The 576,716-nt window shown below is 39.4% G+C and overlaps 4 protein-coding genes across 12 annotated transcripts in view; 3 read left to right on the top strand and 1 right to left on the bottom strand.

The window, feature by feature from the left end:
- aoc1 (amine oxidase copper containing 1) overlaps positions 1-3,086 on the bottom strand; it is a 98,728-nt gene extending 95,642 nt beyond the window's left edge. The window contains exon 1 of the mRNA XM_057823939.1: positions 2,971-3,086. The gene's annotated coding sequence lies outside the window, so the exon portion shown is untranslated. The remainder of the gene's footprint in view (positions 1-2,970) is intronic.
- The window catches only part of sspo (SCO-spondin), a 267,780-nt gene extending 101,093 nt beyond the window's left edge, over positions 1-166,687 (top strand). Inside the window, exons 4-117 of the mRNA XM_057823943.1 lie at positions 6,191-6,273; positions 6,493-6,663; positions 6,754-6,977; positions 7,103-7,205; positions 11,931-12,089; positions 12,159-12,244; positions 16,025-16,150; positions 16,414-16,570; positions 20,994-21,246; positions 21,326-21,467; positions 22,800-22,941; positions 23,088-23,260; positions 23,366-23,584; positions 25,711-25,876; positions 27,209-27,473; positions 29,532-29,736; positions 31,485-31,579; positions 31,684-31,940; positions 33,821-33,955; positions 34,076-34,278; positions 35,575-35,702; positions 35,822-35,931; positions 36,010-36,159; positions 37,981-38,074; positions 39,983-40,192; positions 42,009-42,214; positions 43,415-43,529; positions 43,739-43,860; positions 45,313-45,483; positions 47,768-48,001; positions 48,085-48,207; positions 48,297-48,394; positions 48,846-49,077; positions 49,143-49,295; positions 52,818-52,955; positions 53,027-53,209; positions 55,345-55,495; positions 55,654-55,813; positions 55,926-55,974; positions 56,227-56,325; positions 56,418-56,545; positions 56,964-57,084; positions 57,163-57,290; positions 57,489-57,630; positions 58,068-58,238; positions 58,350-58,530; positions 58,600-58,675; positions 59,689-59,710; positions 62,469-62,589; positions 62,694-62,907; positions 62,977-63,118; positions 63,214-63,387; positions 68,437-68,613; positions 68,735-68,809; positions 68,896-69,051; positions 75,080-75,235; positions 75,316-75,480; positions 75,565-75,756; positions 75,842-75,964; positions 79,904-80,033; positions 81,573-81,698; positions 81,960-82,051; positions 82,157-82,333; positions 87,277-87,447; positions 88,751-89,006; positions 89,072-89,118; positions 89,255-89,425; positions 91,372-91,506; positions 91,582-91,718; positions 91,803-91,897; positions 91,976-92,025; positions 92,214-92,384; positions 94,294-94,464; positions 94,541-94,620; positions 94,702-94,871; positions 94,972-95,018; positions 97,801-98,001; positions 98,089-98,259; positions 98,348-98,548; positions 98,644-98,734; positions 98,836-99,056; positions 99,189-99,341; positions 111,566-111,732; positions 111,820-111,965; positions 112,092-112,312; positions 112,402-112,434; positions 112,525-112,689; positions 112,820-113,038; positions 114,703-114,870; positions 115,039-115,173; positions 115,360-115,597; positions 119,475-119,627; positions 119,711-119,757; positions 119,938-120,285; positions 121,537-121,692; positions 121,950-122,074; positions 123,940-124,079; positions 124,175-124,221; positions 124,297-124,542; positions 126,990-127,151; positions 127,240-127,356; positions 128,870-129,008; positions 129,096-129,292; positions 129,403-129,573; positions 131,704-131,831; positions 133,030-133,184; positions 133,540-133,586; positions 133,780-133,944; positions 136,205-136,422; positions 137,303-137,398; positions 153,156-153,216; positions 153,580-153,710; positions 159,627-159,777; positions 166,280-166,687. Of these exons, the coding sequence (XP_057679926.1) occupies positions 6,191-6,273; positions 6,493-6,663; positions 6,754-6,977; positions 7,103-7,205; positions 11,931-12,089; positions 12,159-12,244; positions 16,025-16,150; positions 16,414-16,570; positions 20,994-21,246; positions 21,326-21,467; positions 22,800-22,941; positions 23,088-23,260; positions 23,366-23,584; positions 25,711-25,876; positions 27,209-27,473; positions 29,532-29,736; positions 31,485-31,579; positions 31,684-31,940; positions 33,821-33,955; positions 34,076-34,278; positions 35,575-35,702; positions 35,822-35,931; positions 36,010-36,159; positions 37,981-38,074; positions 39,983-40,192; positions 42,009-42,214; positions 43,415-43,529; positions 43,739-43,860; positions 45,313-45,483; positions 47,768-48,001; positions 48,085-48,207; positions 48,297-48,394; positions 48,846-49,077; positions 49,143-49,295; positions 52,818-52,955; positions 53,027-53,209; positions 55,345-55,495; positions 55,654-55,813; positions 55,926-55,974; positions 56,227-56,325; positions 56,418-56,545; positions 56,964-57,084; positions 57,163-57,290; positions 57,489-57,630; positions 58,068-58,238; positions 58,350-58,530; positions 58,600-58,675; positions 59,689-59,710; positions 62,469-62,589; positions 62,694-62,907; positions 62,977-63,118; positions 63,214-63,387; positions 68,437-68,613; positions 68,735-68,809; positions 68,896-69,051; positions 75,080-75,235; positions 75,316-75,480; positions 75,565-75,756; positions 75,842-75,964; positions 79,904-80,033; positions 81,573-81,698; positions 81,960-82,051; positions 82,157-82,333; positions 87,277-87,447; positions 88,751-89,006; positions 89,072-89,118; positions 89,255-89,425; positions 91,372-91,506; positions 91,582-91,718; positions 91,803-91,897; positions 91,976-92,025; positions 92,214-92,384; positions 94,294-94,464; positions 94,541-94,620; positions 94,702-94,871; positions 94,972-95,018; positions 97,801-98,001; positions 98,089-98,259; positions 98,348-98,548; positions 98,644-98,734; positions 98,836-99,056; positions 99,189-99,341; positions 111,566-111,732; positions 111,820-111,965; positions 112,092-112,312; positions 112,402-112,434; positions 112,525-112,689; positions 112,820-113,038; positions 114,703-114,870; positions 115,039-115,173; positions 115,360-115,597; positions 119,475-119,627; positions 119,711-119,757; positions 119,938-120,285; positions 121,537-121,692; positions 121,950-122,074; positions 123,940-124,079; positions 124,175-124,221; positions 124,297-124,542; positions 126,990-127,151; positions 127,240-127,356; positions 128,870-129,008; positions 129,096-129,292; positions 129,403-129,573; positions 131,704-131,831; positions 133,030-133,184; positions 133,540-133,586; positions 133,780-133,944; positions 136,205-136,422; positions 137,303-137,398; positions 153,156-153,216; positions 153,580-153,710; positions 159,627-159,777; positions 166,280-166,302 (16,933 nt within the window). The 3' untranslated portion in view covers positions 166,303-166,687. The remainder of the gene's footprint in view (positions 1-6,190; positions 6,274-6,492; positions 6,664-6,753; positions 6,978-7,102; positions 7,206-11,930; positions 12,090-12,158; positions 12,245-16,024; positions 16,151-16,413; positions 16,571-20,993; positions 21,247-21,325; positions 21,468-22,799; positions 22,942-23,087; positions 23,261-23,365; positions 23,585-25,710; positions 25,877-27,208; positions 27,474-29,531; positions 29,737-31,484; positions 31,580-31,683; positions 31,941-33,820; positions 33,956-34,075; positions 34,279-35,574; positions 35,703-35,821; positions 35,932-36,009; positions 36,160-37,980; positions 38,075-39,982; positions 40,193-42,008; positions 42,215-43,414; positions 43,530-43,738; positions 43,861-45,312; positions 45,484-47,767; positions 48,002-48,084; positions 48,208-48,296; positions 48,395-48,845; positions 49,078-49,142; positions 49,296-52,817; positions 52,956-53,026; positions 53,210-55,344; positions 55,496-55,653; positions 55,814-55,925; positions 55,975-56,226; positions 56,326-56,417; positions 56,546-56,963; positions 57,085-57,162; positions 57,291-57,488; positions 57,631-58,067; positions 58,239-58,349; positions 58,531-58,599; positions 58,676-59,688; positions 59,711-62,468; positions 62,590-62,693; positions 62,908-62,976; positions 63,119-63,213; positions 63,388-68,436; positions 68,614-68,734; positions 68,810-68,895; positions 69,052-75,079; positions 75,236-75,315; positions 75,481-75,564; positions 75,757-75,841; positions 75,965-79,903; positions 80,034-81,572; positions 81,699-81,959; positions 82,052-82,156; positions 82,334-87,276; positions 87,448-88,750; positions 89,007-89,071; positions 89,119-89,254; positions 89,426-91,371; positions 91,507-91,581; positions 91,719-91,802; positions 91,898-91,975; positions 92,026-92,213; positions 92,385-94,293; positions 94,465-94,540; positions 94,621-94,701; positions 94,872-94,971; positions 95,019-97,800; positions 98,002-98,088; positions 98,260-98,347; positions 98,549-98,643; positions 98,735-98,835; positions 99,057-99,188; positions 99,342-111,565; positions 111,733-111,819; positions 111,966-112,091; positions 112,313-112,401; positions 112,435-112,524; positions 112,690-112,819; positions 113,039-114,702; positions 114,871-115,038; positions 115,174-115,359; positions 115,598-119,474; positions 119,628-119,710; positions 119,758-119,937; positions 120,286-121,536; positions 121,693-121,949; positions 122,075-123,939; positions 124,080-124,174; positions 124,222-124,296; positions 124,543-126,989; positions 127,152-127,239; positions 127,357-128,869; positions 129,009-129,095; positions 129,293-129,402; positions 129,574-131,703; positions 131,832-133,029; positions 133,185-133,539; positions 133,587-133,779; positions 133,945-136,204; positions 136,423-137,302; positions 137,399-153,155; positions 153,217-153,579; positions 153,711-159,626; positions 159,778-166,279) is intronic.
- Positions 166,688-185,725: 19,038 nt separating this feature from the next.
- On the top strand, positions 185,726-558,914 carry kcnh2b (potassium voltage-gated channel, subfamily H (eag-related), member 2b). 2 transcript variants are annotated; one of them, XM_057824262.1, is made up of 22 exons: positions 185,726-186,350; positions 221,228-221,458; positions 365,923-366,078; positions 370,998-371,211; positions 378,564-378,889; positions 378,966-379,177; positions 522,112-522,291; positions 522,662-522,765; positions 526,229-526,367; positions 528,505-528,659; positions 531,347-531,441; positions 531,538-531,678; positions 534,523-534,722; positions 540,976-541,228; positions 541,858-542,051; positions 543,121-543,223; positions 543,332-543,477; positions 543,566-543,710; positions 543,786-543,975; positions 546,950-547,055; positions 547,182-547,271; positions 549,951-558,914. In XM_057824262.1, exons 1-22 carry the CDS (start codon positions 186,275-186,277, stop codon positions 550,362-550,364), a joined length of 3,870 nt encoding a protein of 1,289 aa, XP_057680245.1. In that variant the 5' UTR covers positions 185,726-186,274; the 3' UTR covers positions 550,365-558,914. The 2 variants fall into 2 exon arrangements, with proteins under 2 accessions (XP_057680245.1, XP_057680246.1); XM_057824263.1 differs by lacking the exons at positions 185,726-186,350; positions 221,228-221,458 and adding an exon at positions 365,257-365,319.
- Positions 558,915-563,649: 4,735 nt separating this feature from the next.
- The window catches only part of LOC130908431 (microtubule-associated protein 4), a 128,233-nt gene continuing 115,166 nt past the window's right edge, over positions 563,650-576,716 (top strand). For all 8 annotated transcript variants that reach the window (XM_057823840.1, XM_057823849.1, XM_057823844.1 and 5 more), the window contains exon 1: positions 563,650-563,780. The gene's annotated coding sequence lies outside the window, so the exon portion shown is untranslated. The remainder of the gene's footprint in view (positions 563,781-576,716) is intronic.

Genomic DNA, 576,716 nt, shown 5'->3' with positions numbered 1-576,716 from the left:
AGTGAGGAATCAGCCAAGAAGTACACATGAAGAGCTGGTCAATGACCTGAAAGGGCCTGGGACCACCATTTCCAAGGTTACTATTGGCAGTACACCAAGATGCCATGGTTTAAAATCATACATGGCACAAAAGTTTACCCTGCTTAAACCAGCACATTTTCAGGCCCGTTTTAAGTTAGCCATTGACCATTTGGATGATCCAGAGGAGTCATGGGAGAACGTCATGTGGTGATATGAGATCAAAATAGAACTTTTTGGTCTTAATTCCACTCATAGTGTTTGGAGGAAGAAGAATGATGAGTACTATCCTAAGAACACCATCCCTGCTGTGAAGCATGGGGGTGATAGAATCAAGCTATGGGGGTGTTTTTCTGCACATGCGACTGGACAACTGCACTTTATTCAGGAGAGGATGACCAGGACAGTATATTGAGAGATTTTGGGTAATCACCTCCTTCCCTCAGTTAGAGCATTGACAATGGGTCGTGACTTATGGGGCACCGTTTGTAAAGCAGTACATGCTGAAAATTAAGACAAACATTTTCTCACATTTAGCGCCACACAGTGTTTAAAATGTGGTGTAAAATCTTTAGTCACTTTTTTACACATTTAAAACATTATACTTATTTTTTTTTTTTTTAATAAGAAGTTTTGGACAATTGTACAGTATAATACAAGTAAATTGAATTTAAAAAAAATCATACACTGTGATTTATGGATTTTTTTTAGATTGTCTCCCGCAGTGGACAAGCACCTAACATGAAAATTTCAAACCCTCCATCATTTCTAAGTCAGAGAACTTCAAATATCGCAGGGTGTTCAAATACTTATTTTCCTCACTGTGTATATAATATAATTTATGGTACTGTATGTATCAGTCAAATTGCCAAACAAAAATGTCTCCCACTCTTACATTGACATCTTTGGCGAACATTAACTGAATTGTGTCACCAGTGTGTCAGAGATGATTAACTTTCTGTGTGAGTTATCAAGGCTCATATACACCTGATAGTCATAGGCGGCGTTTTGGGGCAGGGGGGCAACACATGTTGATGACCCCAAAACGCAGAGTCAGCAATAAAATTAACAAGAATATTTATAAAATAAGTTGACTATGAGCGTTTTTTTTTTTTTTTGTTTCCCATCATTCTTGAGAGGAATTCTAAATCAGGCTGCTTAGGCAATACTTTTTCATTGAATATGGTACGCCCGCAAGTGTCGTGCCAATATAGTTACCCCAGTCAAAAATTGTATCCCCTGGGCGGAGCCATATGGAGGTAGATTTGTGTCTTTATTATTCAATCAAAAAAAAATTGCTTCAGTAAAAAAAAAAAAAAAAAAAAAAAAAAAAGTCGCTTCAATCAAAATATACTGTATATTTTCAACCCCAAAAAGTCGTTTCAAGCAAAAATAATGTGTTTGAATGCAAAATGCAAAATGAATGCAAAAATACATTTGAAACTCAAAAAATGCTTGTGAAAGCTATTGTTCTTTGATTTTAAAAAGTTTTAGTTTTTTTTTTTTTTTTTTTTTTTTTGATTGACACTTTTTTGATTGAAGTAATGTTGATTTGTGTTCGGGACACATTTTGGCTAGTACATATTTTCTTTATTATTCAATCAAAAAATAAGTTGTTTAAAATATATATTTACAAAAAGAAAATTCACTTCAATCAAAGTTTTTGAATGCGAAAAAATATTTGAGATTGAAAAATTTATATTTGAACACTTGTATCGAAAAAGTTTTGATTGAAGCAATTCTTTTTGAGTTTTGGCCGTATTATGGGTAGGACATTTGTGTCTAAATCATTTAATCCCCAAAAAGTTGCTTCACTCAAAAAAAAAGAAATATTTTCAATCAAAGAAAAAAATCATTTGAAAAATAAAATTGCTCTCCCCTCATTTTTTTTTTCTTGGGGGGGGGGGGGGGGGGGGGATTATATGCAAAGCAAATGACCGTCTAAGTTGCTAGTCACATGATCTGTTCGAAAAATAATTTGGACACATTATAAAAATATATTTTTTTGTTCATTTCATTCATTTTTGTTGCAGTTTTATTGCTTTACAACTTTTATATATAAAAGGAAAGTCAATTACATGCAATGACACTTTTCGGCCACAGGGGGGAGCTGCCCCCCTTAAAATCCGTTTATGCTGATAGTGTGCTACGAGTAGGTTATCAGTAACCCAGTCAACTTTCCACAGTGACATTGAATACATAATAAATAATGTGTGATATTGGGTTTCTAGTTTTTTTTTTTTAATCAATTAACGAGTACGACTAATGCTTTATGATTTGGTCAAAAAAATTGAGTCCATCTCATTTTCTGTCACAATAGGATGAATAAGTAGTAAACACATCCACCACGGTTCTGGGTAGAAGGTTGACAGTCCTGCATGGTGGATGTTTGCAAGTTTTCCTAAGGCATGCATGGACTTCCTTTTGGCTTCATGCCACATTCTTCCAAAAATGCAAGGTTCATTGTATATTCTCATATTGCCCATAGGTGGGAATATGAGTGTGAATTTGATGAAAGTCAACTGTGATAGGCACCAGAAAGGAATATAGAGTTAGAGGAACAGGGGCTTCTGGTTTTTAGTTAATATTTACATGAAAACACCATCTAGCGCTTAAACCAAATTAAAAACAGTAAGGTTGGACGAGTCATGCTACTGCTAGACGCAGTGATAACGTCGACGTGAAAACTATTGTTGTGCGTCGGTTGACCTCCAAACGTCGTATGTCAGACCCACGTGATTCTTGACACGGTGCTGTCATGCAATGCGCTGAGGTTTCGTACATGCATAAAAGGTGCACACAATATGTTTGCATTGAATACATTCACTCATCATTTTAAAATTCAATACAACGTGGAAGTAAAGTCGTTTCACATTTTTTCCTGCAAGGTATACGTGCTGCATCATATTGTGATGATAAAGTTCAAATGATTTTTTTAATGATAGGACGTACTTGCCCGTGTCGACTTCGTATCTCGGGTCGAGTAATTCCGGTCAGAAATTAGGTGAAGCGCGTATGGAGGTTTTTATGATTTTGTTCAGATGACGTCACGGTGACGTAGAACGTCTGGCTTCCGCTCAGTGATACAGCATTTAAAGTAAATGGGTGGTTTATGAATAATCCATGCATTCTCTTTTTAATTGGCAATCGAAAAAAGAAGCTGAGACTCATAAATTAGTTATTTCTTTTTGACCTAGATAGAACCATTGGAAGAAAATAATAAATAATTCTTTTTAATTTGGGATTCATTTGTTTCTTCAGGAAATATTTTAGTTGTGGATATGTTTTAGGGTTTTCACGTTTATGAAAAATGCAAAACTCGTCACAGCTCAAGATTTCTTTGTCTAATGTAATTGTACCTTTGAAAAATTATTACTTTGCTCAACGGATTTTGCAAACGCTTTAGCGCACCCCACCCCCGCCCTCATAAAAAATAAAGAAATAAATAATAATAAATAAATAAAAAGCACAACATAGGGACGGTAGAGACAACACTACCAACTTTTCGGGATGTTCAATTTGCCCCCACTAACCTTTAAGCAACCTTATAGGCATTAGTGTTTTTGAGTTCAATTGTACAGGTAATTCAAATTGTCTTGTCTTCCCATATTTTGTAAAGAAAGAATTGACCCTACCATTATTAAGTGAATTATTTTTATTGTGTTCAAACTTAAATTTACCCTTTTCACTTGCTGAATGCGCCGTTCCATCCCCCCCACCCCTTAAACTCGCGTTTGATTGGCTGATAACTTGACTCACCCCCAACACACACACACATGCTCACACTCACACAACCCCTATAGGAATACAGTGGGGCAAATAAGTATTTAGTCAACCACTAATTGTGCAAGTTCTCCCACTTGAAAATATTAGAGAGCCCTGTAATTGTCAACATGGGTAAACCTCAACCATGAGAGACAGAATGTGGAAAAAAAAACAAAAAGAACAGAAAATCCCATTGTTCGATTTTCAAAGAATTTATTTGCAAATCATGGTGGAAAATAAGTGTTTGGTCAATACCAAAAGTTCATCTCAATACTTTGTTATGTACCCTTTGTTGGCAATAACGGAGACCAAACTCTTCACAAGCTTTTTACACACTGTTGCTGGTATTTTAGCCCATTCCTCCATGCAGCTCTCCTCTAGAGCAGTGATGTTTTGGGGCTGTCGTTGGGCAACACGGACTTTCAACTCTCTCTACAGATTTTCTATGGGGTTGAGATCTGAAGACTGGCGAGCCCACTCTAGGACCTTGAAATGCTTCTTACGAAGCCACTCCTTTGTTGCCCTGGGTGTGTGTTTGGGATCATTGTCATGCTGAAAGACCCAGCCACGTCTCATCTTCAATGCCCTTGCTGATGGAAGGAGATTTTCATTCAAAATCTCTTGATACATGGCCCCATTCATTCTTTCCTTTACACAGTTCAGTCGTCCTGGTCCCTTTTTGCAGAAAAACAGCCCAAAAGCACGATGTTTCCACCCCCATGCTTTAGTGTGGGAATGGTGTTCTTCGGATGCAATTCAGTATTCTTTCTCCTCCAAACACGAGAACCTGTGTTTCTACCAAAAAGTTCTATTTTGGTTTCATCTGACCGTTCCACATTCTCTCAGCCCTCTTCTGGATCATCCAAATGCTCTCTAGCGAACCGCAGACGGGCCTGGACGTGTACTGGCTTCAGCAGGGGGACACGTCTGGCACTGCAGGATTTGAGTCCCTAGCGGCGCATTGTGTTACTGATAGTAGCCTTTGTTACTGTGGTCCCAGCTTTCTGTAGGTCATTCACTAGGTCCCCCCGTGTGGTTCTGGGATTTTTGCTCACCGTTCTTGTTATCATTTTGACGCCACAGGGTGAGATCTTGCATAGAGCCCCAGATCGAGGGAGATTATCAGTGGTCTTGTATGTTTTCCATTTTCTAATAATTGCTCCCACAGTTGATTTCTTTACACCAAACGAAGAGTGAAGAGTTACAGAAAATGTTTGGTCTCCGTTATTTGCCACAAAGGGGACATAACAAAGATTGAGATGAACTTTTGGTTTTGACCAAATACTTATTTTTCACCATGATTTGCAAATAGATTCTTTAAAAAAAATCAAACAATTTGATTTTCAGTTTTTTTCCCCCACATTATTTCTCTTATGGTTGAGGTTTACCCATGTTGACAATTACAAGCCTCTCTAATCTTTTCAAGTAAGAGAACTTACACAATTGTTGGTTGACTAAATACCTATTTGCCCCACTGTATATGTCGACAACATGCCACCTCCTCCACCCCCTTCGAAGACAAGGGATATTAGAAGTTTTTTTTTCGGCCAGCAGCAGCCACTGTAAGTAATTTAAAAAGACGCCAGTGTTGTGGAGGTGGGAAACACACAACTAATTTTGCTCCTGAAAGTCTGACCGGCATCAGAGTAAGCATAATATTAAACCCTGTGAACTTCCTGACCTGCAAAACTTGAGTAGCATGCTGCTTAGAGAGAAGTGTTCTTCTGTATCTGTTTTCTACTGTTAAAGTTAATTAAACTGTGAGAAATGTACTGAACTCTGCTGGAAACTATCGAACCAGAAAAATGTGAGAAGCTGCTTAGAGAGAGACGGGTGCTGCATAACCTCAAATGTTGCTCACACAACACAATGTAAATGTCTCTAAACGGGGGTTTTCAGGGTAAAACGGACAAATTAAAAATAGGGCGGGAGCTTAATGCGCCATGAATCTGCTATTACAGCTTATAGACATATTGTTCTATCAAGCACAGTTTTTTGGCTTAAAATACAGCAGTTTATTTTAAAGAAGGGTGCAAGAGCAGAAACTGTTTTCAGTCTTGTCTGTTTTCTGCCAAATACAGTATAAATGTATTTTGCTCCAGGGATTGGCTCCAGCACCCCCGCGACCCTTGTGAGGAACATGAATGAATGCAGAAAATTGTGTTGTGGGGAGTACGCATGAGTTCCATGTTGTGATTATTCTTTCCTGACTAAATGACACAAAGTCCACTCACTCTGTTGAAACTTGAGTGTCCACTCAACTTTCAACAGACAAGTGACATAATTGGAAAAATATTCACAATGGTCTAACAGCAAACCTGTTCTTGCATTTTTTCAAAGGTCTTTCAGTAGGCCTACTAGAAGCGCTAACAATTAAACATGCATCTAACTTTTGTATCCACCTCAGACTGCCAGTAATTGAAACCCAAATGTTGAACAAGACAGTGAGAGCATGCTGTGAAGGATGGAGTGGTCCACGGTGCTCGGATGGTAAGGGTACTTAGACATACAACTTTATTTGGTGACACTTTTATCGTTGTAGTCAAGTAGAGCTATTCATAGGAAAAGGCCTACTTTGTTGGCGGCCATGTTAAAGATCTGCATTCTTTCTGTCTTTCGTTTTATTTTAGTATTCTTATTTTATATTTACACTTTGACGTTTTGACTTTAGCCCCTACGATTTTCAGCTTTTTGTTTATTCCTTCTCAGGTGTAGGAGTACATGGTCAGTGTTACTCCACATGGAGTTGTGTGGAGTTCCCTGGTGTCAACAATGCGTCGCTAATGGCGATGGAGCAGTGTTGCAGCAGCACCTGGGGATTAAGTTGGAGAAATGCCTCATCACAGACCTGTTTGTCCTGCACCTATACTCTACTGCCAGGTCAACAAACATGTTTTTATACAATAAATTGCTTTTTAACACTGTTCTGTTTAATTTATGACCTGCTAATACTCTTTCGCACACATGCAGACTCCCAGTTCTCCCCACTAGTGCGTGGGGGTCTTCTTGGGAGTGTCAGGGCACCTCAAGGCTCAGCCACCTGCATGTCCTGGGGTGGATCACACTACCGCACTTTTGACAAGAAGCACTTCCACTTCCAGGGTACTTGCACTTACCTGCTGGCCTCATCCACTGATGGCACCTGGGCAGTCTACATCAGCACAGTCTGTGTTGGCAGGGGAGACTGCAGTAAGGTGTGAAAGTTTTGCAGATGTTTAATTACTGTTCTGTGGAATTTATTTTAAACTTGACAGTTTTGCTGTTTTCTTTATACAGGTTGAACAGTATGCATAATCTGTAATTTGTCCTTTTATTTCAGGCTCTGAGGATGATGATGGGCCTTGATTTGGTTACGATCATTCAGAGGAATTTAACGCTCAACAACCAAGCTGTTCCAAATGGAGAGCCCATCTTTCAAAATGGTACCCTGTCTCTCATCATCGCATTTCCGACAACACTTTTATTCATCACAGGATCGTCCACATATGTTTCATCAGTATGGCATGTCTTTGTTTCAATCTATACAGCGTGACACAAAATCCTCACATTTAGTGAAAGATCATTCAAACCTGACAAAATCCAACACGTGCTAATACCAAATTTACAACCCTAGCAAAAAGTATGGAATCACCAGTCTCGGTTGAGCACTCACTCAGACATTTTATTATGTAGAACAAAGTCAGATGAAAAGCTTGAAAAAATAATGAATTAGTTCAAAAGTGCAACTCATTGGCATTCAGAAACAACAATAATTAATAAAAAACATTGTGGTGGTCAGTAGATGTTACTTTTATAGAGCAAATGCAGGGAAATAAATATAGAATCACTCCATTCTGAAGACAAAAATATGGAATCACTCCATTTTGAGTAGAAAATACACACACACACACACACACACACACACACACACACACAGAGTCAATTTCCTTTCCTTAATTGGGCCCCTGCCTCAAATCTGCTCATTAGTCAGCAGTTAAAAACATTGCAGTTATCACACCTTGGAGGGCTGCTGGACCAAGTGGATTCACAAGAATCATGGCTCCAACAAGATAGATGTCTCTTGAGACCAAGGAGAGGATTATCAAACTTCTTGAAGAAGGCAGTGTTGGGCATGTTACTTTAAAAAAGTAATTAGTTATAGTTACTCACTACTTCTTCCAAAAAGTAACTGAGTTAGTAACTGAATTACTCTATAGTAAAAGTAACTAGTTACCAGGGAAAGTAACTATTTCCGTTACTTTAAAAAGAAGTTGTTGTATGTCAAAGAATTTGAAATTTTCTTAGCAGTATTCGAGTCAGTTGAATAGAGAATAACAGACAGATAGTTGTGTTATAGAACCTTGTAATATTTATTGCACCTCACCAGCAACAGATTTATCCTACACTTGAAGTGCAACAAAAATAAACAGATTTGAATTGCTTACCACAGATGTCGACAAAAGCTTTGCCCTGGGACATAAATGACACTTTACGTGCATGTTCTTTCCTTTAATTTCGACCAACTTGAAATAGTGTTTATATCTCCACCTCGTAAAGGACACATTTTCCTCTGAATGCTCTGCCATCATATCCCTCTGCATCTGTTTTGCGTGTGTGTTTGCCGCACGCGCTGTTTCTGTTTGTGTGTGAAAACACCGGCTCTGAAGTTTATTAAAATATATATTTATATATATATATATATATCAACAACAAATACACATATACAAACATAGGGCGAGATAATTCACATATAAACAACCGGCTCTGAAATACGTGCGCTAGGCTCGAGTGTTTACGTCACAGAATGGGGGCTCACGTTAGATTTGACAACAAGCAGGTCTGGCTCGCTGGACATTAAACTTTAACTTGCCAGTTCAAAAAAGAGACAAACTCGTTACTGAGGCGAAGAACAGATAGTGATCAAACTTAAGGATGTGAACAATGTTGACCCTTATGAGCAAGCCTAAGACAAATGGAGTAAAGATGTCGATGGGCTTCCACAATTATGCGAAATGGACATTCTGCTGTATATTGTTTGGTATATGTGACTAAACTCATCAGCGATTCCGAAATTACAAATCGCTACAAAGCTACGAACAGTTTTGCTGCAGATGGGTGCAGGACCTGCACATTATGACCTTATCAAACGGTAACTTCATCGTTCTTGCAAAGGTAGGCTTTGTGTGTTTACTATTTTCATTGCCATGAACCTGAACGCACCCCAAGTCTTGGATGATAAATAAACAGAGCAGAGTAGACTTGCTACGGCTGGTAGTTTCTTCAATTTATTCAAAGTAAGTAACGCACCGCTTTTGACCGTCAGTAACGGTAACAGCGTTGTAACGGCGGAAAAAATAATTAGTTAGATTACCCCGTTACTGAAAAAATAACGCCATGATGTAACGGTGTTATTTATAACGGCGTTATTCCCAACACTGGAAGAAGGTAACGCTACACATATGGTTGCCAAAGATGTGGGCTGTTCACAGTCAGCTGTATGAAAAATCTGGACCAAGTACAAACAGCTTGGCAAGGTTGTTCAAGTTAAGCGTACTGGTAGACTGAGGAAACATCCAAAAGTCATGACAAACAACTAAAGGCCATATGTCTTGAAAACAGAAGATGTACAACAAGACAAATGAAGAAGAAATGGGAGGAAGCTGGAGTCAAGGTATGTGACAGAACTATGCAAAATCGCCTAAAGGAAATGGGATTTTAATGCAGGAAAGCTAAAAGTAAACCATCATTGACACTTAAACAGAAAAGAACAAGACTGCAATGGGCTAAGGAGAGGCAATCATGGACTGTAAATGATTGGATGAAGGTTATTTTCACTGATGAGTCAAGACTCTGCATTGGACAAGGTGATGATACTCATACTTTTGTTTGGTGCCGTTCCAGTGAGATTTACAAAGATGACTGCTTGCAGAAAACATCAAAATTCCCTCAGTCCTTTATGACATGGGGCTGCATGTCAGGCAAAGACACTGGAGAGATGGCTGTTGTTAAATCTTCAATGAATGCACAAGTTTACATTGAAATTTTCTTTTCAGCTTTCTTATCCCTACAATTGAAAATGTTTGGGGATAATGAAATCATTTCCCAAGATGACAATGCATCATGCCACAGAGCGAAAACTGTTAATACATTCCTTGGAGAAAGACTCATCCAGTCAATTTCATGGCCTTCAAATAGCCCAGATCTCAACCCTATTGAAAACCTATGGTGGTAATTGATCAGCAAGTCTCTGACCTGCAAGGATGATCTGGCAACTCCATTCTAAGAGACTTGGCACCAAATTGATGAAAAATACTGTTTGTCACTCATCAAGTCCATGCCTCAGAGACTGCAAGCTGTCACAAAAGCCAGAAGTGGTGCAACTAAATACTAGAGATGTGTTTTGATTGTTATTTCTTTGTTTGTTTCTCATTATTCCATATATTTTTCCTCAGAATGGAGTGATTCTATCTTTTGCTTTATATTTTTCACCTGCTCTATAAAAGTAACATTTACTGACCACCACAATATTTTTTATTCATTTATTTTTAGTAGCACTTTTGAACTAATTCATAATTTTTTCAAGCTTTTTATCTGAGTTTGTTCAACATACGTCTTAGTGAGTGCTCGTCTGAGACTGGTGATTCCATACTTTTTGCTAGGGGTTGTAGATATCGAATTTAAAAATATAGATGTTTATTCATAAGTACATGACCCATGCCAAACAACATTTTTGTTTGGTACGGTTGCTTTGATAAGAAACTGTTGTAGTGGGTCACAATTCCCATGGTTTTTGTCCAAAAGTCACCAGCTCGTCAAACCCTGAGCATGATAAGCATAATAGAAAATTGAGGGATCTGTGGTTTCTTTGTTTTCTAATTATGTACAACCAATAAAGTAAAATGTCTTAAAAGGAACCTCGGAATTAAGACTTACAGGGTCTAATAAGCCACAATTTTTCTCTTTTACTAAAATATGTTATTAGAAACACATAAAGTATTGCCATTAATTTAAAAAGTAATAATATTTGGTACATGTTTTGACCTACGGAGGGCGCCATGTTTTATGCCCGCAATGGACACTCGGGGTGATGACGTAGTTTGTCACTGTCACTACACGAACACTACTGGTTTATTGCAATTCCTTCTACGGGGCGAGAAGTCCAACACATGCGCACATCGGTTAAAAGCAGCAAGTACTTGCTGTTTGTGTTTTAATTGACGCTTTTATTGTTGATCTGTTGACCACATTAGTCGCGTAGCACAATTAAATCAGCCTTATTTGATATTACTATGTTTTCATATTTTTTTAAGGCATCTTTAGTATGTTCTGTCTATATGCATCTAAGCAAAACAAGCCGAAAGCGCACGGTTGTACTTTGGGTGTCAAATACGCCTCTTGTAGATGTTTTGCCGGTGTAGCACATTTTGGTAGAACACTTGTTTTTTTTGTTTTTTTTTTAATTCTACTCTCGTTCTCATTCCGTCTTTCCTGTTAATTTTACTTTTGCTGCTCGTTTTGTGAAATATCAGCAGTGCTGTCATGCTCATTAATGTTCCTCTCAGGTTCAAGTTGAAAGAGTTGAACAGATGACATGTTTATCTTGCTCGGGTATTTATTTTATGGGTTTTGCACTTTACCGACTTAGCATGAGCTGTATGGATGCTCCAAACAAAGTTTCGTTGTGCTTTTTGTAACAACGACATTAAATATTCTGAATCTGAATCTGGAAGCCCGGCAGCACAACCATGTGACATCACCGCCCTACATACACCCTACATACATACGTACATTATTTATCTCAGTTATTTTTGTCCTCTTTTTGGAAATCAAAATATGATCACCCTAGAATGGCGTTGAGCCAGCATTTTTTTTATGCTCCTGCGCATGCGGGCCAGTTTGCACAGCGCATCTCGGACTGCCAATTAGTGCGCAGGCGTGATACTTGAACGGGCTCAATGGACAAAGGCAGTCTGAACGGGGAGGCCAAAAAAACAGATATAACAAAAAAATCGGAATTGTGCATTATAAACTAGCCTTTGCAGTATAAACCTGGCCCAATTTGCATATAATTTTGTGACAGGAAGCTAGTGTGCCTACAGAAAATCCATCATGCTGGCGCTTTGAAAAATAATGCTTGAATAATTTGAAATTCATCTCACCATTTGTAGGAGTGAGTGTCCACTGGCTTGGAGATTTCGTGTTTGTGGAAAGTGGCCTTGGGGTGAGGGTGAAGTTTGATCTGGTCAACACTGTCCATCTGACTCTAACATCTGAGCATCTAGAAGCCACTCGGGGACTTTGTGGAATCTATAACAACAATCCAAATGGTGATGGGTGCAATTTGGGTTTAACCTTGACCAAACGTGGTGTTACATGTTTTGTTTTATCTGTTGTAGATGATTTCACCACAATTGGAGGAACTGTAACTCAGTATGCTGCAAGCTTTGGCAACTCATGGAAAGTTACGGACCAGCAGAATGAAGTAAAGCACCATATATAATCAGTGTTGTTTTTGTCAGCTATTTTAATTTTCGTCTTAGTCATAGTTTTCTGGACGATAATACTTATTAGTCGTAGTCATATTTTAGTCATCTCAAAATATGTTTGTCTGCATCTTGTTTTAGTCGACGTTTACTACACTGTTTTCGTCTATAAAATTAATAACATTTTACTCCAAAAATAAAGGTTTCCAACTATTTCGAATGAACATTGACAGACGAGCACATATTGTAGCGTCTCCAAGAACAACACCAATTTGCTGATAATTCACACTCAGCAGGAAAACAGTACATAATTTTCAATGAATTATACCTACCTGGACGCCACAAGCTGTTTGTAAAAATAGTTGTCCGAGAGTTTAAGAGGTAGCTCGCCGTTAGCATTAGCCTAATGCTAATGTGAATGCTATGCTAACGCTACGAGTTACATTTAGTGTGTGATGATCACTCAGCACAGACCTTTAAAGTGTATGACAACACCTGGGGAAATGCTAATATTCCATCATTTATCCATAAACGCATGCCTTTTGGATTCATATCATGCCACGTCGTGTAATTGCACACATCGCAACACCAAGAAAATGATAGAAATTTGGATCGATTGTCAAGCTAAAACGACCGGCGCCCGGAAATCTAGCATATTGTGTGTGTGTGACGTCACAACTAGGAAACACCCGGCTCAGTGCTTAGTACTGAATGGCGGCGATGATGGCGGAAAATTTTGTTTCTAGTTGCAGCGACGAATCCGACGTAACGAACGTTCTTCTAATAGTGACGAGGAGAGTTATGAACCTTTCTTTGGTGTTTTGGGTTATCAGTTTGAGCCCAAACGAAAGTCAATGCAACCTAATGAAATGATCATTGAGGGGAGCAGTCACACTGATGAAACACCGGCATGTTCAGGAGACATATGAGATCTTAAGTTTTTAAAATGGTGCGTTTTCATTCACGGGTTTGACCTGGGCGTGGTGCCAAAGTCGGCCATTTTTTCGGCAAAATGACAAATTCAGTAAATGACTAATAGTTCCTTGACACAACGTTCAATCTTTTTCATATCTGGCATGTATGTGCGGTATCCCACCCTTAACACGAGTGCATTGAAATATTACCCATTAGGCCTAGCGCCCCCTAGTGAGAATAGGAAATGCCTTTTTTTACGAGACAGGTTCCTCCTCCAAGGGAAAAAATTCTGTTGACCTCAAACCTGTTTCAGGGGAGCCTCAAGACATGTGTTCAGGTGCCTGATGAAAAATATTGAGGTTTCGTTGAAGCGGAGAGGTCCAAACTGGAAGTGAAAATGACCGTCAACAATTTGTCTCGCCAAAAACTTTGAACAGTCATAACTCGGCAGATATACAACATATCTGCGCCAAACTTCCCGTGTTTGTTGAGAGTCATACCCTGAAGGTCCTTGTAGGGGTCATTTGCATCAACTCTACAGTGCCAACTAGTGGCGACAGAAAGAAGTTTTAAAAAAGGCCTTTCCTATTGGGTTTTTTCAACATAGAGCGAGGAAATTTGGGGAGTAGATACCTTATGCAAAACTGCTCCAAAAAGTCTCTTGCACCCGTATTCCAAATCCTACAGGAAATCGGGTATTTTGGATCGAATGTGAAATTTTCATGGGTTCACAGTAGGAGTTAACATTTGGAGGCTTGAATATGCACAAAAACTCACAAAAATTTGCACATACATGCGGCTTTGGATAACGTTCGATAATCTTGCAATGTTATGAAAAAATGTAACAAAATGGCTCAGTGGCGCCCCCTTGAATTTTTCAAAAAGGCCTCTCCATTTATGTTTTTTTAACATAGAGTGATGAAATTCGGAGAGTCAAAACCTTGTGCAAAACTGCTCCAAAAAGTCTCTTGCACACACATTCCAAATCCTACAGGAAATCGGGTATTTGGGATTGAATGTGAAATTTTTATCGATTTACAGTGTGCACATTTGAGACCTTGGCACGGAGGGAATTAGTTTGATCATCCTCAAAATTGGCGAGACTGTTCATGAGACAAATGAAATCTTAATTTATCAAAATGGTGTGTTTTCATTCACGGGCCTGACCTAGGCGAGGTGCCAAAGTCGTCCATTTTTTCGGCTAAACGCCAAATTCGGATAATCACTGATAACTCCCTCATACAACGTTCCATCTCTTTTAAATCTGGCATGTGTCTGAGGTATCCCAGCCTGAACAGGACTGGATTGAAATATTATCAATTGTGCCTGGCGCCTCCTAGTGGGAACAGGAAATGCACTTTTTTACGGGACACACTCCTCTAAAGGAAAAAAAAAAATCAATCAACCTCAAACCTGCATAAGGGAAGCCTTAAGACGTGTTGAGATGACTGATGAAAATTATTGAGGTTTGGGTAAAGCAGAAGGGTCCAAAAGGAAAGTGATTATGACTGTCATCATTTTCTCTCTCCACATATTTTGAACAGTGATAACTTGGGAGATTTAGAGGGGGGCTGTCTGCCACCACCCCGACCTGCATGCCGTCAGAGTTTGCGTGGCGTCCGAGTTGCGCCAAACTGCGAGGGCCCGTTCAGTCCTGCTTGCAGGCCTAGTTATCATTTATTGTTTAGGTTTTCGCTCTGCCAACAGACACAAATATGAATGGGATTAGAGGATTTGTTGTATATATTTTACGAGCGATAATTTATACATGTGTCCAGTCCTATATCCAATGCTTGATATGTTTTTTAATATAAAAGAGTACTCACTCTGGCCATTTCGAGCTTGGCTGCTCCCCTCCTTTGCTTAGCCTGGGGTGGTGGGGTTGTCTCATCAGTGCCAGTCACCGTCCTCTTTCTTGATATCTCAGGACATTTAGGTGGCTGCGCGTGTATGGTGGGCACCGCATCTGCTTTCAGCAGCAATTTCTTAGCAAAACCTAATTTCATTTGTCCATAGTTCGAATAGCTTTCAAGTGTAAAATGTGCACCACACAAAACCGTGCCGGAGGCTGGGTCTGCAGAATTAGCCCTCTTTGCACGGAAGAACTTTACTCATTGTCTGCGTAGTCCAGCTCTTTTTCTCGCGTTTGGGAACTCATGGGTACTACATTGCGACAAATGGCTATTTGTACACCACATAGCATGACAGGTTTGAACCATTTTAGCGATTTTTTGATAAAACACGAACGCAACTCTCTCGTTGATAAACAACGATGGCACCTGCTTCGACCTTTTGTTTCCTGGCTGTGACGTCAAAGCCCCATTCGGCTGTTTCTGGAATACTTTCGGAAATGTTGGTAGTTTTCTATCTATTTTCGATAACTGCTCATGAATGTGATTTTTTTTTTTGTTAACCTTATTAATATTTGTTATCTTGCCACATAACGGTTCTATTGATATCTCACAGCCCCGTAGTATTATAATTCTCTTTAAAGGCTAAAGCAACATTGCATATTCTCTCTGGCCAAGATAAGAAAACAAAACCGTGTGTGCAAGCCTGGAGACTTGGGAGCAGCAGCAGCAGCACGTCACATGATTGACACAACCAGACACTGCTATGATGCATGCTAACTTCACATAAACATTTCACACATTGTGAACATTTGATGGAAACTATTGCGCATTTTCGTTTTTTTTTGTCAGACCTAAAATACGTTTTCGTCATCGTCATGAAAAAATTGCTCGTTGACGAAATATTTTCGTTAGTCATCGTTGACGAAAACCACACTGGATACAACCATGTAATATTGCAAAAGTATGGCTGTCCTTTTTAACTTCTCCAATGACTCCTCATAATCCTCAAAGGGCTGCAGTGATGCTGCGGAGCTTGGACACAGTTGTGACATCACTGGAGATGCTGCCTTACGCAGGCAAGCAGAGTCCATGTGTCATCGACTATTAGAAAGCCCCTTCACGAATTGTCACCCCCGCGTAAGTGTACACACATCATATAGCTCTATAGATAGTCCCGTGGCTTACTGCAATTTATGCTATTGTTGGAACATTTAATTCAATATTGAGATTTATTCTAGCATTTGCTCACTTGCACACTAGTAGTACAAATCTCTTCATGGTAACAGTCAACCCAACTGAGGGAAATATATATTGTCATCTTTGTAGAATGTTTTTCCCCACAGGATCAGGCCATTCCAACGTTTGCAGTAATGTGTTAGTGTTTTTCTTGTGTTTTTCAGTTGGACCCAGCAGCATACCTAGATACATGCATGTATCTTTTCTGTAGCTTGCCATCTAGGGAGAGGGAAGCGGCAGTATGTGACACACTGGCAAGCTATGCTCGAGAGTGTGCCCAGCAACATGTCGTCATTATTTGGAGAAAAGACACGCTATGTGGTAATTATTTGGGCTAATGCTATAAGTACTAAGTAGTTTGACACTTGTTTTTGTATGACATTGTAAAAACTGAAATCCATGCAAAATTAACTTCACATCAGTAGGACTAAAGCAACATTTCTTTTGATTGAAGTAATTTAACTCAATGAATAACCTTTTTATTACCTTGTACCAAGATTTCTGATCTCCTAAAAGTACCGCATTGGCCCGAATATAATACGGCCCTGATTATTAGACGACCCCCTCATTTTCAAGACTCAAGTTTGAAAAAAGACTTTTTGAACACCAAATTAATTTTTATACAGAAAATAATTACATTACATCCAAAACAAATGATTGTAACAATAAATTTGAGAGAAAAAGTATGTTATTTTGCCTCATTCAAATCTTAATATCTGAACATTTAAATATGTGAACTAAAGTGCAATCACATTCGTAAATGAATGGCTTCTGGTTTTTGAAATGTAAATAAACCAATCTATTGTGATAAAACAACAAAACTGTAGTCTTGAAACAAATCTGAATAAGGAAAAACATTGTAATCGAATCATGCAAACTGGTTAGACTTGAGAGTAGCTGAGATCTGTCATGACAGAACATCGCTTCAATGATATCTGGCGCCATCTAGCGTCGTGAATGGGTATAATGTCTAGACCGCGAATATACGACTACCCCCTCTTTTTCAATCTTATTTCAATGCAAAAAACACCATCTTATATTCGGGCCAATACGGTAATATATGCTATAAATTAGTTATAGTTGATGCAATTTTGCAATGTAGCGTAAGCGCGTGAGACATGAGAATGATAACCAGAAAATAATTGAGTGCATCAATTATAACACTGCAAAATTCTTAGCACATTAACATCAACCAGAATGTGATTGAATTTCTTATAAATGGCGTTATTCTGGCATTCATGTGATCGATTTCAACTTCATGTTAATGAAGTGTGAAGGGCCTTCTGTCTATGTGCTCTGTGATTGATGAAAATTAATAGCCTAACCAGCCAGCCTGACTTTTGCTATGAACAAGACACAGTCAGTCTGGTAAGTGATTCCTCGTTTTTCGCTGTTAATGGGGACCACCCTCGCGATAAACGAAATCCGCAAAGTAGAAATGTAGCTTATTAGCTTATTTACATAAAAAAAGAAAGGAAAAAAAAGTTTTTTGTGTGTTTTTTGGTGTATTTGTTCAGATTTAGCATTGGAAAGAGACGCATAGTAGACATGATTTTTCCCTTTTTCCCCAAAGTATAATTCTTTATTAAATTCTTCATTGAGTGAGTCCTCTCAAATCAACTCATGCTGCTTAGAACAGCACGCAACGCAACGCAATGAGTTGTCATAAACGAGGCGGCGGCATTTGAAAGGTAGTTGTCTGGCCACTTCAAAGTAGCTCCCTTGTCACTCATCGTTTACTTTATCAAGGCTCAGCTGCTTGGTGAGAAAGAAACACTTTAGCAGGGAGAGAGGCTGGAGGTGACCAGTTGGGACATATCTATAAAATCCTGCATTTTTTATTTAAATTGAAAAAAAAAAATCGCCGATGGACTGAGGTTGCGATGTTTGAAGCGCGAAGTCGCAAGGGATCACTGTATTTTAAAATTGATGCTAGAAGTGGGGCTAACAAGCACACACTGAGTCTGGAAGACCCAATCACAGATGCACAGATTTTACCTACACACAATGCGATTTATGCTGTTGGTTGTAGTCAATTTGTCGTTCATAAAACAATCATGGCATGCAGTTGAATCTAATAAGGGGACCAGTGAATGATAATTTCTGTTTTTGTGGGAAAAATGTAAGAGTATGTGGTGTATTGTTGTGTCCAGCTTTTGTTTTTTAAAAGAGAATAAATGCTAAAACTTTATTTGAAAGATTTGCAGAGTTACAGTGGGGCAAATACGTATTTAGTCAACCACCAATTGTGCAAGTTCTCCTACTTGAAAAGATTAGAGACGCCTGTAATTGTCAACATGGGTAAACCTCACCCATGAGAGACAGAATGTGGAAAAAAAAGAAAATCACCTTGTTTGATTTTTAGAGAATTTATTAAAGTGGAAAATAAGTATTTGGTCACCTACAAAGAAGCAAGATTTCTGGCTGTCAAAGAGGTCTAACTTCTTCTAACGAGGTCTAATGAGGAACATTATTAAAAAATGGAAGACATACAAGGCCACTGATAATCTCCCTCAATCTGGGGCTCCATGCAAGATCTCACCCCGTGGCGCCAAAATGATAACAAGAACGGTGAGCAAAAATCCCAGAACCTAGTGGATGACCTACAGAGAGCTGGGACCACAGTAACAAAGGCTACTATCAGTAACACAATGCGCCCCCAGGCACTAAAATCCTGCACTGCCAGACGTGTCCCCCTGCTGAAGAAAGTACTCATCCAGGCCTGTCTGCCGTTCACTAGAGAGCATTTGGATGATCCAGAAGAGGACTGGGAGACTGTGTTATGGTCAGATGAAACCAAAATAGAACTTTTTGGTAGAAACACAGGTTCTCGTGTTTGGAGGAGAAAGAATACTGAATTGCATTCAAAGAACACCATACCCACTGTGAAGCATGGGGATGGAAACATCATGCTTTGGGGCTGTTTTTCTGCAAAGTGACCAGGACGACTGATCTGTGTAAAGGAAAGAATGAATCGGGCCATGTATCGAGAGATTTTGAGTGAAAATCTCCTTCCATCAGCAAGGGCATTGAAGACGTGGCAGGGTCTTTCAGCATGACAATGTTCCCAAACACACAGCCAGGGCAACAAAGGAGTGGTTTCGTAAGAAGCATTTCAAGGTCCTGGAGTGGCCTAGCCAGTCTCCAGATCTCAACCCCATAGAAAATCTGTGGAGGGAGTTGAAAGTCCGTGTGCCCAACGACAGCCCCAAAACATCACTGCTCCGTTATTGCCAACAAAGGGTATATGACAAAGTGTTGAGATGAACTTTTAGTATTGACCAAATGCTTATTTTCCACCATGATTTGCAAATAAATTCTTTAAAAATCAAACAATGTGATTTTCAGTTTTTTTTTTTTCCACATTCTGTCTCTCATGGTTGAGGTTTACTCAGATTGACAATTACAGGCCTCTCTAATATTTTCAAGTGGGAGAACTTGCACAATTAGTGGTTGACTAAATACTTAAGAAAATGTCCTTTTAACTGATATTCTCCCACACCATACTTTTGACTTGAGTAGATTTTTAAAGCAAAACGCTACTCTTACTCCGATGCTTTGGCCTACACTAGAGTCATTACATTTGTCCTCTTTATTTTACGAATTAGATTTAACTTAGCTCTGCCAGTTAATCAATGAGAGATCGCAACAATAATCACATGACTCCATTATACCAATCAGACACGACAATACAGTCACATGACCACACACAAGCCTGAAGTCGAAAATCATGTGATCGTGCCAGCTTGTTCAATCACGTGGCACATTTAAAGCGCCGTAAAAATTCAACTATTTGACATATAGTCAACATTAGTCGAAAGCACGGATTTGTTTGAACTCATTTTGATTTGGCAGCGATTTATTTGATCGCGATAGATTCGTTCTCAATTCATAGTTGGAAATATGTTTTTTTTTTCTCAATTAGAGAGCAGACTTGCAATTTGAATGGGTAATATTCATTTTATTAGTTGGAATTCGATTATTTTTGTTTATGTTTTTGGCCTAGTATGGTCATGTAAAAGGCTATAGTACAGTATAATAATAACAATTCATATACAGTAGATGATGTTGTGCTAAAAAAACAAAATATACCAGTGTTTAAAAAAATATCACACTTTAAGCAGTTACTCACAAAGTTACCAATTACTCTACTTGAGAATGCTTTTCACCGGATATTTTTTTACTTTTACTTGTGTGCATTTTTTGGTTGACTACTTCTACTTTTACGAGAGTAATATTATTTTAAAGTAACAAAACTCTTACTTGAGTAAAATCTTTGAACACTCTACCCACCTCTGCATGGTCTGTATGTGCAAATTTTGTTTTGATGTTATTTAGTGCTTAGAACCAGACATTACATTCCTCAAGCAATATCAGATGCTTTAAAAAAAAAAATGCCATCAAATCCCACACAGCCCTCTCTTTGTCCGATATACTGGAAAAAAGATTAGAATACTCAACACCTTCCAAAACCCCTAAGCGTAGATTAGCTGTCGCTCCCCTTCATGACCCATCACAACGTCTCACCTTATGTGCTGTGATTTGGCAGTCCAGGTTGGACTGGAGTGGAAAGCCACTTGAAACCACAGAAAACCAAACTGATTTGCCATGTATCTTGTAGGTGGCGAAAATCTGGCTAGAAAACCCTAGTGGTAGGGCTTTAAAAATAAAAACAGATGAATTAATTCTTGATTTTGAATGTTTTAAAGAATAAATTCTCATGATCTCTCTCCCATCTCCACAGCTCGCGTTTGTCCGAGAGGGCAAGTCTTTTCAGACTGTGTGTCCTCATGTCCCCCCAGCTGTGCATCCCCCGAACCTCCGGGGTCAGCTGCATCAGTAGGTCAGTGCCGGGAGGAGTGTGTTGGGGGATGCGAGTGTCTTCCAGGTCTCTACCTTCATCAGGGAAAGTGCCTGAAAAGAGATGACTGCCCTTGTTTCCATCGTAGACACACATATCAGTCAGGAGACAAGATACAGCAGAAATGTAACACCTGGTGAGGTGGAAATATTTTCCTTTTTGTATCAATATATTTGTGGTCCTTCTTTATAACTTTATATTTATTCCTAATTAAGTGTGTGTAAAGAAGGTCAGTGGAAATGTTCTGGAGAGAAATGCGCTGCTCAATGTGTTCTGATGGGAGCGCTCCATGTCACAACCTTTGACAAAAAGAGATACTCATTGAAAGGAGGAGACTGTCCTTTTACCACTGTGGAAGTAAGAGAAATACATTCACTGGGAAAATTAGGTTACCCATCATAAAACAGAAGATATGCAAATAAAATGTTGCAATAAAAATTATTCATTGCAATACTTGTGATCAGTGGCGATTTTAAGGGTACGTGACCACGAGATTTTTTCCAATGTAAAAACGTGCCGTGACTCAGAAAAGTTCAAAAACGCTGTTTTTGTTAAAGGTGCGTTATTTAGGATTGATGGCCAAAAATGGTACTGCAACTAGATCAAAATATTGAGTAACACAAAATGCCCTCCCCATTCAGGTTGCCAGAATACCGCTTCACATTGCAGAACCTGCAGACAAAAAACTTCCTCTGCCAAAATTATATCTGATTTGTAATGCCAACATTTAGTAATAATGATTAAAAGAGCCGTGATACAAGGTCCAAGTTAATTTATGTCACCAAAACCGAAGAGAGGGAGTGCTACTTTTCTCAATGTGTAAGCACACTGGCAAAGAAATATATCATTTGGTAATGCGTTGACAGCATCCACAAAGACGATTGATTTGCTCCATCCATTTTAATATCCAGTACGGACTAAATATATACATGTGCAAAGACTTTATCTTTGCCCCGGTCAACGGAACCACATGTTAAATAACGTAGCAAAACCTCGGCAAATGAATGTATATCCTTATTTTGCTTCTCTTGTTGTCTTGAATCCTTTGAGATTCATAATGAAGCAAAACGGGAATAAATTTGCGACACGTAAATAGTCTTTTAAATATCAGTTTAAACATTGAGAACAATTTTAGAAGTATTTCCAAAAAACGTTTTTTTTTTTTTTTTTTTTTTTAATTTTATGTCTATTGCAATATTATGGCTATTTAATGAGTAAATGAAGTGCAAATCTTACATGGTGCACTTTTAAATATTAACGTTGCTTTTTGTGTTTAAAAAAAAGCGATAAGAATTATTGTTCCATGTATTTAATCCTTATTTGCACACAGTATGATTAAAATGCAAATTATTACACACTTTACTGTTTTAACTTTTCTTGACAGTGTCAAGCAAAGATGTTTTTACCGCCACACGCAGGATAATCTGCATATTGCTTTGTTGACCAAAACCAACACGAAACAAAGATGGCAGCGACACTTAGGCCCACAGGGTTACATGTGGCCCCTTCTTGCCCCTGTTTCAGACTAATCATAGAACCGCCACTGCTTGTGATATAATACCAATTAACATGTAGTTGTAATTTGTTAAGATTGCAATGTTGTGACAAGGGGATGTTATGTTCTATTTTTTCCACTTTAGTTTTAACCTTAGATGTCTATGTGTCTGCAATAATTCAATGTGTTTTCAGGACTATGTCGACCGAAAGCTAGTTGTAACTGTGCGCTCTGGTGAGTGCACAACAGGAGGAGGAGGTAGCGTAACAGGTCTAGGTTGTTTAATAGAGATGACAGTCTCAGCACTTCGTACCACAGTCACCATCACAGACACTGGTGAGTTAAGCATAACATTGCAGAGATTTTATAGACTGTAAAAACAACTTTAAAAAGATCCCATAAACAACATCATGATGCCCGATATTACGGGAGTTCATTGTGTTTCCGAATTTGATTGGAATAGTCAGCATTTATTGTTGTAGGTATGGTGAAATTGAATGGCCAGAGGGAACAGTTGCCGGTGGTGACTGCAGACCTGGTAGTATGGAGGGCTTCGTCTGCTTTTCTCCTAATCCAGACTTTTGGAGCTCAGATTCTGTGGCATCTAGATGGACCCCTAATTATCATTACCTTACAGCCTCACTTTACAAACAAGGTAGCCTTCACTTTCATTCCCCTATTGAGGAAGTGTTGCATAGAAAATGGATGATCATTATTTTTTCCACACTAGTCATTATGTTCTGCCTGTTTTAATGTGTAGGTCCGAGGCCTTTGTGGAACACTTACGTGGAACCAGCATGATGATTTTATGACTCCGGAAGGAGATGTAGAGAGCAGCGTATTATCCTTTGCTGGAAAATTCACCACAGAGCATTGCACCTTATCTGGAGGAACTCTTCCAGACCCCTGCACTACTTCCACCCAGAAGAGGCACTATGCTGATACTCTGTGTGCCATCATACACAGCAACGTATTCCAGGTTAGTTGAAATGTTAAGTAGGTGTTTCCCAAAATTCAAGTTTTTTTAATTAATTAATTAATTTATTTATTTTAAACCAACTTAACTTTCGCAGTTTTGTTGATTTGAGCAGCAAACCCCATTGCTCCTGAAAATATTAGAAATAAATACTTTACTTGACCCATCATCAGAGCAATTTGTGTTCACATTTACAGTGGTATGAAAACGTTTCTAAACCTTTTGGAATTTCTCACATTTCTACATAAAATCACCATCAAATGTGATCTAATCTTTGTCAAAATCACACATTTGAAGAAACAGTGTCTGCTTTAGCTATAACTTCCCAAACATTTACAGGTTTTCATATTTTAATGAGGATAGTATGCAAACAATGACAGAAGGGGGAAAATAAGTTAGTGAACCATCGCATTCAATATTTTGTGCCCCTCCCTTTGGCAGCAATAACTTCAACCAGACGCTTCCTGTAGCTGCAGATTAGTCTGGCACATCGGTCAGGACTAATCTTGACCCATTCTTCTCTACAAAACTGTTGTAGTTTAGTCAGATTCCTGGGATGTCTGGCATGAATCTCTGTCTTTAGGTCATGCCACAGCATCTCAATGGGGTTCAAGTATGGACTTTGATTTGGCCACTCCAGAAAGTGTGTTTTGTTCCATTGAAACAATTCTGAAGTTGATTTACTTCTTTTTTTTTGGAGTTTTGTAGCAGCATCCATCCTCTTTTTCGCTTCAACTGTTTGACAGAGGGCCTCAGGTTTTCCTGCAAAATATCCTGATAAACGTTTGAATTAATTCTTCCTTTAATGATTGCAAGTTGTCCAGGCCCTGAGGTAGCAAAGCAGTCCCAAATCATGATGCTCCCTCCACTATGCTTCACTGTAGGGATGGGTGTTGATGTTGGTGAGATATTCAATATTTCCTCTACACATGACGTTGTGTGTTACTTCCAAACAATTCAACTTTGGTTTCATCAGTCCACAAAGTGTTTTGCCAAAACGTCTATGGAGTGTCCAAGTCCCTTTTTGCGTACATTACACGAGCAACATTTTTTTTTAGACAGCAGTGGCTTCCTCCGTGGAGTCCTCCCATGAACACCATTCTTGGCCATTGTTTTACATATATTTGATGTGTGCACAGAAATATTGGACTGTGCTAGTGGTTTCTGTAAGTCTTTAACAGGCATTCTAGGATTCTTTTTTACCATTCTGAGTGGTGGACGGCCACTCCTTGGGAGAGAAGCAACAGCGCCAAACTCTCTCTATTTGTAGACAAGTTATCTTACTGTTGATTAAAGAACAGACTTTTTGAGATGGTTTTCTATCCTTTCCCAGCTTTATACAAATCAACAATCCTTGATCACGGGTCTTCAGACAGCTCTTTTGACCGAGCCATGATGCATATCAGACAATGCTTCTCATCAAAATGATTCTTACCCGGTGTGTGTTTTATGGGTCAGCTTTAAACCACTCATCAGTGATTGGGCCCACTTCGGACTTAAAATGATTGGTAAAAAATTGGTTTCAATTGCTCTTTAAGTCTCCTTAGGCAGAGGTTTCACTTACTTATTTTTCCCCTTCTGTCATTGTTTTGTATGCTATCCTCATTGAAAGATGAAAACCTATGAATGTTTGGGTAGTTTTAGTTAAAACAGACACTGTGTTTTCATCTGTGTGATTTTGACAAAGATCAGCTCACATTTGGTGGTGGTTTTTGTGAGAAAAATCAAAACGTTCAGATACTTTTTCATACCACTGTATGTTTCAACTAAAATTTTCACAAGCCATTGAAAATAAATAGTATCCTATACCCAGCAAATTTTATTTATTTATTTATTCATTTATATTTTATTTGGTTTGTACGAGAGGGACAAGAGTAGATAAGGTTATTTAGTGGTGGCTCAAGGTTTATTTTGATATTTTAAATTTCAATTAGGAATCATTTTTATGACATTTTGTCTTAGAAATTATTTAATTTTCTCAGCTAGTGCAAATTCTTTACTTTGTCCATGTGTTGTATTTAAATTTCATGAAGGAGTCAGAAAATGTCCTCAAGTTCTGAAATGGTGCACATTTACCATTTTAGTGTATTTTATAGAGAGTCTTATACAATTTCTTTCTCCTCCTGTAGGCATGCCATGATGTAGTGGAGAGAGAACCTTATTTTCGCTTATGTCAGTCAGAGGTGTGCAGCTGTGCACCCCATAAGGCATGTCATTGCACAGTGCTGACTGCCTATGCCAGAAACTGTGCCCAGGAGGGTATAGCGATCCGCTGGCGTAACCATACCTTCTGCCGTAAGTATTTTGGAATAACAAGTAGAACTACAGCTAGAAATCTTATTTACATTACATGGTAGCAGCACATACTCTTCACTGTGCAGTGTGAAAAGATCTTGTTTGGAAAAGGTGTGCTGCTCCGTAATCAAATGTCATGTAGAGTAAATACATAGCTAATCAAATAAATACACAACACAATTATTGACAGTTTTGACATTTAAAGCAACACTAGGTAACTTTTCAACCTTTATAAAATATTTTCATAACATTTGTAATAATATGTCGACTGACAACTAGTTGAATGACACCTCTTTTATATCTTTAGGTGGTCTGTATCGCTTTCGCTGGCACTAATTTACAGGAGGGTGGCAGGAACCCTGCCCAACATAAAAAAAAAAAATAAATAAAAACTACAAAATGTGCTGACTGCCTTACGTCATATGTAATTTCCTCCTTTCCCCATTCATTATAATGACTGAAGTCGATGCAAACGCTGTCGCGAGAATTCTGCATAGAAGACAGAGCAACAAATGAGACAAAAAGTTTTGTCTGAGGAGGGAAAAAAGGGAGAGTACTGGGATATACAGAATAAACATTGGCCCAACTTTCACCCGCTGGCTTGATTACCCCAACCCCCAATTGAACTCGTCAGCAGTGAGAGTTCAGGTGGGTTGGGGGAATTAGCCACACGAAGCCACACGTTGCTAACCGTCATATGCTATTGTTTAGCCACAACTGTAGTCACTACCTTATTACTATTCATGCTGCACACAGCGGCTGGTAAAAAAAATGTCATTTAATCCATCTGCAGGCGACTGGGAGATTGATTTTTGATTGATTGACAATTTTATGACGCTGTGCAGGTGTGTGCTGGTCCTCATGGAAAACGCGTCGTTGGTCCTAACAGGAAATGCAGTCTTCCTTAAGGCAAAACACTACCGCTTTCTGCCACCGGCGTCACTAAATTGACCAAAAGTGCAAAGTTACCAAGTGTTGCTTTAAGTCGATATTTATCTGGCTGTTTAAAAAGGGCGAGACAACAGTTGATGTTAAATAATGTGTTTGTATGTATTTTTGTATAAATAGTCTCTCTTCAGCTTCAAAGAAAGCTCCAGTCCACCTTTAACCCTGTAGTGGATAAGCACATTATAAAAAGAGATGAGAAAAGTGGGTTCATGTGGTTTTGTTTTGTTATCAATATTGGTAAATAATCGAGCCAGGGATATGTGAACAAAATCCTCTGGGTTTTATTGTCAGCGGAGCAACACTTGAAAATGTTTCACTTTTACAGCTGCCATTGCCAATGATTAACGCATTTATCTAAATGGCCTATGTCATCCTGTCTCCCAGCGGTCCGGTGTTCAGGGGGTCAGGTCCATCAGGAGTGCGGTCAAGCATGCGGCCGCAAGTGTTCAGACCTGCAGCACGGCTGGAGCTGTAATGGTGACAGCAATGATAGTGGTGGTGATGGGCTCTGTGTTCCAGGTTGCCAATGCCCTGTAGGTCTAGTGGAGGACTACCAGGGCCAGTGTGTGCCGACCAATATGTGCCCCTGTGTGCAAGGAGACAAGACATATCTACCTGGGGATCTTGTTCAGAACAGCTGTAAAACCTGGTATGTGCAAAGCAAAGATTGCATTCATTAGGGGGACGTTTAACTGAGAGAAAACAATTCCTACCTTGCATAGATTAAAAAAAAAGTCAGCACACAGTGGTACCTCTACTTACGGATTAATTGGTTTTGGAAGTAGTTTCGTAACTTCTGTAAGTAGTTGGTTCCCCAACCACCGGGCCGCGGACCAGTACCGGTCCATGGCCTGTTTGCTACCGGGCCGCAGAGACATAAATAATTTATTAACGACTGCAATCTTGCCTGGGGCTCTTGGCACATAAATATCCCTGTCTGCTCTATAGACTAATCCGAGTAAAGATTTGTATAGGTCGCCATCTCGTGGTTGGCCGCAATTACTTGTGTGTTTGCACCAATGCGGTCAATGTCAACAGTACATTTAGCTGCTGTTGGCTGTGTGCTGCGGGCGGCAACATCTTTGGACAGCTTTTTACGGGGAAAAGGCTACCTGCTGAGCCAGAAGAAGAGCCTACAACCAAGTCCATTCTGCATAATATGTGGCTAAAACCTAGCAAAACAAGGCAACAAAAGCGAATGCACTGAGAGCATCATATCTCACGGCAAACCATATTGCTAGAGCTAATAAACCTTTCACGATTGGAGAAGAACTCATTATGCTTGCGATCAAGGATATTTGCCGACAAGTTTTAGGAGAGGCTGCTGATAAAAAAAGGTTGATTCAGTGTATGGTGAGTGACATTTTCCATGTACTTAATATTCGTTTTTAGCCTTGACGTGTTATTTTATATTTATTGTAATTTTCTGTTACACATTGCCGTGAAAAAAGGCCCACATTACACCGGTCCGTGGTTCAAAAAAGGTTATGGACCACTGCCCTAATCCATTCCAATCCCTCCAAAATAAATATGTTACGTTCAGTAAACTCTGGGAACTGCTCGTACCAGCAATACTGTATCTTTGCATTTCATATCCTGAAATTTATTTCGTAATTAGAGGCAATATTGTCCCGTTGAGGCGTGTCTTAACCTGAAAATTCTGTATGTAGACACGTTCGTAAGAGAGGTACCACTGTATAATTGAAGCCCCACTTAAATACTTCTAGAATTGCTTCTTAATAATACAGAGATGCTGGCAAAGCCCAACTTTAGTAAAAAATAAGCACCTCAACCCATATAAACAAAGGGTATTTATTTGGTACCAGAATGCCCCAAAATAGCAGAAAAGACTTTTGACTAAAAGCAAAGCAATATTAAGTGGCTTTGGCCTTAGCACAAAAACAATAAGTGACTTGTCAGTGAATAATATAACACAAAAATTATGATTCACACTTCACTTGCCTCTATTAAAAAAGATTATATATACAAGAGCGATCTGGTTCACTGAGAATCTGTAGTCATAAAAGAAACCATTTTTAACAAGTGTATTTTATGTTGATATTATGACAGGTACTCATAGATGACTTAGGTATTGATGTTATTAAGCTAACAATACTATGCAAGGAGTCATGACCCACTGTTAGAGATTAAATTTTTTTCTACAGGTTGTAAAAGTGACTCTTCAAGGTCTATACAGTATGTGTTCTACTTTGGCTGTTGTAAATAATCAATAAGTAAACCACTAGTAGACACCTTGAAGAGTATAGTGGTTGTAGTATTGTTGTATATATACCTGTATGTTTTCAGAATATTTAAGCATTGAGGAATTAGTACCCATGCATTATTTTTCAATGCACGTGCTAACTCTATGAGGATTTTGTTGCGTTGTTTTATATGGTGTTCACTGTCTTCAAGTGGTGCAGTCCAACGATATCTAAAGCATATGGGCAGACAGTCTTCAGGGCATTGCGTGTGGTGGTGCAAGAGCTCTGATGAAATCACTCTATGTTCCTGCTGCGTTCGACAGGATAGGTTGATTTCATTGCTTCTCTTCACTGCATAGCAGCTTTGATGATCACTCTTGGCAAACTTTGGAGTCACAATGATGAAATCATATGTGATGATTACAGTGGTGTTGGTAACGAAAATCAAACTTTAACACTTGCATAACTATGTTGCCATTGGCCTGTCACCTATGAATTCACAGTGTGTGTAAGGAGGGGCGCTTTAACTGTACCGAAGGCCACTGTGAAGACGTCAATAAGTGTCCCGGCTCACTGATCTACGCTCCACGTTCCTGCCTCCTCACATGCTCTAGTTTAGACCCTCCGAGTCAGCAGCAAGGTTCCGGCTTCCTGAGTTGTAGAGAGCCTCTTTCTGGCTGTGTGTGCCCCAATGGAACTGTACTGCTTGTAGGTGAAACTCAACTTTTCAACATGACAGTGTCAAATTCGACATTTTTTGTCATAGTTATTATTTGGAAATGATTAGAATTTTATTTTTGCATCTTTACTTGATTATACCTTATTATACTAAATTATGATGCACATACCGTGGGGCCAATAAGTATTTAGTCAACGACCAATTGTGCAAGTTCTCCTACTTGAAAAGATTAGAGAGGCCTGTAATTGTCAACATGGGCAAACCTCAACCATGAGAGACAGAATGTGGAAAAAAAAACAGAAAATCACATTGTTTGATTTTTAAACAATTTATTTCCAAATTAGAGTGGAAAATAAGTATTTGGTCACCTACAAACAAGCAAGATTTCTGGCTGACTTTTTCTAACGAGGTATAACAAGGCTCCACTGTATTACACTGTATTACTCCACCTGTTTTAACGGCACCTATTTTAACTCATTATCGGCATAAAAGACACCTGTCCACAACTCAGTCAGTCACACTCCAAACTCCACTATGGCCGAGACCAAAGAGCTGTCGAAGGACACCAGAGAAAAAATTGTAGACCTGCACCAGGCAGGGAAGATTGAATCTGCAATAGCTTGGTGTAAAGAAATCAACTGTGGGAGCAATTATTGGAAAATGGAAGACATACAAGACCACTGATCTCACCCCGTGGCGTCAAAATGATAAGAACGGTGAGCAAAAATCCCAGAACCACACGGGGGGACCTAGTGAATGACCTACAGAGAGCTGGGACCACAGTAACAAAGGCTACGATCAGTAATACAATGCGCCGCCAGTGACTCCTGTGAATCCTGCACTGCCAGACGTGTCCCCGTGCTGAAGCCAGTACATGTCCAGGCCCGTCTGCTGTTCGCTAGAGAGCATTTGGATGATCCAGAAGAGGACTGGGAGAATGTGTTATGGTCAGATGAAACCAAAATAGAACTTTCTGGTAGAAACACAGGTTCTCGTGTTTGGAGGAGAAAGAATACTGAATTGCATCCGAACAACACCATACGCACATTGAAGCATGGGGGTGAAAACATCATGCTTTGGGGCTGTTTTTCTGCAAAGAGACCAGGACGACTGATCTGTGTAAAGGAAAGAATGAATGGGGCCATGTATCGAGAGATTTTGAGTGAAAATCTCCTTCCATCAGCAAGGGCATTGAAGATGGGACGTGGCCGGGTCTTTCAGCATGACAATGATCCCAAACACACAGCAAGAGCAACAAAAGAGTGGCTTCGTAAGAAGCATTTCAAGGTCCTGGAGTGGCCTAGCCAGTCTCCAGATCTCAACCCCATAGAAAATATGTGGAGGAAGTTGAAAGTCCGTGTTGCCCAACGACAGCCCCAAAATATCACTGCTCTAGAGGAGATCTGCATGGAAGAATGGGCCAAAATACCAGCAACAGTGTGTGAAAAGCTTGTGAAGAGTTACAGAAAACATTTGGCCTCCGTTATTGCCAACAAAGGGTACGTAACAAAATATTGAGATTAACTTTTGGTCTTGCCCAAATACTTATTTTTCACCATGTTTTGCAAATAAATTCTTTAGAAAATCAAACAATGTGATTTTCTGTTTTTTTTTTTTTTTCCACATTCTGTCTCTCATTGTTGATGTTTACCCATGTTGACAATTACAGGCCTCTCTAATATTTTCAAGTTGGAGAACTTGCACAATTAGTGGTTGACTAAATACATATTTGCCCCACTGTATTACTTATGTAAATTACAGTATGCGTTCGTTGCAGGGTGATCAATGTGTCTTGCCCGCTGAGTGCCCATGCCGCCATAATGGCCGCCTCTACTACAGCAACGACACCATTACTAAAGACTGCAACACATGGTACTTATACACAGTCTAATTGTCGAGCCCGTCCAGCTCATGCGGGCCACACTGAAATTGTTGGTGAAACGTTGCTCTCCTCCATACCTGATTCACTTCTGCAGTGTGTGTAAGGAGCGCCGCTGGCACTGCAGTGAGTCAGCCTGCGCTGGGATGTGTGTGGCCACTGGAGATCCTCATTATGTGACATTTGATGGCCGCTTCTTCTCTTTCCTGGGCGACTGTCAGTATGTGCTGGTGAGAGAGAACAGTGGTTTGTTCAGTGTGACAGCAGAGAATGTGCCCTGTGGGAGCACAGGGGTCACCTGTACAAAGTCTGTTACTCTCAGCCTGGGGAACACAATCATACACCTGCTAAGAGGTAAGAAATTGTAATACTGAATAATCTTAGGCAGAGGTGGGCACTAATGCGTTACATTTAGTCCGTTACATTAACGAGTACATTTTTGAGAAAAATGTACTTCTGAGAGTAGTTTTACAATGCTGTACTTTTTACTTTTACTTGAGCAGATTTGTGAAGAAGCAGCGTTATTTTTTTGTCCGCTACTTTGGGCTACACTAGTCGTTACATTTTTCCTTTTTATTCTACATATTAAGATTTTTTTTTGTAGCTCTACCAGTTTCACTGATGAGACGTCTCAACAATAATCACATTTTACCAATCAGACTCAAGCTTGCCGTTCTGTGATCATGCCGGCCTGTTCCATCACGTGGCGTCTTTAAAGCACCGTAAAAAATTAAGTACTGTCTTTGACATAAAGCGCTGCCCTCAACATGACTGGAAAGCGCAGATTTTAACCTCTCTCCCAGTTTTTATTTGGCACCGACTGACCACTTAAACTGTAGATATGATTCTTTTAATTTCATAACAGGAACTATGAAGGAACTATTCACTATTCAACTATTCAAACTAGGAACTATTTTGTCCACTAGAGGGCACTCATGCATACTCTTTGGTTGAATGATGCTTCAGTTCATTTTTTTTCTCTTGCTGGAATTCAATGATATTTTTTATGTATTTCTTTGGCTTAATGCCATAGTACAGTATAATAATAACAGTTCATATAAATAACTTTGTGCTGAGAAAAAAAATATTACAATTGTTTAAAACACATCAAACATTGGAAGCGGTTACTCACAATGTTACTCATTACTTGAGTAGGCTATTCTTCATCAAATATGTTTTTACTTGTTCTTGAATACATTTTTAGGATGACTACTTTTACTCTTACATGAGTAATAATATTTTGAAGTACGGTACTTTTCGGACTATAAGCCTCTACTTTTTTCCGTCATTTTAATTCCTGCAGTTTATGGTCCAGTGTGGCTTATTTGTTGTTTAATTGGGTTAATAGGTAATGTTTTGTTTGACAGTGGTGTCATAACACTGTCATAATTATGACATGGCACTATCATGGACATTACTGAATGCTTATGACAGATGTCATTAAGTATCATCCGGCAAATTATGGACCTAACTCCATTTATGTCCAGGTCAGCTCTTTGACATCCATTCAAAAGTGAGATAATTTGCTGGATGACATTTAATAACATCTGTTATAAGCATTCATTAATGCTCATGACAGTGTAGTGTCATAATTATGATAGTCTTATGACAGTGTTATGGCACCACTGTCAAATAAAATGTTACCAAATACCATAACTAGCAACTAATGAAACATCTGGAACAGTAACTGAACAAATAATTAGCGCAGAACATGAATATTGATAGTTATTTACATCTGTAGCGCTGCAATGCATGCTCGGAGGCATGTTGGATGACAACAGTGTTAACAGAAGATGGCAGCAGAGGTTGACTGTCTCCCCAAGGGAGCAGTGATGGCCAAATTAAGGTTTTTGAAGCAATGACGCTTTGTAGCCACTTGGTTCAAAGCTTCATGGCGGTTCATTTGGTCTTATGATAGTCTTATGATTCCACTGTCAAATAAAGTGTTACCGGTAAATACCTTTGGTGTAAATATCCCATAATACAGTAAGGACAGCTGCGGCTTATCTATGAACAAATACGGTTTTTGTGTCAAATTTGGTGGGTGCACCTTATAGTCCGAAAATTTTGGTAACGCTCCTCTTAGTTCCGTAAAAATTTTTGCTACTCTGCCCACCTCTGCTCTTCGGGGTGTCAAACTCAATTAATGAGATGATACTCTTGACCTGGCTCACATGATGTGTGTATATAATTTGATGAATATTAATGTCTTTTAAATCATCTCTGTAATTTAGGTAAATCAGTGACAGTCAATGGGATGCCAGTTAATCTACCTAAAACCTACAGTGGGAGTGGTCTGTCTTTGGAAAGAGTGGGCATGTTTGTGTCGCTTTCCTCCAGACTTGGGGTCACATTGTTGTGGGATGGAGGTAGCACTTACACACAAATTTTGAACTTCAAAACACAGTATGGTTAACCTATCATCTCTAGATTTCATTTAGACTTGTCATGATACAGAAAGTATGGTACTGAGTGCATGTTGCTTGCAGGTATGCGTGTGTATGTGCGTCTGGCTGCACACTTGAGAGGAAACGTTGGAGGACTGTGTGGTAACTTTGATGGTGATACAGAGAATGACTTCACCACACGACAGGGCATAGTGGAATCTACTGCTGAATTATTTGGGAATTCATGGAAGGTCAGCCCATCTTGCCCGGATGTAACAGACCAAGATTTGCGAGATCCGTGCAGCGTGAGTCCAAAACATTTACTTCATTTACACTTATAGCTGTCAATGGTTCTATGAGGGGTTGTTTGTCTGACAACGACAGTAGTCCTAGATAGAGATGTCCCGATCTATCGGCGTCCGATCACGTCGTTTTCAAAGTATCGGAATCCGCAAAAAAATATCGGACATTAATTAAATCGTTTTCTAATTGTATTCAACGTTACAGACAAAATGTCTTACAATCATCCAGAGTCTTTAGTATTGGCTTGAACTAGATGGCAATATTTAGTCACAATATACAAGGTCACATTTATCCTTTAAGAATTACAAGTCATTCTGTCCGTGGATCCCTCTCACAGAAAGAATGTTAATAATGTAAATGCCATCTTGAGGATTTATTGTCATAATAAACAAATACAGTACTTATGTACTGTATGTTGAATGTATATATATTCGTCCGAGTTTTATTCATTTTTTTCTTAATGCATTGCCAAAATGTACTGTATATGATAGGGAAAATTTTTCGGGAATGATTGGAATTGAATCGGGAGCAAAAATCGGGAAATATCGGGATCGGCAGATACTCAAACTAAAACGATCGGGATTGGATCGGGAGCAAAAAAACATGATCGGAACAACCCTAGTCCTAGAACGTGGATGACTTTATAGTATAGTCACTTGATTTAACAGTTGCCACGTTTACATGGAGCCAAATATTCCAATTACAATCGGAATATTTGTTCAAACCGAATAAATGTGTTCCATATAAACACCTCATTCGGAATGAACAGGCCCAAACCGAATGGAATTTCATTCCGATTCACAGGGGTGGAATATTCCTTTTCCCAAACCGATTAGAAGTAAAATTATATCATGTAAACAGGGAAGCGGAATGGTGTCTGGTTGCGTTCTTTCTGCGCATGCTCCGTACTGACGTGGTGACGTCACTTGGTGACCTAAGTAACGTCACTTGCAACATGGCTTCCAAGCACACGCACAGCGCACCCACACAACTTTTTAAATGAACGGCGTGTCTTTCTGAAGTTTTGTTTCCACTCGAAAAGTTAAAACAGCAGCTGATCTGACGATCGATCTCCATGTTTTGCAACGTGACGCTTTGTTTTGATTAATCTGCGCATGTCAGACGGCAGTTGTCAAACGTCCTTTCGGAATAAAGGCAGACACATGTAAACGCTGGATCGGAATAGATGAAGTGACATGTAAACAGCTGATGTGAAATTTCCATTCGGAATGATTTGAATCGGTATGAATAAAAGTCAGCATGTAAACGTGGCTACTGAAACCTAATGTAATTTGCAGATCAACTTGCACAGACTGCCATGGGCCAGGAAAAAATGTGGCATCTTGACTCAGGATCTCTTCTCTCCTTGTCATCTTGAAGTGGCCTTTCAGCAGTATTATGACTGGTGTGTCTTTGATGCTTGTGGGTGAGTCACAGTTTCATCGGATGTCTGAACAAGTTGTCCCCACCTGATTATTTTGAATGGGTTTTCTTGAGAAGATTGATCCCTGCTCTCTGATTGGTTTGTATTCTTTTCTCTTTTAGCTGCGACTCTGGTGGTGATTGCGAGTGCTTGTGTACAGCCATCGCCACCTATGCAGAGGAGTGTAACCGCAGGGGGATCTATATTCGCTGGAGGTCCCAGGAACTCTGCCGTAAGTCACCCTCACATTTTTTCAGTTTCATGGGACTCTAATTTAATTTGTCTTTATGATCCTCTTTTTGTACAACAGCCATGCAGTGTGAAAATGGACTTGTTTATGACCCATGTGGTCCAGCTTGCTCACCTTCATGTCCAAACGTGCAGCAGAGTCCACACTCTCAGTGTGATGTCCTCTCCTGTGTGGAGGGTTGCTTCTGCCCTGCTGGTACTGTTCGACATGGTAAGCTAGAGAAGCACATTCTTATGGCAAAAACTAATGGTTCGCCAAAATACTGAGTAAGAAATTTAAACATCATGGTTAAGTCATTCCGTTTTTTTGTTTCTTAATACATTACGACTTTAAAGTGCTGAAAATGTGTAAAAACAAAGAAAACTTTCTCGAGAGCCTGCTGAATTTTTTTGGTTGCGCCTAAATGAAGTACCCAGATCGCAAAATATAACTAGAGCGGACATGGGCCAGATGTACTGCAAATTTCGGCCCAATTGCATAAAAAGGATCTGCCCCAGTATCTTTTTGAAGAATGACCCAAACTCAGTATGGAGCCACTTGCCGGATCAGCAACCAGTTTTGGGCCAGAACTGGTCCAAAGTAGCAGACACTACATTAATGTATGGCCCGGATGTAGCACACGTTACCCAATCTAGGCCAGATTTGTATCAAAACCGTTTTCAGTGTAAATTTGGGGTCCATTTTGTTCAATGTATCAAACTGTATTGTGTTTAAATTGCAAATTATATTTATATTCTATTAAAGGCAATGATAACACATATTCTTTTTCATGCTATTTATTAATTCTAACATATGAATGCACCATAACAATAGTATCCGAAGAATCCGGTGGGCAGTTTGGTGATAAAACAGGTGAATGGGCTGGCAAGCATTCTGGCCTCGAGGACCGGTTTGCCCACCCCTGGTCTAGGGAAAAAAAACAAACAAACGTGAGCTCAGTATCAGGATTACAAGACTGCGTTAGCTGAAAGTCACGTCGGTCAGTTGTTGATTTGGCGATGATGTGAGGCCAATGACCTGTTTAAGTAAGCTGCTGATAATGATCAGCCGCTTCTCGTCCAAGGCTCAGCAATCTGTGCAATCAAGGCAGTGACACAAATACACATACACAAGGAGGAGGGGCTCAGTTTGAATAATGGTACTCAAACATTGAAACATCAACATATAGTAAATGCCTTCTCCCTCCATTTGCCGTTCTGCAACAAATTTTGAATTACTTGTAGACATGGTAGATCACTCGAATACACCGGCCATTTTATTAACGCTCGGTTGAATAGCTTGTTTAACAGTCAAGCAAAGACTTAGAAATGTGATTATGACTTTGAATAAAGCACTTATTACAAATTTGCCGTCCGCTGATGTGTTGTGACTCGTGACTCCTGCCTGCTCTTCTGTTTAGTAGCCTTTCAGCTGCACGCTGACAGTGACGTCACATGTCGACCATTAAATTTCAGATTTTGAGCGCGTCCGGTCTGTACGATCCGCCCCGGAACAATGTGTAACCTAAATCATTTGGACTGTCATAGTGCTGATCCGGGCCCCATCTAGCGAAATGACGTCAATCGGGTGAGATTGCTATGTGGATCTGACGAGCAAAGGCCGGATCCGGCACTCATTTGCCTGCTATTGGGTTATTGATGTCAGCAAAAAAAAATGTTTCTGACTGTTCCCTTCCAGGCGATAAGGACTAATTAACAATTGCAATCCTCATTCAAAACATTGCACCAAGCTGTGCCTACAAGTTAACACCCACCATATACAACTTCCCTCAGGTGTTTCTTTGTTTTATGTTATTTGGGCACGCCCACACAATCCTACAACAGCAGATTTTTCATGATTTTGGAGTACTATTTTTAATATTTGGCGACATTTCATTCATTTTGATTTGGTAGTATCGTTAACTTTACTCCTCTCTAAAGGGTTTTAGTTCAGTTGCATTTTAGGATATTACAAACTTTTTTTGATTAGTGTATTCATATACAGTAAATACTAAACACTGACAGAGGTATATCTTTTGTCATTTGATCACAGGTGACAGCTGTGCGGTTCCTACCCAGTGTCCATGTGAGTGGGAGGGTTCCATGTTTCCTCCTGGAACTACAATCATTCAACACTGCCAGAACTGGTGAGTCCATTATAATGCCTGAAAGAAATACAGTTCATGTACAAAATGGTTATTGTTGATGTTTTCTTTTTTACTACCCTGTGTCAGGGAAGTTAACTTTTGAACTCCAAGACAAGTATCAACTCAAATGAGAGAAAAGAATCGGACTCAGGCAATGATTGCCTGATTCGAAGACTTTATAGATAAACAACATATACACTCACCGGCCACTTTATTAGGTACACAATGCTAGTAACGGGTTGGACCCCCTTTTGCCTTCAGAACTGCCTCAATTCTTCGTGGCATAGATTCAACAAGGTGTTGGAAGCATTCCTCAGAGAGTTTGGTCCATATTGACATGATGGCATCACACAGTTGGTGCAGATTTGTCGGCTGCACATCCATGATGCAAATCTCCCGTTCCACCACATCCCAAAGATGCTCTATTGGATTGAGATCCAGTGACTGTGGAGGCCATTTGAGTACAGTGAACTCATTGTCATGTTCAAGAAACCAGTCTGAGATGATTCCAGCTTTATGACATGGCTCAATATCCTGCTGAAAGTAGCCATCAGAAGTTGGGTACATTGTGGTCATAAAGGGATGGACATGGTCAGCAACAATACTCAGGGCGGCTGTGGCATTCCAACGATGCTCAATTGGTACCAAGGGGCCCAAAGAGTGCCAATAAAATATTCCCCACACCATTACACCCCCAGCCTGAACCGTTGAGACAAGGCAGTATGGATCCATGCTTTCATGTTCTGACCCTACCATCCGAATGTCGCAGCAGAAATTGAGACTCATCAGACCAGGCAACCTTTTTCCAATCTTCTATTGTCCAATTTCGATGAGCTTGTGCAAATTGTAGCCTCAGTTTCCTGTTCTTAGCTGAAAGGAGTGGCACCCGGCGTGGTCTTCTGCTGCTGTAGCCCATCTGCCTCAAAGTATGACGTACTGTGCATTCAGAGATGCTCTTCTGCCTACCTTGGTTGTAACGGGTGGTTATTTGAGTCACTGTTGCCTTTCTATCAACTCGAACCAGTCTGGCCATTCTCCTCTGACCTCTGGCATCAACAAGGCATTTCCGCCCACAGAACTGCCGCTCACTGGATATTTTTTCTTTTTCGGACCATTCTCAGTAAACCCTAGAGATGGTTGTGCGTGAAAATCCCAGTAGATCAGCAGTTTCTGAAATACTCAGACCGGCCCTTCTGGCACCAACAACCATGCCACCTTCAAAGTCACTCAAATCACCTTTCTTCCCCATACTGATGCTCGGTTCGAACTGCAGGAGATTGTCTTAAACCATGTCTACATGCCTAAATGCACTGAGTTGCCGCCATGTGATTGGCTGAGTAGAAATTAAGTGGTAACGAGCAGTTGGACAGGTGTACCTAATAAAGTGGCCGGTGAGTGTATATATCAAGGGTACAAATGATATGATCCAGCCAGGAGCTGTGACCACGCAGGAGTACAATAAAACAGTGCACAACAAGATATATAGCCTATATCAAGGGTACAAATCATGTGATCCAGCCAGGAGCTGCGACCACGCAGGAGTACAATAAAACAGTGCACAACAAGACTATATGCTTTGTTGAAAGGGCGTTGCTTACTATGAAACGATACCCACAATGAAAACAGAAGTGAAACTTATTACAGCCCAACTCTGGTGATTTTCCACAGAAAAACATCTTGAGTTACGACCTTGAGCACTAGCTGTAGCTGGTACAAGAGGGAGTCAAAGCAGATAAGGAAGTCCACAGATACACATTGTAAATGTTCGAAGAAATAGATGGAGCACACGAACATGAATACAGTCTCACTAACGCATACAGTTTCCCAGCAGTTATGTGTTTTATAAGCATGAATAAAATATTCTTTCACACCCTGAAACTTCTGCTTGTTCTGCTTACAATCACACAGTTCTTGTGAAGATGGTATGTGGCAATGCGATGGCGTCGGTTGTCCCCCTCCTGCGCCAACTTGTCTCGAATCCGAGTTTTCCTGTGCAAGTGGTCGCTGCATCCCCTCCCAATGGGTGTGTGACAATGAAAATGACTGTGGTGATGGGTCTGATGAGATTTGTCCATTTACCTGCTCACCCCAACATTTCCGCTGTACTAGCACTCCAAGGTATGCCCTCTTTTTTTAAACTTGAGCACAGTAGACCTACAGTTTTGCAATGCTTTAATGAAAATTTTAAAGTGTATAACCACTCTTACGAAAATAGAAAAAGAAAATAATGGCGTGATGGTTGAGTTTACCGGAAATAATGGAAGATAAGCTCCAAAATGAAGACTGAATCTAATGAATGTGCAAATGCCGTTCTACCAGTATGTGGTGGTTCATCATTGTAGAAGCTTGCCAGTCTGCAACCTTATCTAAAACTCAATTACAGTGCTCATAAACTGTCAACTCTAATCCTTGTTTTTTATTATGTCAAAAGGGCACAATAATTCATCACACGCAACTCGCTTCCTGATTAGATATCATTCACTTTAATGTGATAGTCAGAGCCATCTTGTATCAGTAAATATGAGTTATATTTTCACAGCCCAATTATCATGCAGGTCAGCATGTCACTGGGCCAGTGAGAATAAAATGGCCCAAAGTTGAATGCTGCTAAGTATCTTAGCTGGGAGTGGTTTACACCCTCTAGTTTGCAGTGGTGGAATACTACTTCGTTACTGTACTTAAGTACATTTTTTGTGTATCTGTACTTTACTTGAGTACAAATATGATGTGGTACTTTTATTTTTACTGCATTACATTTTACAGCATGTATCTGTACTTTTAACTCCACGGCTTTTCAAATTGTCGCCTACGTTACACGTTATTTTTCTTTGTTTTCTTTTTTCTCATTGTGAATCGATAGTTTCGTTATCAGGCCTCCGGCACAATCGATAAAAACAACAGTGAGAGCTGTGCGCCTTCAGATGAGTGCTGCACACTCTTGTACAGTAGGTGGCGATATGCACCTGACAGTTGCTTGCAACCCTCCATTTCGCTAAGTTTTGGAGTTTTTGAGCTTGTTAAGTTCTGTTTATAGTGGTGTCAATTTATTGCTTGTGTTTTCCATTCTGCACAGTTTTAAATAAAACTGAGCAATCAATTGATTTTCGGGTTCTTTCTTTGAATATTCACTCAGATCTCGATATGTATGTATGTATATTATTTATTTGAAAATTATATATATACCATATATGTATACAGGATGTCCCCGAAAAATGTATACTCTCTTACAGCTGATAACTTGACATGTTCACACTTGAACTGCATTTCCATACTTCCAGTAGTATTGGAGAAGGAATTTTCTTCCTTTAAAGTTTAGTCTGGCTGTCATCATTGATTCAATGTGTTTAGTCTACAAAAAAAATCCATTGACAACTTGGTTACCAACAGCTAAAGAATGTATACATTTTTTGGGGGACACCCTGTATATGTATACACACTTATATTACATTTTTCCAATGGGAGAGAATACTTTTAGAATAGGATAGAATAGCCCTTTATTGTCATTATACAGTTGTACAACAAACTTTTTACTCTTTACTTGTAAATTTTAAAGCAAGTACGTTAGTACTTTTACTTGAGTATGTTTTTTCCTGGATACTTGTACTTTTACTTAAGTAGTTTTTTGCACCTGTATCTGTACTTTTACTTAAGTAATGAAAAAGTGATTACTTCATCCACCACTGCTGGTTTGGCAATGTGTTCATGTCTAACGATGAGAATCCCCTCGTGCAGTTATCCTTAAGTGTCACACTAACAAGAAAAAAAAAATAGTATTTGAATGAAGTCAAAGAAATTCTACAATAAAAACCAAACTTCTAAGAAAAAAAAAAAAAAAAAACGACATTCGATTAGCAAATAGTTAATGTACACTTTAAGACTTGTTACTGAGAAATAACATAATGGACTGAAATGGTATCTCTTTTGGGTTTGTCAGTGGCCCATGTCTGAACCTGGCTTTGCGCTGTAATGGCCACCCAGACTGTGCTGACCAATCGGATGAAGAGTTCTGTGGACCCACCACTTCAATGCCACTGTGCCCACCGGGGGAGTTTCAATGCAGCAATGGGAAATGTCTTTCACCTAGCCGCGTCTGTGATGGGCGACTAGACTGTGGCTTTGCTGATGGTTCTGATGAGCAAGGTAATTCGACTGGTATAATAACGAGCAGTCACCATCATATACGAGGCCTTTTCAAGTGAAATATTTCAATATTTCAAGCTGATATAACTAATTTTACTGTGTATGTTTTATATATATATATATATATATATATATATATATATATATATATATATATATATATATATATATATATATATATATATATATATATATATATATATATATATATACAGTACTGTGCAAAAGTTTTAGGCAGGTGTCCTGCCTAAAACTTTTGCACAGTACTGTATATTTTTATTATATTATGTATATACAGGATATACTGTATGTATATATTTTCCCCAAGCGGAGGCTTCCATGATCCTAATAAATTTAATAATTAAAAACATATATATATATATATATATATATATATATATATATATATATATATATATATATATATATATATATATATATATATACACACTAGTATATATATGTTAGCGCTGCAATGATTAATCGAAGATTCACTTAATTATAGTGGCATTGTAATGGTTTGTTTTGAAAGTGTCTGCGGTTAGTTTTATTGATTTGGGTGGATACAGTGCCCTCTAATGGCAACAGTCAATATGACATAACTCATCTAACATAGCTGAATTCAGCTGCTCCCTGTGAAAACCAACGTAAGGTTGTAAATTTTTGTCTGAACTAACATAATTTTTTATGCATTCGTAATTTAGTTTAGAGATATATTTAGCAGTTTTTTGTGGGATAATGTGTTAACGATTTGTTAAGAGCATTGTAAAAGAAAAAAAGCATTTAATAGCATTTAAGCTAGCGGACTTTTGCCATGCAAGTTAGCAAATTGGTTCTTTTGTTGTACTACGATCCTCATTTATTATTATTATTTTTTAAACCATTTGAGACTAAGCTCAGATATTTCAATTTATTTTTAAATGCATTTATTGCTCTTGTGAAATGAAAGTACAATTCTGCGTCGTTTGAAAAAATACTGAGAGATTTTATTTTGTATTTGCATTTAATGCTCTTTTGAACGTGCAATCTTAGCAACCCTTTATTAGCAATCTTAACAACTGCTAAAATATATTCTGCCACGCATTAAACGTTCCTAATCCGATTACTCAAATATTCAAACAAACTAATTAAATTAATCGATTACTTAAATAATCAATAGCTGTAGCCCTAATATATACTCTATATGTATATATTTGCCAGATTGTGGTGTAGTCTGTGATGAAGGAGAGTTTCTATGTGCCGGAGGACGATGTATTCTTTACCTTCATCGATGTGACGGCCATGATGACTGTGGGGATCTCAGTGATGAAAGGGGGTACGTTTGTAGATCTGCTGATAGATGTTTTAGGTTTTTTTTCTTTATAAATCTTATTGGAACTTATCTGTTTGTTCATTTAACTTTCATTTGTGCTTTTAAATCACTTAAGAACATATTCTCATTTGCAATATCAATATTGATTTTATTAAATTTCCTTGTCCTGCTGTTTTGCCAATTATTCCCCTCATCTTTTTTCTGGTTGCTAGGTGTGTCTGTGCACATACAGAATTTCAGTGCCCAGGGGACCAATGCATTACTGCAGAGAAAGTTTGTAACGGACATAGAGACTGTCCATCTGGAACAGATGAGGCCGTCTGTCCTACCAGAGGTAAAATAATAGTACTTCACAATTTACACTTGTTTGTGTTCAATTTATGCAGTACTTTTCAAATAAAGGGGCACGCCACCCCAGGGGGGCACAACGCGATGTGGGGCACATGTGACCTTGGACAATATACGTTTTTGCCGTACTAGAATTAAGTGCAATTACACATCCACTCAGTGGGTGGCGCTCTCATTTTTAGAGTGTGCGCAGTATTTTTTAACCAAACAAGACCACAAAGCGACCAGCACGGAGATATGAAGAGCTAAGACCAGTAATTATGACAAGCTATGTAGCGTATGGCTTCACTTTTAATACAGTGGGAGACAAGGAAAGACCTGTATGTTTTCTGTGTGTAAAAATGTTGGCAACAGACAGCATGAAGCCAAATCAATTAAGACATCACTTAAAGACATTAGGGCCCTAATCGCATTGATAAGCCCCTTGATATTTTTTTTCAGCAAAAACGTGCTGAATATCGCCAACAATCATGTTGAGCAATCTTTGTGAGTGTTACATCAGTAAACCAGCGAGCACTGTTTGGATCATATAAGGTGGCATACCATGTTGCTCAGTCCAAAAGGAACCCCACACCACAGCAAAGGAGCTGATACTGCCTGCAGCAAAAATAAAAACTGTCCCTCTGTCCAATGACACTGTCGTTGTTGTTCTATCAAATTTTTTGGTCAAATTGCGGTTAATAGTGCTCATCAATTTGAATTTATTACTTATTTATTCACTTTATTAAATTTCATTTTTTATTATCAAATGGTCAAAAAATACACCTGAAGTCTATGTTTACGGTTCGGATGTCTTTTTTTTTTTTTTTAATTCAGGCAAATTGATGCGGTTTGTCTTTTCTGTTAATAAAAAAAGGTCAATAAAGTTATACTTTATTGTAAGTTGATCTATATTACTTTTTTTCTTTAATGTTAACAAGGACACAATGTGATGCAGAGGTGTACTTATAATAATTATATCGACAAATGTTGCTATTTACAGTGGTGGCAGAGAGTTGGGGATGTGAAATGTTTATGTCTTGCCAAGGGGGAAATAGAAAATATTTGAGAATCACTGAATTAATGTCATGTTTTGGATGTATTCTTGAAAAAAACATAGGAATTTATGAGTGTGAGAGAATTTCAGTTCATTGTGATTGTTTTAGTTGTGTGTGTGTGATTATTTAAATCGTGTGTGAGGGGTTCATTTGTGTTCATGAGTGTCGCAGTAGAGTGTGGCAGTATTTCAGTAGTGTTTAAAAGTATCTTAGTTTTATGTGTGACTGTTTCAGGAGTCTTTGGGTGCATTTCAGGAGTAGCGTTTCATCTGTGTTTCTTAAGTGTTTCAAAAATGTGACAGCATTGTTTCGGTTGTTGTCATGAGTGTTTCAGTCGTGTGCAAGAGCATTTCAACAGTGGCTGTAGTATTTCAGTAGTGTGTTGTTTTTGTTTGTTACAGTGACATGTGGCCCTGATCAGTTTGCCTGTAGTGGAGGCACATGCGTTGCCATCACTAAACTATGCGATGGAACACGAGATTGCCCTGCTGGAGAGGATGAAAAACAAACCAACTGCTACTCTTTTATAACTCCACTACCTTCACCCATGACGCCGACTGTGCCTACCTCAGGTAGTAATATGACTCAAATTAAAGTCTTGTATGGATGGTCTGTATCCCAACATTAATGTATGACTTTATTCTAATAACATAACGTAACGTAACGTAACATACCATTCTGATTTTAGTGTCCTTAATGCAGTACTTCTCAAATAGTGGGGAGGGCCCCCCCAGGGGAGCGCAGAGCGATGCTGGGGGTGGCGCGTGTGATCTTGGGGAACATAAATTTTTGTTATACTAGAATAAAGTGTAATGGCATGTCCACTCAGTGGGTGCCACTCTCATTTTTAGCATGTGCGCAGTATTTTTGAACAAATCAAGTGCACACAGCAAAGAGCTGGAGATATGAAAAGCTTAGACAAGGAAATATGATGAAGCATTTGTAGCATTTAGCTTTTGGCTTTGACTTTTAGTACAGTGGGAGAGGAGGAAAGACCAGACTGTTTACTTTCGCAGCGGACAGCGGACAATTATTTTTATCAGCGAGTGCCAAATATTGCCAACAATTCTCCCGCTTTGTAAGTGTTACATTGGTAAACCAGCGAGCACTGTCAGCATCATATAAGGTGGCATACCAAGCTGCTCAGTGCAAAATAACCCCACACAATAGCAAAGGAGCTAATACTGCATGCAGCAAAAATAAATACTGTCCCTCTCTCCAATGACACTGTCCTTTTGTTGTTAATTTTTGTTTTTTCGGTCTAATTGTTCGACATATTGTCCTAATGCAGTACTTCTCAAATAGTGGGGCGTGCCCCCCCAGGGGGGCGCAGAGCGATGCCAGGGGTGGCGCGTGTGACCTTGGGGAACATGCTTTTTTTTTTTTTTTTTTTTTTTTTTTTGCCGTACTAGAATAAAGTGTACTTGCACATCCACTCATTGGGTGGCAGTGGCGCTCTCATTTTCAAAGTGCGCGCAGTATTTTTGAAGTAAGCAAGAGCACACGGAAGAGACTCATGAATGAAGAGCTGGAGAGCTGTGCGCCGTTTTCGAAAGCCGTTTTCCGGCCGGACTCACGCAGCGACCCACCGTCTTCGCCGGTTCTCACGTGTCCGCCCGAAAAGTGCCATTTTCGGCTTGGGATTGTCACGACGACCGCCCTCACCTACGGTTCTCCCTCGGTCGCCGAGAAGGCGCTTTTTTCGGGCCGTTTGCCTTTGACATTTAATACAGTGGTAGACGAGAAAAGACCACTGTTTACTGTGTCTAAAAATGATTATAGCGGACAGCCGGAAGCAAAATCAATTAAGACGCCACTTAAAGACATTAGAGCCCAATTTCATTGATGAGCTGCCTGGCTGTTTTTCAGCGAAAACGTGCCGAATATTGCCAACAATCGTCTCGCTTTGTCAGTGTTATATCAGTAAACCAGTGAGCACTGTTAGCATGCTCAGTGCAATATAACCCCACGTCATTGCAAACTGGAGGTCATACTGGGAGCAGCGAAAATAAAAACTGTCCTTCTGTCCAAAGACACTTTTTTTTTCGGTCAAATTTTTTGGCATATTGTCCTCATGAGTTAATGTTTCTAATCAATTTGAATTTGTTAGTATTTACTGATTTTATTTTTCAGTATCAAATGGTCAAAAATGTACCTTGAGTGTATTTTTACAGTTTGGATGTGATTTTTTTTTTTTTTTTTTTTTTAATTCAGGCAATTTGATGCGTGTTAAGTCTTTTCTGTTACAAACAAAACAATGTTAATAAAGTTATACTTTATATGTTGATCTCTGTTATTTTCTCTAATAGGAAAAAAAAAGGATACAATGTGAGGCAGAGGCGTACTTATAATAGTAATAGACAAATGATACTATTTACAGTGGCGGCAGAGTTCGGGGGGGCGCGAAACATTTAGGTCTTCCTTGGGGGGGCGTAACAGAAAATAATTGAGAAGCACTGTCCTAATGAGTTAATGTTGCTAATCAATTTGAATTTATTATTATATATTGATTTTATTAAATTTTATTTTTCAACATCAAACGGTCAAAAAATGTATCGAGTCTATTTTTACAGAATGGATGTGTGTTTTTTTATTTTTTACTTTTACACTTTATTGTAAGATCTATATTACATTTTACTTTAACATTAAAAAGAACACAATGTAATGCAGAGTTGTACTTATAATAAATATGAATTTTATATACAAATTATACTACAGTATATTTAAAGTGGTAGCAGAAAATTGGGGGGCGCGGAACATTTACGTCTTCCTGGGGGGCTGGGGGGGGCGTAACAGAAAATAATTGAGAAGCACTGCCTTAATGACAAATACTTTTCTTTTTAATGGTTTCTACAGGTTGTTGGTCCTATGAGTTTGCCTGTGCCACTGGTGGGCAATGTGTTCCTCAGACTTGGCACTGTGATGGCGAGTCAGACTGTTTGGACGGTAGTGATGAACAGCAATGTCCTTCACTCTGTGGTCCTGGCCAGGTACTTTGCCTCAGCGGTGACCAATGTGTGAATTACCAGCAACTTTGTGATGGCAACACTGATTGCAAAGATGCCTCAGATGAGAGCATAGACAACTGTGGTAAGGCAAACATGTGGCAAATGTCATCTGATTATAAAAGGTTGTTTGAGAGCAAGGTGATCTTGAGTCTGTTTTTCTTACAGGCTCAACCAAGATCCCTCCATGTCCAGGGAGCTTCTCATGTGATAATCGCACATGTGTGAACATGTCAAAAGTGTGCAATGGGATCCCCGACTGTCCACGGGGTGATGACGAACTTGTTTGCGGTAAATTCTCAAAATACAAACTGCTGTATTGTTGTGCAGTCTGAGATGCGTGGTGGAAAACAGTCCTCTGCACGCTGTCATATGTTCAGGTAAAGATGTATCACCAGCGCCCCCTGGCGACAGGAATACCACTGTCTCCTGTCCTGAATTCACCTGTTTGGATGGATCCTGCATCAATTTCAACCTGGTGGGTTTACCTATTTTTCTGTGAATTAAGAAATAAGAGTCATGTCAGTAAATATGCGCTGTCTTCCATCATACCGTCTTAACTATAATCACCGTATTATTATGTATACGCCACAAATGGCAGTGCATTTCCGTACCATCATGTATATTTTAACAGCAATTTTTTCAAATTTGACCCCTAAAGATTTAATGATATAGCTATTGTTACATATCAGTGAAGATGATATTTGGTCAAGTGTCTTTAAAAAGTAAAGAACGATTGCTTTTTCAGTTACTTTTGATTTGTTGGGCCACAAAAAGAAAACGTAATATAACATTAACAACCACACTAAAACATTTTCTAAAACTAAACCACTTTGATGATTCATGGGAGTTTTGGACATGCATTTGTAGAAGCCGCCATAATAGACAGCACCTTAAATGACCTAAAACATCACTGCCTAACTGTCCAGATTTGCAACGGTGTGGCAGACTGCCCAGACTCCTCACTATCGGCTCTCAGGGTTCCCACAGATGAGCAGGGTTGTCAAAGCTGGAGCTCCTGGGGTTCTTGGAGCACGTGCAGTACCACCTGTGGAACAGGCTTCACGAGCAGGCGCAGATCTTGCCCTTCAGGAGACATATTGCACCAATGTCGGGGTCAGGATATACAGAAGCAGCAGTGCTTCAACACCACTTGCCCTGGTATGGATGTGGACTTTTTATTTAAATGTTTTAAAAGCCTAATGTTTTTTTTCTTTCTTAATCAGTGGATGCAAAGTGGCTTCCATGGGTTAACTGGTCAAACTGCTCTAGCGAGTGTGGAGGAGTGCAGATCCGACACAGAGACTGCATCCTCCCTCAAAATGGAGGTCGAGACTGCTTTGAGCTCCCAGGCCCATCTAACCTAAGCTTGGAAATTAGTAAGAAATCCATCAATGCTTGTCCCCATTAAGGTTCTGAGTAATCTGATATCTTGATTTTAAGAAAATAAAGAAATAAATATCAACATTATTTGAGTTTAAAATTTGACGGCTACAAGAAAACCTTAAAACAAATCCCTACGAAGTGAAAGAAAATTCCATGACATGACAAACATTTGTAACTAAATACAGTGAGGAAAAAAAGTATTTGAACACCCTGCGATTTTGCAAGTTCTCCTACTTAGAAATTATGGGCGAGTTTCAAATTTTCATGGCCGGAGCTTGTCCACTGTGAGAGTCTAGACAATCTAGGAAAAAAACACAGAAATCACAGTGTATGATTTTTTAACAATACTGCTGTAAAGAAGTATTTGAACACCTGAGAAAATCAATGTCAATTTCTGGTATTGTAGTCTTTGTTTACAATCAAAGAGGTCAAACATTTCCTGTAACTTTTCAACAGGTTTGCACAGACTGCAGCAGGGATTTGCACCACTGCTCCACACAAATCTTCACTAGATCAATCAGGTTTCTGGGCTGTCACTGAGAAACACAGAGTTTGAGCTTCCGCCAAAGATTTTCTATCAGGTTTAGATCTGGAGACTGACTAGGCCCCTCCAGGACCTTGAAATGCTTTTTACAAAGCCACTCCATAGTTTTTCTAGCTGTCTGCTTTGGGCAATTGTCATGTTGGAAGACCCAGTCACGACCCATTTTCAATGCTTTAACTGGGGGGGATGAGGTTATTCCCCAAAATCTCACAATACACTGTCCTGGTCATCCTACAGTGCAGTCGTCTAGTCCAATGTGCAGAAAAACACCCCCAAAGCATCCATCCCCATGCTTAACAGGAGGGATGGTGTTCTTGGGATGGTACTGGTCATTCTTCTTCCTCCAAACACTATGAGTGGAATTAAGTTCCATTTTGATCTCGTATGACCAAATGACTTTCTCCCATGACTCCTCTGGATCATCCAAATGGTCATTGGCAAACTGAAAACGGGCCTGCACATGTGCTGGTTTAAGCAGGGGAACCTTGCATGCAATGCATGATTTTAAGCCATGACGTCTTAGTGTATTACCAACAGTAACTTTGGTATTTGTGGTCCCAGCTTCTTTCAGATCATTGAACAGCTCCCCCTGTGTAGTTTTTGGCTGATTCCTCACCATTCTTAGGATCATTGAGACCCTACAAGGTAGAGCTTGCATGTCCGAGGGAGATTGACAGTCATGTTTTTTCCATTTTCTAAGAATTTGCTCAAACGGTGGATCTTATTCCACCAAGCTGCTTGGCAATTGTCCCATAACTCTTTCCAGCCTTGTAGAGGTCTTCAATTCTGTCTCTGGTGTCTTTGGACAGCTCTTTGGTCGTGACCATGTTAGGAATTGGCATCTTTCTTATTTTATGAGGTGGACAGGTGTTTATACAGTGGGGCAAATAAGTATTTAGTCAACCACTACTTGTGCAAGTTCTCCCACTTGAAAATATTAGCGAGGCCTGTAATTGTCAACATGGGTAAACATTAACCATGAGAGACAGAATGTGGAAAAAAAAACCAACAGAAAATCACATTGTTTGATTTTTCAAGAATTTATTTGCAAATCATGGTGGAAAATAAGTATTTTGGCAATACCAAAAGTTCATCTCACTGCTTTGTTATGTACCCTTTGTTGGCAATAACAGAGACCACACGTTTTCTGTAACTCTTCAAAAGCTTTTCACACACTGTTGCTGGTATTTTGGCCCATTCCTTCATGCAGATCTCCTCTAGAGCAGTGATATTTTGGGGCTGTCCTTGGGCAACACGGACCTTCAACTTCCTCCACAGATTTTCTATGGGGTTGAGATCTGAAGACTGGCTAGGCCACTCCAGGACCTTGAAATGCTTCTTACGAAGCCACTCCTTTGTTGCCCTGGCTGTGTGTTTGGGATCATTGTCATTCTGAAAGACCCAGCCACGTCCCATCGTCAATGCCCTTGCTGATGGAAGGGGATTTTCATTCAAAATCTCTCGATACATGGCCCCATTCATTCTTTCCTTTACACAGATCAGTTGTCCTGGTCCCTTTGCAGAAAAACAGCCCCAAAGCATGATGTTTCCACCCCCATGCTTCAATGTGGGTATGGTGTTCTTCGGATGCAATTCAGTATTCTTTCTCCTCCAAACACGAGAACCTGTGTTTCTACCAGAAAGTTCTATTTTGGTTTCATCTGACCATAACACATTCTCCCAGTCCTCTTCTGGATCATCGAAATACTCTCTAGCGAACCGCAGACGGGCCTGGACGTGTACTGGCTTCAGCAGGGGGACACGTCTGGCAGTGCAGAATTTGAGTCACTGGCGGCGCATTGTGTTATTGATAGTAGCCTTTGTTACTGTGGTCCCAGCTCTCTCTAGGTCATTCACTAGGTCCCTCAGTGTTGTTCTGGGATTTTTGCTCACCGTTCTTGTTATCATTTTGACGCCACGGGGTGAGATCAGTGGTCTTGTATGTCTTCCATTTTCTAATAAATGCCCCCACAGTTGATTTCTTTACACCAAGCGTTTTACCTATTGCAGATTCATTCCCATTCTGGTGCAGGTCTACCATTTTGTCTCTGGTGTCCTTCGACAGCTCTTTGGTCTTGGCCATAGTGGAGTTTGGAGTGTGACTGACTGAGGTTGTGGACAGGTGTCTTTTATACCGATAATGAGTTAAAACAGGTGCCATTAATACAGGTAACGAGTGGAGCCTCGTTAGACCTCGTTAGAAAAAGTTTGAGCTCTTTGACAGCTAGAAATATTGCTTGTTTGTAGGTGACCAAATACTTATTTTCCACTCTAATTTGGAAATAAATTCTTTAAAAATCAAACAATGTGGGTTTTTTTTCACATTCTGTCTCTCATGGTTGAGGTTTACCCATGTTAACAATCACAGGCCTCTCTATTCTTTTAAAGTAGGAGAACTTTCACAATTGGTGGTTGACTAAATACTTATTTGCCCCACTGTATGCAGCCAACCACCTCAAACAGGTATAAAAGTCCACCTACACTCCACTTATTCGTTGGATTTTTTTAAAGGCGACCAACAGGTCTTTGATGCTCTCAATTCTCACTTACAGATTGGTGTTCAAATACTTATTTGCAGCAGGATAATACAAATAAATTGTTTTTTAAAAAAATCATACACTGTGATTTCTGGATTTTTTTTCTTTAGTGTCTCACGGTGGACAAGCACCTACATTGATAATTTCAAATCTACTTATCAGTAAGAGAACTTGCAAAATCGCAGGGTGTTCAAATATTTTTCTCTCGGTTAAGTGTAAAAACTAAGAGAGAAAAAAAAAAATCATATTTTAATTTTACAGTTTTAAAAGTCTGCCGTTTACAACTAGAGGGAGCCAGTTTACCACTATTGGTACTTCAGAGACTGAGAATTAAAGTACCGTCACAGTACATTTTAGCTGTTAGAATAATCCTGAAATTTTACCCAATAATTCTATTTCCCTCACTTGATGTCGTCTGCTTGACTCCATTTTAGGGCCATGTTCTGAGGACGGTTGTTTTAACAGAAGCTGTCCGACAGGCCTGGTTAGACACGACTGTTCCCCTTGTCCATTTTCTTGTGCACACATCAGCAGCAAGACTACTTGTGATCCTACAGCACCATGCTTCTCAGGTATTGTATGGTAAAGTTCTTGATATTATGTATATTTTATATTTTGCACATTGTATTATATGCTCACCCAGGTTGCTGGTGTCCTGTGGGGCTGGTCATGAGCCACACACAGAAATGTGTGTTGCCAGATGACTGTGTGTGTGAGCTGGCAGGTGTACGCTACAGGCCAGGTCAGCAGATGAAAGTGGACTGTGAGATTTGCGTTTGTCAGAGAGGAAGGCCTCAAAGGTGTCAACCTAACCCGGACTGTTCAGGTTGGTCTTAAAATGTCTTTTTTTTGTTTGTTTCACAATCAATATACAGTGGTATCTCAATTTACGGATGTCTACATACAGAATTTTCAGGTTAAGACACGCCTCAACAGGAAAATTTTTCCTCTTGTGAAGAAAAAACGTTTCAGGATAGGAAAGGCAGAAATGGCAAAATGTCTTGTGCATTCGGCCCCCTTGAATTTTTCAACCTTTGGCCACATTTCAGGCTTCAAACATAAAGGCATAATTTTTTTGGTCATAGTCAACAGCAATTGTGACACAACCGTGAAATGGAATGAAATGTATTGGATTTTTTTTCCCATTTTTACTCTGAATGATCGAATGTTGTCCTCAATGAGCGATGATGATACATAGAATCCCATTTGTGTGTAATCAAGTCACTGTATGTGACAGTCTCAGGGTTCTGTTTAAAGTGCAGAGAGCATCATAAAGACCAAGGAGCACACCTGGCAGGTCCAAGATACTGTTATGGAGAGGTTAAAGCCAGATTTGGATGCAAAAAGATTTTCCAAGCGTTAAACATCTCAAGGAGCACTGTGCAAGCAATCATATTGAAATGGAGTATCAGACCACTGGAAATCTACCAAGACCCGGCCGTCCCTCTTAACTTTCACCTCGAACAAGGAGAAGACTGATCAGAGATGCAGCCAAGAGGCCTCTGATCACTCTGGAAGAACTGCAGAGATCTACAGCTGAGGTGGGAAAGTCAGTCCATAGGACAAAATCAGTTGTGCACTGCACAAATCTGGCCTTTATGGAAGAGTGGCTAGAAGAAAGCCCTTTCTTAAAGGTATCCATAAAAAGTCTCATTTGAAGTTTGCCGCAAGCCACCTGGGAGACGCACCAAACATGTGGAAGAAGGTGCTCTGGTCAGATGAAACAAAAAACCTCAAAACTTTTTGGCCACAATGAAAAACAATATATCTGGCGTAAAAACAACACAGCTCATCACACACCATCCCCACTGTCAAACATGGTGGTGGCAGCCTCATGGTTTGGGCCTGCTTTTCTTCAGCAGGGACAGGGAAGATGGTTAAAATTGATGGGAAGATGAATGGAGCCAAACACAGGACCATTCTGGAAGAAAATCTGCTGGAGTCTACAAAAGACTTGAGACTGGGACGGAGATTTATCTTACAACAGCACCATGGTCCAAAACACAAAGCCAAATCTACAATTGAATGGTTCACAAATAAACATATCCAGGTGTTAGAATGGCCAAGTTAAAGTCCAGACTTGAATCTAATCGAGAATCTGTGTTCAAACACTCTCCATCCAACCTCACTGAGCTCGAGCTGATTTGCAAGAAAGATTGGGCAAGAATTTGTCTCTCGATGTGCAAAACTGAGCCATACCTCAAGCAACTTGCAGCTGTAATTGCAGCAAAAGCTGGCGCTACAAAGTATTAATGCATTAGGGTTGAATAAAATATTATAGTATACCTGTATATACTTTTCAGGTTTTTATTTGTTAAAAAAGTGTAAAATAGCCAATTTCGTTCCACTTCACGATTGTGTCTAAATTGTTGATTCTTGACAAAAAAAAAAAAATTATATCTTTATGTTTCTAGGCTGAAATGTGGCAAAAGGTTCAAGGGGGCGAATAATTTCGCAAGGCACTGCTGCTCTACCATTGGCTATTACCTAGAATTCCTGGCATCCAATAGGCTAAGAGGGACCTGTACTGTCCATGTGTACCGTATGTGTGTATCCCAGCGTCCTCTTCATTCACCCCTAATGTTCCGACAGCTTTAGAGGAACTTTTCTTCTTTACTCTATTTTTGGATTTTTACATGATGCACAACTCCGATTTTATGTTTGTTGTGCAAAAAAATGTAATTGTAACATGTACTTGTTACATGTTTTGATGCATTTTTATGCATTAGAAAAGATTTATGTCTGAATTTTGGGGGGCTTGGAACGGATTAAGGCATTTCAATGGAAAACACGTCTCTACATACGGAATTTTCAAGTTACGAAACTACTTCCAGAACCAATTAATTTCGTACGTTGTGGTACCACTGTAAACACCTTGTCTCATCATTATAACACCCCAATTGTTTTTTTAAAACAAAACAAAAAAAATTAACCTTTTTTTTTAAACCCAATACTCCTTAGTCCATTGTGCCTGGTCGTCATGGTCTGAGTGGGGGGAGTGTTTGGGACCATGTGGTGTCCAGAGTGTCCAGTGGTCATTCCGGAGTCCAAACAACCCCGCCAACCATATCGATGGGAAAACCTGCAGAGGGATTTATCGGAAAGCACGTCGGTGTGCAGCATTTTCCTTAATCCTACCTATTTGTACAAATTTTTATTACGCATGGATATTTATGGTGCTAGTACTATACAAAAAAAAGGTCTTAGACGAAAGCTCTCTGCCTTTCACTCCTGCATACACATTTTTTTTTTAAATCTGTGTGTCCCAAGATGTCAGACTGACCCTTGTGATGAGTGTGAGTACCAAGGTCAGTCCCACGCAGTTGGAGACAGATGGAGGTCGGACCATTGCCACTTGTGTCATTGTTTGCCCAACCTCTCGGTGCAGTGCTCCCCTTATTGTCCATATGCTGTTACCGGATGCCCACAGGTAAACAACTGAAGATTATGATTAATATGTTTTTTTTTTTTGGTCACATGTCCTTTCTTTCATACTTTGTTCTTTACTTCCAGCTATAGTAACTGATATATACCTCTTGTAGGGGCAGAGTCTAGTACCTGGAGAGGGAGACACATGTTGTTACTGTCAAGGTAAATTCAAATTACACTAATAACATGTGATTTGGTATTTTTTGCCATTTGGGAAAGGTATTTTTTTAATACTGTACATTTAGAATAACAGCACACAATGTCCGAAATTATTGGGTAACATATCAACATGGACCTAAAACCTTTTCAGTGCAACTTAAACTTTACCAATATCCCAACCCTTTTCTGAGTCATGTAGTTTGAAGAACCCTGTGTTTTCCTCCCTGATGTTGAGTTATGATATGTAATACATAGGACGCAACATAAGTTCTACAGTTACTCCCTACCCTGTGACAACTAAGCCAGGAAAGGACAGCACTCCCTCCGTCCCCACCTATCCACTCCCTCCAGGTGGTCAGTGACTTCATTCAACTACATGATCAGTCTCATGAGAATGTTTTTGGTAACATCGTAATGCAATATTATTTATAATTTTGCTTTTCTAGAAGAGTGCTGGTCGCCTTTGGGTGTTCAGTTTCTGCCGGCCTCCAGTTTCCATGCCTCATCTCAGCAAACCGGTCACCCTCCTGAAGCAGCTCGCCTTCATGGCTGGGATGCCCACACAGACCTCCAGGTACAGTATATACATTGGGGCAAATAAGTTTTAGTAGTTAATGTTTTAGTCGTTTTAGAAAACAACGGTTTTAATTGAACGGTGTATCACCTGAACCAATACACATGAAAGTTAGTATAAGTCAATACAGATTTATTTTGCATTGATTTATTTTGCATTTAGCCTATCAATTAATTAGGTTTGTATTCACGAGAAATATAGCCCTAACCCCACGTTCACAGAATCTTTTTGGTCTTATTAAGGTCCCGTCCCCGGCAAAAACTTTACATACAGGTTATGCTGTTATATCGTCCCCACCAATGTTGAGACCAAACCTATGCCCTTGGAGTTACTGTTTGTCTGCTTTTTAATCAGTTGATTTTGGATTATTCCCTTGGTTATGTATAGAATTGAACAAAATCATCATGTACATTTGCAGGGCTGGAGTCCAGAAACAGAAGAGTACAAGGATCTACCACAGCGGAGCCCCTTAGGCCACAGTGGCAGCACACAAAGCCCTTACATAGAGATTGACTTGCTGAAAGCATACAACATCACTGGTAAACTTGTGGTGCTATCAAGCAAATCTCTCTCATTGCAGATAAATGATTGCTCATGCCTTTTGTTGCTTTCTGCAGGGGTACTTACCCAGGGCGGCGGTGTGTTCGACACATATGTTTCCAGTTTATACTTGCAGTTTAGCCGAGATGGAAGACAATGGTTCATTTACAAAGAGCTTGTCACTGACACTCAGCCCAGAGCTAAGGTCTGATCATGACAATATATTTTTCTATGATATATTTTGGGAGACTTGGGCAATGTGAGACATGTTTGCTTTCCGCCAAGCGAGATAAAACAACAAAACACCTATTTACTCCATTATTTAGAAACGGGTTGTCTCACATTACCATCTGTCTCATATTGCCCCAGTTTCCTTATATCATTTGTACTATTATCCCAACAGGTCTTTCATGCTAACCACAATGAGGGAGGGGTTGCAGAGATCAAATTGGACAGGATGGTGTCAGCTCAGTTTGTGCGTCTTCTACCACATGATTTCCATAATGGCATCTATCTTCGTCTTGAGATTATGGGATGTGAAGATGGTCAGTAGATGGTGATATGTTGTCTTTTTTTGTGTGTGTGCATTTGTCAACAGTGACTGTTTTTCCAAATTCTAAATACATCAAGTACATATGGAAATGTTCTGTGTTAAAGATAAAATGCATACAAGTGAGCTTCTGGTCTTTCTAAGAGATTTATTGGTCAGTGTGAAAGTTTTCTATAGAATGTGAAATGTTTTTTGTTAGCCGTGTATGGTTTATTAGTGTGTTTGATTTTGGGGCATGTTGTGTGTGATGTGTGTGCCAAGTAAACTTTTTTTTAAGTTATATGGCACCCCATACAGAACAGTTGTTAATGATATATGGTTGTTGGTTCATAACAGTGAAGTGTCAATATAGAGGTGAAAGAAAAACTACTTTGTTGCCAATAATTTTGAACTGCTAACTGAAAGTATCTTGGTTACTTTTTACCCATTCAGGTTTCCATTGGTCAACCTTAGCTACACCTACTTCAACCTTCTCACCAATAAGTGGCTGCAAAGACAGGGAACTTTCATGTAAAAATGGTCGCTGTGTCCCAGCTGGTCCTTCAGGAGTTATCTGCAATGGAGTCGATGATTGTGGTGACGGATCAGACGAGATGTACTGTGGTGAGGGTTCCTTTTCATTTCATCTTGTCCAGTTAAACTGAAATGCATACAAATCCAATTGTAATAATAAAGTTAATTCTTTGGATCACTTTTTTACTGACCTTATTCCAGGCACAGAAATTTACCCAACAGTCACAACTCCTCACAGCTGCCCTGTTGGTCAGTACTCCTGCCTCCCACCAGGAGGCTGTATTGACACAGGAAAACAGTGCGATGGGATTCCACACTGTCCCAAAGGAGATGATGAAAGTAACTGCCACCTGCATGAGAGCGTCACCACTCAGTCAGATAGGTAAGGGCAGTTTGATTTCAACCTTTCTGCTATAAGATACAAATGTATTTTCACATACATTGTTTTTAGACCATATACAAGCACCGCCGCCCCGATCAGGACTCCTTCTAGGATCCCTGTGACCCGTCCTGCTATATCACCAACAGTAAGTAGAGTTAGTGGAGTTACACTGTTGTTTCTTGTTTTCTTTGATAATACTAGATTTGTGCGTTAGACATTTACAGTGGGGCAAATAAGTATTTAGTCAACCTCCAATTGTGCTCTCAGTTCTCCTACTTGAAAAGATTAGAGAGGCCTGTAATTGTCAACATGGGTAAATCTCAACCATGAGAGGCAGAATGTGGAAAAAAAAAAAAAAAAAACAGAAAATCACATTGTTTGATTTTTAAAGAATTTATTTCCAAATTACAGTGGAAAATAAGTATTTGGTCACATACAAACAAGCAAGATTTCTGGCTGTCCAAGAGGTCTAACTTCTAACGAGGTCTAATGAGGCTCCACTCTTTACCTGTATTGATGGCACCTGTTTTAACTCATTATCGGTATATAAAGACACCTGTCCACAATCTCAGTCAGTCACACTCCAAACTCCACCATGGCCAAGACCAAAGAGCCTTTGAAGGACACCAGCAACAAAATTGTAGACCTGCACCAGGCTGGGAAGACTGAATCTGCAATAGGTAAAACGCTTGGTGTGAAGAAATCAAATGTGGGAGCAATTATTAGAAAATGGAAGACATACAAGACCACTGATAATCTCCCTCGATCTGGGGCTCCATGCAAGATCTCACCCCGTGGCGTCAAAATGATAACAAGAACGGTGGGCAAAAATCCCAGAACCACACGGGATGACCTAGTGAATGACCAACAGAGAGCTGGGACACAATGTGATTTTCTGTTTTTTTTTTTTTCTTCTCCACATTCTGTCTCTCATGGTTGAGGTTTACTCATGTTGACAATTACAGGCCTCTCTAATATTTTCAAGTGGGAGAACTTGCACAATTAGTGGTTGACTAAATTCTTATTTGCTCCACTGTACAAAGACTTACCCCATTATCGAATATGGCTATACTAGTATAATAATGTTTGTATTTGGAAAGCTAAATAAAATAACATTGATAGTCCTCATTTGATCTTCATATGCCCTTACATTTACAGGATGGAGGGCCTGGATATCGTGGTAAGTACCTGTGTTATTTTCAATTCAATTCAATTCAATTCAATTTTATTTGTATAGCCCTCAATCACAACAGAGGTCTCAAAGGACTTTACAGAGGCAATATGATACACGATTAGAAATGAAGCAACAAAGATGAATAGATACAGTTCAAGTCCTGGGTATCCCCTATCCTTAAGACCCTCCATGCCGGCAAGGAAAAACTCCAAAAACTCCAGAGTCAATTGGGAGAAAAATGAGAAACCTTGGGGAGTACCACAGTCAGGAGAGATCCACTCCCAGGACGGATAGACAGGAACCCCAGAACGGCTAATGGGAATTAGCAAGCATAATTATAATCCGTAAAAATACAGTGGAGTAAAGGAGCATGAAGAGGTCCCTCTAGTCAGGTGAGACGGGGGTAGCAGCGAGGACGTCTATCCAGCCAGGGGTCCGGACAGTCAGGAGGCTGCAGCTGAAAAATAGCCCCTCCCCAGAGGGGAGGGGGGAAAGGGGACACCGGGTGACTAGTGATGAAGAGACTAGACAACTAGATATTAACATTGGAAAATAGAAATAAAGTAAGACAAGTGGTAGGTAGAGTAAGAAAAGGAGATAGAACTCAGCGGCTGTACTGCCCCCAGCATTATAGCTTCTAGTGCAGCTTAGACTAAACAGTGAGTCTACTCCGACTTCAACTAGCCTAACCATAAGCTTTGTCGAATAGGAACGTTTTTAATCTAATCTTAAATGTGCAGACTGTCTCAGCTTCTTTAATACTAGCTGGAAGCTGATTCCATAAAACACGGGCTTGGTGGCTAAAGGCTCTAGCTCCGACAGTACTTTTATAAACCCTGGGAACTACCAGTAGACCTGCATTCTGAGATCGGAGTGTTCTGTTGGGGCGGTATGGAACCAGAGCATCTGTGAGATAAGATGGCCCCAACCCATTAATGGTCTTAAATGTAAGAAGGAGTATTTTAAATTTAATTCTAAACTCGACTGGAAGCCAGTGAAGTGCCTGGAGCACAGGGGTGATGTGCTCTCTTCTATTGGTTCCTGTTAAAAGTCTTGCTGCTGCGTTTTGGACTAGCTGAAGACCTTTTAGAGAGCTTTTAGGACAAGCTGCAAGTAGGGAGTTACAGTAATCCAATCTCGATGTAACGAACGCGTGAATTAATTTTTCTGCATCGCTTTTAGATAAAATATTTCTAATTTTGGCGATGTTGCGCAGGTGAAAGAAAGCCGTTCTACAGGTTTGTTTAATGTGTTTAATATTTTGGCTCATTAGTTGTCAAATAACGCCCTTCCTGTGTTTCATCCATCCATCCATCCATCCATCCATCCATCCATCCATCCATCCATCCATCCATCCATCCATCCATCCATCCACTGCTTAACCTGGGGTCGTGTCACAATGTGGCAGGGGCATGGAGGACCCAAACACAGGGAAAACCAAGGGGTTAAGGTTAGATTTGAAGGTGTATGTACACCTAGCTTGGCTAAAAAGAACACGCAGGAAGTCGATGTAGCTTTTTTGGATGTTGGTAGCCGCCCCCCCAGCTGCTGGGATAGCAACTTTCTTTTTGCCTGGTACACCAGACTCACCGCTGTTCCAGCTATTGAGTCTGGCCACCATTCACGCGGATACAATTTCCAGGGCGGAGCAAGCCACAGCAAACAGACAGCGGAGTGGACCAATCAGCGACGGGCAGACGTGACGTTAGTAAAATGACGAGGGACTTACGCGCGGAAGTAAACATACGAAGAGAGCGGAGTTTATTCAACATGGCTAGCGCGAGACAGACTGTTGTCAATGACTCGTGTCGATGTGTTTTTGGTAATTTAAAACTGATTTTACCGTGGATTGGAACATATTCTCGGCTCTCCCGTTCACCATCTGTGTTGGAGACGACTTTCGACGCGCAAGAGTGACGTTGGTCATTAAGAACACGCCACGCAAATAAACTAATCTGATTTGTCGATTGATTTTGTACCTGCTCGAGAGGCCGTTAATGGGCTGGTTCCCAGACTATACTCTCAGTGTTTGAAAAATACAGGGAGAATAGTCTGGCAGAGCCAGGCAAACTTTCTTTATTCAGGTGCAAACAATAGGATGGGAGGGGTCAGGAAAGCAACATAGAACATAGAATAGAATACATAGACTACTGTACATAGGGGCCACGTGGCCAAGGACAAAGGAAAGGCTGATTAGACAGAATTTATCCTATCAGGTGACTAACAATCAAGAAAGCATAAATGTTAATTTTATGCACAACAATTCCAACAGTTAGGCAAAAAGGCGTGGTTGTAACTCAAAAGGCTTTAAAAGAATAAAACAACAAATCAAAGTACAGACAAAAGTCAAGAGGATCAAACAAAAGGTATCAAAACTTACTTGGGGAAAAAGAAACAGCCAGGGCAAGGACAAAGAAATGCAGGAACGAGACGCTGGCAATGGTACTGGGATGGACAAGAAATCGACAATGACATAATAAGGACTGAAAAGAAAACAGGGAGCTTAATCACACAGACAAGGGGTAACAAGAATACGAATTAACTTTGTATGTAGAGGTATAATGCATATAAGGTTGCTTAAAAGTTGGTGGGGGACAATTTGAGCATCTTGAACAGTTGGTAGTGTTATGTCCCTACCGTCCCTATGAAAACATAAACCTTTGGGTTTGGTTGAAAAACAGCACCTCGAAATCCGAGACCATGGTCCTGTGTTTTAGTGGGTGATATTATCAATCTTAAACGCTGGATGTACATTTCCTTGTAGGCATCTGCTCATCCCCACTTGGACTAGAGGATGGGAGTGTTCGTTATGGTCAGCTGACCTCGTCCTCTTATCGTGAGAACAACCCTGCTGATGCTGGTCGCCTTAATATTGTTCCCAATGTGTGAGTAATAAATTAGCTAGTCTCTGAATTGTGCACATGTTAAAAAAACGATTTAAAGTGTTTGAATGAAAAGATCATTTAAATTTTGTCTGTGGTGTTGGCAGCCAAGTGATGGAACCCGGTTGGAGTCCCTTACCTTCAGACCTCCATCCGTACTTTCAGGTCGATTTCCTTGAGCCCACTTGGATTTCAGGGGTTGTGACCCAGGGCAGTGAACGCATGTGGGGTTACCTCACTAAATATAGATTAGCCTTTGCCTTGCATAGCAGTCTCTTCACCAACTTTACACAGGATGGCAAGCCCGGTAGTCCTGTTAAGGTATTTTAAATTCATATAGCAGTATGTTTACAAAGGAAGTAAAACTTTCCTTTAACTGATTGTGTGTAGGTATTTGAGGTGCGAATGGTGGGTAGGACCCCTGTGACTCGTTGGCTCAGTAGGCTTGTCAGGGCCCGTTACCTGCGCATCATCCCTGTGGAGTTCAGACACACCTTCAACCTGCGCGTTGAGATTCATGGCTGTAGAGGAGGTGAGAAGTTCTCGTCCCTCGGTTTTCTTTTTCTGCGAGGAAAACTTGTATTAAACTGAGCTGAAGCCAGTTGTGATGTTCCTCTTGTGCTGCAGATGAGCTGGTGACCCCCATTAGTGTTACATCTCCCCCTGACGATGGGAAAGTTACACCGCAGCGTTGTAAACCGGGCCAGTTTGCCTGCCAGCAGAGTGAACAATGTGTTCCTATTGCTGTGGTTTGCGATGGTCAACTTGATTGCAAGGATCATACAGACGAGATTAATTGTGGTGAGAATTTATGAACACGATAATTGGTATTCATTTGGCTTTCAGGTAAAAATTCAGGATTTATCAAAAAATCCCAGGTTTGAACAGAAAATAGAGGGCTGGATATATAAATCTCTCCACACTGTAGAACAGGGGTCGCTTGCGAGCCAGATATGGCTCCTTTGACGGCTACATATGGCTCGCAGACAAATCTTCTATTATAAAAAAAAAAAAGTTTCGATATGTAATGAGAAGGGCGCTAGGACCTCGGGAAAACCTGGTGGGTGTAAGGGCCTCAGGGGAACCGTTAAAAAGAGCAACCAGCAAGGGGCGCTCACATTTTTTTCATTGGCAAGTCAGTGATCAGGCGACATTCAAAACAGGTGTGGCAGTGGACAATGTCTCAAAAGTCTGATGATGCGTGTAGCAGTCAGTTGAAATAATAGCTGTGCATCTGTAGTGTGGTGCAGACAGAGATTAAATGCTTCAGTCTGTTGCTACACATTTTTGTTTTATTTTCATTTTTCTTGTACAGCTGAAACGAAAAAAAGAAAAAAAACAACGTCCGTCTCGCATTGCTGCACACAGACGGCTCATTTCTTATTCGCTCTAAAATGTAATTATATAATTATATTAATAAACAAATGTTTAATTTTTGTAACAGTAAAAGTTTTTGAAACAAAACATTTAACTTCTGCATTTTAGACACTACTAGCATTCACTTGTCCTCTGCTCGCCATTACGAACACATCTGCAGTCATACATAAGCATACTTAACGATTAGCATATTTCTGAACTATATTAACACACAGTACACATCAAAATCATCTTAAAATAAAGCAATCCGCTAATATACACAGTGAAATGATACTTTTTCTTACCTGAAACAAGAAAAAAATACTAGTTTACAATGTCCGTCTTGCATTGCTGCAAAGACTGCTAATTTCTTATTCACTGTAAAATGTGAACATTTATTGCCCATGTACGCCAAGAAGCGAACGCTGCCCCCTGCTGGTTCAAAAGAGTAAGTACAACTGTCTTTTCAGGCTGAAACTTGTGTGTATATTTTCCACAAACACAACGAAATAAAATGAATCATTTTAAATATAGGGTGAATCTATCTGTGGACACTACAAAATATTAAAATAACTATTTTGATATTATTTAATTATTATTTATTATTTAATTTTAATTAAATTATTATTATTTACTAGGGCTGTCAAAATTATCATGTTAACAGTAAGCTTGAGAATGATAAACCGATACGACCGGATATCCGGTTTTACAGGTGAGAGATACAGCTGTATCGATAATAAACTTAACATTCGACAGTAATTAGCCATTAAATATTCAATGAACCGATAGTAAAGACAGAATTCGGCTATCGCGAGCACAAGAATTGGCTTCTAATGCCTAGTTCAATATATTGCTTAATATGATGATAATTTAGCTTTTAATTCACATACTGCGCTTGTGTCATTCATCACACAGCGCACTTAGCTTGAGACAGCACGCATATGATATGGACAAGCACCACTCACAGTCGTGGTTGCCTCAACTTCCCATGCATTTCGGCAGAACCGCTACTAGTCGCCGTCATTACCCGATCAAAACCAAAAACCACTGTAACGCACACTCCGTAGCATTTTCTTCACAGCCCAAAACGAAACTAGTAGTGGCAACGAAGCAACATGCTAAAACAATGAACAGTTTGCGCACCGACGGCAGCGACGTGCAGTGATTGATTTTCAACGCACCCAGGAAAACAAAAGTCGGACTTTGAAGTATGAAGGGAGCCAGATCTGTTCGCATGGGACAGAGCTTGTGTGAAGTGTGGAGCGGTACAGAGATCGTGAGTTTTTAACCCTGAAAAATAACCCACTACAATGGTGGAAAGGGCAGCGCGACCCTCTGGAGATTTTGTTTCCACGAAACACAGTCTACTTAAACATGAAATGTGGATTAGTTGATCTTCCACAAGAAAAATCTGCCCTTTACAAAAGATGTGGACAGTGATGAGGAATAAAAAATGTAGAAGCACAGGCATAAGTGAATGACTTTGCTGTGTATAAGGTTAAAGTAATGATTATTGACCTGTCTGTCTAAAATGCCATGTTTTTATTCACCTAATTATACCAGTGGTAAAGCATAATTTATTATTTATTTATGATAACACTAACAGGTTTAATTCTTTTTTTCTAGAGCTGTTGCATATAATTAATATTTTTGTTTGTAAGATGTTTACGTTTGCACTTAAATTACTTACCTCTTTTGTTCAAAACACCAGGAAATACAGTAATTGAATTACTGCACTTTATTGTTGTCTGTCACTGGAGTTTTATTTTATTATCAATCCCATCCAACAAAATGACGGTCATATAGTAAGCTTTATTTATTTATTTATTTAATGAAAAATAAAACATAACATTGGTATGAAATTTTGTTGTTTAATTTTGCTATTAGAAATGTGGTCTTTCTTTATATGGTTAAAATACTGTAGGAACACACACAAGAAATGTTTACTATCATATCGTTTTCAATCTGTATCGAACCATATCGTTCTTAAACTGTATCGAATCGTATCGAATCGCTCGGCCTTAAAAATGTATCGTTTTTTTAATCGAATCGTAACCTGTGTATCTAGATACATATCGAATCGGCTTCATGCCAGAGATTCCCAACCCTAGTTAACAGGCGTTAATTATTTTTTTAAATTAATCACGTTAAAATATTTGACGCATTTAACGCACATGCCCCGCTCAAACAGATTAAAATGACAGCAAAGTGTCATTTCCACTTGTTACTTGTTTTTTGGTGTTTTGCCGCCCTCTGCTGCCACTTGGGTGCGACTGATTTTATGGGTTTCAGCACCATAATTATTATTAACATCAACAATGGCGAGGTACTAGTTTATTTTTTTAAAGAAAATTTTACAAACTTTATTAAAACGAAAACATTAAGAGGGGTTTTAATATAACATTTCTATAACTTGTACTAACATTTATCTTTTAAGAACTACAAGTCTTTCTATCCATGGATCGCTTTAACAGAATGTTAATATTGTTAATGCCATCTTGCTGATTTATTGTTGTTATAAACAGTGTTGTTAATAACGGCGTTACAATATAACGGCGTTACTAACGGCGTTATTTTTTTCAGTAGTGGGTAATCTAATTAATTACTTTTCTCATCTTGGCAACGCCGTTACCGTTACTGAGGACGGAAAGGCATGCGTTACTATGCGTTACTATATTGGTGAAAAGTCTGAGGGAGACGGACTCACCGAGACGACAGAGCAGAGCAGGAGTAGGGAGGAGGCAAGAAAGTTGTGACGCCGAGCAAACGCGATGCTAGGTAGCTCCAATAATACATGTTGTAGCCGATAGCCTACAAACTACACCCGCATGTTATGGTAGATATGGTAGACATGGTAGATATCACATGTACTGTACATAGATATAACTAGATGCAAAATGACAGACATGGCACTAAATGAGTTAGTAGACAGCCGCCATCTTAAAGCAGTAAACTTTTTAGGACGGCTCTGTTGTAGAGAACCTTCCGAGCGAACCTAAGTAACTTTTAATCTAAAATACTTCTAAATCGGCAAAATCTTGACTTGAATCTATCTTTAAATGATGAAACAGTTTTAAAACTTTCATATGTCGAAAGTAGAGAGAAGGGAACTAATGCAATAATGGGAGCAATTTTAACAACTTTTAACAGTTGATTCAGGGTAAAGGGTAAATTAGAGTAAAGAATTGGGCTCGGGCCAATTGTACCAAAAACCTTCACAAAAAACTTCACATAGTGTGGCCAATGTTTTTTATTTTTTATTTTTTTTATTTTTTATTTTTTTTTTTTGAGGGGAAAAAAAAAAGTAATTATCACCAATTACTTTGCAAGGTAACTAATTACTCATACATTCAGGTAATTGAGTTACTAACGCAATTACTTTTTGGGAGAAGTAATTTGTAACTATAATTAATTACTTTTTTTCAGTAAGATTAACAACACTGGTAATAAACAAATACAGGACTTATGTACAGTATGTTGACCGTATATATCCGTCTTGTGTCTTATTTTTCCATTCCAACTATAATTTACAGAAAAATATGGCATATTTCACAGATGGTTTGAATTGCGATTAATTACGATTAGGGCTGTCAAACGATTAAAAATTTTAATCGAGTTAATTACATCTTAAAAATTAATTAATCGGAATTAATCGGAATTAATCGCAATTCAAACCATCTATATTGTTGGAATGGAAAGATAAGACACAAGATGGATATATACATTCAACATACGTTACATAAGTACTGTATTTGTTTATTATAACAATGCCATCTTGTTGATTTATTAACATTATTAACATTCTGTTAAAGCGACCCATGGATAGTAAGACTTGTAGTTCTTAAAAGATAAATGTTAGTGCAAGTTACAGAAACTTTATATTAAAACTCCTCTTAATGTTTTCGTTTTAATAAAATTGGTAAAATTTTCAATCAAAAAATAAACTAGTAGCCCTCCATTGTTGATGTCAATAATTACACAATGCTCATGGGTGCTTAAGCCCATAAAATCAGTCGCACCCAAGCACCAGCAGAGGGCAACAAAACTCCAAAAACATCGCACATAGACACTTGGACACTGTGCTGTCATTTTAATCTGTTTGAGCAGGGCATGTGCGTTAATTGCGTCAAATATTTTAACGTGATTAATTAAAAAAATTAATTACCGCCCGTTAATTCGATAATTTTGACAGCCCTAATTACGATTAATTAACTTTTAAGCTGTGATTAACTCGATTAAAAATTTTAATCATTTGACAGCCCTATTATTTACATATGTTATTAAAAAGAATTCAGACACTTATTGTACTTTAAAAATGTTGAAATTACATATGATGCACATATTACTTGTATTTTTAGTTTTAAACATATTGTATGGCTCTCACTGAATTACATTTAAAAAATATGTGGTGTTAATGGCTCTCTCAGCCAAAAAGGTTCCCGACCCATGCTTTAGTATATCTGGCCTTAATTGTTGTTATCACTTTCTACTCAGGTTCTCCAGGTTTACAGAACCAGACTAGTTCAACAGGGAGACCAGGGTTCCTTGGTGACAGGACAACAGGTGCCCCGGGTCTCCGAACCACTAAGTCAAGAGGTGGGCTGCCTGGTGTGGCTACTACTGGAGTCACGGGATACCCTGGACTTTGGCAAGCCACCACTCCACACACTGGTATGAATATTTCTGGGAGGTTTTGCGCACTGTAGCGCTCTGGTTGTTTTTAATTGTGCTTTAATAAACGTTCATGATCAGATAAAAGATTCATAAAAATGAAATTGTTTCCCACTTGAAGCAACTACTGGCCACCCCGGATTGCACCTGACTCCATCGCACAGGCCCGGAGTTCCTGGTTTACAAACCACAAAGCGTGAGAGACACCAAACAATGTTGATCGTTCTGGAAATATGATTTAATGTGCCTTTTACTGAACAAACAGAGACTCTATTTTTACAGTTCAGTGGATCACTACAACCCCCAATGATGGGGGTTTGCCCAGAGTGCTTTGTGTGGAAGGCCAGTTTGCATGCCGCTCGTTTGGCTGTGTCGACTCGACTCAGGTGTGTGATGGCAGGCGGGACTGTTTGGACGGCTCCGATGAAGAGCGCTGTGGTACGTGTGAATAAACAGTAAAATATGAAAATGTTTTCTCCCTCTGAAATCAAACACAGCATATGCTTTAGTTTTCCACTGTAACATCTACTCAGTATACATGAGGTTTTAGAATCCTACATAAATTTGAGCATTTCTTAGAGAGGTCGACCGATATGGGATTTTCAAATGCCAATGCAAACATTTTCAGCCAATTGACGATATCCAAGCCTATTTGGTAAGCCAATATTTGTGGCCGATATATATATATATATATATATATATATATATATATATATATATATATATATATATATATATATACAGTGCCTTGCAAAAGTATTCTGCCCCCTTGAATCTTGCAACCTTACGCCACATTTCAGGCTTCAAACATAAAGATATGACATTTAATTTTTTTGTCAAAAATCAACAACAAGTGGGACACAATCGTGAAGTGGAACAACATTTATTGGATAATTTAAACTTTTTTAACAAATAAAAAACTGAAAAGTGGGGCGTGCAATATTATTCGGCCCCTTTACTTTCAGTGCAGCAAACTCACTCCAGAAGTTCAGTGAGGATCTCTGAATGATCCAATGTTGTCCTAAATGACCGATGATGATAAATAGAATCCACCTGTGTGTAATCAAGTCTCCGTATAAATGCACCTGCTCTGTGATAGTCTCAGGGTTCTGTTTAAAGTGCAGAGAGCATTATGAAAACCAAGGAACACACCAGGCAGGTCCGAGATACTGTTGTGGAGAAGTTTAAAGCCGGATTTGGATACAAAAAGATTTCCCAAGCTTTAAACATCTCAAGGAGCACTGTGCAAGCCATCATATTGAAATGGAAGGAGCATCAGACCACTGCAAATCTACCAAGACCCGGCCGTCGTTCCAAACTTTCTTCTCAAACAAGGAGAAAACTGATCAGAGATGCAGCCAAGAGGCCCATGATCACTCTGGATGAACTGCAGAGATCTACAGCTGAGGTGGGAGAGTCTGTCCATAGGACAACAATCAGTCGTACACTGCACAAATCTGGCCTTTATGGAAGAGTGGCAAGAAGAAAGCCATTTCTCAAAGATATCCATAAAAAGTCTCGTTTAAAGTTTGCCACAAGCCACCTGGGAGACACACCAAACATGTGGAAGAAGGTGCTCTGGTCAGATGAAACCAAAATTGAACTTTTTGGCCACAATGCAAAACGATATGTTTGGTGTAAAAGCAACACAGCTCATCACCCTGAACACACCATCCCCACTGTCAAACATGGTGGCGGCAGCATCATGGTTTGGGCCTGCTTTTCTTCAGCAGGGACAGGGAAGATGGTTAAAATTGACGGGAAGATGGATGCAGCCAAATACAGGAACATTCTGGAAGAAAACCTGTTGGTATCTGCACAAGACCTGAGACTGGGACGGAGATTTATCTTCCAACAGGACAATGATCCAAAACATAAAGCCAAATCTACAATGGAATGGTTCAAAAATAAACGTATCCAGGTGTTAGAATGGCCAAGTCAAAGTCCAGACCTGAATCCAATCGAGAATCTGTGGAAAGAGCTGAAGACTGCTGTTCACAAACACTCTCCATCCTACCTCACTGAGCTCGAGCTGTTTTGCAAGGAAGAATGGGCAAGAATGTCAGTCTCTCGGTGTGCAAAACTGATAGAAACATACCCCAAGCGACTTGCAGCTGTAATTGGAGCAAAAGGTGGCGCTACAAAGTATTAACGCAAGGGGGCCGAATAATATTGCACGCCCCACTTTTCAGTTTTTTATTTGTTAAAAAAGTTTAAATTATCCAATAAATTTTGTTCCCCTTCACGATTGTGTCCCACTTGTTGTTGATTCTTGACAAAAAATTAAAATTTTATATCTTTATGTTTGAAGCCTGAAATGTGGCGAAAGGTTGCAAGGTTCAAGGAGGCCGAATACTTTTGCAAGGCACTGTATATATATATATATATATATATATATATTTTTTTTTTTTTTTTTTTAAAGCATGTACATTATGAAAGGTTATTTTAAAAAAAATAGTTCAAATTTACAATGATGTCCTGAGACTTAAAGGGATCCTCGATCTTAAAGACATGTAGGCTCTAATAAACCACAATTGTTCTCTTGTACTAAAATATCTTGTTAGAAAGACATAAAATGGCAATATTTTACAATATTTAGTACATATTCTGACTGAATGTTGACGCCGTGTTTTGCGGGCTGGCAGTGATGACGTAATTGGGACGTTTCCACTTGTGTACAACAATTGTGTATTGCTGCCTGAACTCGCTAAGTAAAATGCCACAATGTGCTGCTTTTGGATGCATTTTCCAGTCAAATGGAAACAAGGGGAGTGATGTGAGTCCCCGCAGATTTCCTATTGACAAGAAGAGGAGAAAGGTTTGGAAAATGCCTGTTGACTAACAAAACGTCCCAAAGAGCCAAGACTTTGTTCTCGCCATTTTTCTCCTACCGCGTTCGAGGCTTTTAGTCGACGACAACTTATGAAAGAGCTCACCGGAGTGACTGGATATAAGCGGAGACTAAAATCAAATGCTGTTCTAACTATTTTCCCTCACAAGAAGCATCAACGCGTTCGGATAGCGAGTGAAATGCGCGCAATAAAGCGCCAAAGACAAAAACACTGCTGGCCGCTCTCTTAAGCAGGCAAGACGCTCCTGTCGCTACAGCGGTAGGCGAACCTTCAGGCGTACTGCTAGTCACAGAGGAAGCTAATAATTCACCTCTACTGTTTGTTCGTAAATCAGTAAGTGTGTATGTTCAGTATTTACCTAATATGAGTGATGCCCGTGGGAGTTATTTTATTTTGACTAAATTCTTGTGATTTTGTCCAATTTATGGCTTTTCCTTTGAAGTGTGATAACTAAGTCATTTATAAATATTTTTTCACTTTCAACCACTCAAAAATGTTCATTGGCATCAGACCTATCTACACATATATAGTTTTTATTTATTTATTTATGTTTAATGCCCCCTATGGACATTAATAGCAGTATTATTCTAATAGTAAAACTAACTATGCTGTATATACTGTGTATATATATATATATATATATAAAATAAAAGTCTAATTTGAATGTTTCATATGACATAGTTAGAGGCCCAAACAAGTTCATAAGTCATAACAGAATTTTTTATGCATGCCCAGTTTTTACACAATGGCAGTTTTCTGAATCAAACTAAATTCTTATGATTTTGTCCAAAGTATGACTTTTCCAAGCTTTCTTTGCAAGCAAATTCATGTATTGGCCTTTGGCGCCCCCTAGTGACTTTTGGGTGTTAAGCCTCTCAACACACAAATTCCTCTATTTCCATGTTTATGATTCGCCAAAGAAGTGATTGAATGAGTAATCACGGAAATTGCATGATAACACTCCAAGTTTACAGCATATCAAAATATATGATATATAATGGGAGTCAATGAGCCAGAACATGGTATTAATACAAGAATTTAGTGCGAATCTCCCCAACCTGTTTGCAATAAGTTAGAAATTGCAGCATGGTGCCATTTTGATCTTTACATGTTTTTTACTATCCTGGGGAAATATTAGCTCCCTAGTGTAATTTTTTCACTGCTTAGTCTTTGATGAAACACAGAAAAAAAGAATTAAAAAAAGCCACAAAAAGGACAAATAACACCGACGGGTTATTAAACTGATCCAGATACGTCCGATGCAGCAATACAGGGGCCAGCTGATGCGCGCCGAGCACTTAATATAGACCACCCTTAGGTAGCTAAACGTGAGTTGGATGTACAGGACATGGAGGACACTCGATCTAGATGACGAATTTAATGAGGACAGTCAGCCACGGCAAGACTCCAATCCTATCACACGTGTGCATTCATAGTTTTATCACCTTCAGTGAGAGTTTATAATGTCAATAGTCATGAAAATAAAAATGCACGAATGACGAGGTGTGTTCAAACTTTTGCCCTGTACTTTAAGTAAAGCACACGACAGCTCTGGATGCTAACAATCTACATATTTATATTGGAATAAGTTTGATCACCCAATAGCTCACCTTGAAGATATGCTAACAAAAACCGGAGTTCTCAACAGCATACGCTCTCTCACTCCGTTGTCATTGAGACACAGTTGCTGCAAGTAACATCACCAGTTTTGCCCAACTCTTGTCTTATCAGGTATTTCCTGCTCTGCATTTTGCCTTTGTTGCCCGTCTTGTAAACGACCGACAGTGCTGTCCTGCTCTTCACTTTTCCGCTCTGGTTCAAATTGGAAGGGCAGAACCGACGACATGTTGGGGTAGCTAACGAGTGACATGCTGGCAAAGGGCCCGGTGACGTCACCGCACTGCGACATCAACAAGAATGGCGACTTATCACTTAAAATAATTTTTACAAATTTTATTAAAACGAAAACATTAAGAGGGGTTTTAATATCAAATTATTATAACTCATACAAACATTTATCTTTTAAAAATTACTTGTCTTTAAGATCGAGGATCCCTTTAAAGGATTAATTTAGTCTAGTGCTACCAAACCAATGAACGCAGCACTTATTTTTCTGATCATACCAGAGGTTGCGCTAGAAATTTTCATTGTCATTCATTTTGACTGACAGGGTCATAAAAATCCGGTCATAATCTTTTTTACCCGTCACTTAAATTTTTAAAATGATAATGATGACATATTCAATAGTATTTAGTTTTCATTCATTTTTAATTAATATTGTAACGCTTGCTTGGCGGCGAAAAATTAGACACGGAAGTCGTGGTATTTTTCTCCCTCTTTTTACTCTGCTTACCGCCAACAAAACAACAACTCCGCCCCCAAAGAAAAAGAGGCAACTATATAGACCCCAATCACCAACGTCACACAATGATCTTAATTGTGGTTGTCAGCCCAAAATCTTCTAAATATATATTAAATGCATCTTACCAGATATAAAATGACTACTACATAGTCTGTGGTGATCGTTTGGTGCCCAGATTTCTTGTCAAATTACAGCAGTCCATCTCGCTCTTCTCTTCGGGTCTCTCAGAATACGGTAGAACTTCAAGTCTCTCCGTCTATCTTCTCTGTTACTGCAACCAACCGCCACACACGCCTTCACTATTTTGATTATTAATGTTAACGAGCAGAAAAACACGCCGTAATAGGAGGCATGTACGTAGCAGTAATGTGTAAACACAGCCGACACATATGGCGGCTCCAGTCAGGGGGGCGGAGTTGTGACGTCATGTGATTGGGGTCTATACACAGGCGGCAATCTAGTTCACCAATTGGATGACGCGCTGGCACACCGGGTGCACCAATAAGAACCTCGCGTTGATGTGTCAATCACGGTGCCGCCGCCAGACCCCGGTGACGCTACAATATTCTGACAGCATAGCCAACGACGTCATGCATTAAGAGAGACAATAGCTAATTAATATGCTCACTCGCCACCCTGTGGTCTGGGGTGTGAATTGCAACCTGTCAAAATGACGGACGGACTTCAGTTTTTTCCGTCACCATTTTAAAAAGACGGTCAACGACGGAAAATATTCGGTTAACGCGACCCCTGGATCATACACACTCGGCGAGAGCAGTATATTCAAACAATTAAACCCAGGACGTCACAATAACGTAAGAGATAAAAGGACGCTCGCCATGCTAAAGCTAATGCTAACGCCAAGGCTCCACTGATGCTACGAGTTACATTTAGAGCGTAAGGATCACTCAATAAACACCTTAAAAGGCTAAATCAACATTGCATATTCTATCATGCAAGAAAAAAAAATATACGAAATATATTTACGAAACAGGCAAGCCTGAAGCTTTTAGTAGCAGCCTGACTTCAAGCTGCTGCAGAGTCATTCCGGGGTCCTACTGTCAGTCAGTGGCGGCCACAATTGCCCACTACGATGCCTGATGAAAATCCTTTTATTTTTTTTGTTAATCGTCCGATGGCTGATGTTGCAAAAAAGTCCATATATTGGCCCGATATATCGGCCGACCTTTAATTTCATATATAAAAGTTGTTTTAAAAGTGAATTTACTTTTCCCCCCTAATGACTAATTAGGTTCCTCAGTAATTCCTCTGACTACGCAACGCCCCCCAATTCCGAGCCCCTGCTCTCCCAAGCAGTTCTCTTGCAATAGTGGTGAATGTGTTCACCTGGACCGCAGATGTGACCTGCAAAAAGACTGTGCGGATGGTTCTGATGAGAAAAATTGCGGTATGGAGAATACATTATGACAGAATAAAAAATCCTGATTAGAGCTGAAGTGAAGTAACATACGTTCCGTCATTCTACAGTTGACTGCATCATGTCCCCGTGGACTTCATGGAGTCTGTGCAGTGTCTCATGCGGTTTGGGCTCATTATTTCGACAGAGGGACATCATGAGGGAAGCCCTACCTGGAGGATCCTGCAATGGGGCCCAATTTGACAGCAGGGCCTGCTTCCCACGACCATGCCCAGGTTTCTAAAAATGTTGCATCCTGCAGTAAGTCCTCTTTTCCAAACTTATTAAATCACTGTTTTTATTTTTTTCACATATTGTAGTTGATGGTCATTGGTCGGAGTGGACAGAGTGGTCCGAGTGTGATGCGCAGTGTGGAGGAGGTGTTAGGCAGAGGAAGAGAATCTGTTCCGCACCTGCTCCGAAAAATGATGGGAGGGATTGTGAGGGCATGAGCTTGCAGAGTCGAAGCTGCAACATCCAACCCTGTACTAAAGACACTGGTACACAGACAGGTGAGTAATTTACTGTATGCTGAAATAATAAAGGAAAGTGTGCGAGGAAATGGACAGTTTGTAAAAGTTAAAAATGTTTCGTCAGGTTGTGTCAATGGTATGGTGCTAGTGTCCGAGGCAGACTGCCTGGCTGGGAGAGTCGAGCCTTGCCCTCCAACATGCTCGGATGTCAGCTTTACCAACAATTGCACGGAAGAATGTAAACCAGGTGAGTCAGTATACAGCATTTAAGCAGGGTGACCATATTTTGATTTCCAAAAAAAGAGAACACTTGGCCCGGCCTCGAGACACCTGAATTTTAGTCGAAGTTCACTCAAAGATGCCTATATCACTTTAATATATTTATTATGTACTTCCTCCGTCTGTATAGAAAAATTCAGTTTTGTAAAAAAAAAAAAAAAAAATGTATAGCCATTTAGTATATAACCAAAGACACAAATTCGAATTCTCAGAGATTACTCAACAGGCTTTATTATTCCTAAAAAAAAAAAAATCGAACAGTAAACACGCAAAAAAAAAGTTCAATAATGATTTAAAAAATAAGAATATAATGCAGACCCATGTAAATGTAGTCCAGTCAATACACACACACAGTAGGCTATGTGCCAACCAAATATTTTTTATAAATTACTATCGCGACAATTGTCGTTGATAAATTGTTATTCCCACCTAATTGTTATTCTCATTCAAGGTTCTAGAATGCACGCAAACAATACCTGAAGTAAAATGACAAACAATTCAACTAGCATGTATCCAAGCAGCAGTTCAAAACTACATTTCCCATTATGTCTAGCGCGGCTTAGCTCATTGACAGCTACCCTATTGGCGAGCACCATTAGCCAAGGCAAAATCAAACATTGTTATAAAAGTTGACAATGATCGGCAGTGCAGCAATGCGACACCAAACAGGATTTTACAGATCACACCAGTACAAAGCTCCAACATTAGTCAAGTTGCCGAAAACTAAGTTTCGCAAGTGTACATACCGATAGCCTGTGAGCTCCTGTCGTGACGAAGGTTTGTTTGTGAATGAGACTTGAAAGTTGAGGCCATAATAAAGCCAGTCTGTGACTGCGCACACATGCGCACATTTGTATCCAAAGTAGAATAATTATTTAGTATTTAGTATTTTCAACTTAATTACTCTTATGAGTACATGAGCATTTGATTACTGTAATTTCCCGAATATAACGCGCACTTTTTTTCCCCCAAATCAACTTGTAAAATCAGGGTGCGCATTATAAACGGGTACATGGATGGAGACAGATATATATAAATATATATATATATATATATATCTATATATAAACCGATTTTTTTTATTGACACGGCCACGTTGTGTTGAAGAAACGTATGCGGCGACCCGTTGCCGACCATTACGGTACGTGACGTCACCATTTTGTTTCGGTAATACTTCACTCTAACCAGCCGGATGATTTCGTCTGTGTTAAATTCAGCTTTTTTCACTCTTCATAAAGCACAGAATTTAGTTTCTTGAACTCATTTGAGTCAACGTTTATTGCAGCTCCGCAACTCGGACCATAACAAATGTAAGCACACAGACTTTCTGTGTCCGTCAACTATATCTGTCCCTCGGGAAACTCAAACCCAAATAACAATAGTTCCTATTGTTACTGTCGTGTTGACAGCGATGTGCCCTCACGGATTTCCGACTTACATTCTCACTTTCATTTTACCGTATCAATCCATGGAAGAAACATTTATTCATCATGATGAAACGAGCAAGTTATACAGCAGCCTTTAAAAGAAAAGTCACATCTGTTTTGTTTTCTCCTAGATTCTGGTAAGTTGGAGAAGTTGTCAAATCATATTACTACCGTAAATATTGTCAGTTTATGGTAATGTTTTGAACTACCAATGTGTTATGCTTGTGCTGTTTCACCAGTCAGTAAAATGACATTTCTGTAACTGTACACGAGTTCTGTATTCTTGTATTCTTCTATTTATTGGTGCTAAAATTAGGGTGCGCGTTATAAACGGGTACAATAATTTTCCCTAGATTTTACAAGTAAATTTGGGGTGCGCATTATACACGCGTGCGCCTTATATTCGGGAAATTACGGTATATACGCATTGATTACAAGAAAAGTCGTAACAACTGGGCAGGCTCTCTGGGAACACGTCACGGGCAGCACAATACCGTAGTATTCTGTGCAAAGGGTCAGTTAATTTCATCACACACTAATTGGTCCTGTGAAAATTAACGAAAACCGGACATTTTCATGAATTCATAAAACCCCACCAGACACCCCGGACAGGATGTGAAAAGTGGACGTGTCCAGGCAAAAGAGGACGTTTGGTCACCCTAATTTAAGGCCTTGTCACAGTACCGTCAGCCCACTGTGAAGAGCGGTCCACGGCTAGCGCAAAACAGGAGGAGCCATGTAGCCTGACGTAAACGCTGTCAGGAATTGAAAATCGCTAGTGTGTTTATTTTTCATCGTTGCACAAAAAAACAGAGACTTTATAATAGCCATGTAAAGAGTTTATGAGTTTCGGTGAGAAGGTGAATAGTTTTTGTTGTTGTTCGTTAACTCCATTTCCCACAAAAGCACATTGAGGTACCATTAAGCTTAGCAAGGAGAGGTATTAGAGAGTCATATTTCGAGTGTCCCAGAGCTCGCGTAAACTTTAAAAAAGCGCATTAAACAGGGTTTCGGCGGTCGTGATTCACGTATATCCGTCCGAAACACTGATAGCACAGATATAGGTACACCTGCTTCCTGTTGACTCATCCATTTAGCGCACAGGTGTCAAACTGATTCCAGAAAGGGTCAAGTGGATGCTGGATTTTGTTCCAACCGATAACGCGCAGAGAGTTTAACCAATGAACTTTCTGCTGAAACAAGCAGCACCTGACAAAGTTTAACTGATTACACATGTAAAAGATCTAATTGGTGAAAAGGTGTCCTCTTCATTGGTTGGAAAGCAAACCTGCACCCACTTGGGTCTTTCTGGAATCGGTTTGACACCTGTGATTTAGAGCCTGCTAACATACTGTATTTCCACCTGGTACTGGAGCTGCACTGCTGCAGACAGGGACAGGCTTCAAGGCAGCACAGAGGATCACTGGCTGTCCTCTCCCCACCCTGATGGACATCTACTCCTCCCGGCATCTCAGTAGAGCTCTAAACATCCTCAAGGACAGTTCACATCCTGGTTTCCAGCTGTTTGAACTGCTTCCCTCTGGGAGATGCTATAGGTGTTTAAAAGCAAGAACAGACAGAGGAACAATTTCTTTGCTAAAGCCATCTCCACCCGAAACTGCCATATGTAACACCACATCACCCAATGTCCAATAATCATTTAAATGCAATATTCTATGTGCAATACATACTTACGTGCAATATTAACAAGCAATATTCCATGCCTTCCCTGTCAAGTTGCTGCTTCTTCACCTCAATTATTTGCACTGCTTGAACATAGGACTATCTCATGCACATTTATATTAGATTTTATAATTTTATACTTGCAAGTCACTTTTGAGATTTTAACTTATCCTGCACAATTTAATTGCACAACTGTGTAATGACAATAAAGGGCTATTCTATTCTATTCTATTCTATTCTATTCTATTCTATTCTATTCTATTCTATTCTGTGTGGTGTGGCAGTGAAAATAGAACAAGTCTCTTTTTCGGGTCCTGCCCCTCGGCAAAAATTCACTCAAGACTTTCCGCTCCGTCACTTTCGCCGAGAAGTCGCCTCCCACTTAACAATGAATGAGTTGCCGCTGAACCCTTCACACAAGACTGCCGCTAGTTAGCCTTTAACATAATTTTTCTTAAACTGTCATTTCATCAGTTTATTTTCAACCACTTTTACTCATTACGGCTAGAGTTACTGTGTGTGTGTGTGTGTGAGAGTGACATTAGATTCATTTTGGTCTCAATGTTTTTCAAAGCATTATCGAAACAGTTGAGTAATATGAAAGGTAAAAAGCAATATTAGATTGAATGTTGTCGTCTGATTTATGGCAGAGGCATTTTAGCATTAGGCAGAAATTAGCAACTTTCTGTAGGGGAAATTCAGAACATCCACTCCAGCCTCAATGTCAGTATTTCTCTTGACATGAAATCATTACTGAAACACAGATCTAGGTATTTAATAATTTTCTTTCCCCCCAGGATGCCGCTGTCCCAAAGGAATGTACCTACAGGGAGGACAATGTGTGATAGCAGGCCAATGTTTCTGTCACTGGAATGGCCAAAAACTGCAGCCAGGACAGTCGATCAGCAAGGACCATTGTACTACATGGTGATATTCCATTTTGTTTGATCTATTCCTGGCCATTTGGCAAATGGCTTTATAAAAACAGCAATAACCTTAAAAGTAAAGTACACCGAGGGAATGTGAAATGTTAATGTATTAGTGAAGTCAACTGAAAGATTCACTGCTGTTAGAGTTGTATTTTGCAGTAACATTACAAAATGAAAGGTGCGAGGTGTATTTTCTACAAAACATTTTTTTCTACCGCTACCAACTAATTATTACTATTTTATCAATTTCAACTCTTCACCTGACCTCATTAGAGGTGCAATTGAATGAATGTTGCCAGAAGTGATTACGCACAGTTATATCAAAATTTAAAAGGTACCACGGATAGAAGGACAAGTAATTCTTTAAAGATGAATGTTAGTATGACTTCAAGTAATTTGATGTTTTCGTTTTAATAAAATTTGTAAAATTAGTTTAACTAGTGAGTCGCCATTGCTGTTGACAATGCAATGCACTCTGGGCGGTGACGTCACTGGGCGGGGCTGCCGAGCTACCACAGTGTCACTCTTTAGCTACATAAACATGGTGTCGGTTCTGGCCTTCCAATTTGAACCCGAGCGGAAAAGTGATGAGCAGGACAGCACTGTCGATGTTTCACAAAACAAGCAGGAAAAGCAATTAAATGAAGGTCTTCAGTAGCATTTCAACCCCCCTTTCCCGTGTGACAGACGAGCACGTAGACCACAGGACTATACTTCCGTGTGACTCCAGAGTCATAATTTTTCTTCTAAAACAATCGCAAACCTGTCTGTGGGGTAAAATCTAAAAGGGATACGCAACTGAAAAGAAAGTGCAGCTGGCTTGACCAAGGAATTATAAAACCTGGCTCTCTTCAGACAGTAAGCCGACAACTATAACAGGGATTGCGTAAAAGGGTTTATTGAACACACAATAAACACGCGATCGTGAAAAGGAGAGACACATAAAGAGTCCATGACAGCAGGTCAGGATCAATAAAAATAAAAAAATGAGGGAAAACTGCAGTGAGAGGCAGACAAACAAACAAACAAAAAAAAAAAACAAGGTAATGATGCAAATTGCAACAAAGGGGGACACAAACTGTCAAACGGCAGCAAGACAATATCTTGGCTAGCCGCCGAGGATCGGTTTAAAGACACTGCTGATGAGCTGGAATCGGATGCAGGAATGCCGTTGGGAACTCATCCCACAGCTCTGTAACAAAACAGTCTGACCAGCAGCAGAATGTGACAAAATCATGCCAGTCGTCATACTAGCTTCGCTTGCTAGCTAGCACAGATATTCTCCCAGTCCAGCCCAACCGTGTCATCACCCCCACTGTGCATTACGCACGTAAAACATGGCGCCCTCCGTAGGTCAAAACATGTCCTAAATTTTATAGATTTTTAAATCAATGGCAATATTTTATGTGTTCCTAATAACATTTTATAGCAAAGGAGAACACCGTGGCATATTAGAGCCAACAAGTCTTTAGTCCGAGGGTCCCTTTAAAAATATTCAGGATTTTGCCATTCACTAGTTCATCTGTGTTTCCAAAAGTGTGTGTCAGGATGGACAAGTCACATGTAACTCCTCCAGCTGTGCAACCAGCTGTCAATGGTCAGCGTGGTCATCATGGTCACCGTGTGACGTCACCTGTGGGCTCGGGATGCAACAACGTTACAGGTGAACAGCTGACTACTACCTCTGAAATTGTTTGTCTTTCTCCAAATAAATACAATGTGTTTCACTGTGGATTGTCATCAATTGTCATCCAATTTTAACATGATTTTAAGCATCTACTGATTTTGTGCAAGTCATGTAAACACAGCATTAGGAAAAACAGCATTTATTTAGAATGGAAAAGACCAAGCAACTTTTGTTCAATGCTGTTTTTGTGCAAAAAGCTCATTGTCAAGTTAAGAATGAAAACACTTGTTTTCTTAGGTCTCCAGTGAACCAGACAGGATCTCTCCGAGGACGTCTCTGTCCTGGAGATTCCTCTGAAGTCCAACAGTGCTCCATCTCCTGCCACACGGGTAAACATTGCCATACACCCACAGAGAGCAGTGACATTTCACTCTAACCTCTGAATTACTGTTCCGTGAGTAGAATATTGACTTTTTTCCACCTTTTTGATGCAGAACAACCAGATGGGATTTGGAGTAAATGGACCAGCTGGTCAGAATGCAGTAAGACTTGTTTCCATCACGTGGATGATGTAGGAATCAGACAACGTTTCCGAAGTTGCAACCACACCCAGTCTAGCTGTGAGGGGGATGGGACGGAGCAAGAGCCGTGCAACATTGTCCATTGTGCAGGTATGAGTGGCATCCATCCCTTTTGTTCAATCCAATATAAGTACAAGACAACCAGGGCTGAAACTAACGATTATTTTTTTTAAATAATCGATTTATTGGGCGATTAATTAAATGATTAATCGGATAAATGCGACATTTTTTTTTCAATTACATTCACAATATAACTTCAAGTTGTTTTAGGCATGTTGTAAGTAACAATGAAGAAAAAATGCATGATGATTTCCACCCCCAAAAAAATATTTTATTACAGCTTCCTGACTTAACTGTACTGTAGTGTACAACTGTATTGTTTTATGTACATAAAACTTGTTTTTAATAAAGGTTCTGAGTATAAAACACAAAAAGAATTTCTAATTACACAAATCAGACAAAAGTCCTGTTCATTCAAATAAAAACCACCATCACACCCCTCCTGAAAAAACCTGGCCTTAACCCCGACAACCTGGACAATTTCAGACCCATTTCCAATCTCCCACTTCTCTCAAAAATTCTGGAACGATCCGTCATAACCCAACTTCAGCACCATCTCCACTCCTCCCATATGTTTGAAACATTTCAATCTGGATTCCGTGCACACCATAGTACTGAAACAGCTCTCATTAAAGTAACCAATGATCTTCTCCTTGCCACTGACTCTGGTTCCATCTCCATCCTCCTCCTCCTCGACCTTTCTGCCGCATTTGACACCATTGACCACAACATCCTCCTTCACCGTCTTCAGTCAATAGGGATATCTGGCACTGCACTCCTCTGGTTCACCTTTTATCTCTCCGATTGTCACCACTTCGTCTCCATCAATAACCATAAATCCCACACCTTTCCAGTCACCCATGGTGTCCCCCAAGGTTCGGTCCTCGGCCCCCTCCTCTTCATAATCTATATGCTTCCCCTCGGTCAAATCATTCGCCACCATGGACTCAATTTCCACTGATATTCAGACGACACTCAACTGTACATTTCAGCTAAATCCATTACCCGTGTCATTCTCTCTAAAATCTCAAACTGCCTGTCTGACATAAAAACCTGGATGGACAATAACTTTCTCAAACTCAACAGTAACAAAACAGAACTTCTCATCACCGGACCCAAAGCTCTCCTCCCCTCTGTACAGAACCTCACTCTCCTCATTGATGGTCACCCTGTCACCCCCTCCACCTCCGTACGCAATCTTGGCATCATAATGGACTCAACACTGTCATACCAATCACACATCAGCCACCTCACTGAAATCTCCTTCTTTCATCTCCACAACATCGCCAGCATCCGTCCCTCCTTCTCCCAAGCCACAGCTGAAATACTCATTCACGCCTTCATCACATCCAGACTCGACAACTGCAATAGCCTCCTCTATGGTCTTCCATCTTCTCATCTCCAAAAGCTGCAATACGTCCAGAATTCTGCCGCCCGCCTCCTCACCCACACCGCTCCAGAGAGCACATCACCCCCATCCTCCAACAGCTTCACTGGCTTCCAGTCTCATACCGGATTCAATACAAACTCCTCCTCCTCACCTACAAGTCCCTACATAACCTGGCCCCTTCCTACCTCACTGACCTTCTACAACAGCACTGTCCCTCCCGCCGCCTACGTTCTGCCAACTCCAATCTCCTCAAACCCATCACTCGCACTAAGCTCCGAACCTTGGGGGACCGAGCCTTCGCCGCCATCAGGAACTCGAACTCATTACAAAACTTCAAACCACTCCTAAACACCCACCTGTTCAAACTAGCTTTTCCCACCTCTTAATTCTGTCTATGTGTTATGTTATGTGAAGCATCTTTGAGTGTCCAAAAAAGCGCTATACAAGTTTGAGGTATTATTATTATTATAAAAAAAGTGCTGCTGATTGACATTTTTTCTTGTGGGCAAAGCATTGATATAATTCAAGTCAATGACATTTATTTTCTTTAAACAAACTAAACAGCAAAATCCAATACAGAGGAAGAAGACTGTAATGAATCCGCTTTCTTTATCAAACAGTTGTTCATAAATACAATCCAAATCCCATATCAAAGCTCTTGTATGGCAATTTACAGTTTGAGTTTGTATTTAAACTAAAGGAGCCTTTCGGTTGATATATGAATGGGTTTATGTGTGTGGTTTCTTTATATAAAGAAATGGGACAACTTTACTATCTAACAATAACTCAACTGCAAATATGCTTCTCCAAAACACAATTCAAACAGACCATTAAGACACAAATTATTATAATCGCTAACTATCTTAGCGCTCAGTGCTAAGTAGTAACGTCTTATTAACAAAGAACACAAACAATACAATTGGCTTCATTTACTCTCCTCTGACGGACGCACACTGGATCTAAGAACACAATAGACAATCTAACTCTAAACACTCCGTAATATTATTGATTTAACAACCCAACAGCAGCAGCAGTTGCAGCAGTGAACTCTCTCTCACTTGCTCTAATCACTCCCATAGCAAAAATTAGCTGCTCATCTGTTGCTTAATCTCGTCTCGTGAGATGAATTTGAACATCTCAAATTGATCTCATTCTCTGCTTATTTGTTTCTCAGTTTGTGCTCCTAAGGGCACCCTTAAGAGCAAGGAGTGAGTCAAAATGAGCAAAGACATCATTGAGACAAAGGAGATTGATTTGAGAAAACCAGATTTGAGCAATATTTGAGAAGTAACAGAAATTTTCATAATTAGAAATGGTGTTATACTTTTATAGCTACTTTCAACCTTTTAGGTACTCAGAGCGCTTTGACACTACTGGTATATCCTCATCTACTTACTGGTGACGTAGCACCAGAGCAACATGGGGTTCAGAGAGTTGCTCAAGGATACTTAGACGAGTTCATCAGGTTGGCGATTCCTCTGGTTTGAGGAACGACTTCTCTACCATTGAGCCACACACAGGCTTGAATACATTGAACTCGATGTACAGCAATGGAAAGGAACTTCAGAAAGAGCGTGTAGCAGCGATGAAGCAAATTTATTTTCCTTCATTTAATATGTGGCGGAAAACACAGACAAGACTGAAAAGGCAGTTTCTGCTCTTTCACTCCTCTTTAAAATAAACTGCTGTATTTTAAGCCAAAAGAACTGTTGTGTTTGATACAACAATATGTCTATATGCTGCCATAGCAGATTCATGGCACACTAAGCCTCCAAACTATTTTTAATTTGTCCGTTTTACCCTGAAAACCCTTATTTACAGACATTGCGCAACAGCTTTTGTTTCAACCTAGCCATAAAAATAAGGTAAGTAATTATATTTACTATTCAAAATGTCTGTGATTTTTAGCTTCGAATCATTAATTGATGTCTAATCGTTCGTTAAAAAAAAAAAAAACTTTAAAAAAATGATTCACTCGCATATTTTAAACTTTTAAACAAATTACGTCACAATGAAAAATTTGGCGTCTGTAAAAAAGTCACCGATATCTACCTCATACCTATCACTTAATCGTATATATATATATATTTTTTTTACTGTTGCATTTTCCCCAAGATGTTAGATGATAAATAATGGATCCAAACAAAGAAAAACTGAAAAAAATAACATTTAAAAGGGTAAATATATGAAAAAGAAAATCTAAACTACTCCTTGTTGTCTGCGATTTCTGCATCACGACCCTTGTTATATCACCATGTTTCACCCATAAAATCCCCCAAAAATCCGGCTGTGGCCATTCACAGCTGTGTCTTGACACTCGGTGATACATGCTTTTTGGATCGAAACAAGGTAAGTACGCGATAATATCTCGTTAAAATCGTGGCGTCTTTAAATCTGCTCTCGCCTCCAGTTAGGGTTTTGCTGTTTAATTTTTTTTTTTTTTTTTTTTTAAATTTGCCCTCCTGTTCAAAATTTTTCTTCCCCCAGAAAATTTCAATTTTAAGCTTTTCGATAATGTATCACACATGCATATAGGACAATTTTGAAATTTGGCCAAATTGGGGGTCTCAATGCGGAACAAAGCGGAGTGTTTTCCGCTATATACCTCAAATTTCTTTCAAATCACGGACATGTTGGCTGTGAGCCAATTGTTTTAGTGAGATGGCGTTAGCCAGCATGTTGCTTCTCGGCGTGTTTTAATTACATCATCACAAGAGGACTAAGGTTCTTCATATTACTCGGTGGTAAACTTTCAGTCTTCAAGACCGAAAACCGATAATGCATTTTTAGCTATTTTCGGCCAATAGTTCTTGGCGCCGAATTTTCGGTCACATCTCACATTTTTTCTCAGATTTTGGCATGAGATGAATTAAGATGCGATTGGACATGTCAGAGGAGACACTCCTCTTTTCTTACAATGAAAGAATTTTGAGAACCCAAAATGAGCAATTAAAGACTGGAAGGAGATCAAATTGAGAAATATTTGTAACTGGCACAATATAGGGTTGCTTGGCGAGATCAGGAAAAGAGGCAGCTTTGAGGCAAGTTTAAGAAATAAAATACATTGCTCATACATATCTTTTAGTGAGACTGACTGAGGTAATGAGTCCAAGTAAGGAGATCAAACTCAGACACATTTGAGAACAACACTAGATATCATAGTTGTCTCTTGTTGAGATCTTAATAGGATACAGCTGTGAGACATTATTGAGAAATTGTGCCAGTAGAAATACTTCTCAAGACCCTCTCATGTTATGCTCACTGTGAGACTGACTTCTTACTAGACAAATTTGAGAAAACTGAGAAAACCACTCTGGTCTTGATTGTTTTTGATTCACTTCTCAGAGATCTAAACGAGACATGAACAAGATCTCATTTTCAATTTTGCTTTGCAATGGGCTTGTGTGCGCACGGCCTCGCATTACACACAAACAAGGACCCAAATGGGACTGCTCGTAGCTGCTGATAAAAATCGATTATCAAATTAGTTGGCAACTAATTTATTAATTGATCTAATTGATAAGTTGTCTTTAAGGCTCCAACAACTAAACGGTTACCGTGTTCTATTGTTCTATAATTCTAGTGGATGGTGGCTGGTCTGCATGGTCTCCGTGGTCTCTCTGCTCAGCCGAATGTGACTCTGGTGTCCAAACACGAGAGAGAATCTGCACTTCTCCCCAACCACAACATGGGGGCAAAAGCTGTCCCGGCCCCCACATTCAGACAGCAGACTGTAATGCACATCCCTGTTCAGGTAATGCAGTGATTCTCAATTATTTTCTGTTGGCCCCCCTAGGAAGACGTAAACATTTCGCGCCCCCCCCCAACCTCTTTGCCGCCACTGTAAATAGTATCATTTGTCTATTATTAATATTATGAGGACACCTCTGCATAACATTGTGTCATTTTTAATATTAAATAAAAATAATATACATCAACTCGTGAGGAATAAGTGGCATGGAAAATGGATGGATGGATGGAACTTACAATAAAGTATAACTTGATTAACATTGTTTTGTTTGTATCAGAAAAGACAAAGTGCATCACTTTGCCTGAATTGAAAAAAAAAAAAGTCCAATCCAAACTTTAAAAATGCACTTAAGGTACATATTTGACAATTTAATACTGAAAAATTAAAATTATATAAAATCAATAAATAATCATAAATTCCAATTTATTAGCAACTTAACTCATGAGAACAATATGTAACACCATTTGACCAAAAAAAATTAATAGAACAAAAACAAGAGTGTCATTGGACAGAGGGACAGTTTTTATTTTTTGCTTTTTTGCACCTAGCAACTTGGTATTCCACCTTATTTGATGACAAAGTGGGACGATTGTTGGCAATATTCGGCACGTCTTTGCTAAAAATAAAAAAAAAAAAAAAGAAAGAAAAAAAAGAAAAAATCAACCGACTTATCAATGTGATTGGGGTGTAATGTTTTTAAGTGACGTCAGGGGCGGATGGTAATCTGTAGCTTCTGGAGGATCACAGAACAGCCGGTGCCGAAATTCGGGTCGGGTCGGGTCGGGCCCAAATTGTTAATTGGGTTCGGCCACAAGATCTAACCTCTAAGAGATAGGACATAACATAACAATGGCTGAAGCGGAGAAAGAGGGAGCGAGAAAGATTATTGATGCACCTAAGACATTGAAAGCAGACATCTGGAGACATTTTGGCTTCTACGAGGTTGGTGGGAAACTTGACCAGAGTTATGCGGTGTGTAAAAAATGAAACATGAGAATAATAATACAAATGGGGAAACCAAATCCGTTGCATCACCGGAATTGCGCAGGGAAGATTTTTGAATGTACTTATATATTTCAAAATGCGCTGAATCGATTCGGCTTGTTGCCCGCATCAAATCGAATCGCCCATGCCCCGCATCAGGATGCATCGCTGCATCGATTATTGTTGACACCCCTAGCAATTACTTTATTCTAGTACTGCAAAAAAGTATATTCCCCGAGGTCACATGCGCCAACGAGTCTGTATGACTGCAAACATTTGAATAACACATTATGTACTGTACCACATTCTCGTTTGCTTACAGGTATATGTCCTGAAGGTATGATGTACATGACAGCAGCTGAATGTGAGACACATGGAGGTGCATGCCCACGTGTTTGTTTGGATATGACCTCTACTGAGGTTCAGTGTGCCACTGCCTGTTACGACGGCTGCTACTGCGCCCTGGGCTTCTACTTGCTGAATGGCAGCTGTGTGTCTTTGTCCCAGTGCCCATGTTACTATCAGGGAAAGCAATACTCAGCTGGGGCAACCCTTCCTGTAGATGCATGCAACAACTGGTATTCTCCAAACTCTGTAGCTGCTAAATGTAATACTGTTTTGACTGATTGTGTGTCTTTAACAGCACATGCATTAATGGAGAAATGTCATGTGGAACGACTTCATGTCCTGGTGAGTACTGAGTAGGTTGATTGATTGTACAATTGATGGCTGCACAAGTATACAAACAAGACGCAGCTGCTCTAGTAGTGATTTAGTCGTTCCACTAGTGAGTTGTTTTACTCGTGTTTTACTGCATGTTTCTTAGTGGACTGCGGTTGGAGCAGCTGGACTCAGTGGAGTGCCTGTAGCCGAACTTGTGATGTTGGTGTGAGAAGGCGTTACCGCTCAGGAACCAATCCCCCACCAGAATTCGGAGGGCGACCGTGCGCAGGCGCCAGAGTTGGTGTGGACACTTGCAGCATTGAGCCTTGTTTTGGTAAGGACATACTTGCTCAAAGTGTTTATATTTTTTGGTGGTTCTTGTTCAATACCTGCGTGCATTTATGTACTTTAGCTCACTCTTCCCCCTTCACTCTTCATATGTTATCACAAATAACACAATGTTATCACAAATAACACCATGCTATACAGAAAGAAAAACACAATGTTGTTCCTGGCTTGTAATCATTTTGTGTTGCTTGGGTCCAAACAAAATGAAAAAGTACCTATAATAAGGTAAAATGTCTTGCTAAAATAAGAGGCTATATTCAACATTTCTGATTTTATGTCCTAGTTATGCAGAAAGTATTTGTTAAATGGCATTTCTTCTTGTTTCAGGTCAAACTATGTCTATAAAATTTGTAAGTAGGAAAATGTGCATACTGTATATATGCAGGGTGGGGCAGAGCAACGTGCTTATTTAAATTTGGCGCCTTGAAGCGATGCTTGCTCTGAGAATGGTATGGATGGACTTAATATATTGAAATGTCTGCGGAATGCACGTTGCGTTGCGACGATTGAGCAACCGCTTGAAAAAAAATGCCTCAACAGCGAAAGTGCGTTCCAACTTTGTCCACTCCATGATGCTCACATGGGTTCCTGAAAACTAAACACAAAATAAATGACGCATGTTAACTCATTCACTCCCAGCCATTTTCACCAGAGTAAGGCCCTTTGCTTCCAGCCGTTTTTCTGGATTTTGACTAATTTTGCAAGGCCCACAGAAAATTGTGTTCTATTGCTATATAAACATGGAACCCACCAAAAGAAAGATTACTCTCTTCTTTCGGCAGAAAAAAAAGTAAGTTTATATCTTTTTCCATACTTTAGAAATCAGCATTAAAAATAGCTTAGTTTGAGCAATTTTCCAATTTCTGATGAAAAAACGGAGAAAATGAGCTTTTTGTAAACGCATACATTTCAAACATAACTTTGACTATTTTTTGCATTAGTTACATCCCAAACATCTGAATAATGTTTTCCTTTTACAAAATATCATAACAAACAAGACAAATAGAGCTTTTGAAAGCAAATAAACAATTTAACTGAGAGATGACGCCTGTTGTCGCCGAGATGACGGCGTTGTCGCCGCGTCTGCCGTGTAAACTTTTCCCTCATCGTTGTCTGTCTCACAAAGATGGATTATTTTTTTAATCTCTGCGGGGTCTACTTGGCGAGCCCGCTGCACAGTGGTCTCGGTCGTTTTGCTCCGTCGTCCAGCGCCTGGCATTCCAGGCGTCCTCTCGGTTGTTTTGTTTGGTCGTCTGCCGCCTGGCATACTGCCCCCAGCGCTCCGACCGTGCTGCCCGGCCTTTCATTGCCTTGGAATCGGGTTGCGGGTCTTTACAAAATGCGCTTCTGCCCTCCAGTGGCAAGTTCTATTGCTTCAAAATGGGTTTTAATGGGTTAAAGTGGAGCCTTGTTTTTTTTTTTTTCTTAGATAGATCGCAAGCTATAGATTCTTCTTGCAAAAAAAAAAAAAAAAAAAACGCAAAAGATGTATAAATACGTTTTTGGGACAGTGAAGCATTTAAAAATAGAACATATTTATACGTTTCTGGGAGCAAATGAGTTAAGAACCAAACTTTAAAACCCACCCTCGCAAATTAATCCATCCCTACCAGCCTCAGAGCAACCATCGCTTCAGGGCGGCAAATTTAAATAAGCAAGTTGCTCTGCCCCACCCTGTGTATACATTTATATAGTAAAAGCATTAGAAAGTACAGCAGCAAAGAAAAGTGGAAAATAGAATTTCAAAGTCGTGACCACAAACCGAAACGTTTTAAGAAACAAAAGTGTTTTTGTATGTCAATGCGACGAAACAAACTAGGAAATATCACTTAGAACAAAACAACAATATGGGAACAAAATATGCGTTACATTGTGACAATCTATAGCCATCAACAGCATTAAAGTAGTTAATCCAGCTGTAATATGTAATAGGTGTAAGAGAACCATGGAGCGAGTGGTCCGAATGCTCAGTGACGTGTGGAGGCGGGTACAGAACCAGAACAAGTGGGCCTATTCGAGTCCATGGCACAGCACAACAGTTCAGCGCCTGTAATCTGCAGCCATGTGGTACAAAACACACATATGCAAATATACTTTTCAACAAAAAATGATTCTGATTCACTATTACTTTTACTATTTCAGGTGATGGAAGAACGTGTCCACCAGGGCAAAAATGGAAGCAGTGTGTAAGAGGAGCAGTATCATGTTCAGACCTTACGATGGGCCTCAGTCGGAACTGCACGCCAGGTTGCCAGTGTCCAACTGGAACTCTCCAACAGGTCAGTATCACGGAAATATGGAAATCCAACAACAATACAAATTACATGACCACAAAGTACATTTATTTAATTGTCTGTATCCAGGATGGCGAATGTATCCATGAGTCAGATTGTCACTGTGATGTTGATGGAAAGCGTTTCAAACCAGGAGACAATGTTTCTTTTGACTGCAAAAATTGGCAAGTAAATACAATGTGGTAGTGTTGACTTATACCTGAGCTGCACTTATTTCTGTTACTTTTACTCTCATTTTTCAGTACATGTGAAGCAGGAAGACTTGTAAACTGTTCTGAAGCAAGATGCGATGGTACAAAATATATTGAGCTCAAAACATGTTTCGTTAAATATTATCTCATCTGGTTATTTAGTTAGTGGCAGCTAGTATTACAATTTTTATATTTATATTGGTTATATATATATATATATTTTTTATTTTTTTTCTTGCTTGAATTGATCTTTTTCTTCCTTTTTTTAACCTGCATAAACATACTATAGCTGATGGCCAGTGGTCCCCGTGGACACCTTGGGGTCAATGTTCAGTGTCATGCGGGGCAGGTCTGCAGTCCCGGTATCGATTCTGCTCAAGCCCTCAGCGCTCTGGCAATGAATTGCCATGTCAAGGGCCTAACCGTGAGGACCAAGTTTGTGTCAACACCCCATGTGATCGTGAGTTATTGCTGTCTTATACGTCACTCATTACTCTTAAAATTTATTTGGAAGTGCACTGTATCTGTCTCGTTTTCTGTCTTAAAGTGTCTGTGACACCATAAAAAAATCTTAAATACCATTTTTATGTGAATTAAAATCATTTTTGAGATGATTCAACTATATACAACAATTTGGCAAAGTGCAGATGACGAGAAATGAGTGTTTCAATCTGCCGTTTAGCCAATTCTGTAATTATGGCGCTCTGGCACCGCCATCTGGGTGGTGACGTCGGCAGAGTAACGATTTCAGCTAATGTAGAATTCAGCCCAGTGGACGAGGAAGATTCAGAAAGAGGAAAATGTGATAGAGCACAGCAAAATGTCATCAATGTTTTTATCTCTCTACTCCAATATCTTTTAAAGGAAATTCTTTTACCTAAGTATTTTTCCCAATTGTTAAATAAATTGTATGGCCATGACAAATAAGAGTCTTGTGCTAAATTGAATATGAAATATTAAAAATGCATTTATTCAGTACGACAGAGCTAAATATCTGCATAATGGTAAAAACTGCCAACTTTTTAAACCTCCCAGGCGGTATTTTATGCCACCAGTGTTAGTCTGGCTTTTGTCATTTCCCTGCCCCGACTTCGGAGACAGAGAAAAATAGTGTAAACAAAAGAGGAGGCGTGAGAGCTAGGCGACATGCCAACCCAAACCGAACGGCTCTTCCAAGCATTTTGTAAACGAAAAATCACACAAAACTACCCCAACTCATGTCACACATGGCCTCCTGGGTGGTTGTCTTCCCCGATCGGCCTGCTCCCTGCGGCGAGCAAGTTTCGGCTCATCGTTCTGCTGCGGCACCGGCAGGCAGGCAGTGCTTGTCAACTGGGAAGCAGAGGGGAATAAAAGCCGAAAATGGCGCATTCCCGGTGGATAAACTGGCAGACGTCAGAGCACGTGGCTGCCCGAGCCCAAGCCGAGTATAGCGCTCTCTAGGCGGGCACGTGAAGAGGGCTGAGGGGGCTGGAAGTCTGGACACAATCGAGAACCGGAGACAAGAGCGGGGGGCTCTCCGGGCCCAAGCCGAGGACAGCGCTCTATAGGCGGGCATGCCTTTATCGGCCGGCAACCATGGTGTCTCACAAGCTGCCGGTCGTCGGCTGAGTGGCCTTCTCGGTGGACAGGGAGCATTATCACCCACAAAATGCCAGCAACCTCCTTATTAAAACGTTTGCCATGATCCCAGTATTTGACATAACATAAAACACTTAGCTTTCCTCACTTTGTCATCCGTCCAATGGTCTCTAGATTGTCGGACTTATTTTTCCCATTCTTTGCGGTGAACAAGATCTTTTTGAAATCCAAAAAGCCTCACAACATTCCCCCTGGTGTAGCAACAAAAGCCTGCAGCACATTGGGCTAGCGTGACGCAAAAAATAAACAAATTAATCCGCAAAATCAGCTGGATCCATAGTCCTTCTGCATACTGTAGTAATGGCTGTATTGTGAAAATGATTAGTCTGCTGACGTCACAGTCACATTCTTCCTCAATCCAGACTCAGCCGGAAGTCACTCATTTTCATGGCACGGAATTCAAAAAGTTTAATAAATATATGGATCGCTTCCACACACATTCAAACAGTCCATTTCATTCTGTAGCATAAAATATCACGTGTAAAATAAAATAAACATGTTTTTTTTTGTGTCACAGGCACTGTAAATTATCATGAGATTAACTGACTAGCCAATGAACAAAAATACAAATTAATACAGTCATACTAATAAAAAAATTGTCAACTCTTCTACTGTGTTATGTGTGGAAAAATGGGATTGACACTTTGGTGCTCAGAGTTACCACCTGCAGCCCTCAAGTTATTTCAGTGTCATATCATTTTATTGTGATGTTGTCGGTTTCCTTCAAGGTGACGGAGGTTGGGGTCCTTGGAATAATTGGACACAGTGTACTAAGTCATGTGGCGGTGGTGTACAGAGCCGAAGGAGAGACTGTGATAGTCCACCCCCAGAGGGTGAGGGAAATTACTGTGAGGGTCTTGGAACTGAGGTCAAAACCTGTAATACTGCTCACTGCCCAGGTAGCCTTGTGTGTTTTATATCCATCCATTTTAGCGACATTTCTCAACACGACAAAAAAACATGGTGTGATTTCAGTGGCACCATGTTCTAAGGTCCCAGGCACAGCATTCAGTAGTTGTGGACCATCCTGCCCACGCTCCTGTGATGACTTGGCAGTATGTAACATTCGGAAAATGTCAAAACACATGAATATATTATGGGAATTTCAAAGAGTTTTTTTTTTTTCCTGTTCACAGCACTGTGAGTGGCTGTGCGAGCCAGGCTGCTACTGTACAGAGGGAAAGGTTTTGTCAGCTAATGGAACAATCTGTTTAGAGCACGAAGAGTGCCCCTGCCTTGATCTAAGTACTGGTCGCCGGCTGGAGCCTGGAGACGTCACCGTGGCTCCTGATGGCTGTAACAACTGGTTGGAAGGATTCACACACACACACACACACACATGCAGAGCGGTGAAAATATGAAGTAAAATAACTTTATGAATGTTGGTATCTCACAATTTTTTTCAGTACCTGCGAGGGAGGGAAGCTCAATTGCTCCCAAAACCCCTGCCCAGGTGAGTCAACAGATTCAGCAAGTCTGTATTGAACAAAAAATAAATCACTTTTAAACAGGGGCGTAGGTTTGCATAAGGACAGTTGGGACATAACCAGTGTTGTTAATCTTACTTTAAAAAAGTAATTAATTACAGTTACAAATTACTTTTCCCAAAATTAATTGCGTTAGTAAAAAAAAAAAAAGCAGGTCACACAATGCGAAGTTTAGAGGGTTTTTGGGACAATTGGCCCTAGCCCAATTCTTTACCCTAAACTTAACTAGACACAGGGGTATTGCGGATATTGCGATAACTAGATAGTATCCTTTGCTATGTGTGGAAGTCATTTAATGTTCTGAATCAACCGTTAAAGTTGTTAAAATTGCTCCCGTTATTGCATTAGTTCCCTTCTGTCTACTTTCGACATGTGTAAGTTTTAAAACTGTTTCATCATTTAAAGATAGATTTAAGTCAAGATTTTGCCGATTTAGGAGCATTGTAGATAAAAGGTTACTTAGGTTTGCTAGGAAGGTTCTCTACAACAGAGCTTTCCTAAGAGGTCTACTGCTTTAAGATGGCGGCTGTTTACTGACGCATCTAGTTGCTAATGCCACTGTGTCTGTCAATTGCATCTAGTTCTACAATATATAATTTCTACTGTAGCATTATGTGGGCGTAGTTTGTAGGCTATCGGCTACAGTCAGGTATTATTGGAGCCACCTAGCATCGCGTTTGCAACGGCGTCCCCACTCCTGCTCTGCTCTCTCGTCTCCGTGAGTCCGTCTCTCTCAGAATTTTCTCGCATCAACCAACATAGTAACGCAGAGTAACGCACGCCTTTCCCGCCTCAGTAACGGTAACGGCGTTGCCAACATGAGAAAAGTAATTAATTAGATTACCCACAACTGAAAAAAAAATAACGCAGTTAGTGACGCCGTTATTAACGACACTGGACATAACATTACCAACTTTTCAGGATGCTCAAATTACCCCACCAACTTTTTAGTAACTTTATTTGCATTTTATAATGACTTCAAAACAAAATCAGACGTTTCTCATTTTCAACATCATAGCCACAACTGGATTCATTACTTCATTACTATTCCTTCACAAAGCCGCTGGAAATGTCGTTCAATCCATCTGCAGGCGACTGGGAAATCAGGATTTTACAACACTGTGCGCTGGCCCTCAGGGGAAACACATTCTTCCTTAAGGCAAAACACTACCGCTTTTGTCCACCTGCGTCGCTAAAATTGACCCAAACCTAAAAGTTACCCAGTTATGTAGATCAGTCAGATTGTCTTTCCATGTGTTGTAAGGACATAATTGACCCTATTATTATTAAGTAAATTATTATCATTATGATCACTCACATTTGCCCCTTTTCACTTGCTGAATGTGCCAGTCCATTTTTTTTTCCTGAAACGCACATTTGATTGGCTGATGACTTGATCCCCTCCACCACACACACAGGCACTCACAGCACTGACTGAAATACAACATTTGTAGATGAGTGATATTAGAAGTTATTTTTTTTGCCAGCAGCACTGTAATGTAAAAAGATGTCAATGTTGTAGAGGTGAGGAACACGCCACTAACGTTGCTACTGAAAGTCCAACCTGCATCAGAGTTAGCATAACATTAAACTGTGTGAATTTGCTAAGCTGCAAATGTCGAGAAGGAAGCTGCTTGGAGAGAAGTGACCTCCTTTATGTTTTTTCTAACGTTAATTCAACTGTGAGAAATGTAGTGAAGCGAGGTTTACGTCCTTCTCCCCAATTTTCATATTATTTGTGTGCTATTAAAGCAGCCCAAAGGAGCTTTCATTTTTTGGGCTGTGCGGGTTAAGCTGTTATACCGTCCCTACCAATGGAGAGACCAAACCTACGCCCTTGCTTCTATGTTATATAACTTATTGGCTGCCATTGATGGTGAAAGACCGTCAATGGCAGTTAAGAATACTGTATTTTTTGGACTATAAACTGCAGTTTTTTTCATAGTTTGGCTAGGGATGCGACTGATACTCTGGAGTGACTTGTGTATGAAATTATTAACACATTATTTTATCATTTCATGTTATTTTGGTATTTTGGAGTGACACTGATGGTTTGGTGAACTTGTTAGCATGTTCTTTATGCTATCTTTATCTGAATAACTCTTAATAGCGATGCTATGTTAACATACCGGCCACGTTTGCATTTTGTTGTTCATGCATCATGTAACATTATCATACTGTACACTTTTTCAGCATGTTGTTCTCTATTGTATTTTTATTTGAAATTGCGTTTCAAGATGACATGTTTTTCTTTCCTCTTCGTTGAGCATTTTATGGGTGGTGCGACTTATACCCAGGTGCAACTTATTGTCCAAAAAATACTGTAGATGCGAATCTTGAAGTTGCGAAGTCTTCAAATTATGTATGTGTCAGATGCAAAAACAGTCATCATCTAATGATGTTTTTAAAAAAATAATTTTCACATAGTTGTGCTAAGTACATTTGCCTAGCGATAGGTAGCTAGCTATAATTCCTAAAATTTGTTTGCAGTAGCATGTAATAACTAGAACATTGTTTTCTTTTTTTCATTTACACATGTAAACATAAAAAAGAAAAGTTTTGCCCAGTATATTACAATGTGTCCAACATGCCTTTGTCATATTGAACCATATCGCTATACACTTCAAACAGCAATACCCACCCCTAATATTAAAGCCATATTCAAGTCTTGTCCAAATATTTTTGTATCTGTAATAGTGTAAATGGTAATCTTACGTCCTCCATATTTATTACATCTTCTCTTTCCAGTGTCAGGTGGCTGGTGTGAGTGGTCTCTATGGACTCCATGCTCCAGGACCTGTGGGGCGGAGTCAGTATCCCGTTACAGGAGCTGTGGCTGTCCTGAACCCAAAGCTGGAGGGGCGCCATGTTCCGGAGAACAGGAAATACACAATGGAGTTGGCGCTCAAATCCAGAGTCAACCATGTCCTGTCATCACCTTTTGTCCAGGCAGGATGTGAAACTTTCTTTGTGCTAAACGACTCGTATGTGTGTGTGTTTCTCTCTTATTCGCAACGCATTTTCCAATCATTTTAGTGCATGGTTCTTGGAGTTCTTGGTCAGCCTGGTCTGCGTGTGATGGTTGTGCTGGATCGTCCAGTCGGACTAGAGAGTGCAACCAACCTCCTGCTAGATATGGTGGGCTGCCCTGCCAAGGAGAGCGGATACAAAGCCGTGGTTGCCATGACAACAACACTGTGTGCTCAGGTCATTTTAGCAATTTCTTTACATGTAATTTGTGGAACCATGCAGGAAAACACAAGTTTGTGCTGTACACTATTGTATCTGTTGGTAGACTGTGGTGGAGGCCAGGAAGAATGGCCTTGTGGCAAACCCTGCCCTCGTTCCTGTTCTGATCTCCATGGCGACACAGAGTGCTTAGACTCCCCAGGATGCAACAAGACATGCGGTTGCGCGGGTGATATGGTCCTGCAGGATGGCGTGTGTGTATCTCGGGAGGAGTGTCTTTGCAAATATGAAAACAGCTCTACTGCTGGTTAGTGAACTATTTTTTTCTTAAATTTTGAAAATAAAATTAATTTTAGTGGTATTTCTGAGTCATTTTTCTCTTTTATATCTCCACTGCTTTAGACTCCAGAAATGCATCATGGGTGTGGCCTGGCGAGATTGAGTGGCAGTTCGCAAGTCATGGAGAGGAAATCATTTCTGACTGCAAAAATTGGTCCGACTCATTTTAAATAAATTGAATTAAATGTGCATCATTGTTTGTCACTCCATTCATATGGACAACTGATATTTCTTGATGTCTTTTATTCTTCTCAGTTCCTGCCAAGCTGGTGTTTTGCACTGTCACCCACTCCCCGGCTGCTATGTTGACGGTGGCTGGGGCCAGTGGGGAGCTTGGTCTTCATGCTCAGCTTCCTGTGGAGGAGGAGTTCACTTCAGGAAACGTCTGTGTGATAATCCTTCTCCTCAGAGTGGAGGAAGAGGTTGCCTGGGAATTGCTGATCAGCAGAAAGACTGCAACACACATCGGTGCACAGGTAGTCATGTTTACACCATGTTCAAGTTTTGTTCATATGATACACTAGTAGGTGGGAATAGCTAGTTTAGCTAATTAAGTGCTTCTCTTTTTCAAAAACATTGATGAGAATACATAATGTTCCTGCTTCTAGATTCTGTGGGCCCTTGGCTACCCTGGTCTCAGTGGTCAGTGTGCTCAGTCAGTTGCGGTGGCGGGCAGCAGTCTCGATTTCGGAAGTGCAACTCATCGGCCTGCAGTGGCATCAGTCGGCAGAGCAAGACTTGTAATACAGAGGTCTGCCTTGGTGAGTCACGGGACACTTAAAGAGAACTGTTAGCAGTATATTTTAAAAGCTTTATCGATCGATACTCTGAATTTATGTACAGTGGTACCTCTATTTATATAAGTCTCTACATACAGACATTTCAAGTTAAGACATGCCTCAAGTGGAATAATATTGCCTCGTTTCGAAACCGTTTCGGGAAAAAAAAAAAAAAAAATCAGGATAGCTGGTACTCGCAGCTCCCAGAGTTTACTGAACGTAACAATCTTATAGCTGCTCTGCCATTGGCTATTGCCTGGCATTCCTGGCATCCAGTTGTCTGAGAAGGACCTCTACTGTATGCGCATGTGTGTATCCCAGGGTCCTCTTCATTCGCCCCTTGTGTTCCGACTGCCCTACAACATGAGTGTATTAACTTTTATTTTTCACTCTATTCTTATTTTTTACATTATGCACAACTCTGATTTTATATTTATTGTGCAATATTGTGTCTAAGAGTAAAATGGATTTGTTAGCTATTTTGATGCATGTTTATATATTGTAAAAGATTTAGGTCTGAATTTTGAGGAGCTTCGAAAGGATTAGGGCAGGGGTCAGCAACCTGTGGCTCTAGAACTGCATGTGGCTCATAGCGCTGCCCTAGTTGCTCCCTGGAGGTTTTTCAAAAATGTTTGAAGCCGGTAAAAGATGGGGGAGGGAAATACGTATTTTTGTTTAATATGGTTTCTGTAGGAGGACAAACATGACAAATATTATTCTAATTCATGAATATTATAATGAAGTTAAACTTGAGGCAGCATAATAAAACAGAGTAGTCACGTGGTGCGTCATTCTCAATAGGATGCAGTGCAAGGAAAATAAACATTTATCGTATTTTCCACATTATACGGCGCATTGGAGTATAAGGCGCATCTTTAATAAATGGCCCATTTCACGTACAGTAAAACATACATACTTAGAATATGTATGTATATATAATATATATATGTGTGTGTGTGTATGTACCGTAAAACCGTAAAGCTGCATGGAAAATGAATGAATGAATATATGTATTGTATTGGCCCGAATATAAGCCGGCCCTGATTATGAGACGACCCCCTCTTTTTCAAGACTCAAGTTTGAAAAAAGACTTTTTGAACACCAAATTAATTTTTATACAGAAAATAATTACGGTACATCCGAAACAAATGATTATAACAATATATTTGAAAGAAAAAGCATGTTATTTTGCCTCATTCAAATCTTAATATCTGAACATTTAAATATATAAACTAAAGTGCAATCACATTCGTAAATGGATGGCTTCTGGTTTTTGAAATGTAAATAAACCAATCTATTGTGATAAAACAACAAAATTACAATAACTACATTAACCATCAAAGTGAAGTCTAACTGTAACTCTAGTCTTGAAACAAATCTGAATAAGGAAAAACATTGCAATAAAATAAAATAATGCAAACTGGTTAAACTTGGGAGTAGCTGAGATTTGCCATGACAGAAAATCGCTTCAATGATATCTGGCGCTATCTAGCGTCGTGAATGGGGAGAGTAGCTGAGATCTGCCATGACAGAACATCGCTTCAATGACATCTGGCGCCGTCTAGCGTTGTGAATGGGTATAATGTCCGCGAATATAGGACGACACCCTCTTTTTCAGTCTTATATCAATGCTAAGAATACCGTCATATATATATATATATGTATATATATACACAATAGGGCAAATAAGTATTTAGTCAACCACTAATTGCGCAAGTTCTCCCACTTGAAAATATTAGAGAGACCAGTAATTGTCAACATGGTTAAACCTCAACCATGAGAGACAGGATGTGGAAAAAAAACCCAGAAAATCACTGTTTGATTTTTAAATAATTTATTTGAAAATCATGGTGGAAAATAAATATTTGGTCAATACCAAAAGTTCATCTCAATACTTTGTTATGTACCCTTTGTTGGCAATAACGGAGGCCAAACGTTTTCTATAACTCTTCACAAGCTTTTCACACACTGTTGCTGGTATTTTTGGCCCATTCCTACATGCAGATCTCCTCTAGCGCATGATGTTTTGGGGCTGTCGTTGGGCAACACGGACTTTCAACTCCCTCTGCAGATTTTCTATGGGGTTGAGACCTGGGGACTGGCTAGGCCACTCCAGGACCTTGAAATGCTTCTTACGAAGCCACTCCTTTGTTGCCCTGGCTGTGTGACCCAGCCACGTCTCATCTTCATTGCCTTTGCTGATGGAAGGAGATTTTCACTCAAAATCTCTCGATACATGGCCCCATTCATTCTTTCCTTTACACAGATCAGTCGTCCTGGTCCCTTTGCAGAAAAACAGCCCCAAGGCATGATGTTTCCACCCCCATGCTTCATAGTGGGTATCGTGCAATTCGGTATTCTTTTTCTTCCAAACAAGAGAATCTGTGTTTCTACGAAAAAGTTCTATTTTGGTTTCATCTGACCATAACACATTCTCCCAGTCCTCTCCTGGATCATCCAAATGCTCTCTTGCGAACCGTAGACGGGTCTGGACGTATACTTTCTACAGCAGGGGGACACGTCTGGCAGTGCAGGACTTCAGTCCCTGGCGGCACATTGTGTAACTGATAGTAGCCTTTGTTACTGTGGTCCCAACTCTCTGTAGGTCATTGACTAGGTCCCCCCATGTGGTTCTGGGATTTTTGCTCCCCGTTCTTGTTATCATTTTGACGCCACGGGGTGAGGAGGGAGTTGAAAGTCCGTGTTGCCCAACAACAGCCCCAAAACATCACTGCTCTAGAGGAGATCTGCATGGAGGAATGGGCCAAAATACCAGCAACAGTGTGTGAAAAGCTTGTGAAGAGTTACAGAAAACGTTTGGCCTCCGTTATTGCCAACATAGGATACATAACAAAGTATTGAGATTAACTTTTGGTAGACCAAATACTTATTTTCCATGATTTGGAAATAAATTCTTTAAAAATCAAACAATGTGATTTTCTGGCTTTTTTGTCCACATTCTGTCTCTCATGGTTGAGGTTTACCCATGTTGACAATTACAGGCCTCTCTAATATTTTCACGTGGGAGAACTTGCACAATTAGTGGTTGACTAAATACTTATTTGCCCCACTGTGTATATATATATATTTATTAGGGCTGTCAAACGATTAAAATTTTTAATCGAGTTAATTACAGCTTAAAAATTAATTAACCGTAATTAATCGCAATTAATCGCAATTCAAACCATCTATAAAATATGCCATATTTTTCTGTAAATTATTGTTGGAATGGAAAGATAAGACACAAGATGGATATATACATTCAACATACGGTACATAAGGACTATTTGTTTATTATAACAATAAATCAACAAGATGGCATTAACATCATTAACATTCTGTTAAAGCGATCCATGGATAGAAAGACTTGTAGTTCTTAAAAGAAAAATGTTAGTACAAGTTGGAAAAAATGTATATTAAAACCCCTCTTAATGTTTTCGTTTTAATAAAATTTTTAAAATTTTCAATCAAAAAATAAACTAGTAGCCCGCCATTGTTGATGTCAATAATTACTTACACAATGCTCATGGATGCTGAGGCCTATAAAATCAGTCACACCCAAGCGCCAGCAGAGGGCGGCAAAACTCCATAAAACACAATAAGTGAGCGTTTCACTGTGTACTGTCATTTAAATCTCTCTGAGCGGGGCATCTGCGTTAATTGCGTCAAATATTTTAACATGATTAATTAAAAAAATTAATTAACGCCCGTTAACACGATATTTTGACAGCCCTATATAATATATATATATAAATATGCAAATTTTTTGCGCGATAATTTTGACAGCCCTAATATTTATATATATATATGTGTATATATATATATATATATATATATATATATATGACTTTCAAAATATCGTGTTAACGGGCGTTAATTAATTTTTAAAATTAATCACGTTAAAATATTTGACGCAATTAACACATGCACTGAATGACCCGCTCACGCATTGTCTCAAACAGATTACAATGACGCCGTTTATGGACATTAAGAGTGATGAGAATGTCACCGGCCGCTTGGGGGCAGCGCCCTTCCATACTAATGTTATTCCTTCTACTAGTGGGAGAATTAGTAGCTGTTAGACGTTCATGCTGTTACATTGTGCTATTTGTGCTCCACGCATATTTCTGTAAGTTATCTTTCTTTTAGTGGCAAGTATGTGTCTCTTGTTGTATTTTGGGTAAGATATGTACAGAGATATATATGTTATAAAGGCGAGTGGACACAGGCGTTCTTTGGACTGCGCCATTTATTAGCAAAAGCTTCGCCAACTCCTTCACAACAAACATAAGTATCATTTAGTGAAAGCACAACAAAAATTATATTCCTATCTCTCAAAAAAAAAATAATGTACACAAAAAGAAAAGCACTTCAGTCTGTAGTTATGAGGCCCTATTCTCACACAGTTAAACAACAATGCAAAGTGAACTGGCTTGAACCGGCTACTTACTCAGACTTTGGTCACTCTATTTTTATTATTGTTATTTTTATTCTTCTTATTATTATTATATTAACTCTACTTTTGATTGAACATTTTACAAATTTTATTAAAACGAAAACATGAGGGGTTTTAATATAAAATTACTATAACTTGTAACTATAATATTTATCTTTTAGGAACTACAAGTCTTTCGATCCATGGATCACTTTAACAGAAAGAATGTTAATAATGCCATTTGTGGATTTATTGTTATAATACACAAATACAGTACTTATGTACAGTATGTTGTATGTACAGTTGTGGTCAAAAGTTTACATACACTTTTGAAGAACATAATGTCATGGCACTCTTGAGTTTCCAGTTATTTCTACAACTCTGATTTTTCTCCGATAGAGTGATTGGAACAGATACTTCTTTGTCACAAAAAACTTTCATGAAGTTTGGTTCTTTTATGACTTTATTGTGGGTTAACAGAAAAAGTGATCAAATCTGCTGGGTCAAAAATATACATACATGGATCTGAAAAAGCTAATTATTGACTTGAACAAGTCAGGAAAGTCACTTGGAGCCATTTCAAAGCAGCTGCAGGTCCCAAGAGCGACAGTGCAAACAATTGTTTGTAAGTATAAAGTGCATGGCACTGTTTTGTCACTGCCACGATCAGGAAGAAAACACAAGCTGTCACCTGCTGCTGAGAGAAAATTGGTCAGGAGGGTGAAGATTCAACCGAGAATCACCAAAAAGCAGATCTGCCAAGAATTAGAAGCTACTGGAACACAGGTGTCAGTGTCCACAGTCAAGCGTGTTTTGCATCTCCATGGACTGAGAGGCTGCCGTGCAAGAAGGAAGCCCTTGCCAAAAGTGGCACCTTAAGGCTCGACTGAAGTTTGCTGCTGATCACACGGACAAAGATAAGACCTTCTGGAGGAAAGTTCTGTGGTCAGACGAAACAAAAATCGAGCTGTTTGGCCACAATGCCCAGCAATATGTTTGGAGGAGAAAAGGTGAGGCCTTTAACCCCAAGTACACCTTGCCTACCGTCAAGCACGGTGGTGGTAGTATTATGCTGTGGGGCTGTTTCGCTGCCAATGGAACTGGTGCTTTACAGAGAGTAAATGGGATAATGAAGAAGGAGGATTACCTTCAAATTCTTCAAGATAACCTAACGTCATCAGCCCGAAGATTGGGTCTTGGGCGCAGTTGGGTGTTCCAACAGGACAATGACCCCAAACACACATCAAAAGTGGTAATGGAATGGCTAAATCAGGCTAGAATTAAGGTTTTCGAATGGCCTTCCCAAAGTCCTGACTTAAACCCCATTGAGAACTTGTGGACAATGCTGAAGAAACAAGTCCATGTCAGAAAGCCATCAAATTTAACTGAACTGCACCAATTCTGTCAAGAGGAGTGCTCAAAGATTCAACCAGAAGCTTGCCAGAAGCTTGTGGATGGCTACCAAAAGCGCCTAATTGAAGTGAAAATGGCCAAGGGACATGTTACCAAATATTAGCGCTGCTGTATGTATATTTTTGACCCAGCAGATTTGATCACTTTTTTCTGTTCACCCATAATAAAATCATAAAAGAACCAAACTTCATGAATGTTTTTTTTTTGTGACAAAGAAGTATCTGTTCCAATCACTCTATCAGAGAAAAATCAGAGTTGTAGAAATAACTGGAAACTCAAGAGAGCCATGACATTATGTTCTTCACAAGTGTATGTAAACTTTCGACCACAACTGTATATATCCGTCTTGTGTCTTATCTTTCCATTCCAACAATAATTTACAGAAAAATATGGCATATTTTAGAGATGGTTTGAATTGCGATTAATTACAATTGATTACGATTGATTAATTTTTAAGCTGTGATTAACTCGATTAAAAATTTTAATCGTTTGACAGCCCTAATATATATAGGGTGTGCCGCATTATAAGGCGGGTTGTGTTACGCATCGTCTAGATGAAGCTGCGCTAAAGGGAATGTAATGCCATGATTAACCAATATTGATCCCTATATAAGGTACATTGGATTATAAAGCGCACATTCGGCTTTTGTGAAAATTGAAGGCTTTTAGGTAAGCCATATAATGCGGAAAATACGTTAATCATTAGGGCTCATTCTGTGTTAAGGTGCGAGAGCAATAGGGGATCCCAGAGTGGACACACAGTGGTAAAAAATGAGCAATCGTTTATTGTAGGTCACAAGGCTGTCTTGGGTGTAGATTGCTGGGAGCGGAGCAGGGGAGCTGACGTGGGAGCTCGGAAGGAGGCAGGCGTGGAAGCTCGGAAGGAGGCAGGCGTAGAATCCGACAAGGGGCGCGCAGAGAACAGGACCTGGGGCAAGAGCAAAGTAGTCGTGAGCCGGGAATCAATGATATCATATAAGGAATGCGAGAAGCAACTGACGGCGAAACCAGACGAGTTGATCGGGCGACGAGGTGGAGCGTCTGCTGGGCTTTTAAAGCTGGCTGATGTTCATTGCTCTCAGCTGTGGCCGCTCCACTCGTCTGACCTGCAATCAGCTAAAAACATGCACACCTGCTGGAGGTGGGCATGTCTCAGAAGGAGGGGGAAGAGGACCTAACAGGACCCCCCCCCCTACGGGCGACACCAGGCGCCCGACGGAGACGCCCAGGATGGGCACGGTGGAAGTCCCGGATGAGCGCCCGCGACAGCACCCACCGGGCAGGGATCCAGGACCGCTCCTCCGGGCCATAGCCCTCCCAGTCAACTAGGTACTGGAGCCCACGGCCACGGCGGCGGACATCCAGAAGCCGCTCCACCCGGAAGGCTGGACCCCCGTCGACCGACAGAGGCGGCGGAGGGGGCGGAACAGGGGGGGCCAAGGGACTAGTGGAGACCGGTTTCACGAGGGAGACATGGAACGTGGGGTGGACCCGGTAATGTGCAGGGAGCCGGAGACGCACTGCGTTGGGGTTTACCACCTTCGTGATCTCAAAGGGCCCAACGAACCGGGGGGTGAGCTTCACAGACCCTGTCTTCAAGGGCAAGGACTTGGAAGAGAGCCACACCTTTTGGCCGACAGTGTAAATCGGTGCGGGCGAGCGGCGACGATCGGACTGGGTACGGGACCTCTCAGAGGCGCGGAGGAGAGCGGCGCGCGCTTGTTCCCAGACTCTGGAGCAACGGTCGATGTGGCCTTGGACAGACGGGACGGCTATCTCACTTTCCTGGGAGGGGAACAACGGGGGTTGGTAACCCAAAGAACACATAAAAGGTGACATACCCGATGAGGCATTCGGCAGGACGTTGTGCGCGTATTCAATCCAGGGCAACTGGTCACTCCAAGTGTTGGGGTGAGCTTGAGTGGTGCACCGGAGGGCCGCCTCGAGTTGCTGGTTTGCACGCTCACACTGGCCATTTGTCTGTGGGTGGTAACCGGAGGAGAGGCTCACTCCCACGCCTAGCGCCGCACAGAAAGCCCTCCAGACCTGAGAAGTAAACTGGGGCCCCCTGTCGGAGACTATATCTGACGGGATGCCGTGCAAACGGAAGACATGGTTAGTAAGCAGGGTTGTAGTTTCCATGGCTGAGGGAAGTTTGCGAAGGGGAATGAAATGAGCGGCTTTGGAGAATCTGTCGACAATAGTGAGAATTACAGTATTACCTTTGGAGGGGGGCAAACCGGTGACGAAATCCAGGGCTATGTGGGACCAGGGTCGGCTTGGGACAGGTAGTGGGCGAAGGAGTCCAGAGCTGGGCTTGGTGGACGTTTTGCTGCGCGCACATACTGTACAGGCTAGGACATAGGATCTAGTATCTTCTGGCATGGATGGCCACCAGAACCGCTGGCGTAGGACAGCCAATGTCCTACGGATGCCGGGGTGGCAGAACAGCCGGGATGAGTGAGCCCACTCCAAGACCTGGGAACGGAGACTCTGGGGCACAAACAGGTTAGACTGGGGACCGGCTCGAGGATCTGGGTGCTCAGCATGGGAATCCTTTACTTTGCGCTCTATCTCCCATTCCACGGAGGCCAGGAAGCGGGTTTGAGGAAGAATCGGCGCGGGTTCTTCCTTAGGTTCAATGGTTTGAAATTGGCGTGACAAGGCGTCGGGTTTTGTGTTTTTGGAGCCTGGGATGTAAGAGAGCACAAAGTCAAAACGGCAGAAAAACAAAGCCCACCTGGCCTGTCGTGGATTTAGTCTCCTAGCCGCCTTGAGGTACTCCAGGTTCTTATGGTCAGTGAGTACGAGGAATGGCTCTGGTGTGCCTTCCAGGTGGTGACGCCATTCTTCCAGAGCCAGTTTTACTGCTAGGAGCTCCCTGTCCCCAATACTGTAATTGCGTTCAGCGGGTGAGAGCCTGCGGGAGAAAAAGGCACATGGGTGGATTTTGCTATCGGCGGGCTGGCGTTGGGAGAGCACTGCGCCCACCCCCGACTCTGAGGCATCAACCTCCACAATGAACTGGAGTGACGGGTCGGGGTGGACCAGCACGGGGTCTGAGGTGAAACGACTCTTGAGGTCACTAAAAGCGGCGTCTGCAGCGTCGGACCAGAGGAACGGTTTGGCGGTGGAAGTGAGGGCCGTGAGGGGAGCTGCAATCCGGCTGTAATTGCGAATGAATCTCCTATAGAAGTTTGCAAAACCGAGAAAGCGTTGTAGTTGCTTCCTGTCAGAGGGGCGAGGCCAGTCCAGAACAGCAGTCACTTTTGCCGGGTCCATTCGTAGCTTCCCATGCCCCACAATGTAGCCAAGGAAGGCAGTTTCGGGAACACTGAACTCGCATTTCTCGGCTTTTACGTACAGCCGGTTCTCTAGCAGTCTCTGGAGTACTTGACGGACATGGTCCTCATGTTCTGATGGGGTGCCAGAGAACACCAGAATGTCATCCAAATACACCACGACGAACTTGTTAATCATATCACTCAGGACGTCATTCACCAAGTTTTGGAAGACTGCAGGGGCGTTAGTGAGCCCGAATGGCATAACAAGATATTCATAATGGCCCATGGGCGTGTTAAAGGCAGTCTTCCATTCATCGCCTTCCTTAATACGGACGAGGTGGTAGGCGTTACGTAGGTCGAGCTTCGTAAAGATGGTAGCCCCGTGCAGGGGGGTGAAAGTGGAATCAATAAGAGGAAGAGGGTATTTGTTTTTAATTGTGATTTCATTCAGCCCCCGGTAGTCGATGGTGGGTCTGAGGCCGCCATCTTTTTTATTCACAAAAAAGAACCCTGCCCCGACAGGGGAGGAGGAAGGGCGAATAATACCTGTGGCCAGGGACTCCGTGATGTATGACTTCATGGCCTCCCTTTCTGGTAGAGAGATGTTGTAAAGTCGTCCCTTGGGGAGGGTCGCACCAGGCAGGAGAGAGATGGCACAGTCGTACGGACGGTGAGGAGGGAGTGACACCGCATGGTCCTTACTAAAAACCAGTCCAAGGTCATGGTAGCCTTCTGGCACTGCGGAGAGGTCAGGTTGCGTCGGTTCCTGGACCGAACAGGTAGGCACTAAGGCAGATTTAAGACAGTGTGAGTGACAATAGTTACTCCATGCAGTTAACTTAGGGTGGGTCCAGTCTATGGCGGGGTTATGAGTTCTTAGCCAAGGCAGACCAAGAACCAGAGGTGTGCGGGGACTACGGAAAACAAAAAAGGAGCTCACCTCTCGATGGTTGCCAGATAAGAGGACATCAACGGCTTCGGTCTGTCTGCTCACGCTGAACAGGGGCTGTCCGTCCAGCGCAGTAGTCTTTAAAGGGGCAGGAAGCGGGTGTGTACGCAACCCCAACTGGCTCACCAAGGTTTGATCAATGAAGTTTTCGTCGGAACCACAATCTACAAGGGCGGTGACCGTGCGGGATTGGCCCCTCCAGGACAGCGTGGCGGTGAGCTGGAGCCGGCGTGAGGAACTGTGGGACATGTGGCTCACCAGTCGTCCCTCCTCTAATGGTGAGCCTAGCAGTTTCCCGGACGCACCGGGCAGCTGCGAATAAAATGCCCCCCTTGCCCACAGTAAATACACAACTGAGCGCTGTACCTGCGAGTGCGTTCCTCCTGGGATAACCTGGCGCGGCCCAACTGCATTGGTTCAGATTTGTCAGCAGGGGGCAGTGTCGCCTGAGCCGCATCAGTGGCCTGAACAGGGAACGAAGACGGGCGTGGAAGGGCAGCTAGGCGCAGGCCGGGGGGGTTCGGCGGTTCCCGGCGTTGTCTTCTTCGCTCCCGCAAGCGATTGTCAATTTGGATCGCCAATTTAATAAGGTCGTCCAAAGACCCAGGCTCATCCCGCGTGGCCAATTCGTCTTTGAGGGACTCAGTTAAGCCGCGGGTGAAGATCTCCTGTAGCGCCGCATCGTTAAAACGGCTCTCAGCGGCCAACGTGCGGAATTCCACCGAGAATTCTGCGACGCTCCGTGACCCCTGGTGAATGGCCATCATCCGCTTGGCAGCCTCTTTACCACGAATAGGATGGTCGAAGATCTTTCGCATTTCATCGGTGAAGTGGGCGTATGAACTACACACCGCGGACCCCTGCTCCCATATAGAGGAAGCCCAATCGAGAGCCGCTCCGCGTAGGCATCCGATCAAATAAGCAATCTTTGTTCGGTCCCCTTGGTACATGGATGGCTGCTGTTCGAAGACGAGGCTGCACTGGACTAAAAAAGCACGACATGTACCAAGGTTGCCATCGTAAGGAGACGGAGCCGGGACGTGGGGTTCCCGCGCCGCAGCTGTTGACGCCAGGTTAGTTACGGGAACATGACTCGGCGAAGCGGCGGTGTGGCGGAGGGGAGGCGGGGCTGTGCGTGCATGAGGCAGCGGCGTGAGTTGTGCCTGGATGGCTTGAAGTGACTCAGAAATGTCCGTTACCTTACTGAATAGATATTCGATTGCTTGGTGGTGGTCAAGGAGTGACGTGGGCGAGCTGGCTGTGTTGTCCGTGGGATCCATGATGGCCCGATCAAACTGTTAAGGTGCGAGAGCAATAGGGGATCCCAGAGTGGACACACAGTGGTAAAAAATGAGCAATCGTTTATTGTAGGTCACAAGGCTGTCTTGGGTGTAGATTGCTGGGAGCGGAGCAGGGGAGCTGACGTGGGAGCTCGGAAGGAGGCAGGCGTGGAAGCTCGGAAGGAGGCAGGCGTAGAATCCGACAAGGGGCGCGCAGAGAACAGGACCTGGGGCAAGAGCAAAGTAGTCGTGAGCCGGGAATCAATGATATCATATAAGGAATGCGAGAAGCAACTGACGGCGAAACCAGACGAGTTGATCGGGCGACGAGGTGGAGCGTCTGCTGGGCTTTTAAAGCTGGCTGATGTTCATTGCTCTCAGCTGTGGCCGCTCCACTCGTCTGACCTGCAATCAGCTAAAAACATGCACACCTGCTGGAGGTGGGCATGTCTCAGAAGGAGGGGGAAGAGGACCTAACATTCTGTATTTGTAGCCAGTTTGGTCATTTTGGTAGTAGGCTAATATAGCTAATATACATACAGTATATGAAAGTGTAATGTTTATCAGTACATTACAGAAAATGATAAACTTTATCCCAATATGCTAATTTTTTTAGAAGGACCTGTAGATACAGTAGATACGACATGTGCTACCTTCATTATATGTCTTATATAAGGCTTTAATATTTGTTTTTTTTAGTCCAACATGGCTCTTTCAGCATTTTGGGTTGCTGACGCGTCTCTACTTACACAATTTTCAAGTTACAAAACTAGTTCCAAAACCAATTAATTTGGCAAGTAGAGGTACCACTGTATACTGAATGTGGACTTGTTTTTGTTGCACAGAGGTGGGCTGCCCCCCAGGCAGGCTGTATAGGGAGTGCGAGCGAGGGGAAGGTTGCCCTTTCAGTTGCGACCAGATAAGCGGCAGGGAAGGCTGCTACACCGATGGCTGTGAGGAAGGCTGCCACTGTCCCTTATACACTTTCCAACACAACGGCATCTGCCTACACGTGGGTTCCTTTTCTATCCTACGTGCATCTTCCTGTTTGAAAATGGTTAAAGTAAACCAAACTGTGTATTATATTCTTGCATCTCAGGAGTGTCCCTGTTTAGTCGATAAGGATTTTCTAGCTTCATTACAGAGCGTCTCGAACACACCAGTCTCATCTCTGCTCCTCCATAACATTTCTGAGGGAGTAGAGCTCCAGCCTGGGGACACAGTGATCCATGACTGCAGCTCATGGTGAGTGGCTAATTTTAAACATGTCACACGTTCTTCTGGACAGCAGGATCCTCCAGTCCTCGAGGCTGCACTTGGGTGTTTAAACTCTCAAGGCCAACAAAACAGATTACCCATCTCTTCTCTTAGTGTTTGTGAGCATGGAAGGTGGAACTGTTCTTTAGAGAACTGTCCAATTGATGGTGGTCTCTCACCCTGGAGCTCTTGGAGCCCCTGCTCACTGTCCTGTGGAGGTCTCGGGCTGAAGACCCGCAATCGAGGATGTACCCAACCTGCTCCAGCTTATGGAGGGAGAGGTTGCCAGGGCCCATTCTTTGAAACCACTTATTGTCAAGCCCCTGATTGCTCAGGTAAGAGGAAAAAGTACATTTTGGCTGAGTTTATATTTCAGCATTTTTTGATGCCATGTGTTGATGGCTGTTTTTTATCTTCTTGACAGTTGTTGGTCCCACAGAAGAACCCATCCTGCCAGGTAAATGAGCATATATTTTGTACATTTTACATATTCACTGTTAATATTACATTCTGTACTCGCGGCTCACGGCTCTTTTATGTTCCATAGATGAGGATGTTGGTTTCTCTAAATGGTCATCATGGAGTCCATGTACTAAAACATGCAGTGATGCTCGGTCTCCGGCAATGAAGTCCCGCTATCGTCAATGCATTAGACCGCCCTGCATCGGGGACTCTCACCAAGACAAAGCCTGCAACCTCCCGCAATGTCCAGGTGTAAACATATTGATTTTATAAATAGGATGATTTTGTTGTTTTGCATATGGTTAATTAGGCTGTTTGCTTCGTTGGTAAAACGATGACATTTGGTGAGCATTGAGACTTTATTATCCCCACTATCGAAGGCTCAGACGGTCCAGAGCTCTGCACTGGGGACGATTGTGAACAGAGGAACTGTACCTGGACAGCTTGGGGCTCGTGGGGTTCTTGTTCACGTTCCTGTGGAGTTGGCCAGCAACAGAGGATACGAACCTTCCTCAGCCCTGGCCCCAATGGCTCCTGGTGTGACGACATCCTAGGAGGAAACCTCGAGACTCGCTTTTGTAATATCAAGCCCTGCAAAGGTGATAGAGTCACCAGTCATAAAGTTTAAAATTTTGAAGATGTGCATCCTGTGGAAAAGAGATGAGATGTTTGATTTTGATATACAGGGAGTACCCAGGTTACAAACGAGTTCTGTTCCTATGCTGGCATTGAAACCCAAATTTCCGCATAAATTGGAATTAACACTTTAATTACCACTAAAAACCACCCAAATCTCAAAATAACTATCCAAAAACATGTATTATTCGTCATTTTACCATCCTTACCAAGACATTGGAGCAAAGCTAGACTATGATCTAAACTCCAAAATGTCGATGACAGACATACATGTGGCTTGCTGACTTCATTCAGCTGCTCATGACATCAACACTTGCAGAATGAAACTAAAATAAACATTTAATCTGTTTTATCTTCAAAAGCAACAATTCAAATTTGTGTTTATAATTAACTGCTGATACAACAACAACAATCCATACAAACAATTAGCATGTATCACTTAGCATCTGCAATCATCAAAAATAATTACATAAACTCGCCCCAAGTATTCAACCACAATTTAAAATGCACAATATACATTGCAAAAGGTGTTATATACAGGTTTTGCCTCCACGGATGCATCACAAGCAACAAATAAGCATGCAGGCTTGCAGGCTTTCCCCTATCTCGCTTACTCAACTGCACGACTTCTTCATTCGAATAAATGCGGTCTTCCTCGTGTGTTAGCGTGCCCGTGCACTCTTCTTCGTGTGCGCAAATACGTGCTTTTTCGTGTGCACATGCTCTCCTACTCGTGTGCCATTAGTACTACCTGCTCTACGCATCCTGCGCCAAGATAAAAGCATGCATCACAAAACAAAAGTCAACATTATCAAAAAACTAGGGCTGCCAAAATTATTGCGTTAACGGGCGGTAATTAATTTTTTAAATGAATCACGTTAAAATATTTGATGTAATTAACACACATGCCTGGCTCAGACAGACTAAAATGACAGTACAGTGTAATGTCCGCTTGTTACTTGTTTTTTGGTGTTTGGTGCACTCTGCTGGCGTTTGGGTCCAACTGATTTTATGGGCTCGTACCATTAGTGAGCATGGTGTAATTATTGACATTAACAATGGCGAGCTACTACAAATTTTAATAAAACGAAAACATTAAGAGGGGTTTTAATATAAAATTTCTATAACTTGTACTAACATTTATCTTTTAAGAACTACAAGTCTTTCTATCCATGGATCACTTTAAGAGAATGTTAATAATGTTAATGCCATCTTGTTGATTTATTGTTATAATAAATAAATACAGTACGTATGTACCGTATGTTGAATGTATTTGTCCGTCTTGTGTCTTATATTTCCATTCCAACAATAATTTACAGAAAAATATGGCATGTTTTATAGATAGTTTAAATTGCGATTAATTACGATTTATTAATTTTTAAGCTGTAATTAACACGATAAAAAATTGTAATCGTTTGAAAGCCCTAAAAAAGACAAAAAAATAAAATAGAGACTCTGGCGTCGTAAAGTCAAAATCACGTAAGTCAGGTACATCGTAACCTGGGGACTTTTATGGCCTTTTTTTTTTTTTTTTTTTTTTTTTTTTTTTTTTTTTTTTTTAAGAGGTCATTAAAGGTAAAGCATTAACAAAACATATTTACACTGTGTATGTTGTCAACATCTGCAGTGGATGCAGGCTGGTCTCAATGGAGTCCGTGGTCCCTCTGTGATAAGCTCTGTGGCGGTGGTCGCTCCATACGCACCCGTATGTGTTCCAGCCCTCCACCCAAGAACGGAGGGAAGAAGTGTGAGGGAGAGAAGAACCAGGTCAAACCATGCAACACCAAGCCTTGCGGTCAGAATAACAAAACAAACACATGTGACTTGTCATTATCTGAGAAGTTCATTGTTGTTGGAAATTGTGCATTGTTTTTCCTCACAATTGTCTTTAGGGGAATGTATGTGAATTAAAAAGTCCTAGGAGCATCTTGGAAATTTTGTGACTTTGTTTGTCCCTTGCCAGATGAACAAGGATGCCCGCCGGGACAAGAGGTCGTGTCTTGTGCTAATGAGTGTCCACAGCGCTGCGTTGACCTCCAACAAGGCATAGAGTGCCAGACCAACACTGAATGTCAACCCGGATGCCGCTGCCCTAAAGGTACTGAAACCATTTCATATGATGGGATTATAATAAAAAATATATGCTATTTTGCCATTTCATGTTGTTACTCAAGACACAGTGGAATCTCAAATGTTAATAGTTGAATGTCAAATGGAACAAAGTAAGAGCTATTTGACTTTAAATAAAATTGGTAAATATTTATCTCTTCGGGTTTACATCCAGGTCAGTTGCAGCAAGATGGAGCATGTGTGCATCTGTGGCAGTGTGATTGCGTTGACTCGCAGGGACAGATTTGGGCTGCTGGCAGCGGGCATCAGGTAGACTGCAACAATTGTAAGTGCACCAACGGACAGTTGGTGTGCACCAATCATAGCTGCCAGGCCACATGCACCTGGAGCTCCTGGTCCAGTTGGGCGTCATGCAGCGTGACCTGTGGGCGGGGCAAGAGAACCAGATACAGGTACTTTGCAATAAGTGGAATTAGCTGTTAATACACTGTACAGCTGGGCTTTGAAGGACAGATGAAGAGTTTGTCGAATTTCGGTGTAAATTGACGAATGTAAACTTTGGACAACTTTTTTTATTTTCATATATATATATATATATATATATAGAGAGAGAGAGAGAGAGAGAGAGAGAGAGAGAGAGAGAGAGAGAGAGAGAGAGAGAGAGAGAGAGAGAGAGAGAGAGAGAGAGAGAGAGAGAGAGAGAGAGAGAGAGAGAGAGAGAGAGAGAGAGAGAGAGAGAGAGAGACACAGAATGTGGAAAAAAACAGAAAATCACATTGTTTGGTTTTTAAAGAATTTATTTCCAAATTAATGGTGGAAAATAAGTATTTGGTCAATACCAAAAATTCATCTCAATACTTTGTTATGTCCCCTTTGTTGGCAATAACGGAGGCCAAACATTTTCTGTAACTCTTCACAAGCTTTTCATACACTGTTACTGGTATTTTGGCCCATTCCTTCATGCAGATCTCCTCTAAAGCAGTGATGTTTTGGGGTTGTCATTGGGCAACACTGACTTTCAACTACCTCCACAGATTTTCTATGGGGTTGAGATCTGAAGACTGGCTAGGCCACTCCAGGACCTTGAAATGCTTCTTACGAAGCCACTCCTTTGTTGCCCTGGCTGTGCGTTTGGGATCATTGTCATGCTGAAAGACCCAGCCACGTCTCATCTTCAATGCCCTTGCTGATGGAAGGAGATTTTCATTCAAAATCTCTTGATCCATGGCCCCATTCATTCTTTCCTTTACTCAGATCACTTGTCCTGGTCTCTTTGCAGAAAAACAGCCCCAAAGCATGATGTTTCCACCCCCATGCTTCACAGTGGGTATGGTGCACTTGAGTATTCTTTCTCCTCCAAACACGAGAACCTGTGTTTCTACCAAAAAGTTCTATTTCGGTTTCATCTGACCATAACACATTTTCCCAGTCCTCTTCTGGATCATCCAAATGCTCTCTAGCGAACCGCAGACGGGCCTGGACGTGTACTGGCTTCAGCAGAGGATCACGTCTGGCCGTGCAGGAATTGAGTCCCTGGCAGCGCGTTGTGTTACTGATAGTAGCCTTTGTTATTGTGGTCCCAGCTCTCTGTAGGTCATTCATTAGGTCCCCCCGTGTGGTTCTGGGATTTTTGCTCACCGTTCTTGTTATCATTTTGATGCTACAGGGTGAGATCTTGCTTGGAGCCCCAGATCAAGGGAGATTATCAGTGGTCTTGTATGTCTTCCATTTTCTAATAATTGCTCCCCCAATTGATTTCTTTACAAGAGTGAAGATTTACAGCAAACGTTTGGCCTCCGTTATTGCCAACAAAGGGTACATAACAAAGTATTGAGAGGAACTTTTGGTATTGACCAAATACTTATTTTCCACCATGATTTGCAAATAAATTCTTGAAGAATCAAACAATGTGACTTTCTATTTTTTTCCCCACATTCTGTCTCTCATGGTTGAGGTTTACCCATGTTGATAATTACAGGCCTCGCTAATCTTTTTAAGTTGGAGAACTTTCAGAATTGGAGGTTGACTAAATACTTATTTGCCCCACTGTAACTGTGAGAAGTATTAGTTTTGTAGGACTCCGTCAATGATTAAGAGGGCTCTCAGGAAAGATAATCTACAATTAATCCTTACATTTGAACCTGAGGCGTCAGATGACGAAGATTTACTCGGCACAGTAGATGAAGGTGATGACGCCGACTGGTGGCTCGGCACTTCACGAAAGGAAGCTTAACAAGCCTACGTCTAGCATCGTGATTTCCCTTTGAAACTTTCTTTCCCCAGTCATTCTGTGATATAATTATCAGTAATCGCAAAAATAGACAAGTAGTTATAGACTGTAGATCAAGTAACAAATGTATCAAAATCACATGAATAGACGACCTGTCAGCTGTCCTATCTACTTATGACAGGCCAGCAACAACAACAACAAAAAATAGGTCGCACTTCAACGAACAGGCAGTAGAATTTGCCTTTGTATATCAACAGAATTGTATCAAATTTTAGAATTAAAAAAGACAGTAAGGGTCTACTTACATCTTTGAAAAACCAAGGTTGTTTTCTCCTAGGCTTTTAAAGCTGTCGTCGCTTTGATGTGTTGTTGAAAACAAAGAAGTGATCGAGGAGCCGGGGAGAAGTTCTTCCGTTTGACTCTTAGATATGATGTCCAAATCCTTGCAGAGGAAGGTTTTTTTGGGCCACTGATATGGTCTTGAGCCTTTGTGTGAGCAATTAATTGCTACACATTGAGATGGCATGATGAATCTCGCAAGTAAAACCCAGAAAATCTTTGCAATATACTGCGAGGATAGCTTAATGCTATACCGTCTCTGACAAAAGTCTTGTCGGTTATCCATTTTTTAGAAACAATTGCCAATAACCTGACTTTTAAATATTCAATTGGTTTCAGAAATGGCTCATATGAAAGCTAAGACCCTCCCAAATGATGTTGAATGTACAAAAATATTATTTGTTTCACTGAAAAAAGATTTATCATTTAATGAAAACATGAAGGTCAAATTTTGGCAAGACAAAAGTTTTGTCGCCTACAGAAAGCAATGTGAAAATTGAACAAAAATGTACTTAAAATATGATGTGAAATCCTAATTAAATATTTTGTATGACTTCCATGGGCTTAAAGGACTGCATCCATGCGGTTCGGCAAGGATTCATACAATTTATTGATGAATGCATCAGGGACATCAAAGAAAGCAGTCCTGCATGCCTCCCAGAGTTCATCAACATTCTTCAGTTTCGTCTTCCATGCTTCCTCTTTCATCCTACCCCAGACATGCTCAATGATGTTTATGTCTGGTGACTGGGCTGGCCAGTCCTGGAGGATCTTGATCTTCTTTGCCTTGAGGAAGTTTGAGGTAGAGATTGAAGTATGCGATGGAGTATCATCCTGCTGCAGAATTTGTCCGTTTTTATGGTTAGGAATGTAAGAGGCAGCTAAGATTTGTTGATATTTCAGACTATTTATGTTGCCTTCTACCCTGCAGATCTCTCGCACATCCCCATAGTGGATGGATGTAACCCCAGACTAGGATTTTGCCACCACCAAACTTCACTGTTTTCTGAGTGAATCTTGGATCCATGCGGGCTCCAGTAGGTCTCCTGCAATATTTGCGGCGACTGTGGTGTAATTCAATGGAAGATTCATATGAAAAATCCACTTTTTGCCACAAAACAGTGAAATTTGGTGGTGAAGTAACCGCAACTCAGGTTGTTAGCAACTGTTTCTACAAAATGGATAAGCGACAAGACTTTTGTCAGGGACTGCATTTCCGTATTGAAGTGCTGCCGAGGTCATCTGTAAATTACGTCATCAAGTAGCGGCCGGCAAAGAGGCGCGTCCCTCATTGCTAAGGTGTTGCTATGGCAGTAACTCAAAAACTAGGCGGTCAATTCAAAATTTTTTTGTAATATGAGTTATGACACAGCGAATGATGCATTCAATACAATTTAAATTAGTAAAACGCTCAAGAATTGTACTCTTCATCTGTCCTTTAATTCAATGCATAGTCATTTTGTAGTTAACTAAACATTCATATGATTTTTCATAAACTAGGAAATTGAAATTCTTTATATATTGCTATGGTCAATGAGTTATACAGACATATATCAGGAGTAGATAAACATCAATCGACTCTACTGTCACATTACTACATCAACTTCATTATAAAAAGGCACACACAATTATTTAGAGCTATTTATTTATTGATTTTGTCTGTTAATTTTTTTAAGTGGCCATTAGTCTTTAGCTTTTAGCTTACTATTTCATATCCTGGTAATAAGCAATGACAAGACTGTGATCCAACTCTGTCTCAGATCTTTAATTTCAGAAAACCAGGAAACTGATTGTCAATTTGAGGAAGTCAATCATAAAGCTTGTGAGCCCGGACCCTGTCCCCCTCTTTGTCTCCATGACGACCAGGAGCTACATGTGGGAGACACTTGGCTTATGGGAGAGTGTAAACAATGGTAAGATACATGTTTGCAATTAAAGGGGGAAAAATTTATGTATTGAAAAAGAGAGTGTTGAACATCAGCAATTTATTTCCCAGCACTTGCACTCCAGAGGGAGATTACTGCCAAGACATCGATTGCAGAGGTGGGTCACATTTACATTAATAACAGTAAGTACAAGTTATTGAGCCATTTAGGCAAACATATTTATCTTGAGCCTTGTTTGAGTCAATTTTAAGAAACATAACTTACACTTAGTACATTAATGAGAGTAAACCAATTGGAAGGACATATCAATTTTATGTCTTGTTTATGTCAATTGCAGTGGATGGTGGCTGGACTCCATGGTCAGTATGGTCTGACTGCTCAGTGACCTGCGGGCAAGGAACACAAGTTCAAACTCGCGCTTGCATTAACCCGCCACCTCGTAACAATGGCACACACTGCGATGGGCCAGAAAGACAGAACCAAGAATGCCACACCGCTCTCTGTCTGGATGACCTTTGCCCATGGTCGCCATGGTCACCGTGTTCCCGGAGTTGTGGGGCAGGGACTGTAGTGAGGCGTAGGGTGTGCGTCTGCGGGAAGAGAGGAATTGCAGCATGTCCCGCTGAGATTGAAGATGAGATGAACCAAGAGGAGAACCAGCTGTGTTTCAAGCAACCATGTCCTGGTACAAATTACCGTAATTTTCGCACTAAAAGGCGCACCTGACTATAAGCCGCCACCCACCAAATTTGGCACGAAAACGGCATTTGTTCATAGATGAGCCGCACTGGTCTATAAGCCGCAGCTGTCCTCACTGTATTATGTGATATTTACACCAAAAGATATTATCTGGTAACACTTTATTTAACAGCCGCATCATACGACTGTCATGAGACCAAATGAACCACCATGATGCTTTGAACCAATAGGCTGCAAAGCTTCATTGCTTCAAGGAGCCGCATTTGGCCATCACTGCTCCCTTGGGGGAGACAGTGAACCTCTGATGCCACCTGCTGTCAACACTGTTTTTGTCCAACATGCCTCCTAGCATGCATTGCAGCGCTTCCGTTGTAAATAACAATCAAAATTCATATTAGCTGAACTTTCCTTTGAACCCAGACAATATTTATGGTTGGTTTGAAGACCTGACATCTTTCGGCGAACACTTCCGCCTTCATCAGAGAGTCACTGATGTTTGTGTGACGCATCTTTATCAGCTGATGGATGAAGGCGTGACTCACCTGTTAGATTGACAGGCGAGTCATGCCCTCTGACAGGTATTTAATCCACCACTATTGTCTGGGATAAAAGAAAAATTTCACTAATATATAAGTGTAGACAAAATGAACTCAATACAAAAATCAAAATTCATGTTCTGTGTTAATTATTTATTCAGTTACTATTCCAATTGTTTCATTACTTGCTAGTTATGGTATTTGGTAACACTTTATATGACAGTGGCGCCATAAGACTGTCATAATTATGACATGACACTGTCATGAGCATTATTGAATGCTTATAACAAATGTCATTTAGTGTTACCCGGCAAATTATCTCACTTTTGAATGGATGTAAAAGATCCAAGCTGAACATAAATGGAGGTAGTGACATAATTTGTCAGATGACACTTAATGACATCTGTAATAAGCATTCTGTAATGCCCATGATAGTGTCATGTCATAATTATGCCGGTCTTATGACAGTCTTATGACACCGCTGTCAAATACAGTGTTACCTATTAACCCCAAAAAATCAACAAATAAGCCTCAATGGACTATAAGCCTCAGGATTCAAAATGAAGGGAAAAAGTAGCGTCTTATAGTCCAAAAATTATGGTCATCAAAAATGGGAGGCAGTTACATGTCCTGCATTAGTTGGCACTATAATTTATAATTTATATATAAGTGATAACAATTATTTTCATTTCCCTCTACAGAGTGTCCCATGTCAGGATGGAGCGTTTGGTCTCAGTGCTCATGTGAATCTCAAAGGCAGCAACGCTACCGTGTAGCTGTCACCTCGGCCACCAGGGGGCAGCAGTGCACTCCTGTTGAAACACAAAGCAAGCCATGTAGCCTCAGTCACTGTGATGGTGAGTGTTGAATGAACTCAATACAGTGTGTATTTATATGTCTGTTATACTTCATTATTCTGGATGGAAAGACATTTGAGCATTTTTGATATCCATCGTAAAGTCCATGTAGGTTCTTTCTCTTTTCTAATAGTATCCATACCTGAAGTTTCAAATCAAGCATATTGAATATATCTTCAAATGTCTTTGTCACTAACTTGTTTCTGAGTAAATTTACGTGTGATACGCCTTTATTTAAATTTTTAACGCTTTTTCAGAATGTGAAGCACCATTCATTTATTCCCCTTGTGGTGCACCTTGTGAGAAGCATTGTGAGCTCCATGGACGTACAGATCTGTGTCTGGGTGTCAGAGAGTGTACACCTGGTTGCTACTGTCCACCGGTAATTTCTATTCTATTAATTCATTCTTGGTAAGGACTAATTATGTGACGGTATGATAACCTTGAGCAAAAACATCACCGTATCACGTTATTGCAATTACAGCTCTATAATGTGTTACTTTGAGATATCAGGGTTTAAAAAAAAAAATCCATTGAACAGGATTTTTATTTTTCAAAACATATTAGCAGACTGGAGCATAAATATTTTAAGTTAAAATAAAAAAATAACAAAAAAATATAAGGAAAATATTCCAAATAGAATGTAAATAAATGCAGTCCTTTAGGTGAGCCTAAACCCACAGCCACAACTCAACATTATTACCATCAGAACAAAAATAATTGAATTATTTTCCATATAAAGCATGTGTGTATGACTCGTATCATGCTTAAAAAAGAAGACACTCTAAACACGCTGGAGTTAACTCTCGTGACAGTGTTTACTAACCTTTCATTTTGTTTATATGGGAAATCATATTGGAGGCATTGCCTCCTCGGCAGCCATCCTTCGCAAACATGTTTTACATGTCGGTTGGCTCTCCTCCTCCAAGCCCCGACCGTCTGTAACTTTTCTGTCGCCGAAGTATTCCTATATCAGCGATTTCGTTTTTTTCGATGGGGGAAAACGTTCCGGAGTTTCACCTCCTCCAACCGTCGTGGAGCACAGCTGACTCACTGACACTAAGCAACAACCGGTTGGGGAGGGTTAAGCCTTGCAGCTGCAAGCGATGAATTTCTCCCTGCATTTTTGGGACATAAAAAATAGCTAATAACCTTAGGGACGGGATGACGGAAATTTTTGCTGTATTAAAACCGTGACGTTTCAATACCACGCTATACCTTGAAACTGATAATTAGCTCATGTCTAATAAGGACAGTGATGAAAAAAGAGCACAAGATCAACAACATCACTAGTTCGTTTGAGAATCATTATTGCATATCAGTTGATTATTATGCAACTAAAATTGAGTATGCTACTTGTACTATAGATTGAAGTGTAGAGTAGTTGGTAATACAGTATTATAATGGAGCTTGGTATAAGAGTTTTATCAGACGCTATGTGGACAGTGCATTCATATATGTAAAGTTGAATAAATGAACTCATTTTTTTCCCCTACCAAAAAACTACTTGAGTACAGAGAACAATTGTAAACCATTTCTCTGGGTGTCAATTACTTGCGGATTTGCTCTATTTGCCACAGGATCAGTACTAATAACCCTCAAATAGCACTGGAGCACTACAGTACATTCATTTTATATATATGTTGGATTTAAACCATAGAAAATGGAACGCCAACTCCTAATGGAAGACCTTTTTGTAATGTACTGTAACTGTTTAAAATGCTCATATTTTGCAGCTTAAATGTCTGTTATTTATAGGGACCACACCAGCATTAAACTACCATTAATTTGACAAGTGCATTATGCCACGCCATATACTGTTGGTAATATTTCACTTTGATACCTAGTGGGATGACAATTTCATCATGTTATTTAGCTCAGTTTGCAAGCTTTCAGCTGTGATTTATTGCAAAATGCTTTGTGGTAGACTGACAATATGCACATACAGCAGTAAGGAGGGCAGGTAATGAAATATGGAACAGAAAGCTGCTCCTTGCAGTTATAAGGCCTGACAGCACTAGTTACAGTGATAACTTTAACAGTTATGGCTTACCTTTTATGTAAGACATAAATCATTGAATATCAGCTACAAAATGCATAAAACAATTACTAAACAGTGAGTTCAGCTGTTTTCAAGTCTTCGCGAGAATTTTATGGCTACACTCACTGGAAACAAGGATCAACACCAATGAGAAGCTAAGACAGCCCCTAATTTTATGTGATAAATGGTCTTTGTTGTCCCTGCAGGGGTTGCTACAGCAGAATGGTAGCTGTGTATCATCTGAAAAGTGTGGCTGCATTTACTTGCATGATCAACCTGAAGGACATTCACCAACACCAGTCACTGTCCCTCAGGGGTCTACAGTCACCATTGGTTGCAGTAGCTGGTTAGTAAGATATTACTGTTTTCATAACAGTTCAAATTTTAATATTTGAAAAGTAACTGTGTAAAATCTGTTCTTTTCTGTCTGCGCATTTTCAGCCTTTGCCATGATGGGACCTTGGAGTGTGACATGAGAGAGTGTGAAGGTAGTTAGCATGGGTAAAATTGATATTTTTTTCCATACTGTATTATACCTCGTGTTTTTTTCTTTTTTATCCCAGTGATCTTCAGTGAATGGTCAGAATGGACTCCGTGTTCTCCCTGCATGCCATACTCATCTCTGAACCCAGGCAGTAACCTCCTGGAAGACTCCGTCAATGGAAGTAGAAGGATTTCGTTTCAGAGGCGTTTCCGGGCCTGTTTAGATTTTGACTCTGGGTTTCCAGTGTCTGGAGAGCAGGAGAAAAGTCAGTGTCCTCATCCGCAAGTTGAGGACAGGCTGTGTCCCGATGATGGCATCTGTAAAGGTATATTAACAAACAGCATTTTACATAGTGGTGGATGAAGTATGCACTTTTTTTTACTTAAGCAAAAGTAAAGATACTGGTGCAAAAATTAAGTAAAAGTACAAGTATCTAAGAACAAAATTGCTCAAGTAAAAGTACTTGCTTTAAAATTTACAAGTAAAAAGTAAAAGTATTTTCTTCTGATGCAAAAATGTAATATAGGTATATATACAGAACAGTATATATATATATATATATATATATATATATATATATATATATATATATATATATATATATATATATTATTGTCATCATCATCTGTATCATTGACTGTTACAAGATGTGATATAATTAACCCGATGAAAGAAAGAACCAAAAAGACAATATATACACAGTGGTATGAAAAAGTATCTGAACATTTTGGAATTTCTCACATTTCTGCATAAAATCGCCATCAAATGTGATCTGATCTTTGTCAAAATCACACAGATGTAAAAACAATGTCTGCTTTAACTAAAACCACCCAAACATTTTTAGGTTTTCATATTTTAATCAGGATAGCATGCAAACAATGACAGAAGGGGAAAAATAAGTGAACCCTCTGCCTAAGGACACTTAAAGAGCAATTGAAACCAATTTTTACCAAGCAATTTAGGTCAGGTGTGTGCCCAATCACTGCTGAGTGGTTTAAAGCTGCTCTGCCCACTACAAAACACACACCTGGTAAGAATTGTCCTGATGAGTCTGATGTGCACCATGGCTCAGTCAAAAGAGCTGTCTGAAGACCTGCGATCAATGATTGTTGATTTGTATAAAGCTGGGAAAGGACACAAAACCATCAGTCTGTATTTTCATCAATCGACAGTCAGAGAAGTTGTCTACAAATGGAGTTTGGCACTGTTGCGTCTCTCCCAAGGAGTGGCCGTCCACCAAAGATGACGCCAAGAGTTCAGCGCAGAATACTCAGAGAGGTAAAAAAAGAACCCTAAAGTGTCAGCTAAAGACTTACAGAAATCACTGGCACAGTCCATTATCTCTGTGCAAACATCAACTATATGTAAAACTATGGCCAAGAATGGTGTTCATGGGAGGACTCCGCGGAGGAAGGCACCGCTGTCTAAAAAAAACATTGTTGCTTGTTTAATGTCGCAAAAAGGCACTTGGACACTTCACAGAAGTTTTGGCAAAATATTTGGTGGACTGATGAAACCAAAGTTGAATTGTTTGGGAGTAACAGACAACATCATGTGAGGAGGAAAAAATAAACAGCTCACCAACATCAACACCTCATCCCCACCGTGAAGCATAGTGGAGGGAGCATCATGATTTTGTGCTGTTTTGCTGCCTGAGAGCCTGGACAACTAGCAATCATTAACGGAAGAATTAATTCAAAAGTTTATCAGGATGTTTTGCAGAAAAACCTGAGGCTGTCTGTCAGACATTTGAAGCTAAAAAGAGGAGTGATGCGGCAGCAAGACAATGATCCAAAACACAGAAGTAAATCAACTTCATAATGGTTTCAGGAGAACAAAATACACGTTCTGGAGTGGCCAAGTCAAAGTCCAGACTTCAACCCCATTGAGATGCTGTGGCATGACCTAAAGACCTCGATTCTTGCAAGATATCCCGGGAATCTGACTGAACTACAGCAGTTTTGTAGAGATGAATGGGCTAAAATTAGTCCTGATCGATGTGCCAGACTGATCTGCAGCTACAGGAAGCGTCTGGTTGAAGTTATTGCTGCCAAAGGGGGGCACAAAATATTAAATGTGATGGTTCCCTTAATTATTTTTTTACCCCTTGTGTCATTGTTTGCATACTATCCTCATTAAAATATTAAAACCTATCAACGTTTGGGTGGTTTTAGTTAAAGCAGACCATTTTTTTCATCTGTGTGATTTTGACAAAGATCAGCTCACATTTGATGGTGATTTTATGCAGAGATGTGAGAAATTCCAAAAGATTCAGATACTTTTTCATACCACTGTACTTTGTGACATTCCACCACTGATTTTACATTATTTAGTGATTGAACCAGATAGTCCCCAAGAGTAGACTTTGCTTCGGCTTGAAATCATGAAATGCCGTGTATGACGGTTTTTTTTTCGTGTAAGAATGAAAACACAAATATGACGAATTAAAGAGACCTGAGAACATAAGCTGTTTGTTTATAATTGAGAGTCGTGATTAGCATTTTTGAATATGCTTGGATTTGCAACCATCCACCTAAAGCCTAAGTTGAAGTAAAGTAAACATTCGACAAGAATGCATAAAATGAAAGCTTAGATGCAATCATCTACTTTTATTCAGCAGCACAAAATTATACCTCATAGCTCCATTATGGTTTCCCATGATTTTTGCCATTACTGATTGATGTCATACAAAAAATAAAAATTATTCTTGTGCCTCTGAGATTATAATTACATTAGAATTTGGGCATTGACATTAACTTTTGAATGTTTCAGATTTATGTCAGTGGAGTGTGTGGAGTGCGTGGACAGTTTGTGCGGAGCCGTGTAGTGGTGGAGTCAGGCAGCGCCACAGGCATCCTCTGGCTGCTCCCCCAGGACCCCTCTGCCAGAGTCAGCAAACACAAAGCCAGAGCTGCAACACAGGACTTTGCCCAGGTATACTGCCTTATTGCATCTCTAAGAAGCAAAAGGCAAAAATGTGATATGCATGCATACATTTAAGAAGTTTTATTCCATATCCAAGGTGAACGCTGTGAAGACAGAGGGCGAATCTACCAAGAAGCCTGCGCCAATCAGTGTCCTCGCAGCTGCACTGACTTATGGGAGCATGTTCAGTGTCTCCAAGGACGGTGTCATCCAGGTGTTTTATGAGTTTTTGAAGTTCCGATTCTATAGCTGATATTTGATTTTTTTTTTTTTTTTTTTTTTTAACGATTGAAATTTAGATCAAGTGATGTCGAGAAAAAAGGAGCAGCATTCGCAGATGCACTTTTTAAATGACAAAAATAATTAAAATGAATACAACAAAATGCACATTGTTTCAATGAATGCTGTTCTCAACCAAGGTTTAGTTCTATTTTTGATTACTTTTAGAACAATGCAAAAAAAAACTCTATAAAGTAGGTAGCCAAACTCTTGGTGGAACAAATACAAAGTAAAACACTCACATGCAGTGAGCCAAAGTTACAACCAACCACATTTCTGATATCACTTGCCAATCAACACTACTGAAAGGCACATAATGAATAAACTGCAATATTTCGGGTGTAGTGTAGTGCTGCAACGATTAATCGAGTAACTTGATTAGAAAAAAACCCTTTGAATTCAACTTTGCTTAGATTGGCGTTGGGAGTATACACTGCCCTCTGGTGGATACTGTGAATATGACATTTCTTGTCTGGCTGAAGAGCAGCTGCTCCCTGTTAAGGCCAAAATAAGGTTGTAAGTTTTTGTCCGAGCTAATGTTTTTTATGCATTCGTACATTAGTTTAGAGGTATATTTCAGTTTTTGCTGGAAATATGTGTTTGAATGATTTGTAGAGAAAATTGTAAAAAAAAAAAAAAAAAAAAAAAAAAAGTTTGCATTTTACCTCATTTAGTCTAGCGGACTTTTGCTATGCAAGTCGGGTTTATTTGATCTGCTAAATTTACATATTAGTTTGACTAATCGAACATTTAAACTTCAAATTTTATGTGGTGTTTTATTGTCAAAATGTCTGTCTTTGTGCTCAAAGTTCTTCATGTGTTTGTGTTACTACTATACCAAAAAATTTGAATGTGGAAAAAGAACTTCGAAACAGAAAGAACCATAAATTGTGTCGGTCTAGCTTAATATCGTCACATTTAGTGAGGACAGAACAGGTATATTTTAAATGACTTATAAGCATAAAAAGTAGCAAATCAATCAATATTTGTTCTTTCATACAGTGCCATAGTTTTCACCAAAATATTTTTTTGTACTTAGAGCCTCATTTATTTCTTTATTTTTATACCATTTACACCCAGGTATTTTAAAAATATATTTTCGAATGCATTTATTGCTCTTGTGAAATGACAGTGTAATTCTATAAAGAAACACTTGCATTTAATGCAATTTTGAAAGTGCAATCCTGGTGCCAATGGATGTGCAGGTTATGTTGTTTTTGCAAGCATCAACTTCTATGTCTTATAAAATAATTCTGCAAAGCATTTAGTGTTTGTTATCAGATCACTCGATTAATCGAATGAATTAATCAATGGATTAATCAATTACTTAAATAATCGATAGCTGCAGCTCAACACAAATGACTCCATTAACTTTATTGCTTCCGTTACGGTTATCTTGTCTATTCTTTTGTTCTTTGCTGCATGATGTAAATTTTCTACCCTGCTAGGTTGTCGTTGTCCCGAGGGTCAGCTTTTGCAGGATGGCCATTGTGTGTCCGTGGCAGAATGTAGGTGTGGTGTCCCATCAGGAAATGGAACACTTGAGTCCATGCCAAATGAAGAACTTCTCTTGGACTGCAACACCTGGTGAGGAGAAAACACAACTAAGCGCTTTGTTCCTCACATAGGGATACAAAATCTTTTGTTCATCTCACATTCCCTTTTTGTTTGCAGTGTGTGTGAGAACGGCACTCTAGCGTGCACCAATCTTCCCTGTCCTGTGTATGAACCTTGGAGTTCATGGACAGTCTGTTCATCTTCATGTGGGCGTGGCCAGCAGACACGAACACGCCTCTGTCAAGATATTGAGGGTGGTCCTTCCTGTTCTGACACTGTGCAGACAGAAAGCTGTAACTTGCGACCATGTCCAGGTAAATAATACAATTCCATGTTTTGAAATTACATCATGAATTTAAGACTTTTTTGGATATACAGTACATCTGTTTGTTTTTTTTTAACCCATATCAATCTTCTTATCCAGCGGGATGTTTGTTAAGCAAATGGTCAAGCTGGAGTGAGTGCAGTGCCACATGTGGTGGTGGGTTGTCGATGCGTAACAAGACAGTCCTTCAGGAATCGGAACCGGGTGGGGCCGCCTGTGTTGGACCACTTGAACAACACAGTATCTGTAACAGCAACAGCTGTGAAACTGGTAAAGAATATAGTTGTCCGATAATGACTTTTTAACCGAGATATACAGTATATCCAATATATAGCTATACTGTCCAACTCCAAAAAATCGATACTTTTATCAAACCGTTACCGATATATATGGTCATGGACTTAACATATTATGGCTAATTGTATGTGAATGCTTATGACAGATGTTATAAAGTGTCATCCGGAAAATTGTGTCACTAATTCCTTTTATGTCCAGCTTGGATCTTTTACATCCATTCAAAAATTAGATCATTTTCTGAATGACACAAAATGAAATGTCACAAGCATCCATTAATGGTCATGGCAGTCTCATGTCATAATTATAATGCTCTTATGACAGTCTTATGGTGCCACTGTCAAGTAAAGTGTTACCAAATACCATAACTAGCCATTAACGAAACAAACTGGAACAGTAACCGAAGAAATAATTAGCACAAGACATTAATTTTGATTGTTATTTACATATGTAGTGCTGCATTGCATGCTAGGAGGCATGTTGGATGACAACAGTGTTGACACCAGGTGGCAGCAAAGGTTGACTGTCTCCCCCAAGAAATCAGTTATGGCAAAATGAAGGATCTTGAAGCAATGACGCTTTGCAGCCAATTGGTTCAAAGCTTCTTGGTTATTATTTTGGTCTTAGACCGTTTTATGATGCCGCTGTCAAATAAAGATTTACTGGTAAATATCTTTTGGTGTAAATATCCCATAATACTACTGGTGCACGATAATTATTGGTCTGATAATAGGAATTATGACGTCATCCCAATAAATCCAATAACATAATTAATAGGACCGATAATACAGTATGAACTGTGCTCGCTGGCTGGGAAATCAGTTGACCATTTGCGGGGCATTGCTGCCACCTGCCGGTCAGAATAATTTGCTGCATCTATAATTTGGCCCACAAACTCATTCACTTTACACAGTGCTGTGTCTAGCGTTAGCATTGACAATCGTGAATGCTTTCCGTTACTTACGTTTCCGCCTCGGAAATATGTCTGTAAGTATTTATGTTTACTATAACATATGGATGTGCAATATATGTTTACTTCGGTGGTGAAGGGTCATATGTACAGAACTTCATAAGTTGCTGTGTTATAGAAGCCAGCCAATGCTTAAGGCTAGTAGCTCAAGCTAGTGTGCTATGCTATACATACATATAATAGTTGTCGTGTAATGTTAGTCCTGTCAGCATGCTTGGTAGGATTTTATACTATTAGGGGAATAAACCTCAAACTTTATTGACTATGGGTTCCCTCACTGCCGTTTATATTGATTATTATAAGGCAAGCCATTAATCCTTTTTGTTCTACCATATTTTTGCTATGAGGAATGAGTGATAAACCTTACTATATAATGTTTACAGTGTTAGTTATACGTTTTTGAGAGGCCTTTTGGTTATTGATAGGCTTGCTGTCCTAACCTGTCTCCCAGGTTAAGAAAGTTGTGTCATGGACCAAGACCACAACAGTCTTCTGGAGCACCAAATATTTTTATCTGATGACAAAGCATAATACCTGTTGGGTTTATGTTTCGTTCAGTGCTCATTGTTCAGGAAACACATCTTCAATTATATTGACTAATTGATTGTGATTGACTCAAATTATATTTATTTGAAAAAATAAACATTGGCACTTTATTTGAACTCAAGACTGTTATTGTCTTTGTTTTGTTCATTATAATAATGTTCATGTCATTATGAAAATTCTGGTGAGATCAAAGACAAATCTATGTTGAATCCACCATTATTATTTTTTTAAACCTCCAGGTGTTCAAAAACTCGGGTGAATATACATTTAAAAAGTTATATTTATTATCGGTTATCGGTATCGGCTTTGAGGAGCAGGAAGTTATCAATATCTGTATCGGTTTCAAAAAATGGATATCGTGCACCCTTACATAATGCATTGAGGACAGTTGCGGCTTATAGTCCAGTGCAGCTTGTCTATGAACAAATGCCGTTTTCGTGTCAAATTTAGTGGGTGGCGGCATATAGTCAGGTGCACCTTATAGTCCGAAAATTACGGTAATATTATTCTAAAAGCAGAGTTGGTGATTTACAACATGAAGGCATATCCATTGATGAGTAAGTAAATATGGCCTATTGTGTACATTCCAGAGTGTCCGGAGGGCCAGGTATTTGCGGAATGTTCAGGTTCCTGTCCATACACCTGTGAAGACCTATGGCCACACACTCAGTGTATAGCAGGACCTTGCAACCCTGGATGCTCCTGCCCACCTGGACAGGTCTGGATACATGTAAATGTGTGTTTATGAGCAAGTGCAGTAATGACATTCGATAAACGATGTTTTATATGCTTGCACTTTCGTGAAATCTGTAATTTTACTGATTTTACGGTCTCATGAGGTTGTGCTTTTATCTGCGTGTTTTGGAATACACCTGTACTGTACATATAAAAGCCAGATAGACTACATTGACTGGTACACATGCTGTCCTATCCTATGCATATTTGGGTCAGGGGGGGCACAACATGTTGATGACCCCGAAACGCAGTGTCAGCGATCAAGTTAACTTGCAAGAATATTTATAGTAAGTTGAAAATGAGCTTTTTTTTGTTTCCCATCATTCTAGAGTTTTTTTTTTTTTTTAATCAGGCTGCATAGGACAGCGATATTTTTCACCAAGATCGTCATCCATTGAATATGGTACAGCCGCCGGTGTCGTGTCAGTTTCATTACCCCCATCAAAAATTGTATCCCCTGGGCGGAGCCACTGCGCTGCACTTATTTGCTTGATTTCTGTGTTATGGTGATGCAGTTATCTACGAGGTTTTAAAACTTGGCCAAACCATTTAAAAAAAAAAAGTGTTTTTTCTGTCATATAATGTAACATACGTACTGAATATAACAAAAGGCAATGTTTTACTGTTTTACTCGTAGGATGACTTATAACTGTTATTACTGTAATTCAAGTCCTGTATGGAGTTTCTCCAGTTCAATTAATGTCGATGTCCAAAATATATAACTGTGGTTCTCACCTGGCTTCAACTAATTGTTTAAATCAACATAACTCATAACTAATGTGCGTGTGTGTGCGCTCCCGCGTCCAGGGGATACAATTTTTGATGGGGGTAACTACATTGGCAAGACACTGGTGGGGCTCTGTTGTACAAATAGCGTCTTTAGTGGGGCAAATTAAAACTCCGCTCACCATTTTGCCGGTGCTCTCTGGCGTTTCATGGTCCACATTTTCAATCCTTTGTTCTTGCTCAGTAGTTGTTATCGCTTTTGAAAGCTTAGGTTTGAAAAACATATGTATATCCATCTTGCCTCTTTTACCGGAAAACTCTTAATTTTAAAATCTTATATAGGAAAGTCAATTACATGCAATGACACTTCTCAGCCACCGGGGGGGTGCTGGCCCCCCAGGTTCCCCCTTAAACTCTGCGTATGATCCTATGTATTTTTGTTATATCTTAACCAGGTGTTACATGAAGGCATGTGTGTGTTCCACGATGATTGCCCCTGTTCAGCGCTTTCTCTGCCGATCGCCTACCAAACCTTGAATAGTAGCAATTTTGAGAGGACAGATGCCACGTTGTCACCTGGGACATCCTTACAGCACCTCTGCAATACATGGTACATACAATATTATACTGGGGAGTCATTTAACTCAGATATTAAAGATAGTGGCGATGTTTTTGAGAACCAGAACAATACATTTTTAGTTCAGTCAAGGCTTTGTCAGAATTAGTGTAATCACATAATTTGAAATATGGCTTTTATCACCATCTATTTCATTTCCATGTAACTGTCTTGTCAATAACTCTGTTGTATAAGTTTTCTCTAAAGCTGAACTTTTTAGAACATAGACTATTTGGAACTACAGAAACTTCTAATTAACCTTCAGTGTCTTTAACTGTGTTATGCGATAACTGCTAAGTCATCCTTTATCAAATGTATGAAGACTCTAAATTCTCCAAATTGTCCTCAGTGTGTGTCGAGGAGGAGTGTTTAACTGCACCTCCAAGCTCTGCGAAGGTGAGTGATGTTCTGGATCTGCTTTAAATGCCGAAAGCGGTAAAGACACTTGGTAAGACCTCACACTTATTGCCAGCACCAGGCAATAAAACTTTAATTCCTTCAAGTGTCAAGTGTGTGATGTATTTGTCAACCTGTTTGTAACAGCCGCAGTTATTTGGTCATTAACAAGTCCCCTTTTCTCACTTTCTAGTGGATTGTGAGTGGTCCATCTGGTCTCAGTGGAGTTCATGCTCTGCCAGTTGTGGTACAGGACAACTGAGCTCCACCAGAACTGTGTTGAAGCCAAGCCAGTATGGGGGGATCCAATGTGAGGGCCCAGACTATCGCACTGCTTCATGCATGGCCCCTGATTGTGGTGAGTAAGAGGAGGGGCTCACAAGTTACTGTTGACAATGACATTTTGATTTTTATTTGTTTTTTTGTTCTGTACACATTTATGTGCACTGTAACACATTCCTACAAAAATACTTCAGAGTTTCTTAAAATTACATCTTTCACCCAAATACCAACAATCAAGCTGGTTATTCTCTGGGCAGGTAAGTAGAGCCCATAGTGTTTGATAATTGACATATAAGTATAACACACCACACACACACCATCTGTTGTAACAGCTAGCGGTCTCAAACCATGGATTAATTGAGTGACAAACAGTGCTCTTCATCAATCTGGCTCCAACTTTTGCCAGGTCAACTTTGTAGTTTGGAGCCTTGTCATGGACCATTTTCTTGAATTTCGACTTCAGACTTTCAATTAGATTGGTCTGTGCTGGGATTGGGTCGGGCAGGTGTTGGAAAAGAAAGGTTTAAGTGCCGTAGTATAGAGTCTATGGTGAGATTTAGGGGCCGTTTACATGGTGATACCCCAAGAATAGGACAAATTTCATGTTTGCATGTACATGGTTCCGTCTGTAGTATACATTCCAGGCCCTAGAGGGCAGTGCAGTTTTACAAGGCGACAGCCAAAAACGCACTTCCTTGACAGCATCCTTCTCAGCCCGGATGACAACATACCCGCCAGCTCGAAGCAAAGGAGTCCACGCAGTTTTTCCTTTTGCTTCAAAAGGCACAAAACGCAAACATACAATATATTTGAATTAAAAACATTGTAAAAATAGTCAATTTAAACCAACGTTTCACCATGTTTGCTGTTTTGAATGTTTACTAGCAGCAACTGCGCATGCCCAAAGTGACACGTGTGACTGCTGACATCATCGGCGCGAGAGCGTTCTATTGTAGTGCTGCAGCAATTAATCAATTAACTCAAGTAATTCGATTAGGAAAAAAGCCTCAGATCAAATTTTGCTGCTTCGAGTATTCGTAACTCATTTAGCATAGCTGAATCCAGCTGCTCCCTGTTAAGACAAACATAGGCTGTCTTTGATTGAGCTAATATGTATTTTTAATGCATTCATAATTTAGTTTATAGGTATATTTAGCCGTTTTTTGTGGGAATATGTGTTTTAACGATTTATTGACAGCATTGTAAAAAAAAAGTTTTAGTAGCATTTCAGTTAGCGGACTTTTGCAATGGAAGTTAGGCAGTTGTTCTTTTGTCATACTTAAATCCTCATTCATTTATTTATTCCGTATGAGACTAAACTCAGGTTTTCTGATCTTCCACTATAAATCAAATTATCGGAAAGTCAGTGACATGTGATGCCATTTTTCTGTTGTCATTCTAATGTTGAGGTGAAAAAGGGAGAAAAACTAATATAAAAGGAACTGATGAATTACTTTTAAAGTAGTTACTTTGATAATGATGTAATCAGTAAAGAACTTAGATTACTTGTTTGAATCGTAATCAGTAAACAGATTAATTTTTCAAGTAATGTGTGACAACAAAACTGTGACAACACTGCCGATTGACCACGGAAAACTGGAGATATGATCCTTTTAGTTTCATGATAGGAAACATGTTTTCTTCACTAGAGGACACTCATACTCTTTGGACGAATAATGCTAAATTTCTGTACATTTTTCTCTCTCCCCGTAATTCAATATTTGTTTGTTTTTGCAACTCTTTGGGTTAATGTGATTATATAATATGTTATTGTACAGTGTAATAATAATAACAGTTCATGTAGATAACTTTGTGCTGAGAAAAAAATACCATTGTTCAACAAAAAAAATTAAAATCAAACATCTTAAGCAGTTAATCATAATGTTACATGAGTATTTTTTTTTACCAAATACTTTTTTACTTGTACTTGAGTTTTTTTTTTTTTTCTTTTTTTTTTTGATGACTACTTTACCTACTTTATTTGAGTAATAATTATTTTGAAGTAACGCTACTCTTACTTGGGTAAAATTTTGGGCTGCTCTACCCACCTCTGATAATGGTGCAATAATATTTAAAAGTGAACTTCAAATAGCTCACAAGGAGGTTTGTTAGTTGAAAAGTCATGCCCAGATGCTGATATGGATTGTATAAAAGGCACTTAAGACACCTCAAAGCACATCCACATATTAGAAATCCTCACTTCTCTTCCTTAACCGATCAATTCCTATTTCCCCTTCCGTCTATCCATCCAATCGTCGTCTGGCTTTATCTTCCCTTTCTAATTTCCTTTTTCCTGACACCCTGTTCATCACTTACTGACTCTTCCATCTCTGCAGCGTGTCCTGACGGGGAACAATGGAAGAGGAGGAGGAGTTTGTCGGAAGACGCGCCTCTGTGCGAGAGGAGCTGCGAGGACATTTACTTCCCGACTCCCATTAACTGCAGCCACTCGTCAGAGGGTTGCGTGTGTCAGGAGGGGCTTTACCGAAACACCGATGGCGTGTGTGTCATCCCTGCTCTCTGCCCCTGCCATAACCAGGGTGTCGTGCAGCAGGTATTCACACACACACGCATGCTGGCACTCGCCCAAACTAGACCCGCGTCTGATAGTAGCTTGTAACAATTGTGCCCGCCTCATTCTGATACATCTTTGAACCTCTTTGGCGTGCACGCTTTCGCTCTTATTCACTTCATTTGTGTTATTTACTCATAAAGGGGTCGATTAGAAGATGAGTGACATGCCCTAGGGGCCGTATTACACCACAATGCCTCTTCTGCCCATAGCACTATCAATTATGCATGCTGTGCTGTAGAAAGCCAGCACTCTGACCGCAACTGGGCAAGCCTGCCAGGAATAATTTATGAAGAAAGGGATATTATAGGACTATGAGAATTAATCATACCCAGACAAGAGGTCAGATCTTCTTTTTTTGATCTCTCTCTCTCGATAACTCTTTTTTTATTCTTTCTTCGCGGCTTCTTTCCTCCTTCCCTCGTACTCTCTCACTTTTCTTGTCAGCAAGGGATGACAAATGTCCCTCTAAAGACCCTCAACGGCTTTTCTAATCAACCGCCTCGTGGTCACTATGCCAAATAGCCCAAGTGTGAGCCGCGAAATCACCCATTGGTGTGTGCTTTTCATCTGCTGAACCTAAGAACTCTCAGTTAGTGATCATTATTGTCGCCAACTTACACAAATGCGATGACCCTTACAGTCAACACTATGTGCTGTTGTAATTACAATATCAGAACGTGGAGTTTAAAGCTTTCATAATTTTTTCACAACAGTGAGGGAGTACATGCAGCACTGCCATTCATTGATCCTGGGCTATCTGAGCCAGACGCACTTCATAAAAAATTCATTGACCCGGGACAGAAATTTGAGTAATAATGTAAATGGCACATATTTGTTTCTCCGTGTGTGTGCGAGCCAGGCTGGATCAGAGTGGGAGGAGGGCTGCCTGTCATGCCGTTGTGTGAACGGGAAGAAGCTGTGCCAGCCGAGGTGCCCTGAACTCCACTGTAATGAGGTGAAACACGCTGACTGGCATTTAATCAACTTATAACATGATCATCTGCCCTGATTCGTAATTATTCTCAAATTAGATCAGAATCAGATTGACTCAGGAGTAGTTGTTAGCTCACCCACAACTGAATTAATGTGCCACATCAAGGCACACCACAGGAAAAAAGATTGTGGTAACAGACAAAAAAAAACAATAGTGCAAACTAGTGGCAGTGGTGCTGAATGTGCCCTCAAGAGCTGACAAGAAGAATGTGTTTAGAAGTACAGCCTTTGAAGGAGAACTGAAAACTTCAAAATTCAATACAATTGCATGAGAATAAAGTCCTAATTATAGTCTCAGTTATACCAAAACAAAGTTTCAATATTATGACAAATGGGTCAATATTACACCAAATCACAAGAATCGATAAATTACGAGAACCTTAGTCGCAATATTACAAGTGTAATCACTGTGAGCTTCACAAACTTGACCACAAACTTTCTATGTTTTGGCGCATTAATACTAGTGCTGAAACGATTAACTCGAATAATTCGATTAGAAAATAGCTTCGAAAAAAGTTTTGCTGCTTCGAGGATTCATTTAATTAGAGTGGCATTATAATGGTTTATTTTGAAAGTGTTTGCATTTAGTTGGATTGATTTGTGAGGATACGCTACCCTCTAGTGGCAACAGTTAATATGACAAAAGACGTGTAACATGGCTGGATCCAGCTGTTCCCTGTTAAGACCAACATAAGGTTGTGAGTTTGCGCTAATATGATTTTTTTATGCATTCGTAATATGTTTAGAGGTATATTTAGCAGTTTTTTTAATGGAATATGTGTTTGAAACGGTGTTGTTTTCGTCAATGATGATGATAATGAAAATATTTCATCAAAAAACAAATTTTTCATGACAATGACAAGACGATAACGTGCCTAGAACATGTTTTGGGAGACTGAAACATAACGAGACTAATGCCAGTTTTCATCTGACGAGATGAGAATGAGACGAAAATACCCAATAGTTTCCATCACGTGGTGACAATGTGTGACATTTTATGTGTAGTTAGCTGGCATCGTAGCAGTGTCTGGTTGTCTCACTCATGTGACGTGCTGCTGCTCTCCAGTCTCCAGGCTTGCACACATGGTAAAAATTATTTTCTTATCTTGGCCAGAGAGAATATGCAATGTTGCTTTCGCCATCAAAGGCATGTACTGAGTGAAAAAAAAAATCATACATTAAATGTAACAAGTAGCATTACCATAGCATTCGCGTTAGCATTAGGTTCATGCTAACGGTGCACATCGTTTTAAATCTCGGACAATGTTTTTTACATACAATTCATGGCGTCCAGGACTCCAGGTGGGTATAATTAATTGAAAATAATGTACGGTTTTCTGCTGAGTGTGTATTATCATCAAGTTAGCGTTGTCCTTGTACACGCTACAATACTGTATGCGCTCATCTGTCAATGTTTATACGAAATAGTTACAAACCTTTTTGGAGTAATTTTTTTTTTTCATTTTATCGGCAAAAACATTTTTAGTAAACCCCGACTAAAACTAGACAAAATTAGTTTTGAGTTCTCGTCAACAAAAACTAGACGAAGACAACACATTTCGAGATGACTAATATAATACTAATAAGCAAGGGCGTAGCTTTTCAGGATGCTCAAATTGTCCCCACCAACTTTTAAGCAACCTTATTTGCATTGTATCATGACTTCAGTTGTATAGGTCATTTAAATTGTCTTTCCCATAGGTTGTAAGGATTGAGTTGACTTTACCATTATTAAGAGAATTACTTTCATTATGGTCAGACTTACATGAGAGTTAGCATAACATTAATCTGTATGAATATCCTGACCTCTAGTAGGAAGCTGCTCTGAGAGAAATATTCTATTGTATGTGTTTTCTAATGTTAATGTTAATTAAACGGTGAGAAATGTAGTGACCAAAGTTTATCCCGTTCTCCCCAATTTTCATTTTTATTTTATTGATGTGGTCTAAAAGTGGCTCAAAGCAGCTTTCATTTTTTGTTGAGTTTGGCTGTGCTTTTTCGACAAAAGCAGTAGTGTTTTACCTGAAGGAGTGCTTATTAACAAGTTTGTTTTTATTGTGTATCTTAATACAATTTATGTTCACATATTGTAATTTAAACATACTAATAAAATCCAGATATTTATTCTGGAATTTTTCAAAATGTTTCTTGAGTAGTTTTTTTCAAAACAAAGGTTTGAATGGAACAGTGTATCACCTGAACCGATACATACAGTATGCACTGCAAAAACACACTTCCTTAAAAATAATTAAATTCCCTCATTTTAAGTGTAAATCCACTAGAAATAAGTGAAATGATCTGCCAGTGCTTCAAGTAAATTTTACTCAGATTTCTTGAAATAAGAAAAATAGCGGGCTGAAAATAATCTTATCACACTTATTTTAAGCAAAAAATTAATATATTTAATTTGAAAAAAAGATTGTTTATCAGAAATGTTCTTAACTCAAGAATAAATATTGTTCAAAACATTTGAAAGCTAATTTTCCTGGATTTAGGTGAAAAAAAGGACCTTTTGGCATGATTTTTAGATGTATGGTCTTAATAAGAACAACGAGTAATATTCACTTAATTATTGTGCAATAATCTGACGTATTAATCTGTTAAAAAGTCTAACACTCAAAACAAGACGGAGAAAATTATTCGACTCAATTTAAGAAAAATTATCAGATTAAGATGTTTTAAATTTGCACTGTGAAAGTTTGTACAAGTCAATAGATTTATTTTGCATCTAATTAATTGATAGGCTAAATGATGCCTATCAATGAACTAAAATTATATTCATGAGAAATGTGGCACTTATCCCCATTCACCCAATCTGTTTGGTCTCATTAATGTCCAATCCCCAGCAAAAAAGGCATACATGCAGTTTATGGCGTTATATTGTCCCTACCAATATTGAGATCAAACCTACGCCCTTGCTAATAAGTATTATTATCCAAAAGACTAAGACAAAAATTGAAAGATAACACTGGTTTGAACGAAAAACGTTAGCAATACCGTTTGAGGCTAAGCTTAGGTATTTTAATTTAGTTTTAAAATGCATTGATTGCTCTTGTGAAATGAAAGTGCAATTTTGCATTGTTTAAAAAAACACTCAGGAATTTTATTTTGTATTTGCATTTAATGCTCTTTTGCAAGTGCAATCTTAGCAAGCGTTCATTTTACATCTCCTAAAATTCATTCTGCAACGCATTAAATGTTCCTAATTTGATTATTCAAACTAGCTAAATGATAGATTAATTGATTACTTAAGTAATCGATGGCTGCAGCCCTAATTATTACCATCATCACTGTAAGCAATTTAATATGCATGTGAAAATATTTCTGATCCTCAGAAATAGGTACATACACTCAAAATGACCCTTTGGTATTCATGTTGTTCGGTCTTAAGGCAGAAATGCTTTGAACAAACATAAACTATAATGCATCTTGAAGTACAGTCTGTGTAACGCTCAGATTGAAATTGCTTTATTCTATCAATACTATACATATTTATTTTTCTAAGACTTTTCCCACCCCATTAAATGTAGCTTTTAGTGCATTCATCAGCATTGAACTACACAGCTATACTGCTATATGCAAGGTTATTTACCGTGGTGTACCTGGAGGACAAGTCATAATGGTAGTTGTTTGATGACCCACACAGACCTTCATCTTTCACTGTGTTAACTGGCCTGCAGTCTGCACACACACACAATAGGCTGTTCGCTGGCCATAAGACAAAATACACCACGACTCAGCGTATTTTTCCCCCTTCTATGTAATTTGATTTCTCGTATTGTACATTTCCATTTAGAAAATAAAGACTGGTAAAATCTGCTTGTCCTTGCTTGTTTTGGAATGAATGCTAATGTGAAAAATACAATTGGCCAGCACAGTATCGTGTGGAAAAATGTGGTTAGCGCTGACAGACTTCATCCTTTACAATGGCTGGTTGTAGATTAAAAAAAAAAAAAACTGCTGGAAGTCCATTTATTGCAGTGGAGGAAAATGTTTCGTGTGGTATTATGAGGTGGATTAGGTGTAGTAGTAAGTCTACACTGCAAAATGAAAGCCCAATATATCATAAACATAGAAAATGTGTCCTCTACAGATTTGTCAAATGCTTCCTTTTACTTTTATATGCAGTGGAGCAAATAAGTATTTAGTCAACCACCAATGTTGCAAGTTCTCCTACTTGAAAAGATTACAGAGGCCTGTAATTGTCAACATGGGTAAACCTCAACTATGAGAAACAGAATGCGGAAAAAAACAGAAACCACATTGTTTGATTTTTAAAGAATTTATTTCCAAATTAGAGTGGAAAATAAGTATTTGGTCACCTATAAACAAGCAAGATTTCTAGCTGTCGAAGAGTTCTAACTTCTTCTAACGAGGTCTAACGAGGCTCCACTCGTTACCTGTATTAATGGCACCTGTTTTAACTCATTATCGGTATAAAAGACACCTGCCAACAATCTCAGTCAGTCACACTCCAAACTCCACTATGGCCAAGACCAAAGAGCTGTCGAAGGACACCAGAGACAAAATTGTACACCTGCACCAGGCTGGGAAGACTGAATCTGCAATAGGTAAAACGCTTGGTGTAAAGAAATCAACTGTGGGAACAATTATTAGAAAATGTGACCAGACCACTGATAAGACCACTGATAATCTTCCTCGATCTGGGGCTCCATGCAAGATCGCATCCCGTGGCGTCAAAATGATAACAAGAACGGTGAGCAAAAATCCCAGAACCACATGGAGGGACCTAGTGAATGACCTACAGAGAGCTGGGACCACAGTTACAAAGGCTACTATCAGAAAGACAATGCGCCACCAGGGACTCAAATCCTGCACTGCCAGACGTGTCCCCCTGCTGAAGAAAGGACACGTCCGGCCCGTCTGCCGTTCGCTAGAAAGCATTTGGATGATCCAGAAGAGGACTGGGAGAATGGGTTATGGTCAGATGAAACCAAAATAGAACTTTGTGGTAGAAACACTGGTTCTCATGTTTGGAGGAGAAAGAATACTGAATTGCATCCGAAGAACACCATACCCACTGTGAAGCATGGGGGTGGAAACATCATGCTTTGGGGCTGTTTTTCTGCAAAGGGACCAGGACGACTGATCTGTGTAAAGGAAAGAATGAATGGGGCCATGTATCGAGAGATTTTGAGTGAAAATATCCTTCCATCAGCAACGGCATTGAAGATGAGATGTGGCTGGGTCTTTCAGCATGACAATGATCCCAAGCACACGGCCAGGGCAACAAAGGAGTAGTTTTGTAAGAAGCATTTCAAGGTCCTGGAGTGGCCTAGCCATTCTCCAGATCTCAACCCCATAGAAAATCTGTGGAGGGAGTTGAAAGTCCGTGTTGCCCAACGACAGCCCCAAAACATCACTGCTCTGGAGGAGATCTGCATGGAGGCATTGGCCAAAATACCAGCAACAGTGTGTGAAAAGCTTGTGAAGAGTTACAGAAAACGTTTGGCCTCAGTTATTGCCAACAAAAGGTACATAACAAAGTATTGAGATGAACTTTTGGTATTGACCAAATACTTATTTTCCACCATGATTTGCAAATAAATTCTTTAAAAATCAAACAATGTGATTTTTCTGTTTTTTTTCCATATTCTGTCTCTTATGGTTGAGGTTTACCCATGTTGACATTACAGGCCTCTCTAATATTTTCAAGTGGGAGAACTTGCACAATTAGTGGTTGACTAAATACTTATTAACCCAACTGTATATTTTGACTAGGGCTGTCAAATTTATTGCGTAAGGGGTGGTAATTCATTTTTTATTTTATTTAATCACATTAAAATATTAACGCATTTAACGCATGCGCAGAATGACCCACTAAAGCATTGCCGCAAACAGACTACAACGGCGCCGTTTATTGTTCATTGAGAGCTAGGAGGCAGAGAAAAGCGAGTAGACACAGGCACATTCGTTGGGGCTGCGCCATTTCTTGGTATAAGTTTTGGCAACTCTTTCACAACAATCATAACTATTGTGGCGAGCGGTGTGGGGAAGAATGACAGGAGATTATTTTTTTCTTAACAAGCTTAATGAACACGACGCAGAACATATACCATTTGCAGCCACCACTGACAGTCATGGTTGCCCAACTTCCCATCATGCATTTGGGCGGAACAGCTATGTCGCTACAGTATCATTTACTGAAAGCACAACAAAAATGGTATTCCTATCTAAAAAAAAAATAATGTTCACAAAAAGAAAAGTGCTCAATGCAAAGAGAACTGGCATTCCCAATCAAAATAGTTATGCAAAATGCATATAAAACTTACTCAGACTTTGGTCAAACTCTAGTCCAACATTTCGTTTACCTCAACAAATACACTAGATGGCAATATTTGGTCACAATATACAAACAATCAGAGGTCTCGTACGTTGTGAAGTCAACACTCAAATGAACGTAAGGTACAATGAATCCGGAAAACACGGTGTCAGTCGAGGGGCAAAACACACTAGAAAAACTTGGCTAGATCTCTAATCAATTTAAAACTCGCCCTTGACACCTTCTGGTGTATTTCAATCACTACCGTACAAAGTTAAAGACATTGTGGAAGAACGGCAGGGAGCCCATGTGACGTCCCGCTTGGCGACGTCAACAATGGTGAGCTATTTAATTTTTGATTGAAAATTTTACAAATTTAATGAAAACTAAATAATACAGAGGGGTTTTAATATAAAATTACTATAACTTGTACTCACATTAATCCTTTTAAGAACTACAAGTCTTTCCATCCGTGGATCGCTTTAACAGAAAGAATGTTAATAATGTTAATGCCATCTTGTGGATTTGTTGTTATAATAAACAAATACAGTACTTATGTACAGTATGTTGAATGTACAGTATATAACCGTCTTATCTTTCCATTCCAACAATAATTTACAGAAAAATATGGCATATTTTAGAGATGGTTTGAATTGCGATTAATTACGATTAACTAATTTTTAAGCTGTGATTAACTCGATTAAAAATTTTAATTGTTTGGCAGCCCTAATTTTGACATATTGATCCATTATTGGTCAGAAAATAGTGATGCGGATTTTTTTTCCGATATACAGTATATATTTTTGGTAATGTTTAGGTTTTAACACCTATCCTTTTGGTTTTTATACCCCAGCCATGAATGATTTATCTCAATCCTAGTCTTTATTACACAGTTGAGTGATTGTCTGTGCTGTGGATGTGCTCAGGGGCAAGTTTTAGTATTTCCTTTTAGCTTGGTTATTATCTAGGAGAAAAAAATGTGCTTGAAGAAACAGCGGTGGGAACAGAATACCCTCATACCTAGTGGAATATAAATGAAAGCATATTTTTTTTATGATTTCTGGGGAAGATGCTCTTTTCAGAACTGGACATAAAACTGGATTTTGGACTTTTTCCAAATTCCAGTTTCAGCCACCTGCAGTAAGCAAACAGAACCAGACCAACATGCCAGTTCTGTTCATCTGCTGGATGGTACCTTGAGGTGGTCCAGTTCACAAATGTAATTCAGTTTTAATTGTGAATTCTTGGCTCCCTAAAGGATAGGTATATGAGATGTTCTCTAAAAGTCACTGGCTGAACCAGATCAATAGGTGATTGCCCTATCTATTGACAGGCATGCACTTTTTTAGTACGTATAACCCCTACCTCTGTAAACTGATGTCTTCTGTTTCAATTAACGATAATGTTTTGTTTTTTTGGTAACACTTTATTTGACAGTGGCGTCATAAGACCGTCATAATTATGACATGACACTTTCATGAGCATTAACAGATTTTCTAAAGTGTCATCCGGCAAATTTTGTCACTAAAGTAGTCACTCAAGAGTTATGCTTCAGCGGCAGACCTGCGCCGTTAAGGAAGACCCAATTTACAACCCTCCGCTGTAGCCTCTCTTCCTTTACATTTTTTTTAAATGGACTGTGATTGGTCTGCTCACACTCTTGTTTCCGGTTCAGCGCGAAATCACCGCCATTGTCAAACATTTTTGCTGCATGCAAAAGTAGACCAAGCTGACAGAAGTATCAACGAAGAGCAAGTACGACAACTTCTACACTGTCTCGTCAAGACATTATGAAGATTGCCAAATGGCAAGCGATTCGTGGGAGGAGATTGCTGAAAATTAGGGGCTGGAGGTCAGCCAGCGATTGATTAAAAAGATGGAAGAACCACCGAGACAAATTTGTGTGTGTTCGGAATCGAATGGGCACACGAAGCGGTGACCCAGTCGGCCAAAAACTGCCAGCTTTTAATCACTTTATGTCATATTTATGGTTGGTTCACGTCATCATTTATAGTGTACATATGTTTGCTCTGAGTCTATGACTTATTTACGTGTCACACTTTAAGTATATGAGGAATAAAGCACATGTTTGATGTCCAAAGAGTTGTTTTGATGTTTTAATTTTCAACTAAACAGTTCACACATTTGATACATCATCACTGATTGAGAGTGCCTCGGTGCTTTTATGATAACGTGTTTACCATCAAGGCTTACAACGCAGTTTGGGAAGTTCCATAGCCACCAGCTATGGCTTCCCAATGGCTGGTTGTAGGACACGGCAAAAAAAAATCGGGCTGGAGGGCTGTCCACAATTCTTTGCAGACCTCGGACAAACCGCTGGACACCAGTTTGAAGCTAGCCGCCACAGCTTGCTGGCTTCCACCCGAGGCTAGAATTCGGAATGTGACTGCATCAACAGTCCGACAGACCACCTCCGAAGCAGTCTTTTGCGTCGCCTGCGCCTCAACATTTGTATGATCAACATTTGTTGTTCAATGTTGATGAGCTGAAGATCCACATACAAGCGTTTTATCTCTGTTAGTATTTTAGCATAGCAGTTTAACCAGAAGAAAACTAAAAGTCGTCAAGTCCCCCAAAACCCTACAAACAACGCCACACCCCTCTTGTGGCTTGAATTACAGAGCAACGCCGCAGAACTATCGAATGCTTATTGACGCCGTAGTTGCTTCGCCGTCACCACAACGCAGTAGCATACCTCAGGCTTAACTCCATTTATGTCTCGTCCGTACCTTTTATATCCATTCGAAATTGACATGATTTGCCGAATGACACTTAATGACATCTGTCATAAGCATTCATTAATGCTCCTGACTACAGGTCGACCGATATATCGGCTAGATGTTAGGGAAAAAAAAAGATTAAAACAAGCCGATAAAAAAGATATTTATCGGGCATCTGTGTGGGCAACTTCGGCCACCGCTGACTGACGGTAGGACCCTGCAGCAGCTTGAAAACTGGCTGCTACGGGTAAGCTTCAGGCTTGCTTATGTAAATATTGCATCGACAATATGCATACAGTGGTACCTCGACATACGATTGCTTCGACACACGATCTTATCGACATCCGACGTAAAATTTGACTCTCCATTTGTTTCTACATCCGATGACATGCTCGAAATACGTCGATTTGTGACAGCGCAGCAGTTTCCTTGTTTTTCCGAAAGACGTGCGCATGGCAGATTTTCTTGTGAGATAAATCAACATGGCTTCCAAGATTGTTAGTGCAGGTGGTGGAAAAAAAGGAAAAAGGTGAGGCTTACCATTGAGATGAAGATGGAAATGATAGAAAAATATGAGCGTGGTGTGGACGTCCGTGAACTGGCTCGACAATACAGCCGTAGAATGTCTACGATCTCAGCGGTCCTCGTCTGACATCCGTTCGCCAGTGTTTAAAAGTTGGGGTGACAATTACTATTGCGGTCATTTCGACAAAAAATCGTCAGGTTTTTAATCATGTATTTCAGAACTTGTGCAACATAAAATGCCTACTGTCTGCTGCAGCTGAACAAAGTGAAAGTAAAAAGTCCTCCCTCACTTGATCAAGTCAGCAATGCGGTGCTTACCGGTATTATTATTATTCCGATTCATAATTTATTTGTAATTGCTTTTTGCAATAGTACCAGCAGCATTTATTAAGGATTTAGTGTAGGTTTCCAGGCTGGGGAACGAATTAATGTAATTATGTATTCTTATGGGAAAATCCTGCTCGACATACGACCATTTCGACTTACAAACAAGGTCCTGGAACAAATTAACTTCATATGTAAAGGTACCAATGTGTGTGTGTAGCCTATATATATGGCGGAAAACACTCAGGTGACTTGAAGTTCCGCTCTGAGACCCCCAATTTGGCCAAATTTCAAATGTGTCCTATATGCTTGTGTGATACATCATTGGAAAGCTTTACATTTCAATTTTCTGGAGGAAGAAAAATTTTGGACAGGAGGGCATTTTTAAAAAAGTTTTTTTTAACAGCAAAACCCTATCTGGAGGTGAGAGCACGCGAGAGCAGAATTACAGACGCCATGACTTTGAGATATTATCGCGTACTTATCTTGTTTCGATCCAAAAACTCCATGTCTCATGTAACACTGAGTGTCAAGACACAGCTGTGAATGGCCACAGCTATATTTTGGGGGGATTTTATGGGTGAAACATGGGACAAGGGTCGCGATGCAGAAATCGCAGACATTAAGGAGTGGTCGAGATTTTCTTTTTCATATATTTACCCTTTTAAACGTTTTTTTTTTTTTTTTTTCAATTTTTCTTTGTTTGAACATATCCAGGAAAATGCAACAGTAACAAAAAAATACAATTAAGCGATAGTTATGAGGTAGATACTTTTTTACAGACGCCATTTTTTTCCATTGTGACGTAATTGTTTAAAAGCTTAAAATATGCGAGTGAATAATTTTTTTTGTCTTTTTTTTTTTTTTAACAAAATATTAGACATCAATTAATGATTCTAAGCTAAAAATGACGGACATTTTGAATAATAAATATAATTGTTTTCATGGCTGGGTTAAAACAAAAACTGCTGCGCAACGTCTGTAAACGGGGATTTTGAGGGTAAAATGGCCAAATTAAAGGTAGTTTGCAGGCTTAATGTGCCATGAATCTGCGATGGCAGCATATAGACATATAGTTCTATCAAACACAACAGTTCTTTTGGCTTAAAATACAGCAGTTTCTTTTAAAGAGGAGTGCAAGAGCAGAAACTGCTTTTTCACTCTTGTCTGTGTTTTCCGCCATATATATGATTAACAATTAAATAGCATCAGTCTTGCAAAACAAATCACTCATTTAAGTCATTTTCTGCCATTGCCGGTCCTCGACATCCAATCCTTTAGAACTGGGGGGGTGCTGGTGACCAGGGCTGGACTGGGACAAAAAAATCGGCCCGGGCATTTTGTGCCGAGACCGGCCCACCAGGTATTGATGGAAAGACAATTAAGCCTATGAATGAAAACAAACATTCTTGTGACAATGCTTTCACACTGTCTTGTTGGTGTATATATACTTAAACATAAACTTAAACATACACCATCCTTCCAGTCCCAATATTCTATACAGTACTTAGCGGATATCAAAAGGCTGCATGGTCTAGTTAACCTCCTGAACAATGTACAACGTATGATGGGATCCTGAAATTAGGACAGGGATTAATACGGAATAGAGGTGAGACATGATCATTGATGAATATATTAAAATGAATAAATGACAGATTTAGTGATTTTTTTCATAGACCATTTATTTACTCCATCAATAAAAGTGCAAATAAATATATCCACAGAATAGGCCCTCAAACACGGAGACCTTTAAAAAGTGAAAGGAGACAGAGGATGATAAGTGATAAAGAATAACACTTTATGGACTTGTATGATCACAGTACTGGTTTCTAGAAAAATCTGGGAAAATAGTTGCATCATATACTCCATATAGTACTTACTTAGGGCAAACTCCTGAACAAACAATGAACAAAGTATGATGGGATCCTGAAAAATAGGACACAGAGTTGAGATGAATATTAAAATGTGTAAATTACCTGCCTTGCCTGGGGCTTGGTGGGCCGCTGGGGGTCCCGTGGCGTGCCGTGCCGGTTGGGGGGCTGTGGCTGTGGCTCGTGGCCCGGGTGGGCGGGCGGGGGTGGGTGTAGGCGTGGGGTTGGTGATGCGTCCCCTCCTGCCATCCCTGAAGGCCGGTTGATGGGCGCGCGGGTGGCCCGGGGGACCACCCTGGGTCCCGGGGGGGGGACGGTGGCTCCTTTGCTGGGCGGCGGGAGGAGGGATGGGCTGCGCATGGCCCCCCCATCCCCCCGCCCGCCCTCCCTCCCCGGGCTGGCTGGGTGGGGGCCGTGGCCCTGGGTTGGCGTCCGCGCGGTTTCTCCACCCGTCTGCGTGGCTGTCGCGTGCCCGGTGGGGCTTGCGTGCTGCTGGATGTGGTAGGGCATGCTCGGGTTGGGGGTTCCGGTGCCAGGATTGGCGGTGCGGCGGCGTAGGGTTGGTCGCCAACGGGCTTACACTCATAAGAGATTCACACGATTACTGGGTTCTAGATCACAGAACTGATTTGTGTACACTCTACCCCTTTCAATCACTTAGCTTATAGTCTTATAGACACCCCCACCCCAATTCTCCTCTTTCACTGGCCAATAGGCCCCCACATGGTGTAAACCGGAAATACATCTAAGAAAAAAAAAAAAAAAAAAAAAAAAATTAAAAAATGTGTAAATTACAGACTGTAACTATAAAAACACTCAGAGAGCACATACCTGTTTGTATGTCTGTACCCTCATCTGTTACCTCACTGTGTCAAAAAAATGTGATAAGTCCCTATTTTTCTCATGTACTGGATCACAGTACCCAGAATATTGGCACAATTCAAATCATAATGTGTCATTTCATAGCAACTACCATGGCCATGTCCTGTATTTTTTTTTTTTTTTACAAACAATCTGGGCAATTTTCTTGGAGTTGCATACACATATGCTGAAAATCGCCCTATTCTGCAATGATAAAGAATCCTTCAAAAAAATCCTGGATCGAGACAGTGATCCGGATCACCTCTAAATCTAAATTGAATCATCTCTTCCTTGTCCCAGAGTGGACATTTCCTGAAAATTTCATTAAGATCCGAAACAACTTAAGAAACAAATAATCATGAAAAGTATGGAGTGATCGACTTACCATAAATATGGTTTAACTTGGCCAATTGAGACCACTCATAAACTGTCATATAGTTGAGATTTCGCACTTTTGACAGAAGTTTGAATGGAAACTACCAGGCTAGATCTTGCCTGTGTTATCTTACAAAAAAAAAGTTATGTGCTCGGACGCGCCGGCGCGTCCGCTCGACCTTATAAAGTTTTTAACTACCTAACAAATAGAGATAATACTTTACTAACTAACTTAATAAAATAAAGTTACTTAAGCACTAACACAATTACAACTAGAATAGCATAATAGAAACCGTCCAGCATTAGAGAAACCCCATCATGTTAGTTTGCATGCACAGCTAGCTAAATTGCTTAACGGCCTAATTATAACTATTGGCGGTGTTAAGAGTTAGCGAGCGCAATGAAAATAAACTACACCCACGCTTAATTCATATCTGAACCAGATAGACTGCAGTTCAACACTTCTTACCTGAAGTTCAGATTCCCCTCCACTCGGACCGCCGGCGGCCGCGGGTCTCTCCTCCTGCCTCCCCTTCCCCTCATCCACCTGACGGTCACCCTCGCCATCGTAACCTGTGGTTGCTGCTGTCGCTGAAGAGGAAGCTCGCCACCGGCAAACATCTGTGTTATTTTAACACATTTAGCGGCATCCGCATGAAGGGCTTGTCTCTTTCGATCTCTAATTTTTTCCGCGCCTCCTTTCCTTTTCTTGTAGTTATCCATTTTGTTTATCTCCTCTCTCTGTATGTCTGATTAATGTATATCTGATACCTCTGATCAAGAGGGAGGGGGCATCGGCCCTCGTTTGTAATTGGTCCAGCCCATGACCAATCTTGACTGATGGGCCGATCTACCAGTTTTGTGTACCAATGTGATTAATGCCGTTAGGAAAAAAAAAAAAAAAAATTCAGGACCGGGCCAAAATCGCCATCGGCCCACCGGGCAAATGCCCGGTATGCCCGATGGCCAGTCCAGCGGTGCTGGTGACCAAATCGTAAAGATAATCGATAGCTTAATCGGGAGAAAAATAACTGTTTGGGACAGCACTAGAAATTGCACATCCACTACAACATGTGGCACTCTTGTTGCTGTGGTGTAGGCCTTTTTTTTACACCAAGCAATTAAAAAAAATGCCTTTCATAATCTATGTGCTTTAAAAAAAAATAATATCGACTCACAAAATCGACTTTGGATATCGACAATTGGCTGAAAATATTCTTAGATCTCATATCGGTCGACCTCTACTCATGACAGTGTCATGTCATACTGTAATTATGACAGACTTATAACGGTCTAATGTCAAAGTGTTACCTTTTTTTCCCCCAACCATAGCCTAGTGCACAAATGCAAAACACTATTATGCTTTAAATCAAAATCATTCATCAATGTACTTTTTATGGAGACGAATTGGATGTTATTTGTATAAGTGTGCAAGAGAAATTTGGGGAATTAAAGGTTTCTTTTCCCCTTTTGACAGCCACTTTTTTGCTTCCGTATAAAAGGCAGAAGTAAGAAAACACACGGGTGGTTAAATGGTCATTTTGCAAGGAACATCCGTCTGAGTGGTCAATTATGTATGCCCAATGTACTGGCAGGAGAAGAAAAAGTTCATATGAAATATGTATCCATTTTTTGTAGCCTATTTGACATTTAACATTTGGTCTCCACATTCATTGTAAGCTTATACAGTGCTTGAACACGTAAACACACCAATATACAGTTGCGTAATTTCACATTCAATGGATTGGAACTTTGATCATCAATATAAATTATACTTTTTTTCCTATTCCATTAAACGGAACGACAAGCTTTTAAAATATTACTTTAGCCAAATTGAAAATGAAAATTATACCCGTGCTGATGGGGTTACAACAGATGCGTCAATTACCTTCTTTATATACGCTTGTTTAATGTATGTCTTTAGTTCACCAGTGCTTTATGAAAGCTGGGTTAGAAATAAAATTGCTGACAAGGCCAAATTTTCAAGGTGAGTTAATCACACGGTGAGCTTTAAAATGTCCATTTATGGTGCACATTGGTCTGTCTTTATTTTTCTCGGATTGTGAGGTGGTTTGACATGGTAGGTGGTAAAGATAGGTGGTTTATACTAAAAAGCCATCAGGAATTTTGTTTTTCTATGACTTTTCCCTTTTTAAATGAGCAGAAAACATCACACATTCATGCAGGCTGTCAGCTCTAAGTTCTTCAAGTCATTCTGCTCATGCACTCCCACCCTCTTAGTGAGTCGGTTCCTGCTTATATCCCTGAGGGTAGACTGCCGGCGGTGCCGAGTGGGAGGAAATGTCCTCAGGGTGAACAGTTAGGTGTGTCGATGTTTGATAGAATAATGGTGCAGTGAAGAGTCAGGGTTGAGCTAAAGCAGGTGTTGGGAGCCAAACTTTGACTAGCTCTGCATTCTCGAAGCAGCTATTCTCAGACAAGCAACTTGGGACAGGCGGCCTTTCTTTAGACTACATCTCTCCACCTCAGCAGCTTCAATTTCTACATCTTTGCACATAAGCAAAACTGATAATAGGCTTCCATTATTGACAGAAATATGCAATGGTCAGTGAAACAAGTAGCAAAAAGTAGTGCATAAGCTTTTACTGTCACTTGAAATTCATTGATCGCTTTTAAATTGTGAAGAGAAATAAATATTTTATTGCTTCTATATTGCTCATTTCCCATAGAAAGAAATGGCATACTTACACAAATTTCATGTATTGTCATCGCCTTCAGGGGGAAGTCAAAGTTGAGGAACCAGGCAGCTGTTGCCCAGTCTGCAGGAAGCCATTTACAGGTAAATAATTTGCAGAAATCACAACCCATACAATAACTGAGCCAGCCAGTTTTGGAGAATCCTTAGTGGTTCATTAAATGACGGAAACATAGTGCCGGTTGCTATAGTGGCCGATTAGCAAGAGATTGCATTACGTAAACTACCCTTGGCCTTAAATCTTATCGCTTCGCATGCTAAGGGACATCAGCAGTGTCACGTTGTTCCCCAGAAGAAAAAATATCTGGCTCTCCCGTCTTATGGTTTTGTCCTCTTCCTTTCTCATGCAAATTGGAGCCGAAATTCTCAATTCTTTCTCCCTTGCTCTTTTAACTTGATTATATTTCCCCCTTGTCTACGTCCTCTACTTACGTGTGGATCTGTCAGACGAGCCTGTGGAAGAGTGCCGCCGCTACGTACAGGTCAAAAACATCACAAAGGGGAACTGTCGGCTTGACAATGTGGAGGTCAGCTTCTGTCGGGGTCGCTGTCTCTCCAGGACTGATGTCATCTTGGAGGTATGGAGAAGCTAAGACACACATGCATGCACTCATAATGCAGCTGACAGTTATTTTATTGAACGTGGCAAATAAATAGAAAATGAACAACAACTGAACAGTGAAGAGCATGGAGGATACAGTATGTTAAATATCCAGTGGCGGAACAAATATAAACAGTGCCTGGGTGCGATGAGCATAAACGGGACCCCCGGGTGGACTGTGCGACGAGGAGTTAAGGGTACTAGTTGACAGTTATTTACGGGCTCCTCCACAGTTTCACAGGCCCCTCTAGACAATCGTCTGCGTGTGTGTGTGGTGGGGTGCAAGTGGAAATTTTTTTGCGGGCCATTCCGGCCAACCGAACAAGTGGCTGACAGACATATTTTAATACCTAATACAACCTCTAGCAAAAAGTATGGATGCACCGGTCTCGGACGAGCACTCACTCAGACATTTTATCATGTAGAACAAACTCAAATAAAAAGCTTGAAAATATAATGAATTAGTTCAAAGTGCAACTCTTTAGCATTCAGAAACACTTAAAGAAATGAATAAAAACATTGTAGTGGTCAGTAAATGTTACTTTCATTGAGCAAGTGCAGGGAAATATATATGGAATCACTCCATTCTGGGGAAAAAAATATGAAATCATGAAAAACAAAGAAATAACAAAACACATCCGTAGTATTTAGTAGCGCCACCTCTTGTTTTTACGACAGCTTGCGGTCTCTGAGACATGGACTTGATGAGTATTCTTTATCATTTTGGTGCAAACTCTCTTTGATTGCAGTTGCCAAATCATCCTTGCAGGTTGGAGCCTTGCTGTGGACCATTTTTTTAAAAATTTCCACCACAGGTTTTCAAAAGGGTTTAGATCTGGGCTGTTTGCAGGCCATGACATTGACTGGATGAGTCTCTCTCCACGGTATGCTTTAAAAGTTTTAGCTCTGTGGCATGATCCATTGCCATCTTGGAAAATGACAAACATATTTTCAATTGAAGTGATAAGAAAGCTGTCTAAAATTTCAATGTAAACTTGTGCATTTATTGAAGATTTAACCACAGCCATCTACCCAGTGCCTTTGCCTGACATGCAGTCCCATGTCGTCAAAGATTGAGGGGAATTTTGATGTTTTCTTCAGGCATCCATCTTTTTAAATCTCACTGGAACAGCACCAAACAAAAGTTCCAGCATCATCACCTTGTTCAGTAGAGATTATTGACTCTTCACACCTTGTCCAATGCAGATTCTTGACTCCTTACAAGGTTCCATACTTTTTGCCAGGGGTTGTATATACAGCTTCGTGCACGATCTCACCTTTCTGTTTGACCATCTCTCACCCAACCACGCCCACTTTACGCCCACAAACCATGTCCCTTAGAGGCCTGGGCTTGGGTGCGGTCGCACCCCCAGCACCCCCCCCCAGGTACTGCTCCTGTAACAATGATATAATCGTGTTGTAAACATGTAAACATACAGATATTTTGCAATAAATTGAGTGTTTAATTAAGTCTTATCTTGTTGCAAGGTACAAACATAGTCATTTGTCCGTTTTTTTTTATTTTTTATTTTATGACAGATGATTTATTGAAGGGGCCTTTCTCATACATTTGGGGTGGCATTGTTCAGTTTCAGCTTTGAGTGCCTTGATGTTGGAAATGTGCTATTTAAGTGTATACTTACCATTTACTGTTGGCATTTTGGTCGTGATTTATATACAGTGAAGAAAATAAGTATTTGAACACCCTGCTATTTTGCAAGTTCTCCCACTTAGAAATCATGAAGGAGTCTGAAATTTTCATCGTAGGTGGATGTCCGCTGTGAGAGAGATTATCTATAAAGAAAAACCTAGAAATCACAACGCATGATTTTTAAGTTTGTGTGATACAGCTGCCAATAAGTATTTGAACACCTGTCTGTCAGCTACAATTCTGACCCTGAAAGACCTGTCAGTCCGCCTATTAAAAGTTCACCTCCGCTCCATGTTTTCTTCTGAAAAAAATGCACTTGTTTGAGGTCGATGGCAGCACAAAGACACCTGTCCACCCCAGACAATCAGTACGACTAAAACGTGTAACACGGTCAAGACCAAAGAGCCCAAGACACCAGAGACAAAACTGTTGACCTCCACAAGGCTGGAAAGGGCTACAGCGAAATTGCCAAGCAGCTTGGTGAGAAAAAGTCCACCGAAGCGAAACATGATGGTCAATCTCAATCTGAGTGGAGCCCCATGTGAGATATCACCTCGTGGGGTTTCAATGATCCTAAGAAAGGTGAGGAATCAGCCCAGAATTACACGACAGGAGTTGGTCAATGACCTGAAAAGAGCTGGGACCAACGTTTCCAAGGTTACTGTTGGTAATACAGTAGACGTCATGGTTTGAAATCATGCATGGCACTGAAGGTTCCCCTACTTAAACCAGCACATGTCAAGGCGCGTCTTAAGTTTGCCTATGACCATTTGGATGATGCAGAGGAGTCATGGGAGCAAGTTTTGTGGTCAGATGAGAGTAAAACAGAACTTTTTGGTCATAGTTCCACTAAACGTGTTTGGAGAAAGGGTTTAGTCAACCACTAATTGCAAGTTCTCCCACTTGAAAATATTAGAGAGGCCTGTAATTGTCAACATGGGTAAATCTCAACCATGAGAGACAGAATGTGGAGGAAAAAAAAAAAAAAAAAACCTGAAAATCAGATTGTTTGATTTTTAAAGAATGTATTTGCAAATCATTGGTGGAAAATAAGTATTTGGTCAATAAGTTCATCTCAATACTTTGTTATGTACCCTTTGTTGGCAATAACGGAGGCCAAATGTTTTCTGTAACTCTTCACAAGCTTTTCACACACTGTTGCTGGTATTTTGGCCCATTCTCCATGCAGATCTCCTCTAGAGCAGTGATGTTTTGGGGCTGTCGTTAGGCAACACGGACTTTCAACTCCCTCCACAGATTTTCTGTGGGGTTAGGATCTGGAGACTGGCTAGGCCACTCCAGGACCTTGAAATGCTTCTTACGAAGCCACCCCATTGTAGCCCTGGCTGTGTGTTTGGGATCATTGTCATGCTGAAAGACCCAGCCTCGTCTCATCTTCAATGCCCTTGCTGATGGAAGGAGATTTTCATTCAAAATCTCTCGATACATGGCCCCATTCGTTCTTTCCTTTACACAGATCAGTCGTCCTGGTCCCTTTGCAGAAAAACAGCCCCAAAGCATGATGTTTCCACCCCCATGCTTCACAGTGGGTATGGTGTTCTTCGGATGCAATTCAGTATTCTTTCTCCTCCAAACACGAGAACCTGTGTTTCTACCAAAAAGTTCTATTTTGGTTTCATCTGACCATAACCCATTCTCCCAGTCCTCTTCTGGATCATCCAAATGCTCCCTAGCGAACCACAGACGGGCCTGGACGTGTACTGGCTTCAGCAGGGGGACACGTCTGGCAGTGCAGGATTTGAGTCCCTGGCGGCGCATTGTGTTACTGATAGTAGCCTATGTTACTGTGGTCCCAGTAGGTCATTCACTAGCTCCCCCCGTGTGGTTCTGGGATTTTTGCTCACCGTTCTTGTTATCATTTTGACGCCACTGGGTTAGATCTTGCATGGAGCCCCAGATCGAGGGAGAATATTAGTGGTATTGTATGTCTTCCATTTTCTAATAATTGCTCGCACAGTTGATTTCTTTACACCAGGCTTCTTACCTATTGCAGATTCAGTCTTCCCGGCCTGGTGCAGGTCTACAATTTTGTCTCTGATGTCCTTCGACAGCTCTTTGGTCTTGGCCATAGTAGAGTTTGGAGTGTGACTGACTGAGGTTATGGACAGGTGTCTTTTATACCGATAATGAGTTAAAACAGGTGCCATTAATACAGGTAACGAGTGGAGCCTCGTTAGACCTCGTTAGAAGAAGTTAGACCTCTTTGACAGCCAGGATTCTTGCTTGTTTGTAGGTGACCAAATACTTATTTTCCACTCTAATTTGGAAATAAATTCTTTAAAAATCAAACAATGTGATTTTCTGTTTTTTTTCCACATTCTGTCTCTCATGGTTGAGGTTTACCTATGTTCACAATTACATGCCTCTCTAATCTTTTCAAGTAGGAGAACTTGCACAATTGGTAGTTGACTAAATACATACTTGCCCCACTGTATCTCAAGAACACCATCCCTACTGTGAAGCATATGGGTGGTAGCATCATGCTTTGGGGATGTTTTTCTGCGCATGGGACAGGGCGAGTGCACTGTATTAAAGAGAGAATGACTGTAGCCTTGTATTGTGAGATTTTGGGGAACAACCTCCTCCTTTAATCAGAGCATTGAAGATGGGTTGTGCCTGGTCTTTCAACATGACAGTGACTCGAAGCACACAGCCAGGAAAACCAAGTAGTGGCTTCGTAAGAAACTTAACAAGGTTCTAGCATGGCCTAGCTCGTCTCCAGACCCAAATCCAACAGAAAGTCTTTGGAGGTAGCTCAAACTCCTAACATTCATTTTCCCTGGTGTTCAAATATTTATTTGCAGCTGTATCACACGAATAAAGCATTATAAAAATCATACAATGTGATTTCAAGATTTTTCTTTTTAGATCATCTCTCTCACAGTGGCCATGCAACTACGATGAAATTTCAGAACCCTCCAGGATTTCTAAGTGGGAGAACTTGCAAAGTCGCAGGGTGTTCAAATACTTACATTCTTTACTGAAGCATATTCAAACCAACTTTGCCACACTTATTTACTTTAATAAAGCATTGTAATCAACACATGTGCGCTCAGGATTTTCATGACATACACAGTTAAGGAATATATAGTCTATAGCAGAGAACCAAAAAACAAAAAAAGATTCAAATGAGCTAAAATGTGTCAAAATGTTCTCATTCTATTTTCTTGTACTTTACAGGGTGGTGGCTGACTTTTTAGCATTAATGCTCCATATTGTCTAACATAAAGGCTTTTAAACTAAAGTTTCATTATACATTGGTGCCTTGACTTCCTCAATTTATAACTGTTGCTTGATTGTGATCAGTCCCATTTAAAGCTTCTTTCCATGGGTCACGACAGCTGTGCCAACAGTGTTTCTTACTACAACTGCCTGTCGGGAAAGTTGCCGTGATCAGCAAATAGGTCCTGTATATGACTCCAAATGACCATCTGTGCAAAGAGATACATACTCTGTTTGGGCACATGCATCATTTAGGTGTTGAGTCACCATTGAGCTAAATATAGACATGTTGATAAGTGCACGTGAAGGAGAATGTTGGAGGTTATGTGCTATGCTCGTTAAAGCTTGTCTGCCTCTTTTGAACACCCTTATTTTTTTACCTTTATCCTCCTCGCAAGACAGCAGAGATGGCACCACATCACCATGGAGACTTTGTTCTCTGTTGGCATCCATACATCTCCACTTTAAAAATAGAGTCAGTCATGCTGAGAGATTAGTAAAAATAAACATCAGCTGAGCCAAATGTGTCGTTACCTACTGTTACTGTGGCAACAGGGCATGGTAACCAGTTAAGAAATGGTATGCTGCGATAGTCATCTGTGCATTTATCACAAAGACTGGAAGTGCCATACTTACCGGTAGTCGAAAAATGGACAATGGAACAGGAGGCAGTTCTCTCAATTAACACTTCATGTAATACAGCACAAAAGCTGAATGTTAATGTTTGCCATGACAATAATAATGAGCTCCATTTATAATTATGTTTGCTATTGTGGTTTGTTTGATTGTCAATTGTTGTATTTAAAGAGTATACATGGAATTGCATTTTGTTATTCTGTCTGCATGTCACATCGTGTAACATCCACTGTAGTGTTTTGAGTTTGTATTAGTCTTTCCCAAAATCCTTACCATTCAACTTGTGTATAGATTTGATCATATCATTAAATTTATAATTTAACTTAATAAACTTAGGAAGTCTACTATCTCATGTCTACACAGGAGCCCTACCTGAGGTCTGCGTGCGATTGCTGCAGCTACCGTTTGGACCCGAACAACCCCGTCCGTTTCCTCAACTTGCTGTGTGACAGCGGTGAGAGCGAACCGGTTGTCCTGCCTGTCATACACAGCTGTGAATGCACCAGCTGCCAAGGTGAGGGAAAGCAAATGTAACTAAAGTGATGTCAATGGCCGTCTCGTATTGGATTGATTAGATAAATTCTTGTAAATGGACCAATTACCAGTGGTGGATGAAGTACTCACTTTTTTTATTTTACTTAAGTAAAAGTACAGACACAGGTGCAAAAAATTACAAGTATCGAGATAAAAAAATACTCATGTAAAAGTACAAAAGTACTAGCTTTAAAATTTACTTGAAATATACGTATACATATACATATATAAGGAAATGAACCATCACACACACATATATATATATATATATATATATATATATATATATATATATATATATATATATATATATATATATATTAGGGCTGTCAAACGATTAAAATTTTTAATCGAGTTAATTACAGCTTAAAAATTAATTAATCACAATTCAAACCATCTATAAAATATGCCATATTTTTCAGTAAATTATATATATATATATATATTCTGTAAAATAACTTGTTGGAATGGAAAGATAAGACACAAGATGGATATATATATTCAACATACGGTACATAAGGACTGTAGTGGGCATTTCACTCTACTGTCATTTAAATCTGTCTATGCTGTCCTCACTCCGAAGCGTCTACTTTTTCCAAAGCTAGACAGCTGGTGAATGACGCCTTAATAATCAGACTTCTTCCTTTTTCATCTGATTTATTAAAAAAATGGCCTCAAACCATTGTCCTCTTTAGACCATCGTAAAACTACAAAAAAAAAAAGTACACAAGCATTGCATTAGCAACAACGTTAGCTTAGCACGCTATACAGGTTCACTAAACATAAACAAAAAGCGTCTCATACAAAAAATATACATTTCGCTTACTAACATAATATGTACATTCTTTACAACAACCATACTTACGGACAAATCTTGTCCAAGGATCATATAAGCACAACATTACAACGTAGGCGTCAGCCCGAGACGTCGTGCAGCCATATTGAACTGGCAAGAAAACAATAAACCATGTCACAAAGCGACCACAAGAGTTCGCTGTTAGACAGCACAAAAAGCCTTGCTGTAAAACTTACCAAAAGGCAGAATACTGTCTGAGCGGGACATGTGCGTTAATTGCGTCAAATATTTTAACGTGATTCATTAGAAAAATTAATTACCGCCCGTTAACGCGATAAATTTGACAGCACTTATATATATATATATATATACAGTGCCTTGCAAAAGTATTCGGCCTCCTTGAATCTTGCAACCTTTCGCCACATTTCAGGCTTCAAACATAAAGATATGAAATTTAATTTTTTTTGTCAAGAATCAACAAGTGGGACACAATCGTGAAGTGGAACAACATTTATTGGACAATTGAAACTTTTTTAACAAATTAAAAACTGAAAAGTGGGGCGTGCAATATTATTCGGCCCCCTTGCGTTAATACTTTGTAGCGCCACCTTTTGCTCCAATTACAGCTGCAAGTCGCTTGGGGTATGTTTCTATCAGTTTTGCACATCGAGAGACTGACATTCTTGCCCATTCTTCCTTGCAAAACAGCTCGAGCTCAGTGAGGTTGGATGGAGAGTGTTTGTGAACAGCAGTCTTCAGCTCTTTCCACAGATTCTCGATTGAATTCAGGTCTGGACTTTGACTTGGCCATTCTAACACCTGGATACGTTTATTTTTGAACCATTCCATTGTAGATTTGGCTTTATGTTTTGGATCATTGTCCTGTTGGAAGATAAATCTCCGTCCCAGTCTCAGGTCTTGTGCAGATACCAACAGGTTTTCTTCCAGATTGTTCCTGTATTTGGCTGCATCAATCTTCCCGTCAATTTTAACCATCTTCCCTGTCCCTGCTGAAGAAATGCAGGCCCAAACAATGATGCTGCCACCACCATGTTTGACAGTGGGGATGGTGTGTTCAGGGTGATGAGCTGTGTTGCTTTTACGCCAAACATATCGTTTTGCATTGTGGCCAAAAAGGTCAATTTTGGTTTCATCTGTGCAGTGTACGACTGATTGTTGTCCTATGGACAGACTCTCCCACCTCAGCTGTAGATCTCTGCAGTTCATCCAGAGTGATCAGGGGCCTCTTGGCTGCATCTCTGATCAGTTTTCTCCTTGTTTAACAAGAAAGTTTGGAAGGACGGCCGGGTCTTGGTAGATTTGCAGTGGTCTGATGCTCCTTCCATTTCAATATGATGGCTTGCACAGTGCTCCTTGAGATGCTTAAAGCTTGGGAAATCCTTTTGTATCCAAATCCGGCTTTAAACTTCTCCACAACAGTATCTCGGACCTGCCTGGTGTGTTCCTTGGTTTTCATAATGCTCTCTGCACTTTAAACAGAACCCTGAGACTATCACAGAGCAGATGCATTTATACGGAGACTTGATTACACACAGGTAGATTCTATTTATCATCATCGGTCATTTAGGACAACATTGGATCATTCAGAGATCCTCACTGAACTTCTGGAGTGAGTTTGTTGCACTGAAAGTAAAGGGGCCGAATAATATTGCACGCCCCACTTTTCAGTTTTTTATTTGTTAAAAAAGTTTAAATTATCCAATAAATGTTGTTCCACTTCACGATTGTGTCCCACTTGTTGTTGATTCTTGACAAAAAAATTAAATTTCATATCTTTATGTTTTAAGCCTGAAATGTGGCGAAAGGTTGCAAGATTCAAGGGGGCCGAAAACTTTTGCAAGGCACTATATATATATATATATATATATATATATATATATATAAAACGCATGCACGGAATGACCCGATCATGCGCTGCATCAAACAATTTACAATGACGCTATTTTAGCACATTGAGAGCGAAAAGGCAGAGAAATGCGAGTGGACACAGGCTTTCATTGGACCACACCTTTTATTGGCTAATGCTTTGGCAACTCTTTCACAACAATTATAAATATTTTGGCGAATGACGTATTGAACATTGACAGGAGAAGATCTTTTTCTTAACACGCTTAATCGAACACAACGCAGATCATATTGAATAGCATTTGTGGCCACCACTGACAGTCATAGTTGCCCAACTCCCCATCATGCATTTGGGCGGAACAGTTATGTCGCTAGAGTATCATTTAATGAAAACACAACAGAACTAATTTTCCTATCTCGCATAGGAGACTATCTTTTTCTCAACACGCTTAATTGAACATCGCAGAACATACTGTGCATACCATTTGCAGCCAACACTGATAGTCATGGTTGCCCAACTTGCCATCATGCATTTGGGCGGAACAGTTAAGTGGCTACATTATCATTTAGTTAAAGCACAACAAAAATAGTATTCCTATCTCCCCAAAAAATAATTTCACAAAAAGAAAAGCGCTCAATGCAAAGAGAACTGGCATTCCCAGTCAAAATAGCTATGCAAAATACACATTAAACTTACTCAGACTTTGCCTTGGCTAGATCTCTAATTAATTTAAAACTCGCCATTGACACCTTGTGGTGTATTTTAATCACTACCTTACGTAGTGAAAGAAACTGTGGAAGAAAGAAGTAGAAGAGCCCATGTGACGTCCTGCTCGGTGACGTCAACAATGGCGAGCTATTAGTTTATTTTTTGACTGAAAATTTTACAAATTTCATTAAAACGAAAACATTGAGAGGGGTTTTAATATAAAATTACTTAAACTTGTACTCAAATGTGTCTTTTAATAACTACAACTCTTTCTATCCATGGATCCCTTTAACAGAAAGAATGTTAATAATGTTATTGCCATCTTGTGGATTTATTGTTATAATAAACAAATACAGTACTTATGTACTGTATGTTGAATGTTTATGTCCGTCTTGTGTCCTATCTTTCCATTCCAACAATAATTTACAATAAAATATGGCATATTTTAGAGATGGTTTGAATTGCGATTAATTACGATTAATTTTTAAGTTGTAATTAACTCGATTAAAATGTTTAATTGTTTGACAGCCCTAGTACACACACACACATATATACAGTGCAGGGGTCGCGTTAACCGAATATTTTCCGTCGTTGACCGTTTTTTTTAAAACGGTGACAGAAAAAACTGAAGTCCATCCGACATTTTGACAGGTTGCAATTCACACCCCAGACCACAGGGTGGCGAGTGAGCATATTAATTAGCTATTGTCTCTCTTGATGCATGACGTCGTTGGCCTTACTCGGAAAAATGTCAAGGCAGCTGAGTGTTTGCCTGGCACGGCCAGACTGTTCTCCCTGTATTTTTCAAACACTGAGAGAAAAGTCTGGGACACAGCCTCTCGAGTAGGTACAAAATCAATCGACAAATCAGATTTGTTTATTTGCGTGACGTGTTCTTCACGAGCAACGTCACTCTTGCGCGCCGAAAGTCGTCTCTACAACAACACGGATGGCGGGAGAGCCGAGAATATGTTCCAATCCGCGGTAAATTCAGTTTTAAATGAGCTAAAACACATCGACACGAGACATTGACAACAGTCTATCTCGCGCTAGCCATGTTGAATAAACTCCGTTCTCCTCGTATGTTTACTTCCGCGCGCAAGTCCCTCGTCCTGCCCTCGTCGCTTTGCTAACGGCACGTTTGCCCGTCGCTGATTGGTGCACTCCGCTGTCTGTCTGCCTCTTGTTAAACTTGTTCGGACAGAATATTAATTAAAAATGAATGAAAACTAAATACTATTGAATATGTCATTATTATCATTTTAAAAATGTAAGTGACGGGTAAAAATAGATTATGACCGGATTTTTATGACACTGTCAGTCAAAATGACAGACAACGAAAAAGTCTAGCACAACCTCTGATACAGTGTATCACAAAAGTGAGTACACCCCTCGCATTTCTGCAGATATTTATTTATATCTTTTCATGTGACAACACTAACATAATGGCACTTTGACACAATGAAAAGTAGTCTGTGTGCAGCTTATATAATAGTTCATTTATTTTCCCCTCAAAATAACTCAAAATATAGCCATTAATAACTAAACCCCTGGCAACAAACGTGAGTACACCACATGGGAACTACATACATCCCTAAATGTCCAAATTGAGTACTGCTTGTCATTTTCCCTCCAAAATGTCATGTGACTCGTTACAGGAGTGCTGTCAGCATTGCTGCAGAGATTGAAGAGTTGTTGGGGGGGAGGGGGTGGGGGGTCATTCCCACCACCATGCTTGACTGTAGGCATGACGCACTAATCTTTGTACACCTCACATGCTTGAGACCATCGGAACAAAACAAATTAATCTTCGTCTCATCAGACCATAGAACATGGTTCCAGTAATCCATGTCTTCAGCAAACTGTTTGCGGGCTTTCTAGTGTCCCATCTTCAGAAGAGGCTTCCTCCTGGGGTGACAGCCATGCACACCAATTTGATGTAGAGTGCGGCGTGTGGTCTGAGCACTAACAGGCTGATCCCCCACCTCTTCAATCTCTGCACCAAATTTTGTGACTGTGCAGGATTGAAAAACAGCTAATAACATTGACTGCACTGTAAACAGAAGTTTAAAAAGCTCAAAAACTTCAAAAGTTAACTCAATGGCGGATTGCAACTATCAAGTGCAGACTGCCACCTAAGAGTGTGGAGTTTTTTATTGGTCAATATTGTGTTCACTTGCCTAATCTTGTTTGTACCCGTGTTTCTGGCTCTCGTGCTAAATTACGGTATAGTTGCACTGGCTTATCATTTGCCCCGGAAGTATGAAAACGAAACGGTCAATTCACAATGAGGGATAAAGAGAACAGACAAAAGAAATGAGTAACGCAGGCGACAGTTTGAAAACTAGTCGAGTAAAACGTAAAGATACCTGCTGTAAAATGTAGTGAAGTAGAAGTCAAAAGCACCATTTCATATTTGTACTCAAGTACAGATACAAAAAAAATGTACTTAAGTACATTAACGAAGTACTTTGTGACATTCCACCACTGCAAGTTACAATAGTGCATATGAAGAACCAACACTTTAAAAGGATAGGTTCATTAAAAGGGGAGAATAATAACATCAAATTGGTGAACTAAACATATCCAATGCTTTTCTACAACCTTACCAAACCATCAATAATTCAATCACAGATTCCACTTCGATTGCGTAAGCTAATTGGATGTAGCCGCCGTACAACACGGAGCATCCCCCAGCTCAAATTCCCTTCTCAGTGCTACAATCCCACGGACACCACGTCTGACGGATTTGGTCACTATGGTAATCAATCTTTGACACACGCACACAAACCAGCTGCCATCAGTTGATATGTGTGAGTGTTCTCTTCTCATGATTGCGGCCACAAACATGCAGATGACTCACATTGCCACTAATTCCCCTCACGTAGGTGTTTTTACATACAGTACTTGTGTTACATGCAAATATGGCTAATGTGTCTGCAGAAAATGGATTGAATATTAGTTCAGTATTTTAACAATAAAATACATATGCCAACAACGACAGCATGGAGTAAAAATTCTCGATTTTTTAAAATTAAAAAACAAATGTTTAATAGCCATCTGTTCACTTTATTTTACCACTTATCGTTTATTGTTCATCTTGATTCACAGGAGGTGACCTGTCCAGGCGATGAGAACAGGAGAGTGTGCAAGAGAAAAGATTATTTGGCCAAACCAAATAAGAGCCCAGTATAGAGGGAATGGATAGTTTGACCGGTTGGAGAAAATCAGTCTTTAAACCCTCTTGTTGTCCACATAAATATGTGGTCACTAGTCATTATATGACTAAAAACTATATTGCTTATTCTAAAGGTCCTGTCCCTGTGATTGTGTCCTGTACAAACTTTTTCTTTTTTAAACTATTTTTATAAGGATTGTAAACATGTCTGTGGTTTACTCTAAATAGGACTTTTCAACCTAAAATGATGGTTAGAGCACACTTTCATTCACTACAAATCTTCATTGTAACCACGTGGAGATTTCTTATTACACTTGTAGAGTACAATAAATATTCGTGAACTGAGTAGAGTACAATCTGTGAGTCATTATTAATTGTTTTTAAACTGCATATCTACTAGAGGTGTGACAAAATATCGAAATGGGGATGCTTTGTATCCCAAAAGGTTATCGATATGCTCCTGCCAAAAATCGAGATATCGTTTTAAAATGGTGTCATTGTCTAAAAAAATAAAATTTAAGGAACCAACAAGTTGCTACCAAAATCTTCCACCATAAGTGTGTCTCAGTTAACTCTAATACCCCTTCCCCACTGGCCAAAAAACCCATGTCAACCCACAAACACGCGTTAAAATCACCTCGGCTCTGATCGTCATGCAGTGTGAAAGCAAAACCCCGGGTCAACAGTCAACACCCTAATCTACGTGGTGACGTAGGCTCGTACGTGATGCGTCATAACAACGTGCCAGTCGCCTCCCATTTAACACGCCCCACAACCGTAGTTACGTCGATGCTCACAACAAAGCTAGTCGAAGAAGGAGCCAGTAGCGCACCACATTGAACAACATGTCCCAGCATTGGAAAGATGATGAGCCCTACCAGCTCCTTTCCATCCGTGGAGAAAGGAGGCTTCCATGTTGCTCTGCATTGTTTACTTCCTTGAACTGAATGAATTCGGTCGCACTTGTCGACGCGCATCTTAGCGTGGTGACGTCACGTAACCTTACGCATGGCCGAGGAGGGGTGGGGGTTAGACGGGTGAAAAAAAAAGACACGGCTTTTTTTTTTTTTTTTTGTCAATGGGCAAGGTGCCAAATGCCAATTGCTAGCGGGTTGCATCGGGTTGGAAAAAACGTGCATTGACCCACTAGTTTCAGTGGGAAAGGGGCATATGGCTGCATTGACGGTGCATGACGCGCAATCCTTATAGACTAGGGGTTTTCAGGGCATTTACAGGTCACTTGCGGTTCATTTTAGAGCATTTATAGGTCATTTCCTGTTGAGTTTGAGTCACTGCCTATTCATTTGGGTGATTGCCAGGTCACTCTTGTTCTGTAACTCAAAATCAACAGGAAGTGACCCATAAAATACCCTAATATTAACAGGAAGTAACTGAAGATCAACAGGTAAATGACCTTAAATGGTCCAAAATTTCCTCATTGCCTGGCATTGGATGCCACTGACGGCCATAGACGTTCAATCCGTTTGAAGTGGGAGGGATGGCAGCCAATAAACATTCGTTCATTGGCTGCCATCCCTCCCACTTCAAATGAATTGGACGTCTACTAGTGATAAACTCATTCCAATTCACAGCAGAAGCTTGTTTTTCTGTTTATTATTTGTTGGTCAGAAAATAATTCTAGGATATTCTACAAATGTATCGATAATCGTCGTATCGTCAGATCATCATTATCGTGAGCTTTGTATCGCAAATCGTATCGTATCATGAAGTACCAATAGGTTCCCACTCCTAATATCTACAGTGTGTTTCTATCTGATAACGTGATTGCAAATGTAGTACCAGAAATGGAAAAGCAGTCCAGGTGTCATTACATTATGTCCTTAAAGGTGCACAATGTAAGATTTGCATTTCAATTATTCATGAAATGGCCATAATATTAAAAAAAAAAAAAAAAAAAAGTTTTTGGGAAATACAGGTAGTCCCCGGGTTACGAACGAGTTCTGTTCCTGCACTGGCGACGTAGAGTTCTGTTCCTGCACTGGCGACGTCACCCGAATTTCCACGTAAATCGGTATTAACCCTTCGAATACCCCCCAAATCTCAATAAAACTATCCAAAAACATTACGTTACTGTACCGTCTTCGCCAAGACATCGGAGATAAGTCCAAGCGAGACAGCGAGCTAAGCTCCAAAATGACGAAATCAGACGTCCATGTGGTTTGCTGACTTGCTGCTCGTGACATCACACTTGCAGAATGAAACTAAAATAAAAATAAAATGTCATCTTTAATAAAAAAAAAATTCGATTTTGCGTTTATAACTATCTGCTGATATAGTAACAACATCCACACAAACAGTTAACATGTTCCAGTTAGCGTCCACACATCAATAAAAACAATCACATAAACTCACCCCAAGTATTTGACCACAATTGAAAACGCACAATAAACAGTACAAAAGATGATAAATACAGGTGTTGCCTCTGTGGATTCTTCACAAGCGACAAATGACTTTCTTTCCCCTCTCTCTCTCACTCAGCTGCTCGACTTCATCGTGTATGCGCATGCGCTCTTCCTCGTGTCTGCGTAAATGCATTCTTCGTGTTTACATGCACTCTTACTCGCATGTGGAAGTACTATCTGCTCTCTGCTTCCTGCGCCAAAATAAAAGCATACATCAGAACGACTGGAGCCAAAATAGCGGACGAGATTCCGGTGTTGTAAAGTCGAAATCACGTAAATCGTCTACGTTGTAAACCCGTGGACTACCTGTAGTTCTAAAACGGATCTCAATGGTTCAGCGGAGATTTTCACATTTTAATAGACGATTTACGCGTTATTTCAGTTTTGTTTCCTTGTAAGAGTAATTAGTTATGCAGCAAAGTAACTGAAGTTACTTTTCATGTTGTACACATTATTACATTATACATTACATTCAATAACATCTTTCACATCAAAAATGTTTATATTAACTGAAGAATATAAACACTATATACAGTATTTTGGAAGATTTGGTATTGATTTAGATCAAATATATACAGTGGTATGAAAAATTATCAACTTCTTCAAAAAATCAAATGTTATCTGATCTTTGTCAAAATCACACAGATGAAAAAACTGTCTGCTTTAACTAAAACAACCCAAACCTTTGTAGGTGTTGATATTCTAATGAGGATAGCATGCAAACAATGACTGAAGGGGGAAAAAATAAGTGAACCTTTTGCCTAAGGAGAATAAAAGAGCAATTGAAACCAATTTTTACCAAACAATTTAAGACAGGTGTGTGCCCAATCACTGATGAGTGGTTTAAAGCTGCCCTGCCCACTTTAAAACACACACCTTGTAAGAATTGTCTTGATGAGAAGCATTGTCTGATGTGCATCATGGCTCGGTCAAAAGAGACGCCTGAAGACCTGTGATCAAGGATTGGGTATTTGTATAAAACTGGGAAAGGATACAAAACCATCTATAAAAGTCTGGATGTTCATCAATCGACAGTCAGAGAAGTTGTCTACAAATGGAGAGTGTTTGGCCCTTTTGCTGCCAAGGAGTGGCCGTCCAACAAAGATGATGCCAAGAGTTCAGCGCAGAATAGTAAGAGATGTAAAAAAAAACAATCTTAGAGTGTCTGCTAAAGACTGACAGAAATCACTGGCACAGTCCAATATCTCTCTGTACACATCAACTATATGTAAAACAATGGCCAAGCATGGTGTTCATGGGAGGGCTCCACGAAGGACGCCACTGCTGTTTAAAAAACATTGATGTTTGTCTAATGTTCGCAAAAAAGCACTTGGACACTCCACAGAAGTTTTGGGAAAATATTTTGAGGACTGATGAAACTAAAGTTGAATTGTTTGGGAGTAACACACCACAACATGTGTGGAGGAAAAATGGCTCACCAACATCAATACCTCATCCCCACTGTGAAGCATGGTGGAGGGGGCATCATGATTTTGGGCTGTTTTGCGACCTCAGGGCCTGGATAACTTGCAATCATTAATGGAAGAATGAATTCAAAAGTTTATAAGGATGTTTTTCAGGAAAACCTGAGGCAGTCTGTCAGACAATTGAAGCTCAAAAGAGGATGGATGCTGCAACAAGACAATGATCCAAAACACAAAGTAAATCAACTTCAGAATGGTTTCAGAAGAACAAAATACACATTCTGGTGTGGCAGACGCTCTGGTATAAGTCAAGTTTCAGACTTGAACCAAATTGAGATACTGTAGCATGACCTAAAGACAGCGATTCATGCCAGACATCCCAGGAATTTGTCTGAACTACAACAGCTTTGTCGTGAAGAATGGGCCAAGATTAGTTCTGATCGATGCGGCAGACTGATCTGCAGTTACAGGAAGCGTCTGGTTTAAGTTATTGCTGCCAAAGCGGGGGGACGGGGGTGCACAAAATAATAAATGTGATGGTTCACTTACTTATCTTCCCCCTTCTGTCATTGTTTGCATACTATCCTCATTAAAATATGAAAAACGATCAATGTTTGGGTGGTTTTAGTTAAAGCCGACACTGTTTTTTCATCTGTGTGATTTTGACAATGAAGAGAATAGGTACCCTTCTCGCACACGCCATATAATTGTTTGCATTAGTCTAACACATTCATCTAACTATAGTTTAGGCAGACTTCACTCCATGTCCTTGGACACAGTAAAGTGAATCACCTTATCTGGGCTCATGAGGGGGAAATAGAAAAACGGTACCATTTCTCGTAGGCACTGTCTAACTGTTTGCATTACTCTAACACACGTAAAATAATTAATCAGCGAATAGTATCATTTATCATATTTACTGTAGGACTGTACTATTTTAACTCACCTAATATAAAATAAGTAGCACACCATAGTTTAATGAAAAGAAACAGAATAGATACACAACGCCATCTTATCACAGAAGCCCAACGTGTGCGTCACGAGCAAGATTGACGCACCAACTCTTGCAATCAGTTCTCCCGACCACCAACAGGGACAAAGAGCAGCGCGCTTTGTCCTAAAACAAGTAGTGCCAGCCTGGATAAGAAAGTTGATAGCGGGCGCTTGGGACATCAAGACCAGCGTCAATCGCTGTGGCAACCACGTCCCATCCACGGACGAACCTAACTGCCCAAAACCGGCCACAGAGGGATGGTCCCGAAACAACACTCAGCAACACCTTCGGCCCGGCCTACTCCACCACGGACTTAAAAAAACACTGGACATTGAGATAACACAGATTTTGCTGCTCGGAGACTTTTCTATGTAGCCTTGTTTTGGATTTGCATTCCATCGTCTGTTTTTGCCTTGTTTTTTGACCATTGTTGACGAATAAATTGTCAACCTGCTTTCAGTGAGTCTTCTTCAAACTTTTGGAACATGGAGTCAGTACAAAGGGTGATGGGGGAAAATATTACATTATGCTTTTGTGATGTATGATTGCTTCTGTGACATAGATTGTAACAACTTCTATTGTTTTTCATCTTGTTCCCATAGTTAGGAGACGCGCTTGAGAATCTCACCAGATAACTTGTTTTGCACCATAGTATTGTTTGACTACACGCCTGGGTGCCATAGAGATAACTTGTTTTGCACCCATAATATTTACCATTTGTTGGCATCTGTTGCAGCACGGCTCATTTGTCCCATGTGAAAAGCCCTTTTTCAAGGGGGCTGAACCAAAAGTAGCTTAAATGTTTGTGATTGGACGGGGATGCGCCGCTCAGGGGCGGAAGTTGGCCTCTCCGCCTCCAAGGGGTGCGTCCCTACAAAAACCGAACATTTCCGGGCGACCAGTGAGGTCCACCAGCGGGTCACGTACGGATCGCCTGGCTTTTGTCCTTTTGACGCTTTACTGGAGTGTTGTTGGCTTCCCACTCGTTTGTCACGGTAAGCGATTTTCATATCTAAGGGACAACTAGTTGTGCTGTAACGTAACGCGGGGATTTTGAGATTGACAAACTCAAATCTAGCATCACATTACCATTTGTTTGCTTGTTTTTGATATGTTTGCTGCTTTTGTGGAATTGTAATCAATAAATCTAATTTATTCTGCATTTTCTAATCAATAAACATCGTCTATTGAGCCAAAGTGTGACTGTTACTGATTGACCGTGAACCTGGAAATTTTGGAAAACAAAGGGTTAACATAAGAGGTGAACGCACGGGATGTCCGCCTTCCCGGTTGGCGCTCGGAAGCGGTAAGCAGCGGAGCACCAGTTCCGTTCGGCTGTCGCCGTTTTCGTGCGGCTTGGCCGGGGGGGGCGAATTCTAACAACAAAGATCACATTTTATGATGATTTCATGCAGATATGTGAGAAATTCCAGATGGTCCAAACACTTTTTTCATACCACTATAAATATATTAAGAAAACTAATGTAAACTGACCATTAACCACTGCAAATCTCTGAAACTGTATTAGGCCTACGGCACAACAAGCAGAACACAATCCTTAAATCTTCTGTGAAGTAGCAATATTAAATACTGAAATCACGCTTCATTCAACCAAATTGGAGTAACGTGCCCCTTCACATCCTCAGTAATGGTATCGGCGTTGCAAAGATAGTAAGTAATTAGATTTCTCACTACTGTAAAATATAACACCGTTAGAAAGGCCGTTATACTCTAACACCTTTATTAATAACACTGCTCTGTATGCCACATAAACTATCTCACTTCCTCACTTCGGGCATGGTGAAAAACTAACCTGGACCTCGTATCACGGCACAAAAGCGTATGGATAAAGGTTTATTTTAAAACAAAAATAAAGTGTGGTAATAAAACTTTTTTCATGAACTGAACTTTAAATGTTTAAGCCTGTTTTCAAGCAAAAAACTTGAATATTGTTCAGGTTTCTGTCTACAATGTGTGTTTGTGAGCATGTGTCCAAGAAAATACAGCCAACTCACAGGTGTGGCACATCAACAAGCCGATTAGACAAAGTGATCATTGGCCACTTGTGCATTCGGCTGCCCACAAAAACAGATTGTTCTTCAACCTTACCTTTGTACACATCAACAAGTGGACATCTGACGCTTTAAAATCCTGGTACCACTTCCAGGTCTCTCTAACATTGCTTTAGTCAAGAGTGCTGACAGGAATACTCATTCTTAACATACTGCACATGTTGTTTGACCAAGAGAAGGAAACTGAGAAGAACCTGGCGGCCACCCACGCACGTGCAATGTCACCAGAGGTGAGTAGAGTAGCCAAAAATTTTACTCAAGTAAGAGTAGAGTTACTTAAAAATAATAATACTCAAGTAATAGTATTCATCCAAAAAAATGTACTCAAGTACAAGTAAAAAAGTATTTGGTGAAAATAATACTCAATTGGTAACATTGTGAGTAACTGCTTACGATGTTTGATTTTTATTGTATTTTTTTTAAACAATGGTATTTTTTTTTCTCAGCACAAAGTTACCTATATGAACTGTTACTATTATACATTTGAAAAGAAGACTAGAATAGAACGCCTTTACAGTCATTACACAAAGTGTCATGAGATTCAAAGAGACCACATAGAGTGCACACACACTTACACAGAGAATGGATAAAAAAGTATGTACACAATAAAACACAATGTAAAAAAAAAAAAAGACTTGTAATAGTGATACTCTTGCAGTATAGGTAAGGTGGCCTGTGATAACAGCATTCAGTAATAAATATTGGTTAATAACAGTGCAAAAAAAAAAAATCAGTTAACAGTATGCGTCCATTTGAAGACCGCCGCAGACATGACCACATTAAGCCAAAGAAATACAAACAAAAAAAATCAAGTGAATCGCAGCGAGAGGAAAAAAAAAAAAAAAAAAATACAGAAATGAAGCAGAGTTCGTCCAAAGAGCATGAGTGCCCTCTAGTGGAGAGAATATATTCTTGTGAAACTAAAATGATCATAACTCCGGTTTTCTGTGGTCCATAGGTAACAAATAAAAACTGGGAGAGTGTTTAAAATGTGAACTTTCTAATCCTGTTGACGGCAAGGCTTTAGGTCAAATACTTTTTTAAATTATTTTTTTTTACAGTGCTTCAAAGCAACACTAGGTAACTCTTTAACCTTTATAAAAATATTTTCATAACATTTGTGATATGAGATGTCGACTGACGACTAGTTGAATGACACCTCTTTAATATCTTGAGGGGGTCTGTATGGCTTTCACTGGCACTTTGAGGAAGGTGACAGGAACCCTGCCACACACAAAAAAACACTCATTGACTGCTCTACTCATTTGTTAAAAAGACTGAAGTCGATGCGAACGCTTTCGCTTGAATTCTGCAAAGATGGTAAAGCAACAAAAGAGACATAAAAAATTTGTCCAGGGAGACAAAAAAAAAAAAGAAAAAGGATAAAAGGACATGCAAGAATAAACATTGGCCCGGCTTTCACTCACTGGCGTGACGCCACCCCCTCATCCAACTTCTGGTAGGGAGGGTGTTAGCCACACGAACACCACAGTGTTGCTAACCGTCATATGCTATTGTTTAGCCACAACTCGATTCCTTACCTCATTAGTATTCATCCGTCACACAGCCGCTGGAAACAGAAATGTCATTCAATCCATCTGCAGGCCACCGGGAGAAATCAGGAGTTTACGACACTGCGCTGGTCCTCCATGGGAAACACAGTCTTCCTTGAGGCAAAACGCTACCGCTTTTGTCCACCTGCATCGCTAAAATCGACCCAAACTGAAAGGTTACCTAGTGTTGCTTTAAAGACGCCACGTGATTGAATATCCCGGCGTGATGATCGAACGGCAGCTTGGGTCTGATTGGTTTATTGGAGTCATGTGATTATTGTTGCAACGTCTCATTGGTGAAACTGGTAGCAACCAAAACTGAAAGTTTATCTTTTGTTGCCTTCAAGAAGCCACGTGATTGAACAGCCTGGCGTGATCACAGAATGGCAAGTTTGGTACAGTGCTGGCCAAAAGTATTGGCGCCCCTGCAAAATTGTCAGATAATGCTCAATTTCTCCCAGAAAATGATTGCAATTACAAATGCTTTGGTAGTAATATGTTGGTTTATTTTGCTTGCAGTGAAAAAAAAACACAAAAGAGAATGGGGGGAATAAATCATTATCTTTAACACAAAACTCCAAAAATAGGCCAGATAAAAGTATGAGAACCCTCAGTGTAATCCTTGGTAGCACAACCTTTACACAAAATAACTGTGAAGAACCGCTTCCGGTATGCATCATTGAGTTTCTTACAATGCTCTGCTGGAATTTTAGACCATTCTTCTTTAGCCAACTGAACCAGGTCTCTGAGATTTGAAGGGTGCCTTCTCCAAACTGCCATTTTCAGATCTCTCCAGGGGCGTTCGATGGGATTCAGGACTCATTGCTGGCCACTTAAGAAGTCTCCAGTGCTTTCTCTCAAACCATTTTCTAGTACTTTTAAAGTCTTTTGGGTCATAATCCTGCTGGAAGACCCATGACCTCTGAGGGAGACCCAGTTTTCTCACAATGGGCCCTACATTATGCTGCAAAATTTGGTGGTAGTCTTCAGACTTCATAATGCCATGCACATGGTCAAGCAGTCCACTGCCAGAGGCAGCAAAGCAACCCCAAAACATCAGGGAACCTCTGCCATGTTTGACTATGGGGACAGTGTTCTTTTCTTTGAAGGCCTTGTTTATTTTTTTCCCTGTAAACGTTTTTGGCTTTCTCAGGTAGGTTTTGGCAAACTCCAGCCTGGCTTTTTTATGTGTCTGGGTCAGAAGTGGGGTCTTCCTGGGTATCCTACCATGGAGTCCATTTTCATTCAGACGCCAACAATACGGGTTGACACTGTTGTACCCTCGGATTGCAGGACAGCTTGAACTTGTTTGGATGTTCGTCAAGGTTCTTTATCCACCATCCGCACAATCTTTCGTTGAAATCTCGTCAATTTTTCTTTTCCATCCACATCAAGGGAGGGTAGCCACAGTGCCATGGGCTTTACACTTATTGATGACACTGCGCATGGTAGGCACAGGAACATTCAGGTCTTTGGAGATGGACTTGTAGCCTTGAGATTTTTGACAATTTTGCTTCTCAAGTCCTCAGACAGTTCTTTCGCCTTCTTTCTTTTCTCCATGCTCAATGTGGTACACACAAGGACACAGGACAGAGGTTGAGTCAGCTTTAATCCATTTTAACTGGCTGCAAGTGTGATTTAGTTATTGCCACCACATGTTTTGTGCCACAGGTGCTGTTAATAAAGCAAATTAGAGAAGCATCACATGATTTTTCAAAGGGTGCCAATACTGTTGTCCGGCTCATTTTTGGACTTTTGTGTGAAATTATATATAATTTCTTTTTCTCATTCTTTGTTTTTTCATTGCAAGCAAAATAAATGAAGATATTACGACCAACGCATTTGTAATTGCATTATCTGACAGAATTGCAGGGGTGCCAATACTTTTGGCCAGCACCGTATATTGGAATCGTATGATTATTGTTGCAACGTCTCATTGGTGAAACTGGTAGCGCCACTGTTGGCATCTCTGGCAATAAAAAACAAAAAACAATAAAAGTAAAATCTAATACTGGTATGTAGGATAAAGAGGGAAAACGTAATGACTACTGTAGCAGAGAGTAACGTTTTTTTTCCACAAATCTACTCAAGTAATAGCTGGTTAAAGTGGTTTGGGAGAGGGAAGTCTGGCGTTCCCTGCTGAAGCTGCTTCCTCCGCGACCTAACCTCGGACTAAATGGGTGGATTAATAAAACTACTCTTAAAGTACATTTTTCCCCAAAAGGTCACTCAAGTAAACTTAACTAGTTACTACCGACCTCTAAATGTCTCCATGCAACAAGAGGTGGAGATTTTTTTCAAATGCTTATTTGTGATGGTTTTGAGGTCTATCTAGTTCCTACAGTATGAGAGCTTTCCTTTTCGAGTTGGTATAAATACAATATGGCACAACAAGTTATAGCAAACTTGGCCCTTAAATGAAATCAATATGAGCATTAAAAGAGTTGATGTAAGTGCTGTAGCAAATACTTTTTACACATCATAGTATATTGATATGATTTTCATAGGGGGATTAAAGTTGAACAGGAAAGGACTGTTGAACAGTGATAAGGTATTTCCAGTTAGCTCACGGAGCATTACATTGTTTGATCTCTGTACAACTATTCTTACACACTGCTTCAACATAAATAGACAATGATAAACTATATAAAGGCATGTGTGACCGCACATTTACTTTTTGGAGCAAGGTTTTAGCATAATCGTAAGTGCCAAAAGTGAGATTTGCCACATTTCTTTTTCCATCCTCTTTCACCTCTTCACCCCTCTAGCCTTTCCTCCTCTCCATGTGCTCTTGTCCTGACTAAATAAGGGTGTTGAAAATGGAAGGGTGGTCAACCTGCTTGCTCTGACTTTCAGCTAATGTAGTGAAAATTCCACTGTGTAATAGGAGTGGGAACTGATGCATTTTTAATTCATACTAAAATGTCACATTTTGACTAATAGCTCCTCAGGCCTCATCCAACTGCAAGGCTGCAATCCATCACCTCTTTCAAATCATTAAAACAGTGAGGGGGGGGGGGGGGGGGGGATGAGTGTATTCGTGATTGCGGGTCATTTTGATCAATGCAGAGCAGTGTGTAGCAGTGTTGCTTAAGGGCCTGTAGCAGAAAGAACTAAAAACAAGGCACTTTTATACTCCATTGCGGTGTGACATATCCTGTTGTAATGGATTTAAAAAGGAAAGCCTCACAATCAACCAGAAATAATGAATTCCACAGATTTTTACACAAAACTGTCAAGCCTGATTAAATTCATCAATATCCATCCATCTTTTTCCCATAGCCTATTAAAGGGAACTGAGAGAAAGGCAGTCGACACCCAGGGACTGGTCGCCAGTCAATCACAGAGCACAGACAGACAATCAAGTATTTACACTTGCATTCACACAGTCTTTGAGAAGGAACTGAACTCAACCTGTTAGCTTAGAAGCGAGCGAACCGTCACGCCATCTGTGACTTTATGACTATGTTCAGACCCAAATCGGATATTTTTGCCTTTCATTGACTCAAGTGAGATTATTTCATGACATTCGGAACAGGCCATGTCACATGGAATCTGATATTTCCAAATTCGATCTAGGCTAATTTCATATGTGGGTTTATATCTGACAATCGGAATTCATGCAGCGATGACATTAATTTGTATTGTTTAGATAAAAAAACTGAGGACCGCATCGATAGAGGTGTGTGGTCAAGGGATAGTGTGATGTTTCAGCTAATTAAGAATTTGGGGGATGGAATTGATTCAGAGGTGACTTATGAAATCCTGCTGTAATGGGTCACTCAATTTCTCTTAAGCTTTGTACCACAGTACTTACTCGCATAACTACATATTTTGACTAATTGGAGGAAATTCGATTCTGTACTGATTGCTTAAATGAAGTGTAAAGTTGCTCTTTTAATTGATAGTGACTAGTTGGTTCCTATGGTAAAATTGTGGCTGCTTTGTCATATTTTAACTTTTTTCCAGACCATTTGCTGGCCAGTTGCTTAAAAAAATATACCGAATTGGCCCGAATATAAGACAGCCCTGATTGTAAGACGACCCCCTCTTTTTCAAGACTCAAGTTTGAAAAACTGACTTTTTGAACACCAAATTAATTTTTATACAGAAAATAATTACAGTACATCCGAAACAAATGGTTATAACAATATATTTGAGAGAAAAAGCATGTTATTTTGCCTCATTCAAATCTTAATATCTGAACATTTAAATATGTAAACCAAAGTGCAATCACATTTGTAAATGAATGGCTTCTGGTTTTTGAAATGTAAATAAACCAATCTATTGTGATAAAACAACAAAATTGCAATAACTGCATTAACCATCAAAGTGAAGTGTAACTGTAACTGTAGTCTTGAAACATATCTGAATCAGGAAAAACATTGCTATAAAACAATGCAAACTGGTTAAAACTTGAGAGTAGCTGAGATCTGTCATGACAGAACCTCGCTTCAATGATATCTGGCGCCATCTAGCTTCGTGAATGGGAATAATGTCTCGATTGCGAATATAAGACGACCCCCTCTTTTTCAGTCTTATTTCAATGCATCAAAACACAGGCTTACATTCAGGCCAATACGATACTAGTTTTTCCTCTGGCCAAGATGCCTCTCTCCTACCAAGTTTGACAGCAGTTTCTGAATAGAGACTGACACAGAATCTGGTGAATCGTAGTATGATGTAATTTAGAGGGGGTTCTAGTGAGCCTGGCTTGGGGTGCGTAAAGTGAGCGTTGTTGGGCAAGGTGAGGGTCATACAGAAAGGTAGGATGATGCGCGGCGCTTTAATACAGCTAGTCCCCGGGTTACAACGTACCCGACTTACGTGATTTCGACTTTACGATGCCGGAGTCTTGTCCGCCATTTTGACTCCAGTGATATTTTTTTTTTTCCTTTTGCGTAAACAGAACCTTATTGTTCCTCAGTGTCTTATTTTTTTACTTTGTTTTATTAATGTGACTGTTCTTACTTTTGGTGAAATGTGTATTTGATTATAATGTTAACTTTTGTGATGCATACTTTTTTATTTTTCATTTTTTGCGAAGGAAGCGTAGGGCGCATGTACACACGAAGAAGAGTGCATCCGTACACACTAGAAAGAGCATTTGCTCCCAAGAAGTCCCGCAGCCGAGTGAGAAAGAGGGGAAATATGACAGCTTAGCTTGCTGTCTTACTAGGACTCAACTCCAATGTCTTGGTGAGGACAGCATATTGACATACAATATGTTTTTGGACAGTTAATTTAAGATTCCGTGGTAGTTGAAGGGTTCATTTGAAATTTGGGTTACGTCACCAGTGTAGAAACGGAACTCGTTCGTAACCTGGGGACTACCTGTATAGTGTTTTAAGTGTTAAAGGGCAGGTAAAAAGCTTTTCAGACTTTGGTGTAATTTTACGAATATAAACTTTGGACGACCATGTCATTTCTAACACGTAACTGTGAGGATAATTTGTGTTTTTTTAGATTTTTTTAACACTCTGTCAATACTGTAATTCCCAAACCCGGAAGTGTGACCTAATTTCCCGAACGCAACAGAAGACTATCCACAGCGAGCATAGCAGGGAAATGACGTCATCAGGCAGCAGCCGTCACCGAGGCGCGTCCCTCATTGCTAAGGTTGCTATGGCAGTAACTCAAAAACAATGTGGTTCAATTTAAAAAATAAAAAATAAAAAAAAATAAAAAAAAAAAAAAGTGTTTTGAGACAGCGAATGATGCATTCAATACAATGTAAACAAGTAAAACGCTCATGAATTGCAGTCTTCACCTGCCCTTTAAAATATCTCTGCCAGCCCCCCCACAGCTTGGCTGGATGTCTGGAGGGGTCGCAAAAGCTTTTCTACTTGCACCCCAGCCCCCTCCCCTCAACGTACCCGGGCCATGATCACATTTGTTCCGCCACTGCTATGATGATTTTATGTCTCGCCACGTTTCTCTGTTCCAATCCACAGTCCAGCAAATTGTGCCTATAATCATACTCGTCAAGTTGTACGGTTTCGACATAATTTGTACAAGAGAGCACTGATTTTTAAATGTGTACGCCGTACGTTTAAAATCTGTACGTTTTTCGGGCATTACGTTTTTTTTTCTCCGTTTAGGCAACGAGACAAAGTGAGTTACTATGCGTTACTACATTGGTTGAATGACGCGAGAAAAGTCTGAGACACGGAGAGGGAAGAGTGTTTATTGTGATGCTGTAGCAAACGCGGTGCTATACTAGGTGGCTCCAATATTTCCTGACTGTAGCCGACAGCCTACAATCTAAGCCTTGATATCACATGCATATAGAACTACATGTGAAATGACAGACTCGGCGGTGTTAGTAAACAGCCGCCATTTTAAAGCAGTAGACTTCTCAGATAGGCTATGTTGTAGTGAACCTTTCTAGCGAACCTAAGTAACTTTTTTATCTAAAATACTCCTAAATTGGCTAAATCTTGACTTGAATCCATCTTTAAATGATGAAACAGTTTTAAAACTTTCACATGTCGAAAGTAGACAGACGGGAACTAATGCAAAAACGGGAGAAATTTTAACAACTATAACAGTTGATTCACAACATTAAATGACTTCCAAACATAACAAAGGTTAATGTTTTTTTTTTTTTTTTTTTTGAAAAAATCAAAAACAAAACCATGAAAGGTTACACCAGTTACTTTGCCAAGTAACCAATTACCCTTACATTCAGGAAACTGAGTTACTAACTCACTTTTTGCGATAAGTAATTTGTAACTAATTACTTTTTAAAAGTAAGATTAACAACACTGGTCAAAAAGATGAAGTCTGCAGAATGAAAGGTGACGAAAGTGGGGATTTTATTCTGCCAATTTATTGCTGAACACAATTTGCCTGCAACTATTGCTGATCACTTCTCAGAATTAGCAAAAGAAATGCTCCTTGACTCAAAGAATGCATCGGTGAGTTAATTTAATTAATTGACCTTTTTAATTTATAATTGGACACACTAACGAACTACCTTCAAGTCAAACTGAATTGCAAGCTGAAGTGCCATGAAGTGCAGCCATCAAAAGACATGATAGAAATTGCCAAAAGTGCTACATATACAATTATAATAAAAGTCATTGTTAAATTTTAGTAATCATGATGTAGCTGAAGATATTGATTGTTCTTTGATTGCACCAGGTAATATGTTACAATACTACCAATAAATTCATATTATTTTAAAAAGTTGAGTTTTATTTTTGTTTAATATTGCACGCTATATACGACGGTGTAAGATTAGTCACCAATTTGTAAGGGCATACGTCACTATTTGTAAGATTGCCAACAGCCTCAGGTTGACAGGTATGCTATATTCATCTTGTAGAATATGCACAACACACTTCCTATATGGACCTAAAAAGGATGAACAGAAGTATTTGTACTTCTACTTGAATAAGTGTTAGAGCGTTTGCCACAAATGTTTCATACGGTCATTGTGTACTACTACGACACGGTTGATCACAACATACTACTCAGCAGATTGGAATAGAGGGTAGGGCTTACTGACACTGTTCTTCAGTGGTTCACATCTTATTTAGATGATAGGGATTTCTTTGTGTCAATCGGAAACCATCAGTCAGAACGAACCAAATTCACGTGTGGAGTCCCTCAAAGGTTAGTTCTTGGACAACTCTTATTTAACATCTACAGTGCTGCTCGAAAGTTTGTGAACCCCACAGCGATGGTCAGATTTTTTGTAAAAAAAACTAAAATAACCTTATTAAATGTTAAGTTATACCCAAATCCACAATACTGACATTCCAAATAATGGACTGAAACAAAAGAAATAGTTATATTGTCATTCTTTATTTAACAAAAGTGGTTGATTTAAGAAAAACTCAGATATCATGTGTGCAAAAGTATGTGAACCCCTTCAGTTAATAGGATATTGCGCCTCCTTTTGCAGAGATTACCTCAACCAAACGGTTTCTGTAGTGACTAATCAGCCTCTCACATCTACTTTGGGGGATTTTTGCCCATTCTTCCTTGCAGAACGCAGTCAGTTGAGAGAGGTTTGATGGGCGTCTGGCATGAACTGCTCGCTTCAGGTCCCGCCACAGCATTTCAATGGGATTTAGGTCAGGACTTTGACTGGGCCAGTCCAGAACACGAATCTTCTTCTTTTTCAGCCATTCCTTGGTTGTATTGCTGGAATGCTTTGGATCATTATCATGTTGCATGATCCACCTTCTGCCAAGCTTTAACTTCAAAACAGATGGCGTCAGGTTATGTTCTAGGATTTGACAATATTCCTCAGAATTCATGATTCCCTGGACTATGTGGAGTTGTCCAGGTCCTGAGGATGAAAAGCAAGCCCAGATCTTGACATTCCCACCTCCATGCTTCACTGTTGGGAGAAGGTTCTTTTGGTGGTATGCAGTGTTGACTTTTCGCCAGACATGGCGGTTTTGGTTGTGACCAAACGGTTCAATTTTGCACCTACATCAGTTGATGAAAACTCTTTTTAATTTAGTCTCGACAACACAACTGTTAAAAAAACAAAAAAAAACTACTGAATTGATTGATTAGGAAATCAGGTTGAAATAAGAGAAAATTCCAAAATGTTGAGGGGGTTCACAAACTTTTGAGCAGCACTGTATATGCTTCCCAAAGCTCAGATTATGGAACAGTATGGCATCTCCTATCACACCTATGCAGATGACACACAACTGTACATTTCTGTGTCCCCACATGATTATTGTCCCTTAGTCTCCCTGAGTGAATACATTTATCAAATCAATGAATGGATGTGCCAGAATTTTCTCCAGTTAAATGTGGAGAAGACAGAAGTGATCATATTTAGGCCAAAAAAGGAAAGGTCAAAGTTAAGCAGGCCCTTCAGCACAATGTCACTTACAGCTACAAATCAAGTCAGAAATCTTGGCGTAATTATTGACTCAGACCTAAAGTTTGATAGCCATCTAAAGTCCGTCACTAAATCTGCTTATTACCACCTAAAAAATATAGCCAGAAATAAGGGGCTTCTGACTCAACAAGACATGGAAAAACATATGCATGGATTCATTTTCAGCAGATAGGACTATTGCAGCGGTATATTTACAGGTCTTGATAAAAAATCAGTCAGGAAGCAGCAGCTAGTACAGAATGCTGCAGCCAGAGTCCTCACAAATACAAGGAAACTGGACCACATTACACCGGTTTTGAAATCGTTACACTGGCTTCCACTGAGTCAAAGGGCAGACTATAAAATATTACTGCTCGTCTACAAAACACATAATGGCCTTGGACCAAAATACATACTTGATTTGTTAGACTCCTATGAAACAGCCAGACCCCTAAGGTCATCTGGAACCGGTCTACTGCAAGAATAAGAACCAAGCAGGGTGAGGCAGCATTTAGTTATTACGCTCCTCACCTCTAGAACAGGTTACCTGAAGGTCTGAAGTATGCTTAAACTGTTAGCTCCTTTAAATCAGGGCTAAAAACGCTCTTGCTTAGCACAGCATATCCATAACGATGTATATATTTCAATCTATTTTCTTTCTATTTCTCTTGTGCTTTATCTCCATTGCTGATTTTAATCATTAGTTTTTACGTTCTACAGATTTAATGTGATTTTTATGATCTTCATGTGATATAAAGCACTTTGACTCGCTTGTGTTGAATTGTGCTATATAAATAAATTTGCCTTGCCTTGCCTTATTACTGTTTGCCTCAATCACGAGGCAGACATACTCTCCGACAGTCTGTGAATGCAGCATCCCCTGCCTGACGTGAGGGGAACCCCGCGCTGTGACGTACATGAGAAGCTTGGCGAGGTGAATCCCCACCCCCCGCATTATGCCAATTAAAATAGGTCAGTAACGGCTGCAATATAGCTTTTATTTGCACGGCGGTATCTTTCCACACCATGTCACGTTTGAGTGTTAAATAAACACCTCACGATCTCGAATCCAGGTTCTAAACACCTGTCACGCCGGACGTTTTACTCGGGTTGTCTATAGGTTTAACTTGCAGTGGAACACAATGCAGCTGCTCCATTTGACACCAGCTGCCTCATAAATGCTTAAAATCGGCTCGGCCTTTGGGTGCCATTTCTCGTGATGAGAATATTCGCTAGAGAAAGAAACGGTGAGGTCCATTTCCATTCCATGAAAATGTTGGCACAAAGATTTTTTAAATAAAACCCACCAATGAAGTATTTTATTTCATGAATGACAGAAACATAATTCAACTCTTTTAGCTCAATATCTGCTTCACACTTTTTGTACTCTATGTGTGTATATTGTTTATGTTAGATCAGATTTGGATATGTTTAGGCTCTTTATCATTTTTTTCCGGAAATGTAACTCCTATAAAAAATGTTCGAATCATGATTCTTGCATTATTCAAGTGCAGGTCCCTGCCGACGGGTTTTTGCTTATATGTACGTGCATATTTTGACAGTATTCCGCCGGTTCTATTGACACATTTTATTCTAAGTGAAAGCAACAAAATACAATAATATGGAGGGGAAAATAAGAGGATTTTGTCATCTCTGCTTAGTCATATAGTTCACTGTTGTGCGTAAAGACGCAAATCCAGTATGTTTAATTACTCGATTTTAAATAAAACTGTTTTATTTACAATTAAGTAATCAAATATTCATAGGAATTCATTTAAAAACATTTTTAAATTATTTTGTTAGTACTATGATTTCCAAAACAAGTCTACCTTTCTGCATTTCGAGCATATTTTTTCCCCCAATTTCACAGGAGTAGAGAGAGAAAACTAGTTCTGAAATACCGACTCTTAATATACCGAATTTCAAACGTGTATTTCTATTGTGGATTAGTAGAACCTTTTCTACACAAATCACTGGAAAGTGGTCGAGCCTTAAAGGGTTAAAGAGGCGCAGCTATAGAGCCGGTGGAGCTGAAACCATCCAGCAAAAAAGCGCACACCGAAGGAGGAAACAGCACGAGGAGGATGAGAATTACAGCTACACAAAGCACCTCCAAAATACTCATCAAGGTGGATATTCTATGTTTTTAGGGGATTTTTTTTTTGTTCTAAGAAGAACTGGAATAAGAAGAGAAACAAAGGCTGCAACCCTCTATGCTCCAAGCACCACGACGCTCGCAGCCAAGCTCCCTCGGTCCGCTTCACAGGAACGGGTTGTCGTGCGCCATGAGTGGAGTATTGTGGCTGAGTTCCACTGAGAGGAGAATATATCACCTGACAAGCGCCCTCCTCCTTCTCCATCACTACCATCACAACCAAAAGGGTTGACTGAACCAGACACCGTCGCTCCCCCGTCTTGCAAACAGAGGCAGTGAACGCCTCACGTCAGCTGCGCGTTTTTGGAAGGACAGAACTTTCTCAATACCTTAGGGGGGAAACTCCCAGGAACTTGTCACCCTGACTGGAGCGTGCTGTCAGGGTCTCCTTGTGAATAGATTGATTTTAAAAGTCCAGCAAAGTCCTGATAAAGTCCTGGGGCCACTTCATCGAAGATGCCGGTCCGGAGAGGCCATGTGGCTCCTCAGAACACCTTCCTAGACACCATCATCAGGAAATTCGACAGTCAAAGTGAGTTCAAATTCAATATGTGTGCAGTAAGTTTTAGTAATTACTTGTATAATTAGTTTTAGTTTAGAATTAAATGATGCCCAGAATCATAGCAACTATAAATGATTGTCATGAAATATAAAATATGTGTACTCACTGGATTTTTAACTTGAATATTTTTATATTCATTTGTAGTTTAAGGTTAGTCCTTATTATGAACAATATGTACTATTATGGAAAGTCCTTAAAAATATTTAGTACCCTTGTTATCCTGTTTAAGATCAATAGTGGTACACTTGTCATTAGTTATAGTACAATTTTAGTGCACTATAGTAAATTGGCTAAACTTTTTAAATTATTATTATTATTTTTTTTTGTGAAAATATGAGACAAAGTAATTTGGCAATTCAAATTCAGAATATTCTTCCTAAGTACTTCCATACGTTTGTACTCTTGTAGGATACTTAGGTCACTTGCGAGACAAAACTGTCTCAGCACTAGAGAAGCATTAAATGTTAAGTAGTCGAGGGTCATGTGATTGAATTGTCTTGCAAGTTAAGGTCTATGTACGAGTACACTGTTTTAAGTTGTATCTCAAGTAAACTTGAATGGCTGTGGATAGCTTTATTGTTGTTGTATTGAAATTGGTTAAAACATTCAAGACACAAGTACAAAGGTGCATAAAACCACTGCATTTTTTTGCTTATATATATATATATATATATTTATATATAATGTAGGGTTTTATTGATAATGATTAGTAGTGCATCAGTGGTGTGGTTATTAGAGGTCTCTGCCAGCTTGGAGCTTATTGTGGGCGAATAGTTTTGTTATATGGACAACCAGAAAATGTATATATTTTTAATCATTTACTACTTAATTTTTCATTGTGCCCTTAGGCATGGAGCTCAAAAGGTGTCCATATTGCATAATGTGTAACCAGACTGCAGTCTACCCAAGTACCCCTCACCCCCTCCTGTATCTTTGATGCGAATCATTCATGTTTTTTCCCCCTCGTGAATGTGTGAGCTGACTTCAAACAAGCCTCGCTGGTCAACAATGGCACAATTTCTCTGGAAATTCACCCCAGGGCATGATGAAAGGAAGGGTGTTGTTATTGCCTTGGTTTATCAGCTCAGGTTGCCAGGTTGAATTTATTATTTTGTGCCAGCTTCTTTTAAAAAAGGCATAAGTTAGTGGAGATTTGATGCAAATGTAATCAATGCTCGCAGGGTACCACATAAGGGACGCATGCACAATCAAATGAGACCCGTGTACATGAGTTGTGTTTGCCTTTGACAATGATGCAAACCCTCAGATGGGTTTTTCATTTATATGCAAACGTCCAACCAAAATGAAATACTTTTCAAATGATAAGTTTTTGTGCTTGATGTCTTGTTTTGGTGAATAGATGTCTAATTCTAAGCGCAGAGAGCCACAGAAAACACAAGGTGAATAGCAGACCTTGAAAGTGAGAACTCCACATTAATCCTCGCCCCATTGTGTGCCTCCATAAAGGTGAACATATTTTCTCGCTTTCTGGTACACGTCATTACACAAGGTGCATTTCTCCCAACGTGTCTTCATCACAGATCTACATCTGTTCAAGCAAACGGCAGGTTGCACCTTCATGACCGGGTGGGATGACTATTTATGGCGAGCAAAATGTGCATCTGAGAGGTCCATAACCACACATCAGTGCTTTCCAAATGTCTCTCATTGACTCATTTCCTCCCCAAGAATTCTCTCATGATTATAGCAGGTCTTTTAGTTTGCCTAACAAAGCATGCTAATGGATTTGGTGTAATGAAGAGGTATTTCAGATGACACCTTTTAGATGATTCTTTGCCAAAACCGCACCTTGGTGGGGTGTGGAGGTTGTCAGTGCCTCATTGGATCCAATAGATGGCGTTGTTTTGCTTTATTTGCATTGTGTTGCATTTTTTTTCGGATGACAGCTGCTATATGTTTGATTTGTGGACAGGTAGTCTTCGGGTTACGACATACTCAACTTACGTGATTTCAACTTTACGTCGCTGGAGTCTTGTCCACCATTTTGTCTCTAATCATTTTTTTTCTCTCTCATAAACTGTACCTTACGCCGGTAACACACTAGAAACGTGAACGTCGCGTCAACGATCCCGCCGCGATAAGGCACCAGTGACGCTCGGCGTCAATTTCCATAGGACGCGTTTCACGAGCAGCGCGTCTGTGGAGCGGCTTGATCGGTTCACACGAGGATTGCAAGATTGCGCGAGAATAGCGGGTATTTAAAGGTAATAAAAAAACAATACTTTGCCTTTCAGACCCCGCATATTGGCCAGCTTTCTTTTTGAAAAAAAGAAGAAAAAAGTCATGTGCTGAAGCAAAAAGCAATCCCAGTGACAAGGATTTTAACATGTATTTTACAAATTAAATGCCTCAATCATTTTTTTTTTCATATGAACATTTTTCTCAGCTTTATTAAAGTTTTTTCTCAAGTCAAAGCACCACGCAGAAATTAATAAATTTAATTGTGTAGCAGGATTTGTGTATTATTCGTATCAATTACATTTCAATTTATTTTATTTATATAGTAAGTTACGATTGCATATTATTTTGAAAATCGACCGGATCCACCGTATTTTTACACGAGTGACTTCCGGCCTGTCCGATCCTACCTAGTAGTATTGACACATGGGGGCAGCGTCTCGCGTCAAATAACAAACTCCGCTGTTCTTTTCACATGCGACGCGTTGAGCGCTTCTGGGACGCGTCCAACACGCGGCCGCACTGCGACTGGTGTGCATTGTTTCACTGCGTTATCGCGGCGGGATCGTTGACGCGACGTTGACGTTTCTAGTGTGTTACCGGTGTTATTGTACCTCACGGTACCGTATCTTTTTTACTTTCTTTGCTTTTGACAATTTGTAAAGCTACAACACACATATGTTCAAAACGACATGCATTTTGCACAAAATACCATTTTGGCCCGAATATAGGACGGCTCTGATTATAAGACGACCCCCTCTTTTTCAAGACTCAAGTTTGAAAAAATACTTTTTGAACACAATTTTTATACAGAAAATAATTACAGTACATCTGAAACAAATTGTTATAACAATATATTTGAGAGAAAAAGCATGCTATTTTGCCTCATTCAAATCTTAATATCTGGTTTTTTAAATAGGCAAACTAAAGTGCAATCACATTCGGAAATGAATCACTTCCGGTTTTAAAATGTAGATAAACCAATCTATTGTGATAAAACAACAAAATTGCAATAACTGCATTAACCATCAAAGAGAAGCCTAACTGTAACTGTAGTCTTGAAACAAATCTGAATAAGGAAAAGCATTGCAATAAAATAATGCAAACTGGTTAAACTTGAGAGTAGCTGAGATCTGTCATGACAGAACATCGCTTCAATGATATCTGGCACCATCTAGCGTCGTAAATGGGTATAATGTCTAGACTGCGAATATAAGACGACCCCCGCTTTTTCAATCTTATTTCAATGCAAAAAACACCATGTTATATTTGGGCCAATAAGGTAATTGGTGTTGAAACCTCCATCAAGTCTGATCAATATGTAAATTTTGTTGATTAAATTTGCCTAACAAAAGTTCGCTCGCCTAAATGTTACGAATGCTAACGTATTTACAATTCCCATCGCAAATCGCTATCAAACATAACTCCACAAACTGTAGCTCTAAACTTCATTACAAATGCATAGACATATATTAGCTGAAACAACTTACAGCCTTATGTGGGCCAAACCAGAGTGCAGCCATCCCTTATCTATGTCAGACGTCGGCGTCTGCTCAGTCATTCGAGAAAACAGTCCAGCCAGACCCAACTCTGCCACCAGAGGGCAGTGTATCCTCCATCATTAAACAGAATACAATACTTTGGACTTTCTGGATAGTTAGGGAGATTTAGGTGTACTTAAAGGGTTGAAGCTGATTTACGCGGAAATTCGCGTTACTTCGCCAGCGTATGAACGGAACTCGTTCGTAATCCAGGGACTACCTGTATTCATATGTCTTTCTGTCAGAGTTTGGTAGCCCACTCCTTTCACTAAAGGAAATAATAGAACTTCAGTTGTAACTTTGATTGATCCATCATCTAAATTGCTAATGAAGTCTATTGAGTCTTACTTGGACTACATGGACAAATTCACACTGTAGGACTATTACGGGCTGTTTGATTTTGCCTAACAAGAAAATCCTGATTATTTTCTCTCAAACCAGATTTTCTGATAAAAATTACGATTTCTTGGCAAAATAAAAATATAGACAAAGTATTCGGAATGTCTTCCATTTAATTTTTTTCTTTATTAGAACCGAAAGTGCCAGTGAATTTAACTCTGTTCATACACACAGAACAACCCCTTGGGTTTAAGAGCATTTTATTTATACAACAGTCTCCAGCTCTGTTCTCAATTAAAGCTATAATGAAAGACGAAAGTGCATATACCCTTTGAAACTAAATCAAACATGAGAAAGGTAGTCAGTCAGTCTGTCTGTAAACCAAATAGTCTGTTAGCTAGCTAGTCAATGAAGTCAGTCGGGTGAAGTAAGTAGGCAGATTTGCTGTCACATTTCTCTCAGGTCTAACTTACATAAATTAATGATTAGCGCAAAACTGTCACTCAGTTATGACAAAATGCAAGGTGGCAATCACCTTGTCGAAACGAACAAAAATATGCACCCTAGTGAAGGTAATGAACAGAATTATCCCTTATGTTTACGAGCACCTCAACTTTACAAAAGATGTCAGGTCAAACACATTAACTCATTTGCTCCCAAAACGTATAAATATGTTCAATTTTTAATTGTTTCAGTGTCCCAAAAACTTATTTATAAGTCTTTTACATTTTTCTTTCCCCACAAGAGACATCTCTCGGTTCTGATGCAAGTTCGCTCCAAAGCACAAGGCTCAAAATCCATTTTAAAGCAATAAAACTGGCTACTGGTTGGCAGTAGCACATTTGGTAAGAACTCATATCGGACCATGAAAGGAAATGAATGAAGAGAAATAGTCAGGAAATGGAAGTTGGAAGAAGTAAGAAGCGTGATAAAAATGTGGAGAACGATGTAAACACAAGGCTCATGCCCCACACAAGTTCCCTAGGTGAATTCTGTTATGAGGTCGTGGTCACAACAAAATAAAGATTAAAAAAAAAATCTGTCTTGATGAGACAGACAGGCGGTGATGAGGGAAAAATTAACCCCATCTGCTGATACAGCCGCAGCCACAACAGCATCATCTCTCAGTTCAATAGTTTAGTTATGTGTAAATAAATTGTTACTTTGCTATCAAAAGCTGTATTTGTCTTGTTGTTTGTTATTTTGTAGAAGGAAAACATTCAGATGTTTGGAATGTCACAAAAGCAAAAAATAGCGGTGTTAGTCATGTTTGAAATCTCAAGCTCAATTATCCCTTTTTATAAAGAATGCAAAAAGATATGAACTTTTTTTTCCTACTAAAAGAAGAGAGTCTAATCTTTCTTTTGGTGGGTTCTATGTTTATATAGCAATAGAACAGAATTTACTGTGGGCCTTTCAAAATCAGTCAAAATCCAGTAAAACGGCCGGGAGCGACGGGGGTTGCTCAGGTGAAAATGGCTGGGAGCAAATAAGTTAATGGCCCAGTGAACAATATGCATATATTCAATTTTCAAATGGAGACCTATGCATTTTGCCAAAATGTTATTGTATTAAGACAAAAAGAAAAACATGGCATGCTTTTAGTGACTAATCGAGCAGCAGCAATTTTGACAGGGACACATGCACACGCATATGCGTTCATACTTTTGGTATTGTGCAATATACACCAAGCCAGACGTGGCGCCATGTTAATGTCTGTCGTTGTGTTGTACATGAAAGTGTGCAGATGAAGTAAATGGGGAAGTTTTGAACGTTTCAAGGCTGCATGTTTTATTTGGCGATCCAATGCAGTTCTTCCATATACAACAATACTTTAAGTACATCATGAGATAATATTTACCTATGGCGTTATGCAATTTGTCCAAAGTTGGCTGGACAAAAGTTGTTGTTAAAGACAAAAAAATGAAAATGCAGAGGAAACTACGGCGGCTTAGATAAACCAAAATGGTGCCGTTTTGAAAATGGAACGTACCGATTTGAGGATTTTTAACGTCGTTTTAACCAGTAAAAAGTCTTTTTTTGGTTCAAAATCGATTAATCGAAGAGCCTTAGTCTATAGATAAACTAATGGACATGTTTTTGGAATAGGAGGAAGTCAAAGTAGCAGGAAAAAGACAGGATTCGAACCCGCGGCCTCAAAACAGTGATATGGAATGCAAAACACCTGCCAAATGTACTAGTTTCTAACATTTAATACAACTTTAAAACACTGTTGATGGTACCTTTCAAACTAGATGACAAAGAATATAGTGTCAAAAAAATAAATACATTGACTTATCTTGGATGAATTGACAATGAAACGCGTGTTGCGTCTTTTCCAAGTTTTTTTGGAATTGTTACTTCCCATGCTTGAGTAGTTTTCTCTAGGTACGTTGTCTTGCATTTAAAAAATATGCAAATAAGATGAATTAAAAACTCAATAGTGCATATAGGTTTGAATGTGAGTGTAAATTGTTGTTTTATATATGCATTCTGAGATTAACTAGTGACCAATCCATGATGTATCCCGCTGGAAGATGACGCAGAATTTACCTGTGTAATGGCTTTCAGGCATGGGGAGATGTACAGGAAATTACCCAGGTTGGACAATTTGACTTGTCCCGTGTTAACGACTTGGTGTTCTCAGTGTTGGGGAGGTGGGGGCGAGATTTTATAACCCAGATGTTACATAATTTTTGGTTGGTTTGGCAACAAAATAAACCACTAATTTCCAAAGATGGACAATGGAGTGTCTCTTCATCGGCTCTAAGATCCAGTAGCAATTTCATTTTTATTGTTTCCAGTCTAATTTTGCTATCTTTCCAGTTTGCCACGTTGATAATTGCGATGTTTGTTTACCGCTTTCGTCTTACTGCGAAGAAAGAGGAAATGACGATCAGCCTGGCATGATATTTACATCAACCTTTGCGCTGTGACCCGGGAATTTTACTGTTGCTTTCACACATGCCGCGTCCTGGGTAAATTCCGGAGTGACCTGGTTAATGTCAGTGTCATCTCCGTGTCAGTCGACTCGAGAAATTGCTTTCAGACATAAGGGCTACTTGTTTAAATCCCAGGATTTAACTGCGTATGTTTGAATGGGGCAGAAGTCAGCAGGGACTGGTTCCAGTTACTTGTGACTCGATTGAAGTCAACCGATATCGAATTTTCTTCTTTTGATGGCTCTTTATAAACATGCTGGCGTGATAAACCTTATCTAGGTGACAATCAAAAGCAAGGCAATTGTGTTTGTCGTGCTTTTCATGATGGAAACCAACGCAGGTGGGAATGAGTCAGGAGAGAAAAGCAATCTCCACGCTCCAACGGACATGGCAGACTAATTTATTTCCACTGTGGTGTAGTGCTTTTGAAATAATGTCCTAGGATCACACACTGTGGATGCTTAATAGTCAACCTTGGAGAAAGATGATTAAGGAGAAAGAACTGTTTTCAACATGTGCTAGATAGAGTATACTGTATCGTTTGCAGGTAAAAAAAAAAAAACAGCTAAAAATGATAGACATGTGTTTTTGGGCACCTATTCCTCTCACAAGTCTGAAAAAGAGAAACTATGGACATTGTCGCCTATTTAGTTTGGCTTCACTCCTCTGGGAAAACTAGACATAACTGTCAGTCAAACTATTGAAAACTTAATTCAATCCCATGGGACATCATAATTCATATTGTTAGCGCAATAATCCTCAAAGCGTGTTGTCATACTGACATCAAAAGTATGAAGTATGCTGATCCCAGCACACATACTGCATATGAATCAAGCAGGTCAAGGGTACAGTGGCTGTTAAGCATGCCCTGTCGGGATATAGCTGTTCATTGGATTATTCGACAGACATGTGCAAGAGGTCAAAGCTATTTTGCATGCATTTATTGACATGCAGTGGAGGAAAATCAATGGGCAGTGATGTTTGCTTCCATGAAAAGTTTTACAAATAGCAGGAAGGCCTTTGTACTAATAGAACTATAGACAGAAGCCCTACTTTTATATGCAGTGAAATGTTACGCATTTGATTGTGCAATTCACAAAACAAACCGAGGTGATCAAATCCAAGTCGAGTGCACAGATTTTGCAGTGAAGCTCCTTGACAGGCGAGTGAGCACTTGGCGCTTTGTAATCAAACAGTTTTTCATTTTCCTTGGAGCTGCTTATTCATTCATCTTCTTGTTAAGTGGACAATTATTGGAAAGTGCGCCTGCAATACTTCTGCTGCTGTTTGACTTGTCGGAAAGCTCAGCCAGTGTGTTAGAGATTCACGGATTGAAAGACTTGTCGCTCTTAAAAAATGAGATTAGTACGAGTTATAATAATTTGATATTAAAACCCCTCTTAATGTTTTCATTTCAATAAAATTTGTAAAAATATTTTTACTAGTAGGTCACCATTGTCGTTGAAGTCACATGGCCTAGCTGCCGGAATTCCACGTGTCACTTTAAAAAAAAAAAACAAAAAAAAAGTGTCACTCTTTAATTATGTAAGGTATTGATTTAAATTTGCCACAAGGTGTCATTGCAGAGTTTTAAATTAATTTGGGATCAAGCCAATGAGTGCGTTTTATCCCTTGACTGACGCCATAGTTTTCCTTTAATCCACAGTGGGGTGTAAGGGAGAGAAAAAGAGTGGACACAGGTGTTCAGATTCGTAGCTCGGACCGCTCCATTTATTGGCATAAGCTTTGGAAACCCCTCCACAACAAACATAAGTATCATACAGTAAAAATACAACAAAAATATCTCTAAAAAAATAATGTTCACAAAAAGAAAAGTGCTTCAATCTGTGTTAATGAGGCCCTATTCTCACACAGTTAAACAACAATGCAAAGAGAACTGGCATTCACAATCAATAGATATTCAAAATACGCGTAAAACTTACTCAGACTTTAGTCAAACTCTAAATATTTTAGCAACTCGTTTAGTTCAACAATACACCAGATGGAAATATTTAGTCACATACATACACATATACAAACTATGATGCTGGGAGCCAATATCGGGAGTCGTTTGTTGAGAAGACAACACTCAAATGAACGTAAATCACAATGGACCCGCACTAAACAGGAAACTATGGTGTCAGTCAAGGGACAAAACGCACTCATTGGCTTGATCTCTTATTAATTTAAAATTCACCACTGACACCTTGTGGTGTATTTAAATCACTAACTAACATAGTTAATTTTAAGTGACCCTGCGAAGTACAGCAGCATGGCTATGGGACGTCACCGCCCTGCAACGTCAACAACAATGGCAAGCTACTAGTTTATTTTGTGATTCAACATTTTACAAATTTTATTAACATTAACATTAAAAAGGGTTTTAATTTCAAATTATTTTAACTCGTACTAACATTTATCTTTTAAGAACTACATGTCTTATATCTGTGGTACCCTTTAAAAGATAAATGTTATTATGAGTTAAAATGATTGTAGGTCGCCATTGTTATTGACATCGCGGGGCGGTGACGTCACATGGTTACGCTGCCGGGCTTTCAGATTATGACTCTAGCTACATAAACATGTCATCTGTTCAACCCTTTCAATTTGAACCCCAGAGTAACATTAATAAGCATGACAGCACTGTCGAAATTTCACAGCAAAAGGAAAAGGTGCAGGAAAGATGCAATGAAAGGAGACCCAAAGTACTACCGTGCGCTTTCAGCTTGTTTTGTATAGATGTATACAAACAGAGCATACTAAAGATACCTTAAAACAATACTCAAACATAGAAATATTAAATAAGGGGGGTTTCAATATCCTACATGACTAATGTGGTGAACAGATCAACAATCTGCCTTAAAGCTACCACAACACAAAGCCTAAAAGTATGAGAGGGAAACGCATGCAAAAAGTATTTTTAGGCAATGAAAAGGTAATAAAACACTCAAACACAAATAGTAAGTACTTACCGCTTTTAACCGATGAGCGTGTGTTGGATGTCGCGCCGCATAGAAGGAATTGCAGTATTCGTCGAGTGACAGTGACCATTTACAGTACGACATCACCCCGAGCGTATATAAATCATGGCGCCCTCCGGAGGTCAAATCATTTACTAAATATTATAGTTTTTTAAATCCATAGCAATATTTTATGTATTTCTAATATTTTAGTAAAGGAGAAAATTTGGCTTTTTTATTTTTTTTTTATGTGGCCTACAAGTCTTTAAACCCGTGGTTCCCTTTGACCGGTTCTTCCTGGATTTCTCAAATCTAAGCAAGAACATTTTTAAAGTTTCAAATCTTATGTTAAAATCTTCTCATTATTTTGTGGGCTCATTGTTAAATCTGTGTGTTAGGCCTGGGGACACGCTCTTTATTTATTTGGAGCCATTGACTGAGTATGCATAATTTATGTTTGCAATCTTTACTGTTGCTGTCTCGTCTTCTGTGTGCATTGATTCAGATTAAACTGACATATTAGTATTGTCTGGAGAGCTTACTGAATGTCTACACATCATGTGATTGAGCTGTAATACGTGTGAGCATGATTGGACGTTACACTGTACTGACCGTCAAAAGGGAATATAGTAGCCAAAAAGTGCAATGTTAATATATCCACCCAACGATCAAAATGTACATGTGAGTAAAAATCTTTGTAACAACAATACTTAAGTAAATGAAAATGTATGCATTGAAACTACTCAGATAAGTATAGTGGTACCTCGACATGTGATCCTTTCGACAGCTGATATATAAGTTGACTTGACATGCTCGAAATACGGGTATTTCTGACAGCTTTGCAGTTTCATTGTTATTCCGCAAGCTGGAGGTATGGCTGATTTTCTTGTGAGAAAAATAAACATGGGTCCCAAGACGGTTAGTGCAGGTAGTGAAAAACGGGAAAAAGGTGACTCTTACCATTGAAATTAAGATGGAAATGATAGAAAAATATGAGTGTGGTGTGAGGGTTAGTGAACTGGCTCGACAATACGGCCGGAATATGTCCATGATCTCGACGGTCCTCCTCCGACCTCCGCTCGCCAGTCTCTATAAGTCAAAAGTGCTATAAATTAAAAGCTTGGTGGGCCGTTGGGGGTCCGTCCCATCTTCCCATCCCTAAAGGCCGGTTGATGAGGGCGCGGGTGTTCCCCCGGGCCACCCTGGATCCTGGGGGGGGGGGGGGGGGGGGGTGACGATGGCCCCTTTGCTGGGCTGCGGGAGGAGGGATGGGCTGCGCTGGCTCCACCCTCCCTCCCTGTGCTGGCTGGGTAGGGGCCGTGGCCCTAGGGTGGTGCCCGCGCGGCGTCTCCCCTCATCTGCGTGGCTGTCGCATGTTTGATGGGACTTGCGCACAGCTGGATGTGATTGGGCGAGCTCGGATGGGAGACCCAGACGCCGGGATTGGCGATAGGGCAGCGTAGGGTTGGTTGCCGACGGACTTGCACTCAAAGTTTGGAAGGACGGCCGGGTCTTGGTAGATTTGCAGTGGTCTGATGCTCCTTCCATTTCAATATGATGGCTTGCACAGTGCTCCTTGTGATGTTTAAAGCTTGGGAAATCTTTTTGTATCCAAATCCGGCTTTAAACTTCTCCACAACAGTATCTCGGACCTGCCTGGTGTGTTCCTTGGTTTTCATAATGCTCTCTGCACTTTAAACAGAACCTTGAGACTATCACAGAGCAGGTGCATTTATACGGAGACTTGATTACACACAGGTGGATTCTATTTATCATCATCTGTCATTTAGGACAACATTGGATCATTCAGAGATCCTCACTGAACTTCTGGAGTGAGTTTGCTGCACTGAAAGTAAAGGGGCCGAATAATATTGCACGCCCCACGTTTCAGTTTTTTATTTGTTAAAAAAGTTTATATTATCCAATAAATGTTGTTCCACTTCATGATTGTGTCCCACTTGTTGTTGATTCTTGACAAAAAAATTAAATTTCAAATCTTTGTTTGAAGCCTGAAATGTGGCGAAAGGTTGCAAGATTCAAGGGGGCCGAATACTTTTGCAAGGCACTGTATTATTGCAATTTGGGCTGAATTAATCAAATTATAATGCATTCTTATGGGAAAACCCCGCTCGACATGCGACCATTTCGACTTCCAAACCAGGTCCTGGAAACAAATTAAATTGTATTTAGAGGTACCACTTTACAATGCATCCAGACACTAACTTCTCACACAATAAATATTGCTCTTCTTCTCTCTGCTGACTGTACACTTTGATTATCATGCTTTTTCCACACAGTAGAGCGGGAGAATGCATGCTATACCAACACAACATTTATGACCTCAATGTGAGGCCACAGCAACCTTTTGGGGCTTTATGTTATTTGTTATGCTCCTTAGAGAAGGACGTTGGCCAATTACAATGCTTGAATCCACTGTCCTCCCAGGAGGATGTTACCATTCGACAGCTTAAAGTACACACGCGCGCACACTCTTCCATCGTCATGGCAACTGTCCCCCCTCGACACCCCCACCCACACAACCTCCCACTCTCTCTCTCTCTCTTTCTGTTACTACACACACATATGCACACGCTTTTACAACACAAACAGTATATTGTGTATCGCAACATCATGTTATGACAAAACGTTGACTGAGCGGGAATGCGTTTTGTAAAATGAGCTTCAGACTTGATAAAATGGGCGAGAGATCTTTTTTTTAAAAAATTTTTATTCCTACTATTAAAAAAAAACAAAAAAAAAAAAAAACAGGTCATGTTCAGTTTTACCAGAATAAATATTGCAAAAAATTCTAATAGGGTACACAAAACTGTCAATTTAAACATTGTAACACTGCAGTGGGCATTTTAGTGAAGTCGCTATTCATTATTAAAATTGTAAATGCATTCTTTTGTTGCTGAAGCAGCTTTACAGCATTATTCCTGACATATTCGCGAGCGTTGTTTACCAACAACAGCAGGTTGTCCACCAGAGTGTTTGGATCTTGACGCATCGCTGCTTCATTGTACTTTGATGAGCTCGGCAATGAGTTGCATAATGCGAGAGGCCTTCATGTTCCCAGCGGGGAGCGGAGGCAGAGATGCCTTCTGCGGCCCTATGAAAAGGCATGGAAGCACGATTGCTGAGTGCATGCAACATATAAATTGCACACTCAGATTTTTCAATGAACATGTCTGTCTAGCCATTTTTCATTTTGCAAAAAAAGTGATATTCGCACGTTTGAATGGTTTCAGTCATAATGGGCTACGAAGGGCAAATGGAACTGCAATCAAAGCAGGTTTGACACTTTTAAATGGTGAAATAATAAGAAATATGGTGATTTCATTGTTACTTTATTGAAGCAATACATGGAGAAGCAAGGGGAATCCCTGGTGGTTAGGTTCATTGCTGTGCTCCATCTGTTTAACTTGACCTAGTGAGTGGAGCAGCAATGGCGCGAGGTTTAGTATGCACTCTATTTGCCTCTCCTGCCCCCTTTTTTAGCCCTCACGCACTTGTAAACTTGTGGATCATGTAAACGCTCACTCAGTGACGGAACAAATGTGAACAGGGTCTGAGTGCGATGAGCATACAGTAAATGGGACCCCCGAGTGGACCTGTCTGTTAGGGGTTGGGCAGGAGAGTGGACAATTATTTGTGGGCCCCTTCACACTTTCACGGACCCCTTAAGCAATGGCGGTTCTAGGATTTTTTTTTTTTTTTTCTGAAAGGGGCCACATGTGACCCTCAGGGGCCAAGTGTCGCTGCCATCTTTGATCAGTGCTTGTTTTGGTCAACAAGGCAAAATACAGATTATCCTGTATGTGGCGGTAAAAACACCATTGCTTGACACTGTCAAGCAGAGATGAACCAGTAAAGTTTGTAACAATTTATTATTTAATTAATCATACTGTGTGCGAGTGTACAATACATGGAACAATACATTTCATCACTTTTTTGAAAAGCCAGTTTAAACACGAGAAGCAGCATTAATATTTAGCATACTTTGGAATAGGCTTGAATGATATTGTAAAAAAACTGCTATATATATATATATATATATATATATATATATATTTGGGTGGGGTGGTTGTTTGATATATTGTGGTATTAAAACTCCAAGAATTTTCACCAGATAACTTGAATGGCTCAGTTTGGGATGGGGCTGAACGATATTGGAAAAAATTAAATTGCGACATATATTGCCAAGGCTCCACACTTATTTTTCGCATTGATTGCACGGTTGCGCTAAACTTTTTTTTCTTAGGGTGCACCAACACAAAATGTAGGTGCACCCACATTTTTCATTGCATTCCTTTTAATGCCATACTTTTAAATACTCTCCATAACTTCATGTAATTTATACATTCATTCATTCATTCATCTTCTGCACCGCTTATCCTCATGAGGGTCGCGGGGGGGTTGGAGCCTATCATAGCTATCCCCAGCCAGAAGGCTTGGTACACCCTGAGCAGGTTGCCAGTCACAGGGCACATATAGGGGCCGTTTACATGGTGACTGAGAATATGAAAAATTTCAAATTTGCATTTATATGAGCCCGTCCATTCGAACAATGTCGCAATTCTGCATGAAAACGATGTAGTATTCATGCCAGGCCCTAGGGGGCAGTGCAGATTTACAAGGCGACAGCGAATGATGCACTTTGACCCCACCAAAGTTCCTCAGCCTGGAAAAAAATATGCCCGCCCACTTGAAGCAATGGCATTTTTCTTTTGTTCAAAAAGGCACAAAAATGGAAACAATAAACATATTTAAAAATATTATTAAAACAGTAAATTAAAGCCAACTTTCCGCCATATTTGCTGTTTTAATGTTTAGTAGCACCGCTGCGCACGCCCAGTGTGATGTGTACGAGTGCTGACGTTATCAACGCGGTCTCGCGCTGCGGGTACCTTTGATATGCATGCGGAGGAAGCCCCATCTCAATCCCCCGCAAACGAATTCTTCCACTTTGGAGGCAGGATTCAGAATTTTTCGTCTTTGCCGACACCATATGCACGCGAGGCCACTCAGGGACACAGTCATTGCGTCTTCATGTCGCAGAGTCGCCATGTAAACTGCCCCTTAGACACACAACTATTCACGCACACACTCCCACCTACGGACAATTTGGAATATTCAATCAGCAATTCAATTTTTGGGATGTGGCAAGAACCTGGAGAAAACTTTTGCACGCCACCTTTATAATGTGAATTATTTTTTAAACAAGAATAACGTGGAAAAAAGCTTGTCTTTCTGAAATGCTTCGTTGAGTCAGTCCATTCAAATTCACTCACACTTTGTTATCGGCAGTGTGAGCGTCAGTCTCTCACTTACACAATGAGTTTCCACAGCACACTACAGACTGGGCTAACGCTAGTGTGCAACAAGCTTAACGATGATTAATGCATTTGTGCCTTTGATCGTAAAGCTGTCTAGTCTTCTATGGCCAGATCAAAGTTACCAACCTTTCAGTCATAGTTAACTACCAAATGTCAGCTGGACTGATGACCAGTGTTGTTAATAATGGTGTTAGAATATAAAGGCGTTATTTTCTTCAGTCGTGAGTAATCGAATTAATTATCAAACTTGTCAATGCCGTTACTGAGGCAGGAAAGGCATGCGTTACTATTGCCTGGCACGGCCAGACTGTTCTCCCTGTGTTTTTCAAACATTGAGAGTATAGTCTGGGACCCAGCCCATTAACGGCCTCCCGAGCAAGTACAAAATCAATCGACAAATCAGATTCGTTTATTTGCGTGACGTGTTCTTAACGAGCAACGTCACTCTTCCGCGTCGGAAGTAGTCTCCACAACAACACAGATGGCGAACGGGAGAGCCGAGAATATGTTCCAATCCACGGTAAAATCAGTTTTAAATGACCAAAAACACATCGACACAAGTCATTGACAACAGTCTGTCTCGCGCTAGCCATGTTGAATAAACTCCGCTCTCCTCGTATGTTTACTTCCGCACGCAAGTCCGTCGTCCCGCCCGTCGCTGATTGGTCCACTCTGCTGTCTGTTTGCTGTGGCTTGCTCCGCCCTGGAAATTTTATCCGCTTAATGGTGGCCAGACTCAACAGCTGGAACAGCGGTGAGTCTGGAGTACCAGGCTAGCGTTACTATGCGTTACTATGTTGGTTGACTGATGCGAGAAAAGTCTGAGAAAGACTGGCTCATGGACCACGAGAGAGTAGAGCAGGAGGAAGAGGCAAGGGAGTGTGACACCATTGCAAACTTGACTGTACCTGACCGATAGCCTACAAACTACGCCCACATGATGCTACAGTAGATATCACATATATACAGAACTAGATGCAAATGACAGACACAGCGACATGTAGCCTATAAAGAACTAGATGCGTTAGTAAACAGCCGCCATTTTAAAGCAGTAGACTTCTCAGGAAGGCTCTGTTGTAGAGAACCTTCGTAACTTTTTATCTAAAATGCTCCTAAATCGGCAAAACTTAACTTAAATCTATCTTAAAATGATGAAACAGTTTTGAAACTTACACATGTCGAAAGTAGACAGAAGGGAACTAATGCAATAATGGGAGCAATTTGCACAAGTTTAACAGTTGATTCACAACATTAATTGACTTCCACACATAGCAAAGGTTACTATCTAGTTATCGAAATATCCGCAATACCCCTGTGTCAAGTTAAGTTTAGGGTAAAGAATTGGGCTAGGGCCAATTGTCCCAAAAACCCTTTAAATTTCACATTGTGTGACCTGTTTTTGAGAGAAAAAAAAACCATGAAAATTATCACTAGTTATTTTACCAAGTAACTAATTACTCTTACATTCAGGTAGGAGTTACTAACGCAGTTACTTTTGGGAGAAGTAATTTGTCACTGTAATTAATTAATTACTTTTTTAAAGTAAGATTAACAACACTGCTGGTGACCAACAAAAAGGTTTGGTTGCAGTACTTAGCAGGAGGTAGGGTGAGAGGCTGTGGCGCAGTTTACGTGTTCAAATAAAAAAAAAAATTTGAATATTGCACATCCTTGCAATGCGAGTATTCCGCACTATGCGATGACAATATTCAAACGATATATTGTTCAGGCCTACTCTAGTAACAACATTCTTTTTCTCTCTCACTTCAAAGAAGAAGAATTCACCAATTTCCATGCTTTGCGCTAAAATGGTAACATGGGTACTTCAAGGGCCATTCAAATTAGAGGTAGGGCTAGTAGCCCCACCCCTAATTTTTCCTTCTCTTCATGCTAATCCATTTCAAATTCACACTAATTCTTTGACAGTTTCGTGATAACAATTTTTATTAACCAGTGGCATACTAGGGTATCAAAATGTTATTTTTTTATTTTTTAAGATTTCTCATCTGTCAACGTAAGCTTTCCGCTACAGTATGTGCATTGCACTTTAAAAACTGGGGAAAGAAAAAATGTGAGGTTTTGCATTTATTGAGGAATGTGAAGAAATGTGGAAAGCTAGCACTACCATCAAAATATTAAACCGCTGACCCCACTACCTGAGCTGAACTCCATTTTCTTTTTTTTGTCATGCCTTTTGTCTGTTGTCATGGTTACTCGCTGTTCAACAACACTCCATTTGAACATTTTGAATTTAATTCTGCTCCAAATGTAGGCCTATCATCTGGTGTATGGATCATTTCAGAACTACGGGACAAGAATGCAGACTAAAATCCTTGTTGAATGCAAAATTGCTCTAAAGAAGGCGGATCCGCACTAAGGATCAATGCAGTTAATCAGATCCCAAGTGTTCTGTGATTGCATTGTTATTTCATCATGAACTTGCTCAGTTTTGTTATTCAATTAAATGAGAAGCATTTCAGCCCCGTTAGAGATTTTAGAGACTTTATGTGAAGATTAGCCCCTCAAACCAGTTTTTGTAAAAAAAAAAAAAAAAATCCATTTCTTTTTAGTCGGAGAAGATGAGAGCTATGATCGTTCACAGATCTTTAAATACATCACCCAGTGATGCGTCTCCCTACTGACGTTCTGCTTGTAAAATCGTGTGCTTATTATGAGAATGTGTCCATGCCATAAAACATCAAACGTAAGCGCCTCTGCCAGGTTTTCTTTACCTGCTTGGTTGAAATAATAGCTGAGCAGGGATACATAAATCGCACCTTGTTAAGTAAGACTCACAAATATAATCGGCAATGGAGGGGAAAAATTATTTGTAGCCATCTTTTTTTTCAGCATGCAAAATATAAAACTATTTAGCATCTCGCCCGAAAACATGAATATATTTGTGAATGAACTTTTGTTCGTCCTATAAATGTAGCATTTCCTTCAAATTACTGTCAAGGATGGAGAAGACGTGCAACAACAGGTCCTTCAAAGCCTCAAATATTCAAGTTAATTAAATTCAAAGCAACAGATCTGTGTAGGCTCAGAACAAGAAAGTGAATCACACTGCTTCATTTTCCTCCTACTTTCACTTCTCTCTTGTCATTCATGAATCATTTTATTCACATCCTGCATATTTTTCACCTGTTCAAAATTATTTTTCATGCTTTTTGAACTGCTATGCCACCTTGACAGTGGCACAGAAAAGGTCAGCTAACCAAATAAGACTGAAGTCCAAAGAGTCTTTTGGATTAGTGCTCATTTGCATAAATCTGGAAAACCTCATTAAAACAGTGGGAGATGCTGTACACACAGTAGCCTGAGACACTTTTTAGCGAACAAGCTTAATAAGGATTGCTATGATTATGGGATTATTGCTGTTAATGACGGTAGAGAGATTGGGCCTGTGTGCCATGTTCCGCGGAAAGTAACCTACTGATTGCTCGTGTTTTCCCATTCAGATGTTTTTGTTTAAAAATATTTCCTAGTAGATTGTGGTTTCATGTTGCTAATATTAAAGGGATGTAACACCCCTCTTATGAGTGCTGTTCATGCGAAAGACAGTTGCTTGAAATCTAATTAATCTAATTTCCAGACTATCAGATGCATGTGACTATAAATCCCCTTTCACACGTATCTAAACACCGTTAAAATCCTGGGATTTTAAACGGGTAGCCCTTATGTGTGAAAACAATTTCCCGGGTCGACTCATACGGAGATGACGCGGACATTTACCGAGTCTCGTCGAACTATAATATCCGCGACTTTCCCGGGAAGCAGTATGTGTGTGAGCAGGCGTTAAATTCCCTTGTCACAGCGTGATGGCTGATGACGTAAATATCAAGGCGGGCCGATCGTCATTCCTTTTTCTTTAAAAGTGGTAAACAAACATTGCAATTATCAACATGGCGAACTGGAAATAGCAAAATTAAACTTAAAACATAACAAAATTACATTGCTACTGGATCTTAGAGCTGATGAAGTGAGTCCATCGTGCATCTTTGGAAATGTGTGGTCATGCACTTCATGATGTAATTCACAGGACACGGCGCGAGGGGCCGATATATCGGGGGCCTGCATTGTTGGCGAGGCCGTCAAAGCTGAGAGTGGAATCGCAAAGAGCTTTTTTCTTGAAAATTCTTGTGAATAAATGCTTAAATCCATTAATTCTTTATAGATATGGACGTAAAACAATCTCGATTCTTGGTTAAAAGCAAAAAAAAAAAAAATGCTACCTGCGCATTTTTTCTTTATTTTACGTAAATATGTCAAATGTGCGGCTCGTCTTTGTTTACTGTGGTGCTGCCTTAACACAACAAAGAGCTTTTTACGTTGAAATTCTTGTGAATAAATGCTTAAATCCCGATTTTTTTTTATAGATATGGATGTAAAACAGTCACGATTCATGGTTAATAGCAAAAGAAACCGTGCAGGTAGCATTTACGTAATTATGTTGAATGTGCCGTTCATCTTTAACTTCACTGTGGCGTCGCCTTACCATAACAAAGAACTTTTTACGTTGAAATTCTTGTGAATGCATAAATCCCTGAATTCTTTATAGATATAAATAAAAAATATTAGGGCTGTCAAAATGATCGCGTTAACGGGTGGTAATTAATTTTTTAAATTAATCACGTTTTTTAAATATTAATCTTAAAAAAAAAAAAAGATTAATATTTGACGCAATTAACGCACATACCCCGCTCAGATTAAAATGACAGCTGTGTCATGTCCACTTGTTCCTTGTGTTTTTTGTCTCCCTCTGCTGGCGCTTTGGTGAGACTGATTTTATGGGTTTAACCCTTTAAGGTCTGGGCCTATTTTGTCTGATTTTGCATGCCTTTGAAGTTGCCTTTATATTTCAAAGAAAGAATTGTTTACGATGGCCTGGTTTGGTCCCTTTTTTTGTGACACCTTGAACTTCATGTCCAAACTGTTGTTTCCTTCACTGACCAATTATAAATCATCATTTTGGGCCCAAAAAGACCAAAAATTCCAAAATCGTTTTGTCAACATTTTTAATATTGATGTCCAATTGACAATCGAACATGCGTAACGAACCGTTTTGAAACTTTGTAATAGTTATTCAACATGTTAGGATGAACATTCAACCAAAAAAAATTTAGAATAAATAGTCTTATATTTGACAATTCAACATAAACAACAGGTATAGCCATAGGCGTTTTTTGCCTTTATACATGCTCTAGTCAAAACAGGTTATATACAGCAGACCAAACAGTGAAGAACAGTGAAAAAATATACCATCTAACACAAAAAGTGTTTAGAGGCCATCTCTTTCTGAGTTTAGGTATTGCGGCCCATCACCTGATGAAAACTATGTACACACAATCAAGCTTCTTGAACACACATTTATATACACAAATTGAGAAGACTGATTGTGGGAAATATATATATATATGTATATATATATAAAACATTGGGGAAAAAAAGCATTTTCAAAAATATTTACAATAAACAAGTTAAATTTCTTTCATGCATGCCACTTCGAAAAGCAGTTTCGTCGTGGAATTAGACACAGGGCTGCATCACACAGCCCACACTTCCATGGGGTGTCGGTCCTCTTTCCACCCTTCCATTTTCATTTCAATTTACTTTCATTGTCACTATAAATGTACATGAAAAAAAGTCAGTATTTATGAAAATAATAAAGTATAAAATAAAAATATATACAGCAATAAATAATAATGGAAATCTATATGTATTACAATAGAAAGAATACCATAGCTGAATATGTGCTACATCCCTAATCTTCATATAGAAAGAAGAACACCACAAATGATAAATTCCTTCCTGGGATACACACAGTGCACGTACGACTTTGATCTGATATGCACATTTTATTATTATATACACAAAAACACTTATATTGCATCAAAATTAACTTTGTCTTGCAATATCAAAAGAAACTTTCAAAAGAAACTTTTTCAGCATAAAAAAAAAAAAAAAGTGAGTGTGCTTACCTTTGCTCGTCGATGGCATCACCCACGTGTTGAAATCCGTCACTATCTTCACTCGAGGACTCTTCCGAAGAAGACGATGATGACGGATTTGGACCATCCTCTTCCTCAAGTTGATCAAAAAGCACAATTGCTTGCGCTAAATTTAGTTTTCCGTTCATTCTCAGTCACACAAAGTCGCTGCTCGATCCAAACGGCCGTCGCTCGCCACCTCGCTGCTTCAGAACACTCCTCCCTCTCGTTCGGTGGAACCTCGCATGGCAGTTATATTTATTTAAAAAACGCATTTTGTGCTTCCACTGTGACTTCGAAAGGGTTCATTTGATTTGTGTTTTTTTCCATGGAGCTTCCGTTATGAAAAAGGACAAGAAATGATGGAAATATAGACATAAACAAATGATCCATGCAGCGTTTTAATGTTTTTTTGAGAGGACAATAAAACTATAAAACTTGGATGACAATATCTCACGTTTTAGTTGGTCGATTGACTTCAAATAATGAGAGTAAACCGCAACTTCCGCACTTTAAAACGAGACCAACCAACGGCATGTGGGTGACGTAATTAAAACGTGAGGGCGCTACAAAGACGACGTGCGCTGACGCGCCGGCGCGTCCTTCGACTCTCAAGGGTTAAGCACATGAGCATTGTGTAATTATTGACATCAACAATGGCGAGCTACTTGTTTATTTTTTGATTGAAAATGTTACAAATTTTATTAAAACGAAAACATTAAGAGGGATTGTAATATAAAATTTCTATAAATTGTACTAACATTTATCTTTTAGGAACTGCAAGTCTTTCTATCCATGGATCGCTTTAACAGAATGTTAATGTCAATGCCGTCTTGTTTATTTATTGTTATAATAAACAAATACCGTACTTATGTACAGTATGTTGAATGTATATACTCATCTTGTGTCTTGTCTTTCCATTCCAACAATAATTTACAGAAAAATATGGCATATTTTATAGATGGTTTGAATTGCTATTAATTACGATTAATTAATTTTTAAGCTGTGATTAACTCAATTAAAAATGTAAATCGTTTGACAGCCCTAATAAATATATGTTGCATATTAGGGGTTTGACAAAATATCGAAATGGTGATAAATGTGATACTTTGTATCCCAAAAGGTTATCGATATGCTCCTGCCAAGAATCGAGATATCGTTTTAAAAAGGTGTCAATGTCTAAAAAAAAAAATAAATAAAAAGGAACCAACAAGTTGCTACCAAAATCTTCCACCATAATAGTGTCTCAGTTAACTCTAAGGCTGCATTGACGGTGCACGACGCCCAATCCATTTAGACTGGGGGTTTTCAGGGCATTTACAGGTCACTTGCGGTTCATTTTAGGGCATTTAAAGGTCATTTCCTGTTGAGTTTGAGTCACTGCCTATTCATTTGGGTGATTCCCAGGTCACTTCCTGTTCTGTAACTCAAAATCTACAGGAAGTGACCCATTGAATACTCCAAAATCAACAGGAAGTAACTGAACATCAATAGGTAAATTACCTTAAATGGCCCAAAATTACCTCATTGCCTGGCATTGGCTGCCACTGACGGCCATAGACGTTCAATCCGTTTGAAGTGGGAGGGATGGCAGCAAATGAACATTCGTTGTTCATTTGTTGCCACCCTCCCATTTCAAATGGATTGGACGTTTACTAGTGATAACTCATTCCAATTCACAGCAGAAGCTTGTTTTTCTGTTTATTAGTTGTTGGTCAGAAAATCATTCTCGGATATTCTACAAATGATCATTGTATGACCATATCGTCAGATCATCGTTATTGTGAGCTTTGTATCTCAAATTATATCGTATCGTGAGGTACCGAGAGGTTCCAACTCCTATTGCATATTTTGATTTGTTAGGGCTGAATGACATTGGAAAAAACTTGCATTGCGACTTTTTAGGGGGTTTGCGATATATATTGCAATATTAAAACTAGATGAATTTTCACCAGATGACTTGAATAGCTCTGTTTGGGAAGACTTTTGTTGTCTCACCATGCTTTTGTATTAGTGTATTTTATTCAGTATTTTATTAAGCGGTGAAAAATGTGCTTTTTGTCGAGTTTCCCCCTTGTATTTCCACATTTATCCTTGTACAGTGATCCCTCGCTACTTCGGATTTCTTTTCAAAATATAAATAATTACAAATGAGCTGTCCTGAGCCGATCATGTAGTCTCTCTCCCTCCTGCCACTCTTTGTAGGTCAGGCAGTGCACTGGAGTTGCTTATTAAAGTTAACGATGATTGACAGACGTAAAGGTTTGATCTTCCCACAGATGCTTGAAAGCCAAAACTTTAGGGCTGCATGCGTCAATCATCGTTTAACTTGTGAAACAGTTGCTTTTGCAACTCCTTGTGTGTAAGTGAGAAGCTTGAGTGGATTTGAGCGGATTTACTCAGTGGAGCATTTGATAAAGACAAGCATTTTTCTACTTCATTCTTGTTTAAAAATAACTCGGTGGGACAGTAGCATGTTTAAAACTTTTAATTACAGTATTACATTTCCATTGGGGTGGGGAGGGGCGCTACTTCGCAGTTTTTCACTTATCACGGCGGGTTCTGGTCCCCATTAACTGCGAAAAACGAGGTATCACTGTATTCATTTTTCCCCCCCTGGGCAGCGCTGAACCCCCGCCCCCTCCCCCGGGCGGGCTGGGTAGGGGCCGTGGCCCTCGGTTGGCGCCCGCATGGAGTCTCCGCTCGTCTGCGTGGCTGTTGCGTGCCTGGTGGGGCTCGCACGCATGTGATAGGGTGCGCTCGGGTGGGGGGGTCCCGGTGCCGGGATTGGCGATTGGGCAGCGTAGGGTTGGTCGCCAACGGGCTTACACTCAAAAGGGATTCACACGATTACTGGGTTCTAGATCACAGAGCTGATTTGTGTACGCTCAACCCCTTTCAGTCACTTGGCTTGAAGGGGCCGTTTACATGGTGACTCTCTGAGAATACGAACAATTTCAATTTTGCATTTGCATTTGCGTCTCCATTTGAACAATGTCGCAATTCCGCATGAACACGATGTAATATTCATGCCAAGCCCTAGGGGGCAGTGCAGATTTACCGGGCGACAGAGAATGATGCACTTTCACCCCACCAAGCTCCCTCAGCCCGGAAAAAAATATGCCCGCCCATTCAAAGCGATGTCATTTTTCTTTTGTTCAAAAAGGCACAAAAATTGAAACATTCAACATATTTAATTTAAAAATATTATTAAAACAGTAAATTAAAGCTGACATTCCGCCATATGTGCTGTTTTTAATGTTTAGTAGCAACGCTGCGCACGCCCAATGTGATGTGTACGAGTGCTGACGTTAACGGCGCGGTCTCGCGCAGCAGGAGCCTTTAATATGCATGCCGAGGAAGCCCCCCTCAACCCCACGCAATCGGATTCTTTCACTTTGGAGGCAGGATTCAGAATTTTTCGTTTTCGCCTTCCGTCTTGGCCGGCACCATATGCACGCGAGGCAAGTCCGCAACTCAGTCATTGCGTCTTTGTGTCGCAGAGTCGCCATGTAAACTGCCCCATAGACTCCCCCACCCTCATCCCCCTCTTTCCCTAGTCAACAGGCCCCCCACACGGTGTCAACCGGAAATACATCTAGCTGAAGAAAGCACCAACATATTAGTAGTTCGTGTAAACGTTCAATGTATTTCTTGTTGTAGTTTGTTTCTTTTCTTTCTTCTCTTGTTTCTTTTCTTCTGTTCCCCCATAACCCCTTCCTGTTGGCTGCTTTGTCATAATAAACAAGGTATTTTGAAAGATCACAATGGGAGTATGTCAGACTCTCAATGTGAAATATTAAAACTGTTCAGACCATCCGGGCACTTCCATTCTCTGTGTCAAACAGCTGAACAGGACAGGTTTTTAAAAAAAAAAAAAAAATATATATATATATATATATATATATATATATATATATATATATATATATATATAAATAAATAAACAAACGTATATTGTCATAATCATAATGATTGTATTTATATAATAGTTTAATCCAGGCTAAGGAAGTTGTTCTGTGAATGTTGAAGATTGCTGTATATAAAAGGGATACAGGATGCCATGTCTCCGCACACTTTCTGCTTTTATGAAGCAAAAAAAAAAAAAAGCGCACATCGTGATGGCAATATTAAAACGATATATTTTTATGCTTTGTTATGCTTTTATGGATTGTTATTTCATAATATTTGTAATGGTTTCCTTCAATTTTGTAGGCAATAACTGGGTATTACATTACCTTTGTAAAAGCTGCTTGTTTGCAACCAATACTGGACGAAATGTTCTGAAAGTCCATTTCGTTTGGAAATTTAGCAATGTCAAAATCTTCAGTTGCCATGGCAATAGCCCAGTTTGAAGTGGGAGCTGAAACACTTTTTTTTTTCATTCTATTGCAGAGTTTGTGTGCAACAGTAACACGTATATAGTATGCTAATTCTTTTTGTGCTCCATGTAATATTATTGTTGTTACATTGTCTTTCTATCCTTTGTCATTCTCTCGCTCCCTTTATCTTGCCGTCTGTGCGATGAGCGGTCGCTGTGTGGACTTGTGCCTCTAGCACATGGGCTTCCCTCCTCATCCGCCTACGCAGTGTACTCTGGGAGATTCCAAGCAAACACAACAACACTCACAGATACACACTCACCCACGCACGCAGACACACAGCTTGAACACACGCGATCTGGCAGACTGCAGAGAAGCCCTTAAAGTCTGGTTCTTAGTGAATTATTCAGTCTGCGTTGGCGAGTCGGCTTTGAAACACGTGTGAGCATCTAAGTTGCTTTGTACCCATGTGTGCATTTACACATGGCATACATTCATACATGTGTGTCTGTGTGTGAATATTAAAAGGTGTTTTCCTTCCGAGCACCAGTGAGTCTTTAATCAGCCTCTCTATCAGCCCACTCTGGGCTTCAAAAGCTCATTAGAGAGAAATTGCAGAGAAAGCTGCCGTTGGAGCTGCCAGTTATGTCACTAATAGCAAAAATGGCTTGACAAAAAATGTTGATTGTTGTGCATTAGTCCTGTTAAAATTTCAGTGTCAAAATTATAGTAGTATAATATGAGCATAGATGAATGTTAAGAAAAATGCCTGTGCTTTTAAATGGAAGAACCTTACAAAGGCTTTTACATGTTATACTACATGCAAATGTGATGGAAACATTGGCATTGTATTCAAAATCCATTCATCACTCAATTTTCCATAGTGCTGGTCCTCTTTAGAGTACCGAAAGCTGGAGGCTTTCCCAGCTGACTTCTTAGAGTACATCAAATCAAAACCCGAAACCTACAAAAAATATGCCGTTAAAATACAGTAGTTATGAAAGAGTATAGACTAATGCACCAATTCAATGGAAGCTGTTTCAAACGGCACTAATGTTGATGAGCTGATGACCAGCATTTCTCCATTTTACGGTACAGCATATTCTCTATAGCAGTGGTTCTCAAAGCAAGTCCCACCTTAAAGAATGCTGAGAGCTGTCTGTCACCATCAGCGTAATCATTAAAATCCGTGAGTGTAGCATGTATATTCAGTAGGTTTTATTTATTGTTATAAACCATAGTTTTGGCATTAACACTGCACTTTTGGGAGAAAGCAAGTACAGTACGTGCGCGCTACTACAGGCTGAAGGTTGCCCTCTATTTTATAAGTTGTAACTTACAGGAACACAGGCACCAATAAGTCCATGTGATATGCGTGCATGTCCTCTACTGGCAAATTCCTAACCAACAAAATGCTGCCCTTTACTGGCTAACTCCCAACTATAAATCCACAATTAATTTGAGATCGGGCTCCCAGAATCTGTACATATAAGTCCATGCTACATAGCTAATTCAAGACGATCGGTTCATAATAAGAGGAATAGGCAGTGGCGTGGGAGGTGGCCTGCCGCATCCCCTGGTGTTGGGGGGGATTTTTTGTTTGTTTGTGTTAAAAACAAACAATACATAAAACATATTGAAGGGATTAAAATTAATTGAAACAGAAAGAAACTTTTTTTTTTTTTTTTCCCCCAAACCTGTCCTGTTCAGCTTTTGACATGGAGAATGGAAGTTTAAGTGTCCGGTTGGTCGGAACAGTTTTAATGTTTCACATTGAGAGTATGAGTACTTCCATCGTGATCATTCCACACATCTCGTTTATTATGACAAAGCAGCAAACAAAAATGGGTTATGGGGGGGGGCGGCAGAGGAAATTAAACAGAAAAGAACAGAAAAGAAACACAAACAACAACAAGAAATACAGTACATTGAACGCCTACACTAATTATTAATATGTTGGTGCTATCATTAGTTAGATGTATTTCCGGTTGACACAATGTGGGAGGCCTGTTGACCAGGGAAAGAAGGGGAGGGGGTGGGGAATTCTATAAGCTAAGTGATTGGGAGGGGTATAGTGGACACAAATCAGCTCTGTGATCTAGAACCCAGTAATCGTGTGAATCCCTTGTGAGTGTAAGCCCGTTGGCAACCGACCGTACGCTGCCCCACCGCCAGTCCCGGCACTGGGAGCCCCCCACCAGGCCCGCCCAACCACATCCAGCCGCACATGAGCCCCACCATCAGACGAGGCGCCAACCAAGGGCCACGGCAAGGGGGAGGGAAGGCGGGCGGGAGGGGGTGCAGCGCAGCCCAGCCCATCCCTCCTCCCGCTGCCCAGCAAAGGGAAACAGAATAAATACGTATGCTGAAAAAGGGTTTCTTTCTAAAAACATGGTCACCACCTGACACCTTGCTTGCTACCAGGTATTATTTAATAAGGCGCTATTGGAACAGAAAAGTTAACTGCTGACAAAGGAGGCGTTAACATGGCGTGAAAATAAATTATATATATATTTTTCTTTACAAAAACAGCGAGATTTTCTAAAATTCAATTCGAGGTCAAAAATTAAGATGATTATGATAGTCTACAATAGTGCTCAGCGAGGAAAAGTTTGTTGCAGATTTAGACCATGGAGAACTTCAAATAGCTTGCATTGTAGCCATATTATTGTTTGTTGTTGAGCTGCTGCCATGCAGAGCGTTGTTGGATATTCGTGTGCAATTTATTTGTGTAGTGAAAAATGGGTGTTAAATTGAGGCTAATTGGACCTTTTAAATGAGTTTGTGTGTCTCTGCGTCGTTTAGCTGTGGTGATTTGTATTATAATACAGGGGCACTTGTATTTTCTATACAACAACTGTAGGTGACACACACACTGTAGGTGAACTAGAACGCTGTCTTTGTAGTAGCCTAGTAGTAGTACGTAAACTATCCAACATGCGTGTGTGCTGCCATTGTGCACGCCTTGTATGGAGAAAAGGCACGAGCATGACAATAGGACTTTATATAGAAGTTAGTGCTCACAAGAATAACCAATATTGCCATACATATCAAACATTTGATACAAGCATTTCTGGACCTCATTGCAGTAAATAACTTTGTTTAAAACTTTGTGTTCAATCTCACTTTATATTTTACCATGGGAAGTGCATGGAATGCTTAATGTACTATATATGTTACAAATTAGAGAACATGCTTTATATGCAAATTATATATTTAAGAATGACATTATGGTTTCATATTTAAAACAAATTTCTCTTCATTATTTCTGGGGTCAAGTATTATAGGGTTAAAAAGGTATTGCACATATGGATTCAGTTAAATCTCATTATACTTAGAAGTTGTAAAATATACTGTTCTAAAACATTCGCTGTGAAGTGTTAGCATTCAATACATTAACTCATGATTGGGCAAGTCTACAGAATACTCATGTTTACAGAAGACTGAGCTACCCTCAGTCCTTGATTGATAAAATCATTGATTCATCAACTCCAGCCAGAGTTCCAGCCACTATCTAGTCACATAGGGGTTACACACAGCCAGTTCGAAAGTACAAGAACTGTGCCACATACAAAGATCATTGGAACAGTTTCATGTAACATGAATGTTCTGATTTAATGTTTCCTTATACAATATAAAGCATACAATAAGTTACCATGATGGACAATTCGCATTATTTAGGTTGTGCACAACTGAACACTACTTGTTAATGTACTGTACTAGGCTGTTTGAACATTTATTTCACTCGATGTTTTGCGAACCACTTAGGGATGTCCCCATCCAATCACGTAATCGGAAATCGAGCCGATCGCACCATTTTTCAGAGGACTGGAATCGGGTAAAAAGGATAGGGTTTTTAATTTAAAAAATGTTTTTCTGCTTCATGCTTGTACAGCCTCTCTCTCCTGCTGCTTTTCTTGGTCAACAGTGCAGGGGAGTTTGCCACTTAAGTTAACGATGATTGACATGCTTGTAACTTTGTGAGGGAAGGCTCCGTAGCTGTACGATCATAGGCAAAAATGTGTTAATCGTCGTTTAGTCAATCTTTATTGTTGAGAGGCTTTTCTCGGCAGCGTGAGTGTCAAAGCATGAGTGAAGTTGAGTGGACTGATATAAATGTTATGATGGGTGATTAAAAGTATGGCGTTAAAGGTAATGCAATGAAAAATGTGTGTGCGCCTACATTTTCAGCAGGTGCACCTTATGAATAAAAGTTAGGCGCACCAATGCAAAAAGTAATTGTGGAGCCTTGGCAATATACTATATCTCAATGTTATTTTTTTTCAAATATCATTCAGGTCTAAACTGATATATTTTAACGGCTAACAGGTAACAAAATAATCCAGAAATACCATGGCATTGCCAAAATATACAAAAATGTATATGGCGGAAAACACAGACAAAACTGAAAATGCAGTTTCTGCTCTTGCACTCCTCTTTAAAAGAAACTGCTGTATTTTAAGCCAAAACAACTATTGTGTTTGATAGAACAATATGTATATATGCCGCCATAGCAGATTCATGGCACATTAAGCCCCCGAACTATTTTTGATTTGTCCGTTTTGCCCTGAAAACCCCTGTTACAGACGTCGCGCAACCGCTTTTGTTTTAACCCAGCCATAAAACTAAGGTAATAATGATATTTATTATTCAAAATGTCTGTCATTTTTAGCTTAGAATTATTAATTGGTGTCTAATATTTCGTAAAAAAAAAAGACCTTAAAAAATTATTCACTCGCATATTTTAAACTTAAACTAATGACGTCACAATGAAAAAAATGGCGTCTTTAAAAGATTTCACGGATATCTACCTCATAACTATTGCTTAATTATATTTTTTTGTTACTGTCGCATTTTCTCCGATATGTTAGATGATAAATAATCGATCCAAACAAAGAAAATTTGAAAAAAAAAAAAAAACACTTAAAGGGGTAAATATATGAACAAGAAAATCTCAACCACTCCTTGATGTCTGCGATTTCTGCATTGCGACCCTTGTTATATTGCCATGTTTCACCCATAAAATTATCCATAAATCCAACTGTGGGCATTCACAACTTTGTCTTGACACTCAGTGATGCATGCTACATGGAGTTTTTGGATTGAAACAAAGTAAGTACGCGATAATATCTCGTTAAAGTCATGGCGTCTGTAATTCTGCTCTCGCGTGCTCTCGCCTCCAGATAGGGTTTTGCTGTTTAAAAGACATTTTTTTTAAATTCCCTCCTGTTCAAAATTTCTCTCCCCCCAGAAAATTGAGATTTTAAGCTTTCCAGTGATGTATCACACATGCATATCGGACAATTTTGAAATTTGGCCAAATTGGGGTCTCGGAGCGGAACTTCAAGTCACCTGAGTGTTTTCCGCCATATGTTCTGTACTCGACAACGGTAGAAGTACGATAAAAAGTACAGTACTGTAACATGTTTGGAACTTTTTTTCAAATAAAAACTATAATGGGATCGGGACTCTGGATCCGCAGATTCTCAAAAACAGATGACTCTGATTCTGGGGCAAGAACATGCGATCGGGACATCCCTAGTACTACCACAGGGTGCCTGTGTACCACTATTGGTAGTCGTACCACACTTAAAGAACCATACGTCAATAGAGCCATCTTAATCTTTATCATGGAAAAAGAGTAAAATTCATTTATCAATCTTCCATTCAGCTCCACCTCCAAGTACCAAAATTCACAAAAACACGAATTATGATACTTTATGATAATGATAATGATAATTATGATACTTATGAACTTTTGAATCATAAAAATTATTTTATGCAGTTTTTTTTTCTCAACATAAATCCTATCTGATCCCATCTTTTCATGTGCATCTTTATGTAATTTGTCAAAACACGCTGGCATGTATAAAACTAAATTGAGCTCTTTTATTGAGCGTAAAATAAACCCATCTTGCCTCTAGGCCATTATCAATGACTAAAGAGCACATACTCAGAAACTTGAAATGTACTATATGCTTCACATAAACATGCACTGGCATTTCTGCCTTTGGATTACCAAGTGCTCATTGCAGCAAGACAAACCTATCAAGTTTTACGAGCCTCCAAAGACCGCTGCTGCCGCTAATTCATGGAAGAGAGCTATCAAGCACAACCACACAACGGATCTTCACTGTTTCCATGAATATGTGAACAGGCTTTCCATCACTTAACGTACGTCTCCTGTGAGAACGGCCTGTTGAATCCAGAATGTGCAGTTTTGATAAACTATGTTCATGTTCAAGAAAGAGATGGGAGCTGTCACATGAGCGTGCCTCCAGTAAGAAAAAAAATGTCAAAATATTTAATAAGAGAAACGAGTAAATTGAATTCAGTAAATGGATGTTTGGTTTCTGCCTCCATGCATTTTAGCATTTGTTTTGTCAAGATTCTGAGGTTCAGTATGGCATGACTGGACGTGCTTTTACATTATTTTCCCCTTTTAACCTGTCCTGTTCAGCAACTGAGACTGGGAATCTGAGTGTCCTTATGGTCTGATCTAGGGGTGGGAACCTCTTGGTAACTAGCGATACGACATGGTTTGCGATACAAAGCTCACAATAACGATGATCTGACGATATGGCGATACAACGATTATCGATACATTCAGGAAATCATTCTAGGATATTCTACAAACTAATAAACAGAAAAACAAGCTTCTTGCGGTGAATTAGAATGAGTTTATGACTAGTAGACGTCCAATCCGTTTGAAGTGGGAGGGTGGCCCACTTCAAATGGATTGAACGTCTATGGCCGTCAGTGGCAAGCAATGCCAGGCAATGAAGGAATTTTGGGCCATTTCAGGTAGTTACCTGTTGATTTTCAGTTACTTTCTGGTTATTTTGGGGTATTTCATTGGTCACTTCCCGTTTATTTTGAGTTAACGAACAGGAAATGACCCGCCAATCTTCCAAATGATTTGGCAATGACTCAAACTCGACAGGAAATGACCTGTAAATGCCCTAAAATGAACAAAAAGTGACCTGGAAATGCCCTGAAAATCGGAAAGAATGATTGTGAATGCTCTGCATTCGAATGAACGAACGTTCCCAGTCTAAATGGATTGGGCGTCGAGCACCGTCAATGGCAGCCACTTCTATGGTCATCAGTGACAGCCACTGCAAGGCAACAAGGTAATTTTGTGCCATTTCAGGTGATTACTTGTTATTTTCAGTCACTTCCGGTTGATTTGGGGGCATTTTATGGATCAGTTTATGTTGATTTTGGGTTACAGAACAGGAAGTGACCCGGGAATGAATAGGCAGTGACTCAAACTCAACAGGAAATGACCTGTAAATGCCCTCAATTGAACAAAAAGTGACCTCTGAATGCCCCAAAAATCGGAAAGAATGGTTTCGAATGAACGACCGTTCATTTCCCCTTCCCAATCTTAACGGACTGGGCATCCAATGGCGTCAATGGAAACCATATAGTTAACTGAGACACTATTATGGTGGAAGATTTTGGTAGCAACTTGTTGGTTTCTTTTATTTTTTGAACTCTGACACCTTTTTAAAACAATATCTCGATTCTTGGCAGGAGCATATTGATAACCTTTTGGGATACAAAGTATCACGATATATCACCATTTTGATATTTTGTCACACTCCTAGCCTGAACAGTTTTAACGTATCACATGGGAGTTTTATATACTCCCATTGTGGTTGTTCATTGTTTTATTTATAAGGAGAAAGCAGGGGTAATGGGGGGACAGAAAGGAAAGAATCAACAGTAGAGGGGAAGAACAAACGACAAGAAATCAATTTTTACACACCTACGGTACCTATGAACATAGTGGTGCTATCGTTAGCTAATGTTTACCCATGGACACCATAGGGGGGCTGATAACCGAGGAGGGGAGGAAAGTCAAAGGGGACGTGATTAGGCGGGGTGGAGCATACATTAATGAGTAAACAGGTGTGGAACCCAGTATTATGTGAATCGCATGAAAGTGTGGAAATATTGACATCCTATTCTATGCTACCTGATCGCTAATCCTGGAACTGACATGCTCTCTGTGTCTAATTGCACCCAGTCATGTGTGAACCCGCTCAGATGTGTGATAGTCCTGCAGAAAACTGGAAGTGCTACGCTGGGGCTGGCTCAGGGTCCTGGCACCACCCCAGCGCGGCCTCCGGACAATCCTCGCCCCCCATTAACCGGCCCTCTGTGTAGGGTTGAGGGGACGCGCCACCTTCCCTGGATGTGCTTTTAAAGTGATGCTGCCGGTGTCCCACAGAAGAGGATTAATACAGATGGAAAAATATTTAACAACAACTGTATCGAGCCAAAATGGTTTTAATGATCATATTTTATTTTGGCGTGAGTTGCTGTAGGTTTGTTGTGGTCAAGGTCTGACAAATTGCGTTCCAAGCAAGAACAATTACGAGTACAAAATGAACATGCAGTCCTTGACAGCAAGAGTTTATCTTTGTGAAGATTGCCTTAAATGGATTCATAATGACACAAAATCTTGTTTTTTTGGCAAGAGTGATGTTTTTAATGATCTAGTGGCCTCAAGTTCTCTGCCACAACAATCCTTGCCAAATGATATATATATTTTTTTATGTACAAATGAATTCCCATCGTCGCAGTCTTCTTCTGACAAATCTTTTATTTGTTGCTTTCAAGAATATGTCTTTATAATAGACCATGTTTAATTTGAAATAGAGCCTTGTTAGTGGTCCCAAAATATGTTTGCAGATTGCCTGAGTACAAACTGTCCTGCAAAACAGGAACATTTTGCAAATTAAAGGTCCCTGGATGCATCCTTTCTCTGAATCTCACTCATTTATGATTATTGTGTAAGGAATCCTATATACTTAGGGAGTTTTATGGTAGAATTTGTCTACAGACGAGGCGAGGAAGAGCTCATCAATGCTTGATTACGTTGCTTGATAAAGTGATCTGTTGCAAAGAATAGAGATGGGCTAAATTTCCATGCTTGGTTATATCCTCTTAGATTTCTGGTTTAGTAACTTCAGTCTCAGTCCACGGTTTCACTCCAGACCGTGGGCTGAAAAAATGATCAATTTCTTCATCTTCAATCTATGAAGAAATCATCTCCTCTAGCACGACTCTACATCATCACCTCCACAAATCATCGTCCATTCATCATGTTTCTAGTGCTTCACATCTGTAGTCTTTCAATCTCTCAGAAGCTCTTTCTTTTCCCTTCCATCCTGCTCATCTTTAACCACCCGTTTTGTCTTCAGGTCGCAAGTTCGTCATTGCCAATGCAAGAGTGGAGAACTGCGCCATTATCTTCTGCAACGATGGCTTCTGTCACATGTGTGGTTACTCACGAGCTGAGATCATGCAGAAGCCATGCACGTGTAACTTTCTTTATGGACCCGACACCAAACGTCTGGCCATCGCTCAGATGGCGCAGGCCCTGCTGGGGTCGGAAGAGAGGAAAGTGGAGATCAACCTGTACCGCAAAGATGGTAGGAAAAGATGTACATTTTCGTTTTAAGTAGTTCAAAAACTGTGTGTGAGTGATTTGGTTATCGTGTTAAATATTGAATCAAGGTGAGTAAATTGGCAAAAGTTTTTAGAATTTTAGAATTAATTGTATTTGGAATTTATCTTCGCAAGGTATATTTTTCAGTATTTATAAAACTAAAGGGGAAGGCCCTCACTAAAAGCAAACAAAGATTTAAGAACTCATAAATTAAACGGAACCACGGATAAAAAAAACTTGTAGTTCTTAAAGGATAAATGTTAGTATGAGTTACAATAATTGGATATTTAAGCCTCTCTTAATGTTTTCATTTTGATCATATTTGAACAATGTAACTAGTAGGTCGCGATTGATGTTGACGACACAATGCACTCTGGGCGGTGACGTCACTGGGCAGCGCTGCCATACTCCTACAGTGTCAATCGTTAGCTACACAAAGATGTCGTCAGTTCTGCAATTCCAATTTGGACGCGGAAAAGTGATGAGCAGGACAGGACTGTTGATATTTCACAAAACGAGTAACAAAAACAATTAAATAAAGGTCTCCAGTGTGATTTGAACCTATGTTTCCCGGGCAACAGATGAGCATGTAGACAACAAGACTATACTTCCAGGTGATGTTAGAATCATGATTTTCTTTATATAGCAATCGCAACCCACATGCGTTGTCTGTCTGTGCGGTAAAACCTGACAGGGAAACTCAACTGAAAAGAAAACGCATTTGGCTTGACCACAGAATTTGAAAATGTGGCTCACTTCAGATGGCAAGCAAACAACAATAACATATGTATTGCGTAAAAAGGGTTTATTGAACACAAAAAAAAACACGCGATCGCGAAAAGGGAGACACAAAAAGGGTCCGTGACAGTAGGTCGGGATCAGTAAAAATAAAAAAGGGAAAACTGTGGTGAGAAGATGCAACCAGCAACGAAGGGATATACAAACTTTTAAATGGCAGCATGTCAATATCTCGGCAAGCCGCCTAGGATCGGTTTAAAGACAATGCTGATGAGCTGGAATTGGTTGCAGGTGTGACGTTGTGAACTCATCCTACATCTCGGTAACGAAACAATCTGATCAGCAGCAGAACGTGGCAAAATCATGCCAGTCGTTATACTAGCTTTGCTTGCTAGCTAGCAGAGCAATTCTCCCAGTCCAGTCCAACAATGTCATCACTCCCAGCGTGCATTGTACGCGTAAAACATGCCACAAAGTCATGTAAGCAAAGCAAGGTCAAAACATATACTAAATATTATAGATTTTTAAATCAATTCCAATAATAAATGAGTTTCTCATAACATATTCTAGTAAGAGAGAACAACTGTGGCACATTAGAGCCTACAAGTCTTTAACTCTGAGGTTCCCTTTGTCAGAAATATAGTGCTGTGATACCTTGTGATACCTCGGCTCAATTTGCACGCCCTCAGTGCAACGCGGATTAAAAAATATATATAAATGAGTTCTAAAAACATTTGCACTTTATTTACATCTACGCATGTAACACTTACACAAATACACGTATCATATGTTAGAGAATGAATGTACAGTATGTTATCATGTTTCAAAGTTTTATATACACTTATTGATATCATATATACACACAAAAAGTCAGCGATAATTGAGGGATCCTTGTAATCCATGAAGTGTAATTTTGAATAATACTCATTTTTAACAGGTTAACTTTAATTGACCATACAAAACATAAAAGTTAGAGTATACACTTTCCCCAATTTTTTTTTTAGTTGTGATCATGTTTATGTGCTGAATCGTTGACAATTTGAAAGTGCACAGCAATTTGATTCTAAACAGTCTTTATAGTAGGAATGTATTTTAGGCTTTAAGATCAAGACTCAAAAATTAAAAACTGTTATTGCTCATAATTCTGCCCTTGGCCAAAGCCGCATTGTGGGTGTGCTGTGTTGCTTGACTGTGAAACTATTAAGAACATGAACTCATGTTGTGTGACTCCCAAAAGCCAGCTATTCTGTGTGTTTTTCTCAGTTCAAACCCATTTTCTGCCAGGAGGCCCACAGCGACATTTTGAACAGAAAAGCAAAAAAGTGTGAATGATTTACTGGCATTGCTGGAAAAACATTTTTTTTCTTTTATATCTCAGCGGGCATAGTTGCCATTTTGCCCCATTGGAAGCTTTTATCTTTAACTTGACAACAAAAAAATGGATTCAAAATCAGGTTCAATTTGTTTTACCAAAGGGTCATTATCTACTAGTGGTGTTCAAAAACTTATAAGCACAAAAATAAATAAAAATATAGCACTGAAGGAAATGGAATTTGAGTGTTTTCCGACTAATTTTTTCACTGTGCGAGTTGGCCTCAGCATTTGTTTATGCAGTTTAATATTTGTTAGCTGCATGCTCATTTTGTATGCAAGCTTTTGTGCATGAACGACTTGACTACTCGGTTTTGATATGCTAATTTGGTGCCTCTGTGCCAGTGATTGGATTGAATCAGCCTTTTGCCATATTTATAGAGTTCTCTTCAAAGCAATTGTATTGCATTTTCACCACAACCATTCCATTAACATGTCTTAAATGTATTTTTCTATAACCGTTTGTTTCCAATGGTTACAGTGTAATTATATTTGCACCAGTACCAGATAATAGGAAGCTGGAATTGGTATCAATAGACAGCTTCCATGGCAATAAACCGCTGCCACTGTACTCATTTTGGCAAGTTTCTAAGCCATTGAAAGCATCTGCTAGATATTTTGCACCTGTGAGCAGACACGAGAGCAGCAGAAGGAAGAAGAGAAGAGACAGATGGAGGAAAATTGTGGGGAAGATGAAAGGCCTTGAACGAAATGGAGGTGAAACAAGAGGGCAAGAAGACATAAGAGGCAAGAAAACAGCATAACAGGCAAAGTGAGAAATCGTCAAGGAAGCGAGAAGGAGAGAAAGGGTGACAGTTGGAAAGTGTCTTTCGCACATAGCCCGAGCACACTGCTGGTGGTCAGAGGAAGAAGGAAGAGGCGCAGATAGGTGTCACCAGCTGTCTCATCTCTGTACAGTTTATATTGTACTCTTTGTACTGGAGCCTCTACAACAAAAATAACTCGCTTATCAAAATTTTCAAGGAAGCTTGTCTGCCTAGCGGTCCATTCTTCCAGAATAATTTTCTACTTATTGCTATCCAAAATGAATATACAGTAAAATGAGCCCAAATCTCATTTTAAATCATGCATGAAAGAATTACCTTCCCTTCAAGCAGTAGAAGTACCAAAGAAACTGTCGAGTGTAATAGTTTTACTTTTCATGTCTTAAAATGCTAAGTTTTCACTGTTATCAGTTTTACACAGCTTTGTTGTGTCTCTTCCTTTTGTTTCCCAGTCCATGTTTAGTCTTCTTTGTTCCTACACTTGACTCTCCTGGTCAACTTTAATCTTCGACTCTTGCCGTCGAACAGTGTGGCGTGCAGATAAATGTCAAGAGCAAATATTTATGTATTATGGGAAAGGAGTAGCCAAAAATTTTACTCAAGAGTAGTGTGACTTCAAAATAATGTTGCTGGAGTAAAAGTAGTCATTTATAAAAGGTAATAACTCAAATACAAGTAAAAAAAAAAACGGTGAAAAGAATACTCAAGTAATGAGTAGCATTGTAAGCAATTGCTTACAATTTCTTTTTAAGGGAAGCACGGATAGAAAGACTTGTAGTTCTTAAAAGATAAACGTTATTATGAGGTAAAGTAATTTGAAACCCCCTCTTGTTTTCGGTTTTATACACTTTGTAAAATTAGTCGCCATTGTTGTTAACGTCGCAGGGCGGTGACGTAACTGGGTTACGCTGCCAGGCTTCCAGAATATGACTATAGCGACACAAACATGTCATCTGTTCAACCCTTTCAATTTGAGCCCGAGAGGAACATTGATGCGCATGACAGCACTGCCGATATTTCACAAAACGAGCAGCAAAAGCAAAATGAACAGGAAAGACTGGATGAGAAGAGACGAATGTAGGATAAAACCGATGTTCTGCCAAAATACACTGGCGAAAACGTCCTACAATAAGCAAATTTGACACCAAAAGTTTTACCTTGCACTTTCAGCTTGTGTTTAGATGCATACATACAATCAAAATATACTAAAGATGCCATAGGAAAATACATAAACATTAAAATATCAAATAAAGGTTGTTTGAATATGCTGCGTGACTAATGTGGTCAATAGATCAACAATCTGCTTTAAAACTACCATAAGAAAACACAATGCATATGAGAGGGAAATGCATGCAAAAAGTAATTTGAGGCAATGAGAAGGTAATAAAACACTTAATAAAAACACAAATACTCACCACTTTAAACCGATGTGTGCATGTGTTGGATGTCTCGCCGTGTAGGAAAGAATTGCAGAACACCAGTAGTGTTTGTCTAATGACAGTGACAAACTGCGTCCATTGCACTCATAAAACATGACGCCCTCAGTCGGTCAAAACATATACTAAATATTATAGATTTTTAAATCAATGCCAATATTTGATGTTTCTAATAACATTTTAGTAAAAGAGAACAATTGTGGCTTATTAGAGCCTACAAGTCTGAGGTTCCACAGAGAAACACAGAGAAAAAAAAATAAAGAGATGAAGCATCATTTGTCCTTAGAGCATGAGTGACCTCTAGTGGTGAGAATATATTTCCGATAACGAAATTAAAAGAATCATATCTCCAGTTTTCCGTGGTCAATGGGTGCCCAATAAACCCTGGGAGAGAGGTTAAAATCTCTGCGATCAAGTCATGTTGACAGCAACGCTCTGACAAATACTTACAAATAATGTCAAATACAAATACTTAATTATTTACGTTGCTTTAAAGACGCCACATGACTGAACAGGCCTGCGTGATCATAGAATGGCAAGCTTGAGTCTGATTGGTATAATGGAGTCATGGGATTATTATTGCGACGTCTCAATGGTGAAACTGATAGAACCACTGTTGGCATCTCTGGCAAAAAAAAAAAAAAAAAAATTTGAAATCAAATATAGAACAAGGAAGAAAAATGTTAGGACTAGTCAGTGCTGTTTTTGGGAGCCCTTTTAAATTTCGTCTTAGTCTTTTGGACGATAATAGTTTAAGTCACATTTTAGTCTTCACAAATTGTGTTTGTCTTGGTCTTGGGTTTTCGTCAGCAAAAACTAGACTATTTTCACCTAGTTTTAGTCAACGTTTCCTAAAAACATTTCGTCTGTAAAAGTATAAATTTTTACTCCAAAATATAAAGGTCTCCCACTATTTTGAATGAACATTGACAAGCACATATTAGCATCTACAAGGACAACACAAACTTGATGATAACACACACTCAGCAGGAACACAGTACATTATTTACAAATAATTATACCACTTGGACGCCACGAACTAAATGTAACAAAAAAAAAAAAAAGTTAGGCTAACGCTACGAGTTACATTTAGTGTGTGATGTTCCCTCAGCACAGACCTTTAAAGGCTAAAGCAACATTGCATACAGTATTCTCTCTGGGCAAGATAAGACAACAAATCTTACCGTGTGTTCAAGCCTTGAGAGGAGAGGACACTGGCGAGTTGAGAGTGAGGGGGCCGCAGCACGTCACATGACACTGCCCAGATGCAGGCTAACCACACATAATAAAATTGTCACTGTAAACACGTGATGGAAACTATTTCGCATTTTCGTCTCATTCTCGTCTCGTCATACGAAAACTGGCCCTCGCCTCGTTGTGTTTGTCTCCCAAAACATGTTTTTAGCGTGTTATCATCTCATCATGAAAAAAAGTGTTTGTTGATGAAATATTTTCATTATTGTCATCGTTGACGAAAACAACACTGCGACGAGTGTAGCCCAAAGTAGTGGCGTAAGAGTAGCATTTTTCACAAATCTACTCAAAAATCAAAAGTATGGCTTAGTAAAACTCTTAGAAGTAAATTTCTATTATAAGTTACTCAAGTAACTGAGTAAATGTAACTCATTACAATCCACCTCTGGCATTAGAATATGGATAATATCCCTCCTTGGAATAATGCCTATTTATCATAAAGATTCTACCTCCTCCAGGAAACGCCATTTGTCATGTCGCCTTATGGAATAGCTTTAATCTTTTGGGCAACCCATGCAATGTTATGTCGCCTATCATTATTTAAAATAAGACAGCAAATCTTTGCTCTTTCTAAGTGTTTTGTCAAACCTTCATAGATTTCAATTCAATTAAATGCATTCAAGAGGAACAACGATGACTTCCTCGCCAAAAGTCTGAGTCAGACAACTCTAGCACAAGACTACTTATTGACTGGCACAGACATAACTCATTCATAATACAAGGAGGAAACACAATGTCACCTCCTCTTACACTCCCCTCCTAGCTCACCTTGTCTCCCCTGCCACCATAAAGATCATTAATTCAATAGGAAGAACAGACTTTCTGTTGGAACGAGTGTTTTATTTTTATTGTTGTTTCTACATGCAATGTTAGCATTTCCATGACTCAGACACTCACCCGTGAAAGACCACAATTCTAACACATACATGCACACGCTCGTTTGGACCCATTTATCTAGTGCCAAGCTAAGGCATGAGCCTTCACCATGATAGATATCCCTTCTCACTCTCACGCTCAATTGTCCGACTCCGATAGCTCGCTAGCTTAATCAATCATGCTCTCCAGGAAACCTGCACATTCTCACACAAAGTGCTTGTGGGGGCTGAGTAGGAAAAGGGATACTGACCTAGTTGGTTGTTACCCCACCCCTATGTTTTCACATCCCCTGTACGTTGGTTTATCGATTTTGAATTAAATGTCTAAGTATTGAAACTGTAATCATAAGAGACAGTAATGGCAAAATATATAGAGCCTCAGTTGATTTGTTCCTGGTTACCATTATACATTGATTTTGCTCCTCAGCTTTATTTCCTTTTATATTATCAGTCCATTCAAGTGGAAATGAAAAGGAAATTGCTTTCACATGTCCAATCAAATGAGACATTTTTATAACTGGAGACATGAAAACAACACCACCATATGTAAATACTGGAGTTATACAGATCCTTCTAATAATATAGCATATTGTGATAAAGTTCATTATTTTCTGTAATGTACTGATGACCATTAGACTTTCATATATTTTAGATTCATTACACACAACTGAAGTGGTTCAAGCCTTTTATTGTTTTAATATTGATGATTTTGGCAAAAAAGTCTAGAAAAAAATCCCTATCTAAAAAAATTAGCATATTTCATCTGACTAATACAAAAAAGTGTTTTTTGATACAAAAAAGTCAACCTTCAATTAATTATATCAGCTATGCACTCAATACTTGGTCGGGAATCCTTTTGCAGAAATGACCGTATGTATGTAATGGTAATGGCTGGCCCAGGATGCTTCGATTGCGGCCTTAAACTTATCCATAGTATTGGGTCTGGTGTCTCTCAACTTCCTCTTTACAATATCCCACAGATTCTCTATGGGGTTCCGGTCAGGAGAGTTGGCAGGCCAAATGAGCACAGTAATGCCATGGTCAGTAAACCATTTACCAGTGGTTTTGGCACTGTGAGCAGGTGCCAGGTCGTGCTGAAAAATGAAATCTTCATCTCCATAAAGCTTTTCAGCAGATGGAAGCATGAAGTGCTCCAAAATATCCTAATAGCTAGCTGCATTGACCCTGCCCTTGATAAAACACAGTAGACCAACACCAGCAGCTGACACGGCACCCCAGACCATCACTGACTCTGGGTACTTGACACTGGACTTCAGGCATTTTGGCATTTCCTTCTCCCCAGTCTTCCTCCAAACTCTGGCACCCAGATTTCCGAATGACAGGCAAATTTTGCTTTCATCTGAAAAAAGTACATTGGACCACTGAGCAACAGTCCAGGGCTGCTTCTCTGTAGCCCAGGTCAGGCACTCCTGCCACTGTTTCAGGTTCAAAAGTGGCTTGACCTGGGGAATGCTGCACCTTGAAGCCCATTTCCAGCACACGCCTCTGCACAGTGGCTCTGGATGTTTCTACTCCAGACTCGGTCCACAGTTTCTGCAGGTCCCCCAAGGTCTGGAATCGGCCCTTCTCCACAATCTTTCTCAGGGTGCGGTCACCTCTTCTGGTTGTGCAGCATTTCCTGCCACAAGTTTTCCTTCCCACAAACTTCCCACTGAGCTGCCTTGATACAGCACTCTGGGAACGGCCTATTCACTCAGAAATTTCTTTGTGTCTTAGCCTCTTGCATGAGGGTGTCAATGATGGCCTTCTGGACAGCAGTCAGGTCAGCAGTCTTGCCCATGATTGCGGTTTTGAGTAATGAACCAGGCTGGGAGTTTTTAAAAGCTTCAGGAATCTTTCGCAGGGGTTTTGAATTAATTCGTTGAGTCAGATGATTAGGTTAGTAGCTTCTTTAGAGTACCTTTTCTTGATATACAAATTTTTTGAGATAGGGATTTTTGGTTTTCCTTGTCTTTTTTGCCAAAATCATCAATATTAAAACAATGAAAGGTTTGAAGTACTTCAGTTGTGTGTAATGAATCTAAAATATATAAAGGTCTAATGTTTATCAGTACATTACAGAAAATAATGAACTTTATCACAATATGCCAACTTTTTTAGAATGACCTGTATACTGTATGTTAGTTTTAGTTTCAGGCCTCCACAAGTAAACTTAAGCCAGCAGACTTGGAGTTGTTGTTCCAGACACTGATGATCAGGACATTCCAAGCACTTATACTGAGTGCATTTTTTTGGGGTTTATTTTTGCCATTCCAGTGTAAGCAGAAAATGAAATTTTAATTAGTTTTTACCCATATTACAGTTCACAAAGTCCTTCAAAGAATTCAGAGGGAAATCCTCATCAAAGGAAGCAGAAAATGAGCAATTTTCTGAGTGAATAAGCAAATGCCCACAGCAAAAATAATAATACAACAGGGCCTGCAAGCAGGACTGAATGGATCCTTGCAGTTTTGGCGCAACTCAGATGGCACGCAGTCCAGGGTGGTGGATCGTCCACCTCTCTAACAAACTAACATGTACTCGAAACTCACCTCTTCTTTTGTGTGGAACCTATTTTGTGTTGTGTGCATGGCTGACAGAGATGTTTTGTATACACTGAGATGAGAAATACATTCACATACCTAGGTGAAAAAAAATCCCCGTTGAAGAGGGTCCTACAAAAAAGGAGGCACTACTGAGCTGTGCAGCCACGCCCTTATTTTAAACCAAAATGAATCTTCTAATTGGGCCAATTCAACCAGGTGTTCCAAATTTAGTGGCTCTATAAGCTGCCTTAGTCCCGGAAGAAATATTTTTTTGATTGATTGATTGAAATGAGTATAAAAATATAGAATATAGAAATATACTTCCTTTTAATGGCAAACAATGAGTCGTCATAGCAACAGAGACGTGGACATGGCTCTTAAAATGTAGCATTACAAAATGCATTAAAATGTAGCATTACAAAAGGTCGTATAACCACACTGACTAACCTGAAAGGAACTGGACAGGTATAAGCAAAATGAGTGACTTTCTGTTGCCACTAGTTGGCGCTGTAGGGCTGATGCAAACCCCTATAAGACCCTTCAGGGTACAACTTTCAACAAGCATGGGAAGTTTGGCGCAGGTATGTTGTATATCTGCCAAGCTATGACTTCAAAATTTGTAATGAGACAAAATGGTGATGGTCATTTTCACTTTCCTATTTGGACCCCTCTGCTTCAACGAAACCTCAATATTTTCCACCAGGCACCTGAGCACATGTCTTATGATGCAGGTTTGAGGTCAATTCATTTTTTTTCTGTTGGAGGAGGAGCCTGTCTAGTAAAAAGGGCTTTTTCTGTTCCCTAAAGGGGGCGCCAGGCCTAATTGGCAGTATTTCAATGCAGTCGTGTTCAGGTTGGTATACCTCTCATACATGCCAGATATGAAAAAGGCTTATATATCAGGGACTTGTTAGTCATTTACTGAATTTGGCATGCTGCCAAAAAAAGCCGACTTTGGCACCTCGCCCAGGTCAGGCACGTTCTCAAAACTCACCATTTCGATAACTTTAGATATCATATATTTCATGAACAGTCTCACCAATTTTGGTGATGATACAACATATCCCCGAGGCACCAAAGTCTCAAATGTGTACCCTGTAAATAAACTAAAATTAAATTTATTTGTAATTTTTTTTTTTAGATTTAATCCATAATACCCAATTTCCTGTTGGGTTTTGGATGTGGGTCCAAGAAACATCTTGGTGTTTGGTTTTGCATAAGATATCAACTCCATAATTTTCATCGCTCTACGTTATAAAAACCTAATAGGAGAGGCCTTTGGAAAAATTCAAGGCAGCGATGTTGAGTCATTTTTTTATGGTTAAGGTCACAAAATTATTGGAAATTTACACCAAGCCGCATGGATCTGCAAATTATGGTGAGTTTGCAAGCATGTTAAGGCCTACAAATTGTCCATTTTATTTTCTATGAAAACAGAATAATAATAATCCTTTGCATTACAAAAGGGCTCTCGCACCACTTGGTGCTTGGGACCAAATAAAAGACACTGTAGCTATGAACACACTAAAATTATCCCCTTCCAACTTAGTGGGGCCCAAATTTTTTGGTCAAGTTTTGCATCCAGAAATATACTTTTAGATAGATAGCTTGCTATCTACAGTATAAATGCTATGTATGCACAATCCTGATATAAGTAGAGCTATTGGTAACAGTTCTGCCCATCCTTTATTCTCCATTTTTTAAATTTTGGTGTATATGATCTAATATTTTGTGGAAACCTGCAGGAACAGGCCACTCTGCATGACGCTTGATTGCTTAGCAGCAGTAGCTAAGCAAGGTACTTAGACAGACATGCAACCTCTTGGGAGGGTTGGCAGTCTCTGTCACCTGCCATGGATCATTCCACCTACAGCTAAGTGCTCTCAATGCACAATCATCACTAATGCTGCCAAACCTTGCCCACACATTGTTTTATTCTGTGATTTCGGTCAAAAGAAGAGGCGTCCACTTAAAAAAGACAGATTGCGAGCTTATTTTTGTTTCTAGAGCTAATGAAGCAGACGGACGTGAACTATAGACAGAGGTGCACAAAATTTTTTGTTATGGTTCCCAGGTTTTGTATGCTGGCATTTTTTTTAAAATCACGAAATGGACAAAAGAAAATGAAAACCCTTCAAATTCTAATACAGACTGCTGTTTCAAACTGTTCATAATTTCTTTTGTTAAAGGCCTTGTGTCCTTCTAGAGAAAAACAGCACTCAATTATGCCACCGCCATGCTTCACTGTAGAGAACGTGGTCTTTGAGCAGCACTGTTTGAACCACTCATAGCTTTGGGATTTATTGCGAAAAACTTCAACCTTGTTTTTTTTTTTTTTCAACCTAATACACACCTCTCCATGTTCTTGCTGTAAGGACACACAAGGGAAGTTGTAGCTGTTAACTCAACTTCAGTAACAAACTTACAAATTATATAATAATGTTACAAATAATCAGTACAAGTAGTCCCTGGGCTACGAACCAATTCCGTTCCTACGCTGGCGATATAACCCAAATTTTCGCGTGAGTCAGAATTAACCCCTATTGTACACCTAAATCTAAAAATAACTATTCAAAAACATATTCTACGTCATTGTGCTGTCCTCACCAAGACATTGGAGCTAGGTCCGAGCTCTAGACAGCAAGCTAAGCTCCGAAATGACGATGTCAGAAGTCCGTGTGGTTTGCTGACTTTATTACGCTGCTCATGACATCAACTCTTGTTGAATGAACTCAAATAAAAACGAAATTAAATCAGTTTCATCCTCAATAACAGCAGTTCAAATTTGCCTTTATAACTAGCTCCTGATACGGTAATAACAATCCACACAAACATTTAGCATAAATCAGTTAGTGTCTGCACATCATCAAAAACAATCACATAAACTCACCCCAAGTATTTGAGCACAACTGAAATAGCACAATAAAAAGCACAACTGTGTTATATACAGGTGTTGCCTCAGTAGATGCTTCACAAGCGACAAATGTGCGCGCAGGCTTGCAGCTGTAATCCTTTCCCTTCTCCTCTCACTCACCTGCGCGACTTCTTCGTGGGAGCAAAATGCGCTCTTCCTCGTGTGTGCGCGTGTGCGCAAATACGCTCTTACACACGTGTGGAAGTACTACCTGCTCTAGTCTTCCTGTGTCAAAATAAAAGCATGCATCATAAAACAAAAGTCAGCATTATTCATTAAAAAAAAAAAAAAAAAACGACTGGAGACACAATGGCGGACGAGACTCTGGCGTCGTAGTCGAAATCACGTAAGTGATTTCGTTGTAGCCTGGGGACTACCTGTATGTATTATGTGAGGAATTGTATTTGTCCTGTACTGTCATGATATGGGAATTTAGGTTTGGTGCACGCAGTTGGATGTTGAATACGTTTGAGTAGAAAAAACTAACAAAACAAAACAAAAAATCCATGTTTGGGTTAGTCCACCTTTACTCCAGGGGGCAGTACAGGTAATGCGTCTGAATCAACAACCAGCATTACACGACAAGAAGAAGACAAACTTGGTACTAGGAAAGTTATGGTGAGTGTACAGAGTGTGAATTATCAAATGCAGTATTACTAATGATTTTTTAAGTATATTTAATATTTTCAAATCCGGTAATTGCTCTAGACCTACGCGGAAGTCATTGAAACACTGAGTATTTATTTTTGCACTATTTCAAGAGATGCGTTTTTAGTTTTAGCTTCAATTTGCATATTTATTTGTTGTATATTTTAGACAGTATAAAAATATATCTATCTGTGTATGTTCACTTGTCATGGTTTACAATTAACTGTTTAATCCAACATTGAAAATGGTCGCATCATATTTTTTATGAAAAGGTTACCATGGTTGCTCGCTGGTGAGTGCTACCTGACTTAAACTGTTACCTCAGTTGATCCCTACAAAAAGGGTGTGCTTTCTATTTTTTACGTAAACTGTGAATTAAACAACTGTATTTTTCGCACTATTAATCACATTTTTTTTTTTTCCCCATAGTTTGGCCTGGGGTGTGACTTATACGCTGGAGTGACTTATTTGTGAAATTATTCGCAAGAGAGCACTCAAAGCCTGTTTTTCAATATTGGTGCCAACTTACAATCACAAGTGAGTGGGGCTGAACAAAATGGCATTAAAAAAAATTCATGTTCTGCAGATTACCAAGCTCGTGAAATACACAGTCGAAAATTGTAATTGAGCAGCAGTGTAATGTTAGCATTAGGAGTGGGAACCTCTTAGTACCTCACGATACGATTTGCGATACAAATCTCACGATAACGATTATCTGACGATGTGGCGATATGACTATTGATACATTTGTAGAATGTCCTAGAATGATTTTCTGACCAACAACAAATAAACAGAAAAACAAGCTTCTGCTGTGAATTAGAATGAGTAGACTTCCAATCCATTTGAAATGGGAGGGTGGCAGCGAATGAACATTCGCTGCCATCCCTCCCACTTCAAACGGATTGAACGTCTTTGGTCGTCAGTGGCAGCCAATGCCAGGCAATGAGGTAATTTTGGGCCATTTAAGGTATTCGATATTTTGTCACACCCCTAGTTAGCATACCGTACACTTATTCAGCCTGTTGTCATTTATTCTATTTTTATTTTAAATTGCCTTTCAAGATGATAGTGTTGGAGTTTATCAAATAAATTTCCCCCCAAAATGCGATTTTTAATCGTAATAATTTGTTTCATTTTTTTTTCCCCATACTTATTGTTTTTTGTTTTTATTGCTCGAAATAAAAATCAATCAATCAATCAATAATCCAATGCGATTTATGTTTTTTTCCCCTCTTCATTGTGCATTTTTTGGCAGGTGCGACTTCTAGTCTGAAAAATATGGAATGTTAACATCATACTTGAATTTGTTTTTTTTTTCTATTTATTTAAATACTGTGATTAAAACCCCATTTTGTTTTCCCTGTTGTACCGAACAGTGATTCCCCATACCGGGGTATGTACCGAACCGTGATTGGTGTGTTTCATTACACCCCTAGTATCCATATGTGTGTATGTATGTATGTAGATTGTTGGATGTAGCACTGAAAGCAAGCAGTGTCATGGTAATTGATGTCACTGTCATCTGTCTACTGACAAAGAGCTGTGTTTGTGGGTTAGCATGCACATTACTTGTTATTAATGACACCCAAATAATTTATCATGACACATACTATTGCGATAGGGCTGTATTGTCTGTCTGCCTCATTAGTCACCTAATGTGGTATGCCAGGCTGCTTGGCATGCTCACACGCTGCGACACATCCACGGCGAAGACACAACATGGCGTTGCCTTTCCAAACAGCATGGGCAACGATACATTTTTGTGTGTTTATCGAAGACAAACAGCAGTATCAATATTGATGTTAAGTACACAGCAACGACCTCTCCATCTGTTCATTTGCAGATAAGGAACCTAATGTAATTGCGTTAAAGAGTCTGTTTAATTACCTTCTGTTGTATAATGGTAATCTTATTAGAAGGAAAAAATGATTTTGTTCTTTTTGGCGACAGTAATCTTCTGTTCGCTTAGCAGACAGAAGACTAAAAGATTCAATAAACTATGATGTGAAAATTTTCTTCTATCATTGGTTTTCACAAAATGTGACACAGGAACATTGCTTTTTTGCAATGTCTTCATTTTTGAGAAATTGTGACTTGAAGTTGTGTGGTATGTGAATCTTAAAAATGAAAGAAAATGGCAGTTATATTTTTATAAGAACTTGTCCTTAGTAAGCAGCATGTTAGTGAGGCCAAACAACAACCAAATTTGGCGGATAAACTGAGACTCAATTTATTGTATGATTCAGCCATGAAATTATTTTTTTTAATACAGTGGTTCTTGACCATGCTAAAGGTACCGAACCCCATGAGTTTCTCCTGTGTGTTCACTGAATCGTTCAGGATTTAATAATGAAGCTTTTTTTTTTTTCCCCCAATTCAAAACCGACATAGCTAAGGCAGCAAGCAAATTTTGTTTGGGAATTTCGAATTTATTAAAAATGCAGTTAACATTGGAAAGTTAAATTTCATGTCTACATTTTTTATTTTCTATGTATTTAATTTACTATTAACCTGTGCTGTTCAGCTGCTTAGACACAGAGAATGGGAATATGAGCTTTAATGTATCACATGGGAGTTTGATATACCCCCCTGTGGTTCTTCTTCATGTCTACATTCTCATTTTATGATCACATTATTGCATCACATGCTATTTTCATGGTGTAAAATGTTTTTTTTTGTGTGTTTTTTTTTGTTTTGTTTTTACCTGCGGAGTGCACGCTGCCTGTAGGTCTGTTAAACTTCCTCATCATGAGTCAACCTTCCACTGAGCAAACCTGTTTCTCCTCCCATTAGATCGAGGGATAGGAGTTGAAAGAAATTGAATAAAGCGGGTAAATTGGAGGCAACCCAGTCCAAAACAGTCTAAAACAACACTTGGCCTTTAGTCAAAGACAATTGGGCCCTGTGTGTCTTAGCCTTAACCGAACCTCTTAGACTTACTCACCGAACCCCTGGGGTTCAAGCAAACCACTGCTTTAATGTGTTATTCAACTTTAAAAATGATTTCTGAAAAGAAATGTAATTAGCCCTCATGGTGAGGGTAGGGGGATTCCCCATATGGATAAAGGATCAATTGTTTTTTTTGCTGTATTTTTATGTAATATCTGACATTGGTGAGCACGGTTTTACAGAATGTGACTTTGTGATATTTTCTTTCATAATAATATAAATTTGAAAAAAAAAAAATGTTTTTTGGAATGATTAATGAGGGAAAACTCGACCTACTGAATCCTTTATCTGCGTGACTCCCGACTCATTTTACCATGGTCACATTTTTCCTAATGAAAATTAGTTAACCGCTAGGGGCACAGACCATTAGCTCTCAGTTTATTCCCATTTATTTTTATTAGCAATTCCATTGTTGGGTCTTTTTTCATAGGAAAGCTGCTAGATACTTTATTACGCCAGAGAGAAATTCCTGTTCCAGAGTTCTGCAGCAATAAAAGAAGTCATGAGAAGAAAGTGAGACTCAAATCAAAGCAGTAAAAAATAGCACATGAGACACTTTTAACTACAAATCACGTTATCTCACATGACATTACTATTTGTTCATGCACTTTTGCAAGAGAAGAATGTAATCACGGTCTGGTTGTGATCAGCATGAAAGCTCTTGATATACTGTAACGGGTATCTTGCTGATGTTTGTGTGTGACTTTTGACATGAAGAGCTATGGTTTCTTCCTTTGATTTGGTGAATAAACTCTTCAAGCCACTTAAGCAGTCCTAATATTTGTCTGTCCATGTTACAGCCGTCCCCGAGCTCATGAACTGCCCCCCACATACTGTATAAAACTGCCATGGAAATGTAAAAATATCCAGACACACCTCAGAGTGTGTCAGTGACAAAAATAGCTAACAACAAAGAGAAAGTGGGATTGATTGTGGTTTGCTTCACAAATGATCCCTGGGAATTTAAAACTCACATTTTTTTTAAATATAACACTCACAGTATTTATAGTTAATGCTGAACAGTATTTAAAAAAAAAAAAAAAAAAAAAAACAGCAACAAACGGAGAATAGGAATCTGAATCTCCTCATGGTACGAATAGTTTTAATGTAACACAACATGACAATGGCCCAAAGCCGACAGCCAGAATAACCAAGGAGTTGCTTTGTAAAAAGCATATTAAGCTTCTGGAGGGGCCTAGCCAGTCTCCAGACCTAAACCCAATAAAAAAATCTTTGGAGGAAGCTCAAACTCAGTGTTTCTCAGTGACAGCCCAGAAACCTTATTGATCTGGAGAAGATCTGTGTGGAGCAGAGTTGCAAAATCGCTGCTCTAGCCTGTGAAAACCTGGTAAAAAGTTACATTTGACATCTGTGATTGTTATCAACGGCTACTGTACCAAATATCATCAATATCAACATATTTGCGGCAGTATAATGTAAACAAGTTGTTAAAAAAATCATGCACTTTGATTTCTGGAGTTTTTTTTTTTTTTTTTTTTTTTCTCATCACTGTATGTATTTGAAATGATATCGCAAAGATAAGGCAATGTTACGAAAAAACAATATTTTACAAATTATGTATTCGTAGTTGTTTACCCAAAATTTAAGTCAGTCACATTCCGTGGCTGAACTTCACCGTGTACAGATGCACTCTGAGCTCCTGAAGCACTCACTTATCTTAACCGATAAGCACTCAGGGCCAGCAAGCTCGACTCCCACTATGGCTCCAAAGAATTTGAAACCTGGAGACTTGGATGAAATAAAATCCTCCATACAGAAGTTGGAGGTCTCCTTGACTGGCTTGATTCAAAACCAGAATCAATAAATCGTCAGAGAGCTCCAGTTAATTTGCGCTGAAAACGAGAAACTCAAGCAGGCGGTCGAGGAGGGGGATGTTCGCATCAAGAGGCTAGAAATTTTGGCTGAAGATGTCGACCAGGGCCGACGCGCAAATGAGCTCATCATTTCTGGATTACAACTGACGCCTAGCCTAAGTGACACAGTGGCACAACTGGCCATTGCTAAGCTGAAAGAGTATGGAATAAACATGGAACCGCTGGACATCCGTCGCTGCTTTCTGCTCCCATCTGGGGGGAGAGGACCGGCGACGGTGCTTATGAAGCTGGCAGACCACAAGACCAAGACTGCCCTGCTTAACCAGCGCCGCCACCTGAAAGGGTCGAAGATTTTTCTGGACCATAACTTCTACAATAGCTGAATAACTGTAAATACTACACAGCAGACCAGTATAACAACTCGTGGATGTGGACGGTAAACTGAAACTTATCAACGGCAGGAGTCTCTACAAGAATCTTGAACACATTAAGGATCATCTACTAAAGATAACAAAGGCTCTGGCTTTAATTTGCACGGATATAACATGACACGTAAAAACATAATTATCTGCCGTGTCTACCGAGCTCCTGATTCAAATGTCTAGTTTACTGAGTATATGGAAAAGATACTGTATAAAACGAATAATAAGCATGTTTTTCGCTGTGGAGACGTCATGTCTGATGAAAATGTGACAGTGATCTTTGTGTGCGCCAATTTTTCCCACCATGTTCACCTTGGCAATGTATCCTTTTAAAAGACTTATAAGAAAAGCATTTTGAGTCGCTACTCACTCCAGCTGTGATAACACATAATCACTTTTGCCACACACATAGCCACAACAAAATGTTCCCACAGCAAACAGATGCAAAAATGTCAGGGACATGACAAAGCCATACCCTCGTACGCCCTGGAATTAATCGAGCTGCTTGACTGGACGCTGAGTTACTAAACCCACATTGTTTATTGTACAGTTTTGTGGCTATCTGATTTAAGTACCATGTCTGAATGTGCGTCTTTAGTTGTATGGGGAACGGGAAACTGATAAGCATACGCTTCTTCCCGTCCGCCCTTGTCTTCTTCTTTGGTTCCTTCGGGCAAATCATATCACATGTTGTAATTGTCAATGATTGTCAATGATACCGATAATGATGACAATAAAAATTATTCAAATAAAAGGATGAATTAATGTCTTCTATGTATCTCATTTTTTTAAATCCGTACAATTTTTCCCTCATACAATAGGAGTTATTTTGAATAATTTATTAACCCAATAATTGCGCACAAAGAAATCTAAAGCTTTATCAGATCCCACTTTTCTAGAATTCTCTGATTTAGATGTGTTTCATTGTCTATTCAGTGAAAAAAGCACGAGTCAATGATGACCGCCATTTCTCTTTGATCGGTCATTTGGCACTGTGTTTAGCTGACTGTATTACCACAAGAATAGAAGTGAATTCAGGAATGGTTTTGCGTAAACATGCACATAGGCTTAAAAAGTGTGAATGAAGAATGCACAGCTGAAGTTAATCTTTCTGTAGATCCTTAAGAAAGTTTTGAAAATGTCTTAAAGTTGCATCATTTGGGAATGAGGGACTGCAGCTACTAACTAATAACACAAAATCAAGAATTTATGCATCTATATAAAGCATTACAAGACATAGACACACGCGCGTATATGTGCACTTACATATGTAAATACACAATTATGCATGTTAAATTTCATTCATTATTATACAATGTTAAGAGTAGCATCAAAAGTCACTCGTCACACAAAAAAAGAATACATCAACTGAATATGTAGGTTTGTGTTAGGTTTTCAGAACTTCACAATTTTCCAACACAGCTTCAGTTGTTTTTTTTAGTTTACACTCAGTCCAACTGTCATGTACGTTTCACATTTGGATTAAGCATCAGTTGATAAGTAATGCCTGATGCAAGACACATGCGGATGAAAATAATTGGTGATACTGTCGTGAATAACATTAAATTCAGCAACAATAAATGAATAAAACAATACCACCTCCCCACCCCCACGCGCACCCCCCCCACACACCGAAAATACTATATAAACATTTTTGCATTATATTCTACAGCTCCAGCACAAACAATGAGCTACAAAAGAAAGAAATTACTGTAGTTCTATTGGCATGCAGCACACAAAAATTGTGGCCACATCCCCGAGATTTGTTGCGTGAGCATGTTCAGCCTCTTTCTGTAAACAGCTCCAGTCAGTGCGAGATAACATTCTAATAAGAAACTACTCTCGTTATAAACATAAAACTGAAAATTGGATTATAAAAATCACTGCCAGGAAGCTCGAAACCATTAAAAATTACCATAATTTAATAATTTATGACATAATTTGGTGTATCATGACCTTCTTTCAATTCAATATCCTCTTAAGCTTGAGCAGCAACTAAGAATTCAAGGTATTTGTACCGTGGACGAGACTCACGAGTGATTGATATTAGGGTCCACATGCCATCGCTTTGACTGACAGCCACTGATGGACCTCTGCCAAGAAGACAAATGAAGTGCTCAATCCATAAGAGTGAAGCTATTACCCATTTGGATGTTGTTTATTTTCACCCTCTTCTCATCTCCGAACCCTATTACGAGTGTGGATCACACTTTACGATGAATGTTCAGTTAGTGGAGTCCAGGAGTGAAAACTGAACGACTATGCTCTTACATGAACTAAGGAGTCATTCACACTTCTGCCACCCTGTTGTTTATACATATAATCTCAGACGGTTTCTCCTTTAATCACCAGGATCTCTTGACCTGATGAGTAGTCATTTAAAATGTACTTGTTACATTAAGTTGATTACTGCACCAATGATTCATTGATATAGAGTGCTTATCCTCATGAGGATCGTGGGGTTGCTGGAGCCTATCCCAGCTTTACTATATGCCCCTTTCAGGGGCCGTTTACATGGTGACTCTCCGAGAATAAGAAAACAAATTTGCTTTTGCGTCTCCATTCGAACAATGTCGCAATTCCGCATGAAAACGATGTAGTACTCATGCCAGGCCCTAGGGGGCAGTGCAGATTTACAGTGCGACAGAGAATGGTGCACTTTGACCCCACGAAGCTCCCTCAGCCCGGAAAAAAATATGCCCGCCCACTCGAAGCAATGGCATTTTTTTATGTTCAAAAAGGCACAAAAATTGAAACGTTCAACATATTTAATTTAAAAATATTATTAAAACAAATTAAAGCCAACATTCCGCCATATTTGCTGTTTTTAATGTTTAGTAGCACCGCTGCGCACGCCCAATGTGACGTGTACGAGTGCTGACGTCACGGCGTGGTCTCGCGCCGCGGGTGCCTTTGATATGCATGCCGAGGAAGCCCCCCTCAATCTCCCACAATCGGATTCTTCCACTTTGGAGGCAGGATTCAGAATTTTTCGTCTTCGCCTTCCGTCTTCGCTGACACCATATGCACGCGAGGAGAGTCCGCTACTCAGTCATTGCGTCTTTGTGTCGCAGAGTCGCCATGTAAGTTGCCCCTCAGATTTACGTATATCCATAGGCGGAGTTTGACTTTTGGGGCGGGGGGGCACAACGTGTTGATGACCCCGAAACGCAGTGCCAGCAATAAAATTAAATAAAAAAGAATATTAATATAATTAATTAATATATTAATTATATATTATATTAATTAACATAATAATTAATTGATTAATATTAAGAATATTTATAATAATAAGCTGACAATGAGTGTTTTTGGTTTCCCATAATTCTTGAGGGGAATTCAAAATCAGGCTGCTTAGGCAATACTTTTCGCCAAGATCGTCATCCATTGAATATGGTACGCCCTCCGATGTCGTGCCAATGTAGTTACCACAGTCAAATATTGTATCCCCTGGGCGGAGCCATATGGAGATAGATTTGTGTCTTTATAATTCAATCAAAAAAAAGTTTCTTCAATCAAAATATATTTTTCAACCAAAAAAATGTCGCTTCAATCAAAAATAAATGTGTTTGAATGCAAAAATAAATTTGAAACTAAAAAACTACAAAAAAATGCATGTGAAAGCTATTTTTCTTTCCACTTGGTCAGCTTTCAAAAAGAAAACCACTTGAATCAAAAAAAATATTTCAATCAAAAAAAAAAACTTTTTGAATGCGAAAAAATTGAGATTAAAAATTTTGCATTTGAACACTTAATTTTTCATTGAAAGTTTTCTTTGATTGAAGCAACCCTTTTTATGTTAGCATATTTGTGTCTAAATCATTTAATTCCCCAATAAGTTGCTTCACTCAAAAAAATATATTTTCAAAAAAAAAACCCCAAAAAATTAATATTCTTTTTTCTAATTTTTTTTTTTTTTTTTTGAAAAATACATGCAAAGTAAATGACCATCTAAGGTGCTCGAAAAATAATTTTGACCAATTATAAAAATATATTTTTTTGGTCATTTCATTCATTTTTGTTGCAGTTTTATTGCTTTACAACTTTTATATATATAAGAAAGTGAATTACATGCACTGACACTTTTCGGCCACCGGAGGGGGGGGGCGGCCTGACTCCCCTGGACCCCCCCTTAAAATCCGCTTATGCGTATATCCCATTAAATTCCCGTGCAAGGTGACACAGGATTTACCCGTGTCATGGAGTTCTGACAAAGAGAGATGTTCCAGGAATAACATGGTTTGGACACAAGGGCGTTGATTTGCATAGGGACGGAAGGGACATGACACTAGCAACTTTTCAAGATGCTCAAATTGTCCCCACCAACTTTTAAGCAACCTTATTGGCATTATATCATGACATCAGTTATATAGGTAATTGGTATTGTCTTTCCATATGTTGTATGGATAGAATTGACCCTACTATTATTAAGTGAATTACGTTCATTATGTTCAGGCTGACATTTACCTCTTTTTACTTGCTGAATGTGCCAGTCGATCCCCCCCCCTCCCCAACACGCATTTGATTGGCTGATGACATGACCCCCCCCAAACACATGCGCTCACAGCCTAGACAAAAATGCAACATGTCGACAACATGCCGCCTACTCCTCCCCCTTCGAAGACGATGGATATTAGAATTTTATTTTGGCCAGCAGCAGCAGCAACCACTGGAAGTAATGTAAAAGAGAAGTCAATGTTGTAGAGGTGGGGAACACACCACGAATTTTGCTACTGGAAGTCCGACCTGCATCACAGTTGGCATAACACAGTGCTTCTCAATTATTTTCTGTTACGCCCCCCCAAGGAAGACGTAAATTTTCCGCGCCCCTTCAAACTCTCTGCCACCACTGTAAATAGTATCATTTGTCTATAAAATTACTATAAGTACGCCTCTGCCTAACATTGTCCTTTTTTCTATTAAAGACAAAAAGTAACATCGATCAACTTATAATAAAGTATAACTTTATTAACAATGTTTTGTTTGTAACAGGAAAGACTTAACGCGCATCAATTTGCCTGAATCTAAAAAAAAGTCACATCCAAACTGTAAAATACACTCAAGGTACATTTTTGACCACTTGATACAGAAAATGTAATGAAATCAGTAAATAATAACATTCAAATTGATTAGAAACATTACCTCATGAGGACAATATGCCAAAAAAAATTGACCGAAAAAACAAAGCTGAATAAAAGAAAAAAAGTGTCTTTGGACAGAGGGACAGTTTTTATTTTTGCTGCTCACCTCCTCTGCAATGGTGTGGGGTTATTTTGCACTGAGCATGCTAACAGTGCTCACTGGTTTACTGATACAACACTGACAAAGCGGGACAATTGTTGGCAATATTCGGCATGTTTTCGCTGAAAAACAAGTGGCTTACCAATGAGATTGGGGTCTAATGTCTTTAAGCGGCGTCTTAATTGATATGGCTTCCGGCTGTCCGCTATAATTATTTTTAGACACGGTAAAAAGTGGTCTTTCCTCATCTCCCACTGTATTAAAAGTCAAAGCCAAAAGGCACGATAAAAAGTATATTCTCGCCGGCCGAGGGAGAACCGTAAGTGAGGGCGGTCGTCGTGACGATCCCAAGCTGAAAATGGCACTTCTCGGACAGACACGTGAGAACCGGAGAAGGTCGCTGCGTGAGTCGGGCTGGAAAACGGCTTTCGAAAACGCCGCACACTCACAGCTCTTCATATCTCTTTTCTGTGTGCTCTTGCTTGGTTCAAAAATATTGTGCGCACTCTGAAAATGAGAGCGCCACTGCCACCCACTGAGTGGATGTGCAAGTACACTTTATTCCAGTATGGGAAAAAAAAAAAAAAAACATGTTCCCCTAGGTCACATGCGCCACCACTGACATCGCTCTGTGCCCCCCTGGGGGGGCGCGCCCCACTATTTGAGAAGTACTGGCATAACATTGAACTGTATGAATTTGCTAACCTGGAAAAACTCGAGTAGGAAGCTACTTAGAGAGAAGCGTCCTTCAGTATGTTTTCTACTGTTAACGTTAATTGTGAGAAATGAAGTGAACCGAGGTTTAACCCCTTCTTTCTAGTTTTGATTTTTATTTATGTGGTCTTAAAGCAGCGCAAAGGAGCTTTCATTTTTGTTGAGTTTGGTTGTGTTTGTGGACAAAAGCTGTAGTGTTTTATTTGAAGGAAGGTTCCATTTTTTTCTATCTTTGTGCATTGGTATTATTTAGACAGACAATGTTGAGTGGTCTTAAGAAAATTGTTTATTTTTTTGCATTCCTGGATAGTTAAGAGATTGTTGTGTATGTTAATATAAGTTCTGTTCAAACATTGCAATTTAAATTTGGTAAACAACAAAAAAAATCCAGACATTCATTCTGGAATTTTTCAAAATGTTTCTTTAGTAGTTTTTGAAAACAAAGGTTTGAACTGAATGATGTATCACTTGGATTACCGTAATGGCCCGAATATAAGACAGTGTTTTTTGCATTGAAATAAGACTGAAAAAATGGGGGTCGTCTTATTTCATGGTCTAGACGTTATACCAATTCACGACGCTAGATAGCGCCAGATATCAATGAAGCGATGTTCTGTCATGACAGATCTCAGCGACTCTCAAGTTTAACCAGTTTGCATTATTTTATTGCAATGTTTTTCCTAATTCAGATTTGTTTCAAGACTACATTTACAGTAAGACTTCACTTTGATGGTTAATGCAGTTATTGCAATTTTGTTGTTTTATCACAATAGATTGGTTTATTTACATTTCAAAAACCAGAAGCCATTCATTTACGAAAATATGTTTTGCTGCTTCAAGGATTCGTTTAACTATATAAAATATATTTACGGTAATATACAGTATGTGAAAGTTAGTATTAGTCAATACAGGTATATTTTGCATTGATCATTTAGCCTATGAATTAATTACCGTAGGTTCATATTCGTGAGAACTTATCCCTGACCCTATTTCACCCAACCTGTTTGGTCTTATAAATGTCCCGTCCCCAGCAAAATGTGTACATGCAGATTATGCTGTTATATCGTCCCTACCAATGTTGGGACTAAACCTACGCCCTTGGTTGGACATTTTCAGACATGTCCCGTGTTGGCGACTTGATGCTCTATGTGCTGGGAGGGCGGCTGGTGCAATTTTATAACTCGGACATTGTACCATTTTTTTGTAAGACATCGGAAACAAAATAAACCACACATTTCCAAAGATGGACGATGGATTCTTTTCCTTGGCTGTACGATCCAGTTACAGTTTAATTTTGCTATGTTTCCAGTTTCATTTTGTTATTTCTGGTTTGCCATGTTGATTATTGCGATGTTTAGTGCTTTTCATCTTACTGCAAAAAAAGAGGAAATGACCATCGACCCGCCATGAGATTTATGTCATCGGCCTTCGCAACGTGACCCGGGAATTAAACGCCTGCTTTCACACATGCCGCGTCCCGGGTAAGTCCCGGACATTATACTAGGACAGGACCTGTTAAATGTCCGTGTCATGTCTGAGTCAGTCGACCCAGGAAATTGCTTTCACACGTAAGGGCTAGCCGTTTAAATCCTGGGAATTAACCGGGGTTCAGGTATGTGTGAAAGGGGCTATTGAGGCCCTACGAGGAGGATCTTGCATGGAACCCCTGTCTGAGGGAGACTGACAGTGATGTTCAGCTTCTTCCATTTCGTAATAGTTGCTCAAACGGTGGATCTTATAGCACCAAGCTGCTTGGCAATTGCCCCATAACCCTGTCCAGCCTTCTAGAGGTATACAATTCTCTCTCTGGTGTCTTTGGACAGCTCTTTGGTCTTGAACATGTTATGAATTGGAGTGTTCCTGAAAGTATGGGGTGGACAGATGTTTATATGCAGCTCACCGCCTCAAACACATCAAAAAGTCAGACTCAAAAAGTCCACCTGCACTCCACTTGTTGACTTTAAAGGCGACTTAAGGCCGAGTTATGCTCCCGCGTCAGACCTGCACTGTCAAGGAAGACCAAATTTATGACCCTCCGCCGTAGTCTCTCTTGCTCCTTCTCAATTTTGTGACTTCGCGTCTCATCAGCGCGTGTGATATGCTGGAAATGGACTGTGATTGGTCCGGTCAGACTGTTGTTTCTGGTTCAGCACAAAATCACTGCCATTGTCAAACATGATTTTTCTACACGCAAAAATGGACCAAGCCGACAAGGGTATCAACGAAGAGCAAGTACAACAACTTCTACAATGTCTCGTCAAGACATTATGAAGATTGCCAAATGGCAAGCAATTTGTGGGAGGAGATTGCTGAAAATACGGGGCTGGAGGTCAGCCAGCGATTGAATTAAAAAAAATGGAAGAACCACTGAGACGAGGATGTCTGTGTTCGGAATAGAATGGCCACACTAAGGGGTGACCCAGTCGGCCAAAAACTGCCAGGTTTTTATCACTTTGTCGTATTTTTGGTTGGTGCACTTCATAATTTATTGTGTACATATGTTTGCTGTGAGTCTGTGATTTATTTACATGTCGTACTTCAAGTATATGTAGAATAAAGCACAGGTTTGGTGTCAAAAGAGTTGTTTTGATGTTTAATTTTCAACAATAGACAGTTCACACTCGATACATCATCACTGATTGAGAGTGCCTCGGTGCTTTTATGATAACGTTAACATCAAGGCTTCCAACGCAGTTTGGGAAGTTTCATAGCAGCCAGAAATCTGCTATGTCTTCCCACTGGCTGGTTGTAGGACACGGCAAACAAATCGGGCTGGAGGGCTTTGTAGACCTCGGACAAAACTCTGGAAGCAGTGCTCGACGCCAGTTTGAAGCTAGCCGCCACAGCTAGCTGGTTTCCACCCGAGGCGAGAACTCTCTGTGCGGCATCAAAAGTCGGACGGACTGCCTCGAAACAGTCTGTGTCTCAACATTTGTATGATCAACATTTATTCAATGTTGATGAGCTAAAAATCCACATTCAAGCGTTCCATCTTGCATTGTTTTTCTCCGTTAAACTAGACTAGAGGAAGTCAACAAGCATGCCCCAAAACTGTACAAACATAACGCCACACCCCTAGTGGCTTGGCGGCGATTTACAGAGCAACGCGTTCTCTCACCGCTGAACTATCGAATGCTCATTGACGCTGTAGTCACTGCGCCGTCACCGCAATGCAGGTGTTCAAATACCTTTTGCAGCAGTATAACAAATTGTTAAAAAATCACACACTGTGATTTCTGGATTTTTTTCCCCTTTAGATTGTCTCTCACTGTAGGCAAGCACCAACCATGAAAATTTCAAACTGGCCCATCATTTCTAAGTGGGAAAACTAGCAAAATCGCCAGGTGTTCAAATACTTATTTCCTCACTGTAATCAGTTTATTTAAATAAGAAACTGTAATTACTGCGAATGTTCCAGTCATTTCTAAATCGCATTTTTTTTTTTTTAATATTGTGTATAGATGACTAATTGTTACTGATATTTAACCATTTGGAACTAGCTCCACAAAATGTGTTGGTTGGATCTTTTCACAGAACAAAGCCAAAATCTGGCATTTGGTTATTGATAATGATGGCATTACATTGTGAAATTCTGCTAAGGGGATGTTTAATAACCCAGTGCAGCTAATGATGTTTAACGCATAGGGTATTAGTATGCTTCAGAAATCTCAGTGTGTGTGTCATAACACATTCTTATCTGCTGAAATTGCCTCCCTTTGATCCGTGACATTTTTCTTTCTTGTTTCTCAGTGTTGTTGCTGCAGCACAGTCAAACATATTGGCACCAACAGTCACAAAAACATTTCAGTGATTGGTGTCAGTGAATGGGCGTGGCATTTTCCACCCATGCTTCAGCTTTAAATACCAATGCCGATGCTGTTGCAACGATGTTTACTAGAACACTCGAGAGGCAGGGGAGGCTAAAAATAACACATTGTTAGATTCAACTTATTGGCTAATATGTCTGTTCCAATGCTTTTAGGACTAAGTGTAGTTTTGGAGGGAGATAATGAAAGAAAATGGATGTAAAGTAATCAAATTGTCTGGAAAGAGTGCATTTTTACTCCAAATAGCAGCTTTTGATAAAAGTACTGGGAGACCTTCTTAACACGACCAATATCCAGCAGTTGTAATGTAATTTCTTCAACTGCAAAGTAGATATATGATATAAGGAGAAAGCCAATATAATTTTCTTCTTTGGGATACATAGTGGAAACTTGAAGATTGAACAGTCTTTTCCAAGTTGTTGCTTGACTTCATCATTTGTTTGGTTTCCCCCCATTGAAGTGTAATCCTGCTTTACAATACCATTTAAAACATGGACAATGTTTTCAGTAGTTTTTAATAGCTAACCATAAGGCTGCAACAACTAATCGATTAATAAATCAGAGCAAAAGGTGGCGCTACAAAGTATTAACGCAAGGGGGCCGAATAATATTGCACGCCCCAATTTCAGTTTTTTATTTGTTAAAAAAGTTTAAATTATCCAATAAATTTTGTTCCACTTCACGATTGTGTCCCACTTGTTGTTGATTCTTGACAAAAAATTAAAATTTTATATCTTTATGTTTGAAGCCTGAAATGTGGCGAAAGGTTGCAAGGTTCAAGGGGGCCGAATACTTATGCAAGGCACTGTATATATTTTAATAAATAGTTTTCAAGCACTGCAAATGTAATAATTAGGATATAAATTATATATGGCGGAAAACACTCAGGTGACTTGAAGTTCCGCTCCGAGACCCCCAATTTGGCCAAATTTCAAAATTGCCCCATATGCATGTGTGATACATCATTGGAAAGCTTAAAATCTCAATTTTCTGGGGGAAGACAAATTTTGAAGAGGAGGGCATTCAAAAAATGTTTTTTAAACCCATAAACCCTAACTCGAGGTGGAAGCATGAGAGAGCATAATTAAAGACACCATGATTTTAACAAGATATTATCACGTACTTACCTTGTTTTGATCCAAAAACTCTCTGTAGCATGTTTCACCGAGTGTCAAGACAGAGCTGTGCATGGCAACAGCTTGACTTTTTGGGGATTTTATGGTTGAAACACGGTAATATAACAAGGGTCACAATGCAGAAATCGCAGACATCAAAGAGTGGTCGAGCTTTTCTTTTTCAAATATTGACCCTTTTAAATGTTTTGAATTTTCCTTGGTTTGGATCGATCATTTATCTAAAATATCGGGGAAATGCGACAGTAACAAAAAAAAATACAATTAAGCAATAGTTATGAGGTAGATATCCGTGCCCTATTTACAGACACTATTTTTTTCATTGTGACGTAATTTGTTCAAAAGTTTAAAAGTTTAAGCGAGTGAAGAATTTTATAAAGTTAAATATCTAAATATTATAAAGAGCTAAATATTAGGCATCAACTAATGATTCTAAATTAAAAATAATTGACATTTCAACTAACAAATATAATTACTTCTTTTTATGGCTGGGTTAAAACAAAAGCGGTTGTGCGGTGTCTGTAAACGGGGGTCTCCATGGTAAAACCGACAAATTAAAAATAGTTCGGAGCTTAATGCGCCATGAAACCGCTATGGCAGCATATAGACATTGTTCTAACAAACACAACAGTTGTTTTGGCTTAAAATACAGAAGTTTATTTTAAAGAGGGGTGCAAGAGCAGAAACTGCTTTTTCAGCTTTGTGTTTTCCGCCAAATATATGTATATCTTAACATTTTAAAATAAAAAATAAAAAAATAATAAAATAAAAAATAAAATAAAATACTGTATTTGAAAAAAACACTGCGATGGACTGAGGGCGTGAAGTTTGAAGTGCGATATAGCGTGTGATCACTGTGTACCTGAATAGCTCATTTAAGATTTAAAATCACTCAATTTGTTGGAGGAATGGATGGGTGAAAATGTGCATCCAATTGCAGTGATGTCAGGTGAGTGAACCACAGTTGATTTTTAAAGTATCAAATGCTAGTCCAGCTAATGAGAGTGATAATAAAATGTGAAATTTAATAATTCAGATTAAAAGCCTAAATTCAATTTTGACTAATTCAGATTAAAAAACAAATGGACAATTTACAGGTTGTTTAGATTTTCTATTGTTAACATGAAATTATTATTTTTTTCAAAACAATCGCTTCAGCTACTTACAGTCCAAACAGGACGCTTAACTTAATATGTTCCAATTCACAGAGTTATCGACTTTGGTGCAGACAGACTCACTGTGTGCTCAGAGAAAATCTTTATATTTTCTGTATTTGCTACTTCCTCAACCTCCGCTTTTAAAATATGTTCACACTAGACTACCCTATTGATTTCCTTTGGGGATTCCGACTTTTGAAAGCACTCATCCTAAAGCCGCAAAGACTCCACACTCTCATGGTTGAATCTGACTCTTTGTTGGCGACATATGCGCTTGGTGCCAGGTGATACCTTGACGATGGTCAGCTGACCTGCTGACTTCAGATGGACTGATAACGCTTGATACTAGGTGAAACCCTAGCACCTTATCCCGTTAAGCCTCCGGCCTCGACGCAGTGACCACACACGTGAGCCGTGGCTTGCCTGGTGCCCCATTCGCATGCAATATTCAGCATTCGCAGTTTGGTGTAGCTAATCCACGGCTTGTGGAATTTATGGTTCATATTACACAGAGGCTACTGAGGGTTTTCCAGTCTGTGTTTGAGCTCATGTCAACTGTGACAACTTGTCTTATCCGGGTGCCATTTCAAGGGCTTTTCAAAGTACAAAGGACGAGAAATTCAGACAAAACTCATTGTGTATAACAAACAAGACTAATACTAGACGGATAATTAGGGATGTCCAGATCCGATCACGTGATTTTCGGAGGATCGAAATTGGGTAAAAAAGATCTGGTTTTTAATTAAAAAAAAAAAAAAATATATATATACAGTGCTGCTCGAAAGTTTGTGAACCCCACAGCGATGGTCAGATTTTTTGTAAAAAAAACTAAAATAACCTTATTAAATGTTAAGTTATACCCAAATCCACAATACTGACATTCCAAATAATGGACTGAAACAAAAGAAATAGTTATATTGTCATTCTTTATTTAACAAAAGTGGTTGATTTAAGAAAAACTCAGATATCATGTGTGCAAAAGTATGTGAACCCCTTCAGTTAATAGGATATTGCGCCTCCTTTTGCAGAGATTACCTCAACCAAACGGTTTCTGTAGTGACTAATCAGCCTCTCACATCTACTTTGGGGGATTTTTGCCCATTCTTCCTTGCAGAACGCAGTCAGTTGAGAGAGGTTTGATGGGCGTCTGGCATGAACTGCTCGCTTCAGGTCCCGCCACAGCATTTCAATGGGATTTAGTTCAGGACTTTGACTGGGCCAGTCCAGAACACGAATCTTCTTCTTTTTCAGCCATTCCTTGGTTGTATTGCTGGAATGCTTTGGATCATTCATGTTGCATGATCCACCTTCTGCCAAGCTTTAACTTCAAAACAGATGGCGTCAGGTTATGTTCTAGGATTTGACAATATTCCTCAGAATTCATGATTCCCTGGACTATGTGGAGTTGTCCAGGTCCTGAGGATGAAAAGCAAGCCCAGATCTTGACATTCCCACCTCCATGCTTCACTGTTGGGAGAAGGTTCTTTTGGTGGTATGCAGTGTTGACTTTTCGCCAGACATGGCGGTTTTGGTTGTGACCAAACAGTTCAATTTTGCACCTACATCAGTTGATGAAAACTCTTTTTAATTTAGTCTCGACAACACAACTGTTAAAAAAAAAAAAAAAAAAAACTACTGAATTGATTGATTAGGAAATCAGGTTGAAATAATAGAAAATTCTAAAATGTTGAGGGGGTTCACAAACTTTTGAGCAGCACTGTATATATATATATATATATATATATATATATCTGTATATGTACTTATGTTTTTCTGCTTCATGCTCATACAGTTAAACAGTCTCAGTCTCTCTTGGTGACCAGTTCAGCTGGTGTTTGGTACTTAAAGGTGACGATGATTGACAGGTGTGTAGCTTTAATCTGACCAGAGAAGTCATGGTAGCTGTACGATCAAAGGTAGAAATGTGTTAATCATCATTAAATGTGTAGTCCAGTCTGAACTGTGCTGTGCCAACTCATTCATTGTATAAGTAAGAGGCTGTTCTCGGCAGCATGAGCGTCAAAGCGTTAGTGAAATTTTGTGGAGTCATTCATATGAATTATATGAATGTTTTTGGGAGTGAATAAAAGTGTGGTTTTAAAGGTGATGCAGTGAAAATGTGGGTACGCCTACATTTGTATTGCAACCAATGCAAAAAGTAAGTGTGGAGGTTTTGGCAATATGTATCGTAATGTTTTTTTTTTTTTTTTCCAATATCGTTACCTATACCTATCCCAAACAGAGCTATTCAAGTTACAGTATCTGGTGAAAATTCTTCTCGTTTTAATATTGCAATATATTGCAAACCCCCCAAAAACCACGCTGATAGTTTTTTCCAGTATCTTTTAGGCTTAATTTACTTAATTTACTTAATTTTTTACTTCTTAAAGGCTAAAAAGTAACAAAATAATCCAGAAAAAGAATGGCATTGCCAAAAGATACAAAAACATATATGTTTTATACTCTGCAAAATTCCCAGAAAAAGAGGGAAGTCCTACTGTAAAAAGTACAGTACTGTACAGAAATCGAATCGGGACTCTGTATTGACAGATATTCAAAATCAAGTAACTCTGACTCGGGTGCAAAAATATGCCCTCGTGACATCCCTACTAATAATGCAGAAACAAAGACAACAGGATTTTTCTTTCATTCATTTTGTCTATTTCAGGCACATTATAGGTACACTATATGTATGATAATTTGATCACCTGACAAAGCTTCGACATAAAGCATCTTTAATTCAAAATGGCTGCTGAAAGTCCCAAGCATTTCAGCTATCGTGCTGTGATTTACTGACATACAACAGGTAGCCACTAATAAAAGGGGGTTACATGTTGAGCTCTTTGATCCTTGCTCCAACCTCCAACTGGAGCCGTGTGATTGCTCTTTAAGACAGACCTTGCTCGGCCGGCTTACCCTACAAGCTTTTCGATTTAATGTGACCCTTGATCTATTGAGACAGCTTTTAATACAATGCACTTCACACCCATCCAGATCTATTCCCCTATACAGGAAAGAGGGTTGGCTGCAGGTCACTACTCCAGCAACCCGATCTCCCACAGTAAAATGTTTTTGTATACAGTACTTTGTTCATGTGCTTGATAATGTGTGAGGCTTAATTTAAACACCAGATAAGAGAGTCCATCATCTCTTGGGATTTCATCAAGCCATCTTTCTGATTCTTTAGTTTAAAAACATCCTCAAAATGACTCTGACATTTAGTGGACTTTCATGCCCAGTCTTTGTACGTGCCGAAATAGGATACCTGGGAAGAATAACAAGTGTTCTGTTTTCTTGCCACTGCTTGATTTCTAGAGACTGCTTTTTGTTTTGTTTTGCTTTTTTTTTTTTTTACAAATCTGAATGAATAAGATACCTCATATATATTTATAAAGAATACAAAGCGAGCCATACTAACATGTCGTGCTGCAACGATTAATGGATTGATGCAATTGGAAGAAAAGCTTTGAATCAAATTTTGCTGCTTCGAGAATTCGTTTGTTTAGTTTTAGTGGTTTTTGTGGATGAACTGCCCTCTAGTGGCAAAAATGAAAATGCCATAATTCATCTAACATGGCTGATCACAACTCCTCCCAGTTAAGACCAACATAAGGTATGTTTTTGTTTTAGCTAATCTGTTTGTTTATGAATTTGTTATTTAGTTTAGAAGTATATTTAGTAGTTTTTGTGGGAATGTGTGTTTGGAAGATTTGTTTAAGAGCATTGCTTATATATATGTAAAGTTTGCATTTTATAGCATTTAAACTAACAAGTTAGCCAATTGTTCTTTCGTTGTACTTAGACCAATTTTTTTAAAATATATTTTTTGAAGCTGAGCTCAAGTATTTAACTTATTTTTTAAATGCATTTATTGCTTTTGTAAAATGAAAGTGCAATTCTGCATCGTTTGAAGAAACGCGCAGGAATTTTTATTTTGTATTCGCATTTAATGCTCTTTTGAATTTGCATTTAATGCTCTTTTGGAAGTGTGATCTTAGCAGGCCAAAATAAATGTTACTGCAAAGATAAACTCGTGTTTCACCGTTTTACACATCCTAAAAAAAAATTCTACAATGCATTAAATGTTCGTAATCAGTGTTCTCGATTACTAACATGAGACTAGGACCATTAGAGGATGGACTAGGTGTTACACCATTTGTACCATTACAGTAAACAGTGGCACCTCTGCTAAGTAATGTGTCACATAAAGCCTATATTAAGTGGCTATAGGTTACACCCCGATGCCTCTGGCCCATGCATTATTCCGTCAGTGTAAGTCCATACTGCATAAAGTACGTCAGCTTGTCTCAGATGACACCATCTCCTTAATTGCCTCACTATCCCTCCTTTCCTTCATGCTAAGACTATCCCACTTCAAAGTTTCTTTTGGCCGGTGTTGTTTGACACTTGAAACAAGGCCAATTTGAAGAGCCAAGAAGAGGCTAACAAGATATCTGCTGACAAACGATTGTACTTGTGTAATTGTCTACTACTGTATAACTATGGACAAGATGGGGTGAAAACAATACAAGATGACCTCTGATGGAAATCTCTTTAGATTATGGCAAGAGGGATTGATATGCTGCACTGTACGTATATGTATTTCCCCGCCTGCATTTTTCATACAAGTCTAGGGGGGAAAAAAAAAATACTGTATGATAATTAATCTGACTGCATCACACTGACTATTGGAAGCCTTTGGCTACTGTTTTTTTCATCATTATCCGTTCATCTATAGGTGCTTTAAAACCTATCCAGTTTCGAGCATTTATAAGGGTTGATTTGTTAGGGGATATGTGATATGTGACAACTGAATTTGGATGCTGAACAAAACGGAGCCAAAAGCGGCAAGATGAGGTGGTCTCTTTTCACTTCCATTTAAGCTCTGCAGCGGTTCATTTAGGGTGAGAACTGCACGGACACAGCACACACTCATAACTAGTTTAACCTTCAAGAGACAGAGTTAAAAAGATAACGGTAACCTAACGAAGTTTATTTATTCACTATTGGTAATGTCCTGTCTGCGGCATCGTCTGTAAACCAGTGGTGGATGCTGGTCTTTCAATGAGGGGAAGCTCAATGTGTATCCACCTGTGAGTGCTTTGTGACTTTGGAAGGGGCTCAGCGGCACCCACTGCTTGGTAGGAAAAGAAACTAGAGTGCCAGAAGTCAAGTCTCCAAACAAAAGCAGCTACAATAGAAAAAAACGCTACAAATAAAGGCTTGATTTTTCGCTAGTCGGTTTTAACAATGCAAGTGTCACTAGGATGATGATGAAAGTGTCCGGTTCAACCCAGAACAGCTGAATGAAAATTGAAAAATGCCGGATGTTAATACAACAATATCACTGATTTGCTCATTTCGCTGACAATCAAAAAGGCATTCAGCCTCAGACGGATCATCCAATCATCATGCAGAGAACCAGAGCGTCTGTGTCAGCTGAGCCCCGCCCACTTCCCATAGACCCCCAGAGACGTACAGCATTGATGAGTGGGATAATTCCAGCCTTTAGCCAATGACTCGTCTTGTTTCGCTGTAGTAAAAAAATGCACTCCCATCCACACTGTTAAAAGACTGTAAGGCTGCACAAATGAATGAAAAGCAAGCCGCATCATCATCATAAGACTGCAATTCTGCGCATATTTAGTCAATGATATGTAAACAGCAATAATAATCTATCACTAAGTACCTTTAATAAAAAAAAAAAAATTCAAGTGGTAAGCAGTCATAAAAAGTTTCAAGTCAAATATGAATATAGCCTTTCTTAGCATCAATCCTAGGCTTGTCTGTAGGTATTTTTGGCCAAATTTTGGTAATTAAGTATGACGCTTTTATTGAACTTAGGAGTTGGGACAGGGATATCGCAATCAATTCTATTCTATCACAAATCCACCTTTTACGATTTGCCATCACTTTGTACACATTTAAGATTTTAACAGGGAGAGACAACAAAACATAACACCAAGGAAAACTTTGCTTTCCACTCTGAAAAACATATTTAGTTTACCTGTTTCAATTCTGTGGATGAAAAGTTTAGTCTATTTCTAGAAAGGGACAAGAGTGAATTGATTTTTAGTCAGAACTCTTCTCGGCAGTCAAATGCAGACTGTGATATAATACCTTTTTGGGATATATTTGCCTGTGGGTCTGAACATTACCAGAATAGTGTTGTTATCACCTTTCTTCGTGACTGCATTAAACTGGAAAAAGATGATGCAATGTGAATTGGGAGGTTTAGGAGAATGAAATGAGTACTAAAGGCCCACATAGGTTTCTCTGATAACTAAATGGCCCTTCATTCACCTGAACAACTAACAAGCCTGCAGGAGGTAGATAATGGCTGCTGCAAAGACAGGTTCTATAAATTATCTTCATCAATATTTGTCCAAGTAGGCATTTTTTATTTATGAACAATCTGTTAAATTAGACATTTCGGTTGATTAACAGTGAAAGCAATAATGAAAGGGTGTGTTTTTCTTTTTGACTACTTTAGAAAATCTAGATTCTATGTGAAGACACAGTTCAGCGTTCTTGTTCTATTGTACTAAATACAGTGCCCCCTCATTTTTTTAAATGCAACTAGAATGTGCATTCACTATATGTTGAATACTCACCATTTCAAGTCTGCTAACAAGCATAGAGCTGCTGATGGTCGGATTGTCTTTCAGTAATTACTGTCCAGAAAGAGGGAGTGGGTGCATGGATCCAGATATCATGTAGACAGTCATCTGTTTTGCCTTAGGACCTGTGGAGGAACAAATGTGAACAGAGCCCGATGAGCATAAACTGGACTCCCCTGAGTGGACCGTCCAGCGAGGGAGTGCTAGTGTACAATTACTCGCGCGCACCTCCGCACTTTCGCAGACCCCATAAAGACAAACGTCCAGTGTGTGGGGGGTGCAAGAGGGAATTTTTTTTTTTTTTGCGGGCCCCTCCAGACAACCGGCGAAGCGGTTGGCAGAGATATTTGAACACTTACTATATTTCAGCTCCATGCATCACCTTACTTTACTGTTTGACCCTCCCCTCTATCAACCACGCCCACATTACGACCGGAAACTGGGGTCCTTAGAGGCCTGGGCGTGGGTGCACCCTCTTAAGTTCAGCCCCTGCTTCGGACCATTCTGAACATACAGTAGCACTATGTCAACCAGTGTTGTTTTTTGCAGCCCTTTTAAATTTCATCTTTGTCTTAGGCTACGTGTACACTAGGACGGATAATAGTCTTAAACGTGTAATTAGTTGGACTATCTGGCATGTCGGCCACACTAGTATGCCTATTAAGGCCGAGTTATGCTTCCGCATCAGACCTGCGCCATCAACGGAGACCAGGTTTACGACCCTGTGCCGTAGCTTCTCTGGTTCCTTCTTTTTTTTTCTGACTTCGCGTCGCGTCAACGAGTGTGACGTGGTGGAAATGGACTATGATTGGTCCGCTCAGACTGTTGTTTCCGGTTCAGCGCGAAATCGCCGCCATTCTCAAAAATGATTTTTCAACACGCAAAAATGGACCAAGCCGAACTTCTACAATGTCTTGTCAAGACATTATGAAGATTGCAAAATGGCAAACAATTCATGGGAGGAGATTGCTGAAAACACGGGGCTGGAGGTCAGCCAGCGATTGGAGAAAAAAAAAAAAATGGAAGAACCACCGAGACAAGTACAGTATGTGTGTGTTTGGAATCAAATGGCCACACGAAGCGGTGACGCAGTCGGCTAAAAACTGCCAGCTTTTTATCACTTTGTTTTATTTTTGGTCGGTGCACTTCATCATTTATTGTGTACATATGTTTGCTGTGAGTCTGTGACTTATTTACGTGTCACACTTCAAGTATATGAAGAATAAAGTACAGGTTTGGTGTCAAAAGAGTTGTTTTGATGTTTAATTTTCAACAACAGACAGTTCTCACACGATACATCATCACTGATTGAGAGTGCCTCGGTGCTTTTATGATAACGTTAACATCAAGGCTTCCAACGCAGTTTGGGAAATTCCATAGACCCCAGAAATCTGCTATGGTTTCCCACTGGCTGGTTGTAGGACACGGCAAACAAATCGGGCTGGAGGGCTTTGTAGACCTCGGCCAAAACGCTGGATGCAGTGCTCGACGGCAGTCTGAAGCTAGCCACTACAGCTAACTGGTTTCCACCCGAGGCTAGAACTCTCTATGTGGCATCAAAAGTTGGACAGACCTCCTCGAAACAGTCTTCTGCGTCGCCTGTGCCTCAACATTTGTATGATCAACATTTATTCAATGTTGATGAGCTTAAGATCCACATTCAAGCGTTCCATCTTGCATTGTTTATTTTTTCTCCGTTAAACTACAGAAGAGGAAGTCAACAAGCATGCCCCAAAACCATACAAACATAACGCCACACCCCTCTAGTGGCTTGGCGGTGAATTACAAAGCAACGCGTCACCTGGCCGGAGAACCATCGAATGTCAAATGACGCCGTAGTCACTGCGCCGTCACCGCAAAGCTGGAGTATAACTCAGGCTTTATCCGGATTAGTTGTTAGACTGATAACGTAGGCGGGTAATGTTACCCGCCGCCTTGCGCTGCCTAATATGGACTGCTGTCTCCATACAACATTCGGATACTCAGGAAGGGACGTAATGCCGTCGCTGTTTTTAGTGCGGCATGACCGCATCATAAACAATGGAGGCAGACGATCACGACGAGACTTTTTTTTTTTTTTTCCACATATTTTTCTTGAACCTTCAAACTACGTCTCAATAATATGCTTCAATTCAGTGCCCATTTGGGTTACTCCCATAGCGGATGAGGTGGAGATGAACGTTTTTTACAGAGCTTGTCTCCCGAGTTGTCCCCGATCATCCAGCTGGCCCCTCCCAACTCAATGCCGACCGAACATGAGTACTGTATATAAAATGCATAGAGGAAAATGAAACCCCGAAAAGTGCCCTACGTGGTACCCCCAGTCAAAGAGGCGCGCGATCAGTTTTTTTCACGGACATTTCTGCCTGTCAATACTGTTGCCACTTCCAGGATTGCCACTTTTATGCACAATCAGTCTTGGTTGCTGCTTCCACGAAATATACTCAGCGCCACACCATATGCTTCTATTTGTTATTTTCCAAGTGGTGAGAGCGCAACTCGGCATCGATTGTAACATCCCAAGTAATGATGTCAGGCTTCCGTTGTTTTATAAAGATTTATTTCAATCACAACACGGCACCTGCTCGTAAAAGCAGAGCATGCTCTCCCCTCCACTCTCGCTCCTGTGTGATGCGTTTAACTGTGATCACAAAAAAAACAGTGATCACAAAATAATGACAGTCTAGAAGGTGTAGTAATTTCGAAATTGCCGCGGGCTAGGAATGAGTTTCCGTTTCAGAGGTAACCCGCGCGGGCGATGACGTAACACATGAGGCTTCTCCTTTTTACGCATGCGTAGTTTCCACAAATGCAGGTGTACCTTGCAGAAGCGGGGAGGCCCTTAAACGAAGTGTGGACAGGTATAAAAATAGTCGACAAAATACCCTGGAGAAAATGATCTGACCTAGTGTAGACGTAGCCTTCGTCTTTTGGACAATATTAACTATTAGTCTTTGGCATATAGGCATGTGCCGGTTACCGGTTTCAAGGTAGACCGTGGTATGAAAACGTCAAGGTTTCAAAACCGCAAACATTTTCATTCATACCATCCCTACGGTATTAGCTATTTGATATGTCCCAAAAATGCAGGGCTCACCTGTCCCCCTCAAGTTGTTGCTCAGTGTCAGTGAGTGAGGTGTGCTGCCCAATGGCTGGAGGACATGGAACAACTGAACTTTTTTCATTGGTTGCTGGAATACTTTGGGTACAGGAAATTTACAGACAGCTGTTAGGTGGGCCAATCGACATGTAAAACATGTTTGCGGGAGGTGGCTACCAGAGAAGCCAAGATCTCCAATATGCATTTATACAAAATTAAAGGTTAGTAAACGCTGTCGTGAATGTTTCCCACTAGCTACGAGAGTTAACTCCAGCATGTGTAGTGTGTCTATCAGTGGTAAAACATACAGTACTGTAACGTAAGCTTGTTAACGAGGCAGATAATGTGGCTAATTATCATGCCAATTTATTTTAATCTAGAATATATATATATTTTTAAATGTATTTATTTAACTTTATATAATACTGAAATTCCAATCTGCTAGTATGTTTTGAAAAATAAAAATCTTTTGAACTTTTTTTTTTTTTTTCCTTGGTCACCCAGAAATCTCAAAATAGGACATTTTAGAGCTGTAATTGAGATACCTTGATACAGTGAAACCGTGATATTTTTGCTTGATTATCATACCGTCAGAATCTTATACCAGCACATGCCTATTGTAATATTTTAGGCATCTCGAAATGCGTTTTAATTGATTTTATTTTTCTTTTTGAGGAAAACTGTTGACTAATTTCATCTAGCTTTAGTCTACGTTTACTAAAAATATTTGCGTCTGTGAAATTTAAAAAAAAAAAAAATACTCCAAAAATAAATACCGTCAATAAAGGTTTCCAACCATGTCGTATGATCATTGACAGACGAGCACATATTGTTGTGTCTACAAGGACAACGCCAACTTGGTGATAATACACATACAGCTGGAAAACACTACATTATTTTCAATTAATTATACACGCCTGGACACGAACTGTCTGGAAAAAAAAAAAAAAGTTGTCCGAGAGTTTAAGAGGACGCTCATCATTAGCATTAGCCTAATGCTCACGCTAATGCTATGAGTTACATTTAGTGTGTGATCATCACTCAGCATAGACCATTAAAGGAGAAAGCAACATTGCATATTTTCTCTGGCCAAGATAAGAACAAATCTTACCGTGTGTGCAAGCTTTAGAGGAGAGGACACTGGCGAGTTAGGGGTGGGGTAGGGGGGCACATCACGTCAAATGAGGGACACAACCAGACACTGCTACGATGCAGGCTAACTACTATAAAATGTCACACATTGTGAACGTGTGACGGACACTATTGCGCATTTTCGTCTTGTTCTCGTCTCATCAGACCAAAATTGACATTCATCTCGTTATGTTTTAGTTTCCCAAAACACGTTTTTAGGTCCTTATTATCTTGTCATCGTCATGAAAAAAGTGTTCGTTGACTAAATATTTTCACGAGCATCATCGTTGACGAAAACAACACAGATGTCAACCAATTTCCTTTAAAGAATATCCCCCATTAGTTCTGTGTGCTCTGTCGATTACAGTTGTTTTCAAAAGAAATCAAAAGTAAACGCGTTTGAAGGCAATCGCAATAAAACTGTTAATGAATTGTACATTTGAAACCATTTATCAGTGGGAAGGGTGGGAAGCCCTCAAAATAGGTAACGTGGTTAGATTTTCATTTTAATAGTTGCTATGCAACCAATTAGAGTGAGGCATAAACTGTTCCAGCGTTTAAAGTCATCTCTATAGCTTTAATGAGATGGGTATAATTGAGATTAAACTGGTGTGATAGCCTGAGGAAATATTAATGACTCAACATTGTATGTTGCCAGTGGGAACAGGGAACGGGGGGGGTGTCTTGTGATTTCAGAATGCCAAGCTTGGTTTGTCATTGGTAGAATTGTGGGTTTAAAATAATTTGGAAATATTCCTGTTATGAATTGGAGGGACTAAATAATGAAAAGCAACAAAGTCTGGTCTGGTATCAGTCTGGTTTCTTTTAGTATTATTTACTGTGTTGCTCAGTTTTGGACAGTGTGTTACTTGAAGCAGCAGTTTGTAGTCACATCACTCTTATTATGGCTCACAAAGTCAGCCTTTATCATTGTTTGGGCCTGTGAATGCAAATTCGTGCTCTGAGGGATTTGCTTTGTGTGTGAGTGAGGACTACCCTCAATAGTCGCTGATTAGCTACTGGCTAACCTGGGAGGCACATATGGTGTTCCAATTTTCTAATGGCAACTACTCTGGCTTGTCGCAGCACAGGAGCTTGACTTTACATTATGATCTCTCTTGATATACATGGAAAAAGCAAAACAAACTTGTGGAATATTCAGTTAGAATATATTCTCTTGACTTCTAATGAAATGAAGCCATTTTCCAGGCAGAAATGCAAAAAATCTACAACTGTTTACAATATCTATCGCAACGCCTTTTCATTTAAGTATATTCATCTCTGTTGGTTTATTTTTTTCCAGCAAACTATCCATCCATATATTTATAAATGTGCTTCCCTGTATCTGAAGGAAATAGTGCGTGAGTTTAATTAAAAGAAAACATCTTCTTCAGGTCATTTGCTGTAGTAGATAAAAATGTTGCTACTGCTCCTCTGCTTATGGTGCAATGTAATTTCGATAAAATATTGTTGTCTCTCACTCACAACTCATACACGCACCCATGCAAAAAAAACAAACAAAAAAAAAAAAAACAGTATAGACAGTGAAGAAAATACCTAGGTATTTGAACACCCTGCTATTTTGCAAGTTCTCCCGCTTAGAAATCATAGAGGGGTCTAAAATTTTCATCGTAGGTGCTTGTCCACTGTGAGAGAGATAATCTAAAAAGAAAATCCTGTAATCACAATGTATGATTTTTTTTTTTTTTTGATTTATTTGTGTGATAACACTACAATTAAGTATTATATTTGAACACCTGAGAAAACGAATGTTAAAATTTGGTACAGTAGCCTTTGTTTGCAATTACAGAGGTCAAACATTTCCTGTAGTTTTCAACCAGGTTTGTACACACTGCAAGAGGGATCTTGGCCCACCCATCAGTCAGGTTTCTGGGCTGTCGTGAGAAACACAGAGTTTCAGCTCCCTCCAAAGGTTTTCTATTGGGTTTAGGTCTGGAGACCGGTTAGGCCATGTTAGAACCTTGTTATGCTTCTTACGGAGCCACTCATTGGTTTTCCTGGCTGTGTGCTTCGGGTTATAGTCATGTTGGTAGATCCAGGCGCGATCAATCTTCAATGCTCTGACTGAAGGAAGGAGGTTGTTCCCCAAAATCTCACAGTATCGCGCCCCAGTCATCCTCTGTTTAATACAGTGCACTCGTCCGGGACCATGCGCAGAAAAACATCCCAAAGCATGATGCTACCACCCAAATGCTTCACAGTAGGGATGGTGTTCTTGGGATAGTACTCATCATTCTTCTTCGTCCAAACATGGTTAAGGGAATTACGACCAAAAAGTTGTATTTTATCTGACCACAAAACCTGCTCCCATGAGTTCTCTGCGTCATCCAAACGGTCATAGGCAAAAATCAGACGGGCTTTGTCATGTGCTGGTTTAAGCCAATTGAACCTTCCGTGCCATGCATGATCCTATCACCCCCATGCTTCACATTAAGGATGGTGTTCTTGGGATAGTACTCATCATTCTTCTTCGTCCAAACACGGTTAAGGGAATTATGACCAAAAAGTTGTATTTTAACCGACCACAAAACCAGCTCCCATCACTTCTCTGCGTCATCCAAATGTTCATAGGCAAACTTCAGACGGGCCTTGACCTGTGCTGGTTTAAGCATGTTACGTCCCAAGGACAGCTCGCGAAGGGCGTAGCATAAAACGAGGCACACAAATTCGCAAGTGGACACAAATTTATTTACACAACAATCAAACTCGCAATGAATATGTACAAAATGTGGATGAAGCGCGGCTTCAGGGTAAGCCCAAGCCAAAACAACAAACATAGGAATCTACACTTAAACCCCACCTGCTAACTAAACCCTGATCATGAAAAAGAACAAAGAAAAGACAGCCACTAACCTAGCTTCTTACACTAAACAAAACAGGAGAAAACGGGTTGAACGGAAATGGCGACTTACCCCTACTTGCTTCAGTGCTCTTATTTACAGTGGTGAACAAAAACGATCCAATAACGAATAAACACAAAAGACCTCACCGAAAAAGCGGGAGTGTATCAAACTAGCGATCAAATGCAAACGAGAGTGAATGGCGAGCAAACAGCTGGCGAGGAGGACCGTGGCAGAATGCTGTCAAATGTGACCTCCTAGAGCATTGACAGCGGCAGGTTTATGAAGCTTGGCGCCTTTTTGTAGGCCAATCAGGGGCGGCAACGTCGTCGGTCCGTCCTGCGTCGATCAGCTTTCGTCATAGTGGGATGGGAAGCAGCCAGCTGGTGGAGGCGACGATCAGCTGACTGGAAGAGTCTCAGAAAATGGCCAGGGGCCATCACAAAGCAGTTGAACCTTCCGTGCAATGTATGATTTCAAACCATGACACCTTAGTGTGTTACCAACGGTAACCTTGGAAACTGTGGTCCCATCTCTTTTTAGGTCATTGGCCAACTCCTGTCATGTAGGTCTGAGCTGATTTTTCACCTTTCTTAGGAACATTGAGACCCCACGAGGTGACATCTTACATGGGGCTCCACTCCGATTTGAGATTGACCATCACGTTTAGCTTCTTCCATTTTCTAATGAATGCTCCAAAAGTGGACCTTTTTTCACTAAGTTGCTTGGCAATTGCTCCGTAGCCCTTTCCAGCCTTATGGAGGTAAACAATTTTTGTCTCTAGTGTCTTTGGACAGCTCTTTGGTCTTGACCATGTTACAAGTGAGTCTAACTGATTGTATGGGGTGGACAGGTGTCCTTATGCTGCTATCGACTTCAAACAAGTGCATCTGATTCAGGATAATACGTGGAGTGGAGATGGACTTTTAAAAGGCGGACTAACAGGTATTTTATTGTCATAATTCTAGCTGATAGACAGGTGTTCAAATACTTATTTGCAGCTGTATCACACAAATAACTTTTTTAAAAATCATGCATTGTGCTTTCTGGATTTTTCTTTTTAGATTATCCCTCTCACAGTGGACATGCAGCTACGATGCAAATTTCAGAATCCCCCATGATTTCTAAGTGGGAGAGCTTTCAAAATAGCAGGGTGTTCAAATACTTTTTTTCACTATATGTATCTCTTTTAATGAATAAATTTCAAACAATGTGCCACTTCAAACACAAACGACTGAATTCCTATAGAATTTACTGTACATATCAGTGACATATGGTGCAAAATCAGTATAATAACTCTCATTATTTTTGCAACAATAAATAGCTCAAGACATTTTAACCTGGTATATTAGCATTTAATTTTAAACTTTGTGTGAGCGCAGGATAATTTCCCTTAAGACCTTCTTCCCTCTGAATGTTCAGCTAGAGTTTATAGTCTGCATCCACACTGTATTATCAATTGATCCATTTTCTGGACTGCTTGTCCTCATTTGGGTCGCAGGTGAGCTGAAGCCGATTCCAGCTGACTTCGGGGCGAGATGTGGTGGACATTCTGGGCTGCATGCCAGTTTTATTTCAGAGCGCATACTCTGTGGACAAACAAGCATTCATAGTCACATTCAAACCTATGGGCAATTTCGAGTCTTCAAATAACCTAACATGCATGTTTTGGAACGTGGGAGGAACCGAAATACACAGAAAACCCACGCATGCTCAGGGAGAACTTGAAAACCACTCACTGGAGGGCCTGAGCCCAAATGAAAATTTCATGGTCTAAAACTCAAGTCGAATTGTGTTGGGTTTAAGAAGACCACACTCTAGATTATAATACAATATAACATAACATAAAAGCCAACTATCAGAAATGTGTACATTGACAACCTTTTCACATTATTACAGTTCATATATTTTTTTTTTCTCCATTTCATACCAACCATTTTAAAAGTTAGACAGAGTTGTGCCACCCTGAAATATTCAACTGTATATTCATGAGGATGATCGCTTCAGTTTTGTCTCTATTTTATCTTCAGCAGTGGTTAGGAGAGACATTTAAACTTTCTGGGCAGCTCATTGAGTTTGTGTGTGCGCGCCTGTTTGTGTGTGTCCTGCCCTCCTGAGTTTCTTGCTGATTAGAGCAGGTCTCGCCGTGAGCTAATCCAGCTCTCATGCTCTTGCTCAGCTAGCTCGGGCCACAGGGAGCGGAGTGGAAGCACTCAATCAATCCCCCCTGCCTTTTGGACCATGTGAGAGGTGGGTCATGTCACACTTCAAGGTGACTGCAGTATACATAATCACACACCGGCGGACATGTGGTGAAGGGATGAGTGCAGTATCAGAAAGTCTCTCGTCGGTATGTCCAGGAATATGTTTTAGACTACATCTAAACTACTGTTTACTTTTTTTTTTTTTTTTAGACTATAAACCGCTACTTTTTCCTCCCACTTTTAAGCCCTGCGGTTTATAGTCCAGTTTGGTTTACTTATGGATTTTTTACAGACAACTGAGTTTCATATCTTTTTGTGTAAATAACCCAAAATACAATGTGGGCCCCTCTAGTTTAGAGTCAGTACGACTCGTACATGGGCAAATACAGTTTACTTTTAAAGTTTGGTGGGTGCGGCTTAGTCAGGTTAGCCTTTATAGTCCAAAAATTAGAGCGCGTGTGTGTATATATGTGCACAGTGGTACTTCTACATATGAATTTCATTCTTTCTAGGACCTGGTTTGTAAATCAAAATGGTCGTATGTCGAGCGGGATTTTCCCATAAGAATACATTATAATTCAATTCATTCGTTCCACAGCCCAAAAACCCATGCTAAATCCTTAACTCATTTGCTACCAAAAATGTATAAATGCATTCTATTTTTAATTGCTTCAATCAATCAATCAATCAATCAATCAATCTCAGGCCAAGAAAGGAAGTGAAGAAAAATAGTCAGGAAACGGAAGTTGGTGGGATGTTGTGAAGACGCGTGAGAATTTGAGAGAATTGTGGAGAACGATCGGGGAAAAAAAGGCAAACGACACTGGAGGAGTCTTTTGAAAAGAAAACGAAACCATCGTCAAAGAAGGATTAAAAAAAAATCTATCTTGATGAGACAGACGGTGACGTCCACAACAGCGTCAGGTTCCACACGCATTCTGCGGAGCTCACATTGCGTTACTTCTTAGCCGAGGTTGAAACCAACGATGAAGATGATGAAAAAAGTGATACAGATCTTGATCCGGACTCATCAGATTAGCCACGGGAGCAGCCGAGAGCCTTCCTCGTTGTTATGTGCGCAAATAGTTCAACAGTTCAATAGTTTAGTTATGTGTAAATAAATTGTTACTTTGCGAGAAAAAGCTCTATTTGTCTTGTTGTTTATGTTATTTTGTAGCACGAAAACACTATTCAGATGTTTGGGATGTCACAAAAGTGAAAAGTAGCTGTGTTAAAGTCTAAGTTATGTTTGAAATGTATGCTTTCACAAAAAGCTCAATTTCTGTTTTTTCATCAGAAATTGGAAAATTGCTCAAACTAAGCTACGTTCTAATGCTGATTTCTAAAGAATGGAAAAGGATATGAACTAACTTTTTTTCTGCTGAAAGAAAAGAGTAATCTTTCTTGTGGTGGGTTCAATGTTTATATAGCAATAGAACAGAATTGCTCCGGTGAAAATGGCTGTGAGTGAATGAGTTAATAAATACTGCTGGTACAATTACAAATACCAAATACACAGAGCAAAACAAATTATAATTCATAATAATTGAATTAATGTAACGAATCGGGCCCTAATGTGGCGGTTGTGTTTTTGCATACTGTTCTTAAACGCACTATGTGACTGATGAGACAGAAATGCGGTAGAGTGGGAAGATTTTCCGTTTTGTTTTCATGTTGCTGTTGGCGTTGTTGCACAAGTTCTGAAATAAATGATTAAAAACCTGACGAAACTGGCGACTTCTTGCCGATGTTCCAATAATAATAATTGTCACCTTAACTTATAAAGACTGGCGAACGGAGGTCAGAGGACCTTCGTGATCGTAGACATATTCCGGCTGTATTGTCGAGCCAGTTCACTGACGCACACACCGCGCTCATATTTTTCTATCATGTCTTCTTAATTTCAAAGGTAAGCGTAACCATTTTCCTTTTTTTCACCACCTGCACTAACCTTCTTGGGACCCATGTTGATTTTTTTTTGTACACACAAGTCACAGTTTGATTCGGTTTCGGGACAACAGGAAAAACAAAAAGGCTCAGTTTCTTTTTTTTAATTTATTTTATTATTATTATTTTTTTTATCTCAGTAGTGCAAAAAGTGCAAAATAAATACAAGAATACATCAAATTCGGGAATTTGTTTTTATTGTTTGAACATTCTTTACTTTACAGTTTATGTGCAAAAACAGACAACAGTCCCTTTTTTTATACGGATCGACTGAGGTAACGGTGACAGTCAGGTAGCACCCACCAGCTGGCAACTTTGGTAAATTGTTATTTATTTAGTTATTTTTAAATAAATATGAATAATTTAATCAAAAATATAAACATCCTACCACTTTCAATGTTGAATTACACACAGTTAACTGTAAACCATTATCAGTGGACATACAGTACATTCCCACATGAGATAGATTTTTAAAATTTTCTAAAATAAAACAAAAAGTGCAAATACTTCCAAAACTGAAAAAGCACCTCTTGAATTCATGCAAAAATAAATACTCAATGTTTCAATGACTTCAATCTAGGTCTAAAGCAAAATAAACATTTACTGATTAGAAAATATCAAATAAATACACTTCCAAAAGTTTTAGTAATACTACATTTAAAAGTTCCTTCTCCGGACAGTCACCTTTTTAGTATGGAGTTAATCTTATTTTTCACATTGTTTGTTGAAATTGTTTTTTTTGTTTTGTTTGTTTGTTTGATTGTTTATTTGTTCTTTTTTTGTTGTTGTTTGTTGGTTTTTACTCAAACATTGTTGTCATCTGACTGTATGCACTGAACGGTCACTATACGGGACGAATACTGTTACATTCTTAATATGTATGTATAAAGGAGTATATAACTGCTTCCGAGATATGTATTGCCACACCATCATTAACTATATGATATGTATACAATATAAAACCATGGACCACCCTTGCCATTGTTCGTAGATGTAATATAAAAAACCTTAAAGGGAACCTCGGACTTAGACTTGTAGGCTCTAATAAGCCACAATTATTCTCTTTTAGGCGGCACGGTGGCTGAGTGGTTAGCATGTCTGCCTCACAGTTCTGAGATCAAGGGTTCAATCCTGGGCTTCGGCCTTCCTGTGTGGAGTTTGCATGTTCTCCCCGTGCCTGCGTGGGTTTCCTCCGGGGACTCCGGTTTCCTCCCACATCCCAAAAACATGCATGGTAGGCTGATTGAACACTCTAAATTGTCCGTAGGTATGAATGTGTGGGTGAATGGTTGTATGTCTCCTTGTGCCCTGCGATTGGCTGGCAACCAGTTCAGGGTGTCCCCTGCCTACTGCCCGTAGTTAGCTGGGATAGGCTCCAGCACCTCCGTGACCCTCGTGAGGAATAAGCGGCATGGAAAATGAATGAATGAATGAATATTCTCTTTTACTAAAATGTGTTATTAGAAACTCATAAAATATTGTCATCGATTTAAAAATCTATAATATTTAGTACATGTTTTGACCTACGGAAGGCGCCATGTTTTATGCGTGCAATGGACGCTCGGGCTGATGACGTAGTTAATTACTATCACTAGACGAACACTACTGGTCTTCTGCAATTCCTTCTACGCGGCAAGACGTCCAACACATGCCACATCGGTTAAAAGCGGCAAGTACTTACTATTTGGGTTTTTGAGTGTTTTATTACCTTTTCATTGCCTCAAAATACTTTTTGCATGTATTTTCGTCTCATATTTTTAGGCATTGTGTTTTGTTGTGGTGCTTTAAAGCAGATTGGTGATCTGTTGACCACATTAGTCATGTAGTGTATTTAAACCACCCTTATTTGATTTTACTACGTTTAGTATTTTCTTGAGGCATCTTTAGCATGTTCTGTCTGTATGCATCTAAACAAAACAAGCTGAATGCGCACGGTAGTACTTTGGGTGTCAAATTCGCCTCTTGTAGGACGTTTCGACTGGTTAGCACATTTGGCAGAACACCGGTTTTGTCATACTCTTGTCTCATCTCTTCCCATCTTTCCTGTTCATTTTGCTTTTGCTGTTTGTTTTGTGAAATATTATATAATTTTCCTCTCGTGTTCAAATTGAAAGGGCTGAACACGACATGTTTATATAGCTAGAGTCATACTCTGGAAGCCCGGCAGCGTAACCAGTGACATCACCGCCCTGCGAAGTCAACAAAAATGGCGGCCCACTAGTTAAACTAATTTTACAAAATGGATAAAAACTAAAACATCAAGAGGGGTTTTAATTTCAAATTTTTTAACTCATAATAACGTTTATCTTTTAAGAATTGTCTGTCTATCCGTGGATCCCTTTTTATTTATTTAATTTATATAATTTAGGTCATTAATTTAATGATCTACATCTTTTTATAATAACCAATCACAGTGATCACTAACTCACGAGCTGTACTTTGGCCTTCCGTATTCTGTTTTGTCTCCTTGCTTCAGTCTTCAATGGCAAATAAGGAAAGAATATAATTGATTAACTAGTTGCATGTATTAAAAAATAAACTGCCTTAAGTATGCCAACAATTAATTACACTTGTGGTCACACTGCATTAAGTTAAATTTGTTTTTCACAACACAGTGAGCAAAGCCTCAGATTTACACTCGCGTATGTTTTTTTATCGCTTAAACCCACTGTGAACGACAAACCACAAAGCTGGCAGTGCGCGTTAAACCCGAAAGAAAGTGAAGCAGAGCAGCGAAGAACAGAGCGGGACGTAGATTCAAATCAATTAAATAATGGAGGAGTGATAATGGTCTCGCTAATGAGAAACAGGACTGCCATTAGCTGGACCTGCCTGACAATTTGCAACAGCTGGAAAAAAAAATCTGCTTTTACCACGAATGTATACAAATTATTCTGCTGACAGCAAAACTCTTCCACATTCTGAATTATTCAGCCTCACCTGCCACAACGTAAAAACGCTAACATTTTCCCATCCTTTGTGTACTGTATACACTATTGTTAATATAATGAAGTGTGGTTGCCAAACTTGCTAGGTTTTATGTGAATGGATACTATATAATCACATTTCGGACTACAGACTATATAATGTGATTACAAGCAGGTCAACATGGTGTCTTTTAATGACACTGCTTCAACAGAGACCATGCTGTGCTAAGGCAAGGTCAACAGTCGCTCCATGTCTCCCTTTGTCATCCTGCTGCTCTTTTGTCATCCTGCTGAGTGGATGCATTTAGAGCCTCTACCCAGTATACATTAGGTGCCACAAAGCACATGCACTGAACAGTTAATTCCATTATACTCTGTGGCTCTCAGAAAGTTTCAGGCATCCTGCTTGTTGCCATATCAGCTCTCATTCACTTTGAAGAGTGAAGTGGAGACAATTTGTTTGTGAAAAGAAGATTAGTTAGAAAGAGGAAATGAGTTGGGTAATTATGCACATGCAGGCATAGTGACAATTGGGCCTCAAAACAGCCTCAGTTTAATTCATAAAAGTGTATTTCATTATTTTAGAATCATTTCCGAAAGGGTGCAGTGTATTGATATTCCTAACAGAAACTTTTGCTTCGTACCAGTGCAATTAAGTAAGAAGATTAGTTGCGTTACTCATTTCCACTTCAATATTTCATGGACTTCCTGTGAAGATTTAGCCACAGGAAATTTGTAACAACTGTAGGGATGAACATTTAAATGAATGTTATTAATCAAAGATGAGGACACCCACCTTTCGGCAATTGAAAATGACAACTGAATTATTAAGTGACAACATACAAGATAAATTAATGAATTGTGAAGACTTTCAAAACCAGTGTAGATCTAGCATGACACATTCGATCCGATTAGGGGTTTTAGATCTGGTGTTGTAATACCAGTGCAAGCTGATGTGTTTGGCTCCTTACAGTTTACTTCATACACTGCCAATCAAAGAAGCTCCTCTCAGTCCCTTTAAATCTGGGGTATTCACCTGTCGAATATAGACCGTGATACATGCATGACCGGAGTCAATGCGCTCAGCTTGAATAGCAACTAGGGCTGTCAAACGATTAAAATTTTTAATCGAGTTAATCACAGCTTAAAAAATAATTAATCGTAATTAATCGCAATTCAAACCATCTCTAAAATATGCCATATTTTTCTGTAAATTATTGTTGGAATGGAAAGATAACACAAGACGGATGTATACATTCAACATACTGTACATAAGTACTGTATTTGTTTATTATAACAATAAATCCACAGATGGCATTAACATTATAAAAATTCTTTCTGTGAAAGGGATGCACGGATAAAGACTTGTAATTCTTAAAAGAATAAATGTGAGTACAAGTTATAGTAATTTTGATAGTTTGTATGTTGTGACTAAATATTGCCATCTAATGTATTTGTTGAGTGAAAAGAAATGTTTGAATAGAGTTTGACCAAAGTCTTGAGTATTATTTTGCATAGCTATTTTGATTGGGAATGCCAGTTCTCTTTGCATTGAGCGCTTTTCTTTTTATGAACATTATTTATTTATTTGTTTTTTTGAGAGATAGGAATATTATTTTTGTTGTGCTTTCACTAAAGGATACTGTAGCGCCTTAACTGTTCTTAACTGCCCAAATGCATGATCGGAAGTTGGGTGACCATGGTGGCTGCAAATGGTATATCTTCTCTGCATTGTGTTCAATTCAGGGTGTTGAGAAAAAGATCATCTCCTGTCATTCTTCTTCACATTGCTTGCCACAATAGTTATAATTGTTGTGGAAGAGATGCCAAAGCTTTTACCAATAAATAGCGCGGCTCCAATGAATGCCTATGTCCACTCCACTCGCTTGTCTCTGCCTCTTAGCTCTCAATATACCTAAAACGGCGCCATTGTAGTCTGTTTGCGGCAATGCATGAGTGGGTCGTTCCGCGCATGCGTTAAATGCGTAAATATTTTAACGTGATTAATTTAAAAAATTAATTACCGCCCGTTAACGCGATAATTTGACAGCCCTAGTAGCAACACATGTTAAAGTGCCTGTGACACAAAAAAAGCATGTTTATTTCACATGATACGCAGTATTTTATGCTCCTGAAAGAAATGGACCGCTTAGATGTGTACGGAAGTGATCGAAATATTTATTCATTTTTTTTAATGCACGCTATGAAAATGAAAGACTTCTGGCCACGTCTCGAATTGAGGAAGAAGGCGAATTTGACATCAGTGGACTAACCATCTACACAGCACAGCTAATACTATTGTATGCAGAAGAATTTTTTTGCGTCACACCAGCCCAATGTGCTGCAGGCTTTTGTTGCTACACCAGGGAGTGGCTGTGGCGTGAAGCTTTTTGGATTTCCAAAAGATACTGTTCACCGCGGAGAATGGGCAAAACAAGTCCGACAATAGAGAGACCATTGGACTGATGACTAAGTGAGTAAGCTACGTGTTTTATGTTATGTCAAATACTGGGATCATGGCAAATGTTTTAATTATCGTTGCATTTTGTGGGTGACAATGCTTCCTGTCCACCGACAAGGCCAGTCGGCCGACGACCAGCGGTTTGTCGCTCACCATGGTCTCCCCTGATAAAGGTGTGCCTGCCTATAGAGCGCTTTTCTTGGCCTGGGCCCGGGGAGGCCCCCACTCTCAACTCCGGTTCTCGATTGTGTCGAGACTTCGACTCCCCTTGGCCATCTTGCCAACCTAAAGAGCACAATCCTCGGCTTGGGCCTGGGGAGCCCCCACCGCGGTCTCTGGTTCTCGATTGTGTCGAGACTTCGAACCCTTTTGAACCTCTTCACGTGCCTGCCTAGAGAGCGCTATACTCTGCTTGGGCCCGGGCAGCCATGCGCTTAGACGTCGGCTGGTTTGTCCACCGAGAATGCGCCATTTTTGGCATTCATTCCCCTCTGCGTCCGGCGATGAGGACGCAAAAGAGCGACAAGCTGAAACTTGCTTGCCGCTGGAGGCTGGTCGATCGATGAAGACAATCAACCCCACTGCATTGTGTGACATGAGTTGGGGTACTTTTGTGTGATTTTTCATTTTCGAAAGGCGAGGAAAAGACTTGGAGAGCCGCTCCGTTTGGGTTAGCATGTCGCCTAGCTCTCATGCCTCCTTTTGTTTACGCTCTTTCCTCAGTCTCCGAAGCCGAGGCAGGGACATGACAAAAGCTGGACTAACTCCAGTGGCATAAAATACCATCTGGGAGTTTTAAGAATTCGGCATTTTTGACCATTAAAAAGTAATTTAGCCCTGTCATATTGAATAAATGCATTTTTAATATTTCATAATCCATTCAGCACAAGACTGTTATTTGTCATGACCATAGGATTTATTTAGCAATTGGGGGAAAATACTTAGATTAAAAAGTATATCTTGTCCACCGGTGTTTCTTTAATGTAATTATGTCCACTTCCAATTGATACATTTTGACTGTGAATGTGACTGTTATCTATTAACTTGCAACACAGTCTTTTAATGAATGGGAATGCTACTGTGATCTATTAACTTGCATTACTCTTTTAATGAATATTTTTTTGGTTGATTTTTTTTGTTAATGTATATTTGTCCTGCATTGTCTCGAAACATGATCCAACCTAACCCTTAGATGCACAAATGAATGGACCCTTCACTCTTCCATAAATGGATAAAAAAATGACCCATACTAGAATGTTTTTAGGCTATTTTGGTTAAGAATAATCATTTGCATCTTACTTAGTATTATACTTAGGACCCTATAAGAATAATTTCATATTTTTGAAGTATCTTTTTCACTTTTTTTAAATTTTGGGGGGAAAAAATAGCAGCAATAAGAATAGCAGGAAACAGCAACAGACTTGATCTCTTCTTGTATTATATCATCAGTGATGAAGAGCATCTTTACATGCATCTTTATGGTGAGACATTGGTGCTAAGCCCTTGTGCAGGCCCTGGCCGACTTCTGAGGATATTGTGGCTCTGTGTTCTGCCCTGGGTGGGAGGTAACTTGGTCCAATAAAAGCCCTACCAACTTATTCTGTTGGCTTCATTTGGAAATGGATTTTGGAAACAGCCATGACACCTTGGATAAGGAAGCAAAAGAGTAATGTTTTCAAGATATCAATATATAGCTAAATAAATACATACAAACACACACGACATATACAGTAATGTTATCTAGCTAGCATTAGCTAGTGATTAAGTAAGCTGAATTGTGAATAAACAATAGTAACAGTCATGAAAGATGCACACATAAAATATAACTTACACGCATCAGCTCTTGCTGTGTAAAATATCTTCCTGAGGGGTGACGCTTCTGAGATAGACTGTTAATTTACAGTGGGGCAAATAAGTATTTAGTCAACCACCAATTGTGCAAGTTCTCCTACTTGAAAAGATTAGGCCTGTAATTGTCAACATGGGTAAACCTCCACCATGAGAGACAGAATGGGGAGGGAAAAAAAGAAAATTACATTGTTTGATTTTTAAAGAATTTATTTCCAAATTAGAGTGGAAAATAAATATTTGGTCACCTACAAACAAGCAAGATTTCTGGCTGTCAAAGAGGTCTAAAGTCTTCTAACGAGGTGTAACGAGGCTCCAATAAAGGAGGCTCCACTCGTTACCTGTATTAATGGCACCTGTTTTTAACTAATTATCGGCTTAAAAGACAATTGTCCACAAACTCAGTCAGTCACACTCCAAACTCCACTATGGCCAAGACCAAAGGGCTGTCGAAGGACACCAGAGGCAAAATTGTAGACCTGCACCAGGCTGGGAAGACTGAATCTGCAATATGTAAAACGCTTGGTGTAAAGAAATCAACTCTGGGAGCAATTATTAGAAAATTGAAGACATACTAGACCACTGATAATTTCCCTCGATCTGAGGCTCCATGCAAGATCTCATCCTGTAGCGTCAAAATGATAACAAGAACGGTGAGCAAAATCCCAGAACCAAACGGGGGACCTAGTGAATGACCTACAGAGAGCTGGGACCACAGTAACAAAGGCTACTATCAGTAACACAATGCGCCGCCAGGGACTCAAATCCTGCACTGCCAGACGTGTCCCCCTGCTGATGAAAGTACACGTCCAGGGCCGTCTGCGGTTCGCTAGAGAGCATTTGGATGACCCAGAAGAGGACTGGGAGAATGTGTTATGGTCAGATGAAACCAAAATAGAACTTTTTGGTAGAAACATGTTCTCGTGTTTGAAGGAGAAAGAATACTGAATTGCATCCGAAGAACATCATACCCACTGTGAAGCATGGGGGTGTAAACATCCTGCTTTGGGGCTGTTTTTCTGCAAAGGGACCAGGACGACTGATCTGTGTAAAGGAAAGAATGAATGGGGCCATGTATCGAGAGATTTTGAATGAAAATCTCCTTCCATCAGCAAGGGGCATTGAAGATGAGACGGGGCTGGGTCTTTCAGCATGACAATGATCCCAAACACACAGCCAGGGCAACAAAAGAGTGGCTTCGTCAGAAGCATTTCAAGGTCCTGGAGTGGCCTACCCATTCTCCAGATCTCAACCCCATAGAAAATCGGTGGAGGGAGTTGAAAGTCCGTGTTGCCCAACGACAGCCGCAAAACATCACTGCTTTTGAGGAGATCTGCACGGAGGAATGGGCCAAAATACCAGCAACAGTGTGTGAAAAGCTTGTGAAGAGTTACAGAAAACATTTGGCCTCCGTTATTGCCAACAAAGGGTACATAACAAAGTATTGAGATGAACTTTTGGTATTGACCAAATGCTATTTTCCACCATGATTTGCAAATAAATTCTTTTGTGATTTTCTGTTTTTTTTTTCCCCCCACATTCTGTCTTTCATGGTTGAGGTTTACCCAAGATGTCAATTAGAGGCTTGTCTAATATTTTCAAGTGGGAGAACTTGCACAATTAGTGGTTGACTAAATAATTATTTGCCCACTGTATTCCTGACAGCCAAAGTTGATAAGGATCAAAGGTTCCTATTGGATTCCACAGAAAATGCATGTGGGTCATTTATGATTTATTGAAGCTTGGGGTAGTGATACAAAAATTACAACTTCTTCAAATGTATAAAAGGTAAATGAACAATGTAAATGGCATTCGATTAAAGATGTTTTTGTCGTAAAACCTGGAATATCAAATGATAACAATTTTTCATCACAAAGATATTTCAGAAATACAACCTCACTGGGTCATTTTTTACCCACTTATGGATCTAAGGTTTAACAAGATTTTTTTTTTTGTCTGTTGCTGATCCTTTCTGTTGCTTATATTGGAGACATGTATGTCTAAAATCTTGCTGATATTATTCCAATATAATGAAGTATTGTGTAAACACAGGAAAGTGTAGATCTTCAAGCCCCGTCTAAACCAGAGTGGACCCGGACGGATTAAGGTTTTTCCAGTAGAACACAGCTTTATCTCACTTTATCTCAGCATCCACAATGAAGTCTCATTTCCTCTTTCAAACTACATCAGATAACACAATTACTGTAAATTAGAACATGTCCTGATTACATGCACAATACAGGGTTCCCAGTACAGTCACACGCTAAAAATGGCATATTGTTGTCTGTAAACCTTGTGTTAATGCAGTCTGTAAATACAATCTTGAACCTGAGAGGTGATCAGTGTGTGCTAGTGCATAAGAATCCAAAGACTTGACGTATGTACAAGTGTGCACTGAAAGTTGTAGAGGAAGTTCCTTAAAGGAATAAGAACAATAAAATGATGCCCATCAGCTTGTTGCTTCTCAGTATCACATTATCGTTAATTAAAGTTGGTGCCTGGAGGCGTAAGCACACAAACAAGCTGCTTCAGTCTGTGAAATATACATAAAGCATCTAATTGGGGTATAAGTTAGGGGTTCACGCAAGGGAATGAGAAGTTGAAGGGCTTTCCCATTTTTTTTTTCTTTTTTTTACAGTTACACAAGTTGCATTTGTTCAAAGCACTTTTTTTTTTATTAGTATTGCTACTAACACAAATCCAATCAAAAGGAAGTTTGTGATCACTCAATAACGAATAAGGGGATTATCAAATTTGCAGGATATGTTTGTAATCAGAGGTGGGTAGTAACGCGTTACTACTGTTACATTTAACTGAATAACCTTTTGAGAAAAACACACTTCTAAGAGTAGTTTTATTAAGCCATACTTTTTACTTGGGTAGATTTGTGAAGAAAAAAATGCTACTCTTACTCTGTTACTTTGGGCTACACAAGGGTCGTTACATTTTTCCTCTTTATTATGTTTCATATTTTTTTGACAGCGATGCCAAGAGTAGTTCTACCGATTTCACCAATGAGACGTCACGACAAAAAGCACGACTCAATTACACCAATCTGACACAAGCTTGCTGTTCTATGATTACGCCAGCCTGTTCAATCACGTGGCGTCTTTAAAGCACCGTAAAAAAAATGAAGTATTTGACATAGAGCGCTGCCCTCAACATGAATCGAAAGCGCAGATGTAAACCTCTCTCCTAGTTTTTATTTGACTACGATTTAGTATTTACAGTTCAGTATATTAGTATTTACGATTTTGTATTTCTATCATAGATTATTGTACAGTATCATTATAACAACAGTTTACATAGGTAAGTTTGTGCTGAGAGGAAAAAAAATGTTTAAAACAAAAAAAAGTAAGCAGTTACTCATCACTTGAGTATTCTTTTCACTGGATAGTTTTTTTTTTTTTTTTTACTTGTACTTGAGTCGCTACTCGCACGCTACTCTTAAGTACATTTTTGGCTAATCTACACACCTCTGTATGTAATACGAAACAGAGGATGTGATCCTAATATTTTTGGTTTCAAAGTCACAAGGGTCAGAAATGAATTTCGCGACAATTTGGGAACAAATGCAGGGATTATTATTGAACTTGCAGGATATTTGTAATATGAAACTGACGAGGTGTGTCGAATACCTAAAGGTTTAAAGATAAAGGTAAAAAATTTCACGACAATTCAAGCAATAAAGGAATTATTATCAAACATGCAGGAAATTTTTGTCATATGAAACAGAAGAGGTGATAACATTTTGGGGTCAAACGTCAGAGAATTAGTTTTGCAAAAATGTTTTGTACTTTAAAGCAGTGCTTCTCAATTATTTTCTGTTACGCCGCCCCAAAGAAGTAAATGTTCGCCCCCCCCCCCAACTTTCTGCTGCCAATGTAAATAGTATCATTTGTCTATAACATAAGCACAACTCTGCATAACATTGTTTCCTTATTAACATTAAAGAGAAAAATACAGATCAATTTATAATAAAGTACAACTTTTCGAACATTGTTTTTGTAACAGAAATGACTTAAAGCGCAATCAATTTGCCTGAATAGAAAAAAAAAAAAATACTCAAGGCCAGGGGTGCCCAAGTCCGGTCCTCGAGAGCCCCTATTCAGTTTGTTTTCCTTGTCTCCCTCCTCCAACACATCTGAATCAAATAATGAGGATCGTTATCAGGCTCCTGCAGAGCTTGCTGATGAGCTGATCATTTGATTCAGTTGTGTTAAAGGAGTGAGACATGGAAAATAGGGGCTCTCGCAGACTAGTCTTGGGCACCCCTGCTCATGGCACATTTTTTCACTATTTGATACTGAAAAATAAAATGTAATAAAATCAATATATGATAATAAATTCAAATTTCATTAGCAACATTAACTCAGAGCACAATATGCCAAACAAAAATTGATTAAACAAATATGTGTGTGATAAGACAGTTGATAAGACAGTTTTAGTTTTGCAGCACTTGTCGTCCAGCATGACCAAAACCATGTCTAATGCTGCAGGCAGTATCAGCTTCTCTGTGATGGTATGTTTATTTATTTATTTATTTTATTTTTTGCACTAAGCAACTTGGTCTGTCAACTAGTATGATGTTAACAGCGCTCACTAGTTTTATGTCTTTAAGTGACATCTTCAATGATTTCGCTTAATGCTGTCCGCTGCCAACATTTTTGGACACAGTAAACATACTGGTCTTTTCTTGTCTCCCACTGTATTAATCTTGAAGCCAAATACTACGTACGCTTTGTCATATTTCCTCGTCTTAGCTTTCGGGTGACTTCATATATCCTGCTCTATGCTGTGTGCTCTTGTTTAATGCAAAAATACTGCACACACACGATGCAAATGAGGGCGCCACTGACACCTACTGAGTGGATGTGCAATTACAAAAAGTTTTTGTAGTACGGCAAAAAAAATATGTTCCGGGAGGTCACATGCGCACCCAAGCATCGCTTTGGCATGCCTCACTATTTGAGAGGCATGTACTACTACTTAAGTACTGCTTTAAAGGTAGAGCCCACTCTACCAAAAAGAACAATGCTTTAACGTGCCTGTGACGGCATAAAAAAACATAAATGGCATTACTATGTTGAATTACAATCACATTTTAAGACGATTCGACTTTATACAACAATTTGGCAAAACACAGATGACAAGAAATTAGTTTTTTAATCTGCTGTTGAGCCCCGCCTTAAATTATAGCGCCCCAGCATCCCGAGCTGGAGGATGACGTCGGCAGGGTCACGATTTCATCTGATTTAGAACTCAGCCCATTGAAGGGAAATTATTCAGAATGAGGAAAATGCAAAGAAGAGAGCAGCAATATGTCATTGTTTCAATCTCTGTACTCCAATATATTTACAGGAAGTAAAGTATTAACTAAGAACTAAGTATTAGGAACTAAGTATTTTTTCCCCAATTGCTAAATAAATGGTATGGTCATGACAAATAATTCTTGTGCTAAATGATATATGAAATATTAAAAATGCATTCATTCAGTACAACATGGCAAAATTACTCCATAATGATCAAAATTGTTGACTACTTGCACCTCCTTATTTTATGCCACCGGAGTTAGTTCGCCTTTTGTCATTTCCCTGCACCGGCTTCGGAGAGCCTAAACAAACCAGGAGGTGTGAAAGCTAGCCAAAATGCTAACCCAAACTGAGCGGCGTTTCCAAGTCTTATTCTCACCTTTCGAAGGGAAAAATCGCACAAAACTACCCCGGACCAATTCACACGGCAGCATGATTGTCGATTGTCTTCACCGATCGGTAATCCTCTGGCGGCAAGCAAGTTGCAGCTCGTTGTTCCCGTGCTGCGGGCAGGAAAGCTCGTTTGCCGGGGAAGCAGCTGGAGAATGACCGTCTGACAAACCGGCCGACATCGGAAGAGCCGGTAGCTGCCTGAGCCCAACCTGAAGACAGTGGTCTATTGCCAGGCACATGAAGAGGGCAGAGCGGGCTGGAAGTCTAGACCAGGGGTTTTCAACCCAGTCCTCAAGGCACACTGTGGGTCCTGGTTTTTGTTCCAGCCGATCCAGCAGAGACAGTTGAACCAATGAGGCTTCTGCTAAAACAAGCCACACCTGACTGCAATCAACTGATTGCACTTGTAAAACACCAGATTGGGGAAAAAGTGTTGTCATCTTGTTTGGTAAGAATGAAATCCTGCACCCACAGTGTGCCTTAGTGGAATAGGTTGGGGACCCCTGGTCTAGACGACATGGAGAACCGCAGACGAGAGCGGGGGGCTGCAAAAGCATAAGCTGAGGAAAGTGCATTCTTGGTGGGCACGCGAAGAGGACTGAGAGGGGTGTGCGGCAAGCCACCGGTTGTCGGCTGAATGGCCTTATCGGTGGAGCATTGTCACCCACAAAATGCAATACCAGGTGCTAGGATCCCAGTATCTGTCATAATACAAAACACGATGTTTACTCATTTCCTCATAAGTCCACTGGTCCCACAGTTGTCTGACTTGTTTTGGCCATTCTCCGCGGTGAACAGGAACGTTTTGAAACCCAAAAAGGCTCACACGCGTCTGGTGCAGCAACAAAACCCTGCAGCACATCTGGCTGGCATGATGCGAAAAATAAACTAATTAATCCTCAAAATCAGCTGAATCCGCAATCCAACTGCATGCTATAAAGCAAACCTGCATTGTGAGATGTGATGTCACATTCGCATTCCTCGTCAATCCAGGAAGTCACTCATTTTCATGGTGCGGGATTAAAAAATTTGAATCTATAAATCGATCGCTACCACACATATCCGAGCTGTCCATTTCATTCAGGAGCATAAAATACCGCGTGAACTATGAAATAAACATAGGCTGACAAACTGTCATAGGCACTTTAAGTTTGGCTGCTTCGGTGGAATTCTGCTATCTCTGAGTACTCCTGTAGGTATTTTATTTATTAATGTATTCTCCCAGAACAACACTAGATACCTCCTTTCTTCCTGCATTGGCATACACCAGCTTGACTTTTTTAACATTTGGCATAAGAATTGAGGTGACTGTGGCTTGGAGCAGATTCTTAGTTAACTAATAGGATGTTGTGTTCTTCCATTCATTCTTTTTGCCATCTTTCCAATAGATTTCAGCATAATGGCTCCACAGTGCAGTCCAAGTGGTGGATAATTGTGTCAAGGGTCATTTATCAATGACATTGACTGTCGCTACTTGGCAATAGGAATATTATTCTTTGACTTGGAAGCTCGGAGAGTTTTTTTTTGTTTTGGTCTTTGTTTCAATGTCACAACGTATGTGATCATTTCTAGCCTTTCATTGTTTTCACCCACTCATTTTGGAATGTTGAATTGCACCCACCAGTTGTCTCACACTTGTCGCCAAATCAAATTGGCAGGTGCTCCAGTTGCTAAATGTATAATTTAAACTGTCTATCTTTCTGTCAGTTGCCCATGACTCTGCAGTGTTGGTCATACGTCTGTAATAACCTCGAAACTGAACCAATGCCAACTCTAAATCTGGCCCTCTTTAATCCATGGCTTGACAATCAATCATTAGCACACTGCAGCAAAGTCAATGACGTGTTAAGTAATGTTTGTCAGTCTGTTTGTTTGTTTGTTTTGCTGAGTGGCAGCTGTTTGCATCTCGGCAACCATCTTTAAACAGAGTTAGCTAGATGAGTCTGTGTCACAGTTTGGTGTAATAAGGATTAGGGATGTCCCGATCCAGGTTTTTGCACTTCCGATCCGATACCGATATTGTTTTGCACTTCCGATCCGATACCGATACTGGCCGATACCGATACCGGCCTATCTGAGCATGTATTAAAGTTTAAAGTTATTTAGTCTCCTTACTTAGTTGTCAGACTCATTTTGAAAAGGGTTTTAGTACTCTTGATAACAACTAGCCAGCTGAATTAGGTGAGTTTGAATAACACACAATGGTTGGTAACAAGAAACTGACCTGTTTATTCAGTGACAAACACAAAACATTATAAATAACAAACAGAAATGGCATAGTCAGTCAGTAAAACGTGCAAATAATATTGTAAACTGTCAGTGGAAAATCCCACAAACCCCCCAAGCTATTAGATGCTTTTAATGTTTCGTGCATTAGTTACAATAATTGTATAAAAAGCCTCTCATGTTTAAATAAACGACTATTTCAGTATCAAGTTAACATTTTAAAACAGTAAATAAAATACTCAAGTCCCCATTCTGTATCAGCAGCTTTAAACTACATTCAATTAATTTAATTGTGCGAATCAACTGTTAAAGTTGGTAAAACTGCTCCCGTTATTCCATAATTTCCCTTCTGTCTACTTTTGACATGTGAAAGTTTTAAAACTGTTTTGAAGATAGATTCAAGTCAAGATTTTGCCGATTTAGGAGTATTTTAGATAAAAAGTTAATTACGTTCACTTGGAAGGTTCACTACAACAGCCTACAAGGGAAGTCTCCTGCTTTAAGATGGCGGCTGTTTACCAACGCTCGTAGTTTTTAATGCACGTGTTGCTAACGGTGTCGAGTCTGTCATTTTGCATCTAGTTCTATATACATATGATATCTATTAGACAAGCATGATGGACGGCATTGCGTCCCGAAGACCGCGCTGTGTATTAGTTCCGCTTTACTTGACATATTTCAATAATCGGAATTTGGATGTTTGTGAATTGTTCTCGATTCTTCCACGGCCGAATCGCTGAAGGATGTAATGACGTCTGGGCACGTTGTACCGTGGTTCTAATGCTGCGTTCCAGAAAAGGGGGGTGTCGGACTTTTCCGACCTCCGACTAGGAAAATATAATTGGAACGCCACTCGAACTGGGAGGTCCAAGTCGCGAAGTCGGAGAAAAAAATAACTACCCCGACTTCCAAGTTGTTTCAATCTGACGTCACTGGACAAAATGGCGCTCAAGAAAACGTATTGAATGATAACACAATAATGAAGTAAATCAAGTTTATTTGAGACGCCATGTATTTTTTCCTCATACAGTGAATTATCTTTGTTGTGCTATGTTTTTATATTGACGATCAGCAAAGGATGTAACTAAAAAAAGGCAGTTTACAGTGTGGGCAATAACGCAGCCGTCGTTTTTCCCCTACTATTTGATCGCTTATAGGAAGTCAGGTTCGCTGGAGGTCAAAATGTCTTTGGATGGTCAAAATAAAACACACCTCGTCGCGATCAGCCATCTTTGTTGTTTACATTTGCTTGGAACGCTTTGAGGTCGGAACTGGTACCATTCGAGTGGGATAAATCCGACTTCCCACTTCTCTGGAATGCAGCATAAAAGTGTTGGATGGTGCGTCTTTACTCACGAGAGATAATGGCTCGTCATCCAGAATGAATTCTTCGGCAATGACTCTTGTTATTCCCTGGGCTTTGGGACTGTCGAGTGCCAGTTTGTCATGCATAGCAAAAGTTTCTGCCAGTGTTAGTTGCGTAGGACCTTTCTTTTTGTCTTCAGTTTTCTTAACATACTCCTCATATTTTTTTGTGGTGGTATTTCGCTAAATGCTTGATTAGGTTGGTTGTAATAAAACTTTTTACACCTTTACCACTACGCTTGACTTTATTGTGGCATATGTTGCACTCTGCCTCTTCGTCTTTGTCGTCCTTTAAGGTGAAATGATCCCACACAGCTGACATTTTTACCGATAAAGTCTTTCGGTGAATTGGGACACGGTAATGTAAATGTAATGTGTTGAAGGTGTGCCATACCGGATTTTAGGGAAACCGTAGCAAAAACCGGAATGGATTATGTATATCGGTGCGCTGGAAAACCCGGACCGGATTTTCAAAAAACTGGATCGGAAGTCTGGATCGGAATTTTTCCGTGTCGGCCGATCCGATACCGATGCGCATTTTTTTGCCCATATCGGCGTCCGATCCGATCCAAATATCGGATCGGGACATCTCTAATAAGGATGCTTGCTTTTTTTATTTTTAGGTGTCTATATGCATATGTTTTTCTCGTTATAAGCCTTTACCTAGTAAAATAAATTTTAAACTGTTCTGTCTTAATCACATCTTGACCCTATGATCAGTGCTTAATTTGTAAATCATAAGGTGCCGGAACGCAAAGTACATATAACAGCGCAGTGATGACGAGACGGACACGTGTCCCGGAATATAAGCAGAAATCGTGCTGAAACAACATACAAATGCCCACTTGCCATGCTGTGGGACTTATAAGCCTCGATTTCAGATAATAATAATAATAATAATAATAATACATTGTATTTCTTGAGCGCTTTTCAAGCCAGACAAAGACGCTTCACATGAGAGATAGAATCATACTACCAGCAAAACAATCATAATAAAGATTAAAAGCATAATACCCATGGTATGAATGTTATGACAACAAACTAGAATTATTTAGGCTTTACTCTGCACAGCACGGGCAATTGTCCACATAACCACAGGTGGGACTTACAGTCAGCAATTAGTTTCTCAACAGGTCTAACTTGTAAAACATAAAAAAGAGATTGGCACGGCGGCCTATTTAGCTTACCATATTTAGTTGTCCAAAACATTCCTTGTTGTCATTGTTGCTTTTCTGACTCGTTTGTCTGTCTTTTATGCATGTTGAAATACCATTTGATCCTAAAGTTTTTTCTAATTTATGTCAGGGGAGGATTTGTTGGTGCAACCTTTGAGTGTATCAACAAATCTCTCTTTCAAATACGTAACATTTTTATAAACAACATTGTTACCAGCATCTCCAAGGGGCCGCTGTCCCGTTTCAGTGTGACCGGCATTGCCAATTTGGCTAAGAAGAAGTGGGAGAGCGTATGGGGGAGAGAGAGGAAGCGCGGTGGTTGACTTTTACTATGGTTCGGAGTTGAAAGCATCGCTTACCAAAAGTGCAGATTGGAAACAACATGCAATTCTTGTGATATGTTCTGTAAATGAATCTATGCATCTTATTATTTTATCCCTGCGACCCGACTCCGGAGCAAGCGGAAGATGATGGATGGATGGCTGGACATTTTTTAAAAATGTTTTTACATTGTTGCATCACCGGGGCTTTCATTGGCACGGTAATTTATGCGTCAACTAATTGGTTATCCTATTGGGGCGCCAGCGCGACGCTCCGATTGGTGTACTGCATAGCCACCCGCCAGTGACTTGTTGTTTGTTTTGCATTAGGGTCGCGGAAAAAGAATAAAATGAGGGGGTAAAAAGCGTCAAGGTTCCTGTGTTATTTTTGCTGCCAAGCTTTCACTTAGCAAGCGTTACAATTTAAAGCGACTGTTTTCTGTTCAGCCCAAATGCTTGATGAAAAGTTTGGGCAACCATGACTTTAGAGAGGTGGTTTCCATTGTTATGTAATGTGTGCTCCGTTCGGCAAAGCGCAATAATTCGTGGCATTATTTATTGAAGAGGGCACTAGCGTAGCAAGTGACGATGATGAGTTCATCGCCTCACATTCTCCTCCACGTTGCCCGACATAATATTATCATTAATATTGATACTCAAAAGGTGCCGGAACGGACTAAATAAGTCCAGAACACATGGACTCCAAAATCAAGAGGTACCGGAACATGTTCCGGCATGATCCGGCACAAATTAACCCCTGCCTATGATGCTTCTCACAAATGTTAAGGAATGGTGTTATAAAAGTTAGGAGATTTGTCTTGCTGAAGACGCTCAGAGATCCCATTGTATCTTTTTCCTCTATAAAAGAAAGAAAAAAGCTTTCTGCTCTACCTCTCTTCTATTCGTGTGGGAATAATGATGTCGCTTCGTCTCCCCTGCCTGTCATCCTCAACCACCTTTAATTGGCCATTAGTAAGACGTAAGGGCCAGATGAACAAAAACGAAGATATAAAGCCTACATAAGCAAAATAGCTTGATTGATGTCATTTTTCAGTACAGCACAGCATAGCATAACTAAGGAAATGATTTTATGAACTATTCAAATCTTGTCAATTAATTACATTTGGAGGTTTCATACAGAGATCACTGTTTGTTTTTGAGATACATTTAGTTCCTCATTAAGTACTACCTTTCCTCTCCTAAAAAGCCAATCTATTTTTAATAAAGTTGAAAACATAAAATTGCATAAACAGTGGTATCCCCCAGCAAATTGTCAATGTATCTGGAATAAAAGACGAAGAATACCGTGACCCATCAGAACCTGATTCAGAGCTCTAAACGTCCACCACAACAGAGAGGGAAAGATTAATTACAGTATTGACCCCAGGCCCTTGAGCTGCCCTCATCCTAGCTGTGTTGCATCGATAGCCTGATAGATGAAGGTGATGTGTCACGGCAGTAAAAGGCACACAGACAGCACGCGGCATTGAGCTGTTGTGGTCATTGCTGAGGACTGAGCCTCAGGCTTCTGCCTTGTGATTGCTCTCTCTTCCTTTTTACAGCTCATTCCTCAGCTTGTACAAATGATGTCCCACCCATCAATGACTAAGCAGCAGCATTTGTTTTTATCTGGTGCTCCATTGGTAGTTGTTACAGTACTTTCCGCTTCAAAAGCTTGACATGTAGTCCCCCACCCCTTTTTTAATGGATGACGTCAGCCGAGTAACCATTTCATCTGATTTATCATCCCATTGAGGGGAATTATTCAGAACGAGGAAAAGGCGACGAAGAGAGCCGCAAAATGCATTGTTTCCGTCTCTCTACTCCAATATTTTTACAGGATATTCTATTTATGCAAGTATTTTTCCCCAATAGCTAAATAAATGGCATGGTCATGACAAATAACAGTCTTGTTCTAAATGGAATATGAAATAATAAAAATGCATTTATTCAGGACGACATGGCAAAATAACTCCATAATGGTCAAAACTGTCGACTTCACCTTTACTTTCTCACCTCCCAAACAATATTTTATGCCACATAAATCAGGCTACTGTCGTTTCCCTTCCCCGGCTTCGGAGAATGTAAACAAAACAAGAGGCATGATTGCTAGCCGACATGCTAACCCGAACTGAGTGATGTTTCAAAGTCTTCGAAACAGAAAATCACACATAACTCGCACTGATCATTTCACATGACGACTGGGTTGTCGATTGTCTTTGCCGATCGGCAACCCGCCCGGCGGAGAGCAATTTACAGGTCGTTCCCCTGCTACTACGGACATGAGAGTTTGCCGGGGAAGCAGCTGGACAATGACCATTGAATAAACCGGCCGAGGTCGGAGGAGCGTGTAGCTGCCAAATGGTCAACACGAATATGGCAAAATAATGCTTCACTACATGGCGAAGACGTAAATAGCGAGAGTCATACGAGAGCGGCTGCAGTTGTTGTGCAGCTAATGTGTATGAGGAGAGCTTTTTACTTGCCCATCCATAATCAAACGTAAGTAGTCCTTTATTTAAAGAAAGTCTGTAGTGTTTACTTTGTAATAGCTGTATTTGCGGCTATTTTTAACACAAATTTGCAATTTCTGATCGGTCAGAAAATTTGACAGAACACCGGGCACATGAAGAGGGCAATAAGCCGAGTATAGTGCTCTCCCTGCGGGGGATGTGGGACAAGGAGCATGTCAGCCACAAAATGCAAGCCACCTTCATATTAAAATGATCCCAGTATTTGACATAATACAAAACATGATGTTTACTCACTTCCTCGTAATTCCCATGGTCCCACAGTAGTAGGGCTTGCTTTGGCCAATATCCACCGGTGAATGGGAACCTTTTGAAACCCCAAAACGCGCAGACGCCTCTCCCTGGTGCGGCAACAATTTTCTGCAGCCGTTTGGCTGGCGTGATGCGAAAAATAAACGAATTAATCCGCAAAATCAGCTGACTCCTTAGTCCTTCTCATACAACAGATCGGCTTTATAGTGAAGAGGACTCCTTCCTCCGTACACGTCACAGTGCATTCTTCCTCAATGCAAGACCGAAGCCGGAAGTCTTGCCTTTTTTGTAGCGCGGGATTAAAAAATTTGAATAAATATATCAATCGATTCTTTACACATCCAAGTGGTCCATTTCATTCAGGAGCATAAAATACCGCGCGTATCATGAAATAAACATGCTTTTTCGTGTCACAGGCACTTTAAGCATTACTCAAATTATTACCAGTTATACTATGGCTAAAAACTAAAAGTGTGTTTTAACAAGTATGCTGAATAAAAGTGTTAAACCATTTAACAAATCTAAAGAATGGGTGGGTCTGTAATGTCACGGGTTTATTGGAAATATTTTACACGATCCAAAGTATAAAATTGCTTAACAGCCCGTGTGTTGTTTTGATACCTCATCTCGCCCTCTTACCAGAGCATTAAGACTTGACAGAGCATTCGATACACACTAGAAAAGCCAGCTGTCCAATTTGCTCCACTCAGTCTGTGGTCTCTCAAGTGCTGTTCTTTCCAGTTGTCTCGTAGCCATCTAAATGGCGCTGAAAGCTGAGGCGGCGGTCTTGTTTCACTGTCATGACATCGGTGGGGCACGTGTGATTTTCCACATAATGAGACTGCTCTTACTGCCAGCATTTCCACACTAGGTTCAGTGAGATTGTAGTGTCTCCTCAAGTTATCTATCGAATTAAATTAAGGTGATCTTCGGAAATGCAGCATTCTGTTCGTTCTCTGGGTTTCACAACAAGTAAATTAACTGTTACACCATGTGTCCTTTTATGACTGCCCCGCTGTTAATTACATTTTGCCAGTAAGTGAATGTTCTCATCAGCATATCTTTGGCTATTTCCTATCAACAGACGCTCAAATTCCCCAAGTGTTTCGGAAATGAGTACTGTTTTCAAAGTTTGTTTAGTTAGTTACCCCAAAACAATACACAATGGGAGTATAGGCTTTAAAAGAACCAAGTACATTTTGGGTGAAAATGGGTTTATTTTCCCAGCATTTTTAAGTAAATCCCGATAAAAAGACCAATGTAGATATAGAATCCAAAATATGTTTAGTATTTGCAGGAAAGAAATCCCTGTCTGGTTTGATTGTAGAGCTGCAACTATTAGTTTTATAATCAATTAATTGCACGTTTAATAAAACAATTAATCGATTAATTGGATAAATGTCACTTTTTTCAATTACCTTCACAGTTGAACTTGTTTTAGGCATGTTGTAGGTAACAATGAAGACAAAATAGATGACTGTTTCCTTCAAAAAATATATTACATTATATTACATTATATGACTTAACAAAAGGTTCTGTGTATAAAACATTTAAAGAATTTCTCAGTAAACAAATCAGACAAAACCGTTCATTCAAATAAAGTGCTGCTGATTGACATTTTTTTCTTGTGTGCTAGTTTATTTAAACAAACTAAACAACAAAATCAAATGAGACGGAGGCAGACTGTAATGAATGTTTCCTTCTTAAGCAGTAGTTCATAATTACATTCCAAATCCAATTTTAATGAACACTCTCTTGTATGACAATTTACAGTTTGAATGGGAGTTTGTGTTGAAAGGAGACTGCTATATGAATGGCTTTATGTATGTGGTTTCTTTTATAGAAAGAAAGTAAACAAACTATCCAACAATAACTAATATGCTTCTCCAAAACAGAATATAAATGGACACTTAAGACACTAATTAGCATAATCGCAAACTAGCTTAGCGCCCTTGCTAAGTAGTAACGTTTCATCAACAAAGAATTCTAACAATACAATTGGCTTCATTTACTCACATCTGATGAAGGCACACTAAATCTAACAACACAAAAGACAATCTAACTCTTGACACTTTGTAACATTATTGATTCAGCAACGCAACCTGAGGATAAGTGAACTCTCTCTCCCTTGCTGTAATCACCGGCGCATTCGCGCAGCCTCACATTACCCACAGACAAGGACCCAAACAGCACTGCTCATAGTTGCTGGGAAAAATCGATTATCAAATTCATTGTCAAACATTTATTAACTCACTTGCTCCCAAAAACGTATAAATACGTTCTATTTTTAATTGTTTCAGTGTCCCAAAGACGTAGTCATACATCTTTTACATTTTTTTTCACAAGAGACATCTCTAGGTTCTGATTCAACTTAACTACAAAGCACAATGCTGAAAATCCATTTTAAAGCAATAAAACTGGCCACTGGAAGGCAGTAGCGCATTTGGTAAGACCCGCAACCTGATTCAATGGAACGAACGGCCGGGGTGCCAGCGGAAGTCAACCGAGTGGATGTCCAGGATGCCAGGCGGCGGACAACCGAGCAGAACAACTGGGAGGACGCTCAGGATGCCAGGCACTGGAGGACCGAGCAAAATGACCGGGACCACCAGTGCAGCGGACGATGCCGTTGAGTCCTTGCAGCTTGCCAAGCAGAGCCCGCGGCGCCGTGCTCGGCCGCTCGCGTCCCCCGCACCCTCCAGTGTCCTGCGACTCAGCCGGAAACGCACACGGCCAAACCAGTTTCCCCCAGGAGCACAGGTTACCCAGGCAAACTCCGACATGAGGCAGTGGTCACCACAAAAGAAAGACAAAAAAAAAAATCCATCTTTATGAGACAGGCGGCGATGAGGGAAAAGCTTACGCCGGCTGTCGCAGCCACAACAGCTTCATCTCTCAGTTATTTATGTGTAAATAAATTGTTACTTTGCTATCAAAAGCTCAATTTGTCCTGTTGTTTATTTTGTGAAATGAAAACATTATTCAGATTTTTGGGATGTAACTAAAGCAAAAAATAGCTGTGTTAAAGTCAAAGTCATGTTTGAAATGTATGCTTTTACAAAAAGCTCAATTTCTGTTTTTTCATCAGAAATTGGAAAATTACTCACGCTAAGCTATTTTCTCATGCTGATTTCTAAAGAATGGAAAAATATATGAACTAACTTTTTTTTCCTGCTGAAAGAAGGGAGTCTAATATGAGTCTAATCTTTCTTTTGGTGGGTTCCATGTTTATATAGCAATAGAACAGAATTTTCTGTGGGCATTGCAAAATCAGTCAAAATCCAGTAAAACGGGCCGAGAGCGAAGGGGGTTACACCGGTGAAAATGGCTGGGAGTGAATGAGTTTACTGATTTAATCGATTAGTTGTTGCAGCCTTATTTGATTGATTTAGCTAACCTTTATGAATAATTCGGCTTTGGTGTTCTGTATGTATAATGACAACAGAATAGATTGTGTAAAACTTTGTGTAAAAATTTAAAAAGTATATAATGATGTTGAGATAATGGACAAACTCCTAGACAATTTCGCATGTCAAGTTGTTGTCATGTGCTTAGTTTGAAAATCCAGGTTAACACAGAATTTAATTGCTGCTGACTTCCATGTTTGCACAGGTGGCCTGAAGCTTCTGCCAATGTAGTCGCACCCTTTGTGTGAGCAATGTAATTAAATTTGTATCAGCACAAATCATCTTGGCAAATAAATCACAGCCAACATGGCAGTTGAAGCTTGAGGTGCGACGAGTAATTTCTCATCAAGTTGTCGAGACCATTCTATATGAAGAACAAATTATCACCATGAGCTTAAGTAGCAGCCTTCAAGTTGTTGAACTCATTACTGTGCATATTGTTTGAATTCTGCACTCAATGTATTTGTCAGCTCTGACCTAAGAAAAAAAAAAAAAAAAGATAAACGAAACACTCTTTTCCCTCTATTACACGATGCAATCACACAATGTAAAGCTATACAAGTAAATATGGGCCGGTTTTACCAAGTAAATAAATGTTATGCTGCCACTCAAGATCTTAGTGATGCTGTACAACACTTTTTACTTGGGATGCTCTGATCCGATCATGTGTTCGGATATCGGGCCAATCTCGCCATTTTTCAGAGGATCGGAATCTGGTGAAAAGGACAGTGTTTTTAATAAAATATAAATAAATTGGCTGCGATTGGCTGGCAACCAGTTCAGGGTGTCCCCTGCCTACTGCCCGTAGTTGGCTGGGATAGGCTCCAGCACCTCCGCTACCCTCGTGAGGAAAAGCGGCATGGAAAATGAATGAATGAATGAATGAATAAATAAATTAAAAAAAAAAAAAGTTTTTCTGCTTCATGCTGGGACATCCTCTTACTCTCCTTCTTGCTGCTTTTCTTGCTAATCAGTGTAGCTGGTGTTTGCTACTTAAAGTTAACGATGATTGACAGGTTTTTAGCTTTGACCTGGTGAGTGAAGGCTCTGTAGCTCTACGATCAAAGGCAAAAATGTGTTGATTATCGTTTAGTCAATCTTCATTGTCGAGAGGCTGTTGTCGGCAGCGTGAGTTTCAAAGAATGATTGAGTGGATTTACTCATACGAATTAGTCATTTGAAAAAATTAGGACACCCCATTAAATATTCAGTTCGTTATTAAGAAATGTTCACATATCAATGTCTGGTCTTGTTTTTCTTTATCTCTGGAAAAAAGTGTTTTATTGCAGGTAAACAACAAAAATTAACATTGTCTTACTCATTAAACCAAATATATCAACAAAACTGCATATTCTGAGGAAAAAGTTAGGAAACCTACGACCTAATAGCTAGTGTTACTCCCTTTGGCTGAAACACCCCAGAGCATCTCAATGGGATTAAGATCTGGGCTTTGACTTGGTCATTCCAGGACTCTCCATTTCTTTGTTTTCTGCCAGTCCTTAGTGGATTTCCTGGTATGTTTTGGGTCATTGTCATGTTGCAGGGTCCAGTTTTGCTTCAGCTTTTCTGTGTAAAGATGATCTGACATGTCCCTCAAGCACCCTATGATACACTATCAAATTTATGGTGGATTCTATGATGGTGAACTGGCCAGGTCCTGCTGCAGCAAAGCATTCCCAAACCATGACACTTCCACCTCCATGCTTCATAGTTGGAGTGAGGTTCTTTTCCTGGAATGCTGTATTGCGTTTACACAAAACACATCCTCTGTTCTGATGTCCAAATAATTCAATTTTAGATTCATCTGTCCGAAGAACATTATTCCAGAAGTCCTGGGCTTTGTCTACATTCACTCTGGCAAACTTTAGTCTGGCCTTCATGTTCTTCTTGGAGAGCAAAGGTTTCCTCCTTGCACACCTCCCATGAAGGTTAAACTTGTGAAGTCTCTTTCTGATTGTAGAGGCATGCACTTCACATCTGATTAGCAAGAGCCTGCTGTAGGTCCCATGATGAAGTTTTAGGGTTTTTTGGCGACTTTTTTTAGCATCTTGCGGTCTGCTCTCGGGGTGAACTTGTTTGGACGGCCAGACATGGGCATGTTGACAGTTGTTTTAACTGTCCTCCACAATTTTCCGGACAGTGGAATGGCTGATTTTATATTCTTTCGAGATCTTTTGAAATCCCTTACCAGACTCATAAGCGTTTACAATCTTCTTTCTGGAGGCCTTGGGCAGCTCCTTTGATCTCACCATGGTGTTTTTTCTCACTTCAGCAGTCAGGGGCACACCAAACTAAATGTGAGGTTTAAATAAGGCAAGCCTCCTTCAAAACACTGGGTAATAATGTTCAAATCATTTGCACCTGATGTGATACCCCTGTGTGGGAGTTTAGCCATTGTAAGTGGGATTGGATGTGGGGGTGTCCTAATTTAATCCTCAATAGAAATTGCATTTATTTAAAATTACATTTTATAAAAGTTTTTTTTTTTTTTTTTAATGTTTGGTTTTATTACTTGAATGTCTCAAGAGTATTAAACTTGATATTAAATATCCATATGACCAAATATGTTAGAAAACACACAGGCTTCCATAGGGTGTCATTTTTTCCACATGACTGTATATGAACGTTATGGAGAGTGATTTAGGTATGGCGTTAAAGGTGATGCAATGAAAAATGTGGGTGCGGCTAAATTTTCTGCTAGTGGACTTTAAGAAAAAGTTCGGTGCAATCGTGCAACCAATGCAAAAAGTAAGTCTAGCGCCTTGGCAAGAATAGTCTAATTTATGCTGTATTATTATGTTTTACTTTTTAAGGGCATTAAAGTAACAACATAATCCAGAAATACAATAGAATTGCCAAACGATACAAAAATATATACGTGTTATACTCCGTACCACTCCCGGAAAAAGCGAAAGAAAGTATTTTAAAAAGTACAGTACTGTAACTTTTGTTCAAATACAAACAAAAAATCCCCCAAAGTTTATTCTTTCGATCTCAGATCGAGACTCTGTATGTGCAGATTCCTAAAATCAGGTGACTCACTCAGATTCGGGTGCAAAAATATGCGATCGGCACATCCCCACTTGTTACTCTCCATAAGATGTTTACAGCATCTGTAAATAAATATTTATATTGTGTTATTCGTTTTTCTTAACATTGATGGATGGATGATTGGTTTTGATTGAAATAAGAACATCATTTGTCTGAACATATATGGAATTTTGTTGCATTACAGTTTCACCATGAATGTCATGAATTTTGGCTCTGTCCTTGGTGCTGAAATTACTGAACATTTTGAAATGGCTTGTTCTCATGGGGTTCAGTGTGAGCCGGAGCCCATCAAAGCTGATGTTGGGTGAGAAATGCGGCATCTGCTGGTCTGTTCGCTAGCCAATGACACAGAGCGCATACCGTCATTCCCACTCAAATTCCCTCCTAAGAACAATTTCGTGTCCTTAATAAGAGCGGACATGCATGTTTTTCGAATGTTGACGAAAGTCGAACCCATGCCTCGATGAGAGCATATAAACTCGAGATTAAAACCTCAAACTTTAGAAACGTGCAATTTCTAAACATCTATCAGATTTCCAACTGTCACGATTCTGTTATTTGCTATGACATATTTCTCTTTGGCATTCCAGCTCGTTTCTCAGTATTTATACACTTTTTTTCAAAGAAGGCTGCAGGACATCATTTGGAATAAACAGGTGTTTCTATCTTAAAAAAAAAAAAAAAAAAGTCTCGTACTGTGAAATAACATGTAATATTTGTTACTCAGACTAGTGTCACACAATCTGTCTACTGTTTTTAGACTTTTCTTTTGAACATATTTTCCACTCACAAGCTTCTGGTGTGTTTGTTTTCTTCCTGTCCTATTCAGTTTCTGCTCGTGCCATTACACATAAAAAATATAGGAAAAAAACAATGTTTCTGCCAAGCCTCCATGAAAGATTCCGACCAACTATGGTCAGTTTACAGGATCTCTCCATCCAGCTATTCATGCCTCCTAAAGGCACAAAACAATATTAGCAGCTCATTATGCCAAAGCTTACATGAAACTGATTCAAGGTTACCCAAGACACACATGCCACCTATCCTGAGGATTGTTAGTGTGTGTGAGAGAGCAGAAAGGGCAAGACGATGCCTGTCATTCATTTTTTCAGCATACTTCCTTTACAAAGTGCTGTTGTTTTCAGCGTTTGTCATGAGGCGCCCTGGAGCGAGAGCAGGTGGACAGGCTTGCATTGAGCTTGATGGAGCATTAAATAAGACCAAGAAAAGGCTACTGGGTCATTGGTTGTGTAGTGATTCACATAGCCAACGTTCATGCAGCTAGTGTGGGCTCATTTACCGCACAGTGCTTCTCACAATTGTTTGATTTACTGGTGATGTTTCCAGAACTAACTTGAGTATGTCTATGTAAGAACTAAGGGAATTGTTGCAGACTGCACAGCCCTTGTCTGGGCTTCAGCACATTTATGTGGGACATCTATGATGCAATACTCATCATGACTTTGTAGTTTATTTCGAGCTTATCCATCCATCTTCTTCCATGTCTGTGGTGCACCTTCCCCTTCATCCAACCCAAGGTTTTCTCAGGCCTCCTCCCTGTGAGACATGCCTGGAATACCTTACAAGAGTGGCATCCATGAGGCATTTGAACAAAAAAAGAGAGGTTGCTCTTGATGCTCAAAAGCGGATTTATCTCTGAGTCACTCCCAGATGACTGAGCTTCTCAACTTATCTCAGAGAGCCAGCCGAAATCCTGTTAAGGTGGTCTCAAATGTAGAGGACCGCATTCTGTTCTCACAGCAATTAAGTTCAGTAGGATTCAATGATGAACTGAAGCTGAATAAGAGAACAAGAAGCAATTTTCCGCGTAAGTCTGAATTCCCTCCTTTAAGTACCCCTAAATAGCAAACTATCCAAAAACAAGACAGATATTACTTCCCTCTGGTAACACCAATCACACCATAATTTGTATAACTGACATTTATTTATTTGTCAGAGTCAAACTATGAACACTCTATTAGAAAATAAAATACAATAATGACAAAGATTGCATAATAATGCCATAAAGTAAATCAATAGAGACATATTTGCTTACAAAAACATACCTCAGTGGCTGCACAATATTTTTGTAAATTGTCAATTCAACAAGGAAAATGGCAGCTATTTGTGGCACCGGTACAGCAGTGAAAACGAACTGTCCTCAAGCTAGCAGGCTAATGGCGAGCTAATGAGGGGCATCACTGAGTCTGCGCCATTTACCATTTCTCTGCCTGCTTGAAATGTTAATTGGCCTTCACCCCTGCTTCCCGACATGAAAGCAACATTACAAACTAACACAAAATAGCGCTAACGTGACGTCAAACAAGTCTGATGAAAAATGAAAAATGTAGTTGTACCTCGACATATGATCGCTTCGACACATGATCTTTTCGACATCCGATGTAAAATTTGACTCGCTATTTGTTTCTACATCCGACGACATGCTCAAAATACGACGATATATGACAGCGCTGCAGTTTCTATGTTTAACCGCAAGACGGACGCAAGGCAGATTTTCTTGTGAGAGAAATCAACATAGGTTCCAACAATGTTAGTGCAGATGGTGAAAAAAAAGGAAAAAGGTGAGGCTTACTTTTTTTTTTTTTCTTTTTTAACCTGTCCTGTTCAGCTGTTTGACACGGAGAATGGAAGTCTAAGTGCCCGGATAGTCTGAACAGTTTTAATGTTTCACATTGAGAGTCTGACATACTCCTATTGTGATCATTCAACATACCTTGTTTATTATGACAAAGCAGTGAACAGCAAGGGGCTATGGGGAGGAACAAACCCAAGAGAAGAAAGAAAAACACAAACAACAATAAGAAATACATTGAACGCCTAACTACACTAACTACTAATATGTTGGTGCTATCGTCAGCTAAATGTATTTCCGGTTGACACCATGTGGGGGGCCTGTTGTCCAGGGAAAGAGGGGAAAGGGGGTGGGGGAAGTCTATAAGCTAAGTGATTGAAAGGGGTAGAGTGTACACAAATCAGCTCTGTGATCTAGAACCCAGTAATCATGTGAATGCCTTGTGAGTGTAAGCCCGTTGGCGACCGACCCTATGCCGCCCCATCGCCAATCCCAGCACTGGGACCCCCCACCCAAGCGCGCCCAATCATATCCAGCTGCACGCGAGCCCCACTGGGCACGCAACAGCCACGCAGCCGAGCAGAGACGCCAAGCGGGCGCTGACACAGGGCCATAGCCCCCACCCACCCAGCCAGTCCAGGGAGGGAGGGAGGGCGGGTCCGGGGAGGGGGGGGGCAGTGCAGCGCATCCCTCCTCCCACAGCCCAGCAAAGGAGCCCCCCCCCCGGAATCCAGGGTGGTCCCCTGGGCCATCCGCACACCCATCAACCGGCTTTCTTCAAGAGGGTACGCGCAACCAACCCCACGCCCGTCCCCAACCCCGTCCGCCCACCCGAGCCACGAGCAATAGCTGCAGCCCCCCAGCCGGCACGGCACACCACGGGGACCCCAGCGGCCCACCAAGCCCAGGGCAGGGCAGGGTCCCCCGCCGTAGCAGGCAACATCCAGCCGATACACCGCCGCCCAGCCAGCGATCTGCGGCGGAGCATAGGGCGGGTACCCAGTTAGAGAAGAGAGGGGAAGGCGGAGGCAGGAGAACGCCGAGGAGCCGCCGTGGGGCGGCGCAAGATTGGAGCCCCGACCTCCCTCCACTCCAGCGGCCGACAGCCCAGGCAGAGAGGAGGCCACGCCCCGGGAGCCATGCCATAGAAAAAAAGTGTGGGACCCACCTACCACCCAATTACTGTGGCTGCCAGGTTCCCGGCTGGCAGCCATTACCCGGCACCGTGATGGGATTTTGAGGGGAGGGAAGTGCAATGTATGCATTAAAATAGGAGAGCTTGGCTTGGGCAGTGGGACCGCAGCATGGAAATTCAGCCCAGCTGCCCGTCCCACCGCCCTTTGCCAGAGCTCGCCTGTGGAGTATGATGTGTGTGGTGTGTTAAAAAAAGGTGCAGGGATGGCAGGGCCTGCCGTGAGGAGGTAACCGTGAGGCACCCCCCCCCCCCCCCCCCCCAACCAGGTCCCAACCATCCCACAACCTTGTTGTGTGATGCATTAAAAACAGGGGGGAGCCAGGCCGGGACTGTATGGCCCCGTCCCAACTCTCCCCGGAGAAATGGTGGGGCTTACTATTGAAATGAAGATTGAAATGATAGAAAAACATGAGCGTGCTGTGCACGTCCGAGAACTGGCTCGACAATACGGCTGTAGAATGTTTACGATCTCGACAGTCCTCCTCTAACCTTCATTTGCCAGTCTTTATGAGTTAACGTGACAATTATTATGACTGTAACATCTCCGAAAAAAATGAAACATCGCCAGCTTTGTCAGGTTTTTAATCCATTTTTTCAGAACTTTGGCTACACAACATGAAAGTAAAAAGTCCTCTCTCACTCTGACATGTCTGTGCGTTCAGGTACACCACGCAAAACACATTTACCACATCAGAACCCGATTCGTTACATTATTACAGGCATTATTATTATCATTACTATTATTATTCCTATTTTTATTCTTTTTGTTTTGTTTTGTTTTGCTCTGTGTAATTGCTATTTGCAATAGTACCAGGAGTATATACTAAGGCAGACCAGCAGGCGCTCCAGCGCGTGGTGAAAGCTGCCGGGAGAATAATCGGAATGACTCTCCCTGAGATCAGCACCATCTACTCCACTCGCTGTTTGAGAAGAGTGCACAACATCCTGCGAGACCAGCACCATCCTGCTCACAGTCTTTTCCACCTGCTGCCCTCAGGGAGAAGGTACAGGTCCATACAGGCCAGAACATCACGACTGTCCAACAGTCTGTACCCACAGGCTGTGAGGCTACTGAACTCTGCCCCTCTCCCCTCTCTGCCCCCCTCTTACGGACAATAATCCACATCCACCAACAACAATAACTCTGAGCTGGTTTGCATTGTTGCAGTATGTCACTATCCACTAGTTCCTCCTCCCTGACACTTACCCATTGGTTGACAACCAGAAGGCTGTACTTGATTATACTTGATTAACTTATTTGGGTTTTGCACTGATTTTTGCCTGTTTTCAACTGGTATATTTTTGCTCTGCACTTTAGCACTGACACGACCTCATGCTGCTGTTGAATCTTTGCTGTACATATGTCCAAAACTGTGTCAACGTTTACACTTGGTACTGATGGGTATTTATTTTATGGGTTTGCACTTTGCACTTTACCAACTTAGCTGTATGAGCTGGATGGATGCTCCAAACAAAGTTTCGTTGTGCTTTTTTTTGTAACAATGACAATAAATATTCTGAATCTGAATCTAAGTATTTAGTGTCTGTTTTCAGACTGTGGAAAGAATTAATGATATTATAATGTTTTCCTATGGGAAAATCCTGCTTGACATCCGATCATTTCGACTTACAAACAAGGTCCTGGAACGAATTTACTTCGTATGTAGAGGTACCACCGTAATATACTCTACTTACAATCAATGCTAAGAGGTGGCGGACGAGACACTGGTACGCGACTTAAAGTAAAGTCGAAATCACGTAAATCGGGTACGTCGTAACCCGCGGAGTACCTGTATATCATTTCCTTCATTTTAAATTGTATATGTTGCATATTAAAACATGTCCATGCAGTTTTGGAAAGCTCAAAAACAGAATACAGTGAGCCAAGTGAGATTTTACTTTATAAGATTGAGATTTCTGGCAACGAATAAACAAGCCCACAATTTTGCCTCCATGTCCTCTGTCTAAATCAGATGTTTCACGAATTGACTCTCCATTTTAAAAAGCGCTAATGTTGCCAGGCAACATACGGTGTGCAGTGTGAAAACTTTGTGATGATTGTGCAGCGATATTGCACGGCTTACCAACGTGTAAATTACGGGTCATCACTATTTCCAAAAAAGTTAAACTTTTCCATCTTGTCAGATAATTTGGAGTGTTTTGATGAAATGTCAGCAGTGTCAATCTGTCGACCTTGCGACAGACACATGGTTCCATCCTGTCATCATTTGTGTTCTCTCATCTGCTTCTCGTTCACACCCTAACTCCCTCCCAATGGACTTTTCAGAAAGAGATGGATGGAGAGGCAGTGGCTTGTTTACTCCTGTATTATTCTAAGTTATGGTTTTGCCTGGAAGTGTGCTTTTGGATGTGTGTATAAAAGTCCATGACAGCAAAAAGCTGACTCCACAGTACTGTAAACAATAGCACTGACTTGGGACTCAACTAATGGAACTCCGCCTCAAGGCTGTCTATGTGATTGCACCTGAGTACAGGACACTTGTCAGAGTTCGTATCCGTGTATCACTTCAGGGCCCAAACGGCCTCCGGCAATATGCTTGCCAAGTGGTAGGTTGGCACATAATCGAGGTTACATGATTGACAGTGTCTAAAAGATTCTTGAAGGTCAGTAAACAGCTTTTTCAGTGTAACTAACAGCTGAAGCAGATACTACCATGAGAAGGTTTTCAAAATGTATATTTTTATGTATTACAGTATTTCCCGTCTATACTACGCTTAAGGATTTACCTGGGCTTCACGCCTGTATTGTTTTTGTTACTCATTTTTATTGTTCTGACGGAGATGTTCAAAGGAGCAGAGATTACACGTTTTAGTTCTGTGACACTGTTTTGAAGCGTGGACAGAAAAGTTGGTATTATGCTGGGGAAAGACATTGTTTGGTGAACGCTATATCCCATAAAGAATGCTTAAAATCATGAAACTAAGAAAGCACATTAAAAGCAGTTTCAGGACAATGAAACATTATAATAAATTATGTTTAGAAGAAAAAAGTTTTGTCTTTTCACAGGTTCATTAATTCGCTAATGAGATAACGAGACACAATTCAGGAATAAAATTAAAGCAATGCTGTAATCACCTAAACTACATCTTTTAAACGGAACCACGGATAGAGCGACTTGTAGTTCTCAGAAGATAAACGTTATTATTAGTAATAATAAAAATAATTTGATATTAAAACCCTCCTGATGTTTTAATTTTTATACAATTTGTAAAATTAGTTTAACTAGTAGGTCGCTATTGTTGCTGACGTCGCAGGGCGGTGACGTCAAATGGTTACGCTGCCGGGCTTCCAGAGTATGACTCTAGCGACATAAACATGTCATCTGTTCAACCCTTTCAATTTGAACCCGAGAGGAACATTAATGACCATGACAGCACTGTCGATATTCCACAAAACGAGCAGCAAAAGCAAAATGAACAGGAAAGACTGGATGAGAAGTGACGAGAGTATGAAAAAAACGGTGTTCTGCCAAAATGTGCTACATATATAGACAGAACTTACTAAAGATGCCTTCAGAAAATACTTAAACGTAGTAATAACAAAAAAGGGTGGTTTAAATATGCTACGTTACAAATGTGGTCAACAGATCAACAATCTGCTTCAAAGCTACCACAAGAAAACACAATGCTTAAAAGTATGAGAGGGAAATGCATGCAAAAAGTATTTTGAAGCAATTATAAGGTAATAAAAGACTCAATAAAAACACAAAACGATAAGTACTCGACACTTTTAAACAATGTGCTCATGTGTTGGATGTCTTGCTGCATAGAAGGAATCACAGAAGACCGGTATTGTTCGTCTCGTGACTGTGACAAACTACGTCATCACCCCAAGTGTCCATTGCACGCATAAAACATGGCGCCCTCCAAACATGTACTAAATATCATAGATTTTTAAATCGATGGCAATATTTTATGTGTTTCTCATAACATATTTTAGTAAAAGAGAACAATTGTGGCTAATTAGAGCCTACAAGTCTTTTAGTCCGATGTTCCCTTTAAGAAAAGAACAAAAGCTGGTCAGCTAGGGCTGAATCACCTAGAGTACCCCCGATGCCTTCGAGAAGATTCAGTTGTCATTCCAGATGTGAATAGTCATGTTAACCCATGAAGTGGCTCACAAGAAAGTGGAATTTTACTAAGCAGTTGTGTTATCTGTTCTCTGCTTTGACCTTGCTTTAGAGAAGCTGAGAGCTGCATTCTTATCTGAGCCAAATAACAGACCAGTACTGTCATGACACATTATTTAAAAAAATAAAAAATTATATCGTATAGTATGGGATGTTTAATTATATACGGTATATGTATGTTTTTTGCAGTTCAGGCTGTGTTTGCTCATTTTTGCAACTAATAAATTAAATTGATTTTAATTACCATCTCCACCCATAATTAGTAAAGGTCCCGGCTGTTTGGGACAAATGTCTCCTGAGCATAAATACAATTTATATGAGGCGCCTCATTTCCATAATTTTTCTTGGGAGTCAGTCTTAAAGGCCTTACCTGACCGTTTTAATGAGCCAGATGTGACACTATTAAATTCAAATGAACTACCACTTTATTAAGATTAACAACTCCCAAAACAAGATTATACAGGTTTGTGGCCACACGTATGTGTTTGCAAAGGAGTCTTTCGAAAGTACTTTATTACACTTCATGCTTCCTTATTTGAGCTCATCTCTCTGCCATCTGCATTGAAGCCTGGAGATAAATATATACAGTTTTCTGTGGGCAGCCAGATGACTCTGAGTCTTCAATGTTGATGGAGTATTACATTTGCTCTGTGGAGAAAGATTGGAATGGCTTCTAGCATTGGTCCATTTACTGTCCAATACTAATATAATCTGGGAAAAAGACAATCATCAAAGGCAATACACTGTACTGATTGGATTGTAAAGCCTTCCCCATGGTCAGGGAAGTGTAAAATCCCTATTAAAGTGTTGGGCAGATTACATCCAAAATGTGATACTTGCTTACTCAATGTGAAAGTATTATTTCCAGTATGCTGCTTCAAAAACAATACTGAAATAACATAAGAGACAATTTTCAACTTTTGTAATTTTAGAATACAAGTCTACATACTATAAATTATGTAGTTTGGAAGGTACACTCTATCCTTACAACAGCAAATAATACAGGTAGTCCGCAGGCAGTGTTGTCACAGATTACCTGAAAAAGTAATTTAATTGCTGATTACTTTTTTGAGGCATAATCAGTAATCTAATTACTTTACTGATTATTTTGTTATCAAAGTAACTAAGTTACTTTAAAAGTAATTTATCAGTCACTTTTTACCAATTTTTCTCCCTTTGCAGCCTCAACATGGCCTCTTTTTCAAGACTCAAGTTTGAAAAAAGACTTTTTGAACACCAAATTAATTTTTATACAGAAAATCATTACACTACATCCAAAACAAATGATTATAATAATATATTTGAGAGAAAAAACATGTTCTTTTGCCTCATTCAAATCTTAATATCTGAACATTTAAATATGTATAATAAAGTGCAATCACATTCGTAAATGAATGGCTTCTGGTTTTTGAAATGTAAATAAACCAATCTATTGTGATAAAACAACAAAATTGCAATAACTGCATTAACCATCAAAGTGAGGTCTAACAGTAACTGTAGTCTTGAAACAAATCTGAATAAGGAAAAACATTCCAATAAAATAATGCAAACTAGTTAAACTTGAGAATAGCTGAGATCTGTCATGACAGAACATTACTCCTCAAGTTCAGCATTCGCTTCAATGATATCTGGCGCCATCTAGCGTCGTGAATGGGTATAATGTCTAGACCCCGAATATAAGACGACTCCCACTTTTTGAGTCTTATTTCAATGCAAAAAAACACCGTTTTATATTTGGGCCAATACGGTACTGTACATGCGATGACATTTTTCTGTTGTAATTCTTATGTTGAGGCGGTAAAGGGAGAAAATTTGGACAAAAGTAACTGATAAATTACTTTTAAAGTAACATAGTTACTTTGATAATGAAGTAATCTGTAAAGTAACTAGATGACTTTTTTTGAGGCTTAATCAGTAATTTTTCCAAGTAATCTGTGACAACACTGAAACTAATCAAATTAGGTATTTCGTACACTGCTGGCAAATCATCACCTCATCCAAGCAGAGAAATTGAGCGGAAGATGTGACAGCAAACTAAGCGGATGGCTAACGGTGTTACAGTGAGACTTTGTATTCGAAATAGCAGGAGCAATTTGGCTGATACCTACTGCATGTTCTTGCCTTTGAATGTGGCACGGACTTTGGCAATCCAGCAAGCACATGCACAAACACCGTTCCTCTGGTAAAAACATGTCTTCTCCGTTTTATTCATCACCAGCCACTTACACTTATTTTCTCCCCCTCATCTTACTCTTCTTCCTTTTCAATCTGTCCCTCCTGCAGGGTGATGATGGTGTTGTTTCTCTCCTGTTTTCTTCCCCGTTTCATGAACCTGAGTACCACCTCACACCAACCCCTTCTCTCAGCAAATAAAGACAGCAGGAGGCGATGATAGTAGATGACGGGGGGTTGTCTTGTAGCTCTGCTGAGCCCTGTCCCTTTAGAGAAAAATGAAAACAATGGTTTCATATTTCCGACATGGATCATGATTCTTATCAAAGATCATCATTCTTTTTTTTATTACGGTTACATGAAGTTGACTGACACCGACAGATACAATTTACCAGTAAACCTACGAACTGTTTTCGCTTTTTTGTGATGTGCAATGAAAAGACCTTTTTTTACGGCATTATTTGGCTCATGAACTGCCATTTTACGATTCTGTTTGGGAGATTTTAACTTTTAACTTAACGACTGAAGCTTTTTGGTGAAAAATAATTCTAGTACATACTGTTCAAGTGGGTCTCGTATGACAAATATGGCAGCTCAGTGAATTATGCAGATTATGCATGGACCCATGAAACTGTTCTCACTTAAACTGTTAAAGTGGCTATGACTGACATGAAAAATAGACCTTTTTTCAAAAGGAACTGAAACCATTAACAGTGATTGATGCACAATGATAATTAACATGTCAATAGGCAGACAATTTACCTTCGACTGACCTGTTGTACTCTGTTAATAAGATGGCTTGTGACAACATACTTTAGCCCATGTATATGACGTATAAATTAGAAAAAGGGAGGCTTTTCAGACATTATAGAGGTTGGTATAACACAGGAAAAAGGAGGAAGAATGAGCAGAATGATATAAAAGTAGTTGGGTTAAGTGCTACGGTAAAGACGTGAGATGTAAGTTTCAGATTTCTGGGAAGCACGAGGGTTTAATTGAGATACTTTCCAAGGAAAGGTCACAGTGTTAAGGTGACGATGCAATTCGAGGTACTTTGTGGTATTGACTTTGAGCCCCACTAGGCAAAGAGTAAGTGATCAAATGAAAATATTGGATTGCGAGGATTGTGAGTTCCCGAAAATGAGATTGAAATAGACTCCTTTTGAACCAGTGACTTTCAGTCTCATTTCATCTTACTTGAAAATCACCTTGCTTATAAGCATTTTAGACACAGATTGACTCACAAATATTCATTCAGAAACAAACAAGTACTTTCTAACCCTACATACAAAAAAAAAACTTTCAACTACTAACAGAACAAAGGTATAGGCATCACTTATCTTGATCAGCTGCTGTGCTGGAAAGCGGTCACCATGACGATGCCGGGTCAGAAGTCCCTTATGTATACCTCAAGTAGGTCCAACAATTTTTCCTGATTACAATTTCAGTTGTACTTTATGTTCAGCAGTACAACATGTTATATTCTTTTCATGCTTTTACCTGCTTTCATTAAAGTCGTTGTATTTCATCAGTCATTAGGCCAACTTCTGCTGATGGAAATGCTCCTGAAACAGAAATTAATTAAAGTGCTGAAGCATCCGTTTTCGTAACAATTGCACTCAATGATGATACACTACCTGTCCAGATTGTACTGACTTTCACTGTCGGTACAATTGCTATCTCCCTTCATTTATCGACTGTTACGAAAACGCACATGCATCATTAGAGTGTATTTGGGGTAGCACCAGTTAATCAAAGCTTAGTGGGGGGTTGGTGGTGTTCCTCTCTGCTCAAAATAGCTCCTACTCCCACCCCTCCGTTGTAGTTTCTCACCTGGTTTTGGACAAATGCTGAGTTACATCATTTGTTCTCTGTTAATGTCTTCTTTTGCTTACATACACTTGGAAATACACTGAATAGATTTAAATCAGTGTTAGATCACAATTTTAACCGATCCATCTCCCTGTTACCGAAGACCATTAGAGAATACTTTATCTCGGGGTCGGAAACCTTTTTGATAGAGCCGAAACACCCAACATATTTTAAAATAGGATTCCACGAGAGCCATACAGTGTGTGATATTTCTGTTGCCAGCTTGTCCGAGTCGGTTTTGTGATCACAGGTTTTCATGAGCGCATTTGAACACATCATGCGAGAGTGAGGGCACACGCGGCTTTTACGAGCCGTCACCGAGTTGTGATTGAAATAAATCTTTAGAAAACAACAGTGAAAGCCTGACATCGTTACTTGGTATGTTGCAATCGTTGCACACTCACACTTGGAAATTAACAGATAGAAACATGGTGCAGTGCTGCGTATATTTCCTGGAAGAGGAAACCCCAACTGGGGGTGTGTGTGCTTAACAGTGGCCGAGACAGGTGGGGCCTGTCAGGGCAGCTGTTACATGAGTCTCGCTCTCATGGAAGTGGCGACAATTTTGACAGGCGAAAAGTCATGAAAGTGAAACTGATCGCGCCTCTATGACTTGAGATACCACGCAGTTCACTTCCGTGGTTTAATTTTCCCCATGCATTTTTTTACATACTCCAGTTCGCTCGGCATTGAGTTGGGAGAGGGGGAGCGGAGACTTAAATGAGCGAGACAAGCTCTGGACAAACACCCATCTCTGTGCAATCCTCGGCATGAGGATCACCGATGAGCACTGAAATATTGTGACGTACGTTTGAAGGTCCAAGAAAAATGTGTGAATGAACCATCAGCTCGTTCATGTCAAATGAGCAGGCTGTGCCACATTTAAAATTACGGGTTGGATGAGGGCCAGATGCATTCATCAAAAAAGCCAGATATGGGTCGCGAGACACGTTCCCGACCTCTGCTTTATCTTCATGAGTGTATTTTGTTTTAAATGTAGCAAAATAGCATAAAATTATTAGGTAGTAGGATTGAAATCTAATTATCTGTTCTAGATCACAGGGCTGATTTGTATACACCCCACCCCTCCCAATCACTTATCTTCCCCACCCACTCTTTCCCTGGTTAACAGGCCTGGTTAACTGACAATAGCACCAACATATTCATAGTTAGTGTAGGCGTTCAATGTATTTATTGTCGTTGTTTGTGTTTCTTCTGTCTCTCTCTCATTCTTTTCTTCCGTTCCCCCATAACCCCTTCCTGTTCGATGCTTTGTCTTAATAAATGAGGTATGCTGAATGATCACAATGGGAGTAGGTCATACTCCAATGTGAAACATTAAAACTGTTCAGACCAAACGGACAGCCAGACTTCCATTCTCCGTGTCAAACAGCTGAACAGGATAAGTTTTTAAAAAACAAATCTAATTTAACGGGTTAAAAATTTTAATACATTTAATAATACATTTTTAATACACTGAAAAAGACAAACACTACTTACAGCATATTGCCTTTAATTGTAAAAGTTTGTCATTGCTGTAATTGAAAGTTTCTCCCAACACTCACATTAATTCTGCAAGCAATTCAACCTGCCTCCTTTGACAGTGTACAGGAGTAACTGTGTGGATACATGCTGATTTAACAACTCAGTATATGTTGTAAAAACTCAAACTGAAGTTCCAAAGTTTATTTGGTAAGCTGCAGGTGATGCACACATCTGGCAAATTTAGAGCAATTGTTGATGTTAAATACGATTTCCCTTAGGTATTGTATGTTCTGAGCCAAACCTTTCACTGCAGAAACATGGCTTGATGTTGATTTTTAATCAAGGTAACATATGCTCTAGGTGGTGTCAGAACTGCGACGGAATTTTTAATGATGCGGAACCATGGAATATCTCTTAATAAACATGTAAATTGTTACTTTTTGTTATGCAAAATGCCATCAATGACAAAAATTTAACAACCTTAAAGTATTCTGAAATATTTACGGTAGTAGGGTAAAGTACTAACAGTCGCCTGAAAAGCTTTTCTCTCTTGGCCAACTATTGAGACATTTTTGGCTTACTCATAGTATTTAAAAGGTGTGTTACTCGGTTTATTCCCTGTAATATCTGGTCTCGTAACCATAAACTATCAGGCAGGCTTTACGATGAGTAATTTTGTCAAGGCAGACATTTTTACTCATGGGTTTTCACATCCCGGATCCTTCTCCATCTAGAATACAAAGTACATCACTCTCAAGGTGAACAGTGTCCATGAAAATGCAACTCCAACGGTCGCTTTGAGGTCTCAGAGTTAATGGACTTTAGGAGCAGCTGCCTCAGCCCGACCATGCATTAAGCTTCAAATAGGTACAGTGACCCTTCTCTGAAAGCAACTCAAACCACATTGCTTCATATGCTGCCTCAGCTCTGAGAGGGGTCAAGTGGCCATTGATGTAAAGATAGTCACGAATCAAACGCTGATGTAAGAAAGAGAAGTAGGGATTGAAACCTCACCGCCTGTCAACGACTGGCAGCCTTTGCCCTTTGCATTCATTCAATTTGGTCAGTGAAAGTCCGCAAGCAGTTCTGACAGCAAAGTCCGCAATCCGGTCGAGACACATGGTAATGAAATGAAATTCTCAACCTTTCCAACTGAATGAGCTTGCCATCAGTTTTGATGCTCTTTCACTTGACTGTTATGATATTGTTTGACAATTGTAAGACGGGTGAAGTTTTTTTTTCTTCCCCACAGGGCAAAATATCTGGGTGTAATACCCATATGGATTCATTTTGTGCTTTCTTTACGGCCTGCTCCAAAGGATCTCTGTCAGAGCCATTACAACTCTCATCTGTATCAGTCAACCACTTCTTCTCAGCCATCCATCACTTAATCAGTGAACAGGTTTAGTGTCATGGAGCACACTTGTCTCACTCTCGGTGAGAACCAGTCTTTGGACACCTGCTGGAAAATGGGGTTTCATCAAAACTACAGATTAGAAGTGGAGCATTTTAAGGGACTCTTTTATCTTAGGGTTTCGCTAGTCATCTCTGTAGTAACTCATTTTTATGCTTCTTTACATGTATTTAATTGAGAAGCCAGAGGAGCATTAAGTTGATATTAAATAAGGGTGACCAATGTCCTATTTTGCCCAGACATGCCCACTTTTTACATCCTGTCTGTGGCGTCCGGTGGTGTTTTTATAAATTCATGAAAATGTCAGGTTTTTTTGACTGATGATTTGCACAGAATTATACGTTACTGTGCTGCCTGTGATGTGTTCCCAAAGAGCCTGCCCAGTTGCAAAGATATGTGTTCAGTACGTATTTAATTAATCAAAAGCTCATGTACCTTAAAGTGTGATTAAGTCGAAAATACCATTATTCTACTTTGGATAGAAACTTGCGCATGCGTGTGCAGTCCAAAGACTGGCTTTGTCATGGCGTGAACTGTCAATTCTCATTCACAAACAAACCTTTGTGAGTCGTGACAACAGGAGCTCACAGGTTATCGGTATTTACACTTGCTAAACATTCGCAACTGTTGACTTCTGTCGGAGTTTTGTATGGTGTGATCTGTAAAATCCCATTTGGTGTTGCATCGTTACGCTGCCGATGATTGTCAACTTTTATAGCGATGTTTGATTTTTGCCTCTGCTACTGGTGCTAGCTGTCAGTGAGGTAAGCCGCGCTAGGCATTATGGGATATGTAGTGTAGAACTTCTACGCTCGGAAACATGCTGGTTGAATTGTTTGTCAATTTATTTCGGTTATTGTTTGCGGGCTATCTAGAACATTAAATGAGAATAATAATTGAATGAGAATAGCAATTTGTCAACGACAATTGTAGTGATAGTCTTAAGGCTACAGTTTACATTATTTCACTGGAAAGAGAAATGAGCTTTTTGTTAAAACTGGATTTTCCACAGAAGAGGTATTATTTAGAACATTGTTTCAGATTATTATCTGTATTATAATTCATTTTCTATTATTTTGTTCAAGGATTCGCCAATATGGAAGAGGCATTATTTATTCATTTGAATTTATTGAAAACACCACAGCACATCACGTACGTCCTTCTTGACCTTTAAATGGCTCCTGGGATATGGAGTCTTTCGTGGTGCTTTCGGTTTTGAAAAAGGACAACAAATGATGGAAATATGGACATAAGCACATGGTAAATGCAGCGTTTAAATGATTACTTAAGAGTAGGGCTGTGAAACGATTAAAAATTTTAATCGAGTTAATCACAGCTTAAAAATGAATTAATCGTAATTCATCGCAATTCAAACCATCTATAAAATACGCAATATTTTTCTGTAAATTATTGTTGGAATGGAAAGATAAGACACAACACGGATATATACATTCAACATACTGTACATAAGTACTGTATTTGTTTACTATAACAATAAATCAACATTAGCATTATTAACATTCTGTTAAAGCGATCCATGGATAGAAAGACTTGTAGTTCTTAAAAGATAAATGTTAGTACAAGTTATAGAAATTTTATATCAAAACCCCTTTTAATGTTTTCGTTTTAATAAAATTTGTAAAAGTTTCAATCAAAAAATAAACAAGTAGCTCGCCATTCTTGATGTCAATAATTACACAATGTTCATGGTAATGAAACCCATAAAATCAGTCACACCCAAGCACCAGCAGAGGGTGACAAAACACAACTAACAGGTGGACATCACACTGTGCTGTCATTTTAATCTGTTTGAGTGGGGCATGTGCGTTAAATGCGTCAAATATTTTAACGTGATTGATTTAAAAAGTTATTAACCGCCCGTTAACGCGATCATTTTGACAGCCCTACTTAAGAGGGCAATAAAATTATAAAACTCAACGGTCATTATCTCCCGTTTTACTTGGTCGATTACTTCAAGTTAAATGGGCGTGGGCCTAAACGTCCGCACTTTCAAATGAGACTAATCAACGGCACGTGGGTGACGTAATTACAGCATGACGGGGCTTCAAAGATGATCTGTGTAATTTGGTCGTCGCCGACATGTTCGGTGTTAAAGGGTTCAAATTAATCATTTTTTGGATCAACTACAATTCATTAAATAGCTATTGTTGCTTTTATTTAACATTCCGTTTTTACTTTATATTCTGATCTGTGTATACACCTATCCATCTATACAGTGTGTAACTATACTGTATGTATAATATATCAGTCTACTCACACATTGTACACATAAAATTTGATTCATAACTATAACATCAGTGGTACTTGGCTCAGTGATTTACTCCAGGATGCATTATGGGCACTCAGGTACAGGAAATATGTTACTTTTTCTTCCCCCCTAAATTTGACTTGGCTTCGCCACATATACACCTTGTATTGGCTGACAAGACTTTTCATGGCTTTTCACTCACAATGTGTGGTCCTGTACACTGTGAAATTTAACGTTGCTTACCTCAGGCCTAGATCTCACTGTAATGTCAGCCCATAATTGAATCAGCTGGCTATTGGGTGAATTGCTGCATATATTGACTCCTCTGGGTCCATCACTATTCTTTCCTATTCGATGTTTTCGCCCTATTATTCCTCCTGTGAGCTGTTGTGTGAGACTCGGGGCTAATTTAAAGAAACCTTCTGGTAGTGTTTCAGAATCTCACAATGCCCCTATTCTGCATGGTCGGCCATGCTTTTAGCGATTGCCTACCCACCAACACACATTTTAAAATCCTAATGAAGAGACCTATCTCTTGTTAATGTCCATCTTCATCCATTCTGTGGCATTTACCTCACTCTATCATCTAACAGCTACTTATCGCATATGCATATCTTGCCCTGGATTTCTCAGGCAGAAATTAAAAGTCGATTCTTATTTTCATGCGGAATAACTGAAAAGGTTCAAATTAAATCATTTGTGCTATCCCAGACACCTGTTTCGTCTACTTTCTTTGCAACAGTTTGGAGCCCAAATTAGATAATAGCAGGGAAGGGAGGGGTCCAAAAAAAAAAAAAAAAAACATAGCGTGAAAACAATTGAATGAGGGCAGAAAGCAAATGGGTAGCGGCAGATGGTTGGATCAGGTGGAATGATAGATGGCAGAGTTCAGTTAAGAGCAACAGTCTAGGGCAGACATGTCCAAAGTCCGGCTCGGGGGCCAAATGCGGACCGTGGTCCAATTTCATCCGGCCCCCAGCCTCTGTCTTAAAATCAATAACGTCTGGCCCGCACACAGACTTAATAAATTGGTCAGCAGTACTGCTACCAGCATATGAAGTAGCTTACACACTAACTGCTGCTCCTCATTTACCCACTAAAAGCACTCTAGCAACATTACCCCGTGTGACCCTTTACTCCCAATTTTCTAAAATGGCGACAATCAACAAAAAAACAAAGTTCACTGCGACGGCCAACCCTTCAAGGATAGGTGAAAATTGGACTATTTCTTCACTAAAATACGCAACAACTGTGTCTGCCTCATTTGTAAAGAGACAGTCGCTCTTTTTAAAGAGTTCAACGTGAGGCGATATTACCAAACAAGACACGCTGACAGATTACAGGGAAGGTGCGTGCGAGAAATTGAAGCAATTTGAAGCTAGTTTAATTTTACAGCAGCAAGAGAGCCAGAGAGTCGAAGGAGAACGCCACAAAGGCTAGTTGCGAGATTGTTGAAATTATTAAAAATAATAATAAAGCAAATGTGACACACAGAATGGCTTGCTAAAATTTGCTCAAATATATCGTTCTACGTAAAAGGCGTCAGCCCAGGTCGGCCCCCCAAATTTTTACCACACCAAATCTGGCCCCCTTCGCAAAAAGTTTGGACACCCCTGGTCTAGGGGTTTTGTATGACAGGCAGACTGAGAGCAATAGTCCGGGAAACACAAGAAAACATTAGTTCAGGAGTACCAACAACACAAAGTACAATGAACAAAAGAAAGGTTGCTTAGGGTTAATCACTTTAATTCTACCACTTAAAAAAGGAATAACATTTCGAGTTTTCCGCATGGGGTGCATGTGGCCCTTAAACTGAGACAGATATAGAAATCCCAACCAAACAAACTATTATAGCAAACAGCTATGGTATAATAACACTGGTCTACAAAAAAAAAAAAAAAAAAACATTTTTTTTAAGTTGTCTGTGTTTTTTCAACTGAATTAGGGACAATTTGTACCACATAATCCAAAACAGACAACAGTTTCTTTTTCAATCAGGTCAGATTTTAAAATTATAGATTTTTTCCCCTTTTTAAAATTTTTTAAACTTCTGACTGAATTGATTACATTTTGGTGACATTATCAGTTGATTTTCATTAATATTTCGCATTCAAAGTAGGTTTTGGAAACCATGCCATATATGCTTTTTCTAAAAACATATATTAACTAATTATTATTTAAAAAATCATTAACTAAATAATAAACATTCACAGTTTAAGTACATTATGGTAGTTCAGAAAGTTGACCTGATTGAGCGAAACCCATGTTATTTTTTGATTCAGCACATTAAAATGATCATAAATCAGCTAAAAAAAACCTGGGCAATAGACTTAGTGTTGACCAGTGTAATGCAAGCAGCAAATACAAACCACTTGTTAGTTGAAATCTGCAAAATTTCACAAAAAGATTAAGGAATGGTCTAAAAGTCATTGGCAATAATGTAGAATAAAATGAGACTGATAGAGTAAAAGCATGTACAGTGGGGCAAATAAGTATTTAGTCAACCACTAATTGTGCAAGTTCTCCCACTTGAAAATATTAGCGAGGCCTGTAATTGTCAACATGGGTAAACCTCAACCATGAGAGGCAGAATGTGGGGGGGAACAGAAAATCACATTGTTTGATTTTTAAAGAATTTATTTGCAAATCATGGTGGAAAATAAGTATTTGGTCAATACCAAAATTTCATCTCAATACTTTATGTACCCTTTGTTGGCAATAACGGAGGCCAAACGTTTTCTGTAACTCTTCACAAGCTTTTCACACACTGTTGCTGCTATTTTGGCCTATTCCTTCATGCAGATCTCCTCTAGAGCAGTGATGTTTTGGGGCTGTCGTTCGGCAACACAGACTTTCGACTCCCTCCACAGATTTTCTACAGGTTGGATAGCATGGGGTTGAGATCTGGAGACTGGCTAGGTCACTCCAGGACCTTGAAATGCTTCTTACAAAGCTACTCCTTTGTTGCCCTGGCTGTGTGTTTGGGATCATTGTCATGCTGAAAGACCCAGCCAAGTCTCATCCTCAATGCCCTTGTTGATGGAAGGAGATTTTCACTCAAAGTATCTCAATACATGCCCGCATTCATTCATTCCTTTACACAGATTAGTCGTCCTGGTGCCTTTGCAGAAAAACAGCCCCAAACCATGATGTTTCCACCCCCATGCTTCACAGTGGGTATGGTGTTCTTCGGATGCAATTCAGTATTCTTTCTCCTCCAAACACGAGAACCTGTGTTTCTACCAAAAAGTTCTATTTTGGTTTCATCTGACCATAACACATTCTCCCAGTCCTCTTCTGGATCATCCAAATGCTCTCTAGCAAACCGCAGATGGGCCTGGACGTGTACTTTCTTCAGCAGGGGGACACGTCTGGCAGTATTTGAGTCCCTGGCGGTGCATTGTGTTATTGATAGTAGCCTTTGTTACTGTGGTCCCAGCTCTCTGTAGGTCATTCACTAGGTCCCCCCGTGTGGTTCTGGGATTTTTGCTCACCGTTCTTGTTAACATTTTGACGCCACGGGGTGAGATCTTGCATGGAGCCCCAGATCGAGTGAGAATATCATTGGTCTTGTATGTCTTCCATTTTCTAATAATTGTTCCCACAGTTGATTTCTTTACACCAAGCGTTTTACCTATTGCAGATTCAGTCTTCCCGGCCTGGTGCAGGTCTACAATTTTCTCTGGTGTCATTCGACAGCTCTTTGGTCTTGGCCATAGTGAAGTTTGCAGTGTGACTGACTGAAGTTGTGGACAGGTGTCTTTTATACCGATAATGAGTTAAAACAGGTGCCATTAATACAGGTAACAAGTGGAGCCTCATTAGACCTCGTTAAAAGAAGTTAGACCTCTTTGACAGCCAGAAATCTTGCTTGTTTGTAGGTGACCAAATACTTATTTTCCACTCTAATTTGGAAATCTTTAAAAATCAAACAATGTGATTTTTTTTTTTTTCCCCCCACATTCTGTCTCTCTGGTTGAGGTTTACCAATGTTGACAATTACAGGTCTCTCAAATCTTTTCAAGTGGGAGACCTTGCACAATTGGTGGTTGACTAAATACTTATTTGCCCCACTGTATGTTGGGATGAAACTGTACGGAATACTGCATATTTCTGGAATGCTCCAGCAACACAAAAAGCATATTTTTAATACTATGCATTTGTGGCAGATGCTGGTATTTCAAGGAGGGTAGGTGTGTCCACCTCGGAGTGTTTTGTGACAGTGGAGGGGCTTGGCAGCATTCTCTGCCTGGTAGGGAAAGAAACTAGTGTGACAGAAATCAGTCTGAAAACACAAGCTGCTAAAAAAGAAAAAATGCCAGAAATGGAAGCTCGATTTTTGCTAGTTGTTTTTAACAAAGATAGTGTGGCTATGATAATTGGGAAAGTCTCCGGTTCAGCACAGAACAACGGAATAGGAATTGAAAAATTCTTGCCTCGGATGCTAAGCAGCAAGATCACTGATTCGCTCATTTCGCTATCAATCAAAAAGGGATTCAGTCTCAGATCATCAGATCGCAGAGCGTCCGGGCCAGCCAAGCCCCACACACTGCCCATAGAGCTCTAGAGACGAACAGCGTCTTATTGGCGGGACAAACCCAGCTTTTAGCCAATTATTTGTCTCGCTTCGCAGCAGTGGAGCAATGCACTCTCAACTCTGGAAATGCACAATGTCGATACAGTTTAAAGGACTGTGAAGCTGCGCGAATGAACCAAAAGTAAGCCGTGTCGTAACCAGTGAAAAAGAAGCTGATTCTGAACAATAGTTGAGCACGTTGTAGCATATTTTTTTTCTATGAAATTTACACACAATAGGATGCATTTGATCATGCATTTGTTGCATATATTTTTTTCTTTTTGTTTTTTTTACATTATAGGGTAAGCTGAGCTTCACTTGCAGTCTTCGAGCAATCGCCTCTGCTCAGCATATATTCAGTGTGATATCCCAGTAAACATACATTTTGCTGGAGATGCTCATGTTTCTGTCATTATCTCACAAAACATAGCAGCCATGTATTTACGACATATACTGAATTTGGGACCTTCTCATGTGTTACTGTATGTTTGTATGTCATGCAATTATTCATTCCCGATCATCACGTTTCTGTCTTACCCCATGTCATTTTAATGCAGAATAGAAAATTATTCAGTGGAATGTTGTATGATTGACATGTGTGAATTGTTTCAGGGATTACTCACTGAAAAACTAGAGCTAACCAAGACTAGAAGTGTCTCATTTTGCTTTTTTAAATGCTAATGTTGCCAATGTGTGATGATTCGCCAAGTCCTAGAGGATGCTTCGCTAGCTAGTTTATTTTATGACAGTCCCTGCAAATTTGCATTAAAAATAATGAATTTTCTTCCCTTATAAAAAAAAAAAAAAAATCTGAGTGTGATATAATAGATGAACAACAGCTTTGGGTGAAAAGACCAAAATAAGGACCACACAGGATGACAGAAAATGATGGTGGACGTCAACATTCTGACCCCAAGGGGAATAAATATATTTATGTGTGCTAATATGTATGTTTACGCCCTGGCTGATATGAAGCGAGTCCTCCGCTGGGAGGGCCTGTAAAGTTGTGTTTTGTAGGACCTCAGGTGGGCACTTAAAACCTCTTCGAACAAGGTTGACCGAGTAATGGAAACTTCCTAGAGAATGAGAGGAATCACATTTATTATTTTGTGCCCCCACTTTGGCAGCAATCAGGACTAATCTTGGCCTATTCTTCTCTACAAAACTGCCTTAGTTCAGTCAGATTCCTTGGAAGTCTGGAATGAATCGCTGTCTTTAGGTCATGCCACAGCATGTCAATGGGTTTCAAGTCTGAAATTTGACTTTGCCACTCCAGAACGTGTATTTTGTTCTTCTGAAACCATTCAGAAGTTGATTTACTTCTGTGTTTTGGATCATTGTCTTGCAGCATCCATCCTCTTTTTAGCTTCAACTGTCTGACAGACGGCCTCAGGTTTTCCTGCAAAACATCCTTATAAAATTTTGAATTAAACCTTCCATTATTGACTGCAAATTGTCCAGGCCCTGAGGCAGCAAAACAGCCCCAAATCATGATGCTCTCTCCACCAAGCTTCACGGTGGGGATGAGGTGTTGCTGTTGGTGAGCTGTTCCATTTTTCCTCCACACATGACATTGTGTGTTTCTCCCAAACAATTCAATTTTAGTTTCATTGGTCCACAAAATATTTTGCCAAAACTTCTGTGGAGTGTCCAAGTGCCTTTTTGCGAACATTAAATGATCAACAAGGTTTTTTCTAGTGAGCAGTGGCTACCTACGTGGAGTCCTCTCATAAACACCATTCTTGGCCATAGTTTTACATATAGTTGATGTGTGCACAGAAATATTGGACCGTGCCAGTGATTTCTGTAAGTCTTTAGCAGACACGTTAGGGTTCTTTTTTTACCTCTCTGAGTATTCTGCGCCGAACTCTTGGCGTCATCTTTGGTGGATGGCCACTCCTTGAAAGAGAAGCAACAGTGCTGCTTTCTCCATTTGTAAACAACTTCTCTGACTGTCGACTGATGAACATCCAGACTTTTAGAGATGGTTTTGTATCCTTTCCCAGCTTCATACAAATCAACAATCCTTGATCGTAGGTCTTCAGACCGGCCTTTTGACCGAGCCATGATGCACATCAGGCAATGCTTCTCAACAAGACAGTTCTGACCAGGTGTGTGTTTTATAGTGGGCAGCGCAGCTTTAAACAACTCATCAGTGATTGGGCACACGTATAACTTGGTAAAAATTGGTTTCAATTGCCCTTTAAGTTTCCTTGGGCAGAGGGTTCACTTACTTATTTTTCCCCCTTCTGTCATTGTTTGCATGCTATCCTCATTAAAATATGAAAACCTATAAATATTTGGGTGGTTTTAGTTAAAGCAGACAGTCTTTTCATCTGTGTGATTTTGACAAAGATCAGATCACATTTGATGGTGATTTTATGCAGAACTTGCAGAAATTGCAAGAGGTTCAGATACTTTTTCTGACCACTGTAGATTGAAGGAATTTGTAAGAGTTTAAATGTGAAATACAAGATGAAATAGAAAATGGAGTGTAGTGTAACTTTATGCATTCATGTACAATTAAAAAGAAAGTTTTTCAACTGCCTTAGTGTTGTTCTCTTAATTATGCCCAGTTTAAAAGCACATTTAGTACTGTTGTTGGTGCTGTTAAAGAAAAAAATGAACAAACATTAAAAGGGTCAATCATCACAATATTAGAGTAAATTTATGTTGTACTGTAATTGGAACCAGTAACAGTATTATACAGCGTGGGTAAACTTTAATGTCAGAGGTGCATCAGTGCACATCTTTTCTGTAATGAGTCTTGGCCCTAATGCTCTCTTTAACGCTGAGGTTGGATCTTAATTAACAACTTGGTCTTTAGGGTTCATTAAGAGGAACTGACCCCAGTGAACTAAGAACTTAACACTGCATCATTTTCACTCCATATCATTTAAAATGCAAACTCAGTCCAATTTCAGAGCCATTTGAAGTAGATAGATTCGATTATGTCCACTGAGAGGTCACAGGGCACTTGCCATTTCGCTGTGGAAGGCTGAAAGTAGGAAAAATAATGAGAAATTTGGGTTGCAGGCAAGACTGAATATAATAACTTAGTCAGTTTTCAAAAGACATTTTCCAATCGGGCACTCCTGGCAGGTTCATTAAAGGTGAGGTCAAGGTGATTGTGTTGAGCTGAAGGACTACCTTTGTCTCTCTGTTCTCTGCTTTGGTAGGCCCTCCATAATCCATAAAGTCTTTTTATCCCACTGAAGCAGCCACCCACTCATTTATCTGCTGCTCCCAAAGGCTGCGTCCAATTCACGTCGCCACTCTCTGATTTAATTGTACAGTTCGGGATGACTGGCTTTCACCTTCAGCTTCCACCAAGCTGAACACAGCTCATCCCCATTCAGTCCAGTCATTCACCTTAAGGATGGGGAGAGGGAGACTTTGGCAGAAGGCTTAAGCTTTGTGTATTCTCTTTGATTTAACGTGAATATGTAAAACCCCGCTCAGGCCAAAGGTTAAAATAATAGATTTTTCAGTGGTTCATTACCTTTGTTGAATGTTTTTCAAACTGAAAAAAAAAAAAAAAAAAACACTTCCTAGTTCTTTCGGCATGTGACAAAAAAACAAAACAAATTTGCTTCAACTCAGAATTTGGTCAGCGTGTGAAGATTTTCAGATGTTAGAGGCTGTTTACATGGCGACGCTGTGACACCCAAGACGCAATGATTGTTTTGCGGAATGGCCTCACCTTTACACGGTGGCGGCGAAAACGGAAGGCGAGGACTTTTGATTCTGGCTTCCGAAGCGGAGTGATTCGATTGCGGGGATTACTCCACAACCATATTAATGGAACGCTCTCGTTCCGATGACGTCAGCACTTGTTCACTTCATTTAGGGTTAGTGCATGTGCAGTCGCAGATACTAAACGTTCAAAACAGCAAACTTGGTGTAACGTCGGCTTTAATTTACGTTTTTTTATAATATTTTTTTATTTAAATATATTTTATGGTCGTGATTTGTGCCTTATGAAGCAAAAAAAAAAAAACGTGTGGACGCCATTACTTCGAGTGTTGTCTTCCGAGCTGAGGAGGTTGTTGTCAAGGAAGTGCATCATTGGCTGTCGCCTTGTAAAACTGCACTGCCCCCAAAGGCCTGGCATTAATACTACATCGTTTTCACAGCGGAATTGCGACATGGTTCGAATGGAGACTGTACCATGTACAGTGGTACATCTACATACGATCGCTTCAACACATGATCTTATCGATATCTTAAGTAAAATTTGACTCGCCATTTGTTTCTTTGTTTTCACGCAAGATGGACGCACAGCTGATTTTCTTGTGAGAGAAATCAACATAGGTTCCAAGAATGTTAGTGCAGGTGGTGAAAAATGGGAAAAAGTGAAGCTTACGGATTGAAATTAAGATGGAAATGATCGCAAAAGCGTGATGTGCGCGTCCGTGAACTGGCTCGACAATATCGCCATAAAATGTCTATGATCTCGACGATCCTCCTCCGACCTCCGTTCGCCAGTGTTTATAAGTTAACGTGACAATTATTATGATGGTAACATCGCCAAAGAACTCGCCAACTTCGTCAGGTTTTTAATCATTTATTTCAGAACTTGTTCAACACGCTTACTACCCGCCGCAGCTAACGCCAACAACAGAACATGATAGCTGAAAGTAAAAAGTCTAATGCATCTCTCTCACTATGTCACGTCAGCCACGCAGTGCGTTCAGGTACACCTGCAAAACACATCCGCCATTTTAAAACCTGATTCGTTACATTATTACAGGTATTAGGATTTTTACTCTTATAGTATTATTCCGATTTTTATTTATAATTAATTTGTTTTGCTTTGTGTATTTGCTATTTGCAATTGTGCCAGCAATATTCATGAAGGATTTAGTGTAAGTATTCGGGCAGTGGATTGAATTAATGGAATTATAATGTATTCTAATGGGAATCCTGCTCGACGTACAACCATTTCGACTTACAATGTCCTGGAACGAACTAACTTTGTATTAAGGCTGGGCAATATGGTCTCAAGTACATATCACTGTAAATTGAGCAGATTTACCTCGATAACGATAAATGATGATAAATTCGCCCAAGCATACTGTAAAATAATTTGACATTTTGAATCACTGCATGGAATACAAATTAACCGTTTCTCGTTAAATTTATTTACCAGCTTTCAATTTAACAATTGCACATGCAGTCTAAACATTAAGTATATAAAAAAAACCTTGTAAACAATAAGAATTCTAGTGTGAACATTTATGAACATTTTCAGCTTGTATGACTTGATAAATGTACAACATTGTAAAGATCAATATGACGACTGTGCAAACATGTCATTGTAACACAAATGACTTCCAGCTTTAACAGTACACTTCAGACAATTTATTGGTAATGGCTGCTGTGACATAATTATTCAACACAAATGTTTACGTCAAGGTTTCAGGTTTTTTTTCCCAGAACATTTTTAATACATACACCCCCCACACAGACACAACCAGATTAAAGCTGTATTGCTCTGATGCCAATGAAACATTTAAGATTTTATGATGGCAGAATAACGCAAACACATACAGAAAAATAGCTGTGGCCATTAAACTGTCATATTATATATAGGCTTCACTGTTGGATTATACCTTATGCTGAGTGCTTTACCAAAGCTTTCAGAGAAATCACACAGAGATACCAAATAACACGACATAATGATTGCTACATGAAGTCCGTGCCCAGTCCACTCATTAATTTCAGCCATTTCGACAAGGTCAGAGCCGCTATCCGACTCCATCACGTTCATTTGTACCATTAGCCGCTAGCGTTAGCCTGTGGCTTGGCTACCAGAAGAAAGCACTGAAAGCATCCTCTCCTAAAATCGTGAGAACCAGGGAGGACAGCGGGTGAAAGCCTGTCTGGAACCCGCCAAGAGTTTACTTAATGTGGGTTGAAAGTTTGGCGAAGCTTCCTTAAGCCCGGCTCCATCACGTTTGCTTGTAGCGTTAGCCGCTACCGGGCTTCTGTTTGTTTGTCTTCCTGAAAACCACGTGACTCCATACGTAAGCGCACTCACTGCTTTCTTAAAGGGGAATGAACATCGCCGAACAACACAGAGTCAAAGCGGGATGAAACGACTATATTTTCTTGCTTTATTAAATTACTGAATTTACCGACATGGTCAAAATTACGTCGGTCATCGTGAAGAATTTCGGTAACGGTAAATTTTCGGTTTACCACCCTGCTCTACTTTGTATGTAGTGGTACCACTGTAAATGCAAACATAATGTGTTGTATTCTCGGAGCATCGTCATATAAACAGCCCCTTAATTTTGTATTTTTTAACACAGTCTGTTCTTTATAATGTTTTAGTTGGCTTAGTCTGGCTGAATTGGCTGAATCTAACGGACCAAAATGTGGATATTCTAAGCAGATCTTCTTAAGTCTCATACTTTGAGATTATTGAATTGGAAATGCACATTTAAAACAATAGAGAATGAATAAGTGGAGACACTTATTCTAAAAACCCCATTAAACCTTATTTTCTAAATGTCACAGAGCACTAAAATATATATATATATATATATATATATATATATATATATATATATATATATATAAATATAAGAAAATGGAAGACAGCAAGCAGAGTTCGCTGTCGCTGGGTAATTGGTCACAGAAAAAAAAAATAGCAGTTCGAGAGCTGCTTGCTATTAATTACTTCAAATATGACAGTCATTAAAGTGGCTTTTCCTTTGTACACTAAAGCTGAATTTCCCCCTCTGGCTTTTACTGTCTAGTGTATAACCTTACCAACGTGCAACTCTACTAAGCTCTTTTGAACTTTTATGGAATTGAATGATGACAGGACAGGAACACGTGAAGAGAATGGTGAGAGACACTTCAGTCAGTTGGCTGCCCAATAATCTTTCATGTTCAATCTGTTTGATATATATATTTATTTTGAATATGGATTTAATGACCTAGTAAATGATCACAATCAGCATATAATCTTGTTGTCCAAATAGAAACTGTAGATATTGAACGCATTGTTATCTCTGCAGGGCACAAGGATGTGCATGCATGTTGTCGTTTTTGTGTAGCTATAGAATCCATCCCTCCTTGTGCATTTGCTCATTAGAGTTGTGGTAACTGAGCTTACCCCAGCTGATTTATGGAAAGAGGGAGGGTACATCCTGAACTTTCAGCCATTCATTGGGCACGTTTAGCCAAACAATCTGTCACACTTACAGTCACACTCATAGACAATTTTTAAAGCCTTGTTTTGAGGGTGTAGGAGGAAACACCATTACACGGAGGATGCTTACAATTACCGTTCAATGTATGCACTAGTGATATGAATCCTTATCTACTGTGTGCTTTATTTCCTCATTGTGACTAATGTACTTGAAAACCCTTAAAGCCAATTCCTTTTGAGAGCCTTTGGCATTATAACGCAAATGAAGTGCCGTACCCTGCAGTAAATGAATTGCATTGTAATTAGGGTTGTAATTTATTGGCATAACCAGGAGTGTATAAGACGAATAGATTTAGATTGAAGTGAATTTTCCATACAGGCTGTTGAGGACAGATCAATGTTTTGACTTGAAGTACAGTAAAGTTTTATCTAGCGACTCCTCCAAGTGCTCTCTCCACTCCAGATTTAATCTCGGCAAACCATTTTCAATTGCTTTGAAAAAGGACACCCTCTACCACACAGCTGTCGTGTGTATAAGTTATTGCTTTGCAGTTTGCTACTCTCCAGCTGATATTACCAAGCTGCTACCATACAGATCTGCCCCTAAACTGGTCTGTCAGTATCCTCAAATGCACTTTACACTTGATATTAATACAGCAGGTTGGTACATAGAAGAGTGGTGATAAATGGTAATTGCCATTTTTGAGCACTTGCAGTCTGCTGCCTTTATTGTCCCAAATGGTTTGCCCAGGATCACAAATTGAGGTTTACAGATAGTGTGAATCACATGATACAACACTGAATGGATTCAGGTTTTTTTTTTTTTTTTTGTCAATTTCTCTTCCAGCATTGCAATACAAAGATGAAAGGCGTGATGATGGTACACATGGGAAACTTCCACAAAATATAGGCGCACACAAATCAAAGTCATAATAGTTGTGGATTGTTCCTTATAGTTTTTTCTATGATTTAGTTTATCTGATTTTTAAAAGGAGTTACATTTCTGTATTTCAATAGATATTTTGTCACACCCCTACTAGAGTAGTGGTGTGACAAAATATCGAAGTGGTGATGTATCGTGACACTTTGTATACAAAAGCATATTGATAACCTCCTGCCAAGAATTGATTGATCGTTTTAAAAAGGTGTCAAAAAATCAAAATCTTCAATTAGAATGTGTCTCTGGTAACTCGTAGGCTGCCACTGACGGCGCTAGACACCCAATCCATTTAGACTGGGATGGGCAAATGAACATTCGTTCATTCAAAACTAGGATTGGCCATGGAGTATCAATGGGATCTGGTTCAAGCACTCCGATGCTCCCGGAACCGTTCGAATTTTTCATTTTCGATTCCATGTTTCGATGCCCTGACCGTTGAGCGGGAAAAAAATTGCTGCCGAAAACTACGAACTAGAGGCCACACGAAGCGTGTGTTTGTGCATTGCAACTTGACGGTGCGACGGCGCTCAAAAGTTAGGTCTTTTTTTTTTTTTTTTTTTTTTTTGTAAAGCCAGTCAGCTCAGTGCAACATTTGTAGGATTAAGCAGGAGATGGATGTATGGATGGATGGAACAGTACGAGAACAAGTCGTATTATTACGTCTAACTACGGTAGATATCACATGTATATACAGGTAAATTAGATGTGAAATGACAGACTCGGCGGAGTTAGCACATGTATAGAGAACTAGATGCGAACTGACAGACTCGCCGGCGTTAGTAAACAGCTGCTATCTTAAGCAGTAAACTTCTCAGCCTATATAAGCAGCTGCGCAATTTACATAGCATGTTGCCGCCTCCGTTAAAATCAACAGTATTAAAAGATCATCAAATTATAATCAAAAGAAGAATTTATACTAATGGTTCGTCGTAGCTCTGAGCGAAAGTACAGTTATGGCAAAAGAATATGTGTAAATGTTTTCTCTGTGAGCTTTTGAAAAACAAACATCTTGTGCAAGTGCACTCCTGTGGAAAGAAACTTCACATTCAAACATCACATTCAAGTTCAAAGACTAATATTTAAATACAAGTTGAAAAATTGCCCTGTGAGAAGTTCATATAATTTAAAAAAAACATTCATTGATTCATTCAAATCAATCAAAAGACATTAATACAAAACTATGCAATTTTTTTGACACCTTTATTTTTTGACTCTGCCTCTTAAAGGAATCGGAATTGGGAATCATTCGGAACCGGAATCGAAACGTAGAATCGGAATCTTTCAATTTCAAACGGTGCCCAACCAATTTTTGGGGAATTTACAGGTCACTTTCTGTTCATTTTAGAGAATTTACAGGTCACTTTCTGTTGCGTTTGCGTCATTGCCTATTCATTTGGGTAGATTCCAGGGTCACATCCTGTTTATGTAACGGGAAGTGACCCAGAAATGCCCCAAAAAAAATTAATTGGTTGCCATTGACCGACATAGACATCTAATCTGTTTGAAGTGGGAGGAATGACAGCCTTCCAGTTCAAATGAATTGGACGTCTACTAGTGATAAACTCAATTCAATTCACAGCAGAAGGATTGAAAAAAGTGTGTTTTCTGTTTATTACTTGAATAGTAAAATATTGTAGAATTATTTCCTGACTCGGGCATTGATTATTGTAAAATATCGCCATGTTGTGAGATCATCATTATCGTGAGGTTTGTATCGCAAATCATATTGTATGTAAGTCTCGGGCCCAGCCAAACTATGAAAACAATATGGTATATAATCCGGCAAAAATACAGTATTTACTTCTGCTTTCAGCACAGTGGCCTCAAATGGTCCAAAATTTGTTTAGGGGGGAATAGGGTGTCGTAAAATATTGAATATATGTGGTGAACGAGTGTGTTGTTGGTAATAAGGTGTTCAGTGTCCACAAGAGACTCTTGATGGATATGACATGCCTTTGATAATGTTCTTTTGTTGTTGATGTTTTCCGCCTTATTTTCTGACACTTGGTTCAGCAAGTTCAACCATGAAGGAGCAGGCAAATCATCCACTGAGAGAAATGCTTTTCCCAAAAGGTCACAATCTCTGGATCAAACATGATGACATATACAATATGAACTTCAATCATTGAAGCCCAACTCTTAATAATATTTACTCATTGCCAGTGCATACAGATTTGTCAAACGTGTCCAAATGTGCTTTCCATGACTGCTAAAACATAGGTTTATCAATAAAGTCTCCCAGTCAATGGTTATGAAATGTATAACATCAGAACTTGTGCGACTTAAAAGTATGAATGAGACACTGCATGAGACTTGCAGGCTAGGTCATCGATAGCATTAGTTTTACAGAGGGACAGTTTTCCCCCACTCCTAATTCTAAAAAAATTATGTTGGACACAATACTTGATATACAATTGCTGCTTTTATTACACCTAAACTGTCATATGAGACAACATAAGCTCTTCTCATCACAACTGACTCCTTGAGTTATAATTTAGGTAAATGGTCTGTTAATCTTGAGGGAAATTGGATTCGACCAGTGCTCTCTTGGGAAATTTCTTCCTTTCAAACTCTTAGACTCTACGGTTTGATTGGAAGACCAATCTTCTGTTTTACCTGATTAGTGCATACAAAGGATTTCAATTGGTCATTGCTGGCTGGCTACAAGTTATCATTACCGTTTTCGGATTAGAAGCCGCTACTTTTTCCCCATCATTTTGAATCCTGTGGCTTATAGTCCAGTGCAGCTTATATGTTGATTTATTTGGCTTAATAGGTACACTTTATTTGACAGCGGCATCATTGGACTGTCATAAGACAGTCATAATTATTACATGACACTATTATGGGCATTGTGGAATATGGCAAATTATGTCACTAACTCCATTTATTTCCAGTTTTGATCTAGATAATTTCCCGGATGACACTATATGACATCTGTTATAAGCATTCATTTATGCTCATGACAGGATCATGTCATATTTATCACATCCTATGGTTTTATGGTGCCACTGTAAAATAAAGTGTTGCCAAATACCATAACTAGCAATTAATGAAACAACTGGAACAGGAACTAAAGAAATAATTAGCACAGAACATGAATCTTGATTGTTATTTACATCTGTAGCAACGCAATGCATGTTGGAGGCATGTTGGATGACAACAGCAGAGGTTGACTGTCTCACCCAAAAATGATATCTGTCCTAATCATTCATTAATGCTCATGGCAGTGTCATGTCATAATTATGATGGTCTTATGACAGTTTTATGACGCCACTGTCTAGTAATGTTACCAAATACCAGAGCTAGCAATTATTGAAACAACTTGAAGAGTAACTGAAAAAAAAATTGGCACTGAACATGAATTTTAATTTTTATTTACATCTATAGCACTGCAATGCATGCTAGGAGGCATATTGGACAAGGGAGCAGTGATGGCCAGATGAAGCTTCTTAATGCAATGAAGCTTTGCTGCCAATTGGTTCAGAGCTTCATGGTGTTTCATTTGGTCTCATGACAGTCTTATGATGCAGCTTTGAAATAAAGTGTTCCGGTATATATCTTTTGGTATAATCATCCCATAACACTAGTATAGTGAGGACAGCTGCGGCTTATAGTCCAGTGCGGCTTATCTATGAACAAATGCTGTTTTCGTGTCTAATTTGGTGGGTAGGGGATTATGGTCAACAATTTCAGTATTTACTATAGTTAAAGGGGCTGTAAAGTTATTTCCATAATTTGTTTTTAAATGCATAAAGTATATTTTAAGATGAAAACGTGCAGTCGGAATTTACAATAGAATTTCTGAAAACTTCAAAACTAACTAGCAGGATTTTTTGGGTGGGCCTATTGACATCAATAAAAACCTAGGTTTCTGGCTCGCCCCTCCCACTACAGGTAGTCTCCGGTTTATGTACGAATTCCGTTCCTGCGCTAGCGAAGTAACCCGGATTTCCGCATAAATCGGAATTAACCATTTAAATACCTCAAGACACCCTCTAAATTAAAAATAAAAAAATAAAAAAAATATCCAAAAACATTTATTATATGTCATTGTACTGTCCTCGCCATGACGTTGGAGCTAAGTCCCAACTCGACAGTGAGCTAAGCTCCAAAATGATGATTTCAGACGTCCATGTGGTTTGCTGACTTTATTCAGCTGCTCATGACATCAACACTTGCGGAATGAAACTGAAATCAGTCCTGTTTTCAATAACAGCAATTCAAATTTGCGTTTACAAGTAGCTGCTGATGTAGCAATTACAAACGATTAGCATGCATCAGTTGGCGTCCGCACATCATTTAACCACAATTTAAAACGCACAATAAACAGTACAAAAGGGGTTATATACAGCCGTCACCTCTGGATGGTTAACAAGCAACAAATGTGCATGCAGACTGTCACCTCTGTCACTCGGCTGCTCTGTGTGTGCGGGGTGGGCGGGTGCGTCTGTAAATGCGCTTGCTTCCTGTTCTACGCTTCCTGCGCCAAAATAAACGCATGCATTACAAAAAAAAGTCAACATTAAAAAAAAAAAACATGAGACTCAGGCGTCATAATGTTGTAATTACGTATAAGTTGGGTCTGTCATAACCTGGGGACTACCTGTATTAGGATAATGATTTTTTTTTTTTTTTAATGTTGACTTTCATTTTATCGGACCATTAAGATGAATTTAACCAAGAGGCTTTCCCTGAAGAACACCTTCATTATACTGGCAGCAAAAAAAAACCCCAGCCATCCTGATTTTGACATTTACCTAGTGCCTTTGGGTATTAGTGGCCAGGTCTCTGTGTGCCTTGCGGAATAATGCCTGTTATAACCTTCTGGATAAGTCGAAGATAAAAAAAAAAAAAAAAAAAAAAAAAAAAAAAAAAAACTGCAAATGCTTACTTCCTATTGTCTGCACGAACATTAATCATTTCACACATACATGTGGCTGTTGTGGTTTTCGAATAAGAAAAGCATTGTCTCACTATCTACATGTTAGTCTAGTGAATTAAATATCTTTTTCACTTTTTGCTTTTTACTACAGACTGAAGGACTGCCAGATTGCTGTACATGTTGTTGTTGTTGTTGGGGATGTGTACACAATTTGTGATCTATTGCTTCTGTATTCGCGGACCGATCACTATGAGATTTGCAAAGTATAATCTCGGGATGTAAACTTTTTTTTGCATCAGGGTTTATTCAATAATTGCGGATTTATGCAGCCTGTAGATTAGGTTTTATCCAGTAGAGGGCATAAACACTCCTTTTCACAGCCTTCAGCATGTTATAGCACACAAGTGCTTGTTATATTTGGGAAGACTGACTTGCTTAAATTGACTTTTAAACTATGTGCATATTGTCTTCAAAGCACTCTTGCTCAACTATAATACGAATGAAAACAATTATCTAGAACAGGGGTGCTCTTTTTGCTCCAAGATCTACTTTTCAAGGAGACAACATCCCGTGATTTACTTAAACAGCGAGGGCGGGGGTTTGCATAACCACATATGTTGCTCACACAACAAAATTAACTATGCACATAAAAATACAGTGGTATGAAAAAGTATGTGAACCTTTTGGAATTTTTCACATTTCTGCATAAAAACACCATCAAATGTGATCTGATCTTTGTCAAAATCGGACAGATGAAAAAAAGTGTCTGCTTTAACTAAAACCACCCAAACATTTATCGGTTTTCATATTTTAATGAGGATAGCATTCAAACAATGACAGAAGGGGGATAAATAAGTAAGTGAACCTCTGCCTAAGGAGACTTAAAGAGCAGTTGAAACCCATTTTTACCAAACATTTTAAGTCAGGTTTGTGCCCAATCACTGATGAGTGGTTTAAAGCTGCACTGCCCACTATAAAACACACACCTGGTAAGAATTGTTTTAATGAGAACTATTGTCTGATGTGTATCATGGCTCAGTCAAAAGAGCTGTCCGAAGACCTGCGATCAAGGATTGTTGGTTTTGTATCCTTTCCCAGCTTTATACTAATCATCTCTAAAAGTCTGGATGCTCATCAGTCGACAGGCAGAGAAGTTATCTACAATAGGAGAGAGTTTGGCACTGTTGCTTCTCTCCCAAGGAGCGGCCATCCACCAAAGATGACGCCAAGAGTTCAGCGCAGAATACTCAGAGAGGTAAAAAAGAACCCTAAAGTGTCTGCTAAAGACTTACAGAAGTCACTAGCACATTTCAATAACTCTGTGCACCCATCAACTATATGTAAAACTATGGCCATGAATGGTGTTCAGGGGAAGTCTCCACTGAGGAAGCCACTGCTGTCAAACAAAAACATTGCTGCTCATTTAATGTTGGCGAAAAGGCACTTGGACACTCCACAGACGTTTTGGCAAAATAGTTGGTGGACTGATGAAACCAAAGTTGAATCGTTTAGGAGTAACACACAACGTCATGTGCAGAGGGAAAATGGAACAGCTAACCAACATCAACACCTCAATCCACCGTGGTGGAGGGAGCATCATGATTTTGGGCTGTTTTGCTGCCTCAGGGGCTGCACAACTAGAACTCATTAATGGAAGAAAAAGTTCATCAGGATGTTTTGCAGGAAAACCTGAGGCTGTCAGTTGAAGATAAAAAGAGGATGGATGCTGCAACAAGACAATGATCCAAATCACAGGAGTAAATTAACTTCACAATGGTTTCAGAAGAACAAAATATACGTCCTGGAGTGGCCAAGTCAAAGTCAAAGACTTGAACCCCTTTGAGATGCTGTGGCATGACCTAAAGACCGCGATTCATGCTAGACGTCCTAGGAATCTAACTGAACTACAGCAGTTTTACAGAAGAATGGGCCAAGATTAGTCCTGATCGATGTGCCAGACTGATCTGCAGCTACAGGAAGCGTCTGGTTGAAGTTATTGCTGCCAAAGGGGTGGGGCACAAAATATTAAATGTGATGGCTCTATTACTTATCCCCCCCCCCCTTTCATTGTTTGCATTCTATCCTCATTAAAATAATAAAATCTATAAATATTTGAGGTGTTTTAGTTCAAACACTTTTTTTCATCTGTGTGATTTTGACAAAGATCAGATCCCATTTGACGGGGATTTTCTGCAGAAATGTGAGAAATTCCAAAAGGTTGATACTTTTTTCATACAACTGTATAAACGTATTTATTTATTTGATGCCACAATCTACCCACACTAGCGTTGGGATCGACTGGTAGATCGTGATCGACGTAATGAGCTCCCCTGGTCTAGAACATAAAAGAATCATGCTTGGGTCTTAAATAATACAAAAAAAAAGAAAAATTAGATGAAAATCAGAGAATGTTACACAGACCCTGCAAAGTGTGAATAGCGCTGTACTCTGCATGCCGAAGCAACTTATTTGTGTTCTGCCAGTAAATGTGTCACAGACTGGCCTAGCTGTGGAAGCTGATGGTCCAATCAACTGTGAAGTAAACACTCATTAGCACATGTTCACATTGATTAAATGGAACAGTAGGGCTGAAGCACATTGAATGCATGCTAGTGTCACCTCAATAGTAAAATGAATAAAGTGAATTTATATCATTGGAATGATGATGAATGATTACGTCAATATGCAGTTAGTAAAAATTACTATCAAAATAGTTCAATGAGTTCTCCCCACTTATTGTTGAATGGCACAATCATGTTGAACAAACAGGGGCGTTACCAGGGGCGGGGGGGCAGGGGTGGGCACTGCCCACCCACGGACACGCTCTGCTGACCCAAAGAAAACTGGATGTAGTACTATGGCAGTCTGGGTACCGCGTATGGTATCCCATTCATATAGTACTGATGTGTTTAGTTTTAACCTTTGTGCTGTTACCTCCTCTTTCACCTTAAGAAAAAAAGAAAAAAAGAAAAAGAAATTAAAATAAATGTTGGTTTTGTTCCTAAGGGGCGCTACACACATTAACGCATATTTTGATTTTTCATTTTATCAAAGTTTTCACCAGTGTTCACCTGGCTGTTGAGTTTGGTGAGTTTTGAAGCATTTTGAGGGGGTCAAAGAAGGGCTCAAAGGGTCGGCGGGACAAAGAATGACTACTAGGGGGCATTACATAGTGTATTTGGAATTTGTCTTTACACTGTATCAAAGATTGCACCTGTCTTGACCTGCCTGCCGATTTTGGTGCATTTTAAAGCATTCTAAGGGGGTCAAATTGAGCTCAAAGGGGCTGCGGAACAAAGAATAACTATAATAATGATAATAAAACCGAGGAACCACAATAGGTTACCTAAAAAACATTGTCACCTGCATGTCCATACTGTTCAGTTATGGATGTGTTCTAAGTCAAATCAAATCAAATCAACTTGAACTGTTATTTGTTTAGACCAAACCACAACAACAGTTATCTCAAGGAGAAAACAAAACATGTTTTAAGGTGCAGTAGCCCTACGCTGGATTTCGACCTACTTGAGCATTGTAGCTTTTTTTTTTTTTTTTTTTTTTTTTTTTTTTTTTTTTTTTTTTTGCCCCCCCAGGTAAGACTTATGCCCACCCACACCTGGCATCCTAGTAACACCACTGTTGAACATAAAGATTTGTATAATTTAACAACTATGACAACTGATTCACGATTTACCTCGCCAGTAATTTGAAACAGATTAGCTCCACATGGATACACACTTGTAAATTAAAACATGTCAGGTCTCCTCATTATTTTTGCGTGAGTGATCAGCAGCTGCTTTGTCACCTTAATTTAAATCGCTTCAGATTTTAAGCAGGACCCCTTGTTTCCTCTTAATTTAAATCCTTGTGATTGACTTGCTGCCCGTCGTATTTAAGTGCTCTGGGCCGTTTAAGTGGCTTAGTCAGGCAAGGCGCATCAACATGTGTTGTCGAATAACACATTGATGTCTCTGGTGTTTACCGCCTGATGAAATGTATTGATTCTGGGAGATAAATGGGATTGTACTTGTGTCAGCTCTACATGACTATTTGGCCTCTGTGTAGTGGCACCATGAATTTTGAGAGAGCAAATATTGATCTGAAATGACCTCTGCAGCAATAATACTGGATGTACCAGACTAATGGGAGCAGGATTGCATGGCATCACTTCACAGATCTTTATTTGAAATCACTAAAAACAAACCGTTTTACCCTTAGATGATAAAATCCTCTACAAAGAACACGGACAGACAGAAGGGTGCTACAAGGTTTGGGAGCAAAGGCAAGGCGTTGGCAAGGTTTCAGGGTCCAGAAGGTCTAGATTAATCTGTGCCCTGGTTATCATTGAAGTATGGCCAGGATGAATCAATGAGATGACTTGCTACTGGCTACCAGTTCCATAAAGCTAAGCACCGTATGAATTAACCATAACCCTCAAAGGGCAAACGAGAGGATGGCGGGAGGACAGAGAGGACAGTTTGACAGGCTAAACCAGATGTCAGGTTCTTTCCAAGATGTCATGATGATGGTCCGAGCCACAACTCTAGGTCGCCACTTTCCAAGGTTAACAGCTCACAGCTTAAGTGTGTGTGTGTGTTTGCGTACATGTGTTCATGCATGTGCTGTTAGGGTAAAAAGATGCTGAAGCAAGGGACTGAGCGATGCACTGGGGTCACGCTGTCAGCCAGCTAATGGAGGGTGCCACACTTGACCACCCACTGATTGACAGGTGCCAACGGAGGCCTCCGTCAAACGGGCACCGGGTCGCCACTGCCATCTTACTTGCGCCAGGATGGAAGATGACATAGAGATCGCTCACTCGAGTAATGCTGACACACATGGTGTATGCACACACTCCCGGGCCTGTCACTCAATGTGGAGCATAGGGCGCAAGATGAGATCGTCGAAAAAGTACCGTGACTCATCGAGCCCAGACAAGAGGGTCAAGTTGCGTCTTTGCAATAGGAGTCACCATTATCTGGGCCATTTCATGCAGCTGACTTATGACCCTTACTGGCTCATGTCCAAAAAAGACCAGAGCATTTGATATGATTGCCAGTTGCTTGGAGCACTGATGCTGACAGTGTGTCTTAATCCTCAATGGATGGAAGATGGATTTGCTTCCAGCATTGAGACTGACAGTGTAACTCAATCTCTGGAAGGTGTAGTGAGGATCAAAATAGGAATTGGTCAAATTCTCCAATCCGTGCAGGTCTTTTTTAAGCTCCTGGACTTGAGTGCTTTCCATTTACATTGATTCTCCCACACATCCTCCACACAATAAATGAAGGTGACCTTATCATGGAAACATGATTTGTTGACATTGGTGCCAGAGTTCACATTTATTTTATCTGGAAATCATGTAACATTGGAATTTTCCTCAGACTTGTGGTTGTCATTGAACTATATAAAAACCATAAAGCCCACTTTTAATTTGAAAACCTTGAACGATAGCCTCCTTTGTTATCCTTAACCCCTTCAGATCTAAGCATGCTGCTGAAGGACATGACTCGTTTGCATCTCTAAACTTATAAATACACTGCATTTAGTTGCTATTGCCACTATTGGGAGATGATTGGATGAAACTTAAACCATCGAAATGGTTAAATGGTTTGCTATTCTTGGCTCTTTGAAAATGGCTGAGCAAACGCGGCATCAAAAAGGATGTACCACTGCAGATTGACTGACACCTGCATGTTTCAGTGGGAATAAAAACAAATTGAAGTTTATAATATTGCCATACAAATTCCCAAAGCCCCCCATGCAAATTTAATACAAATATAAATAATTTCATGCAATGGAAAATTAACAACCTAATTGCCAGGTAAGCTCCCAAAAGAGTGCTGCTTTTTCTGGAGTAATGGTGCTTAAATGACACTTAGTTCTGTCCCTTGTAAATTGGTATCATACAGTTCAACTAATAAATGGAAATGCTTAAACACCACTCATAAAAATTGCAATATAGACTGTAAAGAAAATTACTAACTATGAAAGAAAGGGATATTCTTTAATAGCACAAGAAAGACCTTCCACCTATATTCATATTAGAATTGCTTAAAGGTCAAGAAAAAGTAGGTTGTGTTGGCTCTGTAGTTCTCCCTATTATAATATAGGCCAGCTGCCTACAGCATGTCTCACACACATTTACACCCAACATGTCACCACCAAGCCAAACACAATACTAACACAGCGTTTCTAATCATTTATCAGCCTGTCAGCTATTGGACTCTAAGACGATACATATTCGTAACTGCCCTTCTAAAAAAAGCTTCATTAAGGAGAGTCACATAGCTATAAAGTATTATTCCTTTCAGTGCCAAAGACTCAATGCTGTATTTAAATTAAAATAAAATTCATGTTTATAAACCTTTACAAAAGAGTACAACTCACTGTGAGAATAACTGAACTAGTTTAAATGGAAATTGTTCAAAACTGGAATGAGATGTAAAGTGATCAGAGTTTTAATGTAAAAACAGGGTTCAAAAAGGCAGATAGAGCATGCGATAGTTTTGGCGAAAGAAGTCATGCCAAAAGAAATGTTGTGTTGGCTAGGAGAAAGAAAAATAAAGGAAGGTCGATGACGAAAGAAGAACCGCAAGTTGCCACCTTATCTTGCACTGTGTATCGGGTTCCTGGTAAAAGATGCAGCAAGTGACAGAATGAGACCAGCTCAGTCGAGCAATGAGCCAATGAGCTGTTTGATTTAAGTAATTGAGGTCTCGGAGGTAAAGCAAGGTCATCGCTAGGAACGAGACTGGGTTGGACCAAGCATCAAGACCCATATGTGAAGCAATTGATACCAACACCTTGAGGAGGCACTTCAGGACAGCACACTCCAACCCTTTCTTATCACCAGAACTTTTAACATGCTAGTGATGCTAAGTGAAAAATTCCTACTTTTATTCAGTAATAGTCAACTTAATAGGTGTTGAGTACATACAGTGTGGAAAACAAGTGTTTGAGCACCCAGCAATTTTGCTAGTTCTCACACTTAGAAATGATGGGCGGGTTTGAAATTTTCATGGTCGGTGCTTGTCCACTGTGAGAGACAATAAAACCTGATATCACAGTGTATGATTTTTTTTAAACAATTTATTTATACGAGTATTACACTGCTGCAAATAAGTATTTGAACACCTGAGAAAATCAATGTTAAAATTTGGTACAGTAGCCTTTCATTACAATTACAGAGGTCAAACATTTCCCAGTTTGCACAGACTGCAGATGGGACATTGCACCACTGCTCCACACAGATCTTCTCTAAATCAATCAAGTTTTCCGGCTGCCACTGAGAAACACAGAGTTTGAGCTTCCTCTAAATATTTTCTATTAGCTTTAGGTCTGGAAATTGGCTAGGCCTCTCCAGAACCTTGATATGCTCTTTACAAAGCCACTCCTTTGTAAGTCTGGCAGTCTGCCTCAGGCTATTGTCTTGTTGGAAGACCAAGTCACTACCCATTTTCAATGCTCTAACTGAGGGAAGGAGGTTCTGTCACAAAATCTCAAAAAACATGGTCCTGGTCATCCACTCTTTAATGCAGTGCAGTCATCTAGTCCCATATGGAGAAAAACACCCCAAAAGCATGATGGTACTACCCCCATGCTTCACAGTAGGGATGGTGTTCGTGGGATGGTACTCATCATTCTTCTTCCTCCAAACACTATGAGTGGAATTGAGACCAAAAAGTTGTTTTAATCTCATATGACCACATTATTTTCTCCCATGACTCCTCTAGATAATCCAAATGGTCATTTGCAAACTGAAAACGGGCCTGGACACATGCTGGTTTAAGCAGTGGAACCTTCCGTACAATGCATGATTTTAAACCATGATGTCTTTGTGTATTACCAACAGTAATCTTGGAAATGGGGGTCCCAGCTCCTTTCAGGTCATTGAACAGCTCCTCCTTTGCAGTTCTTTACTGATTCCTCACCATTCTTAGGATCAATGAGACCCGACGAGGTAGATCTTGCATGGAGCCCCAGTCCGAGGGAGTTTGACAGTAATGTTTAGCTTCTTCCAATTTGTAATAATTGCTCCAACAGTGGATCTTCTATCACCAAGCTTCTTGGCAATTGCCCCGTAACCCTGTCCAGCCTTGTAGAGGTCTACAATTCTCTCTGGTGTCTTTGGACAGCTCTTTGGTCTTGCCCATGTTAGTAATTGACGTCTTCCTGATTGTATGGGGTCGACAGGTGTATATATGCAGCTAACCGCCTCAAACAGGTCAAAAAGTCAGACTAAAAAAAATCCACCTTCACTCCACTTATTTGGTAGATTTTTTAAAGGCAACAAACAGGTTTTTGAGGCTCACAGTTCCAGTTAATAGGCAGGTGTTCAAATCATTTTTTCAGCAGTATAATACAAGTAAATTGTTAAAAAAAACAAAAAAATACGCACTGTAATTTCGGGATGTTTTTTCCTTGAAATTGTCTCTCACAGTGGACAAGCACCTGCCATGAAAATTTCAAACCCGCCCATCATTTCTCAGTGGGAGAACTAGCAAAATCACAGGGTGTTCAAATACTTATTTTCCTCACTGTAGAACATCGATTTTAAAAAGGCAGGTAAAAATGTGTGTTGTTTTTTCGCCCATACACTTTCAGTCCACCTCAAGGGTTGAATACAACAAGCTGAAAACATACAAAACAAAATCCAATATTGCAGCAACAAAGAACGGTCTGATAATGCCTAAAACTACAAAAGGAAGAGCGGGAGAGAGGGAGAGATGCATCACATTTTAAAAGAAAGAAAAACTGATGGTTGGCCCAAGAGGGGGATGGAATGAACCGAATGAAAAAAGGAGGCCTCAAGGAGCAGGACCGTGACCGCATCTCATCTTAATGTTGCCTTCAGCCTGTAATTGCGCCGATTAAATTGGTCCCTCTGCATATATCTAGGGATCGTGAGAGTGTGATAGCCTGCAGGGTTCTCATTGACATAGTGATAATTGTTTAATTGCAATGGGCTGGAGCTACATGAAGACTTCGCCTCATAATGGCCTCTTCCTTTCACAACCTCGCAGGAGATAGTCAGGCTCCCACTGGTTATTGTCTTTATTTCTTTGCACTTTAGACCTTTTGAGGTGTGATGTGTTTTTAAGGGTTGACATTGTAATTTGAGTTAAAGCCTTGATTGAAACATTAAATGTCGATCATGAGATGGAGTTGCAGGAAAACCGAGTGCAATCTCTGTAATTGAATATATTTGAATGTTTTTAAGGATAAACTGGTGTTAACTTTGGACTGGTTGTATGTAGGCTCAGTCAGTGGAAGAGGTCGTGCTGAGGTCACTGAGTGCAACCCTTATCATTTTTTTTCCGTTCTTTTTTTTTTAACGTGTCCTGTTCAGCTGCTTGACACGGAGAATGGAGATCTGAGTATCCGATTGGTCTAAACAGTTTTAATGTATCACACGGGAGTATGAGATACTCCCATTGTGATCATTCAATGTACTTCGTTTATTAGGAGAAAGCAGGAAGGAGTTTTGGGGGAACAGAAGAAAAGAAGGAGAGAGAGGGAGAGAGAGAGAGAGAGAAGCAGCACAAAACACAATAAGAAATACATTAAACGCCTACACTAACGATGAATATGTTGGTGGAATCGTTAGCTAGTGGTATTTCCGGTTGACACCATGTGGGGGGCCTGATGACCAAGGAAAGAGGGGCGGTTGGGGGTATCTGAAAAATAAGTGATTGGGAGGGGTGGAGTGTGCACAAATCAGCCATGTGGTCTAGAACCCAGTATTTGTGTGAATCAATTGTGAGTGTGAGTATGTTGGCATCCTATTCTATGCTGTCTCATCGCCAATGCTGACACCGAGGTTTTCTACTTGAGAGTGTCTAATTGCACCTCGTCATGCGTGAATCCTATCGTGCAACCCTTATCATTTATACATCTGAAAGGAGTCAGCCATGCGCTTATTAACACTAGCTGCTCTATACTTGGAAGGCAGAATAGAAATGTCAATCAATAACATTTACACTTTACAGTAAACGGTGGAATATTGGAATTAGGTGCAAGATAATCACCTTAAGAATCTTCAGTAATTCCATGAATAAAAAAAACCCTATTGTGATATTGAGCTAAAAAATAAATAAATACAGTGGGGCAAATAAGTATTTTGTCAACCACACATTGTGCAAGTTCTCCCGATTGAAAATATTAGAGAGACCTGTAATTGTCAACATGGGTAAACCTCAGCCATGAGAGACAGAATGTGGGGGAAAAAAAAAAAAATTACATTGTTTGATTTTTAAAGAATTTATTTGCAAATCATGGTGGAAAATAAGTATTTAGTCAATAGCAAAAGTTCATCTCAATACTCTGTTATGTAACCTTTGTTGGCAATAACGGAGGCCAAACGTTTTCTGTAACACTCCACAAGCTTTTCACACACTGTTGCTGGTATTTTGGCCCATTTGTCCATGCAGATCTCCTCTAGAGCAGTGATTTTTTTTTTTTGGGCTGTCGTTGGGCAACACGGACTTTCAACTCCCTCCACAGATTTTCTATGGGGTTGAGATCTGGAGACTGGCTAGGCCACTACAGGACCTTGAAATGCTTCTTACGAAGCCACTCCTTTGTTGCCCTGGCTGTGTGTTTGGGATCATTGTCATGCTGAAAGACCCAGCCCCGTCTCATCTTCAATGCCCTTGCTGATGGAAGGAGATTTTCACTCAAAATCTCTTGATACGTGGCCCCATTCATTCTTTCCTTTACACAGATCAGTCGTTCTGGTCCCATTGCAGAAAAAAAGCCCCAAAGCATGATGTTTCCACCCCAATGTTTCACAGTGGGTATGGTGTTCTTCGAAAGCAATTCAGTACTCTTTCTCCTCCAAACACGAGAACCTGTGTTTCTACCAAAAAGTTTTGGTTTCATCTAACCATGACACATTCTCCCAGTCCTCTTCTGGATCATCCAAATGCTCTCTAGCGAACCGCAGACGGGCCTGGACGTGTATTGGCTTCAGCAGGGGGACACGTCTGGCAGTGCAGGATTCACAGGAGTCACTGGCGGCGCATTGTCTTAGTGATCTTAGCCTTTGTTACTGTGGTCCCAGTAAGTCATTCACTAGGTCCCCCCCGTGTGGTTCTGGGATTTTTGCTCACCGTTCTTGTTATCATTTTGACACCACGGGGTGAGATCTTGCATGGAACCCCATATCGAGGGAGATTATCAGTGGTCTTGTATGTCTTCCATTTTGTAATAATTGCTCCCACTGTAGATTTCTTTACCTATTGCTTGTGTTACCTATTGCAGATTCAGTCTTTCCAGCCTTGTGCAGGTCTATAATTTTGTCTCTGGTGTCCTTCGACAGCTGTTTGGTCTTGGCCATAGTGGAGTTTGGAGTGTGACTGACTGAGGCTGTGGACAGGTGTCTTTTATACCGATAATGAGTTAAAACAAGTGCCATTAATATAGGTAACGAGTGGAGCCTCGTTAGACCCTGTTCGAAGAAGTTAGACCTCTTTGACAGCCAGAAATCTTGTTTGTAGGTGAGCAAATACTTATTTTCCACTCTAATTTGGAAATAAATTCTTTAAAAATCAAACAGCGTGATTTTCTGTTTTTTTCCCCCACATTCTGTTTGCCATGGTTGAGGTTTACCCATGTTGACATTTACAGGCCTCTCTAATCTTTTCAAGTAAGGAAATTTGCACAATTGGTGGTTGACTAAATACTTATTTGCCCCACTGTATAGTCTAGCGTAGACATGCGTCATCAATTGTATCCAGGTGAATATATTTAAATGTGATGAGAGTTATTGATAAATACAGTGTATACTGTATATCATATGTCCTACGATTTTCTACAGCCACTACTTTTAAAGAAAATTTGTATCAAAATGAAAACTCGCATGTTGTATATTATATTTGTTTTTGACAGCCAACTTTACACGCTGTGGGCTGTGGAGTTTTTTTTTTCCATTGGATTATTCTATAATGGTACCTATGCTTGGCAGCACAACGATGATTTAAAATGTGTGTGCCCCATGCTTCATTGTGCGTGCAGTCCCTGGGTGTCTGACTGTAGACGGTGTAAGTACTGTGTTCTCCTCTGAGGTTATTTATGGTGCTGACTATATTGCTGAAGAACAATGCACCTGCACCCTGTTTGTGTCATGGTCCTCATGGTACTTAATTTAGCTATCGGTGCGTAATTGGAAAACGATATGCAAAAATATCTATCAGTTCAATGAACAGGTGAGCATTTCCATATGGATGTGAAGTCCCTTGAAACTAAAGTACAAATTAACACAACACCACGACAAAAATAGTTCGGTTTTAAAAACAATGAAAATTACCTTCATTCTGCTTGTCAACGAAGCAAATCTAAAACTGAAGAACTCGTTCTTTTTTTTATCTTTGGTCTTTCCTGGATATTACATTGGTGACTTAAGTTTTGACATAGTTTCCCTCTTGGACCGCTTTGTTCCAGTCTATGCGACATCACTAGTAAAACAATTTGCTATGCAACATGGAGATGAAGTAACTCTGAGTACAAACCTGAAATGATTAGCTGCTAGTTTTCTTTGTATTAAGACATTAGTTAAAACATAGGATTGGGGTGTAATTGAGAACCTACAAGTGCTGAATATTACCAGCAAACCTGACAACTCGTTCATCTGTTTCTTGATTAGTTTTCTTGAAGTGGAAGGAAAATCCGGTGCTGGTTAGCCAACTGCCAATAGATTCTGAGGAAGGTACAGATAATGAGCAAATATTATCACCATTTGTTTTTATAGGGTGGAAAACTGCTGAAGTTAATTTGGCTTGGTTGTGGTTGGGTCATATTTTTAAAGGTAAATGATAGTTTTTGTACCAGATGTTACTGGATTGTGCAGGTATACCAAATAAGTTGCAGTGTTGTTAATAACGGCATGAGAGTATAACGGCCTTTCTAACGGCCGTAGGCCTATATTTTTCAGTGGTGGGTAAACTTATTAATTTTTCCATCTTTGCAACACTTATCGTTATTGAGGATGTGAAGGGGCGCGTTACTCAAATTTGGTTGAATGAAGTGCGAGTTGTTGACAGTTTATTTTGTCACACATTAGCTGCCTCCTGCCTGGAGAGAGCAGAGCGGGGGGTGGGGGTGGGGGGGGGGGGTTGGTGACGCCGTTGCAAACGTGATGATTGGCTAGATGGGCGGATCGTGCCTTGCTTCAATGCACGCTCTGTCAAACACCGCAAGAAAATGCCAGCAGGCCAGGGAATTTCAAAGGTAGCGTTCTTAAATTGGAATTGCCGGCACTACTTCTCGCTTATTAAAATTAAAGGCAAGAAAGAGTCCCTTTTTGGAGTGGTATTGGTTATTGCACTTGAATTATTTTCAATATTTAATATTGCTACTTTATTGAATAATTAAGGATAATGTTCTGCTTAATGTGCACTTGTGCAGTAGGCCTAACATACGGTTTCAGAGATTTGCAATGGTTAATAGGCAGTTTAAATTTGTGTTTTCTTCAGACTAATATATTTGGTCCAAATAAATACCAAATGTTCTAAAATACTGTATACAGTGTTTTTATTCTTCAGTTAATATAAACATCTTTAATGTTACAGAATGTATAATGTAATAACGTGTCAAACATGGAAAGTGGTGTCAGTTACTTTGCTGTGTAACTAACTACTCTTACAATGAGGTAACTGAGTAGCTAACTATTATTTTGGACGAAGTAATCTGTAACTGTAACTAAGTACTTTTTAAAAGTAAGATTAACAACAATGCTGATGTTTATGTCTGAATTCCTGCAGGAATCTTTAGAGCTTTGGTTATAGGGACAAAGACATATGTTTGAAAGATTTTTCACATGGTCTCTGCTGGAAGCATCTTTCTCGTATTCAAAACACTCTGGTGTAAACAACTGAAAAATACCTCTGTTCAAACTTAGCCTCTTAAATATTTAAGCCTACCTGCAGCTCTATTGAATTGCTCTGTCTGTGTCAGGTGATTAGATCCTTTGGTAAATATTTTGAAGACAAAAGCAACTGGCTCGTAGCAAGCCATTAACCTGCCTGTACAATAATGAAAGACATTGGTCATGTAGCTTACGAACATCCAGATTCAAATGCATGAAGAACCTCAACAGTTAAACAGTCCATTGATTTACACTGGTTAAATCCTAGACTGTTCTTATTTAGAAATTGGGGTTAAAAAAAACTTTATCGCACACGTACAAACAAAATCTAAACAACTACTCCTCACAACCAATCCCTTTCTATCCCATTCACACTTAATGCTCACTCTCTCACACTCTTACAGGTTGCGCTCGATGGAACTCATGACAGTTCACGCTTGTGCCGAGCTGTGATCTACCGCAGCTGTTGCATGTTTTAGAGGCTCCAAAAATAGAATGGTAACATTAACTAGATTTTCATGAAGTAATGAGGGAATCCAAAGAGGAAGCAAATTAGACAATTAGAGATTGATGTAGATAACTGATCAGAGCGCATTTAAGAGTTTAGTAGCATTAGTGTTCATGATATTTTACTCTGTGCAGTAATCACCTGATGCTTAGATCTTACAGCTTCCTGTCAGGCCGCCTACAGAAGGTTGGCTATTCAATATATTACCAACGCTGGGTGCGGTAACAGATAATTAAAACACATTTTTCACTTTGACAACTTGATATGTTGAGTCATGCTGTTTTGGTTATGGATCATGGTTATGGATGAAACAAAGGGCAGTAAAATATACTCGCGTGATTTTGAGCTGAAGATATATGGGGAAGAAAACGCATAAGTATAAATCAACATTTGTTCTCTTTTAAGTTGTTTTTAGGTTTCATTGGTGTTTGTGTGCTGTATCTTATTGTTTAACTCTATGGACACTGCCTAGCAGTAAGTAGCACCGTATTTTTCAGACTAGAAGTCGCAGTTTTTTTTGCATGGTTTGGCCGGAGATGTGATTTATGCTCCGGGGCGACTTATTTTTTAAATTATTACAACATTTGCCATGTTATTTTCACACTAAACCACAAGAGGGCGCTCAAGACTTGTGTTTTAACATTGGCAGGAACTTATAAAAACAACTGAGAAGGGCTAAACAAGATTTTGTTGTATTTAGTGATTCAGAGTGACACTCATGGTTTGACAAACTTGTTAGCATGTTCTTAACATACCGGGCACGTTGTCAGTTTGTTGTTCATGCGTCATGTAACTTTAGCAGGTAAATTTATTCAGCCTGTTGTTCTCTATTCTATTTTTATTTTCAATTACCTTTCAAGATGACATGTCTGTTCTTGGTGTTGGATTTTATCAAATAAATATACAACTCTTCATTGCATTTTTTTGGGCTGGTGCGACTTATATTATTCTTAGACTATTAGACTTATTTCCCCTTCTTAGGGGACAATAAACTTAAACTGAACTGAATACTCAGGTTGACTTATTGTCCGAAAAATACAGTTCTTGAATCAGAATAATTCTGTTGATCTCATGAATGGGATGTTTTGTCTCTGCGCATATTTAATAAGTACTGTATTTAAACTGGTTAATAATGTAATTGCACCTTGAGGAGCAGTACTGAGTACGGAATGGTGGTGATCGAAGGTTTGTTATAATCAAAAATACGACAGATTGGCAGAGAGAATCGGGAGGTGAAAGGAAGGCGGTGTCCCCCTTGGTAAGAATCATCATATCAAGATAGCAACTCTATTTGCATCAGGAAGGATATATTTTTTTTTTTTTTTTTTTTTAATCACACTTCCTTATGTTTTTATCTCTGAATAAACACAATAAACCACCACACTGGGAGCACAGCAAGCTCCCATGTGGCACATTAAAACTGATTCAGCTTTTTAAAGCAGAGGTAGACAATAAGGAAATTTAGCTACTAGCTTTTGATGTTCACTGGCATAACTATCAAAACCAATGGCTCAGGTCAATGTGTAAAACATGAATAACATTTTTTTTAGGTAGGTTCAATGAAAAGTGCAGCAAAATTGTGCAAAAACATGAATCTTGTGCAAATAAGCCTATTCCAATTCCATAATCATTTCCATAATCACTCCAGTATAGCCAACATTTTTTCTTGGGAGCTCTAGGGGAAAGTTGACATTATAATACAGTCTGTACTCAACAGAGAAGCAGAGCGAGAGGTGGACTTGATTTGACTGAACATTTTTTCCCAATTTTTTTTTTTTTTTTTTTTTCTTGCTTTTACTGTGGGTTTGCAACACCCCGACCACGCCAACAACCCATTCTCTACTGTTTAATTACTGTTTTAAATAACATAATTTGCATACAAACTCACTGTCCATCCTAATAGCTTCTGCTATGGCATTCCATGCAGATTCCCTTTTAATGTTGTCCTTATAAAAAGGATCTGCTGCAACATAAATCACTTTGTGACCTTCATCATGGAGGATGAAGGTGCTTCGTCCATTTTCACTGGCGTTTAAACCGTGAATAAACACTTGGCCTGTTGACGCCAGGCCTGGCTCCGCCCATTTTGAGGGATGCGTCCCCGGCAAAAATAGAAAATAGCCCAAACCATCTGGCGGGCTCCGGCACGTCTGAGGTGGTCCGCAGTCAATCCGTAGCCCTGGAGCGGCCGATTTGAACAATAGGATAGAATGGAAACGAATTGACTATGGCGCTATACCTTGACGGACCCAGACCACAAACGCGTCCGTTATAATTTAGCATTAAGAGATGACTAAGGCAATCATGTCCAACTATTTTCAAGCTAGACCGTCATTATGACGATATTATTTTCATCATAGTCACGCGGATTAATCATCACGTTATGTTCATAACATAGGTTTCATACTTGTTAACCTTTCTCTAACCTACTTGTCTGCGTATGTGAGGATTCACCAGCAGACCTCACAGTAAACCTTGTAGTCGTAGCCGAGCAGATTCCAGCTGTCTAGCAACTGGGGCTGAAGCTTTCTCTCTTTTCTTTTTATATTGGATTTCGCTTTTCCTCAACTACTCCGGTGACTTTCTCTTTCTTGAGTGGTCTTTTTTTCCCTGGTGCTTGGCCGGGTGCTCGGGGTTTCAGAAACATGTTGTCTTCTAGTGTAATGTTTGGTGGGTATTGAGATACTGACAATCAATCAGCAGCAGTAATTATAATATATAGTATATTAATAGATAAGTGCTGTAGATATTTTATGTGAATAAAAGGAGATATACTAGTATATCTGTTCGTTTTACGTCACACATAACCATTTATGGTCCCATAGCACCGTGTGTTGTCTGCTTTATGAATACAGGAGACGAATACTGTTTTGATTACAAGGAGTGTCGTGTTCAAGGTCACTGATTAGTCTACATTCTCTTCACTAGTGTTTTTCCACTGTTTTTCATAATGAGGCTGGCTTTAGCCTGCAGGTTGCATAAGATATAAACTGTTACATCTCGAAGGTTCAGAGCAGATCTACTAGGAGGCACCTGCGTGGTTCTCTCACGGACATTTGTCTTGGTCGGCCAGATTTTAATTACTCTTTCCTTAATAAATGTATATATCTTAGGTGATTATTGCTTTCTTTTTGTTCCTGAATTTTGTGTCTTCATCTTCTGTTCGATAAGAGAATAAAATAATCTGTAAAAAGAGAAAATCGACTTTTTTCTTCTTCTGTACATTCACGCAGGATCGAGCGAGTGAACGAGGTGTGTTTACGCCCCACAGAGAGCAACGGCTGACTGCAAAGACTGTAAGGTTGTCTTTGATCGGGATAGCGTAACACCATCAAAACACTGAAACACTGGGATGGAATGTGAAATAAGATATATCTATTTGGCGGAAAACATAGACAAGACTGAAAAAGCAGTTTCTGCTCTTGCACTCCTCTTTAAAATAAACTGTATTTTAAGCCAAAACAACTGTTGTGTTTGATAGAACAATATGTCTATATGCTGCCATAGCAGATTCATGGCGCATTAAGCCTCCAAAGTATTTTAAATTTGTCCGCTTTACCCTGAAAACCCCCGTTTACAGACGTCGCAGAAGCGCTTTTGTTTCAACCCAGCCATAAAAAGAAGCTAGGTAATCGTATTTATTATTCGAAATGTCTGTCATTTTTAGCTTAGGATCATTATTAGATGTATAATATTAAAAAAAAAAAAGAGTTTAAAATATTATTCACGCGCATATTTTAAACTTTTAAACAAATGTAGTCACAATGAAATAATTGGCGTCTGTAAAAAAAGTCACGGATATCTACCTCATAACTATCGTTTATTTGTATTTTTTTTTGTTACTGTCGCATTTTCCCCGATGTTAGATGATAAATATTCGATCCAAGCAAAGAAAAATTTAAAACTAACTTGTAAAAGGGTAAATACAGTATATGAAAAAGAAAATCTCGACCACTCCTTGTTGTCTGCAATTTCTGCATCGCGAACCTTGTTATATCACCATGTTTCACTCAAAAAATCCCCCAAAAATCCGGCTGTGGCCATTCACAGCTGTGTCTTAACACTCAGTGATACATGCTACATGGAGTTTTTGTATCGAAACAAGGTAAGTACGCGATAATATCTTGTTAAAATCGTGGCGTCTGTAATTCTGCTCTCGCGTGCTCTCACCTCCAGTTAGGGTTTTGCTGTTTAATTTTTTTTTTTTTTTTTTTTTAAATGGTCTCCTGTTCAAAAAATTTCTTCACTCAGAAAATTGAGATTTTAAGCTTTCCAATGATGTATCACACATGCGTATAGGACAATTTTGAAATTTGGCCAAATGGGGGGTCTCAGAACGGAACTTCAAGTCACCTTCGTGTTTTCCGCCATATATATTTTTATTCGACACATTATTTTTACTGGCCTGGTGGTTGGAGCATTCTGGTGGCTCTGACTGTTTTAAAAGTACATCCAGGCCACTGGGTCATTTACATTGTCGACCCCTGTAAAGACATTCCTATTTACCATACTGTGTGCCTTACAGTGTTGTTAATAACGGCGTTACAATATAACGGCGTTACTAACGGCGTTATTTTTTTCAGTAGTGGGTAATGTAATTAATTACTTTTCTCATCTTGGCAACGCCGTTACCGTTACTGAGGATGGAAAGGCATGCGTTACTATACGTTACTATATTGGTCGAAAAGTCTGAGGGAGACGGACTCACCGAGACGACAGAGCAGAGCAGGAGTGAGGAGGAGGCAAGAAAGTTGTGACGAGGAGCAAACGCGATGCTAGGTAGCTCCAATAATACATGTTGTAGCCGATAGCCTACAAACTACGCCCGCATGTTATGGTAGATATGGTAGACATGGTAGATATCACATGTACTGTATATAGATATAACTAGATGCAAAATGACAGACATGGCACTAAATGCGTTAGTAGACAGCCGCCATCTTAAAGCAGTAGACTTTTTAAGACGGCTCTGTTGTAGAGAACCTTCCTAGCGAACCTAAGTAACTTTTTATCTAAAATACTTCTAAATCGGCAAAATCTTGACTTGAATCTATCTTTAAATGATGAAACAGTTTTAAAACTTTCATATGTCGAAAGTAGAGAGAAGGAACTAATGCAATAATGGGAGCAATTTTAACAACTTTTAACAGTTGATTCAGGGTAAAGGGCAAATTATGGTAAAGAATTGGGCTCGGGCCAATTGTACCAAAAACCTTCACAAAAAACTTCACATAGTGTGGCCAATGTTTTTTGTTTTTTCTTTTTTTTTTGGGGGAGGAAAAAAAAAAAAAGTAATTATCACCAATTACTTTGCCAAGTAACTAATTACTCTTACATTCAGGTAATTGAGTTACTAACGCAATTACTTTTTGGGAGAAGTAATTTGTAACTATAATTAATTACTTTTTTTCAGTAAGATTAACAACACTGGTGCCTTAGCAGTTGAACAGGACATGTATAAAATAAAATGTGGTCTGAGTGAGAGTGGCATTGGACCCCAAACTAACCCAACAAGTATGGGAAAATATATAGTACTTGAACCCTGAGGTACAAAAATAATACCAAGTGTACATGATGGCAATTGCTTACTCCTGGGATTTTTTGTCACTTTGGTGAATGGTCTCACCAGTGGAATTTTCCCCTCCAACTGAATTAAATCTCTAGCTCTCCCGGTGGAAAGCAACAGCTTTTCAGTCATTTCTTATGCATGTGTACATTGAAGCACATATGGATTGATGTGACAGTGTACACATCACTCACGGTCGAGGCTCACCCCAAGCTAAACATGTGAAAAGTGGGAGTGGATGTGGGGTCGGAAAGGAGTCACAGAACAAGATGAGGAAAGAGCTAGAAGAGCATCTGGATGTGGATGTGAAGGCTTTATGTAAGTAAGCATCCATCTAAGTGTATGGAACATAACAGCTGTAGCAGCTGAGCTTCAGGCACTTGTTGTTACAGTGCATTCTGGTTTCTCTCGCACAGCCTATAAAGTCATGCACAGTGACAGTTCACTACGTGTTTTTAGAGTCTCCGGTTAGGAAATGAGCACCCAGGAAACAGCAGTTGTCTGCGAAAGAGTTACTTTTGGGTTTTTATGGGATTTGAGTACGTCATATTTATACTGAATTGCTCCCTAGCAGGTGCAAAAAAACTGTTGAACGGAAGTTTCTGATAAGGGACAGAGATACTGTAAAGTTTTTTTTTTTTTTTGCTTCCAAGCAATGCAATGGGCCAGGAGGACATCTGTAATATTTGTCGCATTATGAATGTTTTTATAGTAATATACCGAGCAGTATATACAAACAACAGCAACATAATAATATAGTAAAACATTTCTTACTTTATAAGGTTAATACAAGGTTTTTGCAGTTTGCTTATTAAAACGGCAGCATGAAGTGATTTTTTTTTTTTTTTTAACTTCACTGCCCTTACATCTGGGGAAAGGATAAACCTTAGTTGTGGCTTTGCAGTCATTTATCGAATGTTGGAGGAACAGTAAAACTCAAGTAAACTTGCTACAGTTGGAGCCGGCCAAGTACAATATACAGTATACTAGAGTTGTCTGATAATTAGTTTTTAACTATAGAAATATTGTCCAACTCCCAAAATCCAATACAAATATCAAACCAATATTTATAGTCGTGGACAGAACATAGTCATTATTTTTCAATCATGTATTGTCCTTTAATTTTTGCATTATGAATGCAAATAGTCTGCTCACATAACAAATCCCAAGCATTTTAGTTTGGAGACATCTAATGGTCAATAAGCACAACTGCTGTACTAAACTGTCACTAGCCCTAGTACGAGGCCAGAAGGGTTCTGCATTAACTTTGAACCTCCCTGAAGTCGCCAGCCATCATACACAAATTTATAGAACACTTGTCATTTGTTTGTGCCTAGTTTGTGCTCATTTGTGCTGAAGGGAAAATGATTTGTGCTGCTATCGTTTTTGAGATATTGAAATGTCAATTTCGGGTGATAACATCACACAGTACCCCATTTATTGCAAAATGGACCCTAAAAGGTGCCAATCGTTCACGCTCGTTTGTGCTGCTATGGTTTGTTGAACATGTTGATGACCCCGAAATGCGGTGTCAGCAATAGAATTAACTTACAAGTAGGTAGTATGGTACCCCGGTTGTGGCTCTGTTGTACAATTAATGTCTTTAGTGGACAAACTGAAACTCTGCTCACCATTTTGGCGGCGCTCTCCAGCGTTTCATGGTCCACATCTTAAATCCCTGGTTCTTGCTCAGTAGTTGTTGTCGCTTTTGAAGGCTTGGGTTAGAAAAAAACTAGGTAACGTATATCCATCTTGTTTCTTCTGTCCTCAGGTGGTTTTGGCTAAGCAAAGCAAATGACGGTCTCTAAGGTGCTAGTCACATGATTTGTTCGAAAATTATGACCCATTATGAAAATATTTATTTTTGTTCATTCATTCATTTTTGTTGTTTGTTTTATTTCTTTAAAACTTTTATAAACATTTTACCAGCAAAGTCTTAATTTTAAATTCATGTTTTGGAAAGTCAATTATATGTAATGACAATTTTGGCCACCGAGGGGGGGGTGGCTATGCCTCCCGGACCTCCCTTACTCTCCACGTATGAATGGGGGGACTGCATGATGTCATCACTTGAAATTATTATCTCCATCTCAAAAACGATGACACAAATTCAAAATTATACAGCACAAACAATTGAGACCATTTTTAACCATTTTTAATCAAAATGTGGAGATGGTTGACTTTAGATTGACCTATAAAAGAATTGTTAATAACTGAAAAAAAAACCATAGCAGCACAAAAATGTTTTTAGCAAAAACGTGCACAAACATAACACAAACAAATGACATAATTTTTCTATAAATTTGTGTCTGATGGGAGGGCGACTTCACAGAGGTTCGCTTTGAAGGCAACATGGATTCTGGCCCAAAACCGATGTCGATATTATCCAATATCATTTAAAATGCTTATATATAACAATACGTACAGTGTTTTCTCAATTATATTTTTATTTGTATTCCACTAAGTTTACTATGTATTTTAATACGCATTTCCTATTGCTTGAAAGCAGATAGTCATGCAGTTTGATGGACCGATAAGTAGAGAAAGACAACCACACACTATCTAGCTTTATTTGCATTTCACGACAGAAGCACTGGGTAGTTTGGAAAAGTTACATAACCACTTTCAAACATGTAGGGAGGCAGTAGTGGAAAGGTAGTGATGAGGAAGGGCAGGAAATCATTCTAAGCAGTGTGGAGAAAAAAATCATTATGGAAATGGAATGAAACAATTCAAAGCTGTCGAACCAGTAGTAAATGCACTCTACCAGTACGTGATACGCCTACATGTCATATATCAACTGAATTTGATTGTTGGCTGAATTCTATGCAAATATTTTAAGCGCTGCCTCACACCTGCTCATCAACAGACATTTTGTTTGACAACCTAGAAATTTCCCATTCAAATAAGCTCAGATGAGATATTTTGAAGTAACCCTACCACATGCTCCATCTATCTGAGCCATGCCATTTTTGCCTATGAGTTCACCTGGAAAATAGTCTATGAAGGCTGTTTAAATGCTGTTTTGCAACATAATCACTTATTGCTTGGTTGTCTGTTTGGTGAAGAAATTCAACTGTTATTTTCTTGTCTGTAGAGTTGTAGGAATCTCCTGTTTTCTGTAAATCTGAAAATCTAAAACAAGTATTTGTATAAATAAAGGCCTTCTCTCCACTCGACGGGTCCTTCATTAAAATGGAAATAAAAGCTTTCATACGCTTTGCTGTTGAATAAATAAATTCGCATGGTCACAAATGGAAGAAAAACACATTTTACTTACTATTTCACATTGAACATGAAGTATCTGTGCCATTAGTCCAATGACTCACCATGAATGATGCTATAATAATCATGTTCCATTGTAGCTGTTCACCCATACAAAGCCTTGTATGGTGTATTTAGTTGACACAATAGGGTAAATACTAGTGAATTGTGGATCTTTGCCAGGTGCTATGTTGTCTTTATTCAATGGCCTGTGCTTGATAATTAAATCACAATGGAACATATCAAGGGAATAAAGACACTCGCTGGCATGGCATATGAAATTAGGCCTTTGAAAAGAGGTCCTCAGGATGAGCAATAATGTCAAGTACATTATTTCCATATGAGAGTTGCAAACAAATGAATTTGAATTTATTTGAATTAGCCGGTGTGGATTTGGAAAAATTAGGATTCTCCCTGAAAAGTCATTGTGGGTTCAATTTGTATGGCTTTCCATGTGTGCTGCGCTGACATTTCATCTGTTAATAACATGGTATGTGACATGAGCCGAGTGGGATGTTGGAAGCATGCAGCCGTCTAAACTGTATCTGTTTGACACCACAGTCTCACTTTGGTAGGAGCACCTAGAGGGAGTGGAGTATTGATATTGATCCGTGTCCTCTTAGGTACTAAGGGGTTTGTAAAAGACCCTAATGGCACACTGAGCTGGTTCTGTCAAAGCACAGCTGAGAAACATTTATGTCTTTTTTTTTTAAGCATGTTTTTAAGGATTCATAGAAATAAGCCTTTTGCCGCACATAAGTTACGGTTTGAGAAAATTTGGGGGGCATACATTTTCATTTATTTAGTACTACTGTAGGAAGAGACATGAAAACCAGTGGCGATTGCTCTAAGAATGCAATGGAATCGCAGTTTTGTTTATCCTGGCCATTGGATGTATCTCTGGGGTCTGTGGACGGGGCTCGGCTAGCCCAGATGCTCTGCTTTTCTGTATGATGATTGAAAGATTTGCCTGAGGCTGAATCTCTTTTTGATTGACAGCGACATCAGCGAATTGATAATTTTGTTGTATTAACATCCACGGGACTCATTTGTCAATTTTCATTCTGTTGTTATGAGTGTTGAACCACAGACTTTCATAATTATCCTAGCGACACTTGCGTTGTTAAAAACGACTAGCAAAAAATTGAGCTTCTATTTCTGTTTTTTTTTTTTTTTTTGGTGTTTTGGTTTTTGGTGTAGCTGCTTGTGTTTGGAGACTTGACTTCAGAAGCTGTTGTTGCCTAAGAATTGAAACACTATAAAATGCACCATTCGTTTTTTTTTCTGTGAGACAATTTTGTTGGATCTTAACCTTAAGCTGTATAATTGGGTCTGAGGTGTCTGAAATGGAGATATTAGTGATTCATTCAGTCATTCACATAAATGTTGTAAATAAAATCACACGACATCAAGAAATTATAGCATTGTTTTGCATGAAAGCAAGTTGAGAAAGACTAAATAGGAGGCTTTTTTGGTTGTCAGAAAAGGTGTACTTGAACATCTGCACTTTATTTGGAACTCATCAGGGGCACTTTTAAATGGTGGTAAGTGTGTGCCGACTCCAATTAATGTTTGGATGTGAACACTAATCAGGATCTATAATTAGAGCACACCTTTTCACGCATTTCTTCCAGCCTAGGGTTACTCAATTTTTACTCAAAACTCTTCCAACAATTTTTCTGTTTTTTTGAGTATAGCAGTTGAACCTTCTCTTCCCAGACTCTCGTAAAAACTGAATTCAGCGTTCTGAAATAATTTCACAAACAGCCCTCAAAATGCACATTGTTTTGCGAAAGCAGCTGTCTACCTTCAGGTCCCCAAGCTGAGGTAAACACTACTATCTGGCCCATTGTTTTTTTTTTATTTTTTTTTATTTTTTTTTAGGACTTTCGCTCTGGACAACCCACTATATTCATTTTACACACCGCCCAACTGTATCACCATTATGTCAAATTTTCCACCAACTGGGTCCAAGATGAGGCATCTACTGTGTCACTTATAACAGAAATACACAACAATGTGCTCTACATGTACTCTCAATGGGACAAAGCATTTACAGTCCAACTTCCCATTTGGCCATGTAAACACACAGCAAACTATGCAGTTACAGTGGGGCAAATAAGTATTTAGTCACCCACTAATTGTCCAAGTTCTCCTACTTGAAAAGATTAAAGAGGCCTGTATTTGTCAACATGGGTAAACCTCAATCATCAAGACAGAATGTGGAAAAACAAAACAGAAAATCACATTGTTTGATTTGTAAAGACTTTATTGCCAAATTAGAGTGGAAAATAAGTATTTGGTCACCTACAAACAAGCCAGATTTCTGGCTGTCAAAGAGGTCTAACTTCTAATGAGGCTCCACTCGTTACCTGTAATATTGGCACCTGTTTTAACTCATCGGTATAAAAGACACATGTCCACAACTTCAGTCAGTCACACTCCAAACTCCACTATGGCCAAGACCAAAGAGCTGTCGAAGGACACCAGAGACAAAATTGTAGACATGCACCAAGCTGGAAAGACTGTATCTGCAATAGGTAAAACGCTTTGTGTAAAGAAATCAATTGTGGGAACAATTATTAGAAAATGGAAGACATACAAGACCACTGATAATCTCCCTCGATCTGGGGCTCCATGTAAGATCTCACCCCATGGTGTCAAAATGATAACAAGAACGGTGAGCAAAAATCCCAGAACCACACGGGGGGACCTAGTGAATGACCTACAGAGAGCTGGGACCATAGTAACAAAGGTTACTATCAGTAACACAATGCGCCGCCAGGTACTCAAATCCTGCACTGCCAGACGTGTCCCCCTGCCGAAGAAAGTACACGTCCAGGCCCATCTGTGGTTCGCTAGAGAGCATTTGGATGATCCAGAAGAGGACTGGGAGAATGTGTTATGGTCAGATGAAACCAAAATAGACGTTTTGGTAGAAACTCAGGTTCTTGTGTTTGGAGACGAAAGAATACTGAATTGTATCCGAAGAACACCATACCCACTGTGAAGCATGGGGGTGGAAACATCATGCTTTGGGGCTGCTTTTCTGCAAAGGGCCAGGACGACTGATCTGTGTAAAGGTAAGAATGAATGGGGCAATGTATCGAGAGATTTTGAATGAAAATCTCCTTCCAGTGGCAAGGGCATTGAAGATGACGTGGCTGGGTCTTTCAGCATGACAATGATCCCAAACACACAGCCAGGGCAACAAAGGAGTGGCTTCATAAGAAGCATTTCAAGGTCCTGGAGTGGCCTAGCCAGTCTCCAGATCTCAACCCCATAGAAAATCTGTGGAGGGAGTTGAAAGTCCGTGTTGCCCAACGACAGCCCCAAAACATCACTGCTCTAGAGGAGATCTGCATGGAGGAATGAGCCAAAATACCAGCAACAGAGTGTGAAAAGCTTGTGAAGAGTTACAGAAAACATTTGACCTCCGTTATTGCCAACAAAGGGTACATAACAGAGTATAGAGATGAACTTGGTATTGACCAAATACTTATTTTCCACCATGATTTGCAAATAAATTATTTAAAAATCAAACAATGTGATTTTCTGTTTTTTTTTTCACATTCTGTCTCATGGTTGAGATTTACCCATGTTGAGAATTACAGGCCTCTCTAATATTTTCAAGTGGAAGAACTTGCACAATTAGTGGTTGACTAAATACTTACTTGCCCCACTGTAAATAAAATTACATGACATCAAGAAATTATAGCATTGTTATGCATGAAAGCAAGTTGAGAAAGACTAAATAGGAAGCTCTCTTGGTTGTCAGAAAAGGTGTACTTGAACATCTGCACTTTATTTGGAACTCATCAGGGGCACTTTTAAATGGTGGTAAGTGTGTGCCGAGTCCAATTAATGTTTGGATGTGAACACTAATCAGGATCTATAATTAGAGAACACCTTTTCACACATTTCTTCCAGCTCTTTAATGGAAGTGTAGGGTTACTCAATTTTTACACAAAACTCCTCCAACAATTTTTTTGTTTTTTGAGAATAGCAGTTGAACCTTCTCTTCCCAGACTCTCGTAAAAACTGAATTCCACTTTCTGAAATAATTTCACAAACAGCCCTCAAAATGCACATTGTTTTGCGAAAGCAGCTGTCTACCTTCAGGTCCCCAGGCTGATGTAAACACTACTATCTGGCTCATCGTTTTTGTTTTTTTTAGGACTTTCGCTCTGGCAACCCCACTATATTCATTTTACACGCCACCCAACTGTATCACCATTACTTCAAAATTTCCACCAACTGGGTCCAAGATGAGGCATCTACTGTGTCACTTATAACAGAAATACACAACAATGTGCTCTACATGGATTCTCAATGGGACAAAGCATTTACAATCCAACTTCCTATTTGGCCATGTAAACACACAGCAAACTATGCAGTTATTTGTCTCTATTTCGGGTGATGGTGGCTGATGAAATCTTGTCAGGTCTAGTTTGTTTTGCCTGTTTCTAATCTAGAAACAATCTAGAAAAATGTGCTGTGATTCAATGTGGTATCAGCCTGTGTGCGTGTGAAGTAATGTTATATCACTTATCAGAGGACAGCTGCCGGACCATATCCGGAGCACAAGTGGTTGCAAGTCCAATATTAATAGGCTTTATGACATTTACTCAGGCAGGAGTCACACAGACAGACGCATACACACACTTAATTTATTTTTCCATTTGCTATTCCAGTACTGTGACACCGAAATCAACAGTGTTCTGATGTCGCATACTCAAACTGATGATATTCAATGCTGGCCACTCGCCCATCTACTGTTTGCATGGGTGTGTGCCACTGCTTCTGCCAAATCCTCACGTTGTGTTGCCCTGCCACCTAGTGGTGTTGTAGTCATTATTAACCAGAATTCAACATTTAATAAAATTATATTATTTGGCAAATGATTACTTTTTTTTGTGTGACAATGCATTGATTAGAATAAAATAACTTTTTCTTTTTTCATGGGACAACAAATGTGCCAGGTCCAAAATGATTCATAGTTTCCCCAGTGTAGACAATACAAGCAAATCCACTGCTCAAAATGTTACGTATAGCAATGTGTTAAACATGAGAGATATCAACTTAATCATCCTTTGCTTATTTTGTGACTTACATATTAAGGAAAATGTGGTTGTCAATGCTACGTGAGTGTTTTGGATTCAAGATTAGGACTACAAAAGGATCCACACTGTTCCTTTTTTATGCTTAAGAATGATGTGGCAGACGAGGGAATGTCTGTATCTCTTCATTTCCTTTTGTCACACAGAGCATGAACCTGCATGTGTGATACTGAGCAGAGCAGCACAGCATGACATACATCCTATCTCACGTCTCCCTTTTGTGTAGGCACAATGAGCTGGTAAAGTCAAACATTTCGGGACGTCCGAAACCATAAAATCGGAAACCTTAAAGAGCATACGACAAGAGTAAAAAAATAGTCTTAAATGGCATTATTATGTGAATTAGAATCATATTTTGAGATGATTCGACTATATACAACAATTTAGCAAAACGCAGATGACGAGAAATTAGTCTTTTAATCTGCCGGTTAGCCACGCCTACCATTATAGGGCTTTAGCGTCCCCAACACGTGGATGACGTCAGCGGTAGACTGGGCTCATCGATTTTACTATTCAGCCCATTGAGGGGGAATTATTCAGAACGAGGAAAACGCAACGAAAAGAGCCGCAAAATGTCATTGTTTCAGTCTCTCTACTCCAATATTTATACAGGATATTCTTTTTATCCAAGTATTTTTCACTAATAGCAATATAAATGGCTTGAGAAGGATCAGCCAGCCCATCGAGGGGGAACTATTCACAACGAGGAAAACGCGACGAAGAGAGCTGCAAAATGTCATTGTTTCTGTCTCTTTACTTCAATATTTTTACAGGATATTCTTTTTATCCAAGTAGTTTCCCCAATTGCTAAATAAATGTCATGTGCTAAATGGAATATGAAATAATAAAAATGCATTTATTCAGGATGACATGGCAAAATTACTCCATAATGGTCAAAACTGTCGACTTCACCTTTACTGTCGCACCTCCCGAACGATATTTTATGACACCTAAATCGGACATATGTCATTTCCCTTCCACGGCTTCGGAGAATGTAAACAAACCAAAAGGCGTGACAGCTAGCCGACATGCTAACCCGAACCGAGTGATGTTTCAAAGTCTTCGAAGCGGAAAATCACACATAACTAGCCTGGATTATTTGACATGACGACTGGGTTGTCAATTGTCTTTGCGGATCGGCAAACCGCCCGGCGGAGAGCAATTTACAGTTCGTTCCCCAGAGGAGGGTGGCTGCAGTTGTTGTGCAGCTAACGTGCTGCTAATGTGCATGAGGAGAGCTTTTTACATGCCTATCAATGATCAAACGTAAGTAGTCCTTTATTTAAAGAAAGTTTGTAGTGTTTACTTTGTAATAGCTGTATTAATATTTGACATATTACTAAACAAGATGTTTTACTCACTTCCTCGTAAGTCCAATGGTCCCACAGTAGTCGTCGGGCTTGCTTATGCCAATATCCATGGTGAATGGGAACCTTTTGAAACTCCAAAAAGGCGCATACGCCTCTCCCTCATACAGAATGTTTTTTCTGCAGCCGTTTGGCTGGCGTGATGCGAAAAATAAACGTATTAATACGCAAAATCAGCTGAAGCCTTCGTCCTCATACACAACATTAAGCTGTATAGTGAAGAGGACGCCTTCTACCATACACGTCACAGCGCCCTCCTCCTCAATGCAAGACCGAAGCCGGAAGTCACTCATTTTCATGGCACGGAATTAAAAAAACTAAATAAATATAGCGATCGCTTCCACACACATCCAAGCGGTCCATATCATTCAGGAGCATAAAATACCGCGTGTATTACGAAATAAACATGCTTTTTTCGTGTCACATGCACTTTAAGATTGCCAGTCTTTTAAAAATGTGTCTGCTTTATAAAGCTATTCACTAGAACTTATAGGGCTCTTTTTTAAGTGCCATCTTGCTAAGTGTAAACTAATCCAATACTCTTTTTTGATGCATGTTTGTCTCCTAATTTTCTAAAATTTTGACCATATGCTCAGGTTTGTGTTTAACAATCTTAGATTTCAGTGCCAATTCCTCTATCTTGTCTTCATCTATTGATCCAGCCAACAAACCACAGCAGATGGTCAGGACTGTAGATTTGCAATTTGGTTGGCCTTTTAATTGAGGGCAGAACATCGTATGATCACCGGATCACTAGACCTCATGAATTGTTTGCCCTGTGCACTTCATTTTTTTATTTTAACCACGTTTAGAGCGTTTTTGATAATCTCCTCTGGCTTTTGTAAATCAGCCTCACTGAATCAGATTACCAGCTGGTACACACTGAATTGGAATATATCCAAGGGGATCATTTAGATGAAATGGCATTTGCCCTCTGAACCTCAAAGCTCGCTTCATGTTCATTGCTCTTGGAAAGAAATACAGTAGGGCGAAAGGCATACTGTTTTTGAAATATGAGAGAGACCACAAAAGTCCAACACTGTAAATTTGCTAAGCAAACCATGCAAAATCTATAGAATTCATAATGAATTGACATGACACATTCCCCATTCACTGCGCCACGGCTTCCCGAAGGTGGCCATCCAACACTCCGCTTCACTTATTAGCAGTCGGGCACAGTTATCTAATGCCGGATTTAGGTTGAAAAAGTACGAAAGCTGTTCTGCATAAAAACAGGAAGGATTGTCTCAGGAGTGATTTGTTCGAGGATTTAAGGTAATTATTATATTTTTCGTACCATGCATGCATTTTGAAACATTGTGAGAAAAATCAATGGGCGAAATTAGGAAAATAGCCGCGACAGCATTGGCATTATACTAGTACTTTGCAATATTTACGTAAAAGAAATGCTACCTGCATGTTTTTTTTTTTTTTGCTTTTAACCAAGAATTGAGACTCCTTTACATCCATATCTATAAAGAATTCAGGGATTTAAGCATTTATTCACAAGAATTTTCAACAGAAAAAGCTCTTTGTGTACATATGCTGGCCACTAATTTCCTTACTGACTAGCCTCATAGTTCGCGATATTTACGTAAAACAAATGCTACCTGCACATTTATTTTTATTTTATTTTTGCTTTTAACCGAGAATCGAGACTGTTTTACGTCCATATTTATAAACAATTCAGGGATTTAGGCATTTATTCAGAAGAACTTTCAACGGAAAAGCTCTTCATTTACATATGGTGGCAGCTAATTTCCTTAGTAACTCGCTTCGTAGTTCGCAATATTTAAGTTAAATGAATGATACCTGAACTTTTTTTTTTTGCTTTCAACCAAGAATCGAGAGCATATCTATACAGAATTCAGAGATTTAAGCATTTATTCACATGAATTTTCAACGGAAAAAGTTCTTTGTCTGTGTTTCCACTCGGTCAGCTTTGACGGAGATAGGCCCCCCCTATGTATCAGCCCCGTGTCCCGTCAATACATTATGAAGTCTATGGTACAATCATTCATTCATTTATCAGAACCGCTTATCCTCATAAGGGTCAGGGGGTGCTGGAGCACTTATTCACAAGAATTTTCAACAGAAAAAGCTCTTTGTTTACATATGCTGGCTACTAATTTCCTTACTGACTAGCCTCATAGTTCGCAATATTTAAGTAAAACAAATGCTACCTGCATTATTTATTTATTTTTTTGCTTTTAAATGAGAATCGAGATTGTTTTAAGTCCATATCTATAAATAATTCAGGGATTTAAGCATTTATTCAGAAGAACTTTCAACGGAAAAAGCTCTTCGTTCACATATGGCGGCAGCTAATTTCCTGACTAACTAGCTTCATAGTTCGCAATATTTAAGTAAAATAAATGATACCTGAACATTTGTTTGTTTTTTTTTTGTTTTTTTTACTTTCAACCAAGAATCGAGAGCATATCTATAAAGAATTCAGAGATGAAAGCATTTATGCACAAGCATTTTCAACGAAAAAAGCTCTTTGTCTATGTTTCCACTCGGTCCGCTTTGATGTAGATAAGCCCCATGTCCCGTCAATACATTATGAAGTCAATGGTACAATCATTTATTCATTCATCAGAACCGCTTATCCGCATAAGGGTCGGGGGGTGCTGGAGCCTATCCCAGCTAACAGGAGGCAGGGTACATGCTGGCAACCAGTTCAGGGCACATAGACAGACAACCATCCACACAAACCCTTACACCAACGGACAATTTGGAGTGTTCAATCAGCCTACCATGCATGTTTTTGGAATGTGGGAAGAAGCCGGAGCTTCACATGTAATGCAAAACCAACCATCTATTTTATTCCTTTTTTTTTTTCCCCAATCACGCTTCTTCGGCACGCCACACAGCCCAAACCCTTTGGCCCATCGACCCCGTTCAAAATACTGAAATGACCAGAATTCTCGTGCGACGCAGGGAGCCTTTCGAATGAACCCTAAAAAATTACTGTTGGCGGCAAAATGCGGGTTTTTTGAAAAATAAATAAATGAATAAATAAAACAAAAAATCAATATATATCCGGTCCTACAATTTTTATCCAATTTACATAAATCATTGATCCAAAATTTCAGGAAGTTAAGGGGCATAAAAGTTGCATACAGAATTTTTCTAAAAACCTATAGGTACCCCAAAATTCACCAAAAACTTTCCCATTTGTTTCCAAAGGTATGTGCAGTGGTCCTTCGTTTTTCGCAGTTAATGAGGTTAGGGCGCAGGCTTGAAGGTCATGTCCACGTTCATACAGTATTTTATTTATTTTTTTTTTAATCGAAAACAATCCACGATAGACTGAGTGCGCAAAGTTGAAGCGCAATATAGTGAGTGATCAATGTACGATGTATGTCGTTCCATTCATTTTTAATGGCGAAACTTTCTCATTCATTTTCACTAGCAGAAAATACATGGGTGGCTGGGATTTTGGTCTAAAAACTTGCCATTACAGCCCACTGACATTCAACTGGCACTCAAATAAGTGGATGCCATTGACAACCATGCACGTCCTTGCCAATGACTGCCATTTAGGGCGATGCCAGTTTTTCCAGAAATTGCAGTTTCTAGTTATTTACAGTATATTAATTGTAATAGTTGTTGTGTAGCTAAATAACCATTAAAGTTACCCAGACATACTTACACCTATTCAGCCTGATTTTTTTAATAATGTTAACTTGTATTTTCAAATAAATTGCAATTTATAGTGTGGTCCGACTTATGTTTTTTACTTCTTAATTAATTTTTTCGTCACGTATTCTTGTGCAAGTTATATGAAATTCCATGTTCCAGGTCAAAATGTGAACTTTAGAAAACATTTAACAGTACAGACAAAGACAATTTCAATAGTCAAAATCTTCGCTCATGTGTTGAAATGTCTTACATTAATATTTGGCCAAAGTTATACTAATTAATATATTCCCACACCCAAATGGTAGGCAGACAGGCATGTTGACAGATTTCAAGCATTTGTTTATATACAAAGTAGTCTACTTTTCCTTTTTTTTCCATCAAGGAACATTGTGATTGAATCAAGACAGTTGGCATACAGGCATTAGGACATGCAGTAACACCTTCAGCTATTAAAATGAGACCAAAGGCAGCTGTTAATGAATCCAGGCATGACTAGAGATGACCCAAAAGCTCATGAATGAATGTGAGCCTCTGCAAATACCTACACAAGAGCACATAAGCGTGTACACAGACACACATGTCCACGTACACGCTCTCTATGAGATACAGCCAGATGGTGTAATCCTTTCGTTTTCTCCGTGTTTCATATTTCCCCCCTCCTTTGCGCGGATTATGCCGTTGTCCAATCGGATTTCGGCTTGCTCCCCGAGCTATGATGCGATATGAATGACTGACATTGTATGTAAGATCCCCCTGTCAGAACTGCCGTGGTTGTTACTTGTGGACATGATCGTTTAGCGTCACTATCCAGGTAAGAGGCATTACCCATTAGTGGCAGGTATGAAAGTGTTTGCGTGGATTTTCTTTAGGTATTCTGACTTCTTCCATATTCCCACAAAATGTTTGCTCGGTTATCTCCAGGGACTAATAAGATATTGTCAAGATACTGAGATACCAGAAGTCAAACCAAAGACACTTTTTAGCATGTTTTCCATGCATTATTATATATTTAGGCCTATAATGTCATGCCTTAATTTTCCTGACTGCTTATTGTATTGTACCAACCCATTTTCATGCAAACTTGCAGCATAATCGTCTTCATAAATGGAAGTGTTAGCATTATGAAGCATAGTGGAGAAAATACATTAAATAGAACATTACATAGACAGTAAAGTACTGACAAGTGGATCATATAATATATAAGTTGCACTGACATTCGAACACATAAATTGTGGTTCACCAGACTATGAAATGAAAACAATTGTTTTTACACAGGCTGTAATTAAAGAAGTTGATCATTCTTCCCTTTTGCCTACAAGGTGCCCGGTTTTTAAAGCCATGATAAGATGCCTGGGATAAAAGCTTTTACTGATTGCAATTGGTTTAAGTGAGTCTTCTGTGTGTGCCTCTGCAGGTCAGTGCTTCCTTTGTATGGTGGATGTGGTGCCCGTGAAGAATGAAGATGGCATGGTGATCATGTTCATCCTCAACTTCGAGGTCATGACTGACGAGACACTGTGTGACAGAAAACAGGAGCTAAACCATCGCATTCCTACCTGGCTCGTCACTGGTATGACCTGACTTGATTGCACTACTCATGATAAAGAAATACATACTGTTATTCAGTTTTCATTTGTGACGATTGATGTATTGCAATTGCTTTAATCAGAAGTTTGTGGTAACTCGAGATCAACCGATAGAGGTTTTTCAGGACTGATACCGATTATTAGTAGTTAGAGGGGCCGATAACTGATTTTTGGAGCTGTTATTCATTTGCAGTAAAAGTGTAAAAATTGGCGTTAAAAAAAAAAAAAAAAAGAATTGGAATTGAAACTGAACTTCATTAAAATGCCTAAAACATATTTATTGAATCACATGAATGGAAAATAATTGCTCCAAAAGTGCCTGAATTTCCTGGACTCAGAAACATCTCTCATAAAGTTGAATAAAAGGTTTAATAAATAGCTCCCTGAATTTTTTTCCAGAGAAAATATATAACCACAAATATAAAAACAGGTCTAGACTAATGTGCAAAATAATCATATAAAACAACAAATATATAAACCAGTTTTAAATTGATTTTTTTTTTTCCATATCGGCCGTCCAGATTAAAAAAAAACAATAAATTACTCCGTTACATTCAGTTGAGTAACATTTTTTATGCCAGAGATGCTAACAGTGGGTTTCACCAAGGAGATGTCGTAACAGTAATCACATGACTCCATTATACCAATGAGACTCAAGCTTGCCGTTTTATGATCGGCCTGTTCAATCACGTGGCGTCTTTACAGCACCGTATAAAATTAAATATTTGACATAGAGCGCTGTCGTCAACGTGAGTCGAAAGCACGAATTTTAACCTCTTTACAAGTTTTTGTGTGGCACCGATTGACCGCGGAAAACTGGAGAAATGATCCTTTAAATTTCACTCATGCTCTTTGGACATACAGTATCTGTGTTGCTTCATTTCTGTATTTTATTTCTCTTGCCGTGATGCAATGATTATTATTTTTGTTTGTTTGTTTTACTTTGGCTTAATGGGTTTATGTAATATGTTATAGTACAGTATTATAATAGTTCATATAGATTGTGCTGAGAAAAAAATACTGTTTAAAAAAAAAAAAACATTGTAAGCAGTTACTCACAGTGTTACTCATTACTTGAGTATTTTTTTTTTAGTTGATTTTTGGGATGAATATTTTCTTTTACTTGAGGATTATTATTTTGAAGTAACACTGAACCTTACTTGAGTAGAATTTTTGGCTACTCAACCCACCTCTGGCTTAAATTGACCGTATGTTTAACTCGAAGAGATGGTGCACTCTGCACCGTTTACTCTTTTTTTCATTCCCATTCAGATTGGACATGTTTAAAATAATTACATTTTAACCATCATAAGTTAAAGTAGTTGAAGACGCAGAAAACATTTCGACAATTTTGTCATTTAAAAAAACAAAAAAAACTGTAATAATGCCCAATATATCCACTTTTATAGATGAAAAAAAGCATGTGAAAATGGCCTGACACCTCTGCAAAAATGAGTTCCTTCACGATGAGTGTATCAAGTATTTTGATTGAAAATACTGTATCTAATAAGATACTTACCTGCTGTTTTTTTCATAAAATATTTTAATATATACAGTGCCTTGCAAAAGTATTCGGCCCCCTTGAATCTTGCAACCTTTCGCCACATTTCAGGCTTCAAACATAAAGATATGAAATTTAATTTTTTTGTCAAGAATCAACAACAAGTGGGACACAATTGTGAAGTGGAACAACATTTATTGGATAATTTAAACTTTTTTAACACATAAAAAACTGAAAAGTGGGGCGTGCAATATTATTCGGCCCCTTTACTTTCAGTGCAGCAAACTCACTCCAGAAGTTCAGTGAGGATCTCTGAATGATCCAATGTTGTCCTAAATGACCGATGATGATAAATAGAACCCACCTGTGTGTAATCAAGTCTCCATATAAATGCACCTGCTCTGTGATAGTCTCAGGGTTCTGTTTAAAGTGCAGAGAGCATTATGAAAACCAAGGAACACACCAGGCAAGTTTAAAGCCGGATTTGGATACAAAAAGATTTCCCAAGCTTTAAACATCTCAAGGAGCACTGTGCAAGCCATCATATTGAAATGGAAGGAGCATCAGACCACTGCAAATCTACCAAGACCCGGCCGTCCTTCCAAACTTTCTTCTCAAACAAGGAGAAAACTGATCAGAGATGCAGCCAAGAGGCCCATGATCACTCTGGATGAACTGCAGAGATCTACAGCTGAGGTGGGAGAGTCTGTCCATAGGACAACAATCAGTCGTACACTGCACAAATCTGGCCTTTATGGAAGAGTGGCAAGAAGAAAGCCATTTCTCAAAGATATCCATAAAAAGTCTCGTTTAAAGTTTGCCACAAGCCACCTGGGAGACACACCAAACATGTGGAAGAAGGTGCTCTGGTCAGATGAAACCAAAATTGAACTTTTTGGCCACAATGCAAAACGATATGTTTGGCGTAAAAGCAACACAGCTCATTACCCTGAACACACCATCCCCACTGTCAAACATGGTGGTGGCAGCATCATGGTTTGGGCCTGCTTTTCTTCAGCAGGGACAGGGAAGATGGTTAAAATTGACGGGAGGATGGATGCAGCCAAATACAGGAACATTCTGGAAGAAAACCTGTTGGTATCTGCACAAGACCTGAGACTGGGACGGAGATTTATCTTCCAACAGGACAATGATCCAAAACATAAAGCCAAATCTACAATGGAATGGTTCAAAAATAAACGTATCCAGGTGTTAGAATGGCCAAGTCAAAGTCCAGACCTGAATCCAATCGAGAATCTGTGGAAAGAGCTGAAGACTGCTGTTCACAAACACTCTCCATCCAACCTCACTGAGCTCGAGCTGTTTTGCAAGGAAGAATGAGCAAGAATGTCAGTCTCTCGAAGTGCAAAACTGATAGAAACATACCCCAAGCGACTTGCAGCTGTAATTGGAGCAAAAGGTGGCGCTACAAAGTATTAACGCAAGGGGGCCGAATAATATTGCACGCCCCACTTTTCAGTTTTTTATTTGTTAAAAAAGTTTAAATTATCCTAAATTTTGTTCCACTTCACGATTGTGTCCCACTTGTTGTTGATTCTTGACAAAAAATTAAAATTTTATATCTTTATGTTTGAAGCCTGAAATGTGGCGAAAGGTTGCAAGGTTCAAGGAGGCCGAATACTTTTGCAAGGCACTGTATATATAAACACAACACGGAAAACACTAAAGTGACTTGAAGTTCCTTTCTGAGACCCCCAATTTGGCCAAATTTAAAAATTGTCCTGTGCACATGTGTGATACATCATTGGAAAGCTTAAGATCTCAATTTTCTGGGTGAAGAAAATTTTTGAACAGGAGAGCATTTTTAAAAACAAAACATTTTTTTAAACAGCAAAACCCTAACTGGAGGTGAGAGCATGCGAGAGCAGAATTAAAGATGCCACGATTTAATGAGATATTATTGCGTACTTTCCTTGTTTCCATCCAAAAACTCCATGTAGCATGTACGTATCACCGAGTGTCAAGACACAGCTGTGAATGGCCACAGCTGGATTTTTTGGGGGATTTTATGAGTGAAACATGGTAATATAGCAAGGGTCCCGATGCAGAAAGCACAGACATCAAGGAGTAATCGAGATTTTCATTTTTATATATTTACCCTTTTAAATGTTTTTTCAATTTTTCTTTGTTTGAATTATTTATCATCAAAAATCATGGGGAAAATGCGTCAGTAAAGAAAAAAAAAACACAATTAAGAGATAGTCATGAGGGCTATATCTGTCACTTTTTTACAGACGCCAATTTTTTCATGCTGACGTAATTTGTTTAAAACTTTGAAATATGCGAGTGAATAGTTTTTTAAAGTCATTTTTTTTTTTTAAACTAAATATTAGACATCAATTAATGATTCTAAGCTAAAAACGACAGACATTTCAAATAATAAATACGATAACTTACCTTCTTTTTTTATGGCTGGGTTGAATAAAAAGCGGTTGCACGACGTCTGTAAACGGGGATTTCCAGGGTAAAACTGACAAATTAAAAATAGTTCGGGGGCTTATTGCACCATGAATCTGCTATGGCAGCATATAGACATATTGTTCTATCAAACACAACAGTTCTTTTGGCTTAAAATACAGCAGTTTATTTTAAAGAGGGATACAAGAGCAGAAACTGCTTTTTCAGCCTTGTCTGTGTTTTCCGCCATACTGTATCTATTTTCAAGTCAATTTGTTACGCTTGCAGATTTCCAAACAGAAAACATGATATTTGTTCTCGTAAACATGTTAAAAATCTACCAATAGAACTAATATCAATTATTCTATCTTGACAAGAGTCTCAAAATTAGCCTTACATCTTGTTCAAAATTTTGAAAACAGTCACAATTGTCCACTAGGGTGGTGCTGCATGTGCTTAATTTAACATCTCATATTCTTTTTATGACTACATTTGTTAGGCTGCTCTTTTGAGAGTTAGTGTTGCAAAGGGCAGTAGGCCTACTGTATATCTAAACACTAAATTCAAATGTTCTTGCTATTGGGCATATAGTCAGTGATGGACAATCATCACTATAATCCACCTTAATCAGAGTTCTTTTTATCGACGCAAACAACAGGTGGCCTAATATTGGCAATGTAATACGATTTATTTGAAACCTCTTTAAGTTTGACGCAGTGTTTGTTCTGAACTGTCTCTGGACTCAATGTTCCGCACAGATAACACTGGGTAGCTGTGGTACAATGTTAATATTTTTAATCAAGTCATGTCCTGAACTTTGGAGCTAAATTGTAATCAATGTGACTGTCCTAAATTCCACCATCAAAGCCTATTACGGCTCAACATGATCCCGTTGAAATCTGCTCTCCTCGTCAAGCTCTTGCTTTCCTTTCTGTGTTTTTTCATTCTCTAAATGATTGACTTCCTTCATGTCTCCTCCATCAGGTCGTCCTAGAGGCTTCAAGTTGCGTCTTCCTCTGCTACGCTCCCTGTCCAATAGTAAAGCGTCTCTGGATGACGCAGAATCTGGTCGGATCCCGATTGCGACACCTCTACCACTGCACCCAGTCGGCCACTGTCACGAGTCCCTCGGTTTGGGGGAGTTCTTGCCTCTTCCCCCTTTAACGACAGATCACACGGAGCAAATCAGTGAAAGCAGGTAGATCCCAAAGAGTGTAAAGGACACACATAGGGTTCTTTTATTTAAATAAACTGCAGACCCGCTTTTTATATTGTATTGGCACGCAGCCCAGTGACTAACATATTTAATATGCACTAAAATTCCACAAAATGGTAGCCCTGAAATTCTATTAGATTAGACATGGCTCTGGCCAGATACCAAAATCAGTGATTAGGTGAGTTTTTCAGGCAATGATTGATGATAGTTAGCCAGACCAAACAATGAAAAAGCAAGGGGGTAGGTTTGGTCTCAACATTAGTTGGGATGATATAACAGCATAAGCAGCATGTACACTTTTTGCTGGGGACGGAACATTAACAAGACCAAACAGATTGGGTGAACGGGGGTCAGGGCTACATTTCTAACAAATATGAACCTAATTAATTGATAGGCTAAATGATCAATACAAAATAGATCTTCTTGACTTATACTACTCCATTTTCCGCACTATAAGGCACACCGCGTTATAAGGCGCATGGAATAGACGCTGCAGTCGAGGCTGGGGTTATGTTATGCATCCATTAAATGGAACTGCTCTTTTAGTTGCTGTGGGACTTGTTGCGGCTCAATATTGATTCATATATAAAGCGCACCGGATTACAAGGCACACTGTCGGCTTTTGAGCAAATTTAAGTCTAGCCCCTACCCACGTGACACGCTGGGTGGGCTCTGGGTTCGAATTTTTCGTGTAAGTGGTGCCGTGTTTTGAATATCAATAAAGTATGAAAAAAACAACTTAAATGGTTTGGTGCCTCCACTTAGTAGAATTTAAAATATATTTAACCCTACCAAGAAATAATAGATTTCAGTCTTTCATTGATTAAAAATGTGTATTTTCTGTTGACTCTGTTACGTGCCAAAGACGGCTTGCGAAGGGCGTAACATAAAACAAGCCACACAAATGTACGAGTGGACACAAATTTATTTACACAACAATCAAACTCGCAATGAATATATACAGAATGCCGACGAAGCGTGACTTCAGGGTAAGCCCAGGCCAAGCCAAAACAACAAACAAAAGGAGCTACACTTAAACCCCACCCGCTAACTAAACCCTGATCATGTAAAAGGAACAAAGAAAAGACAGCGTCTAACCCAGTACTTCTCAAATGGTGGGGCGCGCCCCCCCAGGGGGGCGCAGAGCGATGCCAGGGGGGGCGCGAGTGACCTCGGGGAACATGCTTTTATTTCTTTATTTTTTTTGCCGTACTAGAATAAAGTGTACTTGCACATCCACTCCGTGGGTGGCAGTGGCGCTCTCATTTTCAAAGTGCGTGCAGTATTTTTGAAGTAAGCAAGAGCACACGGAAGAGACTCATGCAGAGCTGGACTCACGCAGCGACCCACTGTCTTCTTCGGTTCTCACGTGTCCGGCCGAGAAGTGCCGTTTTCGGCTTGGGATCGTCACGACCACCGCCCTCACCTACGGTTCTACCTCGGCCGCCGAGAATGCGCTTTTTTCGGGCCGTTTGCCTTTGACTTTTAATATAGTGGGAAATGAGGAAAGACCACTGTTTACTGAGTCTACAAATGATTATAGCGGAGAAGCCAAATCAGTTAAGACGCCACTTAAAGACATTCGACCTCAATCTCATTGATAAGCCGCTTGATTGTTTTTCAGCGAAAATGTGCCGAATATTGCCAATTGTCACAATCGTCCCGCTTTGTCAGTGTTATATCAGTAAACCAGTGAGCACTGTGGTGAATCAGCGAAAATAAAAACTTTCCTTCTGTCCAAAGACTTTTTTCCCCCCCCTTCTATTCAGTTTTGTTTTTCGGTCAAATTTTTTGGCATGTTGTCCTGAAGAGTAAATGTTTCTAATCAATTTGAATTTGTTATTATTTACTGATTTTATTACATTTTATTTTTCAGTATCAAATGGTCAAAAATGTACCTTGAGTGTATTTTTACAGTTTGGATGTGACTATTTTTTTTATTTTTTTTTAACTTCAGGCAAATTGATGCGCGTTAAGTCTTTTCTGTTACAAGCAACACAATGTTAAAAAAGTTATACTTTATTATAAGTTGATCTATGTTACTTTTTTTCTTTAATAGAAAAAAAAGGACACAATGTTAGGCTGAGGCGTACTTATAATAGTAATATAGATGAATGATACTATTTACAGTAGCGGCAGAGAGTTGGGGGGGGGGCGCGAAACATTTACGTCTTCCTTGGGGGGGCGTAACAGAAAATAATTGAGAAGCACTGGTCTAACCTAACTTCCTACTCTATACAAAACAGGAGAAAACGGGTTGAACCGAAATGGCGACTTACCCTTACTTGCTTCAGTGCTCTTATTTGCAGTGGTGAACAAAAACAATCCAATAACGAATAAACACAAAAGACCTCACCGAAAAAGCGGGAGTGTATCAAACTAGCGATCAAATGCAAACGAGCGTGAATGGCGAGCAAATAGCTGGCGAGGAGGACCGCGGCAGAATACTGTCAAATGCGACCTCATAGAAGGTTGACAGCGGCAGGTTTAAGAAGCTTGGCGCCTTTTTCCGTGGCCAATCAGCGGCGGTGACGTCGTCGGTCCGTCCTGCGTCGATCAGCTGTCGTCACAGTGGGAGGGGAAGCAGCCAGCTGGTGGAGGCGACGATCAGCTGACTGGAAGAACCTCAGAAAATTAACTATTAAACGGCCAGGGGCCGTCACAACTCACACACCAGAAATACTTCAAACTTGTCATTCACTCATATATAAAACACAGGAGATCAAATAATGTATAAAGGAAAAAAAAAACTTCCCACCAAAAAAAAAAAAAAAAAAAATGTTGCAGGCCCGAGTCGACGCTTGTGAACGTTGAGGTCAAAAACTTGGTGACTGTTTTGCTTTGACAGCAAAAAAAAAAATAATATGTGCACTTTCTGTATGTCTCAGTACTCACAGTCAGATGTTCTTGAGAGGGAGATAGATGGAAAAGTTAGAAGAAGAAAAAGAGATGAGAGATGGGCTCTAGTTGATGGCAAGATGGCTGATGACCGTTGAGAACACTGAGTAGATGACACAGCCCGACATGCCGTCGACGCCCGTTTTTCCCCTCGGTGGTCCTCAAGCAAATGATCCAAATAACGAAAGAAGGTCCAAGGAGCAAAATCAATCGACAAATCAGATTCGTTTATTTGCGTGACGTGTTCTTAACGAGCAACGTCACTCTTGCGCGTCGAAAGTCGTCTCCACAACAACACAGATGGTGAACGGGAGAGCCGAGAATATGTTCCAGTCCACGGTAAAATCAGTTTTAAATTACCAAAAACACATCGACACGATCATTGACAACAGTCTGTCTCGCGCTAGCCATGTTGAATAAACTCCGCTCTCTTCGTATGTTTACTTCCGCGCGCAAGTCCCTCGTCCGGCCCTCGTCATTTTCCTAACGTCACGTCTGCCCGTCGCTGATTGGTCCACTCCGCTGTCTGTTTGCTGTGGCTTGCTCCGCCCTGGAAATTGTATCCGCGTGAATGGTGGCCAGACTCAATAGTTGGAACAGCGGTGAGTCTGGTGTACCAGGCAAACTAAATACTGGAGATGTGTTTGATTGTTATTTCTTTCTTTGTTTCTCATGATTCCATTTTTTTTTCTCAGAATGGAGTGATTCCATATATATTTTCCTGCACTTGTTCTATAAAAGTAACATTTATTGAGCACCACAATGTTTTTATTTATTTCTTTTAGTGTTTCTAAATGCTAAAGAGTTGCACTTTTGAACTAATTCATTATTTTTTCAAGCTTTTTATCCGAGTTTGTTCTACATGATAAAATTTCCGAGTGAGTTCTCCTCCGAGACTGGTGATTCCATACTATTTGCTCGGGGTTGTAGTAAGTACTCGCCGCTTTTAACCGATGGAGCATGTGTTGGACGTCTCGCCACAGATAAGGAATTGCAGAACACCGCTGGTGTTCATCTAGTGACAGTGACAAACAACGTCATCACCCCGAGCGTCCATTGCACGCATTAATAAGCACAGCACCCTCCATCATTCAAAACATGGACTAAATTTTATAGATTTTTAAATCAATGATAATATTTTATTCATTTCTAATAATATATTTTAATTAAAGAGAACAATTTTGGCTAATTTGAGGCTACAGCCTACAAGCCTTTAAGTCCGAAGTTCCCTTTAAGACCTCTCCAACATTGTCTGTCTAAATCAGGGGTCCCCAACCTTTTTTGCACCACGGACTGGTGTGATTTGGGTCTGTTTTTTCACGGACCGGTGTCCTGTCAAATTTTGCACCCTTATAAAATTTTGCTCCCAAAGCTTTTGTGGCGGTGAAAAAAGCCCTCTTTTATTTTCCGTTGGACTCTCAATGTTATCCAATGGTGCTAAAAAACTATTTACATCATAAACATACATGTGCAACACGGAAATGGCGTAAATTAATGCTTAACGACATGGCCAAGTCGTTAAGTGTGAGGGCTACGTGCAGTTGTTGTGTGCACCTAACATGGCAAACGTAAGTTAATATTTCTTTCTTTAAAGAAAGTTTGTAGTGTGTACTTTGAAATCGCTGCATTTGGGGTCCTTTTTAACGTTACGCACATGCCAACTTTGTCAGAACACCGGCAATGTGCGGCAGAAAAATACAGCAAATATAAAATAGCATTTGTTTTTAGCCCCGTCGTGTTAAGTGTAGGGAAAAAATACAACTCACCCGCTGAATCAGTGGGAGGCCTAAGTTTGTTTCGTTGAGACGAGATGGTCCCGAGATGGGAGAGTGAGAGAAGCTAGCATCACAAATACGCGATGTTGGAAATTGTAGCAGTTTTCAGCGCGCTCCCAGCGATGTCAGGATATTCCGAAATGACTTTAATCCAGAACTTCGGTAGAGTTGTTGTCTCAAATGTACGTTTAAGTTGCCGTGATTTGCGATCTCTACAAGCTGATATTCCTGTTCCACAGACATGCTCGAATAACTTTATTCGAATAACTATATTGTTTATTCACATACGGGTCACAAATTCACTCCTTCGCAGTTCGTGGGTCTTTAGTGATTGGGAAGTAGCATACATTTTGTTTTCTTCGAGGTTGTAGGCACATCTTCTGGCTCGTCAGGTTCCCTTTTCCCCGTAAAAAGTCTGTCCAAAGACGTCTGTTATTCAGTCATTCTAGTGTGGGAGCTAATTATTTCCGGGAAGAAATGTGATTGGCGACGACCTACGTCATACGTTATTATCGAGTCCAAGCGCGCATAGATATACAAAACGAGATTTAGTGCTAACAGCCCAATCAATGCATTTCTATGACGACCTCCTATCCTGTAGTTGTATATCTAGAGTAGACAGGGATATTGGTGTGTTAAGTGGCACAGGCCAAAGTCAATTGGCCACAATGCAGTCGTTAATAAATTATTTATTATTTCTGCGCAGCCCGGTACCAAACCCGCGGCCCGGTCGTTGGGGACCCCTGGTCTAAATAGATTAAATATAACTGAATGAAACTTCTTTGTCAGGATATAACAAAAATAAATAAAAATTTTGCCTTCCTTCAGGTAAAATACTACTGCTTTTGTTCACAAGCACAGCCAAACTCAACAACAAAAAATCTTTTTCCTTGATTATGATTAACGTATTATTATGTGGGAATGTCTGCATAGGCTACAAATAAAAATATGTATAAATAAATAATGTAGAAAATCAATAAATACATTTTAAATCCATGCAAGTCATCAGCCAATCAAACGTGCATTTGAGGGCGGGGGGATGGACCGGCACATTCAGCTAGTGAAAAGGGGTAAATGTAAGTCTGAACATAATGAAAATAATTCACTTAAATAATGGTAGGGTCAATTCTGTCCTTACAACATATAAGAACACAATCTAAATTACCTATAAAACTGAACTCATTATTTAATGCAAATAAGGTTGCTTAAAAGTTGGTGGGAACAATTTGAGATCCTGAAAAGTTGGTTGTGTTATGTCCCTACCGTCCCTATGCAAAGCTACATCCTTGTTAAAAAGTAAAACCATGAGTAGTGAATTCTGAATTTGCCCTCTACACTGTAGTGATCAGTGTTGTTAATAACGGCGTTAGAATATAACGGCGTTACTAACGGCGTTATTATTTTCAGTAGTGAGTAATCTAATTAATTACTTTTCTAATCTTGGCAACGCCGTTACCATTACTGAGGCGGGAAAGGCGTGCGTTACTATGCGTTGCGTTGGTTGACTGACACGAGAAAAGTCTGAAAAAGACGGACTCACGGAGGCGAGAGAGCAGAGCAGGAGTGGGGAGGGGGTAAGGGAGTGTGACGCCGTTGCAAACGCGATGCTACTATGCTAGGTGGCTCCAATAATACCTGACTGTAGCCGATAGCCTACAAACTACGCCACATGATGCTTCGGTAGATATCACATATATATTTAGAACTAGATGCAAATGACAGACACGGCTGCATTAGCAACAAGTATAATAAAGAACTAGATGCGTTAGTAAACAGCCGCCATCTTAAAGCAGTAGACTTCTCAAGAAGGCTCTGTTGTAGAGAACCTTCCTCGCGAAGCTATGTAACTTTTTATCTAGAATACTCCTAAATCGGCAAAACTTAACTTAAATCTATCTTTAAATGAAGAAACAGTTTTAAAACTTAAACATGTCGAAAATAGACAGAAGGGAACTAATGCAATAATGGGAGCAATTTTAACAACTTTAACGGTTGATTCACAACATTAAATGCCTTCCGCACATAGCAAAGGTTACTATCTAGTTATCGCAATATCCGCAATACCCCTGTGTCTAGTTAAGTTTAGGGTCTAGGGCTAGGCTAGGGCCAATTGTCCCATGGTTTTTTGAGAAAAAAAAACATGAAAATTATCACCAGTTACTTTGCCAAGTAAATAATTACGCTTACATTCAGGTAACTGAGTTACTAACACAGTTACTTTTTGGGAGAAGTAATTTGTAACTGTAATTAATTACTTTAAAGTAAGATTAACAACACTGGTAGTGATAATATTGAAAAAGAGATTTGTCGTTAGAAATAAAAGGTGAGATCATTGACATTAAAAGTGATGATGTGCTGATTATATTATGACATCATGTTAGAACAGAGCATTCAATCAGACTGCTTACTGTATGTATACAAGGTGTTCCTCTACATATTTGCAACTGGCGTACTAATCTAAAAGCATAGTTTTGGCACTATTTTATTTAATCTTGGTGTAAAGGAAATGTGCCCAAGTGAAAAGCTTTGTTTAGTCAGGCCATTGCCCTGTTAGTGTAGCTAGTTTACCTATCTTAAAGTCTTGTGGCATATATTGTAAATAAATACAATTTCTAATTCAACATCGGCACTAATCAGAAGTGTTGCCTTTCTTTATCCAAGGTCAGCTCTGCAAGGTTGGTCAGAAGACCACCTGGAGGACCAACGTACTTTACTGGACTCTGTGTCTCCTGTACCCCCCCATCCACCACCTCAGCACATAACCCACCTGGCTGGACCCCTCACCCAGTCCTCCCCTTGCGTAGCACCTCACCATCGCCTCAGCCTCAACCAAGACGCCTCTGGCTCTAACTGTTCCCTATCGCGCAGCCGCTCGCGAGAGAGCTTCCACAGCATGAGGCGTGCATCGTCTGTCGATGAGATTGAGGCCATGAGGCCTGACTGGGACCGGAAAAATAGGAGAGCAAGTGTCCGACTAGGAAGCACTGGTGCGATAAATCAATGCTCCTCTTCTTTTACATTTCTGTAATTTTAACAAACTTTGTATAATTCATGCGTTTCCAGGTGCAGTGAACAGTAAGTCCAACATACTGAACTCCACGTCAGACTCTGACCTCATGCGGTACCGTACCATCTCCAAAATTCCTCAGATCACCCTAAACTTTGTGGATTTCAAACCCGACCCCCTCATCGCCCTGCCCACAGGGGAGATGGACATCATTGCGCCTTGTAAACTCATCGATCGCACGCACAATGTAACGGAGAAAGTCACACAGGTAGGGTTGAGTTTTTATTCCTCGAGTGAGAGACCTGCATGAAAGGGGCGGAATGTGTGTCATTTGTTGTGGTTAATGGGCTGCCTTATGATATGTGGCTTTTTAAGAAGCTACACTGCATCACACAACATTAGTTTTTGGTTGAAATGGTTTTAGATGAGATCATGCCCTGGTGCACACAGTGGTCAGTGTGACTTCAATAACGGATGCATTTGTGGCTGAAAATTCTGAAAATTTTTGCATTTGTGTCATGCTGTAATGCTGAAGATGTGAAAGAGAAATCATTACTCCAAGAATGTTCTTTTTGCCTATGGCAGCCATCTTGGATTCTATTCCGGAGCTATGCAAAAATGGCTAAATATTCTTGCTTTCAAAGCAGAGCTGGTTGTAAGCATGCATTTATGAGGGAGCAGTCAGAAATGTGTAGGGGGAATCATATGTACACATCATGTTCCAGCACTCCCACACCCTCGCACCCCACCGACATACTGCTTATAGTAACAGCGTTTATTTCATTGAATTGGGTTGTTAATTGTGTCGAACCCCAACCTAGAGAAGTGCATTGCACTTAGTCAGGCCTCAACTTTCACATAAAAGTTAGTATAAGTCAATACAGATTTATTTTGCATTGATCATGGAGAATGTCCTGTCCACAGCAAAAAGTGTACATGCAGGTTATGCCATATTGTCCCTGCCAATGTTGAGATCAAACCTACGGCCTTGATTATGGCTAGGGATCTCTCACCACTTCGTTATATTTCATCAATGTTTCTTAAACAGTATCTGGAATAAACTATGTTTTTATGTGGGAATATATGACATGTACTTTTATTGACATAATCTTTTACTGAAGCAAAATGGAATAATACTGTTTTTTATGTAGATTTTTTTTTTCTCTCACCATAAAAAGTACTTGTTACTCCTGAATAACATCTGGTAGTAGCTTGCTCTTGTTTTGCCGTTGATAGCCATTGGCTGCTCCGCTTTATTTTTCACGATGTCCCAGAACATACCCTTCCAACCTTGAAGAAACACATCCGAGCAAACTGAATAAAGCGAAAGAAAAAAAAAGAGCATTAAAGATTAAGTTAAGCCCTCTGTTAGGGCAATGGTCTACAGAGAGTTACTAAAGGGAATGGGAATGATTTGATCCGATCATGCTCTTTTTTTCCCTGTTGGTCTCAAAAGACAATAATCCTGAGGTGATGATGCAATACAATAATGTAATCATGCTACACTATATGAGTTGCAGCTGGCAAGGTCAAAACACCACCCCAAGTTGCTTAATATGTGCATGTTCGAGAGCGCACGTTTGCGTCAATGGGGTTTCATCCATGAGTACAGTAGTAACTACTATACGGATTAAACCAATGTAACCATTGTACGGATTAAACCACATAGGTTACAGCTGTCTCCAAATAATATTACTAGACAGAGTACAAAAAGTTTCAAACTATGATTATGATAAGGCGTGAATCTAATGTTAATCAACTTTTCTTGTCAATGTAATGTATTTTGTAAAACTAATTGAATACATTAAGATCAACTAGTTTATATATGAACTCGCCTTATAGGCGCTTTTTTTCAGCCAACGTTTTGGTGTGTCTAACAATAGGATTCTTGTGATTTTTTATTTTTTTATTTTTATTTTTTTAAGGCTCAGCTGTAATGACAATTCAAACCTGAAGATGGTAGCACATCATTGTAAGGTTTATTGCGAGGCCTCCGCAGTTCCCTCAGACTAGGAATACATTGCCGATCCAGGAAAACGAGTGAATAATTTAGATAATCCATAAAATATTTTGGAAGGGAGAGGCATACCCCTATTTTCTATTTCCAAATGTGTTGTGTCTTGTGTTGACCAAGTGATCCCACTTAGGTCGGCTATATTGATTGTATTTATTGATTCTGTTGCTTGCACAAACAAATGACTAGAAAATGAAGACACAATAGAAGCAACAGAGAGAACAGAAACTTAAAGTGCACATTTCCCGTGGTATGCACATAATAAATGAGTGGAATGAGTGCCATACTGAAAAGAAACAAAAAAAAGTGCAATTAAAAAAATATATATATATATGGTGAAGTCATGCTGAATTTATAGGCTACTATAACTTTAATCCCGTGTGGTAATTGTATCTTTTTTTGTTTTTGTTTTAAACATTGCCCAAGTACACCTTGCAAGTTTCAACTATGCACTCTTTATTGCTTAATTTAAGAAAATTAGTGTACATTTTTATACTCTTGAGCACTGACGGAACTATTGTGAAAAGGGCCCGGGTGTGATTAGTATCACCAGGCCCATTGAGTCCCCAGCCTGAGGCACCTCCACACGACCGGCCGAGGGTTAGGGTTGGGGGGGGGGGGGTCCTGGGGCCTGAAATATTTTAACACTTAAACATAGGGCCGTGCAGAGACCGATAGAAGGGCAGGTGCTCATAGATCAAAAGGGGCACAAAACAAGTATTTAATACACCTTACAACAACATAACTTCCATTTTAACCAGTTTAACGGTATAATTGGCTGTGACTGTGACAGACCTTAACTCATTCTCTCCCAGCCATTTTCAAGGGAGCAAGGCCGGTGGCAAGGCCGTTTTACTGGATTGTGACTGATTTTGCAAGGCCCACAGAAAATTCTGTTCTATTGCCATATAAACATGGAACCCACCAAAACAAAGACTAGACTCTCTTCTTTCAGCAGGAAAAAAAAAGTTGGTTCATATCTTTTTTCATTCTTTAGAAATCAGCATTAGAAAAGAGCTTAGTTTGAGCAATTTTCCAATTTCTGATGAAAAAACTGAGAATTTGAGCTTTTTGTATAAGCATACATTTCAAAAATAACTTTGACTTTAACCAGGGGTGAAAGTGGCTAGAATTTCTTGCCGGAACTCCCCAATGTGAAGGTCGCCCCGGAGCCAGAAATTTTATTAATTTTATTTTTTCTTTCTTTCTTTTTTTTTTTATTTTTTTTTTTTTTATGGGGGGTGGGGGTTATCAAACCTCTTAATAAACTGCTGAAATGCAAAGAAAGCTGTTTTAGCACAGTTATTTCTATAACACAGGGCGTCCAAACTTTTTCCAAAGGGGGCCACATATGGTGTGGTAAAAATGTGGGGGGCCGACCTTGGCTGACGTCCTTTACGTAGAACAATATATTTAAGCAAATTTTAGCAAGCCATTTGGTGTGTCACATTTGCTTTATTTATTTTTTTTTTAGGGATGTCAAACGATTAAAATTTTTAATTGAGTTTATTAAAGCTTAAAAATTAATTAATCGTAATTAATCGCAATTAATCGCAATTCAAACCAGCTATAAAATATGCCATATTTTTCTGTAAATTAATGTTGGAATGGAAAGATAAGACACTAATGGATATATACATTCAACATATGGTACATAAGTTCTGTATTTGTTTATTATGACAATAAATCAACAAGATGGCATTACCATTATGAACATTCTGTTAAAGCGATCCATGGATAGAAAGACTTATAGTTCTTAAAAGATAAATGTTAGTACAAGTTATAGAAATTGTATATAATACGCGTATTAATGTTTTCGTTTTAATAAAATTTGTAAAATTTTCAATCAAAAAATAAACTAGTAGCCCGCCTTTGTTGATGTCAATAATTACTTACACAATGCTCATGGGTGCTGAAGCCTGTAAAATCAGTCGCACCCAAGCGCCAGCAGAGGGCGACAAAACTCCGAAAAACACAACAAGTACACATTTCACTGTGCTGTCATTTTAATCTGTTTGAGCGGGGCATTTGTGCATTAATTGCGTCAAATATTTGAACGTGATTAATTAAAAAAATTAATTACCGCCCGTTAATGCGATAATTTTGACAGCCCTATTTTTTTTTTAATTAATTATTTCAACAATCTCACAACCAGCCTTTGTGGCGTTCTCTTTCGACTCTCGGGCTCTTGCGAAATACTGCTGCTGTAAAATTAAACTAGCTTCAAGTTGCTTCAATTTCTCGCTACGTATCTTCCCTGTAATCTTGTCGTACATGTCAGCGTGTCTTGTTTGGTCATATCGCCTGACATTGAACTCTTTAAAAATAGCGACTGTCTCTTTGCAAATGACGGAGACACAGTTGTTGCGTGTTTTAGTAAAGAAATAGTCCAATTTCCACCTATCCTTGAAGCGTCGGCCGTCACAGTCAACATTCTTTTTTTTGTGGATTGTTGCCATTTTAGAAAATTGGGAGTAAAGGGTAACACAGGGTAATGTTGCTTAGAGTGCTGCTTCCTTTTAGTGGGTAAATGAGGAGCAGCATTTCGTGTGTAAGCTACTTCATATGCTGGTAGCAGTACTGCTGGCCAATTTATTAAGTCTGTGTGCGGGCCAGACGTTACTGATTTTATGACAGAGTCTGGAACATGAAAACATGCACATTTGAACCAATCTGAGCTAACCATCTCTGCTGATCACATGTCAGTATGTCAGCAAATTGAACGGATAAATGAGTCCAGGCGTTTTGCTTTGCTGCGTGCATTCGCACATTGACGTGACTCATCATCGTCAGACTAACTACTGCAATAGTAACTGCAGCAGCTGGGGAAACCTCCGTGCAGTCCGTGGAATAAAATAATAAATATTCGTGGAAGCGGATTACGCCACACAAACACTTTATTATGCTTATTGTTAACACTTGTGTATGTAAATCTGATGTTGGTAGATTGTTTTCTTCTTGGAGATGAAATGCATGTGTGGCAGCATTTTTTTACATAGCGTTTTTGACAGTTGCCGTCATATTTTCGGAATCAAAGCACCGTGTACAGGAACAGCATTCCGGCCCTGAAGCTCATACCGGAACTGCGTTCTGGCCCTGAATCTTATACCAGAACTGCGTTCCTGACCGTTCTGGCCCACTTTAACCCCTGACTTTAACACAGCTATTTTTGCTTTTGTGACAGCCCAAACATCTGAATAATGTTTTTGTTCTACAAAATAACATAACAACAAGACGAATAGAGCTTTTGATCGCAACGTAACAATTTATTTACACATAACTAAACTATTGAACTGTTGAACTATTTGCGCACATAACAACGGGGAAGGCTCTCGGCTGCTCCCGGTTGAATGAGGTGGCTCCCAGTAATCTGATGTGTCCGGATCAAGATCGGTCTCTCTTTTTTCATCATCTCCATCATCTTCATCGTTGGTTTCAACCTCGAGCTCAGGAGTAACGCAACGTGAGCTCCGGAGAACGCGTGTGGAACCTGACGCTGTTGTGGCCATCACCGCCTGTCTGATCAAGATATTTTTTTTAATCCTTCTTTGATGATGGTTTGTTTTCTTTTCTAAACACTCCTCCAGTGTCGTTTGCCTTTTTTTTCCGATCGTTCTCCACATTTTTCTCACGCGTCTTCACAAGATCCCTCCAACTTCCGTTTCCTGACTATTTTTCTTCACTTCCTTTGTTGGCCCGAGATGAGTTCTTACAAAATGCGCTACTGCCCTCCAGTGGCCAGTTTTATTGCTTTAAAATGAGTTTTGAGCATTGTGCATTGCAGTTTAGGTGCAACAGAACCTAGAGATACCTCTTGTAAAAAAAAAAAACGTAAAAGACGTATAAATACGTTTTTGGGACACTGAAACAAATAAAAATTAGAACGTATTTATACGTTTTTGGTAGCAAATCAGTTAATTGGGAGGGGGGAATAGCGAATAGAAATCAACACTGTCATCAACACTTTCTGGCTGTGACTGAGTATTTGCCTCTTTTCTTCCTTCAACCTCTACATCCTTCCTCAACTTGTTGTTCATCTGAGAACAAAACACATCAGAGGGTCACTTAGCCACCATCAACAGTTTTTTTCAAACTCTTCAAAACTCAAAGCTTTATCCAGCTTTTTTTTTTAATCCCTCAAGATCCCGTCCTTATGAGGCATGTCTACATAATTAAATATAAATCTTAAATTTTTGAAAACTTTATTAATTTTGTTCTTTCTCAATAACTATGAAGGTAGATGGCAGCTTAGCGACATGCAGACAGCTTTTTTTTTTCTTTCTTTCTTTTTTTAAAGGTGTTTTTCGGTGTTCAAGTAAAATACTCGATGGGGTGCTTGCAAAGTCGGTCAGCAAAAAAAATAAAATAAATAAAGACCACTCAAAGGGGGCACTTTGGGCATGTAGGGGCAAAGGGGCAGGTGCTCAAGCATCCCCCCTCCCGCACGTGCCTGCTAAACACTGTATTCTAACACCACACGGATCATCTTACCTTTGCTTTTGCCCAAACACGCCCCATATTGCTCCCGCAAACCGGGCCCCCTGGATCTAAAAAGATAAGTATTGGTTTAAAAATGTCTTACGGACAAAAAGACACGGGAAAAATATATATTAAAAATCGTTACTATCACTGTACGTAGCTAAGAATTCCAAAGTTTCTGTCCAATGAAAGACATTTAAGTCCAAATTTTGACCTCCGTGAAGTTTGGGCCCCTCATCAGAAGCAAATTTAGATAAAAATGTCAATCGTTTGTGCTACGTTTGTGCTTGTTTGGGCTGTAAAAGGTTTTGTTCTTGCTGCTATCATTTTTAAGATATTTACAATTCTTTCATAGGTCAATCTGAGGTCAACCAGCCCTCGATTTTGATTAAAAATGGCTAAAAATTGAGTAAAACGTGTATGCTTTGTCTGTCCAGTAAAAAGTTTCATTTGTGCTGCTGGAGTTGGATACAGAAAGCTGCAAGTGACGTCATCACTCAAAATGAATCTCACCATATCTGTAAAACGATGGAAGCACAAACGAACCCAAACATAGCATAAACGAATGGCATCATTTCAGGTCCATTTTGCAATAAATAGGGGCTGCGTGACGTCACTTGAAATTAATATCTCAATATCTGAAAAATGATAGCAGCACAAACAATTTTTTTTTTTTTAGCACAAACGAATGACATGATTTTTCTATAAATTTGCCTCTGATGGGGGGGACAAATCATGGAGGTCAATTTTTTTTTTTTTTTTTTTTTAATATTTTAATCTACGGTACACAATATTGCATGATGTGAGGTTTGGGCTAGCACATGCCACTTTCTGAAAACCTATCAAAGAACTCTTGCTGTGACATCGGCAGCATTACATTAAGTCATATCTAGGCCATACATATTTATTTCATGAGCAGGCATTATGGGAAGGCTTTCTTATGCTCAAGGGACTTCTCTGTTCAAAAGTCCGTATAGAACTAACTGTTTTTGCATGCTTAGTTGACAAATTCAGGTAACAATAGTGTAATCACTGTGCTGTAAAAAAAATCTTCTCTCCAGGAGTACAGACAAAGAAACTACAAACCTTGATTTTGACATAAGAGCACAAAATAATACAGAAAAGAGCGATAACAATGCTATTTTTGAGACCATTTCTGACTTCTGAGAGGTGTACCTTTTACAAAATGTGATTTCTGAACACTTTGAAATGTATATTTCATGATATTGTAACCTTGACAAAAGGTTTTGGCAATTGCCTAAATTTTGACTTCATAAAACACTAGTAGTTTTTATCTATCTTGGCCTCTGTGCGACTTTTGACCCATTTTGATATGCCAGGTCACATATAAAAGCTATGACGCAGCTCAGTTTTTTTTTTCAGTGCCACTTATGTGTAAATATATATATTATTTTAAGGCTGGACTCAGCATTGAATTGAACTTGTTATGGTGAGGTATACACCCCTGGCAATGTCTCTGCAAAGCACTATGTTTGTGAACTAGGGCAGAAATTAATGAAAATGTGGGCTTTTCATCTCCACAATGAAAATCGCTCTCAGTCTACCTGGAGGAAAATAACTTCATTTATTCTGTTTAGAGCAGTGAATGAGACAGACAAGACTGTGGCTTGGTTTGATTTCACCCCCAAGTTACCATTACCCCTTTATGCATGCATGCATTGTTTATTATAAAGAAAGCAAGCTTCTCATAATAGGCGTCATATTACGAGCAGGCTGCTGTTTTGTACTTGAATGCCCTCATCCCCTTTAACTCAAATGTTTTTCTCTCGCTTGGAGTGCTGTTTTCAGCATATCACTATTTTTAATATTTTGGTGAAACGTCCTCACGTGCTCTGGCACCAGTGCCTAGTTCTCTCAGTTAAATGGGCTGGAATCTAGTCTGGGAGCATGTGACACACTCAACCTGCAGGACTGTAATTTAGCCGCCTGCTCGGTGGCTCCGCCTCAATACCTCAGACTGATTGAGTGTTTTTCCCATGTGAGTTCAATGACCCAAAAAATAGAAAAGCATCTTGTCAGTGTCGTAACGTTATGCATATATGAAAGACAGTGAAAAAAAAAATAACTGGACAAAACCTTGTTGATGTCATCTATTGCGTCAACCGACCTTCCTCCGGCTCATCACTTTTCACTGTTCTGGGCGGAAACCATGTTTTATGGCCGCGTTCATAAAGTCCATATATGGGTTATTTAGGCAGTACACATTAAGTGTATTATCATTAAGAATAATATCATTAGGGCATGTGTTAACTAAAAAAAAAAATGGAAAATTTTGATTAAAGGAAACAATAACTGAAACGTTTGTGTATTCACAAAACTAAAATGTTTTTATATTAAAGATATTTATTGTGTTTGATACCCAAAGAAGCAAAATTTAACCCTATACACTCTGAGCATTTTTTATGAAACTAGGGGTTGATTTTTCTATGAGTATTTATAATCTATGCCTTGTTGTACATCTTTTCATTCCTAAATCAGCAAACTTTTTTTTATTTCTATTTTTTTTTAATTTCTACATTTTTAAAAGCATAACCAGTTAAAGTAAATTTCATACGCCAAATATGGGAAATCACACACGCATTGCTTGATTATTGATACACTACGTATAAATCTCAGTTAGATTTTGACAACTAATTAGTAGTTGAAAAGAGGTTGAGCAAATGAGCACGGAGTAATTTACATTCCAGGAATAGTACTTTTTGACTTTTGTTTGTAAGCAATCGACATTATTGTCATGAAACTTGGGGGAAAAAAAACATTTTCTATTCATTTCAATGAAATGAAACTTCATCTTCTACATCTGAGAGGGGTCTGTTCATGCCTCTGGCTCTCTCTCTCTCTCTCTCTCTCACCCTGACCCCAGCCCTGCGTGGATTTTTGGCCCTGGCTAGGGGTATAAATCTGAAAATTGAAAAAAATATATATATTCTATTGTTTACAAATAGCCATTTTCACACTGTATTTTCAAATTCACACATGAGTATCGTATAAAAGTAAAATATAATAATGTAATCTCATAATCTATCAGTGACTTTTTAGGTTTCTAATGGATCTTAACATTTTACAAACAAAAAAATTTTTTTTGTCATTGTTTACATGGCCAATAATACAAGATGTTATCAATTCATCGGTTAGGGTCACTTTGTTCAAGGTAGGTCAGTTATTCAGTTAGATTAGATGAGAATCTTATCTAATTCAAGTGAATCTTTGGTATATTCATGTTAAATGGCAATATTTTTTAATTCTATTACCTTCATGGAGGGAACCAATGCCATTGTTTATCAACTGCTCTTCCTCCAAATCCATGTCCCCTCTCTCTGGAGACTCCTAATCAGACTTGGCATAAATTGTTATTATTATTATTATTTACTGCTTGTACTCTCCTCCTACGCACTGGATGGTCTTCTCCTGGTGTTCCACACCTTTTTCTACCCCTGCCTTGTTGTTATGATGCCATATTTCCAATATAATTGTGATCAACATTGATTATTCCGGCAAAGAGAGTATATAAAACTTTGCTGATGCAAGATGTGAGCCATTGACGCAAACTTTGTCTGAATTTTTCCTGTCGCCTCGGGATAAGTCGTTTAGTTTCGATGCGACAGTGCTGTCATCTGGTGTTGAATGAAAGACCTACTATTTGTCTATATACTGGTCAAAAATTGAGTCTTTATAACGAGTTTAACAGACGTTAGGGCCCACAGAAATCAAGGGGACGACAGCGTCCCCGATTGTACAGCACAGAGTGTATAGGGTTAAAATGAAAAAAATTCAAAATGACTGAATATATTTTTACAAAAAAAAAAACTGAACAAATTCAAAACTGGTATATTTGTGCACGTGACGAAAAGCCCACCCGTTTACAAATGTCATAGAGCATTTGACTCTATATAAACCAAATACAAAGTGTAGGATGCAGCTTTATTTTTGATGATGAAATGAAACATTTTGACATCGTCTTCTATGTCTTCAATTGTTCTGTTTTAAGACAGCCTCCAGTGGCAATTTCTGGTACTACCGGCGGTTGCATTTTGGCCTTTGCACACCATTTGTAGTTTTTCATTCAGATGAGACCGCTTCCTTCAATGGGTGTGAGAAATTTTTTTTAAATGGTTTGTAAGAGGTTTGATGTCACAACAACCCATTTTCTATACCACAAGTCCTCATTAGGGACATGGGTACCAATCCAATCCGATTTCAAAAGTTGTAGTGCAGCATTAACTGGTCGCCAGTCAATCACAGGGAACTGCGACCCACTTGAAGGTTACCCTCTATCATTAATATTTCACTCCAACAGCATATCTGTGAAAGAAAAATCACAAAGACGTCATCCATCATCTATCAAGTCACTTCCTGTGACTCAGATATCACACTTGACACTTTCCTTGAGATAAAAAAAAAAAGGATTATACCGTGTAATCTGACTGAATTGAAATGAATACATTTCTCAAAGTCATTCATCTGCCACAGTATATTATGAATGTGCGCAAAATGATAAATGGAATAGTTGATTATCAAATGAAAGACTCATGTTAAAAAGAAAAAAAAATTTTTTGAACCAAACCAACAACTTTGCAAATTGTCTCCCTGTTCAGTATGAGCAGCTAATCTATATGTAACTTATGTTTCCCTTTCTAGCCCACCTCAAACAGCATTAAACAGGCATTGATTTTGCCATTTGTAACGCTCTACATAACTTGGGTTGTTCTGAAGTAAATTTGGGCTTTGTCTGTGAAAGAACACGATGACACTGTCCCACAGGGCAATCACAATTGATATGAGATGAAATGAAAAAGTTCCATCATTAACACGTGTGAGGTATTACTTCTAAATTAGCTGCCAGGAACATTCTGGTTTTATTTCAAGGTGGCATTGATTTAGCCGTGAATGTGAAGCTACAGTAATAATTTAATATGCAAGTTTTCACAAGTGAGCTGTTCATCTGCGAGAAAAAAAAAGAAAAAAAGTCTTATTTATTATAGTACCTGTGAGAGGAGTACATAAAAATACTTAGGTGCTAAAAATATGTATAGAGTTTACTGTATTTTCAAGATATTTCATAAACCGACTTTACAGTTTTCATATACAATAGATATTGATCATGTGCATTTACAAAGCAATTCTAATAAAAAAATTAATATGTACACATCCCCATCTACAGTCACAATCATTGCAAGATGTTTTTGTAGGAGATGAAGAAACAAGAGAAATTTAACCCTTTATTAGAAAACTGAAATTCTGTTTTTTCTTTTTTTTCGCATTGTGTCAACATTTTCGAAAGCTTCTTATTCTTATGTTTGTTCATATTTTTCTTTCAACACAATGCCTGTTAGTGTAGAGCATGCCTCCTTTGTCCCTCATGCCCCCATCCCTCCTCACTTTTGCACTGTGTGACCCAGTTCCTTTTCCCTGGCCCCATTAATCACACGGCTCCTCATCATAACAGGTAATTGAATCAGAGAGCTCAAAGTTTTATGAAAACAGAGCATTGATTACCTAACAATGTCCCTTGTTTTCATGTATAAAAATCTACTTTCGGTGGATTTACACTGCAGTTCTGGGTGCCCAATTCCGATTTGATTTGATTCCTAAATTCAATTGATTTCAAGGGACATGTTTCTTTTATTATTATTATCATTATTTACAGCAGTTCTTGTACTTATTAGGAGCACGGGTGAACCGCAGCCTTCTCGGCCTGATTTATGGAGTGTGCACATAATTATGAATGGAATAGTTGATGATCAAATGAATGTACAGTGGGGCAAATAAGTATTTAGTCAACCACTAATTGTGCAAGTTCTCCTACTTGAAAAGATTAGAGAGGCCTGTAATTGTCAACATGGTTAAACCTCAACCATGAGAAACAGAATGTGGGGGGGGAAAAACAGAAAATCACATTGTTTGATTTTTAAAGAATTTAATTTCCAAATTAGAGTGGAAAATAAGTATTTGGTCACCTACAAACAAGATTTCTGGCTGTCAAAGAGGTCTAACTTTTTCTAACGAGGTCTAACCAGGCTCCACTCGTTACCTGTATAAATGGCATCTATTTTAACTCATCAGTATAAAGGACCTGTCCACAAGCTCAGTCAGTCACACTCCAAACTCCACTATCGCCAAGACCAAAGAGCTGTCGAAGGACACCAGAGAAAAAATTGTAGACTTGCACCAGGCTGGGAAGACTGAATCTGCAATAGGTAAAACGCTTGATGTAAAGAAATCAACTGTGGGAGCAATTTTTAGAAAATGGAAAACATACAAGACCACTGATAATCTCCCTTGATATGGGGCTCTATGCAAGATCTCACCCCGTGGTGTCAAAATGATAACAAGAACGGTGAGCAAAAATCCCAGAACCACACGGGGGGACCTAGTGAATGACCTACAGAGAGCTGGGACCACAGTAACAAAAGTTACTATAAGTAACACAATGCACTGCCAGGGACTCAAATCCTGTACTGCCAGACGTGTCCCCCTGCTGAAGGAAGTACACGTCCAGGCCCGTCTGCGGTTTGCTAGAGAGCATTTGGATGATCCAGAAGAGGACTGGGAGAATGTGTTATGGTCATATGAAAACAAAATAGAACTTTTTGGTAGAAACACAGGTTCTCGTGTTTGGAGGAGAAAGAATACTGAATTGCATCCGAAGAACACCATACCCACTGTGAAGCATGGGGGTGGAAACATCATGCTTTGGGGCTGTTTTTCTGCAAAGGGACCAGGACGACTGATTTGTGTAAAGGAAAGAATGAATGGGGCCATGTATCAAGAGATTTTGAGCGAAAATCTCCTTCCATCAGCATGACAATGATCCCAAACAAACAGCCAGAGCAACAAAGGAGTGGCTTCGTAAGAACCATTTCAAGGTCCTGGAGTGGCCTAACCAGTCTCCAGATCTCAACCCCATTGAAAATCTGCGGAGGGAGTTGAACGTCCGTGTTGCCCAACGACAGCCCCAAAACATCACAGCTCTAGAGGAGATCTGCATGGAGGAATGGGCCAAAATACCAGCAACAGTGTGTGAAAAGCTTGTGAAGAGTTACATAAAACATTTAGCCTCCGTTATTGCCAACAAAGGGGACATTACAAAGTATTGAGATGAACTTTTGGTATTGACCAAATACTTATTTTCCACCATGATTTGCAAATAAATTCTTTAAAAATCAAACAATGTGATTCTCTGGGGTTTTTTCCACATTCTGTCTCTCATGGTTGACGTTTAGGCCTCTCTAATATTTTTAAATGGGAGAACTTGCACGATTAGTGGTTGACTAAATACTTATTTGCCCCACTGTACCACATACGCTGAACTAAAGATGTTTTGATTCCGATACCAGCATTGGGAGTAACGCCAATACCTCCGCATTCACTCTACTCAGTACTTGTGAGCTCAGAGGGCAGGCTCCGATGTCTGTAGGTACATTGCGTCACAACAGGCGTTGAGCCTTGTGAAGCATGTGCAGTAGCAGAAAATAGCGTCACATCAGCAGCAGCAACATGTCAGCTTCTTGGCGAATTTGGGGGGGTGGTGGCACGTCCCCTCATCCCGTCCCTGAAGGCCGGTTGCCGGGGGGGCGAACCGCCTGGGGGATTACCCTGGATCCCGGGGGGTTGACCACGGCACCCTTGCTGGGCTGCGGAAGGAGGGATGAGTTGCGCTGGCTCACCCCCCCCCCACCCCCCATACACACTCTTCATTCTGTGGATTCACGCATGACTCGGTGCAATTAGTCACACTCACAAGTAGAAAACTCAGTGTCAGGACTAGCGATCAGATATAACAGATGACCCCCCCCCCCCCCCCCCCCCGCGCAGTGGGTGCAGGATTTCATTCCAACAAAACAAGACGACACCTTTGCACCAATCTGGTGTCTTACCAGTGTAATCAGTTGATTGCAGTCAGATGCTGCTTGTTGCTTGTTTTAGCAGAAACTTGGTTAAATTGGTTAAACTGTCCGTACTCGATCAGTTGGAACAAAAACCAGGACCCACTGCGGCCCTTGAGGACCGGTTTGGAGACCCCTGGTGTAGGCGTTCAATGTATTTCATGTTGTTTGTACTTCTTCTCTCTCTCCCTCCTTTCTTCTGTCCCCCCATAACTCCTTGCTGTTCACTGCTTTCTACTAATAAATGAGGCATGTTGAATGATCCCAATGGGTGTGTGTCATACTCCCATGTGATACATTAAAACTGTTCAGACCAACTGGACACCAGATTTCAATTTTCTGTGTCAGGCAGCTGATCAGGACAGGTTTAAAATAAATAAATAAATAAATAAATTAAAAAAAAAAAAAAAGTAATGATAATAAAATATATTGATTGCTATGCAGATTCTATTTTGATAATGTTAAAAATTTTAACAACTTAATCTAACTTAAAATTATTCTACTGTAATATGGCTTTGATATGTTTTTGTAAAAAAAAATAAAATAAAAATAGTTACGGTTGGACCATAATATGATCAATACTTAAATTATACAACATTGCACAGTCTACTTCTGTTCTACGTGAAGTAGCTAAAAAGGTTAACATTTGTTGTTTATTGCGTGGATTCTATCATTTGAGTTCCCGTTTGCCAGTTTCCTTTTTTTTTTTTTTCAAATAAATAAGTGTTCACACATTCGCAGTTGCATTCAAATGCCTTTTTACGGCTGGGCTTTTTGTTGTTTTATTTAAATAAATCCAAAAAGCATTTAAAATAAAATGTTCTTTTTGTATTTGATAAAAATGTGCACTGAGCCAGATCAGGGAAGCATAGACTGTCTTTTTTTTAGCAAACTGGTATCGAATTGGTACTTGATATCAGCCAATACTCACGGCTAGGGTTGTTCCGATCATGTTTTTTTGCTCCCAATCTGATCCCAATCGTTTTAGTTTGAGTATCTGCTGATCCCGATATTTCCCGATCCGATTGCTTTTTTTTTGCTCCCGATTGAATTCCAATCATTCCTGATAATTTTTCCCGATCATATACATTTTGGCAATGCATTAAGAAAAAAATGAATAAAACTCGGACGAATATATACATTCAACATACAGTACATAAGTACTGTATTTGTTTATTATGACAATAAATCCTCAAGATGGCATTTACATTATTAACATTCTTTCTGTGAGAGGGATCCACGGATAGAAAGACTTGTAATTCTTAAAGGACAAATGTGACTTTGTATATTGTGACTAAATATTGCCATCTAGTGTATTTGTTGAGCTTTCAGTAAATGATACCGTAGCCATGCCCAAATGCATGATGGGAAGTGGAACCATGACTGTGCGTAGTGCTACCAATTGATATATCTTCTCTGCGTTGGGAAATAATATAGGGTGTTAAGAAAAAGATCAATTACTACCTTTCTCCCCCACATTGCTTCCCACGATATTACTAATCGTAGGGAGAGTGATTGTAAGGCTTTAGTCAATTAAAAAAAGGCTCCAAAGGCTGCCAAAATTCACTCTACTCATTTTACGCTGCCTTTTAGCTCTCTATATAGGTAAAACGGCGCCATTACAAAATAAGCGCGACAATGCGTGAGTGGGTCGTGCAGCGCATGGATTAATTGCGTTCAATATTTTAACATGGTACATTTTTTTAAAAAATTGATTACCGCCGTTATCGGGATAGATTTGATAACCCTACCTAAAGCCTAAACTAAAGACTCTGGATGAGTGTAACTTATTATGTCTGTAACGTTAAATACAATTAGAAAACGATTTAATTAAAATATATATATATATATTTAAAAAAAGGCATGTCCGATATTTTTTTGCCGATTCCGATACTTTGAAACTGACGTGATGGGACATCTCTACTCACAGCACAAGTCTCAGAATTGGTATCGGGCTGAAAAAATGGGATTGGAAAATCTTGAACTGGTCATCAGCCAATAGCATGCTCTTGCATGTGCAAACTGCTAATTCCAGTCTCTTAGAACATTCTTGGGTCTAAATTTAAGTTACCTGAGATGCACCTTGTTGTTATGTCGTACAATCAATCCCCAGAGGGTCAATGGCTGCACCACGATCAGGTACAGTAAGTGAGCCGGTCAGGCACCTACCTCAGACCAATTCATCATGCAGCCTGCAAGGAGAAGAGGGCGGGACAGTGAAGCCGGCTCATCTCAAGAGGCAGTAGAGTGAACCAAGTACAGAACCATAGTGCTCTATCACTGACAAACAAGCATACACATATGCACCATGTTTTGTTGATCCCCACAGCTAGCATCTATTAGTTTGTGGAGTGTTATTGCTATGACTCTGTGATGTTGTACACTGCATCTGAAGGTTTGTTATTCTGCAGTTGGCTTTGAAAATTTTAAGCCTGTCGTTGGCACAAATACTTAAATTACATTCAATGGGGCAGCATGACTTGGTGCATTGGTCGTCTCTCAACCTGCAGGTTGTGTGTTTGATCTCTAGCTCCAGTATTTTTCGGGGGGAAAAAAAACATGTTTAAAGGTACTTGAAGGTAGAAAGGTGTTACGCGAGGACAATTTGTCATGTACAAAAGCATTAGGTTGATAAAATCTCCAAGCTCCACGGTGAGCTCCACGGTGATTCATAAAATGTGGAACAAGTACCACCAGTGTTGTGAACAGTGTTGTGTTGTTTTTGGCAGCCCTTTAAATTTTTGTCCTAGTCTATTGGATGATGTTGAGTTAATTATCGAGGGTTGATTGAATATTTGCTTGATTGATTGAATATTTGCTTGTGCTCATATATACCTAATACATACATAATACATATTGCCATATTTTTTCTTATTTGATATAACCAGTAAATGATTATTGCTTGCTATACTAGGCCGTAGTATAATGTTTAAGTGTTACAAAGTGTTAAAAAGGGTCGGGGTGACAACTGCCTTGCTTCATGGCCGCAACATTGCGTAACTAGACCTTCTAGGACATCTTCAGCATCTTACATCTGGACTTTTGTCTAGACTTTCGAGGACAATCTTCCATTGGAGGACATCTTCCATGGCCGCAGCGTTGCATAACTGAAGTGTCTGGGTCATTCTGACCACTTTACCTAAGTGCTCTTGCTTACACACACGTGTAGTTAGTTAGTTCCACCTACATGCTCAAACATAGCCAACCAAAATCACATGGGTGTCTCCAGCTTGCTTTCCCCCTCCCTTTAGGGTGGCACCCTTCTGTGTTAGGACAAACCCCTAATAAAAGAAAGAGCAAGGAGGGGTTTTTTTAGATCAATTTTGGTGACTATACAGCGTAATCTAGCATTTCTCTGTCTAGTCCCTCCTTGCTGTCCTTGGCCCAGAAAACTGAGTGTCTTCTCTCCTTATTTTTGGATAATTGTACAAATGTCTACCTAAGGGTCTATTTTTGAACTTGACAGATGATATTACTTATATGTCTTAGTCATATTTTATTTTTTTCGAAATGTGTTTGTCTTCATTTAGTTTTTGACGAGGAAAACTCGACTAATTTCTTCTAGTTTTGTCGACTTTTACTGAAAATGTTTTCGTCAGTAATTTTTTTTTTTTTTTTTTTTTAATTACTCCAATGATAAATAAATACAGGTTTCAAACTATTTGGAATGAACATTGACAGACGAGCACATATTGTAGCGTCTACAAGGACAACGCAAACTTGGCGATAATACACACTCAGCAGGATAATAACATATTTTAGTAAAGGTGAACAATTGTGGCTTATTCGAGCCTAAAATTCTTTAAGCCCGAGGTTCAACACAAACAACAAAAAAATTGCACCAACATACATTCTCTTTATTTTTTTTAACCTGTCCTGCTCAGCTGTTTGACACAGAGAATGGAAGTCTAAGTGCCCGGATAGTCTGAACATTTTTAATGTTTCACATTGAGAGTCTGACATACTTCCTTTGTGATCATTCAACATACCTCATTTATTATGACAAAACAGTGAACAGGAAGGGGTTATGGGGGAACAGAAGAAAAGAAACACAACAGAAGAACGAGAAGAAACACAAACAACAAGAACAAATACATTGAACGCCTAACTACGCTAACTACTAATATGTTGGTGCTATCGTCAGCTAAATGTATTTCCGGTTGACACCATGTGGTGGGCCTGTTGACCAGGGAAAGAGGGGGAAGAAGGTGGGGGAGTCTATAAGCTAAGTCATAGAAAGGGGTAGAGTGTACGCAAATCATCTCTGTGATTTAGAACCCAGTAATCATGTGAATCCCAAGTGAATGTAAGCCCGTTGGCGACCGACTCTACGCCGCCCCGCCACCAAGTACACAGTACATTTTTTTTCAATGAATTATACCCACCTAGACGCAACGAAATGTATGTTTAAAAAAAATGCGCTTAATGGGACACTCACCGTTAGCATTAGCCTAATACTCATGCGAATGCTATGCTAACGCTACAAGTTACATTTAGCGTGTGATGATCACTCAGTCAGCACAGACCTTTGAAAGCTAAAGCAATATTATATATTCTCTCTGGCCAAGATAAGAAAACGAATCTGGACTGGAGACAGGGGGTGTGTTGCAGGCTAACTACACATAAAATCTCACACATTGTGAATATGTGACAAAAACTATTGCGCATTTTTGTCTAGTTATCGTCCCGTCAGACCAAAACTGGCTTTTGTATGGTTATGTTTTAGTCTCCCAAAACACATTTTTAGCTCGTTATGGTCTCGTCATCGTCATAAAAAAACTGTTCGTTGATGAAATACTTTCGTAATAGTCGTCATTGACAAAAACAACACTGGTTGTGAAGTTTGTTTGGTGGTACTGAATTCAATACACAGTGCCATATTGACACCTTAGATTGCTCACCAGTCAAGTGTATAGCAAATATAAACAGACAAACAGCCTAAATATTTTAGCTTTTCAAAAACAGGCTACTTTGGGGTATTTTATGCTGTCTTTCTCAATGCTCAGTTCAAAAAAGTTCCAAACTAACTTCATGATGCAAACCTTGAAGTGAAAATTATTGGGATGAGTTTATTCATAACACATTTCCTTCAAAAGTTGTCTTATCTCATTTTGGCAGTGTCTGAGAAATTCTGGTTTTCATCGACCGACTCCTATTTATCCTCACTTATGTAACTAATTTGCACTAGTAAACCCATAAAGTGTACTTACAAGCAACTGGATGTGAACTTTCTAAGTCACCCATAAGGTCAACACTTAGTGTGAATCAATAACTGACTCAATGTGTTACGCCACACAGACACACAGATGTGTAAGCACGGACAAACAAACAGACACGTACCCACAGACATCACGAAATGTGATTACCTTTAACAGTGCATCGGTCCCTCTGGAGAATACAAAACCTCTCCAGAGATCAGTGCGGTGGTGGCTGCTCGTCGTTTGACAGTCTCTGGAAGCAGATGCTGCCATTTAAACCCAGTCATTATCTACGACCCTTGTTGAGACCTTGAACCCCAAGAAATATCAGTGTAAATACCAGCTGAGCTTTAGTGCAGTCACAATCTATTGCACAGCAACTATAAAGTATTTAGAAGACACAGAGAGTGAAATATTATATTCCTAGTTAGGTTTTCACTTTGCTGACTTTGACTTTCTAATACACTTAGGTGATGTTTACGTGACAACGATCTTGGGCAAGAACATAAAAGTGGCGTTTTGCCGTTATATTAATTCCGTGTTTACATAGCTATTATTTGTGGGGAAAACTGCCTGCACACAGAAGCGCAAAAGTGCATGAAAACTGCAATTTGCCAATATAATATGCATTTGCAATGTGTAGGTGGCAGCACCACCAACTTGATTTCTGAGTGTAATCTGTTTCGTCTTTCATCCTGGTCAAATAACAACACAGCGAAGCACATCAGGCAGAGTAATTTTGAGTGGACTGACGAGGAGGTAGAACTGTTTCTTAACGTGAACACCAGGGGCGGACTGGGGGAGTGGCCAGGGAGTCATTGAAAGACAACCACTTCATGGACGGTGCTGGAAGCCATCCAGCCCGCAACACATGTACCTACACTGTATACCTTAACGGGAAAAAAAAAAAAAAAAACGCATTTGTTTTGGACAATAACTATATATTAAACAATAACCGGAGCCCACAATTAGCCTACATTAAATTAATTACAATAGTGTCGTGTAGAGCTGAAACGAATACTCGAGTAACTCTGGTTTAAAAACTGATCCGAGTAATTTTATTCGTCTTGGGGAATCGTTTAATTTTCCTAGCTCTAAGCATCACGTTTTGCCCAGATTACTTTTAATGCGGGACAACACGCAGACGTCACGTGCGTAGAGGAACAATCAATAATAATTGACTGCAGCCGACAGCCGCTACAAACAATGCCAATGTTGCGAAAGACTACGCCCGCATGATGGTGGTAGCAGGTAGCATCGGATGCGACTAATAGATATCACATGTATATGGCGGAAAACACAGACAAGACTAAAAAAGCATTTTCTGCTCTTGTGCTCCTATTGAAAAGAAACTGCTCTATTTTAAACCAAAAGAACTGTTGTCTTTGATAGAACAATACTAGTTCTTCTCAAAAAATTAGCACACTGTGATAAAGTTCATTATTTTCTGTAATGTACTGATAAGCATTAGACTTTCATATATTTTAGATTCTTTACACACAACTGAAGTAGTTCAAGCCTTTTATTGTTTTAATATTGATTGCGTGGCATGGAGGCAATCAGCCTGTGGCACTGCTGAGGTGTTATGGAGGCCCGGGATGCTTCGATAGCGGCCTTAAGCTCATCCATAGTGTTGGGTCTGGTGTCTCTCAACTTCCTCATCACAATATCCCACAGATTCTCTATGGGGTTCAGGTCAGGAGAGTTGGTAGGCCAATTGAGCACAGTAATGCCATGGTCAGTAAACCATTTACTAGTGGTTTTAGCACTGTGAGCAGGTGGCAGGTCGTGCTGAAAAATGAAATTTTCATCTCCATAAAGCTTTTCAGCAGATGAAAGCATGAAGTGTTCCAAAATCTTTTGATAGCTAGCTGCATTGACCCTGCCATTGATAAATCCCAGTAGACCAACACCAGCAGCTGACATGTCACTCCAGACCATCACTGACTGTGGGTACTTGATAGGAGTGGGAACCTCAGGGCACCTCACGATACGATACGATTCGCGATACAAGGCTCACGATAACGATTATATCACGATACAGCGATTATCGATGTATTGGTCAGAAATTGGATACATGAAATTCTACGATACAACTGTTGAAACGGAAAAAAAAAAAAAAGATATTTGAAAATAGAAAAAAATACTGTTTAAGTCATTTATTAAACAGTGACACCTTTTCTGTGCAACATTGCTGTAAAATATAAATCTACTGCAAATTGTGCCCCTGCACATTTAGAGGAAACCAACCACGACCACTGATATCGCTTGGAGAGATAAAAAAATAAATAAAAAGTGCCGTAGGTGTCAGCAGTTGAGCTTGGAGTGGGGCAATGATAAAATTGGTGGGTCTTTTCTTCGTATATGAACTTTGCTGCTTGGTTTGAGCACTTCCGCTATCTGCTTCAGCAATTAAGATATCAGACTTGCTCAGTCACAGTCTTCCTCACCTTAAAAACAACAAAATAAAACAAAAAATATTAGCTACTTCATAGCGTTGAGTTGAAATCCTGATTTTTTTTTTTTGTGTTGGAAGTATTGAATTTAAAAAAATATGAATTGAATGTATAGAAATTAAAAATTCAATAATTACCTATTTTTAATATGTAGGCTACATCAATAATTACCTATTTTTAATATGTAGGCTACATTAATTATCATGCACATCACTTTATATATCTTGGAACCTATTCAAACCATTTTTATAGCTTATTGTATCAAAATGACAGTAATAACAGTTTGTGTAGTAAACTAGATGGAAATTGGTTCTCAAATAAATCGGTAAATTCATGTGGGCTTGTTCGATATTCATTTTCATCCAGTTTAGGGTCCTGGTTTATTTTATATCATTCAACACCAAATGTCATCAAAATAATACATGTAAATTAAAAAGTCAATTACATTGCAAAACCTTCTTACCTCAAGTGATGAAAGCAAAGCTCACAAACTCCAGTGTCCACTACGTCACCAGCTCCCAGTGAAACTTATTTTTCTTAGACAATTCTTGCATACAGCAAAGTCCTTGTTCACCTTGCTTCCTTTCTTGTTGGTGTAAAATCTAAAGTGTGTCCCCATGTGTGATTTGTAGCAATATTTTTCTCATTTTTTCCCTCCACCGTTCTCACGGAGCTTTTTTATTTTTTCAACCCACTTGGAGCTTCTCTTCTTCTCTAGACAACTTGTGCGCACTTTACCCTCACCGCCACTCCCGAGCGCCCCTAGTGGACCGCCAAGGAATTGCTCAACAAACATTGAGCAGTTTACAGCATCCATACTCCATTGTATGGCCAATATGTTAAATAAAAGTATCGATTCTTGGCGGGAGCATATCGATAACCCATCGGGTTGCAAAATATCGCGATATATCGCTGTATCGAGATATTGTCACACTCTTAGTACTTGACACTGGACTTTAGGCATTTTGGCATTTCCTTCTCCCCAGTCTTCCTCGAAACTCCACCTTGGTGGCACCTGGATTTTCGAATGACATGCAAAATTTGCTGTCATCTGAAAAAAGTACTTTGGACCACTGAGCAACAGTCCAGTGCTGCCTCTCTGTAGCCCAGGTCAAGCGCTTCTGCCGCTGTTTCAGGTTCAAAAGTGGCTTGACCTGGGGAATGCGGCACCTGTAGCCCATTTCCAGCACACGCCTGTGCATGGTGCTTCTGGATGTTTCTACTTCAGACTCAGTCCACTGTTTCTGCAGGTCCCCCAGGGTCTGAAATCGGCCCTTCTCCACAATCTTTCTCAGGGTGCGGTCACCTCTTCTGGTTGTGCAGCATTTCCTGCCGCACTTTTTCCTTCTCACAGACTTCCCACTGAGGTGCCTTGATACAGCACTTTGGGAATAGCCTATTTTCTCAGAAATTTCTTTCTGTGTCTGAGCCTCTTGCTTTAGGGTGTCAATGATGGCCTTCTGGACAGCAGTCAGGTCGGCAGTCTTGCCATGATTGTGGTTTTGAGTAATGCCAGGCTGGGAGATTTTAAAAGCCTCAGGAATCTTATGCAGGGGTTTTGAGTTAATTCGTTGATTCAGATGATTAGGTTAGTAGCTTCTTTAGAGTACCGTTTCATGATATGCTAATTTTTTGAGATAGGGATTTTTGTTTTGTTCTTGAACTACTTCAGTTGTGTGTAATGAATCTAAAATATATGAAAGTCTAATGTTTATCAGTCCATTACAGAAAATATTGAACTTTATCACAATATGCTAATTTTTTAGAAGGACTTAGTATTTTAGAGTGTTGAAAGTGTTTTTAAGAGTTGGGAACACAAGCACACGGGGGTCAACTAGCTTGCCGCTCAGTCGGAATTTTCTCCCGTCACTGGCTCGTCGGCCCACCAGCCCATCCCCGTATGCAGGTCTGCCCTTGATGAACGCAGTTAGGCTGTGTACAAGGTCACTACTTGAAGACATGTTTTCATCCACTGTCGGACTGTCTGCATGCACTGGCGTCACAAGTTTCTTCATCACCTTCACTGAAAAATATATTGGCGCATTATCGCCACTTACTGATCCGGAGTGCGAAAGTCAGTTGTTACCCCTTAACTCATTTTTGCATTGTCAACTGTTTAGACAGCGACGGCAGGAGGGAACGTTTTCAAGATTTCCATTCTGGAATTTTCAAATTTTTGTGTTTTCATCCCCCCCAAAACGCCGTCGCCATGGCCAACTCAATTGCCGTTGTCGTATACCGTATTTTTCGGACTATAAATTGCACCTGAGTATAAGTCGCACCAGGCATAAAATTCCCTACAAATAGTTGCCTTTTTTGGGGAAATTTACTTGATAAAATCCAACACATACAACAGATATGTCATTTTGAAAGGCAATTTAATATAAAAATACAATAGAGAACAACATGCTGAATAAGTGTACAGTATGATGTTACATGATGCATGATCAACGAAATGCGAATATACTGTCCTCACCAGGACGCTACGGTTCGGTCCTGGCTACACAGCGAGCTAAACTCCCAAATGACGATGCTGGACGTCCATATAATTTGCTGAATCAATTTCGTCCTCAATGCCAAACAGGTTCGCATCAACGTAGATAAATGATAATTAGGTGCTGTTACAGCAATGACACAAATGGTTAGCATGCGTTCGCTAGCATTGGCACATTGTTCCAACAACCACACAACTGGCTGTAAGTGTCCGATCGCGGGTGGAAAAAACACAACAACAACAGAAAAGATGATACACACACACTCTCTCGCTCAGAAACGCTGCGTAGCTGTCCGTCTTGTTCTGGCGTGTGAGTGCTCTTCTTGACGTAAACAAGTGCGAGTGCGCCCCCACTTGGGCGTGAAAGCGCCCCAAACTAAAAGCATGCATTTCAATATAAAAAAGTCAATAACACAATTTAACACACATTGCCAAAGGCAGAACGCGAATGTAACCATCGCTATTAAGTTATTCAGATAACTATAGCATAAAGAACATGCTAACAAGTTTACCAAACCATCAGTGTCACTCCAAAACACCAAAATAACATGTGAAATGATATCATAATGTGTTAATAATTTCACACATAAGTCGCTCCTGAGTATAAGTCGCACCCCCAGCCAAACTATGAAAAAAACTGTGACTTATAGTCTGAAAAATACAGACTATTTATTTATTTGAATTTATACGAACAAATTATATTGTCAATGATAATATATTATGTTTAAATTTAAGTTTAAGGAGACTTTGTTTTGATTTTAATTGATTGATTGATTAATTTAATTACAACAGTTTTTGAACAATTCAGGTAAAAATTCATAACCCCCCCCCCCCCACACACACACACACACGGTAAAGTGTTGACATTTCGATCTCGCCTTGTGTATTAAGTAAACCTAATAGTAATAATTTATTGTACATTGAAAATAACTTATATTTATCAGTGGTGCCACAACAGATTATAGTCAAGTGTTCTCATCTTAGTTTGGCCAGGAGATGTGAGTTTGCATATGGGGATTCTCCATTGTCTGCTCATTGGCTTGTGTGTGGACCATCTGCATGAGCAGCTTGCGCTGTGATGCTCACAAGACACAGGATTTCTGGTTCATCTGTGTGCTGACAAATTACAGTATATACAAATTTTCAAATACCTGGGCACATGTACAATTATTTAGGTTGATAAATGGATGATTCAAAACTATGTGCAAATGTGCACAGAACAAACACAGTGACCACATAAAACTCGGCCTACTTCTATACAACACAGAAATAACCGGCTTGTTCTTATTTAGGTTAGCCCCTTTTTCCGCTAGAGAATTGCTTAGCACACCAAATTTCGATCGAGGAAAATAACCAAGCCATGCAGGAATACTAGAGGGATTTGTTATTTTGTCTGTGTTGTCCTACTACTGTCCCACCAAGATTGCCTTATTTAGCATAACAATGCAATGTACAATCTCATCATAACGTGCATGTCCTGTCATGAGTTGCAGCATGAGCTCACGAGAGTTGAAAATCTTGGCAAAACACCTGCTGTGCTAAACTCATTTTTCCAAAAGTTAAACTCAGCGGGATGCCTTTTTCTGTACTTGGCTCACTAATATACTCAATTTCCTGCGTCTGTTTCTCACTTGGCCTGTCCACCTTAATCTCGCAGTGTCATTTAATATGTGTGTGCCCTTTAGTTTAGTTACTTCATGCTTCTGTGGCTTTTATTAGTTTCCTTGTGGAAGGGCTGAGAAGAAAGTCTTGGGAAGGATTTACTGATTGGAGTCAATGACAGTCTTTGAAATAAGCTACAAGGAAGAGAAGCATCCACGGCTTACTTTAAGAATACAAGAAAACCACAAGGACCAGAGGGTACAGTTCAGCTAGGGGACATGTCTCCGGGATAATCTTGGGACATTGACAAAGTGGGATGTTTACCACAAGGATTTGGGATTACAACGTTGGAGTCACCCTGTATTTTAGATAGTGTAGCAGAGAACACATTCTTGTACACCTTTTATGACATAACCTGAGCTGGTTAGTCCAACAATTAAGCCTTCCATCCAAAAAATCCTTCCACAGTACCAGCAGTATCGCCCAGCGTTGCTCGGGTATGGCAGATAAAACATACTTTCCTTAGGGATGTAGCTTTATTGTAGTAATAGTAAAATGACACCATAAAGGAGTTCATGCTTAATAGCTTTTCCATCAATGTGTACAGTAACTGCGGAAAATGGCGTTGGGCCAGCCAAAAATCACATAGCCACTGCAGACAAGGCCTTGAACATCACAGACGTGTCAGCGATACACAATTCAATTCGTTTGGAGCGGCCGTGGCCTGTTCTCTCAGTAGGTGGGAATGCAATAAAAAGTGGCAGAATAACTCTGTTATTCGTGGGTTTTTTAAGAGGAAGCGTTTTCGCAAGCGCTACAAACATTTGTCATTTTCAAGTCAGGAGCAAGAAATTCATAGTTATACGCTAGATCAGGACTTGGGAACCTTTTTGGCTGAGAGAGCCATGAACACCACATATTTTTAAATGTAATTCCGTGAGAGCCATACAATATGTTTAAAAATTAAAATACAGTTGGGCAAATAAGTATTTAATCAACCATTAATTTTGCAGGTTTTCCCACTTGAAAATATTAGAGAGGCCAAAAATTGTCAACAAGGGTAAACCTCAACCATGAGAGACAGAAAATCACATTGTTTGATTTTTAAAGAATTTGCAAATCATGGTGGAAAATAAGTATTTGGTCATTACCAAAAGTTCATCTCATTACTTTGATATGTACCCTTTGTTGTCAATACCAGAGGCCAAACCTTTTCTGTAACTCTTCACAAGCTTTTCACACACTGTTGCTGGTATTTTGGCCCATTCCTCCATGCAGATCTCCACTAGAGCAGTGATGTTTTGGGGCTTTCAACACCCTCCACAGATTTTCTATGGGGTTGTGATCTGGAGACTGGCTAGGCCACTCCAGCATCTTGAAATGCTTCTTACGAAGCCACTCCTTTGTTTCCCCTGCTGTATGTTTGGGATCATTGTCATGCTGAAAGACCCAGCCAAGTCTCATCTTCAATGCCCTTGCTGATGGAAGGAGATTTTCACTCAAAATCTCTCGATACATGGTCCCATTCATTTTTTCCTTTACATAGATCAGTCGTCCTGGTCCATTTGCAGAAAAACAGCCCCAAAGCATGATGTTTCCACCCTGATGCTTCACAGTGGGTATGGTGTTCTTCGGATGCAATTCAGTATTCTTTCTCCTCCAAACACAAGAACCTGTGTTTCTACCAAAAAGTTCTATTTTGGTTTCATCTAACCATAACACATTCTCCCAGTCCTCTTCTGGATCATCCAAATGCTCTCTAGCGAACCGCAGAAAGGCCTGGACGTGTACTTTCTTCAGCAGGGGGACATATCTGGCAGCGCAGGATTTGAATCCCTGGCGGCGCATTGTGTTACTGATAGTAATCTTTGTTACTGTGGTCCCAGCTCTCTGTAGGTCATTCACTAGGTCCCCCCGTGTAGTTCTGGGATTTTTGCTCACCGTTCTTGTTATCATTTTGACTCCACGGGGTGAGATGTTGCATTGAGCCCCAGATCGAGGGAGATTATCAGTGGTCTTGTATGTCTTCCATTTTGTAATAATTGCTCCCACAGTTGATTTCTTTACACCAAGCATTTTACCTATTGCAGATTCAGTCTTCCCACCCTGGTGCAGGTCTACAATTCTTTTCTCAGGTGTCCTCGACAGCTCTTTGGTCTTGGCCATAGTGGAGTTTAGAGTGTGACTGACTGAGTTGTGGACAGGTGTCTTTTATACTGATAATGAGTTACAGGTAATGAGTGGAGCCTCGTTAGACCTCGTTAGAAGAAGTTAGACCTCTTTGACAGCCAGAAATCTTGCTTGTTTGTAGGTGACCAAATACTTATTTTCCACCATGATTTGCAAATAAATGTCTTTTTAAAAAGAAATTGTACAATTTACATACAATCATTGTATAATGTAAAGCTGTTTTTGAGGAATTTTGAAGGTTAATATCAGTGGGGAACAAGCACACTGTTGGAAGGGAAACCTCAATAATTGGTTGGAAAGTAATCAGGTTTTGTCAGTGCTTGGTTTTCTGTTAAAACCACCTCGTGTTTCTAAACCTGGCACGCTCTGGACATTTGCATATTTTTTTCCCAATCATCTCCGTAGAGTAAATGATCTGATGCTCTTTGACCTTGTCCTTGGCAGTGGCTGCAAAGAGTCAGAGAGTGATGGATGGGAGAATAGGCTTTATTGTGATTGTTTTAAAGTGTACGTTTGTCACAACTGGCAGTGTATCCTTCCTCAACTGCACATACTTTTTATTGCCTGCTCTCCATCACCATCTGGAGTTTTTATATGATTGTTGTTCCCCAAAAGGAGAAAAAATCTTGCAAGTCTGTGTTCTTACCAAGGTTATAAATAGACATTAAACGAAAAATTATTTTATTCTATGACTTCATATATTGACCTCTATTATAATAATTAAACTCAACGTGTGGCATGAGTCCAATTATTTAACTGTGCAGAGAGGGATAAGGGAAATTCAAGTTGACATTCAGAAAGTTATTTCTTGAAAAAACTGTAAAAACTGCTGAGCCTACATTAGTGGAGATCACTGCAACGTCCTAAAATAGTTATTTCAGTGTCAACAAATGGGCATTTTAAAGACGATTTGGCATGTTTAATCCTCTCACTCACTTTTTTATGCTTGAGTGCATACTTTACTCAAGTCATTTGCTGTTTCAAATACAAGCAAGTTGCTGCAAGTAGTTATAATATTGAATGTATGTTGTTATTATTGGTGATGCTTGCCCACATTATGTTAAACAGGTAAAATGCATGGTCTCTTGGATTTATAGCAGGGGATTAAGACGGTCAAAACTGTTAAATGTCTTGAATATTCACTGCTGGCCAAAAGTATTGGCACCCTTACAATTCTGTCAGATAATGCTCAATTTCTCCCAAAAAATGATTGCATTTACAAATGCTTTGGTAGTAATATCTATATTTATTTTGCTTGCAATGAAAAAACACTAAAGAGAATGGGGGGTAAAAAAAAAAAAAAAGATCATTTTCATTTTACACCAAACTCCAAAAATGGGCATGACAAAACTATTGGCACCCTTTGAAAAATCATGTAATGCTTCTCTAATTTGTGTAATTAACAGCACCTTTTACTTACCTGTGACACATAACAGGTGGTGGCAATAATTAAATCACACTTGCAGCCAGTTAAAATGGATTAAAGTTTTAAAGCTAACTCAACCTGTGTCCTTGTGTGTACCACATTGAGCATGGAGAAACAAAAGAAGACCAAAGAACTGTCTGAGGACTTGAGAAGTCCATCTCCAAAGACCTGAATGTTCCTGGGTCTACCTTGTGCAGTGTCACCAATAAGTGTAAAGCTTATGGCACTGTGGCTAACCTCCCTAGATGTGGATGGAAAAGAAACATTATGAAGAGATTTCAACAAAAGATTGTGTGGATGGTGGATAAGGAACCTCGACTAAAATCCAAACAGGTTCAAGGTGTCCTGCAGTCCGAGGGTACAACAGTGTCAACCCGTACTATCCATCGACATCTGAATGAAAAGGGACTCTATGGTTGGATACCCAGGAAGACCCCACTTCTGACCCAGAAACATACAAATGCCAGGCTGGAGTTTGCCAAAACTTACTTAAAAAAAACTAAAACGTTTTGGAAGAATGTTCTCTGGTCAGATGAGACAAAAGTAGAGCTTTTTGGGAAAAGGCATCAACATAGAGATTACAGGGGAAAGAAACCCAAAGCTTTCAAAGAAAAAAAACACCGTCCCCACAGTCAAACATGGTGGAGGTTCCCTGATGTTTTGGGGTTGCTTTGCTACCTGTGGTACTGGACTGCTTGACCGTGTGCATGGCATTATGAAGTCTGAAGACTACCAACAAATTTTGCAGCATAATGTAGGGCCCAGTGTGAGAGAGTTGGGTCTCCCTCAGAGGTCATGGGTCTTCCAGCAGGACAATGACCGAAAACACACTTCAAAAAGCACTTAGAAAATTGTTTGACATCTCACCATCGCTGCTTTGGGAAACAGGAAAATGCGTAATTCGAGGCAAGATTATCTCATATTCATCATATAAAAAAAAAACAAGAACAGAAGTTGGAAAACGAGTTAGAAATAAAAATCAAACAACTGACAGAGGAATTCGCCAATAATCCCACGGACAATACCACAAAAGAACTTTTCAGCGCCAAAGAACAACTCAATAGTATTCTGTCTAAAAAAACTCAGTTTCTGTTACAACAACTACGATATACCAACTTTGAGCATAATAACAAATCCGGGAAATATTTAGCAAACCAACTCGAACGTAACAAAGAAAAACCATTAATTACAACAATACAAGATTCAGCCGGCATAATAACACAATCACCAGAAAAAATTAACGAAACTTTCTACAGCTACTACAAAAACTTATACTCGGTGACAAACGATCATAATGAAGACATTGACCTATTCATTAATAATCTTGACATCCCCCAAATAACTTTAGAAAGCCAACAATTGCTAGATACCCCACTTACCCTCGCTGAATTATGGAATGCCGTAAAGGACATGCCAACAGGTCGCGCACCGGGGCCCGACGGGTTCTCGACATCATATTTTAAACACTTTTGGAATATGCTGGCACCACTTTTCTATAGAATGGTTCAAGAAATCAGTGCCAAGGGTCAAATTAGAGACAATATGAACACTGCAGTAATCAAACTACTGCCAAAAGAAGGGAAAGACCTAACCCAACCAGCAAACTATAGACCAATATCCTTAATGAATACAGATATTAAAATTATTGCAAAGGCTTTAGCTACTAGATTAGAACAAACTCTTCCCACTATAATTCATAAAGACCAGACCGGCTTTATTAAAGGACGTAACTCTACAAACAATATAAGACGCTTGTTAAATCTTATTAATATTGCACAGAATTATAAACAGAAAGCAATTATCCTCTCTTTGGACGCAGAAAAAGCATTTGACAAAGTCAACTGGATTTTTCTCTTCAAAGTTTTGGAAAAATTTGGCTTCGGTGAGCCATTTATCCGCTGGATAAAAATATTCTACAACGCCCCAAAAGCCACTGTAAACACAAACGGGGTCATTTCACAAAGCTTCTGTCTTCAAAGGGGAACTCGACAAGGCTGTCCACTCTCACCCCTATTATTCGCTCTATTTATTGAACCATTAGCAATTGCAATAAGACAAAACGCTAATATCAAAGGGATTTGCTCGCACACATCAGAACACAAAATTAACTTATACGCAGACGATATACTATTATATCTAGAAAAACCAGAATCCTCCCTACATGAGACTTTTGAACTAATAAAGACATTTTCACAAATATCAGATTATGCTATAAATTGGTCAAAATCAATTATAATGCCCTTATCAACAAACTCATGGAATCCTGCAAATCAAAATCACAATATTCCAATAGGGAATATAAAGTATCTTGGAATCAACATTTCACCAAAACTTACAGAATTAACTAAACTAAACCATACACCCCTCTTAGCAAAAATATGTGAAGGTTTGACACACTGGAATAATCTACCCATCTCACTTTTGGGCCGGATAGCAACAGTCAAAATGAAAGTATTACCACAAATAAACTATTTGTTCTCAATGATCCCCTTTAAACCCACTCAAAAATGGTTTCAAGACCTAGACTCAGCCGTCACAAAATTCTACTTTAAAAACAAGAAAAACAGAATTAGCCTTGCCAAATTGCAAAGAAATAAACCAGAGGGGGGTCTAGAGGCCCCTAATTTCCAACACTATTATATAGCAAATCAAATACAATATCTTATTAGGTGGTTATATCTTAACACTGAACAACAGTCATGGCTAGAATTAGAGCAAACAGACTGCAACCAAATACAATTGGCAAACCTCCCCTTTATTAGCTCTAGTATTAAGCACCATAGCTGCTTCAAAAACCCAATGATAGCATGTACCTTGAAAGCCTGGTGGAGAGGTATGGAAATTACGCAATCACAACAAGCCCCGTGTAAATTCTCACCAATCTGGCACAACCCAGACTTTGGAGTTAATAAAATTCCTATTTATTTCAGCGCATGGGATGATACGGGAATAAACCAGTTACAGCATTTGTTTAAAGATAATACATTCATGTCATATGAAAAAATAATGCAAGATTTCCAGATCAAAGGGGTCAATTTCCTGCAATACAATAAAATCAGGGCAGCCATCAGAAGCAAATTTCCATCACTAACGGGTACGTTAGACCCACCACCTTTCGTAAATAAAATAATAAATATACATCCTCAACAAAAAAAAATACTTTCAAAAGTATATAAAGCCCTCTCATGTAACAACTCTACTTGCCTACCAATCGAAAAATGGAATAACGAACTTTCGGTAACATTAGATAATAACTATTGGTCCAACATCTGTAAAAATACATTTATAATGACAAAGAATAAGAACCTTCAGCTTATACAGTTCAAAATACTGCACAGATGGCATATTACTCAATCTAAAATGCACAAAATGGGGTTCTCCCAATCCGATAAATGTACAAACTGCAACGAAGATACTTCAGATACATACTTTCATGCTCTTTGGCAATGTAAACCAATACAAGATTTCTGGGCACAGGTAACGAAGAAACTCTCTTTCCTATTGAACTGCAGGATTCCATTGTCTCCAACTCTTTGTCTGCTTGGCGATCTGAATACAGTGAATATCTCTATCCATCAAACCCGTCCACTACTAGTGAGTCTAACGATAGCCAAAAAAACAATATTGTTGAATTGGAAAAACAAACAAAACATTAGCATTAACCAATGGCTAAATCTAATCATTGAATATATAACATTAGAGAAAATATCTGCCAAACAGACAAATAAAATGGACAAATACGAACATCAGTGGGAAACGGTCGCAAGAATGATGAACATAGAATAAGGATTCTCTCTCACCTGCGAAGGAATGCCACAAAAATAATAAAAATGTACACATAAATTGATGTATGCGGGGTGTCCAGGGAAGTTGTATGCATCCTTCTGCAGCTGGAAACAGGACATGTTTAAATCCAAACTGTTTTGTACACTCCCAACAGCATGTAATAAATACACTTTCTTCCTTCACAGTTTAGTCGGTCAATGGGCTTATTTTACAAGGATACTCATAGACAATTTGGTTTCCAGCTGCTGGGGAACATATGCAACTTTTTTTTGGAACACCCTATATATTATCAGACTTGGAACAATTAAGGAACTATGCGTAAATAATACACTTCACCGGTCCTTGGCATACATCTAATGGTGTTTGATAAACCTCTTCTTCTGTCAGCTTTACAGGTGGAGTTTGTTGGCGTCCTGCCCTGGGCCGTCCCGTCGCCGGTCTTGGCCCCCGGGATTTTCGGCCGGGGCTTGTCTGGTTGCATCTGGCTGTGCGGGGGTCCCGTCGGGCGCGCGCTGGTGTCGTGGGCGGGTGGGCGGGCCGCGCGGGTGCCGGTCCGGGGCCGCGGCCCTTCCCCGGCCGGCCGGGGTGGGGTGGGGTGGAGTTGGGGTGGGGGCCGGGGGGTGCATGCGGCAGCCATGGTTCCCTCCCAGGTCCGCCCGGCCGGAGCCGCGTCTCCCTGTACCGGGTGCCGGGGAGGTGCCCTCTGGTGTCATGCCGCGCGCCCCTCCTGGCCCGGGGGTGGGTTGTGGGGGGCGCGCTTCCGTCCCCTTGGTCTGCTTCCGGCCCTGTCAGCCTCCCTGGGCCACGGCGGCCGCTGCTGCCCCCCGGCCGGCGGGGTCGTTGGCGGGGCCTCTTGGGGCCCGCGGGGCCTTGGGTGAGGCTTGCTGTCCCTTGCCGGTGGGGTGGACGTCCCCTGGTCGCCGGCGCTTGGTGTGGCGCCTGCTCGGAGTGCGGGGTGGGTGCTCGGTGGGTGGGGGGGGGGGCGGTCGCGGAGGCGCCGTGGGTGGTCTGGGGCGGAGATTGATCGGGGCCCTGACGCCTCCTCTGCCCTGCGGCCGGTGGTTCTGGTGGACGGGGCCACGCCCGCGGGAGCCTGCCTCTTAACTCACGCACTTCTCACTTCGGCACTGTAAATATTTTTCACCTTGGCACTTACATGCTCATACATTTCTCCGGGGAGAGTTGGGACGGGGCTTTACAGTCCCGGCCCGGCTCCCCCCTGTTTTTAATGCACCACACACCAAGGTTGTGGGATGGTTGGGACCTGTTGGGGGTGGGGGTACCTCACGGCTGCCTCCTCACCACAGGCCCCGCCATCTCTGCACCTTTTTTAAATGCACCACACATCATACTCCACAGGAGAGCTCTGGCAAAGGGCGGTGGGACGGGCGGCTGGGCAGAAGCTCCATGCTGCGGTCCCACTGCCCCAAGCCAAGCTCTCCTATTTTAATGCATACATTGCACTACCCTCCCCTCACACCCCCATCACGGTGCTGGGTGATGGCTGCCAGTCGGGAACCTGGCAGCCACAGCAATAGGGTGGTAGGTGGGTCCCACACTTTTTTATATGGCGTGGCTCCTGGGGTGTGGCCTCCCCTCTGCCTCGGCTGCCGGCCGCGGGAGTAGGTTGGGGGGTCGGGTCTCCGATCTTGCATCGCCCCGTGGCAGTTCCTGGGCGTTCTCCTGCCTCCGCCTTCCCCTCTCTTCTCTGGCTGGGCATCCGCCCTGCGCTCCGTCGCGGGTCGCTGACTGGGCGCCGGTGTATCAGCGGGGTGTCGCCTGCACCGGCGGGGGACCCTGCCTTGCCTGGGGCTTGGCGGGCCGCTGGGGGTCCCGTGGCGTGCCGTGCCGGTTGGGGGGCTGCGGCTGTGGCTCGTGGCCCGGGTGGGCGGGCGGGGGTGGGTGTAGGCGTGGGGTTGGTGATGCGTCCCCTCCTGCCATCCCTGAAGGCCGGTTGATGGGTGCGCGGGTGGCCCGGGGGACCACCCTGGGTCCCGGGGGGGGGGGGGGGGGGGGGATGGCTCCTTTGCTGGGCTGCGGGAGGAGGGATGGGCTGCGCATGGCCCCCCGCCCCTGCGCCCGCCCTCCCTCCCTCCCTCCCCGGGCTGGCTGGGTGGGGGCTGTGGCCCTGGGTTGGCGTGGCTGTCGCGCGCCCGGTGGGGCCTGTGTGCTGCTGGATGTGGTAGGGCATTCTCGGGTCGGGGGTCCCGGTGCCGGGATTGGCGATGCGGCGGCGTAGGGTTGGTCGCCAACGGGCTTACTCATAAGAGATTCACACGATTACTGGGTTCTGGATCACAGAACTGATTTGTGTACACTCTACCCCTTTCAATCACTTAGCTTATAGGCTTATAGACACCCCCACCCCCATTCTCCTCTTTCACTGGCCAATAGGCCCCCACATGGTGTAAACCGGAAATACATCTCGCTGACGATAGCACCAGCATATTAGTAACTAGTTTAGATGTTCAATGTATTTCTAGTTGTTGTTTGTGTATGTGTTTCTTTTCCTTCTTCTCTTGTATTTCTTTTCTTCTGTCCCCCCATAATCCCTTCCTGTTCGCTGCTTTGTCATAATAAAAAGGTATTTTGAATGATCACAATGGGAGTATGTCAGACTCTCAATGTGAAACATTAAAACTGTTCAGAATCTGGGCACTTAGACTTCCATTCTCTGTGTCAAACAGCTGAACAGGACAAATTTAAAAAAAAAAAAAAAAAAAAAAAAGAAAATTGTTTGAGAGAAAGCACTGGAGAATTCTAAAGTGGCCAGCAATGAGTCCAGACCTGAATCCCATAAAACACCTGTGGAAAGATCTGAAAATGGCAGTTTGGAGAAGGCACCCTTCAAATATCAGAGACCTGGAGCAGTTGGCCAAAGAAGAATGGTCTAAAATTCCAGCAGAGAAGAGAGAAGAAACTCATTGATGGATACCTGAAGCGGGTGTTTGCTCTTCTTCGTGTTTGTTATTTTGTCTAAAGGTTATGCCGCCAATTATTAGGCTGAGGGTGCCAATACTTTTGTCTGGACCATTTTTTGTTTTGTGTAAAATGATAATGATTAAAAAAAAAAAATTCCATTCTCTTTTGTGTTTTTTTCAATGCAAGCAAAATAAATGAAGACATTACTACCAAAGCATTTGTAATTACAATCATTTTCTGGGGGAAATTGAGCATTATTTGACAGAATTGCAGGGGTGCCAATACTTTTGGCCAGCAGTGTAGTTGTGTTTAACCACGTCTTTCTAAAATTGGCTGACAAAATGTTTATGTACACCTCTGAGTGGATTTATTCTCCTGTGTTAGCTCATCAATGAATAATATTTGTGAGCCTCCCTCAAACACGACGTTACCTCCACTGTATCTTTTATCTTTGGAATAATGAGCAGATCCCTTCGCCAAACTTCAGGTGTTCCATCAATCAATAAAACTTTGTCCCAGAGTTTTTTTTCTTTAGCTTTTGGGAAATTGCAACCTCCAATTCTCACTAAGAAGTGTTTTACATCTTCTGAGGGAGCATGTTTGACAAACATTTTATTTAAAAGAGGCGTGAGGCGCACAAGAAAACTAACTGCTATTGAAGACTGAAGATTTTGAAGTAAATACTGTACTTCAACATTAAGAGCTAAGGCACTGTAATAGTGTAACCCAATGTTGGGAGTCCATATTTTATGTATTTTTTCCTGAGTATTGTTTAAAGTTAACTTGTTGGTAATATATTTTTTTTGCCCATGGAAAAGTTTCAATAAGCTGTACTGAGTTGGGTACAGTATGTATCGTTTGTAGAACTGAAGTGGAAAGGCTGTACATTTAAACCATAACAACATTGTGACATTTGTAATTTGTTCTTGCTATTCTCAGAATTCGAGTGTGTCTAGCAATGGTTTTGACACCAGACACTGGGGAAATGCTATTACATATCAGGAATGGCAGTGCATATTAGCATACTGTAATTGTGTCCCATGAGACTGCTTACATAAATCTTTTGTTGACTCGGTCATGATAGGGTAGGGGTTATTCCAGGGGAAGGGCAAGGGATATGTTGAAAATGTTTGTAGTATCAGCACATTTAAAAGGAAATGCTTTGCCATCATCAAGTGTGTCAAAAATGAGTCAAAAGTGAACTGTTATAGCTTGACTTAGTGCTTTTTTTTTAATGTCCCGTCATCACTTTTCGTTCATGGTTATGCACACACATGGTGTGCTGTAGCTTGTCCCTAACAGAGTAAGGGGAGACAAACATTCACTTCAAATCAAGTGTTTTCCAGGAAAAGCTTTTAGTCACCAGACAATGAATTTGACCCGCGGCGTTTTAAAGAATGACATTCAACCTTGAAAGCAAGCCTTTCTCTTTTTTTTTAACCAAACTAATGCAAAAAGACATTTATGGACTAGTTTTTCTTGGTCATAAAATGTCTATAATAACAACAACAACAAAAAACCTGTGACATTAAGTTAACTCTGCATCTAATGCAGCACAATTGAAATTCAATATTGAGTTATTCAAATCAATGTATAATAATGTTAACGCACCGACCTCTTCAATATTCCAGTCCAAAGAAAGTTTATCACTTGTATATTTAATTGCCACTAAACGTGACCATTTTGCACCACACAACTGTTTCTTATAGAGTTGTCCGATAATGCATTTTTTAACCGATATCCCGATGTTGTCGAACTCCAAAAATCCCGATACCGATATCAAACCGATACCAATATATATGGTCGTGGACTGGATATTTTATCAATGATAAATGCAACAACTTAACAAGGTTTTCCAAATACACATTCTGTGAAAAATAAGAGAACAACTTCAACTGACGTTATGGAAAAAGTGCCTATATTGCTCCACTATATTTATTGTTGAAATCAAAATAGTGTAAAATTCAGTTTTTTGGATCAAGTGCAAACTGCCAATAGGGCACTTATTCTGTCTTCATCGTATGTGTTGGTACACAAATCGACAGTTAGTGTACAAAGCAGGCTCTAAAGAGAAGTCAGACGCTGGAGTAAAGTTGAATTGGCTTTACTGCAGTCATCTTTCTCTTGAAAAGAGCTCTGACTTTATTGTAAAACTGAAAACAACAAAACATTGTGTCAATAATACAAAATACAGTGGTCACAAAATATAGCAAAGTATACACCATGTGTCAATTTGAATAGCAACTAGTAGTATAGCTTGCAAGCAATGAAATAATGTAACCGCATTTTACCACAGATGCAAACAAAATGAAATATACACATCTCCAATATACTGCACAACGCTCATGAATATAAAACAAAGGAAGAATATAACTTACAAGCTTGTATAAGGCAAAAACATGCTGATATGGCAAGAACTGCTATACTACACTAGCTGCAGTGTTGTCATAGATTACTTGAAAAAGTAATTTAATTACTGATTATGCCTCAAAAAAGCAATCTAGTTACTTTACATTAAAAGTAATTTATCAGTTACTTTTTACCGATTTTTCTCCTTTTGGCCCCCCCAACATAAGAATGACAATAGAAAAATGTCATCGCATGTAATTGACTTTCCGATGATTGAATTTAAAGGGAAAGATCACAATTTTCACATAAGGCTTAATCTTTGAGTTAGCGGAGCTTTAATTAGTTGATGGAGTTGTCCCCGAGCTCCTAGCGCCCTTCCCATTAATTAATGATTTTTTTTTTTTTTTTAAATAATTGAAGATTTGTCTGCGAGCCAGATGCAGCCATCAAAAGAGCCATATCTGGCCCGCAAGCCATAGGTTCCCGAACCCTGGTTTAGGAGTTAGGGTTAACAGCATATCAGTGCCAATACAAAACAATGCAAATTGACTACACAATAATCAACAACACACGAATGAATTGGACAGTGCAATTAATACAAATGTCGAGGCGGGCACGGACGCGCGTGCACAACCCGGAAATACGCCGTACAGACGCGGTCAATTTGGCCACAAAACATGGTGGTAACTAAGCACTTTGCACTCAGTCAGACTTACAACACATCCCAAAGATGCTAAACGAACACGTCACCTCAGGACATAGTAAATGTGCAACACGAATATAATTTAAAAAATGGTCGCCGACTTCGCGAGGAGGAACGGGAGCGACGACTACCCGCCGTTGCAACGATAAATCTACGAAACAGCCACGAATGTACCGTCTCCAACCTATGGCTGGAACCTTCCAGAATGAAGGAAAAATACTCACGTTCATTCATGGATGCACACACATTAACATTCCCTTGCACATCTCAACAAGTGGCTGCACTCTGCTGAATGCGCTGGCACACCTGAGTTCCAAAACACTTAGCGCGTGTCACTCCAGACCAAAACAGACGTATGAGCGGTTACCATGGAAACGAACACGTAGCGGGAACTTCTCTAACATTTTCTACTCAAAATGCTCTTTGTACATGACTACAATATTCTTTATTCTACATACAGGAATGAGGCAATAACAAAATAATAACGCACAGACACAAAGGAATCTAACTTTAATCAGATTACTGGTTTGTAAAAATGAAAGCGTTAGATTACTCGTTACTGAAAGAAAGTAATCAGATTGTGTTAGTGACAACACTGACTGGCTGCAGACGTTAGCTCGTCCTTTTAGCTCTCTCTATTTGCAATGAGATCACATCAACATATGACTACATCATTACGAAAGTATTGGAAGTTTTTAAAAGTATTAGACCCAAGCGCCAGCAGGGGGCGTCAGAACATCAGAAACACAGGCAGGCATTGGAGTGGACATGACAGCACTACCTTATATGCATATTGGCCCAAAACCGATAATGAAAAACTGATGTCGATATTATCTGATATTTTAAAATGCTTTTATCGGCTATATGATCGGCTACCCAATAATATCGGAAAACTCTAGTTTCTTGGACTACTACTTTCCAAGTACCCATTTTATATTTCGAGATGTATTTGCGTTCTATAGAAAAAAATGCAAATGATAAATTTATGAATTGTATGGATTTTTCAGCGCATATGAAAAGAAAATATTTTTCTATTTTATGTATTGGTCCCATCGTACGTAACAACACAAGTAAAAGTATTTTCTTCCAGTAGATTACGTTATCTGTGAGGAGCAACACTTCAGTGCCCTACAGTACTTTTTTTTAACGACCACCAATTTTTTACAGTTTGAAAAAGCAGATCCTTCGCATCCCCAGTAGCTCGATGGGGGTTTCACTATTCTTTGACTGTTCGCACCGAGTTGGTCCCTCTTTGTTCCCCTATTTCGTCCTCCCTTTTCCTCTGTTTGCCTGCCGTCTTAAAAGGTCATTCCCACCTGGAGCAGCCTGCAAAGAAAACTGTCACTTCTAATCTGTCGCAACGTTCAACACTATGGTGTGTGAATGTGTGTTACACATTGCTCATGGTATACATGTACAGTATATATAGGCCATTTAATGTAATAAATTGTAATAATTATTATTACCAATTAATAATTATGGAATAACCCCGCTACTGTTATCGCCCTTAGAAGCCCGCCAAAATAATCCTTTAGTAGTGTAATCCAATCCTTCTTGATCCAAAGACATTCATCCCAGCTGACGATCAAGGTCGGAAAGACTTTGCACCCCTGGAGTAAATGTCCTTCATTTCTCATCTATTGCCAAATTACGAGAGAGTTTAAATATTGTACGTCTGCTTATATCAGATATGCAGCACTGATGCCTACTTAATGGGGTGGAAGTGTCATTACATATGTAAATTTAATAAATTTTTAATTTATGAGTCATCACCCTATTTATTTAGATCTGTCTTCACTATCAAACTGAAAATCTGACAACTTGGATGAAGGGAAAAGTGCACTTTTTGGAGCATTTCTGTGTGATTAATTGTCAAGGCTCTGTAATTACTTTACCTGCATAAATTTAAACACTATCACGCACTCTCACAATGAGTATGTTGAGTCACTGTGAAGTCGGGGCTGGTGTAACATGGTGCTACTGTGACGTGAATACTTGGTAATGAATTTGCCAGGAGCAGAAGCAGACTTGCATTAATACCCAAGAGGCTGGATTAGGGTTATGTAGATATACAGCATTAAGTCAAATGTTGCACTACTCAGAAACGAACTTTTGTGTTATTTAATCCGTTTTACACACATCATCATCAATGACCTTTATATGTTCGGTGACACATGCATTAACACACAGCCGTGCTATTCTGCTGTTCTGCTGTACTTGTTCTACTTGAGCTGAAGTGCTGATGTATACACCGACACCATATACTAGATTCTTGCCACACGAAATTTGACTTGATTTGAATGTAATGTAAAACATGATGTTTATAATGTCTGAAAAGTGGGCATCAGTTAAAAAAAAGTGTTCACTCACGATTAAAGACTTTATTGAAGACTTGTCAGCACTAGGAGTGTGACAGTTCATCAAAATGGGTAATGTATCACGATACTTTGTATCCCTAAAGTTATCGATATGCTCTTGCCAAGATTCGATATGTATCGTCTTAAAAAGGTGTCACTATTTGGCGGGGGAAAATGAACCAACAGTTTGCTACCAAAATCTTCCACTAGAATAGTGACAGGGGGAGAGGCGCATTAGCTTGGCGGACAGTAAGCGTGTTGTGTTGCACAACTTCTGAAATAAATGATTAAAAACCCGATGAAATTGGCGATTTCTTTGACGATGTTACAATAATAATAATTGTCATGTTAACTTATAAAGGGTGGTGAACGGAGGTCGGAGGACGACCGCCGAGATCATAGACATTCTACGGCCGTATTGTCGAGCCAGTTCACAGATGCGCACAACACGCTCATATTTTTCTTTCAGTTCCATCTACATTTAACTCATTCACTCCCAGCCATTTCCACCGAAGCAAGGCCCTTCGCTCCCGGCTGTTTTACTGGACTTTGACTGATTATGCAAGGCGCACAGAAAATTCTGTTCTATTGCTATATAAACACGGAACCCACCAAAAGACTCTCTTCTTTCAGCAGGAAAAGAAAAGAAAAGTTAGTTCATATCTTTTTCCATTCTTTAGAAATCAGCATTAGAAAATAGCTTAGATTGAGCAATTTTCCAATTTCTGATGAAAAAACAGAGAAATTGAGCTTTTTGTGAAAGCATACGTTTCAAACATAACTTTGACTTTAACACAGCTATTTTTGCTTTAGTTACACCCCAAACATCTGAATAATGTTTTCCTTTTGTCAAAATAACATAAACAACAAGACAAATAGCTTTTGATAGCAAAGTAACAATTTATTTACACATAACTGAGAGATGACGCTGTTGACAGCTACGTCAGCTTCCCTCATCGCCGCCTGTCTCATAAAGATGGATTTTTTTGAGTGTCTGCGGGGTTTGCTCGGCGAGCAGCACGGACTCAACAGCATTGTCCGCTGCACTGGTGGTCCCGGTCGTTCTGCTTGGTCGTCCAGCGCCTGGCATCCCGGGCGTCCTCTCAGTTGTTCTGCTCGGTCGTCCAGCGCCTGGTATCCTTCCGCCGAAGCCCCAGCCGTGCTGCCCGGCCGTTCGTTGCCGTTGAATTGGGTTGCGGGTCTTACCAAATGCGCTACTGCCCTCTAGTGGCCAGTTTTATTGCTTTAAAATGGATTTTCAGCTTTGTGCTTTGGAGCTCAGTTGAATCAGAACCCAGAGATGTCTTTTATGAAAAAAAAAACGTAAAAGACGTATAAATAAGTCTTTGGGACACTGAAACAATTAAAAATAGAACGTATTTATACGTTTTTGGGAGCAAATGAGTTAAATGGTAACTGTCACCTTTTCTGTTTTATTACCACCTGCACTAAACATTCTTCGAACCTATGTGGATTCCTCTCATAGGAAAATCCGCCGTGCGACCGTCTTGCGGGAAAATAAAGAAACTGTGGCGCTGTCATGAATCGTCATATTTCGAGCATGTCATTCTTGACTGTGCCGATCACCCCCTTCATTGTTCATTTGAGGTTCTCCCTTCAGGCAGGAGATTCAGAGTCCCTTGTTTTAAGTCCAACAGGACAAAGAACTCCTTTTTATCAAGTGCGATTAGGCTGCTAAATTTGCACAATTCTCGGACCGAGAGGCAAAGCTGTTCATAGCATTTTTTAAATTGTGGTCTTTGTTATTTTATGTGTATGTGTTATCTGTTGTTGTGTATCTGTGTGCTCACCTGCTGTAAGATAAGTTTCCCCTCCTTAGGGGACAATAAACTTGAACTTGAACGTCATCGGATGTAGAAACAAATGGCGAGTCAAATTTTACGTTGAACGTCGAAAAGATCGTGTGTCGAAGCGATCATATGTCGAGGTACCACTGTATTGTATATTGTAAAATGATTTCCTTACCCATGTATCAATAATTGTTGTATCGCCATATCACGAGATCGTCATTATCGTGAGCCTTGTCTCGCAAATCGTATCATATCGTGAAGTACCCAGATGTTCCCATCCCCAGTTGGAAACCCTCGTGTCGTACACCTGATTTAGTATTGAACTATACTATTCATACAATTCAATTCTTATGACTTATCACTCTGTGTTATGTCTAATAGCTGCACTCTGCATAAGAGCTAATATGCTTTTACATCTGGTTAACAAGTAGTGTTAACTGCTGTAGGAGTATTATTCTGCAATCGCTCTTCCGCTAACTGTCTGATATATAATTACAGAGGAAATTTATAAGGTGGTAGAGGGAAGCAATTGAGAGATACGCAAAATGTTACCGGATGTGATTCAGGAATAGATTTTTTAAAGGCTGTTTTTATTCTATTGCTAATATTTAGTAAATGGGGTGTTTCATCCAAGCTGTCAGTGATTGTAACAGGTTTCTTCTCCTGGTCTCACCCCCCCAAAAAAAACCTGTCCTGATGGATGGATTTCTTAATTGATCCTAGAACTGGAAAAGGACACTCATGCTCTAAAAGGTTATTGTAGGAATACTCTTGTCACATCCATTACTTGCTAATCACCCTATAAATTAGACAGTAGCAAGTCGATAATATCCCTTGCTTTTTTGGGTTGTTAAATGTCCTGTCCAACAAGAAAAGTCATTAATTTTTTTTCTTGCAGAATATGCGTACATGTGTGCACATCAGGAATTTCCTAAAACAGTGAGCACTTCTCCACTATTTACTGAGCTATTTTCTGGCATCTATCACTGACGTCATTGCTAATTTGACTTATTTCTTGCTTAAATCTCGCTTGCTTGAATTTCTATGCTCACCTGCTTCAGGCATTCTCCACATGCATCAGCATCCTGTTCATTCAGCCTAATACACCACGTGTTCTTCGCATTGCCCTCGGCCAACCCTTGACTTCCAACTCTCCTCCTACTACCTCCCTTGAGCTTTCTCCTCTACCACGGCATCCTCACCGTCCTTCCTGATTTTACCCTCTACTACAGTCCCCAAAGAAAAGAATATCCTTTACTCTGAAATCCATTTTTATCTCAAACATTTGACGTCAATCAGTTTGCTCTCAACAGGACATCATTATTGGAGCTGACGGGACTGCTTAGGACCCATCTTTTGCCTGCTCTTGTGACTTCCGGTGTCACATTTGGGGCTTTCTAATCCCTTCCCATATGTTGCCACATGATAACTTATGTAATTCATCAGAGGTAATGGAGGTTTTTCATTTAGCTAGGTATTCTTCCTGAAATGATAAAGGGCTGTGAGTAATGGAGGAACCATTCCAACGTACTTGGCATTTGCCCTCACTGAGGGACAACAGGACTCCACTGAGAATGCAAAGTTGAGTCGATGGAAAAAGTGCGTGCCTTCCAAAGCAAGAGTTATTTCATTTTCATAAAAATCGAGCATTGGCAGTGTCTTTTTTAGAATTATTTATTTACAGTTTGAGTAAAACACTTGTAATTTCATAGTAGTAAGAGTAAACACTTACTTGGTCCGAGGTTTTGAGTGATGCTGCCAGAGATTAATTTACTGAATTACTTTGGACAATGAAGGCAATTTGAACATTTTCACCTTTGGGTGTACTCACTGTTGTTGCCAGCAGTTTGGACATTACTGTGTGTGTGTTGGGTTATTCTGAGTGGACAGTAAAGTACAGATCAAGGGTTCAATCCCGGGCTCCGGCCTTCCTGCATGGGGATCAGAATTCACGGTGTAGCCTGCCTTCTACCCATATTTGGCTGGGATAGGCTCCAGCAATCCCACAACCCTTGTGAGGATAAGCAGCTCTGAAAATGAATGAATGAATGAGTAAAGTTCAGTTTGATTGTGTTCATCTTGAAAAATGAAAGAGGCGTGTACTGTTATAGTAATATGGAGACATCAGTATACTTTAAACCAGAATCTAGAAGCCGTCCATAGTCAGTGATGGCATGAGTCCTCAATGTCAAATGCCGTACATTCGTTTTCGTAAGCATTATCTGACTCCTAAGAATACTTAAAACTAGGGCTGTCAAACGATTGAAATTTTTAATCGAGTTAATTACAGCTTAAAAATTAATTAATCGTAATGAATCGCAATTCAAACCATCTATAAAATATGCCATATTTTTCTGTAAATTATTGTTGGAATGGAAAGATAAGACACAAGATGGATATATATACATTAAACATACGGTACATAAGTACTGTATTTGTTTATCACAACAATAAATCAACAAGATGGCATTAACATTATTAACATTCTGTTAAAGTGATCCATAGAAAGACAGACTTGAAGTTCTTAAAAGATAAATGTTAGTACAAGTTATAGAAATTTTATATTAAAACCCTTCTTAATGTTTTAGTTTTAATACATTTTTTAAAATTTTCAATCAAAAAATAAACTAGTAGCCCGCCATTGTTGTTAACATAAAACCAGTCGCACCCAAGCGCCAGCAGAGGGCGACAAAACTCCAAAAAAAACACAAGTAACAAGTGGACATTGCACTTAGCTGTCATTTTAATCTGTTTGAGCGGGGCATGTGCGTTAATTGCGTCAAATATTTTTAACGTGATTAATCACCGCCTGTTAACACGATAATTTTGACAGCCCTACTTAAAACACATTCAAATATATGCTGAACTCCGGTTAAATCCTGGAATTTGAACGGGTTACCCTTATGTCTGATAGCAGTTTCCCGGGTTGACCCACATGGACACTAACCGGATCTTGTGTGCCCGGGACTTATCCGGGACGCTGGATTTGTGAAAGCAGCTGTTTAATTTCCAGGTCAGAGCGCAAAGGCTAATGATGTAAATATTTATTTATTTAATTGGGACAGTGCACTTTGATGTATGTAATGTCCCAGTTTATAGCAAATATGCTATTTTACATCCGCAGTCCCTAGGCAGGTAACACAAAAAGACAAAAATGAACAAGAGGTTACGATAAAACAACCAGTGTTGTTAATAACGGCGTTAGAATGTAACGGCGTTACTAACTTCGTTATTTTCTTCTGTAGTGAGTAATCTAATTAATTACTTTTCTCATCTTGGCAACGCCTTTAACGTTACTGAGGCGGGAAAGGCGTGTATTACTATGCGTTACTATGTTGGTTGACTGACGCGAGAAAAGTCTGAGAAAGACGGACTCACGGAGACGAGAGAGCAGACCAGGAGTAGGGAGGAGCAACGGAGTGCGACACCGTTACAAACGCGCCGCTGCCTTGCTAGGTGGCTCCAATAATACCTGACTGTAGCCGATAGCTTACAAACTACGCCCGCATGATGCTACGGTAGATATCACATATATACAGAACTAGATGCAAATGACAGACACGGCGGCATTAGCAACATGTATAAAGAACTAGATGCATTATTAAACAGCCGCCATCTTAAAGCAGTAGACTTCTCAGAAAGGCTCTGTTGTAGAGAACTTTCCTAGCAAACCTAGGTAACTTTTTATCTAAAATGCTCCTAAATCGGCAAAACTTAACTTAAATCTATCTTTATATGAGGTTTTAAAACTTACACATGTCGAAAGTAGACAGAAGGGAACTAATGCAACAACGGGAGCAATTTTAACAACTTTTTAACGGTTGGTTCACAACATTAAATGACTTCCACATATAGCAAAGGTTACTATCTAGTTATCGCAATATCCGCAATACACCTGGGTCTAGTTAAGTTAAGGGTAAAGAACTGGGCTAAAATTGTCCCTAAAACCCTTTACACTTTTTTTTTTTCTTTTTTGGAGAAAAAAAAACATGAAAATTATCACCAGTTACTTTGCCAAGTAACTAATTACTCTTACATTCAGGTAACTGAGTTACTAACGCAATTACTTTTTGGGAGAAGTAATTTGTAACTGTAATTCATTTTTTTAAAGTAAGTGTTACGTGCCAAAGACGGCTCGCGAAGGGCGTAACATAAAACAAGCCACACAAATGTACGAGTGGACACAAATTTATTTACACAACAATCAAACTCGCAATGAATATATACAGAATGCCGACGAAGCGTGACTTCAGGGTAAGCCCAGGCCAAAACAACAAACAAAAGGAACTACACTTAAACCCCACCCGCTAACTAAACCCTGATCATGTAAAAGGAACAAAGAAAAGACAGCTTCTAACCTAACTTCCTACTCTATACAAAACAGGAGAAAATGGGTTGAACAGAAATGGCGACTTACCCTTACTTGCTTCATTGCTCTTATTTACAGTGGTGAACAAAAACGATCCAATAACGAACACAAAAGACCTCACCGAAAAAGCGGGAGTGTATCAAAGTGGCGATCGAATGCAAACGAGAGTGAATGGCGAGCAAATAGCTGGCGAGGACGACCGCGACAGAATGCTATCAAATGCGACCTCATAGAACGTTGACAGCGGCAGGTTTAAGAAGCTTGGCGCCTTTTCCAGTGGCCAATCAGCGGTGGTGACGTCGTCGGTCCGTCCTGCGTCGATCAGCTGTCGTCATAGTGGGAGGGAAAGCAGCCAGCTGGTGGAGGCGACGATCAGCTGACTGGAAGAATCTCAGGAAATTAACTATTAAACGGCCAGGGCCGTCACAGTAAGATTAGCAACACTGAAAACAACACAGTACAATAGGTAACTAAGAACTTAAAACTCAGTGGTTGCAGGTAAATATCATAGCGGGCCAATCGTCATTTCCTTTGTCATCGCAGTAAGATGAAAAGCTTCAAACAAACATTGCAACTATCAACATGGCAAACTGGAAAGATGGCAAAATTCAACTGGAAACATCCCAAAATTAAAATTGCTACTGGATCTTGGAGCCGAGGAAGGCACAGTCCATCGTCCAATGTTTGGTTTATTTTGTTGCCGATGCCAACTAAAACGGTGGCGCCTCCAGAAATTTTTCATAGGGGTCCCAGATGGGGCCACTTAAAATCTTGGGGTGGCACACCAAAACTAAAAGCCATAATATCTAGTTTTCATTATATTATTGCAGTAAAAAGGTCAGGGGAAAACTATCAGAAAGACTTAAGGACACGGCTACTGATATACTTTGGTGTATTGTGTAATATTCCATGTTACTAATGATAGTCCTGGCTGTGCATTTGGGATGAAATGCATAACTGATCCTACAACAATCTAACGATATACTGGCAAGCGGTGTGGGCAGTGGGGTGGCCAACGAATTTATAGGGGGGGCCGTGGCCACCCCTGGCCACCCCCTGGTGGCGCTAAAAATCACATAATGTCCGGGTTATAAAGTCCTTTCCCCTGCTCTCCCCACACAGAGAGCACCGAGTCGCCAACACGGGACAAGTCTGAAAGTGTCCAACCTGGGTAATTCCCGGGACATCTCTCCATGTCTGAAAGCCATGACACGGGTAAATCCCTTGTCACCTTCCACGGGTATTCAGCGGGATACAAGTCTGAAAGGGGATTAATTTAGATAATCTGAAAAAAAAGCTCTAGCAACGACTTTCCACAAAGTAGAATATTTAATACGAGTCGAGAACAGTAAAAAATAAAAAGAATGACAATGAAAACTCAGGCAAACAGAGGTAGATAACTGGGCCCTTTGACGGAAACGTTCAGTCTTTTTGAACGTTCGGAAGGTAGAGAGGCAGATCAGAAGGGCTGTCGGGGCGGAGCCCAAAGGCGTCATCACTCTTAGATTGGACAAAAGTGTTCATAACCACTGTTGTCGGGGCGACGCTGATTATCTTCTTTCGGCGTCAGCCTTGATTGGGCTGACTTGGCGCACGACGCCCGCTTAGAACTATCTGTCCATCCGTTATCATATGGCGAAGGTGTGACATTAATAGTCAACTATGTTCTGTTCTTATCACTTAATCATTCATTTCCTTCTTAAAGGGCCCACACAAACATTCATTTGCATTCCTTATGCATTCATATTGCACATGTATGTTATTGTTGCGTACACTATGGTTTTAATCATTTTAATTTATCTTGTACTAAAACCATAGAAGCAGGCTTGTCTATGATTATTGATTAAGATGTCAGCAAAAATACCATTTCCCTTCATCGGCAACTGCAGATTTGAAACAAACAACTTCAGCTCAATGAAGGTGACACACACGTTCAGACCATAATTACAAGGGCAGTACATAACCATATATAGAACTGATGTCACAATGTCGTATGAACACCTGCCGTCAGGAGCCCCTGTAGACCAGGATCACATACATTATCACACACATGTATCCTCACACAAACATGTCAACCTTAATCACAGACACACTTACTTGGAAACCAGGAATCATCCACTGTTCCACACATAGGAATCTTAGGAAGATGCATGATTTTGCGTTTGCCATTTTCTTCCTTTTGTGTTGTAAGACCCTATCTGAAGAGTGAGTCGGGGGATTCACGGTCAGTGTTCAGGCTGCCGACATCAGCAATACCCAAATATTAAGTGGGACAACAGCGTTTGCCTCAGAGAGGGAAGGTAATGATGTCATTTTTTATCAGCAATCACGTGAAAGGAAAGGGTGTTTGTGCCTTTATATTTTTTTCTGTACTATAACTGGAACAGCAGCTTATCCTCAAATCACCTTATGAGAAATAGCCACAATATCTGCCTTATTAGATACATCATTGACAGATTGGCCCAGCTTTCTGTATGCAATACTTGAGACAGTATTGCATATTTTTTTCATTTTCCTAATTGACAGTTGTGCTTAGACCCCCAGGCTAATTGTGTGCTCTCATGGTTTGAAACCATGCGGTGCCATATCTGTTTTCAAATTTTAGAGCATTGAGTCTAATTGTACTAGCTTGTTGCCTGAATATCAGTAAGTACACTTAAGATGAAAACATTGGATCTTATTTTGCATTCCATTGCCAATTTTTAAGATAGCAGGCCTTCTAGTTTTATTTCAGAAATCCATTTGAAGAGGAAATATTGATAGAAGGCTAGCAATTCCAAAATCAAAATGGATTGGCCCTGTCGTCTGTCTGTCACATCCATTACTTTTTAAAGAGCGCTTTTACGAGATGGTCAAGGTGATAAAACTCCTATACAAAGATAAGATTCCCATTTGATCCAAATATATCGTGCGTTCTGAGACCATAGAGAAAATTTTGCCATAGAACTGTTATTACTCATCAAAATAGATTTTTGTTAAAAGCCAATTTTCCTTACGCAGTTAATGAAACCAGAGAGTCGGCTCCCAAAAGGTTTAACCTCCGAAAGTCCTTCCAATACATTTCTTTGGAAATTAAATCACAATAGTAACAAAAATATTAATCTTTTTGACAAGTTGCATTTCTTTCCATCACTAATAGAGCAAAGTTCTTTGAACAACACTGCATATCAATAACATGAATAAAAACAGTAATTCAAGAGGGCAAATAAATCTAAACCCCAGAAAACACAAGACACATGTGCGCACACACACATTATGTCACTGCAGCGGCAGTCACACGTCATTTATCACAGTCCCCTTCGCAGCCTTGACCCAGCGGGCATTTGACAAGGCGACAAGGTAGTACCTGACATTGTGATTGTGTAAATCATGATCCTGAGCTAATTACTTACGACCTACTGCTCTTTTGGGTTATGGAACTGTAGGGCAGTAACAACTAGCTGGTAATAAGTGAGCAACATCAATAGATTGCCAACATTTGCTAACATGCCAACAAGACTGCAGGCATATCTGATTCATATTGGATTCATCCTCCAATCTGATTTTTAGGACTGACTGTTCACACAATTTTAGCAAGTGTCCAAATTGGATCTGGGCTAAGGCTGAATGATATTGGAAAAAACTGACATCAAATTTCTGGGGGGGTTGCGATATATTGCGATATTAAAAATAGAAGAATTTTCCACCAGACTTGAATAGCTCTGTTTGGGAAGACTTTGGTTGACTCACTATGACCACATTGTATTCATTAGAGATGTCCCAATCCGATCACATGATGGGAAATCGAGCCGATCGCACCAATTTTCAGAGGCTTGGAATCGGGTGAAAATGATCGGGTTTTTCTGCTTCATGATCATACAGCCTCTCCCGATCAATCCTGAAAAGCAGTGCGACCAAGCTGTTTTTCTTGGTCACCAGTGCAGCTGGTGTTTGGTACTGAAAGTTACCGATGATTGACAGGTTTGTAGCTTTGATCTGGCTAGAGACAGCTCGGTATCTCTACGATTAAATGCACAAAAGTTCCTCACCGTTAAGCTTGGTACACAATCTGGAGAGTGCTGTGGCAACCCATTCATTGTGTAAGTGAGAGGCTGTTCTCGGCAGCGTGAGCGTTAAAGCAAAAACAACTTTTTTTTTTCCGGTATCAGATCGAGACTCTGTATCGGCAGATTCTCAAAATCGAGTGGCTTGGACTAGGTGCAAAAATATGCAATCAAAAAAACAAATGTTTACACGAAAAAAACAATAAACATTTGCTCGTCTTGGGATGGGACTATTGTGCATGCGCAAATTGCGATGGCGATGTTCAAACGATATTTTGTGCAGGCCTAATCAAGGCCTGTTCAGACTGGGCCATATTATTGACGCACTTGACAGGTTGCTGTGGCAACAAAGGTTGGATCCAGCATGGAGTTACTTTATGGACAGTCAAAACCGTCTGAACTGTTCAGACTAAGAAAGCATCATGTCCTTGCGATTGCAATGCCGCAGCTGGCTTTCAAACTTTATGGTTTCATGTACAAATTTAAATATGCTGTGATGATACGTTTTGGCTTTGAGTACTCTATAACAAGATGCTGGATTAAAAAAAGGGCAATTTTCTGAAATATTAATAAGGGATTGATTTCGGCTGGATATATTATAGGCCCTTTACATGGTGACGCTGCGACACCAAGACGCAACGATTGTGTTGCAGAATGGCCTCGCCTTTACATGGTGAAGGCAAAGACATAAACTTTTGATTCCGGCCTCCACCGGCCTCCAAAGCGGAACAATTCAATTGCGTGGCTTGCTCCGCAACCATATAAACGGAACGCTCTCGCTCCGATGACGTCAGCACTCCTACACGTGACGTTGGACATGCGCAGTCGTTGCTACTAAACATTCAAAACAGCAAGCGTGGCGGAACATCTGTTTTAATTTGTTTTTATAATTTTTAAATTTAAATATATTTAATGATCACATTTTTGTGCCTTTTGGAGCAAAAGAAACCCGGGGACGCCACTGCTTCAAGTAGGCAAGTATGTTGTCTTCCGGGCTGAGGAGGTTGTTGTCAAGGAAGTGCATCATTAGCTGTTGCCTTGTGAAACTGCACTGCCTCTTAGGGCCGGTCATGAATACGACATTGTTTTGACACAGAATTGCGACATGGTTCGAATGGAAATGTAGATCCAAACATGAAATGTGTCGTAATCTTGGAGCATCACCATGTAAACGGCCCCTTAATCTTTATAAAGGCCAGTTTGTCTTTGTGGCTCTTAGTGTGGATTTTGACGAAATTTTACAAAGTTGTACTTTGTGTCTAGGAGTGTTCTTAGATGGGTTTGATTTATGTAGGCTGCCATTTAGTGCAGAAAAGTTCTAACTAAAAAAATTGCCATAGAAAATGCCAATTTTCACTTTTTTACCCGTGCAACACCAGGTCATAGTGCTCCATCCAGCATACATAAAAAAGTCATGGGGAAGCCCAGATTTTGAGGTTTCTTATTGTGTCGATTTAACAAACCCCAACAACCCAGCATAAGAAGTCTGCCAGGCAACGCTGGGCCATACTGAGAGCCGGGCAGTGTACTGAAAATTTACCGTCACTGAAATTCTTCACGATTACCGACGTAATTTTGACCATGTCGGTAAAATAGGTAATTTAACAAAACAAGAAAATAGTCTTTTCATCCCGCTTTGACTCTGTTGTTCGGCTATGTTCATTCCCCTTTAAGAAAGTAGTCAGTGTGTTTACGTTTTAAGTAGTGATGGGTCCGTGAGACCTCATGAAGCGTGTCGACACAGTGACACACTGTGTTGACACAGTGTGAATACTGTGTCATTGAAAACTGACACCTGCTGGACATAAAAAAAACCCTACAGGCAACCCACTTGACAGACTGACACTGAATTGATGACTTAGCATGTAAAATCAAAGCATTTCAATCTTTCCATTCATATTGCATTATTCCATATCTTTATTCATTCATTCATTTTCCATGCCGCTTATTCCTCACGAGGGTCGCGGAGGTGCTGGAGCCTATCCCAGCTTACTTCGGGCAGTAGGCAGGGGACACCCTGAATTGGTTGCCAGCCAATCGCAGGGCACAAGGAGACACACAACCATTCATGCACACACTCACACCTATGGACAATTTAGAGTGTTCAATCAGCCTACCATGCATGTTTTTGGGATGTGGGAGGAAACCGGAGTTCCCGGAGGAAACCCACGCAGGCACGGGGAGAACATGCAAACTCCACACAGGAAGGCCGAAGCCCGGGATTGAACCCTTGATCTCAGAACTGTGAGGCAGACGTGCTAACCACTCAGCCACCCTGCCGCCTCCATATCTTTAAATTAAGTAAATATATATTATAATGTGAAAATGTAAGTAATAATGAATGGGTGAATGAGGATGCTTGTGGACTTTTGTTCTGATGAAATTTTATTCAAAAACATAGGTCAAAAACATTGTTCCTTTTTTTTTATTTTTATTTTTTTTTATTTTTTTAAACAAGCAATTTCAGCTATGGACGACACACACTCGCATGGAACAAACGATGCCAGCATGCACAAGAAATTCTTAGCCAGTAAAAGAGGTTTGGATAAGATGTCCATTGGCTCCTCCAGTATTGAAGAAAATCTGCATTGTGTGCCATGTTCGGCTCAGCCATGCATTGTTGCACTTTTGCAATTTCATCTACAGTTGCATTGCCTCCTTGACTCCCCACTTTGTCATCTACTGTAAGTGTTACCATAGGCCATCAGAAAAAAATTGAAGTGGACAATAAAGAAATTATAGCTTAATTACCGATTTCTAATAAATTACCAAAAAAGCTACTGTGGGAAAGTAAAGGAATGGCTTTATACCTGTGTTTATCTAGGGATTATCAGAAACCTCATTCTCATGCTTGGCCCAATAATGCTTCAGCATTGAGGATGTGGATACTGTTTGTATATGGCAGGTTGAAAGTACAAATGCAACATTTTACCTGCAAAAAAAGATAATGTGAATAATATAACTGGTCTTCATAGAACCGCGCCATGCGACGCATTCCATTAAATAGGTTCGGACCAGGACTCGTACCCGAGCGTAAGACGCATCGAGGACAAAAGGCGAGTGGTCTGACCACTATACTAGCAGGTTAACTGCCAATACTTCCTCTTGAAGGCATCAAATGGGATTTTTCCACGCACCGCAAACGTCGGCCCCGCGTGTACCCGTCACACTAATAAACTAAGAGTTACCTTAAAATTAATTGTATTTTGAATGGAAGATGACAAGTGCGTTTTCCCTGTGTTTCGTACATTTCCACAGCATGTAGACAATGAGGAAGTAACCAGTGAGATCTGAATTGTTTCAGCAGCTCCATCGCGTTGACAGACGCGCTTCCTTTTGAACCAGTTTGCCGCGCCATGACTGTGTCGACACAGTTCAATGAGTTCATGCATCAGTCACGTGATTTTCTTGTCGCGATACGCGCACCGACGCAGGGTTTGCTCCATGAGCTCGGCGCGCGCACCGGAGCATTAGTGTCACTGGACCCATCACTAGTATTAAGTTACATGGTTATCAGGAACTCAAACAAACAGAAGCCCGGTAGGCTAACGCTAGCAGCTAACGCTACAAGCAAACGTGATGGAGTCGGGCTTAACCCTTTAACACCGAACGTGTCGGCAGCGACGCGGTTACACATGTCGTCTTTGAAGCTTCGTCACGCTGTAATTACGTCACCCACGTGCCGCTGGTTGGTCTCATTTGAAAGTGCGGAAGTTGATGTCCACACCAGTTTTTATTTGAAGTCAATCGACCAAGAAAAATGGGAGATAATGTCATTTGAGTTTTATAGTTTTATTGCACTCATAAATATGCATTAAAACGCTGCACGTACCATGTATCTTTCTCCTTATTTCCATCATTTCTTGTCCTTTTTCAAAACCGAAAGCAGCACAAAAGACTACATATCCCAAGATCCGTTGTGATGTCAAGAAGGACGAACCGAATGTGAACATTTTTAATAAATTGCCGAGCTAGGCGCCAACTAAGGAAAAGGAGGCATGAACACCGGTTGGATTGCGTGAGCGACTTTTAAACGTGCAGAATGAATCGAAAACTAAATTTAGCGCAAGCTAATGCATTTTTTCATCAACTCAAGGAATAGGATGAGCTGCATTTGTCGTTGTTTTCCTTGGATTAGTCGGCGTCTCGGCAAGTAGAAGTGACAGCAGCGCTCAAACGGCACAAGAGTAGGCTGTATGACGTTGTATGTGACGCAGCTCAGTGACCTGTTCAAAAACAAACTTTATTGAGTGCGCAAAAAAAAAAAAAAAATTATCGGGTCTCATGCCTGAAAAAATTGAATTGAACTGAACTACTTGTCAATATTTTTTAAAATACTTTTTTTTCAATGTTATATTTTTTTTTTTCTTCACTATGAATCTTTTCAATTTTTATATAGATGTGTGTTCGAGAAGCTTGATTGCATGTACGTATACTTTAAATAAGGTGATGGGTGTATACCTAACTTCACAAAGAGATATCCTCCAAACCCTTTTTGTGTTAGATGATATATATAATTTTTTTTCTCACTATTTTGCACTGTATATAACCTGTTTTGACCATAGTATGTGTAAAGGCCAAAAACGCGTATGACCATACCCGCTGTTTGTGTTGAATAGTCAAACATAAAACTATTCAATCTTATTTTTTTCTATTAAATGTTTATCCTAACAAGTTGAATAAATATTATCAAGCTTCAAAACGGTTGGTCAAGCATGTTTGCTTGTCAATGGGACACCAACAGTACAACTTTTGAACAAAATTTTTTGGATTTTTTTTGTCTTTTAGGGTCCAAAATGTGGATTATAATTGGTCAGTGAAGAAAACAACAGTTTGGACATGAAGTTCAAGGTGTCCTGAAAAAAGGGACCCAACTTGGCCATTGTGAACAATTTTTTTCTTTGAAATACAGTGATACCTCAGCTCACGAACATAATTGGTTCCCAGAAAGTGTGTGTAAGGCGAAAAGTTCGTCTTTCGAACATTTATTTCCCATAAGAAACCATTAAAATAAGAATAATCTGTTCCCAGGTCCCCATAAAACATAATTTTCAACTAAATAAGCCTTAAAACTACACAAAAATATACCTTATTTTCTTTAATGTCTTCTTAGGCTTAACACTAGCCTATGGTGGGGTCTTTTTCGGTCCCATAATAGCAAAAGTACACTCAATATGGTCCAAAATGTCTATCAAACACAAACCACGTCCGCACTCAACGAAAGGGAGGGGACGAACTGGGACGCCGTGAGCGTGCGTCAGCTTCTCGTGGCGCTGTTCGACCGCGTGGTTTGGTTCGTCCGCCGAAAACTAGTTCGTCAGCAGAGACTATATGCTCGCGAATTTAATGTTCTTGAGGCGAAAAGTTCGTGATCTTAAGCGTTCGTGAGCTGAGGTATCACTGTATAAAGGCAACATCAAATGCATGCAAATTCGGCCAAAATAGGCTTAGGTGTTAAAGGGTTAAGGGAGCTTCGACAAACTTTCACCCGACTTTAAGTGGACTGTTGGCGGCCTCCAGACGGACTTTCAACCCGCTTTCCTCTCTGGGTGTCACAATTTCAGGAGAGTGTGCTTTCAGAGCTTTCTACTGTTAGCCAGGCCACAGGCTAATGATAGCGGCTAACGGCAGCTATAAATGAACGTGATGGAGTCAGATAGCGGCTCTAACCTTTTTGAAACGGCTGAACCTAATGAGTGGATTGGGCACGGATTGCATCTAGAAATTAGTATGTCACGTTATTTTGTATCTGTGTGTGTGTGTGTGTGTGGTTTCTTTGATATCTTTTATGATTGTAAAGCATTTAGCATAAATTATAATCCAACAGTGACCGTTTAATGGCCACAGCTATTTTTCTGTATGTGCTTGCCTTATTTTGTGTCATTACTGCCATCATAAAATCTTAAACGTTTAATTGGCAAAAGAGCAATATAGCTTTAATGTGTGTGTGTGTGTGTGTCTGTGAGAGGGGTACATGTGTGCGTGCATGTATTTAAAAAATGATTTGGAAAAAACAACCTGAAACCTTGAAGTAAACATTTGTGTTGAGTAATTATGTCACAGCAGCCTTTAACAATAAGGTGTCTGTTTGAAGAGTACTGTTCAAGCTGTAAGTCATTTGTGTTAGAATGACATGTTTGCACAGTCATCGTATAGATTTTTATAATGTTGTACATTGTTCAAGTCATAGAAGCTGTTAAATGTTCATAGTTGAATTCTTATTGTTTACAAGAAATTGTTATATTCTTAATGTTTGTAATGTAATTTGAAATGTAAATCAACGAGAAACATTTCATTTGTATTTCATGCATTGATTCAGATTTTCAAACATATAACAGTCCGCTTGGGTGAATTTATAGTCATTTATCCTTATCGATGTAAATCAGCTCAATTTACCGTGATACGTACTTATGGCCATATCACCCAGCTCTAGCCATACTGCTAGTCTGATATGAAACTACCTCCCATATGTGGTTTCAATCCGTAATGCAAAAATAAGATTTCCTTGGTTTGTGACTGTTCAGACAGCAAAATAGCCATCCAGCTTCAATCTGGATGGGCTAAAAAGTCCACCCTGAAGAAGGCCCAAGTTTGTTTGGTTAGGGTGACTGTATTTCAGTATTTCCCATCAAAGAGTTGAACTGGACATACAGGCATCCTGCTGTGATTTTGCAGACCATTAAATTGATTTTTGATGACATCTGCAAATCCCTTTACTCATTCCAAGACTGATTCAACTATTATTGACGATTTAGTCAACTCGGTGGCTGCACTCGATTCTAATTCTGCCAAGATGGCACCATGATAGTGAATATGCCTGCTCTCTATCTCTGCCCTGCGGAAGACTGATGACTGGTGGTCATCTGAGCATGGTAATAGAAAAAGAGAGCAGGGAGCCACAAAAAATGTTTGTGACTGAAGATGAATTTATTCCGCTGCTAAACAGGTTTGCTGGAAATGTGAGAACAAAAACATGGAAGAGAAAAGAGAGGTGCATAAACATTCTAAATTATTCCAGAGACACTATTTTCACCAAATTGAAGAAAGTAGAAAGCATATAGATTCTCCAACTTCATGTCAATCGAGTGAGCCAGTAGACTGTTAAAATTGTGATCCTTTTTATTTCTCCAGTTACTGCAATCCAGAATGTCACAATAACATAGTTCTCTTCTACAGGAACACACAACTCTACTACTGACCCCTTTCCTAGAGCATTAATGTTACCACCTCGTCACAAAGGTGCCATGAGCATCCATAACCTGGTTGTCATAACCCTGCCATTGACCTTCCTTTGGCCAAATACAATAGCTTTTCTCTGTATTAACGTGTACGTACCAGGAAAAATAAAAATGAGCATGCCACCATCATGAACTTTGGGGGAAATTCCTTAGTAATGGCTTTGGAATGTGACTTGTAGGTTGATGAGAAAATGTCTTTCTGTTGACTTGTCAAAAGAGAGTGTTAGCTGGATTGATATGCAAGAATGGATTTGCACCGAGGCCTGTCGCGATAACAAAGTTTAGTGTGCGATAATTTATCTAATAAATTATTGCGATACGCGATATTATTGCGCCCCCCCCCCAATTTTTTTAAAAAAACAATTTACAATAACAGTGAGAATACAGTATATATTAAAAGATCAACTACACCCATTTAAACGCGATAAGAAAGCACAACTAAAAACAATAGACCATGCCTCTTAAGTAAAAGACAATATTAATACCGCACAGAAACACAGAATAAATGTGTTTTTCAAGAAAAAAAATACAATTGCAGTTAATAACTTTAGCACTTAGGCAAATGAAAACTTCCCCCCTCATAGCTTCTGCAATGGTGTTAACAGTTAAGTCACGGTTCGGGATGATTTTCGATACGGGGGACACAATTTTCGATCTGATTCAATACATTTAACGCTCTGGGGGAAAAAATAACTGTTTTTTTTTTTTTTTTTGCAAACGAGCAAAAATTAAATTGTCATCATATAAACATGCATTTTAGTGCATAATATCTATGAGCTTTCTTCTTACTGATCTGAAGAAATTTAGTATAAAAGTGCTGAGAACCATCTTTACTGTTTGTAAAGTAAGGCGGGGCACACTTGATTGCTACAGATCTCTCAGCAGCTAGGTTTACTACATGAGCAAGACTTCGTATTTGTGGTCACAATCCATCTGTGTCACGTACTGAATTAACAGCAGCATTATCTATAGTCAATGGTATGGATTGATTTGGCTTTCTTAACTTCCATTCAGTCATGGCAGTTTCTAATTCATCGATGTATTATATGGACTCCGTGTCCCATAATCACTCTGGGCTCACGTAGCCAATGGCATGGGATGTAGCACATCTAGTTTGCTATTTCATGATATCTAGTGTGTGCGCGTATTAAAAAAGTTAGCAAACACCACAGAAGTCACGTCTGCTCATTACTGCACAACACCAGCATATGACAATCGATTTTCGTAAACAGGACAGGTTTGAAGCACAGCGCTCTTAATTTGGCACTCAAATATCTGGTGTTGTGCCGAAAAATAGCTGCCCCGCGTGAAATGTCACCCCTGACGGGACCGCCCACACGTCAACAACACCAACACGCCGGAGATGGTCCGCAGTCAATCCGGAGCACTGACGCAGCTGGTATACGTGGAACAATAGGATATAATGGGAACCGTTGGCTCCGGCGCAAGTTTTTGCCATACCGGGAACGAAGATACATTTTGCGCAGTTGCTTACAAGGAATCCGAACTTTTAACAGCATGTCTGCAGCACGAGCGCACACACGTGTACGCGAGGCGATAAATCGCAGCGGAAAAATAACCGCCTTCATTTTTATTAATCGTGCGATAAATGGAATTATTGCATATTGCGACAGGCTTATTTGCACCTAAATATGTGAGAAACGAAGAAGCCAAAGTCAAGCGTTACATGGTCATCCGTCAGAAGTTGAGTACATTATCTGTTGAGCTCAATTCCCAGGCTAGTGGATTGGGCATCGTTGATCAAAAAATCATAATACAGTAGAACCTCAACATACGATCACTTCGACACAGTCTTTTCGACATTCGACGTAAAATTTGACTCGTCATTTGTTTCTACATCTGACGACATTCTCAAAATATGACAACTTATGACAGCATCGCAGTTTCTTTGTTTTCTCGTAAGACGGACGCACGGCGTTTTTCCTGTGACCAGGGGTGAAAGTGGACCGGAATGAGCCGGAACGGATTTCCGCTATGAGTTTATTAGGCAGAACCGCCCGGAACGCCGCTTTGATCCCGCAAATATGATGGCAACTGTCCAAACATTGTTAAAAAAAAAAAAAAAATGCCACACACGCATCTCCAATAAGAATCTACTTACGTCAGATTTACATACAAAAGTGTTAACAACAAGCCTAATAAAGAGCTTGTGTAGCGTTATCAATTTCCACCGATATTTATTATTCATTTATTTCTTCGCCGTAGTTCGTTCCAGCGTTTCTTTCTCTGCCTCTGACAAGTCACATCGCAGGCAGCAAAAAAAAAAAAAAAAAAAACATGAGGCAAGGATAGTTATCTCTGATTGGTTCAAATGCACATTCTTTCACCCAAGAAGAGTTGGGTGCAAAACGGGGGAATGAGATGAGCGGAAGAGGAGCCTGAGAGGGGCAGTTTGCAGCCAGAGCCCTCTCCGTTTTTTGGAACAACAAATAGAGGAAAAAAAACAAGCTTGTAGAATTAAAGGAGCAATGCAATGGAAAATTGATCAGCTCTTTATAGAAAGGAAAGAATTGATTAGGTTTATTTTATTTTAATCTTCCATCTTAACTCATTCACTCCCAGCCATTTTCACCGGTGCAACCCCTTTCGCTCCCGACCGTTTTACTGGATTTTGACTGATTTTGCGAGGCCCACAGAAAATTCTGTTCTATTGCTATATAAACATGGAACCCACTAAAGGAAAGATTAGACTCTCTTCTTTCAGCAGGAAAAAAAGTAAGTTCATATCTTGTTCCATTCTTCAGAAATCAGCATTAAAATATAGCATAATTTGAGCAATTTTCTAATTTCTGATGAAAAAACTGAGAAATTGCGCTTTTTGTGAAAGCATACATTTTAAACAACTATTTTTTGCTTTCGTTACATCCCAAAGATCTGAATGTTTTCCTTTTACAAAATAACAAACAAGACAAATAGAGCTTTTGATGGCAAAGTAACAATTTATTTACACATAACTAACTGAGAGATGACGCTGTTGTGGCTACGACATCAGGTTAAACTTTTCCCTCATCGCTGCCTGTCTCATAAAGATGGATTATTTTGAGTCTCTGCGGGGTCTTTTCGGCGAGCAGCACGGACTCAACAGCATCGTCCGCTGCACTGCTGGTCCCGGTCGTTTTGCTCGGTCGTCCAGCGCCTGCCATCCGGTCTTCCTCTCGGTTGTTCTCCATTCGGTCGTCTTCCGCCGGCGCCCTGGCCATGCGGCCCGGCCATTCGTTGCCGTTGAATCGGGTTGCGGGTCTTACCAAATGTGCTTCTGCCATCCAGTAGCCAGTTTTATTGCTTTAAAATGTATTTTCAGCTTTGTGCTTTGGAGCTAGATTGAATCAGAACCCAGAGATGTCTCTTGTAAAAAAAAAAAAAATGTAAAAGACGTATAAATACGTCTTTGGGACACTGAAACAATTAAAAATAGAACGTATTTATACGTTTTTGGGAGCAAATAAGTTAATTTGCACTTTGGACTTATTTTTGTTCATTTATGTAAGGCTACTTATTTATTTCCATAGATTTAAAAAAAAAAAAAAAAAAAAGTGTTTGCTTTGTCTTTAAAATAAATTCCATTTCACTGTGCATAATGTACAGTATGTTATTTGTACTTATTTTTTTTGTTAATGTATGTTAATTATAGCTCTATTATTTAAAAAAGAATGTTTACATTATCTTCCATTTTAAAGTGCATCCTATGTCATCTAAAATGGAGGTTTTGCTTTTAGATTTGAAGTAATGAGGGGACAATTAAAATTGGATGGAGTTTTGGATGGAATTTTGTAAATCAGTGAAAAAATACAATTTTGAATGGAAATCAGTTTCTCATTTATGCCTTGTTCCAGTGTAATGCAGTAGCCTAATGCACGTGTTAAACCTTTTTTTCATTCATTTTCTGAGCCGCTAATCCTCACAAGGGTCACGGGGGCGCTGGAGCCAATGCCAGTTTATATGGGCAATATGCGGGGTACACCCTGAATCAGTTGCCAGCCAATCGCAGGGCACAAGGAGACAAACAGCCATTCGCGCACACAGTCAGGGAGTTCCGGCAAGAAATTCTAGCCACTTTCACCCCTGCTTGTGACAGAAATCAACACAGGTTCCAAGAAGGTTAGTGCAGGTGCAGAAAAAAGGAAAAAGGTGACTCTTACTCTTGAAATGAAGATGGAAATGATAGAAAAATATGAGTGTGGCGTGCTGTACCTGAACTGGCTAAACAATACGGCCGTAGAATATCTACGATCTTGACAGTCCTGTTTTTATAAGTAAAGGTGACAATTATTATTGCGGTAACATCGCCAAAGAAATCACCAGCTTCATCAGGTTTTTAATCATTAATTTCAGAACTTGTGCAACACAACATGCCTTCTGTCCTCCGCAGTTGAACGAATTGAAAGTAAAATGTCCTCTCTCACTCAGTTAAGTCAGCCACGCGGTGTGTTCAGGTACACAAACATTCGCCACATTAGAACCCGATTCATTATTACAAGTATTATTATTACTATTTTTATTAATATTATTCCGATTTTTATTCATTATTTATTTGTTTTGCTCTTTTTAATTGCTATTTGCTATACTACCAGCAGCATTTATTAAGGATTTAGTGTAGGTTTTCGGACTGTGGAACAAATTATTGGAATTATAATGTATTCTTTATGGGGAAAATCCTGTTCGACATACAACCATTTCGACTTACAAACAAGGTCCTGCAACGAATTCACTTCGTATGTAGAGGTTCCACTGTATATCCCATATCTCTGCTAAATGCCTTCTCACTTCAACCTGCTATAGAGATAACCACTGCTCTCCGCAACCTGCACTGGCTCTCATCACCCCCAGGATACAGTTTAAAGCCATCCTACTCACGTACAAAGCACTGAATAACTTGGCCCCTCCTTACCTCACAGACCTTCTCTGTCCACACACTCTCTCCCATCACCTCCACTCATCTTATGGCAACACCCTTGCACTGCCCCCACAAATAATACACCGTACCTGGGAGGACAGAGCCTTCTCCGTTTCTTCCCCCTCCCTTTGGGACTCGTTCCCTAAACCCATCCACATCTATTCACACTTTCCTATAATAAAAATAGAAATGCTAAAAGACCACCCTTTTAAATGTTTTTTTTGTTTGTTTAATCTGTTGTTTTATTCTGCTTATGTAGTTTGCTGTTGTCTTTGTTTTAACTGTAAAGCATTTTTGAGCAATCTAAAAAATGTGCGCTACAAATAAAGTGTTAGATTAATATTATTATTTACACTTATTCTCATGCTAGATTTCTCGAAGGGGAGAATTGGAGGTGGGACGAAAACATCCAAAAAGGTGCAGGGGACATGTCTCCCTTGTCCTACGTGTAAATTACGCCTACACTATGTAATATGTGTACTAGCTAGCAACAAACTGCACATGAGAGTAGGCCCATATGCTAGTTTATGTGTATGCCCAATTGCTCCAAGCTAGACGCTCCACAGTCCCTGTTCATGCAGCGCCAGCAAAGCCCTCACTCGGGATAATTACCAGGACTTGTCAGTGTCTCACAAACTCACTGCTGTGCCTGGAACAATTTTGGGTTGGTAATGAGACTCATAAAGCATGAAGACTATTCTCAGTACAATTCATCAAAGAATATTTTCAAGCCGTTAGATATGGTTTTTTTTATTCGTTATTGGATGTGTCAGAAAAGGAAAGAAAAAAAAAATGTAAATAAGGCTGTTCCATTTATTTTAATTTTCTTCCTCTGTGAAGAGAAATGCATGTTTGAGAAACGGACCATGTGACTCACCCACATGTATACACATAAATAAGCGCACACACTTTGACTTGAACTAGGTCAGCAAAAGGTAGCACCGTTTCATATGAATCATAACCTTCCATAACTCTACTTCCAAAGAATCAGTATGATATGTAGTTTGTAAAAGACTGGCCAGAATGACGCAAGTCAGGGTCATCTCTTCAGTTGCTCTTGATTGGTCATTTTCATTGATCAGTTTGACACTGTTCAAATGAAGAATCAAACTGATAATTATTTTGTTGGATGGCTAATGCTGTCTAACTAAGAATACCAATTGTTAAGTATGGGTGTAAATGGTAAACAAACATGCATCCACAATGCTTTTAATAATATAATGTACAGTTGTCCGATTATGACTTTTTAACCGATATCCTGATATTGGCCAACTCTAAAACTCCAGTATCGATATCAAACTGATACCGATATATGCGGTCGTGGACTTAACATATTCTGGCTAATTGTATTGTGATGTACCACTAGATGCTTTACTAATGATAAATGTAACAACTTAAATGTTTTGCAAATAAGCAACTTCAAGTTATTGAAAAAGTACCTAATATTGCACAACTATATTTATTGTTGAAATCAAAATAGTGCAAACATACCATAATTTTCGGACTATAAGGGGCTACTTTTTTCCCTCATTTTGAATCCTGCGGCTTGTAGTCCAGTTCGTTTTATTTATTTATTTATTTGGGTTAATTAATAACACTTTATTTGACAGCGGCGTCATAACACTCTCATAAGACAGTCATAATTATGACATGACACTATCATGGGCATTAATGACAGATGTCATTAAGTGCCATCCAGCAAATTATGACAGTAACTCCATTTATGTACAGCTCAGATCTTTGACATCCGTTCAAAAGTCAGATAATTTGCCGGATGGCACAAAATGACATCTGTCATAAGCATTCAATAATGCTCATGTCAGTGTCATGTTGTAATTATGATGGTATCAGGACAATCTTATGACGCCACTGTCAAATAGTGTTGCCGAATACCATAACTAACAATTAATGAAACAATTTGAACAGTAACTGAAGAAATAATGAGCACAGAACATGAATTTTGATTGTCATTGACATCTGAAGTGCTGCAATGTATGCTAGGAGGCATGTTGGATGACAACAGTGTTCACAGCAGGTGGCAGCAGAGGTTGATGTGTGGCCAAATGAAGCCTCTTGAAGCAATTGGCTGCAAAGCTTGATGGTGGTTCATTTGGTCTTATGACAGTCTTATGATGCCACTATTACATAAAGTGTTATCGGTTAATATCTTTTGGTCTAAATATCCCATAATACAGTGAGGAAAGATGCGGCGTTTAGTCCAGTGTGGCTTATCTATGAACAAATGCTGTTTTCGTATCAAATTTGGTGAGTCACAGCTTATAGTTAAGTGTGCCTTATAGTCCGAAAATTTAGGTAATTTTTGGGGGATCTAGTGCAAGTGCAAAGTGCCAATAAGGCACTTATTCTGTCCTCAATGTGTGTGTGAGTACACAAATTGACAGATAGCAAACTCGGGTTCTAAAGGGAAGTCAGACGCTGAAGTAAAGTTGATTTGGGTTTGCTGTGGTCATCTTTCCTAAACTGAAAACAACAAAATATTTTGTCAATAATTTGAAGTAAAGTCACAAAATAAGTAGAGCATGTGTCCATTTGAATAGCAACTGGTAGTGCAGCTTGCAAGCAAGAAATAATATTTTACCACAAGTGCAAACAAAACAAAATAAATGCATCTCTAATATACTACACAATGCTCATGAATATATAACAAAGGATGAATGTACTTATAAGGATCCTTGTATTAGGCACATACACCGCAGTGAGATGGCAAGAACCGCTATGGTACATTGAAGGCAGACGTTATCTCGCCCATTTAGCTCTCTCTATTCGCAATGAGCTTGGGATGATTACATCAGCAGAAAGTGTGGGAACTTATAAAAACTTATTACACTTAAGTGCCAGCAATGGTCGACAAAATACCAGGAACACGGGCAGGCAATAAGTGGACATGACAGCACTTCCATATGCAAATTGGCCTGAATCAAATAATGAAAAACAGATGTAGATATCATCCGATATCATTTTTAAATGTTTTTATTCTATGAATGAAAATATTCAGTCAAAATGTCTTTTTCCGGCATGTGAAAAAGGTTTATCAATTGATTTAGCTTATGACTTGGTTGCCTAGTTATATTTTTATTTGTTCTCATTCATCTAATGTTGGCAATATATCCTCAAGGAAAGGAAGTGTCACAATTAATCTCATTGGCTGTTATTCAGTGCATTCAAATCGTCAACCGTAGCAATTGAGTGTACAAAGAGCTATCTGTAACAAAGTAAAATGTCTCGATGCTAAAATACTTCAACCTGCTTTGACATGATTTATTTGGAAGGGCTCAGCAATAAATTTTAAAACGCGAGTTTAAAAGGGAGACACACTCAAGCAAGAGATCCAAAAAAGCTGTAGTAGCATAATCCTGGTTGAGGACGGAAAACACCCTCACACATACACACACACTTGTGCACATTATCCAGCTGTGTGCTTAGTAATAAGAAGAGGGGCAAGCGCATGTCAGGAGGGAAAGATGACGAGTATTTAATAGAGGAACATAGGAATAGACAGACAGATGAATTTCATGACATGTGACGGAAATTAGAGCGAAAAATTTGTTTTATAACTTTACTAGGGCTGTCAAAATTATCGCGTTAACGGGCGGTAATTAATTTTTTTAATTAATCACTTTAAAATATTTGATGCAATTAATGCACATGCCCCGCTCAGACAGATTTAAATGACAGTACAGTGAAATGCCGACTTGTTAATTGTGTTTTATGGAGTTTTGCCGCCCTCTGCTGACGCTTGGGTGCGACTGATTTTATCGGCTTCAGCAGCCATGAGCATTGTGTAAGTAATGATTGACATCAACAATGGCGGGCTACCAGTTAATTTTTTAATTGAAAATTTTACAAATTTTATTAAAACGAAAACATTAAGAGGGGTTTTAATATAAAATTTCTATAACTTGTACTAACATTTGTCTTTTAAGAACAACAAGTCTTTCTATCCATGGATCGCTTTAACAGAATGTTAATAATATTAATGCCATCTTGTTGATTTATTGTTATAATAAACAAATACAGTCCTTATGTACCGTATGTTGAATGTATATATCCATCTTGTGTCTTATCTTTCCATTCCAACAATAATTTACAGGAAAAATATGGCATATTTTATAGATGGTTTGAATTGCGATTAATTGCGATTAATTACGATTAATTCATTTTTAAGCTGTAATTAACTTGATTAAAAATTTTAATCGTTTGACAGCCCTAAACTTTACATATCTTAATAAATCATACGATGTGATCTTGATTTATATTGGTGTCACATGTCAGCTTCAGAATGAGTCGAGTTGACTTGAGATAGTAACACAGTTGAACTACAAGACGCTACCATACAGACAGAGTTCAAATGGAAGCTAAATCAACTCATCTCAGTCCAGATTGCAGTGGCATACTCGTCTCCCTTGCAATTGTATTTTGATAAACGGCTTGGGAGACGCGTTATACAACTCAAGCATCTGCTTCTCTATTTATGTGAGGCTTCAGGTCACTAATTGGCTATCATTCCGTCACAATCACCAAGTCCTTGTCTCGACTGTCCTTGGCATTAACCACACATTAGGATTTGCGATCTTGAACATCTTGAACATGTGCAAGTGTCAGGCCTCCCATTTTCAGAGCTGATTAGACCATACCTCATACCCCATAATACTTCACGATAATCTTTTTTAGATATGTAATAATGGGGGTTTTGCTGATTTGTCATCATTTTGATTGAATTGATTATGGATATGTGTGTACATTAGGTGTGTTGTGATGAGCAGCCTAGGCAGTATACACAAAAATGCAAGGGAAAAATGTACTTGTATGATAAACTTGGAGGCTCATTGAGCTGAAGTCTCATAAGGAATGTTTAAATCTTGGAGGATTCACAGGTCATTACTTCAATGTTTTTAAATGATACACCCCCCTTACAGTCTGGAATGAAGTCTGACTTACATTTTTTTTTAGATCCATTAAAGTGACGGCATTTGTCAATTTTTCTCTAGCGACTGCCACTTCGGCCTTAATCGTAACTGCAGCTCGTGCATGCTTGTACGAGCACGAACATAAAGCAACGAGCGTATGCCTCATCAAATCAGTGCCACAAATGTAAAAACAGTTGGCAGCAACTCTTAAGTGGGTTAGAAAAGTGATTTTGTCAAGGCGAGGCTCGATGAAATAGCGCTTCTGCAGGGGACGTTCATAAGATAAGAAAAAGGGCATGTCAGGGCTCTGTGTACTCATCAGGGCATTGGTGGAGCATGCATGGAGTAGAAAAGCATATTAAACTAGAAACAGCAATTTCTGGAGAATTTACGATGGCGCTTTGCTGTGGTAAGTAGAGATTTATCAGGTCAATTCCTGTTGGTATCAGGTCTCTTCTTGTTGATTTGGAGACATTTCTTGGACATGTCATGGTAATATCTGGTCACTTCCTGTTGATTTGGGGACATTTCGGGGACACATCCCATTGAAATCTGCTCATTTCCTGTTGATTTGGAGATACAGGTTTTTTTGCCATTGAAAATGAATGGTAAATTTGGACGTGCATGACTGTCAATGGCATCGACTTACATTTGCTTCAATGGAATCCAAGTACTTGGCATCAATAGAATCGACATGCATGGCCGTCAATGGCATGGACGCGCATAGCCCTCTTTGGCATCTGTGTTCATATGTGTCAATGCAATGTAATGCCATTGGAAATGAATGGGAAATTTGGACTTATATGGCTGTCATTGGCATCGCAGTAGAAATGAATGGGACAGTTTTTGGCAAATATTGGGGGAACCGTGTTTTCCAAATTCTGTACATAACTTTTATGCCCCTTATCGTCCTGGGATTTTCAATGTCTAAATAATGTGGTCAAAATTTGTAGGTCTTGATACCTTTTGAAACTTTTTTTCCCCCCAAACAATCCGCGTTTAACTCATTCACTCCCAGCCATTTTCACCAGAGCTAGGCCCTTCGCTCCCGGCCGTTTTACTAAATTTTGACTGATTTTGCAAGGCCCACAGAAAATTCTGTTCTATTGCTATATAAACACGGAACCCACCAAAAGAAAGCATTAGAAAATAGCTTAGTTTGAGCAATTTTTCAATTTCTGATGAAAAAAACGGAGAAAATTAGCTTTTTGTAAACGCACACATTTCAAACATAACTTTGACTTTAACAAAGCTATTTTTTGCATTAGTTACATCCCAAACATCATAATAATGTTTTCCTTTTACAAAATATAAAGAAAAAGACAAATAGAGCTTTGATAGCAAAGCAACAATTAATTTACACATTACTACTGAGAGATGACGCTGGTGTCGCCGAGATGACACCGTTGTCGCTCGTCAGCCATGTAAACTTTTCCCTCATCTTTGTCTGTCTGACAAAGATGGATTATTTTTGAGTCTCTGCGTGGTCTGCTTGACGAGCCTGCTGCATGGTGGTCCCAGTCGTTTTGCTTGGTCGTCCAGTGCCTGGCATTCCAGGCATCCTCTTGGTTTTTTTGTTTGGTCATCCGCCGCCTGGCATCATGCCGCCAGTGCTCCGACCATGCTGCCCGGCCTTTCATTGCTGTTGAATCGGGTTGCTGGTGTTACAAAATGTGCTACTGCCCTCCAGTGGCCAATTTTATTGCTTTAAAATGGGTTTGGAGCTTTGTTTTTTGTTTCTCAGATAGAGCGAAAGCTATAGATGCTTCTTGTAAAAGAAAAAAAAAAAAAAACGCAAAAGACGTATGAATACGCTTTTGGCACAATGAAGAATTTAAAAATAGAACGTATTTATACGTTTTTGGGAGCAATTGAGTTAGGAGTGAACGGAAAGATTTTCTGGGCTGTTCTAAAAATTCCCTGCGTTGCGCGAAAATTCCGGTCGTTTCGATATTTGAACGGTGCCAACCGGCCAAACTGCGGCGCACTGAAAAGACATGGAAAATGAGATTATGAAAAAAAGAAATAAATAAAGTTGTAGAACTTTATTATCTGGACCTCTGCAAGGCAAAGCCTCATATAATTAACTCAAAAAATCTTGCATAGTCTCTTTAAGATTACTAAAGTCATTTAAATCAGGGGGGCTCATTGCGTCGATCACTATCTACTATCTTTCGCATCACTAGTGTGGGTAGATTGTGACATGAAAAATATATATAGCGGAAAACACAGACAAAGGAAAAAAAGCGGTTTTCTGCTCTTGCACCCGTCTTTAAAATAAACTGCTGTATTTAAGCCAAAAGAACTGTTGTGTTTGATAGAGCAATATGCCTATATACTGGCATAGCAGATTCATGGAGCAAAAAGCCCCCAAACAATTTTTAATTTGTTTGTTTTACCCTGGAAATGCCCGTTTACAGATGTGGCACAACCGCTTTTGTTTCAGCCCAGCCATGAAAAGAAGGTAAGGACTTATATTTATTATTTGAAATGTCTGTCGTTTTTAGCTTAGAATCATTAATTGATGTCTAATGTTTAGTTTAAAAAAAAAAAAAAAACGACTTTAAAAATGTATTCACTGGCATATTTTAAACGTTTAAACAAATTACGTCACAATGAACAAAATGGTGTCTGTAAAAAAGTCATCGCTTAGTTGTATTTTTTTTTTGTTATTGTCACATTTTCCCGTTATTTGAGATGATGAATAATCGATGCAAACAAAAAAAAATTGATTAAAATAATGTTTAAAAGGATAAATATTAGGGGTGTCAAACGATTAAAATTTTTAATCGAGTTAATTACAGTTTAAAAATTATTTAATCGTAATTAATCGCAATTCAAACCATTTATAAAATATGCCATATTTTTCTGTAAATTATTGTTGGAATGGAAAGATAAGACACAAGATGGATATATACATTCAACATACGGTGCATAAGTACTGTATTTCTTTATTATACCAATAAATCAACAAGATGGCATTACCATTATTAACATTCTGCTAAAGCGATCCATGGATAGAAAGACTTGTAGTTCTTAAAAGACAAGTTATAGAAATTTTATATAAAAACCCCTCATCATGTTTTCGTTTTAATAAAATTTGTAAAATTTTCAATCAAAAAATAAACTAGTCGCCCGCCATTGGTGATGTCAATAATTACTTACACAATGCTCATGGGTGCTGAAGCCTATAAAATCAGTCGCACCCAAGGGCCAGCAGAGGGCGGCAAAACTCTGAAAAACACAACAAGTACACCTTTCACTGTGCTCATCAAACAGATTAATGTTTGAGCGGGGCATTTGTGCGTTAATTGCGTCAAATATTTTAACGGGATTATTTAGACAGACCTAGTAAATATATGAAAAAGAACATCTCGACCACTCCTTGATGTCTGCGATTTCTCGGGACCCTTGTTATATTACCACGTTTCACCCATAAAATCCCCCTAAAAAATCCAGATGTTGACATTCACAGCTGTATCTTGACATTCAGTGATACATGCTACATGTAATTTTTGGATTGAAACAAGGTAAGTACGCAGTAATATCTCGTCAAAGTCATGGCATCTTTAATTCTGCTCTCGCGTGCTCTCACCTCCAGATAGGGTTTCACTGTTTAATTAAAAAAAATCAATTTTTGTCTTCCCCCAGAAAATTGAGATTTTAAGCTTTCCAATGATGTATCACTCGTGCATATTGGACAATTTCGAAATTTGGCCAAATTGGGGGTCTCAGAGTGGAACTTCAAGTCACCTGAGTGTTTTCCGCCATATATTTTAAAGGCCATAAAAAGGCTTAATTATGTTTGTTGTGCAATATTACTGCTGAGCTTTATTGGTACCCCCCTACCCCAGGACCTTAAGGGATAGTTAATTTTTGTTGTGCAATATTGCTGCTGACCTTTATAGGTGCAATATGACGCTATACAAATAAAGTTTAATTGCATTGAATTTAAAAAAAAAAAAAATAGCCATAAGCCTATGACTTCTAATCGATCTCGGAGCACAAAATTGTGAGGACCCCTGATTTTATATTTTTTAAATACCATATCTGGATACTTCATTAGTTTTTTTTTTTTGTTTTTTTTTTTCGCAATACCTGTAGCTGTAGCCTGAATGTCATTTACAATAGGGTTAGTGCGTATTGTCTACAATCTCCAAGCTTTAAATTTAGTGGCCGGGTGCTATTTGCGGTAATGCTGGAAGCAATCGATTCAAGGAGAGAACTTCCATGTGAGGCAGGGTCTCGGTTAGCCTGCAGTGCAAGGGTCCATCAGGGGTTTGGTTGTTTAGCATCAGTTGACCCTGGTTGTTTTTTCTGGTATTGTGCTGCTAGCCTGGAGAGGAACATTAGTCAACTGAAAACTGTGTTACAGGTGAAAGTAATTGGTAAACTACCAGTAATAGAGGTTAAAAAAGAACAGCTCAACGCCTACTGATATTTTAGTGACTTTTGGCCCGGGGGTGCTGGAATAGATGAATGGCATTTCAATTCTTTTTGATTAGAAATGATGATTTGATATACAAGTAGATTGAGTTGTATCATCATGAAGCAGATTAAACCCGTAAATCAAGATACCACTAAAAAAATGTAAGATCCTAAAAGGAGGTAGCGTTCCTTTGTTAAAGGAAAGCAAAGAGAGCCTCACCGGTAGAGAGAGCGACGCGACGAGAAGGGAGGGAGGTTGAATAGGCGCTGGGGGGAGGTGTTAGCTGAGCAGAGAGAAGTCTCAACAGCAGCAGCAGTTAGTCTGAGCATTCACTCTGAGCGCCACAGCTGTGGATCCGATATGAGCTTGATCCTCCAGCAATTCCCTAAAACTCAGACTCATAGGCACTGAGAGGAGTACACAGATTAAGAAAGGCGGAGGGACCAACCACAGGAGCCTAAACATTGGGGCCCCATCAGTGGCAGAGTGTTCAAAGGGGAGGAGGTGGAGGAGTGGACCAAGGGACCGAGGGGACGGCATTGACTATAGTGCCAACTTTGCCCTTTTCACGTTTGGGAGAGAGCGTAGAGGGGAGGACAGCCGACGGAGTGGCAGGACGGGCAAGCGCAGATGGCGGGCGGGCACGGGGAGGCAGCTGGGGAGGCACGGGGGAAGTCCGGCGGGACGTGTCCGTGCCCTTGGGCCGAGGGTCCTGGGCCGATCAGATGAGCGAGATGTCCCTGAGTGGGAGAGACAGCCTCACCCAGGAGGGAGGGAGAAACGCAAGGGTCCGAAGAGCTGTTCGCATCTCTTCCCTCGTGGCTCAGGAGGTGAGTGGGGGGGCGTGTTCAGATTTAGTGTGTGTGTTCCGCGCCTGATTACACGACGGGAAAATGAAAAGTGTGAGACAAGCGTGTGTGACCGAGTAAGCAATCAGAGAAATACATGCATTGCCTATTGCACACGTGTGTGTACATCTGCATCTATCATCAGTCTGGCTGCTGCTACATATGACCCTTGACCTCATCAGTGAGACTTCCTTGTAATATCGATGCCTAGGAATGTTAGATGGGATCATTCAGTCCTAAATCCTTTAGTGCATCATCGAAATATAATTCCCTGTCTAGCTCACTAGACAGTTTGACCATGGACTGTATTTCTGTCTGTGCAATCAAAATTTAAATAAGACACTCTAAATATTGTATTTTACGTTATTACCTAGATTAATTTTGTGTGATTAATTGAAGGGCTCAAATCATCAAAATTGGTCCACTTTTCACTTACTCCTTTAATTCAGATTCCTGTTGCACACGTCACATCAACGCAAACACAGCAGCACCCCAAATTTACAATTACCACTTTAGTAATTGAAAAAGACATAACAAAACTGCAGTGCCGATAGTCATTTAGCCCATTCCAGAAGGTCAAAAAGTTTGTTTCCAACTATACAAATTATCAATACAAAAGAATTGGGGTCTTAATGTCTATGCATTTGAATGAGTAGAAGCTGCTTCATTCCAATAATGACTAAGTTGCACTTGCACATTTCCCAAATTAAATATTGGCATTTCTAAATGGTCAACATTGTCAAGACAAGCCTAAAATGAATAAATAAATCAATCAAAAACTTAATTAAATTGAGTCATTTTTTGAGCTATTTTTTTTCCAGCACTATTGAAATGGTGCCCATTTTTGTAGCAATAGATAGGCTCAATTTGGAGCCATTTGTCAGAAAACTATGTTGAAGTGAATTTAGGAGCTCTATTGACACGAAGTAGTTGCTTTGCAACCACCTTGTGACATTTTTATACTATTCAAGCCGTTTCAGGGAGCGCCTCACTTACGCAATATTTGTTCATTATCAACCCTCATGGGGAAATTCAGCATTTATCAATTCAACACATAGGACTTGTTCCTTTGCGATCAAAGCCTCTGTTCAATCACTTAACCATTCAAGCACCCAAGTGCAACCATTCACCTGTGTAAAGGAACCTGCCAAGATTAATTTTCACACTTAAATTGATCTGAACAATGAACAAAAACACGACTTAAGCTTGTTTGACCACAAATATAATTCCTTCAGATCAAGAGCACTTTAATCGGCATTTTGATGAAAGCGTGACTAGTTAGTTCAGACACTTGTTACAATAATGATTTATGTGGAGGATTTGGTAACATTTTATTTGACAGCGGCATCATAATACTGTCATAAGACCGTCATTTTTATTTTTTTAACCTGTCCTGTTCAGCGTCTTGACACGGAGAAGGGGAATCAGTGTCCTATTGGTCTGAGCAGTTTTAATGTATCACATGGGAGTTTGATAGAAGAGAATAAACAACAAGAAATACATTCAACGCGTACACTTTTCTATGAATATGGTAGTGCTATCAGTAGCTAATTGTATTTCAGGTCGACACTATGTGGGGGGCCTGATGACCGAGTAGAAAAAGGAAGGGGGGAGACTCAGAAAGAGATGTGATTAGGTGGGGGGAAGCGTCCACAAATAAGCAATGTGAGGTGTAGAACCCGGTATTATGTAAATCCCTTGTAATTGTAGATACAGTATGTTGATATCCTGTTCTATGCTGCCTGATCGCTACTAGACAGAGGTGGGTAGAGTAGCCAAAATTTTACTCAAGTAAGAATAGCATTACTTCAAAATCAAATTAGTCAAGTCAAATTTATTTATATAGAACAATTCAACATAAGGCAATTGAAAGTGCTTTACATCACATGAAGATCATAAAAATCACATTAAAATCAATAGAATGTAAAAACAGCAATCGAAATAGGAAATAAAATTATACATAAAAACCGCATTTAATCACGAATAGAATTTTTTTTTTTTTTTTTTTTAAATACTACTACTAATAATAATAATTGAAATCAGCAATGAAGATAAGCTAAGATAAGATAAGAAGAGGAATCAAAAGCAAATAGATTGAAATATATAGACAGTTATGGATATGCCGTGCTAAAGATTGAAATATATATAGACAGTTATGGATATGCAGTGCTAAACAAAAGCGTTTTTAGCCCTGATTTAAAGGAGTTAACAGTTTGAGCATACTTCAAACCTTCAGCTAACTTGTTCCAGAGGTGAGGAGCATAATAACTAAATGCTGCCGCACCCTGCTTGGTTCTTGTTCTTAGAACATACAGGAGACCGGTTCCATACAACCTTAGGGGTCTAGATGTTTCATAGGTATCTAACAAATCAAGCATGTATTTTTTTCCAAGGCCATTAAGTGTTTTATAGATGAGCAGTAGTACAAGTAAAAAAAAAAGTATCCAGTGAAAATACTACTCAAGTAATGAGTAACATTGTGAGTAACTGTTTTTTAACAATGGTATTTTTTTCTCTCCCATCACAGTCTACTGTATATGAACTGTTGTTATAATGATAGTGTACAATAATCCATTTCTGAAATGCAAAAAAAAAAAAATGTTGAATTCCGGCGAGACAAATTAAAAAGACAGAAATAAAGCATTAGTTGTCCAAAGAGCATGAGTGCCCTCTAGTGGAGAAAATAGTTCCTAGTTTAAATAGTGAATATTTTAGTTCCTTCACAGTTACTATTATGAAATTAAAGGGATCATATCTCCGGTCTTCCGTGGTCAATCGTGCCAAATAAAAACTGGGAGAGAGCTTTAAATCCGTGCTTTTCGCGTCATGTTGAGGGCAGAGTTCTATGCCAAATACATTTTACGGAGCTTTGAAGACACCACGTGATTGAACAGGCTGACGTGATCATAGAACGGCAAGCTTGCAGATCAGATTGGGGGTAATAGTCATGTGATTATTGTTGTGACGTCTCATTGGTGAAATTGGTCGAGCTACTCTTGGGCTCGCTGGCAAAAAAAATAATAAATCTAATATGCAGAATAAAGAGGGAAAATGTAATGACTCTTGTGTAGCCCAAAGTAGCGAAGTAACAGTACCGTTTTTTCTTCACAAATCTTCTCCAATAAAAGTAAAAAATATGGCTTAGTAAAACTACTCTTAGAAGTACATTTTTCCCAAAAACTTACTCAAGTAAATGTAATGGAGTACATGTAACACGTTATTACCCACGTCTTATCCGAGCACCAATAGTTTCTCTACCCAGTGATGCATGAATCCCATCAGATGTGTGATAGTCAAAAGACCGTCATAATTATGACATGACACAGTCATGAGCAATAATAAATGCTTATCATTAAGTGTCATTCGGCAAATTTTGTGTCCAAAATTTATGTCCAGTCCGGATCTTTTACATCCATTGAAAAGTGAGAAAAAGTGTTACCCAAGATTTTTTAGGTACTAAAAGAAAGTTTAATTTGATTGGATAAGACAAAACACATTGATTTTACTGTGTTGATTAAAGCAGGTCAAAGTTTTGGTGACATCCACTTCCAAAGAGCCAACATGTACAGTAATATGAACAAATGTACCTGTTTCCATTTCTTTCAAAAAGCTAGCCATTTACCAAATGGCAAGTGATTTTAACTCTAAATTTTAGCTAGGTAGTCATTATTTAGGACATGCATAATAAGGAAAATGCATGGAAGTTAAAGTGTAATGTCCTCTGCAATGAAAACACATGTTTGGGGCATATTTCTTCTTATGTGTGCGATAGTTCTTGTCCTCTCTCCTTGAATCCCATAATCCCCCTCCTGGTTGATGAACACCAACTTCACAGTCCTACTTGAAGACCTCCATAATTGTCCTCTTGTAGCAATTATGAAAGTGCATTCTTTCAGCATACTGGTGGAGGCTTTTAGTCGGGTGTTTTTTTTTTCCAGATTAGATGAAAGTTATTGCTGACATTTCAAAAGTGCTATTAATGCAGTTCAGCTATTCTGTAATTCTGGAGATATATGGCACTATTGAAAGTGACAGAAAAAAAGAAATGGAAATAGTGGACAGCAAAAAGCCTTGAGTCTATACTAAAAATAGAGATGAATGTTGCTTTTTTTCTATCAATATTCCCCTTTGTGGCTAATAATGACAGATATGGGTAAGCTGAAAAAGCCTCTGTAAGAGTGAGTGTGTCATTTTTCACTTTCTTGGGACACTATTTTTATCACGCGATACGGATACTCAGACTAAGGCTTGTGTGTCTATAAAAAGAACAAACACCTCATTTGTTCATGAGCATACACAGTATAAACACACTCATACACACTAATAAAACTCATACATTATTGAAAATGCTTCTCCCGCCCCTGAAAAAAACAAAAAAAAAAATTAATTAACAAGACTAAAATACAATTCTGAAGGCTATTCTGAAAGCATGTTCTAAAATGTGGGTGTTTTAAGGATTATTTCTTATGTCTTCAGTTCTTTCTATTGTAAATGTGATTGCCAGATGTCCCAATACTTACTGTATGTCCAGTCCAATGACATGTTTGGTATGCTTTTTTGGGGTTTTCTTTTGTTGAGCTGTATTTTTTTTTCCAAGTAAGTTTCTCTCTCGACAACAGATAAATGTTGTTTTCTCATTCATTTCCTCGGAGGCAGCGTACACAATCCACCTCTTATGTGGACTGAAGGGAGGCAAAATAAATCAGTAATCGCTTCCAAGACAAATTGCTTTTTTTATTGTCCAGTCCCCACCTTTTTTTCTTTCTTGCCTATGGGAAAAGTTATGTTGGCAGTTTCCAGGAGTGTCTGATCATGACAGTGCGTGTGTGTGTGTGTGTGTGTGTATGTGTGAGGGAAACCGAAAGCGAGAGAGAGAGAGAAACCAGAAGTTGCAAACCATCCCCATCCATCACCTTTACCAGCAGTGCCCTTGACCGTAGCAATCAGTACCTCTGGACAAATAAATCAGGACTCCTTCGTCTACTTTAAATTGTATTCTCTTTAGCGCACACACATGCACACACGGCACCCATTTATAGATAGCTTGATGATGAAGTATTGGTGCTCATAAGCGAATCCTCAGGTATATTCAATTTAAAATTGAATTTGGCGTGTTCTCTCAGCCTGTCGAATGCTCTTCACGGTATATTGACTGCAACTAAATGTGTTCCTCTGTAGCAGAAGTGAAATATACTCAGTTGGGAAAGTAATAATAATGTTTGAAACATTTCAGTTAATGATATATTGCTGCAAAACAATTGAATTGCCTGTACAGTGTTTCCTACCTGTGTATGATTGGAAGTTCCTGGGAATACAGGAAGAGTTGTGCCTGCAAACATCTTGGTTTTATTACTGAACATACAGTGGTATGAAAAAGTATCTGAGCCTTTTGGAGTTTCTCACATTTCTGCATAAAATCACCATCAAATGTGATCTGATCATTGTCAAAATCACACAGATAAAGAAAAAAGTGTCTGCTTTACCTAAAAGCACCCAAACATGTATAGGTTTTTCTATTTTAATGAGGATAGTATGCAAACAATGACAGAAGGTGGGAAAAATAAGTAAGTGAACCAACACATTTAATATTTTGAGGACCCCCCCGCCCCCCCTTTGGTAGCAATAACTTCAACCAGACACTTCCTGTAGCCGCAGATCAGTCTGGCATATCGATCATGACTAATCTTCGCCCATTCTTCTCTACAAAACTGCTGTAGTGCAGTCAGATTCCTGGGATGTCTGGCATGAATCGCTGTCTTTAGGTCATGCCACATTATCTCAATGGGGTTCAAGTCTGGACTTTGACATGGCCACTCCAGAACGTGTATTTTGTTCTTCTGAAACCATATTAAGTTGATTTACTTCCGTGTTTTGGATCTTTGTCTTGTTGCAGCATCCATCCTCTTTTTAGCTTCAACTGTCTGACAGACGGCCTCAGGTTTTCCTGAAAAACATCCTGACAAACTTTTGAATTTATTCTTCCATTAATGATTGCAAGTTGTCCAGGCCCTGAGGTAGCAAAACAGCCACAAATTATGATGCTCCCTCCACCATGCTTCACGGTGGGGATGAGCTTTTAATGTTGGTGAGCTGTTCCATTTTTCTCCACACATGACTTTTTGTGTTACTTCCAAACAATTCAACTTTGGTTTCATAAGTACACAAAATATTTTGCCAAAACCTCTGTGGAGTGTCCAAGTGCCTTTTTGCGAACAATAAAAAGAGCAGCAATGTTTTTTAGACCGCAGTGACTTCCTCAGTGGAGTCCTCCCATGAACACAATTCTTGGCCATAGTTTTACGAATAGTTGATGTGTGCACATGGATATTGGACTGTGCCATTGATTTCTGTAAGTATTTAGCAGACACTCTTTGGTTATTTTTTTATCTTTCTGAGTATTCTGCACTGTAAGGCCGAGACTTGAATGGAACAACATTTCTTTATTCAGTGGGCTTCTCAGCATATATGTCACAGATATATAACAGAGATTCCTTTTATACTGTAATACCACACCCACAGGAAGTGCACACTATGGCAACAGCAGTGTGACATAAATATGTCACATCTCCTCCCCCCTTACATAACATGTCCCAGAAATAAACACAAAAATACCTCCTGTTTTTCCCTCTTTACTTATTACTTATAAATCCAATCTATCAGGTGGTCGCCTGTCGCGTGCAGGATAACGACGTTCAGCAGTCACTTCCGGTTTTCCACTTGTGGAAACAGGTTCCGATACCGTTTCAGGTTCCGTTTGTGCATTGGTTGAATTAGACACAATTACAGCAGGATTGTTTGGGTTTGACACATCCGGTAAGCTAGACATTTCTGGTATTTTTGGCACATTCGGTAAGCTAGACATTTCTGGTATAATTACACTGCTAGCATCATCACAATCAATAGACAGTTCTGGAGTAGTGTCTGGTGTTCCCAACAATTGATCCACATGGCGACACCATCAGCCTCTTTGCGTTATCTTTGGTGGGGGGCCACTCCTTGGGAGGGAAGCAACAGTGCCAAACTCTCCATTTGTAGACAGCTTCTCTGACTGTTAATTGATGAACATCCATACTTTTAGAGATGGTTATATATCCTTTCCCAGCTTTAAACAAATCAACAATCCTTGATTGCAGTTTTTGAGACACCTTTTTTGACTGAGCCATAATGCACATCAGACAATGCTTCTCATCGAGATAATTCTTACAATGTGTGTGTTTATAGTGGGCAGTGCAGCTTTAAACCACTCGTCAGTGATTGGGCACACACCGGACTCAAATTGTTTGGTAAAAATTGGTTTCAATTGCTCTTTAAGTCTCCTTAGGCAGAGGGTTTACTTATTTTCCCCCTTCTGTTATTGTTTACATGCTATCCTCATTAAAATATGAAAACCTATAAATGTTTGGGTGGTTTTAGTTAAAGCAGACACTGTTTTTACATCCGTGTGATTTTGACAAAGATCAGATAACGTTTAATGGTGAGTTTATGCAGAAATGTTAAAAAAATCCAAAAGGTTCAGTTACTTTTTCATCCCACTGTATCTCTGTGCTGCTGGATATATGTCCATTAAAATTTAAAAACACTTATCCAGTTTAATGGGATCTAATGTTAGAGCTGTATCAGTAATTCTGCCCGTCAGAGGATGTCCAAACACAGATAATAATGCTCTACTTGGATTTACTCAGTCACTGAGGTATTCGTTTATTAATAATTGTAGTCGTTAGACTTTGCAATTGAGTAGAGGAAGTGTTCCGCATAAGCTGTGCCTTCCCTAAAGCTAAATCAGACCACTAAAATGTGATGGGCTTTAGAATTGTACCCCATATCAATGGGACAAATGTTTTAGTAGAATTTATTAACAACAAACCAATTATCCTCACAATACATTGTCTATTATTCTGCTGTTTCAACCTTGCTTGTACTCAAAAAGGTCACACTAACACAGCTCTAGTCTTTCTCATGCACTACTGTTTCAAAAGTTTGGGGTCACCCAGACATTTCTGTGGTTTCCAAAAAAAGTTACACTTTTTAAAATCTATTTATTCAAGACACTGGTAAGGTCGGTAACAATTTTCTCCTTTAAATTTAGCTTTTGTCCAAGAATGCTCCATTTGCAGCAATTACAGCATTGCAGACCTTTGCTGTTATAGCTGGTAATTTGTGAAGGTAATCTGGAGTATTTTTACCCCATGTTTCCAAAAGCCCTTACAATGAATTGGATTGTCTTGTTGGGCACTTTATTTATTACCATATAGTAATGCTTAATTTGAAACTGTGCTTATTGAAGAAATCCTTATCCAAAACCCAGACCATCACATTACCACCACCATGCTTGAAAAGGGGCCTGGTGCTAATTGACAAGCATTGCAAAATGCCATGCCATATTTGACTATATGTATGACAAACTGCCGAATATGAACCCCAACAGCGGTAGGATTCGTGATTTAATTACCAGCTTGTTAATACTTCACCTCATGTGTGTCTCTGAGGTATGAGGTGTAGAACCATTTTTGTGTGTAAAAGACCACCGGCCTCAGTTGACAGAGGTGGTAATGGGAACAAGAAAAGGTGTTTTAACAGACCTGCACTCATACACTCTCTCCTAATGAACCCATGCTGTTAACAATACTTGATTGTCTGAACTTAACAAAATCATTTAACACAATCACATCCTCTGCTGTGCCTGTACGGCAAGTGTCAATTCTACACACATGCACTGTATGTGTGTGCACAAATAACGGCATGCCTAGATAGTGGTCAAGACCTGTACAGGATTCAAACAGCAGTTTGTCTCTCTCTCTGCCTCCCACACTATGCAGATCGTGACAACTCAGTAGCTCACATACACACAAAAGCGTGCACGCATGTACACAAGCGCACACCTAGTTGGCGTAATTGCCTTTGACTTGCCAAACATATCTTTGTCTAGATTAATGTGTCTGTGAGAAGTGAATGAGAGCACCCATTGTTTTATTAATGATTACATACCAGTCACGACTTGCCCTCTGTCACTGTAACAACTATAGGAAGTGGAAAACAATGGGCACTTTCTTCCTATTCTTTTCACAGCCGATTCGTCATATGTTGCTTCATACATCCTTCGCAGAGAAAAAAAAAAAAAATATTGGCCAGGTAAAAATGTCTTGAATTTTGTGTTTAGTCAAGTAATTGATGATGCAGTCTTCTTCTTCTTTTTTTTTTTTTTTTTTTAATTTAATTTTATTTTTTTTTAAATATCAAGAATATGTCAGTGGTAGATGGAATACTCTTTTTACTTAATGTGCCTGGGACAGGATAAAAAAAATAAAATAAAAAATCTTAAATAGCATTATTATGTGAATTAAATCATATTTTGAGACGATTCGACTATATACAACAATTTGACAATGCGCAGATGACGAGAAATTAGTCTTTTAATCTACACTTTAGCCCCGCCTGTCATTATAGTGCTCTAGCGTCCCCAGCTGGAGGATGACGTCAGTAGGGTCACGATTTCAGCTGATTTAGAATCCAACCCACTGAGGGGGACAATTCAGAATGAGGAAAATTGCAATAGAGCGTACAAAATGTCATTGTTTCAATCTCACCACTCCAATATTTTTACAGGATATTATATTTATCTAAGTATTTTTCCCCGATTGCTAAAAAAAAAAAAATGTATGGTCATGACAAACAACAGTCTTGTGCTAGATGGAATAAGAAATATTAAAAATGCATTTATTCAGTACGACAGTGCAAAATTACTGCATAATGATAAAAACTGTCGACCTTTTGCACCTTCCAAACGGTATTTTCATGCCACCGGAGTTAGTCCGGCTTTTGTCATTTCCCTGCCCCGGCTTCAAAGACAGAGGAAAGAGCGTAAATAAAACAGGAGGCGTAACAGCTAGCAGACATGCTAACCCGAACCGAGCGGCGTTTCCAAGTCTTTTTCTCGGCTTTCGAAAACGAAAAATCACACAAAACTACCCGGACTCATGTCACACATGGTGGCAGGGTTGATTGTCTTCACCGATCGGCCTTCCGCCGACGGCTAGCAAGTTACGACTCGTCGTTCTGCTGCGCCACGGCGGGAAGGCAGTGCTCGTCGCCAGGGAGAGAAGGGGAAACGCCGAAAACGAAAAATCACACAAAACTACCTCAACTCATGTCACACAGGGTGGCAGGGTTGATCGTCTTCACCGATCGGCCAGCCCCCGGTGGCCAACAAGTTACGGCTGTCGCCGGGGCAAGAAGGGGAAACGCCGAAAATGTAAACAAAACAGGAGGAGTATTATCACCCACAAAATGCAAGCCACCTTCTTCATTAAAACTTTTACCATGATCCCAGTATTTGACATAATATAAAACACGAAGCTCACCCACTTACTTGTCCATCCAATGGTTCCTTGGTTGTCGGACTTGTTTTGGCCATCACGGTGAACAAGGATCTTTTGGAAATCCAAAAAGCCTCACGCCACTCTCCTGGATAGCCACAAAAGCCTGCAGCACATTGGGCTGGCGTGATGCAAAAAATAAACAAATTAATCCGCCAAGTCAGCTGAATCCGCAGTCCTTCTGCATGCTCTATGGTAATGGCTGTCTTGTGAAGATAATCTCTACCGCTGACATCACATTGGCCTTCTTCCTCAACCCGAGACTGGAGCCGGAAGTCACTCATTTTCATGACACCACCTACTCTGTAGTGGCACCGTCTCGTTTCACTCATAAGAAGTTTCTCTAATAACTTGTACCTTCCTCCTCCTTTTTAACCAGTGGGTCATTATCTTCAGATTTCATATGTAGTTCTCTCTTCGGGTTGTCACCCCCACCATTCACCATGTTGAGTCCGCACAAATATAGTAGCCAGAAGTCAAAGTGTTGGAAACTTGTGATATTGAAATCTGTGTTTTTTTTGTTTTGTTTTTTTTTTTGACGTGCCAACGCAAGATACATTGTTGGCCCACGAAAATAAAACTACCAAAATGGACGCTTTGGTCCTCTAGATTTTTTAACACGGGTGAAAAATCATCATCTATGTAAGTGTTCCCGCTCCCACCAGCTCCCGTCGAGTATTATTCCCGTCACGTGATCTTCCGAAATAATTCATGCTTTAGTCTAGTGCATATCCCTATCTACTGCAAAAGAGCGTGCAGCATCCACCAATTTGAAGGTGCGCTGCTCGCTGTTGGTCAATATCTTGTCCACCAGCCTAATCTAGCTTGTACTCGTGTTGCTGCCTCTAGTGCTCAATTACGGTATAGTTGCATGGGGCTTTTCGCATGAAAATGAAACATCATTTCACAATGACAACAAACAAAAAAGTAACGTGTAACACAGGCGACAATTTGAAACGTAGTAGAGTAAAAGTACAGATACGTGCTGTAAAATGTAATGAAGTAAAAAGTATCACTTCATATTTGTACTCAAGTTAAGTACAGATACACAAAAATGTATTTAAGCACAGTAACAAAGCTGGGGAATACACCCAATAGCAGACCTCATCAAGGAATTGATCACCTCAAGTTTATCATTAATCCCTGCAGCATTCGTGATAATCTGAGATGATGGAGTGAAGGGAGCAAAATGATCTGACTGTAGCTACAGTTACAAAAAAATCATGCAAAAGCAAAACCGTGAAGTTTTTGCTCTTGTTGCTCAAACTGTCTCTAAGTGCTGAATGCTGACGCTTTTTATAGTTGCTTGCTCAGACACACACATCCACACGCACCAAAGCTTTCAGACAGGAAGACATTTGGTTTTCCCTCTAAATTAAATTTTGTTTTACAACCTTGTTTTGATAGTGTGGTTTCTTTAATAAGTGCTGTGTTTCATCCAACAGGCAGTCTCTAATAGTTATTTTTATAAATAAGATACTGTATCTTCATACTTTTACTAGAGTCTGCATTCCAATGCTGTTTAGTGATTTCTTGTTTGGAGTATAATTAAAATACAATATGGTATGTTTTATGTGCGAGACAGATATTGTATAGCATCAAAGTGAATATAGCCAGAATTGTACTCTTTCCTGCAAACAGGGAAATATCAATCAATAACAAACCGACACATTAGTATACTTTGTCATGTGGAAGATTGTTTATGAGGCGTATGAGGCTTTTCTATGCCTGGCTGTATGGGAAATGAACAGTATGTCAGGCTTAAGGGTTCCTGCGCCTCAAAGGTGGCTGTTGTCCAAGGTTCTCTGATTGCAAGAGAGCATTGATTGTCCAAACATTAATCAACCCCAGTGATAGGCTTCACGCTCACTGTTGCGTCTGCCAGTTGCCTCTCCTTTCATTTATCAAACCAACAACTGTCCACGAGCTTCCCATTGGTTGCTAGTGTGTCTGTGAGCCTCTGCTTCATGTTAGCCATCAATCAGGGTACTGTTTGGACGGACTGCAACCAAATTGATCATAACTTTAGCAAGGACACGACATTTTATGATACGCCATCCAACAAATGTTGACATTTTGCAACTGAATATGGAGTTTATAGTCAAAGGTGTTCATTTTTTTAATCAACTGAGATGCTTAAAATGTGACTATAACCTAAAAAATGAGTTGTAAGAAGAAGAGGAGCTAGGGAAGGTACTTGTTCTGCATACTGATTACCTACACTCCATATTTTCTTTTGTGTTTTCTTGTTGTCCAATTATGAGGCAAAAGAGAGTGGCTGAAAGTAGCAGAGATGACCACCAGTCATCCACTTTGTTTCTTTTTTACTTTAGTTAGCCACTGATGGCGGGATTACATAACAAGACTGTGTAATAGCTAGGAACAAACACTCCACCACCACAAAAAAAAAAGTTATCCACCCCCAAGCTTTAAAAGATACGGCAGGGAAAATGGGCTGATTGAACTGATATTTTAACAAAACCTCTTGAACAACTGTTTTTTTAAAAGTACATTCTACTTCTACTTCTGGAACTAATGAGGACAAGTGGGACAGATTTTTTTTTTTTTTTCCCTATGAATGTGATTATAAGCAGAGGTAGGTAGAGTAGCCAAAAATTGTACTCAAGTAAGAGTAGCATTATTTGAAAATAATATTCCTCAAGTAAAAGTAAGAGTAGTCATCCAAAAAAATTACTCGAGTAAAAGTAAAAAAGTATTTGATGAAAAAACTACTCCAGTACTGGAAAAATTCCTTATCATGTCTTATTTTTTAAAAACTATAGAATACTCTTTTTTTCCCCCCTCAGCATAAGGTAATCTATATGAACTGATTATTATTAGACATAACCTATTAGATGACCATATTAGACCAGAAATATCATCTAACTTGGACTGGAAAAAAATTAAAATTAAATCACCCGTCCCAAGAGCATGACTGTCCTACAGTGGATCAACACATTTTCCATCATGAAACTAAAACTTGCTCTGCTTTTCCGTGGTCTATCAGTGCCAATAAAAACTAGGAGAGAGTTTGAAATCCACACTTGTATTTTTGACGGCAGAGCTCTAGCTCAAATATTATAATTTGAGGCAATTTAAAGACGCCACTTGTTGTGATGTTGGAACACTGACGTGATCATAAGACTGGATTGCAAGCTTGTGTTGTGTGTGGTGATGTATCTGTATTGTTACGCCTAATTTGTATCATAGAGTTATGTGATTATTGTTGCTGTGTCTGATTGGCGAGACTGGGTTAGCCACTTTGCTTGCAAAAATAGCGGGAAAAAAAAAAGTAACGACTCGAGTGCAGCCCAAAGTAGCGGAGTAAGAGTAGTGTTTCTTTTCTCCAAATCTACTCAAGTAAAAGTAAGAACTGTGAAATGTAACGTGTTACTACCCACCTCAGATGATAATTTAAGGGAGTTAAATGATGAAGGCATTGCAGCAGGGCCGAGAACGAAAAGCTGTATTTTTCGATGTGGCAAATGGTATTTTGGTACGTGGCATTTTTTTTGGTACCTAGCAAAATGGATTTTGGCATGTGGCATTTTTTTTGCCATGTGGCATTTTTTTGTATGTGGCAAAATCAGTGCGCTGTAATGGTAACTGTATCGTCAAAAATCACAGCCACACATGTTTTTCTGCCATTTAAAATGAATGGAAAATTTGGACATTCATAGCCTTCAATGGCATAGCCTTACTTGGGTGCCAGTTGAATGTCAATGTGCTGTAATTTAAAGTGTATGGTCAAAAATCAAAACTACAAGTTTTTCTGCCAGTAAAAATAAATGGAAAATTTGGACGTTCATAGCCATCAAAGGCATAGCCTGGCTTGGGTGCCATTTGAATGTCAATGTGCTGTAATGGTAAGTGTATGGTCAAAAATCACAGCCACACATGTTTTTCTGCCATTTAAAATGAATGGAAAATTTAGACGTTCATAGTTGTCAGTGGCATAGTCTTACTTGGGTGCCAGTTGAATCTCAATGTGCTGTAATGGTAAGTGTAAGGTCAAAAATCACAGCCACACACGTTTTTCTGCCATTTAAAATGAATGGAAAATTTGGACGTTCATAGCCATCAATGGCATAGCCTTACTTGGGTGCCAGTTGAATGTCAATACGCTGGAATGGTAAGTGTACGGTCAAAAATGACAGCCAGACACGTTTTTCTGCCATTTAAAATGAATGGAAAATTTGGACGTGCGTAGCCGTCAATGGCATGGACCTTCATGGCCTGCAAAAATGCCATATACAAAAAAAAATGTCACATACCAAAACAAAAACAAAAAAAATCCAAATACCAAAAAACAAATGCCACATGGCAAAAAATGCTACATGGTAAAATCAATTTTGCCATATACCAAATACCACTTTTTTTCTCTGATTTCACTCTTTCTGTTGCCATTGCTGTTGTTCTGATTGAGTGTTACCTTCCCTGCATACAATGCAAATCACCTGCAAAACGCCACCCACTGGCCAGGACAGAAATTAATTGAGAGGATAAAACTATCTCCCATCTTATTTTAATATGTGATGACGCACTGTGCACCGAGTCGCTATAGTAAGTGGGAAAAAATGATTGATGACTCATTTTGAAAGTGACACATATAGATTAGCATCACTTTGAAACATATCTTCTGAAAGTTCCCTGCCAGTTCTCATCAATCCCTCATCAGCTATGGACTGAAAGTGTAATATCGTAGATGAAACCGCACATTATAGATGGCTGAGGCCAAGCTGGGTCGCTCGCTGCAATAACAAAACGCAAGGGTATGAGTTCCGCTTTCTTTCACTCATGACAGCTGAGCAATTATTTTAGGGAATTAAATATAACACCCTCCTAATTCAATGCGTACTGCTGATGTAATTTGATGTGAAGTTATTAGCCAGGCTGATACAGGGAGGCAGGTGCCCTTCACGTACTTCCTTGCTGGGAGTCATCATCTTTTTATTTTTTTTTGAAGCACCATGATGGACGACAACTTCATCTAGGTACAAGATGGTTCATCCATCACTGTAACGTATTGAACAGACACTCACATGTCCTTAGGAAGTTTATTATCAGATTGATGTCTCGAAGACAATCTTTATGTAATGTATTTCTACGGCTGTTCTCCTTTAATTAACGATATATTTCTTTCAAACTCTTGACAAAAATGTTGTTTCAATGTAGCTGTTCTGTAATAAGGGAAATAATTTTCCTGCAATTGCCATGATGACCCTGCATTCTTTACATAAGGTGATAAAGCAAGCAGTTTGAAAGTTCAGTAGTGCCTGCATTCTACTTGTATTTTACTGTTCTAACTTCAGATAAAGACCTTCTTCAGATGAATCTTACATCCCCCAAGCACCGCATTGTCACAACCATAAGGCGCGCTTAAAACTAAAACATTTTCTTCAAATTGGACAGTGTGCCTAATAATGTTGTGCGCCCATTGTGTGGACTAAGTACCAAAATGTGTCTAATTTTTGAAGAGGCGGACGTGAGAGCCGCATGAGAACCTTAAAGGGAGAAAGTTGTGTGTGATTGGGGGCATGCCCCCACTAGATGTAACGTTCGAGTGTTTAGGTTAGGCTAAATAACAATGGTTTGGTGAAACACCCTCGAAAATGGAGAAGAGACGCGCTAACGAACCTGTCGTGTTTGATGGAGAGTTAGTCCAGCTGTTCAATTCGGATACAGAAGATCAGGACTTTGATGAATTTGTGGCTTAAGATTGATGCGAGTCATTTGTCAAATTCTTTAATAAAGTTCAGTTGAACTCCGTTTTGCTCCCTCATCCTTTAAAAAATGATATATTGGCCAGAATATAAGACGGTCCTGATTATAAGACAACTCCCTCTTTTTCAAGACTCAAGTTTAAAAAAAGACTTTTTGAACACCAAATTATTTTTTTATACAGAAAATAATTACAGTACATCTGAAATAAATGATTATAACAAAATATTTGAGAGAAAAAGCATGTTATTTTGCCTCATTCAAATCTTAATATCTGAACATTTAAATATGTAAACTAAAGTGCAGTCACATTCGTAAATGAATGGCTTCTGGTTTTTGAAATGAAAATAAACCAATCTATTGTGATAAAACAACAAAAACGCATTAACCATCAAAGTGAAGACTAACTGTAACTGTAGTCTTGAAACAAATCTGAATAAGGAAAAACATTGCAATAAAATAATGCAAACTGGTTAAACCTAAAAGAGTAGCTGAGATCTATTATAACAGAACATCGCTTCAATGATATTTGGCGCCATCTAGCGTCGTGAATGGGTACAATGTCTAGACCGAGGATATAAGACAACCCCCACTTTTTCAGTCTTATTTCAATGCAAAAAACACAGTCTTATATCGGGCCAATACGGTATATGCTAGTCTGCATGCTTGCGTATGTTTTTCATCAGCCCAATAATGCGGTGTGCCTGGTTGGTGTGTTAAATACAAAAATTTCACTCGAAAATGAGCCTGCGCCTTTTAATACGGTGCGCCATATGGTTGGGAAAATACGGTAAATTGTAAATTGTATTTGTCCTTCAATGATGAAACTGTAATTTTGATATTTCAGCGCAATACATGTAGAAAAGATGTCGTTAACATTAGGGGTGTGCCATCAAAGGCACCGCACGATTCGATTCGATTACTGAACGATGATCACGGTATTGCCGGTTATCACGACGATCACGATCATCACGATTATCGATGCATCATACAGTATTAATAAATAAAGTAACCAAGCAAATTTATGCACATCAATTTATTTGGAATATCCTAATGATTCAACAGTAACGATGGAAACAACAAAAAGCGAGAGACAGCGAGAACCAAAAGTGGTATTTGCCATGTTGCAAAAGGGATTTTTTTTCTTGTGGCATTTTTTTTTTTGCAATGTGACAAAATGGATTTCGCCATGTGGCATTTTTTTTTTTGCCATGTTGCAAAATAGATTTTGACATGTGGCAAAATGGATTTTGGTTTGTGGCATTTTTGTGGGGTATATCTCAGTTTTGCAGGCCATGCACATCCATGCCATTGACGGCTGTGCACGTCCAAATTTTCCATTCATTTTAAATTGCAGAAAAACATGGCCATGGTGTGGCTGTGATTTTTGACCATACACCTTACATTACAGTGCATTGACATTCAACTGGCACCCAAGTCAATGCAACATTTTAGGCAAAAAAAAAAAAAAACGCCACATGGCAAAATCCATTTTGCCACATGGCAAAAAAAATGCCACATGGCAAAAAAAATGCCACATGGCCAAATCCATTTTGCCACATGGCAAAAAAAATGCCACATGGCAAAATCCATTTTACCACACGGTAAATACCACTTTTGGTGAAGCAGTTTTTTTGTTTGTTTGTTTTTTTTATTTACAGGAAAGTGCAAAAACATCAACCATTTCAAAGGCAGTACTTATTTCTCAATTAACAATACTTTAGAAAAATACTCTAGTGGAATTAATTCAACGTTTTCTAGAAAAAATTGAACAAAGTGCCTTTAGAAATAAGACTTCTTTTAAACGAAACATTTTTTTCACAGATTTCTGTATTTTTACAAAAAAAATACATAATCAACTGTCTTAACATTTACTTAACATTTTTAAAATTTAACATGTAAGTGCAACATGGAGACATCATCATTTCTATCTTCACTATCACTACCATTGCTGTCATCATTCTCAGTCGTCACCCTCTTTTGGAGGACGTACTTCACCAGCGCCCAGTCGTTGCTCCAGTCACTCATAAAGTGCGCCATTACCGTGATATATGATTCTGTAACAAATGTGATGTCATGTCAGAGCTGTCTTGCATGCTTTCTTTAGTGATTCCTGCACTTTGGTTTTGGTCATGTTGTACAGTTCGGGAACAGCTTTACAGGCAAAACACTTTCGGGAGTTTGTATCTGGGCTCCAGCGTCCGCACCAGAGAACGAAAGCCTTAACAACCGCATATGGGCGTAAATCCTCAGCGATAAAGGGTGCAATGGATGAAGAGATTCGTTTCACCCTTTCAGAGTTACGAGTCCTTCTTCTATGGTTCGCTGGTTAGCAGGTGCATCAACAACAGGTTTTGTGTGTTTTATCGTGTTCCCGATGTATTTAATCCTGGTTTTACATGCCCTACAAAGGGAGTAACTTTTACTAATGCCCTCTCCATTGTCAGGTTGATGAAACCCGAAATGCTTCCAAACGCGAGATTTTTATCCTGATGTGTAAATCTCCTGTTCAGTAATGTCCATTTCCGCCATCATCGCAATGTGCATTGCTGTAGGTGTCCGCGTGGCAGACGTGTCTTTCACTTTCATTCCGCGAGCAGCGGCTGTGTTCCTGTCATTCCGTTATCATGGAAAATAATCATTATTGAGCATTTATTAATCGTAATCGAATCGTCACGTGTCGAAACTCGATGAATCTAATTATCGACTTACAGTATAGGAACTCCTGTGGTGACTATTTATTATGAGATAATTCACCCACCGACATGGACACTTAAGAGCCGTGTGCGTTCCGGCTGAGTCAGCAAAGTTCCTAGGGAGTCACAAGAGACACATGAGCCGCCGAGCACGGCAACCTCCATCCAACGTCGTACTGCTACACTTTGTTAGTTAACATCCTATTCAAGGAAGGCTTCTTTTAGATTTTCCAAAACTAACTCACCTTTGTCATGATAAGTCATTAAAAAAAGCTTTACAAAATGTCAACTGGCTCTATCTCATGAAGGAACCTTAAAGTGCGTATGACAGGATTGAAAAAAAAAAGTCTTAAATAGCATTATTATGTGAATTACAATCATACTTTGAGACGATTCGACTATATACAACAATTTGGCAAAGCGCAGATGACGAGAAATTAGTCTTTTAATCTGCCGTTTAGCCCCGCCTGCCATTATAGCGCTCTAGCGTCCTCAACAGGAGGATGACGTTGGCAAGCGTCATGGTTTCATATGATTTAGAATTCAGCCCATTGAGGGGGAATTATTTAGAATGAGGAAAATGCAATGAAGAGAGCCGCAAAATGTCCATTGTTTCAATCTCTCTACGCCAATATTTTTACAGAATATTCTTTTTATCTCAGTATTCTTCCCCAATTGCTAAATAAACGGTATGGTCATGACAAATAAGTCTTGTGCTATATGGAATATAAAATATTAAAAATGCATTTATTCAGTACGACATGGCAAAATTACTCCATAGTTGTCAAAACTGTCTACTTCTTGCACTTTCCCGAACGATATTTTATGCCACCGGAGTTAGTCCGGCTTTTGTCATTTCCCTGCCACGGCTTCGGAGAGCATAAACCAAACAGGAGGCCTGACAGCTAGCCGACATGCTAACCCAAACCGAGTGATGTCTCAAAGTCTTCGAAGCGAAAAATCACACAAAACTACCCTGGAACATTTCACACTGCGGCGGGGTTTGTCGATTGTCTTTACTGATCGGCAACCCACCTGACAATCTGCCTGACAAACCGTCCGACATCGGAGGAGCGCGTAACTGCCACATGGTCAACACGAATATGGCGAAAATAATGCTAAGAACTAGGCAAAGACGTAAACAGTGAGAGAGCGGCATGCAGTTGTGTCCAGCTAACAAGGCAGGATGTGTCTGAGGAGAACTTTTCTACATGTCCGTCCATCATCAAACTAAGTAACTAGTCCTTTATTTAAAGAAAGTTTGTAGTGTTTACTATGTAATCGCTGTATTCGCGGCCGTTTTTAACACGAAGTTGCCATTTTTGATTGGGTGGAAAATTTGACAGAACACCGGGCACACAAAGAGGGCAATAAGCCGAGTATCGCGCTCTCCCGGCGGGGGGTGTGCGACAAGCCGCCGGTCGTCAGCCAAGTGGCATTCTCAGTGGACAAGGAGCATGTCGGCCACAAAATGCAAGCCTCCTCCGTATTAAAACTATGCCATGATCCCATGATCTTCCTCGTAAGTCCAACGGTCCCAGAGTTGTGGCAGATCTCGGGCTGAACGGGAACTTTCTGAAACCCAAAAAGGTTCACACGCCTCCCCCTGGTGCAGCTACAAAAGCCTGCAGCTGGTTGGCTGGCGTGATGTGAAAAATAAACTAATCAGCAAAATCAGCTGAATCCGCAGTCCACTTGCATGCTATAGAGCAATGCTGTATTGTGAGTTGTTGACCCGGGTGATGTCACATTTGCATTCGACCTTAACCCGAGACTGGAGCTGGAATTCACTAATTTTAAATATAAAACGATCGCTTCCACACGCATCCAAGTGGTCAGTTTCATTCAGGAGCATAAAACACCGCGTGAAATATGAAATAAACATGGTTTTTGGTGTCATACGCACTTTAGGTGAACATGGATTGTAATTTGCATACATGATTTAAAAAATGGTTACCAATGATTAACTGTTTATAAACGTTATTAAAAAAAAAAAAAAAAAAAGACCTGTGAGAAAATGGTTGTATCAAATATTAGGCATGCCAACATCACAGAAAAGGATTCCTATTACTTACACTGTAGTCTTAGTTATTACCATAAAAGTTCAAATTTGATTAGGTTGTAAGGGAGAATGCATTAAATTACTTGTTCCCTGAATACAATCACACAAGAAGAATGCTGTGCTGTGGATTCCTGGCCAGGGAGGGGAGCTGCTGACTCCCTGATAGAAAAGACCCCAGCCCAGCTGTGTTTAATAGCTGACTTTATCATGCATTTTCCCAAACTAAAGTCATCGCGCAACTGTAAAATTGTGACTGTTGTGTATTTATGAAGAGACCTCTTATCACAGGTCAGAGCATGCACACGTTCCAAAATGGCAAAGAGCCAAATTAACCAAAAATGGTAAAATGTCTGAGCATGAACATGCCATACCGCTCAGCAAAAATAAATGACTTTAGTACTTTAAATGCTAGAACAATTGCACATGCTGTATACGAATGATTATTATTCCAAGAAGCCGAGCGTGAAACAGACCCCCCCCCCTTCACCCCCCTCCTTTGGCTGTGATGGCAATACGTGTTTAATGAGTAGCTTAACTGTAAGAGGTTTACAATCCAGCTCTCAGCCTCCTTTTTTTAAAAAAAATTCTTTCTTCCCATCCATGCTGTCATGTGCATCTTCGTCCTTTGTCCACTTTCTGCGTCCTTCCTCCTCCTCTCTCTGATATCTTTTTATGCAATTGATTCTCTTTTGAACCTCTGTATCCTAGCAACCTATGCCATACATAAAAATTCAAAAGAAAGGCATTGTCAATTTTCTGTACTCTTACCATGAGTTTTACAGATGGTATTTCTACAATGTTCAGCTCTGTGTGCTTGTGCCCTACAGTGTTGTTTTTGGCAGCCCTTTTAATTTTCGTCTTAGTCTTTTGGACGACGATACTTATTAGTCTTAGTCATATTTTAGTCAATTCAAAATGTGTTCATCTTTGTCTAGTTTTAGCTGACGAAATCTCAAATTCATCCAGTTGAAGTTGACGACTGCTTAATGTTTTCGTCTGTGTAATACCAAAAGTTTTCGTCCAGAAATAAAGGTTTCCAACAACTAGGAAGAAACACTGACAGACGAGCATATATTGTAGCGTCTACAATGACAACGCCAGCTTTGTGATGACAATACAAACTCAGTAGGAAAAACAGTACATTATTTTCAATTAATTAAACCTGTCTGTAAAAAAAATTAAAAAAACAAAGTTGTACGAGAGTATGCTCGCCACACTAAAGTTGATGCTAATGCTAACGCAAATGCTATGCTAACGCTACAAGTAGGGGTGGGAATCGAAATCCGATTCCAATTCCGAACCGGTTCCGAGTGTTTCAAGGCCTCGACATCACAATGAAAAAGCCTTAACGATCCCTTTAACGATTCCTAAAGACACGTATTGCCTCATCACGTGACGTGAAGTGTCGTGTTGTCCAGACGCATCAAACTAGCATGGCGCCAAGAACCACACGCTCCAAAGTTTGGCTACACTTCACCAGGAAAGAGGGTGAAAATGAAAGGTTACGATGGTTTAACCGAGCATTGCAGCTGTAAACATAACTATGACCAGTGTTGTTAATAACGGCGTTACAATATAACGGCGTTACTAACGGCGTTATTTTTTTCAGTAGTGGGTAATGTAATTAATTACTTATCTTGGCAACGCCGTTACCGTTACTGAGGACGGAAAGGCATGCGTTACTATGCGTTACTATATTGGTCGAAAAGTCTGAGGGAGACGGACTCACCGAGACGACAGAGCAGAGCAGGAGTGAGGGAGGAGTGACGAGGAGCAAACGCGATGCTAGGTAGCTCCAATAATACGTGTTGTAGCCGATAGCCTACAAACTACGCCCGCATGTTATGGTAGATATGTCACATGTACTGTATATAGATATAACTAGATGCAAAATGACAGACATGGCACTAAATGCGTTAGTAGACAGCCGCCATCTTAAAGCAGTAGACCTTTTATTACAGCTCTGTTGTAGAGAACCTTCCTAGCGAACCTAAGTAACTTTTTATCTAAAATACTTCTAAATCGGCAAAATCTTGACTTGAATCTATCTTTAAATGATGAAACAGTACAGAACCAAAGTGCGACCAGGAAACGGAAGTGGAGTGAAGGGTTTTTAATGAACAATGGCTATGGCTGTGGCTGTGGCTGAGGTTCAGGCTGTGGCTGTTGCTGCTCGGGCTTGGGGGGTGGGTGCCCTGATGGCAAAAAACAAGATTAGTCAAGAGTTCAATGAACGATCGTCAAAAACTACAGGCGTTGTTGGCCGATGTACCAATGGTGACTGACGGAATCATCTGGCACCTGCTTGCTGCCCAGGCTGTGCCTTATAAGCAGTGTTGATTGCGATGAGTTGCAGGTGCACTCCTAGGTCTGCCGCACCCAGCGTGCCAAGGTTGAACTCATGCCACATAAAACCAGGAAGTGTAACAACAATAAAAGCAAGTAGAGGGGAGTGTGGGTTAGGACCACCACACATATGACAGAATCTATCTATTTTTGTCTCGTCGTCGTCTCGTCAAACGAAAACTCGCATTCATCCCGTTATGTTCTAATCTTCCAGGACACACTTTTAGCTCGTCATCGCCACGTCGTCATGAAAAATTTTCATTATCGCTATCTTTGACAAAAAAAATCGGGATGTCCCGATCCAGGTTTTTGCACTTCCAATCCGATACGATATTGTTTTGCACTTCCGATACCGGTACTGGCCGATACCGATACCGACCTATCTGAGCATGTGTTAAAGTTTAAAGTTATTTAGCCTCCTTATTTAGTTGTCAGACTCATGTTGAAAAAGGTTTTAGTACTCTTGATAACAGCTAGCCAGCTGAATTAGGTGAGTTTGAATAACACACAACGGTTGGTAACAAGAAACTGACCTGTTTATTCAGTGACAAACACAAAACATTATAAATAACAAACAGAAATGGCATAGTCAGTCAGTAAAACGTGCAAATAATATTGTAAACTGTCAGTGGAAAATCCCACAAACTTCCCAAGCTATTAGATGCTTTTAATGTTTCATGCATTAGTTACAAAAATTGTATAAAAAGCCTCTCAGGTTTAAATAAACGACTATTTCAGTATCATGTTAACATTTTAAAACAGTAAATAAAATACTCAAGTCCCCATTCTGTATCAGCAGCTTTAAACTACATTCAATTTATTTAATTTTGCGAATCAACTGTTAAAGTTGTTAAAGTTGCTCCCGTTATTCCATAATTTCCCTTCTGTCTACTTTCGACATGTGAAAGTTTTAAAACTGTTTTGAAGATAGATTCAAGTCTAGATTTTGCCGATTTAGGAGTATTTTAGATAAAAAGTTAATTAGGTTCGCTTGGAAGGTTCACAACAGCCTACTAGGGAAGTCTTCTGCTTTAAGATGGCGGCTGTTTACTAACGCATCTGGTTATACTTCAATGTTGCTAACGCAGTCGAGTCTGTCGTTTTGCATCTAGTTCTATATACATATGATATCTATTATCTCCAGTAAAACGACGTTGACGTAGTTTGTAGCGGCTGTCAGCAGCAGTCAGGTATTCTTGTGTTTTTTTATCCAGCGGCATGAGTTGAGCTAAAGCCGTGAGTTGAGCGTTGGTATTACCCAGGTCTATGACAAGCATTCTGTTTACTTTCGGGATGCAATGCGGTCAGTTTCTCATTGCGTCCCGAAGACCGCGCTGTGTATTAGTTTCGCTTTACTTGACATATTTCAATAATCGGAATTTGGATGTTTGTGAACCGTTCTCGAATCTTCCACGGCCGAACCGCTCAAGGATGTAATGACGGCTGGGCATGTTGTACCGTGTTTCTAAGTGTTGGATGGTGCGTCTTTACTCACGAGAGATAATGGCTCATCATCCAGAATGAATTCTTCGGCAATGACTCTTGTTATTCCATGGGCTTTGGGACTGTCGGGTGCCAGTTTGTCAAGCATAGCAAAAGTTTCTGCCAGTGTTAGTTGCATAGGACCTTTCTTTTTGTCTTCGGTTTTCTTAACATACTCCTCATATTGTTTGTGGTGGTATTTCGCTAAATGCTTGATTAGGTTGGTTGTTTTAAAACTTCTTACAGCTTCACTACTACGCTTGACTTTATTGTGGCATATGTTGCACTCTGCCTCGTCGTCTTTGTCGTCATTTAAGGTGAAATGATCCCACACAGCTGACATTTTTACCGATAAAGTCTCTTGGTAAATTGAGAGACGGTAATGTAAATGTAGTGTGTTGAAGGTGTGCCATAAAATGCGGACCGGATTTTAGGGAAACCGAAGCCAATGGATTATGTAAATCGATGCGCTGGAAAACCCGGACCGGATTTTTTAAAAAAAACGGAAAAAATCGGAAGTCTGGATCGGAATTTTTCCGTGTTCCGATCCGATACTGATGCGCATTTTTTTGCCCATATCGGCGTCCGATCCGATCCAAATATCGGATCGGGACATCTCTAATACCCAATGAAGAGGCTAGATATAAACACTTTCCAGGAAAACCATGCTTCATTAAACAATTTTTAGTTAGGGGCAAAGCATAATGAGCTTCCTCGTCTTAGGGTGCCCGTGCCCAAGTAGCGGCTAACTGCTCTGTGACCTTTAAACAAGTCTGTTTGTGTATGTAGCCTCAGCAACAGAGCCCAGTCTATGGCACTGCATCATCCAGCAATCAGAGATAGGAAGAGAGCAGTGTGGGCAAAGAGTGACACTGATTTTGAGTGGTTGACAAATTTGACAAATTCCCTGGGAGCAAAACCCCGTCAACACCACACATGGAAAAAATGCACATTGCTCACACATGAACGGTTACAGTCAAATCTTGCTCTGGATTTACACTATCATACAATCTGCAATTACATCAGATTATGCACGAGCCCTTTTTGTCCTCACTACATTCCGTTTGCCAAGGACAAGATCAACTGAGCTGGGCAATAATGTGTTAATACTTTCCACATTTTCTGACCCAATAAACACTCCAGTCTAGCAGTGGACAAGCCCTTTCTTTTACCCTTCAATTCCTAATATGTCACTGTCTGTCTGCATGCCCACAGCAGTTTAAATGTGATATATTAGGTGTGATAATGGGGAAATGAGCCTGTGAGGTTTCCAGATTGAACATAATACATTTTATGCTCCGTTTGGTTGTAATGCTATCCTCCGGATTCCTGTGCATTTGGATTCCAATGCTGAATGCTGTTACAATATCTTGTATGTGAATGAATAGACAAAATGTTATCATGTGTCAAGATTGAAAGAATGTTAAATTTTACACTAAATTTATATAAAATTAAAGACACGGATTGAAAAACTGCAGATATTACATGTTTATTACCGTATTGGCCAGAATATAAGACAGTGTTTTTTGCATTGAAATAAGATTGAAAAAGAGGGGGTCGTCTTATATTCGCGGTCTAGACGTTATACCCATTCACGACGCTAGATGACGCCAGATATCATTGAAGCGATGTTCTGTCATGACAGATCTCAGCTACTCTCAAGTTTAACCAGTTTGCATTATTTTATTGCAATGTTTTTCCTTATTCGGATTTGTTTCAAGACTACAGTTACAGTTAGACTTCACTTTGATGGTTAATGCAGTTATTGAAATTTTGTTGTTATATCACAATAGATTGCTTTATTTACATTTCAAAAACCAGAAGCCATTCATTTACGAATGTGATTGCACTTTAGTTTACATTTTTAAATGTTCAGATATTAAGATTTGAATGAGGCAAAATAGCATGCTTTTCTCTCAAATATATTGCTATAATCATTTGTTTCAGATGTACTATAATTATTTTCTGTATAAAAATTGGTGTTCAAAAAGTCTTTTTTTTTCAAAGTTGAGTCTTGAAAAAGAGGGGGTCGTCTTATAATCAGGGCAGTCTTTGGGCCAATACGGTATTAGTAAATGGTTAAGGTGTCACACAGGTAGATCCTACCTTTATGTAATCGGTAGTTTGGAGTTGTGTTATGCCAACTTTGCCATTCACCAATGATTACTTGTATCTTTTTCCAAAAGAGATGGCAAACAGCAAATTAAGGAAAATTAAGATTCAATGATTAATGATCATTTTAGTGGCTCAACCTTTGCGCCATCAGTGCATCGCAGATTTTTTAACCCTTATTATAAGTATAAAGGCTGTTCGGTCCTTATATGACTGGTGTCAGAGTTTGGTTTGCATTGCTGGCAGTGAGTCTGATTCGTTCCCAGTGAGGGTTGGACTCCGCCTAGGTTGCCCTTTTTCACCGATTCTGTTCATAACTTTGATGGACAGAATTTCTAGGTGCAGCTGAAGCATCAAGGGTGTCCGGTTTGATGGCCTCAGCATTGAATCTGTGGTGCTGATGGTGGTGATGTGTTGCTCTTAGCTTCATCAAGTCGTGACCACCAACTCTCACTGGAGCGGTTCGCAGCTGAGTGTGAAGCGGTTGGGATAAAGATCAGCACCTCCAAATCTGAGATCATGGTCCTCAGTCGGAAGAGGGTGGCGTGCCCTCTCCGGATCAGGGATGAGATCCTGCCACAAGAGGAGCAGTTCAAGTATCTCGGGGTGAGGGTAGGAGGGAATGGGAGATCGACAGGCGGATCGGTGCAGCGACTGCAGTGATGCGGACTCTGCACCGGTCCGTAGTGGTGAAGAAGGAGCTGAGCCAAAAGACGAATCTCTCGATTTACCAGTCGATCTATGTTCCTAACCTCACCTATGGTCATGAGCTGTGGGTCGTGACCGAAAGAACAAGATCGCAGAAACAAGCGGCTGAAATGAGTTTCCTCCGCTGGGTGTCCGGACTCTCCCTTAGAGCTAGGGTGAGAAGCTCGGTCATCCAGGAGGGACTCTGTGCCGAGCAGGTACTCCTCCGCATTAAGACGAGCCAGTTGAGGTGGCTCGGGCATCTGGTTCGAATGCCTCCTGGACGTCTCCCTGGAGAGGTGTTCCGGGCATGTCCCACCAGTGGGAGACCCTGGGGACTCGCTGGAGAGACTATGTCTCTTGGCTGGCCTGGGAACGCCTTGGGATCCCGCCGTAGGAGCTAGTTGAAGTTTGCCTGGTATACCAGACTCACCGCTGTTCCAGCGATTGAGTCTGGCGAGCGTCTGGCGGATCAAATTCCGAGGGCTGAGCAATCCACAGCAAACAGACAGCGGAGTGGACCAATCAGCAACGAGCAGACGTGACATTGTTAAAGCGACAAGTAATTAGCGTGAGCAGAGAATGGAGAAGTTTATTCAACATGGCTAGCGCGAGCCATGTTGACTGTTTTCAATGACTTGTTTCGACGTGTTTATGGTCATTTAAAACTGGTTGTACTGTGGATTGGAACATTCTCGGCTCTCCCGTTCGCCATCTGTGTTGTTGTAGACATGACTTTCGGCGCGCAAGAGTGACGTTACTCGTTAAGACCACGTCACGCAAATAAACAAATCTGATTGGACGATTGATTTTGTACCTTGCTCGAGAGGCCGTTAATGGGCTGGGTCCTAGACTATTTCTCACAGTGTTTGAAAAATACAGGGAGAATAGTCTGGCTGTGCCAGGCAAGGTTGAAGTGGCTGGGGAGATGGAAGTCTTGGCTTCCCTGCTAAAGCTGCTGCCCATGCAACCCGACCTCGGATTAAGCGATGGATGGATGGATGGACGGACGGACGGACGGACGGATGAGTATGTTATAGCAATAAGAGTTCTAAAACATATTTGCACTTTATTTACTGTACATCTACAAATGTATGCACACATATGCGCATGTATCATATGAGAGAGGGAGAGAATGACAGTCCGTATATTTACGTATACTATTTATTTACACATAATTTTATGTACTGTATGTTGAATTACATGTTTCAGTTTCAGTTTTCACTTTAGTTCTGATCTTCATTAACAGCGATAAGTCATGGATCATTGTATTTCAATAATTTAGGAGGCCGCGACATATATCAGCAAAAAGCCAAGAGCACCACAACAGCATGTCATGAAACTATTATTATTAATATACAGTAATATGTACATCTATGTCGGTACTACCAATAAGTATTATTCAAAACAGTCGTGCTAAATGCTTAAAATGTTGAATAAATAAAAATATTAAGAGCTTATAGGACAAGATGGCAACGTAACAAAGCTGCCACTTTGCCTGTGTATATACTTATGTACAGTATGCTAATCGTCCCCACCACACAAGCAACTTTCCCTCTCACTGCCTCTCTTCATCTCTGATTATGCTCAATACAGCCGATGATCTATTTTTTTCAGATGTACCATTCTTCTTTTAACAAACACTTGCCAAAACATGTTCCTTCTATATCCTCACTCTCCTTCTGTGATGTTCTCACTCTACCTCTCTCTCACCACACGAGTGGTATTACTCGCAGCAGCAGAGAAGCATCCCGGCTTCATCTCCAACTAATGGGAATCAACTCTCCTGCTGCCATCTTCCATTTTTTTCTTCCTCCTCCTCATCCTCCTCCTCTGTTGCATGCTGATTTATTGAGTTAACAACCAAGCAGCCATCAGCAGTCACGCTGTGGGTGGAAGACAGTCGAAGAAACTCAATTAGATGTGACGCCAGCTATGGTTTAATCAGGACTTGAAAGCCAGCTGAGGTATGTAAAAGGAAGCCACAGCAGAACCGGACGGAAGTGAATTGGGGACAATCTGTCGCCAGAGTGAAAGCAACGAGAAGCCAACCAGGAAAAACCTTTCCAAGGAAGCTGGATGGACGCTCTTCCATGTGACAAGTGCCTTCAGGCATGAGGATTTTTCCACATCACACTCCGATTTGACTGCGACCTCTTCTGCGTTGTGGCGTCACTTTGTAAAGTCTTGATGAGTGTCTGAACAGCCAGCGGTCACTGATGCTCGGGGGGCCACCCTGACCCTGACCCCGCCACGGTGAGTCGTCACCGAGGACCATGGTCCTACCATTGCTGCTCAAGCTCTTCAACGTCTTCCTGCGCCAGTCGACCTTCGCTAAAGCCCTCGCCGCTGATCAACGCCAAAGTTCTTACTGCCCGTCCGCTGTAATGCCGCGGCCGCCCGGCTTCCCCATCTCTTGTCGCCGTGGGTGGGAGTCGAGAGAGCACGCATCACGTCTGCCCACCGAAGGGAGAGAGGTGAGATAGAGGGGCAACAGGGAGACCAAGGAAATTCTACTTTGATTTGTTGATTTGTTGGAGAACTTCAGATTCCAAGTACAGTATAATCTGCATTGAGTATAGCTGCAAGCTTATTGTATCCATTGGAAAGCTTATTCCCTGTGCTAGAGTTACTGTATATTTTTGTGAATCAACCAACAAGTGCATAGAAATGTTTAGCTATAGATACAGTATTTGGATATTTACAAAACATTAATAAAACACTTCTTGTTTCTTTTTCCTTTGGCTGTATTCATGGTGTTTTAAAAAAAAAACCTTGTACATGTATAGTGGAGGAAGCCCATCTGTCATGTTTTTGACTACTAAACTAAAATAACCAAATTGAACGTGGGCAGGTGTAAAGAATGTCTTTTAATGTGTTGCTGGTTGGATGTGTTTTAGTTTAACCGTTGATATTGGTCCTTGTATTACTGCTGCTGTTGGTTTCTTCCCTGCAGTTTCTCCAGGCCGTATCGAGTCACTTACAATCACATCATTTTAACCAGCAGGACATAGGGGCAATATATGAGAAGCCAGTCTTCTATATTTGGTGTTTCTATTAACAGGATCATTAGGGCAGTGATCTGATTTGATAGCAGTAAATATTAATAGTGCTATAAATTATTTAAAGGGGCAATGTTAAACCTGTTGGTGTACTGCAGGTAGATGTGGGTAGAGTAGCCAAAAATTTTACTCAAGTAAGCGTAGGGTTACTTCAAAATAATATTACTCAAGTAGAAGTAAAAACGTATTTGGTGAAGAAAATTCTCAAGTAATGAGAGATATTGTGAGTAATTACTTACGATGTTTGATTTAAAATTATTTACAGTCATGGATGAAATTATTGGCACCCCTGGAATTTTTCCAGAAAATACAACATTTCTCACAGAAATTAATGGAATTACAAATGTTTTAGTGTGAATGTGTTTATTTCTTGGATGTGCCTTTGAAAAACACAAAAAAGTTGAGGAAAAAAGTCAAAATTGACACAATTTTAGACAAATCCCAAAAAATGGGCGAGACAATGTTTTGGAACCCTCACCTCAATATTTGTTTGCACATCATTTGGAAGAAATAACAGAAAGCAATCGCTTCCTATAATCATCAACAAGTTTCGTGTACCTCTTAGATGAAATTTTAGACCACTCTTATATAGCGAACTGTTCCAGTCTCTCAGATTTGTAGGGTACCTTCTTGCAACAGCAATTTTGAAATCCCTCCATAGTGTTCAATCTTATTCCGTTTCAGACGCATCGATGGCCACCTCAGAATTCTCCAGCGCATTCTCTCAAACCATTTCTTGGTGCTATTCGAGGTATGTTTTGGGTCATTGTCCTGTTGGAACACCCAGAATCTCTGACACAGACTCAAGTTTCCTGACACTACACCCTACATTGCGGCCCAAAGCATTTTGATAGTCTCCATATTTCATGACTCCTTGCACACTTTCAAGGAACCCAGTGCCAGTAAAACAAATTAGGCCTACAAAAAAAAGAACACCGTGTCAAACATGGTGGAGGTTTAATGATGTTTTGGGGTAATTTTGCTGCCTCATGCACTGGGTGCCTTGACAGTGTGCAAGGAGTCATGAAATCTGAAGACCGTCAAAATTTTTTGGGCGGCAATGTAGGATGTAGTGTCAGAAAACTGGGTCTGTATCAGAGGTCATTGGTGATCCAACAGGACAAGGACCCAAAAAAATACTTCAAAAAGCACCAAAAAATGGTTAGAGACAAAGCACTGGAGAATTCTGATGTAGCCATCAATGAGTTCTGATCTAAATCCCATTAAATGGTAAATGGTGTTATACTTATATAACACCTATGGAGAGTCTCAAAATTGCTGTTGCAAAAGGCACCCTACAAATCCAAGAGAATGGAGTTCGCAAAGGAAGAGTGGTCCATCTGAGAAGTGCACAAAACTTGTTGATGATTATAGGAAGCGATTGCTTTGTTATTTCTTCTAAATGATGCGCAAGCAAACATTGAGTTGAGCGTACCAACAATTTTGTCCAGCCCATTTTTTTTTTTGCATTCTGTGTAAAACTGTGTACATTTTGGCTTCTCTCTTCAGCTTTTTTGTGTTTTTCTAAGGCAAATCCAAAAAATAAACACTTTCATACTGAAAACATTTGTAATTGCGTTAATGTCAGGGAGAAAGTGTGTATTTTCTGGAAAAATTCCAGGTGTGCCAATAATTTCGTCCATGACTGTATTGTATATGAACTTTAATTATTATACTTTGAAGAAGAAGACCATAACCTCCGACATAACCAAATAAAGCCAAAGAAATACCCCCCCCCCATAACAAAAAAAAAAAAAAAAAAAAATTTAATTCCGGCGAGAAAAAAAAAATACAGAATTAAAGCGTCATTTGTCCAAAGACCATAAGTGCCCTCTGGTGGAGAAAACCTTTCCTCTTATGAAACTAAAAGGATCATATATCCGGTTTTCTGTGGTCAATCGGTGCCAAATAAAAACTGGAAGAGGAGTTGAAATCCACACCTTCAAATCATCTTGATGGCAGCTCTCTATGTCAAAGACTTATGTTTTTTACGGTAACGACTAGTGTACCCCAAAGTAGCAGAGTAAGAGTAGCGTTTGTTCTTCACAAATCAAAAGTGAAGTAAAAAGTGAGTGGCTTAGTAAAACTACATTTAGAAGTACATTTTTCTCAAAAAGCTAAGTAAATGTAACTCGTTAATACGAAGAAAAAGCTATATATCCCATACAGAATCCATAGTGGCGTACAATACAGAAGAGAAACGACAAACATTGTTTGTACTATTCCATGACTGTTTTAGAGCATACCGCTCCTAAGAAAAAAAAAATGTTTTCTACCTACTGTGGGACAAATAAGTATTTAGTCAACCACTAATTGTGCAAGTTCTCCCACTTGAAAATATTAGAGAGGCCTGTAATTGTCAACATGGGTAAACCTCAACCATGAGAGACAGAATGTGAAAAAAAAACAAAAACAGAAAATCATACACTGTTGCTGGTATTTTGGCCCATTCCTCCATGCAGATCTCTTCTAGAGCAGTGATGTTTAGGGGCTGTCGTTGGACAACACGGACTTTCAACTCCCTCCTCACCCCGTGGCATCAAAATGATAACAAGAACGGGGAGCAAAAATCCCAGAACCACACGGGAGGACCTAGTGAATGACCTACAGAGAGCTGGGACCATAGTAACAAAGGCTACTATCAGTAACACAATGCGTCGCCTGGGACTCAAATCCTGCACTGCCAGACGTGTCCCCCTGCTGAAGAAAGTACACGTCCAGTCCCGTCTGCGGTTCGCTAGAGAGCATTTATATGATCCAGAAGAGGACTGGGAGAATGTGTTATGGTCAGATGAAACCAAAATAGAACTTTTTGGTAGAAACACAGGTTTTCTTGTTTGGAGGAAAAAGAATACTGAATTGCACCATACGCACTGTGAAGCATGGGGGTGGAAACATCATGCTTTGGGGCTGTTTTTCTGCAAAAAGGCACCAGGATGACTGATCTGTGTAAAGGATAGAACGAATGGGGCCATGTATCGAGAGATTTTGAGTGAAAATCTCCTTCCATCAGCGAGGGCATTGAAGATGAGACGTGACTGGGTCTTTCAGCATGACAATGATCCCAAACACACAGCCAGGGCAACAAAGTAGTGGCTTCGTAAGAAGCATGTTAAGGTCCTGGAGTGGCCTAGCCAGTCTCCAGGTTTCAACCCCATAGAAAATCTGTTGAGAGAGTTGAAAGTCCGTGTTGCCCAACGACAGCCCCAAATTATCACTGCTTTTGAGGAGATCTGCATGGAAGAATGGGCCAAAATACCAGTAACGGTGTGTGAAAAGCTTGTGAAGAGTTACAGAAAATGTTTGGCCTCCGTTATTGCCAACGAAGGGTACATAACAAAGTATTGAGATGAACTTTTGGTATTGACCAAATACTTATTTTCCACCATCATCTGAAAATAAATTATTTAAAAATCAAACAATGTGATTTTCTGTTTTTTTTTTTTTTCACATTTTGTGTCACATGGTTGAGGTTTAACCATGTTGACAATTACAGGCCTCTCTAATATTTTCAAGTGGGAGAACTTGCACAATTAGTGGTTGAAAATATACTTATTTGCCCCACTGTATGTATTTGTTGAGTAGTTATTATCCAGGGAGCACAAGGCTTCAATGGTGCCCTGGTTCTTAAATAGTTTAAATACATACATTCCTGTATGCACCTTTATTAAGATCCTCCCCAAAATTTCACCAGCTGTCTAATATTCTCCTTGTACTGTATACACATGGTTTGTAGTCATGAAGCTGACTAGCAGTCAAATATCCAGTTTTGGCTTAGTCTCTGCTGCTTTCTTCTTTTCGCTCTTATCCTCTGTTCCTCCCACACAGCTTTCAGACAGGCCCTGTATGACACCTGAAAGCCCCCTCAGCTTTAACTGTACCTGCTTCCTCTGTTTAAAGTTACGCAACAGTTTGGCAAACCTCGAAATAGGACACAAACATTACATGAAATTTGTTCTCTTTTCCTTTTAGAGGCAATTAAAATCCACCCTCACAAATCTACAGGATCTCATGACGATTATGAACAGCAGCTCTTTTGTGTGCAAGCAGTTGTAAACTTTGAATATCTACAGATGCCAATATGGGCTACATTTTTTCTTCTTTTTTTTTTTTTTCAGTTTTGTATGCTTTCTGTTTATCCTTATATATTGGATGTATTCATTTATTTTTCTTTTTTTCCTCTTTTTGTTTCAGAGTAGTTCTGCTGACTTTGTTAACTTCTTTGACAGCATGATGGATAGTATTAAAGAAGAAACATAACGTTACACTAGAACCTTGCATTAAGTGGTTTCAGCATCTTGGGCTCCAGAGTCTGTAACTCACTGACATGTATCATGTTTTATTACATCGAGCAACATCTTTGACATTCACTACATTGCTGCTACAAAGATAATTCATTATAGTCTCAGTAATTCTAGCCATGGAGACCTAGACAAGACACTTCAAGAGAGTGAGAGAGAAGTTAGCTTGACAGTAGAGGTGGGGCATAGAGGGACGAGAGAAACAAAAGTATTTTTTTGTGTGCTGCCTGGGTCGTTCTCAGTGGGCTTTGTTTTTGTTTTGTTTTTTGTGGAAAAGATATCTTAAAATTCTATTTTACTATTAACTTTTATTCCTTTACGTCAGTGTTGTTTTTGGCAGTCCTTTCAGTTTTTGGTGATGATAATACACACTCAGCAGGAAAAGCAAAAAGCCACAAACTGGATGTGAAAAAAACGTCCGAGTGTTTAACACTGGGAAGTCTGGAATTTTTATTTGCTATTCTTAGTCTAGCCACAAGTGGCAAGCAATCAGCATTTCTCAGTAATTGCTCATTTACCAAACAAAATAGCTGAAGTAGGCTATTAGCTAAATACCATTTCACCAACTGGCTCTCCTCAACACTTACTGACCGGAAAAGCCAAGGGGCTCTGTTTTAGACTGACCAGTGTTTTAAGAGGACGCTCGCCACCCTGAAGCTAATGCGAATGCTACGCTAACACTAGTAGTTACATTTAGCCTCTGATGATCACTCAATACAGACCTTTAAAGGCTAAAGCAGCATTGCATTTTTTATGTTGCCAAGATAAAACAAATTTTACCGTGTTTCCAAACAAGCAAGATGGAGCGCTGCCTAGCTTTAAACACATCCAAAAGTCCAATGAGGAGAGTGAGGGAGAAGCACAGTACATCTCACATGAGTGACATGACCCAAACCCTGCTAAGATGCAAGCTGACTACTCTGTGTACAATATGAAAATGTCACGCATTGTGAACATATGACAAAAACTATGTTGCATTTTCGTCTCGTTGTCGTCTTGTCAGTGGAAAACTGGCATTTTTCTCGTTATGTTTTAATCTTCCAAGTCACGTTTTTATCTTGTCATTGTGAAGTCGTCGTCATGAAAAAAAATCTCAAACGAAATATTTTCATTATCGTCATTGTTGACGAAAAAAAACACTGCTGTCCATCCATTATCCGTTATCATTTTTTATTCCTCAAAAATGCTTTTATTGCTGCAGCAGAGTATGCTGCCCTTCAAGAAGACATAAGCCCCTTTAACTCATTCACCCCCAGCCATTTTCACCGGAGCAAGGCCCTTCGCTCCCGGTCGTTTTACTGGATTTTGACTGATTTTGCAAGGCCCACAGAAAATTCTGTTCTATTGCTATATAAACATGGAACCCACCAAAAGAAAGATTAGACTCTCTTCTTTCAGCAGAAAAAAGTTAGTTCATATTTTTTTCCCATTCTTTTGATATCAGCATTAGAAAATAGCTTAGTTTGAGCAATTTTCAATTTCTGATGAAAAAACGGAAAAATTGAGCTTTTTGTGAAAGCATACATTTCAAACATAACTTTGACGTACACACAGCTATTTTTTGCTTTAGTTACATCCCAAACATCTGAATAATATTTTGCTTTTACAAAATAAGATAAACAACAAGACAAATAGAGTTTTTGATAGCAAAGTAACAATTTATTTACACATAACTAACTGAAAGATGACGCTGTTCTGGCCGCGACAGCCGGTTAAACTTTTCCCTCATCGCCGTCTGTCTTATAAAGATGAATTTTTTGAGTCTCTGCGGGCTCTGCTCGCGAGCAGCACGGACTAAAAGGCATCGTCCACTGCACTAGTGGTCCCGGTCATTCTGCTCGGTCGTCCAGCGCCTGGCATCCCGGGCGTCCTACCGGTTGTTCTGCTCGGTCGTCCGCCGCCTGGCATCCATTAGGTCGTCTTCCGCCGGCGCCCGGCCATGCGGCTTGGCCGTTCGTTGCCGTTGAATCGGGTAGCGGGTCTTACCAAATGCGCTACTGCCCTCCAGTGGCCAGTTTTATTGCTTTAAAATGGATTTTCAGCTTTGTGCTTTGGAGCTACAGTAAATTGAATCACGACTCAGAGATGTCTTTTTTGAAAAAAAAAAAAAAAAAAACTTAAAAGATGTATAAATACGTCTTTGGGACACTGAAACAATTAAAAATAGAACGTATTTATACGTTTTTGGGTGCAAATGAGTTAACAAACATATCCCGGTAAATTCTCGTGTAAGGTGACGTGGGATTTACTCGCTTCATTGCTTTTACGCATGTAGAGATATCCCGTGAATGATGCTGGTTGGACACTTTCAAAGACTTGTCCTGTATAGCCCACTGGCATTCTCTGTGCAGGGAGGGCTGCTTGCACGATTTTATAACCCGGATACTACGTCATTTTTGGTCGACATTGGCTGTCACAATGTTGGTCAAATCATGTTCTTTTACAGAGTCGTTTGTGGGAGCGTTCCCGATGTCGTAACTGCAGCCGATTCAAGCTCATCAAGATTGTATTTAAGCCCAGGCGATCCAAGAGAAGGGTGCCGAGATAATAACTTGCCGGTCGCTATTCGACACCTCAGCCGCCCTTGTTTTGAAATCCCCGACGTTGTACTGGTATTTGAGTGTATTTGTTTTTTTGTCTTATCGGCTCTCTATATAGTATAGTATAGTATAGTATAGTATAGTATAATTGATCCCCGTCGACCTAATGTCACGGACCCATTGTGTTATTCCCCCTTTTAGAGGATCGCGTGTATTTTTGTTTGTATTTAATAAACCCTTGAACTCATTCCCTCCGTTGTTTTCTGCTTTGAGGTACAACCTTGTTTCCGCAGTTGTGGACCCTAGCATCAGCAACAAAATAAACCACACATTTCCAACGATGGGCTCTCTTCCTCGGCTCTATGATCCAGTAGCAATTTAATTTAGTTATGTTTTCAATTTAATTTAGCTATTTCCAGCTTGCTATGTTGATAATTGTGATGTTTGTTTACCGCTTTTCGACTTACTGCGAAGAAAGAGGAAGTGACGATCGGCCCGCCATGATATTTACGTCATCAGCCATCGTGCTGTTACCCGGAAATTTAACACTTGCTTTCATATATGCCTTTTCCCCGAACTTTTCCGGACATTATACGAAGAGGCGACTCGTGAAATGTCCGCGTAATCTCTGTGTCAATCAACCCGGGAAATTTCATTCACATACAAGGTTGCCCGTTCAAATCCCGGGATTTTAACAGTGTTTCGGCGTATGTGAAATGGACATCCCTAATATGTATTCATTATTATTTTTAATGGGCTCTAATGAGTGGACCAACTTTGATGAACATTCGTGACTCAGCAATATTCCCTGTTTGTTTTAACACACTCATATTTGCAGAGTGTAATTTCAATTCTTTAGCTTCCTTCTTTGTGTTTGTTGACTACAAATGTATGTTTACCGCCATGGAAGATTTACTTTACGCTGAGGCTCAAAAGTCAATTTTGCTCCAACTATAGGGTGAACCCAAGAGAAAAAGGTATCCAAACTGCTGCTTTGAGTTTTGCTATATTTAGGATGGTATTTGGCAATACCTGCATTTGTTTATTGTTGAGTATTTATAAGGGAGATGTACTTCATTTTTCTTTAGTATGTCTATATGCACCTGGAGGAGTTTGGTGCAAACAGTGCAGATGTGTTCATACTTTGCAAAAGATTTTTTTTTATTATTTATTTTTTTCAAACTCACACTCACCGCCTCTGCATGTTTCCTGACTCAGCTCAGCTTGGTTAGGATGTAGAAATCCTCTGGGGAGACATAATATGAGCCTTGTGTCTGTCACCCAACTGTTATAGAGCTGTATTTTTTTCCTCAACAGGAGACAGAAAGATTGAAGGGGTATTGTGAAGATGGGGGAAACTAAACTGTGCATTTTAATGCGGCGCTGAGATGATCAAATGTACGACTTTGCTTCCTGGAATCAATCACAGAATGTTACCCAGAATAGATGGCTTGTTGTTCGTGTCAGTTGGCTGGTCACGCAGCAAATGAGGGGAGGGTTGAGGAAATAGGGAGAAAATACAGATGTAATGATGAATTCTTGTATAGCATATCTAGTGCTTTGTCAAGTTGTATGTTTAAGTACTCTCAATGCAATGGCGGTTCCTGGCACAGTTGGGTTTGGCGTTTACCCAGGGCGGCAAATTGCTAGGGGGGCATGCATGCGAGTGATTGTCTATTATATTTGGTGCCTCTAGCGTTGCAATGACACCTCCTGCAGACCGCAGTTACTGTCTGCACGCAACCGCAAAAGGTGAAGGAGGTGGGGTAGGGGTGTGTATCAGGTAATAGTGTCACTCACATAGGATTGACTTTGATTCTTAATGTGCAAACAATCTTTTTTTTTTTTTTTATTACTTAAATATTTGACCTAGTTGTATAATGTATATGGCGGAAAAAACTCAGGTGACTTGAAGTTTCGCTCTGAGACACCCAATTTGGCCAGATTTCGAAATTGTCCTATATGCATGTGTGATACATCATTGGAAAGCTTCAAATCTCAATTTTCTGGGGGAAGAAAAATTTTGAACAGGAGGGCCCTTTTTAAGAAAAAAAATTAAACCCCTAAACCCTAACTCAAGGTGAGATCATGAGAATGCGTGAAATACACCATGATTTTAACAAGATATTATCACGTACTTATCGTGTTTCGAACCAAGAACTCCTGGTAGCATGTGTGAATGGCCACAGCCGGACGTTTTGTGGATTTTATGGGTGAAACACGTTGATATGAAAGGGTCGCAATGCAGAAATCGTAGACATCATGTAGTGGTCGAAATTTTCTTTTTCAAATATTTACCCTTTGAAACTTTTTTCAATTATCTTTGTTTGGATCAATTATCTATCATCTAAAATATTGGGGAAAATGCAACAGTAACAAAAAAAAAACAAAAAAAAAATACAGTTAAGCGATAGTTATGAGGTAGATTTCCGTGACATATTTAGACACTATTTTTTTCATTTTTCGTAATTTGTTTAAAGTTCAAAATATGCGAGTGAATAATTTTATAAAGTCGTTTTTTAAACTAAATATATGACATCAATTAAATATTCTAAGCTAAAAATGATAGACATTTCAAATAATATAATTCTTTTTTTATGGCTGGGTTGAAACAAAAGCGGTTGCGCTGTGTCTGTACACGGGGGGTCTCCAGGGTAAAACGGACAAATTAAAAATAGTTGGGGGCTTAATGCACCATGAAACTGCTATTGCAGACATATTGTTCCATCAAACACAACAGGTATTAACTATTTTATGTCCAGTTGTGCGTTTCCCGGTTCATGCATGCTCCTTCAATGATGACACAAGTATGCCTTGTAAAGTGAATTAAAGGTGCTACACATGGATCGTGAACATTCCTCACAATGCTAGATCATTCCTAACAATGCTAGGTGGAGGAGTAGTTGTGCTAAATGTGTTTTTGTGTCCATTTTTTTTTTTTTTTTATCGTTCACACTTGTAATTTTGTAGTTGTTAGATCAATTTTTATCGGCTACGACTTTTATTGGAATTCCCTCTCAAGTCGAAATCACGAAACAAGTCGTTTCTCTTTTACGGGCTTTAATCACATAACATGATTGCCTTTGCCGAGAGAACGCATAGGCCAGGAATTAATTCAGCTTCAATTCTTCGATGCACAAAGCACTTTAGATGTTTACCATTTTTGTTGTTAATCTTAATCAGAGGTATCGATTAGTTGTCTTCACGCTAGTAGTGTTCATTATCCAAAACCCAATGCAACTCTTAATAGCGACTCCTGTCTATTCAGCAAACTGTAGTTCCCACCCCATAACAAACAAATTAAATGCTTGCAATATACTGTACCTTACTTTAAATATTAAACTATTAATAATAAATGTCATTAATGAACTCAATATTTTAACTGAATATTTATAAATCAATGATTTATTTCTTTATTCTGATGATGGCAGCTACAGTTATCATATTAAAATAATTAATGTGAGCAGTGAATGTTGTGGTTTGAAGGGAGATAGCATTCAAATGTTCACTCTAGTTGGTTTATAGTTCAAATGATGCGGTTTAACGTTTAATAAGCGAAACACATTAAGTGGTCCGTGAATGTTGACTATATGTCTATATGTTATTCACCAGATGCTAAATGTGTGTACATGTATGTACACTAGCGTATGAGCCCAAAAAAGTATTTGATTTCATCTCCTGTGCTCTCTAACTCGAGCCCCTGTTGTGGTCAACATATCTGAGCCAGCTAGTCCCAAGCAGATGTTAAAGTAATATTCTCTTGCATTTTATTTATTGTTGTGAACATTTCAACTGGTTTGATAGCGTTAATAAATGTAAAATTCGTAGCAAATATTGTGTTTTGGTTGATATGTTGTGCTAAGTATACGTCATGCGCTGTATTTTGTAGGTCAACCGTTGTTAGTTTTATGCAATAGTTTTTTTTTTTGTTGTTGTTTTTTTTCTTTGGGGGCGGGGATGGGCAAAGCGTCCTGTCACCCAGGGCACCATGTAGGCTAGGAATGTCACTGCCTCTATGATACACACGTAAACATTTTGCACATTTTTTCTCAAAGATGAATAGTGGAAAAAATAGCTTTCTAAACCTGCATATTGATATGTACTGTACAGTACGTCGACATTGCAAGAGGACTATGGGAGAATGTGCTTCCCTGTTCTTCTGAGATGTCAGTGACTTGGATAGCAATCTGCCAATTACGACATTTCAGGGTGATACAACAGAGCTTGAAAAAGATTTTCCTAGGTCCCAAATATGTTAAACAGTATTCACTGCCTTTACCTCCATGTGCTGTGTCTACTTTTATTTTCTTCTGGAAAATCATAGCATCTCACTGAAGTTACTTGACAGTTGCTGTCCAATTAATCATGGTTGCTCAGGTTCAGTCCGTTGTTGGGTAAACAGTGAATGCTAACCATGGAAACTGTTGAAACAATCTCATCCACCTTCAACGCAAACCAGTGTTGTTTTTGGCAACCCTTTTAATTTTCGTCTTAGTCTTTTGGATGATAATACTTATTAGTCATATTTTCGTCGTCTCAAAATGTGTTTATCTTCGTCTAGTTTTTGTTGACGAAAAGGCAAGACTAATTTCGTCTAGTAGACGTATACTTAAAATGTTTTGGTAGGTAAAATTAAAAAAAAAAAAAAACTCTAAACGTAAATAAAGGTTTCCAACTATTTCGAATGAACATTGACAGATGAGCACATATTGTAGTGTCTACAAGGACAGCGCCAACTTGGCGATAATACACACTCAGCAGGAAAGCAGTACATTATTTTCAATTAATTATACCAGGGGTGTCCAAACTTTTTGCAAAGGGGGCCAGATTTGGCGTGGTAAAAATGTGGGGGGCCGACCTTGGCTGACGTCCTTTATGAAGAACAATATATTTAAGCAAAATTTAGCAAACCATTCAGTGTGTCACATTTGCTTTATTATTTTTTTATGAATAATTTCAACAATCTCGCAACTAGCCTTTGCGGCGTTGTCTTTCAACTCTCGCGCTCTTGCGAAATACTACTGTTGTGAAATTAAACTAGCTTCAAGTTGCTTCAATTTCTCGCTGCGTATCTTCCCTGTAATCTTGTCGTACATGTCAGCGCGTCTTGTTTGGTAATATTGTCTCACATTGAAATCTTTAAAAACAGCGACTGTCTTTTTGCAAATGAGGCAAGACACAGTTGTTGCGTATCTTAGTGAAGAAATAGTCCAATTTCCACCTATCCTTGAAGCGTCGGCCGTCACAGTCAACTTTTTTTTGTTGTTTGTTGCCATTTTAGAAAATTGGAAATAGAGGGTCACACGGAGTAATGCTGCATAGCCCTTAAATACCTGCAACATGAAGCAATTATCAGAGAATCCCCAAATTTGAAAAATAATGTCCTAATGAAACCTCTTTTTCAAATTTGTGAAAAGTCAAAATGAATGTGTGTAATAAGCGCTCTAATATCTATAACCCATGCTAAATCATGTTTTTTTCTTATGGAACCTGCAGATGCATGTGTTGACTTGCATCCATCATTTTTTTTCCCAAAAAGAAATGTCAAAATTCTAAATTAGTCTGAAAATCATGAAATTTTGGTGTATCAAATGTCATACATTTGGCAACAAAGGGTTAAAGTGCTGCTGCCTTTTAGTGGGTAAATGAGGAGCAGCATTTTGTGTGTAAGCTACTTCATATGCTGGTTGCAGTACTGCTGACCAAATTATTAAGTCTGTGTGCGGGCCAGATGTTATCGATTTTATGACAGAGGCTGGGGGCCGGATGAAATTTGACCACGGGCCGCATTTGGCCCCCGGGCCGGACTTTGGACATGTCTGAATTATACCCTACCTGGAGGCCACGAACTGTATGTTAAAAAAGTTGTCCGAGAGTTTAAGGTAACGCTCGCTGTTAGCATTAGCCTAATGTGAACGTGAAAGCTATGCTAACGCTATGAGTTACATTTAGTGTGTGATGATCTCTCAGCACAAACTTTTAAAGGCTAAAGCGAAATTGCATATCCTTTCTAGCCAAGACAAGAAAACAAATCTTACTGTGTGACGTGTATGCAATCCTTGAGAGTGGAGAGATCACTGCACTGATGAGTTGGGGGGAGCACAGCACATCACATGAGTGACACATCCAGACACTGCTATGATGCAGGCTAACTACACATAAAATGTCACATATTGTGAACATTTGACGAAATCTGGCATTAGGTTTGTTATGTTTTAGTGTTCCAAAACGTTTTAGCTCGTTTTCATCTCATCATCGTCTTGAAAAAGGTGTTCGTTGACAATTATTTTCTTTATCATCATCATTGACAAAAACAACACTCACGCTAACTGTATTGAACATTCTCTTAAATAATACAAATAATAAATCATATTGTTGTCACATATTTAGAATGCGGAATGTGTTTGACCAAGCCTCATAAGTAACAAGATTCCTGTGTGAGTTCTTTCCTCGTTCACAGGCTTGCCACAGTCCAGAAAAACGTATGGTGGATTAATGTATATTCTCTTGAATGTGAGCGTGAGTGGTTTTCTGTCTCGATGTACCAACCCTGTCATCACAATCTTGCCCTAAATCAAGTTGGGGCCCTATCCAACCACCCACTGCTCTGCTGTGACACTAATTGTGTGCACTGTCTTTGTGCACTATGAGGCAGGACCTCGTGGAGACTTAAGAAACATCTTTGACAAGATACTTTTATTCCAAAGTGAGTTTAGCTGTTTACGCCAAGGTTACTCAGTGGCTGGCATTTTGCCTTAAAGTGGGGACTTATGTATATGTATTAAAATGACCCACATTTGATCCATTTTGCTTAATATGACACTTGAAATGTAGATCAGGTTGCATTTCAGTTTTCAGAAAGCAAATGCTAGTAGAAAGATTTATGTGTGATTATAATTGGCTTGATTCTTAACTCATGGTCTGTTTTGAGATGACTCATTGTTAGATTGTTATGTAGCATTATGATGAAAGATGATGAGATTCAATATTTAAAGCTGTGCAAGTGCCCACAAACTGTAGGAAATTGCAGTGATTTTTCTTCTTTTTTTTTTTTGTGAGCAGTCATTAATCATTAGTCGTGTTATTTGTTCATAGTTTGCATGCTGAGGAAATTGGGCTTCAATGTGAAAAACTGTGAAATGCAGTCACATTGTTTATGCAGACTTCCTATTAATTTACAGCGATTTAAATAAATAGTATAACATACTGTATATGTAGAAGAGTGGCAAATCCTTAATCCTAGCCAATTCTTGGGCTGAACTAGGACTTGTTTTATTCATGCTTCAAGTAGGCAATGTGATCTTTTTTTTGTGGGGGGGGGGGGGGTAACAATAATTCTGTCCATATAGTCTAGTCGTTTTACATTTAAGTATCTATCAAATCATTCATTTTGTTAGCACCAACAGGTCATACAACAGTGATATAAACATTGAAAAGAAGCGCATTAAGCAGTGGTGGAATGTAACGAAATAAAAACACTTCGTTACTGTATTTAGGCACATTTCTGTGTATCTGTACTTTTAGGACAAATATGAAGTGGTACTTTTTACTTCTCTACATTTTACAGTAAGTATATGTACTTTTTACTCCACTACTTTTCAAATTCTCGTCTGCGTTACACATGGCTTTTGTTTGTTTTTGTTTTTTCTCATTGTGAATTAATAGTTTAGTTTTCATGCCTCCTGCACAATCGATAAGTCCCGTGCAACTACACCGTAAGTGAGAACTAGAGGCAGTAACACGAGTACAACAGAGCAGGGAAAAATTATCATCTGGTGATATAATATGATCCTTTGTAACAATCAGGTTGTCGATACTTTTTTATGTGTATCGATACTTTAGATACTTCTAATGTGCTTACAAGTTGTCAAACTAGAGATGTCCCAGTCTGATCACCCTCAGTCCTGCTGCTTTTCATGGTCCGTGCGCTTGAGATTGCTTGTTAAAGTTAAAGATGAGTGACGGCTTTGATGTTGCCAGAGAAGCTAAGGGGCACTATACTTGAAAGATGCCACCTCGCTGAGCTTGTTTAAACACTTGCGGATGTGTGACTGGCAATTCATTGTATGTGTGTGAGCAGTGTGAGCGGATTTGAGTGGACTGACTCAATGAAGCATTTAATACAGACAAGTATTTTTCTACGTTATTATTGTTTAAAAATAATTTAGTGGGACAGTAACATTGTCAACATTTTTTTTTTCGGTATCTGATCACGACTCTGTATAAAATGTGAGGTGTTCTAAATAGCTTTTGCTCCATTTTGTACAGGAAGAGTTGCTGCAACAGTTAATGCAGTTTTCTATGTAAAAAAAGAATACATGTCAAATGGCATCTAGTTTAAATGGCGACACATTCCTCTGTGGTTTTATGGAAAAGTTTCCTGAGTGAAATATGGGCAGAGCCATTTTGGAAAATGTCTGCTCCGAATTTCTGATTTAGACAGAACAGCATGAATTACAGTAGAAGTAAGCAGTGTGTTGACAAAGTTAAAATTGCAAAATCAAGCCAGAAAAACCCACGGAATCTCCAAAAATGGGTTCAGCACGACGTTGATGAGACGTAGATGAGATTGTTTGATTGTTCTTATCACATCGTTGATCATTCGTGGGCAAAATTCGTGTTGACGTGAGGTATCGATTGATACGCCGGCCACTTGAGTGACTAAAATGAAGTGAAATTACAAATATATAATATAAACTGTATATATTACACTTGCCAAATGCAGAAGGGCTGACTTGGATTTCCTTTGTTTCAAGGAATTTACATATCAACAAAAATATGATGTCATTCTTTTGTATTGCAGATATTGATCGCAATAAAACATTTGGACAACATGATTCCATTTCTTGTTTTATTTAAAACGATTGGCGCATGTGCAAAACAGGTCAATAAATCACAATTTATAAGATTATTGGAAAAATAGCATACAAGAATATGATATCAGACAGCAGAGCTCCGGCGCCTCGCCACACTTTCACCCGACATTACGGCCTCCAGACGGGCTTTCTTTCGCTGTCCTCGGCAATTCCCGCTCCAGTAGCGTACCTTAAAGTTGCTGCAGTTAAAAAGCTCGTAGTTGGATCTTGGGATTGAGCTGATGGTCCGCCGCGAGGGGAGCTACCACCTGCAGCCCCAGCGTCTCGGCCGCCCCCAGGTAGAACAATGTAGTTCTGATATATGTCTATCAACATACAGTAAATGTTGCTGTGAGGCACATCAACTTATCTTCCCTTGCCTAAGAATGTTTTCCACCTGTAAACAAATGAACAAAAAACATGTAACACTTGGATTTATGCGTTGACATAATGGTGCCATCCTACACGTACTGATTAGCATCAGGCTAGCAGCAGATAGCATGTGTTGCAGCCACAGTAGTTGTAGTAAATAATATTAAAGATCACCATAATTACAATCATCATGGTAATAAAAATATCAAATGCAACAGGTCGTTTCAAGATTTGAATAGCAACAAATGAAAATGCAGGGATAGGAAGAACATATCTTCCATAACACAGCGGCAACATGGCTATGAAAAAAAAAAAAAACACCTGGTCTTTGTGGTGGCACGATCTTGGTTCCACATCTGCCTTTATGAACATGTTGGCCTCCCATGTCGTGATGATGGCGGATGGATGCGGTATTTCCAAATTGTCTTTTTTAAGGGATTTTCATGAATAATGTTACTCCAGCTCCACTGTTATTTTTGATGGAGAAATTCTAAAACAAGTTGTTAAAGCGGAAGTACCTCGAAAACTTGACTATAAATTTTAAAAGGTAATATAGTATATGTTTCTATAGTTGAAGTATCACAATATGTATTGGATCGCCACACAGGAATCGGGATACGGATCTGATCGTGACAAAAGTGGATCATCCCAGTCCTAGAGTACAAGCAAAATTAAGCAGGTGAACAAGATATTGACCAATAAAAACCATCACACTTTTGTAAAGTAGGTGGTGGTATGCACCTGATACTTGCTTGCAATCTGCCATTAAGCTAAGTTTTAGGGTTTTTGAGCTTGTTAATCTTCTGTTTACAGGGCAGTCAATTTTATTGCTTTTTTGTCCCATTCTGCACAGTTTTAAATAAAACTAAGCAGTCAATGAATTTGCTGGTTTCTTCTTTGAATATTAGCTCAGATCTCTATATGTATGTACTCTGTATATATATATATATATATATTGTATTTACATTTTTTGCATCAGGGGAAAATAATTTTACTTGTAAATTTTAAAGCAAGTGCTATTGTACCTGTACTTGAGTACATTTTATCTTAGATATTTTTTGCACCTGTATCTGTACATTTACCTAGGTGGAAAAAAAAAACAAAAAAAAAAACGATTCCTTAATCCAACATTGGCATTAAGTATAAAATCTACTGTGTACTATGTGTCCCTCTGTAGGCGCCACACAGCTGCCTCTTTGATTCAAGTGGCCTGATTCCATCGTTTGAATGTTAATGCATGATGGCATCCCCTGATCACATGCAGCTCCCTTTTAAAAAGCCCTGTGAACTGTAGCCATAGCTCTTGTCATCAAGTCTCATCAATATTGCACCAAGTGTATACAGCAAATGGAGAAATACAGCTGTGAACACAATTTGTGTGCGATCTATTTCTACAAAGTTTGAATCCACTGTAAGAATTTGTCCTGAAAAAGGAAACAAATTCCCTCTCAACAGATGTTTCAGATTCTTGTTGAACTGCATTTTGGGTTTTAACACCCTTTAACTAGGTTGAATACTCGTCTATTGCACTTTTCCCTAAGTAAGAGAGAGGAGATTAAAAACTTAAGATGAAGGGTCGACTCAGAAGTCTCTCTTCTGTAGATTAACACTTCAATACACGTGCAAGTGTGTGTCAGCAGCATCCACACAATGTCAGTGGCCCTATAGCAGTTATTAGTGTTTCACTGCCACTTTAATATTTCAAGCCTTGCTATCATAGAGATTGAAAGAGAGAGGCTCAGGCTCAGTAGGGGTAGAATATGAGGTAAGGGCGATGAGATTTTAGAAGAGATTCACCATGGTGAGCAAGACGATGGAGGCACGCAGAGAAAAATACATCTGTAGAGAGAACTGGAGAAGAGACCTGTGGTGACTTAGATAGAGGAAGAGGCATCACGGCTGAGGAAATGTGTTCCTTTGTTATGCCTTCAAGAGAACTGTCGGGGCCGGAGAGAAAAAGGTCAGCCACGAAGGCAATTGAGGTGGCAGGCAGATTAAAGTGCAGGCACACAGACGTGCTGCGATCACGCACACACTTTTTCTTCAGTGTTTCTGTTCAGACACGTGCACACATAACATTTAATAGAAAGTATCTATAATTGATTGTCATGTTTAATCGTAAAAAGTTTTGTTTTTGTTTTCTGTTGCTGTGTTTTTGATGGATTCAAAGTTTGGAGGGACAGTAAAGCGCTATAAATGCAATATCATGACTCGATCTTTCACAATACAATTAACAAATGTTACTATCGGTATGTTGTTTTTGATATACCATCTTGGTCATGGAATGAATTCAACTTGTAATTCAATGTATTTTTTTTTTGGTGCCTCAAACTAGACTGATTGAACTTGGACAATTACTTTATTAACTGGAACTTAAAACGTCAGCTGTGATATTCATGGGTAACACTTTATAATAACTATCCGTTTTACTAGTTAATAGATCATTAGTAAACTGTTGATTAATGATTTATTGTTGATTTGTGAAGTATTTGTTAACAGTTTGTTAAGCATTTGCAGGGTGTTCCAATATGGTTGACCCCATTCTAAATGTCCATGCTAGTTGATGGATCTTAATAAAACTATATACACTTTATGTTGAAGGTCATAAGTTTTATTTGTTAAATATACAAAGAAAAGTACAAATATTTGTTGGTTCTATGGCAGATTTTCATAAATGTGCAACATGAGCGCTGCCTGCAAAATGCCTTATCAAAATGCCTTTTCTTTTGAAGTGAACGGCATTTCTTAACCTGAAAAGATAGAAATGCCAAACGTTACCCACAAAAAACTTGAAACGTTTCTACAGAAACTGTGTTTCAGGTTAAGGACACCCTGTAAATGCTTAACAAACTTAAATACTTCACAAATCAACAATAAATCATTTATCAACAGTTTACTAATGATCTATTAACTAGTAAAACGGATAGTTATTATAAAGTGTTACCTATTCATAAGAATGGATGTTTCAATATTCATGCAATAAATTTCTTTTACTTTCTCTTATCTGAAGGTAAGCCATCAACTCGTACAGTAAAGGACGCATCATAAATGAATTGGCTTTTACTTGGGCATGTGCGTAAATAGTGATTTATTTCTATATGCACATCAAAAGTCCCAAGTTATTCCTGGGTTTCTTTTTTATATACGTACATTTTCAGAGCAGCACAGTAACACAAATAATACTAAGAGAGAAATGGCGTGATTACCGTATTTTTCGGACTAAAAATCGCAACAGCAAAAACGTGCGTAATGAAGAACAGCTTACAGTCACACCGGAGTGAATTTAAATATTAAAATTAAAATGGAGAAGAACAGGGTGAATAAGTGTACGATATGCTAACGTTACATGACACATAAACAACGAAATTTCATTAAAGCCCCTTTCAAACATACTGTATGCTGGTTAAATCCCGGGATTTAAACGGGTAGGCCTTATGTCTGAAAACAATTTCTGTTATGTACTTCCTCAATCCAAGCACATTTAAGGCCGAGACTTGAGTAGAACAACACTTCTTTATTCAGTGGGCTTCTCATCACATGTGCGCACGACTCATCGCTTAGGTTTCTTTTTACCGTAATACCACAACAGCAGGTAGCACACAACTATGGCAACAGCAGTGTGACATAAAATCAGGTTTAAGCAGGTTTCTCAGAAACTTGACAGTCTTTGGCCTAATAACACTCAAAAACGTGGGCATTACTTTCTCTTGCACTATATCGTTAGCGTCCACACAACAGCCAAACCGCTCCGTGTGCGAGCTCCACTGTTCCACAAGCTCATCAAAAGGACCAACAGAGCCAAAAACTACCGCCTTCCGACTTCCCCTCCTTCCCTCTCCCGCTCTGCTCTCTACATGTCTCTCAGACATTTCTCACGTTATTCAACTAACGTAGAAACGCATAGTAATGCACGCCTTTACATTCACTCAGTAACGGTAACTGCGTTGCAAAGATGGGAAAAGTAATTAAATAATTACTCAGTAAGTACTGACAAAAATGACGCCGTTATACTCTAACGCTGTTATTAACAACACTGCACATAAGTCGCTCCAGAGTATAAACTGCACGCCCAGCCAAGCTATGGAGGACAAAAAAAAACAAAAAAAAACAGCGACTTATAGTCCGAAAAATATGGTACACACATACAGAATTCATTCTCACAAAATGTTGGACATGGACCAATGAAGAAACTACAATGTTTCGTTAGGCTCTCTTCAGAGGTTCTGATGCAGGATGTTATTGAGAAACAATGAAATTGTCATGGTTTGCGTTACCACTCACCAAGAGTGGGTTTGCGTAGCCAAAACTTTTCATCAAGAGTAGCGTTGCTTCCAAATAATATCACTCAAGTAGAAGTAAAAGTAGTCATCCAAAAATTAACTTAAGTACAAGTGAAAAAGTATTCGTTGAAAATAATGCTCAATGAGTAACATTGTGAGCAACTACTTACAATGTCCGATTTGAAAAATGTTTTTTTGTTTTTTTTTCCCCTCAGGACAACGTCATCTATATGAATTCTTATTAATATACTGTACTATAACTTATTACATGACCATATTAGGCCAAAAAGATGACACAAAAATTGCTGAATTCAGACCAGAACAACATACCATTAGTTTTTGGGGACCGCGTTATCATGCTGACAGAGTATTGTGAACCACTTTTGGAATTGTTTTGATTCCTTTTCTTCACGTTTGTGGACTGTCGAGTGACCAAATTTTGACTGAAATATAATTTTCGTGTGGGGAAAAAAATAAATTAAAAAATCACCTGTCCAAAGAGCATGGGCGCCCTCTAGTTGGTACAATGAAGAATGTGGTTATTGTTGCGAAGTCTCATTGGTGAAAATGAGACGAAAAATAAAGTCAATATGTCGAATAAAGAGGAAAAATGTAACGATTCTAGTGTAGCCCAAAGTAGCGGAACAAGAGTAGCGTTTCTTCTTCTCAAATCTACTCAAGTAAAAGTAAAAAGTATTGCTTTATAAAACTACTCTAAGAAGTACATTTGTTTCAAAAAGTTACTCAAGTGAATGTAACGGAGTATATGTAACTCGTTACTACCCACCTCTGCCACTCACCGGCGGTGAATGCAGGAGTAAATAGTTGTGGGTGCCCAGATGTGCCCTGTTATTAGCAATCATTCCACAATGTCAATGCCGTCCCTTTTACTGGAGGTCTGCGTTCTTTTGAATAAGTCACCTTAGACTTTTGCACAGTATGGTGACTTTTGAGATTACAGGAAGGTCATTGCAGATAAATGAGTTTTGGGAAAGCTTTATGATTCTAATTAAGGTAGGGGATTTTGATGAGACACTTCGTGAGTGATAAAGATTAGGATTCTAAGTCAATTTCCAGGACAGGAATGGGGAACAAGTTAATGTTGTCTGAAAAAGCTAATGTATTATTTGCTTCTAAAACAATATTTTGTCATAATTACAAACTGTCAGGGTTATTGGCCATTGTTAGATGTATTATAACAATATATGCTGAACAACTTTCTGACTAATCTTAATAGATATAAATATCCATAAAAACAAATTTGAGACACCAATTTGGCATACTCTTTTTTTTTTTTTTTTTTACAAATCTCTATCTTTGCGTCAATATTTTTTCGAACTATACAGTGGGGCAAATAAGTATTTAGTCAACCACCAATTGTGTAAGTTCTCCTACTTGAAAAGATTAGAGAGGCCTGTAATTGTCAACATGGGTAAACCTCAACCATGAGAGACAGAATCTGGGAAAAAAAACAGAAAATCACATAGTTTGATTTTTAAAGAATTTATTTCTAAATTAGAGTGGAAAATAAGTATTTGGTCACCTACAAACAAGCAAGATTTCCAGCTGTCAAAGAGGTCTAACTTCTTCTAACAAGGTCTAACGAGGATCTACTCATTACCTGTATTAATGGCACCTGTTTTAACTCATTATCGGTATAAAAGACACCTGTCCACAACCTCACTCACACTCCAAACTCCACTATGGCCAAGACCAAAGAGCTGATTAAAGGACAGCAGAGACAAAATTGTAGACCTGCACCATGCTGGGAAGACTGAATCTGCAATAGGTAAAATGCTTGGTGTAAAGAAATCAACTGTGGAAGCAATTATTAGAAAATGGAAGACATAAAAGACCACTAATAATCTCCCTCGATCTGGGGCACCATGCAAGATCTCACCCCGTGGCATCAAAATGATAACAAGAATGGTGAGCAAAAATCCCAGAACCACCTGGGGGGGGGGGGCTAGTGAATGACCTACAGAGAGCTGGGACCACAGTAACAAAGGCTACTATCAGTAAAACAATGTGACGCCAGGGACTCAAATCCTGCACTGCCAGACGTGTCCCCCTGCTGAAGAAAGTACACGTCTAGGCCTGTCTGCGGTTTTCAGCATTTGGATGATCCAGAAGAGGACTGGGAGAATGTGTTATGGTCAGATGAAACCAAAATAGAACTTTTTGGTAGAAACACAGGTTCTCGTGTTTGGAGGAGAAGGAACACTGAATTGCATCGGAAGAACACCATACCCACTGTGAAGCATGGGGGTGGAAACATCATGCTTTGGGGCTGTTTTTGTGCAAAGGGAACAGGACAACTGATCTGTGTTCAAAAGAAAGAATGAATGGGGCCATGTATCGAGAGATTCTGAGTGAAAATCTCCTTCCATCAGCAAGGGCATTGAAGACGAGACGTGGCTGGTTCTTTCAGCACGACAATGATCGTAGACATACAGGCAGGGCAACAAAGCAGTGGCTTTGTAAGAAGCATTTCAAGGTCCTGGAGTGGCCTAGCCAGTCTCCAGATCTCAACCCCATAGAAAATCTGTGGAGGGAGTCGAAAGACTGTGTTGCCCAATGACAGCCCCAAAACATCACTGCTCTAGAGATCTGCATGGAGCAATGGTTGTTACCAGCAACAGTGTGTGAAAAGCTTGTGAAGTGTTACAGAAAACGTTTGGCCTCCGTTATTTCCAACAAAGGGTACATAACAAAGTATTGAGATGAACTTTTGTTATAGACCAAATACTTATTTTCCACCGCGAATTGCAAATAAATTCTTTAAAAATCAAACAATGTGATTTTGTGGGTTTTTTTCCCCACATTCTGTCTGTCATGGTTGAGGTTTACCCATGTTGACAATTACAGGCCTCTCTAATATTTTCAAGTGGGAGAACTTGCACAATTAGTGGTTGACTAAATACTTATTTGCCCCACTGTATTTATATGTGACACTATATATATATGTAGCACTCTTATTTGTCTTATTTGTGTGCTCAATATGTTGGATCGGTTCCTCAACAGCAAACATTTTTCCCTTTAAACGGTAAACACGTATGATTAAATATTGCATTATTAAGTAGTTATCAAACTTATGAGCTGAATTGCTCCCAAAATAATGTCGATAGGCTGGTCTGTTTACAGTATAAATTGAATTCGAAGGCTTCTGAAATTTTTATGTGCATCTTGCCAGGACAGGATTTTGAGCTGTGTAGTTTGACTGACTGTTTGACGATAAATTATTGACTAGTTTCTATTTTTGAAAAATTGACCATGTTTGCAGAGGCTTTCGAGGCAAAGTGGTGTATTGGGTGCTTTAAAGGAAATGTCATGAATTTATGAAGAGATGAAAGATCAACAGATGCTCTCACCTTGTTAGCACAAGCATGTGTTTTATTTTCAAAACAATGTGTTTTTCCTGGAATGTTTGTCTCTCACTATCATTGCTTGCGTAAATTTATTCTAAACCCACACCCAAGCATTCTTTCCATAATCTTAAAGTGAGAACCTGCATTGTAAGCAGTTGCATGGCAGCACACCGTCTTAATGCCTTTAGCTGCCGTCAACTTCATGCATATTTTTTTTATATCTCCTTCCATTTTGCCAAGCACTAACACGTTTAAGCAGTCTGCCATGTTATAATAAAGCCTCCAAGTGACTACAAATAGCTGAACAGGTAGCTGCTGTTGGGTCATTCAGCTCTGCGTGATCCTTTATAGTCAGAAACCGTTTTGACATCAATTTCGAGTGGTTTACGCTTTAAGCAGTTTGAGTCGTAACGCGTGAAGTACGGTATACATATCTTTTTATTTTGGTTATCTGACAAGTTGTCAGAACAAAACCTCCTTAAGTAAGTTGCTGCTAAGGATGAGGTCAAACTTCATTTGGTCAGATAGAACATGTAAACTCCTTTCAGCAAGACTGCTAAGACTCAAATATTTGAACTGTGAGGTAGATGTTCCAAACGTTATTCTAATTCTAATTGCGGCCAACAAAAATTAGAACCTGGCTTAAATTGTTTCCCAATTACAGTGTTATTTACAGTAAGCTTAGCAGCATTTAAAAATGTATATGGCAGAAAACACAGACAAGACTGAAAAAAGTTTCTGCTCTTGCACTCCTTTTTAAAAGAAACTGCTGTATTTTAAGCCAAAACAACTGTTGTGTTTGATAGAACAATATGTCTATATGCTGCCATAGCAGATTCATTAAGCATTAAGCCCCCAAACTATTTTTAATTTGCCCGTTTTACCCTGGAAACCCCCGTTTACAGACGTCGCACAACCTTTTTTGTTTCAACCCAACCATTAAAATAAGGTCATTATATTTATTATTCAAAATGTCTGAATCATTAATTGATGTCTAATATTTTGTTTAAAAAAAAAAAACTTTAAAAAATTATTCATTTGCATATTTTAAACTGTAAAACAAATGATGTCACAATGAAAAAAATGCCATCTGTAAAAAAGTCAAACGATATCTACTTGTCTACGATATCTACTATCGCTAAATTGTATTTTTTTGTTAATGTCGCATTTTCCACGATATGTTAGATGATAATCGATCCAAACAAAGAATATAAATTTATTTATATATATATATATATATATATATATATATATATATATATATATATAAAATAAATATATGATGAAGATCTCGACCACTCCTTGATGTCTGCAATTTCTGCATCGCGACCCTTGTTATATTGCCATGTTTGACCCGTAAAATCCCAGAAAAATCCAGCTGTGGCCATTCACAGCTGTGTCTTGACACTCAGTGATACATGCGACTTGGAGGTTTTGGATCAAAACAAGGTAATAATCTCGTTAAAGTCATGGCGTCTGTAATTCTGCTCTCGTGTGCGCTCACCTCCATAAAGGGTTTTACTGTTAATTTTTTTTTTTTTTTTTTTTTTTAAATGCCCTCCTGTCCAAATTTTTTTTCCCTCAGACAATTGAGATTTTAAGCTTTCCAATGATGTATCACACATGCATATCGGACAATTTTGAAATTTGGCCAAATTGGGGGTCTCAGAGCGGAACTTCTAGTCACCTGAGTGTTTTCCGCCATATATTTTTCTTTGTATCGGACTCAAGTTGATTGAGGTCAAGTGAGGTTAGTTATCGGGATCCACAATTATAGAGTTGTGTTCAAAATTATTGAACCCCGCAGTAGATAGATGTTTTTGCAAGTTTGACATTTATTTTTCATCTTGTTTATAATCACATTAAATAATGGCATGTCAAATAGACAATACAACTGAAAAAATATTTTGGGGAATTTTCCAATTAATGCCCTTTCTGTGATTACCTCATTGACAAAATTTTTAAACCCCTCAACTCTTAAGAACAAAGGTTTCCATCGGGTGTTATCAAACAGCTGATGAAAACATCTGTAGATGTGAATGGAACCCTAATGAGCAGCAGATTTAAAGGACTGTGACACATGGCTCTAGACAAATACAACTGAAATAACAAAAATATTTTCTAGAATATTCCAATTTATGGCCTTTCTCTGATTACTTCATTGACAAAATTATTGAAGCCCTTAGGTATGTACAAGCATTTAATACAACATACTTTAGATGTGAAGCATAGCTTGACACAAGTTTCTTGCAGTGATCCACAGGTATCTTTGTCCATTCCTCATTGGCAAAGGCCTCCAGTTCATTAATATTTTTGGGCTTGCGTGCTGCAACTGCCTTCAAGTACCACCAGTGATTTTCAATGGGATTTAAGTCTGGTGATTGTGATGGCCACTCCAGAATCTTCCAACACTTCTCTTGCAACCAAGATGTGGTAGATGCTTAGGTATGCTTTGGATCATTGTCCTGTTGGAAGTTCCTCACCCAAGCCTCAGTTTTTTCAATGACTGCATGACATGTGCATCCAAAATCTGCTGGTATTGAACTGAATTAATACCTTGCACACGCTGAAGATTCCCTGTACCAGAAGAAGCAAAACAACCCCAAAGCATGACTGACCCCCCACAGCGCTTCACAGTAGATAGGGTGTTCTTTTTCTTTATAGGCATCATTCTTTCTCCTCCACACATACAGTTGATTCATTGGCCCAAAAAGTTCCAGTTTGGTCTCATCACACCAGGGGATTGTATCCCAAAACCTTTTTCGTTTGTCCACATGGTTTTTGGCATATTTCTTGTGCTTTAGAGTTGGTAGGGAGTGTGGCTGGGAGTTCTTGCATGGAAGCCATCATTTCGCCGTGTGCGTCTTATTGTCAGGGATGAAACCTGAATACTTTCATATGACATGTCCTGTCGTAGTTCCTCAGCTGTCACCCGGGGATTTTCCTCCATCTTTCACTTCAGTTATCGCACAGCAGTTGCAGACAGTAACCTCTTTCTATCACGTTTCCACTGTGGCTTTAGTTTAAAACTTGCAGACTAGGCTCTCAATTGTGTCTCTTAAAATTTTTTGTCCTTTTGCTATCTTTATATATCCATATCCTTGCTTATGAATTGAAATGACCTCCTCTCTAAACTTTTTTGACCATTCTTTGGATTTCACCATGTTGTAAAGATGTCATTAACTGCCAAGAAGAGCCATGTGTCACAGTCCTTTAAATCTGCTGCTCATTAGGGTTCCATTCACATCTACAGATGTTTTCATCAGCTGTTTGATAACACCTGATGGAAACCTTTGTTCTTAAGAGTTGAGGGGTTTAAAAATTTTGTCAATGAGGTAATCACAGAAAGGGCATTAATTGGAAAATTCCCCAAAATATTTTTATTTCAGTTGTATTGTCTATTTGACATGTCATTATTTGATGTGATTATAAACAAGATGAAAAATGAATGTCAAACTTGCAAAAAAAAAAAAAAAAACTTGACTGAAAAACTCCACTTTGGGTATTGAATAATTTTGAACACAACTGTAAAGACTTGTAGGCCCTAATAAGCCACAATTGTTCTCTTATACCAAAATATGTTATTCAAAACACATAAAATATTGTCATTTATTTAAAAATCTTTGATATTTAGACAGGTTTTGACCTATGATGGGCGTCATGTTTTACTGCTGGGGGGGATGACACGGTTGGGGGCCTACTAGTAGAATAGCTGTGCTCGATACTCGCAAAACTAGTATGATGACTGGCATGATTTTTGTCAGATTCTGCTGCTGGTCAGATTGTTTTGTTATAGAGCTGTGGGATGAGTTCTCAACATCGTACCTGCATCAATTCCAGCTCATCAGTAGTCACTTCAAACCGATCCTAGGCGGCTTGCCGAGATAATGACTGGCTGTCATTTGACAGCTTGTATATCCCTTTGTTGTTAGTTACATAATTGCCTTGTTTTTTTCATTTGTCTGTCTCTCACCGCGGTTTTCACTCTGTTTTTTTATTTATTTGTATGCTGCCATTTGACCATTTGTATTCTCGAACCGTTCTTTGCTAGTTACATCCCTACCTTGTTTTTTTTTTTTGTTCGTCTGCCGCCCTGGTTTTTGGAATCCTCAACCTTGTGCAGGTATTTAAGTATTTGTTTTCGTCCTGCTTTTGCGGCATTTTTCCTCTCACAGCGGTTTTCCCTCTTTTTTTTTTAAATTCAACCCGACCTGCTGTGCTAGACCTTTTTTTGTATCTTTTTTTCGCGATTGCATGTTGTTTTGTGTGTTTTCAATAAACCGTTGTACGCAATCCCTCTGTTATTGTTGTCTGCTCTGAGGTTCAACCTTGCTTCCGTAACAGAGTGGTTGGTTTTCATCTGAAGACTTGCGTTACTGATTGCAGCTAATAAATAGATAAACAATACACATACTATGAAGATGAGAGTTTTTGACAGCAAACACTCTACTGCTCCATTGTTACCTTGCAGACAAACTTGCCAGATGAACACTACCGGTTTTGTCCTACTCCCGTCTCATCCCGTCTTTCCTGTTCATTTTGCTTTTGCTGCTCGTTTTGTGAAATATCGACAGTGCTCTTCTGCTCATTAATGTTCCGCTCGGGTTCAAATTGAAAGGGCTGAACAGATGACGTTTACGTCGCTAGAGTCATAGGCTGAAAGCCCTGCAGCGCAACCCCTAGACGTCACCTAAATGCATTGCAACGATGACAACAATGGTGACCTACTAAAGTCATTTTACAAATTTCAGAAAAAACGAAAACATCAAGAGGGGTTTTAATTTGAAATTATTATAACTCAACTAACATTTATCTTTTAAGAACTACAAGTCTTTATGTCCGTCGATCTCTTGAAGATTCGATCATTTAATAAATGACATGGTATTTTTGCAATTTCAGTGAACCAATTCTTAGCACCAATTCTAGTGCTAATGAGCTCATTTGTAAGGATTAGGCACTGTCCTCTTGGGAATGTTTTGTTCAAAACTTGAAGAGTTTTACATACTGTACACCTTTATTTTTTATGCCAGAGCACAAGTTCACTTTTTCTATTAAACTTAGCAGTCGTAAAGCAACAGCCTTGAGTCAAAGTCTTAATTTAAATTTCAAGTGACTAAAGCTGGTAGCACGGTGGGTTGTGGTTAACGCATCGGTCTCAGTCAAGAGGTTATGGTTTTGAATCTCAGACGGTCTGAAGTTTGCATGTTGTCCCTGTTTGTGTGTAGCCTTTTAACAAATTCCACCCGCAAACCCTAATGAGGACAGGTAATATCGAAGATGGATGAAGTGGTATCAGAATTCCAATTATGTCTTCGTGTACTTTTTTTGTCAACATTGACAGTTTAACAGGGAAACAGGACATGAGTTATAGTCACGTCTAAATTAATCAATTTTTAATTACTGGCTAAACTGAGCACCTTCTGACAATTGAGACTGCTCCACAAGTGATTTGCCGGAGCAGACTTGGTGATGCAGGCGGAAAGAAGCCCATCAACTTCAGGGTTAAATGTCAAAGATGATTTTAAAAATGTTTTGTGGCACTGGGGATTCCGCTCTATACTCTGCCAGTGGCATGATGTAGGGTGACTTTTAAAATATATCATCTTGATAGGACAGACAGCTGCATTCAAAGTCAACTCTAAATCTCAGCACACAAATCTGTCTGGCATCTGCACTGAGAATTGAACCTGCCTGCCTTTGAGGAAAGTTTGCTAAACGCCATCCAAAAACCCTTTGGAAAAAATATATATTTTACATTGAATATACTCTTTCCAAATCCACTGTATTAGCAAATATTGACCAGAAACAAATACATTTTGATGCTCGATGTGGTAAAGTACCTTTATCCAAAGTGCTTCACCTCACTGATGATGTCAAAGCAGAAAAAAAATATTGCTTTTGTACAATATTAATAAGTAAAAAACAAAGAACAGACTCTTAAAAATAAATAAATAAACCTGCTAATTAGCAAATGCCAAACTGAGAATTTGTGAGGCTCACTTTATTACCTCTATTTGGAATATAATGCAGTATTCCCACCTGGATACTTTGTGGTCATCCACAGGTGGGGATTTTTTCCACAAACTATTTTTAATTTTTATTTCTTTGTTTCTACATGCAGCTAATATTTCAACCACCCCACCTCATCCCCACCTTGCTTAATTAGCTAACTCAAATAATTTGAAACACCTCTCATTGGCTTTCTGTCTTTGGTGTGCCATATACGTAGCTGCAGCTGGAAAAAGAGTAAATAGATCATAGGAGCTATCATGAGAGTAAAAGCAATGAAGAGAATTTCACAGAGGGAATTATATGAGGTAAAAATAAGGGTGAAGGAGTAAAAGAGATATAACAGGAGTGTGTTTTGTGTGGGGGTGGGGGGCTGCCTTTCAAGCTGCTGCAGACCAAAGAATAGTGAGACAAGGCTGCCATCGTGTCTATTTGTAATATGAAAAAATAAAGGCTGCTGACAAGGAGAGACACATGGAAATATGGAAGGGAATGTTGCTGGAGAGTGTTACTGAGGCAAAGAGGGATAATGTACAGGGTGACCCAAAAAAAAGTTTACACTCAGTTGACTGCTTGTTTAAAAGCAATTGAAACATATCTAAATAGGTTGTCATGGTTGTGATACATTAAGGTCACTCAATGCAGCTGGTAATCTCTCGTCTCTACAATTCCTGTGCTTCTGCTGAAAATAAAGAAAACTTTAGCTGTACCTGAATTGCTGCATGCCGGTCTGACACCTACTGAGATTGCAGCAAATCTGAGAATATCCAGATGTGCAGTCTACAAAGTTAAAAAGAAGCTGAAAGATACTGGAACAGCCTCATCAAAACCTGGGTCTGGAAGTGACGATCTGTGCGGACCAAAAAGTTGATTGACAAGGTGATATGTGGCCACCCCAGAGTCCAGATCTCAATCCCCTGGATTATCGCATATGGGCAACTGTGGAGGACAGTGCCTGTAAGAAGCCACAAACTTCTGTGGCAGCCTTGGAGAGGTCCATTGTTTGATCTTGGGAAAAGATGACAGCATCCTACATAAAGAAGACCTGTCAAGCGTTCCGCAGGCGCCTGGAGGCTGCTGTGACACTTAAGGGAGGACACATTGAAAAATACAGTGTACTGTACATGTTCTTTACAATAATGTATAATTTGTGATTCAATTCTAATTCTAAACTGAATAAACATGGCATTTAAGTTGTATTATGGCAGTGTAAACTTTTTTTTGGTTCACCCTGTAGAAGCATTAAATATAATTTGTTGGTCAACAAAAATTAAGTCTGTATTCTGATATGCCTTTTTTATGATCATGAAGGCATGATGTACAGCAGGGGTGCCTAATCCCGGTCCTCGAGAGCCCCTTTCCAGCTTGTTTTCCATGTTTCCCTCCTCTAACACACCTGAATCAACTAATCAGGATCGTAATCAGGCTGCTGCAGAGCTTGGTGATGAGCTGATCATTTGATTCAGGTGTGTTAAAGGAGGGAGACATGGAAAACAAGCTGGATAGGGGCTCTCGAGGACCAGGATTCGGCACCTCTGATGTACAGCAATGGTATTTCGGAAGACATGCTAAAATATTTTTAGTTTATTACAATTGTTTTTTATGTATCATTAAATATTATGACTAGCTTCATATCGATTTAAACCATTTTGATTACCGTATTTTCACGACCATAGGGCGCACTGTATTAAAAGGCGCAGGCTCATTTTAAGGTGATATTTTTGTATTTAACTGGAGGAATCTGACCTTTTAGCCAGATTGCAGGAATCACGCCAGCCGAACAGCCGGAACCACGCTCGCGCAATTCCAACGACCCAGGCCGGCGGAAATCCGAAAACCTGGCCAAAAGGCCAAACTCTGTGCGTTCACCTTAGTCTTAACCCTTTGTACTGACTATATTTTAAAAGATGGAAAAAGGCTTCAAAACACAAGTTGACAGTTTATTCCTAGTTGGCAGCAGTCATACAGCACAGAGAGACCCAGGCGAGGAGGGAAACTGGATTAAGGTTCACCATATCACAAGTCAACAAAAGATTGCTGAGAAATACAACGATTAGTTAAACATTCAGTCTTTTAAAGGCTCTGGTGAGGCAGGCTGTGGTCCGGAAGGAAGAAGGGTGTGTTTGGTCATTGTCAAATATTATTCTCTGTGTGGATTGGGCAGGAGGGTTTCGTGTGTTACTATTGTCAGGGCAACGAGAGTTGAGGATTATGCCATCTTCAGCGGCACATGCTTGCAGCGTGTTCACTTCTCGGTCGCGGGTTCCTCCGTATCAGATGTTTCTTGTGGCAAGACGAGATGTCTCGCCATTTGTTCTGGACTGTCCAGAAAAGCTGGCTGCGGGATTTGTTGGCGCAGACGTGGGCTTGTATATGTCTTTCCTATCACCTGCTTGTCAGCGTCAATCGTGCTCAGTTTGCTGCATGACGCGCGCGTTGGGCTTTCGTGGTCAGAAGGCGTCCTGTATCTGTTCTGCCCTTATCTGATCGTTGTCTTGGCACTGCAAATTCTAGTCATTTCAAGTCCAACTGTTCATAATATCAAATATATTCTGCTTGTTTTTCTCAAATTATGATATAAATGCTATTTATTTTATATTGAGTGTGTGAGAGTAATACAGACAGTCGAACAGTAAACATGAGAAAAGACACTATTCCCTGATTGATTATATTAAGTGTGTCAGAATAAAACAGTCAAACAGTAAATATGAGAAAAGATACTATTAACTTCATAACACACACATGCACGCTATCATGCACGCTAGCATTTTTTTTTTTTTTTAAAGGCAGCGGGAGCATAACTGAGTTCAATTGTACTTTGTTAAAAAATGTACTCTCATCTGTTTTAATCAATCCATCAAACTCCTCATCTTCTCTATCCAAATTAAACAGCAGGTCTAGGTATCCATCAAACACGGCAACTCAACTATTCTTTAGGCAGTGTCGACTTCTTAAAAATCCCTATAGGTGGCAGTTTCTTCCTTGAGTTTGAACTGGGTCTCTTTGCAGTAGATATCATTTTCAAGGGTCCTTCACCAAACCACTGTTGTTCAGCCTAATGCCAGGGGTGAAAGTGGCTAGATAGAATTTCTTGTCGGCTTGCCGGAACTTCCCGACGTGAAGGTCACCAGGGAGCCAGAAATTTTGTTTATTTATTTATTTTCCTTTTTCTTGTGGGGGGTCAAACCTCCTAAAACTACTGAAATGCAAATAAAACTGTTTTGGCACAGTTATTTCTATAACACATACAAAAACTGATTTTCATTCAAAATTGTATTTTTTTCGATGATTTGCAAAATAAAAGTTAACAAAAACAGCAATAACCCCAACCTCCATCTCCTAATTTTTATTTTCCCTCATTTCCTCACATACTAAATGCCAAATCTCAATTTTAACTACTTAAAAACATAGGATGTATATTAAAATTGAAGTTCATGTAAACATTTACTTTTGCTTTTTTATTTTTTTAATAATAAAGATACAATTAACATACATTCAGAAAAATAAGTACAAATGACATATTATGCAGAGTGAAATGGAATATATTTTCAAGATTGCGCAAACATTAACTTTTTTATATCATAAGAAAATGAATAAGTAGCCTAACATATATGAACAAATTTAAGTCCGAAGTGCACATTTACAGCTAAGATGTTCTGAACCTCCCCATCAGAGCAAATAAACTAAATATGATAAATAGGCCTCCTCAACTCTTTCCTTGCTCTTCAAGATTTGATCCGTTTTCTGTTGCATTGCCCTATTTTTGTCACATCAATTCAACAAACTTTTTTTTTTTTTTTTTTTGCTGTTCCAGAAAACATGCACATTTGCACCAATCAGCGCTAACTATCTCTGCTGATCACATGTTAGTATGTCAGCCAATTGAATGGATAAATGAGTCCAGGCGTTTTGCTGTGCTGCGTGCATTCGCACATTGACGTGACTCATCATCGTCAGACTCGGATAACTGCAGCAGCTGCCGTCCGTGGAATAAAATAAAGAATATCGGTGGAAACGGATTGCGCTACACAATCACTTTATTCTGCTTGTCATAACACTTGTTTATCTAAATCTGATGTTTGTAGATTGTTTTCTTCTTGGAGATGAAATGCATGTGTGGCAGCTTAGCATTTTCTTTTTTTTGTTTTTTTTAACATAGCGGTTTGACAGTTGACGTTATATTTTTTTTAATCAAAGCACTGTGTACCGGAACAGCTTTCCAACCCTGAATCTTATACGGGACCTGCGTTCCTGACCGTTTTGGCCCACTTTCAGCCGTGCCTAATGCACACACTCGAACGTTAAAGCTACTGGGGGCATGCCCCCTATCACACTCAACCTTCCCCCTTTAAGGTTCTCATGCAGCTCTCACTTACGTCCACCTTTAAAAAATTGCTCAGTCAGACAGACACATTGTGGTAAACAGTCCACGCAATAAAGTGCACCACATTATTAGGCCCACCATCCATTTTGGAGAATATTTTTTACATTTAGGTGCGCCTTATGGTCGTTAAAATACGGTCTATTTGTGTCATATTATTGAACTGATATAAATTAATCATGCATATTTATGTTTGGACAGCACAGTACTGCATATATTGGCGCAGGTTTGGTTTCAGGGCAGTAACTACATTTCAGACAGAAATTTCCAATCATTTAAATGCTGTGATGGCTTAAGGGAACTACTTTAAATCATAAAGTGCTTTAATGACAGTTTACAAAATTGCATTGCATTAGCTATAAAATTACTTTAGGTATTGTTTCTTAGAGCCCTGCATCTCAATGACTAAAGAAATAACTGCCTGTGACATACTGTGAGCATGGCACGATTTACAAAATAGATTTGAGGACTGCTGGGAAATGTGGGCACCTAACTTTATTAGTGTTGCTTTATTTCAATTTCGTCTTTGACTTTTTTGAAATATTCATGGGTCATATAATTTTCATTTAAAGAATATGGGTGAGAGTCTGCATGGAATTTGTAGCATTGCTTTGTGATACATGGTACTATTTTGATTCAATAAAAGCGATGCCCACATTTGAGCATTACGTCACTTGTTTTTTGTGTGTTAGAGATGCATACACTTCACAGCTGGCTGACATGTCTGTGTCGACAATCAAAAATGCATTCTGATGCTCTGTATTCCCTCTCTGCGAGTCACGCTCGTGCGGTTCATTGTTTGATTCTATTAGGCCGAGACACAAGGCAGGCTTCCCTGACGCCTCTGTCACGGATTCATTCCTGCAAGTACAGATGCTGGAATATATTACAGCCAGTAAAGCGATTAAGTTCTGCAATAATATTCAAAATCTTATTGCGTGTCTGAGTTTTAATGTCACTCTTTGTGGCGAGAAAAGTACTGTAAAATGTGGCTGCTTCATTTTGTTTTGTATTCATATTTTCCTCGTGTTAGGTTTAGGAACAGCACAAATTAAGCTTCATCAGTGATCATATTTGTTTGTTTGGTTTTCATATACACAGTTGACAGGTTCAAACAGCTATTACTTGAGACATCCACATATTTTGTAAAGAGTTTTTTTTTTATTTTTGTGACTTGCACAAATCTGGAAGAGGGAAGCATTGTAGACCTAGAGCTTTATTTTCATAGACTCCGCACATGCGATCCAGCGTAAATCGTGACATGCACGTATATGACATAATAAGCTTTTCCCCCCGTTGGTTTAAGTGACAGATCGAATTTGACGTGATGCTTTGTGACAGTTCAGAAGCTGTAAATCCTTGATATGACAAAATAATATTTGTAATTATTTAAACCCCTTATGATCAACAAACATTCCTACTGTTACCAAATGTTTTTACAAAAGGACTTGTATTGGATCTCATGTTTTCAAATGTTGCCACTTTTTGTACAGCGTGTTTGCGTGAGCTTGTTACACTGTATGAACTTGTCAAGTGTATACAATGGCGTGCACACATAGACAGGTGGTGCTTAAGCAGTGGCCCTTGCCCTCTCAATTGAGCAAGTGCCCTTGCTTGTCATTATCATTATTATGTTAGTAATGTGGCTGTCCCCTAAGCACCGCAGTCATAATCACTGCTACAGCGCCCTCTCTCCTCCAAACGCGGAAGCACGCCACAGCACAGTACAATAGTTTCCATCCACGCCCTCTCCTTGCCCACACTGCAGCCCCTACGCAGAGGTAACACATAATGTGTATGTGCCCCCCTAAACCTCAGTTGCTCAACTATTTGTCTCATGAAGTAGCCTTTGTCTCTGTGCAACTCTCTAAACTAGCTGAATGCCTATTCCCACCTGTTAAACAAGCTAGGCTAGTTGCTCACCATATATTAATTAATAGATGTAAAGTGGTAACCAGTATTTAACCAGTGTCGGGTGGGGAAAAAAATACGACCATAGACTGTAATGCCCTCGGCTGAGAATAGAGAGGAATCAGGAATGGTTTCACTCACTTTGATGTGACAACAATGAATACAATAATACAGCGGGCTGCTATGGAGTGCGACTGCTATCACTAGCTCCCAGCCTGTTCTCTCTCACTCCACTTGCTCGCTTCCCCCTACCTAACGGCCCACAAGTCCAGAGCGTCTCTTAAAGGGGCCGCACATAGTTACGGACATGACAGTATTATAACTCAATATTTAGTGATGTGTTTGCATGTTTAGTCCCAGTACTGCTACTTTGGGAGAATGTTGCTGCTTAACAAGCACTAGTAAGAATCAAAATAAATGCACAAAAAAATATAATATTTGCAACTCACCTGGAGGAAGTGAAATGTGTGTGTGTAGTAGAAAGTGAATCAGCTCGAAGATAATTGTATGATCCCTCAATTGAGTATGAGCACACAGATACAGTGTTATAACAACAATGCAGGTTTAGAGCATACATATATATGGTGGAAAACACAGACAAAGCTGAAAAAGCAGTTTCTGCTCTTGCACCCGTCTTTAAAATAAACTGCTGAATTTTAAGCCAAAAGAACTGTTGTGTTTGACAGAACAATACGTCTATATGCTGCCATAGCAGATTCATGGCGCATTAAGTTTCCGAACTATTTTTAATTTGTCCGTTTTACCTTGGAAACCCCCATTTGCAGACATCACGCAACCGCTTTTGTTTCAACCTAGCCATAAAAAGAAAGTAAGAAATCGTATTTATTATTCGAAATGTCTGTCATTTTTAGCTTAGAATCATTAATTGATGTCTAATACTGAGTTTAAAAAAAAAAGACTTTAAAAAATTATTCACTGGCATATTTTTAACTTTAAAACAAATTATATCACAATGAAAAAAATAGCATCTGTAAAAAAAGTCACAGATATCTACCTTATAACTATTATTTAATTGTATTTTTTTCGTTACTTTCGCTTTTCCCTGATATTTTAGATGGTAAATAATCGATCCAAACAAAGAAACATTGGGGAAAAAAACGTTTAAAAAGGTAAATATATGAAAATTAAAATCTCGACCACTCCTTGATGTCTGCGATCACTGCATCACGACCCTTGTTATATTACCATGTATCACCCAAAAAATCCCCCAAAAATTCGGCTGAGCCATTCACAGCTGTGTCATCACACTCGGTGATACATGGTACATGGAGTTTTTGGATTGAACAGGACAATTTTGAAATTTGGCCAAATTCGGGGTCTCAGAGCAGAACTTCACGTGACCTGAGTGTTTTCCGCCATATATCTGAAGACTGTACACAAGAAAGCCCGCAAACAGTTTGCTGAAGACATGTCAACAAAGCACATGGATTACTGGAACCATGTCCTATGGTCTGATGAGATGGGCGGGCTTTCTTGTGTACCGTCTTCAGAAGAGGCGCCCTCCTGGGGTGACAGCCATTCACACCAATTTGATGTAGAGTGCGGCATATGGTATGAGCACTAACAGGCTGACCACCCACCCACTTCAATCTCTGCAGCAATGCTGACAACACTCCTGTAACGAGTCACATGACATTTTGGAGGGAAAATGACAAGCAGTACTCCATTTGGACATTTAGGGATGTACGTTTGTTCAAAGGGGTGTACTCATTTTTGTTGCCAGGGGTTTAGATATTAACGGCTATATTTTGAGTTATTTTGAGTGGAAAATAAAATAACTCTATTATATAAGCTGAACACAGACTAAATTTCATTGTGTCAAAGTGTCATTTTGTTAGTGTTGTCCCATCAAAAGGTATACTTAAATATCTGCAGAAATGCGAGGGGTGTACTCACTTTTGTGATACACTGTATCTCAGTGTACGTTACACTGTATGTAGTCTCAAATATATATGTATATCTGTCAATGTATGTGTGAATAGGGAAGGAATGGAGTGTGCTGCTGGGAGAGTTGGCAACTTCACATACTTGTTTTGTTTCTGCGAAGGCAAAATGTTGTCAAAGTAACTCCATAGCACTCTAACTATGTTCCTGCGTCTTTTCGTTCTCTTTCTTCCAAACTGAACTGGTAGTAATCCTTTTGATTCTCTTTTTCCCAGGTGCTCTCTCTGGGTGCAGATGTGTTGCCAGAGTACAAGCTCCAGGCTCCTCGCATCCACAACTGGACAGTGTTGCACTACAGTCCCTTCAAGGCGGTGTGGGATTGGCTCATTCTGCTATTGGTCATTTACACTGCCATACTGACACCTTACTCTGCTGCATTTCTCCTAAACGACCAGGTGAGTCTGGATCTAAATGAGAAAAATATGAATATACATTTAGGTCATGATAATAAAGAGAGTAATTCATCAATACTGAGTGTCTCATAGTGCCACAAAACTGCTTGTAATGACATAGTGTAGCTCTTAGTTGGTTCCCAATTAGAAAAGTGGAGCCAAGTATGTGCTTGGAGGGACACACGTTGAGCCTCACACTGGGACTAACAATGTCAGTGCTATCAGTATCAAACCAGAATTTATGCGGAAATTAGGATGACGTTAACAATGAATAGTCCGTCACTGTGTTTTTCCCCAAATAGTTTTCATCATCCATCCTCTAATATCCATTAATGACCTATTCTTGTCTTTTATATCCCTCTTTTTATCTCAGGAAGAAGCAGCCAGGCAGAGCTGCGGTTACTCCTGTTCTCCTCTCAATGTGGTGGACCTCATAGTGGATATCATGTTTATTATTGATATCCTTATCAACTTCAGGTTTGAATTCTTTTGAATACATGTTCACTCATCCATCAGAGAGCATTTTATTATAACCTAATATAATATATATATACGGTAGAAGCAGTGTTGTTAATAACGGCGTTTCCAAGGCTAGGTTCAATCCGCAGGTCTTATTGCACAAATCTGATTTTTCTTTATGTCTGTTTTTTGGCGTGCCCATTTAGACTGCCTTTTTCCAATGAGCCCGCAAATGTAGTATGCATGCGCAATAGCGAGCAGTTTGACGCGCTGAGAAAACTGACCAGCATGCGCAGGAGCATTAAAAACAAATAACTCTACATTCTGGCTCGATGTCATTCTAGGGCAATCATATTTTGATGGAGGACATAAAAAACACACATACATAAATAATCCCCGTTTTGTGTCATATTCAAAGTTCATATGAATGATAGAATGCACTGTGTGTACATGATGTACACACAGACGGTCAGTTTGCCCCGACTCGGCCATTTTAGCAATATTGAAATACAGTAGCCTACTGCTCATTTGGCGCACAGAAAGCAAACTTGGCATTCTCAGGCTTACCCCCCTTTGTTTTATTGTTTTAAATGACTGTTGTCAAGCCCACCTCTTCCCTAACAGCCGAGTTCAAGCTAGGGGTTATTGCTAATGTAGAGCTCCATTGCTGCCGTCCTCCGTGCCTCTTGCTCTTTGCTGACGTAACTGCAGCATTAATTCCCATTTGGGAGACTTTACAGTTCAGAACGCAGCCTCATCTTGGAAAGAAAATTCCCAAGATCGGATTTTAACCACAAAAAAAAGTGACCTAGATCGGATTTGAAATGGTCCTTTTTAAATGTGACCTGTCCTGTTCAGATCGTCAAGTTAATGCCTCACTCGAGTAGGAAAAACATGAAAAAAAATCGGATTTGTGCATTAAGACCTACAGTGGGGCAAGTAAGTATTTAGTCAACCACTAATTGTGCAAGTTCTCCCACTTGAAAATATTAGAGAGGCCTGTAATGTTCAACATGGGTAAAACTAGACCATGAAAAAAAAAAGAAAACGGAAAATCACATTGTTTGATTTTTAAAGAATTTATTTGCAAGTCATGGTGGCAAACAAGTATTTGGTCAATACCAAAAGTTCATCTCATTACTTTGTTATGTACCCTTTGTTGGCAATAATGGAGGCCAAACGTTTTCTGTAACTCTTCACAAGCTTTTCACACGCTGTTGCTGGTATTTTGGGCCATTCCTCCATGCAGATCCTCTCTAGAGCAATGATTCTTTGGGGCTGTCGTTGGGCAACACGGACTTTCAGCTCCTTCCACAGATTTTCTATGGGTTGATATCTGGAGACTGGTTAGGCCACTCCAGGACCTTGAAATGCTTCTTACGAAGCCACTCCTTTGTTGCCCTGGCTGTGTGTTTGGGATCATTGTCATGCTGAAAGACCCAGCCACGTCTCATCTTCAATGCCCTTGCTGATGGAAGGAGATTTTCACTCAAAATCTCTCGATACATGGCCCCATTCATTCTTTCCTTTACACAGATCAGTCGTCCTGGTCCCTTTGCAGAAAAACAGCTCCAAAGCATGTGTCCACCCCCATGCTTCACAGTGGGTATGGTGTTCTTCGGATGCAATTCTGTATTCTTTCTCCTCCAACCGCGAGAACCTGTGTTTCTACCAAAACGTTCTATTTTTCAGTCCTCTTCTGGATCATCCAAATGCTCTCTAGCGAACTGCAGATGGGCCTGGACGTCTACTGGCTTCAGCAAGGGGACATGTCTGGCAGTGCAGGATTTGAGTCCCTAACGGCACATTGTGTTTCTGATAGTAGCCTTTGTTACTGTGGTCCCAGCTCTCTGTAGGTCATTCACTAGGTCCCCCCGTGTGGTTCTGGGATTTTTGCTCACCGTTTTTGTTATCATTTTGATGCCACGGGGTGAGATCTTGCATGGAGCCCCAGATCGAGGGAGATTATCAGTGGTATTGTATGTCTTCCATTTTCTAATAATTGCTCCCACAGTTGATTTCTTTACACCAAGCGTTTTACCTATTGCAGATTCAGTCTTCCCAGCCTGGTGCCGGTCTACAATTTTGTCTCTGGTGTCCTTCGACAGCTCTTTAGTCTTGGCCATAGTGGAGGTTGTAGTGTGACTGACTGAGTTGTGGACAGGTGTCTTTTATACTGATAATGAGTTAAAACAGGTGCCATTAATACAGGTAACGAGTGGAGCCTCGTTAGACCTTGTTAGAAGAAGTTAGACCTCTTTGACAGCCAGAAATCTTGCTTGTTTGTAGGTGACCAAATACTTATTTTCCACTCTAATTTGGAAATAAATTCTTTTTTAAAAAAACAATGTGATTTTCTGTTTTTTTTTCCACATTCTGTCTCTCATGGTTGATGTTTACCCATGTTGACAATTACAGGCCTCTCTAATCTTTTCAAGTAAGAGAACTTGCACAATTGGTGGTTGAGTAAATACTTATTTGCCCCACTGTACATAAATAATCCCCGTTTAGTCTCATATTCAAAGTTTATATGGATGATAGAATGCACTGTGCGTACATCATGTACACACATACGGTCAGTTTGCCCTGACTCGGCCATTTAAGCAATACTGAAATACAGTACTGCTCATTTGGCGCACAGAAAGAAAACTTGGCATTCTAAGGCTTACCCCCATTAATTGTTTTAAATGACTGTTGTCAAGCCCGCCTCTTCCCTAAAAGCCGAGTTCAAGCAAGGCGCTATTGCTAATGCTCCATCGCTTCCGCCTTCCGGGCCTCTCGCTCTTTGCTGACATAATTGCAGCATGAATTCCGATTTGGGAGACTTTACAGTTCAGACCGCAGCCACATTTTGGAAAGAAAATTCCCAAGATCGGATTTTAACCACATACAAAAGTGACCTAGATCGGATTTGAAATGGTCCTTTTTAAATGTGACCTGTCCTGTTCAGATCGTCAAGGTAATGCCTCACTCGAGTAGGAAAACCATGAAGAAATTGGATTTGTGCATTAAGACCTGAGGTATGAACCTAGCCTAACTGTAATAGTGCACCCCTTCATATTCTCAGTAACGGTAAGCGTTGCAAAGATTGGAAAAGTAATTAATTGGATTACTCACTACTGAAAAAGACAATGCTGTTAGAAATACACTAACGCCGTTATTAACAACACTGCTGTGCAGTACGCCGAACATACAGTTTCAGAGATTTGTACTGGTTAATGGTCAGTTTAAATTTATGTTTTCTTAACAGACTAATATGTTTGATCCAAATAAATACCAAATCATCTAAAGTACTGTACATAATGTTTTTATTCTTCAATCAGTTAATGTAAACATCTTTGATGCGATATGTCTGCAGCTTGTACAACAGTATAAATTTACTATCCTCTCAAGTACACAGTTTTGTACTATGTAAAGCAATAGTTTCATACAAGTGAAAAAAAGTGATTTTTGTTTTATTTTACCTACTTTCTCATCACAGGACCACATACGTGAACTCTAATGATGAGGTGGTGAGCCATCCACTGCGTATCGCCGTGCACTACTTCAAAGGCTGGTTCCTCATTGACATGGTGGCCGCCATTCCTTTTGACCTACTAATTTATCGCAGTGGGGAGGAGGTAAGGTGCATTCCTATAAGTGAAGCTGAAAATTTGACAAGATTTGAAATAAAATACTGTGTGCAATATTGTATTTCTAAGTACAGTCGATAATTTTAAATTTCATGCCATACAGTGCTGGAAAAAATTGATTGTCTGTGCTATGTACGACTGATAAATGATATGGCGAATGACATATCCTAGGGATAAACACATTGTCTGCCGAACCTTTTGAAATAAATGTAAGACAATAAATTAGAGTAGTCAAATAAGCAAAAGTAAATCGCCTGCAGAGAAAATACATTCTGTGGTAGGGGATAAAAAATGCACAAGTAGATCGCAGGGGGGATATTTATGGCGGAAAACACTCAGGTGACTTGAAGTTCCGCTCTGAGACCCCCAATTTGGCCCACTTTCAAAATTGTCCGATATGCATATGTGATACATCATTGGAAAGCTTAAAATCTCAATTTTCTGGGGGAAGAAAATTTTTGAACTGGAGGGCATTTTATTTAAAAAAAAAAAAAAAAAAGCTTTTTAAACAGCAAAACCCTATCTGGAGGTGAGAGCACGCGAGAGCAGAATTACAGACGCCATGACTTTAACGAGATATTATCGCGTACTTACCTTGTTTCGACTCCATGTAGCATGTATCACTGAGTGTCAAGACACAGCTATGAATGGCCACAGCTGGATTTTGGGGGGGATTTTATGGGTGAAACATGGTAATATAACAAGGGTCGCGATACAGAAATACACGGACATCAAAGAGTCGTCGAGATTTTCTTTTTCATATATTTACCCTTTTAAACTTTTTTTTTTCAATTTTTCTTTGTTTGGATCGATTATTTACCATCTAATATATCGGAGAAATTGCGACAGTAAAAAAAAAAAAAAAAATACAATTAAGCGATATTATATATGACTTTTTTACAGACGCCATTTTTTTTCATTGTGACATAATTTGTTTAAAAGTTTTAAAAATGCGAGTGAATATTTTTTTTTAAAGTCGTTTTTCTTTTTTCTTTTTAAACGAAATATTAGACATCAATTAATGATTCTAAGCTAAAAACGACAGACATTTTGAATAATAAATATAATTAATTACCTTCATTTTATGGCTGGGTTGAAACAAAAGTGGTTGCGCGACATCTGTAAACGGGGGTTTCAAGGGTAAAACGGACAAATTAAAAATAGTTTGGGTGTTTAATGCGCCATGAATCTGCTATGGCAGCATATAGACATTGTTCTGTCAAACACAACTGCGGTTTTGGCTTAAAATACAGCAGTTTCTTTTAAAGAGGAGTGCAAGGGCAGAAACTGCTTTTTCAGTCTTTTGTGTATTTTCAGCCTTATTAATTATAACAAAGATGCATCAATGATGTGATGATTAAGTCTATGGAAAACGTGTGCAGAACACTTAGCATATTTTGACCCACCCATCCATTCAGTGAAGTTATTCACGCTAAGGTAAAATGAACAATCGAAAATAAATAAGGGGGGAATAAATAAATAAATAATGACGAGGAGGGGGGCTGTGTGGGGAATCTGGAGCAAAAGATGCAAGAAAGGAAAACCAAGAGTCAGTACCCTCTGAGGATGTCCTAATGAGGACAAAAACCACTGAGGCCTACACTGATTGATGCACTAGACAGTGCATTTTGTCCTAAGGTCAGTCTTAGTGGTACTTAATCGTTGCGTAATGACATTTGAATATGCTTAAATATTGTTTTTTATCGACATACTGTATATTGAAATTTTGTGAAATAAATTATTCATGAAACTCCCCGAGGTTATTGGGGGGGTTCACTTCATTGATGGTGCCCGGAAAAGCCACTGAACCACAAAATTGCAGATTATTCTGAGCAGACAGTTATTATTTACAGTGAAGACACACACGCGCAAGCACACACAAACAGCAGGACTAGGCTCCCTGCCAATACAATATTTCTTATGAAGGGAATTCTTTGTATAGACATAGTTGGGCTCATAGTAATGAATGGAAGGAGACTGTAGGGCAACTGCTAAACTAGATCAAAGCTTCACTCTTGTGTTTGTTTTGTATGCGCATGCATGAATTGTATGTTTCAAGGAGGTGAGCAGGTGCTGCCAAAAAATTCAGGGAAAATATCCTTGCAACCTGTTTTTCTCTCATCAGACCACCACTCTGATTGGCCTGCTGAAAACGGCTCGTCTCCTCCGTTTGGTCCGCGTAGCACGAAAACTGGACCGCTACTCAGAATACGGCGCAGCTGTTCTTTTCCTCCTAATGTGCACCTTTGCACTCATCGCACACTGGCTGGCCTGTATCTGGTACAATACCCTCACAATAGCCATGTATCACTTTTTTAGAATATTAGCATGCAAAGCATCTGAACAATTAATGGATATTTAGGGGAACATACATAGTTGTTTAGCTAAATATGGTAATCAAATTGAAAACAGTTGATTTCACAATACAATGATAATCGGTTTCTTATCATTGTGTTTTTTTTTTTCAATATAACATAATATAAGTAGATGATAGTTGGTATCTTGTCCACATCTCTAATGAAGATAGAACTTTTGAAACTTTTTACGGGGAATTAATTTCAGTAATGCAAAATACAGTGGTATGAAAAAGTATCGTAGCCTTTTGAAATGTCTCACATTTCTGTATAAAATCACCATCAAATGTGATCTGATCTGTCTCAAAATCACACAGATGAAAAAACTATCTGCTCTAACTAAAACCACCCAAACATTTACAGGTTTTCATATTTTAATGAGGATAGTATGCAAGCAATCACAGAAGGAGGAAAAATAAGTAAGTGAACCATCAGATTTAATAATTTGTGGCCCCCCCCCTTTGGCAGCAATAACTTCCAACCAGACGCTTCCTGTAGCTGCAGATCAGTCTGGCACATCGATCAGGACTAATCTCTTCTCTACAAAACTGCTGTAGTTCACTCAGATTCCTGGGATGTCTGGCATGAATCGCTGTCTTCAGGTCATGCCACAGCATCTCAATGGGGTTCAAGTCTGGACTTTGACTTGGCCACTCCAGAACGTGCATTTTGTTCTTCTGAAACCATTCTGAAGTTGATTTACTTCTGTGTTTTGGATCTTTGTCTTGTTGCAGCATCCATCCTCTTTTTAGCTTCAACTGTCTGACAGACGGCCTCAGGTTTTCCTGAAAAACATCCTGATAAACTTTTGAATTTATTCTTCCATTAATCATTGCCAGTTGTCCAGACCCTGTGGTAGCAAAACAGCCCCAAATTTTGATGCTCCCTCCACCATGCTTCATGGTGGGGATGAGCTGTTGATGTTGGTGAGCTGTTCTATCCCCCCCACCCCCCACCCCCCACACACACACACACACACACATGACATTGTTTTTTTACTCCCAGAAAATTCAACTTTGGTTTCATTAGTCCACAAAATATTTTGCACGCAACTTCTGTGGAGTGTCCAAGTGCCTTTTTGCGAACATTAAACGAGCAACAATGTTTTTTTTAGATGGCAGAGAACACCATTCATGGCCATAGTTTTACGTATAATTGATGTGTGCACAGAGATATTGGACTGTGCCAGTGATTTCTGTAAGTCTTTAGCAGACACTCGAGGATTCTTTTTTTTACCTCTCTGAGTATTCTGCGCTGAACTCTTGGCGTCATCTTTGGTGGACGGTCACTCCTTGGGAGAGAAGCAACAGTGCCAAATTCTCTCCATTTGTAGATAACTTCTCTTGCTGTCGATTGATTTTTTTTTTTTTTTAGACAGTGACTGTGCAGTCCTCCCATGAACACCAATCTTGGCCATAGTTTTACATATAGTCATTGTCTTGTTGCAGCATCCATCCTCTTCTGTCTGCCAAACGGTTTCAGGTTTTCCTGCAAAACATCCCAATAAACTTTTGAATTGATTCTTCCATTCATGATTGCAATTTGTCCAGGCCCTGAGGAAGCAAGACAGCCCCAAATCATTATGCTTCCTCCACCATGCTTCTGGGTGGGTATTAGGGGTTGATGTTGGTGAGCTATTCCATTTTTCCTCCACCCATGATGTTGTGTGTTGCTCCCAAACAATTCAACTTTGGTTTCATCGGTCCCCAAAATATTTTGTCAAAACATCTGGAAGGTCCTACTGCCTTTTTGCGAACATTAAACGAGCAACAATGTTTTTTTAGACAGCAGTGAACACCATTCTTGGCCATAGTTTTACATATAGTTTATGTGTTCATAGAGATATTCGACTGTGCCAGTGATTTCTTTAAGTCTTCAGCAGAAACTCTAGGATTCTTTTTTACCTCTTTGAGTATTATGCGCTGAACTCTTGGCGTCATCTTTGGTGGACGGCCACTCCTTGGTAGAGAAGCAACAGTGCCAAACTTCTCTGACTGTCGATTGATGAACATCCAGACATTTAGAGATGGTCTTGTATCCTTTCCCAGCTTTATACAAATCAACAATCCCTTGATCACAGGTCTTCAGACAGCTCTTTTGACCGAGCCATGATGCACATCAGACAATGCTTCTCCTCAAGAAAATTCTTACCAGGTGTGTGCTATATAGTGGGCAGGGCAGCTTTAAACATCTCATCAGTGATTGGGCACCCACCTGACTTAAATTGTTTGGTAAAAATTGTTTTCAATTGCTATTTGTCTCCTTAGGCAGAGGGTTCACTTCCTTATTTTTTCCCCCTACTGTCATTGTTTGCATGCTATCCTCATTAAAATACAAAACCTATAAATGTTATGGTCATTTTAGTTCAAGCAGACACTGTCTTTTCATCTGTGTGGTTTTGACAAAGATCAGATCACATTTGATGGTGATTTTATGCAGAAATGTGAGAAATTCCAAAAGGTTCAGATATTTTTTCATACCACTGGAAGGAGACGATATTGAGATTTTGAAACTCTTTATGGAGAATTATTTCAGAAATGCAAAATACAAAATGGTAATGAACTGATTTTTGGGCACAGACAGGCATGCTTAATTTAGAATTATAATCCCAAGGTACGCCATTGGTAATGTGGAGCGGAACGGCTCGATTGGGTGGCTCCACACACTCGGGGACCAACTGGGAAAACAATTCAATGACTCCATCCCAGGTACTACGAATCTGAGTGATCAAAATATATATCATTAGTTTAACATTGGGAATATACTGGAGCCTTAACAATACACATTGTCTCCTGCTTCACCAGGAACTGGACCCTCCATTAAAGACAAATATGTCACAGCTCTGTACTTCACCTTCAGCAGTTTGACCAGTGTGGGTTTTGGGAATGTCTCCCCAAACACCAACTCGGAGAAGATTTTCTCCATCTGTGTCATGCTCATCGGATGTAAGTAATGATTATATCATTGGACATCTAAAACTAAAAATCGATGTTGATCCTTATCGAATCTAGATGTTCATTAAAGGGTAATCCTGAAATTTCACCCGTACGATCAATGCTCCTAACTTTTTGTGAGCATTGTCTTTTCACTAGGGTTGGGCATCGAGCATCAATGGGATCTTTTTATTTCAAATCCAAGTTTCGATGCCCTGACCGTTGCTTCGCTCCACATAAATGACAACAAAGTAACAGAATAAACACACCAAAATATCAGACCCCCTATTAAAACATGCAAACTTTTTTGCAGATTTTTTTTTTTCAAGGGTTCCCAATGATGTGTAGTGCAGAGGAGGTGTGTAGTATCTGTACACCTTAAAGATTCTTTTCCAACTAATGTTCTTTTCGCCTGCTACTTCCAGTAAGTCACCACTAGTGGAAGCCAAGCGCACATAGCAAAACCAAAGAAAAACTGTAGCGTCCGGAGTTACAATAGTGACATTTTGTGGACGGATGAACAATACTAGTATATCGGTTCAGCAAGAAATCTAACTTTTTTTTTTTTTTTTTTTTTTTTTTTTTTAAACCTGTCCTGTTCAGCTGTTTGACACAGAGAATGGAAGTCTAAGTGCCCAGATTCTGAACAGTTTTAATGTTTCACATTGAGAGTCTGACATACTCCCATTGTGATCATTCAAAATACCTTTTTATTATGACAAAGCAGCGAACAGGAAGGGATTATGGGGGGACAGAAGAAAAGAAATGCAAGAGAAGAAGGAAAAGAAACACATACACAAACAACAACTAGAAATACATTGAACATCTAAACTAGTTACTAATATGCTGGTGCTATCTAACTGAAATCTAACTTAAAAAGTAGTCAACTTAAGATCAAGGGATAGAACACTGCAAGACATCTACAAGATGTCAGCCCTTAACTAACTTGTAGAAATACCACCTAAAACAAATGATGCAATACAATAAATGCCTGCAGCATAAGACACTCTAAAACATAGCTAAATGAAGATGTATAAACATTTTCGCCATGAGCTTTTGAAAAATAAACATCTTTGTGAAAGTGCACCCTGTGGAAACCGCATCATATTCAAGTTCAAAGACTGATATGTATATACAGCACAATGTTAAAAATAGCTCTGTGAAAAATTCATAGCAAAGTTAATTGAAAGTTAATGTAATTTAAAAAATGATCAAGAAGTTAAGAAATTAATATAAACTATTTTTTTTACTCTGCCTGTTAAAAGAATCGGAATCAAGAATCGTTTGGAACCAGAATCGAAACATGGAATTGGAACTGGAACTGTTCAAGTTCAAATGATGCCCAACCCTATTTTTCACAATACACCACCACTTATGAACAGTGGTTGAATGTAACAAAGTAAAAGTACTTCTTTACTATACTTATATTTTTTTGTGTTTTATGTATATGTACTTTACTTGAGTACAAATATGAAATGGTACTTCTTACTTCTACTTCATTAAATTTTTTTACAGCAGGTATCTGTACTGTTTACTCCGCTAATCTTCAAATTGTCGCCTGCATTACACGTTACTTTTGCTGTTTTCCTTTTTTCTCATTGTGAATTGATAGTTTCGTTGTCATGTCTCTGGCGCAATCGATAAGGCCATTTCGTGAGTCTCGCTCTCCTGGACGTGGCGATAATTTGACAATCCAAAAAGTCACAAAAGTGAGAGTGATGGCACACCTGTGTGACTAAGGGTACCACGATGCGCCAGTTCACACGAGCCGGGTGGTAGTGACCCTGCCGTTGGCTGAGCAGCGACTGGCTATGCTATGCCATGCTACATAAATTTTTGTTGTTGTTGTTTTTTTCTGTACATGCATACAAACTGCTGCTTCACAAAACAAGAAGTTGACAAAAAATTGACACGTACAAATGAACGGTTGTATTATCATTGCCAAATCAAAGACAGGAATAATAAAATACCTATATACAGTTTAACATGTAAAAATAATGCTATGCTACATTTCGTGCAGCTTCCACGCTCCCTCCCCTCCCAGGAGGGAGGTATTTCCTTTTCTATTTGTCTAATCAGTGAGTGCGCCTTTCGTCCACATGATACTACATGGAAAGTTCGGTTAGCACAGTGTGAATGCTGAACCTTTTCAACAAGTCATTTGCATGTTGTCCTCTTGGTCTAGTGTGAAAGCACCTTTAAATAAAACTGAGCAGTTTGATTAATTTTCTGGTTCTTTCTTTGAATATTGAATCAGATCTATGTATGTATATACATATATTATTTATACAGTATATGATACATATACAGTATTTGATACACTGTCAATGGGAAAACCCATTGGCAGTGTATCAAATACTTGTTCTCCCCACTGTAAAAAAAAAAAAAATATATATATATATATATATATATATATATATATATATATATATATATATATATATATATATATATATAATATGTAAATGTACAGTATATTACATTCTTGCATTGGGAGAAAACTTAATTTTACTTGTAAAGTAAATTTTAAAGCAAGTACTTTGTACTTTTACTTTGTACTTTTACTTGTCTTTATCCCTGTATCTGTATTTTTATTTAAGTTAAAAAAAAAAAAAAAATAAATAAATAAATAAGTAAGTACTTCATCCACCACTGCTTATGAATCAAAAGTTTCAGAATCACTAAACAGCTCTCAGCTCTGAACATCTATGTAGAAAACATTTGTGTCAAGTCTAGTTAGTGTATTTGCTACAACTTTGTAAGGTTTTTGTCACTTTGCCCTCACCAGTACTCCCATATGGACTTTGTTCCGCTTAATAAATCAGTCCTAAATATTGCATTATTTCTTACAACCAGCCCTGATGTACGCCAGCATCTTTGGGAACGTCTCTGCCATCATCCAGCGGCTGTACTCGGGGACGGCCCGCTACCACACCCAGATGCTTCGTGTCAGGGAGTTCATCCGCTTCCACCAGATCCCCAACCCACTCAGGCAGAGGCTGGAGGAGTATTTCCAACATGCTTGGTCCTACACTAATGGCATCGACATGAATGCTGTGAGTATCTCTTTTCCGCATGTAGAACATTACTGCGCGTGTACACTAAGTTCCTGCATCACATTAAATGAGTGTTCCGCATGAATACACACATAGAGGCTAGAGGAGTATTTTGAGCCTGCGTTGTACATTAATAGGATGATTGGAAGACTTTGTCTCAGCATGCATGGTCCGACACCATCAAAGAAAATAGGAATGATGTGAGTATTATAAATAGCACACACACACTCCCTATCATGTGCAATTAAATAGTTGGTCAACCTTGGACCAACACAAGATCATATATGAAGGCGAGTATACATTATTTCTCCTGCAGCCAAACATTACACACATATTAAACCCTTGGGGTGGGGAATGAAACATGCATGACTGGTGATCAAGTAATTCAATTGTGCTGACCACTAAGGCAGTATAATGTTGGACATGTACAGAATGTCGGCTTTATGAATCACACCTGTTAATGCGCACAAAGGCAGGCATGAATTCCGGTACACTCACTCCAAAGAGTCGTCCCAGTGAACTTAGTGTATACGGGCGACCTCTGCCTGAACTGTTAGTCACAGGCATTGGGAGGTTGCATCCCAGTCAACTTTGTCTGTTGAGTACCACTGGCAAGATTGCTTTGACACAGCTGTGACACACACGCACACACACAACTGTAATCGTAAACATGTCATACAGTTCAGTTCTACTGACATGAAGATATTCAGCTGTAGTCTATGAACGTCGTCTTTATCACCATCACATAGAGGTAAACAAAGTAAAAAAAAAAAAAAAAAAAAACACACAATGTAATTTGTGTATGAGCAATATTTTTCTGGTACAATTTTTTATTTTATTGATAAGTCGCACTCTGACAAATGTCACTCCCTCAATTAAGCTCATCAAACTCTACTAATACGTACTTACAAAATGAATAACCATGTGTGGGCTGTCGCCCTAATCTAACACAAAACTGTATGTAAATATGAACATTATTATTTCATTTTCATGTATTAAGTGAGCCAGTGAAGTGGAGGCTAAATGGTGTGACGAGGCTCCAGTGGATCATTATTTCACTTTATTTCATCGAGGTGCAGAAATGAGCAGTTTGGCAACCAGCGTGGATTAGGCAATGTTTACAGAAGTAGTCGTTATGACTGTTTGGAGATCTGCTTGGTCTTTTACTTTTGATTCAATCCACTGCGACTTATTTTCTTCAGTTGAATAATATTGCTTTAATACCTATTTTTGTAGTCGAAGCTGTGCTGTGTTACCAATCACGTAATTAACTAAAAGAAAAAAAGGTGTTTAATAACCTTCAGATGCTTCAAGATGGTAGAAAAGCAGAAATTTGATTGCTTTGGCCTGAACACAAATGCAGACAGTTGTTTCCTGTGAATAATGAAAAATGGGTTTCCCCACATAAAATATGCCAACCATCTGAATCCACAAGGGTAAAAATAGGTTTTAGCTGCTTTTTCTGGCATATTAAGGCATTTCAGAGAGCACAAATCCAGGAAAGAGGTGAGTTTTTGTCAAATAACAGAAAAAGGTTCCAAAGTTTACTAAGGGTGAATATGCTTTACTCTTTTAACAGAAGCCATGCTCGGAAGAAAAGTTGAGGCAAAAACACCAGTAATGCATTCTGACAGTTCATATTTATGCATTGTGAAATAAAAGCATATCCTTCAAAGTTAACAGTACAGCAAATGTTTGCCGCACCATTAACCATAGAAAGGTCTCGTAGATGTCAACTTCAGCACCTTCTAGGAGCAAACTTGCACCTTTAAAAGTCAAGTTTTATTCACTTGTTCTTCATTTCGAACATACACTAGCATGTGTGCATTCATCATGGACAAAGGGAAGACTAAACGAAACCAAATTGGTGACAGAAACAGTCAACATAGTCAAGGCAGAAAACATAACAAAAGTCATAGAACTCTGTGGTGTTTGGAATGAATAAAGTAACTGCACTCAAAAAATTGCACATGCACTATTTTAACTTTCAAATCTGTGTTTTTCATTGTATATAAACATTAGTTTTGTGTTTTTACACCCTACTGAATCCATTGCTGTATTTATCATGTAAGAGTCCATTAAAAACACTTATGAAAAAGCATTGCTTAATATATACATAACGTGATTTTAACTTTTAAATAGGTGTTTTTCATTGTATATACACATTAGCTTTGTGTTTTTACACATTACTGAATCCATTGTTGTATTTACCGTGTAAGAGAGTAAATTAAAACACTTATGAAAAAGCATTGCTCAATATATATGTAACATGATTAAATTAAATTAAATTTCAAATAGTTGATTTTTCATTGTATATACATATTAGCTTTGTTGTTTTTTTTTTTTTTTTTTTTTTTTTTAACAAATTACTGAACCCATTGTTGTATTTATCATGTAGGAGAGTCATTTAAAACACTTACGAAAAATCATTGCTTAACATATATGTAACGTGATTGCACAAATTGCATGACTTTTGTCCCTCTGAGATTGCCATACACAGTAAAATCTTTGGAGTTGATTTTTTTTTGGTATATTATGTTGGTAACACTTTATAATAACTATCCGTTTTACTAGTTAATAGATCATTAGTAAACTGTTGATAAATGATTTATTGCTGATTTGTGAAGTATTTAACAGTTTGTTAAGCATTTACAGGGTGTTCCAATATGGTTGACCCCATTCTAAATGCCCATGCTAGTTGATAGATCTTAATAAAACTATATACACGTTATTTTGAAGGTCATAAGTTTTATTTGTTAAATATACAAAGAAAAGTACAAATATTTGTTGGTTTATGGCAGATTTTCATAAATATGCAACATGAGCGCTGCCTGCAAAATGCCTTATCAAAATGCCTTTTCTTTTGAAGTGAACGGCATTTCTTAACCTGAAAAGATAGAAATGCCAAACGTTACACACAAAAACTTGAAACGTTTCTACACAAACTGTGTTTCAGGTTAAGAACACCCTGTAAATGCTTAACAAACTGTGAACAAATACTTCACAAATCAACAATAAATCATTTATCAACAGTTTATTAATGATCTACTAACTAGTAAACGGATAGTTATTATAAAGTGTTACCATTATTTTTGACTTGATTGGTGTTGATTGGGGTGTTGTTTTAACACTAGCAGTGTTAAGACCGCTCTTGGTGCAGTGTCAATTACGTGAGTTGAACACAGACACCCCTGGCAAAGTTAAATGTTATAGCAGAGTCAATCAGCCAAACCCAGTTTAGGTGCAGGTGTCAGAAAATAAAGCAGGCACAAAGACTTGTGGGTGAAGTGATGCCACAACTGTAAGTAGTGTTGTCTGTAAATAGCTGGAGTGTGTTCGGTTGAAAAAACACAAAATAGTAAGGCTGACTTCTATGCTTACTTAAGGCATGCAAAGTCCCTGTGTTACCTCTCGTCAGCGCAACAGTAGGGTACATTTGTTCTGCACTAGGATCTCTAACCCATCCAGAATACTAGCAACATCACAATGAATATTTATAATTAAAACTCCTATTGTAAGAAAACAAAAGGTGGTTACACACATAGACTTCATAATGTAGGGACATGGGGCGCGGGTCCGTTAAATAGGGGGCCTGCATTGTTCGCAAGGCCATCAAAGCTGACCGAGTGGAATCACAGACAAAAAGCTTTTTTCATTGAAAATTCTTGTGAATAATTACCTAAATCTTCGAATTCTTTATAGATATGGACGTAAAACAGTCTTGATTCTTGGTTAAAAGCAACAACAACAAAAACGTGCAGTTAGCATTTATTTTAAGTAAATATGTCGAAGTACAATGCTAGTCTGTTAGAGAATGTAGCTAGCGGCCGCCTGATGGAAACAGAGCTTTTCCAGTGAAAATTCTTGGGAATAAATGCTTAAATCCCAGAATTCTTTATAGATATGGACGTAAAACAGTCTCGATTCTTGGTTAAAAGAAAATTTAAAAATGCGTAGTTAGCATTTATTTTACGTAAATATTTCGAATTATGATGCCACTGCAGTAACGGCTAATTTCTCCCATTGATTTTTTTTTTCACAACATTTCAAAACAAACGAACAAATCTCTCCTGAGACAATCCTTCCTGTTTGTATGCGGTACAGCTTTCATACTTTTTCAACAGAAATCGGCCGTTAGATCGCTGCGTGCGTGTGTTTATGAATAGCTCCTCTTGATATGGGCGGCCCCCTACTTGAATGTGAGTTGCAGTGCATGATTGATCTGACCCGTCAATACATTATGAAGTCTATGGTTACACATTTTGAGTGTAAAAGGTTTGAATATGAATTGTAGTTTATTGAGGCTTGCTTGAATAATTAAGGCACTTTTCATTTAACGACACAACTTACCGTATTTGCCCGAATATAAGACGGCCCTGATTATAAGACGACCTCCTCTTTTTCAAGACTCAAGTTTGAAAAAAGACTTTTTGAACACCAAATTCATTTTTATACAAAAATAATTACAGTACATCCGAAGCAAATGATTATAACAATATATGTGAGAGAAAAAGCATGTTATTTTGCCTCATTCAAATCTGAATATCTGAACATTTAAATATGTAAACTAAAGTGCAATCACATTCGTAAATGAATGGCTTCTGGTTTTTGAAATGTAAATAAACCAATCTGTTGTGATAAAACACCAAAATCGAATAACTGCATTAACCATCAAAGTGAAGTCTAACTGTAACTGTAGTCTTGAAACAAATCTGAATAAGGAAAAAACATTCCAATAAAATAATGCAAACTGGTTAAACTAAAAAGAGTAGCTGAGATCTGTCATGACAGAACATCGCTTGCTTCAATGATATCTGGCGCCATCTAGCGTCGTGAATGGGGAGAGTAGCTGAGATCTGTCATGACAGAACATCGCTTCAATGATATCTGGCGCCATCTAGCGTCGTGAATGGGTATAATGTCTGGACCACGAATATAAGACGATCCCCACTTTTTCAGTGTTATTTCAATGCCAAAAAAAACACCATCTTATATTCGGTCCAATATGGTAATAGTTACTTAAAGCAGATGTGTGCATTAAGTAAGGTTCTTGCATAAATACTATGTTTCATTTTTTGAGTGTGGTTACACATATTGCATGTAAAAGGTTTGAATAGGAATTGCTTAACGTGTTCAAGTAGGTTATTAACTCTTACTTAAATCAGTTGTGTGAAGCCACTTGAAATAAGGTTGTTGCATAAATACCATGTTTCATTTTTTTGAGTGAGGATGCAAGGGAGAATACGGGATGTACGTAATGGGGGTGTTTCATGCACAATTGTGCTCTGAGCAGTCAGTCAGAGTTATGAGTGGTCCAAAATTGCCACCTAACAGGACTGGAGGCTCCCAATGCTTGCAACAAACACATTAAAATTGCACCTATTCTTCACAATAATAACACTCTACGGGGCCGGCCCACATTGTTCCTGGAGAAGCATTCACAACTACCACAGCTTAATTTTGCAGTGAACCTCCAGAAAACAATAGAGATACACTGTTAAAACTCACAAACTGCTGACGTGTGTCGTTTCAGGTAAAGGTAGACACTTAATGAAGCGCAGACCTCCAAAAAGTTTGTCCCATGACTGTTCTTAACTGTATTTCATTTAATACAACTAAAGTGAGCAAACATTGTTTGTTGTGGATTCGCTCTTTCTTCACTGCAATGTTCTTCATAGATTTCGTTGATTTATTAGTTTTAATTTTGTCGAGCTTGTAATTTAATTTCACAATTTAGCTCATAACAAAAAACAAAATAAAACAAAACTATGCAACAGCTTTTTTGGCACTTCTCTTTAAAGCACCAGCACTTTTTTGGCACTTGTCTGTTAAAGAAATAGAGAGGAAAAACGCAGCACTTTTTTGTTTTAACCGTGATCTTGTAACAAAAAAATAACAGTTCTGAAAGTTTCCGCAGAATTTAAACATTTGCTTCAGTGATTATTTTGGGTACTACTACTTACTAATTTAATATTCATTAATCTGCTACTTATGCTTATGGCATGTATTCATACTCCTCTGTCAATTCGACAGCTGTGTTTCTAACACTTTTAACCTTCCTTCTTTCCCATTGTCTCCTCACACTCCTTACCGTACCTTACCCTTCTTGGTATTTTCTGCCTTTTTCCCCATGACAATCTCAATCCTTGTTCATCGCCTGCCCAAATCTTCCTCCCCCCTTCATTTATCCTGGCTTCTTTGGATCTTGTCCTCTTTACCCTTTCCCTCCAATCCCCACCAACCTATCCCCCAGGTGTTAAAAGGTTTCCCAGAGTGTCTTCAGGCGGACATCTGTCTCCATCTCAACCGGACTTTGCTGCAGAACTGTAAGGCTTTTAAAGGCTCCACCAAGGGCTGCCTCCGGGCATTGGCCATGAAGTTTAAGACCACCCACGCACCCCCGGGTGACACGCTTGTCCACGCTGGGGACGTCCTGACTGCTATCTACTTTATATCAAGAGGATCCATAGAGATACTAAGAGGAGACGTTGTGGTTGCAATATTAGGTAACTGGTTTTACTTTTAATTAAATTTCTTAAATCTTATACTTAAATTCTCTTGATAAATTATTCAAATACATTTCGTTTGAGTCAGTCTTATGCAAGCAACAAATATTAGTTATCGGCGCCCTCTGCTGGTTATGATACTAATGTGTACAGTACATACAGTACATAACATTCTCAGACAAACAAACAGATTGGATAGAACTTCGGACATGACTGTCTTTCCACTTGGACCTTTAGTCCCAATTTATTTATACCATGGAGATGGAGTCCTATATATGAATTCAGTTCAATGACCATGAATGGTCTCAAGAGAAGAAAATGGCATGCTACTCTAATAAATGTTGACATTTTGACCAAATGTACCATGTCCAGAATTTTTCTTAACATTTCTCAATATAGTCGGATCCAGTTTCCCTAAAATTGTCTAATAAGATCAGGGATGGAATTCATTTTTAACATGATGTTTTGGTGACCTTTCTAGCCAGAAGAAGTCATTTTAACATAAAATGTATTCACATATAGAGACAGTATTAAACAATGTGTGCTGCAGACAATTCATTTCATGAAAGTCGCTCTGGCAGAGCTTCACAGTGTTGCCATTTTCTCATTTATCTGCCTGTTATTTTCAGGAAAGAATGACATATTTGGTGAACCTATCAACCTGTATGCACGACCCGGAAAATCCAACGCGGATGTGAGGGCTTTAACCTACTGTGACCTTCACAAAATATTCAGGGAAGATGTTCTAGAAGTGCTCGACATGTATCCTGAATTTGCAGAACACTTCTGGAACAACCTGGAAATTACTTTCAACCTACGTGATGTGAGTTTTATAAACAAAAATGTACTGTATATTATTAGTATTTTTTCTCAAATGGTATAGTCATAGACTTCATAATGATATTGACAGGACACTGGGCCGATTAATAGGCGGCCTGCATTGTTGGCGTGGCCATTAAAGCTGACCGAATGGAATCACAAAGAATTTTTTTTCGTTGAAAATTCTTGTGAATAAATGCTTAAATCACTGAATTCTTTGTAGATATGGACGTAAAATAGTCAGGATTCTTGGTTAAAAGAAAAAAAAATACGCAGTTAGCATTTATTTTACGGGAATATGTCGAAGTACGATGCTCGTCTGTCAGTCAATGTGGCGGCCGCCATATTTAAACAGACCTTTTCCAGTGAAAATTGTTGTGAATAAATGCTTAAATCCCTGAATTATTGATAGATATGGATGTTAAACAGTCTCAATTCTTGGTTAAAAGCAAAAAAAGAAGAAAAAGAAAAACGTGCAGTTAGCATTTATTTTACGTAATATGTCGAAGTACGATGCTCGTCTGTCAGTCAATGTGGCAGCCGCCATATATAAATAGAGTTTTTCTGGTGAAAATTCTTGTGAATAAATGTTTAAATCCCTAAATTCTTTCTAGATATGGATGTGAAACAGTCTTGATTCTTGGTTAAAAGCAAAAAACTGTGCAGTTAGCATTTTATTTTACGTAAATATGTCGAAGAATGATGCCAGTCTGTTAGACAATGTGGTGGCAGCCTTACAACAAAGAGCTTTTTACGTTGAAAATTCTTGTGAAAAAACGAAAAATATAATAATTCCCTTGAATCCTCGAACAAATCAATCCTGAGACAATCCTTACTGTTTGTATGCGGTACAGCTTTCATACTTTTTCAACTTAAATCCGGTGTTGGATCGCTCCATGTGTCGCTGCGACCGACTGTGAATAACTGATGCAGATTGTGGGATGGCCCCTTACTTGAAGGCGTGGCGCAGTGAAGCTCGAATCTGACCCTTCAACATCATTATGAAATCTATGGTATAGTGTATTTTAATCCCTGCTATGCCATTTTAAAAATCTGGCTATGTCTCTTTTCAGACCAACATGATCCCTGGCTCTCCCAGTAGCGATGAGTCTAAATGTGGGGGATTCAACAAATTACGCAGACGCAAATTATCATTCAGGCGACGCACCGAGAAGGGTAACACATCCTCTTTAAGACTTATTGGAACTAATTTTTTTACCAAATGATAAAGTAAAAAAGCACCTTTTACAATTTTTCTTTTCCCCAACGGGATTCCTTGAACAGATGATGCCGATGTTGGTGAAATTAAAAAGACCCAAAAGTCTGTAAACAGAAGAAGAGAGAGGGAAGCGTCCCACAACCAAAAACGTCAAGAGGCAGCAAAGAGGCAGTATCGAAGCTCAGTGTCTTCCCATTCTAGTGATGATGAGGTATAACCAACCGGTCCCCCTCCCTACACACAAACAATTTCTTTGCGTCGTCCCTTGTAAATCACATAATTGTAACCTGATCTCGAAGGGTGAGGAGTCTGTTGTAACCAGCCTTGCTCCCTCATCGGCAATGTTGGAGAACCATCATGTTCAGGCAACACAGAAAAACTTCACTGAGAACACAGACGTGGATGGAGAGGTCAAGACTGGCAACACTTGCAATGCACTGTCAGGTAAAAATGTTGTTGCATTTATATATTAAGGAGCTTTAATATTTCATTCAGCCTCCGCCTCTCTTTTTTCTTAAGGGGCCCTCTCAGGTGTGTCGAACATCTTCAGTTTCTGGAATGAAAATCGAGGCGGTGGTCAGTACCAGGAAGTACCCAGCTGTAGCATAGCCTCTCCCCCTGCCCTCAGCACACCTTTGCACAGCTTGAGCCGCCAGCAACGCAACCAATTGGACACACGCCTAGATCTGTTACAAAAACAACTTAACAGGTACAAATAGCTGAGTATTTACTAGTGAACTGTACATGCAGTGGCGTGCACACATACTGTAGATGCTAGGTGGTGCTCAGGCACTGGCCCTGTCCCTTTTCAAGGTTAATTAGTCATGGTCATTATTATGTTCGTAATGCAAGTGCCCTCCCAAGTAGGGTTGGGTATCGAGCATCAATGGGATCCGGGACTAACACTCCGGTTCACCCGGTACCGTTCAATTTTTTTTAATTTCAATTCCAAGTTTTGATGCCCTGAGCGCCGACCGGAAAAAATAGCTGCCGAACACCACGAAGAAGAAACAACATGAGGAGCTAATTTAGTTTAGTACAAAAATGCGTTGCTTCGCTTCACACAAATGACGACAACAAAGTAACACAATAAACACACCGATATTATATCAGACCCTCTGTTAAAACGTGCAAACTTACAGATTTTGTTTTATCAAGGGTTCCCAACAAGTGCAGAGGAGCTGTGCAGCTTCTGTACACCTCAAGGATTCTTTTCCAAATAAAGTAATTTTCTTTTCGCCTGCTGCTTCCAGTAAGTCACCAGTAGGGGAAGCCAAGCGCACATAGCAAAACCAAAGAAAAACTGTAGAGTCCGGAGTTACAATAGTGACATCTTGTGGGCAGATGAACAATATATCAGTCTAGAAAGAAATCCAACTTAAGATAAAGGTACAAAACACCTTCAAAACATCTTCAGCCCTTAACTAACTCGTAGACCACAACAACAAATGATGCAATACAATAAATGCCTGCAGCATAAGACACTCTAACACATAGGCAAAAGAATATGTGTAAATGTTTCCTCCGTGAGCTTTTGAAAAATAAATATCTTAGTGGAAGTGCACTCCTGTGGAAAGAAACTTCATCATATTCAAGTTCGAAGACTGATACTGTACAATCTAAAAATGGCCCTATGAGGAATTCATTGCAAAGTTAATTGAAAGTTAATATCAATTAATACAAACTATGCATTTTTTTACCCTGCCTATTAAAAGAATCAGAATCGAGAATCGTTTGGAACTGGAATCGGAACCGTTCAAATTCAAACGATGCCCAACCATACTCCCAAGTGCTGCAGCCAGAATCACTGTGGGAGCGCCCTCTGTCCTCCAAACGCGCAAACACACATCCTCCCGTGAGGTGTGTACCGCCCATTATTTGTCAACGTTAACGCGCAGCTTGGACACGAACTTTGGTAGGCGGCACATTATTTGCATCACGAGCTGCACGTACAATATCTACCATCCACGGCTGTGCATACAGCCCCAACGCAGAGGTAACACATAATGAGCCAAATCTCGAGTATAATTGTGTGCGCCCTAAACCTCTGTTAATTATTTTTCTTGTGACGTAGCCTTTCTCTCTGTGCAATTCTCTAAATTAGCCGACTGCCCTGTCCCACCTGTTAACCAAGCTAGGCTAGCCGCTCGCCATAAATCAATTAATAGATGTGGCGACCAGCACACAACCACTGTCGGTAGAAAAAATAAATAGAACTATATATTATAGCTCAATATTTAGTCATGTGTTTACCTGTTTAATTTAAGTACTGCTATTTCAGGAGAATGTTGCTGCTTAACAAAATCTAATAAGAATCCAAATAAACACACACAAAATATATACTCTAATACCCCCGGCTGAGGGTTAGGAAGGAGAAGATTCAGGAATGCATCTCTTTAGAGGCCACACGAACTTATGGACGTTACAGTACACAATTTTTAAACTCACCTGGAGGAAGTGAGACTTGATTGCATGTAGAATAAAGTGAATAATAGACTCCAAGAAAACTGTCGGTTCCCTCGTTTGACTATGGGCACACAGATACACTGTTATGACAACAAGTTTAAAGCAGCCTATAAGTATAATTTATTTGCTAAATACCAAACATAAAATTAGTTGTGTAGTGTGTGTGCCGTGTTGTACTGTCACCAAGCAGGTTTATTCATGTTGTTGGTCATATTGTCGAGATAAACCATAGTGAGATTATCGGGATCTTCAAAACATGGCACCAAGGAGATTGTTCCTTTAAAGCAGGAATAATTATCATTTGCACTGTTAGTATTTTATTTCGGCTGTTACCATGTTTTGTTGACCCTTGCTAGCACGGCCGGCCCAGCATATATGCAGACTATGCAGCTGCTTAGGGCCACCACTAGGGGGCCCCCAATCTGGCAACCGCATTTTATACGTTGTTAATGGAGCATCGTGAATAATGTAGCGCGCATTGCCATTTATCTATGCAAAAATCCATTTTCTTGTCATTACAATCTGGCAACCTGGGGAGTGACGTTGAACCTGCTTTGCGATGATTGGTGCTCAAACTTGCTTGGAAAATAGATGCACAAATATGTCGAAGAGAATTTATCCTTTGGAGCAGAGAAACAAAAGAAGAAGAAAATCGGAGAAGAAAAGAAACAATAGTATCAAGGTAATAGAGCATGTTGTTGAAGTTGTTGTTGTGCAAGACACTCCGACTTGAACGTTGTTGTCAGCTGAGCTTGTCAGTATGTTGTACAGATGATGATTTCCCCAAATGTACAATTCAATGCTTGGCAATGTCGTGTACATTATTATGAGATCAAGAATCAAGAAAGATGCACATAAGGTTACAATTTTATTCCATTTTTACAAAAATATGGGCTCCTTGGCATTATTTTGCTTAGGGCCCCCAAATGGCCTGGGCCGGCCCTGCTTGGTAGTTTGGAATAAGTTTCTATTTATTTAAAAACATATCTGATTATGTAGTAAATCTGTAATGTTTTTCTTTCTTTCATTAATTCACATTAATTCACATTGTTCTAACAAGGCAGCTGGGCTGGCAGTTATATACGCCGCAAAAGGTGCCCTTTTTTTGTGTGGTTTTTTACCTCTGAGCACCTGCCTCCCAAATTGTCTGTGCACGCCACTGTGTACATGTATGTGCAGCACCTTAACTGTGCATATTGTGTTCATATTGTGTTCAGATTAGAGAGTCGCATGTCAGCAGATATTGGAACGATCATGCAGCTTCTGCAGAGACAGATGGCTCTGGTTCCCCCTGCGTATAGTGCTGTATCTTCACCGCCTCAGGTAGAAATGTAACAATGTACAATTTATGCACAAAGCACTTAGCAAGACATCTCAAACAAACCCAAAAAAATGCTGTGAATGAATTGGACAACAGTTTATGCTGTAATAATGCTATCTTATTCACAGGCCTCACCATGCGCTGATCCAGGCACTGGTGAAAAACAGGTTCCGCCTATTTCACATCTAGAGACAAACACGCTGACCTCCGTATCACAGGTAAAATACATTTTCGACATATATTTTGTAACAGTTACTGAGGAGCTTCATATTCCTGTAGAATAAAGTGCCCCTACTGCCATGTTTTGTCATTTTGGTTTCAAGTGAATTGAGGAGCTTCAATTTTGACGTGTGCTTTTATACTGTGGTTTTTCGGCATCTATACGTAATAACCTTTTTAGGTGGCTGTCAGTGTGTTTGTTTGTCCCTACACTGTACTATCATAGGTGACTGAGTAAATAGTATGAAGAAAAATACAAGCTGAATATTAATTATTCACCATTGGTTAGGTGTGTGGAAAATGCAGATGACTCTCCTGACACAAGACTTGAAAGCATTCTGACTCAGTTCTCTGGGTGTCTCCATGATTGATTTTCAATTCAGCTATAGTTTGAAAAATCAAGTAATCAATCAATTTGGAATCTCCAAAAATGGATTCAGCACGACGTAGATAAGATGTAGAGAGATTGTATGATTGTTCTTATCACTTCGTTGATCACTCGTGGAGAAAATTATAACAACCTGTCAGCCTGTGTTGATGTGAGGTATAGACTGATACGCCGGCCACTTGGGTGATCAAAATGAGGTGAAATTACAAATTATATTACATTTGCCGAATACTACAGAATACTGACACGGATTTTGTTGTTAGAAGGAAATACTATGCAGTTGAACATTTGGACACATGATTCCATTTCTTGTTTTATTTAAAACGATTGGTGCATGTGCAAAGCAGCTCAATATATCACAATTTGTAAAATGATTAGAAAAATATTAACAAAGGTTGAGCATACGAGGATGTGTTATCAGACAGCAGAGCTTAAGGGAGCTTCTCCAAACTTTCACCTGACATCACAGAGCCCCTCGGCGGCATCCAGACGGACTTTATCCTGCTGTCCTTGGTAATTCCAGCTCCAATAGTGTATCTTTAACTTGCTGCAGTTAAAAATCTCGATCTTGGATCTTGGGATAGAGCTTATGGTCCGCCGCGAGGCGAGCCACCGTCTCCATCCCCAGCCTCTCGGCCGCCCCCGGTAGAACGCACGTAGTCTCGATATATGTCCATCAACGTACAGTAAGTGTTGTTGCGAGGCACATCAACTTATCTTCCCTGCCTAACAGCATTTTCCACCTGTAAACAAACGAACAAAAAACGTGTAACACTTGCATTTATGCGTTGGCATAATTGTGCCATTCAACACGTACTGATTAGCAACAGGCTAGCAGCAGATACAGTAGTTGTAGTAAATACATTAAAGATCATCATAATTACAATCATCATCGTATAGGGTTGTTCCGATCATGTTTTTTTGCTCTCGATCCGATCCTGATCGTTTTAGTTTGAGTATCTGCCGATCCCGATATAATTCCAATCATTCCTGATCATATACATTTTGGCAATGGATTAAGAAAAAAATGAATAAAACTCAAAGATATACATTCAACATACAGTACATAAGTACTGTATTTGTTTATTATGACAATAAATCCTCAAAATGACATTTACATAATAAACATTCTTTCTTTGAGAGGGATCCACGGATAGAAAGACTTGTGACTTTGTATATTGTGACTAAATATTGCCATCTAGTGTATTTGTTGAGCTTTCAGTAAATGATACTGTAGTCATGCCCAAATGCATGATGGGAAGTGGAACCATGACTGTGCGTAGTGCTATCAATTGATATATCTTCTCTGTGTTGGCAAATAACATAAAGTGTTAAGATAAAGATCAATTGCTACCTTGCTTCCCCACATTGCTTCCCATGATATTTCTAATCATAGGGAGAGGGATTGTAAGGTTTTAGCCAATTAAAAAAAGGCTCCAAAGACTGCCAGAATTCACTCTACTCATTTTACGCTGATTTTTACCTCTCTATATACAGAGAATATATACAATATATATATGGGGAAAACCCATTGGCAGTGTATCAAATACTTGTTCTCCCCACTGTAGGTAAAACGGCGCCATTACAGATTGAGCGCGACAATGCGTGAGTGGGTCGTGCAGCGCATGCATTAATTGCGTTAAATATTTTAACGTGATACATTTTTTTTTTTAATTAATTACCGCCGTTATTAGGATAAATTTGATAACCCTACCTTAAGCTTAAACTAAAGACTCTGGAAGAGTGAAACATATTACGTCTGTAACGGTAAATACAATTAGAAAACGATTTAATTAAATAAATATATATATATTTAAAAAAGGCATGGCCGATATTTTTTTGCCGATTCCGATACTATGAAAATGACGTGATCGGACTCGATCGATCGGGATTCCATCGTAATAACACTATCAAACGCAACAAGTCGCTTCATGCACAAGATTTTATTTTCAGTATTTTTTGAGCACCGGACACATGAAAATGCAGGGATAGGAAGACTATACCTTCCATAACGCAGCAGCAAGATGGCTACAAAAACACCAGGTCTTTGAGGTGGCACGAGCTTGATTCCACATCTGCCTTCATGAACATGTTTTCCTCCCTGTCGTGATGATGGATGCGGAATTTCCAAATTGCCTTTTTTAAGGGATTTTGATGGGTAATGTTACTCTTGCTCCACTGTTGTTTTGAATGGAGAAATTCTGAAACAAATTACTTGCAGACATGCGGAAGTAAAGCGGAAGTACCTCGGAAACCTGTCTCTCGCTAACTTTTGTTCCCTTTCCCCCAGATCTTGGATTCTCAGGACTTTGAGGAGTTCCCAAACACATCTTCTGAGTCTCGAGAACTGCAGGACTCATCTTTTATCAACACCAGCCAGAACCTACACTCCTCTGGACAAAGCATTTTAGGACATTTGCATCTTGGAGTTGGATTGGAATCTGGAGGTGCAACTGTTTCAGAGCCAGCAGTAGATTTAGATTTAGGAAATGATGCTGGATCAGGTTCACAGTCTGGGCTAAGAAGATCAGGGTTGGAATTTTGTTCAGAGCTGTGTATCGATACTGGGGCTGAGCAAACAGAAGCAGTGGGAATATTTTCCCAGGATTCTGAAACACAAAGGAGGTTGTCACTCCAAGAGTCACATACACCTCAGGACTCACGGACACCACAGAGACACGGGTCCGACCCAGGGAGGAGCTAAGAAAATGTGAAGGATGCAGAGAATGTGAAGGTTCTACACTGAGTTAAAGAGGGAGATGTTGTATCCTACTGGCTCTGTTTAAAACTTTGGAACAAAACCCCATCATTATGACCTCAAAGGCCTTTAAGACCTTTAAGATCAATCCAGAGGGTAAAGGAGGGTTGATGCCTCTCTCTTCCAAGAATCTTCATTTTCCTTAGGAACACCCAGAGCTCTTAAACTGTACAACCATGATTCAACTCCTACCCCCCAAAAAGAGCAGTGAGGTGTTCTGTCACGCAACCCAAATGGAGATTGAGTGTGACATCACCACACTCTCAAATGACTGCAATCCTATCTTAACCTTAGGAGTATCCCTTTACTGCTGAATGACTTATCACGGACGAGCAAAGAGAAAAAAAACAGCAGACCGAATAACAATGAAACAAGTAGCCATCATCTATTGCACTGAAACAATTATTCTAGTCTATGTGTCAGTGGCGCTTCCAGAAACTCACAAACCGGTTGGTGAAAATATAGTGTTAGCTGGCCTAACAGGAAACCTGCTGTCCCGTCGTGTCAACGGTTCCTTGCCCCCGATGTCCTGCGCCAACAGGTGGAGAAAATGCTCCCCCCCTAACTCCCAAGAGCACACTTGACTGGCTGGTTTGCACCTCAGGGTGGGAACTGGAGGGTTAAAAAGCCATGAATTTTCTTGATGAACATATCAGCTGCCCTACCAGAACCAATGTTGACATTTGCTCATGGGTGACAAACCCCCAACATACCTAGATGGTGTCACAGACAGTCATGTAAATTGGCAAAACGTAAAACTTCCAACATGAAATCCCATCCCAGTTTTCTAACTAAACTTTGAGCTGAGAGTTGACGTCCGCAGTGGGTTTAATTTATCATTGTTGAATTTGCTACCTCAGATTACACTGGTCCATTGTTTTTCACCTAAGCACCAAGAATGCTTATAAATTGTACATAGCAATCATGAGCTACTAAAATATACACGTTTGACAGTTTACGACCAGACGAATGCGCCATTATTTCGTGTACATTACAATATGCAAACACTGGCAAGAAGAAATGAGAGAGTGCGCTTTATTTTTGTGTGTGTTAAGTTTAAGTCCAAAATCTGTATGTATGTCTTTCCGTTTGCAGAGCATAACTCGGTACATCGGCTTCGCTCACTGCAGATAAACACTGGTCTCACTTTTTAAAAGAAGTTTTCTTAATTAGGGTTTGTTACTGGCAACTTGTTATTTCTCGAGGATCTAAGCAGCACATCCCTTTAATATGAAGTTACAAAATGGTTAAAATGCTATAAGTGTCTGCCCAGGACTTTCTAATCCTTCATCATAACATTTAAGAATTTATAACACCACTTGGTACATTATTATGCCAGAGATAAACACTGAATTCTTACCAAAAACATGAGAACATTGAGGCATGACGATGCTCGGACACAGGGTGAGTGTAACACCACTTCTTTCATTTCTTTTCATTGCTCGTATAAAATATGATGTCCCAACTCATTCAACATAACCTTTTATTATTTTTACCCCCGGTTTCATTTCAAGTATCCTTCAAACAACGTGGGCCTGTAAGCATTTGACAGCTCAGGCTGTGCAGTTTTTATAAGCATATCATTCTTTTGTCCATGGCTTGCCAATTGACATTGGAGTAGGGCTCCACAACACCAATGATAACCAATTATATATCACTCTTAGACCCTCTAAAGCTAGCTTTTTCTATCATTGAGAAGTCGAGTTTACCAAATGTTCGATTCTACAGTACATGTTCGAGAAGTGTGATGGCCACAAAGCCTAAACTGACACTGAAACGCATTGATGGACGTTAAAACGTCTTATCAGTAAACAATTTTACAACACATCCATTACCCATTTGCTAAAAATTGAGGACAGTAAATCGTGACATTTGGGGCACCTGCACATTGATTTGACTTCACAGTGAGTCAATTGTGACCATTATGATGCACATAAATTGTGCATATTTATAGCTTTACCATTACAAAATGATACCTCATCAGGTTTCCAATAGCTTCGTGCGGGGGTCAGCAACCCGCGGCCCTAGAGCCGCATGCGGCACTTTAGCGCTGCCCTAATGGCTCCCTGGAGCTTTTTTAAAAATGTTTGAAAATGGAAAAAGATGAGGGAGGGAGATATATTTTTTGTTTTAATATGTTTTTTGTAGGAGGGAAAACATGACACAAACATTCTTCTCATTCATTAATATTGTAATGAAGTTAAATTTGAGCCGGCATCTTACAACAGAGTAGTCACATAGTGCGTCATTCTCTATAGCAGTGATCCCCAGTCTGTGGTGCTTTTGCTAGCTGGCCGCAAACAAATAATAAATCATTTGTTAACAACCGCAATTTGGCCTGTGCCTCTTAAGACATCAATATGCCTGTCTACTCTATCGACTAATCCAAGTAGAGATTTGTGTACGTCGCCATCTAGAGGCCATCTAGGCCGCCATTACTGGGGTGTTTGCACACCTATAGCAGCCAGGCTTCAGCCAATGTAAACAACAATGTTAGCTGCTGTGTGCTGTGGGCGGCGACATCTTTGGACAGCTTTTTTTTACTGGGAAAAGGCCACCTGTTGAACCAGAAGAGGAGCCTACAACCAAGTCAATTCTGCATAATTTGTGGCTAAAAGCTATCAAATGAGTTAACAAAAGCAAATGTACTGAGAGTTTCATCCCTCGTGTTAAACCGTATTGCTAAAGGCAAGAAAACTTTCACAGTTGGAGAAGAACTCACTATGCCTGCGACCAAGGATATTTGCTGTTTTAGAAGAGGCAGTTGTTAAAAATGGTTGATTCAGCGTATGGAGAGTTATATTTTCCGTGCACTTAACGTTCGTTTATAGCCCCGTGGTGTTATTTCATATATTATTTACCGTAATTTTCTGCCACATATTGCTGTTGTTCTGTCAAAATTTGCACCCATAGTATATTTTACTCCTCGTTTACATTCAGTTGGACTCTCAGTGTTATCCAAAGGTGCTAAACAAGTTACATCATAAACATACATGTGCGACATGAATATGGTGTAAATAAATGCTTAACGGCACATCGAAGACTAACAGTGCGAGAGCGGCATGCAGTTGAGTTGTGTGCAGCCAGCACAGGATGTGTTTGAGGGGAACTTTTCATGTCCGTCCATTATCAGACATAACTAATATTCCTTTATTTATAGAAATTTTGTAGTGTTTACTTTAGAACCGCTGCATTAGCGGCCATTTTTAACATTACGCGCATGCGTAGAACCGCAAGATTGTAATTTCTGATGAGGTGCAAAATCTCATAGAATACCGGTCGGTGAAAAAAAGGCCCACATTACACCGGTCCGTGGTGAAAAAAGGTTGGGGACCACAGCTCTATAGGATGCCCTGCAGGGAAAATAAACATTTAATCATGAAGGCTCATTATGAATTTGTAACCAACTTAGTCAATTTGATAGTAGGCTGTAGATACATACAGCATGTGTTGCCTGCATGATAATGCTTATATAAGGCTTTTAATTTTTTTGCGGCTCAAGTCTTTTTTTTTTTTTTTTTTTTTGTCTAATATGGCTCTTTCAACATTTTGGGTTGCCGATCCCTGGCTTAGTGCAACTTCAATATTTGTAACTGACACAGTTCTATCCTCAGATTCAGCCCTGACTCAAAAAGTAATGGGTAATGTCCATTAGACTCTACTCAAAAAAAAGTAACCGGCAATGTCCTATCCACCATCATCCAATCCTATCATCCATCCATCTGAATTAATGCGCTTATCTGTGATTCAGATTGTAAAATCTAAGGGAAAACATTTGTTTTACTAGTTTTTACTTTGTATTTATTTGTTCTTTAACACTGCAACCAATGTTTCTATTTCAATAAGTTATGTCTTATGTGAATATTGTTTTTAACACATTTGAACAAACACAAGGGTCACACAACATCACACAACTGCTTGTACTAGACTTCAGAAGTTGCACTGTAATGGGCAAATATTTTATAAAACAGTGTGGTGTTTTGCAGTGCTCAAACAAATGTACATTAAAGAAAAAATGCTTGAAAGTCGCACAATCTACAGTGGTAGGCCTCACATTCTATGTTTTAAAATAATCAAAGGCAGCCCCCCCCCCCCCCAAAAAAGTCATATATCCAACATTGACAAATTATTTAAAATATTTACATACATTCACAACAATTTTAGCAAATTTTCAAGATTTCTAACTTTCCTCCACGCCCACTTTTCTGTGATCGTCTTCCCTGAAATAATTTGTACATGAAGTAATGGAGCCTCCAACAGGAATCTTAGTGCAATAGTCCTTTAAACTGATTTGTAGCAGCCAAAACACTTCCATTTAGTACGTTTTAGCACTTTATAGTTTAATCAGTGCAAATGTTTAAGAGAGACTCAGGAATGTGTCCTTTGGTTCATTTTTCCTTTGCCTGATAATCAAAGAAGAGAGTCAACTTTTGCAGTCACAACCTAAAACTTTAATTCTGGTGTTACCCCTTTAAAGCAACATTTTGAAGATTGTACATTGCTGCTTGCTGGTCGAAGCAAATTTATTTATTTATATTTCGAAATATTTTGTTGTCTGAGAATTATTGAATGATTTGTAAATGTCGAATCACATTTCTGCCGGATTTCTTTTTTTTTTTTTTTTTTTGACCAAATTTGGGATTGATGAACAAGTGACTGATGTCATTTTTGTTACGTGATTAATCTCCAATGATAAAGGGTTATTATACTTTATGCTCAACGTGTCCTCATAAAAGTTGGTAATTGGAGTACAGTATGTGGCTGTCACGCCTTGTAAAGGTGCACTTTTAATATAGAATCAAAGCAGAGGTGGGTAGTAACGTAACTTTTTGAGGAAAATGTACTTTTAAGAGTAGTTAATACTTGAGTAGATTTGTGAAGAAGAAACGCTACTTTGGGCTACACTAGACATTACGTTTTTCCTTTCTATTCTGCAAATGAGTTTTTATTTTATCTATTTATTTACTGACTGACTATATATTTATTTACTTTTGCCAGATATGCCAACAGTAGCGCTACCAGTTTCACCATTGAGACGTCGCAACAATAATCACATGACACCATTATACCACTCTGACTAAAGCTTGCCATTCTGTGATCAAGCCGGCGTGTTCAATCATGTGGTGCCTTTAAAGCACCGTAAATAATTTTAAGTATTTGACAGAGAGCGCTGCCATCATCATGACTCGAAAGCACGGATTTTAACCACTCTCCCAGTTATTATTTGGCACCAATTGACTACGGAGATATGATTCTTTTAGTTTCAGAAGAGGAAATAAGTTTTCCCCACTAGGGGGCACTCATGCTTGTTGAACGAATGATGCTTCATTTCTGTATTTTTTTTCTCTCGCTTTGTATTTCTTTGGCTTACTGTGGCTATGTAGTAGGGTATAGACTTATTCTACTTCAAAGTATAGTAATAACAGTTCATATAGACAAAAAAAAATGACATTGCTTATAAAAATAGTAGTTACTCACAATGTTACTCATTACTTGAATATTCTTTTCACCAAATGCTTTACTTGTACTTGAGTATATTTTTTGGCTGACTAATTTTACTTGAGTAATTAACGGTACTCTTACATGAGTAAAATTTTTGACTACACTACCCACCTCTGAACCAAAGCAAGTAGTGATACTTTTGATTCGAAACCTTTGAAGGATGTGTAAACAAAAATGTTGGTTGGACTTCAAAGTTTTAGCCAGCGTTGTAGCAGGAATTGTTATGTATTTGCACCTGTCAGGTGGAAAAAAACAATTTTTAATAGTAAAAATTAGGGCTGTCAAACGATTAAAATTTTTAATCCAGTTAATTACAGCTTAAAAATGAATTAATCGTAATTAATCGCAATTCAAACCATCTATAAAATATGCCATATTTTTTCTGTAAATTATTGTTGGAATGGAAGGATAAGACACAAGACGGATATATACCTTCAACATACGGTACATAAGTACTGTATTTCTTTATTATAACAATAAATCAACAAGATGGCATTAACATTATTAACATTCTCTTAAAGCGATCCATGGATGGAAAGACTTGTGGTTCTTAAAAGATAAATGTTAGTACAAGTTATAGAAATTTTATATTAAAACCCCTCTTAATGTTTTCGTTTTATTAAAATTTGTAGAATTTTCAGTCGAAAAATAAACTAGTAGCTTGCCATTGTTGATGTCAATAATTACACCATGCTCACTCATGGTACTAACCCATAATATCAATTGGACCCAAACGCCAGCAGAAGGCGCCAAACACCAAAAAACAAGTAACAAGCGGACATTAGACTATTGTCATTTTATTCTGTTTGAGCGGGGCATGTGCGTTAATTGCGTCAAATATTTTACCGTGATTAATTTAAAAAATCAATTACCGCCCGTTAACGCAGTAATTTTGACAGCCCTAGTAAAAATATTTTTTCATTTATTTATATTGCATTGCCGGATTCACAATTTTCATAAGTCAAGCACCAACATTTGTCCGTTGTCTGAAATTAGCAGAAAATTCCATAGGTGTTTTTAATATTTTAAGAATAACATTTTTTTTTTTTTCGTTTTTTCCTAAAGAAAAATCATACCTCCCCAAAATTGGAAGTACCGGTAAAATGAAAAAATTGAGCTGATATTCTCTCTCTTTTTCAGATTCCCTTTTACAGATCATACAGCTCAGAAATTGTAATTCAATTCTGTTTTTCTTTCTCTTAATAATGTTTGATACGCCCCCAAAATATTGCTTCCAGGCAACAGCCACCCCTATGTTATCTTAATGCTGCTTTTCCTTTTCTTGTGTGAGATTTGCCTACAACCATTCAAGAGAAGCAGAGAGATGCTTTATTTTACTTCATATTTTAAAACCATTTCTATGTACAGTATGTGTTGTGTGTCAGTGAGGCCTATAACTAAAGACTACTGACTTCATATATCCAGCAAGAAGTCAATCAAATAACATACGATTTTTTTTTTCTTACGGGTTAGTTTGCTTTCCTTGCCATCTCATGTACTGTAGCGAGTGTTTTCATTTTGTTTGTTTGAGTACAATAAGTCACCTAGTGGCCTGATCTGTAATTTAACATTCAGAACTATGACCTCAAATGTAGAATGTGGTTGTATCTTTATTTGACCTTGTGTCAGTAGAACTAAGCGTAATATTCAATGTTAGAGAATACATTATGTAATGCATACTGCATCTTAAATCGTGAAGGGTAAACAGTGAAAAACAAGACGATGAATTTGCACCCGAATGGGTAATGTTAGTGCATGAGATGGAAAGGTTTGTTTAAATTAGAAGTCTTTTAAATCCCACTTGAATATGCATTTATAAGCAGTGAAAACAAAACATACTCTTAAACTAGCGCCTGCGCTCTCTGTCACTCGCTTGCTAGCTCTTCCACACATTTGGAGCTTTTTTTCAGCTCTATTCAACTTTCTATGAGTTCCAACAGACTTGTATACTGTATGTAGATATTTTGAGCACTTAACGTTTACACAATACTGGATCTACTTATGTCACTCTTTGTCTGTACATACCAACTTGTACTTCTTGTAAAGGTATCGAAACTTTGGCACTCGTATAGCCAGCACTATGCAGAAACTGAAACATTTCTTTGGCATGCTTTGAAATGCAGAATACTATAGACGATATTGTGAATAAAGTTTGCTCTGATTTGTTAAGAGAAAACTTGCCCTATTGAAGAAAAAAAAGTGGTTAAAGCAGATGATGACCGGGTTAAAGACTTTTAATAATGTGCACATTTTTACTTGCATGCTGCACTGAAAATCTTGCAGAAATGAGGGGATTTGATGTGCAAAACAGCTGACTTCTGCTGTATGCTTGCGAAGTGTATGTTGAGTGGATCATGGAAATCTTCCAAAATATGGGAGAGTCATATTTATATATTCAGTACAGTACACATATACGTACTTACCTCTCTCAGATTATGGGAGAAAGGGATACTGATTAACTGCAAATAAAGTAATGTAGAAGATACAAGTTTATTGTATATTTGTATCTTTGGGTGCAGACAGCTGTAATGGAGTGATGCATGTATGGTAGTCCTGGACAGAACTGTTCCCTAACTTTTAGGAGCACTTGATTTCGGAAGCCTACTTAAAAGGAAGCTAAATGAAGTGCACCTTAATTACAAACCCTGGTTTAACCCAGCTCAGGGTTTAAAGGTTAAACTCTTGGAATGTCTGTTGTTAACACATCTGAGTGCAGTTTTCAATACATATGCTGTATGTTGTGTTTTACCATGGAATTCCAGTTCTAATTTGTTCAGACATTTGGCTTGAAAATTAATGCGTTTTGTGATGGTCAAAGGACAGTCACTGAAATATTGAATTATTGATTAATAACAATCACTTCCAGTATGAAGAGATATAAAGTTCATTCTTATTCCATATCATATTTTGGAAAGACTTGAGGGAAAATTGTGCAGCTCCGGGCTCTGATTGTGTGATAGCATTATCAATGGTTGAAGTTTATAAAATTTCAAATTATTTATTTCAATAAACATCTTTGAAAACAATATCTGGTATTGTTTTTCTGACTTGTAATAAGACTGAACTGGTTGGCGGACAGTAAAAAAAAAAAAAAAAGATCATTACAGTAATGTACACAATTTTAAAGGGAACCTCGCACTTAAAGACTCGTAGGCTCTAATAAGCCACAATCCTCTTTTACTAAAATAAGTTATTACAAACCTATATTATTGCCATTGATTTAAAAATCTAGAATATTTAGTTCATGTTTTATGCGCGCAATGCACGCTGGGGTGATAATACGGTTTGGCTGGACTGGGAGAATAGCTGTGCTAACTAGCAAGCGAAGCTATTGTGATGACTGGCATGATTTTGTCACATTCTGCTGCTTGTCAGATTGTTTTGTTACAGATCTGTGGGATGACTTCCCAACATCGTACCTGCATCCAATGCCAGCTCATCAGCAGTCTCTTTGAGACGAAATGTGCATGGTTAAAACTTCATGCAGAGTTTGTTGGTGGGGAGCTGAAGTCGGTAGCAGTGACACGACGGTGATTTTAGATGAGTGATCTCACATTCACTATGTGGAGGATAATGGTGCCTTCAGGTGCTCGTCGAAAACCCGTACTTTCTGTTGTGCCCTTTCTTTTAATTCCAAGCTGCACACTCTAATATTTTGTCTATCTCCTCTTTCCGTCAACACAAACTCAACACATTACATCCATTGCATAGCTGCCAAGTGAATATAGTAAATCCGATGTTTAGGATCGATGTTAAACCGATCCTAGGCGGCTTACCAAGATATTGACTTGCTGCTATTTGACAGTTTGTATATCCCTTCGTTGCTAGTTGCGTCATTGCCTTGTTTTTTTCCTTTGTCTGCCTCTCACCACAGTTTTCCACAACCGCACTTTTCAGTTGCATTTCCCTTTCAGGTTTTACCGCACAGAGCTAGAAAATGTGTGTTGCGTTTGCTTTATAAGGAAAATCATGACTAACGACAGGTGGAAGTATAGTCCTGTGATCTACAGTGCCTTGCAAAAGTATTCGGCCCCCTTGAATCTTGCAACCTTTCGCCACATTTCAGGCTTCAAACATAAAGATATGAAATTTAATTTTTTTGTCAAGAATCAACAACAAGTGGGACACGATCGTGAAGTGGAACAACATTTACTGGATAATTTAAACTTTTTTAACAAATAAAAAACTGAAAAGTGGGGCGTGCAATATTATTCGGCCCCTTTACTTTCAGTGCAGCAAACTCACTCTAGAAGTTTAGTGAGGATCTCTGAATGATCCAATGTTGTCCTAAATGACCGATGATGATAAATAGAATCCACTTGTGTGTAATCAAGTCTCCGTATAAATGCACCTGCTCTCTGATAGTCTCAGGGTTCTGTTTAAAGTGCAGAGAGCATTATGAAAACCAAGGAACACACCAGGCAGGTCCGAGATACTGTTGTGGAGAAGTTTAAAGCCGGATTTGGATACAAAAAGATTTCCCAAGCTTTAAACATCTCAAGGAGCACTGTGCAAGCCATTATATTGAAATGGAAGGAGCATCAGACCACTGCAAATCTACCAAGACCCGGCCGTCCTTCCAAACTTTCTTCTCAAACAAGGAGAAAACTGATCAGAGATGCAGCCAAGAGGCCCATGATCACTCTGGATGAACTGCAGAGATCTACAGCTGAGGTGGGAGAGTCTGTCCATAGGACAACAATCAGTCGTACACTGCACAAATCTGGCCTTTATGGAAGAGTGGCAAGAAGAAAGCCATTCCTCAAAGATATCCATAAAAAGTCTCGTTTAAAGTTTGCCACAAGCCACCTGGGAGACACACCAAACATGTGGAAGAAGGTGCTCTGGTCAGATGAAACCAAAATTGAACTTTTTGGCCACAATGCAAAACGATATGTTTGGCGTAAAAGCAACACAGCTCATCACCCTGAACACACCATCCCCACTGTCAAACATGGTGGTGGCAGCATCATGGTTTGGGCCTGCTTTTCTTCAGCAGGGACAGGGAAGATGGTTAAAATTGACGGGAAGACGGATGCAGCCAAATACAGGAACATTCTGGAAGAAAACCTGTTGGTATCTGCACAAGACCTGAGACTGGGACGGAGATTTATCTTCCAACAGGACAATGATCCAAAACATAAAGCCAAATCTACAAAGGAATGGTTCAAAAATAAACGTATCCAGGTGTTAGAATGGCCAAGTCAAAGTCCAGACCTGAATCCAATCGAGAATCTGTGGAAAGAGCTGAAGACTGCTGTTCACAAACACTCTCCATCCAACTTCACTGAGCTCGAGCTGTTTTGCAAAGAAGAATGGGCAAGAATGTCAGTCTCTCGATGTGCAAAACTGATAGAAACATACCCCAAGCGACTTGCAGCTGTAATTGGAGCAAAAGGTGGCGCTACAAAGTATTAACGCAAGGGGGGCGAATAATATTGCACGCCCCACTTTTCAGTTTTTTATTTGTTAAAAAAGTTTAAATTATCCGATAAATTTTGTTCCACTTCACGATTGTGTCCCACTTGTTGTTGATTCTTGACAAAAAATTAAAATTTTATATCTTTATGTTTGAAGCCTGAAATGTGGCGAAAGGTTGCAAGGTTCAAGGGGACCGAATACTTTTGCAAGGCACTGTACGCGCTCTTCTGTCGCACGGGAAAAACGGGTTCGAATACCGACTGAGACCTTCATTTAATTGCTTTTCCTGCTCGTTTTGTGAAATATCCACAGTGCTGTGCTGCTCATCACTTTTCTGCTCGGGTTCGAATTGGAAGGACAGAACCGACAACATGTTTATGTAGCTAAAGAGTGACACTGTGGTAGCACTCACCGCCCAGAGTGCATTGCGTCATCAACAACAATGGCGACCTACAAGTTAAACTAATTTTACAAATTGTATTAAAACGAAAACATGAAGAGGGGTTTTAATATCAAATTATTATTACTCATACTAACATTTCTCTTTTAAAGATTACGTCTTTCTATCCGTGGTTCCCTTTAAAAATGTTGAATATTTGTGATCATGATTTGAAGTATATATTGTCTAGTAACCACAGTCGGCAACTGAAATGATAAAACAGCAGTGCGGTATAATGCTGTCTGAACAAACCTCAATTAAATATGATAGCATTGATCAAAATGGCACATTTTAGTATTTTAAGGCCGGATGATTGGTTTTAGGGCTGCAGCTATCGATTATTTAAGTAGTCGATTAATCGATAAACTGGTTAATTCGAATAATCGAGTAATCAGTTAAGGAACATAAAAAATTAAAATACCTGAGCCGAGCCTCAAACGGTATAAAAAATAAATGGGGATCCAAGTACAACAAAAGAACAATTGGCTAAATTACATAGCAAAAGTCTGCTACCTTAAATGATATAGAATACTTTTTTTTTTTTTTTTTTTTTGCAATGCTCTTAACAAATGGTTGAAACGCATATTCCCACAAAAAGGCTAAATATACCTATAAACTAAATTACGAATGCATCAAAAAAAAATATTAGCTCGAACAAAAACTTAACATTATGTTGGTCTTAACAGGGAGCAGCTGGATTCAGCCATGTGAAATGAGTTGTCATATTCAATGTTGCCACTAGAGGGCAGTGTATCCACGCAAATCAATAAAACTAAACGCAAACACTTTGAAAACAATTTCCACATCGCTTTAATTAAACAAAAACTCGAACCAGCAAAATTTAATTCTTTTTTTTTTTTTTTTTGTAATTTAATTACTCCAGTTAATTGATTGATAGTTGCAGCACCAATTGGTTTCACAGACTGGAAAGTTACCGATCACAGAAGACGTGAAACCAAAACTTCCATCAGTTTGCGGAAAGCCTTTTCTCACACGTTTGTATAAAAACATAAGATAGTGAATCATATTTTGAAATAAACTTGCCTGTTGCAAAGTAACTTGCAGCCCACTCTGATTTCTGTGTATAAAACGTGCCTAAAGTAACATCATTGGGCTGACACTTTAAATGAATTCAAGTTTCAGAAGTAAAACTCTTAAATTATCATTCAATCCCGTTTTGTTAATTGCTCTGTTTTGATGAATTGGGATGCATGGGTTTGTTTACCAGTAGTTACTATATTGCTAGGTGATAGTGGTGAAATCAGAAGCCAGATTAAGTCGCTTGAGTCCTCTCTGAAGGCCCAGGTATCAAATGCACAGGCGCCCGCAGTGTAAAACACAAATAGAAGTGCTTCTTAATGTAGGGCTGAATATACTGTGACGTCAGTGACTGATTAACAAGCCGGAGTTAATGAGGTCACACGTCAAGATACCTTTTGCCAACAACTTGTCCTTGGCATTTTGGTCACCAGGTGTCACTGTATTTCAACAGACTATTTAGTTCATCGTTTTCAGTCATCTTCGATTCATATCCAAGACAAAAACTGTGTCAAAAGAAAATAGCCGAAGAATGTAGGATTTTTAATGCAAAGACAATTCAGTGAGTCAAACGCACGCCAAAGGGCGTCTTCCAGTCCAGGGCCTTGCCCGATCACCAGTATCCTCTGCCTGCTCGGACAGCCATTGGCCCAGTCCTACCGTAAAAGGAGTCGAACTTTTCCATTGTAAGCACCATGTGTCTGTCAAAAGTCCATTTGGTGACGACAACGAGTCTGCTCAAAATTTGGAAACTGTGATACGTCTCCCAACTTGCCTTGGGAAATTTGATTGGCCAAAAGATAAGTCAGTCAACTTCCATGGCTGTGATTGGTTCCGAGTCTCTACAAGCGCTAGCAAGTTCGTCTGTGGCCAGGGCAGTGCTTTCTCCAGTGGGCGGACTGTGGCGGTGACAGCGACGCTCGGAGTCTCCCGATAAACTGCCAAAAAGCAGACAACAAACGGTAAGTCAAGCTGAAAAATGAACATTATGTTGTGCCTGCGTTGAGATGAAATGTGCATGGTTAGAACTTCATGCAGAGTTTGTTGGTGGGTCGCTGAAGTCTGTAGCAGTGACACGACGGTGATTTTGGATGAGTGATCTCACATTCACTATGTGGAGGATAATGGTGCCTTCAGGTGCTCGTCGGAAACCCGTACTTTCTGTTTCAGTGCGCAGTTGGAATGTCCGCGCCCTTTCTTTTAATTACAAGCTGCACACGCTAATATTTTTGTCTCCTCTTTTCGTCAACACATACTCGACACTTTACATCCATTGCATAGCTGCCAAGTGAATATAGTAAATCCGATGTTTAGGAGCTCATGTGGCAGCGAGCTTTCAAGCAAGTTACGCAAGCGAGTTCGAGTGTCACGCTGTCTCTGCTGGATCATTCATTTGCAGGCTAGAGAGGAGTTCAGTTATGATAAGAATTTTAAGAGCAATAACAATATTATCTCCTTCCCCACGCAAAACAACGAAAACCAGAACTTGTCATATTGTTGCAATTGTTATTACTATCATTAGCAATTAAATTCCACGTTTCTCTACCAATTAAATCCACTTCAACTTGTAAATTGGTCATGCATTCATCCATCTCATTGAGGACAACCAAGCAACTATTTTCTAAATTCCTAGAATTCTTCCACACTAAAACATGAAAGGGAGGGGAAAAAACGTTCTACAAAGTAGTTTCCCATCTCTCTCACTCAACTTCAAACTGTTCTTTCATTACATTTCGGGAAGTAATTACAATACAATCCAAAATACTCTTAATGTCATGCAAAAACTGAGAAACTGACTTCCTGTTTATGCTATCGAAATAAGCACAAGTAGGGTATGATTTTATGACACAAAATGTCTAATGTGTCAGATGTGTTAACTCATTTTTACTCATTCGAGATAATACACTTAAATATGAATGAGATCAAAATATAAATTATTTTCATGTTTGTTGTGAATTGTTTTAAATGAAATGGATTGTTGTGATTTAAAAGTTGCCTTGTCCTAACCTCCATTTAACAATGCAAGAAGGATTGCCTTCGTCTGTTTTGACAGTTGCAAAAGTCTGGGTGTGGAAAACAGAACCATAAACCGTTTCAACTTTGAAGTATTTCGTTCCACATACTTGTAAATGTTCACAATGCATTTGCCAAGTAAAATTTTACATATTAGCATAGGTGAACTTAATAAAGATGGACAAATATACTTAAACTCATATATTGACAAGTGGAAGAGACTTTTTTTCTTTGGCCTGATACCTTGCTTGATAGCAACTGATGATTGTTTTTATAATCGAATAATCTTACGATTAATTAAACAATCGGATAAATGTCACTTTTTTCAATTATCGTAACAGTTCACAATTTAACTTGAAGTTCTTTTAGGCATGTTGTAAGTAACGATGAAGACGAAATGGATGACTAGTCCCTTCAAAAATAATATTTCATTGCAGCTTCTTGACTTAACTGTAGTCCACAACTGTATAGTTTTAAGTACTTAAAACTTGAAAGTTTTTACTAAAGGTTCTGGATAAAATCCTAAAAAGAATTTCTCAGTCAACAAATACGACAAAAGTCCTGTTCATTCAAATAAAAATAAAAGTGCTGATGATCAGTGTTGGTCACGTTACTTTAAAAAAGTAATTAGTAATTGATACTCACTACTTCTTCCAAAAAGTAACTGAGTTAGTAACTGAATTACTCTATAGTAAAAGTAACTAGTTACCAGGGAAAGTAATTATTTCCGTTACTTTAAAAAGAAGTTGTATGTCAAAGAATTTGAAATTTTCTGAGCAGTATTCGAGTCAGTTGAATAGAGAAGAACAGACAGGTAGTTGTGTTATAGAACCTTGTAATATTTATTGCACCTCACCAGCAACAGATTTATCCTACACTTGCAGTGCAACAAAAATAAACGGTAAACAATATAATAAAATAACAGTCAGCAGTAAACAATATAAATTGAGTTTAATCAATTAAATCTAACTCTCACAACCTGAGACAACTGGTCAAGTAGTCCTAGCCTACTGTACTTCAAGTATTTTGACTTGAAATAGTGTTTATATCTCCACCTTGTAAAGGACAAATTTTCCTCTGAATGCTCTGCCATCATATCCCTCTGCATCTGTTTTGCGTGTGTTTGCCGCACGCGCTGTTCCGGTTTGTGTGTGGAAACACCGGCTCTGATTGGCTTACCATGACACATGACTCTAACCCCTCAGCCAATCACAATCACTTCCATCGCATCTATCCAGGTGGTGCATTCAGGTAGCCTCGTGCCCCTACTCCTCCCGTCAGCTTCAAAGCGTCTGCCGTCCTCAAGATGGAAGCAGCATTCTTGTGGGGGATCGGAACGAGGCTAGCATTCAGGTGTAGCAAAAACAGAAACGTTCGAAAGCTTTGGAAAGCATTGTCTAATTGAATGAGCAGGGACAAACAGCCTGGAGTCATAAGAAGTACGTGCTGTAATATTCTGATACAGAATCATCCGAGGCACCCTAAAGTGCACACGGCGCCAATATTGTTTTGCTCATATGATGCGGGAGTGAGTTAGAGACACGGCCTGCCGAGAGCCGTACATTTGTGTTAATGTTGAAGTTATATGTGCCATTAAAGAAACAGAGTGCCAGCACGTCCTGTGTAATATATCTTTGCTAAGAAAAAGCACAAAACAAAACACGTGCGCTATTCTCGAACCTGAACGCACCCCAAGTCTTGGATGACAAATAAACAGAGCAGAGTAGACTCGCTACGGCTGGTAGTTTCTTCAATTTATTCAGAGTAAGTAACGTACCGCTTTTGACGTCAGTAACGGTAACGGCGTTGTAACGGCGGAAAAAATAATGTTAGATTACCCCGTTACTGAAAAAAATAACGCCATTATGTAACGGCGTTATTCCCAACACTGCTGATGATTCACTTTTTTTTTTTTGTTTTTTTATGTGTGGGCAAAGAGCTGACATAAATTGTTTTAATGACTCATTTATTTTCTTTAAACAAACCAATCAATAAAATCGAATAAGGAGGAGGCAGACTGTAATGAATGTTTTCTTTAGCAAACAGTTCATGAATACAATTCAAATCCAATTTCAAAGCACTCTCTCTTGTATGACAATTTAAAGTTTGCAGTGTTGGGAAAGTTCATTTACTACATGAAATACATCAAATTGCAGTTCACAAATTTTAAAATGAACTGTTTAGTTCGTAATTCAAAATTTTGAACTAAAGTTCATGGTAAAAAAACTTGTGTATTTCTTTTGTAGTTTTTGTTGTTGTTGTTTTTAAACTTTTGTAGTCCTTTCTTCTCCCCAGTAATTGCTGCAAGCTATTATTGAAAGCCTCAATATTAGAACCACAGACAGGAAATATTTTATCCACTGAAACTTTGTCAGATTCATCTTCATATTCAATTTCAAATTTGTGTCAGTACTGACCTGTTCGTAAGACTCTTAAATGTTGATACTGAACCAGTGTTCTGTCAGATTTTGTATCCCATCAGAAATTATAACTCTGCGGTTTTGCACATGCGCATAACGTGACAAACAGCTGTGAATGCAGTGATTCCAAAGTAAACATGAAAAACTTTCTATAAAAATGGCATTATGTACTTGCGTAATGGACGCACACAAGGGAAAAGTTCTCTCTCACTGCGTCTTCCCTGTGCTGTTAAGAATTTATTCACGCTGTATTAATGTTGCAGAAATATGTTTATGAAGAAATTAAATATTATCCAAAGATGCTAAATAAAGTCCAACTTTAATGTAAAAGAATGATTATTCGCCGCCATAAAGGCTCGGAGCTGATTGCCATATTTGCTAAATCAACACAGCCGTGACAGCCTTAGGCAGCTTGAGTTGCCAGGTTGGATAGTTTTTTGCAATTAAGGTTTGTTTTTTTGGAGTGTTTTTAGCCTATGGCTTTATCTGCAGTTTGGTCGGAAAGTCTCTAATTCTGAACTCATGAATGTGGTATACGGACAATGTGTCCCATGATCAACCTGGGTTCACGCAGCAAATGGGATGAGACTTGGGGGATGGGGGAAAATCACTGTTCCATGATATCGAGTGAGATGTGCTTGAGAGTTACGGTGCATAAAAATAAAAAAAATTGACATCCCATATACCGCAGGAGTTGCGTTTGTTCTTTGCTGCACAATACCAATACTTGACAATGAACGAGGTTATGAACGCCGCTCACATCTGCTAGACTGAGCGTGTTCACAGCAGGGGTGCACGATATTCATTTTTTGAAACTGATATCGATAACTTCCTGCTCCTCAAGGCCGATACCGATATGATAACCGATAATATATATATATAATTTTTCAATGTATATTCACCTGAGTTTTTGAACACCTGTAGGTGAAAAATACTAGTGGTTGATTCAGCTTAGATTTGCCTTTGACCGAACCAGAATTTTCATGATGACATGAACATTATTATAATGAACAAAACAAAGACCGTAACAAAACTTTGCATACTGGAAAAACAGGAGTGGAAACAAACGCACAAATCCCAATTCGACACCGTGCCGATAATATATTATGTTATCGGAGTTATTGGGATGACGTCATAATTCCTATTATTATTATTATTATTAAAATATGACTTGTTCAGTTCAAGTTCGCCCAAAATATGAACGCGCTCATGAACAACACTGACAGTTTGAATGGGAGCTTGTTTTGAAAGGAGACTCGAAGCTGTGTTATGAATGGATTTATGTGTGTGGTTTATTTTTAAAAAGAAATGAGAGAACTTTACTATCCAACAATAAGTCAAGTGCTAATATGGGTCTCCAAAACACAATACAAACGGACACTTAAGCCACTGATTAGCATAATTACGAACTACAGTAGTTTAGCGCTATGTGCTAAGTAGTAACGTCTCATCAACAAAGAATACAAACATAAAATTGGCTTCATTTACTCAGCTCTAATTGAGGCACACTGGATCTAACAACACAAAAGACTACGAAGCGTCGAGAGTTAGTTATTGATTCACCAACCCAACCTGAGTATGGCAAACTAGCAGTGAAGTCTCTCTCTCACCCTATACACTGACGCGCATGCAGCCTCTCGTTACACATAAACAAAGACCCAAACGGGAATGCTCATAGCTGCTGGCAAAAATCGATTATCAAATTAATTGGCAACTAATTTATTTATCGATTACCGTAATTTCCCGAATATAACGCGCACTTTTTCCCCCAAAATTTACTTGTAAAATCATGGGTGCGCGTTATACACGGGTACAGGGACGGAGACAGAAAAAAATAATCATGATTCATGTTCCAGTGTAAGCTTGGACCAGCACAATATTACCTAATCCAAACGACAGTGATATAATAATCAACTTTCATGTTGTAAATAATTGTTTTTATGATGATATTTTTCACATCTAATAAAATTGAAATGTTTTTTTGTACTATTCGTCTATTATTTACATGTACATTTTTCTTATCTTGTCGTTGCAATATGCCGGCACGCGGCAATGTTGTCTTGAAGAGAACGTATGCGGCGATCCGTTTCATATAAATGTTGAGTGCGTGGCGAGCTAGGACAAAGGTCTAAGGACGAGTGTCGAACCACGGAGCCAAGCCGCGTTGTTTTATTGACATTGAAACTCACAAAGTAACAATGTACGTTATACTTCCAGCTGTTCCCTTAACTAAACTCTTCCCCCCGGGAACTACAGAACTTGCCAACATTAGTTCCGCTTGTGAATTCTGTTAAAAATCGTTACAACTCCTTTGTGAAAATTATTATCGTATTCTGTGAGCAATTTTACCACAGAAAATTAATATTCTATTTAAAAAAATATATATATTTGACAAAATAATTCATAAAATGCTGCAACCGCTTGCTTTATAAAAGTAAAAGAGACACGAGACTCATATTTATTGGTGCTAAAATTAGGGTGCACTTCATACACGGGTACAAGAATTTTTCCCCGTAGATTTTACAGGTAAATTTGGGGTGCGCGTTATACACGGGTGCACGTTATGTTCGGGAAATTACGGTAGTTAATGCAGCCTTACGCTTCAGGTGTGTTTTCTACATTGAAATATCTTAACGCATGTGGGAGGTTCAAAATTATAAGTTATTTTTAAATTATGTGATCTCTTTGTACGGTAGCGCTTCCTGAGTGGGTCTGAAACTATCCTCTCCTATTAAAAGGGGTTAACTGGATTCTAAAACAACTGTTAGTGTGTTTATGCACCTTACTGCTTTCACAGCCAAATATAAACATGCAGCTTGGCTTAAGTTTCAATCATTTCAATAGTGAGCCAAGAAGTGCGTTCAATCATAAGTGCCCATACATCACACAGTGGAGTAAAGAACACCCTCCGTATGAGAAACGGTCACAGGGCCAGCTGCACAAAGAGTTGAGAAGAAAAAAAACACACACATTACTCGGGGTGTAACGGTACACAAAAATCTCGGTTCGGTCCATACCTCGGTTTTGAGGTCACGTTTCGGTTCATTTTCGGTACAGTAAGACAACAAAATGCAAAATATAAATGTGCTTGTGGTTTATTACACACCTTTGTGCTTTCAACAATAGGAACATTAGCCTATACAAAGCTAGAATTCTGTTCAAAAAGTAGCGGGTATTTAAAGATGATACAGCAACAATTTGCCTTTCAGACCCCGCATATTGTTCAGCTTTCTTTCTGAAAGAAAGAAGAAAAAAGAAGTCCTGTGCTAAAGAGAAAAGCAATCCCAATGACAAAGATTTTAACATGTATTTTACAAATGAAATGCCTCAATGAATTTTTTTTTCTTATGAACGGTTTTCAAAAGCTTTATTGGTGGATTTTCTCAAGTTAAAGCGCCACACAGAAATTAATCAATTTAATTGTGTAAGCAGGATCTGTATTATTCTTATTATTTAATTACAGGTGTTTTAGCTCATTTCAATTTATTTTATTTAAATGGGCTATTATTTATTTTATTATGTGTTTATATTTTACAAATGTGATGTATTCATTTATATTGTATAACATGCATGGTAGGCTGATTGAGCACTCTAAATTGTCCGTAGGTATGAGTAGGAGTGGGAACCTCAGGGGACCTCACGATACGATACGATTCGCGATACAAGGCTCACGATAACGATTATATCACGATACAGCGATTATCGATATATTGGTCAGAAATTGGATACATGACATTCTACGATACAACTGTTGAAACAAAAAAAAAAAATTAAAAATTGAAAAAATACTGTTTAAGTCATTTATTAAACAGTGACACCTTTTCTGTGCAACATTGCTGTAAAATATAAATCTACTGCAAATTGTGCCCCTGCACATATAGAGGAAACAAACCACGACCACTGATATCACTTTGAGAGATCATGATGAATGGCACCCTTAATTTTTTTTAAAAGTTTTAAATCTTAAAAAAAATAAAATAAAAAGTGCCATAGGTGTCAGCAGTTGAGCTTGGAGTGGGGCAATGATAAAATTGGTGGGTCTTTTCTTTGTATATGACCTTTGTTGCTTGGTTTGAGGACTTCCGCCATCTGCTTCAGCATTTAAGATGTCAGACTTGCTCAGTCACAGTCTTCCTCACCTTAAAAACAACAAAATAAAACAAAAAATATTAGCTACTTCATACCGTTTGAGTTGAAATCCTGATTTTTTTTTTTTTTGTGTGTGTGTTGGAAGTATTGAATAAAAAAAAATATGAATTGAATGTATAGAAATTAAAAATAATATCAATAAATAAATAAAAAATAAAATAAAATCAATAATTACCTATTTTTAATATGTAGGCTACATTAATTATCATGCACATCACTTTATATATCTTGGAACCTATTCAAACCATTTTTATAGCTTATTGTATCAAAATGACAGTAATAACAGTTTGTGTAGTAAACTAGATGGAAAGTGGTTCTGAAATAATATCAAATAAATCGGTAAATTCATGTGGGCTTGTTCGATATTCATTTTCATCCAGTTTAGGGTCCTGGTTTATTTTATATCATTCAACATCAAATGTCATCAAAATAATACATGTAAATTAAAAAGTCAATTACATTGCAAAACTTTCTTACCACAAGTGATGAAAGCGAAGCTCACGAACTCCGGTCTCCACTACGTCACCAGCTCCCAGTGAAACTTATTTTTCTTAGACAATTCTTGCATACAGCAAAGGCCTTGTTCACCTTACTTCCTTTCTTGTTGGTGTAAAATGTAAAATGTGTCCCCATGTGTGATTTGTAGCAATATTTTTCTAATTTTTTCCTCCCCCTTCTCACGGGGCTTTTTTATTTTTTCAACCCCCTTGGAGCTGCCTCTCTTCTTCTCTAGACAACTTGTGCGCACTTTACCCTCACCGCCACTCCCGAGCGCCCCTAGTGGACCGCCAAGGAATTGCTCAACAAACATTGAGCAGTTTACAGCATCCATACTCCATTGTATGGCCAATATGTTAAATAAAAGTATCGATACTTGGCGGGCGCATATCGATAACCCATCGGGTTGCAAAATATCGCAATATATCGCTGTATCGAGATATTGTCACACTCTTAGGTATGAGTGTGTGCGTGAATGGTTGTATGTCTCCTTGTGCCCTGTGATTGGCTGGCAACCAGTTCAGGGTGTCCCCTGCCTTCTGCCCGTTGTTTGCTGGGATAGGCTCTGGCACCTCCGCGACCCTCGTGAGGAATAAGCGGCATGGAAAATGAATGAATGAATTTTACGTTGTATAACTTTAGTTCCTATGTGAATATTAGTTCCTACTTGTTTTGTTGTGGTAGGAGGGTTTTGTATTGAACACGGGGCCGTGTTGGTTATTATTATAGCAGAGAAGACAACTGTAAATCAACAAAGACAAGTCAACTGTGCCCCGATCTACCACTCAAGAGATCTGATGGACTCAAAAAGTGGGTTACGATTAGGGGTGCACGATATCCATTTTTTGAAACCGATACCGATATCGATAACTTCCTGCTCCTCAAAGCCGATACCGTTATAGATAACCGATAATAAATATATAATTTTAAAAATGTATATTCATCTGAGTTTTTGAACACCTGGAGGTTTAAAAAAAAAAAATAATGGTGGATTCAACATACATTTGCCTTTGACCTCACCAGAATTTTCATAATGACATGAACATTATTATAATAAACAAAACAAAGACAAGAACAGTCTTGACTTCAAATAAAGTGCCAATATTTATTTTTTCAAATAATTATAATTTGAGTCAATCACAATCCATTAGTCAGTATAATTGAAGATGTGTTTCCTGAACAATGAGCACTGAACTAAAACATAAACCCAACAGGTATTGTGCTTTGTCATCAGATAAAAATATTTGGTGCTACAGGAGACTGTTGTGGTCTTGGTCCGTGAAACAACTTTCTTAACCGGGGAGACAGGTTGGGACAGGAAGCCTATCAATAACCAAAAGGCCTCTCAATAACTTACTAACTTATAACTAACACTGTAAAATGCAAACATTATATAGTACAGTTTATCACTCATTCCTTGTAGCAAAAATATGGTAGAACAAAATGGATTAATGGCTTGCCTTATAATAATCAATATAAACGGCAGTGAGTGAACCCATATTCAATAAAGTATGAGGTTTCTCTGCATAGTATAAAATCCTACCAAGCATGCTGACAGGACTAACATTACACGACAACTATTATACAGTGGGGAGAACAAGTATTTGATACACTGCCATTGTCAGTGTATCAAATACTTGTTCTCCCCACTGTATGTATGCATAGCATAGCACACTAGCTTGAGCTACTAGCCTTAAGCATTGGCTGGCTTCTATAACACAACTTATGAAGTTCTGTACATATGACCCTTCACCACCAAAGTAAACATATATTGCACATCCATATGTTATAGTAAACAAATACTTACGGACATATAATTCCGAGGCGGAAACGTAAGTAACAGAAAGCATTCACTATTGTCAATGCCACCGCTAGACACAGCACTGTGTAAAGTGAATGAGTTCGTGGAACAAATTATAGATGCAGCGAATTATTCTGACCAGCAGGTGGCAGTAATGCCCCTCAAATGTTCAACTGATTTCCAGGCCAGCCAGTACAGTAAATATTATCGGTCCTATTAATAATTTTATTGGATTTATTGGGATGACGTCATAATTCCTATTATCGGACCAATAATTATTGTGCACCAGTAGTTACGATTGCATATTAGTTTGAAAATCGACCGGATCCACCGTATTTTTACACGGGTGACTTCCGGTCAGCCCGATCCTAGCTACTGGTAGTAGTATTGACGCAGGAGGGTCGCGTCTCGCATCAAATAATAAACTGCTGTTCTTTTCGCGTGCGTCATGTTGAGCCGCTTCTGGGACGCGTCTAACACGCAGTAGCACTGCGACTGGTGTGCATTGGCTGATTGACTTTAACGCCCGCGTTTCACTGCGTTCTCACGGTGGCCACGTTGTCGCGCCGTTGACGTTTCTGGGTTATATACTGTCCTACCGTGTTGGTCCTCATTATAGTAGAGAAGACGGAGTAAATATAATCTACACAAAGAAACTGTAATACGATCGACTCACAGCCTCGAAAAATAAGGGTTACGTTACGTCAGAAACTCGTTCGGTACGCCTCCGTTCCGAACCGAGCGCCACGTACCGAAACGGTTCAATACAAATACATGTACCGTTACACCCTTACAAATTACTGGTGACAATTGCTGCAAGAGTGGCCTGGACAACCTTGACAAGGTAGGTGATTGTTTGATTTTATTTAGATTTTTCTTTTTTTACACAATGAATTAAGACCCGACTGTCTAATAGCACATTGTTTATTTTGTTCTTGTTATGATAATGTATATTTGAATTGACTGATTCCTATTTATTACACATTTTTGTTTCTTCCTTTTATATGAAGAATGAACAGAAAGGGTGGACTTTAATGTGCTTTTTTTTTTGTCATTTCTAGGTGATGAGCTCCTACAGCTGACTGAGGCAGACCCATTGGTGGTATCCCCGCCTTCATTGTTTCTGTACTGTTGACTGTTATTGACCCATCCTGTAACCAGAAAAGAACATAGAGGGAAAAATAAAAGCTCTTAAAGAAGCTGGAGAAATCCTTGGTGTCGTCAAAGTTCATGCAAAAAAAAGTGCCCCTGCGTACACCAGCTGCTGTTGTAGCCATGGAGATTGAGTCAGGGACCACAGTTGTAGCCCTCACAGAAACCACCAAGGCTGACATTCCTACTGCTGCTACCAGCTTGACCAGACGGGTTAATAAATCGGTTTCAAATCTAGAATAAGTCACTGGCTCGCCTTTTCCTCATATCAGTTAATGAACAAGGCCTCTGTTGCCTCCAGGGTTGCTGCTGTTTTTTTATTTGATTGTATTTCATTAGAATTTTTTTTGTCAATTATTAATTTATCTGATTCAGTGATTTAGGATTTTCACTCAATTTATTGACTTTAGATAGGGTTACTAATGGCTATATCCGTATCTAGTATACATTATTCATAACTTGTTTTAATCAATACACTAACTGTGGTAATGCATTTGTAGATGTCGAATCTATTGAACTAACGGTTGACCTTGAGTACGTTTCTGCCTAACTGTTCTTCCTCCCAAGATTTGCAGGTTTTTAATTCTTTTGGCTTGCTCTGACATTTTGTGCGTAAAAAAGTATTTGTGGTGAACTGGGCAACTGATTTCTAGCTTCATGATATATGGTGTACAGCTTGATAATCAATGTATGTTAGGATTACTGGCATTTTTTTTTTTTTTTAATCAATTGAAGAGTGTATTGGTACGAGGGATGTCCCGATCGCATATTTTTGCACCTGAGTCAGAGTCACCTGATTTTGACTCTGCAGATACCAAGTCCCAGTCCGATACTGAAAAAAAGTTCAAATGTTCAAATTAAAAATTTTTTTAAAAAATCCAAAGTAGAGGTGCAACAATTAATTGATGATTCGACAATTAATCAATTAACAATTTAATTGACAACTATTTTGATTATCAAATAATCGTTTAGGACCTTCTTCACCTTAAACTTGTCTAAATTCTTAAAATTCTTGAAATTATAACATACCACCTCTCAGTTGTTATTATCAGATTTCTTCATTATATTTTTGTTAAGTCAAGTAGGACATCAACAAAAATTTGCTTTTACTTTGGGGAAAAAAACAGTTCACATTTTTGGCAAATTTCGAACATCTCGCTGTCTAAACTAGCTTCTTAATAAGGCTGCAACAACTAATCGATTAAATCGGTTAATAAATTAGTTGCTAGCAAATTTGATAATCAATACAGTTGTAGACTACAATTGAGTCAGGAAGCTGTAATAAAATAATATTTTTGAAGGAAATAGTAATCAATTTTGCCTTCATTGTTACTTACAACAATTCTAAAACAACTTCAAGGTAAATTATGAAGGTAATTGAAAAAATGTGTTTATCTGATTAATCGATTAATCATTTAAAATGTTACAGTTCTAACGTGCCACCTTCATAATGTAAATAATTTTAAAACAAGAATAACGTAGAAAAATACTTGTCTATATTGAATCTTCATTGTGTAAGTCCACTCAAATCCACTCACGCTTTGACGCTCACGCTGCTGAGAACAGCCTCTCACCAACACAATGAGTTGCCATAGTACACGAGCCACCAAGCTTCTCTGGCATTATCAAAGCTACAAACCTGTGAATCATCGTTAGCTTTAAGTACCGAACGCAAGCTGCACTGGACAGTTTGGTTGCACTGCTTAGCAGAAGGGAGGGTGTGGCGCTGTATGAGCATGAAACAGAAAGACATAAATATATTTTTTAGATGAAAAACCCGATCCTTTTCACCCGAGTCAGATCCTTTGAATAATGGTGCGATCAGCCCGACTTCCGATCACGTGATCGGGTCGGGCCTAATTGAT

Source organism: Corythoichthys intestinalis, chromosome 20 (genome assembly GCF_030265065.1).
Source record: "Corythoichthys intestinalis isolate RoL2023-P3 chromosome 20, ASM3026506v1, whole genome shotgun sequence".
NCBI classification, from domain to species: domain Eukaryota; kingdom Metazoa; phylum Chordata; class Actinopteri; order Syngnathiformes; family Syngnathidae; genus Corythoichthys; species Corythoichthys intestinalis.
Note: the sequence above shows the minus strand (reverse complement) of the source record. Positions and strands in the feature narration are given on the sequence as shown.

Coding starts and splice junctions, on each gene's coding strand:
- kcnh2b (XM_057824262.1), top strand. CDS start 186,275: ATGCCGGTCCGGAGAGGCCATGTGGCTCCTCAGAACACCTTCCTAGAC. Junction 526,368..528,504: donor TTTATCGCAGTGGGGAGGAG/GTAAGGTGCATT, acceptor TTCTCTCATCAG/ACCACCACTCTGATTGGCCT. Junction 542,052..543,120: donor TTACTTTCAACCTACGTGAT/GTGAGTTTTATA, acceptor GTCTCTTTTCAG/ACCAACATGATCCCTGGCTC.